Genomic DNA, 576,716 nt, shown 5'->3' on the forward strand with positions numbered 1-576,716 from the left:
AGAGAGGACCGGCAGCCCCGCTGCCCAGACAGGACCGCCAGCACCAGCCCGGCTGGGCCAGAAAGGAAAGCCAGCACCAGCCCCGCTGGGCCAGAAAGGACCGCCAGCACCAGCCTCACTGGGCCAGACAGGACAGCCAGCACCAGCCCCGCTGGGCCAGAAAGGACCGCCAGCACCTGCCCCGCTGGGCCAGACAGGACCACCAGCATCAGCCCCGCTGGGCCGGAAAGGACCGCCAGCAGCTGAGTCGCTGCCAAGGACCCTGCCGCATCAAGCACCACTGAACACGACACCGCCGCCACAAGCAGCGCTGAACACGACACCTCCACCACAAGCACCGCTGAACAGGACACCACCGCCACAAGCACCGCTGGCCCATAAGCGCCAAGGGCACTGACGCTACTGAGTTCGGCACGAGCAGGATGAAGCACTCTGGGCACAAAGCCCCATCCAGAACCAGTGGAGATTTACATCCACTACCTCTGTCCTTGGCAGAATGAAGCACTCTGGGCACAAAGCCCCCTCCAGAACCAGTGGAGACTGTTATCCACTTGAGAGACTGTGGCTTGGCACTCCCCGGGATTGAACGGTGGGCAACCCACCCATAGTAGAGACTTGAGAGACTGTGGCTTCGCACTCCCCAGGATTGAACAGTGGGCATCCCACCCACTGTAGAGACTTGAGAGACTGTGGCTTTGTACTCCCCAGGATTGATCAGTGGGCAACCCACCCACTGTAGAGACTTGAGAGACTGTGGCTTTGCACACCCCAGGATTGCACAGTGGGCATGGGGCCCCCTCGTGGATTTGGCGTCGTGCACTCAACCGGCTGAGGTGCCCCCCCTTCCCTTCCCAGGTGCCTGTTTTATTTCTATCTGATGCCCCTGCAGGGTTCTCTCCGTCATGTTTGGGTATTGTGTGTTGGCCGCGCCCATGCAGATTGGGCCCAGTGTTCCACGGACTTCAATGGAGCAATACCTGGACTAGTATTCTTGGTGTATATATATTTGTTTATAGTGTATATATATATTTTTACGTACTGGATTTTAATAGATTACAATGGTTACATTCATTTGCTTTTGTCTTCCCATTCTTCCGGGGGGGTTTGGGGAGTGTAACTGTAATGTATCATGCTGTATTAGTGTGTGTGTTGTCGTGGGTGAGGGTGGGGCTGGGGGTGTTGTGTGTTGCGTGTTTGTGTCACTGTTTTTTCTCTCCCCCCTCCCCTGTGTCGTAGGTGCAGTACTCACCATGGTCTTCGCCGCCGGCATTTGTGCTCCTGGTAGAGGAGCAAGAAGATAAGGGCTGGGAAAATGTGAAGCTCTGGTTCCATGGCGTCCTGGTTCCTCGTGGGATGTGTAGAGGTGAGCGTTTTCCCTTCGAAGTCCTGTTTCCGCCGTGTTTTTGTTCGCGGTGAATCGGCCCCGGAAAAGGTGGCGGATTGGTAGGTTTTGATACTGTGGGTGGCACATTGTCTCCCGCCTGTCTGTTGGCGGTGACCGCCGCGCTGTTTGTTTATACCCGCTTGGCGGTTGGAGTGTTAAAGTGGCTGTCTTTGTTGGCGGTTTCCGCCACGGTCGTGATTCAATTTTTTTTTCTGCCGGCCTGTTGGTGGTCTTAACGGCGCTTTAACACTGAACGCCAGGGTTGTAATGAACACCCAAGTGTCCTAACTATGTCGTATTTTCTAAAAACTTCCTTTGGGATTCTTTGTTTGATTCTTGGGTGTTTCCCCAGACCTCTGAATTTTATTGTTGTATACTGATGGGGATCGGAGTGTGGTTCCATAGCCCTCATATCGCTGATTTGAGGACCGCGATATTGGGACTGTTGCTTCCTTCAAGCTGTTTGAGGCCTTGCGTCCCTCCCGAGTGCTATACCTTTTGCAGGGGTGAGCGTACTCCTGCATTCTGCTCTGCTTGGAGCTGCGGTGAATGTCTTTGGACTCCCCTCCCTGGCACCCCACTCTCCTTCGGACCATATCCTTTGGGGTCCACTGTTCCCGGCTGCTGTTAGGATGCCCTGAGGGTGAAGAGGAGGCAAAAGACATTGCAGTGTGGTGAGATCTAGAGCAAGGTCAGGAACTTGCCTACATTTTGCCCAAATTATGAGAATGGACTGGAGTGGCTGGATGTCCTGGTGAACCCCCTTTCTACTGACTCAACCCCAGATGGTGCCCCATGAGAAATTATACATGCCCTGTGAGCCAGGAACTTGCCTACATTTTGCCCAAATTATGAGAATGGACTGGAGTGGCTGGATGTCCTGGTGAACCCCCTTTCTACTGACTCAACCCCAGATGGTGCCCCATGAGAAATTATACATGCCCTGTGAGCATTATGTAGTCTCCGACACGTGAGGACAGCTTTGTTTTGGGACAAAAATGGGGGCCGCCATTTGGCTGGCGGCGATTGCAGGCACTATTGCTGTTAGGGCTAATTGACAAGGATATTTTGGTCCTGGCTAAGGACCCAAGAACGGGGACCTTTTGGCTTGGTAATAGGAACCGGTCTCATTTGTTTGTGGGTTTGCGGAACTGGGGTGCCTGCCTTTTAAGCAGCAGTTGGGGTGCTGCCCTACTCCTCTTAGTCAGACTGCCAACCACCCCGGGTGTGGCCGGCAAGCCCTGCCCTGGGGGACCAGCAGCAGAATGGGACCTATGCTCCAATGGCTATCCTAAATGATGAATTTCGGTGAGGATTCCTGATCAACAGCCACACAGCAGCCCTAAATGGCGGACTGTAGCGAGGACACCCGTTCAACAGACATGCAACAATTCTGAATGTCCCCAAGTGTGTGTAAAGTTTGGAAATCCTAATGTTATTCTCATTTGTCTTTCACTTTGAATTCTACTTCAGTGAAATTTTAAGGTGTGCCATGTGCCCAAAATGTTTACTTTCTACCGGGGATGCTAAGGCCTGCTGCATATTTGGGTTGTGTGTCTGAGTGAAAGCATTGCTTCTCCAAATGTCTACCCCTCCCTGCCATGGTTGTGGTCCATGTTGGGCCTGGTTCTCTGGCTGTGGCTGCTGATGCTGTGTGTTGGTCCAACTACCTGATCTCTGTTGTGGTGGTGTGGCGGTGGACTCATTTCCATGTGGCTGAGTATAAGGTGCGGGTAGGTTCCCTGAGCCTGATTCTGTGGATGGGGGTTCTGTTGGGCCTGGCCTCAGCTCATTCACTTCTACACATGGTGTGCCCTTAGTCTGCATCTGTCAGACATGTGGCCCATTCTATGCCAATAGTAGTATTGTATGGGGTTTGGCTGCTTCCAGCGACGCTGGTTTCCACTACTGTAGCCATTTTGCAACCCTTGTGGGGCCTGAAGTGGAGTTACCTTCATAACTAGTGCCATTTGTATGCTTTCTGCTAACATGACCCCCTCCAGGATGGTCTTCCTTAGCTTATAAGGGCACAGGAGAACGTTGTGTTGGTCTGATTGATCACTGATGAGACTGCTTAGCAGACTCTTAACATTGCCTATCACGAGACTGATCCCTGCGGTATTCTTCTCCAACAATGACAAAGACAGTCACGTTGGCCTACCAGCATCATAATATCAAAACAACACTTCAAATGGCAGGGGAGATGCTGACTAGGCCCAAAAAAAATCAGGTGAACGGCCCGCCTGGTATACCTTAGCCCTGCCCACTACTAGCGCAAGTTATCCTGTGTCCAAGGGAAGCTCTGCACAATTTATGCAGAGAAAGAAGGGACTTACTTCAATGACCATAGACACTTCTTGGTGAAACAGCTATGCCTAATCTCCAGGATCCCAACTGTTGTAGAACCCTAACATCCAAATTCTCGCTATGTCACACCCAGGGGTCCTGATACCATCTGTGTCATGCCCAGCTGTCCAAGCAAAGCACACCTCTCACTTCTGTCAAATGCCACCAGTGTTAAGAAACCACTGGCACTATGAAAACCAGGCTAGCCTAATAAGATCAAGATGTGGACTCTATATCACACCCACAGCCTACGTGTACCAACTGAATTACGCCTACCGTTCCATGCGAAGGCACCTCTAAAAACGGAGAGCTGGGTCTATGTCACACCCAGAGCCTTGTGTACCATCTGTGTGACGCCCAATGATCCAAGTGGCCAGCAACCCAAAAACCCTGTGTTACACCCAGGGGTCAAGCATACTGGCTGTGTTACGCCAAGCGGGCCAAGCGATCACCGTTCCGGACACTGACAATCAAGAAAGTGACTACCGCAGATTATGCTTTATCATAGTTTGCCACACATCAATTGCTAGGACGAAGGCTCTGATGTAGTCTTCTACCCTTGTGATGGCTGCTTCAGGACAGACCTCAGCCCCGCAGATTCAGCAGAACTTCCAATAAATGGCAACGTCTACTCACCTTTCTTGTTGCCCAAATGTAAATCGGTCTGATTGGGGTCCCCTTCCTTTGGCCCCAATCGGGTCAGAAGAATCAATCAGGTCCTGGCTTGCTCGCCAAAATGTTGCTTGAATGAGAATTTACTTTAAAAGACAAAGGGGGTCATTCTGACCCCGGCCGGCGGCAGAAGCCGCCGGCCTGGCTGGAACCTCCAGAATACCGCTGAGCAGTCAAAAGACCGCCGCGGGTATTCTGGGTTTCCCGCTGGGTGGGCGGGCGACTGCCAGAAGGCCGCCCGCCTGCCCAGCGGGAAACACCCTTCCATGAGGATGCCGGCTCCGATGGAGCCGGCGGAGTGGAAGGGGTGCGACGGGTGCAGTTGCACCCGTCGCGATTTTCAGTGTCTGCATGGCAGACACTGAAAATCTTGGTGGGGCCCTGTTACGGGGGCCCCTGCAGTGCCCATGCCATTGGCATGGGCACTGCAGGGGCCCCCAGGGGCCCCACGTCACCCCTTACCGCCATCCTGTTCCTGGCGGCCAAAACAGCCAGGAACAGGATGGCGGTAATGGGGGTCGGAATCCCCATGGCGGCGCAGCAAGCTGCGCCGCCATGGAGGATTCCCCAGGGCAGCGGGAAACCGGCGGTACACCGCCGGTTTCCCGTTTCTGACCGCGGCGGCCCAGGGATGCACCGCCAGCCTGTTGGCGGTGCATCCGCGGTCCCCGGCCCTGGCGGATTTTACCGCCAGGGTCGGAATGACCCCCAAAGTGTCTGGCAAAACAGAAAATGGTTTGTTTAATTAAACTTTATAGCTGTGAGAGCAGTTACAGAACTGGGGTCTGAGGACTGTCTCTCATAGTACATTGAATTGATGTAGGTTTTAAACATTTCTCTGGGTGCAATAAAGTCATAAAAAGCCAACAGTTTTTAACAGAGTCTTTGATACAATTCTAGATAGGGATAGCAGGTGGGCCTTGACCTGGTTTTGCCACAATGTGGCCCAGGGAGTATCTATCCAGATGTCCTGCCTGAAGGGGGCATGATGACTGCATGTGCTGTGTGTGTTCTGGACTGACTGGCTAAGGGGTACTAACTATGGGTGGCATCTAACTTTGTGGTGTTTTGGGAATGCACACATCCCTCTGGCCATGTGTGCTTTGTAAGGACCAATCTCCAGGGACCATTGTGGTATTGCTGCCTATCTGTAGGATCTGGTCTAAGTTTGCATGGTTATGCATTTGGCTGTTGGCTAAGTGCTGGCCTACCTATGCCCTGTCAGTTATTAGCCCTCAGGCCTAGGTCTCAGAGCCTGCCTGACCATGTACTTATGTGGGTTTGCTGGAGAGTTCACGACTGGGGAATCTAACAGCGTTGATGCGACTTAATATATGAAAATGTATACTCCGTTTGTGAGAGTGTCTTGTTGGTTGATGTGCTCATCGTCTTTAACCAGTCCAATATCAATGAGATAACACTCAGATGAATTTAAATAAATCTCAAAATCATACTGTATACAGAATAGCGACTGGGTGGCCAAAATGGTGAAAGAAATTGAAGCAGCCTAGCGTAAATTAAATGGGAAATTCCATGATGGTTATACAGATTATTAACAGAAGAATCTGATGCTCAGAAAATAAACTTTGGTGCAGTCTACTACACATTAGTGTAATTCAAAAGATATCTGACTAAATTATCTACGGCAGCGGAAATCCTAGTACAGCCAGCAAAGGAAGTTCAACCTGCCTAAAAGACATAAAGGCAGAAGGTAAAAACAAATACAGAACAAAAAGAATTTGAAAAAGTCATCCATGGCAAAAAGTAGTTAACCGATATGGGCAAAAATTAGGTAAAAAGAGAAGGTGTCAGCATATCAGAAGACTGGTCAAGAGTCTTCTAGTCTTCTTGAGAAAATCAAGTGTTAGCCAAAGTCACACTCATCAAAGCATGGGGAATGAGGAAAGTCACAGGTCTGTACCTTTCAAGGTCAAATGGAATATCCTCTTGCTTATGGCTACAACCAATTAGTGAAAGCCCTAGTTGAAGTCACAAAATCATTTAGGTAACACCTTCCTTGGTCAGACCACATCAGGTTTCATCTTCTTTCATCTCACGTGTAACTTTGCAACTTCACTGTACGATCCCAAGATGGGCCTGGGAAAGGTGCTGTCCTTGGTCTCCTGTACAACGATTGTAACATGTATGAATAGACGCAGTCACATCTCTCAATCTGTCAATGTACCTTTCCAAGGTTGCTTTCTCAGCCTCTCTATGAATAATACAGCAGCACATCTAATCCCAAACTAACAATTTCTCTGTATGAATACCTGAAAGAAATGACACATTAGCGGAAACTGTAAAGCAGTTTCTCACGTTAGAATAATTCAGGCTGAGCAAAGCTAGCCAAGAAAATACTTCAATGCACATTTAACTCATGTTATACTGTGATAAATCAAATCATACTACAAAATTAGTTATACTTTCTCATTTCAAACTTCATGTTACAGTTAATGTAGAAATAAATAAATTCTTAGCACACGTTATTGAATATTTAATGGAGGACTACATTTTAAAATGTTAATCAACAATATTTAGTGTACATGTATAACAGACTGTTATCATTTTAGAGGTAAACTCCCTCAACGAACATGAGGACGGTCACATCACTATAACAAATGATTACATACAATTAATATGGTTATACAATACCATTTCACCTATCACTATAGTGAATTCACTCCATTATGGATGTAAAGTGCAGAACTTTACATTTAGGAATCTATTAGTTTATGCATTTAGTTCAGTAATATGGTCACATAGAGGTCATAATTGTGATATCAGGGGTGATAGCAATCTGCGCTATTCCATATTTATGAAATTTAAGTAATATAAATCTCTAGATACCATTAAAAAGCACTTGACATATCAGGTAACAGCTTGATGGCCATGATGCCGCGGACTACACTGATCACAGTTGGTGAGCTTGGAGGCAGGTCCTCTCAGAGCTAAACCCACATGGAAACAGATGCTGGAGTAGGGAGAAGGGACTGAGCAGGAGCGTAGCCTCCTTTGGTGCAGTAGGCGCATTGACATCAGGGCCCAGAGGCCTGAGGGGTCCATTGAAACCTCAATATTGCTGTATCTTATAATTCGATTAGCTGCCAGGGGGCTCCATTTCCTTCTTGCACAATGGCCCATGAGACACTGGCTATGCTATAGGGGAAATTAGCCTTCTCAAAGGGGCATTTACCACACAGTACCTTTACCACACATCCTTCACAACACAATGCCTTTGCCACGCTTTGCCTTTACCATGTAGGTCTTTACAACGCATATTCCTTTAAAACGCTGGGTAACAGGTGACTGACCTGATGGATGAGGAGAGTAGAAATGAGGAATGCGCAAGGTGATAGAGGCACTCGAGACACCGTGAGAAATAGAGGGACAACAAGGGGATGGAAGGTACCCTTGTTGTTGCTTGTGTGCTTGTATGCATGGTCCAGTTTAGGCTGTGGTCATGGAGGACATCTGTGTGTATTTTTTAAGTGGATTGCTCAAACTTTAAATGAAATGCCTATAATTCATTATTGTAGTGCTTTGGTTTGCAGGTTCCTCAGAAAAAACCTACCTGCCCATGGCACATTGCATGTTTTGTAATGTTTAAATGTGCAACGCCCTTTGACGAACTGGACACGGCGCATGCAAGCTATTGAGAGTGGACACAAGTTTAGCCTGACTGGGCCACTGGAAAGGGGCATCTGACCCTCAGGGAACTCAATAGGCTGTGTAAATGTTACTGCTGTCTTTAAATAAGGGCGGAATCCCTCTCATTCTCTTTACTTTCTCACAGCTAAGATCCTGAGAACATCAGATAAGACAAAAACAACAGGAAAAGAGTAGAGACCACACTGTGCAACATTACCTTCCTTCAGAAGCCTCATCAGTGAGTTTCTCTGCTCTGTGCACCCCTGTTGTGGTTTGCTGCAGTTGCTGCTTTTGCAGATCGGGCGACACACCGCCATATCACACGTCTGAAACCTCAAGGCTTACAGCTGCTCACTCGTTTCTGTTTTTAGACCTTCTTAAAATTATAATTTTCTTAAGATAATATGAGAGTGTCATTTTTGGATATCACATTTGGTTTTGATTGCCATAGTGTCATGTTTGGATAAGCTTGAGACACTAAAGGCAGAAGATCTAAGGAATTTTGCAGCCGCAAATCCGGCGATTAAAAAATGACAGGGTTTGCAACCTCACAAAACCTGTACCTTATTTCTAAAACCTTCACGTTGAGACAGAGCTCTGACTTGCGTTAGGGCAGCTTCAACTTCTGGAAACAACTTGCTGGGGCTTCAAACGTATTGTTTCTCTGAACTCAGAAACCCTGCCGAAAACTCTGTGGTCCAGCTATATTATCAAAACTTTTTAACCGCCTCTCAGCATCTGTGGGCCACGGGTAGGTATTACATAAGACAGGTGAAATAACAAGGTTAGGATAGTCGCCATTTCATTCCCTTTGTTTGCTCCACGACTGTCAAGGCGATGTTAATACGAACAGTCGATGATTAGGAATAGATACAGTCATGACCCTGCCTGATATCCACAATGAAGTGTAGGACGCGTTCTTTACTTTATTTCATGTTCCCTTTGGTGAAGTATGTGCAGATGCGATTTAGTGCAATGATTCTGCCTGCCCTGTGTGGGGATGAAGTTGGCTACATGATTCCACAGATGCTGAATATCACATCTGGTGTGAAGTGAGTGATTCATTAGATTTGCTCAGTCGGAATGGCAAACATGTTCATCCACACTTCTCTCAACCTGGTCTACCTTTATTTACCTCCTCGTAGCATGCACTGTTTCGCGTTATAGATAATGGCAATAAGCAGAAGTACTGTTGGGGAAAAAAGTATAATTGTCAGCTTGGAAGGAGTACTCCTTGATCCCTTTATACATTCCAAAAGAGTTGGAAATTTAGTCCAGAATAAAAAAAAACATATTGGAATAAAGTGGCAACTGTCTTTCAGAATTGGGAGCAATAAACTTACCAAAATCGGTGTCTCCTTTCCCTGGAAAATAGATCAATTCACATTAAAATGAAGAAATAATAGGTTTGGGGTGGTTTGTATTTTAAAATATGGTACACTGAAAAATCGTCTGACATGAATATTGGACTCTAAATTTAGTTTACAAAAACTTGCACCCTGGCGCTGATTATATTATAATGGAAAACCAGGATGCAAGCATATTGCACGCCAACCCTGAGCACCTTTTGCCATTTTGAGGCACACAAATGCAGACTTAGCGATCTGTCTATTGTTCTGTCCTGTGGAACACAAACGTCTGTGCTGGGTAAAAAAATGCAAAAACATAGTTGTGTTGTGTCAACATCCTAACTAACATGGTGACTGACCTACTAAATATTACATGGCGATTAAATCTGTGTAGCGCATATATGGCACAAGTTCAAACCTACATTTGTTCCAAATGAACTATTGCATTGCACAAAGCAAACAAAAAGCCACTAAAAAAGCCATTCAACTTTTTGAAGTGTACCTGCACACAGGGACCTCACCGAGGGAAGTTTCAAGGGTCAAATATGGTACAGTCTGGGTGCCAGGCACAGTCTCTGAACCGGTAGAGGCCATTTAGCCGGAAGAGAGTTGTAGTATGAAACAAAAACCGTCTTTTCTGTAGGAGAAGGTGACAATTCTCATTGAAGAGTTGTGCAAACACAAAAACAAGCTCTCTTGTACCAGAGAAAAAGATGCCTTGTTGGAGAAAGTAAACTGGTCGTGAACCATGGTCCCCTGAAGAGTAGCAAGTAAGGAATAAGTGCCAGCCACAACTTTTATCCTGGCAGCTGTAGGACTAAACTCCGAAAGGTATAGAAGGCATTACGGGAGCATAAACAGCTGCAGGGTATGAAGGAGGGTACTGGTGGTGTAGACGCTGTCGCTTGCGATGGTGAACCCATAACCACACATAGATTTTCTATGACATTTGTCACACGCAGAAGGTTTTGAATAACACGTATGAAATGAACTTCACCACACTTGCGAAACACGAATTAGCAATGTATTTTTGTTTTTACTTCTACATAGAATTTCAGTATTGTGATGACGTGAAGTGTTAGCACACACTTTCAACAGCAGTAATGTGCGCTTTGTGACACATATTTCACTCTATCATTGAGTCTGGCATTTCATCTACACGGCCATGCTTACTTGCAGGGCATCATCCAGGAACAGTTCCATCATACCTATGGGCATGATTTATAGTGTACCAAGCTCCAATTCAGGGGGAAGTCCTGTGTGATTTATCAAGTTCACAGTGTTATACAATAAAATATCACCTTTCCAATATTCTGTTCAATGTAAACTTCATGATGTGAAATTTGAAAATTGCTGTACAAATCAAATTATTTGGAACATCAGTCAATGGAATGTGTACTTATGAAATGCCTGAGCTAACAAAAAATGTCCACAACAACTATTGCACTCCTTCTAAAGTGGAACGAGTACAGACAATGGCACACGACCTACCCAAGGCATTGTCTTATCAGGCTCAGTGATTGATCCATGCAGTGAAGATGGCCCTGATATTGTTGCTGGAGGAAATCGAAAATAATGTTGTAGAAAAACAACTAGACTCAATGCCAAAGGATCCACTGCAAAAACTCCACTCAAGTAAGCTAATGGGGAAGATGTTCCCTCAAGATTATCACCTTCTATGATGAACACAGAAGCACACTAACATCTGGGCTAATTGCAGAAGCCCCTAACTTTTTGTCCCCATTTTTCACTTTTTGCTGAGGTTTTCCTGACTGATGGTGCCCTTTGTACTACTAATCAGTCCCAGGGCCTGTGCTCTGTGTAACATGAGTATACAAATTAGGCTAATTACAATTGACTATGTCAACCTACCTATAGGTCCCTAATCTATGGTAGGGCATATAGGGTTAGGGACCCCAGCATAGGTGGTGCACCCATAGGTGAACTGCTGAGGTGGCCCGTGTCATATTAAAGGCTGGTCTGCCTTGCTGGCTGCTTTTAAAATTAAAGTTACATGCAAATTCGACTTTGGAATTGAAAGTACTTCCAATGTCCTAACTATCTCACTTTTACATATAAGTCTCCACTAAGGTGTGCTCTAAGTGCCCCCAGGGTTGGGTACTGTGTAACTATAAGCAGGGACCAAAGCAAATATGTTTTACAAGCCCTGGTGAGGAAAAATAGCCAAATCCGTTTTTCCTTCATTATAGTGAATAGGCTCTATAGGCTAAAATGGGGAGACTTTAATTTAATTAATAAAGTCTCCAAAGGAGCTAGATGTGGTAAGTTTGGTCTCAAACTGATTGTTATAATAAATGCAACAACTTGCCATTGCTGGATTTAATATAACTAGTTCAGGGAAAGAGTTTTAAAACAATTACCAATTTCAGCCCTAAAGTGCCCTTCTTTGATTAGCCAGCCTCTGGCAGCCTGGTCTGGCTGCCTTGATGAGGTGTGAAGTGGCCTGGGCTGAACCAAAGGAAGTGCCTGGGGAGGAGATCTGCTTCAGCAGATGGGTGAAACAGGATAGGGGAGAGCAGCCAAACTGGTCTTCAATGGAGGGAAGAACATTTGAAGCAGCTCAGGACCTCCCTTATTTCCAGCAAACCCAGACAACCAGGTGCCCTATTGACTAGATTAGGAAAGGGCAGGAGAAGGGTGTGTTAAGAATTTTTAGCCACACAAATGGGTGGCCTAGCCAGACCTAACATCCAAAATTCAGTTTTTGCCCTTTTTAAATTTTAAGGAATGTTGCTCCCTTGGACTGATTTTTTCCACAGTTCCCAGGAAGTGGTCATCCAAGAGGGTAGTGGCCTGCCTGTGGTTGGACAGTCGCCCCCCCTGCTTTCCACCCCAGGAGCACAGATAAATATGTCAGAGCTGCACCCACACCTCAGATCCCTACAAGGAACATCAACTGAAGTAAAAACACTGCCCTGCTGGACCCCTGACCTGCACTTTGACATTAAACTCTGAAGGACTTCACCAGCTGCACACTTGGGCTTCACCACTAAAAGGACTTTGCCTGTCTTTAACTGGTTCAAGAAGGGACTCCCAGCTTGGTACAGGTGAAAAATAGCTAACCAGAGTCCCCTGCATCCAAGCCTGAAGGAACAGACCAGTGCCCATTTTTGGATTTGAACCAGGTGCCTTCTGGGAGTTGGAGTCCTTACCCTCAAGGAGCAACTCAGAGCCTCTGGAACCTTAGGGTGATCTGTGGACTCCTAAAGGACCTTCAAAGACCTTCTGGAATAAGATCCAAATGTTTGGAGAAGTTTGGAGAACTTTTGGAAAAAAGCTCCGTAAAGGGACTGAACCACCGTGGTGTGTCAAGCTGGCTTACCTTAACCGTGACCCGGCATGACTTGCAGGTTCATCACGCTAAAAAGCTCGGGACCCCCAGACTTCCGGGATTTCACCGAGGGCTCCTGGAGAGATGATACAATGACCTTGCTTCGAAATCGGCTTGCAGTGGAGGGTCAACCCCCGTCAGAAGGAAAAAACAAAAAGTAATAAAGTTCGAACGTAAAAAGTTGACTGGGATTTCCTGCACAGCGTATCCGAGGAGGGCTCCAGGGACGTCAGATCAAGATTCAGCTTTGGCCCTGTTGGAAAATGGGTTATTGGTAAGGGCAGGTAGGTACCTACACTTAGCAACAAGCCACTAACCTCCACTAAGGTCCAGTTAGGTCTCAGTAAATTAACCCCAGCTCAACCCTTGGTAGCTTGGCAATGAGCGTCAAGGCTTAACTTAGGAGACAGAGTGTAAAGCATTCAAATATCACAAAACAGTATTTAAATAAAACACAGGAAACAGTTTAAAAATCCAAAACCAATTTATAAAAATAGATTATGGTGGTCATTCTAACCCTGGCGGTAAAAACCGCCAGGGCGAATGACCGCGGTAGCACCGCCAACAGGCTGGCGGTGCACCGCTGGGCATTCTGACCGCGGCGGTTCAGCCGTGGCCAGAAACGGAAAGTCGGCGGTGTACCGCCGACTTTCCGCTGCCCTTGAGAATCCTCCAAGGCGGCGGAGCGCGCTCCGCCGCCATGGGGATTCTGACACCCCCTACCGCCATCCTGTTCCTGGCGGGTCTCCCGCCAGGAACAGGATGGCGGTAGGGGGTGCCGCGGGGCCCCTGGGGGCCCATGCAGTGCCCATGCCAATGGCATGGGCACTGCAGGGGCCCCCGTAAGAGGGCCCCAAAAAGAATTTCAGTGTCTGCCAGACACTGAAATTCGCGACAGGTGCTACTGCACCCGTCGCACTCCAGCAACTCCGCCGGCTCCATTCGGAGCCGGCTTCATCGTTGCTGGGTCTTTCCCGCTGTGCTGGCGGGCGGCCTTTTGGCGGTCGCCCGCCAGCACAGCGGGAAAGCCAGAATGGCCGCCGCGGTCTTGTGACCGCGGTGCGGTCATTTGGCGGTAACCGCATGGCGGGCGGCGACCGCCGCCCGCCGCAGTTAGAATCACCGCCTATATTTTTATCTTTAAAATGACACCAAAACAAATAAAATCGGATAAGGGGAACCGGAGATATTAATTTTCAAAGAATTATTATTTTTTAGCGCTCAGAAACAAAAAGCGCCAATCGGGTCATCTGGTTGCACCTCGACCGTGGCAAAGTCAAAGTTTCAGGCCGACCGCGATGGAGCCCTGCTCGGTTACAGGCAGCGGGAGGCCTCGGTTAAAATGTTACCTTCACACTTAGGCGGTCATTCTGACCCTGGCGGTCAAAGACCGCCAGGGCGGAGGACCGCGGGAGCACCGCCGACAGGCCGGCGGTGCTCCAATGGGGATTCCGACCGCGGCGGTAAAGCCCGCCAGTGTACCGCCGCCCCATAGAACCCTCCAAGGCGGCGCAGCTTGCTGCGCCGCCGAGGGGATTCCGACCCCCCCTACCGCCATCCAGATCCCGGCGGTCCGATCGCCGGGATCCGGATGGCGGTAGGGGGGGTCGCGGGGCCCCTGGGGGCCCCTGCGGTGCCCATGCCACTGGCATGGGCATTGCAGGGGCCCCCGTAAGAGGGGGAAATGCGCAGACAGTGAAATATGCGACGGGTGCAACTGCACCCGTCGCACAGCTTCCACTCCGCCGGCTCGATTCCGAGCCGGCTTCATCGTGGAAGCCTCTTTCCCGCTGGGCTGGCGGGCGGCCTGAAGGCGACCGCCCGCCAGCCCAGCGGGAAAGTCAGAATTACCGCCGCGGTCTTTCGACCGCGGAACGGTAACCTGACGGCGGGACTTTGAATGAGGGCCTTAGTCTTTTTTTTCGAAGATTTTCTTCAGCTGGACGAACCTGCCAGTCCAATCCGACCTCCTGGAGCCCTTCTCCGGATACGCGATGCTGGAATCCTCGGTGGAGATTTTTACCTTTGGACTTAGTCGTTTTTCCGAGGTGAAAATCCTTCGACCGGGGTAAACCTGGATCTTGATCCGACGTCCATGGAGCCCTCCTCGGATACGCTGGCTGGGAGGTCCCGGTCAACTTTTTACCTGCGGACTTAGGGGGTTATTCTAACTTTGGAGGAGGTGTTAATCCGTCCCAAAAGTGACGGAAAAGTGACGGATTTACCACCAGCCGTATTACGAGTCCATTATATCCTATGGAACTCGTAATACGGCTGGTGGTATATCCGTCACTTTACCGTCACTTTTGGGACGGATTAACACTCCTCCAAAGTTAGAATAACCCCCTTAGTCTCTTTTTCTGAGATTTTTCTTTACCGGGACGAACCAGCAAATCAGGCCGGGTCGCGGTTGAGGCAAGCCGGCTAGAGTTGCCGCGGCGGGTCGGTCCCTCTATGGAGCTTTTTTACAAAAGTTGTACAAACTTCCCCAAACTTCTGGGGCTTCTCCCAGATGTCCTTTTAAGGTTCTTTTGGAGTCCACAGCTCACCCCAAGGGTCCAGAAGTTCTGAGATGGTCCTTGGGGGGTGCGGACTACAACTCCCAGAATGCACCTGGCGCAAACTCCTTTTTGGCCACTGGACAGTGGTCAGCTGGTCGCTTTCTTCAGGAGTTGGTGCAGGGGACTCTGGATAGCAATTTTTCACCTGTAGCAAACAGGGAGTCCCTCCTTGAACCAGTTGAAGCCAGGCAAAGTCCTTCTTGTGGTGAAGCCCAAGTGTGCAGCTGGTGCAGTCCTTCTGAGTGCAGGTTCCAGGTGCAGGCCAGGGGTCCAGCAGGGCAGTCCTTCTTCTTCTGTTGTTCTTCCTTGTTGGAGGGGGTAGGGAACTGAGGTGTGGGTGCAGGTCTGCCAGTTTTATCCTTGCTCCTGTGTGAAAAGCAGGGGGGTCCTGGTTCTCCAATCAGGTGCAGGGTCCTTCCCCCTGTGATGACCACTTCCTGGGAAGTGTGGCAAAAATCAATCCCAGGAGGCAACATTCTCTGAAAATCCATCATGGCTGAATCTGATTTTTGGAGGTTACATCTGGCTGAGCCCACCCACTGGTGTGGCTAAAAATCATAAACACACCCCTCTCCTGCCCTCTCCTAATCTAATCAAGGGGGCACCTAGTTGTCTGGGGTTGCAGGATGTGGGGGTGTTGCTGGTTGCTCCAAATGTCCTTCTCTGCCTTTGAAGACCAGTTTGGCAGCCCTCCCCCTTCCTGCCTCGCCATCTGCGGAGGGGAGATTCCCTCCCACAGGCACATTCCTTTGTGTGAAGCCAGGCCACTTCACACCTCATCAAGGCAGCTTGGCCAAGCTACTAGAGCTGGCCAATCAGAGCACAGCAGCAAAAACAACGCAGGGCTGAAATGGGCAACTTTTCAGGTAAAGTTTAAAACTCTTTACCTGAACAAGTTATATTAAATCTAACAACTGGAAGTTGTGGGATTTATTACAACAATTAATTTGATACCAAATTCTTGGTATGTATCATTTAAGGAGACTTTAAAAATTAAAATAAAGTCTTCCCGTTCTAGCCTATGAAGGCCATTTACTACAATGAGGGAAAAACGAATTTGGCTGTTTTTACCTCACCAGGGCTTATAAAACTATTTTTATAAAGTCCCTGCTTATAGTTACATGGCACCCAGCCCTAGGGGCACATAGGGCACATCTTAGGGGTGACTTATATGTAAAAATAAGACAGTTTGAGACTTTGGAACTACTTTTAATTCCAAAGTCGAATTTGCATATAACTTTAATTTAAAAGCAGCCAGCAAGGCAGGCCTGCCTTTAAAATGACACTGGGCACCTCAGCAGTGCACCTATGGGTGCACTACCTATGCTGTGGTCCCTAAACCTACATGCCCTACCATATACTAGGGACTTATAGGTAGGTTAACTTAGCCAATTATAATTAGCCTAATTTGCATATCCATTTTACACAGAGCACTGGCCCCGGGGACTGGTAAGCAGTACCCAGGGCACAGCCAAGAGTCAGTAACCACCAGTACATGTCCAAAAAGTGTGGGGGTGACCAGGGCAAAAAGGAGGACTTTCCTACACTGCTCCCCCCCCCAGATGAAAGGTGATGGGTACTAACCTACACCCTGGTAGTCCTCATCAGCTAAGTGGAAAAACGTGGAAAGGCCATCTGCATTGGCATGGGCAGTCCCAGGTCTGTGCTCCACTGTGAAGTCCATCCCCTGTAGGGAAATGGACCACCTTAACAGTTTTGGGTTCTCCCCCCTCATCTGCATCAACCATCTGAGAGGTCTGTGGTCAGTTTGTACACAGAAGTGAGTGCCAAACAAGTAAGGCCTCAACTTCTTCAGGGACCAGACCACAGCAAAGGCCTCCCTCTCAATGGCACTCCATCTTTTCTCTCTGGGGAGTAGTCGCCTGCTGATGAAGGCAACTGGTTGATCTTGGCCCTCTTCATTAACTTGTGCTAACACGGCCCCAATCCCTTCCTCTGAAGCATCTGTTTGCACTATAAACTCCTTGCTATAGTCAGGGGCCAGTAACACTGGTGCTGAACACATAGCCTGTTTTAGGGTGTCAAAAGCTTTCTGACACTCTGGGGTCCAAATGACCTTCTTGGGCTGTTTCTTGGAGGTAAGCTCAGTCAGAGGGGCCACTATGGTCCCATAGTTCTGAACAAACCTCCGGTAGTACCCAGTCAGGCCAAGAAAGGCCCTGACCTGAGTCTGGGTTTTAGGAGCCTCCCAATCCAGGATAGTCTGGATCTTGGGTTGGAGAGGTTGTACATGGCCTCCACCAACAAGGTGGCCCAGGTACACAACTGAGCTTTGCCCTATCTGGCACTTGCTTGCCTTGATAGTCAGGCCTGCTTGAAGCAGGGCCTGAAGCACTTCCTTCAGGTGGACCAGGTGGTCCTCCCAGGTGGAACTAAATACAGCTATATCATCCAGATAAGCTGCACTGAAAGATTCCAACCCAGACAGGACTCTATTCACCAACCGTTGGAAGGTGGCAGGAGCATTTTTTAGGCCAAAGGGCATCACCTTGAACTGAAAGTGGCCCTCTGGTGTGGAAAATGCTGACCTCTCCTTAGCTCCTGGACTTAAGGCAATCTGCCAGTATCCTGAGGTCAAATCAAACGTGCTCAGGAATTTGGCAGCCCCCAACCTATCAATGAGCTCATCAGCTCTAGGTATGGGGTGAGCATCAGTCCTAGTGACTGCATTTAGACCTCTGTAGTCCACACAAAATCTCAATTCTTTCTTCCCACCTTGGGGATTAGGTTTGGGCACCAGTACCACTGGACTGGACCAAGGACTATCAGAGGGCTCAATTACCTTGAGCTCCAACATCTTAGCCACTTCAGCTTTGATGTTGGCCTTGACCTGGTCAGACAGCCTGTACAGCTTGTTCTTGACAGGCAAGCTGTCACCAGTGTCAACGTCATGGACACACCAATTGGTGAGTCCAGGGGTCAGGGAGAACAGACTAGCAAACTGTTCCAAAACTTGTTTGCAGTCTTTTTGTTGCTGGTCTGTCAACTTGGGAGAGAGTACCACTCCCTCCACTGACCCATCTTGTGCATTTGAGGACAGGAGGTCTGGCAGAGGTTCACTCTCCTCCTCCTTCCCTTCATCAGTGACCATCAGCATGGTCATGTCTGCCCTGTCCTGGTGGGGTTTCAGCCTGTTAACATGCAGGATCCTATGAGGATTCCTGGGGGTGCCAAGGTCCACCAAGTAGGTGACCTCACCCTTTTTCTCCAGAATTGGATAGGGCCCAGTCCATTTGGCCTGAAGTGCCCTAGGAGCCATGGGCTCCAAAACCCACACCAGCTGTCCTGGGTGATACTCAGGCATGGTAGCCTTCTGATCATGCCAGAGCTTCATGAGCTCCTGTCAAGCCTCCAGGTTTCTGCTTGCCTTCTTCATGTACTCAGCCATGCGTGACCGCAGGCCCAGCACATAATCTAGCACATTCTCCTTGGACTCTCTGAGAGGCTTTTCCCAAGACTCTCTCGCCAAGCACAATGGGCCTCTTACAGGGTGCCCAAACAGTACCTCAAAGGGGCTGAATCCAACCCCCTTCTGTGGCACCTCTCTGTAGGCAAACAGCAGGCATGGGAGGAGAACATCCTATCTCCTCCTAAGTTTGTCAGACAAACCCATGATCATGCCCTTCAGTGTCTTATTAAATCTTTCCACCAGACCATTGGTCTGTGGATGATAGGGGGTGGTGAACTTATAAGTAACACCACACTCATCCCACATGGCTTTCAGATAGGCTGACATAAAGTTTGTGCCCCTATCTGAGACCACCTTCTTTGGGAACCCCACTCTGGTGAACACACCAAGTAGGGCCCTAGCCACTGTGGGAGCAGTGACTGTCCGGAGGGGTATTGCCTCAGGGTACCTGGTGGCATGGTCCACAACCACCAAAATGTACCTGTTACCTGAGGCAGTTGGTGGGTCAATGGCTTAAGGTAAGGAGGAATTCTCTATACTTCTGGGGGACCACTACTCTCCTGGTGGCCCCTGGTTTGAGGGCCCTTGCCTCAGTGTAGAGAACTCCATCCTCCCAGTAAACCTTGTGGGTCCCACTGGTATCCCCTTGTTCTTGCCTGGCAGCGGTCTGCCTCAGGCCCTCAAGAGTGGGACACTCTCTTTGTCCCTGGCACAACTCTTCTCTGGTGGGCCCACCTGCCCCTTGCAGTTCTGCCAAGTCAGGCAGAGTTTGCAGGGGAAGTGTCCCTCCCTCAGAGGTCAGATCCTCCCCCTCAGGGTTGGATTCCTCCTAACCCTCTGTACTTGTAGGGGCTGGCAAGCCAGACCCAGTGCCCTTTCTCTTCTTCTTGGAGGCTTGGCCCATTGTTCCAGCGTCCAAGTGTCCAGCACTTCCCTGTTGTGCTGCCTGTGACCTGGTCACAGCACACACCCATTCAGGGAGGTCCAGCATCTGTGCATGGACCCTTCTCTCCACCTCTGACCATTCAGTTGCTTCAAGATCATTTCCCAGCAGACACTCTACTGGGAGGGCAGGAGCTACAGCTACCTTCTTAGGGCCAGTCACACCTCCCCATTCCAGACTCACCATGGCCATGGGATGGAGTTTGGTTCTGCTATCTGCATAAATCACTTGGTGGAAGACACCAGGTAAGACCTGTTCTGGAGAAACCAGATTCTCTGTGACCATGGTCACACTGGCTCCTGTATCTCTCAGAGCTTCCACCTCAGTCCCATTGACTTTAGGCCTCTGCCTATACCTCTCCATGCTGGGAGGTAAGGTGGCCATAGTTGCAATGTCCACCCCACCCACGGATACTAAGGTGACCTCTGTGTACCCTGATCCCAACCCTGGGCCAACTTCCACCCCCAACCCTACACTAGCAATCCCCTGGGATTGCCCACCAGTGGGGGGCTTCTTGGAGCAGATAGCATCTCCTCTTTTGTGTCCAGGTTGATGACACTCAAAACACTTGCCGGCCTTAGCAAGCTCCTGAAACTTTCCTGCTTTAGCAGGATCATAATTCTTTCCCTGATACCCTTTCCCCTTAGAAGTGGAATGGCTCGGGGCTCCCCCACCCTGAGAAGTTTTTGGGGACTCTTGTGAGGACTCTTTGGGCTTTTTATCATCTTTCCCTTGGTTCTTCCCCTTTGAAGAACCATGTCCTCCCTTTTTCTGATCACCCCCTGGGCGTTTCTGGTTAACCCTAGTTCTTAACCAGTCATCTGCTTCCTCCCCCAGCTCTCTGGGGTTGGTCAACTTAGAGTCAACTAGATACTGGCGGAGCTTCTCTTGGACACAATTGGTTAGAAGGTGCTCCCTCATAATCAAATTGTACAGCCCCTCAAAGGTACTTACCTTGTTGCCCTGTATCCAGCCCTCCAGTGCTTACTGAAATGTCCACAAAGTCCACCCAGGACTGGGTGCTTGTCTTTTGGGTGTCCCTAAACTTGAGCCTATACTGCTCTGGGGTCAGACCAAACTTTTTAGTCAAGCATCTCTTCATACTGGGGTATGAGTCTGCCTCCTCCCCCCTTAAGGTTAGGAGTCTATCCCTCCCAGAGTTGGGAACCAACTCCCAAAGAAGTGAACCCCAGTACTGATGCTTGACTCTCCTCATCTGGAGGGCCCTCTCAAAGGCCCCCAGCCAATTATCTATATCATCCCCCTCTACATAGGCAGGAACCACCCCTTTGGGTAATCTGGGGCAAAATCCCCCACCCAGGGACACCTCAGCTTCTTTGTCGCTGCCACCATCTCTTTTCTCTTCCCTTGCCCACTTTTTCTTTTCTAGGGCCAGGTTCTCTGCCTCCAAAGCTATGAATGCTAGCTGGGCCTCCAGCTCTCTTTCCCTGAGGGACAGGTTCTCTCCTCCTGAAGGGACCCTATTCCCCAACTAGCTTTGGGTCTGCCCCTAGTGACTGTATGTAATGAGGACCGGTCTTCCTCCTCCTCACTTAGGCTCAGATGCCCTCCCTCCCCTGAGTGGTTGGAGCTAGCATCCTCCCCTTCTTCTCCCTCCTCTGGAACTTCTTCTGAGTCTACCTCTTGGGCCTCAGCCCATGCTGTCAGGGATTTGATCAGGACATGCTTCCTGAGGTCAGTGGTTGCAGGCAACTCTCTTTCAGTACACAACCCCCTAAGCTGGACTACTGTCATTGTGGGTAGGCTAGCCAGATCAAGCTCCATGGTTTCCTAGTTTTGTGTCAACAAAAACGTTTTGCAAAAATTGGAAACAAGAATTTAGAAAAATCACAAAATTCAATAATTTAAATTAATCCAAATTAAAAATTAAAAAAAATTTTGCACTAGGACAATTTAAAGGATTTTTAATTTGTTTTACTGAAAACTGTAACGTGATACTGAACACAAGTACAGGATCCCACCACTGCTCACCAAAAATGTTGGAAAATGGGTTATTGGTAAGGGCAGGTAGGTACCTACACTTAGCAACAAGCCACTAACCTCCACTAAGGTCCAGTTAGGTCTCAGTAAATTAACCCCAGCTCAACCCTTGGTAGCTTGGCAACGAGCGTCAAGGCTTAACTTAGGAGACAGAGTGTAAAGCATTCAAATATCACAAAACAGTATTTAAATAAACCACAGGAAACAGTTTAAAAATCCAAAACCAATTTATAAAAATAGATTATATTTTTATCTTTAAAATGACACCAAAATGAATAAAATCGGATAAGGGGAACTGGAGATATGAATTTTTAAAGAATTATTATTTTTTAGCGCCTAGAAACAAAAAGCGCCAATCGGGTCATCTGGTTGCACCTCAACCGGGGCAAAGTCAAAGTTTTAGGCCGACCGCGATGGAGCCCTGCTCGGCTACAGGCAGCGGGAGGCCTCGGTTAAAATGTTACCTTCACACTTAGGGGGTCATTCTGACCCTGGCGGTCAGTGTTAAAGCGGCGGCCAACCCGCCAACAGGCTGGCGGTCCAAAAAATGGAATTCTGACCCTGGCGGGAACCGCCAACACAGGCCGCCGCTTTAACACTCCGACCGCCACGGCGGCACAAACAAACAGCACGGCGGTCACCGCCAACAGACAGACGGCAGACAATGTACCGCCCACCCTATCACGACTCACCAATCCGCCACCTTTTCCGGGGCGGGAGCCCCGCCGATAAAAACACGGCGGAAACAGACATTTAGAATGGAAAACGCTCACCTCGAGACACTCCACGCGGAATCGGGACAGCATGGAACCGGAACTCCACATCCTCCCAGCCATTGCCTTCCTGCTCTTCTACCAGGATCACGAACGTCGCCGCAGACGACCACGGTGAGTACTGCACCTACGACACAGGGGAGGGGGGAGGAGGAAAGGTTACGGGCACACACATACGTGATACACCCACCCCCTCACACCCCCACCCAAATACCTACACACCAATGCAGATTAACAAGTCAGAGTGACACCCCCAAACCCCCCAAAAAATAATGCAAAGACAAAAGGAAATGATTGTAAAAATTGAACTATATTATAGGAATAATTAAGTATACTTTGCAAAATATTAAAAATTATTATACATCTTGCACTATATATATATACACGTTGCAAAAGTCCGGCACAGTTTGGCAAAGTTCAAATGTTCGTGGGCCAATGTGCATCAACACATGGGCAAAGCCCACACACGAGACCGAGTCCATTGGAGAGAACACTGCTGGGGCATCACAAAAAAAAAATACAGGCACCTCAGGGGGAAGGGAAGGGGGGGCACCTCAGCCACATGAGTACACGACGCCAGATCCACGAAGGGCCTCCATGCCCACTGTACCATCCTGGGGAGTGCAAAGCCACAGTCTCTCAAGTCTCTACAGTGGGTGGCTTGCCCACTGGACCATCCTGGGGAGTGCAAAGCCACAGTCTCACAAGTCTCTACAGTGGGTGGCTTGCCCACTGGACCATCCTGGGGAGTGCAAAGCCACAGTCTCTCAAGTCTCTAAAGTGGGTGGCTTGCCCACTGTTACATCCTGGGGAGTGCAAAGCCACAGTCCATCAGGTGGATTACGGAGTCCACTGGTCATGGAGGAGGCATGGTGGCCAGAGTGCCTCGTGAAGCCCTGCCCGACACAGATCCGGGCCTGCCAATGGGCCAGCGGTGCTTGAGATGAGGGCCCAGCGGAGCGGTGCTTGAGATGAGGGCCCAGCGGAGGGGTGCTTGAGGTGAGGGCCCAGTGGAGCGGTGCTTGACAGGAGGGCCCAGCGGAGCGGTGCTTGAGGTGAGGGCCCAGCGGAGCGGTGCTTGACAGGAGGGCCCAGCGGAGCGGTGCTTGACAGGAGGGGCCCAGCGGAGCGGTGCTTGACAGGAGGGCCCAGCGGAGCGGTGCTTGACAGGAGGGCCCAGCGGAGCGGTGCTTGACAGGAGGGGTCCAGTGGAGCGGTGCTTGACAGGAGGGCTCAGCGGAGCGGTGCTTGACAGGAGGGGCCCAGCGGAGCGGTGCTTGACAGGAGGGCCCAGCGGAGCGGTGCTTGACAGGAGGGGCCCAGCGGAGCGGTGCTTGACAGGAGGGGCCCAGCGGAGCGGTGCTTGACAGGAGGGCCCAGCGGAGCGGTGCTTGACAGGAGGGGCCCAGCGGAGCGGTGCTTGACAGGAGGGCCCAGCGGAGCGGTGCTTGACAGGAGGGCCCAGCGGAGCGGTGCTTGACAGGAGGGCCCAGCGGAGCGGTGCTTGACAGGAGGGGCCCAGAGGAGCGGTGCTTGAGGTGAGGGCCCAGCGGAGCCGTGCTTGACAGGAGGGCCCAGCGGAGCGGTGCTTGACAGGAGGGCCAAGCGGAGCGGTGCTTGACAGGAGGGGCCCAGCGGAGCCGTGCTTGTCTTGGCGGCCCCTGTTCAGCGGTGCTTGTCTTGGCGGGGCCCTGTTCAGCGGTGCTTGGCTTGGCGGCCCCTGCTCAGCGGTGCTTGTCTTGGCGGGGCCCTGTTCAGCGGTGCTTGTCTTGGCGGGGCCCTGTTCAGCGGTGCTTGTCTTGAAGGCCCCTGTTCAGCGGTGCTTGTCTTGGCGGCCCCTGTTCAGCGGTGCTTGTCTTGGCGGGGCCCTGTTCAGCGGTGCTCCTCATGGCGGGGCCCTGTTCAGCGGTGCTTCTCACGGCGGGGCCCTGTTCAGCGGTGCTTGTCTTGGCGGGGCCCTGTTCAGCGGTGCTTGTCTTGGCGGGGCCCTGTTCAGCGGTGCTTGTCTTGAAGGCCCCTGTTCAGCAGTGCTTGTCTTGGCGGCCCCTGTTCAGCGGTGCTTGTCTTGGCGGGGCCCTGTTCAGCGGTGCTCCTCACGGCGGGGCCCTGTTCTGCGGTGCTTCTCACGGCGGGGCCCTGTTCAGCGGTGCTTGTCTTGGCGGCCCCTGTTCAGCGGTGCTTGTCTTGGCGGAGCCCTGTTCAGCGGTGCTTGTCTTGGCGGGGCCCTGTTCAGCGGTGCTTGTCTTGCCGGCCCCTGTTCAGCGGTGCCTGTCTTGTGTTTCGAGTGAACCACACCTGGCCAATACTTCCCGCTCAGTCAGCATCAGACCTTTCCGTTGCGGGGCCCTCCTGTGATGGAGTCCTGGGGCCCTGGGTGTCCTCCGATACACCCGGAATGGGGCTGGTGGGGCCCTCATGGCCAGGTCGGCTGCTCCCTGTCTTTTGCGGTTTGCTGCCCTTGCCCTCCTTGGCAGAATCTCCGTGGCCCTTGGCTCCCTTACTCGATGTGGCAGGTGACGGTGCACGGCTACTCTCCTTGGGGGCAGGCGTCTCAGGCCTGTCGCGCCGGCCCTTCAATTTTTTGGTCCTCTTCCCAGGGGGGGGGACTGGCTGTGCCCTTGCTGCTGGCCGATGTCCCTGCCCAAGGAAAGGGCGGACTCCAAAAGCCAGGCACGATGTTCTTTGGAGTTGCTGGGCTGGTGGTGGCTGAGGTGTTTTTGGAACTCTTACGAGATGGAGGGGGTGGGTCAGGTGATGAAAAGAGGTTCAGTTTTGACAGGAAAAGTTTTTAGGAGCAGTGGGAAGGGTAGTTGTAGTGGGTATGGGAGTGGAGGAAGAGGATGTGGTTGTAGGAGAGTCAAGTCTGGTGTCTTTGGGTGCAGGTGCTTGGGCTGGAGGCTGTCGTGAGGTGGATGGCTGTTGGGTGGGTGCCTGCCTGCGTTTGTGTGGTTTGGAAGCGGGGGTGACAGACACACTGGGAGAGGACACAGGGGACGTGTACATGGCAGTGGGGGTGGTGACTGCACGTGTGCGGACTGGTCTGGAGGGTGTGCTGGTGATGGGTGTACTGGCTGATGGTGGTGTGCATGCAGGTGTGAGTGGAGACGTCACAGGGAGGGAGGAGGGAGACGAGGAGGTGGGGGACACAGAGGAGGTAGTGGCTGTTGGCATGTCTGCATCTGGATGTTGGTTGGGTGAATGCTTGTGTGTTCTGTGGTGCTTATGTCTTGGTGAGCTTCCCTTGGGTGTTGAGGGGTGTGCAGGCTGGCCTGTAGGTGTGGATGGGATAGGCAGAGGAACAGGGGAGTGGGACTGGGTGGAGGGAGTTGGAAGAGGGAGGCTGGAGACAGGGACAATGGCTGCCGTCAGTGCTGAGGCCAGAGCGTTGAACGATCGCTGCTGGGCAGCCTGACCCGAATGAAGGCCCTCCAGGTATGCATTGCTTTGATGCACCTCCCTCTCCACACCCTGGATGGCATTCAAAATGGTAGACTGCCCAACAATGATGGTCCTCAGGAGGTCAATGACCTCCTCACTGAGGACAGCAGGGGTGACTGGGGCAGGGCCTGAGGTGCCTGGGGCGAAGGAGATGGCCGGCTTCCTGGCCGTGCGGGCACGGGCCGAACGCAGAGGGGCTGCTGGGAGGGCGGAGCTGGTGCACTGGGTGGCGGCTGTACCTGTAGTATCGGTGGGCACGGATGTTGCCGCCACCGCAAGGGAGCTCCCATCCGAGGACGTGTCGGTGTCACTGACGTCTGCACGGGTCCCCGTGGTGGAGCCCCCCTCGCCCTCCGTCTCACTGGTCAAGTCGGAGTCCGTTGCATGGCCCTCCGGGGCCATGTGAGATGCAGCTCCCTCTTGCGCCGATGCCACTTCTCCTCCGCTGATGATGCTAATGCACACATTCACAGAATAACAAAGAAAATGGGGGGGGGTGGAGAAATAAAGACAAGTTGAGTGCATGCATTGGGGACACCGTTGGCGGAGAGGACAGACACAGAAGCCCCCTGCACTACGCTGCGCACTTGGGGTACACTACTCATTCACTGGGACATGCCCTACAAGCCTATGGGCGACAACTGCCCACACAGAATACACAGGTCCATGAATAGCGTTACTAGGCACCCTACAGAGGTGGTGGGCGGGGGCACAGGGCCATACCTTACGGAGGGGCCTAGCCTACAGAAATCGCCCTGGCCTAGGGATACCCACAGCCCTCCTCCCCCACCCAGGCACCTCCACTGCGCGCAAATATAGCTGAATGTGCTGGTACTCACCACCTTGTGTCTGCTGTGATGTCCTCAAGCGCCCATCCAAATCGGGGTAGGCCACCGCCAGGATCCGGGACATCAGGGGGGTCAAGGTACGACTGGCACCCCTCCTAGGTTGGGAGGCCATCCCCAGCAGAGCCTCAGCGGTCTTCCTGCTCCCGCGGCGGATGTCCTCCCACCTCTTGCGGCAGTGGGTGCCCCGTCTGTTGTGGACCCCCAGGGCCCAGACGTCCTTGGCGATGGCACGCCAAATCTCGATCTTCTGATGGGCGCTGACCTATGTGACATGTACAGGGGGGTAAAAGAAACATCATCACTTATCTGCATGGTGGGTGTGAGTGGCCCCCCCTCCCCAACGTTGCCACATGCTCTCATCTGTTGTGCCATGCATTCCTCATTCGCTCCCCTCCCCTCCATTGTACATCCACCCCACTCATCACAGGCATTGTCCACTACGCATTGGCCCCCGTGTACTCACCTGTTGGTCTGGAGGACCGTAGAGTAGCGCATACTGGGGGAGGACCCCGTCCACAAGCTTCTCCAACTCTTCGGAACTGAAGGCGGGGGCCCTTTCCCCAGTCGCAGCAGCCATTGTCACTTCCAGACCGAGGTCACAGCAGCACTTGCAGTATAGGTCCTCTCCTGTGGATGCTCAGGTCTCGAGTGATTAATCAGAGAGAAAATGGCGGTTACGGCCGCGGCGGTGTGTACCGCGGCGGTGCGTACCGCGACCGCCGGCGCACATCGCCATTGGCTCCTGAAACCCATAGGGTTCAATGTTATCTAATGCGGCTTTGCGCTGCGGTCTTCGACCGCCTACCGCCACGGTGTGCCACGCCAGCGCAATGACCTCACATCACATTGTCACACTTCACAGGTCAGGCAGCCGCCATTTCAAGGGCCCACATGGCGTAATTCCTACTGCGTCACACATGCCTAGGCCTTGCATCGACACTCATACAAGCCATTCAATGCAGAGAGAATTGTGTACTGTGCAAGCTGTGGGAACTTACCTGTGGGTTGATTAACTCTGTGCTCCATGTTGTCCTTCTTAGGCACCGTCCGCTGGGACTTGCGAGGAGACGGAGGAATGTTCCCGTGTACAGACCGCTGGTGGACCTGACGACAATGGAAGAACGACATATCATACTCACCTACAGACTCAACCGTGCCACTATACAGGAACTGTGAGCCCAGCTGGAGCCAGACCTGATGTCACCCATCCGCCAACCCACAGGGATTCCGCCTCTAGTGCAGGTGCTGTCAGTACTCCATTTTTTGGCTAGTGGATCATTTCAAACTACAGTGGCCATTTCATCTGGGATGTCTCAGCCTATGTTTTCCAAGGCATTGTCCAGAGTGTTGTCTGCCCTGATGAAATACATGCGGAGCTACATCATTTTTCCTGAGGTAGGGGACTTGGCTACAGTGAAGGGTGATTTCTATGCCCTTGGACACATTCCCAACATCATTGGTGCCATTGATGGGACCCATGTGGCTTTGGTCCCCCCAAAAGACAGTGAACAGGTGTACAGGAACCGAAAAAATTATCATTCGATGAATGTCCAGGTGGTCTGTTTGGCTGACCAGTACATCTCCCATTTAAATGCCAAGTTCCCAGGGTCAGTGCATGACGCGTACGTCATGCGAAATAGCAGCATCCCTTATGTGATGGAACAGCTACAGAGACAGCATGTGTGGCTAATTGGTGACACTGGTTACCCCAACCTGCCTTGGCTATTGACCCCAGTGAGGAATCCCAGGACAAGGGCAGAGGAACGGTACAATGAGGCCCATGGGCGTACTAGGAGGGTGATCGAGCGGACCTTCGGCCTCCTGAAGGCCAGGTTTAGGTGCCTGCATATGACAGGTGGATCCCTAATGTACTCACCAAAGAAGGTGTGTCATATCATTGTGGCCTGCTGCATGCTTCACAACCTGGCTTTGCGATGCCAGGTGCCTTTCCTGCAGGAGGATGGTCCAGATGGTGGTGTTGTGGCAGCTGTGGAGCCTGCTGAGAGTGAAGAGGAGGAAGACGAAGAGGACGACACAGACAACAGGGACACAGTGATACTGCAGTATTTCCAGTAACACACAGGTAAGAATCTACTCCAGCATTTTATAATATCTGTAACAGTACTGGCTCTCTACTGTCTGACCTTTCCCCCCAATGTATGGTAACTGAGTTGTTAATTTCCCTTCCAATTTCAGTGATCTGGTCCCCACGGAGTGACCTCTGGTTTATTTCCCCATGGACTACCGCTGTGTGACACTGGTATGTTGTCATCACAATGTAACTGGAAATTTTTGGTTGGTTTTGTCTAATACATTTGGTTTAAAAAAAAAAAATAGCAGACTCCAGATGGTTTTTGTGCAATAATTGTGTTTATTGAAGTGCAAAAAATGTGGAATAGTTCTAAAAGGGTGATGGGTGATGGTGGAGGACTGTCCATGGCAGAGTCCAGACTCTCGTTCGCACAGGTGCATTGTCCATGTGCCTGTGGAAGGTGGAGCAGGGGCAGTTAAAGGTTGGACAGGGTGAACAAGTGGGACAGTGGGATGACATCCGGGGGTATCCGTGCATGGCGGGGGTCTTGACATCCTACTCTGTCTTCTTCCTAGATCTCAGGCCTTTCTTGCGGGGTGGTTCTTGTTCTGCAGGGGGTGGGGTCCGGGTGGCCCGTTGCTGTTGTGTCGGGGCCTCCTGACCACTAGCGCCGGCAGAGGTGGTGGCCTGTTCTTCCTCCATGCTAGTGGCAGGGACCCTTTGGGGTGCCACCTGGTCCCGCAATGTGGTGACAATCTGGTTGAGTGCCACCACGATTGTACCCATTGCGGAACTGATGCTGTGCAGTTCATCCCGGAACCCCATGTACTGTTCCTCCTGCATGGCCTGGATCTCCTGGAACCTGGCCAGGACCGTCGCCATCGTCTCTTGGGAGTGGTGGTACGCTCCCATGATGGTGGTGAGGGCCTCTTGGACAGTGGGTTCCCTAGGCCTGTCCTCCCTCTGTCGCACAGCAGCCCTCCCAGTTCCCCTTTGTTCCTGGGCCTCTGTCCCCTGGACGGTGTGCCCACTACCACTGCCCCCAGGTCCCTGTTGTTGTTGGGGTGGTGGGTTACCCTGGGTGCCCTGTAGTGGTAGACACACCGCTGCTTGACCTGTCCTGGAGACAGAGGCATGGGCCCGCTGGGTGGGTGCTGTGCTGGTGTTCCCAGAGGAGGGTAGGTCTGCTGTGGCCTGTAGCTGCCTGAGGGGAACCGACTGTCCAGAGGTCCCCGATGGTCCGGGCTGGTCATCTGGTTCCAGGTCGACAGAGCTGCTGTCATCACTGGGGGCCTGTTCTGGGGGTGGGATGGACATTTCTGGACCCTCCTGGCCGGTGTGTTGGCGTTCGGGTCCTGCAGGGGTAAAAGAGTATGGTTATTGCTTCTGTGTGTGCCACGGCGTGCGATTTGTGGGTGCCCTTGTCCCCCAGTGCTGGCATTCCCTTGTGGGAGGTGTTGTGAGGGTGGTTTGTGGGGGGGGATGGGTATGTGCAGTGGTCATGCTTAGGTGATGGGTGTCCATGGTTTGTGTTGGCATTCAGGGGTTGGTGTTGGGTTGGGTGTGTTGTGCTGGTGAGACATTAGCAGGGAGGATGTGTGATGGGGGGTTGGGGGTGAGGGTGGGGGTGTGGGTTGGCATGCTGGTGGGTGGGGGGGATGAAGTAGTTGAGATTAGACTTACCAGAGTCCATTCCTCCGCCTACTCCAGCCAGGCCCTCAGGATGCAGGATGTTCAAGACCTCTTGCTCCCATGCTGTGAATTCGGGTGGAGTGGGTGGGGGTCCTCCGCCAGTCTTCTGCACAGCGATGTTGTGTCGCGACACCATCGACCGCACCTTCCCCCGTAGGTCGTTCCAGCGCTTTCGGATATCTTCCCGATTTCTGGGATGCTGTCCCACAGCGTTGACCCTGTCGACGATCCTTTGCCATAGCTCCGCCTTCCTGGCTATTGTGGTGTGCTGCACCTGTGTGCCGAAGAGCTGGGGCTCTACCCTAATTATTTCCTCCACCATGACCCTGAGTTCTTGGTCCGAGAACCTGGGGTGTCTTTGGGGTGCCATGGGGTGGTGTGGATGAGGTGTGGGGTGGTGTTTGTGGTGATGATTGTGGTGGTGTGTGGTGTTTTGTGCGTGGATGTAGTGTGGGTGATGATGTTGGGTTCCTCTGTGTGTTGTGGTTTGCGTTCCCTGTGCTCTCTCTCTGTGTATTGCGCCTTGTCTCTGAATTTCTAGTTGTGGGGGTTTGTGGATGATGTGGGTGTGTGTTTTATAGTTGTTTGGATGTGTGGGAGTGGTGCATGTATGTGTATCAGGTGTGTGTATTTCAAATTGTCCAATGTGGCTGTGTTTTGGTGCTGGGTGCGTGTTTTGAGCGCGGCGGTGTGTACCACCAATAGAATACCTCGTTTGAATGACCGCCGCGTGGATTCGTGGGTCGGAATGGCATGGGCGTATTACTGTTGGCGTGACGGTGGAGGTTTGGTCATCTCCAGTTTATCGCTGACAGTTGATGTGGCGGCCTTCAGTGGAGGTCAGGGTTTTGGCGGTTTGCCAGTTGTGGGTCAGAATGACCGTGGCGGTTTACCGCGGCCGCGGCGGTGTTATGGCGGTCTTCTGACCGCCGGTAACTGCCTTTTACCGCTGAGGTGAGAATGACCCCCTTAGTCTTTTTTTTCGAAGATTTTCTCCAGCGGGACGAACCTGCCAGTCCAATCAGACCTCCTGGAGCCCTTCTCCGGATACGCGATGCTGGAATCCTCGGTGGAGATTTTTACCTTCGGACTTAGTCGTTTTTTCGAGGTGAAAATCCTTCGACCGGGGTAAACCTGGATCTTGATCCAACGTCCATGGAGCCCTCCTCGGATACGCTGGCTGGGAGGTCCCGGTCAACTTTTTACCTGCGGACTTAGTCTCTTTTTCTGAGATTTTTCTTTACCGGGACGAACCAGCAAATCAGGCCGGGTCGCGGTTGAGGCAAGCCGGCTAGAGTTGCCGCGGCGGGTCGGTCCCACTATGGAGCTTTTTTACAAAAGTTGTCCAAACTTCTCCAAACTTCTGGGGCTTCTCCCAGATGTCCTTTTAAGGTTCTTTTGGGGTCCACAGCTCACCCCAAGGGTCCAGAAGTTCTGAGATGGTCCTTGGGGGGTGCGGACTACAACTCCCAGAATGCACCTGGCGCAAACTCCTTTTTGGCCACTGGACAGTGGTCAGCTGGTCGCTTTCTTCAGGAGTTGGTGCAGGGGACTCTGGATAGCAATTTTTCACCTGTAGCAAACAGGGAGTCCCTCCTTGAACCAGTTGAAGCCAGTCAAAGTCCTTCTTGTGGTGAAGCCCAAGTGTGCAGCTGGTGCAGTCCTTCTGAGTGCAGGTTCCAGGTGCAGGCCAGGGGTCCAGCAGGGCAATCCTTCTTCTTCTGTTGTTCTTCCTTGTTGGAGGGGGTAGGGAACTGAGGTGTGGGTGCAGGTCTGCCAGTTTTATCCTTGCTCCTGGGTGAAAAGCAGGGGGGTCCTGGTTCTCCAATTAGGTGCAGGGTCCTTCCCCCTGTGATGACCACTTCCTGGGAAGTGTGTCAAAAATCAATCCCAGGAGGCAACATTCTCTAAAAATCCATCATGGCTGAATCTGATTTTTGGAGGTTACATCTGGCTGAGTCCACCCACTGGTGTGGCTAAAAATCATAAACACACCCCTCTCCTGCCCTCTCCTAATCTAATCAAGGGGGCACCTAGTTGTCTGGGGTTGCAGGATGTGGGGGTGTTGCTGGTTGCTCCAAATGTCCTTCTCTGCCTTTGAAGACCAGTTTGGCAGCCCTCCCCCTTACTGCCTCACCATCTGCTGAGGGGAGATTCCCTCCCACAGGCACATTCCTTTGTGTGAAGCCAGGCCACTTCACACCTCATCAAGGCAGCTTGGCCAAGCTACTAGAGCTGGCCAATCAGAGCACAGCAGCAAAAACAATGCAGGGCTGAAATGCGCAACTTTTCAGGTAAAGTTTAAAACTCTTTACCTGAACAAGTTATATTAAATCCAACAACTGGAAGTTGTGGGATTTATTACAACAATTAATTTGATACCAAATTCTTGGTATGTATCATTTAAGGAGACTTTAAAAATTAAAATAAAGTCTCCCCGTTCTAGCCTATGAAGGCCATTTACTACAATGAGGGAAAAACGAATTTGGCTGTTTTTACTTCACCAGGGCTTATAAAACTATTTTTATAAAGTCCCTGCTTATAGTTACATGGCACCCAGCCCTAGGGGCACATAGGGCACATCTTAGGGGTGACTTATATGTAAAAATAAGGCAGTTTGAGACTTTGGAACTACTTTTAATTCCAAAGTCGAATTTGCATATAACTTTAATTTAAAAGCAGCCAGCAAGGCAGGCCTGCCTTTACAATGACACTGGGCACCTCAGCAGTGCACCTATGGGTGCACTACCTATGCTGTGGTCCCTAAACCTACATGCCCTACCATATACTAGGGACTTATAGGTAGGTTAACTTAGCCAATTATAATTAGCCTAATTTGCATATCCATTTTACACAGAGCACTGGCCCTGGGACTGGTAAGCAGTACCCAGGGCACAGCCAAGAGTCAGTAACCACCAGTACCTGTCCAAAAAGTGTGGGGGTGACCAGGGCAAAAAGGAGGACTTTCCTACAGGCCCAGACAAAGATTTTCATCCTGTAAAATCATCTAAGTCCGGAGGTAGAATTCTTCGCCAAGGTCTCCTGAGACGTGCATCCTAAGAGGCCTCCAGGGCAGTCGGCTCACATTGGAGACATCGTCCTGCTAAAGAAAATTTTCAAGAAAATGACTAGGGCCCATATTTATACTTTTTAGAGCCACATTTGCGCCACATTTTGGCAAAAAAACAGCGCAAACTTACAAAATACAATTGTATTTTGTAAGTTTGCGCCGCTTTTGGGGAAAAAAATGACACAAATGCTGCACTAAAAAAGAATAAATATGGGCCTAAGTCCCTCATTTGGACTTTGGTGGTCAATTTCCCTGACCGCCAAAGCCCAACTCGCCAGACGATCGCCAGTGCTGGCGGTCAGCAGACAGCCATATTACGAGTGCTGTCTGTTTTCCGCCATCATTGTGGCAGAAAGCAGCCAGCAGTCGTGCTGGCAGTCGGCGCTGCAGAGGCGCAGTAATATGGCTTGGCGGAGTCTTGCTGGTGTGGTGGTGGTGGCGAGGGAAAACCGCCAGGACGCATCCCCTCCCGGACGTCCCCTTTGACAGAGGAGGTAAGTGGTCATCTGAAAGGAGGAGGGGAGGGAGTCTGTGTGTTTGGGTGCGTGTTTGCTGAGGGGGGGAGGGAGGTGCTGAATGTGTGCAAGTATGTGCGTGTGAATGGGGTGTCTGTGTTGATGAATGTGAGTGAGTGGGTGTGTCTGAGTGCATGTATGTGTATGCTGAATGAGTGTGTATGTGTATGCATGCGTGCGTGAAGGGGTGTGGGTGTGTGTGTGTGAGTGTGTGGACTGGTGCTGGGGTGTGTGTATGTGTGTGCTGGCAACAGGATTGAAGATTCCTGTCGCCGGGTGCATGACCGCCAGGATTTTCGTGGCGGGGTGACTGCCACAGAAAGCTTTGCGGTTTGTAGCTTCGTGATCTGGACGGCAGGCTGAGGCCTGCTGCCGGATTGGAGGTGCTCACTGCCAGCCACGGTGGTGCGACCGCACTGGTGGGCCAGGCGGAGTTGTGAAGGCTTGGCGTCTGCCAAGCCTCACAACTTGTAATGTGGCAATCCTTACCGCCGGGTCAGTGGCGGTAGGACCGCCACAGCGAGGCTGGTGGTCTCATGACCACCAGCCTCTTAATGAGGGCCTATGTACGAAGGTAAACTTTTGACCGAGGCCTCCCACTTGGTGTAGCTGAGCAGGGCTCCATTGAGGTCAGCCTCAACTTTGACTTTGCCCAGTCTAGTGCGACTAGATGACCAGATTGGCGCTTTTAGTTTAGTTTAGTTAATTCTTTACAAATTCATATCTCCAGTTCCTCTTATTCGATTTTAAACATTCATTTTGGTGCCTTTTTATAGATTAAAATACAATCTATTTTTATAAATTGGTGTTGCATTTTTATTGTGTTTTTGTTTTACTTATTTACTGTTTTGAGATTTTTAAATGCTTTACACACTTGTTTCCTAAGTTAAGCTTGTCGCTCATTACCAAGCTACCAAAGGTTGAGCTGGGGTTAATTTAATGAGACCTAACTGGACCTAAGTGTAGGTACTGGCCTATTGCTAAGTGTAGGTACTTAACTGCCCTTACCAATAATCCACTTTCCAATAACATCTCATTGACTTTAACAGAAAACCGTAGTGGAAGGCTTTCCATGCTACTGTAGTTGGCCTGGCAGAGCAGGCAAAGTACCACAATACCTCAGTGACAGTCTTGTGAAATACCTTGTTGTGTGTCAAGGAAGCCTTGGTGCGTAATATAGCACTGAATGTGTGAGGAATTGGTAATTGGTTGAGGAGAGTGGAAGCCTCATGCAAAAAACAACAACAATCCTTGTCAGAGTGAACCACAAAAGTCACTAACTTAACCTGTGCTTAACCATCTGGTAGCTTGGCACAAAAGTAATGTAGTAAAAACACAGCACAAGAAATCTTGAAAAATATATGTGACATGACATCAAACGTAAATATTCATGATGAATGATGATTTTCCAGTCCAGATGTTCATTAAAGAGTTATTTATTTTCTAAAATCTCATAAATTCAATTTTGCATTTCGCAGCTGTAGAGTCAACAGGAAAATGCAAATGTTGTGCTTTGGATATACTTGTGGGCTTTCATTTCTTTATTGTCAAAATGACGTATATTAAAACTAAACTTGTATACTGACAAGACAGCTCTAAATACTTCCTGAAAGCAAGCAGCAAAAAAATATATGCGACAATCAAACACTAATATAGCATTAAAGCCTTAAATAAAAGGAGGCCAATGCAGGAATGATTCAATGTCACGAAAATCTCATCCTAGACCCACATAAAGGAGAAGTTTCTTTTACAGGAGATTGCGTGTGAGTTTGAGCGTCAAAAAGCAGGGATGATGTTAGGGAGTCGATTCTGGTGGATGGTGTTCTATGCACGGTTGTGAAATCTGCTGCATCTTTGTTTTTATTTGCTGTGCACTCCTTTAGAAACTCTGAAAAAAAAACATAAAATTAACATATGGTTATTTGTGTGGGGCAATAACAATCTTTGCTCTTCAACTCCAGACCTTTTAGTATCTGTACTTAAATGATGGGCATCATACAATCTTTTTCTCTAGTTTCAGTAGTTGCCATGATGATGAGAGCCTAACTCTATAACTCACTAAGCACCAGGTGTATGTAGATGTGGGTTGCAAAATACTGGTCACAACTTACGACAATTGATTTTGAGACCACTACATTATTTTGCGAACAGACTATGGGGGTCATTCTAACCCTGGCGGTCAGTGACCGCCAGGGCTAAAATGACGGAAGCACCGCCAACAGGCTGGCGGTGCTTCCAGGGCTATTCTGACCGCAGCGGTAAAGCCGCGGTCAGAAAAGGGGAACCAGCGGTTTCCCGCCGGTTTTCCCCTGGCCCAGGGAATCCTCCATCTGACCCCCTTCCCGCCAACCGCCAGGAACAGGATGGCGGGAACGGGTGTCGTGGGGCCCCTGGGGGCCCCTGCACTGCCCATGCCACTGGCATGGGCAGTGCAGGGGCCCCCTAACAGGGCCCCACAAAGATTTTCACTGTCTGCTTTGCAGACAGTGAAAATCGCGACGGGTGTCACTGCACCTGTCGCAGCCCTGCAACTCCGCCGGCTCCATTCGGAGCTGGCTTCCTTGTTGCAGGGTCTTTCCCGCTGGACCGGCGGGCGCCCTTTTGGCGGTCGCCCGCCGGCCCAGCGGGAAAGTCAGAATGGCCGCAGCGGTCTTTCGATCGAGGAGCGGCCATCTGGCGGTTCCAGCCAGGCGGGCGGCGACCGCCACCTGCCTCGGTTGGAATGAGGCCCTATGTATTAACAGATCAGTTTGCAAAGTAAGGATAAGGATTGGATTGAAATCTGACCTATCATTATATTATTCATGGGGTAGGTTGTCAATTGACACTCAAGTTGGTGGCCATCACATTGATGGTGGCCTGATGGGAATAGCAGACCACAATATGTGTGATTATTTTTAAAAATTGTTTTTAATGCAGCCCATTTTCCTTTAAAGAGTTTTGTGTAAGAATTAGCAGTAGTCCCCTAGGCTACTACCCACTCCTTGTCAATGGTTTGAGACTGAAAATAGGTAAATACGCCCTTTCAAACTGCGATTCAGTATACATTTCCAATCCCATTTTGCTATTCGGTCAAAAGACAAAAGACATTTAACAGTCGCAAGTCCAATGATTTAGCAAATCGCCCAAAGTTACTGTTACTTTCTGTGAAATTGTCAACTCCTTCCTGTAGTATGAATCCCTCCCACTCCCTAGTTTCTCCACAATGCTCCCCACAGTTTAATGTATTCTGTTTTCAAACTAATGCTCCACTTTTCTAGATTTAGTGATCGCAACTCATTCCACTGCGGTCCTTTAATTTCTTAATAGCAAGGGAAACCTAAAGATGGAGTAGGCTGGTTTTGTGTCATTAATTATTTGTTAGAAAAAGACTTGGCAATATCAGTTCACTTCTCATTGACAAGGTAAACACTTGGGTCAGACTTACTGCCATTATGGTTGGCATTGAACTTCTGAGTTTCAGTGTAGAAGCCACTGTCTAGCACAATGTCTCATCTGATGTGAGGTAACTAGCCTATATATATCCTCAGAACAGGTTTATAGATGTACATAATGAAAACTCAATGGTTTGAGGCTGAATATGTCCTAGTCTTCCGTGCAGACCTAGTCCTTTGGGTATGAAGTACAAATACCTACACCTTAAGATACTCTACTTAAGTTACTTTGTGAGAAAGACAATAAAAAAACTTCAAAAGAATGTGAAGGCTTAATTGCTCCAGAAGTCTGACTCACTCTCATAATCACATTTTCAAATAGATTGTAGAAAGACACCCAACAAAATCTTGCCAATGCCCTGAAGAGGCTCAGACATGTTGTACAAACTGTGGGGTACATCAGTCTACAACGCTAATCCATAAGTTCACCTACCACATGCAGAAGCTCACCTTTAGAACAAGAAATATCTTGCACTTAGCAGAAGGTTGAAAGCCAGGCTCTTGGCAAACAGGATACGAAGGCTGATCACTGTCAGTGACAGGGTGTTGACTTTTTCACTGCTGTGCACTGTAATGGTACATAAGAGGAAAAGTAAAGATTAAGCCTCCAATATCAGTGATAGTTTGAAGTCTGATCTCGGACTCAGTAGCATCAGATACTGGCGGTCGCCAGTAGGTAGTTATAGTTAGGACCTATGGCCGACAGCCTCTCGGTGATGGCTGGACCACCACAAATGTGGCGGTCTGACCACCACATTACAACCCCGGCAGGAGGACCTGCCAGGCGACCACTGTCTCTGCCGGGAACGTGGTTCCCACCGGGTCAACGGCAGCCGAAGTTGTAAGCAGCCACAGCAGTGCTGAACTCAGCACCACCGGGCTGATTACAACCTCACTTTCCACCAGCCTTTCCATGGTGGTCACCCTGCCATGGAAAGGATAGCAGAAAGTCAGAGCAGTGGAAAATGCTGTGGCATGGGATGTGCAGGGGCCCCTCTTCCCAGCACCATTGGAATGCTTACTGTCTGCTTTGCTGGGGTGCTACAGTATTAAGGTTAGCGGAGGCCAATACTGTAGCACTGTTTCCACCAGGCAGCCCAGTGGGATCACTGTAATACAGTTGGTGCGACGCGACTGCCATGGTGGTGGCGGCCTCCCCGCAGCTTTGCCGATCCCATGGTGGGACCATCAAAGTCATAATCAGTCCATTGAAAAAAATTTTTTTGACTTGGCTATATCTTTGCCACCATTTAACGAATCTTCACAAACATTTTTAAAAAAGAGTGTAGCCAGGGATCTTTTGGGCTTGGAATGTTTTGGGTGATTCATCAAACGGTGGGGGCTGAGAAAAAGGGGGTGGGGGTAATCAAAAAAAGTTTTTAAAAACTATCTGGGGGTGCACAGATCCTCCAGGGCCCGGACACCACCAGCTCCCTGGAACTATTTTTAAAACATGTCTGGGGGATAGTGCAGACTCCCTGGGTCTGGGGACCACCACCACCCTGGGGCTACAAATTTATAAGTGTACGGGTGGCTGCAAGGACCACCAAGGCCTCCAGGACCACCACCTATCCAGGGGTGAAAGAAAGAACAAATGTTGGACGGGTGCGCAGACCCCTTTGGGCTCCAGGGATCTCCACCTCCTTGGGACTACAAGAACATTTAATGAAGGGAAAGAAGGGGGGGCATGTGGGCCCTCTCCTGAAGAAATATATGGCCCTGGGGACAACCACCCCCAGGGCCAGCTCCTGCTACATCCAGAGGTACCCACCCTCAGGAGGTAGCTGTTTGCTTTTGCTTGGCAGGTGCTGTGACAGCTCTACATGCTGGAAATTGAGTTTTCATCTCTTTCCCTTCTCACTAACATGCGGACAATTAAAGAGATGAAATTATTGCTCCCATAGTGAATATATTCACTTAAAAAACCAAAGGTTACCAAAGGTTACAGGGAGGTTATAGTTAGGCTCACATGTTAAACATACAAAACCATTTATATTCACCTCCTATAGTTATTTCAAGTAACTGTGACTCATACCCTATGGTAAGTATACCACGTGCCCCCACCATGCACAGTTTTTTAAGTAATAATATTACTGTAAATGTTACAGTGATAATATCAGTGGTGTTATAAAAGTTGTCATGAGTGCTGTAATATCTGGGGTAATTAGCAGGACGTGAATTATAGTTACCTTAGGGCACGAGATATAGTTACTTGAAATAACTATAGCAGCTGAATTTCTTTGGTTTAAACTGCAAGCCTAACCGTAATGTCCCTGTGACCTTTGCTTTTTTTAATTAATTTCTCTGTTTTTTTCAAATTCAGTTCCCTAACTAAAATGCTTCAGGAACCTTTTTTTTTTTTCAATGAATTTCTATGTTTTTTTTTAACATAAAGCACCTTTAATTACTATATGTTAATCCTTTCACCGCCGCTCATAGCCTGTGGTCGTGTGCAGTGGGGGTTGGCATCAGGCCCTGCGGCCAATCCCCTATTACCACCCAACCCCATGTCATACACGCATGCGGCGAGGCCCTGCAGCCTACTCCTATAAGCAACCAATCCTGAAAGCTGTGCGTGCTGCAGGGATTGGAGCTTAAAGGGGGCAACATTAAATATGTACTTAGGAAGGCTGCATGGACCCCCAGGGAACACCAACTCCCCAGGGCTACCTAATAAAAATTGTTGGCGGCCTAGCGGATCCCTCCAGGCTCTGGAGACCATCACCTCCCCAGGGAAATACTAAATAAATATATGGGGGGGGGTGTGGACACCCCTTGGGACCATCACCTCCCCAGGGCTACTTTAAATAAATTGATGTGGGTACCACACGGACCCCCCCGCCCCCGGGATCACCACCTCTCCAGGACCATTTTTTACTATTAAGAAAGGAAGGGCCACGTGGACCCCCTCCCGAGGCTGATTTCAGCCCTGGGGACTGCAAACCAGGGCACCCACTTTTCCTTGATAGGGACCACGGGGCAAGCCTCATGGACCCCACGGTCCCAGCCAGTTCCCTGCCTCCTGTAGGAGCCAGCATTGCTCCCAAACACAGGGAGCTTCTCATAATGCAACTCTGCATGCAGGAGCAACATTTTCATCTCCTTCCCTGCCGGCATGACAGTGCTCAGGGAAAGAGATGAAATCTCAGCTCCCAGCAAGCGGGAACAGTTTTAATGCTTCTGTGTGCTGGGAGCCGAGTTATGTTTGCTTTTGCTTAGTGAAAGCTGTCAGATCTGGCCAAGCAAAATCAAATAGCTATCTCCTGAGTGTGTGCACCTCAGGAGGTACCAGGAGCTAGACCTGGGGAGGTGGTGCTCCCCGTGGCCATATATGTCCCATATATTGCCCCTCTTCATTTTAAAAATGTTAATGGCCCCTGGAGGTGGTGGTCCCTGGGGCTGGGGTGGGGTGATCCAAGCAGTTCCCTCACATTGTTAAATTAATGAAACCCTGTGGGGGAGGTGGTCCTCAGGTACCAGGGGGGTCCACGGGCCCCAGCATGATTTATAATTTTATTAAAGCCCTGGGACCCCGGGAGGTGGGGAGGGTCTGAATGGCCCCCTGATATTGTGCTTTTCAGCCCTGGGGAGGTGGTGGTCTCTAGGGCTTTAAGAAGTCCTAAGAGGGAGGCCCAGTGTGCCCCTCCTCCATTAAACATTACATATACACCCAGGACCTGGCCCAACTGGGGCACCAAAAATAAAAGCAGGAGACCACAAAATCTCAGTGAAATCTGTGGATTCGTCCTCAAATTTCTCTGAGATTGAAAAATAAGTCCTTTGTAGCCCTGGTGGGGTCCCAGGCCAAGGCTAGGAGGTTAGAGTGTACATACCCTGCCCCCTTTTCCTTTTTTTTTATACGATTTCTTGCTAAACGACAGTGAAGTCTTTTTGTTTGAAGTGTTGGCAGCCAACCAGATCTCAGCAGGAGATCTCCCTGGATCCGCAGCCTTAGATATACAAATCTCTTTTCCCTTTAATATCTTGAAAGCTACTGAATGGAACAATAACTTGCCCCCTTGCCATGCAGTGCTAATTATCCAAGATATTACATCACTCATGATACTTTCTATAACATCACTGATAATATCATTGTAACATTTGCAGTACAATTTTTGATGAGAAAACTGTGCAAGGCAGCGGCACGAGTTATACTTGTATTAAAGTAAGTATAACTACAACAGCTATAAATGTGAACCTTACTATAATGTCCATGTAACCTATGTTTTTTACGTGAACATACATATATATATATACATATATATATATATATATATATATATATATATATATATACAATTTGGTAATATGCCATATTAAGGGCAGACTGATTCTGTGAGGTACTGCATGTAAGTAAAGTAATTAAATGTTAAGTTATAAGATTTTTCAACTTAGTGATATCTTGTAACACAATGCTAATGAAAGTAGCAAGAAAGCCCAGAAAATAAATTAGACTGCATATGTAAAGTTTCAAATTTACTACATGAAAAACTGAAAGACCCATTTATGGTTACATGCTAATGGAAACCTATAAACAAATACATAACAAACAGAATACAACTTTATCTAAATAGGTTTTCTCTGCATGACCCAACAAGCCAAACAAAAACCATATAATCAAATAATAATCTAACCTTTCACAACAATAATGATTGCCTTTCACTCACTTTGGCCTTCATATGGAGTACAACCCTACTAAAAGTATCAGGGAAGCCCAAAGACTGCATATGTAAATATTTAGATTTACTACATGAACGACTGAAAGAACCATTTATTGTCACATGCTAATGGAAACGTATAAACAAATAGAATAGAAACCATCTTGACCTACAAAGGTTTGCTGTGCATGCTCTCTGTCTCACAAAACAAACTGTACCCAAAAAGTCAAACCAAAACCATCTTCTTTCTTTACTACTGTGCAACAAAATGGAAAAGTGGCCTCGCAGGGAGCGACACAACCTACTACATGGAGGACATGATAATTGACCAGTAGGAAAATAAATAATACTCTTAATTTTTATTGCACAATGATTTTCTTTCATTCACTTTGGGTTTCATATGTAGAGAAATCCTACTAAAAGTAGCAGGGAAGCCCACAAAATAATCTAGACTGCATGTTTAAAGTTTCAGAATTTCTACATGAACAACTGAAAGGTACATTTATGGTCAAATGATTATGTAAACCAATAAATAAATTAATAACAAATATAATAGACAAAAAGAAAGAAATTACATTAAGGGGGTCATTCTGACCGCGGCGGACGGCGGTCGCCGGCCGCCACGCGGTTCCCGCCGAAAGACCGCTCCGCGGTCAAAAGACCGCGGCGGTCATTCTGGCTTTCCCACTGGGCTTGCGGGCGACCGCCGAAAGTCCGCCCGCCAGCCCAGCGGGAAACACCCTTCCCACGAGGACGCCGGCTCAGAATTGAGCCGGCGGTGTGGGAAGGTGCGACGGGTGCAGTTGCACTCGTCACGAATTTCAGTGTCTGCTAGGCAGACACTGAAATACTTTTTGGGGCCCTCTTACGGGGGCCCCTGCAGTGCCCATGCCATTGGCATGGGCACTGCAGGGGCCCCCAGGGGCCCCGCGGCACCCCCTACCGCCATCCTGTTCCCGGCAGGAGAACCGCCAGGAACTGGATGGCAGTAGGGGGTGTCAGAATCCCCATGGCGGCGGAGCGCGCTCCGCCGCCATGGAGGATTCTCAAGGGCAGCGGAAAGTCGGCGGGACACCGCCGACATTGCGTTTCTGGCTGCGGCTGAACCGCCGCGGTCAGAATGCCCAGCGGTGCACCGCCAGCCTGTTGGCGGTGCTACCGCCGACCTCCGCCATGGCGGTAATTACCGCCAGGGTCAGAATGACCCCCTAAATCAGGTTGCCACTGTGTAGTTATAGTTAGTATTCCCAGAGACAGGAATTTCTTGGATCTTACCTCCCTGGGTCCAAAAACATGTTTTCCACCAATGCAGTTTCCATAGACTATTGTATTTGATGTAGCACGAAAACAGTTGAATAGGTTTACAAGAAATTTGGCAGGATTATACATTATGGGGCAGAGATGATGTTTTTCAGTATTGATACTAGGCTAAATATTTGTTAAGGTATCAGGAATTTAAACTTTGTGACGTCTGTCATTGAAATATTTTCACGGAATTTCACTAAATATGGGGAAACTTCTGTGGTGCATGAGTGTTAACTTATTTAATAGCCAAAGTGTAGTAAAAACTATATGACTGTCTTTTGATTCTCAAAAAACAGTCATTACCCAATTATATACGTTTTATTATGTAATCGCCATATCGCACGGTACACTGCAAGGTTATCACAAGGCAGCGGAAGGGCAGCAGAAAGTCGGCGGGACACCGCCGACATTCCGTTTGCCGCGGTCAGAATGCCCAGCGGTGCACCGCCAGCCTGTTGGCGGTGCTACCGCCGACCTCCGCCATGGCGGTAATTACCGCCAGGGTCAGAATGACCCCCTAAATCAGGTTGCCACTGTGTAGTTATAGTTAGTATTCCCAGAGACAGGAATATCTTGGATCTTACCTCCCTGGGTCCAAAAACATGTTTTCCACCACTGCAGTTTCCATAGACTATTGTATTTGATGTAGCACAAAAACAGTTGAATAGGTTTACAAGAAATTTGGCAGGATTATACATTATGGGGCAAAGATGATGTTTTTCAGTATTGATACTAGGCTAAATATTTGTTAAGGTATCAGGAATTTAAACTTTGTGACGTCTGTCATTGAAATATTTTCACGGAATTTCACTAAATATGGGGAAACTTCTGTGGTGCATGAGTGTTAACTTATTTAATAGCCAAAGTGTAGTAAAAACTATATGACTGTCTTTTGATTCTCAAAAAACAGTCATTACCCAATTATATACGTTTTAATATGTAATCGCCGTATCGCACGGTACACTGCAAGGTTATCACAGTATACCATGGGCCAAAATATAACTAAGGCCTAGCTGCTTTATTGGATTGTGGTACCCCTGCGTCAATCATGGTGTCGGATCAGCAATGCAATACTGAAGTCACACTTACAAAGAAACACAAGGCCACCATGCATGGCCCTGCATTGATTGGTAAATCTGGAGAAATGCAAGGCAGAGTAATTCACTGTTTGCGTTGCTCTGCTCACCATAATCTACATTGCTGCTAAATTTCACATATATCTGCATGCCACTCCTCTGTAGCCACTCCACTATATACTTTTCCGGGCTATGCAACTCCACTCTATGCCTCTCAACTGAACCAGACTCCACTGTATGCCACTCCACTCTATGCTATTACACTGTATGTAACACCACTGTACACCACTCCAGTCTACATCACTCCTCTGTCTGACACTTCACTGGAAGCTGTTCCACTATACACTATTCCACTCTATGCCATTCTACTGTCCACCACTTTACTCTACTCCATTCCAATGTATGCCCCTCCACTCCTCAACACTTCACTGTAGGCTATTCCAGTGCATGCCACTCCACTGTATTCAACTCCACTCTATGCCACTCCAGTGTATGGCATTCCACTCTATGCCACTTCATTCTACAATATTCGATTGGACCCCACTCCAATCTACTCCACTCCACTGTATGGTATTACACTCTACCCCATGCCACTGTAGGCCACTCCAGTCTACATCACTCAATTATACTCCACTCCACTGTATGCTACTCTACTGTACACTATTACACTCTATGTCACTCCACTATGTAACTCTGTTCTATACCACTTCACTCCACGCTATTACACTGTACATTACTCTACTCTATGCCAGTCCATTCTATGCTATTACAATTTGTGCATTTCCACTTTTTTCAGTGTTCACCACTCCACTGTATGCCACTCTGCTACACATACCCTACACCAGTATACGCTATTCCACTTTAGGCTATTACACTGTACACAACTTCACTCTATGCTGTTATACTGTATGCAACTCCACTTCATGCCTCTTCAGTTTATGCCATTTAATTCTATGCCACTCCATTCTATGCTATTTCACTGTGTGCCTTTTCTCTATTCAACTCCAGCCTCTTGCACTCCACTGTACACCACGTTATTCTATGCTGTTCGATTGACCCCCACTCCAATGTATGGCCCTCCATTGTATGCTATTGCACTTTACCCCACGCTACTGTTTGACAATCCAGTCTACACCACTCCATTATATGCCACTCCACTGTACCCTACTGCACTATTCCAGTCTATGCTACTCTTCTGCACATCACTCCACTCTATGCTATTCCACTGTATACCACTCCACTACATGCTACTCCTCTCTATGCCACTCCAGTGAACACCACTCCATTCTATGCCACTCCATTCTACACTTGTCTGTTGGATGCCACTACACTCTATGACACTTCTCTATATGCTATTTCACTCTACCCCACTTCACTACACAGTCTACACCACGGAAATATATGCCACTGCACTCTACGCTATTCTACTCTATGCTATTCCACTTTATGTTGTTCTACCCTACACCACTCCACTGTACTCTATTCTTCGCTATTTCACTGTACGCCACTCCATTCTACACTATTACACTGTACACAACTGCAGTCTTTACCCCTCTACTGTATTGTATTCAACTCAACCCCACTTCACTGTATACCACTCCACTGTGTGCTATTCCACTCTACGCAACCACACAATACACCTCTCCAGTCTAAACTATTTCACTGTTTGTCACTCCACTGCACTTTACTACACTTTACACTATTACACTTTATGCAACCCCACTGTGCGCAACTACACTATATGCCATCACACTCTACACCACTCTACTGTATGCCACTCCAGTCGACGCTACTCCACTCTACGTTATTCAACTTGATGCCACTTCACTGCACTCTACTCCACTCTACATCAATCCAATGTACCCTCTTCCTCTCTAAATAACTCTACTCTACAAAACTCTCCCACACTCTATAACCCTCTACTACACTCTATCCCTGCACACACCGCTGTCCAAATTTCCACTCAACTCTGCCCATACACTCTATTGCACAACACTCTACTCCACTCTATGACAGTTTCCAACACTGTACGGCACAACACTCCACTCTACTGTATTAAACACCACTCCAATTGGGAGTTTCCTTGACTCTATGCTACACTACATCAATGTATGCCATCCCATTTTATGCTCATCCATTGTACCTGTAGGAGGCTGGACTGGCTTGTAGTGAGTACCAAGGGGTACTTGCACCTTGCACCAGGCCCAGTTATCCCTTATTAGTGTATAGGGTGTCTAGCAGCTTAGGCTGATAGATAATGGTAGCTTAGCAGAGCAGCTTAGGCTGAACTAGGAGACGTGTGAAGCTACTACAGTACCACTTAGTGTCATATGCACAATATCATAAGAAAACACAATACACAGTTATACTAAAAATAAAGGTACTTTATTTTTATGACAATATGCCAAAGTATCTTAGAGTGTACCCTCAGTGAGAGGATAGGAAATATACACAAGATATATATACACAATAGCAAAAATATGCAGTATAGTCTTAGAAAACAGTGCAAACGATGTATAGTTACAATAGGATGCAATGGGGAAACATAGGGATAGGGGCAACACAAACCATATACTCCAGAAGTGGAATGCGAACCACGAATGGACCCCAAACCTATGTGACCTTGTAGAGGGTCGCTGGGACTGTTAGAACATAGTGAGAGTTAGCAAAATAACCCTCCCCAAGACCCTGAAAAGTGAGTGCAAAGTGCACTAAAGTTCCCCTAAGGACAAAGTAGTCGTGTTAGAGGAATAATGCAGGAAAGACACAAACCAGCAATGCAACAACTGTGGATTTCCAATCTAGGGTACCTGTGGAACAAGGGGACCAAGTCCAAAAGTCACAAGCAAGTCGGAGATGGGCAGATGCCCAGGAAATGCCAGCTGCGGGTGCAAAGAAGCTTTGACTGGACAGAAGAAGCTGAGGTTTCTGCAGGAACGAAAAGGGCTAGAGACTTTCCCTTTGGTGGACGGATCCCTCTTGCCTTGGAGAGTCGTGCAGAAGTGTTTTCCCGCCGGAAGGACGCCAACAAGCCTTGCTACACGCAAATCGTGCGTTTGGCGTTTTTGGACGCTGCTGGGGCCCAGGAGGGACCAGGAGGTCGCAAATTGGACCTGCAGAGAGAGGGGACGTCGAGCAAGACAAAGAGCCCTCACTGAAGCAGGTAGCACCCGGAGAAGTGCCAGAAACAGGCACTACGAGGATGCGTGAAACGGTGCTCGCTGAAGTTGCACAAAGGAGTCCCACGTCGCCGGAGACCAACTTAGAAAGTCGTGCAATGCAGGTTAGAGTGCCGTGGACCCAGGCTTGGCTGTGCACGAAGGATTTCCGCCGGAAGTGCACAGGGGCCGGAGTAGCTGCAAAGTCGCGGTTCCCAGCAATGCAGCCCAGCGAGGTGAGGCAAGGACTTACCTCCACCAAACTTGGGCTGAAGAGTCACTGGACTGTGGGGGTCACTAGGACAGTGTCGCTGGATTCGAGGGACCTCGCTCGTCGTGCTGAGAGGAGACCCAAAGGACCGGTAATGCAGCTTTTTGGTGCCTGCGGTTGCAGGGGGAAGATTCCGTCGACCCACGGGAGATTTCTTCGGAGCTTCTGGTGCAGAGAGGAGGCAGACTACCCCCACAGCATGCACAAGCAGGAAAACAGTCGAGAAGGCGGCAGGATCAGCGTTACAGAGTTGCAGTAGTCGTCTTTGCTACTATGTTGCAGGTTTGCAGGCTTCCAGCGCGGTCAGCGGTCGATTCCTTATCAGAAGGTGAAGAGGGAGATGCAGAGGAACTCGGCTGAGCTCATGCATTCGTTATCTAAAGTTTCCCCAGAGACAGAGACCCTAAATAGCCAGAAAAGAGGGTTTGGCTACCTAGGAGAGAGGAAAGGCTACTAACACCTGAAGGAGCCTATCAGCAGGAGTCTCTGACGTCACCTGGTGGCACTGGCCACTCAGAGCAGTCCAGTGTGCCAGCAGCACCTCTGTTTCCAAGATGGCAGAGGTCTGGAGCACACTGGAGGAGCTCTGGACACCTCCCAGGGGAGGTGCAGGTCAGGGGAGTGGTCACTCCCCTTTCCTTTGTCCAGTTTCGCGCCAGAGCAGGGGCTAAGGGGTCCCTGAACCGGTGTAGACTGGCTTATGCAGAATTGGGCACATCTGTGCCCAACAAAGCATTTCCAGAGGCTGGGGGAGGCTACTCCTCCCCTGCCTTCACACCATTTTCCAAAGGGAGAGGGTGTCACACCCTCTCTCAGAGGAAGTTCTTTGTTCTGCCATCCTGGGCCAGGCCTGGCTGGACCCCAGGAGGGCAGCTGCCTGTCTGAGGGGTTGGCAGCAGCAGCCGCTGCAGTGAAACGCCAGGAAGGGCAGTCTGGCAGTACCAGGGTCTGTGCTACAGACCACTGGGATCATGGAATTGTACCAACAATGCCAGGATGGCATAGAGGGGGCAATTCCATGATCATAGACATGTTACATGGCCATATTCGGAGTTACCATGGTGAAGCTACATATAGGTAGTGACCTATATGTAGTGCACGCGTGTAATGGTGTCCCCGCACTCACAAAGTTCAGGGAATTGGCTCTGAACAATGTGGGGGCACCTTGGCTAGTGCCAGGGTGCCCTCACACTAAGTAACTTTGCACCTAACCTTTACCAGGTAAAGGTTAGACATATAGGTGACTTATAAGTTACTTAAGTGCAGTGTAAAATGGCTGTGAAATAACGTGGACGTTATTTCACTCGGGCTGCAGTGGCAGGCCTGTGTAAGAATTGTCAGAGCTCCCTATGGGTGGCAAAAGAAATGCTGCAGCCCATAGGGATCTCCTGGAACCCCAATACCCTGGGTACCTCAGTACCATATACTAGGGAATTATAAGGGTGTTCCAGTAAGCCAATGTAAATTGGTAAAATTGGTCACTAGCCTGTTAGTGACAATTTGAAAGTAATGAGAGAGCATAACCACTGAGGTTCTGGTTAGCAGAGCCTCAGTGAGACAGTTAGGCACCACACAGGGAACATATACATGCACACCTATGAGCACTGGGGCCCTGTGTGACAGGGTCCCAGTGACACATACATATAGGCCACAAACCTATGAGCACTGGGGTCCTGACTAGCAGGATCCCAGTGACACATAACAACCATACTGAAAACATAGGCCCTCATTCTGACCTTGGCGGGCGGCGGAGGCCGCCCGCCAAAGTCCCGCCGTCAGATTACCGTTCCGCGGTCGAAAGACCGCGGCGGTAATTCTGACTTTCCCGCTGGGCTGGCGGGCGGTCGCCTTCAGACCGCCCGCCAGCCCAGCGGGAAAGAGGCTTCCACGATGAAGCCGGCTCGGAATCGAGCCGGCGGAGTGGAAGCTGTGCGACGGGTGCAGTTGCACCCGTCGCGTATTTCACTGTCTGCGCAGCAGACAGTGAAATACATGTAGGGGCCCTCTTACGGGGGCCCCTGCAATGCCCATGCCAGTGGCATGGGCACTGCAGGGGCCCCCAGGGGCCCCGCGACCCCCCCTACCGCCATCCGGATCCCGGCGGTCCGACCGCCGGGATCTGGATGGCGGTAGGGGGGGTCGGAATCCCCGCGGCGGTGCAGCAAGCTGCGCCGCCGCGGAGGATTCAATGGGGCGGCGGTACACTGGCGGGACCCCGCCAGTGGTGCCGGTCCGACCGCGGCGGTCGGAATCCCCATTGGAGCACCGCCGGCCTGTCGGCGGTGCTCCCGCGGTCCTCCGCCCTGGCGGTCAAAGACCGCCAGGGTCAGAATGACCCCCATAGTGTTTTCACTATGAGCACTGAGGCCTAGCCATCAGGATCCCAGTCAGACAGTGAAAACAGTGACAAACACCCTGACATACACTCACAAACAGGCCAAAAGTGGGGGTAACAAGGCTAGAAAGAGGCTACCTTCTCACAGTACCCTACTCCACTCTATGCCATTCCACTCTACGCCGCTCGATTGTATGACACTCTTCTCCACTCTACATAACTCCACTCTATAAAGGTCTACCAAACTTCATGGAACTCTACAGCATCTTGCTCCACTCTTTCCATGTACACTCCACTATCCAAATCTATACTTCACTCTGTGCCTGTACACTCCCGTGAACAACACTCTGTTCCACTATACTATACTTTTCTATAGGACACAATACTCCACTCTACTGTTTGAGACCCCACTCCAATTTATAACAGTTTACTACCTATGCTATGTCAATAAACTCCACTCCATGCCACTCTACTCCACAACATACCAATACTCTCTATTATACTTTGCTCCACACTATGTTACACCACTCTACTCAACTCTACTCCACTGTACGAAAAGTTACCTCACTCTACACTACTATACAACTATCCACTCCACACAGCTCCCCTGTTTCACACACTACTGTACTCTATGCAACTCCCCTCTTCAACACTATACTACACTGTGTGCCACCCTCTGATACTTTACTCCTGTCTATACCCCTTCACTCCACTGTACTATACCGTATGCCAGTGTACAACACTCCATCCTTTGATACCCTAGTCCAGTATACAGCACTGTACATAATTCTTTGTATGCCACTGCTCCCCACCTTACTCCGCTCGACTCTGACACATTACTCAACTCTACTCCACTACTACACTGTATGACATTCCAATCTACGCCACTCAATGCCAATGTACTCTATAACTCTGTATGCCAATCCACAGTACCACACTCTACAGTACTATGCTGTACTGTACACCACTCCACTCTACCAAAATCAACTACACTGTATGCTACTCTACTCTGCTGTAGTCTACAACACTTTCCAATACTGTAACACACCCCACTACACTCTTCTGTACAACACAGTACTCTAATTTATGACACTTTGCTTGACTGTATGCTGTGTCACTCCACTCTACTGCACTCCAGGCCACTATAGTCTAGGAAATGCCACTCTACTTTATGACATTTTACTCCACTCTACACTACCCCACCCCAGTATGCTTCACTCCACTCCACTCTACTACACTTTATCTGACTTTACACCACTGTAATATACTCCACTCTGTGTTGTTCCACTGTCCGACACTCTTTGCCACTGTATGCAACTCCACTTTACAACACTGTACTACACTATTTGTCATTCTGCTCCACTCTATGCCCATCCACCCCACAACACTGTACTACATGGTATGAAACTCGACAACACACCACACAACTTCTCTCTATGATACGCCACTCCACTATGTGGCACGGCACTCCACTTTATGACACTCGCCTCCATTCTAATTTATGACACTCCACTTGATGATACTCCACTCCATGACACTGTACTTGACCCCACTCCAATCTAAAACACTTTACTCCGCTCTATGACTGTCTATGACATCCTACTCTGCTGTTCGACATGACATTCCACTGTACAACTCGCGGCTCCAGTCTACGATACTGGACTCCACTATATGAGACACTACAGTATATAAAACTTTACAACAATGTACAATATGCTACTACACTCTACTCCACTCCACTCTATTCCAATCTACAATACCCCATTCTGTGACAATAGACTTTACAATACTATCCTCTACTGTACTGTATGACAGTCAACATAACAACTCTCCTCTAGCGACACCCGACTCTAGGATTTGAAACACTGTAGGAAAGTACCATCTTGCCTGGCATGTTACCCCCATTTTTCACTGTATATATGTTGTTTTAGTTGTATGTGTCACTGGGACCCTGCCAGCCAGGGCCCCAGTGCTCATAAGGGTGCCTGACTGTGTTACCTGTGTTATGACTAACTGTCTCACTGAGGCTCTGCTATCCAGAACCTCAGTGGTTATGCTCTCTCATTTCTTTCCAAATTGTCACTAACAGGCTAGTGACCAATTTCACCGATTCACATTGGCATACTGGAACACCCTTATAATTCCCTAGTATATGGTACTGAGGTACCCAGGGTATTGGGGTTCCAGGAGATCCCTATGGGCTGCAGCATTTCTTTTGCCACCCATAGGGAGCTCAGACAATTCTTACACAGGCCTGCCACTGCAGCCTGAGTGAAATAATGCGCACATTATTTCACAGCCATTTTTCACTGCACTTAAGTAACTTATAAGTCACCTATATGTCTAACCTTTACCTGGTAAAGGTTAGGTGCAAAGTTACTTAGTGTGTGGGCACCCTGGCACTAGCCAAGGTGCTCCCACATTGTTCAGGGCAAATTCCCCGGACTTTGTGAGTGCGGGGACACCATTACACGCGTGCACTACACATACGTCACTACCTATGTGTAGCTTCACAATGGTAACTCCGAATATGGCCATGTAACATGTCTAAGATCATGGAATTGCCCCCTCTATGCCATCCTGGCATTGTTGGTACAATCCCATGATCCCACGGGTCTGTAGCTCAGACCCGGGTACTGCCAAACTGCATTTTCAGGGGTTTCACTGCAGCTGCTGCTGCTGCCAACCCCTCAGACAGGTTTCTGCCCTCCTGGGGTCCAGCCAGGCTTGGCCCAGGAAGGCAGAACAAAGGACTTCCTCAGAGAGAGGGTGTTACACCCTCTCCCTTTAGAAAAAGGTGTGAAGGCAGGGGAGGAGTAGCCTCCCCAGCCTCTGGAAATGCTTTCATGGGCACAGATGGTGCCCATTTCTGCATAAGCCAGTCTACACCGGTTCAGGGACCCCTTAGCCCTGCTCTGGCGCGAAACTGAACAAAGGAAAGGGGAGTGACCACTCCCCTGACCTGCACCTCCCCTGGGAGGTGCCCAGAGCTCCTCCAGTGTGCTCCAGACCTCTGCCATCTTGGAAACAGAGGTGCTGCTGGCACACTGGACTGCTCTGAGTGGCCAGTGCCAGCAGGTGACGTCAGAGACTCCTTCTGATAGGCTCCTTCAGGTGTTGCTAGCCTATCCTCTCTCCTAAGTAGCCAAACCCTCTTTTCTGGCTATTTAGGGTCTCTGCTTTGGGGAATTCCTTAGATAACGAATGCAAGAGCTCATCAGAGTTCCTCTGCATCTCTCTCTTCACCTTCTGCCAAGGAATCGACTGCTGACCGCGCTGGAAGCCTGCAAAACTGCAACAAAGTAGCTAAGATGACTACTGCAACTCTGTAACGCTGATCCTGCCGCCTTCTCAACTGTTTTCCTGGTGGTGCATGCTGTGGGGGTAGTCTGCCTCCTCTCTGCACTAGAAGCTCCGAAGAAATCTCCCGTGGGTCGGCGGAATCTTCCCCCTGCAACCGCAGGCACCAAAGAACTGCATTACCGGTACTCTGGGTCTCCTCTCAGCACGACGAGCGAGGTCCCCTGATTCCAGCAACTCTGTCCAAGTGACTCCCACAGTCCAGTGACTCTTCAGTCCAAGTTTGGTGGAGGTAAGTCCTTGCCTCCCCATGCCAGACTGCATTGCTGGGAACCACGTCTTTTGCAGCTACTCCAGCCTCTGTGCACTTCCGGCGGAAATCCTTTGGGCACAGCCAAGCCTGGGTCCACGGCACTCTAACCTGCATTGCATGACTTTCTAAGTTGTCCTCCGGCGGTGTGGGATTCCTTTGTGCAACTTCGGGTGAGCACCATTTCACTCCTCTTCATAGTGCCTGTTCTGGCACTTCTGCGGGTGCTGCCTGCTTCTGAGAGGGCTCCTTGTCTTGCTCGATGCCCCCTCTGTCCTCAGACACAATTGGCGACATCCTGGTCCCTCGTGGGCTACAGCAGCACACAAAAACCCTTACCACACAATTTGCAACTAGCAAGGATTGTTGGCTGTATTTCCACAGGGAAACACTTCTGCACGACTCTCCACGGCGTGGGGGATCCATCCTCCAAAGGGGAAGTCTCTAGCCCTTGTCGTTCCTGCAGAATCCTAAGTTTCTACTGTCCAGTAGCAGCTTCTTTGCACCCACAGCTGGCATTTCCTGGGCATCTGCCCATCTCCGACTTGCTTGTGACTTTTGGACTTGGTCCCCTTGTTCCACAGGTACCCTCGACTGGAAATCCATCGTTGTTGCAGTGCTGGTTTGTGTCTTTCCTGCAGAATTCCCCTATCACGACTTCTATGTCCTTTGGGGAACTTTAGTGCACTTTGCACTCACTTTTCAGGGTCTTGGGGTGGGCTATTTTTCTAACCCTTACTATTTTCTAATAGTCCCAGCGACCCTCTACAAGGTCCCATAGGTTTGGGGTCCATTCGTGGTTCGCATTCCACTTTTGGAGTATATGGTTTGTGTTGCCCCTATCCCTATGTGTCCCCATTGCATCCTATTGTAACTATACATTGTTTGCACTGTTTTCTAAGACTATACTGCATATTGTTGGTAGTGTGTACATATATCTTGTGTATATTTGCTATCCTCATACTGAGGGTACTCACTGAGTTACTTTGGCATATTGTCATAAAAATAAAGTACCTTTATTTTTAGTATATCTGTGTATTGTGTTTTCTTATGATATTGTGCAAGTGACACTAGTGGTACTGTAGGAGCTTCACTCGTCTCCTAGTTCAGCCTAAGCTGCTCTGCTAAGCTACCATTATCTATCAGCCTAAGCTGCTAGACACCCTATACACTAATAAGGGATACCTGGGCCTGGTGCAAGGTGTAAGTACCCCTTGGTACTCACTACAAGCCAGTCCAGCCTCCTACAAACACATTTTAACTAAGAAGCAAAAAAAAACATTAAAACTTATTTTTCCTATACAAATCAAGTTTAAACTACCCAAATGTAAAAAATTCTTAAGTTATAGTTATAACTTTCATTTACAATTTATCCACCACCTTTAAATTATTATAAGTAGTGGACCATGTTACACACACGTTTCAGCTTGCTAATCAGATAACACTAACTATAACTCACCACTCTACCATGCACTGTGTTGTGACAAATAATGTATTTGGCGGTGGTTGTGGTAGCTTTCATTTTGGCGTAAAAAAAGTACATATGCTTTATCTCTTTTGAATTTAATGGATACTCTGTGTGAGCCAAGTGGAGCTATTCCTCGTGCAGGTATGAAATGTTACAAAAGGGTCTGGAGAGGATTGATCCACAGACATGATGCTTTGGATGTCACATACACAATTCATATACAAGACACTGTGATTGAGGATCAACTGGGCCAGCAGTTTAAGTTAAATATTAACCCTGTGGTACTCCTTGACCGACAGCCCTGAAATAAGAGTGTAAAGGTGGAAGTTTAATCCACTGTTGCCATTACTGAGGGATGAGTGGCACCGGTTCAAAGCTGCCCCTCAACCTCAACCTGTGCCAACCTGGAAATCTAGATCTCATTGTTCACTGCGTAGAAGCAGCTGAAGGTTCTGATAAATCCTGGTTGCTGAAGAACCCTACTTTTGTCCTACCAGCCTTCTGCCTCTGGGTTTGTTGTGGGTACAGTACTTGCTACAAACTAGATGTTAGTTTTAAATTGGGAAGACACTAGGATTACCTTAGTTCACTCCCCACACTTGCACACCCAGCCCTCAAAACCAAGCTGAATGTGGACAAAAACTTTCATTATCTTGAAACTGCCATAATACATACCATGTTTGGCCTGTTTGCAGTAAGACAAACATGAAATGCTGAAAAAATGGGTAAGGTTGGCCCTGAGAATGTTTACCCCATTGGTTAGGGGATGTCCAGGAGTCACCCCACACCCAAGCTGGTTACAGGCATAAATGTGGCACCTCTAAGACTCCACTTAAGAACACCTTTAGACCTGTGGAAGTACAGAAGAGAATTGGACCTTCTGTCTCTGATGTCAGAGGAGCCATAAAAGACTGGACCCGCTTCATATTGTGCCAAAGCCAAAGAAGTGGACCCCACTTGTCAGTTTGGGCCAACCACCAGTGTGGCTACAGTAAGACAACAAGCTGCAAGAGGCTGTTTCATGAAAGTACCCAGCTGACCAGTGGCAACTGTACCTGTACTGGACCCTGTTGTTGGTCTCTGCCTGACACCCTGTGAGCCCATATTTTCTGCTCCTGAAATGCTGGGAGGGGCTTTAAAAGTGGAATCCAGTGTTAGATTGGGACTTAAAAGACACATTTAGAAGGAAAGATCTTTGAGCACAATAAGCGTGGTTGATGTATCTGCCCAGTGCTCCATCACGTCATCCTCAAATTACGCCTAGATTCCAGTATACCGTGGCCATTGACTATCAGTGGTGCTTTGTACTTTTTGGTACTATTTCTACTTAAAACTTTAAAAAATCATATCTCTGGTTCCTGTTATTTTGGTGTCATTTTATTTATTACACTGTACTCTATTTTACTAAATCATTTTGGGATTTTCATTGTTTTGCATTTTAACTTTATTACTGTTTTGGCACACCATATATACTTTACACATTGCCCTAATATGCCCCTGTCTGATTTGTGCCAGAGATACCCAGGGATTGAGCTCAGTTTAATTTAATGATTTCATCATGACAAGGGTTGTGATTATTGTTTGCGGTGGGTAGCCATCCATCGCAATTAATAATCCAATTTATTACCATTCTGATTTAATATTTTTCAGGTCCAACTTGGATCTGTTCTCCTATGCCACACAACTCATAAGGGCATTTGAGACTGTGACTGCACTACTTACTCTGACATATTACAAAGTCTTGCAATTTGATATTTTCCCTGAGCAATGGTGGGTTTCCATATCCTCTTTTATTATAAATGTACAGATCATACAGTTGAAATATGGTGTACTGCCATTTGATGAATTTTGTTTTGACCAATGACTTTGTGTTTCACCACTGCGCATATTAGTTGCTCAATGTTCACCAGTAGCACATTGTATGTTTTGTTCAGTTTAGCCGTCTATTGGCTTTGACATGGCATTAGCCATTACTTTCTGTATTCAGTTTCGCCGCCTATTGGCTTTGACATTGCATTAGCCATTACATTCTGTATTCTGCCTATTGGCTTTGACATGCTGTATCCAGTCTAGCCGCCTATTGGCTTTGACATTGCATTCCTATTGGCTTTGACATGATGTATTCAGTTTAGCTGCCTATTGACTTTGACATGCTATTAGATATTCTGCCTATTGGCTTTGACATGATATCATATATTACATTTTGTATTCAGCTCAGCTGCCTATTGGCTTTGACATGATATTATACATTGCATTTTGTATTCAGCTCAGCTGCCTATTGGCTTTGACATGATATCATACATTGCATTTTGTATTCAGCTCTGCTGCCTATTGGCTTTGACATGATATTATACATTGCATTTTATATTCAGCTCAGCTGCCTATTGGCTTTGATATGACATTAGACATTGCATTTGATATGTAGGTTAGCTGCCTATTGCCTTTAACGTGGAGTTAGACATTGCAGTTGAGAATCCAAGCTGTATTTTTCCAAGCTGTGTTTTTGCACAAGATGAACCAAGATGTTTTTCTCACAGTAGACTAGACCTGATAAGAGAGGGTACACTGGGTGTTTTTCTCTCCGCTTGAGCCTGGGAAGAGTAGAAGTCTCGGAGACCTGGCCAGTCTCCCAAGGCTTGCTCAGTTTTTCCGAGTCTGAGAGGAGGGGGCACACCTTTGTAACGAATGTCACAGGCTGCAGAGATTCAGATTCGAATCTGCCTGACTTCGTGCTGGAACGAGGCACCCGTTGCCAGTATCCCGTGTGGGTAGATGAATCTCTTTCTCGCGGCTGACAGGGAGTCATCAGCTTGCAGACCTTAGAAAGATGAAGCTGTAAATAGTTTCCCACACGGTGAAGTATTTGTTTTGCTTTGCATTCAATATCTTATAAATATAACCTGCTGTGTATATTGCAGACTGATATATTTTGTTTTCATTAACGTGTGTTTGAAAGCTACTAATTCGTCATTCATAAAAATTGCGGTTGGGGAAGAATTAACAACAATAAAAGTCTTCTTTGAACTCAGAAGTGCATTTCTGGTGTTTTATGTATGTGCTTAAAAAACTAGATAAGAGGAAAGCACTACGGGCCTGATTCTAACTTTGGAGGACGGTGTTAAACCGTCCCAAAAGTGGCGGATATACCACCTACCGTATTACGAGTTCCATAGGATATAATGGACTCGTAATACGGTAGGTGGTATATCCGCCACTTTTGGGACGGTTTAACACCGTCCTCCAAAGTTAGAATCAGGCCCTACATTTGGTACCAGAAGTGGGGTCGATCATTAAGAGTTGATTAAGGGGTTTGACGAGTTAGTGGATTTCTACGTGCACACTTTAAAAGTGTAATTGTTTTTGTTGTTTTGAGAATTACAGGAATTGTTTTTTTGTTGTTTGGAGAATCACAGAAGCACGGCAGACCATGGCCCTCATTCTGACCTTGGCGGCTTACCGTTCCGCGGTCGAAAGACCGCGGCGGTAATTCTGACTTTCCCGCTGGGCTGGCGGGCGGTCGCCTTCAGGCCGCCCGCCAGCCCAGCGGGAAAGAGGCTTCCACGATGAAGCCGGCTCGGAATCGAGCCGGCGGAGTGGAAGCTGTGCGACGGGTGCAATTGCACCCGTCGCGTATTTCACTGTCTGCGCAGCAGACAGTGAAATACATTTAGGGGCCCTCTTACGGGGGCCCCTGCAATGCCCATGCCAGTGGCATGGGCACTGCAGGGGCCCCCAGGGGCCCCGCGACCCCCCCTACCGCCATCCAGATCCCGGCGGTCGGACCGCCGGGATCTGGATGGCGGTAGGGGGGGTCGGAATCCCCTCGGCGGCGCAGCAAGCTGCGCCGCCGTGGAGGATTCAATGGGGCGGCGGTACACTGGCGGGAGCCCGCCAGTGGTGCCGGTCCGACCGCGGCTTTACCGCCGCGGTCGGAATCCCCATTGGAGCACCGCCGGCCTGTCGGCGGTGCTCCCGCGGTCCTCCGCCCTGGCGGTCTTTGACCGCCAGGGTCAGAATGACCGCCCATGTCTGAGAATGCATGTGTTGTTAAACTGCCCGATGGTGCTATGAAAAACTGTGAATTGTTTTCTGTTTGGAGAATTACAGAAGCACGGCAGACCATGTTTGAAAATGCATGTGTAGCTAAACTGCCTGATAGTGCTTTGAGAAATAATTTCTGTTGTACATATGTAGAAAATGTGTCTTTTGGAAGTAATGATGACAGAAAGGTCTGGATACCTTTATCTGCTTATAGAGAAATGCAGGAGAAATGTAGGCAGTTGGAACATGAAAATAGGAATTTACGTGAGCAAATTAGCCAGGATACAATAATTCAAAATAATGCTGAAAGTTATAAAAATGCTGTTTTTGAAGAATCTTTCTTTTCCCATTCCAGTAATGAGGGGGTTAAGACAGCTTCCAGCTGCTTTGAGTTTTTGTGTGAGCCAGGGTTTTTGGTAGCCAAAATGCATTCCTTAACTGATAACACGAAGAGAGCTCAGAATGTGATTTACGAGTTACCGTTGCAAAATGCAAAAGTAAAACGAAAGAGTTTCATTAGCTTGTTTGATTTTTGGAAACAGAATAGCCCTCATTTGAGTGAAATCCTAACACTTTTGTATATGGTCACTGTGAAAAATAATATGCAGCTGCGCGCTTGTGATTTGGCAAATGAAATAATGCAGACTTTAGGTTTCTGCGCAGTGCAAGAAGGAAATACTTATGTACATGTAACTCAAGAACAAGGGAAGAAAATAGTGCCCCTAGCTAGAATCATACAATGGATCTGGTACTTGCAAGACAGGGCTAGAGTACCACAGGTAAAAGAGTCACCAATGAAGTTGAGTGCACCATTTGAACTCGTGTCCACTGAAGATAAAAAGCATGTTTGTTTTACTAATGATTCATTGACTGAAATGTTGTTTTCTGGCACAGTAGAAAGAACAGCGTTGTATAATGTGTGTCAGATTTTAAAGCAAGAGCTACGTGAGATGTGTCATTTTTACGCTGATTTTTGGTTCATTGCTAATGTTTTAGCTGTTTGTTTTTCCACATGGCTTGTACCTAACTGGTTCAATTACCTTGCAGATGTTAATGAGAAAAATTCAGAGAGAGAAGTGTACACCCAGAATTCTGCCTTAGTGGGGATGGCTAAGTGGGTGCCCCAGAAATGTGAACAGCTGAGAGAAAAAGCCACTTACAGGTGGGCAGAGATGAGAGAGATGCACATTCCCCTAGATTTGATAAAAACTGTGCAGCACGCACAAAAGCAATCTGTCAAGCAAGCAGTCACAGAGCAGTTGGGGAGAGGAAAGTTACCAGGACAGAAATGGCAAATTGATCAGGTTTTAGGGAGAGTGATTGCTGCAGATTACCAAGGAAAAATCGAAATTATGCTGATACCTAGAAAAGAATCTGATTCATTCATACAAATTGGAGACAGAATGGCCCAAATTGGCAAAAATGCAGTGAATGGAGGTTTGGTAAAGAAGGAATCTGCCCCAGCCCTTCTGACAGTGCAAGAAAAGGGAAGCTGTGGTGCAGCAGATAAAAACCTCAGTGCTGATGTGTGGGCTGAAGCCCCAAGTGATCCTCCAGAATCTGCAGAAATTATAACAAAGGGCCTCAAAAACATCCTGCTGATTATAAAACAGGGAAAGAAAGAGGAAGGGTGCAGTTTAAATGAAAAATGTTATTTGCAAGAAAAGTCATACTTGTTTCTTTTGCAGATCCTACCACGTTTCGCCACTGTCCCTGAGTGTGCTGTGTGGTCCCCCTTCCGGTGTGTGCGTGTGGGGTCGGGGAAGGGTCCGAACCCCCAACCTGAACCTGGCTGAGTAAAGTGCCAGCACCATGGATCCATTTTGCGCAAACTGCGCCTTCAGTTCAAGTTCAACTTGTTTGATTGCATTCTTCCACTGGAACTAGGCTGTGTTTTTTTTTTTTTTCCCTTCTCGTATGGAACTCTGACTTTTGCTTACCTTCCAGCAAACCTTTCAGATGGACCGTGCATCTTTACATGAGTAGAACTCATGCCACATCAAATTGCTAACACTGTTGAATTAGAGACTCATTCAGAGTACAAATTGCTCAGTCTTTTCTGTGTAGATGTATCTGATGTGAAAGGTTATGAAATCAATGTGTTAATTCACTTTCATTGCTTTACAGGGATTGCTTTGATCATTCAAATCTGACTTGCTGATAATGTTTTTTTTGCAGATGTTTTTGTTTTTTGTTTTTGTTTGAAACAAGAGATATGTGAAACAAAAATTCATTGGTCAAAGGGCGGAATGTACTGCCATTTGATGAATTTTGTTTGGACCAATGACTTTGTGTTTCACCACTGCGCATATTAGTTGCTCAATGTTCACCAGTAGCACATTGTAGGTTTTGTTCAGTTTAGCCGTCTATTGGCTTTGACATGGCATTAGCCATTACTTTCTGTATTCAGTTTCGCCGCCTATTGGCTTTGACATTGCATTAGCCATTACATTCTGTATTCTGCCTATTGGCTTTGACATGCTGTATCCAGTCTAGCCGCCTATTGGCTTTGACACTGCATTCCTATTGGCTTTGACATGATGTATTCAGTTTAGCTGCCTATTGACTTTGACATGCTATTAGATATTCTGCCTATTGGCTTTGACATGATATCATATATTACATTTTGTATTCAGCTCAGCTGCCTATTGGCTTTGACATGATATTATACATTGCATTTTGTATTCAGCTCAGCTGCCTATTGGCTTTGACATGATATTATACATTGCATTTTGTATTCAGCTCTGCGGCCTATTGGCTTTGACATGATATTATACATTGCATTTTATATTCAGCTCAGCTGCCTACTGGCTTTGACATGACATTAGACATTGCATTTGATATGTAGGTTAGCTGCCTATTGCCTTTAACGTGGAGTTAGACATTGCAGTTGAGAATCCAAGCTGTATTTTTCCAAGCTGTGTTTTTGCACAAGATGAACCAAGATATTTTTCTCACAGTAGACTAGACCTGATAAGAGAGGGTACACTGGGTGTTTTTCTCTCCGCTTGAGCCTGGGAAGAGGAGAAGTCTCGGAGACCTGGCCAGTCTCCAAAGGCTTGCTCAGTTTTCCCGAGTCTGAGAGGAGGGGGCACACCTTTGTAACGAATGTCACAGGCTGCAGAGATTCAGATTCGAATCTGCCTGACTTCGTGCTGGAACGAGGCGCCCGTTGCCAGTATCTCGTGTGGGTAGATGAATCTCTTTCTCGCGGCTGACAGGGAGTCATCAGCTTGCAGACCTTAGAAAGATGAAGCTGTAAATAGTTTCCCACACGGTGAAGTATTTGTTTTGCTTTGCATTCAATATCTTATAAATATAACCTGCTGTGTATATTGCAAACTGATATATTTTGTTTTCATTAACGTGTGTTTGAAAGCTACTAATTCGTCATTCATAAAAATTGCGGTTGGGGAAGAATTAACAACAATAAAAGTCTTCTTTGAACTCAGAAGTGCATTTCTGGTGTTTTATGTATGTGCTTAAAAAACTAGATAAGAGGAAAGCACTACATATGGTTATGTTCTTTCTTTCATGTTTGGGGTTACGATTTATTGTGTTTGCTTCATCTTTTTAGTTGCTCGTAATAAATGTACAAATACATTTCTCCTGTTTTCTTTTGCTATTAGAGGAAATTTCTTGACCATGTATTTAACTATTTAAGAGTCAAATCCAGTTCCAGTTCTTTCATATGATTTTCCTCATTTGATATGTTTGTTGTGAAAATCCCATTACATAATTCATTCAATCCTTTCATTTACTCTCTTTGTATGTTAGAAGTCACTGTCATGTTATTGCTTTTGATATATTCCCACTTTCTGAGGTTTCATCTCCTTACGGCCTTTTTTCTAATTTTCATCTTCAAACTTTTTGTTTGTGCTTTGAACTAATCTTCATGTGAAATAATTATTTTAGGTCTGAGTTTTTGACTCTGTGGTATATGTAACTTCAGTGACCCCTAGAGAAAACCTGTAACAAGAAATACGATGTTCTGATCTGTATTTTACTGTAGATATTTGCTTCCCCTTGGATATGATTTTTGGTATTCAGTACATCCAAGTGAATGATCGCATTTTCTGTATTTTATGAGTAAACATACTGTTGAAGGTATTTCATGCAAATGTATTATGTTAAGCTCAAAGCTTTCTTCATTGACTGACCTCAGCAAAATATATCATCAGTATATCATCAGTATATCTCCCATAAAACATTCACCCAGGTTTCCAACCTTTTTTTTCAAGCATGTTTATCTTCTTATAGTAATTCATGAATATATTGGCTACCAATTGGACTACATTTGATCCACTCCTGTAACCTTTAGACAAAATGTTTTTTTTCTACATAAAACAAATTTCAGTGCAAAACAAAAAATTATACGCATAATAGACCTACTTATAGGGGCTTTCATCCAGCCCTCTTCATCCGTTGGTCTGCTATTGTGTGATTCACATTTTTCTTCCTTCCACTACAGCATACAGCATGGAGCAATGGGTCAGCCAGTTTCAGCCGTTGGTAAACTTTATAGAGTGTGATGTCATTCGAGTCATTCATATGGAATCTTGGGGTCTACAATGCAATGCATGCTTTCTTTTTTAGACCAAAAAGATATTTCTACTTTTAGCCCTTTTCTTAGATTGACAAGGGCTCTGCAGCTTTCCCAATATTATCCTTTTAAAAAAAACATGACAAGACCAAAGAAGCACTGGCAAAGCCAAACGACTGGTGACCGACAGAGAACCAATCACCTTTGCCAATTAATGGTTTTCATTTGGCTCCCTTCAACACCCTTGAATCTGTTTATGGTCTTTCTCTTTCCTATCATTTTAGTCCTCTTGTTGTGATCTATTTGAAAGTTGATTCTTTCCTGATCTGATCGGTCAACATAGATCTCCTAAAAAGATCTGTATTCTTGTTCATTGATGGATAAAATTTTGATTTCAGTGTGAACTGTTTCTACCTTCTCAAACTCATGATTGGTTCTTCCACCTGTGAAAATAAATATTTTAATTTTATCCTTCATATAAATGTGTACACTCATACCTTCATTGTTAACCAAGACGTTGCTGAACTAGGGATAAAGGTCATCCTTTTTTGCAGTGGTCTGTGCCATTTGTGCTATGATAGGTTGAAGAAAAGATCTTCTTTGTCCTCAATGCTCTGCTCTGTTCTCCTCAAAGTTGTCTGCCTATTGAACTGCAATGACTCTCTAGCTAGGCGGACCAGCAAGGCAGCATAGGCCTTTTCCCCAGTGGGCTTGGGCCCTTGGAGGCCAGTTTAGAAAGCCTAAGACCGCCCCTAGAGCCCCTGTGATGTTCTCAAACTCCTCTAGGGCAATTGCGGCAGACATGGGAGTGGCCTAAAGAGAGAGAGAGATGAGGAAGGAAAAATAAAAGTGACGACAAGGAGAAAAGAGAGAGGAGAGGATGAGAATTAGAGAACAGATGAATGTAGGAGTGTTAAGGCATGAGGAAAAGAAGGAAGGGGGGCTGGTTTGAGCATCTTTTCCAGGTCTGCTTTTGGTTCTTGCCCTGTGGACCAGTTGGTGCCATGGTGAACTTTGAGTTACCATGACTGGTTGATGAGAGGGAAAAGATAACTTTTTGCGCTTTATGATTCCCCAGAGATGGATGAATTTATAAAGCTCATAGAACCTTCACTACTCACTGACCATGTGTACTCTGTCAGAGAGATAAAAATGGACACACTGGAAATGTGATGTGAAGAATGAACTGTAAATCCCATTGCTCATTTGGGTACATCTGGAACCAATCAAGTGCATTCTTTAAAATGAACTGATAGTCATATGTTTTAACACTACAATATACAATCTCCTTTTTTAATTATGAGTGTGTGTGTTTGCTAGAGAATGCAGGATAGTACAACTAGTACTTCTGATTCTTGGACACGGGCATTTTTAAAATATATAACTGAGTGTGATTAAGGTGACTGCTCTTGAGATATTTATTCCAATAAGATGACTCCCACACTCTTTAGACGTGGTTGTAATTCAGTCATAGATCACATATTTGACTTTTGGAGCATGGACAATTAAAATAAGCCATGGGCATAGCTTGGTCAGTAAGATTTGGGGGGGTGAACTTCAGATTTTCTGACATTCAGGCTGGCATATAATGTTTAAATACATTATACGACAAGCAGGGCGCACGAGAAGGGCCTAACAGGCAGTGGAAAGAGAGAGGAATGCATATTGGGAGAGAGTGTGTGTGCATTTCTGTCTGAATGTTTGTACAAAGTCCTGGTGAAAACCAGCAGACATATCACCATACCCGACTCAAAGCATCTGTACCCAACTATTTATCAGAAAATTAATTTATTAGGGGGGTGTAGCACCCCTCTCTCCCCTCCTCACCCCGCCCCCAAAGCTACGCCCTTGTAATAAGCTTTGATCAAGCTACTCAACCCAATTAGAAAGTTTATAACGTCCAGGTGACTAGTCTCACATGCCAAACGTCACAAAACTACCTAAATGTTGATTTTAACAGATTAGCAGAAAAGATATTTGGAGCCAAAAGCTTCCAAGCAAACCTGAGCTCATTGTCCCTGACTTAACAATGATTGGCATTAGAAAGTATATATATAATATCGATCCAAAGGCACCCTTCCTTACTAATGTTTTAGAAATGCATGTAAATCTGAGTTGCCAAGCATTTGGGCTATGTCTGTAATTGGTCTAGTCTGTCTAAAAGACAACAGGCACTATCCTCATTGCGACAGGGCCATATCATTCCTACAGTCTAAGATTAAGGTAATCAGCAGAGTTGTACATGAAAGAATTTGGATTGGGCTACCGATAAAAAAAACCTATGCTAAACACAGTATGGGTTCCATGAAGGCCTGGCTGCAATGCAGCAAAGTCTAAACATTCATCTTATCACTGCTAAATATCCTATCATCTCAAACAGCCCTTTCTACCTAGCCTTCATGGATTTACCTAGTACTTTCAATTTTGTTAATCGATCCAGATTTTGGCATTATCTTCGAAGAACTGGCTTGGACACCCCCTTAATCTCCTTCCCCTTCCTTTTAGCTCTCCACATTATTTTTGTTGTGAAGAATTGGGGTTGTATTTTGTTGAACACATTAATAAAAATGCTAGATTATCATTGTGGGTTTCCATCTGGAATAATCCTAGTGCAATCTTGAAGTGACATATTATTGTTAATTGCTTGAAATGTGATAAAAGTCTTAAAATGCTTAGGTTGTCATAAATTAAATGTACCGTGGAGGATTTAGAAATGTCTTTATTTTTTAATCCCCTTTCTATTTGTAAATTGGATAAAGTCTGGGTAAAAAAAAAAATATGGATGGGAGGCGTTTATCAAGAGAGGACATTGAACATTTTTCCATTGGGAGGAACTATGTTATTATTAAAATGACCCTTGGCCTAGGACATTTATCTCCTAATAGATGTTGTAGTGTGGGAGAGATATTTCTTAGTCTACTATCTTTGCCTCTGGGTTAATATAGTAGTGATTCAATATGCCACTGTCCTTTCAATGAATTTCCAAGGCAGAAGCTGTTGCGTTTTACCTTCTTTTGTAAATTGCATTACTTTTATTAAAAACGTTTTTAATTCTAGTGCCAAAACACATACCTTTAGTAGATGTAGATCAGCATTGTATTTTCTACAAATGTTATCGGGTGACAATCTCTGATTTGCTGTAGAGTTGTTTTTATAATTTCCTGTGCCTCACAATAATTCTGTGTTAAGTGATGTTTATACATTGTGCTCTAATTATGACTTTTATGATTATTTATCATCAAATACGTTTTTCAAAGATGAGGATGCTGGAGAAAGTGGAGGACTGCAGTGGGTGTGCCAGGACTTGAAACGTACATTAGTTCCATATTTAACATCATGCCTGTATTATCAGATGTGTTACCCACCATTCAGCTCAGGTGAAGTCTCACATTGGTCCGCTGTCTTCGGAGCAGTTGTGTCAAGTGAAGAATGTTCTGAAAGAAAATGAATCAAGTTGAGATTAAAGGTATAGACCATGTTTGTTCTATACAATGCGGAAAGACCCCTGGGCACATGTGAATTAAATTACGTCTTGCCATTCCAAAACGCATTTTGTTCAAGCTATGTAAGGGTATTACGCAAGTAACTTTCCAATTATCACCTGTTCTGCCCCCGAAGCGATATGAAGAGACCTTGGAACATGGCACTATATAAATATCAATAACAAATCAAAAAGCATGATAGGGAACCAAACACTGCTCAGTTCATTTTTATTCAGGGTGGTAATTGCCTGAAAGTTGCCTTGCTCTTCTTTAGATGTTTTGTATGATACAATGAGTTTTAGACTGACGGAGTCAAAGTGTATTTAATGGGTATACAGAGGTAACTAAAACCATAAGTACTCCCTAAACACAGAGGGGGTGATTCTAACCCTGGCGGTCGGTGTTAAAGCGGCGGCCAACCCGCCAACAGGCTGGCGGTAAAAAATATGGGATTCTGACCCTGGCGGGAACCGCCAACACAGACAGCCACCTTAACACTCCGACCGCCACGGCGGTACAAACAAACAGCGCGGCGGTCACCGCCAACAGACAGGCGGCAGACAATGTACCGCCCACACTATTCCAACTCACCAATCCGCCACCTTTTCCGGGGCGGGAGCACCGCCGATAAAAACACGGCGGAAACAGACTACGGACGGGAAAACGCTCACCACTACGCACTCCAGGAGGAAGGAGGACAGCATGGAACCCGAATTAAACATCCTACCTGCTCTCGTCTACCTTCTCATCTACCACGAGTACGAAGTCCGGCGCAGACGACAACGGTGAGTACTGCACCTACGACACACGGGAGGGGGAGGACGAAAGGTTACGGCCACACACATATGCAACCCCCCCCCCCAAACTATGTACTCACCAATGCAGCGCACCAAGTCACAGTGACACCACCCAAACACCCCTGAAAAATGCTAGGACATAATCATATTTGGAATAAATATTTATGTACCAAAAAGCTCCAGAAAATTAGCGTACAACCATGAAAGATATCCACAACAAAACTAATGACACACACATCAGTGTATAACTGAAGTACCAAGTCCTGCACAAACTACGATTCCACCATGTCCGTGGGCCAAAGTCTTGAGAAACAAGGGCAAAGCCCACACAGGAGACCTGAGTCCTTTGGAGAGAACACTGCAGGGGCATCAGATGTAAAAACTACAGGCACCTCAGGGGGAAGGGGGGGCACCACAGCCACATGAGTCCACGACGCCAGATCCACGAGGAGCCACCATGCCCACAGTGGGTGGGCTGCCCACTGGGCCATCCTGGGGAGTGCAAAGCCACAGTCTCTCAATGTCTCTACAGTGGGTGGGCTGCCCACTGGGCCATCCTGGGGAGTGCAAAGCCACAGTCTCTCAATGTCTCTACAGTGGGTGGGCTGCCCACTGGGCCATCCTGGGGAGTGCAAAGCCACAGTCTCTCAATGTCTCTACAGTGGGTGGGCTGCCCACTGGGCCATCCTGGGGAGTGCAAAGCCACAGTCCATCAGGTGGATGACAGTCTCCACTGGCCAAGGAGGAGGCATGGTGGGCACAGTGAACCATAAACGGTGCTTGCGACGGCGGTGCCCAGCGGAGCGGTGCTTGAGAAGAAGGGCCCAGCGGAGCGGTGCTTGAGAGGAAGGGCCCAGCGGAGCGGTGCTTGAGACGGCGGGGCCCAGCGGAGCGGTGCTTGAGAAGAAGGGCCCAGCGGAGCGGTGCTTGAGAGGAAGGGCCCAGCGGAGCGGTGCTTGAGAAGAAGGGCCCAGCGGAGCGGTGCTTGAGAGGAAGGGCCCAGCGGAGCGGTGCTTGAGACGGCGGGGCCCAGCAGAGCGGTGCTTGAGAGGAAGGGCCCAGCGGAGCGGTGCTTGAGACGGCGGGGCCCAGCGGAGCGGTGCTTGAGAAGAAGGGCCCAGCGGAGCGGTGATTGAGAAGAAGGGCCCAGCGGAGCGGTGCTTGAGAGGAAGGGCCCAGCGGAGCGGTGCTTGAGACGGCGGGGCCCAGCGGAGCGGTGCTTGAGAAGAAGGGCCCAGCGGAGCGGTGCTTGAGAGGAAGGGCCCAGCGGAGCGGTGCTTGAGACGGCGGGGCCCAGCGGAGCGGTGCTTGAGAGGAAGGGCCCAGCGGAGCGGTGCTTGAGACGGCGGGGCCCAGCGGAGCGGTGCTTGAGAAGAAGGGCCCAGTGGAGCGGTGCTTGAGAAGAAGGACCCAGCGGAGCGGTGCTTGAGAAGAAGGGCCCAGCAGAGCGGTGCTTGAGAAGAAGGGCCCAGCGGAGCGGTGCTTGAGAGGAAGGGCCCAGCGGAGCGGTGCTTGAGACGGCGGGGCCCAGCGGAGCGGTGCTTGAGAAGAAGGGCCCAGCGGAGCGGTGCTTGAGAGGAAGGGCCCAGCGGAGCGGTGCTTGAGACGGCGGGGCCCTGTTCAGCGGTGCTCTTCTCCACGGCGGGCCCTGTTCAGCGGTGCTCTTCTCCACGGCGGGGCCCTGTTCAGCGGTGCTCTTCTGCACGGCGGGCCCTGTTCAGCAGTGCTCTTCTCCACCGCGGGCCCTGTTCAGCGGTGCTCTTCTGCACCGCGGGCCCTGTTCAGCGGTGCTCTTCTCCACGGCGGGGCCCTGTTCAGCGGTGCTCTTCTGCACCGCGGGCCCTGTTCAGCGGTGCTCTTCTCCACGGCGGGGCCCTGTTCAGCGGTGCTCTTCTGCACCGCGGGCCCTGTTCAGCGGTGCTCTTCTCCACGGCGGGGCCCTGTTCAGCGGTGCTCTTCTGCACCGCGGGCCCTGTTCAGCGGTGCTCTTCTCCACGGCGGGGCCCTGTTCAGCGGTGCTCTTCTGCACCGCGGGCCCTGTTCAGCGGTGCTCTTCTCCACCGCGGGCCCTGTTCAGCGGTGCTCTTCTCCACGGCGGGCCCTGTTCAGCGGTGCTCTCCTGCCCCGCGGGCCCTGTTCAGCGGTGCTCTTCTCCACGGCGGGCCCTGTTCAGCGGTGCTCTCCTGCCCCGCGGGCCCTGTTCAGCGGTGCTCATCCAGCAGGTCAAGGGAGCCAGACCTGGCCTCGACTCCCTGCTCAGTCGCCCTCGGACCGTGACGTTTCTGGACCCTTCGGGGACGGACTCCTGGCCTCCTTAGTGTCCTCCTTCCCAGCTGGGATGTGGCATGTGGGGTCCACCTTCTCCGCGCTCCTGCTGCCCTTCCGCTCCTTTGATGGGGCTCTCGGGCCCTTGCCTCCCCCAGATGGTGTGGGTGGTGAAGTGGCCGCACATTGCTCCTTGGGGGCAGCCCTGTCGGTCCTCGCACGGCGGTCCTTGGTTTTGCGGGTCCTCTTGCCGGGGGGGGGCTGGACGTGTCCTTGCTGCAGCTCGATGTGTCACTGCTGGCAAAGGGTGGGCTCCAGAACCCAGGCACAACAGTGACACCCGAAGCTGGGCTGGTGGTGGCTGCGGTGCTCTTGGGACTCTTTGAAGATGGATGGGTGAGGTCATCGGGGGGAAAGAGGTTAAGGTTAGCCAGGAAAAGTTTTTTAGGGCCAAGGTAAAGGGTAGGAGAAGTGGAGATGGAAGTGGAGGTAGAGGAGGTGGTTGTAGGAGAGTCAGGTGTGCTGTCATTGGGTGAAGGTGCTGGTGCTGTAGGCTGTCGTGAGGTGGATGGCTGTTGGGTGGGTGGCTGCCTGCGTTTGTGTGTCTTGGAAGAGGGGGTGACAGACACAGTGGGAGAGGACACAGGGGACGTGTACATGGCAGTGGGGGTGGTGACTGCACGAGTGTGGACTGTACTGGAGGGTGAGGTGGTGATGGAAGCACTGGCTGATGTTGGGGTGCATGCAGGTGTGAGTGTAGACGTCACAGGGAGGGAGGAGGGAGACGAGGAGGAGGGGGACACAGGGGTGGCAGTGGCTGTTGGCATGTCTGCATCTGGGTGTTGCTCGGGTGAGTGTTTGCGGGATCTGTGGTGCTTGTGTTTGGATGAGCTGCTCTTGGGTGTTGAGGTGTGTGCAGGCTGGTCTGATGGTGTGGATGGGATAGGCTGAGGAACAGGAGACAGAGACAGGCTGGAGGCAGTCAGAAGAGGGAGGCTGGAAACAGGGACAATGGCTGCCGTCAGTGCTGAGGCCAGAGCAGTGAACGCTCGTTGATGGGCAGCCTGACCCGAATGAATGCCCTCCAGGTACGCATTGCTCTGTTGCACCTCCCTTTGCACACCCTGGATGGCATTCAAAAGGGTCGTCTGCCCAACAATGAGCGTCCTTACCAGGTCAATGAGCTCCGCACTGAGGGCAGCAGGGGCAACAGGGGCAGGGGCTGAGGTGCCTGGGGCGAAGGAGACGCGCGCCTGCCTGGGCGAACCGGCACGGAGCGAAGACTGAGGGGCTGCTGGGAGGGCGGGGCTGGTGCGCTGGGTGGCGGCTGTACCTGTAGAGGCGGGGGGCACGGATGTTGCCGCCACCCCTAGGGAGCTCCCATCCGAGGACGTGTCGCTTTCGCTGCTCTCACCAGCGGTCCCCGTCGTGGTGCTCCCCTCGCCCTCCGGATCACTGGTGCCCTCGGTGTCTGTTCCTGGGCCCACCGGGGCCTTGTGTCCTGCAGCTCCCTCGTGCTCCGATGCCATATCTCCTCCGCCTGATGATGCTAATGCACACATGCACAAGAAGATGAAGAGAAAGGGTGGGGGGAGAAAAAAGAAGACCAGGTTGAGTGCATGCAATGTCAACACCGTTGGCGGAGAGGACAGACACAGGTGCCTAATGCACTAAGCCGCGCATTCGGGGTACACTACTCAGTACTACTGACTAAGACAACAGGCCAAGAGACGTCAAACGCGCACATGGGAGATGCTGGACCTTCAATGGCTGTACTTGTCACCCTACCGAGGTGGGGGCCGGGGGGCACAGGGCCATGCCTAAGGGAGAGGACTACACTACAGAAAGCGCCCTGGCCTAATGTCACCCACAGCCCTCCTCCCCCACCCAGACGCCTCCACTGCGCAGAAAGATAGGAGAATGTGCTGATACTCACCCCCTTGTGTCTGCTGTGATGTCTTAAAGCGCCCATCCAATTCAGGGTAGGCCACCGCCAGGATCCGGGACATCAGGGGGGTCATGGTGCGACTGGCACCCCTCCTAGGTTGGGAGGCCATCCCCAGCAGTGTTTCTGCGGTCTTCCTTGTTCCGCGGCGGATGTCCTCCCACCTCTTGCGGCAGTGGGTGCCCCGTCTGTTGTGGACCCCCAAGGTCCGGACTTCCTTGGCGATGGCACGCCAAATGTCGATCTTCTGATGGGCGCTGACCTATTAGACATGTACAGGGTGGAAAGGAGGAACTCATCAATGACCTGCATGTTAGATATAATTGGCCCCCCCCACCCACTTTGCCATATGGCACATGCTCTCATCTGTCGGGCGTTGCACTCCTCATTCGCCCCCCACCCCACCAACTTACATCCACCCCAATCCACACAGGCATAGCCCATTCCATTAGCACCCGGTGTACTCACTTGTTGGTCTGGAGGACCGTAGAGTAGCGCATACTGGGGGAGGACCCCATCCACGAGCTTGTCCAACTCTTCAGACGTGAAGGCAGGGGCCCTTTCCCCAGGCGCAGCAGCCATTGTATCTTCCAGACCGAGGTCACAGCAGCACTTGCAGTATAGGTCCTCTCCTGTGGATGATCAGGTCTCGAGTGATTAAGCAGATAGAAAATGGCGGTCACGTCCGCGGCGGTGCGTACCGCGGCGGTGCGTACCGCGACCGCCGGCGCACTTCGTTATTGGCTGCTGAAACCCATAGGCTTCAATGTTAACCAATGCGGCTTTGCGCCACGGTCTGCGACCGCCTACCGCCACGGTGTGCCCCGCCAGCGCATTGACCTCACATCACATTGTCCCACTTCACAGGTCAGGCAGCCGCCATTTCAAGGGCCCACATGGCTTAATTTTGACTGCGACACACAGGCCTAGGCCTTGCATTGCCACACATACACGCCTTTCAACCCATTGCCATTCTTTAACTGTGCAAGCTGTCTGTACGTACCTGTGTTTTGGCTGACTCTGTGCTCCATGTTGTCCTTCCTAGGCACCGTCCGCTGGGACTTGCGATGAGAAGGAGGAATCCTCGCGTGTACCGACCGCTGGTGGACCTGTCGACAATGGAAGAACGCCATATAATACTTCGATACAGACTTGACCGTGCCACTATCCATGAACTGTGTGCCCAGCTGGAGCCAGCCCTGATGTCCCCCATCCGCCAACCCACAGGGGTTCCCCCTCTGGTGCAGGTTTTGTCAGTCCTCCATTTTTTGGCCAGTGGGTCATTCCAGACCACAGTGGCCATGTCATCTGGAATGTCTCAGCCTATGTTTTCTAAGATTTTGAGCAGAGTGTTGTCTGCCCTGATGAAACTCATGCGGAGCTACATCATTTTCCCCGAGGAGGGTGACTTGCCTACAGTGAAGGGAGATTTCTATGCCCTTGGACACATCCCCAACATCATTGGTGCCATTGATGGGACCCATGTGGCTTTGGTACCCCCAAAAGACGATGAGCAGGTGTTCCGAAACAGAAAAAATTATCATTCGATGAATGTCCAGGTGGTCTGTTTGGCTGACCAGTACATCTCCCATGTAAATGCCATGTTCCCTGGGTCAGTGCATGACGCGTATGTGATGCGAAATAGCAGCATCCCCTATGTGATGGAGCAGCTACAGAGACAACGTGTGTGGCTAATAGGTGACTCTGGTTACCCCAACCTGCCGTGGCTACTGACCCCAGTAAGGAATCCCCGGACAAGGGCAGAGGAACGCTACAATGAGGCCCATGGGCGTACTAGGAGGGTGATTGAGCGAACCTTTGGACTCCTGAAGGCCAGGTTTAGGTGCCTGCATATGACTGGTGGATCCCTAATGTACTCACCAAAGAAGGTGTGCCATATCATCGTGGCCTGCTGTATGCTTCACAACCTGGCTTTGCGACGCCAGGTGCCTTTCCTGCAGGAGGATGGTCCAGATGGTGGTGTTGTAGAAGCCGTGGAGCCTGTGGAGAGTGAAGAGGAGGAAGACTCAGAGGACGACACAGACAATAGGGATAGAGTGATACAACAGTATTTCCAGTGACACCCAGGTAAGAATCACCCACGCCATTTCCCAATTGCTTCTAGCCTCCTGCATCTGTACTTTCTGTAGTTCCCCACAGATGTTTTTCAGTAATTTTTGCCTTTCCCTTCCCTTCTCAGTGCTGTCTGACTCAGTACCTGACTTCTAATTGGTTCGCCCATGAAATACAGCGTATTGACATTGGTATGTTGTCATGACTAATTGACAGAACAGAAATTGAACAGTGATATGTAATACATTTGTTAATAAGACAGCATGACTCAAAACAGATTATTGTGCAAAATGTGATTTATTTACAGTGCTAGATATCGGTACATGTGATTCTAAGGGTGATGGGGAGGAATATCCATGGCAGAGTCCAGTTCTCAGTCTCACAGGTGCATTGTTCTTTTGCCTGGGGAAGGATGGAGCATAGGCAGTTCATGGTTGGACAGGCTGGCAATGTGGGACAGTGGGAAGAGTTCAGGGGGTATGTCCTGCTGGCGGGGGTCTTGACATCCTACTCTGTCTTTTTCTTTGGTCTCAGGCTCCTCTTACGGGGTGGTTGTTCTTCAGCAGGAGGTGGGGTTCTGGGGGGCTGTCGAGGTGTTGGGACCTCCTGTCCACTAGCGCCGGCGGAGGTGGTAGGCTGTTCCTGGTCCGGCCTAGTGACAGGGGCCCTGTGTGGTGCACCATGGTCCCGCAACGCGTCCTCTATCCTGTTTAGGGCCAGGACGATGGTCCCCATTGCGGTCCCGATGATTCTCAGCTCCTCCCTGAACGCCATGTAGCGTTCTTCCTGCTGTGCCTGGACCTCAGTGAACCTGGCCAGTACCGTCGCCATCGTTTCTTGGGAGTGGTGGTAGGCTGCCATGATGGTGGTGAGGGCCTCTTGGAGAGTGGGTTCCCTGGGCCTCTCCTCCCCCCCCTGTCGCACAGCAGCCCTCCGAGCTGCCCGGTTTCCCCCGGCCTCTGTCCCCTGGCCGGTGTGCCCGCTCCCACTGCCCCCAGGTCCCTGTTGTTGTTGGGGTGTTGGGTTAGCCTGGGTGCCCTGTAGTGGCGGACACACCGCTGATTGAGCTGTCCTAGAGACAGAGGCATGGGCCCGCTGGGTGGGAGCTGTGCTGGTGTCGGCAGAGGGGGTCGGGTCTGGTGTGGCCTGTAGCTGCCTGAGGGGAACCGACTGCCCAGAGGTCCCCGATGGTCCGGGCTGGTCATCAGGTTCACTGTCGACAGAGCTGCTATCCTCAGTGTGGGCCTGTTCCGGTGGTGGGATGGACAGTTCTGGACCCTCCTGGCTGGTGTGTTGTCGTTCGGGTCCTGCATGGGGTAAGAGAGTTTGGTTATTGTTTCTGTGTGTGCAATAGCGTGCGTGTTATGGGTGCCCTTGTTCCCCAGTGCAGGCATTCCCTTGAGGGAGGTGTTGTGAGGGTATTTAGTGGGGGGGAGGGGTTAGTGCAGTGGTCATGCATAGGTGATGGGTGCCCATGAATTGTGTTATCATGCAGGAGTTGGTGTTGGGATGGGTGGGTTGTGCTGGTGAGAGATTGTCAGGGAGGATATGTGCTGGGGGGTTGGGGGTGAGGGTGGGGGTGTGGGTTGGCATGCTGGTGGGGTGGGGGGGATATAGTAGTTGAGATTGGACTTACCAGAGTCCATTCCTCCGGCTACTCCAGCGAGGCCCTGAGGATGCAGGATGTTCAAGACCTCTTGCTCCCACGATGTAAATTCGGGAGGGGTGGGTGGGGGTCCGCCGCCAGTCTTCTGGACCGCGATGTTGTGCCCGGAGACCATCGATCGGACCTTCCCCCGTAGGTCGTTCCATCTTTTGCGGATGTCCTCCCTATTCCTGGGATGCTGTCCCACCGCGTTGACCCTGTCCACGATCCGCTGCCATAGCTCCGCCTTCCTGGCTATACTGGTGTGCTGCACCTGCGAGCCGAAGAGCTGGGGTTCCACTCTTAGGATTTCCTCCACCATGACCCGGAGTTCTTGGTCCGAAAAGCGTGGGTGCCTTTGGGGTGCCATGGGGTGGTGTGGGTGAGGTGTGGGGTGGTGTATGTGATGATGTGTATGTTGGTGTGTGGTCCTTTGTGCTACTGTGTGGTGTGTGTGATGGTGTAGTGTGCCTCAGTGTGTCTTGCTAGGGATTGTCTGCTGTGTCTCTCTCTCCTTCTCTCAGTAATTCTGGTCGCAGGGGTTTGTGGGTGATGTGGGTGTGTGTTTTATAGTTGGTTGATTGTGTGGGAGTGGTGTGTGTATGTGTATCAGGTGTGTGTATTTCAAATTGTCCAATGTGGCTGTGTTTTGGTGATGTGTGTGTATTCTGACCGCGGCGGTGTGTAGCGCCAATGGAATACCGCGTTTGAATGACCGCCGTGTGGATTCGTGGGTCGTAATGGCATGGGCGTATTTCTGTTGGCGTGACGGTGGAGGTTTGGTCATCTCCAGTTTATCGCTGCCCGCCGATGTGGCGGGCTGCAGTGGAGGACGGATTTTTGGAGGTTTGGCCGTTGTGGGTCAGAATGACCGTGGTGGTTGACCGCGGCCGCGGCGGTGTTATGGCGGTTTTATGACCGGCGGTAAGGGCATTTTACCGCCGAGGTCAGAATCACCCCCAGAATGTTCCCATTGCAAAGATTCTAAAGTCAGTACCCAGCAACTTTTTAAATTTCCAGTTCAGGAATTTGAATTTCCTATGCCATTTTCTAAAGACTGTTGCCAAACCAGGTGCCAGGTTGTGCCGTTTCTGTCTAAGTGACTAAAGAGTGTGCAAACTGTCTCCTGGAGTGGCAACGTAGAACGAGGTTGCTTATTTTTAGCATACAACTATCAAAATAAAATAAAATAAAATAAATGTGCTTCTTCAGACATAATGTTAGTTGAACTGTGTAGGAGGCTGGCCTGGCTTATAGTGGGTACCCTGTGGTACTTACACCCTGTGCCAGGTCCAGTTATCCCTTATTAGTAGAATAGAGGTGTTTCTAGCAGCCTAGGCTGATATAAGGTAGCTATGGCAAAGCAGCTTAGGCTGAACTAGGAGACTAGGAGACTATACCACTTTTATCATATGCACAATATCATAAGAAAACAGAATTCTCAGTTACTAAAAATAAAGGTACTTTATTTTTATGACAATATGCCACAAGTATCTCAGTGAGTACCCTCAGTAAGAAGGTAAGTAATATACACAAGTTATATGTACACAAACCTAAAACAGGTAAGTAAGAGTCAGAAAAGTAATGCAAACAGTATAGAATTACAATAGGATGCAATAGGTCTAGGGCCAACACAAACCATATACTTCAAAAGTGGAATGCGAATCACGAATGGACCCCAGACCTATGGGAGCTTGTAGAGGGTCGCTTGCACTGCAAGAAAACAGCCAGGGTGTCCAAGATACCCCACCCCAAGACCCTGAAAAGTAGGAGTAAAGTACACCTACTAGCCCAAAACACCACAATAGTCGTGATAGGGGAATTCTGCAAGAACCACAAACACCAACAAAGCACTGAAGACGGATTCCTGGACCTGAGGACCTGCAAGGCAAGGGGACCAAGTCCAAGAGTCACAATAGTGTCCGGGGGGGCAGGAGCCCAGGAAACCCCGGCTGAAGGTGCAAGGAAGCTGCCTCTGGATGGAAGAAGCTTGGATTTCTGCAACAACGAAGAGGACTAGGAACTTCTCCTTTGGATGGAGGATGTCCCACGTCGCGAAGAAGGTTGCAGATGTGTTTCCACGCAGAAATACTGCAAACAAGCCTTGCTAGCTGCAAGGGTTGCGGTAGAGGTTTTTGGGTGCTGCTAGGGACCAGAAAGGACCAGAATGTTGCCCATTGGAGGAGGAGACAGAGGGGGCGCTCAGCACCTCAGAGAGACCTCACAGAAGCAGGCAGTACCCGCAGAAGTACCAGAGCAGGCACTTAGAAGATTTGTGAACCAGAGTCCATGCAGCGTTACAAAGGAGGGTCCCACGACATCGGAGGCCAACTCAGAGGGTTGAGCACTGCAGGACGGAGTGCTGGGGACCTAGGCTAGGCTGTGCACGAAGGAAATCCTGGAAGAGTGCACAGCAGCCGGAGCAGCTGCAAATCACGCAGTACACAGGTTTGCAGTCTAGCATGGGGAGGCAAGGACTGACCTCCACCAAACTTGGACTGAAGGAAAGCTGGACTGTGGGAGTCACTTGGATAGAGTTCCTGGGTTCCAGGGACCACACTCATCAGGATGAGAGGGGACCCAGAGGACCGGTGATGCAGTCTTTTGGTGCCTGCGTTAGCAGAGGGAAGATTCCGTCGACCCACGGGAGATTTCTTCTTGGCTTCCAGTGCAGGGTGAAGGCAGGTGACCCCCAGAGTATGCACCACCAGGAAACAGTTGAGAAAGCCGGCAGGGTGAGGCGCTACAATGTTGCTGGTAGTCGTCTTGCTACTTTGTTGCGGTTTTGCAGGCGTCCTGGAGCAGTCAGAGGTCGATCCATGGCAGAAATCGACGAGGGAAGTGCAGAGGAACTCTGATGAGATCTTGTATTCGTTATCTGAAGAATTCCCCAGAGGAGAGACCCTAAATAGCCAGAAAAGGAGGTTTGGCTACCAAGAAAGGAGGATTGGCTACCAAGAGAGGTAAGAGCCTATCAGAGGTGGTCTCTGACGTCACCTGCTGGCATTGGCCACTCAGAGCAGTCCAGTGTGCCCCCAACACCTCTGTTTCCAAGATGACAGAGGTCTGGGACACACTGGAGGAGCTCTGGGCACCTCCATTGGGAGGTACTGGTCAGGGGAGTGGTCACTCCCCTTTCCTTTGTCCAGTTTCGCGCCAGAGCACAGCTGTTGGATCCCTGAACCGGTGTAGACTGGCTTATGCAGAGATGGGCTACTCCCCAGCCCTTCACACCTATTTCCAAAGGGAGAGGGTGTAACACCCTCTCTCAGAGGAAATCCTTTGTTCTGCCTTCCTGGGCCAGGGCTGCCTGGACCCCAGCAGCAGCTGCAGTGGAAACCCCGGAAAGACAGTTTGGCAGTACCCGGGTTCTGTGATAGAGACCCGGGGATCAAGGAATTGTCCCCCCAACACCAGAATGGTATTGGGGTGACAATTCCATGATCTTAGATATGTTACATGGCCATGTTCGGAGTTACCATTGGGACGCTATACATAGGTAGTGACCTATTTATAGTGCACGCGTGTAATGGTGTCCCCGCACTCACAAAGTTCGGGGAATTTGCCCTGAACGATGTGGGGGCACCTTGGCTAGTGCCAGGGTGCCCACACACTAAGTAACTTGGCACCCAACCTTCACCAGGTGAAGGTTAGACGTATAGGTGACTTATAAGTTACTTATGTGCAGTGAAAAATGGCTGTGAAATTACGTGGACGTTATTTTACTCAGGCTGCAGTGGCAGGCCTGTATAAGAATTGTCAGAGCTCCCTATGGGTGGCAAAAGAAATGCTGCAGCCCATAGGGATCTCCTGGAACCCCAAATACCCTGGGTACCTAAGTACCATATACAAGGGAATTACATGGGTGTACCAGTGTGCCAATGATAATTGGTAAATTTAGTCACTAGCCTGCAGCGACAAATTTAGAAAGCAGAGAGAGCATGAAACACTGAGGTTCTGGTTAGCAGAGCCTCAGTGATACAGTTAGGCACCACACAGGGAACACATACAGGGCACATACTATGAGCACTGGGGTCCTGCCTAGCAGGATCCCAGTGACACAGGGCTAAAACATGCATACATACAGTGAAAATGGAGGTAACATGCCAGGCAAGATGGTACTTTCCTACAAACTGCTACTATCCTTCAAATCACCTCACAAGAAATGCCAGTTGTACATGCCCTTCTGTCACACCCACCTGGTTTTAGTCCCAAAGCTGACAGATGTTACCCCTCCGCCTGCCCTGCACTTCCAGGCTGTGCCTATCCTCAGTCCCTGCCTCTTCCGATAGCCAGCACAGCCAGACAGATCTTATAGGCGCACACACCATGGCTGCCAGTGCCACTGAGGTTATAGAGAATTCACAGGTTCATCCACTAAGCTGGTTGCACCACTTTTGTAACCTGGTGCTTTACAGCAGTAAGGGCAACTTATCACTACATAATGATGACATGCTTCCACATAAACCATGAAATGATAACTGTTGAAGCAAGAAAGGAAACAACATTAGATACGCAGGATGAATCATCATTACAATATCAGCCTTTAAATATATGATTCAACTCAATCGTTTAATCATTTTGTCCACAAACATCAACTTTCTACTTTCCGAATAATTCAAATAACGGCCTCCACAATTCCAGAAGTGCCCAATCATCCTTAATATACTGATGGAGAGCACTTCCAGGCTTGTGGCAACACAGCCAGGCATACACACAAACTCTCCCTCACACACATTCTTGTCTCCTACTGTAACAGATACAGCATCTTATGTATTTTTTACTCAACTGTCTTCCAAACTTCCGCTGGCTTCAGAGCTGCATATCAGTCTTATAGTTCCATTTGGTATTTGTCAGTGGCTGGGCCCCACATCAGCGTTTGATGGCATGTGGCCTACAACTGGCCTAATCACTATTCCTTGCTAACTCTTAGAGTCCCTTTACCCATCGCTGAATGCCTCCAACCAGCCATTAGACCTTCTTGCTAATCTCAAAAGCCGTTTCGTTCTCACCCCGATTTCTCAAAGCACTACAACTGTTAATCAGACAGGCTAGATTCCCATCTACCTGTCTTCAATGCACTTTACACAGCTTCCAAATTCTCCGTTTTGAAAGACTCATGAAGGCATATATAGTGCTTCTCAAGAGGACCTCAACTCTCCACCGCTACAAATATAACGTCTTTATAATTGGTGGATGCATATAGATCACTGCAACAGCTGCTTTAATCTCATAATCTCTTTTAAAATGTAGTTTGCTTGCGCAAATAAAGAAAGCCAGAACAGTTTTTAATATTCAATTGTTTTGTATAATGTCCATTTCTTAATGCTTATGTACTTGTGGACAATAAAAGATTTTATCACTGACTCTGCCATTCATAACTTTGGCCTGTTCAACTATTATGTGCTCTTAAAATGTGCATTGCCTCTTTAATGTGTTTTATGTGTATTGTCTCTTTAACTTTTGTGTTCTCTTTAGAATCTTCGTTCAGGCGTCGCTTGGCGAGAATTCCAGATTTCTATTCAGTTGAGGCAGGTTCCGAGATGATCGCGTGCATGAAGTTGAAGATGTTCTGAGAGGTGCCGGTACTCTCCAATTAAAAGTATTACGTTTTTCTTGAGATGTGCCGGTACTCTACCTCTCAAAATAAAAAAGTGCCGGTACTCAGTACCGGATAGTACCGGCCATTTAAAGCACTGGTTTCCAAAGAATTGGGGAAGTTTAAGCACATTACTGAAGATGATACTTTGAATGCTATCTTTACCAAAACTAATCCTGATGGTTCATCACTTGTTGACAAGAGACAATTTGATAATGGTGGTGCTATTACTAATAACGAGTTTTTGATGCGGGTCCAAGACTCACTTAGCTAATGCTATAGGTTGTCCTGCCATAAGTACAAGTTGATTAAAATGGTAAAAAAGTTGGCCACTTTGCAAAAGCATGCAAAGCTTCCCAAAAAGTAGTACTAATTAATTAACAAAAGGCAACTTCAGGAAGGGAGGATAAAAAGGATAAAGGCATTGTGAATAGGGTAGTGCTATCTATTAAGATGGTGTAAGATGAGTGACCCTTGACCTGTTTTGAGGTCAGGATTGCTCCCCACACTTCACAGCTCCACCTGAATGTGCCCGTGTCCGCCTCCCCGCCCTCGCTACTGCTGCGAGTTCGAGGTCCTCCTCCACCCGCAGGCTCCCACCTGCGCCTCATCCCTGGTGCCCAGTGGTGAGCCTGTAAGTATTCTGTGTCTGCCTTGTGTCTGCAGTTGTAATATTTTTCTGCCTTCTTACTGTTTTTTAACTGTTTTTCTGCTTCTGCCCTTCACAGTTCTCTCTCTGTATCTCCTTCCTGCCGCTGCATCCCCTGCGGCCCCGCCCCCTTCGTGCGCTCATTCGCGCTCTGCTCCTGCCTCCCAGCTGCTCCTCCCTACCACCTCCCCTTCTTAATGGAGGCCGCTGCACGGATGCTGAGTGGACGCGCGCAGCGGGTGTGTCGCTGGCGCCCTGGAGGCACGCCAGAGGCAAACCCGTCTGTGCCCGAACGCACCTGGACCACGCCCAGTGCCAGAAACCCCTGACCCCCATGACTGCCACGTAGCCCAATGCTGCTACGCCGCAAACACCCTCCATGCCCTCAACGCATAGCGGATCAGCCACCTGCTGCCAGGCCACTCTGAAGCACATCAACGGACACTCCTTTTGCCGGAGCTGCAACTTCACCAGCCCCCGAGCCGCCGCCCGCCCACCAGAGCCAGACATAACCACCTTAAATGCATCCTTCTCAACACCCGCTCAGTCCACAAGCACCCCCCATCGAACTCTGGGACCTTCTCATTTCTTCTTCCACGTATGTCATCTTCCTGACGGAGACCTGGATGAACCGATGTAGTCAGCACGCAAGCCCTTGCCTCTTCAGACTACATCCTCCTCGGAGACCTGAACTTCTACCTCGAAAACACCAATGACAGCAACTCCACCACCCTGCTCGACAACCTCACCAACCTTGGACTCAAACAGCTCGTCACGTCACCCACCCACTCCGCGAGACACACGCTCGACCCCATCTTCTCCACCAGCAGCCACGTCACCTTCAACCACACCACCGAACTCCACTGGACCGACCACTGCTGCATCCACTTCACCTTCGAGAAACCCACCACGCACCATCACCCGCAATACATCCCCCGCCGCAGCTGGATCAAGGTCACCGAAGGCCAGCTGATCTCTGCCCTCATCCAAGCCCCACCAGCCGACACCACTGACACCGACACAGCTGCCTGCAACCTCAGGCAATGGATCGGCGACTGCGCCAATGCTCTCACCCCGATCAAGAAACCCTCCACCAACTACACCGACAGAAAGGACATCTGATTCACTGCTGACCTCCAGGCTTCCAAACAGACGTGCCGAAGACTCAAGAAGAAATGGTGCCAAGAACAAACACCGATCACCCATACGGCCCTCAAGAACACCCTCTGCAGGCACCATCAGCTCATCCGGACCACCAAGAGATACTCCTTCAAAGAATGCATCGACCTGCACAGGCTCCCCACAACAACAACATCGTGAAGGAACTCTCCAGCACCAACGACATCCCACCTTCGAAAGACCTCTGCGACTCCCTAGCCACCTTCTTTCACCGCAAGATTGCAGACATCCACAACAGCTTTAACACCAAGACCCCCCCGACAGTTACCAACACCTCAGACTCACCACCCCCCAGCCACACCAACCTCCTGCTCTCCTGGACCCATGTCAACTTCGATGATATCACCAAAATCATGAACACCATTCACTCCGGCTCACCATCCGACCCCTGCCCTCATTACATCTTCAACAAAGCGAGCTCCATCATCGCCCTCCAACTCTGGATGATCATCAACAGCTCCTTCAAGACCACCACCTTCCGGAAAGCTGGAAGCACGCCGAGATCAACGCCTTACTCAAAAACCCCAAGGCGGACCCAAAGGACCTCAAAGCCTAACAGCACATCTCTTTGCTCCCGTTCCCGGCGAAGGTCATCGAGAAGATCGTCAACAGGCAACTTACCCACTTCCTTGAGGAAACAACACCCTGGACCCATCCCAATCCGGCTTCCGCAGCAACCAAGGCACCAAAGCACCAAGACCGCCCTCATCGCCGCCACCGACGACATCAGGACCATGTTGGACAAGGGCGAAACCGCGGCTCTCATCCGCCTGGACCTCTCGGCCGCCTTCAACACCATCTGCCACCGCACCCTACACACACGTCTCCACAACACAGGAATCCATGGAAAAACCCTGGACTGGATCAGCTCCTTCCTCACCAGCAGAACCCAGAGAGTCCGCCTCCCTCCTTTCCGATATAAAGCCAACAAAACCATCTGTGGCGTACCCCAAGGATCTTCCCTCAGAACGACCCTCTTCAACATCTACAGGTCACCGCTCGCCAACATCGTCCGTTTTCACAACCTCAACACCGCCTCTTACACCGACGACACCCAGCTGATCCTCTCCCTCACCAGGGACCCCGCCACTGCCAAAAACAACCTCCACGAAGGAATGAAGGCTGTCGCCAATTGGATGGAGAACAGCCACCTGAAACTGAACTCAGACAAGACTGAAGTCCTCATCCTCGGCTACAGTCCCTCCGCCTGGGACGACTCCTGGTGTCCGACCACTATGGGAGCCGCACCGATGCCCACCGACCACGCACGCAATCGGGGGTTCATCCTGGACTCATCGCTCTTCATGACCCAACAAGTCAACGCTGTCTCATCCTCCTGCTTCAACACCCTCCACATGCTCCGCAAGACCTATAGGTGGATCCCCACTGAAACCAGAAGGACGGTCACACAGGCCCTCATCAGCAGCAGACTGGACTACAGCAACGCTCTCTACACAGGAACCACGGGCAATCTCCAGAAAAGACTGCAAAGCATACAGAACGCCTCCGCACGCCTCATCCTCGACATCCAGCGCCACAGCCACATCACAGCCCACCTGAGAGACCTGCACTGGCTCCCCATCAACAAGAGAATCACCTTCAAGCTCATCACCCATGCTCACAAAGCACTTCACAACGCCAGACCAGCATACCTTAACGAACTACTCACCTTCTACACCCCAAACCAACAGCTCCGCTCCGCCAACCTCACCTTCACCACCGTTCCACACATCCACAGGTCAACAGCCGGTGGCAGATCCTTTTCCCACCTCGCCGCCAAGACCTGGAACACCCTCCCCATCCACCTGCGGCTGACCAATGACCTGCTGACCTTCAGGAGACACCTCAAGACCTGTTTGTTCGAGCAGTAGCAGCTCCCCCTCCTCAGCGCCTTGAGACCCTCGCGGGTGAGTAGCACGCTCTACAAATGTACTGATTGATTGATTGATTGATTAATTGTAATCTCCAATTAATGCTAAAGGAGGCGATCCTGTGTGCACAGCAAATATAGGTGACATACGAGTTAAAGTCACAATGGACTCTGGGTCACCTGTAACCTTTGTTACAGATGATTTGTACTTTAAGGAATGTTGGCTTATCCCCTCCTGATAATTGCACCTTTGCATTTGGAGGTTTCACAATTGATATGCTGGGGTACTTTCAGGAGAAGATTAAGTTCAAAGATATAGAGATTTTTACCAAGATCTACAGCATATTGCAGTAGAAAGATTAAGGGGAGTTAGGGATGGTGCTCAGGCCATATCCAACATTCCCTGTTTCCTTGGGTGATGTGTGTGATTCCCAGGAGACATCTCTAAGTTAATTATTGGAGGTCTACACAGCTCTTTCTGAAGACAAACTTGGCACTGTAGAAGGTTTTCAACATAGGATAATTTTAAAACATCAGGCCATTCCTGTTGTACATAATGTCAGGACCATACCATTAAGCATCCCAAAGGATTGTTTAGATATCATATGCAAGGAAGGGGTTATAGAACCTGTTGACTGTTCTCAGTTGATCTTCCCTATAGTGGTAGCCAAAAAGAGAACAAGGGACTGGAGATTGTGTCTGGATCTCAGATCCTTGAACAAGGACATCCTGGTAGACTAGTTTCCCTTCCCAAAGATCCAACAAACGTTTGCACATTCAGACAAGGCAAAGGAGTTTTTCACTCTATATCTGAGATCAGCCTACCACCAAATGGAACTCAGTGAGAACTCTAAATCCCCTACCAATTTCAATACATCATTTAGGGTGTTGAGATTCATTCGAATGCTATTTTTACAGGCATCGGCAGGGCCAGTTTCCCAGAAAGTGATGTATACTTTATTTCGCAACATGGGATGTGTGTTAGCCTATCAAATTGACATTTACTTAATCTGAACAGGAACATTTGCTTGTTTTAGGAAAGATATTGAGCGTATTGCTTGACAGAGGTGTTACGGTTAAGAAGAACAAATGTCAGTTTCTGGTGAGCTATGTGAAATATCTGGGGCATAATATTTCAGCAGAAGAGATCTGGCCAAAGTTGGGTTTGCTGGAGGCTACAAAGGATTGCACACCTCCCAGTCATAAGGATACATTGCTATCTTTCCTTGGGTTGGATTACAATTTGCTGACAACATTCCACTGTAATCTGAGCCATTGAGGAAGCTATTCAGAAGTAGATTTAAATAAAAGTGGGATAATGAAGAGGATTTATCATTTGAAATTGAGAAAGCCTGATCTTAAATGCTCCAGCACTCCATGCATTTAGAGGTGACATTCCTTCAACGGTCACTGCTGACACTACTGCAGTCTGTTTAGGGGCTGTTCTTAGTCAAATGACGGGGGACAACGAATACACAACTGTGTTAGCATCAAGGTTGCTTTCTCACTCAGAACAATATTACAGCATGATTGAGGGATGGGCACTGGAGTGTGCTTGGGCAAATAACCACTTCGCCATATATTTGTAGGGAAGGACATTTTTCATTGGTGACTGGTCATAACAGGCTTGTTTACTTTCTTTTTTAAAAGAGTTTCAACAAAGTAATTCTCAGACTGGTTAGGCTATTCTAAAAACAATTATGAATTAAAGTTTAAGGTGAAGCACATACCAGGTGGGGTGAATGCTAGGGCAGATTTTCTCTCCAGGTGTCCATTAGACCAACCCTTGGTTGATAGCAATACGGATAAAGTGGACTGTGTGAGTGTAATTAATGGATTGTCATATCAGAAGGTGTGGTATTGTCCAATGAATGGTCAAGTTGTTCTGAAGAAGTTGGCCTAGAGAAGGTAATTTGGAGAGTGAAGTCAAAAATTAGTCAAAGATAAAAGACGAAATGAGCATTTAAGGGGATGTTGAGAAGGAACTGTTCCCCCAGCAGTACTGAAATCCCATCTGACAAGGTTGGCTGATATGGGGCATGCAGGTACGACAGGCACTAAAAGAGGATTTGTGAGCATTACTGGTGACCTGGGATGGACACTGAGGTTGACACATATAGAATGTGTTGTGTGTAATGCATGGGGGTGGAAAAATCTCTCCACACTCCTAATAGTCCCCTATCACAAGTGGATTTTTCTGAAAAGCCCAGGGAGAAACTAGCAAGAAGTTGCAGGAAACAATGACGTATGCTTTGGTTGTGGTATGCAATGATTCCATGTGGATTGAGTGCGAGTTCATGAGAGAACCCAATACCAAGGCCATGATAGATTTCTTAAAAGCTTTGTTTCAGAAGCAAGGGATTCTCAAGTATTTAGTATCTGACAATGAAGTGCAATTTAAATTGGTGTGCATGGAAATGCTTTTGGTTTTGCATGGCAATAATCATTTGTCAGTAGTCTTGTACAGTGGAATGGTATGGTAGGGGGAGCGAACCACATGGAGAACACCATATTATGCAATTGGCTTTGGCCTCAGGTTCGGATGTTTATGAGGAGGTCAGTAAGAGGTTATGGAGTTATAATAACACTTCTGACTCCACTATGGGCATGGCTCCATTTAAGAGCTGAAGGGAAGGCATTCCTCCAATGGTTTGTTTCCGAGGTGGGTTTTGGACAGCACATGAGCAGATGGTAGAGCTGCCAAACTGGATGAGGTACAGCGTAGGGTAGAGTTGATGCAAACTAAAAACAAATCTAGGTATGATGAACTCAAAAGCATGAAAGGTGTGTGTTTTTAGGTTGGGGATTTGTTGAGAAATAAAAGGCCTCTGGGACAGGGAAGGAAAATCTAAATTAGATTAGAAGAGAGACAGTAAGGTTACTTAGCCTAATCAATCTTCCAAAGCGGTAGTGTCCCGTCAACCCACCAAAACAGCTTCAGCAGCTAAAACTTCTGCTGCAAATGATTAATCGTTGGGAGAAGGAAGTGACAGCAACAACCATGTGATGATGGATAATACTACAAATTGTAGTAGATAATAGTATTGGGAGGGATGCATATGTGCTGGACATGGTCATTTCTGCAGGGTCATCACCAGACTTTGCCTTGCTCCTACTATTTGTTCCTAAATCCATTTTTGTTGGCCTTAGAACTCTGTGCACTTTACCACTACAAACGGGTGCTAAAGTGCTTGTGCTCTCTCCCTATAACATGGTAGAATTGGATTATATCCGATTGGCATATTTGACTTATTTATAGGTCCCTAGTAAAGTAGCACTACATATGACCAGGGCCTGTAAATTAAATGCTAGTAGTGGACCTGCAGCATGGATTGTTACATCCACTTAGGTAGCACTTTAAACATGTCTCGGGCCTGCCTTTGCAGAGTCTGTGGGTGCAGTTTTAAACTGCCATTTCGACCTGGCAAAGTAAATGTTTTGCCAGGCTTAAACCTCTCTATTTAATACATATAAGTCACCCCTAGGATAGGCGCTGGACAGTCCAGAGGGCAGGACACAGTGTATTTAAAAGTGGAATATATACTTTCAATTTTTACATGGTACAGAAAAACTCTTACATTTGTTTTTTACTACTGTAAGGCAAACTTCTCCTCATAGAACAACAATGGAGTTACCTTTTTACATTTTATAAGTGTCATTTCCAAGTGTGAATGGGTAACCAGTTCATTTTCGTGTCTCTGGAATTCTAATTTAAAATCCTGAATTATGGTTAGTGTAGGAAGATGGCTCTGTATGTACTATTCCAAAGTAAGAAATAGCATGCACAGAGTCCAAGGGTTCCCCTTAGAGGTAAGATAGTGGCAAAAAGAGATAATTCTAATGCTCTATTTTGTGGTAGTGTGGTCGAGCAGTAGGCTTATCAGAGGGTAGTGTTAAGCATTTGTTGTACACTCACAGGCAATAAATGGGGAACACACACTCAAAGACAATTTCAGGCCAATAGGTTTTTATATAGAAAAATATATTTTCTTAGTTTATTTTAAGAACCACAGGTTCAAGATTTACAAACAATACTTTGAATGAAAGGTATTTCACTTAGGAACTTTAGGGTGCAGAGTGCAAAGTCTCATGCTTCCAGCGGGAAACGTGTGTTCTTTCAAAGTTGCTTCTTTGTTGCAAAGATGTTTCTTCTTTGGAGCAGAGCCTCTGTCCTCGGGAGTTCTTAGTCCTTTTAGATGCAGGGTAGTCCTGTGAGGCTTCAGAGGTCGTTGGACCCTGTGGAACACGTCGCTGTTGCGGTTTTTCTTGAAGTGGGGCCGGTAGAGCTGGGGCCAAAGCAGTTGGTGTCTCCGTCTTCTCTGCGGGGCTTTCAGGTCAGCAGTCCTTCTTCGTCTTAGGTTGCAGGAATCTAGGGCCAGATGTAGCAATATTGCAAATTGCGACTTGCAATTTGCGAGTCCATCCGACTCGCAAATTGCAAATCGCAATTTGCAATGCAGAACGGTGTCTCAGACACCGTCTGCGAGTCGCTATGGGGTCGCAAAGACCCACCTCATTAATATTAATGAGGTGGGTCGCAAATTGCGGCCCCATAGCGACTGGGCACTCGCTAACATGGAGGCCTGCTGTAGTCAGCAGACCTCCATGTTCGTGACTGCTTTTCAATAAAGCATTTTTTTTTTTTAAGGAAAATGAGCTGCACTTAAAAAAAAAATCTGAAACCTTTAGTTACTGAATTTTTTCAGGGCAGGTAGTGGTCCATTGGACCACTACCTGCCCTGAAAAAATATTTTGTGGTCCATTCACAAAGGGGAAGGGGTCCCATGGGGACCCCTTCCAATTTGCGAGTGGGTTACCATCCACTTCAAGTGGATGGTAACTGCGACTCCATTTGCGACCGCATACGCGGTCGCAAATGGAATTGCATACCACTCCGAGTCGCAAATAGGAAGGGAACACCCCTTCCTATTTGCGAGTCGGAAATTCATTTTGCGAGTCGGTCCCGACTCGCAAAATGCATTTCTGCATAGGAAACTCACATTTACGACTCGCAAACGGCAAATCGTTTCCTACATCTGGCCCCTAGTTTCCTAGGTTCTGGGGAGCCCCTAAATACTGAATTTAGGGGTGTGTTTAGGTCTGGGAGGGCAGTAGCCAATGGCTACTGTCCTTGAGGGTGGCTACACCCTCTTTGTGCCTCCTCCCTGAGGGGAGGGGGGCACATCCCTATTCCTATTGGGGGAATGCTCCAAAATCAAGATCGAGGATTTCTAAAGACAGGGGTCACCTCAGCTCAGGACACCTTAGGGGCTGTCCTGAATGGTGGGTGACTCCTCCTTGTTTTTCTCATTATCTCTCCTGGACTTGCCGCCAAAAGTGGGGGCTGTGTCCAGGGGGCGGGCATCTCCACTAGCTGGAGTGCCCTGGGGCATTGTAACACGAAGCCTGAGCCTTTGAAGCTCACTGCTAGGTGTTACAGTTCCTGCAGGGGGGGGGGGGCTGAAGCACCTCCACCCAGAGCAGGCTTTGTTTCTGTCCTCAGAGAGCACAAAGGCTCTCAATACATGGGGTCAGAAACTCGTCTCTCAGCAGCAGGCTGGCACAGACCAGTCAATCCTGCACTGAACAATTGGGTAAAATACAGGGGGTATCTCTAAGATGCCCTCTGTGTGCATTTTTTAATAAATACAACACTGGCATCAGTGTGGGTTTATTATTCTGAGAAGTTTGATACCAAACTTCCCAGCATTCACTGTAGCCATTATGGAGCTGTGGAGTTTGTTTTTGACAGACTCCCAGACCATATACTCTTATGGCTACCCTGCACTTACAATGTCTAAGGTTTTTCTTAGACACTGTAATGGCATAGTGCTCATGCACCTATGCCCTCACCTGTGGTATAGTGCACCCTGCCTTAGGGCTGTAAGGCCTGCTAGAGGGGTGACTTACCTATGCCACAGGCAGTGTGAGGTTGGCATGGCACCCTGAGGGGAGTGCCATGTCGACTTAGTCATTTTCTTCCCACCAGCACACACAAGCTGGCAAGCAGGGTGTCTGTGCTGAGTGAGGGGTCCCTAGGGTGGCATAAGACATGCTGCAGCCCTTAGAGACCTTCCCTGGCATCAGGGCCCTTGGTACCAGGGGTACCAGTTACAAGGGACTTACCTGGGTGCCAGGGTTGTGCCAATTGTGGAGACAATGGTACATTTTAGGTGAAAGAACACTGGTGCTGGGGCCTGGTTAGCAGGGTCCCAGCACACTTCACAGTCATGTCAGAATCAGTATCAGGCAAAAAGTGGGGGGGTAATTGCAACAGGGAGCCATTTCCTTACACAAGCCCCCCCAGCCCACAGGCCAGGAGACTCAGCCAAAACTGGGAGAGTCTTCCTAGTCTGTCAGGCGAGGAAGAGTAGAGGAAATAGGCTGGTTTGTTGCAGGGCCTACTCTGCCTTACATCCTCCTGTTCAGGTCATTCCCTCTGGGGAACTGACCCACTTCCACAGTGATAGGACCTAGTCTGAATTGCCTCTTGTCTGTGCTTTTAATGTCTTCACCCATTCTCTCTATTTTGGGGTTAGAGGTATCCACCTCTGCTAATCTTATCTTAGCCAGGGTCACCCCTAGCTTACCCAAAGAGGTTACCCAGAGCTGGAGTAACCCCACCATGACCAATAGGGTCAGGGGGCCTAACTTGCTATTTGGCATGGGATCAGACCACCATGCCAAGGATAGTGCAGCCATAAAGGCTAACACCCAGCAGAGGCAACTGACAGCTGTCAGTGACCAGAACCACACCTTTAGCTCTTCACCTACAAGGGAAGGGGCTAAGTTACAGGCTTCTTTGGGTTCAGGGTGCCTGTCTGCTTTGTTAGAGTGGGGGTTACTACATCTTGTAGTAAACACCCTTCTTCCACTCTTTCTTCTGTTAACTGATGAGCCACCCACCCAGTTTTAACAGTTGCCTGATTAGCTAGGACGTCTTGTGGGTCAGGTTGGACTTTACCAGTGCCATTTTTTGAGTTCTCCCCTACTGGAGCAGAATCTCCTTGGCTTGCTGGAACCTTGGCCAAAGGTTGTCCACCTTTCCTACTCTGTTTTCCTTTCTTTTTCTTCTGGGGCCTACTTGCAGTTACTGCAGGGGTAGCACCTCCAGAGTCCTTGGGAGAGGACTGGCACTGGACCAGTTCCTCTCTTGGGCTCTGACTAACCTCTGGGTAGTCATTTCCAAGGAGACAATCAAGGGGGAGGTCTGTACTGACTACCACCCTTCTCCAGCTAAAAGTCCCACCCACTTCTATTGGCACAAAAGCCACAGGCCTATCAGTGACCCTGTCTGGGCTAACTCTTACTCTGGCAGTCTCACCTGGGATGTACTGGTTTGAGAACACCAGCCTGCCATGCACAATAGTGCGACTGGCACAAGTGTCTCTCAGTGGCTGGGATTCCATTCACCAGTAGGTGGTGGAAGTGTCTACTTCCCTCTGGAATCTCCAACTCACCTGTTGGGCCCTTTTTCCAGTTGAAGGCTATGAAGACCTCCTCATCTGAGGAGTCATCCCCAATTGCTACACTGGTCACCCTTGGGATTTGTTTTTGGGACAAGAAGTGTCCTTGGTGTGGTGCCCTGTCTGTCTACAGTTTTGGCACCATGCCTTAGTGGCATCCCAGTTCTTATCCTGGTACCCACCTTTGTTTTGGGTTGTGTCTTGGGGCCCACCCACCTGGTCTGGTTTTTGGGGGCCTACAGAGGACAGTTTTTCTGTGTTTCTAGTGTCAACCACTTTCTCATGGGGAGGCTTTGTAACCCCTTTCTTTTGGTCACCCCCAGTGGAAGTTTTGGTTACCCTAGTCTTGACCCAGTGGTCTGCCTTCTTTCCCAATTCTTAGGGAGAAATTGGACCTACGTCTGCCAGATACTGATGCAACTTTTCATTGAAGCAGTTACTTAGTTAGGTTGGATTTTAAATTACAGTTTCAAAAATGCTACTTTTAGAAACTTGGCACTTTCCTGCCTGAGCCATTTAGTGCCTGTAGCATGCTTCTAGTGACAAGACTGGGTGTAGCTGAAAGTTGGGCTTTGTGTATTCGTTTTAGACAGGCACACACAATAGGTAGCTTAGGTGTGCCTGGATGGGCCATCTCTGGTAGGATGAGAATGAGGAGCTGGACATAGTCCCACTTACACATGAATAAATGTTGTCCTTCCTCCACACAAAGGGCTGCATACCTCTGTAGTTAGTTTGGAGCCAGGACAGGGAAGGCAGGATCCCTGGGGACTTCAAAGGCAAACCTCTTGAAGCATCTCCCCCACTTTATAGGCAGAACAGGGTACAAGTACTGGATCTCAGACACCACCACTTTAGTACACTTCTGGACCTATGGATCTCTGCCAGGAAGAAGGACTGCGGTACTGCTACTTGGATTGCCACTCTGATGGACTATTGCTTGAAAGGAACTGCTGCCCTGCTGTGCTGATATGTTGCCTGCTGCCCTCTTGCATGGGTGAGAAGGACTGGACCTGCAAATCTTGAACCCAGAAGCCAGAGTTACTCCAAGGGCTAGTTGTCTGTCCCCCTGATCTGAAGCCTCGGGGGCTTACCAGGTTTCTGAAAAACGTACACCTGCCCCTAAACACTGTCATCTGTGAGTCTACCCTGCCAAATGGTGCCAGCAAAGTCCTGCACCCCTAGATGTGGGCCTAGGTGCTTGCCAGCCTCTGTGAATCCAGCGGAACTGATGTATCTCCTCTGCTGCACAAAGCAACCTGGAACAGAACCAACACATCTCCGCTGCTGCCTGGATTAGACCTGTTGCAAAGAATTTCATTGCCTCTGCAGGCCACAGCGCCTTCGGACCTGCCACTGAACGACATACCCTCAGTACAGGGCCTCACATCCGTCATCGGTGGCAGCCTTGCTAGACTCCACATCGCAGCCTCTCAGCTCTTCAGAACCGAAGCTTTATCCCGACTGCGCACCACATCCTTGACGCCAGGCTTCACATTGCATGACCCAATTACAGGATCCTCGATGATGACACAACACCTCACATCACAGCCTCACCACATCTTGGAACCTATGGCGGCTGGTGGACTTGTGAAGTGGCGGGGTGAAAGAAACTTCTTTAGATCCATGTTAGTGAGTGAAGTGAAAAAGTATCATGTCATTGAAAGAGATTCAGGGGGAAAACATCTGAGACAATCATTGCATTTTATAGCATTATTTGCACATAAATTAGCCCAAAACTCAGGTGTTCTAAAGTGATACTAAGAACATATTCTAGTAACTCTAAACTCTGCTAGGCAGTCCTTCCCTTCCTAAGGCAGCTGAAGCTCACCCTCCTAGAGACACACCACAATATCCCTAAAAATGGTAAATATTATAGGCAGTTAAACCAAAGTTTCCACAAATGCTTTCCATTTTTCAAGATATAGGTCACATCATGCTTCATTTAATTTTTCCATCTTACTTTGCACTATGCAGGGTTCATTCCCCAAATTTCAGCCAGGCACAAGGCAAAGCCTGCAGTCAGCTGGTCAGCTAGCTGCTTCCAGGTATGTTTCCCCTCAGGGAAGGGGGTGTTGAATATTCAATCAGTCGATCATCTTTCTGTCTCTTTACCTAGAGCCTGATTACTGCTCTACCTCCAGGGCTGCTGTCTGGTCGAGGATGGATTTCAGTAACGTTCGGAACGGTTCACGCCAAGGTAAACCTAACCAATTCTGCAGCTGCTGCCATGCTGTTTTCAGCATGAGAGAAGTGTCAGAATTGGATGGAGCAGCCTAACCCAGCGTTCCTTTTACCACTGGTGGCCTGTATCTGCAACCCTCTGACTGTTAACACAGTTGCTGGATTGTTGCAAGTAGCAGTGTCCATGTCAGGCTGGCCGTTGCAAGACAACCAGACAATCTGACATGAGCACTCCACACTTTACGCGTCATCCCTGCTCATCTTAATAAAATGGTAATAAGACCATTTCATTAATTTGTTGGTTTACTGCTACACTCACAGCAGGCGGGGAGATGCTCCTCCACCCTAATGGAGGAATCATAGCTGCTTGGGACCAACGCATCGCTTTGGCTGTGTGACGCATCTTCAATTCGAATCCACGCAGCGCTTTGCATACAAGGTTTCAAGGTACTGTGTTTTAATTAACCATCTGGGTACCGGTAGATGGCCCACCACTCCATCGTGGTCTCCCTGAACTTGCAACTGTGTCCCTGCCAGGGGTGACCTGAGATCCACAGCTGGAACTTTATTCCTTTTGGCACCACTTAACTATATAACTTTATAGGTGAATGTCTCTGGTTCGACTGATTGGATTTTTGTCATTTTGGTTTTGTTTTATTTATGAAACTTTACTCTTTTTTTCTAAATCACTTGTGGTCTCCTTTTGTAGTGTGTTTTCACTGTGTTACTGTTTGAAGTGTTGCACAGATACTTTACACATTGCCTCTGAGTTAAGCATGACTGCTCTGTGGCAAGCTACCCCAGGATTGAGCACAGGTTAATGTAGGGTTTGTTTGTGACTTCACCCTGTGAAGAATTGAGATTTTTTCTGGAGAAGGGTTTCACCCCCCTCAACCAGTAACCCAATTTCCTACAACTAGTTATGTCCTCTGCAGGAATGTTGAGAATGAAAGGTGAAGGGGTTTCAGCTTCTATAGATGGCAATAGGTTACTCTCAGATCAATCATCATCAGTTTGTTAATCCTCAAATGATCAAAAGTTGGAAGTGATCAGAGGAGAAGACATATTAGTATTCCCATGTTTTACATGATTACGTTTTATCCATATGTATCACTACATGTTGAGTCGGTTTATTTAAAGGGGGAGGAGTGCTATGTGCTAATAAGATGTGTTTTGCCGCTTTAATATTTTTTGTGTATTGCCACTTTAACTTCTGCATTCTCTTTAGAATATTTGTTCAGGTGTCACTTGGTGTGATTCCAGCTCATTTGAGGCTGGTTCTGGTCTGACTACTTGAGGTACATTGTGTGCAGTTCTTAATCCTTTGGTCTATATCTACTTTAAACCTTTACTAGCATGTCCTTCATATGAGGTACCATACTACACTAACTTCTTCACAATTCTAACAATCTTCCCCCAAATACAGCTCTGCAAGCCTGGCATTCACACTGTGCAGCTGGCAGCAAGGACTTGCACCTCACCAGTTCCTGTCCATGGGGTTTGAACTTTTCATAGGCCCAAACAGAAGTTGGATGACGATCACTCTAATTAAAATGAGCCATAAGAGAAACAAATCTTAGCATATTTACGTGAACTATCTCTACTAGTTTCAAGGTATGTATCGTAGCTAATTGTCTTCTGTCTATATAAAAGACCATTAGAGGGATTACCCTTGGCAAGGACATTTGGCTCTCCTGCACATGACAAACCGCACCCAACTTTTTCACTAGTGCAATTTGAATAATTTAGGAGTGGCCTTTCACTAACCCCAGAGGTACTGCAATTTTAATGTAGGTCTCAAGTTTAAAGAGATTTCCCTGCCTGCCTGTCTGGCCAGTATGGTTGAACCAACGACTGTCATCATAGGCCAGTAGCACTGCAGGGAATATCTAAAATGCAGTGAAAATGGCATCACAGCTGCCTGCTAAATTCCAGGTTTGGATGAGAAAAGGGACAGGCTGGAAGCCAAAATCATTTCTTGTGAAAAATATTCAGACCAAGCCAAACTGCAGGTGGTTGTGACTAAAATATGGCTAAGGGTGCTTTCATGGTTAGGTCTAGGCAGTCCACCAAGCTCTGGAACCAGCCCTCTCACATGAAGCGATAGAACAGCCAGTTTGGTACTTAAAGAAGCGAAGCATAGTGAGCTTTTGCAGGAAAGGTGCCTAGCAGATGTCCCTCTCCCAATCTGGCTGAATGTGACAAGTGTGTCTGTTTGCTTAGGGTCACAAGCACATATATGGACACTGATGACAGGTGATGACAAAAGAGGGAAGGCCTGACATGAAGCCCTTTTCACATCCTCTGTCCTCAACCCTAATCCGCAGTGACTTCATCTAAAGAGGAGGCACACCCTACCTACCTGATGCTCCAATGGCTCAATTCCTGCTAGACCAGGTAGTCATCACTCTATTGTTATCTCTTCAAATGTCACTTATGCGTGACATGGCCAGCAGCAAAGACCATTGGGTCAGTTGACAGGGAGTCTCAAGAGTGATGTGTATAAGTAGGCCAGCAAGTGCAAATAAATAGCTTGGCCTCTAAACCATCAGAAATGCTCTTACAAAAATACTATTGGTAAAATTTACTATTTTTTCATGCAACGCATCGCAATAGCCAAGAGTGCAACTACTCACTTGTAAAGGTCTCATGGCACTGAAGGGGTTTATCCTCTGCGCTTCAGTTGATGAGCCAGGTTTTAAGGTCCTTTCGGAATTGAGGTAGCGATGATGACTGCCTGAGGTGCAGGTGCAGGGTGTTCAGCTCTTTGCCGTGAGGTAGGCGAAGGATCTTCGACCCGCCCGAGGTCTTCCGTATGCAGGGTACGCGGGCTAGTGCTTGTTGAATGGAGTGGAGGGGTCTGGAGAGGGAATAGATGGTGATGCAGTTGTTGAGGTAGGCGGGTCCAAGGTTGTGGAAGGCCTTGTATGTGGGGATGAGGTATTTGAAGTTGTTTCTTTTATTGATAGGAAGCCAGTGGAGGTCTCTAAGGTAATTGGAGATGTGTTTGCGCCAGGTAATGTCCATGATGAGTCTGGCGGAGGCATTTTGGATGTGCTGTAGTTTCTTCAGGTTCTTCTGGGTGGTGCCAGTGTAGAGGGCGATGTGAAAAAATGGAGAGCAGGACAGCAACATATCTACAAAGATATTTGAACTTTTGCCATTTGTAACTGTGCTTTACAATATCGCACACATGCAAAGTGGAAAACATTTGGAGAAAAGAAAACATACATCATTCTCTGTGCCCGCCTCGAGGAGGCACAATTCTTTGAGGCAAACCAACGACTACAAATGTTAGTAGATAGGGCAAGCATCAAAACTATGAATGGTAGTATGGAAACAACCCATGTACCACCCATATATGCTCCCTTGATGCAAAGTAACATGAAGCAGTGCAAACTGTTCCTTTCTGTTACTTTTATGTAACTTGGATCAAAAATCAACACTTTGTGATGGCTTGCATCACTTCTGGTGACTTTGCACCAGTGCAAGGTTCTTTTTAAATCTGGCCATATAACCACAATTTAACGCACCTACATCTGTTATTTCTAGCACTATTTTTAGAAATGGTAATGTGTATTTTACTGTTTTATTTGTAGATATACACGTTTTCTGACTGGACTTTAGTTTTTTCTTCTCACATTAATTGAAAAAATAATTTCTACAAATGTTCACATACTTTTCAACAGATTTGCACTACCTCTAAGGCTAACTCTTGACAGTCAATGGCATTAGAGTGCAATGAAAATGTTTTGTAAAAAGGCAGTTACTACTTTGTCTTTAAACAAAAAACATGTGCTACCTTACCCTTTTGATGTCCCAGTAAATGAAATGCATTTGGCATTGATGCAATCTATGTTTTTGCACAGGTATCTTTACCAGATTATAAACAACAGATGTGACATTTGAAAAGTTTTTCTTCTCATCAAACAGGGGTGAGCATGAGCCCAGGACCCTACTGAAAGGACAGTGGCCAGCAGGGTCGGACTGGGACACAAAATAGGCCTAGGCACCAATATAAATGCGGCCTACATTCGTGAATCAGACAGCTAAAAAAGGTGGCCACATTTGCGAATCATGGCAGTATTGAACTTGTAAAGAAGCGCTGCATAGATGTTTTGAAAGTTATGATAGACTGCTTGAATTTGTGCTCAATGCATGCAATGTTTGTAGTATTATCAAGGAAATTAATAGTAAAAGCTGACCCAACAAACCATAAAAAAGTCACACAAACAGCAGAAACACAGCCATCTGCAGGGACCTGCCAGCCCAGCCCTTCTGGCACTGTCAGACCTCCCTATAAACCAGTCTAAGCCTTGTAGCCTTGGTCACACGAGAAGATCTAGCGGGTGTCGTAGCAGTAAAATAATAATGCTTTTCAATCACAATATTGACAGCATATTTCTGTTTTCACTGTATGTTATGTTATGTTATGTTATGTTATGTTAGAACGTGTGCCCTCTGGCTCTTTGACTGTGACGTGTGAGAGCAGGAGGCTGGCTGAGCAGAAGTTTCTAGTAGGGGTGTGGAGGCTGATATACAGGGCCTTGATTGTGCAAGGCTTTGTGTGCGTGTATGAGGAGCATGAAGAGTGCACAATTGTCAACTAGGAGCCAATGGAAGTCTTTGAGATGTAGAGAGATTTTGGAACAAGATGGGAGTATGAGCATGCCCCTGCTTGGCTTCTGCGTTTTGGATAACTTGAAGTCTTCTGGTGAGATGTGCCAAGATGCAGACGTAAATAGAATGCATTCCTGTGGTCCAGTTTACTGGTGATCAGGGCCTGGGTAACAGGTCGACAGGTGTTCAACAAAAGCCATGTGAAGGCGATTGCACAGGCCTCATTGTTTATTTGATGATAGAAATAACACATTATTCAATATACTATTAATGTTATTAGAAGGCGGAGGTTACAGTCGCAAGATAAAGCTCTCTACCTTTTGGTGATGCCAAGGCTTCCTTGTCCACCACTACGGCCCCCTCGTGACGCACGGCACAGTGCACGTTCTCTGCGACTGGGAATTCAGCTACCTGAACAGCGCTGTACTTGCCACTGCTGGACAGGACAGAGGCTGCTGGCTCAAGCCCAGTGTTTCTGCCGCTGGTGGAATTCATGAAAATCTGGGCTTCTTTAGGGTAAAAGTTCTTCACCAGGCAAGCGGCTGCTTCATCCGATCTCAGCACGAAGACAGATGGCTGCAAATTTGTTTGGTCCCCTTGGCAAAAAAAAAAAAACCACAAAAAATAAAAACAACACACACAAAGAAATGAACCCTTATTAATGCGGCTTGAATAACTACTTTCATCAAGAGCAACTCTCAGAGGCAAAGGTTGGAATATACGTATTTGCTCAGAATAACATTTATTGAATTCAAAAGGTTATTCATTAGGAACATATGACCGATATGTGTGAGATGAAGCATAGAAATACAATTGAAAATAAGACTAGAGGGTAGTAGTGGTACAGAAAACTGCACCTCCTGGGAGGTAGCTAAACTGATGTGGAGGGAGAATTTGTTTGGTTCTCAGATGGTGCAAGTGGTCTGGTGCCTCACTACCCGTAGGCATAAACAATGTGTATAAGAAACACAAGTGACAATGAACAGATATGACCACAGCACGCAATATGCAAAAACATAAGTAGAATACATCAATACATTCAAAGTATGAAGGATCCGTTGATGAAAGGATAGATTTCACATTTTTCATAGGCAAAATCTTTTATTTCGAACAGTTCTGTGAGTAGAAAGGCAAGTCCAAAAAACACAGCCAACACGTTTTTCATCACCAAAGTGACTTCTTCAAGGCTGTAAGAGATGTATAAACATTATGGGCCTGATTCTAACTTTGGAGGACGGTGTTAAACCGTCCCAAAAGTGGCGGATATACCACCTACCATATTACGAGTTCCATAGGATATAATGGACTCGTAATACGGTAGGTGGTATATCCGCCACTTTTGGGACGGTTTAACACCGTCCTCCAAAGTTAGAATCAGGCCCTATATATTTTCTTTGGACTGATGTGTAAACGTAAAGCATAAAGGTGCCCAAATGTATAAGTGAATGATCCAGGTAAGTGGTGAAGAAAAATTATCAAAAGTTAAATGACATAGCAATGGTAATAATGGAGATGAAAACAGCGAAAACAGACACCACGGTGAGTAAAAGGTGACATAGTCAATGGGAGAAAATGATCAGGAAAGGCTGCCATAGAACCAATTTCAAGATTTAAAACAAGAAGCACCTGAAAGCAGAACAGTGTGAGCATTAAGTGTGCAGACGTGAAACAGATTCACAGTTCCCGTAGCTGGTGATAAAGCCATCCTACATGAGAGAAAAATGAAATATTGAGAAGCGTGCTAAGTAGAGTGAAGAATGTAGACCTTGGACCTACCAAAATTTTAGGTAGAATGGAGAAGGTTCCGGGTGGAGAGAGTTGCGCAAAAAGTAATGCTGCAAAGCAGATATGAGAAGAACAAAGATTCAAAGTTATGACAGGCAGGTGAATGAACTACGAGGGGGTAATAGAAAAGGGTATAAAACTAGGAGACGTTACCTGTATCCAGAGTGGGTGTAGAGGAAAGTGCCTTGTTCGCACAGCAGAGGGTAGTAAGCGTTAAGACCATAAATAAAGGTAACATACTTCGAAGGACCCTGGTACATCCTGATAAAGTCCTTGAGGAAGAGGAGGGAGGTGAAGGAAAACATAAAATATAAAGCCACGGGCTGGAGGGGTGGTGGAGAAGGTCCATATAGCAAGGTAAGTAGACATATAATGGGAGTAGGTGTATGGGTGAAAGGAGTACGAGTGAAAAGGCATTAGCTGGGTCTAGTAGGTTAGAGTCGATTGGTAAGAGTTTAAAAAATGAAAGGACAAGATTAGCGGTAAGTTAGCTATTAGCTATTAAAAACATGAGAAGAATTAAGTAAAGAATCGGATGCGCAGAGACAAAATAGTAGTAGTAACGCGCTAGTCTGAACATGGCAAAAAATGGGAGGGATAAAGCAAAGAGGGAAGCCGAGGGAAAGTAGGGGTCAAGAAAAATGCATCTAACTGAGAGAGAAAACGAGCTCGTAGGAGGGGTCGGGCGAGTAAATGAGTGGATGCCAAACAGGTGTAGATGTGCATTCAGGGTAAAATGGTTTTAGAAGCCATAAGAGAAAAGGACGGCGACAGGTAATCTTACCTGTAGAGCCGAGTGGCGAGAAATGGACGCTAAGAGTATTATTCCGTTGTTAGGTAGCAACGTGGTGAAAGGCGCCGGGTTATGTACGCAACGTAATAAACCAAAATAAATGAAGTACTAGGAATTAAGGTACCTGATTAGAGGGCCGCAAAACATAGTAACTATGATAAAGTGAAGGAAAATAACACCGGCCATGTTGGGAGAGAAACGGTAGGGAAAGGAAAAAATTAAATAAGAGTTGATGATCAAACAGTGGGGACAGTCCAAGGAAAATATATATTGTATATACATCTCTTACAGCCTTGAAGAAGTCACTTTGGTGATGAAACAAGTGTTGGCTGTGTTTGTTGGACTTGCCTTTCTACTCACAGAACTGTTCGAAATAAAAGATTTTGCCTATGAAAAACGTGAAATCTATTGTTTCATCAACAGATCCTTCATACTTTGAATGTATTGATATATTCTACTTCTGTTTTTGCATATTGCGTGCTGTGGTCATATCTGTTCACAATTGAAAATAAAGTGAGTACCTAAGGGCCCCGTTTTGAATAGGACGCAGTGCTTCTTGAAGTTTGCTCTATTGTAATGAGCCCATGGTGTGTTATTAAACCACTGAAGTAGTTCAAGTTCTATATTTGTGCAAGAATTTTGGGGGCTGCGTGGCGTGTTGAATCAAAAGTCCCGCATGGCATTGTGAACTGTGCCATCCTGCACTCATATTGTGTGTTCTGTCTGCTCTGGTACATTCTGCCTGATTGGACTTAATTCATTAGTCCACAGGTAGGCGCTGCATATATGTTCTGTCATTCCGTAAAATAGTTCTGTACTCTCTTATTCTGGGATGGAGAGGTTGGGGGTACCCAACGTGTACCACCACCCCTAACTGAGAATTCCTTCTGCACTCTGACCTATCTGTGGGGTGACTGGTGGTTAGAAGTAGCTGGTGATATATCGCAGGCTAGAGAAGCCTGTTGGCTGTAGTGAGAACATTCAATCAGCCTTTGAAATCGAGGGTTATTCTCTTTCATCTGAGTTTTGTGTGAAACCTGCCAAGTTTTGTGCTGCCCCAAGCCAGGTTTTTTCTTTAATTTTGGGACATTTAGGGGGTCATTCTGACCCTGGCGGTACACTACCGCCAGGGCCAACGACCGCGGGAGCACCGCCAACAGGCTGGGGGTGCTCCCATGGGCATTCTGACCGCGGCGGTACAGCCGCGGTCAGAAACGGGAAACCGGTGGTGTACCGCCGGTTTCCCGCTGCCCTGGGGAATGGATTCCGACCCCCTTACCGCCATCCTGTTCCTGGATGGCGGTAACGGGTGTCGTGGGGCATGGGCACTGCAGGGGCCCCCGTGCCATGCAGACACTGAAAATCGCGACGGGTGCAAATGCACCCGTCGCACCCTTTCCACTCCGCCGGCTCCATTCGGAGCCGGCATCCTCGTGGAAGGGGGTTTCCCGCTGGGCTGGCGGGCGGCCTTCTGGCGGTCGCCCACCAGCCCAGCGGGAAAATCAGAATAGCCGCGGCGGTCTAATAACCGCGCAGCGGTATTCTGATGGCGGGACTTTGGCGGGCGGCCTCTGCTGCCCGCCAAAGTCCGAATGACCCCCTAAGTCTTGTTTATTAAGTTATAAAACATCACTAAAAGTTCCAGAATTCAACTAAAACAAGCATTTTCAATGCAACGGGGCTCGCATTTGCTCGAGTTAGAGCTATTTGCGTTGTAAACTCCTAGCCAGACTTTTCTTGACACAAATGAAAAGAAAAAAAAACACAGCGGGATTGCGCTATGTAAAATGCAGCGCGATCGCGCTGAAATTGAAAACGTAAAAACAGGGCGTGATCGCGCTATATAAACCCCAGCACGATCGCGCTGCGGGGAAAATAAACAGATAAAGTAGTCCGGAAACCCGGGCTGAAAACATCGAGCCTCAAATGGTTTCAGTACTTTACCGGTGCTGTGTAGGTGGGCTATACACCGGAAAAGGCATGACGTATGCATGCCTTTTTTTAGCAAATGAAAGCAAGCAGATTTTAAAGAGCAAGCCCAGGAACCAATTAAATTGACTGACGAGACCTGGGCATGGTTTCAAGCATGGGTTCAAGAGAGATTACATCATGGACAGAGCGCTTTGCGCTCGCCCATAAAAACCTGGACTGGTGCAGCACATCACGCATGAATCTGTGAAATATGGCAGCTGTGTCCATGAGTACGTTTTTGCAGAAATGGCAAGGCTCTTATTTTTTAGAAAGAACTATGGGGGGACTCATTAAGATAAGAAACGTGAGTTCTTGTTTTTCTACCCTTAAAATGTGCTCCAGCCTTGAGGCATCCCATGCCGTCACTCTAAGAAACCATGCACTCTCACCATGGCTTGTTCTTCATAGTATAGCACTGGGCTCATAATAGCTCAAAGTCTACCTGGCACCAGCAGACCTTAAACACTGAATAGGGCAGGGTCCCCTCCAGTCCTTACTGTCCCTGGAAGCAGAGCCAGGAATACCTGAGAAGCAACAGAAGCTTGGTGGAAAATGGGCCACATGGAGTGTGCGGACCCAACAAACAATCCGGGACTTCGCTCTCCATTCCCTTTCCATGTTTCCATTTGAATCCATTGAACCTGAATCGGAAAAGTGACAGCTCTGTTTTATCAAGGTGCACACAGCTTTGGATATAACAGCACCCTTAAGCCAGTGCTTACCTTCCCCTTTGCCGTAAAAGACCTCTCTACACGTTTACTGAAGGAGAAACAGAATATATACAAACCACTGTGTTTCTTTGACCTGCAACCCAGGATAAGGTTTAGAACTACATAGCCATCCCAACAGCAGTACCCAGTGAACAGCGGTACCCAGTGCTTGATTTAAGGCAATGGTTGCTGATGTGGTCCAGCAACACTCATTTCTAGGGACCAGCACTTATTCTCTTCAGACATTTCCTCAGAGCAAGAGAGGGAAAACCACACAAAGGGAAAAGAAGGAAGAAGAGAAAGACGGAAAACCCACCACAAAGGAAGAAAGCAGAAACTCACAGGAGTGAGATAAAAAGGGCAAGGAGTGTCTGAAAGTGGATTCAAAAGTCTTGGAGTGGATTCAAGTCCCCGCTGCCTTGGTACACAACGTTCTGTCGTGTAATAGCTGTCCGGCTTCTCAGCAGATCTTAGGGGGTGGAATATTCAGTCACCTATATTCCATCCACCATATTATGATTTCCATAGGATTAATGGAATCATAATATGGCATACATGATATCCGTCACATTGGTGACGGAGTAACCACGTCTACCAAGATTGTAATCAGGGCCTAAATCTGAGGCTTTGCAGATACAAACCTATTGTCTGGATCTGTTCAAGTAAAAGTTGAGGAAAGTAAAAAATTGCATTTATGATGGTAGAAAATGAATAAGACACATTTACACAATATTATTCCTACACTTAAAGAAAGGAAACAGGCATTACAGGAGGAGATGGCTGGGCAAAATGTGATGAATGACCACAAATTAATTAGTTTTCACTACAAAGACAAAATGTAACTGCAATCATTAAAAGCAGGAGCATTTCCCTTTCCAAGGTGGCAAAGGAAAGGGAACACACCAGGAGAATGCACTTCTAAACGTGTTACACTATCACTGCACACAGAAAGAGCGTCGGCTGCCAAAGGACACAGGATTTGGAAGCGGGGGGGGGGGGGGGGGGGGGGACGAAGGGGCAATTAGAACAAGCAGTGGTCTGCAAGGGTAGCCTCTGGTGAATATGATGTGTATTTCCTCCCCTCGCGAGTGCCTGGAGAGCATTCTATACTGCACATGGCGCTTTATGACCTTCAAATGCCACAGCACAAGTAGTGGACGGTACTTACTGGGCAAAACTGTGAGCTGGGTCCCCTGGCCAAACTTCAATGCTTTGTTATTGGAGGATCCGACTACCACCTCGTCACAGCGCTGTACAAAAAGTGTCCCAGTGAAAACTGTAGCGCCGCAGCCCTGCTTCGAGTCTGTGCCTCTGCCCCAAGCTGAGACCGCATCTCTTCACCCCGCCACTTCCCTGCTCTAAGGACGGCTTATACATTTTCAAATCCCGATAATGGCAACAGAAGACATCCTCGGCATGCTGACAAAAAGTACAACCCACTAGTTGGTTCACGGAACGCGTGAAAGAGGCCTTCGGGTCCAACGCTATTTTCTGTTGACTATGGTTCCCTGCGCACTCGTATTGTACAGTACAGCTCTGGTGTGTTTTTTTTTTCTTCGCATTTATGGTTTTGCGATAATTCTCGCAGAGAAGGGGATGCAGCTTGTTTCCATCGGAGGATCGTTGGGGCGACGCCGCCAGCATGAGAGAGAATGAAGGGGCAGGGGTGATAACGCCTGACTGTAACAGCAGAGGTGCCCTGATGCACGCTTCTTTGCACCTTCGTATTCACAACTCACATTCCACGCATTTCTCGTCGTTTCTGGCGGAGTTTTCACTGGCGGGGAACGATGACTGCAAGTGGCAGAAGCTCCTTCAAGAGTTCAATAACGTACACGATTCACCGAGAGCGCTTCCACTGCTGCGGGTGTGAGGAAACCACGTCTGTGTGCGATCTCACCACAAACAGCAGCTTATGACGCACTTACGAGAGACCACCTCGTGTTCCTAACTGCACGAGGTCTCAGATAAGCAACAGAAAATGATCATCTGAGTACAGAGGAAAAAGTGTATTATGGGGATGTTTTTCATCCACTGTTGCTGAGTGATATCAAATAGACAACGAGAGCGAAGCTCGATTTTTGTCTATGATGTCACTCAGAGCCGAGTTGAAAAACATCCCCTTAATTCACTTTTTACCCATCTATAATTTGTTGTCACAAATGGCCCCAGAATGATCTGTCTCTGCTTTCATCTGCTACGCAGTAGCAAAGGAATAATAAGGGAGCCATACATAACATACCTCTGTTATGTGTCCCTGTACCAAAAGTAAAAAAAGAAACGACCTTACCTGCCATCCTGGACTAACGGACAACCATATTCCCTGGCTTCCTTTCCCCATCCAGCTGTGCTTTCTGTTTCAAGTCAAAACAGACAATCAGAGGTGCGCTGACAAGCTGTCAGGGAGCTCTATCAGTCTGGCAAGGAACGCCTTTGTGGCATCTCAACATGGGTAGTTATCAACTGATGCTATGTCATAGCAGTGAAATATCAGTTTCAGAAACTGATATAAATGATAGTAGCTCTCTACCAGATCCATACTTAACATATAGGTTAATCACTGTGCCCACCTTGTTCCTCAACAAGGGTTTTTGCTCTTGTGGAGAGGGGGAGGGCAGTGGTGAATGTGCGTCCGTTCTGAATTTGCGTTAATCTGGACGTGTACTCAATAATAGTTCTTGTTTTTGTAAAAATTAGAAGGTAGGGTTTTCCTGGACTACCCATATATCTAGATGCCTACATTTTTTATTTTTGATTGTCTACACAAGATGTGTGTGTGGTCATTCTTTTAGTGAACAAAACTTTGTTTTGGGTTAAAACCGTGTCTTGGAAGCATTCCTTGACTTTAATTTGCTCAGACTCACAGAACAGGTTAAAAATACAAGACATATAAAGACTTAGGGCCTTATTATGGCCTTGACAGAGGGATTTCCTCCTTCACAAATGGGACAGATATCCCATCTGCCATATTATGATCCAATTATATTCTATGGGGATCATAATACGACGGTCATGTTATCTGTCACATGGATGTATGATGGAACAACGCATACGCAAACCATGCGTGCCTGTAGAACGTGAGTGGAATAACAACTGCATTGTTTCCACGCATGCCTTTACCACGCATACATTTTCAACAATTTTACGTTGTAAAGGTATGCCTAGTAAAGGCATGGGTGGGAACGGCATGCATGGTTCTAGCATGCCACCCCCCAACTGCCCTAAAAATATAACTACCTGACCACCCACCCACCCTAAAAACATATCTACCTGACCCCAACCCACCCTAAAAACATATCTACCGACCCCCCACCTGCCTAAGAACATAACTACCAATACCCCTCACCGCCCACTCTAAAAACAACTACCCCGACCCCTCACCTGCCCTAAAAAAAAAAACTACCCCAACATTCTGACCCCCCTAAAAAAATAACTGTCCAACCCCCACCTGCCCTCAAAAAATAACTACCCAACCCCCCACCACCCACCCTAAAAACATAACTACCCGACCCCCATCCTTAAAAAAAAAATACTATACCTCTCTCCACCCACCCACCCCTTAAAACTACCCCCAGCCCCACTTACCTGACCGCGTTCTCTCCTGATGCACTCTCCCTTTTTCTTTGCCTTAACCACCCATGTGCGTTGTTCAGCACATGCTTGGTTAAGGCAGAAAAAGAGGGAGTCATTGTTCCGGCAAGCATGGTGATGGCATCACGGCAAATGCATCTTGTTGCATTTGCCGCGTTGTAAGTGATGTTTCCCCGTCACATTTGTGATGGAAGAAACCCCTCCGTCAAGGTCATGATAAGGCCTTTAGTCAGGTAATCGGACTCCCTTTAGACATCATAGTGTCTCTGAAAACGTGATGGATCTGCAGCACTGTCAGTTACAAGTCAAGACCCTGTATGTCAGTGGTTCCCAAACTTTTTCGATCCCCGGCTCCTTTGACCTATTGGCCGCGTTGGCCACGGCTCCCCATTATGTTACTTTTTTTTGGCGGGTGGGGGAACGTAATCCCAGCCTGTACCTGTACCTACACTATTTACAGTTTGACTTCTTAATTCTCTCGTTCAGGTTCCTGAAAACCATTTATTTTAAATTATTTCTTTTCTTTTGTCATAGGGATATTATTAATGGTACTCTGGCGCCCTCCGCTGGTCACAATAATTAATGCAGGGGGTTTTGTTTCCAAAACCACGGTGAAAAGCTACCGATTAAAAGCACCTCCGAATGGTTTCCAGACTGTGTGCGGCGCCCCTGGCTAATTTTGACGGCGCACCAAGGAGCCGCGGCGCACAGTTTGGGAACCACTGCTGTATGTGAATACTGAGTTCTCACCTACCATGGCAGCACCAGCGCTGTATGCAATATAAATGCTCAAGCTTATACCTATGTTATAATCAAGACATTAGAATTATGCTGCAGGGGAGGGCCACATTATCTGTCAGGGTTCAGTAAATTATGTGGCAAAACGACAATTTATGAGCTTAATGCACCACCTATTTTGACAATATTACTTCGTAATTTTTTCATTTTTACACTTGTTAACAATGTCTGCTTTCATCTTACTGCTACCAATTTAACACCCAAATTTAGCAATTAGCAGCAGAACGTTGATGTCACCCTTTGGAAAGGGCCTTTCACTACGTGCTGCTACATTTTAGTAACGTTTTAGCTGTTTGATCTACGAACCAAGTTTTTTGTTAAAATCTGAAGATAATGCAGCAGATGATGGATTATGTGGCAAATGCGGCATATCTGTATCCATGCAAAAAACGTCTTGGTTGTATAATTACATAATTCCAGTGGCCCTGGTTATAATACTGTTGAATTATGCGCATGCAAATGCACTGAACGCAACACCCATATACACCTTTTCTCAAATATTACAACTCCACTGTAGGAGAATATTCAGAAATTATTGAAGATTGCTCATGCACCAGACTTACATAACACACCATGCCTAGGAAATCAAACTCCTGGTTACATAAAACTTCATACCTATGTGGAAATATACACTCCATAGAGCATACAGCACTGAAGCTGTGGTATTAGAAGTGGTACCTCATGGGACAGTCAAGTCCCATAACATAGCATTAGCTCTCATGGTGGCGTAGCAGAAATGCCAAGGGTAGTAATGCAAGTAAGGAAAATGGCCACCCACATCAAGTAGTAAAAGCAAGCCATAACTGGCATGCTTTGGCCCTTCACATCCCTGTGCCCAATGCCACTGCAGCTGATGGTCCGTCAATAGCCATGTCTCTGAACTCACACATGGAGCTAGGTATAGGGAGTAAGCTTGTGTTAGCAGACTTGAGGATCAACACGCATGGGAGAGTCGTGCTGGACTTGTGCATAAATCTTCAAACTTAAAGGAGGACACATCGACTGAATGACCATTACACCACTTCACCCCACAGGCATTTTGAATTCACTCAGACTGCTGGAGATAATGAGGGCCCAGGAGTACTCTATGATAACCAGTCCTCACAATCTCTCAAATCCTGTTGTACATGCCCACCCTAGGTGATAACCACCATTATTCTGCAGGGTGTTCTCAGAAGTATTATCTTTTAGAACAGTTCCGGATACGAGGGTTAGGATCATAACATATTTTTGGTTGACACTATTTGTTGGAGGTGATAAGAAAAGCAGTGCCTGGCACAAGCATATTTTATTTATGAAAGCTGATTTCGTGAGCTAGTGATGTGTGCCAAGAATGTTTGCACATATTTGTTGTGTTACACATTTTTGTAGTGGCGATGTGTTGTATGCTGCATTATATGTTACTGTTATGTTTCACTGTGATTGCTGGGTAACATATTTTGTTGATTGTTTGCTTGTGCTGTGAGGTGTTATCTTTGAGTTTTGTTGTTTTTTGTATGCTATCTAATTTTAGAGAGATGGCAACAAAGTCTTTTATATTTCCAACCAAAAACCACATATTCTTTTGAAGTTCTAGTGACCATCAACCAATTATCACTGTCAAATGTTGTAAAATACTGATGTTTTAGCTTTCCAACCATTTAAGACCCAGTCAGCCGCCCAAAACTGTATCAGATACCTGCTTTCTAATAGCAATTGTAGAGCTCTTTTTATGTGATACGGACGAAGAAGAGTGTATGTAGTGTTTATGATTAAAAATATTTGGCAAAATTAGTAGATGTGATCCTTAAGTGAAATTACTTCTTTGATAATTATTTGTGTGTTTGAAAGGGAGAAATGTTGAATGTGAGAATGACTTAGTGGTTGTATAATAAGATAGGTGACAAAGTGTATGGATGGATGGCTAGATGAACGTGTTAGCACATGATTGGCTAAAGAGGTAAGTTCAGTATGTGAGGGGCCGGGAACAGGGCTGTGCTAGGGAAATTGTATGGGAGTAGGGTCAGTGACTGGGGTGGAGGAACTGAATTTTTGAGTGACTGAGTGCATGACTGAAGGATTGAGTGTGAGTGCTTGAATGAATGGCTAGAAGAAAGATGAGTAGTGTGTGGGAGGCAAGGACAGCATGTGGGGCAAGAGTATTTTGGGAGGCAAGTGCAGGGTGGTGAGGTGGAGTGAGGCACATTAGTGAGTTTTACAGTGAGTCCTGGGGGCCCTTGCTCTAGGGCAGAGGCAGGCCAGGGAGTGAGTATAACTACAGTAAGACTACTTGCCCCCTGTACAGTAGCCTCTACCCAATGTGCCCCACAGTGTAGTGGTCCCTCTCTGCCTGTTCACGTGCACTTCCCTTCCCAGTCCTTGCATACCATCCACGTTCCTATATGCCCGTGTATGCTATCTCTACCTGTCACTTCTGCTTGTCTCTTTCATGCTGCTTTCCCTTACACAGTTTCCATTGTCCTGCTGTTAGGCTGGCCAGCACTCACTATAGCTGCTCCTTCTCTTCAACTATGTTTCTCTTTGGAGCTGCCACTGCCTTTTCTTTATTTTTACTTCAGCCACTCTCCCACATGTTTTCAGGTGGTCCCTCTTGTGCCTTCCCCAGAATGACTACCTCCTCCCCTGTCTGTCCCTTTCTTGCACTTTATAAGTTTACAGTTGTTCTTCCCCTAAATATTCATGTAGAGAAACTTCAGCAAAATGATGACACTAAGATCAGGTCTGTGAACATACACAGGGCATCGTTATACCGTTTACAATGACTGTAGAGGAACAGCTTATTTTGTACACCCCAAGTTGTTATAGTTCCATTCGGCCATCGTTAAATAGTGTATGTATTGAAAAAACACAAAGCCGCAAAATATTGTCACCGTACAACCTTCTGCAGTTGATGGATGTAGGCAAGCCTTAATGAGTATGCACAGAATTGAATAATACTGCATTACCAGGAGATGATTGTGAGATGCCACTGTGAGGTAATGTGCTGGGTACCTGTCACAACTAGTGATCTGTCTCACCTGCAGTGTGTGTTCATTGAAATCATCCCCATATTTGCTGAGCGTTGGAATTGGATTACTGGTTGAGTGGGGTGAAACCCTACTCACGGAGCAACCATAATCTCTGTCAGGGTGAAACACGAGCAAACCCCAAATTAACCTGTGTTTAACCCTCTGGTAGATTGGCACAAAGCAGTCGGCCTTAACTTAGAGGCAATGTGTAAAGTATTTACGCAGCACTTCAAACAGTAATAAAGTGAAAACACAACACATGAAACGTTCTTCACCAATTAAAAAAAATAAAGTAAATGTTAATACATTATTTGAGACCAAAACAACAAAACTCCAACCATTAGAACTGGAAATATGCAGTGTTAGAAATAGGGTCTCTAGCTGGCAAAGGTATATCCCCTTGTCCAAATACGGACCACAATCCTAGTCAGGGTAAATCACACACAATCCAAATTATCCTCTGCCCACCCTCTGGTAGCTTGGCACAGAGCAGTCAGGCTTAACTTAGAAGGCAATGTGTAAAGTTAATATACCATACAGTAACATTGGGAAAACACCACAAAAGTACACCACACAGGTTTAGAAAAATCTAAGATATTTATCTGGTTAAATTAAGGTCAAAACGATAAAGATTCAATAAGCACATGTTGAGATATCACTTTTGCAAGTTTAAAAAGAGTCTTAAATCTTAGAAATCAACAGTTGTTTCCTGTTTGCACAAAGAACCTGGTTTGCATACAAATTTCTATGCCTGGAGACCACAGAGGAGATGCATGGAAAAATAAGGTGTGCGTTGGATTTTCTGACGCAGCATAGACAATGTGTTGTTTCTTTCCACGCTGCAAGGGGCTTTGCGTCAATTTCTGGCACGCAGTTTTGTTTCCCCATTGCAATGCGGGGATCTTTGGACGCCCAGGGACAATGTGGGGAAAATCCTGGATGTGTGTGGGAAGAAGTCACAGGTGTTGTGTTGATCTGGTAGGCGATGCGTAAAATTTTCTGTCACATGGCAGGTGCTGCGTTGTTCCGGCTCGGCTGTCCGTCGATCCGGTAAGTCCGTGCATCAAATTTCCAGTCGCAACCCAGGCACTGCATCGATCTTTGCTAGGGAAGTCGTGGCTGCGTCGTTCCGGCTTGGCTGTGCGGTAATTTTCTCATCGCAGGGCAGGCTGTGTGTCATTTCTGGCAGGCTCTGCATCGATTTTCAGTGCACAAGGAGTTTCGTTGAAGAGGTTAAGGCCTTCATTGCAACCCTGGCGGTAAATGTCACCTATCGCCATGCTGACGGCTGCCAACATACCGTGACCGCGGCGGTATGCCGCTACGGGTATTATGACCCACACAGAGAAATCTGCCACTATACAGACACCCTCACAAGTCCGCCACACCAAAGGTCAGTGATCAACTGCTGATAGCAAAACCCATACCGTTACGCCAACAGGAATACGCCCACAGTATCACGATCCACGAATCACCGCAGCAGTCTTTCAACCGCGTTAAACCATTGGCGGTACACACCGCTGCACTCAAAATACACACACACTTACAAAACTACACCATATTGGACAATTCAAACTACACACATACACACACCACACTCACACCACTATAAAACACACACCCACATTACCCACAACCCTTTACGAGAAAAAAAGATTGGCAACAGAGAGAGACACAAGCCATGAGCACCCACTCAATCTGAGCCACAGAACACCATCACCCATACACCATCCACACACCTCACACCACACACCCCAACACAGCACCCCACTCATCACCCCACACATCCTCACACATATCACTCACACCACATCCATGGCACCCCAAAGACACCCCAGGTTCTCTGAGGAGGAGCTAAGGGTCATGGTGGAGGAAATCATCCGGGTAGAGTCACAGCTATTCGGATCACAGGTGCAGCAGACGTCCATTGCTAGGAAGATGGAGCTATGGCAGAGAATCATGGACATGGTCAACGCTGTGGGACAGCACCCCAGAACAAGGGATGACATCAGGAAGAGGTGGAACGACCTACGGGGGAAGGTGCGTTCCATGGTTGCAAGACACCAGGTAGTAGTACAGAAAACTGGCGCTGGACCCCCACCTCCTCCCCCACAACTAACAACATGGGAGGAGCAAGTCTTGGCTATCATGCATCCTGAGGGCCTTGCAGGAGTAGAAGGAGGACTGGACTCTGGTAAGTCAAATCTTTACTACTTTCACCCCCCTACCTGCATGCCATCACAAACTCCTACCCCCCTACCCTCACACCCATCACTCCACCACCTCACATATACCCCACCATCACAAACCACCCATCCTAATACCAAGCCCTGCATGACATACCAATGCATGGACCCCCATCATAGACCTGCATGGACACCCATCACCACAGCATGCCCATTAGAGAGGATCCCATAGCCCACAAATCCACCACTCACACAAGGCAAAGCTGACAGGGCAATCACAACCAAACAAGGAAACACACCCATGCACAAGATGGCACATGCAGATACAATAACACTGCATTTGCATCCCCATAGGACCCTACTCAATGTCACCGGAAGGGAGGTGCCACCAACATCCAGTCCCCCCGAGGAGGCTCACAGTGATGACAGCAGTTCTGCACACCTGGATCATGATTACCAACCTGGCCCATCAGGGACCTCTGGACAGTTGGTTACCCTGCCACAGTCCCATACCACCACAGAGCCCCTCCTCAGGAAACACCACCACAGCACCCACCCAGCAGGCACATGCCACTGTCCCCAGGACACATCAATCAGCAGTGTGTCCACCACTACAGGGACCCCAGGCAACCCCTCAAACACAGCACGATCAGGGACCTGGGGTCAGTGGCAGTGGGCACACGGTTCAGGGGACAGAGGCACAGGACAACAGGGAAGCTGGGAGGATTGCTGTGCAACAGGGGGAGGACAGGCCAAGTTAACCCACTCTCCACGAGGCACTCTCCAACATCCTGGGAGCATACCACCATTCCCAGGAGACCATGGGCCAGATACTGGCCAAGTTGCAGGAGACCCAGCGGCTGCAGGAGGGACAGTACCTGGGGATCAGGGAGGACCTCAAAAACATCTACACCATCCTGGTCACCATTGCAGGGGTGCTGGGTGACATGGCCAACACCACGAGGGAGGCAGTGGCACACCAACGGGCCCCTAACACTAGCCACACCGATGAACAGCCCTCCACCTTTGCCTGCGCTAGTGGACAGGAGGCTCCGCCACAGGACCAACAGGCCACCAGCACCCCACCCCCTGCAGAAGGAGAACCACCCGCAAACAGTCCCTGCGATCCAGGCAGAAGCCAGAGAACATTGCCAAGACCCCTGCCAGGAAATAAGACTCTCCTGATTGTCACCCTTCTGTCCCACTCTGTCACCCTGTCCACCTTAAACTGCCATTGCTCCCCTTCTTATGCCCCATTGGACAATGCACCTGTGACACAAAGAAACTCTAACTGGACATTCCTCCACCATCACCCTAGCCCATTGCACATCCCCCTCTACTTATTAGCACTTAAATAAACACCATTGGAACAAATACAAATCTGGAGTCTGTCAAATGATTTAAATATGTATTAGTACAACAATCTGAAAACAGTGCAAGTCATATGTAAAGTTATATATACATTGGTATGACCTTTAGTGGGCAGCAGTAAACATACCAGGAACCAGAGTGGGCCACAGAGGTCTGAAAATAGAGATGCCAAAGGGTACAGTAAGTGGCCATAGCCATAGGAAAATCAGGCTGCCTTGTGCAATGTCCAACAGAAAACTGAAAAGTAAAGTGAAGTTACAGTGTCTTACCTGTGTGTCACTGGAAGTACTGCTGTATAATATTACTTCTCTTGTCCACATCTTCTTCCTCCGCCTCTTCTTCCTCACTGTCCACAGGCTCTACCGCTGCCACAAGACCATCTCCAGGCTAATCTTCCTGCAGAAAAGGCACCTGGCGTCTCAAGGCCAGGTTGTGCAACATGCAACAATGATCTGGCACACCTTCTTGAATGAGTCGTACAGGGATCCACCTGTCAGATGGAGGCACCGGAATCTGGCCTTCAGGAGGCCAAAGGTCCTTTCAATGGTCCTCCTTGTTCGCCCATGTGCCTCATTGTAACGTTACTCTGCCCTTGTCCTGGCATTCCTCACTTGGGTCAGTAGCCATAAGAGGTTGGGTAACCAGTCACCTGCAAATATTCGAGGGATACCTTTTAGACATACACTCACCCTTAGGGACAACCCTACACCCATATCCCTACATCAACTGGGTGAGGATCATGGGCTCACCGTTTAGCCACACCCAGTGCCTCTGGAGTTGAGCCATCACATATGGGATGCTGCAATTCCTCAAGATAAAAGCGTCATGCACAGAGCCGGGATACTAGGCATTCACATGGGAGATGTACTGGTCTGCCAAACACACCATCTGCACATTCATAGAGTGATAGCTTTTTCTATTCCTGAACACTTGTTCATTTCTCCAGGGGGGGACAAATGCTACATGTGTACCATCAATGGCACCAATGATGTTGGGGATTTTTCCCAGGGCATAGAAGTCAGCTTTCACTGTGGCCAAATCCTCCAAATGTGGGAATACAATGTAGCTGCACATGTGTTTCAGCAGGGCAGCCAACACTCTGGTCAACACGTTTGAGAACATTGGCTGAGACATCCCTGATGCCATGGCACTGTAGATTGGGAGGTAACCACTTGCCAGGAAATGGAGCACTGACAGGACCTGCACTAGAGGGGGGATACCTGTGGGCTGGCAGATAGCTGAAATCAGGTCTGGCTCCAATTGGGCACATAGTTCTTGGATTGTGGCCCAATCAAGTCTGTAGGTTAGGATAATGTGTCTGTCCTTCATTGTCGCAAGGTCCACCAGGGGTCTGTACACTGGAGGATGTCTCCATCTCACATTCAACGGTCGAAGCCTATGGGTGAAAACGGTGAGCAGAGGGTCATTATCACACATCTATTGCAATAATGATGCCTTTCTACATTTACAGAACCAGTGTGTGAATCCGCGAGTCAGTTGCTGTGCCAATGTCTGCTGTGACGCAGTTAGGTGCCATAGCCTGAGCCCCCTGAAATGGTGGCTGCCTGACCTGTGAGGAGGAACAACTGGAAATTAGGTAATTCCGCTGGCGTTGTGCACTGTTGCAGTAGGCGGTCAACGACCGCCGTGCAACTTCGCATTGGTTATCATTGGGCCCTATGGGTTCTAGGAGCCAACGGCGATGTACGCCGGCAGGGACGGTACGCACCGCTGCGGACGTGACCGCCATTTTCTATGTATTCACTCACTTGCTACCTGACCTTCAACAGGAGAGGACCTACACTGCAAGTGCTGCTGTGACCTGTGTCTGGAAGCGACAATGGCTCATGTGTCTGGGGAAAGGGCCCCTGCCTTCACTGCGGAGGATTTGGAGAGACTGGTGGATCGGGTCCTACCCCAGTACACTTTACTCTACGGTCCTCCAGACAAACAGGTAAGTACACTATGAGCATGATGCGTGGGCCATGAATGGATGGAGTGCTGTGTGTGTAGGTCACATGTTAGGAGGGGCTGAGGCGTCCTGGCCAGAGTGCTGCATGTATGGTGGTCAATGAATGTGCGTCAGGGAATGGGAGGGATATGGTGGGCCATGAGTGTGACGGTCCGGACAGTTAACTAATTCTCTCTTCTCCTGTCTTTTTCCTGCAGGTCAGCACCCACCAGAAAAAGGGTATTTGGTGTGCCATCGCCAAGGAGGTGCAGACCCTGGGGGTGTTTGACAGGCAGAGCACCCACTGCCGCAAACAGTGGGAGGACCTGTGCCGCTGGGCAAGGAAGACGGCAGAGGCCCAGCTGGGGCTGGCTTCCCAACGAGGAAGGGGTGCCCGTTGTATCCTGACCCCCCTGATGTTCCGCATCCTGGTGGTAGCCTATCCGGAGTTGGATGGGCGCTTGAGGGCATCACAGCAGCCACAAGGGGCTGAGTACAAATTCAGATTCATTACTTTGCTCTTGTTAAGGTTTTCCCTGGGTGGGGATGTGGACTGTGGGTGCCCGTAGGCCAGGGCAAACATGCCAGGGTAGGTCCCTTGTTGGGCAGGCTCTAAAGCACTCCAACCCCAATATTGTTAGTGGGCATCTACTACTGGGCAGGGACCTGCTGGTTTCAGGAGTGCAGCTGATGGCGTTAGGCATTGTACCCCATGGGCTGGTGACTAGCAGTGTAACTGGTAGTGCATGGCCTAGTGCATAGGGCTGTTCCATGTGTGTTGTGTACGTCAACGGTAGTGTTGTTGCTTGCATTGACCAAGTGTATCCTCTGTCTCTCCCCCCTTTTTGTTTTGTCACGCTGTCCTTGTGTGCATTAGCATCATCTGGCGGAGGAGCAGAGGCACCAGCAACGGAAGAAGCTGCATCCCACACGGGTTTGGAGGCCGAATCCACCGACGGTAAGGGCCGGAGGGCGAAGGGAGCACCACGACGAGAACAAGAGGGGAGACCACAGAGAGCGACTCCTCCTCCGATGAAAGCTCCCTGGTGGTGGCGGACACCTCTGTGCCCACCCCAAAAACAGGTACAGCCACCACCCCAGCACCGCCCTCCCAGCAGCCCCTCAGCGTGTTTTCTGTGCCCGCTCACCCAGGAGGGTGGGCATCTCCTTCACCACAGGCACCTCAGGCCCTGCCCAGTCAGCCCTGCTGCCCTCAGTGAGGAGGCTATTGACCTCCTGAGATCCCTCACTGTTGGGCAGTCAACTATACTGAATGCCATCCAGGTTGTCGAGAGGCATTTGCAACAAACAAATGCATACCTGGAGGGCATTCATTCTGGTGTGGTTGCCCAACAGAGAGCATTTCAGGCTCTGGCCTTGGTATTGATGGCAGCCATTGTCCCTGTCTCTAGCCTCCCCCCTCCAACTTCCTCTACCCAGTCCCAATCCCCTCAACCCCAGACTATCCCAAGCACACCTTCAGACCAGCATTCACCCAAATCAACACACAAAAGTGTCTCAGGCAAACACAAGTACCACACTTCATCTCACAGGCACTCACACAAGCACTATCCCCAGGCAGACACACCAACATCCACTGCCTCCACTGTGTCCCCTCCTCCTCCTCGTCCACCTCCCTCCCAGCAGCGTCTCCACTCACACCTGCATGCACTGCATCCTCGTTCACTGCCTCCATCACCAGCACGCCTATCACTACACGCCCCTCACTGGCAGTCACCACCCCCACATAAATGCACACGTCCCCTGTGTCCTCTCCCACTGTGTCTGTGACCCCTCCTCCCAAAGTACACAAAAGCAAGCAAACACCCACCCACCCACCAGCCATCCACCTCACAACAGCATCCAGTACATGCACCTGCACCCAAAGTCAGCAGGCAGACACCTCCTACAACCACTCCCTCTTCCTCCACTCCCAAACCTTCTCCCTCTTCCCGCCCCAGTGTCCCTAAGAAGCTTTTCCTGGCAAACATTGACCTATTCCCTACCCCTCCCCCGTCCTTCCCCTCAGGCCAGAGTGGCCAAAACCCAGCCCAGCACCTCAGCCACCAAGTCCACGTCCACTGTGGCTCCTGCAGCTTTCAGAGGCTCAAAGGGGACACCTGTCAGGCCAGCCAGTGTGCCACCAACTCCTGCAAAGGCTAAAACCATTCCGCCACCTGGCGAGGTGAAGAAGGGGACAGCATCCAGCAAGGGGAAGGAACAACAACCACCCAGCAAGCCCACCTCAAAGACTCCAGCTGCCAGACCCAAAGTGACACCACCATCTGTCAAGGTCAGAAAGGGGCACAAAACAACAGGCAAGGCACTTCAGCCGTCCGAGGCTGCAGGAGACGGGCTGGTGGCTACCAGCACAACTGCCAGCACCACCACCTGCACCATGGCCAGCACCGCCAGCAGCCCCGCCACAAGTACTGCCACCTGCACCACCCCAAGCACCACTACTGTCAGCAGCAGCAGCCCAAGTGGGCAGCCGTCTGAGGCTGCAGGAGAAGGGCTGGAGGCTCCCCCCACCACTGGCAGCACCGGCACCTCCACCGCAGCCAATACCACCACCTACACCGCCGCAAGCTCCGCCCCAAGAACCGCCACCTGCACCGCTGACAATAGCAACACTGGTAGCAGCCCCAGTGGTCAGCCGTCTGCAGGAGAAGGGCTGGAGCCTCCCTTCACCACTGGCAGCACCCCCACCAGCACTGGCACTACCACCACTGTGCAGCCGTGATCGCTGCTGAATGGACTCTAGCCCTGCCTCCATGGACTATCATGCATCCTGGTCACTGCAAATCTCGTGGCTCAGACACCCAGGTGAGTGACTGTGAACTGCCACCCCCCAAGGGTTGCATCACTGGGCACAAAGCCCCCTCCAGAACCTGTGGAGAAAGGCATCCACTCACACCATCCTTGGCAGGATGAAGCAAACTGGGCACAAAGCCCCCTCCAGTACCTGTGGAGAAAGGCATCCACTCACCCTATCCTTGGCAGGATGAAGCAGACTGGGCACAAAGCCCCCTCCAGAACCTGTGGAGAAAGGCATCCACTCACCCTATCATTGGCAGGATGAAGCAGACTGGGCACAAAGCCCCCTCCAGAACCTGTGGAGAAAGGCATCCACTCACCCTATCATTGGCAGGATGAAGCAGACTGGGCACAAAGCCCCCTTCAGAACCTGTGGAACATGTCACCCACTTGAGAGTCTGTGGCCTTGTACTCCCCAGGACCAAGCAGTAGGCAAACCACCCACTTAAGAGACTGTGGCCGTGCACTCCCTAGGACCAAGCAGTGAGCAAACCACCCACTTGAGAGAATGTGGCCTTGTACTCCCCAGGACCATGCACTGGGAAAACCACCCACTTGAGAGACTGTGGCCTTGCACTCCCCAGGACCAAGCATTGGGCAAACCACCCACTTGAGAGACTGTGGCTTTGCACTCCCCAGGACCAAGCAGTGTGCAAACCACCCACTTGAGAGACTGTGGTCTTGCACTTCCCAGGACCAAGCAGTGGGCAAACCACCCACTTGAGAGACTGTGGCTTTGCACTCCTCAGGACATCGATGTGGGCATGGAGCCCCCTCCAGGAGCAGTGGCGTTGTCCCATCTTCCGTCTGAGGTGGCCCCCGTCACCCTGAGGTGCCTGTGTGTTTTCGACCTGATGCCCCTGCAGTGTTCTCTCCGTTTTGAGGCAGGAGTCAAGTGTGGGTTTGGCCTACGAGTTTTGGCCCAGTGGCCCACGGACATTTTGAGTGGACAATGTACCGCCTTATGTACATATTGTATATATTGTAAATGGTGTTTTTGCATTTGTAATGTATAGCTGACTATTTAAAATATGACACTCATTTGACTCCATTTCTTTTGTCTTTACGTTATTCCAGAGGGTCACAGGGTGTTTGTGTAATGTTGATGCATGTGTTTGTGTGTATGGTGTTGGGGTGAGGGTGGGGGTGTTGCGTGTTGCATGTGTGTGTCACTCTCTTTTTCCTCCCCCCTCCCCTCTGTGTTAGGTGCAGTACTCATCGAGGTCGTCACCACTGCCGTTCATACTCCTGGTAGAGAAGACACACCAACATTGGTAGCACCTGTAGTTTGGGCTCCATGGCGTCCTGGTTCTTCGTTGAGTGTCAAGAGGTGAGTGGTTTCCCTTCCAAATGCTGTTTCCGGCGTGCTTTTGATGGCGTTCGTACCACCCCGGAAAAGCTGGCGGATGGGCGGGTAATGGGGTGGCTGGTACATTGTCTTCCGCCTGGCTGTTGGTGGTTACCGCCACAGTGTTTGTTGCTACCGCCGTGGTGGTCGGAGTGTTAAAGTGGCTGTCTATGTTGGCGGTTTCCACCATGGTCGTGATTCCATTTTTCTTACCGCCGGCCTGTTGGCGGTATTACAGCCACTTTAACACTGACCGCCAGGGTTGTAATGAGGGCCTAAGTCTTTTTGACCCTGAGACTTCAGAAAACAAGAGGCAAGGTCAATCCAAGCCCAAGTTAGAGGGCAGGAGGGCAGCAGGGAAACAGTAGGGCAGCAGTCCTTCACAGCAAAGCAGTCCAGACGAGTCCTTTGGGCATCCAGGCAGTTCTCCTTGGCAGGTTGCAGGTTCAGTTCCAGAAGTGTCCGATTTGGTGGGGTCAGAGACCCAGTTTATATACCGAAAAATTCCTTTGAAGGGGGGGAGACTTCAAAGAGTGTTTTTGAAGTGCACAAGGTCCCCTTTCAGTACAGGTCCGTCTGCCAGGGTCCCAGTAGGGGGTTTGGCAGTCCATTTTGTGAGGGCAGGTCACTAGCCTTTGAAACGTAAGTGACAGGCCCTCCACCCTCCCAGCCCAGGAAGACCCATTCAGTAAGCAGATGAGTTCAGGTGTGACTGAGAATCCTGTGTTTGTGGTTGTCTGGGGGTTAATGCACAAGGGAGCGGTCAACCAGCTCAGCCCAGATGTGGATTGTAGACAGGCTGTAAGGCACAGATGGATTTTAAGTGGAGAGAAATTATCACTTTCTAAAAGTGGTATTTCTAAAATAGTAATATAAAATCCAACCTCATCAATAAGCAGGATTTTGTATTGCCATTATGGCCAAAGTAAATATGACCTGGTTACCCCTTTCCGATCAGAATCTACCACTCAAACAGTATATGAGGGTAGCCCTAATGCTATCCTATGAAAGGAGCAGGCCCCACAGTAGTGGGAAACTAATTTAGGGGTTTTCCACTACCAGGACATATAGAACACACATGTACCTGTCCTGCCTTTTATTTACATAGCACCCTGCCCTATGGGTTACCTAGGGCCTACATTAGGGGTGACTTATGTGTAGAAAAAGGGGAGTTGAAGGCTTGGAAAGTACTTTTAATTGGCAAGTTGAAGTGGCAGTGGAAGTGCACATACATGCCTTGCAATGGCAGGCCTGAGGCATGGTTAAGAGGCTACTTATGCGGGTGTCACAACCAGTGCTGCAGGCCCACTAGTAGCATTCAATTTAAAGGCTCTAGGCACAGTTAGTACAATTTACTAGGGACTTACAAGTAAATCAAATATTCCAATTGGGGATGAACCAATGTTAACCATGTTTAAGGGAGAGAGTATATGCACTTTAGCATTGGTTAGCAGTGGTAACGTGCTCAAAGTCCTAAAACCAGCAAAAACTGTGTCAGAAAAGTGGAAGTAGGCAGGCAAAAAGTTGAGGGATGAGCACCCTAAGTCTGTCAGGTGTAACATGTGTCCCCCCAGCTGAAAGTGGGGAGGGCTACCCAACCACTGGGGAGCTCTCATGGCTAAGGCGGAAGTATCTGGAGAGACCATCAGCACTGGCGTGGTCAGTCCCCAGGCGATGCTCCACCGTAAAGTCCCTCCCTTGTAGGGAAATGGACCACTTCTAGAGTTTAGGATCTTTACCCCTCATCTGCATGAGCCATCTGAGGGGCCTGTGGTATGTCTGAACCTGGAAGTGATTCCCAAACAGGTGTGGTCTCAGCTTCTTCAGTGCCCAGACCACAGGAAATGCTTCTCTTTCAATAGCACTCCACCTCTGTTCCCATGGTAATCATCATCTGCTAATAAAGACTACTGGTTGGTCCAGGTCCTCCTCATTCAACTGTGCTAGAACCGCCCCTATGCCATGCTCTGAAGCGTCTGTCAGCACAATGAATTCCTTGGAGTAGTCAGGGGCCCTGAGCACGGGTGCCATGCACATTGCTTCCTTTAGATAATCAAAGGCTTTCTGACAAGCCTCTGCCCAATTCACCAACCTAGGATCTTTCTTAGATGTGAGTTCTGTTAAGTTGGCCACTATGGTGCCATAGCCCTTAACAAATCTGTGGTAGTACCCGGTGGCACCCAGGAAGGCCCTCACCTCAGTTTGGGTTCTGGGTGTTTGCCAGGCCTTGATTGTCTTAATCTTGGCCTGGAGGGCCTGGTGTACTTGGGACACCTACTAGGTGTCCTAAGTACACCACACCAATCTGGCACTTACTGGCCTTGATGGTCAGGCCCGCCTGTTGCACAGCCTGAAGCACCTCCTTGAGGTGTTCCTCACAGCTGGAACTGTAGACGGCAATGCCGTCTAAGTAGGCTGCGCAGAAAGCATCTTTGCTAGCTAGAACCCCGTTAACCAACCGTTGGAAGATACCGGGGGCATTTTTCAATCCAAAAGGCATTACTCTGAACTGGTTATGTCCCTTAGGAGTTGAAAAAGCAAATCTCTCTTTAGCCCTCTTATTCAAGGTGATCTGCTAGTACCCTGATGTGAGATCAAAGGCACTGAGGAATTTGGCAGTGCCTAGCCTGTATACGAGCTCATCCGCTCAGGGGATGGGGTGAGTGTCTGTCTTCATGACAGTGCTGAGACCCCAGTAGTCCACATAGAACCTAAGTTCTGGCTTGGCATGGGGAGCAGCAGCCTTGGGAACCAGCACCTTAGGGCTGGATCAGGGACTGTTAGACTTCTCAATCACCAATCTCAAGATCCAGCATCTTGGCAACTTCCTCCTTGACGCTGCCCTTCACCCTGTCTGACAACCTGTACATTTTGTTCTTTACAGGGGGACTGACTCCTGTGTCAATATCATGGACACACAAGTGTGTGAGTCCAGGGGTGAGGGAAAACAGGTATGAGTACTGTTCTAGTAACTGGTAGCAGTCCCCTCTCTAATCCAGGGTCAGGGAAATTGACACCCTCCTCCCACCCATCTCCTTCCTTGGCAGAGAGGAGGTCGGGGAGAGGTTCACTCTCCCCTTCCATAACTTCATCTTTCACCAGAAGCGTGCTGACCTCAGACCTCTCAAAATGAGGCTTCAGTTGTTTCTGATGGCGTACCCTTATGGGATTTCTAGGGGACTTGAGGTCCACTAAGCAAGTGGCCTCCCCTTTATGCTCCTTGATTTCAAATGGGCCAGTCCAGTGGTCCTGGACGGCCCTAGGCTCTACTGGCTCCATCACCCAAACTTTGTCACCAGGTTGAAACTCTAAAAGGGTGGCCTTCTGGTCATACCATTGTTTCATAACCTCTTGACTAGCCTCGAAGTTGCTCTTGGCCTTCTTTCAGAAGTTCTGTCTCTGGTTGCGGAGGGCCATCATGTAACTGGCCACATCCTGGTGGGGTTTCCTGGGAGCTTTCTCTCACCCTTCTTTTACTATGTTTAGGGGTCCCTTGACAGGGTATCCATAAAAAAGTTCAAAGGGGCTGAACCCCACCCCTTTCTGGGGCACCTCTCTATAAGCAAAGAGAAGGCATGGCAAGAGTACGTCCCACTTACGTCTCATGGCCTCAGGGAGACCTGTGATCATGCCTTTCAAGGTCTTGTTGAATCTCTCTACAGGACCATTGGATTGAGGATGGTAAGGGGTGGTGAACCGGTAGGTCACCCCACACACATCCCACATTGTCTTCATGTATGCAGACATGAAGTTTGTGCCTCTGTCAGACACAATCTCCTTTGGGAATCCCACATGGGTAAATATCCCCATCAGACCTCTGGTCACCACCGGTGCAGTCACTGTCCTCAGAGGGATGGCCTCTTGGTAGTGGGTGGCATGATCTGCCAAAACCAGGATAAACCTGTTGCCTAAGGCAGTCTTGGGGTCCAAGGGACCAATGACGTTGATGCCCACCCTTTCAAAGGGGATGCTAACGACAGGGAGTGGGATCAGGGGGGCCTTGAGCATTTTCCCTGTCTTCCCACAAGTCTGGCAGGTTGATCAGGACCTATAGAACGCATCTGAGGCCACCCGCATTCGGGGCCGGTAAAAGTGGGTGACAAGCCTGGCGAAGGTCTTATCTTGCCCTAAATGTCCCGCCACAGGGATGTCCTGAGCCTGACCAGTAGGAAGGCCCAGTAGTACTGGGGGACCACCAGCACAAGTGCTACCCCAGCCTCTAGCACCTTAGGCTCACTGTAGAGGAGATCATTCTCCCAGTAGATATGGTGATCGCCAGAGGCTTCACCTGCTGCTTGGGCTGAGGCCTGTTGCCTCAGACCCTCAATAGTGGGGCATTACTTTGGCGCTTGGCAGAATTCCTCCCTGGTTGGCCCACCATCACCTAGCCAGTCAGCAAGCTCAAGTAGGTTATTCAGGACAGCAATGTCCTCCCCAGTTGTCTCTGGGGCTTCCTCCTCAGGGAACCCGTCAACCACAGTGAGAACTTCTGGGACCAGTGTCCTGCACCCCTTACCCCTCTCCTTGGCAGCTGTCTGGGTCATTGTTCCAGACTCCAGATGCCCTTGACTATCTTCCCAGGTAGCCATGGACCTTATGGTCATGCAGACCCACTCAGGCAAAGATAACATCTTCAGGTGAGACATTAGCTCTACCTCCTTCCAGGTAGTATGCTTAAGGTTGTTGCCTAACTGACAATCTACAGGCATGGCAGCACTCATAGCTAATTTCAGAGTATCAGAGACCCCCCACACTTAAAGGGAACCAGAGCTACCGTAGGAGGCTCTCATGATGTTAGCGACTATGACCTGGTGAAATGTATTGGGGATGACCTTCTCTGCTTACATCAGCTGACCCCTGACAGTAGTCATGCTGGGTCCTGTGTCACGCAGAGCCTCTATCCTTTGCCCATTAATGGTGACCCACTGCCTATAACTGGAAGTATTAGCAGGCATGTGGGCTTTTGGCATCATTTCCTCATCTCCCAGGGACACTGGGACACCTCTATCTGTTCCCCAAAGCTAACTGGGACTACCTCCTCCCTGAGCCCTACACTAGCCAGCCCAGGTGTCTGCCCTCCAGTGGGTGACTGTGCCCTCTTGGGACACTTGGAGTTGCAATGCACTCTATGTGTTGGGGTATAAACCTCCCTTTCTTACGGTCAAAGAACCAAAGAATTTCTTTGCAGAATCAGGTTGGGACTGGGTACCACTATCACCCTGGAAATTATTTTGGGGGCCTTTTGAGAACTCCTTACTTTTAAGTTTTTCTCTCCCCCTCTTTCTTCTGGCGGGAACACTGACCACCTTTGTGGTTGCTCCCCCATATACCTTCTTGGACGCTCTGGTGCTAGCCCAGAGGTCCGCTTCCTCAGCAAGCCTCCTAGGATCAGTCAGCTTACTGTCAATCAGATGCTGGTGCAACTCTGTTATGCAAATACTGAGCATATGCTCTCTCAGGATCAAATTATATAACCCCTTATAATAATCTACATTACTGTCCCGCACCCATCCATTCAGTGCCTTACTAGAAACATCAAAAAAGTCTACCAAAATTTGTGTGGAAAGTTTGGTACTGTCCCAGAATTTCTGGCAATACTTTTCAGGGGTCAGTCCAAACTTGCAAATTAAAATGACATTCATGAGCAGGTGTGTGTTCTGGTCCTTCTCATCTAGTGTGAAAAGTGTGTCCCTCCCAACTGCTGGTACATGTTTCCACAGGCCACCCCCCATTGCTCTTCAGAAACCCCACGAGCCCATAGTACAACTTCATAGGCAGCAAACCATTTGTCAATGTCATGTCCCACCACATAATGTGGCACCACCTCTTTGGGCATACAAATCTTTTTGTCTCCAGCAGGTCCTGTATGTGTGCTGCCATCATCACTGCTGGACTCAGACTGTCTAGACTTGAGGTCCAGCTCCTTTAGACTCAGTTCATGAGCCAAAAGTAATTTCTTTTCAGCCAAAGCCCTCTCAGCTGCAGCCTCAGCTCTCCTCTGCCTCTCTCTGAACCTGTTTGGCCTCTCTCTCAGCTTTCCTTTCCTCTGCCTCCATGTTTAATCTGGCCAACTACAGTTGAAACCCTTTCTACTCCCTCCTTTCCTCTGCGGTCAGGCCGTGACTTGAGACACTGCTCACTGATTTAGCGGGGGCACAGATCCAGAGGTGTCCCCCCCCACTGCTGTTGGCAAATCCTCTGGAGAGCACTCCTCCTGCTCTCTCAACTCAATATTCCCTTGTGAATGGGCTTCTGCCCAGGCCCTCTGCATTTTTGGTACTCCTCCTTCTTGGAGGCACCCTGGGTAGCAGTCCAGATGAGTCCCATCCACTTGCAGAACCCTTTCAGCTGGCTGACAGTGTATGTCTCCAGCTTGGGTAGGTCAAACTTTCCAGCTCCTCCTTGAGACCCAGCCAGAGACATGTTGTTTATGATTAGATTAAAATGTCAAGCAAAGAAAAAAATCAGCAAAAAGAGAAAAATCTAATTGACCTTTAACTGTAGGTAGGTAGTGTACACGTAGCTATTGCTTGTCAGTGCACAAACACAAGTCCTATTCTCACCACTGATCACCAATGTTAGAAATGGGGTCTCTAGTTGGCAGACAAATTCGAATTTGTCCAGATAGAGACCACAATCCTAGTCAGGGTAAGTCACACACAATCCAAATTATCCTGTGCCGACCCTCTGGTGGCTTGGCACTGAGCAGTCAGGCTTAACTTAGAAGGCAATGTGTATAGTATTTGTGCAATAAACCTTCCTTACAGTAACACAGTGAAAACACCTCAAAAACTACACCACAGAGTTTTAGAAAAATATAAGATATTTATCTGATTAAATTAAAGTCAGAACAATAAAGATTCAAGAAGCACAAGTTGAGATATCACTTTTGCAAGTTTAAAAAGAGTCTTAAATCTTAGAAATCAACAGTTGTCACTTGTTTGCACAAAGTACCTGGTTTGTATCAAAATTCACACGCCCGGAGACAGCAGAGGAGGAGATGCTTGGAAAAATAAGGTGTGTGCCAGATTTTTCGACGCAGCACAGACGACGCGTTGTTTCTTTCCACGCATTTCTTGTTGTTTCTGGTGGAGTTTTCACTGGTGGGGAACAATGACTGCAAGTGGCAGAAGCCCCTTCAAATGTTCAGTAAGGAAAAACGTTCTGTGACGTAAATGATTCACCAAGAGCGCTGTCACTGCTGTGGGTGTGAGAAAACCGCATCTGTGTGCGATCTTACCTCTAGCAGCGGCTTATGACACACTTACGAGAGACCACCTCGTGCTCCCAACTGCACAAGGTCTCAGATAAGCAACAGAAAAGGATCATATGAGTGCAGAGGAAAAAGTGTATTATGGGGGTGTTTTTCATCCACTGTTGCTGAGCGACATCAAATAGACAATGAAAGCGAAGCTCAAATTGTATATGATGTCACTGAGATCCAAGATGAAAAGCATCCACACAATTCACTTTTTACCCGTCTATAATGTTTTGTCATATGTGGCCCACAGAATGATCTGTCTCTGCTTTCAACTGTTACGCGGTAGCAGAGGGATAATGGGGGAGCCATACATAATATACCTCTTTTATGTGCCCCTGTGCCAAAGGTTAAAAAAGAAACAACCTTACCTGCCATCCTGGACTAATGGACAACCATCTTCACTGGCTTCCTTCCCCCCTTCCAGCTGTCCTTTCTGCTTTTAGTCAAAGCAGACAATCAGAGTTGCACTGACAGGCTCTCAGAGAGCTCTGCCAGTCTGGCCAGGAAGGCCTTTGTGGCATCACAACAGTGGGTAACTGCATTAGTTACCAACTGATGCTATGTCATAACAGTGAAATATCAGTTTCAGAAACTGATATAAATGATAGTGGCTCTTTACCAGATCCACCCTAAAAATATAGGTTAATCACTGTGCCCACAGTTCCTCAACAAGGGTGCTTGCTCTTGCGGAGATGGAGAGGGTTGGGGGGAGGGCAGTGGTGGATGTGGGTCCGTTCCGAGTTTGTGTTAATCTGGAAGTGTACTCACTAACAGTTCTTGTTTTTATAAAAATGAGTAGGTCGGGTTTTCCTGGACTACCGATATATCTAGATGCCTAAATATTGTATTTTGGATTGTCCACACACGATGTGAGAGTGGCCTTATTCTTTCAGTGAACAAAACTTTGTTTTGGGTTAAAACCGTGTCTTGGGAGCATTCCTTGACTTTAATTTGCTCACACTCACAAAACAGGTTAAAAATACAACATATGTAAAGACTTAGGGCCTTATTACGACCTTGAAGGAGGGGCGATCCCGTTATATTCTATGTAGATCATAATACGACAGACAGGATATCCGTCACATGGATGTATGATGGAACAACGCATGTGCAAACTTCGCATGCCTGTACAATGCGGTCAGCACATCGAATGCGGTTTCCACACGTGCCTTTACCACGAATGCCTTTACAATGATTTCACGTTGTAAAAGCATGCCTAGTAAAGGCATGTGTGGGAACGGCATGGTGGTTCTAGCATGCCATCCCCAACCGCCCTAAAAACATAACTGCCCGACCCCCCCCACCCAGCCTAAAAAAATATCTACCTCAACACCTCCACCCGGCCTAAATACAGATCTACACCGCCCCTCCAAACTGCCCTAAAAGCATAACTACACCGACACCCCAACCCACACTGAAAACATATCTACCTGCTCCCCACCTCCCCTAAAAACACAAGTACCCCGACCCCCACCACCCGCCCTAAAAACACTAATATTGCACTCCCCCACCCACTCTAAAAACATAACTACCCCGATCCCCACCCATCCTAAAAACATAACTATCCTGCCCCCTACCCGCCCTAAAAACATGACTACCCCAACCCCCACACCAGCCCATAAAACAAACCTACACCGAACCCCCGCCACTTGCCCTAAAAACACTACTACCACAACCCCTCCCCACCTGCCCTAAAAAATAACTATCCAGAGCCCCCACCTGCCCTAAAAACATAACTACCCCAAACCCCCACCGGCCCTAAAAACATAACTACCCTGACCCTCCCCCACCGACCCTAAAAACATAACTACCACGAACCCCCAACCGGCCATAAAAAAATAACTACCCCGATGCCCCACCATCCCTAAAAAATAACTAGCCCACCCCCCGCCCACCCTAAAAAAAATAATTACCCCACCCTACAAACATAACTACCCGACCTCCACTCTTAAAAAAAATAACTACCCAGGCCCCCACCCCGCCCCTTAAAAAAAATAGCTCTACCCCGTCCCACCCACCCATAAAAACTACCCCCCAGCCCTACTTGCCTGACCACGTCCTCTCCCAATGCACTCTCCCTTTTTCTGTGCCTTAACCACGCATGTGTGTATTTCAGCACGTATGGTTAAGCCAGAGAAAGAGGGAGTTGTTGTTCTGGCAAGCATGGTGACGGCATCGCAGCAAGGCGTCTCGTTGCCTTTGCTCCATTGTAAGTGATATTTTCCCTTCACAGTTGTGGTGGAGGAAACCCCTCCGTCAAGGTCATGATAAGGCCTTTAGTCAGGCCATCGGACTCCCTTTGGACATCATAGTGTCTCTGAAAACGTGATGGATTTGCAGCTCTGTCAGTTACAAGTCAAGACCCATATGAGAATATTAAGCTCGCACCTATCATGGCAGCACCAGCGCTGTGTGCAATATAAATGCTCAGGCTTGTACATATGTTATAATCAAGCTACTGGAATTATGCTGACAGGGGAGGGCCAAATTATCTGGCAGGGTTCAGTAAATTATGTGGCAAAAATGCAATTTATGAGGCTTAATCCACCACATTTTTTGACAATATTACTTCATTATTTTTTCATTTATACAGTTGTTAACAGTGTCTGCTTTCACCTTACTGCTACCAATTAAATATCCAAATATAGCAATTAGCAGCAGAACGTTGATGTCACCCTTTGGAAAAGGCCTTTCACTATCCAGCAACATGTGCTGCTACATTTTAGTAACTTTTGAACTGTTTGAGGTGCGAACCAAGTTTTTTGTTAAAATCTGAAGATGATGCAGCAGATGATGGATTATGTGGCAAATGCGGCACATCTGTATCCATGCAAAAAACGTCTTGGTTGTATAATTACATAATTCCAGTGGCCCTGGTTATAATACTGTTGAATTATGCGCATGCATATGCACTGAACGCAACACCCATATACACCTTTTCTCAAATATTACAACTCTACTCTAGGAGAATATTCAGAAATTATTGAAGATTGCTCATGCACCAGACTTACCTAACACACCATGCCTAGGAAATCAAACTCCTGGTTACATAAAACTTTATACCTATGTGGAAATATACACTCCATAGAGCATACAGCACTGAAACTGTGGTATTAGAAGTGGTACCTCATGGGACAGTCAAGTCCCATAACATAGCATTAGCTCTCATGGTGGTGTAGCAGAAATGCCATGGGTAGTAATGCAAGTAAGGAAAATGGCCACCCACATCAAGTAGTAAAAGCAAGCCATAACTGGCATGCTTTGGCCCTTCACATCCCTGTGCCCAGTGCCACTGCAGCTGATGGTCCGTCGATAGCCATGTCTCTGAACTCACACATGGAGCTAGGTATGGGGAGTAAGCTTGTGTTAGCAGACTTGAGGATCAACACGCATGGGAGAGTCCTGCTGGACTTGTGCATAAATCTTCAAACTTAAAGGAGGACACATCGACTGAATGACCATTACACCACTTCACCCCACAGGCATTTTGAATTCACTCAGACTGCTGGAGATAATGAGGGCCCAGGAGTACTCTATGATAACCAGTCCTCACAATCTCTCAAATCCTGTTGTACATGCCCACCCTAGGTGATGACCACCATTATTCTGCAGGGTGTTCTCAGAAGTATTAACTTTTAGAACAGTTCTGGATACGAGGGTTCGAATCGTAACATATTTTTTGTTGACACTATTCGTTGGTAGTGATAGGAAAAGCAGTGCCTGGCACAAGCATATTTTTATAAATGCTGATTTCGTGAGCTATCGATGTGCGCCAAGAATGTTTGCACATATTTTTTTGTGTTACACCTTTTTGTAGTGACGATGTGTTGTTTGCTGCATTATATGGTACTGTTCTGTTGCACTGTGCTTGTTTGGTAACATATTTTGTTGATTGTTTTCTTGTGTTGTGAGCTGTTATCTTTTAGTTTTGTTGTTTTTTTGTGTGTTATTTAATTCTTGAGAGATGTCAACAAAGTATTCTATATTTCCAACCAAAAACCACGTATTCCTTTGAAGTTCTAGTGACTATCAACCAATTATCACTGTCAACTGTTGTAAAATACTGCTGTTTTAGCTTTCCAACCATTTAAGACCCCAGTCAGCCTCCCAAAATTGTATCAGATACCTGCTTCTATTAGCACTTGTAGTGCTCCTTTTATGTGATACGGACGAAGAAGAAGAGTGTATGTAGTGTTTACGATTACAAAATAGTTGGCAAAATTAGTAGATGTGATCCATAAGTGAAATTAATTCTTTGCTGATTATTTGTGTGTTTGGATGGGAGAAACGATGAATGTCAGAATTACTTAGTGGTTGTATAATTGGATATGTGATAAAGTGTATGTATGGATGGCTAGATGAATGCGTTAGCACATGATTGGCTAAAGAGGTCAGTATGTGAGGGGCCATGGCTGTGCTAGGGAAATTGTATGGGAGAAGGGTCAGAGACTGGGGTGGAGGCTCTGAATTTTTGAGGGACTGAGTGCACGACTGAAGGATTGAGTGTGAGTGCTTGCATGAATGGCTAGATAAAAGATGAGTAGTGTGTGGGAGGCAAGGACAGCATGTGGGGCAAGAGTATTTTGGGAGGCAAGGGTAGGGTGGTGAGGTGGAGAGAGGCACATTAGTGAGTTTTACAGTGAGTCCTGGGGGCCCTTGCTCCAGGGCAGAGGCAGACCAGGGAGTGAGAATAACTACAGTAAGACTACTTGCCCCCTGCACATTAGCCTCTACCCAATGTGTCCCACAGTGTAGTAGTCCCTCTCTGCCTGTTCCTGTGCACTTCCCTTCCCTGTCCTTATATACCATCCAAGGTTCCTATATGCCCGTGTATGTCATCTCTACCTGTCACTTCTGCTTGTCTCTTTCATGCTGCTTGCCCTTACACAGTTTCCATTGTCATGCTGTTCTGCTGGCCAGGCCTCACTATAGCTGCTCCTTCTCTGCAACTGTGTTTCTCTTTGCAGCTGCCCCTTCCTTTTCTTTATTTTTACTTAAGCCACTCTTCAACATCTTTCAGGTGGTCCCTCTTGTGCCTTCCCCAGAATGACTACCTCCTCCCCTGTATGTCCCATTCTTGCACTTCATCAGTTTACAGTAGCTCTTCTCCTAAATATTCAGGTAGAGGACCTTCAGCAAAATGGTGACACTAAGAACAGGCCAGTGAACATACACAGGGCATTGTTATACCATATACAATGACTGTAGCAAAACAGCTTATTTTGTACACCCCAAGTTGTTATAGTTCCATTTGGCCATCCTCAAATAGTGTTTGCACTGAAAAAACACAAAGCTGCAAAGTATAGTCGGCGTACAACCTTCTGCAGTTGATAGATGTAGGCAAGGCTTAGTGAGCATGCACAGAATTGAATACTACTGCATTACCAGAAGATGATTGTGAGATGCTGCTGTGAGGTAATGTGCTAGGTACCTGTCACAACTAGTGATCTGTCTCACCTGCAGTGTGTGTTCATGGTTAAGGGGCTACTTATGTGGGTGGCACAACCAGCGCTGCAGGCCCACTAGTAGCATTCAATTTACAGGCCCTATGCACAGTAGTACACTTTACTATGGATTTACAAGTAAATGAAATATGCCAACTGGGGATGATCCATTATTACCATGTTTAAGGGAGAGAGAGCATATGCACTTTAGCACTGGTTAGCAGTGGTAAAGTAAGCAGAGTCCTAAAATCAGTGCAAACAGTGTCAGAAAAGTGGAGGGAGGCAGGCAAAAAGTTGGGGGATGACCACCCTAAGGCTGTCAGGTCTAACATGCAGTTTCAAATTTTAAAATACAAATAGTGGCTAGAAATACAAAGTGGTTATCTGGCTGCACAAAACCAAGACAAAGTCACAAGTTCAGGACGACTGCAATACAGTATGGGCTGGACTCAGGAAACCAGTTGGGCCTGGTGAACAAAGTACCTAAAAGCAGCCGCGTCACGCAGCTCACGGCGTCCGGGGATGGGGGGAATAAAAATAAAATAATATGCAATTTTTTTAAAAACACTTACCTGCACTTCTCCGTCTCCTCTGCTTCAGGCAGGCACAGGCTCCCAGCCTGCCCTGTGGCCAATCCTGACGCAGCTCAGAGGAGCGTTAGTATTGGCTGGGAGTGCCCAGGCAGGGCGCGCCCAGGCAGAGTGGGAGCCTGTGCCTGCTCTCTCCAGCACAGCAACACTGTGCCGGGCTGGAGAGAGCATACTGCGTAAGTGTGTTTGGCCGGCCATAGACGGCCGGCCAAACATACATGCACAATGACGGGGAGTGCACAGCACTCCCCCTCACTGCTCGTCATCCTGTGGCCTGCCTCTTTACAAGAAAACGATAATAAACATGGCTTATTATCGTTTTCTTGTAAAGGGTTTGCAGCTGCCGCTGCTGGTCAGAGGTGCAATACTCCTCCGGCCTAACTGAGGAGCTGCCCCTGCCTTAAAGCTTTAAAACTAGGCCTGGGCAGAACTTGCAGAGTTCTGCTAAGCGTAATTCCACAGAGTGCTGTGTTTACTTTCTTGTTTTCTCTCTACTTCCTCATTTCTTTCTTTCTATTCCTTCCTCCTTCCTATTTCTTTTTTTCCCCCCACCCAGCGAAATGACAGAGCATGGGCAAGGTTTCGCCAGTGTGAGTACTAACTGCACACCTTGAAGTCGCATGCACAATCACGGGGTGCAGCCCCACACCATTTATACTGAGATGGAGGTAGCCACACTTTTTTTTTGTGCCGCAGAATCTTGACCCTTTATTCTGACAGCAGGCGCCAGGCCTGGGAGTGAGTACAGCCTGCAGAGGCATCGGCTTCTAGGGTTGGGAGGGTGCGCCTGTGCGTGCAGAGGAAAACTGGAGTCTGGGGTACCCAGCAGTAGTTGATGCACCACTAGGCCGACATCCTCGACTGGGAGCAGGACCTGCTGGGCATTCATGTTGCGGGGCTTGGTGAGTTATTATTTATTTTTTGTGCTCTACAATGCTATTTTTGCTCACACTCAAAATAAGTTAAGTTCACGTAACGTTAGGAATTTTATATGATCCAATTCGAGTGAGCCAAGTGCTCGATGCTATTTATTTCTACTTGTTGCTGTAGGCTCTTGCTTAGGCTGATTGGTTTAGAAGTCATGCAGACTCCTCTGTCCTGATACTAAGATAGTGTCAGTAGTAATATCAGTGAGTTAGTGTTCTCTTTGTCTTTCTTTTTACGTGGCTTGTACAGTCCCAAGTAATCTCTCAGTGATGTGTATTATGCATCTCTGCAATGAAAGGGGAAACTCACTGAGTTGGCTCATCAAGGGCGGGTTGAGAAGCAATATCATTTTTTACAGTACATTAGTGGTTACAAATGTAGTTTAGGAAATTTGGAATAGGGCTGAGGTAAGGTTTAGGAAATTAGGAATAGTAGTATTTATCAAAAGGGCTATCCATCACAGGCAACTACATTGAAAGAAAAACACAGAAACGTACATATTTGTATCATAGCTTTAGAAAGCCTGAGACCAGACTACCACGACCAGGACACAGCAAAGAATACCAAAGTTACGAAATTCTCAAGGCAGGAAAAGTGTACTGAAAGTCTAGAGTGGACAAGTTTAAGCGCTTACGCATAACACAGGCTTGAATGATGATGTTGACATTGACAAATGATATTAATTTATGTGTGGTTGGGTAAGTGGGGCCGGCGTGGGCAATTGCTCAGATAATAGAAAAGCCCTCAGTAAGATGGTGTCGCATTTAACCACAACTGCCCCCCAAGTCTGTGATCTATTTGATGTAAACTAAGTCACACTTCAATAAAACACTCAGCCCAGGGTAAAAGAGTTAGAGGTTTGATGAATGGATGGGAAAGGGGATTTGGGAAAAGGTGTGAACAAGACAAACACTACACAACACAACAATATTCATCATGGTGATGAGCAGCACATCCTCATCAATCTGTTGTGGAAGGAAGTGAAGGAATAAGTATGACACAGGACTTTGTTACGCTCTCTATCACCCGAAGAAAAATGGGGACTTGTAGTCCCAGGAGGCCGCTGGCCAGTGGGCAGCCCCAGCAGTGGGAAGACATGCCGGGAGAGCGCTCTTAAGGGCTTTGGGTCTCCCCCAACATGGGATGCTGTTACACTCTCTTTCACCTGAGATGCCGGGAGAGCGCTCTTAAGCATATTGGATCTCCTGCAGCGTGAGACGCATGCGGGCCGTGCCCAGGCTAAGGGCAGGCCTATCCGTGCCCATCAGTGGCTGTGAGAGGCTGGGCCACCCCGATTGGTTCCAAGGTAGAGTTTGCACCTTTAATATCTTGACTGTATCCAGCTGACTCCGAAGACATTGTTACCTTCTAACATAAACTAGAGGATGGGGAAGAGTAAAGCCCAAGGGAGCCCTGTGGTAGATGAAGCTTTAGCTAAAATTTCCAAGTTATATAAATCGTAAATAGTAGAGTCTATATTGAAAGGGAACGAGAGGTGAGCACAAGGGAAACATGGCGAGGCCAATGCTGAGGGTAGGGAATTAAGCCTTCTACAGAAAACAGATGCGAGCACCCTAAACAGAAGTACAGTTGTGCATGAAGTACCTTGCTCAAATCGGTACTCGTTGTTGGGGAACCTGGAACCCTATCCCGGAACGGGTTATGTTATCGCAAATTTGTAAACATCTAGTCAACAGGTTACCGACAATACCTTCCAGAAAGAAGTGGTTAACCTTATTACTGGTCTGAAAAAAGAGGTTAAAGAACTCAAGCAAATGATGACAGAGGCACTCACCCTACTTATATCATCAGCAAAAGGAAGGGATGAAAAGAGCTTTCCTGAAAAAATCCAGACACAAGCCATGTCTAGCTCCACTCAGCTGAGAAACTCACTAAGTGTAGGCCCCAACAAGGAAGCTGGTAGGGCAAGAGTATACTCAGATAGCAGTAAAAATGACTCAAGGGCAAATAGGCACAGTAGCTGAACCTTGAAGACCCGCCTTCATGTGAAGGGGGCACGGAATCTCACGGAAGGGCAGCCTTTCACTAAAAATCACAATATTGGCTATCCAATTTACATGTGTAAGGTTCTCACATTACCACCAAACGCTCAAGAGGATAGTATGTGACTAAAAAACAAAGTTATCAATTGGATGAGACACGTCAGACAGTGCGGCTCCATCATATAGTCAGACATCCTCTCTGCCAAATGGTATTTAGGAGAGGAGGAGCATTGGGATACCACTGAGCTAACATTAACTAGTGCTGAACTAGTGAAAGGTCTGATATACATAAAGGCCCGCAACCCAATACGCAATGGCTCAAATATTGTTTTTAAAAACTTTCGGCCTGAACAATACGTTCCAGTTAAGAGGGCACCTTCCATGGGCAATGTGGAGCAAGTATCACTTCCATGGGCTCACTTCACAGACATCGCTAGGAGGGAGCATGTGAGCCAAGTCAAGAATCAGAGATCACCTAGTAAAACATGTAAAGATGATCTCTCCGACATTAATTGACTGTGGGAAGTTGTAGCCCCCCGAACACTAACACATTAACTGAGGGTGGAAACTACCAAATGGCAACAAAAGGGCACCCTGAATTGAATAGCTTGAGGGGGCCTGAACACGTTGGGATGCCCAAAGAGATAGATGACACCAGGAGCTTGAATGTAACATCCAATGCCAGGGATTTATGTAATACGCAAGTGGGAACTGTCTCCTTTTACCCTGCTCTAATCGCATGGAATGTAGCGGGTATCCAAAATAAGATCAGCAATGTAGAGTGGAGTTTGTTTATTGATAGATTTAGTGTATGTTTAGTCCAGGAAACATGGGCCACCACGAATGTACATCAGCAGGGCTATAGCTAGTTCTGCGAGGAAGCAACTCCTTCTTCTGCAGGGTGGGCAGAAGGGGGCCTCATTACATGGATAATCAGGGAGGCATAATGAAGGAAATATATGTTGACTCAGCTGAGATACTGGTGGTCTCTATTAGGTTAAATCAGGGACCCCTGCTCCTGTGTGTTAATCTCTATAACAGACCAGGCCCCCGAGTCAAACTATGAAAACCATTAGTCTTTTAAGCACACTCATGGCAGAGTTATTACCCTCACATTTTGTTATCAGGGCTGGAGATTTTAATGTGTCTCTAGAACGTAGCTCCCTTTTTTTAGAGCTAACACAGGCAGAACATACTACATGGGGGATTCCATCCTTCTCAATGGCAAGGAAGCAGCCCAAGACCAGTACTAGGGCATTGCTGATCATGGACCTATTGTTGAGCATGGCCTACGGCCAGGAAATGGGTGCTTCCTCTCAGACAGCCCAGCTAATCCCACCTTCTTCAGAGGGAGTTCCCGCAGCCTCATTGATTATATGCTTGTAGATGTAAGGATCTGGCAGGAGATTAAGGAGCATATGGTGGGTAAGCAACAAAATAGTGATCATTCCCCCATAATGGTAGGGTGGGAAAGGTGGTTTCTGGAAAGGAGGATAACCCACAAAAGCAAGAGGCTACACCACCTAAAGTGGTGTCAAGCAACCAACATACTTTAAAATGGGTCACTTTTAGGAATTCAGGTGCTTCAACATACAACTTGGTTCCCAGTCACTGTCAGTCCTTATATTTAATATCTACTCCCCAAACCAGATCACGGAGAAACACCTTGAGCTGTTCGCTTCCCTGTAGGTCTAATTCACTAGGGATGCCAACGGTACCAGGCAGTCAAATTTGGGTGAAGCCAATAGACGATTTGACAACAGATGGAAAAAAGCAAAGTGTAGACTTCTAGAAGCAATAGGACAAAAGGATAGATCAATGATAATCTTTGCGAGGCTTGCGTGCGCCGCTACTTTCAAGACCAGTAAGGCACAGTGGGAGGTGGTCACATGGCAGGAACTACTAATAGCAGCTAAAGAAAACAATGCCAAGCGGTTTTGGAACTTGGTTTCCCACAATAGGCAAAATGGGAACTCCAGACCCGATTGCCACATTTCTGCTGAAAACTGGACACTTCACTTCACCAAACTTTATAGAGAGGAGCCCCCGCCCACCATTTGGACTAGTGAGCTTTAATGAGTGGGGCAATGCAGGGGCAGGATCGATCACCTTGTTTACCATGAGGGAAACTGAGGTAGCCATTATGGCCCAAAAACGGGGGAAGGTGTCCAGATTAGGTGGGGTACCGTCTGACCTGTTCAAATCTGATTTGGAGCCCCTACATACATTGTGTGTCAAACGCTGTCTTGGCAGGTAGGTATTTCACCCGTACCTGGAAAGGTGCAATTATCGTACCCATTTACAAAAAAGGGGATAAGTCAGTCCCAGACAATTACAGACCGATCAGTCTGCTCAAAAACTTACAGAAAATATTCTGCTGTCAAGTTTTGGGTAGGTTCAGGATAAAGGAGAATAATGTCCTAAGCCACTTACAGGCAGGCTTCAGGCAGAAGGCGAGCACCGTGGACCAGATCTTTAGGTTTCTCACAATAAAGTGGACATCGTTTGACTTAGATGCTGGGAGATTGTTCTCCGATACAAACTATGGGAGATCTTGGGCAGAATTGGAGTCCCTAGGCCTTTGCTGAGACTGATTCAGGAATTTTATTCTTAGAGTTTTGCCAGAATAAGATGGGGAACGGATGGGGAACTAACAAAGGAACTTCCCATTCAGAAAGGCGTTAGACAGGGTTGTGTGTTGGCCCCCACACATTTCCTTTTATTTGTAAATGCCTGTATCCTTTATTTAGATGATTGTGAAAATTATGCCCACAAAACAGATGGGTCAAAGACACCCTGTTTGCTGACGACACTTTATTACTATCACAAACAGCATCCGGATTGTCTAAGCTCCTGGAGAACTTTTTGGGGTTCTGGAAGGACCTTGGCTTGAAAATGAATAGCACCAAAAACAAATATGTGGTTTTTGGTGACAGCAAGCACAGAGTGAAGAAAACCATATCGCTAGATGGTGAGATTCTTGAACAAGAATCACAATTCGACTATCTGGGAGTCAGATTAGAGAATTCCCATAAATGGATAGGCTATTGCTAAGGTGAACTAATGTCCCTAAGACAAAAGGCAGGGGGGCATTTTAAGATTCGCTGGAATATCATCCAATTTTTCCAACACACCAGCTATAGAAATATATAAAAGTCAGGCCAGAGCGGAGCATTGTATGGTGCTGAGCTATGGGGCCAATGCAAATTGCATGATATGGTAAAAGCAGAGAACCATTTTATAAAGGCCTTGTTAAAGATTCCATTGAGCTCACCCACGCTCCCAATCCACTTGGATCTGAATCTGCAATATATTGCAGATATGATGCCTTGAGGCCGATACAGTATTGGATCAGGGTATCAGGTCTACAGATATGTTAGATCCATATAGGGTATGGTTAAGAGAGCTCCTCGGGCCTCAGATGCTGAGTAATTATTTTTCAGACAAGGGTCAGTCTGACCCCTTGCACCTTCCTAAAAATGCCCTACAGAGCCTGAAGGATGCATATTGGGCTTGTGTGCAAATGGCCAAACTAACTTCAGCTCCATCTGGCAGTCTGACATACCGTTATTTATCTGTCAAGTACTATTATGAATTTGAACATTATCTTGATATTATTTTACAGCTTTCAGCAGTGCACTTTATATTAGATTCAGAATTGGATCCTTACCTTTGCAAGATTCTGTTTCTAGATGGAAGCAGAATGATGCTCTAACAGATTCTTGCCCTATGGGATGTAAGTCCAAAGAAAACATTACTCATATCCTTTTTCATTGTCCTGCATATATTAAGCAGAGGGCCTGTTGGATTAGACCTCTCTGCCATTGTTTGGGCTTTAGGGATCATCATTCAGCACTCAGGATCTGCAGAACAAGCACTCACGGCACTGTGATGTGTGCTGTAGAAAGGTATTTAGCAGCGATATGGCACATTAGAGCAAGATCCTTAAGTATCAAGGAATAATTTTTAAATGAGTGGGCTTAAAATAAATTTTGGAATATTCGTGTTTTGTAAATTTTAGTCATATTATGTGTATATTTATATTTTATTAGGTTTTAATTCCCACGTGGAAGTGGGAGAATGCATCTCATTATAGTTTAACTCTTGATGGTTTTACTTCTGTTCTTAATTCTACCTTTCATGATTCAATTAATCGAAATAAAGGATGATGATGATGAAGTATAACAGTTCAGTTAAATGCATTGCAAACAGTCCTCCTGCCCCTAAGATCCAAGTTACTATTAGATACCTAAATGTTCTGACAGCTAGATTTGAAAAATATAAATTATGGAGGAGTGAAGTGAACCCTCCCAGTTCTCAAAAATATGACTGGTAAAATAAAAATAAAACCCTATTGCTAAATTGGGTAGTGCATCCGCATTCTTCTTGTCCATCACTCTTGGGTGCCGAGCTGAACCAGTCCAGTAGGTAAGTAGGAGTGCTGAGTTCAGCTTTTGCCTTTCGTCCGTGCAGGAGAGGAGAAGGCCTGTGGATTGTAAAACAGTAACTGCATTGTAGAATCTTGGAGAAGGACAGAAGGGAAGTAAGTTTCATGAGGAGTGTACGAAAATGACTCAGAGACAGAGCAAAAAAAAGAGGAGTTTTAAGTTTTCCAGCAGTGCAGCATACACACTCAGCAGCGTTTCCCAAATCCATGAACCTCTCTCTCTTCCACAGAGCTGAATACCAGGCCTCAGAGTCATCATCATCATGGTTTTCCTTTGAAGCTGATAGCTTCCTTCTTCTGGTTGTTGAGATAGTCCTGCCCTGAGTCCTTGAATACTCATCCTAACTCCTCCTAATTCTGTCCCAGTCCTGACCCAAGCAAGATAAACCTGTACTACACTGCTGTTGAAGAACAAGTAGAGAAACAGAATTGTAATATTTTGTGGAAAATTGTGCTTGCTAACTAAAGTGATTGGTTTGGTCTCTGAAGAACCAGAAAAAAGAAGTGGACACTGCAGGTACATTTCTCTAAGTTTAAAAAGGGCCAATCACCCTCAGGAAAAAAAAGTATCACCCATTAAGCCCTAAACATTGCAAATCATCATAATCAATTTTACTAATTAGTTGAACACCCTCCCTCACTATCTGCCACCAAGTAAATCATCAATCATCACTCCTAATCACTCAATAATATCTCATTATTCACTGGTGCAATGATTACCTGTTCCAATCAAAGCACAGTGGTAGGTACACAATTGTATCTCCTATTTGATGTAAGCAACGCATTGAAATTTGGCAGTCTTGTAAATCAATGATCTTCTCTGGCCGCCCTGCTAGACTATGCCAAAAATGGATAGGCATGAGAAGGAGGCAGGCATTGTATACAATGTCGTGAAAGGAATGGGGAGGCTTCTTTACTGCACACTAGTCCAACTCCAATCCAGCCATACATGTGACTAAAATAATTGTGGGGCAGCATGAAACAGACACAAACATACTGTTCCTCTAGCTATATCTTTCTTTTGGGCAAATAAATGACAATAAATAATTAAAAGTACAATGGTGGCAGACTCAGTCAGGGAAGTACAGTTTGTCCTCAAACTCAGGTTGTTGACCCAGAAGTTGGTCAGCTAACACACTTGAGTCTGACCAATCCTTCTTCTGGTTGTTGAGATAGTCCTGCCCTGAGTCCTTGAATACTCATCCTAACTCCTCCTAATTCTGTCCCAGTCCTGACCCAAGCAAGATAAACCTGTACTACACTGCTGTTGAAGAACAAGTAGAGAAACAGAATTGTAATATTTTGTGGAAAATTGTGCTTGCTAACTAAAGTGACTGGTTTGGTCTCTGAAGAACCAGAAAAAAGAAGTGGACACTGCAGGTACATTTCTCTAAGTTTAAAAAGGGCCAATCACCCTCAGGAAAAAAAAGTATCACCCATTAAGCCCTAAACATTGCAAATCATCATAATCAATTTTACTAATTAGTTGAACACCCTCCCTCACTATCTGCCACCAAGTAAATCATCAATCATCACTCCTAATCACTCAATAATATCTCATTATTCACTGGTGCAATGATTACCTGTTCCAATCAAAGCACAGTGGTAGGTAGACAATTGTATCTCCTATTTGATGCAAGCAACGCATTGAAATTTGGCAGTCTTGTAAATCAATGATCTTCTCTGGCCGCCCTGCTAGACTATGCCAAAAATGGATAGGCATGAGAAGGAGGCAGGCATTGTATACAATGTCGTGAAAGGAATGGGGAGGCTTCTTTACTGCACACTAGTCCAACTCCAATCCAGCCATACATGTGACTAAAATAATTGTGGGGCAGCATAAAACAGACACAAACATACTGTTCCTCTAGCTATATCTTTCTTTTGGGCAAATAAATGACAATAAATAATTAAAAGTACAATGGTGGCAGACTCAGTCAGGGAAGTACAGTTTGTCCTCAAACTCAGATTGTTGACCCAGAAGTTGGTCAGCTAACACACTTGAGTCTGACCAATCCTCCTCCTCCTCCTATGCCATATCAGGAACAGTGTAATCATGTGTATGAAATGTTGGTTCATTTTGATCATGGTCAATCTATCCATGTTTTGAGGTGAGAGACGGGTCCTTCTCACTGTAACAACTGCACCAGCTGCACTGAACACATGCTCAGCAGACGCACTGGCTACCGGACAAGCCAGGTACTTTATTGCCAGCCTGCTGAGCACTGGCCATTGGCATAACTTTGCATACCAATAAACCAATGGGTTTTGGTTCACATTGACCTCTTTTGGGTCATCCAGATACTCCTTTCAATGGTCATTGATACTTTCAATTGCTTGATTTCTTTTGCCTTCACTTCTGCATTGGACCTACCACTTGAAACCAAGCCAATGCAGAGGTTGGGGCCATTTTTCTGTTCCTGTAGTTGTGCTTGTTGCCAGTGTTCCTGTTGCTGGTGTTGGCTGCTGTAAGAAAATACTGCCCTCTGTGGAAGTTAAAGGTGACACCACAGAGCTTCTGCCCAGGAGTGAAACACCACTAATTTCCAGCTGTTCTTGTTCCTCTTCCTCTTCCATCTTGTTCCAATGATGTGTTTTTCCAGCGTTCCATTAACAGCCAAGCGAAGGATTAAGTGCTCAACCAAGGCATGCACTTTTACTTTTTTGTTTACACCTGCAAGTGTGAACCTTTCAGACACCTTTAACTGGTCCTGTAGCAGATGCAACAACAGGATAGCTTGGCCCATCATAGTGTCTTCCTTGCTAACTTCCTGTGTGAAAACCTAAAAAGGAAGTAGCATCTGTGTCAGATATTTGAGTAGGCCCCATTTGTATCTGTATCTATGGATTGCATCCCCTCCTCTTTGAATGGCATAATCATCGATCTGTCTGGACTGTACTGCTCATGTGTTGGTACCTGCTGTATGAGGGCTTTAACTGGTACTCTATTACCACACTGAATAATCCTCAACTGCTGCCGGACTTTAAAAGAATGACCGAAATGAGTGCAGATTCTTCTGTATGTGGTCCCTATGTTGCTGACTATGGGGGTCATTCTGACCCTGGCGGTCGGTGACCGCCAGGGTCACCGACCACGGGAGCACCGCCAACAGGCTGGCGGTGCTCCGTCGAGCATTCTGACCGCGGCGGTTCAGCCGCGGTCAGAAATGGAAAGTCGGCGGTCTCCCGCCGACTTTCCGCTGCTCGGGAGAATCCTCCATGACGGCGGAGCGCGCTCCGCCGCCATGGGGATTCTGACACCCCCTACCGCCATCCTGTTCCTGGCGGGTCTCCCGCCAGGAACAGGATGGCGGTAGGGGGTGCCGCGGGGCCCCTGGGGGCCCCTGCAGTGCCCATGCCAATGGCATGGGCACTGCAGGGGCCCCCGTAAGAGGGCCCCACAAAGTATTTCAGTGTCTGCAAAGCAGACACTGAAATACGCGACGGGTGCAACTGCACCTGTCGCACCTTCCCACTATGCCGGCTCCATTCGGAGCCGGCGTCCTCGTGGGAAGGTAGATTTGCCCTGGGCTGCCGGGCGGCCTTTTGGCGGCCGCCCGCCAGCCCAGGGCAAATCTCAAAATACCCTCAGCGGTCTTGTGACCGCGGAGCGGTATTTTGTCGGGGGAACATTGGCGGGCGGCCTCCGCCGCCCGCCAATGTTGGAATCACCCCCTATGTCTTCTTTTTGGGAAAAGTCCTGCACAACCATTGATGCAATGCGCCAAACATAGGACCATGAAATAGCCACCATCTGACTTGGCCTTGACTATATCACTGCTGTTGTCCATGGCAACCTCTGGGTCGCAGCCATTCATATACCTTGCTGCTAAACTCTTCCAAGGTGTTTGTATCTGTATGGGATTTCTCCATAGTGAACAGGGCTACTGTTGCATGCCGCCAAATTTCCTTAACAGTATCTTCAGTGCTGAGACCTGTAAATAGCTGCTTCCTAACCCCTGCAAAAGAGATCCATTGTGCAGTGATACACATGTCATCAGTAGCTTGACAACTGGCCCACATGTCGGTCGTCAGGTGGATAGTGTGAACAACACTTTGCTGCAAAGCTTGTCCAACTAATTGCAGTACATTGTGATACAGCGTTGGAACAGCAACTCTGGCAATATAGGTCGAACTTGGAAACTTCCATTTTGGGCAGATGACCACCACAATTTCTGAAAAGCCCACACCTTTCACAAAAGAAAAAGGGAGGAGGTCCAGCCCTAATGATTTAGCAAGCTTCCCATTGTACACATGTGCCATTTGGGGGTTGTGGTCGTAGGGCCCCTCCTGCCTCAACAAACCGGTAATACTAGCCTTGATTTTCTTCTTTTCTGGGGCCACTGACGCAGGAGACCTCAAGTAGGTGGTGGAAGACTCGATGTCTGTCTTGAGGCAGTCACTATATTCTGTGGTGTCTCCATCTGACTCTTGTGCCATTTTGAGGTCCCTGAGATGGGTGATGCTGGTGCACTGCTGGGGACAGAAGTGCTCTGTGTAAAGATGTCACCCTTTTCTTCCTCATCATCACCCCGTTAGTGGAGCGGATGATTCCCCATTCTCCTTACCTTCACCACTATCACATGCAGCAATTTCTTTAAGGTGCCGCTCTCACCAGATTAAGTGATGATTTTTCATATGGGTCATTTGGCCTTGAACACCATAGAGTGAACCAGGTTCACCTCGAAGAACACCTGTGTTGCAAATGGAGCATATCTCAATGTTGTCCTCCTGTTTGCTAATTGAAAGGAGTCCCAAACTGGGGAGGAAAACTTTCTTAGTGTGCCAGTGACAATGCCTGAAGAAGAACTGGAAGTAGGTGGACGTGTTGTTGATAGGTTCTCTGCAGTGCATACTTCTATTGAGGTAGGGGTTGATGCAGGTGCCACTGTGCCAACTTCCATAACAATGACAAGCTTGTTGTCATACTCCTCACCCCCCTTCTATAATTCTTTCAGGAGCTTGTCTTTTTCCTTGCCTCTCCTGGGATCTCTTGGATTCTACTGGGGTCCAATCCATGTCCAGATTATCATCATCAGAAGGGGTGCTTGGAAGAGATGGTGGAATGCCCTTCCTTTTTCTTGATGGAAATCTGGGAGCCAGTGATTCTAAAAGAGGAGTTTCTTGTTCATCAGGAAGCATAAACTCCTGTTCTGCTCCATGTTACAAATGGGGTTTTTGGTTGGCAGTAAGGTTACCCTCTGTCCAAGCAAGAACCCTCACTCTAGTCAGGGTAAGTCACGCACAATCCAAAATTATCATGTGCCCACCCTCTGGTAGCTTGGTACGAGTGTTCAGGCTTAACTTAGAAGGCAATGTGTAAAGTATTTGTGCAATAAATCATACAATAACACAATATAGCACCACAAAAATACACCACACAGTGTTTAGAAAAATATATAATATTTATCAGGATAATTGTAGGTCAAAACGAATAAAGATGCAATGTGAAATTGTAAAGATATCACTGAAAAGTGATATAAAGAGTCTTAAGTCTTTAAAAAGCAAACAAAGTCTCTTTCAAGCACAAAGTACCTGGTTTAAAGTGGAAAATCTCCGCAAAGGGCCACAGAAGAAGAGATACATGGAAAAATGGTGTGTGCGTCGATTTCTCCTCTGCACACACGGACTTGCGTTGTTATTTTTCACGCGAGGAAGTCGTGCGTCGTTTTCAGTGGCGCGGACAGTCTCTTTCTGTGGGTCGCGGGATTACCAGATGTCCCGGGGTCTGTGCGTGGATTCTTCGGCTTGTTTTCCGGCTGTGCGTCATTCCGGGAGGCTGTGCGTGGAATTCTTGGTCTCACGACAGGCGTCGCGTTGATTTCCCCTCTGGAAGTCGGGCGGCGTTGTCCTTGCGAGGCCGTGCGTCGAAGTTCTGGTCGCCCCGGAGGTGTCGCGTCGATCAGCTTCGGTGAGCGGTGATTTTCTCGCCGCAGAGAAAGTTATGAGTCAAACTTTTCGCCGCACGAAGAGTCCAAATGAAAAAGAGAAGTCTTTTTGGTCCTGAGACTTCAGGGAACAGGAGGCAAGCTCTATCCAAGCCCTTGGAGAGCACTTTTACAGCCAGACAAGAGTTCAGCAAGGCCGCAGGGCAACAGCAAGGCAGCAGTCCTTTGTAGAAAGCAGCCAGGTGAGTCCTTTAGGCAGCCAGGCAGTTCTTCTTGGCAGGATGCAGGTTCTGGTTCAGGTTTCTTCTCCAGCAAGTGTCTGATGAGGTATGGCAGAGGCCCTGTTTTATACCCAAATGTGCCTTTGAAGTGAGGGAGACTTCAAAGAGTGGCTAAGAAGTGACCCAGGTCCCCTTTCAGTTCAATCCTGTCTGCCAGGGTCCCAGTGGGGGGTGTGGCAGTCCTTTGTGTGAGAGCAGGCCCTCCACCCTCCCAGCCCAGGAAGACCCATTCCAAATGCAGATGTATGCAAGTGAGGCTGAGTACCCTGTGTTTGGGGTGTGTCTGAGTGAATGCACAAGGAGCTGTCAACTAAGCCCAGCCAGACGTGGATTGTAAGGCACAGAAAGATTTAAGTGCAAAGAAATGCTCACTTTCTAAAAGTGGCATTTCTAGAATAGTAATATTAAATCCAATTTCACCAGTCAGCAGGATTTGGTATTACCATTCTGGCCATACTAAATATGACCTTCCTACTCCTTTCAGATCATCATCTACCACTTCAATACTGTATGAGGGCAGCCCCAATGTTAGCCTATGAAGGGAGCAGGCCTCACAGTAGTGTAAAAACGAATTAAGGAGTTTTACACTACCAGGACATGTAAACTACACAGGTACATGCCCTGCCTTTTACCCACACAGCACCCTGCTCTAGGGGTTACCTTGGGCACACATTAGAGGTGGCTTATGTGTAGAAAAAGGGGAGTTTTAGGCTTGGCAAGTACTTTTAAATGCCAAGTCGAGGTGGCAGTGAAACTGCACACACAGGCCTTGCAATGGCAGGCCTGAGACAAGGTAAAGGGGCTACTGAAGTGGGTGGCACAACCAGTGCTGCAGGCCCACTAGTAGCATTTAATCTACAGGCCTAGGGCACATATAGTGCACCTTACTAGGGACTTAATAGTCCAATCAGGTATGATCCTAGGTTACCATGTTTAAAGGGAGAGAGCATATGCACTTTAGCACTGGTTAGCAGTGGTAAAGTGCGCAGAGTCTAAAAGCCAGCAAAACAGAGTCCAAAAAGTGGAGGGAGGCAGGCAAAAAAGTTAGGGGTGACCACCCTAAAGCATGTCAGGTCTAACACTCCACCATCAGGAAGATCTACTATTGCTGGCTGTGGCTGCTGTTCACTGCTCTGATTGGGTACTACTTTGCAAAAGGTACAAATCCAATTCAATGTCAATGCTTGTTGGTGCACCGTGATTTCAGTTGCTACCTCGCTGAAAGACATTGGCTTGGACGTAGGTTGGGGTAGTGCCGTTGATGTGTAAGTGCTGCTTCCAGCTTCCCCCCTAGAGGCTGGTGTGGCAGGCACACGTCTCTGAAAAAAGGTTGTTGTTTGACACACCCGTGGTGGAAAGCTGCTTCTTCTCACTGGCCACGTTCTTGGCTGCACCTTTCTTTGGAGCCATCTTAAAGCTGTGAGTTGGCAGTGGCACTGAACTGCACAAGTGGAAGTGACTAGAGGACTGACGTCATGTGCTTTTGCTCTGTCTGGCAACAATATATCCAACCATTCTAAAGTCAACCCACACCACCATAATATAAAATTTCATTTTAAATCAGCATAACAACACACAGATGAAACTAGTCTTTGCTTTATGAGCATCTATTCTAAGAGAGGCACCTGTGGTCAGGTGCATGGGAAAACAAAATAATCCTTAAAAATGAATGCTGATGTGCACTTAGGGCAGGCTAGGGGCTCCAGGGGGAAATGGAATAATCCTTAAAAAATAAATGATGCTGGTGTGTGTGCAGTGCACCTACTATGGCAGGCAGAGGTCCAAGGGGAAATGGGATAATACCTAAAAATATGAATGCTGTTGTGCTGCCTATGGCAGTCAGGGGGTGGATGGATTATGAATGGAGGCAAAATGTAAATAAAAATAATTAAAAACCAAATGGAAAAATTACAAAAATAAAAATTCATGTAACAAATTCCAGTAAAAAGATTTAAAAACCAAAATAAATACATTAAAACAAAATTAAAAAATAAAATAAAAAAATGAAAAATAATCGCTGATGTTTTTACTATAGGAATATGAGAAACCAATAAGGAGACACAAGTGAAAAATGCAAAGAAATGCATGTAAAATACAGCACTGTTCATCATAATCATGTTCATAATATATATACTACAATGATCCTCAAGCACATTATTAAACTGATATCACATGCAAGCCCACCCTGACTGGCTGCACAAAATAGCCAATAGCCACATGGTCAAACGACAACAGCTAGCAAGGAGGCATGGAGAACAAAACACATGCCAGCCTACGGCAAAGCTCACTAGCTGGCTACTTAAAATAGCTTCCAGCCACATGGTCAAAGAATAATAGTGAACAAGGAGGCATGGAGAAAAAAAGAACACATGCAAGCCTAAGGCAAAAGCACTTGGCTGGGTGGATCAAATGGCCTCCAGCCACATGGTCAAACAACAACAGCACAATGGCTGGCTACAGAAAATGGCCTCTGGCCACAAGGACAAACAACAACAGCGAACACGGTAGCATGGAGAACAAAGAACACATGCAAGCCTATGACAAATGCACACTGACTGGCTACATAAAATGGCCTTCGGCCACATGATCATACCAAAACAGCATGCAAGGAGGCATGGAGAACAAAGAACACATGCAAGCCTATGCCAAAAGCACACTGACTGGCTACATAAAATGATCTCCGGACACATGGTCATACCAGCAACAGCAAGCGAGGAGGCATGGAGAACAAAGAACAGGTGAAAGCCTATGGTAAAAGCACATGACTGGCTACATAAAATGGCATCCGAACACATGATCATAGCAGCAACAGCAAGCGAGGAGGCATGGAGAACAAAGAACACGTACAAGCCTATGGCAAAAGCACATGGCTGGCAACATAAAATGGCTTCAGGCCACACAGTGAACCAACAAACAAGGAGTCATGGAAAACAAAGTATACATTTAGGCCTTTGACACAGACTACACAACATGGCCCCTGGCCACATGGCATGAAGAACAAAGACAAATGGTGGCCTAAAGCAAACACACTCACTCACAGTGGCGAGACAAAGGAGGCAAGCAAACACTGAAGAAAACATTATGATTAATTTAGCAATGCCAAACGCAAAAATGAACTGAGCTATAAAAATTGTAAAGCACCACGCATTCTCCTATGGCATCAAATATTACTCCACATGTACACTTTGTGCAGGAAATAAAACGTGGAATACAAACAATAATTCACATTTTTAATTTCATCCAATGCCATTCCTGCTCTAAATGATGTTTTAAATAAAACAGCATATACCACAGAAACAGTTGTTTCATGTACTGATGACTAATACTGAGCCCACTGGTTGGACAGCCCATTGGCAGACTAGGCCACATAGTAAAATAAATGAATATTGCAAAGGTAACAAACATGAAAAGGTACTGAACTGTGCAATACTTTTCCTTTACAAAAGGTGAAAAATGAAATAAAAAAAATAACTAGACCCCTACGGAAACTCCAGGCCACCCACCACAATGAAATTTAAAAATCAAATAAAAGTACAAAGAAAAACTGACGCATGGCTTATTAAACAAACAACACCCTTATACAGTGTTTTTTTTAACTTACTTGTGTGATATCTTAAAAACAAAGGCCTTAAATCCAAAGGTACATATTCTGCTGGACAGGAACAGGAAGGTGGAGTCTCTGGGGCACTTGCTTTGTGCTGGATTTAAGAAAAAAAAAGGCTTTTTGCACTTTAAAACAACTTGAACAGTCGATTGGAGTTCAAAAACGTATTTTCAAGTAGATTTAGTTGCTTCTCAAGTAGAGAAGTTGCTTGAGGTACACATGCAGTCACTCATGAGTGGTACTATAATGGCACTGTCATGGCCGGAAGCCGCACTAGCTGATGTGAAATATTGTAAATTCTGCAAACTATGCGGGCGGAGTAAATTTTTCCATCCACGCCTACTTAATACCTTAAACTAGGGGATAGATTTTCCCATTAGAAACGGCCCATCCTGGCAGCACTTACACTCCTTTGTCTCACTGTCTGGGAGCAATATACAAATACCAACTGCCAACCTAGTCAAGTGACCCAGGAAACAAGCTGCAGACACCAAATGGTTAGAACAAGAAAATGCCAACTTTTTTAAACTGGCATTTTCAGAATTGTGATTTAAAGTCTGACTTTGCCATTAAAGAGGGTTTTAAAATACAATTCTTTAGACACTAAACTCAACATTTCTACCTCCACCCAATTGAAAGTCATCTCTTAATGAATATAATAAGTTAACCCAATGTATCCTGTGGGAGAGGTGGCCTCACAGTAGTAATAAATGAATATAGGAGTTTTTCACTACCAGAACATATAAAACTCAAAAGTACATGTCCAATTTTTTTAATATACTGCACACTGCCCTCTGCGCTGCTTAGGGACTACCCTAGGAGTGATGTATTTGTAATATAAAGGAAGGTTTGGCCATGGAAAGAGGTTTATCTGGACATGATAAAATGGCAGCTTAAAACTGCACACACGTCCTGCAGTGTAGGCTGAATATACGTTTAAAGGGCTACTGAAGTGGGTGGCATAATGAGAGCTGGAGTCTCACTATAGCATTTCATTCACAGGCCTTGAGTACATGTAGTACCTCTTTATAAAGGACTTAAAAGTAAATTAAATAAGCCAATTGAGTGTAAACCAATGTTACCATGTTTAATGGAGAGAGCACAAGTAGTTTAGCACTGGGTAGCAATGGTATAGTGCGCAGAGTTCTAAAACCAGTGAAAAATAAGTCAGCAAAAACAAGAATCTGGAAGGCAAAAGTTGGAAAAAATCTGCATCAAGGGTGTCAGGTCAAATACTGAGCATCACGGGTCAGCATTTGAAAAGTTTTGATGATCTTTGCACAGTAAAACACTCCAGTCTAAAATGACCAATATTCTCTTAATGTTCAAATCCTTCAGTGGGTCACTCCTTCTCTGTGCTCCTGCTGGGCTCTGAGGGGAGCAGAGCAGTGCTTAATTTGTAAAAGAATAAGGCCCTCATTAAGAGTTTGGCGGACGGAAAAGGCCTCCCGCCATACTCCTGCGGTCAGGTCACCGCCAGTGCAGTGACGTTCCCACTGTCCCTAGTACGAGTTTCCAGCTGGGTCGGTGGGCAGAAACAGAGTTTCCCCCCACTGGCCCAGCGGGAAACAGCCCAGGAACAGTAATCGAGTCTGCAGCAATGTTGCAGTGCGTAGGGTGCAACAGCACTAGTCACACTTGTCACTGTCTCCGTGAGCTATTAGAGAGAATCCTGTCAGCATGATAATTTATACTTAACAAAGAGGAGTGTGTGTACCAGGTACTAACCTATGTACAGATGCTTGTTTTTTTTCAGAAGAAGAGCTAACTGTAAAGCTTTCACCACAGGATGAAGGGTGCAGATAGAAGGATCTTTAGAACTTTCAGATTGTGTTTATTTTTTTTAGCAAATAGTGTTTTTTGACAACTGTTCCATAGAATACACATTATTCTTAATAGATTATTTTCAATAATCTGTGGTGTATTTCTCATGAGAGTTTCACTGTTTGCAAATAGCATGGTATAGGGAGAACTCTCCATGGAGTAAACACTGTTTACAGTACTTAGGGCCAGATGTACAACCCAGAGTTTTGCAACTCGCAATTTGCGACTCATTTGCAAATTGCAAATTGTGATTCGCAAAACCATAGGTACAACAGTGTACCTCTCACTGTTTGCGATTCAAAATGTGGTCGCAAATGACTTACCTCATTAATATTCATGAAGTAGGTCGCAATTTGCAACCCCATTGGGAATGGCTGCACTAAAAGGGATGGTGGCCTGCTGGGGACAGCAGACCAACATGTCTGTCACTACTTTTACATAAAGTAGTATTTTTTTTTTAAATGCATTCTGTTTTCCTTCAAGGAAAACAGAATGCATTTAAAAAACAAAAAAAAATTAAAGGTTTTCTTTTCATTTATTCAGAGCAGGCAGTGGTCTTTGGGACCAATGCCTACTCTGAAATTTGCATACATTCACAAAGGAGAAGGGGTCCTAAGGGACCCCTTATCATTTGCGAATAAGTTAGCACCAATTTGAAATTGGTGCTAACTATGATTGTTTTGTGCCCACATTCACGGTAAAAAAAGAATCATGCATCGCACTGCGACTCACAATTATGAAAGGAACGTCCCTTTGTAATTGTGACTCACAAACCCTTTTTGTGATTCGGTAAAGAAGTTCTTGATGACTCTTGCAAGACACTCACCCAAACATAGCATGAGTGATTCCCGCAAGCCTGTCATGAGTGTCAGGTGCATAGCCTTCCAATACCACTGCAAGGAGACTATGTTTACACTCACTAGCATCTTGAGAGACCATACTTTTAAAATCGAATTTGCATTTCCACTGAATATATCCTGTTATAATAGGTATAATTTATATGCATCAGATTTTCACCACTCCTCTAATTTATTTTCCTACAGTCCCATGAGATTCTATCAAGATAGTAAAACACTTTAGAGGAAAATGTTACATTTTCCTTCCTTACAATAGTTATCCCTTATAATTCTTACTACTAGACTATGGGGAGAGACTAACTTCTCTATTGAGACCTTGCATTAAGATAACTAGTCTGTAGAGTAGGCTATAAAGAGACACTGCCTCTCCAGTCACACCTTTCCCAGGCTCAGTAGCGTGCATAGTAGGGTGGGGATGGTACTCACCCCACAGGCAAGACCTCACTATTTCATACTACATTTAACAAGTATAAGCTTTCCCATTCACACCTCTCCTCAGGGAAATAACCAGATTCATTAGTTTGTGGGAACGGATTTCCCTGTCCACTCACAACTCTCCCCAGAATTACAGATATAGACAGTAAAATGTAGGAAAACCTTTCTTCTGCACTATACAAGACAACTTGGATATACAGTATGGTAAAGTAAACCAGTGGCATCTCTCCTCATACCTCTCCTTAAAACAGCTCCAATATATAGTGATGTCTCTGGTGGAAGTCATCTTCATCTTCCTGCAAACACATCTTATCAGGGTAATAGGTTTCTCTAGTAGGGTTTGAGAGACATGTTTCTCTTTACTAATACCTCTGTTCATGCTTACAGGTATGTATAGTAGGGTATGGGGAGAAACGACCCTGTTTCCTGAGAGAAGTCTCTTGCATGATAACTCTGTATAGTATAGTGTGTAGAGAGACTGGCCTCTCTCCTGTGATGTTACTCTTGGATAATGCCTGTGCAAATTAGGGCTTTGAAAGTGGCTTATTTTTATGGTCCCATCCTTGACCATTATGAAAGGAGAATAAGTATGGAGGTGAAATTAGCTTTATGCTCATAAGTATATCTTGAATAACAAGTATAGAGACTATGATATGAAGACACACTGCCCTCTCAGCTGAGACATCTCCCCAGAGTAACACCTGCAAAATACGCTGTTGGTAGAGACTTCTGTCTGCTTATACCACTCTTCATGTTAATAGTAGAGTGTAAAATGAGGTATCCTCTCTGTGAACAACCATGTTTTGTAAAACCAGAGCACACATTTGAATGTAAGAACACACTCACCTCTCTCTCAGACATCTCCTTACTGGTAAGGCATGTGTAGTACAGTGTACACAAAGACAGCACTCTGCGCTGAAACTTCTCTCTAGCATATATACTAAGATGTGCAAAAGAACTGCCCTCTCCACTAGCAGACAGTAGTGCTTAGTATACTATGGAAATGCATTTGCCTCTGTTCCAAAACCAACCTCTTGTATAAAAAGCTTTATTCTACAGTAGGAAGTAGCAGAATTCTCTCTATTAAAAATTAACAACAATACAAACATTAACAACATCAGAAAACTACAACAACAAAGGTCAATTAAACAAAACACCAAACTTTAGAAACTATTTACATTATTTCTTTTCTCGCATTAATCTGCAATAATACCTCTTCCCTTTTGCTTAATTTGCCTACTGGATTTTGATATATGTAGATCTTTTTTTCCTTTGTCTCAGCCACCTTAGCCTGCAAAACAATATCTCATTTAATAGTCTTTTTCTGGCATGCTAGGTGGTAAAATAGTCTGTTATAAAAATATGCAAAAAGGAGTTCAGTCAGCACACTAGAAATAACCAGTGTGTTACATCCGTCACAGGAATGTAGAAATTTTGCAGATGCAGTATTCTAAAAAGATAGGCAAGACAAACATATCCTGTTTAGCCAAAATACACACTTCCTCACCTGCCTACAACTTCTTTCAACTGGCAGACACAACCTCTCCCCAGGTACTCACTGCTCAAGCTGATAACAAACCTTATCATATGAATAAAGCACATTTGTACTTCGTAAGTAAGCAGTTCATGTTGTCATAAAAAATAAGAAGAGCTCCACAGAAGAATCTTCTCCAAGGGTATAAATGACGCTGAAGGCAGAGTTAGCAACATCATTTATACAATTAAAGCTTTTCCTGACTTTCCACAGTTACTGTTCGTTTTTCAGAATTTCTGTTTTCCATTTTGACCTTAAAAAAGGCAAAATAATAAAAAAAATAAAGTCACATCGGATCAGTAATTGATAACAATGATACATCAGTACATTCTCTGATGATTTCTACATATATTTATATGTGCTGCTCCACTAGCCTCATGTTCATTTCTGTTAAAACATTCTACAGTCTCAAACACTGCATTTTATTTCATCTGCAACCAAATTATAACATTCCTTCAAACATGGCTCCATAACAATTTGTAAAGTAGCACATTCCTCTTTACACACCTTCCTAACAGTGAGCACAGTGTTTTACTCTAGAAATGGCAATATCTCCACTCAAACATCTCATATGTGTATAATATGTGCACAGTAAGGTTCATAAAACTCTAGCCATTATATTAACAGATTGCAGATGCTTTGTTTTATAATTTCAGAAACTGTGCCTCTTTTACTGACAACTACATACAGATTTGACATTTCATTTTTTTGACACATCTAACACTTGGTGATATCTCTCCACATTCTAAAGTCTACATTTCAAAACCTATATTGATAAACATGCACCTGTAAAAACAACTTTTAGCACACTAAACCTTGTATAGAATACGTTTACCAACAGTAGTGAACTTACTGACATTTCTCAACAAAGTTCATAAAGTATATTTCTAATTACCTAAACTTAGAGTAGTTTCTTAAATACAACTGAAGGCACCAGTCTGTCTCAGTTCCAAGTTCACTCACTTCTGCTGAGCACAAATCCTTCTCCTTCAAATCACCAAGAACAATCAGAGCTATCCCTGGTTCTGCAACCAATCCATGACAGCATTTCTTCAACGATGCAATAAGAATGGTAACAATTGGTCACACATTGGCCCTTTTTTCACTTCCCTCATACAATCTTGCGAGACTCATGCAGGATCGTAAAACAACTTGTGGAAGGCCCAGTAATTTTCCATGCGAGTCTCACGAGATGCTCAAGAGATCATAAAATACCTAATGGAAGGCTCAGTAATTTCCCTTCAGGTCTCACAAGTCTCTCACAAGATCAAATATGTCCATGCATCAAGTTTCAGTCCCTGAAGCTTGTGAGCTCCTCTCACAAGAGTCTTGCTAAATTGGAACAGAATTGTAGGGCAATAGTAGTATATGGGATGGAATATTCTCTCCACTGAGACCTATCAATTATATGACCGATGTGTGTAGAAGGGTGTGGGGAGAGACTGGCCTCTCCGCACAGACCTCTGACTCAGATGATAGGTATACATAGTAGTGTGTATGAATGGACTGGCCTCTCTAGTGATGCCCTTCACTTGGATGATGGGTGTGCTTAGGAGGGTGTGAGGAGAGACTGGCCTCTTCCTTTCGATCTTTCACTTACATGAAAGGTTTGTGTAGTTGGGTATCTACATCGACTGCTCTCTCTTGCCACACCTCTTTCACGGATAATGAAAGTGCGTAGTAAGGTGTGTACATGGACTCCACCTCCTTCTAGACCTCTCACTCAGATGATGGGTTTGCATAGTAGGCTACATGGAGAGAAACTACCTCTCCATTAAGTCCTCTCTTTCAGATGATGGGAGTACGTATTAGCGTATGTACATGGACTGGCCTCTTCTGTCAGATCTTTTTCTCAGATGATGGCTATGTGTAGTATGATGCGTACATGGACTACCCTCTCCTTCCAGACCTCTCACTCAGATGACAGGTGTGCATGGTAGGCTGTGTGGAGAACAGTGTGACAGGTATGAGTGTGCATAGCAGGGTGTATACATGGACTAGCCTTGTTTGGCAGACCTCTGTCTCATATGATGGCTGTGCATAGTAGGGTATTTACACAGATCAGCCTCTCTTATCAGACCTCTGTCTCAGATGACAGGTGTGCATGTTAGGCTGTGTACATGGTCTGGCCTCTTCTGTCATGACTCTGTCTCAGATGATGGGTGTGCATAGTGGGGTTTGTGGAGAGAAACTGCCCTCTCCACTGAGACATCTCTCTTGGATGACAGGTGTGCATAATATGCTCTGTCCAGGGGCTGTCTTCCCTGCTAACAGCCCTATCTCTGCTAATGGATATGCTTAATACGGCATGGGAAGAGCCTATAACCTATTCACAACTCTTACAAAGCCAATGGGCATAAAGAGTACACTCTGACAAACACCATGTCCACTAATTCTCTATTCTACAGTAGCAAGTGTGTATAGAACAGTCTATTTAAAGATCACCAACCCTTTTCTGCTGTCCATGATCCCCAAAGAGTCTCTTGAGATCATAACATTTTCGAAAAATACAAATTAACCTTCTCTTCATCACAATACGTATCTCATAAACACTTCTTCTCAAAAACAATGACCACATTATGCATTCCTACTAACCGAGTGTATTAAGAACTAATCTATCCCTTTTTACTGTGAGATTGTAAAACATGGTTAAAACAATATACATTTATCTTTATCACAGTAGGTATCACTCCTCCTATCTAAATCTAAGGGAACTGCATGCCTTTTTGCTGCCCCCTTAAAAAAAGCTTTTTTACTTCATTTTCACAACATTTCTACAACTCCTAGAATTTTTCATAGTAAACAGTGATGGCCACCATTTCATTTCTAACATTCTAACAGCCAGCCATTCAGAGCGCTTGCTCTCAAGAGACTCACAGGGAGATTCTTGCTCCCACAAGAATGTGAAGGGTAGCAGGAAAAAGGGGCCACTCAACCAATCACACAGCTCCATTTTTTAATTTGCCCTGAGGCCTGAGGGACTCTCGCGAGACAATCATTCAAGTATGCAATTATATTTTACTCTTAATTTCTAAAAAAAAACGGAACTGATTTACACCAAATCACAAAGATCACAATATGTGAACCACGATCTAGCTTTCTGACGAATTTGGTGTAATTCTGTTCAACAGTTTTTGCTGTAGCCATGTTTGCAATCAGAAGTTGATTAATTGAACCTCATGATTAATTTAGCCACATATGTTCATCCAAGAATGTGTCAATATTATTTTTTCAATTTCTCCTTATTTATTGTGTGTGCTAGTTATGTTTTGCAATATACTCACAGCTGAGGCCTTGCCCACTGAGGTCACCATCCCAATTACTATAGTTATTGAAGGATTTATTTAGCTAATTCTATATATGATTTTCAGTGAATATTGCATTATACATCTGTCATATGTGGCTTATGTCTGCATAATTATAACTGTGCTTACAAGGGAGACAATTATTATAAGGGATATTCATTATTAATTTCTTAACACAATTCCTTATGGTTATGACTCATCGTGCAATGAGCAATATATGACATTCCATTAATTTTTCTTGTCCTGTTCCATCTCTTTATCCATCGGCAACTTTTGACACATCTAGTTCCCTTACTACCGAAGTGTGTTTGCCTTCTTCTAGAAAGGTATCTAGTAAGTCTCTAAGGCCCTCATTACAACATTGGCGGTAAAAGCTGCTTACCGCCGTGCAGAAGACCACCAATACACTGCTGCGGCCGCGGAATTCCACCATGGTCATTGTAAGGAAATGCCTCCTTGGCATGGTTACCCCCTGACTTTTTGCCTTTGCTGATGCTATGTTTTGAATTGAAAGTGTGCTGAGGCCTGCTAACCAGGCCCCAGCACCAGTGTTCTTTCCCTAACCTGTACTTTTGTTTTCACAATTGCCACACCCTGGCATCCAGGTAAGTCCCTTGTAACTGGTACCCCTGGTACCAAGGGCCCTGATGCCAGGGAAGGTCTCTAAGGGATGCAGCATGTCTTATGCCACCCTGGGGACCCCTCACTCAGCACAGACACATTGCTTGCCAGCTTCTGTGTGCTGGTGAGGACAAAACGAGTAAGTCGACATGGCACTCCCCTCAGGGTGCCATGCCAACCTCACACTGCCTATGCAGTATAGATAAGTCACCCCTCTAGCAGGCCTTACAGCCCTAAGGCAGGGTGCACTATACCATAGGTGAGGGCACCAGTACATGAGCACTGTGCCCCTACAGTGTCTAAGCCAAACCTTAGACCTTGTAAGTGCAGGGTAGCCATAAGAGTATATGGTCTGGGAGTCTGTCAAACATGAACTCCACAGCACCATAATGGCTACACTGAAAACTGGGAAGTTTGGTATCAAACTTCTCAGCACAATAAATGCACACTGATGCCATTGTACATTTTATTGTAAAATACACCCCAGAGGGCACCTTAGAGGTGCCCCCTGAAACCTTAACCGACTACCTGTGTAGGCTGACTGGTTTTAGCAGCCTGCCACACTCGAGACATGTTGCTGGCCACATGGGGAGAGTGCCTTTGTCACTCTGTGGCTAGTAACAAAGCCTGCACTGGGTGGAGATGCTATCACCTCCCCCTTGCAGGAGCTGTAACACCTGGCGGTGAGCCTTAAAGGCTCACCCCCTTTGTTCCAGCGCCAAAGGGCATTCCAGCTAGTGGAGTTGCCCGCCCCCTCCGGCCACGGCCCCACTTTTGGCGGCAAGGCCGGAGGAGATAATGAGAAAAACAAGGAGGAGTCACTGACCAGTCAGGACAGCCCCTAAGGCAACCTGAGCTGAAGTGACTCTGACTTTTAGGAATCCTCCATCTTGCAGATGGAGGATCCCCCCAATAGGGATAGGAATGTGACCCCCTCCCCTTGGGAGGAGGCACAAAGAGGGTGTAGCCACCCTCAGGGCTAGTAGCCATTGGCTACTGCCCTCCCTGACCTAAACACACCCCTAAATTCTGTATTTAGGGGCTCCCCTGAACCTAGGAAATCAGATTCCTGCAACCTAAGAAGAAGAGGACTGCTGAGCTGAAAAACCCTGCAGAGAAGACGGAGACACCAACTGCTTTGGCCCCAGCCCTACCGGCCTGTCTCCCCCCTTCGGAAGAAAACTGCTCCAGCGACGCTTTCACCAGGACAAGCAACCTCTGAATCCTCAGAGGACTGCCCTGCTCTAAAAGGACCAAGAAACTCCCGAGAACAGCGGCCCTGTTCACCCAAGACTGCAACTTTGTTTCCAAAGAAGCAATTTAAAGACCCCTGCAATTCCCGCCAGAAGCGTGAGACTTGCAACTCTGCACCCGGCAACCCCGACTCGACTGGTGGAGAAACAACACTTCAGGGAGGACCCCCCCGGCGACTCCAAGACTGTGAATAACCAAAGTTGTCCCCCCTGAGCCCCCACAGCGACGCCTGCAGAGGGAATCCCGAGGCTCCCCCTGACCGCGACTGCCTGACTCTCAGATCCCGACGCCTGGAAAAGACCCTGCACCCGCAGCCCCCAGGACCTGAAGGATCGTAACTCCAGTGCAGGAGTAACCCCCAGGAGGCCCTCTCCCTTGCCCAGGTGGTGGCTACCCCGAGGAGCCCCCTCCCTTGCCTGCCTGCATCGCTGAAGAGACCCCTTGGTCTCCCATTGATTCCAATTGAAAACCCGACGTGTGTTTGCACACTGCACCCGGCCACCCCCGTGCTGCTGAGGGTGTACTTTATGTGCTAACTTGTGTCCCCCCCGGTGCCCTACAAAACCCCCCTGGTCTGCCCTCCGAAGACGCGGGTACTTACCTGCTGGCAGACTGGAACCGGGGCACCCCCTTCTCCATTGAAGCCTATGCGTTTTGGGCACCACTTTGAACTCTGCACCTGACCGGCCCTGAGCTGCTGGTGTGGTAACTTTGGGGTTGCTCTGAACCCCCAACGGTGGGCTACCTTGGACCCAAACTTGAACCCCGTAGGTGGTTTACTTACCTGCAAGAACTAACAATTACTTACCTCCCCTAGGAACTGTGAAAATTGCACTGTCTAGTTTTAAAATAGCTATATGTGTTTTATTTGAAAAGTATATATGCTATTGTGATTATTCAAAGTTCCTAAAGTACTTACCTGCAATACCTTTCATGCAAAGTATTACATGTAGAATTTGAACCTGTGGTTCTTAAAATAAACTAAGAAAATATATTTTTCTATACAAAAACCTATTGGCCTGGAATTGTCTCTGAGTGTGTGTTCCTCATTTATTGCCTGTGTGTATGTACAACAAATGCTTAACACTACTCCTTTGATAAGCCTACTACTCGACCACACTACCACAAAATAGAGCATTAGTACTATCTCTTTCTGCCACTATCTTACCTCTAAGAGGAACCCTTGGACTCTGTGCATACTATTCCTTACTTTGAAATAGTGCATACAGAGCCAACTTCCTACATTGGTGGATCAGCGGTGGGGTACAAGACTTTGCATTTGCTGGACTACTCAGCCAATACCTGATCACACGACCAATTCCAAAAATTTTCATTAGAAATTGATTTTAAAAATGTGAACTATTTTTCTAAATTCTTAAAAGTCCTGCTAGGGCCTTGTGTTAGTCCCTGTTAGCATTTCTTTTAGAGTTTAAAAGTTTTGTGAAAGTTTGAATTAGAACCTAGAACTAGTTTTAGATTCTTAAAAAGTATTCCAACTTTTAGAAACATAGGGGGTGATTCTAAGCTTGGCAGGCGGCGGGAGCCGCCCGCCAAGCGGGAACCGCCAGAAGACCGTACCGCGGTCAAAAGACCGCAGCGGTCATTCTGGGTTTCCCACTGGGCCGGCGGGCGACCGCCAAAAGGCCGCCCGCCAGCCCAGTGGGAAACACCCTTCCCACGAGGAAGCCGGCTCAGAATGGAGCCGGTGGAGTGGGAAGGTGCGACGGGTGCAGTTGCACCCGTCGCGAATTTCAGTGTCTGCAAAGCAGACACTGAAATTCTTTGTGGGGCCCTCTTATGGGGGCCCCTGCAGTGCCCATGCCATTGGCATGGGCACTGCAGGGGCCCCCTGGGGCCCCACGACACCCCATACCACCATCCTGTTCCTGGCGGGCGAACCGCCAGGAACAGGATGGCGGTATGGGGTGGCAGAATCCCCATGGCGGCGCAGCAAGCTGCGCCACCATGGCGGATTCCCATGGGCAGCGGAAAGTTGGCGGTACACCGCCGGCTTTCCGCTTCTGGCTGCGGCTGTACCGCCGCGGTCAGAATGCCCGGCGGAGCACCGCCAGCCTGTTGGCGGTGCTACCGCCGACCCCGGCCCTGGCGGTAATTACCACCAGGGTCAGAATGACCCCCATAATGTCAAGTGCAGAGATGAATGTGGAGGAACTCGACCTCACACCTTACCTCCATCTTAAGATGAGGGAGCTAAGGTCACTCTGCAAAATAAAGAAAATCACAATGGGCTCAAGACCTTCCAAACTACAGCTCCAGGAGCTTTTGGCAGAGTTTGAAAAAGCCAACCCCTCTGAGGATGGCAACACAGAGGATGAAGATAGTGACTTGGAGGAGAATTCCCCCCTCCAGTCCTACTTAGGGAGAACAGGGCCACTCAAGCCCTGTCTCCAAATATACTAGTCAGAGATGCTGCTTCCCTCACAGGAGGGACCAGCACCTCTGAAATCACTGAGGATAACTCTGGTGAAGAGAACATCCAGTTAGCCAGGATGGCCAAAAGATTGGCTTTGGAAAGACAGATCCTAGCCATAGAAAGGTAAAGACAAGAGATGGGCCTAGGTCCCATCAATGGTGGCGGCAACATAACTAGGGTCAGAGATTCTCCTGACATGTTAAAAATCCCCAAAGGGATTGTAATTAAATATGAAGATGGTGATGACATCACCAAATGGTTCACTGCTTTTGAGAGGGCTTGTGTAACCAGAAAAGTAAGCAAATCTCACTGGGGTGCTCTCCTTTGGGAAATGTTCACTGGAAAGTGTAGGGATAGACTCCTCACACTCTCTGGAAAAGATGCAGAATCCTATGACCTCATGAAGGGAACCCTGATTGAGGGCTTTGGATTCTCCACTGAGGAGTATAGGATTAAATTCAGGGGGGCTCAAAAATCCTTGAGCCAGACCTGGGTTGATTTTGTAGACTACTCAGTGAAAACACTGGATGGTTGGATTCAAGGCAGTGGTGTAAATGATTATGATGGGCTGTACAATTTATTTGTGAAAGAACATCTGTTAAGTAATTGTTTCAATGATAAACTGCATCAGCATCTGGTAGACCTAGGACCAATTTCTCCCCAAGAATTGGGAAAGAAGGCGGACCATTGGGTCAAGACTAGGGTGACCAAGACTTCCACAGGGGGTGACCAAAAGAAAGGGGTCACAAAGCCTCCCCAGGGGAAAGGTGTTGAGACATCCAAAAACAAAAATAGTAAAGAGTCTTCTACAGGCCCCCAAAAACCTGCACAGGAGGTTGGGCCCAGAGCCTCTTCACAAAACAATTTTGGGTACAAGGGTAAAAACTTTGATCCCAAAAAGGCCTGGTGTTGTAGCTGTAATCAGCCTGGACACCAAACTGGAGACACGGCCTGTCCCAAGAAAAGTACCACTTCCAACTCCACTCCAGCTAACACTGGAATGGCTAGTCTCCAAGTGGGATCAACAGTGTGCCCAGAGCAAATCAGGTGTCACACTGAAGCTACATTAGTCTCTGAGGGTGGGGTGGATTTAGCCACACTGGCTGCCTGTCCCCCTAATATGCAAAAATACAGACAGCAGCTCTTAATTAATGGGACAAGTGTAGAAGGCCTGAGGGATACAGGTGCCAGTGTCACTATGGTGACAGAGAAACTGGTTTCCCCTGGTCAATACCTGGCTGGACAAACTTATCCAGTCACCAATGCTGACAATCAAACTAAAGTACATCCCATGGCTATGGTAACTTTAGAGTGGGGAGGGGTCAATGGCCTGAAACAGGTGGTGGTCTCCTCAAATATCCCAGCATGGGCTGAGGTAGAACTGAAAACCCATGCAGCCATGCTGGGTATCCCTGAACTGGTGTGTGTCAAGACAAGGGCACAGTGCAAGGCTCAGGGTGAAAAAGTAGAGCTGGAGTCTGGAAAAAGGGCCCAGCCTACCAAGAGGAAAGGAAAGCCAGCTGGGAAACCAGCTGCAACACAACAACAAAAAGAGGACCTCTCTTCTCAGGAAGAAGTTCTCCCCTCTGAGGGAACTGAGCCTATGGAGTTGGAACCTGATGAGGTTGAGCTCTTAGGCCCAGGGGGACCCTCAAGGGAGCAGTTGTGTAAGGGACAAGAAACCTGTCCCTCTCTTGAAGGCCTTAGGCAGCAAGCTGCTGAAGAGTCCAATGGCAAGAAAACTGGAACACATAGGGTCTATTGGGAAGATGGACTCCTGTATACTGAGGCAAGAGACCCCAAACCTGGTGCCACTAGGAGAGTGGTAGTGCCTCAGGAGTTCAGAGAGTTCATTCTGACCTTGGCCCATGATATTCCTCTTGCTGGGCATTTGGGACAAACCAAGACGTGGGAGAGACTAGTCAACCACTTCTACTGGCCCAACATGTCCCAGAAAGTCAAGGAGTTTTGTGTCTCCTGTACCACCTGTCAAGCCAGTGGTAAGACAGGTGGACATCCAAAGGCCCCCCTCATTCCACTTCCAGTGGTGGGGGTCCCCTTTGAAAGAGTGGGTGTGGACATAGTGGGTCCACTTGAACCTCCCACAGCCTCAGGAAATATATACATACTAGTAGTAGTGGATCATGCTACTAGGTATCCTAAAGCTATTCCCCTTAGGTCGACTACTGCCCCTGCAGTAGCCAAGGCCCTCATTGGTATCTTTACCAGAGTGGGCTTCCCTAAGGAGGTGGTATCTGACAGAGGTACCAACTTCATGTCAGCATACCTGAAACACATGTGAAATGAGTGTGGAGGGACTTCTAAATTCACTACACCCTATCATCCACAAACTAATGGCCTTGTTGAGAGATTCAACAAGACATTAAAGGGCATGATCATGGGGCTCCCAGAAAAACTCAAAAGGAGGTGGGATGTCCTCTTGCCATGTCTGCTTTTCGCTTACAGAGAGGTGCCTCAGAAGGGAGTAGGGTTCTCACCCTTTGAACTTCTGTTTGGCCACCCTGTAAGGGGACCACTAGCTCTTGTGAAAGAAGGCTGGGAGAGACCTCTTCATGAGCCTAAACAAGACATAGTGGACTATGTACTTGGCCTACGTTCAAGGATGGCAGAGTACATGGAAAAGGCAAGTAAAAACCTTGAGGCCAGCCAACAGCTCCAGAAGTTTTGGTATGACCAAAAGGCTGCAATGGTTGAATTTCAACCAGGGCAGAAAGTCTGGGTTTTGGAGCCTGTGGCTCCCAGGGCACTTCAGGACAGATGGAGTGGCCCTTACCCAGTGCTAGAGAAGAAGAGTCAGGTTACCTACCTGGTGGACCTAGGCACTAGCAGGAGCCCCAAGAGGGTGATCCATGTGAACCGCCTTAAGCTCTTCCATGATAGGGCTGATGTGAATCTGTTAATGGTAACAGATGAGGACCAGGAAGCTGAGAGTGAGCCTCTCCCTGATCTTCTGTCATCAAACCCTAGGGATGGCTCAGTAGATAGAGTGATCTATTCAGACACCCTCTCTAGCCAACAGCAATCTGACTGTAGGAAGGTCCTGCAACAGTTTGCTGAGCTCTTTTCCCTAACAGACACACCTGTGTACCCATGATGTGGACACAGGAGACAGCATTCCTGTCAAAAACAAAATTTTCAGACAGTCTGACCAAGTTAAGGAAAGCATCAAGGTGGAAGTCCACAAGATGCTGGAATTGGGAGTAATTGAGCACTCTGACAGCCCCTGGGCCAGCCCAGTGGTCTTAGTCCCCAAACCTCACACCAAAGATGGAAAGAGAGAGATGAGGTTTTGTGTGGACTACAGAGGACTTAATTCTGTCACCAAGACAGATGCCCATCCCATTCCAAGGGCTGATGAACTGATAGATAAATTAGGTGCTGCCAAATTCTTAAGTACCTTTGACTTAACAGCAGGGTACTGGCAAATCAAAATGGCACCTGGAGCAAAAGAAAAGACAGCATTCTCCACACCTGATGGGCATTATCAGTTTACTGTTATGCCCTTTGGTTTAAAGAATGCCCCTGCCACCTTCCAAAGGTTGGTGAATCAAGTCCTTGCTGGCTTGGAGTCCTTTAGAGCAGCTTATCTTGATGATATTGCTGTCTTCAGCTCCAACTGGCAGGATCACCTGGTCCACCTGAAGAAGGCTTTGAAGGCTCTGCAATCAGCAGGCCTCTCTATCAAGGCATCCAAATGCCAGATAGGGCAGGGAACTGTGGTTTACTTGGGACACCTTGTAGGTGGAGGCCAAGTTCAGCCACTCCAGTCTACGATCCAGACTATTCTGGACTGGGCAGCTCCTAAAACCCAGACTCAAGTCAGGGCATTCCTTGGCTTGACTGGGTACTATAGGAGGTTTGTGAAGGGATATGGATCCATAGTGACAGCCCTCACAGAAATTACCTCCAAGAAAATGCCCAAGAAGGTAAACTGGACTGTAGAATGCCAACAGGCCTTTGACACCCTGCAACAAGCAATGTGCACAGCACCAGTTCTAAAAGCTCCAGATTACTCCAAGCAGTTCATTGTGCAGACAGATGCCTCTGAACATGGGATAGGGGCAGTTTTGTCCCAAACAAATGATGATGGCCTTGACCAGCCTGTTGCTTTCATTAGCAGGGGATTACTCCCCAGGGAGCAGCGTTGGAGTGCCATTGAGAGGGAGGCCTTTGCTGTGGTTTGGTCCCTGAAGAAGCTGAGACCATACCTCTTTGGTACTCACTTTATAGTTCAAACTGACCACAGACCTCTCAGATGGCTGATGCAAATGAAAGGTGAAAATCCAAAACTGTTGAGGTGGTCCATCTCCCTACAGGGAATGGACTTTATAGTGGAACACAGACCTGGGACTGCCCATGCCAATGCAGATGGCCTTTCCAGGTTCTTCCACTTAGAAAATGAAGACTCTCTTGGAAAAGGTTAGTCTCACCCTCTTTCATTTGGGGGGTGGGGGGGTTGTGTAAGGAAATGCCTCCTTGGCATGGTTACCCCCTGACTTTTTGCCTTTGCTGATGCTATGTTTTGAATTGAAAGTGTGCTGAGGCCTGCTAACCAGGCCCCAGCACCAGTGTTCTTTTCCTAACCTGTACTTTTGTTTTCACAATTGGCCCACCCTGGCATCCAGGTAAGTCCCTTGTAACTGGTACCCCTGGTACCAAGGGCCCTGATGCCAGGGAAGGTCTCTAAGGGATGCAGCATGTCTTATGCCACCCTGGGGACCCCTCACTCAGCACAGGCACACTGCTTGCCAGCTTGTGTGTGCTGGTGAGGACAAAACGAGTAAGTCGACATGGCACTCCCCTCAGGGTGCCATGCCAACCTCACACTGCCTATGCAGTATAGATAAGTCAGCCCTCTAGCAGGCCTTACAGCCCTAAGGCAGGGTACACTATACCATAGGTGAGGGCACCAGTGCATGAGCACTGTGCCCCTACAGTGTCTAAGCCAAACCTTAGACATTGTAAGTGCAGGGTAGCCATAAGAGTATATGGTCTGGGAGTCTGTCAAACACGAACTCTACAGCACCATAATGGCTACACTGAAAACTGGGAAGTTTGGTATCAAACTTCTCAGCACAATAAATGCACACTGATGCCAGTGTACATTTTATTGTAAAATACACCCCAGAGGGCACCTTAGAGGTGCCCCCTGAAACCTTAACCGACTACCTGTGTAGGCTGACTGGTTTTAGCAGCCTGCCACACTCGAGACATGTTGCTGCCCACATGGGGAGAGTGCCTTTGTCACTCTGTGGCTAGTAACAAAGCCTGCACTGGGTGGAGATGCTATCACCTCCCCCTTGCAGGAGCTGTAACACCTGGCGGTGAGCCTCAAAGGCTCACCCCCTTTGTTCCAGCGCCACAGGGCATTCCAGCTAGTGGAGTTGCCCGCCCCCTCCGGCCACGGGCCCACTTTTGGTGGCAAGGTCTGAGGAGATAATGAGAAAAATAAGGAGGAGTCACTGACCAGTCAGGACAGCCCCTAAGGCAACCTGAGCTGAAGTGACTCTGACTTTTAGGAATCCTCCATCTTGCAGATGGAGGATCCCCCCAATAGGGATAGGAATGTGACCCCCTCCCCTTGGGAGGAGGCACAAAGAGGGTGTAGCCACCCTCAGGGCTAGTAGCCATTGGCTACTGCCCTCCCTGACCTAAACACACCCCTGTATTTGGGGGCTCCCCTGAACCTAGGAAATCAGATTCCTGCAACCTAAGAAGAAGAGGACTGCTGAGCTGAAAACCCCTGCAGAGAAGACGGAGACACCAACTGCTTTGGCCCCAGCCCTACCGGCCTGTCTCCCCCCTTCGGAAGAAAATTGCTCCAGCGACGCTTTCCCCAGGACCAGCGACCTCTGAATCCTCAGAGGACTGCCCTGCTCTAAAAGGACCAAGAAACTCCCGAGAACAGCGGCCCTGTTCACCCAAGACTGCAACTTTGTTTCCAAAGAAGCAATTTAAAGACCCCTGCAATTCCCGCCAGAAGCGTGAGACTTGCAACTCTGCACCCGGCGACCCCGACTCGACTGGTGGAGAAACAACACTTCAGGGAGGACCCCCCCGGCGACTCCAAGACTCTGAGTAACCAAAGTTGTCCCCCCTGAGCCCCCACAGCGACGCCTGCAGAGGGAATCCCGAGGCTCCCCCTGACCGCGACTGCCTGACTCTCAGATCCCGACGCCTGGAAAAGACCCTGCACCCGCAGCCCCCAGGACCTGAAGGATCGGAACTCCAGTGCAGGAGAGACCCCCAGGAGGCCCTCTCCCTTGCCCAGGTGGTGGCTACCCCGCGGAGCCCCCCCCTTTCCTGCCTGCATCGCTGAAGAGACCCCTTTGTCTCCCATTGATTCCAATTGAAAACCCGACGTGTGTTTGCACACTGCACCCGGCCGCCCTGTGCTGCTGAGGGTGTACTTTCTGTGCTAACTTGTGTCCCCCCTGGTGCCCTACAAAACCCCCCTGGTCTGCCCTCTGAAGACGCGGGTACTTACCTGCTGGCAGACTGGAACCGGGGCACCCCCTTCTCCATTGAAGCCTATGCGTTTTGGGCACCACTTTGAACTCTGCACCTGACCGGCCCTGAGCTGCTGGTGTGGTAACTTTGGGGTTGCTCTGAACCCCCAACGGTGGGCTACCTTGGACCCAAACTTGAACCCCGTAGGTGGTTTACTTACCTGCAAGAACTAACAATTACTTACTTCCCCTAGGAACTGTGAAAATTGCACTGTGTCTAGTTTTAAAATAGCTATATGTGTTTTATTTGAAAAGTATATATGCTATTGTGATTATTCAAAGTTCCTACAGTACTTACCTGCAATACCTTTCATGCAAAGTATTACATGAAGAATTTGAACCTGTGGTTCTTAAAATAAACTAAGAAAATATATTTTTCTATACAAAAACCTATTGGCCTGGAATTGTCTCTGAGTGTGTGTTCCTCATATATTGCCTGTGTGTATGTACAACAAATGCTTAACACTACTCCTTTGATAAGCCTACTGCTCGACCACACTACCACAAAATAGAGCATTAGTATTATCTCTTTTTGCCACTATCTTACCTCTAAGGGGAACCCTTGGACTCTGTGCATACTATTCCTTACTTTGAAATAGTGCATACAGAGCCAACTTCCTACAGTCATTATGACCCACAGCTGGGAAACCGCTAAAATGTAGACACCCACACAAGTCCGCCACACCAAAGGTCAATGATAAACTGGCGCAAACATAACCTCCACCGTCACGCCAACAGAACTACACCCACACTATCACGACCCACAAATCCACGCAGCGGTATTTCAACCGCGGTATTCCATTGGCGGTACACACCGCCGCTCTCAAAATACACATACATATACAAAACACAGCCACATTGGACAATTCATAATACACACACCTGATACACATACACACACCACTCCCACACACCCAATACAATATAAAACACACACCCACATTACCCACAAACCCCTAAGACCAAAAATTCCGAAAGAAGGCCAGAGAGAGACACCACCCGAAACAACACTAGCATCCACAGGCACACAATACCATCACCCTCATAACATCCACACACCTCACACAACACACCACTAAATATCACCCCACATATCACAACACACACCACCTCACACATCACCCACACCACCCCATGGCATGGCAAAGACACCCCAGGCTCTCTGAAGAGGAGCTCAGGGTCATGGTGGAGGAAATCATCCGGGTAGAGCCACAGCTATTCGGATCACAGGTGCAGCACACCTCCATAGCTAGGAAGATGGAGCTATGGCGAAGAATAGTGGACAGGGTCAACGCAGTAGGACAGCACCCAAGAAATAGGGATGACATCAGGAAGAGGTGGAACGACCTACGGGGGAAGGTGTGTTCCGTGGTCTCAAGACACCACCTTGCGGTTCAGAGGACTGGCGGCGGACCCCCACCTCCTCCCCCACAACTAACAACATGGGAGGAGCAAGTCTTGGCTATTCTGCATCCTGAGGGCCTCGAAGGAGTAGCAGGAGGAATGGACTCTGGTAAGGCAATTCTTAACTACCTTATCCCCCACCCTACCTGCATGCCATCACATACCCTCACCCTCGCCCTTACCCCCATCACTCCAACTCCTCACACATGTCCCAATATCACAAACCACACATCCCAACACCAAGCCCTGCATGCAACAACAAGCCATGGACACCCATCACCAATGCATGGCCACTGCACATACCCATACACCTCCCTAAACCATCCTAACACAAGGTCCCACACAGGAATGCAAGCACTGGGGTACACGGTCACCCACCCATTGCACACCATGGTACACACAGATGCAATAATCTTGCTTTTACATCCCTGCAGGACCCCTACCAAACATCACCGCACAGGAGGGTCCAAACATGTCCACACCACCCACAGAAGACGCCCACAGTGATGACAGCAGCTCTGTCCAAATTGATCTAGATGACCAGCCCGGCCCATCTGGGACCTCGGGAAAGTCGGTTCCCCTCACACTGGCACAGCCCACTACAGAGCTTACCCCCTCTGGAAACACCAGCACAGCACCCACCCAGCGGGCCCATACCTCTGTCCCCAGAACACGTCAAGCAGCAGTGTGTCCACCACTGCAGGGAACCCAGGCTAACCCACCACCCCAACAACAACAGGGACCTGGGGCATTGGCAGTGGGCACACAGTTCAGGGGACAGAGGCCGCCAAAAGCCACAGTCTCTCAAGTCTCTACAGAGGGTGGTTTGCCTACTGTTCAATCCTGGGGAGTGCAAAGCCACAGTCTCACAAGTATCTACAGTGGGTGGTGTGCCCACTCTTCAATCCTGGGAAGTGCAAAGCCACAGTCTCTCAAGTGGATAACAGACTCCACTGGTTCTGGAGAGGGCTTTGCTCCCAGAGTGCTTCATCCTGCCAAGGACAGAGGTAGGGATGTGGGGCTTTGTGCCCAGAGTGCTTCATCCTGCCAAGGACAGAGGTAGTGGATGTATCTCTCCACTGGTTCTGGAGAGCACTTTGTGCCCAGAGTGCTTCATCCTGCTCGTCGCGGCCTCAGTAGCGTCAGAGCTTTTTGCGCTCATGGGCCTGCTGTGCTTGTGGCGGTGGTGTCCTTGGCAGCGGTGCTTGTGGCGGTGGTGTCCTTGGCAGCAGTGCTTGTGGCGGCGGTGTCTTTGGCAGCAGTGCTTGTGGCTGCAGTGTCTTTGGCAGTGGGGCTTGTGGCGGCGGTGTCCTTGGCAGCGGTGCTTGTGGCGCCGGTGTCTTTGGCAGCGCTTCAGCTGCTGGCGGTCCTGTCTGGGCCAGCGGAGCTGCTGGCGGTCGCCTCCTGGGCAGCGGGCTGCTGCTGGTGGTCCTGTCTGGGCCAGCAGGGCTGATGGCGGTCTTCTCCGCCGTGCTGCTCTTCCCAGACTTGCCGGGTTTCTTGTGCTCCTTCCCCACCTTAGAAGGTGTCGCAGCTGACTCCACACTCCCACCTGTACCCCTGGGAGCGGCTTTGGTGGCTTGTGTCTTCCCCCTCTCCCGCCGGGCACTGGCCAACTTTGATGCTTGACAGGTGGGGGACTGTCCGTGCTGTGGCTCCTTGCCACACTGGCTGCCCTGCTGCCTGGTGCACTCCAGAAGCCGGTGACTACTGACACCACTGATCCCGCCGATGTTGTGGCTGAGGTGCTAGGTTGGGACCTGGAGAGTCGGGCCCTAGGAGACTGACGGGGTGGAGGAGCTGAGGGAAAGAGGTCAAGGGTGGACAGGAAACGTTTCTTGGAAACACTGGGACGGGTAGCTGGAGGGGGTTTGGGAGTGGAGGAAGAGGTAGGGGTTGTAGGAGGTGTGCGTTTGGTGACTTTGGGTGTAGGTGCATGCGCTGGAGGCTGTCGTGAGGTGGATGGCTGTTGGGTGGGTGTGTGCCTGCGTTTGTGTACCTTGGGAGGTGGCGTCACAGACACACTAGGAGAGAACACAGGGGATGTGTGAATGGTGGTGGGGGTGGTGACTGCACGTGAGCGGGGCGTGCTGGTGATGGAAGTAGTGGCTGTAGATGTAGTGCAGGCAGGTGTGAGTGGAGACGAGACTGGGAGGGAGGAGGGAGACGAGGAGGAGGGGGACACAGTGGAGGCAGTGGATGTTGGTATGTCTGCATGTGTGTGATGCTTGTGTGAGTGCCTGTGGGATGTGTGATGCTTATCTTAGCCTGAGCTTCCTTTGTGTGTTGAGGTGTGTGCATGCTGGTCTGATGGTGTGCTTGGGATAGGCTGAGGTACAGGGGATTGGGTCTGGGTGGAGGAAGTTGGAGGGGGGAGGCTAGAGACAGGGACAATGGCTACCATCAGTGCTGAGGCCAGAGTCTGAAAAGCTCGCTGAAGGGCTGCCTGACCAGAATGAATGCCCTCCAGGAGTGCATTGGTTTGTTGCAACTGCCTCTCTACACCCTGGATGGCATTCAAAATGGTAGACTGCCCAACAGTGAGGGACCTGAGGAGGTCAATGGCCTCCTCACTGAGGGCAGCAGGGGTGACTGGGGCAGGGGCTGAGGTGCCTGGGGCGAAGGAGATGCCCACCCTCCTGGGTGAGTGTGCCTGGGGCAAAGGCTGAGGGGCTGCTGGGAGGGCGGTGCTGGTAGGGGGGTGGCAGCTGTACCTGTAGATGCGGGGGGCACAGATGGGCCCGCCACCACAAGGGAGCTTTCATCAGAGGACGAGTCCGTATCACTGGTGTCAGCTTCTGTCCCTGCCGTGGAGCTCCCCTCGTCCTCCTTCCCACTGGTGAAATCAGACTCCGTAGTGTTGCCCTCCAGGGCCATGTGGGATGCAGCTCCCTCCTGCTCCGGTGCCACTGCTCCTCCGCCTGATGATGCTAATGCACACAGGAACAGGGAGACCACAAAACGGGGGGGGACGACAGAAGAAAGACATGTTGAGTGCATGCATTACCTCTACCGTTGGTGGACACGACAGACACAGAATCCCCCTGCACTACGCCGCGCACTTGGGATCCACTATTCAATCCCTGGGACATGGCCTACAAGGCTATGGCCGACAGCTGCACACGTGGATGTCACAGGAGCCTGACTAGGTGTAGTTGGAACTGTACCCAGGTGGGGTGGGGTGCCACAGGGTCAGCCTGAAAAGGGGACCTAACTAGCACACTCGCCCTGGCCTAGGGAAACCCAGCAGCCCACCTCCCCCACCCAGACACCTCCACTGCGCGCTGAATCAGCAGAATGAGAGTGTACTCACCCCCTTGTTGCTGCTGTGATGCCCTCAAGCGCCCATCCAATTCCGGATGCGCCACCGCCAGGATCCTGAACATCAGGGGGTCATGGTGCGACGGGCACCCCTCTCACGTTGGGAGGCCAACCCCAGCTGGGCCTCCGCCGTCTTCTTGCTCCAGCGGCGAATGTCCTCCCATTTTTTACGCCAGTGGGTGCTCTGTCTGTGGTAGACCCCCAGGGTCCGGACATCCTTGGCGATGGCACACCAGATGTCCTTCTTCTGGTGGGCGCTGACCTACATAAATTGTACAGGGGAAAAAGATGAGTTATTAACAACTGCACCGTCACAGTCATTGGCCCGCATCCCTATCCTTGCCATGTGGCACAGGCACTCATTGTCGTTTCATGCACGCCTCATTCTCCCCCCCTATCTTTCATCCACCCCACTCAACACAAGCATTGCCCATACAGCATGCTCCCAGTGTACTTACCTGTTTGTCTGGAGTACCGTAGAGTAGCGTGTACTGGGGAAGGACCCCATCCACGAGTTTCTCCAACTCCTCTGTGCTGAAGGCAGGGGCCCTTCCCCCAGACGCACGACCCATTGTCTCTTCCAGACTGAGGTCACAGCAGCACTTGCATTGTAGGTCCTCTCCTGTTGAAGATCAGGTATCGAGTGATTGAACAGATAAAGAATGGCGGTCACGTCTGCGACGGTGCGTACCGTCACCGCCGGCGTTCATCGTCATTGGCTCCTGGGACCCATAGGGTCCAATGTTAACCAATGCAGAATTGCGCCGCAGTCTCCGACCGCTTACTGCAACGGTGTACAACGCCAGCGCAGTTACCTCACATCCCATTGTCCCACTTTACAGGTCAGGCAGCCGCCATTTCAGGGGCCCACATGGCTTGATTTTTAACTGCGTCACACATACCTAGGCCTTGCCTCAACACTCATCCAGGCAGAAATCGGGTTAAGAATGGTTTTCTGTGTAAGCTGTGTTTACGTACCCCTGAGTTTGTTGACTCTGTGCTCACTGTTGTCCATCATAGGCACCGTCCGCTGGGACATGTGAGGAGATGGCGGCATCCTCCGGTGTACAGACCGCTGGTGGACCTGTCGACAATGGAGGAAAGACATGTAATCATCACCTACAGGCTTGATCGTGCCACAATCCAGGAACTGTGTGCCCAGTTGGAGCCAGACCTGATGTCAGCTATCCGCCATCCCACAGGAATCCCCACTCAAGTGCAGGTGCTGTCAGTACTCCATTTCCTAGCAAATGGGTCTTTTCAAACTACAGTGGCCATAGCATCAGGGATGTACCAGCCTATATTTTCCAACGTGTTGTCCAGAGTGTTGGGTACTGCCCTGCTGAAACACATGCAGAGCTACATCATTTTCCCTCAGGTGGAGAATTTGCCTACAGTGAAAGGTGACTTCTATGCCCTGGGACATATTCCTAACATCATAGGTGCCACTGATGGGACATATGTGGCCTTGGTCACCCCCCCCCGCAGGAGTGAACAGGTGTACAGAAAGAGGAAGAGTTACCATTCGATGAATGTGCAGATGGTGTGTTTGGCAGACCAGTACATCTCCCATGTAAACGCCAAGTTTCCTGGCTCAGTGCATGACGCTTACATCCTGCGGAATAGCAGCATCCCTTATGTGATGGGGCAACTCCAGAGGCACCGTGTGTGGCTATTAGGTGAGGACATGGACCCTATACAGTGCGGATAGTTGTCTGGGTCTGGGGTTGTCCCTAAGGGTTAGTGTGTGTCTAACAGTTGTCCCTCGATATTTGCAGGTGACTCTGGTTACCCCAACCTGTCATGGCTACTGACCCCAGTGAGGAATCCGAGGACAAGGGCAGAGGAACGCTACAATGAGGCCCATGGGCGAACTAGGAGGATTATAGAGTGGACCTTCGGCCTCCTGAAGGCCAGGTTCCGGTGCCTCCATATGACAGGTGGTTCCCTATTCTACTCACCAAAGAAGGTGTGCCAGATCATCGTGGCCTGCTGTATGCTTCACAACTTAGCTTTGCGACGACAGGTACCTTTTCTGCAGGAGGATGGTCCAGATGGAGGTGTTGTGGCAGCTGTGGAGCCTGTGAACAGTGAAGACGAGGAAGCAGAAGAAGAGGACACCGACAACAGGAACCCTGTGATCCTGCAATACTTCCAGTGAGACACAGGTAAGAAGACAAACCTGCCTACTACATGTACTTTAACACTACTACCTCTCTACTGTCTCTAATTTTCACCCAGTGTATGGTCACTGAGTTGTCACTTTCCCTTACGATTTCACAGATGTGGGTCCCACTGTGTGACATCTGCTTTGTTTCCTCATGGACTAGAGCTGTGTGACATAGGTATGTTGACATTACAATTGAAAGAGCATTTTGTCACTGTAATTGCTAATACACTATTTCAGAATCACAGACAGACTCCAGATTGTTTTGTGCTTTAAGGGTGTTTATTTAAGTGCTCATTATTGGAGGGGGTTGTAAGATGGTGAGGGTTGATGGTGGAGGAATGTCCAGGGCTGAGTCCAGTCTATTAGTCTCACAGGTGCATTGTCCAAAGGGGCATAGGAAGTGGAGCTGGGGCAGTTTGAGGATGGACAGGGTGACAAAGTGGGACAAATGGATGACATTCAGGGCGGTCTAATTTTTTGGCGGGTGTCTTGGCATAGTTCTCTGTCTTTGTCCTGGATCTCAGGGACCGTTTGCGGGGTGGTTCTCCCTCTGCAGGGGGTGGGGTGCTGGTGTGGTGGTCCTGTGGCGGTGCCTCCTGTCCACTAGCGCCGGCGGAGGTGGTGGGCAGTTCATTGTCCATGCTAGTGTCAGGGGCCCCTTGTTGTGCCACAGTGTCCCTCCTGGTGTTGAGGACTTCCTTCAGCACCCCTACGATGGTGCCCAGGGTGGAATTGATAGATCTGAGTTCCTCCCTGAAGCCCAAATACTGTTCCTCCTGCAGCCGCTGGGTCTCCTGAAACTTGGCCAGTACTGTTGCCATCGTCTCCTGGGAATGATGGTAGGCTCCCATGATGTTGGAGAGGGCCTCGTGGAGAATGGGTTCCCTGGGCCTGTCCTCCCCCTGTCGCACAGCAGCCCTCCCAGTTCCCCTGTTTCCCTGGGCCTCTGTCCCCTGAACCGTGTGCCCACTGCCCCCAGGTCCGTGTTGTTGTTGGGGTGGTGGGTTAGCCTGGGTTCCCTGTAGTGGTGGACACACTGCTGCTTGACGTGTCCTGGGGACAGAGGTATTGGCCCGCTGGGTGGGTGCTGTGATGGTGTTTCCAGAGGGGGCAAGCTCTGTAGTGGCTTATGTCAGTTTGAGGGGAACCGACTGTCCCGAGGTCCCAGATGGGCCGGGCTGATCATCTAGATCCAGTTGGACAGAGCTGCTGTCATCACTGTGGGCCTCTTCTGTGGGTGGAGTGGACATGTCTGGACCCTCCTGTGCGGTGACGTTGGGTAGGGGTCCTGCAGGGGTGTAAAAGCAAGATTATTGCATCCGTGTGTACCATGGTGTGCAATGGGTGGGTGACGGTGTACCCCAGTGCTTGTATTCCTGTGTGGGACCTTGTTTTAGGATGGTTTAGGGGGGTGTATGGGTATGTGCAGTGGCCATTCATGGGTGATGGGTGTCCATGGCTTGTTGTTGCATGCAGGGCTTGGTGTTGGGATGTGTGGTTTGAGATATTGGGACATGTGTGAGGAGTTGGAGTGATGGGGTGAGGGCGAGGGTGGAGGTATGTGATGGCATGCAGGTAGGGTGGGGGATAAGGTAGTTAAGAATTGCCTTACCAGAGTCCATTCCTCCTGCTACTCCTTCGAGGCCCTCAGGATGCAGAATAGCCAAGACTTGCTCCTCCTATGTTGTTAGTTGTGGGGGAGGAGGTGGGGGTCCTCCGCCAGTCCTCTGAACCGCAAGGTGGTGTCTTGAGACCACGGAACACACCTTCACCCGTAGGTCGTTCAACCTCTTCCTGATGTCATCCCTATTTCTTGGGTGCTGTCCTACTGCGTTGACCCTGTCCACTATTCTTCGCCATAGCTCCATCTTCCTAGCAATGGAGGTGTGCTGCACCTGTGATCCGAATAGCTGTGGCTCTCCTCGGATGATTTCCTCCACCATGACCCTGAGCTCCTCCTCAGAGAATCTGGGGTGTCTTTGCCGTGCCATGGGGTGGTGTGGGTGATGTGTGGGGTGGTGTGTGTTGTGATATGTGGGGTGATATTTAGTGGTGTGTTGTGTGAGGTGTGTGGATGTTATGTGGGTGATGGTATTGTGTGCCTGTGGATGCTAGTGTTGTTTCTGGTGGTGTTGCTCTCTGGCCTTCTTTCGGAATTTTTGTTCGTAGGGGTTTGTGCGTAATGTGGGTGTGTGTTTTATATTGTATTGGGTGCGTGGGTGTGGTGTGTGTATGTGTATCAGTTGTGTGTATTTCGAATTGTCCAATGTGGATGTGTTTTGTATATGTGTGTGTATTTTGAGCGCAGCGGTGTGTGTACCACCAATGGAATACCGCGGTTGAAAGACCGCCTCGTGGATTCGTGGGTCGTGATAGTGTGGGCGTATTTCTGTTGGCGTGACAGTGGAGGTTTTGTTAGCGGCAGTTTATCACTGACCTTTGGTGTGGCGGACTTGTGTGGGTGTCTAAATTTTGTTGGTTTCCCAGCTGTGGGTCATAATGACTGTGGCGGAATTCCACGGCAGCAGCGGTGTGTTGGCGGTCTTCTGCACGGCGGTAAGCGCCTTTTACCGCCAATGTTGTAATGAGAACCAAAGTGTTCATAAGTTATCTGTTAATAGTGAGCTTATCCTGATCTCTTGGAATATAACTGAGTTCGGGAACAAACTCTTTCAAGGGGATTGGTAAGCATTTATTGAGACAGCAGACATAATACTATTTCAAGAAACATAGGAGATTGAACCTTCCCATAGGCAAGGTTTTAGGAAATTTCATGAACCAGTACGTAGATCTAACTCTGAAAGACCCACGGGTGGCCTGTTCATTTGGGCAAGGATTTCTTTGGACTGTCAAGTTAGTCAGTTATCAATTGATTCTCCTGACATGTTGGGCCTTGAAATATCCCTTTGTAACATCTCCAAAATTGCTCCTTTTAATTTCTATAGCAAGAGTGTCCCCAAGACTATTGATTCCCCTGTTCTTCATCTGCTAAATAGCTATCTTACTACCAAGCTTAAAGCAGACACAACAATGATTGTGGCTGGGGATTTCAATGCATGTTTTGAACCAACTGCACTTAAAAAATAACTATCTGGGATGAGGACCTTTATTGGCGCAAACTCTCCCAAAAGTGCCACTACAATTGTTAGACCTTTGCTTATGCTCCAATTTGACAGCATGTAATGGGAGAACTACACCCACAAAATAAGGTGCCCTACCTTCAAGAGAAATCCCTAATCAAATTGCATAGACTATTTCCTAGTGGACCTTCAGTACTGGGAAAATGTTGCCAATGCAGAAAATATCAAGCTGCGCAAGCAATCAAATTCCCCTTGTGCTTACCTTTTGCAGAAATCTTGAAAGGGCACGCATTGAGACCAACATTTGCCCCATTGTGATCTGCTGATGGGAGAATGTGGTAGGCAACAGGGATACATATACTAATTTGTACCAGGGCTTAGTCTATACTTTGCTAAAAGTTGCACAGCCCGAGTTTTCCCCTGATAGGATTATGTTTGCTCATAATGTATGCTTCAAGAAAATGAAACTTTGTTTCTGTACCAAACACCCTACAAACAAAACTCCCTCCATAAGGTAGAAGTGGCGTGGTACAATGGGAACTGCAGGATAGCTAAGAGCAGATTGCTTTGTGCCATAAAAGAAGGGTGTCGGCACACTATCCAGCTTCCTAGACCAAAGTACAAAGCAGCCGTAAAATATGCAAAATATGCCTGGGATTCTACTATTTGGGATGACATTCTAACTGCAGTTCACAGAGGGATCAAGTCATCTTCCTTACACATAATTTCTCATGATACCAGAACCACTAAGATGAAGCCTGAATCTCTCATCTTTCCACAGGACTGGGTACATCATTTCACATCATTAAATAGTAGTTATTCCACTTCTACCCTCCTGTGGTTTTTGACAGGTTTGACTGTGCCAAACATAATAAACCCTGTCCCAGTTCTGCACCACTAAAAACAGAAGTGCTCTTTACCCTGACCAAAGTTACACAAGCCATTTCTGCCCAGAAGCCTGGGAAGGCACCTGGGCTAGATAGAATCCAGGAGGATCTTTTTATATCAGAACCAGTCACCTGGCCCCCTAACTTACTTACTTACTTGTGTCGCTAACGCTATTATGGCAGGCACAGATATAACAACATCCTGGAAAGCAGCGGAAATCCTTCCTGTATATTAAAAAGGTGCAAAAACAGACCCAGCGAATTACCAGCAAATTAGTCTAATTGACTCTAGCCAAAACATTTTCTGTAAACTAATCCTTGATCGATTACTTTCACGTTTAGAAGAAAATGAGATCTTAGAGCAGTTTCAGGTCTGATTCCACTTCAAAACCAGTACAGTAGACCAAGGAGGTCATTATGAGTTTGGCGGATGGAAAACTCTGTCCGCCAAACTCCCGTCGTCAGGTTGCTGCCAGTGCAGCCGCCTTCCCATGGGCCCCATTAGGAGGTTCCCAGTGGGTCAGCGGGCAGATATGGTATTTCCACCCACTGGCCCTGCAGGAAACAGCCTGTAACTTTGATGCCGGCTCATAATTGAGCCAGGGGCAATGCTGCAATGCGTAGGCTGGCCATGGGTGCCCCTGCGCTGCTCATGCCAAGTGCATGGGCAGTACACCCTGTGTCCACCAGGCTTTACAAGGCAGTGCTACCGCCATATAAAAGCTGGCAGAGAGGAGGTCGTAATTCCCAGGGCTGGTGGTTTAGGACCGCCCGTGCCACCTTTCCCTCCTGTGTAGGAAAACTTGCGGTGCTGGCGGTCCAACCATGATGCAACTGCCCCGGTTGTATTGTGATGGTCAGACCGTCGCTAAAGTGGCAGTCTCAAGACCGCCAGAGTTGTAATCAGGCCCCAAGTCTTTAGGTTTCAACTAATTAGATGGAAAGAGGTTGACTTCAAAAGGGACAGTCTTTATGTCGCTTTTGTTGACCTCAAGGCAGCCTTGGTCATGGTCCTGAGATAAGCTATGGTGTATATTTAGAGACCTTGGGCTCCCTGTCCCTCTCCTTGACATTATTTTTTGTCTTAATTGCGATCATTTTGCCCAAGTACACTGGAATGCCAATGGGTAATTCACCGAACCCTTCAAGATTCCTTTCTGTTGCTGCTATTTATAAATGGGTGCATTGATTACTTATTGGAATGTGATAATGATTTCCTGGTACTTGCGGGTACCAAAGTACCGGTTTTACTATTTGCTGATGACACTCTTTTAGTATCTAAACCTCCCAAAGGCTCCGAGACTATTTTAGAAAAGTTTAATCTATTCTGTTTGGAACACAGTGTAGCAATCAATGCCATTAAAACAAAAATTATGGCCATTCATCCACACAGAAAATGTAGGGAGTGGTACTAGCACTAAATGGGGAAAAGCTAGAAAGCGTGCTCAACTTTGATTACCTTGGCATTCGTCCATGTAGTGCCAATTCTTGGACAAGCCAGGTTATCAAAAGCACTCTATCCTTAATTATAAAGCGGCTACTATTTTAAAATTTGCTAACAAAACTCTTTTCCATCCTATTTCCCCCCTCCCTGAAATCTGGAGGGTCCAACCGGTCACTGCAGCAAATTATGGAGCAGGGCTGTGGGACTACGGCAACTCTAGCACCCTAGAAGTAGCCGAAAACAAATTTTTGAGAACAGCCTTCACACTACCCCAAAGCACTCCCCTGGTGTTTAAGCAAGACTTGGCATCCAGCACATAGCTCCCATAGTCCATTTGAAACCAATCTTAAATTGTATGTCTGTTTGGTTGACTCCGGAGCTGACACACTGTAGGTTGGGTTTAAGACATGTCTTAGATATGGTGCATGTAGGGGTGTTATTACCATGGTTTGACTACATGAAGGAGTCTGGTTTTATTCTGGGACTACAAGAGTATTGGGTATACCCAAGCACAATTTCACCAGCTGCAGTAAAAAAATTGAGAAACATCTACTGGGAATTTGAAGAGGCCAAACTTACCAAATAGCAAGGTATTGGACCCTTGATGGAACATTTCTTAGAGTTCAAGCCATTTGTGCATTTCGAGAATAATATGGATGATATTGATCCCCCAATTACCAAAGCACTCTACAGAAGGTTCAGGCTGGGCACCCATCTACTTCCAACGTTTACTGGCAAATGGAAAAGGGACAGCAAAATTTGCCGCGCCTGCAGGAGGAATGACGAAACACACCACCACCTATTGTTCTTTCGTTCCAATTATCGTACACAGCAGATGTACTGGATTGCCCCTTGTGCCCCTTTTTAGGTGTAATACAGTATTGGGTAGGACTCAGAATATGTAGAGCGTATATGTCCGCGGTTGTTGTTTTTTCTATTGCCAAGTACCTAGAGAGAGTCTGGTTAATATGGAAGACAATTCTCTTCCGTACACCATCCTAGCTTTTAGCGAACCTTGCCTAGTCATTCTCTTGATCCTGGGCATTTTTAGTACAATATTTTTCATGAATATTTATCAACAATTGTTATGCTATGATTCATTTTACTAACATTACTTTTTTAATAGTTTTTTTCTAAAGAAAGATGGTCTAGATATTAAGTACTGCTTAACACATTACTAGCTGAGAGGCTAGATAGATGAATGCTGGCACCATAGATTTAGTCAAGGTTTGTAAATTACTGCATGATTGACTAACTGCAAAGTGATCTATTACAGATCCATATATACTGAGTATATATATTAATAGTAAAGAAATGTATTGATATGTTTGTTCTCTTTTATGTGTACTTATATGGCCTTTGGCAGAAATAAAGTTAAAGACTGACAGACTGGCTGTTTTCCTCAAAGGAACTGTGAAGAGTCCATTGATTATGAACTTGTATTGGAAGACTGTAAGAACAAAATGCAGCATTATTTCATTTTTATTTCATGTCATGTTCAACCACATGATAAATAAGTTGCATTGATGTTTTGGTTATGATTTTGCCTGTAGTGTATAATATGAGGATGGACTAGTTCAAGATGACAGCTGCAACCTGGATCTGCGCTTAGTCCTTTGCTGATGTGATGAAGTTTGTGTTTTTTGAAAATGGTGCTTTTACAGAGAGTCAGCATCATGAGCAAGGCCTTCAGAGGCCCAAATGCATTGGTGCTTTCCATTTTGCACAATAAATGTATTCATTTACACACCACCAGAAGTGCCGCCCTTGTTCTTCAATAAGAGACATGGGGAGCAGGACTGATGATATTTTTGAGAAGTGGCGTGCTCAGCCCCCTTCTCCAGGCCAATATCAGCACCAGGGACCCCAATCCCCAGGGCCCAACATCAAATATTTTATTTTGTTTTACTGGCTCCCCTCCAAGGCCTATCTTGGCCCCAGGGACCACATCCCCCAGGACCGAGCCTAATTATTATTATTTTTTTTGGGGGGGATCGCGTGGCCTCCCCTCACAGGGCTGATCTCAGTCCCTGGAATCCCATCCCCAAGGCCCTGCATGTGACCTGGGTGTCACACAGGGTACCCAGTCACAATGTTAAGGACTGTGGGGGAAGCATGAAGGCCCCCATAGTCCCAGCTTGCTCCCCACCTCCTGTGGGAGCCAGCTTTGCTATCATAGAGAGGGAGCTGCCAATGCATCTCCCTCTCTGTGAGAGCAGTTTCCTCTGTGTGCCTGCCTTCCTCTCCGCGGGCAGGCAGACAGAGGAAAACTCTGCTCTGATGAAGGAGAGTTGTTTGACAGAGTCAAACATGAAAGCCGCAGGGAGGTGGTGGTCCCCAGAGCTCTGGGAGGGCCTGGTGGGCCTCCTGCAATATATTAGCAATGCCTACGGGACTTGGCCCACTGGGAGGGTTTCGAAATTACAAAATGTGGAAGCCCATTTTGTTTTTTTTAAGTTGTGCTGGAACCCCAATCTATCATGACTTCCAGCGAACATTTTTAAAACAAATGCTTTTTAGCCCTGGGGTGCCTCTTTGGGACCCCAGCACCAGACCTAAGGGGTCAGAGTGTCTGTAACCTGGCCCCTTTTGTTTTTTTAAACCTTTTTTTGTGGGACTTGACTGAAGGTGAGTCCAAACATGGCTGCCCACACTTCCTTGTTGAAGTGTTGGCAGCCAATCAGATCTCAGCAGGAGATCTGGAGAAGTCGCGAATCCTTCGCGCCCTTATAAATACAAATTTGTATTTCCTTTAATTTCTCAAAAACTACTGAATGAATTTACACCAAAAAAACAAAAAGGGATCCTTCTGGACTAAGAGCTACCTTTCTGTCAAATTTTGTGTGATTCTGTGCAGTGGTTTGGGCGCTATCGCTGTTCAAAATTCCTATGGAAAAATGAATGGGGAAAACACATTTTGGGACCTCTCTTTTTCTCTGCCAAACTTGACGTATCACCCCAAAATTTTACAGACAGCAGCTGAAGTCAGCATTGTATTGTCTTGGAAGATTTTGTGAAGATTCATCAAATGGCGCCAAAGTTATTAGCAAAACAAAAAATATTTTTTCAAAAGAAACAACATCTACATCACAATAAGAAACAGGACACCCATTTAACTAAAATGTGGAAAGCGATACCTGGATGATTAAAATGAGGGTGGATTGGCAAATTGAGAGTTATGTAGAGAGCATTCGAATCATGTCTACATGGCATGCTCAGGTTCCTGGGACTAAATGCAGAGAAGAAACAAAATACTAACAGTGGGAGCTCAAAATTTTTGTCAGCCACAGCCTTCTGTTGAACTTTTTTGGACAGGCTGGATGAGGTGACTGCTAAAAAGGCTTACAACAGGAAGCTGCCTAGTGCAGCCGGAAAAAGCTGAGCATTGAAAGGAGGCCGGTGCATGTAGGAAGGCTACTGAGGAAGAGGTGGACAAGGCCAATACTTCACAGGACAATTTGAGGCTGAGTTGAACCAAGGGTCTCCCTTGGCTTTAAAGCGAAGCTGAGAAAAATAATAAGCATGGAAAGCATGAAAATGTAACTCACAGCTTTCAGCCCTGCAAAAACTGAACAATTAGCAGAGTAAGCTGATTATCAAGTGATTACCACGGCCCCTCTCCTGGGGCATTGGGCAGGGGGTTCTGTGAGCCCTGGAAATTGTTTGCCATGTTGCCGTGCTCAGTGCTAAAAGGAAGTGTGGGGAGGCTGATTTTAACATAATAACTCAGCCCTCCCTCTTGGGTACTGGGCTGAGATATTTTTGAGTCCCGTAAATTGATCATCATATTGCTGTGCTCATCTTCTAAAAGACAATGCAGGGTTGGCAAATTGTAAATTAATAAAAACAGACCTCCTGGGGCATTGGGTTGGAGGTCCATGATGATGTGCTAAAAGGTGGTGCCTTCCTTCTCATGGAGCACTGTCAGTTAGTGTTATTTAAAAAACGAAGGGCCTCATTCCGAGTTTGGTGGTCTGAAAATAGGACCGCTGCAGTGGCGGCCACCAAAAGACTGACATGTTGCCAGTTATACAGACTGCCGTATTACAAGTTACACAGGCAGGACAGCTGAAACCCAGCCAACATGACAACACTGTCAGGACTCTGGAGGGTGGGAAAGAGGCAGTTCCTGCACCAGCACGCCAGCCCGTCAAAAATCCTTCAAACCAAGTACGACCCACAAATCACAATAGCGGTTCTCCCATAGCGGAAAACCAATGGCGGTGTGAACCACGCGGTCAGCAGTCTACACAGTAATGCACTACACCACATTGGATAGTTCGAATTCCACACACCTGACACACATCCACACACCAGACACACCTACAAACTGCACTATAAAACACACCTCTTCACATCCCACAATCCTTTGCAATAAGAACCCCACAGGGAACAGGATAGAGGTGGCACTTATAAATATAGAACCATAGAATAGGCACCCCTCCACACTTCCAAAACCAATCATCCCACACCTGCACAACATACACAACACAATAATAAGTACCCCACACATTAGACTCCATCAGTTATCCACTCACATCACAGCACCCATACTTCACCACTAGTTAAATTTTCCTAGTTTATTACATCCTTACCATCTCGTTCACCACTACAATGACCCCACGAAAGCATCCCTGTTTCACAGATGATGAATTGGGGGTCATGGTGGACGAAATCATCAGAGTAGAGCCACAACTGTTTGGTGCACAAGTCCAGCAAACATCTATCACCCGTTAAATGAAGATATGGCAAAGAAAAGTCGACAGGGTCAATTTAGTAGGCAACTATCCACACACAATGGAAGACCTCAGGAAGAGGTGAAATGACTTCTAGGTGTGTTCCATGGCTGGCAGGCACCAGATGGCGGTCAGCAAAACTGGCAGTGGACCCCCACCTCCTCCCCTACAATTCACATCATGGGAGGAGAAGGTCTTGGACATCCTGAGGGCTTGACAGGAATACCTGGGGGAGGGGAGTTGGGTAAGTCACAACACTGGAAGTGTCACCCTAAAATTCTATAACAGACATCTAACCACCAAGATACTCCAACATCTTGTAGCAAGGTGTATGATATGAGAAATCTCTGTTTCCCATTTAGCTTTAACCCAGGTTTGGAAGCAGGTATCAATGTCATATCAGGGGATCGAGTAAAGGTTCTGTGTGCATGTCTATCGGTCAAAGTTTGATGCATCAGTAACTGTGTGTTCCACGTCTCCTACAGGTAACCTGGCCATTGTCACAATGGAAAGGACACCAGAAACAGCCACTTCCCCTATGGATGAAGTCCTCAGTGAGGAAATCACCCCTGGATGGGTGGACATTGAGGGCAACCGTGGCCCATCTGGGACACCTAGTCAGTCAACAACTGTCAACCTCACCCTGCCTACATCGACTCCTCCTAGCCCTGTTGCTACAACATCTTATGCAACCGTTTGTCACCGATCCTGTGTTCCAAGGACAGTGTCAACCATCATTTGCCCCCCAGTACAGGTACCTGAATCACCAGTCGTAAACCCAGACAATGATGGACCTGGCACTATTGGAAGTGGGCAAACAGTACCAGGGGCACAGGCACATGGGGGTATGTTGTGTGGGAGGGATGGTGTGGAGGGATGGTGTGGCTCGAGGATGGGGGCTCCCAGGGATACAACTGACCAGGACGCCATCTTCCACATCTTGGGAGCTTACCAACAATCCCAGAGCCAGGTACTCACTGTGATGGGGGAGATCAAGAAGCTTCAGAGGGACAACCACCAGGAAGTGATGCAGCAGTGAGAGGCCCAAAATGCCCTTTTGTCATCCACTGCAGGGGTGGTGAGAGACATGAATACCAGCCTGAGTAGGTTATGTCCACAACAGCTCGCACCTTCCACAAGCAGTGTGACATCTGCCCCTTCACCATCTGTGGCAGCCAGTGGAATAGAGGCCCTGCCAGGGGAAGGACATCCCTCAGAATCTCCTGTCTCTGTAGCTGATGAATCCCCCCATAAATGTGATCGTCCACCTAAACATCCAGGAGGAGCAGGTGCCAAGACCTCAAACACTGCCAGTAAGTGACCTCAACAGATAGGTTCCTCTTCTTTGTCACCGATTGACACTGTTGACTGTCCTACAACCAATCCCAAATTTCAATGGCATAAGAACACTGGGCTTGAGATTTTGAATGTCGTTACAGCTACCCTGATGATTTCATCCACCATGTCTAAACCCTTCAATGTTTATAAGCATTTGATTTTATCCAATTCCTACATATGTGCACTTCTTATTAATCACCACTAAACCACAAATCATGTGTGAGAGGCATTTTTTCCGCTATATGTAACTGTGATCTGTAATTCACCAATGCAGACAGTACAGCCTTCAAAACAAGATTGGATATACGCTGAGACAGTTAGGGCCATGGTATTTTGAAAAGACTCCTTGGCCTGGAAATGCAGCACTGACATGACTTGTACTATGGGTAGTATGCTATAGGGATTACAAATGGCAGGTATCAGATCTGGCTCCAAGTGATGACAGAGATCCATGATTGTATGCCTATCCAGGTGGTAGATTTGGATGATATGTCGATTTTCCATGGTCTGCAGGTCTGCTAGTAGATGGTACACTGGAGGTTCTCTCACTCTTCTCATGCCAGGGTAACTATGTGCGAAGAAATCAAGATGTCCGTGTTTCAGTCATTCTGTCCATTGTAAGTGTTAAAATACATATGTTACACATAATAATCGGACATGCCACATGCAAATGTAGAAACAATGTACACAGTACAAACCTAGGCAAATAATGGCTTCTTACTGCCATCACATTCCCTTTCCTCAATCATGATTTGGAAATGGAGAAGGATGTCACTAAAAGTCTCTGTGATAATGACATTCTTACCATGTTTCACATTGATAAGACATAAATAGCATATTTCAGATTGCCATTGGTGTGCTGACTATGTCACTAAAGTTGCATTACCATTAACTCATCAAAGTTACAAACCGTACATAAATCTTGCATTTCTCTACGTTTGCTCAAAGAAGCAGTGAACACAAGTTCGTAAATATGTCTAACAGCTTGTGACTCAACTTTGATCTAACTTTTCCGATCAGCTATGAGCCTTAAAATGGCAGTTGCCTGACCTACTGTACTGGACATTAGGAAATGACCTAACTATCCCGGCGAAAGTGGTCTTGGTGGTAGGCGGATAAAATTGAGGTGGACATTGCCATTGGAACACATTGCTGACTCTGGTGGTCTTGCGCCAATGGCGGTGTGCGCCGGCAGTGATGGTGTCTTACGTGGCGGACATGACTGCCATCTCATACTTCATCTCTCACTTGACTCCTGACACTGCTGCCAGCAAAACCTCCACGACCTGAGCTGCCCTGTCCCGGGGAGCAATCATGCCACGTCCTATAGGTGATAGCGCCCCGCCTTCTCCCGGAGGAGCTTGATAAGCTGGTGGAGGAGGTTCTATCCCTGTATGGATAGCTCTATGATGCACCAGAGGAACAGGTAAGTGCAACATGTGCACATATGTATATTTCACCATCTTTCCTTTGGTATGGCAAGCAATGGATGATGCGTAAAGTTTGTAATGATGGTCAGAAAATGTGGCAGAATGAAGGGTTGTGGTGATATGTGTGGATAGATGGGCATCTGCATATGTGTTTTGATAGATTTTTAGGACTTAGACATAGTAGAGAGTGTGTGAGGTATGTTCCCTGAGCCACCTACTGACTAATATATGATGACTGAAGGTGGTATGACAAGCTTTGGCAGGAATACCATCTTTGCAGATGTGCATGTGGTCTGATCATATGTGACAGGCTGACACCTGTTGCTGGCTATGCATGTTGTATGCCTGTTCCAACATCATACATGGCTTGATTGCATATGTTCATCTTTCACTGAAAGGGATGTTGAAGACAGTCTGTGCATGACTTTGTGCACTAACTTGATTTTCATGCTGATTTTATTGGTAGGGTGCATGTAACAATGACATACTATTCTTGTCTGTGTCATCCATGCAGGGCAACGCCCATCAGCATAAAGGGATATGACGTGCCATCGCCAAGAAAGTGCGGACCCTGGGGGTCCACAGCCGGTGGAGCACCCACTGTAGGAAGAGGTGGAGGTCCTGAGACTCTGGGCCTGGAAGACTGCAGAGGCCCAGCTGGTGATGTCATCCCAAAGAGGACTTGGTGCCCGTCGAAACATGACCCCCCTAATGGCCCGTATATTGGTGGCAGCCTACTCTCATTTGGATGGGCATTTGAGGGCAGCACAGCAGCCACAAGGGGGTAAGTACAGACCTATCACAATATCACCCCTTTAGAAGGTTAGTTTATGATGTGACAGATTGTTAGCTCTGACAACGTGATAAGTGCAAAGGGTCAAAATTCTCTAGTCAACACATTGATGTACAGTCCACCAACAACGGTACACAGGTTTACACATTCTAATGTGTATAGGGACATATTACTAACCTGTTATCCCCTCTGTACAACAGCATATATGATGCACATGTGACAGTGTCTCATGTGGGTCTCGATACAGCTTTTCAAATCCTAGTAGTTGTTCATTCCCAACTACAAACGAATACTCCCAAAATCATGATGGTAGGTTGTCCAGGTCCTTGCTCTCTCTCCATTGCAATGTCCCTTGATCTATGTCTATGTGCCACATTGAGTCAGACAATTTGAAGTAATTTCTACTTTTCAAAAGGTTACACAGTAGTGACAGCATCATGTGAGGCTGTGATGTCCATCTGACATTTCACATGACATACTTGCTTAATTTATTCAGACCATTTACAAGGTGAACCCCATTGGTAAGATAGGGAAGTACATAGATCTTTGTAATGCCTCTTCTGAGTAGACACCCAATACGTTGGGAACTATGTAGGTATTGCTAGAATCCTATTGGTTCACATACATTGGTGTCAGGACAATGAATGTTAGTACCATGTTCATGTTCAGTAGGTGGAAAGTATCTACCCAGCATTTTACTTAGCCATACTGTTGTAGGCATGATAAATAGTCATAGGAATATTACCCACAGTTAAAATCTTATCATTTTTTTGCCAACATCATGTGTAAATTGAAATGTTCTGTCATGATTCCAAATTGTAAGGAGTTACATACTTACTTTCTCTTGCTAAATGAGTCCGGGCTGTATGGAAACCTATTGTTTGCATTGACACCAATGTGATGCAGTTGTGGTAGTGAGGTATGTGTATTCAGACATTTGTCTTGCATCATTGTGTCTGTACCTGTCATGATGGGGTTTGTCTCTAAAAAACTTGCCACAGACTGATGGAAGAGTAGTCATGCCTGATGTGTGGTTTGTAATGTTGCCACCCAGTCGGTCATTGGGCTATTGATGGAATGATTGCATGATTAGGTAATTCCGAATGTCACCTTCATGTACGTGACAGTGGTCCATTGACTAGAAACAGAAGTTTTACTAGCTGTTGTTGAGTGTAGATAAATGCTCAGAGCTTATTAGGCCATTAAATGACTGATATACTTCGTTTTCAGGAGGACAATGACTTAGATGCCTTGGTCCACAATGTATTTACAATCTTTTCATACATCACTATTAGTACTTGTGCAAGTGACATGTGTTTAGACCCTTTCATCTACAAAGATTTAGAGTATGGCAATTAGATGAGTTACGTGATTGCAAACATCTATAGTGCATGTTGTTAACTATGTGACATGAAATGGTTATGGCTTGTGTACACCAGGCTGTCTAAAGTATACTAGTCAATATGTTTCATTGCCTGGCACATGACATTAGGCTAATTTGTTAGTATTTGTTGCGTTTGTGTATATGAATGGTGGAAATGAATTTCACATTTCTGAACTATAGCTTAATTGTTGCTTGAATATGTGGCTGTGGATAGGGACCCTGTATTGTGTGGCAGAGCCACCTCGTCATGGAATGGTCAGTGTGATGGGCCTACTGATACCATGGTATTTTAGGTGTGGGATAGGTAGCTTAGCCGATGTGTAAAATGTTATTATTGAGGGACATACATTGTATTTTGTTGTGACATGATGTTGGCACTTAACTGGTACTCCCTGGAAGTGTAGGGCAACTGGATTTGGTGTTACAGATGTGTAAAGTATGATAGAAGTGGTATGTAGAGAATGTGATGACCATACCTCACTTTCTGTTGTGCAGCATCAGCATGTGAAGGAGACGGGACACAGCTGAGTGGGGAAGCTTCTGGCCACTGGACCTCCAGTCACGAGAACACTGACACTGAGGGACTCACTGGCCTGGAGGGTAAGAGGAGTGCCACGGGAGACCTGTACATCATCCTCGGAATCCTCCTCCAGTGGCCACTCCCTGGTGGTGGCGGCCCAATCTGGGACCACCCCAGTACCATATCTGTCCGCAACCCCCCTTTCTATCACCACCTTCACTGTAGCTCTTCACTCAGTTAGCAGTGCCCACCCATCCAAGAGGGTGGGTGCCTCCTTCACCGCAGGCACCTCTGCCCGAGCCCCAGTTAGCCCTGCGGCCTTCCATGAGGAGGCTTTTGACCTCCTGAGGCCTATCTCTGTGCATCAGTCGACCATCGTGAATGCTATCCAGGGACTGGCAACTCAGATATAACAGAGTAATACATTCCTGGAGGGTATTCACGGTGGCAAGATATAAAAAGTTTGTGGCAAATCAAGTGATGACAAAGCATGGCTTGTGTGCATGAAACAAATCAATAGCCGAAGGGCTGTGTACGTATATCTCTTGAGACAGCACTTTAACAGCATAGACAAAACACATGAGGTTGCAGTGTGAATGTAAAATATAAAGTAAAACAACTCTTTGTCACTAAGCTCTACAGACAGATACCATCAAGACATCTGGGTTGCCATATGTGTTGAAGCCGAGGCCAATTCTGTGGCACAACAGCACCCTCAGAAAGGGCACAGACTGCAGTTGCTGGCAGGAGCACCCTGGTGGCCGCCAGCACTGGCTTTCAGCTAGCCTTTTCATGGCCGGGACCCCGGCATGAAAAGGTTGGTGGAAAGAGGACTTGTGATCAGCACGGCGGGACTGAACTCAGCACAGCCGTAGCTGACCACGACCCCAATCCTCGTGCAGAGCCCCAAAGGAACGGCCTGTATTCAAGGAGTGTGACCCTGCATCGTGGGGCCTCGACCCGCAAAAGCATCTTGTTGGTGGTGAGGGAATTCACCAGTTTCGTAACCCTGCTTCATCCAATGTGCCATATTTCTGTTGTTTGACATGTCAACTGCCTGCTTATTGCGTGCAGTGTCCGACTTACAGGTTGCGAACCTCTGAGATGGGGGCGTACTCATAACAGTGCCACATTTTACCTTGTGTGGCACCACTGAACTTGCGCTCTCTGGGTAATGGGCAACTCTTCATGCGTAATTGGAATTGTCTTGTGCCATTCAAATCATGACACAATAGACATTCTGCCTCAATCCAGGGAGGTACAGAATTGGTAACTCTTAGTGTGGGACCATAATTGTCTGGTGTGACTCAAGTCATTATGCACCAGACTTTGGGGCAGCTTTATGGAAAGTGGTGCTGCACTGAGTGCAGCGCCACTTTCCCTGCGCCCCTTGGCACCCCTCTATCACCACCATGTGTGAGCCGTATTTAACATACGGCGCACCATGATGCAGGATAGGGGCAATAGCGTCATCTTTCATGATGCTATTAATGTACTCTGCAGGAGTAGAGCCAAAATATTGGCGCTACTCCTGCAGAGTACATAGGGCCCCATTATGAAGAATGTGAGGCCCCTTTTAATGCCTGCTCTTGAGCAGGCGTTAAAAGTGCCATAAAAAATGACTTAAAGAAATCTCATAGATTTCGTTATGCCATTTTTCCAGCTCCCCTAACAGTGGAACGCCCACTTTGCATACATTATGCCTGGTGCAGACATAATGTAGTGCAAAGGGTTACAGAGTGGCGCAATGCATGCATTGCACCTCTCTGTAAGTATGGTGTGGGGATTTTTGGCCTCGTTGGGCCACATTAACATCAAAATAAATTACGTTAATGTGGCGAAAGGTGGCGCTAGGGGCATATAAATATGCCCCTTTGTGCCTCATTTCAGGGGGTACAGAATTGGTAACTCTTCTTATGTGACCTGAATTGTCTATTGTGACCCAAGCCATTGCACACCAGATGTGCCTCATTTCAGGGTGGTACAAAATTGGTAACTCTTCCTGTGTGATCGGAATTGTGTGGTGCGACAAGTCATTGCGCACCAGACTTTGTGCCCAATTTCCGGTAGGTGCAGGGCAGCGAATTTGTGTACTGGAGTCCCGGCTTGGCTGGGTGCTATTGTGAGCGGCATGTGTCCTACAGTGACCCTCTACCTTTGTTTTGCAGAGCAGGGGCCATGCCAGAAGGCACAATGCAGAGACCTTTGAGTGAACTTCTTGAGTGGGGCCAAACCTCCATTTGTCAAATGCTGCCTGTTTAGCCTGTTATCTATTTCCCCCACTTCCTTTCCCCAGAGGCCCTGAATAAGTGTGACTCCAGCAGCGGATGGCCTAGTACCCAGGGAAAGGTTCCTCTCATCTCCTGCCTGTGGGGTGGGATAGAGAGGGTTGGTTGAAGGGTAGAGAAGGGTTTGGGCCCTCAGGGTCTGCAAGTACAGCAACCATTGACCTGCTGGATATCAGTGCACCACATTAGGGTGCTTGGAGTGAGTGTGTGTGAGTGCATGCTATACAAGTCTGCCTCATATCCATGGCACTGCACTGCGGTATGGAGTGCATGTATGGAGTGCATGTGTGGGAGTAACTCTCTGTGATCAATTGTACCGCACAGCAGAGTTGTCATATACTTTTTTCCTTGCTAAGAGATTTTCACAATTTATGTTGTTTTTTGCCTGTGCAGCCTAGGGCCACAAGACTATTTAAAAGTATTCTAAATATCTGTGTGTACACATTGCTGCTATAGTTGTGAACCTGGGTGCACCATATAACTTTGTGGTATTGAACTGGATTAATTGTGAGGGCGGGTCTAGGGCTGACAACGAGTTTGCACTGCATGGCGGAGTTTGGAGGGAAAGTAGTATTTTCTGGCCATGTGTACATATTGCTGATGTCGTTTTAACACGGTTGGGCCTAGTACTTCTAGTGTTTTTTCTGGAGGTGGTTTATGCCCAGAAGTACATGATGTACATGTCATGGTAATTAATGTGTGTGTTGAATACAAATTTTCTTTACAGTAAAGTGGGGTATTATGCAGTGCAGCTGGTTAAGCTTCACTAAGCAATACATTTACGTTGCCTCCAATAAGGCCTTTGGATTCATACAAATAAAACCCTATCTCAGTCCTTGTAGCGTGGCACAGAGCAGTCAGGCTTTACTAGAGGAATATGTGTTGAGCATTTCAGAGTAACCACATGGACGATTAGGAATTGAAAAAACTTGAAAGAAAATTGACACCAATTTATACAAATAAAGCAGATTTTTTTTGTAATTTTAAACCCTAAAATTAAAACAATTGGATGAGTATAAACAGAGATATGGATTTTTAAAGCAACAATAAATCAGTGCATTTCACTCTTTCAAAAGGATACATTTGCGTCAATGGGAAAACACACTAATGACACTTGGTCACTTGGGTGCCGAGTTCAGTGGAAACCACTGGGTGGTAATGATAGACCTGGCATCCTTGGTGTGGTCTCCCCTAACTTTTTGTCTCTACTTCCCAGGTTGTTGCTGTGTGCTGGACTCTGTTTTTGCTGTTTTGTTACTCTGGACACTTTACCACTGCTGACCAGTGCTAAAGAGCAAGTGCTCCCTATGTGAAATTGTATGTGTAATTGGCTTTTCCATAATTGGCATATTAGATTTACTAGTAAGTCCCTAGTAAAGTGCACTAGAGGTGCCCAGGCCGTGTAAATCAAATGCTGCTTGTGGTCCCGCAGCACTGATTGTGCCACCCACATGAATAGCTGTGTAAATACGGCTCTGACCTACCTGCCACTGCAGTGTCTGTGTGCAGTTTTTAAACTGACAAATCAACTTGGCAAGTGTACCCACTTGCCTGGCCCACACCTTCCCTTTTTACACATGTAAGGCACCCCTAAAGTAGGCCCTAGGTAACCCCATGGGCAGGGTGTAGTGTATGTTAAAGGTAGGACATGTACTTGTGTGTTTTTACTTGTCCGAACAGTAAAATACTGCCAAATTTGGCACCATTGTTGCTCCCTTAACAGAGTTAACTTCTAAGAAGCAACCAAAGAAAGTGATCTGGACTGAGTCTTGACAGAAAATGTTTGATGCCCTGAAGGCAGCCATTTGCAGGACACCCGTGCAGAAGGAACCTGACTTCTCTCAAGAATTTGTTGTGCAGACTGATGCTTCAGAGCATGGTATAGGAGAAGTGCTGTCACAGCTAAACGAAGAGGGCCTAGATCAACCTGTAGCCTTCATCAGCAGGAGGTTACTTCCCAGGGAACGTAGTTGGAGTGAAATTGAGCATGAAGCTTTTGCTGTGATCTGGGCGCTGAAGAAGCTGAGACCCTATTTGTTTGGGACTTACGTGCGGATTCAGACCAACCACAAGCCCCTCAGATGGTTAATACAGATGAGAGGTGAAAATCCACAACTGAGGTGGTCATTTCCCTACAGGGCATGAACTTTACGCTGGAACACCGTCCTGGCACAGAACACACCAATGCTGATGGTCTGTCCAGGTTCTTCTACCTTAGTGAAGAGAACACCCAGGAGGGTGGGTAGTTCTCCCCACTTTCAGCTGGGGAGCACACTTGTTAGGCATGGCATCCTTTGCCTGGTCTCCCCTAACATTTTGCCTCTACTTCCAAGGATGTTGCTGTGTGCTGGACTCTGTTTTTGCTGTTTTTGTTATTCTTGACACTTTACCACTGATGACCAGTGCTAAAGTGCAAGTGCTCCCTATGTGAAATTATATGTTTAATTGGCTTTTCCATAATTGGCATATTTGATTTACTAGTAAGTCTCTAGTAATGTGCACTAGATGTGCCCAGGGCCTGTAAATCAAATGCTACTAGTGGGCCTGCAGCGCTGATTGTGCCACCCACATGAGTAGCCCTGTGAACATGGCTCTGACCTACCTGCCACTGCAGTGTCTGTGTATGCAGTCTTTAAACTGCCAATTCGACTTGGCAAGTGTACCCACTTGCCAGGTCCAAACCTTCCCATGTTATACATGTAAGTTACCTTTAAAGTAGGTAAAGTAGCCCCATATGCAGGGTGCAGTGTATGTTAAAGGTAGGACATGTACTTGTGTGTTTTTACATGTCCCAACAGTGAAATACTGCCAAATTTGGTTCTCTCTGTTGCAAGGCCTATCTCTCCCATTGGTTAACATGGGGTCTGCCTTTAAATAGCCCTAGAGTGCATTTTCCCTTTGACAGCGGATAGAAATGTGGAGTTTGGGGTCCCTGAACTCACAAGTCAAAAATACACCATTTAGTGAAGGTGGTTTTTAGGTTGTTAGTTTTAAAATGCCACTTTTAGAAAGTAGGCATTTTATTGCTTAACCTATTGGATGTCCTGGGTGAGCTGGTCTCGCCAGGCACACGGTTGCCGTGTGCCTGGGATGAGACCAGCTCGTCCTGCATCTGGCCCACGGGGAAAGCGCTAGCGCTCCCCCTGTGGGCCTCCCTCCCACAGCCCCCAGTCGGGGAGGGAAGGGGAATCGCTTCCCTTCTAGCCCCGACCCCCCTCACACCCTCAGTGACCACTGTTGACGTCTGCCCGCAAATCGCTCACTGACCTCATCAGAGGTCACCTCGGATCGTGCTGGAAGCCCCAGAAGAGAAATGCTTTAGCATTTCTCTTTCGTCCGGGAGGTGGGGTGGGAGAGACATGAAAGGTAAGGAAAGAGCTTTCCTTTCCTTTCATGTCTCTCACAGCATTTCTGCTGCCCAATCGTGATGCGATTGGGCAGCAGAAATGCCCACTAGACACCAGGGATATATATTTTTTTGTACATTTCAATAAGGGGAGCGGCTCCTTGGGCAAGGGCCGCTCCCCAGGGGGCCAATTGAATTTTAGGCCATTTCTGCCCCCCCCCCGGGGGCAGATCAGCCTAATACAATTAGGCTGATCTGTCCCCGGGGGTGGCAGAAAAACACTAGACACCAGGGATAATTATTTTTTGTTCATTTTTATTTTTTTATGTGTGGGGAGTGACGCCTTAGGCAAAGGTCGCTCCCAAGGGGACAAATTATTTTTAGGCCATTTCTGCTCCCCCTGGGGGCAGATCGGCCTAATATGCCCCCAGGGGGGGCAAAAAACCCTTAGACACCAGGGATAAAAAAAAAATTGTTTATTTATTTTTTAATGCGTGGCAAGCGACCCCTTAGGCAAGGGTCATTCCCCGGGGGGGGGGGCAAATTATTTTTAGGCCACTTCTGACCCCCTGGGAGCAGATAGGCCAATCTTCCCCCAGGGGGGACAGAAACCACTAGACACCAGGGATTTATTTTTTATACTTACGCATAATGGGAGCGGCCCATTGGGCAAGGGCTGCTCCCCAGGAGGGGGCAAAATATTTTTAGGCCATTTCTGCCCCCGGGGGGCAGAAAACCCCTAGACACCAGGGATAAAACATTTTTTTTTTTGTATATGTGGGAAGCGACCCCTTAGGCAAGGGTCGCTCTCCGGGTGCCAAATTTTTTTTTAGGCCATGTATGCCCCCTCCAGAGGCAGATCGGCCTAATATAATTAGGCCGATCTGCCCCCAGGGGGGGCAGAAAAATCTAGACAACAGGTATATACATATTTTTTAATTTACTTTATGTTTTTATGTATGGGGAGCGACCCATTAGGCAATGGTGGCTCCCCTGGGGGGGGGAATTTTATTTAGGCCATTTCTGCCCCCCTTGGGGGCAGATCAGATTATTTTTGTTAGGCTAATCTGCCCCTAAGGGGTAGAAAGCACTAGACACCAGGGATAGGTGTGTGTGTGTATGAGTGTGTTTTGTTAGGGGGGCAGCCCCTTGGGCAAGGGTCCCTCCCCATGAGGACGCATTACTGTTGCCCATATCTGCCCCCAAGGGGGGACAGAAAGCCCACCAGAAACCAGGGAAGATTTTTTTTTCTAAATAAGGCGGTGGGGGTATGGCCATACCCCCACCCCAAATAAATGGGGCCAAAATTGTTCTGCCCACCAGTGGGAAGGTTGGGCAATTACCCCCATCCACACCCCAGGGGGGCAGAAAGTCTACTAGATGCCAGGAAATCATTTTAAAAAAATAGTGGGATGGTGGCTACCAATCAGTATGGGCCTGGATATGCCCCCACACCAACTGAAGAGGGTAACAGACTTTCAGCTCTCTGCTGTACACTAAAACATCTTACCCCACGGCAAGCAAGAAGACATTTGATTTTTTGGGGTTTCTGTTTTACATTTGAGCCATGAGAGCTTGGTAACTCTCAAAATCTTCCCACTTGGAATTGTGAGGGCTGTACTTTTTTTTACTTTGGAACGCTGTCATGTAGAAAAATGCACAAGACCTAGACACATCTGAAAACTACACATCTGCTTGACTCCAGGATGGTGTGCTTCACATGCACCTCGCACCATTTTCTTACCCACAATGCCCTGCAAGCCTCCAACTTTGCTGGAAATCACACATTTTTCCCATATTTTTGTGATGGAACCTTCCGGAATCTGCAGGAATCCACAAAATTCCTACCACCCAACATTGTCTCATCTATACCGATAAAAATTCTGCTGCACTTGTCAGCCTAAAAATGTTTTTTTTCAAACTGCCCTTTTGGACCCGCTTTGGTTCCCCTCAATTTCAACATGTTTTTGGCTCTTCCCTGTCACAGGCACTTGGCCCACCTACACAAATAAGGTGTAATTTTTACAGCGAGACTGAGGGGAACGTCGGGTAGTAGGGAATTTGTCCTGGTGCGATGATCCCACACAGAAATGTGGGAAAAATGTAATTTTGTAGCTAAAGTTGAGGTTTGCTGAGGATTCTGAGTAAGATAACATTGGGGGATCCACGCAAGTCACACCTCCCTGGACTCCCTCGGTGTCTAGTTTTCAGAAATGTCTGGGTTTGGTAGCTTTCCCTAGATGGCTGCTGAGCCCAGGACCAAAAACGCAGGTGCCCCCGCAAAAACAGGTAGTTTTGTATTTTATAATTTTGATATGTTCAGAGACTGTTTTGGGGCATTTCCTATCGCGAGCACTAGGCCTACCCACACAAGTGAGGTACCATTTTTATTGGGAGGCTGGGGGGAAGTAAATTTGTGGCTCCTCTCAGATTCCAGAACTTTCTGTCACCGAAATCTGAGGAAAAACTGTTTTTTGGCCAATGTTTGAGGTTTGCAAAGGATTCTGGGTAACAGAACCTGGTGAGAGCCCCACAAGTCACCCCATCTTGGATTCCTCTAGGTGTCTAGTTTTTAAAAATGCACAAGTTTGGTAGGTTTCCCTAGGTGCCAGCTACGCTAGAGGCCAAAATCCACAGCTAGGCACTTTGCAGAAAACAGCTCTGCTTTCTTTGGGAAAATGTGAAGTGTCCACGTTGTGTTTTGGGGAATTTCCTGTCGCAGTTGCTAGGCCTTCTCACAAAAGTGAGGTACCATTTTTATCGGGAGACATGGGGGAACGCTGGGTGGAAGGAAATTTGTCGCTCCTCTCAGATTCCAGAACTTTGTGTCACCAAAATGTGAGGAAAAAGTGTTTTTGAGGCCAAATTTTGAGGTTTGCAAAGGATTCTGGGTAACAGAACCTCGTGAGAGCCCCACAAGTCATCCCATCTTGGATTCCCCCAGGTGTCTAGTTGTCAAAAATGTGCAGTTTTGGTAGGTTTCTCTGGGTGCCGGCTGAGCTAGAGGCCAAAATCCACAGCTAAGGACTTTGCAAAAAACAGCTCTGTTTTCTTTGGGAAAATGTGATGTGTCCACGTTGTGTTTTGGGGCATTTCCTGTCCCCGGCGCTAGGCCTATCCACACAAGTGAGGTACCATTTTTATCGGGAGACTTAGGGGAACGCTGGTTGGAAGGAAATATGTGGCTCCTCTCAGATTCCAGAACTTTCTGTCACCGAAATATGAGGAAAAAGTGTTTTTTGGGCCAAATTTCGAGGTTTGCAAAGGATGATGGGTAACAGAACCTGGTGAGAGCCCCACAAGTCAGCCCATCTTGGATTCCCGTAGGTGTCTAGTTTTAAAAATGTGCAGGTTTGGTAGGTTTCCCTAGGTGCCAGCTGAGCTAGAGGCCAAAATCTACAGCTAGGCACTTTGAAAAATACACATCAGATTTCAATGTAAAAATGTGATGTGTCCATGTTGCATTTCCTGTTGCGAGCATTAGGCCTACCCACACAAGTGAGGTACCATTTTTATTGGGAGACTTGGGGGAATACAGAATAGCAAAACATGTGTTATTGCCCCTTTCTTTCTCTACATTATTTCCTTCCAAATGTAAGACAGTGTGTAAAAAAGATGTCTATTTGAGAAATGGCCTGTAATTCACATGCTAGTATGGGCACCCTGAAATTCAGAGATGTGCAAATAACCACTGCTTATCAACACCTTATCTTGTGCCCATTTTGGAAATGCAAAGGTTTTCTTGATACCTATTTTTCACTCTTTATGTTTCAGTAAATGATTAGCTGTATACCCAGTATAGAATGAAAACCCATTGCAAGGTGCAGCTCATTTATTGGCTCTGGGTACCTAGGGTTCTTGATGAACCTACAAGCCCTATATATCCCTGTAACCAGCAGAGTCCAGCAGACATAATGGTATATTGCTTTAAAAAATCTGACATCGCAGGACAAAGTTACAGAGTAAAACATGGAGAAAAATTGATGTTCAGTACTGCCTGGGCCTAAGATTAATTCCATTTACTCACAAGGAATTTTAATGCTCCTTGTTGTATCTTAGCTACTATATTTTTCACTCTCAGCCATTGAGATTTATAACTGTTTGGGGCCAAGCCTGATGCTTGTTATTGGATGGGGACATTAAGGGCCATTATTTCGTGGGTCTATTTCAACTACTTCATGAGCTCATTAGGACTCATTGCTCTCTGGGACTATTTAGTTTTATTCCTTCAAAGTGACTAAGGGCCTGATTTAGAGTTCAGCGGGTCGTATACTCTGTCACAAACGTGACGGATAGCCGGTCTGCTGTATTACAAGGGCATTATATCCAATGGCACCTGTAATATGGTGGACAGGATATCGCTCGCGGAACTCTAAATCAGGCCCTAAGATCCTTGTGAGAAAATGCTCTTTTTTGCGTGGTCACCCCCCATTTTACTCTTATTTTATTGCTGGCTTTTAGCCTCTGCACACTGGTACACTGCTGTTTAATGTCTAATGTATGCACTCTGACCCCTAATCCATCTAAAGATTGGCTAATCCCTGATTGGTGTATTTAAGGTTTTTTTTCAATGTTGACATTTTCTGACTACATCTTCCAGCCCTCTCCAGGTTCGTGCTGCACATCCCATCTTGGTCTGCCTGACTCGTGTAAATGAGGCTAGATGCTTGAGGTAGGCGCTTTTCTGCAAAACAGATTCTGGCCTGGTGTAGCCATAAATGTCACCACAAGAGACTGAAGCAACACTACACAATGGGTGATAGCGCACTTTGCTGCATGTCGTGATTACCTGTTCTGAGGGTGGTCACCAGTATGAATCAGGTTGTACTTGAATGTGCTGAGTGTGGGGTGCTCTATATTATCTGTGGTGGTGCATTATGGTGATTGTGTGGTTCAATACGCAGTAGGTAATGCTTCACAGAGTAGCACTTGGTATAATGATCATGGTGTAAGTTTGGGATTTTTAAAATTGGTATGTAGTCTCCTTATCTCATTGTTGCTTTTATGTTTGACATTCAAAGGAGGGCGAGACGAGCCAATGCTATTGTTAAACTTGTTTTATCTAGCAGAAAGTGAGGAATTATTTGTCTCAATATTTTCAAGACTTTTCTACATGGGTTTTAAAATATTCAGAAACATAATCAAAATTTCGCTGTTACTTTCTGGTATGTTATTATATCCAAAACTCGGTTACTCAAGTCCCTGGGACATGCTCGACTGCGCAAACGCTCAATGCCAAGTAAGCTATTCTGGCTTATACTGTATAATATAATAGTTAGGAGGAGTGAAGAGTGCTGCCAACAATTACTACTTGCTATCAGACCATAAAGTGCACACATATTTATTGTATCTATTATAACAATCTATTAAAACATAAAACACGCAGAAAATATACATTTCTCTTGCAGCAGTTATATTAATAATCTGTATCACAGTTTGTAATCGCGAGTTGGTCTACTTCGTACCACATTCTTTTCAGTTAATTTTTAAATAGTTCAAGTGCCAAAGTGTCATTGGGCAGTCAGTGTTCATGTGGACAAAACAAAAATATGTAAATCTAATCTTACAGATGATGCTCATTGCGCAATCCAAAGTGACCCAGAATAAAGATGAAAATTATATAGCAGGCAAGAAAATCAGAAATAGAGCTGATAGAGCCGTGGAGCCAACACGTTTCATAGTGTCCTGGGGCTTTCTTCGGACTCTCGGATTCTCTAAAAAACAGAAATTTGCAACTAACCTGTGTGCTTTGTGTATTAAATATTATTGTGATAACATTTTGAATTAATATAATTTGAAACCACATAAATAAAAAAATCAGTCAACATTACATTTATTGACGTGTGGTGGACAGCCATTCAGACTGGACACCCCTAGAAATATACGGCCCCCATAAGAACAGAGAGCAAAACAGGCATATATATATTCAATGCAGTCTGTCACATGACAACTGAAAAGGAGGATGTATGAATCCAAGAACATCATAATACAATTTCTCTTATATCAGAATCGCTAGTGAACAACAACAGAATGCAGAAAAATGTATAAAAACGTATAACAGTCAGACGTTCGATTAAGTATCCCACATGAGTGCAATCCAAGATAGCGATATAAGTATAATTATTCGAAAGTCAATCATGGGTTTGGATTGTGGTGGGATACAGAGAGTAGAGAGCGGTTAAAAAGCGGGACAATGCACCATTCTTTAGGGTGAAATGGTACGTGGTAGATATAGCGTGTGCACAACCTTAGGAAGTGTCAACTTTGGAAACATTGATACTTTGGGTCTGCTTCAGTGCAGTGTACGTGTGCCGGGAAATAGATGGAAATATCCAATAAACCAGTGGCTCAGAAAGGGTGCCAGAAATGTAGTAATGTTTGTCACATATCAGGCAGACGTGACTGGCTCTGCCTCAGTCCAACCAGTCATTCTCAGACCCATCCCCTGTAGGAAGTTCTCTCCCTTTCCAATATGCCTTTCACTTGACAGAGTTAGTTGGTTGTTTCCATACAGGTAGTGCAGCTAATGCATGTGTTGCACAGGTCTTGGTGGGTACTGCAGACTTTCCAGCTGCCCACCCCTCTTGTCCTGGGAGTTCAGAAAAGATGGGAACTCATTAGGGCTCCAAAAAGAGCACTTTTATGTATTCTATCGTATGGTATAAGGGAAGTGCCCCCGAAAAGTGCTTGTTGTCTGCATCTTAGTATACGAATTCCATGGAGACGTCTCAGCCATTTGTCACTCTAAAGATAAAAGTATCAGTGCCATTCAGAGTCTTACCAGTGGAAGCGCTGCTTGATTTGAAAACACCGCTGAGTGTATTCAGACTGGTCGCAGCCTCTCTGCAGGTTCTTGTCGGGCTCCGCTGTGCGCCTGCAGCACTGTGCACCTCGTCACAGCGCTGTACAAAAAGTGTCCCAGTGAAAACTGTAGCGCCGCAGCCCTGCTTCGAGTCTGTGCCTCTGCCCCAAGCTGAGACCGCATCTCTTCACCCCGCCACTTCCCTGCTCTAAGGACGGCTTATACATTTTCAAATCCCGATAATGGCAACAGAAGACATCCTCGGCATGCTGACAAAAAGTACAACCCACTAGTTGGTTCACGGAACGCGTGAAAGAGGCCTTCGGGTCCAACGCTATTTTCTGTTGACTATGGTTCCCTGCGCACTCGTATTGTACAGTACAGCTCTGGTGTGTTTTTTTTTTCTTCGCATTTATGGTTTTGCGATAATTCTCGCAGAGAAGGGGATGCAGCTTGTTTCCATCGGAGGATCGTTGGGGCGACGCCGCCAGCATGAGAGAGAATGAAGGGGCAGGGGTGATAACGCCTGACTGTAACAGCAGAGGTGCCCTGATGCACGCTTCTTTGCACCTTCGTATTCACAACTCACATTCCACGCATTTCTCGTCGTTTCTGGCGGAGTTTTCACTGGCGGGGAACGATGACTGCAAGTGGCAGAAGCTCCTTCAAGAGTTCAATAACGTACACGATTCACCGAGAGCGCTTCCACTGCTGCGGGTGTGAGGAAACCACGTCTGTGTGCGATCTCACCACAAACAGCAGCTTATGACGCACTTACGAGAGACCACCTCGTGTTCCTAACTGCACGAGGTCTCAGATAAGCAACAGAAAATGATCATCTGAGTACAGAGGAAAAAGTGTATTATGGGGATGTTTTTCATCCACTGTTGCTGAGTGATATCAAATAGACAACGAGAGCGAAGCTCGATTTTTGTCTATGATGTCACTCAGAGCCGAGTTGAAAAACATCCCCTTAATTCACTTTTTACCCATCTATAATTTGTTGTCACAAATGGCCCCAGAATGATCTGTCTCTGCTTTCATCTGCTACGCAGTAGCAAAGGAATAATAAGGGAGCCATACATAACATACCTCTGTTATGTGTCCCTGTACCAAAAGTAAAAAAAGAAACGACCTTACCTGCCATCCTGGACTAACGGACAACCATATTCCCTGGCTTCCTTTCCCCATCCAGCTGTGCTTTCTGTTTCAAGTCAAAACAGACAATCAGAGGTGCGCTGACAAGCTGTCAGGGAGCTCTATCAGTCTGGCAAGGAACGCCTTTGTGGCATCTCAACATGGGTAGTTATCAACTGATGCTATGTCATAGCAGTGAAATATCAGTTTCAGAAACTGATATAAATGATAGTAGCTCTCTACCAGATCCATACTTAACATATAGGTTAATCACTGTGCCCACCTTGTTCCTCAACAAGGGTTTTTGCTCTTGTGGAGAGGGGGAGGGCAGTGGTGAATGTGCGTCCGTTCTGAATTTGCGTTAATCTGGACGTGTACTCAATAATAGTTCTTGTTTTTGTAAAAATTAGAAGGTAGGGTTTTCCTGGACTACCCATATATCTAGATGCCTACATTTTTTATTTTTGATTGTCTACACAAGATGTGTGTGTGGTCATTCTTTTAGTGAACAAAACTTTGTTTTGGGTTAAAACCGTGTCTTGGAAGCATTCCTTGACTTTAATTTGCTCAGACTCACAGAACAGGTTAAAAATACAAGACATATAAAGACTTAGGGCCTTATTATGGCCTTGACAGAGGGATTTCCTCCTTCACAAATGGGACAGATATCCCATCTGCCATATTATGATCCAATTATATTCTATGGGGATCATAATACGACGGTCATGTTATCTGTCACATGGATGTATGATGGAACAACGCATACGCAAACCATGCGTGCCTGTAGAACGTGAGTGGAATAACAACTGCATTGTTTCCACGCATGCCTTTACCACGCATACATTTTCAACAATTTTACGTTGTAAAGGTATGCCTAGTAAAGGCATGGGTGGGAACGGCATGCATGGTTCTAGCATGCCACCCCCCAACTGCCCTAAAAATATAACTACCTGACCACCCACCCACCCTAAAAACATATCTACCTGACCCCAACCCACCCTAAAAACATATCTACCGACCCCCCACCTGCCTAAGAACATAACTACCAATACCCCTCACCGCCCACTCTAAAAACAACTACCCCGACCCCTCACCTGCCCTAAAAAAAAAAACTACCCCAACATTCTGACCCCCCTAAAAAAATAACTGTCCAACCCCCACCTGCCCTCAAAAAATAACTACCCAACCCCCCACCACCCACCCTAAAAACATAACTACCCGACCCCCATCCTTAAAAAAAAAATACTATACCTCTCTCCACCCACCCACCCCTTAAAACTACCCCCAGCCCCACTTACCTGACCGCGTTCTCTCCTGATGCACTCTCCCTTTTTCTTTGCCTTAACCACCCATGTGCGTTGTTCAGCACATGCTTGGTTAAGGCAGAAAAAGAGGGAGTCATTGTTCCGGCAAGCATGGTGATGGCATCACGGCAAATGCATCTTGTTGCATTTGCCGCGTTGTAAGTGATGTTTCCCCGTCACATTTGTGATGGAAGAAACCCCTCCGTCAAGGTCATGATAAGGCCTTTAGTCAGGTAATCGGACTCCCTTTAGACATCATAGTGTCTCTGAAAACGTGATGGATCTGCAGCACTGTCAGTTACAAGTCAAGACCCTGTATGTCAGTGGTTCCCAAACTTTTTCGATCCCCGGCTCCTTTGACCTATTGGCCGCGTTGGCCACGGCTCCCCATTATGTTACTTTTTTTTGGCGGGTGGGGGAACGTAATCCCAGCCTGTACCTGTACCTACACTATTTACAGTTTGACTTCTTAATTCTCTCGTTCAGGTTCCTGAAAACCATTTATTTTAAATTATTTCTTTTCTTTTGTCATAGGGATATTATTAATGGTACTCTGGCGCCCTCCGCTGGTCACAATAATTAATGCAGGGGGTTTTGTTTCCAAAACCACGGTGAAAAGCTACCGATTAAAAGCACCTCCGAATGGTTTCCAGACTGTGTGCGGCGCCCCTGGCTAATTTTGACGGCGCACCAAGGAGCCGCGGCGCACAGTTTGGGAACCACTGCTGTATGTGAATACTGAGTTCTCACCTACCATGGCAGCACCAGCGCTGTATGCAATATAAATGCTCAAGCTTATACCTATGTTATAATCAAGACATTAGAATTATGCTGCAGGGGAGGGCCACATTATCTGTCAGGGTTCAGTAAATTATGTGGCAAAACGACAATTTATGAGCTTAATGCACCACCTATTTTGACAATATTACTTCGTAATTTTTTCATTTTTACACTTGTTAACAATGTCTGCTTTCATCTTACTGCTACCAATTTAACACCCAAATTTAGCAATTAGCAGCAGAACGTTGATGTCACCCTTTGGAAAGGGCCTTTCACTACGTGCTGCTACATTTTAGTAACGTTTTAGCTGTTTGATCTACGAACCAAGTTTTTTGTTAAAATCTGAAGATAATGCAGCAGATGATGGATTATGTGGCAAATGCGGCATATCTGTATCCATGCAAAAAACGTCTTGGTTGTATAATTACATAATTCCAGTGGCCCTGGTTATAATACTGTTGAATTATGCGCATGCAAATGCACTGAACGCAACACCCATATACACCTTTTCTCAAATATTACAACTCCACTGTAGGAGAATATTCAGAAATTATTGAAGATTGCTCATGCACCAGACTTACATAACACACCATGCCTAGGAAATCAAACTCCTGGTTACATAAAACTTCATACCTATGTGGAAATATACACTCCATAGAGCATACAGCACTGAAGCTGTGGTATTAGAAGTGGTACCTCATGGGACAGTCAAGTCCCATAACATAGCATTAGCTCTCATGGTGGCGTAGCAGAAATGCCAAGGGTAGTAATGCAAGTAAGGAAAATGGCCACCCACATCAAGTAGTAAAAGCAAGCCATAACTGGCATGCTTTGGCCCTTCACATCCCTGTGCCCAATGCCACTGCAGCTGATGGTCCGTCAATAGCCATGTCTCTGAACTCACACATGGAGCTAGGTATAGGGAGTAAGCTTGTGTTAGCAGACTTGAGGATCAACACGCATGGGAGAGTCGTGCTGGACTTGTGCATAAATCTTCAAACTTAAAGGAGGACACATCGACTGAATGACCATTACACCACTTCACCCCACAGGCATTTTGAATTCACTCAGACTGCTGGAGATAATGAGGGCCCAGGAGTACTCTATGATAACCAGTCCTCACAATCTCTCAAATCCTGTTGTACATGCCCACCCTAGGTGATAACCACCATTATTCTGCAGGGTGTTCTCAGAAGTATTATCTTTTAGAACAGTTCCGGATACGAGGGTTAGGATCATAACATATTTTTGGTTGACACTATTTGTTGGAGGTGATAAGAAAAGCAGTGCCTGGCACAAGCATATTTTATTTATGAAAGCTGATTTCGTGAGCTAGTGATGTGTGCCAAGAATGTTTGCACATATTTGTTGTGTTACACATTTTTGTAGTGGCGATGTGTTGTATGCTGCATTATATGTTACTGTTATGTTTCACTGTGATTGCTGGGTAACATATTTTGTTGATTGTTTGCTTGTGCTGTGAGGTGTTATCTTTGAGTTTTGTTGTTTTTTGTATGCTATCTAATTTTAGAGAGATGGCAACAAAGTCTTTTATATTTCCAACCAAAAACCACATATTCTTTTGAAGTTCTAGTGACCATCAACCAATTATCACTGTCAAATGTTGTAAAATACTGATGTTTTAGCTTTCCAACCATTTAAGACCCAGTCAGCCGCCCAAAACTGTATCAGATACCTGCTTTCTAATAGCAATTGTAGAGCTCTTTTTATGTGATACGGACGAAGAAGAGTGTATGTAGTGTTTATGATTAAAAATATTTGGCAAAATTAGTAGATGTGATCCTTAAGTGAAATTACTTCTTTGATAATTATTTGTGTGTTTGAAAGGGAGAAATGTTGAATGTGAGAATGACTTAGTGGTTGTATAATAAGATAGGTGACAAAGTGTATGGATGGATGGCTAGATGAACGTGTTAGCACATGATTGGCTAAAGAGGTAAGTTCAGTATGTGAGGGGCCGGGAACAGGGCTGTGCTAGGGAAATTGTATGGGAGTAGGGTCAGTGACTGGGGTGGAGGAACTGAATTTTTGAGTGACTGAGTGCATGACTGAAGGATTGAGTGTGAGTGCTTGAATGAATGGCTAGAAGAAAGATGAGTAGTGTGTGGGAGGCAAGGACAGCATGTGGGGCAAGAGTATTTTGGGAGGCAAGTGCAGGGTGGTGAGGTGGAGTGAGGCACATTAGTGAGTTTTACAGTGAGTCCTGGGGGCCCTTGCTCTAGGGCAGAGGCAGGCCAGGGAGTGAGTATAACTACAGTAAGACTACTTGCCCCCTGTACAGTAGCCTCTACCCAATGTGCCCCACAGTGTAGTGGTCCCTCTCTGCCTGTTCACGTGCACTTCCCTTCCCAGTCCTTGCATACCATCCACGTTCCTATATGCCCGTGTATGCTATCTCTACCTGTCACTTCTGCTTGTCTCTTTCATGCTGCTTTCCCTTACACAGTTTCCATTGTCCTGCTGTTAGGCTGGCCAGCACTCACTATAGCTGCTCCTTCTCTTCAACTATGTTTCTCTTTGGAGCTGCCACTGCCTTTTCTTTATTTTTACTTCAGCCACTCTCCCACATGTTTTCAGGTGGTCCCTCTTGTGCCTTCCCCAGAATGACTACCTCCTCCCCTGTCTGTCCCTTTCTTGCACTTTATAAGTTTACAGTTGTTCTTCCCCTAAATATTCATGTAGAGAAACTTCAGCAAAATGATGACACTAAGATCAGGTCTGTGAACATACACAGGGCATCGTTATACCGTTTACAATGACTGTAGAGGAACAGCTTATTTTGTACACCCCAAGTTGTTATAGTTCCATTCGGCCATCGTTAAATAGTGTATGTATTGAAAAAACACAAAGCCGCAAAATATTGTCACCGTACAACCTTCTGCAGTTGATGGATGTAGGCAAGCCTTAATGAGTATGCACAGAATTGAATAATACTGCATTACCAGGAGATGATTGTGAGATGCCACTGTGAGGTAATGTGCTGGGTACCTGTCACAACTAGTGATCTGTCTCACCTGCAGTGTGTGTTCATTGAAATCATCCCCATATTTGCTGAGCGTTGGAATTGGATTACTGGTTGAGTGGGGTGAAACCCTACTCACGGAGCAACCATAATCTCTGTCAGGGTGAAACACGAGCAAACCCCAAATTAACCTGTGTTTAACCCTCTGGTAGATTGGCACAAAGCAGTCGGCCTTAACTTAGAGGCAATGTGTAAAGTATTTACGCAGCACTTCAAACAGTAATAAAGTGAAAACACAACACATGAAACGTTCTTCACCAATTAAAAAAAATAAAGTAAATGTTAATACATTATTTGAGACCAAAACAACAAAACTCCAACCATTAGAACTGGAAATATGCAGTGTTAGAAATAGGGTCTCTAGCTGGCAAAGGTATATCCCCTTGTCCAAATACGGACCACAATCCTAGTCAGGGTAAATCACACACAATCCAAATTATCCTCTGCCCACCCTCTGGTAGCTTGGCACAGAGCAGTCAGGCTTAACTTAGAAGGCAATGTGTAAAGTTAATATACCATACAGTAACATTGGGAAAACACCACAAAAGTACACCACACAGGTTTAGAAAAATCTAAGATATTTATCTGGTTAAATTAAGGTCAAAACGATAAAGATTCAATAAGCACATGTTGAGATATCACTTTTGCAAGTTTAAAAAGAGTCTTAAATCTTAGAAATCAACAGTTGTTTCCTGTTTGCACAAAGAACCTGGTTTGCATACAAATTTCTATGCCTGGAGACCACAGAGGAGATGCATGGAAAAATAAGGTGTGCGTTGGATTTTCTGACGCAGCATAGACAATGTGTTGTTTCTTTCCACGCTGCAAGGGGCTTTGCGTCAATTTCTGGCACGCAGTTTTGTTTCCCCATTGCAATGCGGGGATCTTTGGACGCCCAGGGACAATGTGGGGAAAATCCTGGATGTGTGTGGGAAGAAGTCACAGGTGTTGTGTTGATCTGGTAGGCGATGCGTAAAATTTTCTGTCACATGGCAGGTGCTGCGTTGTTCCGGCTCGGCTGTCCGTCGATCCGGTAAGTCCGTGCATCAAATTTCCAGTCGCAACCCAGGCACTGCATCGATCTTTGCTAGGGAAGTCGTGGCTGCGTCGTTCCGGCTTGGCTGTGCGGTAATTTTCTCATCGCAGGGCAGGCTGTGTGTCATTTCTGGCAGGCTCTGCATCGATTTTCAGTGCACAAGGAGTTTCGTTGAAGAGGTTAAGGCCTTCATTGCAACCCTGGCGGTAAATGTCACCTATCGCCATGCTGACGGCTGCCAACATACCGTGACCGCGGCGGTATGCCGCTACGGGTATTATGACCCACACAGAGAAATCTGCCACTATACAGACACCCTCACAAGTCCGCCACACCAAAGGTCAGTGATCAACTGCTGATAGCAAAACCCATACCGTTACGCCAACAGGAATACGCCCACAGTATCACGATCCACGAATCACCGCAGCAGTCTTTCAACCGCGTTAAACCATTGGCGGTACACACCGCTGCACTCAAAATACACACACACTTACAAAACTACACCATATTGGACAATTCAAACTACACACATACACACACCACACTCACACCACTATAAAACACACACCCACATTACCCACAACCCTTTACGAGAAAAAAAGATTGGCAACAGAGAGAGACACAAGCCATGAGCACCCACTCAATCTGAGCCACAGAACACCATCACCCATACACCATCCACACACCTCACACCACACACCCCAACACAGCACCCCACTCATCACCCCACACATCCTCACACATATCACTCACACCACATCCATGGCACCCCAAAGACACCCCAGGTTCTCTGAGGAGGAGCTAAGGGTCATGGTGGAGGAAATCATCCGGGTAGAGTCACAGCTATTCGGATCACAGGTGCAGCAGACGTCCATTGCTAGGAAGATGGAGCTATGGCAGAGAATCATGGACATGGTCAACGCTGTGGGACAGCACCCCAGAACAAGGGATGACATCAGGAAGAGGTGGAACGACCTACGGGGGAAGGTGCGTTCCATGGTTGCAAGACACCAGGTAGTAGTACAGAAAACTGGCGCTGGACCCCCACCTCCTCCCCCACAACTAACAACATGGGAGGAGCAAGTCTTGGCTATCATGCATCCTGAGGGCCTTGCAGGAGTAGAAGGAGGACTGGACTCTGGTAAGTCAAATCTTTACTACTTTCACCCCCCTACCTGCATGCCATCACAAACTCCTACCCCCCTACCCTCACACCCATCACTCCACCACCTCACATATACCCCACCATCACAAACCACCCATCCTAATACCAAGCCCTGCATGACATACCAATGCATGGACCCCCATCATAGACCTGCATGGACACCCATCACCACAGCATGCCCATTAGAGAGGATCCCATAGCCCACAAATCCACCACTCACACAAGGCAAAGCTGACAGGGCAATCACAACCAAACAAGGAAACACACCCATGCACAAGATGGCACATGCAGATACAATAACACTGCATTTGCATCCCCATAGGACCCTACTCAATGTCACCGGAAGGGAGGTGCCACCAACATCCAGTCCCCCCGAGGAGGCTCACAGTGATGACAGCAGTTCTGCACACCTGGATCATGATTACCAACCTGGCCCATCAGGGACCTCTGGACAGTTGGTTACCCTGCCACAGTCCCATACCACCACAGAGCCCCTCCTCAGGAAACACCACCACAGCACCCACCCAGCAGGCACATGCCACTGTCCCCAGGACACATCAATCAGCAGTGTGTCCACCACTACAGGGACCCCAGGCAACCCCTCAAACACAGCACGATCAGGGACCTGGGGTCAGTGGCAGTGGGCACACGGTTCAGGGGACAGAGGCACAGGACAACAGGGAAGCTGGGAGGATTGCTGTGCAACAGGGGGAGGACAGGCCAAGTTAACCCACTCTCCACGAGGCACTCTCCAACATCCTGGGAGCATACCACCATTCCCAGGAGACCATGGGCCAGATACTGGCCAAGTTGCAGGAGACCCAGCGGCTGCAGGAGGGACAGTACCTGGGGATCAGGGAGGACCTCAAAAACATCTACACCATCCTGGTCACCATTGCAGGGGTGCTGGGTGACATGGCCAACACCACGAGGGAGGCAGTGGCACACCAACGGGCCCCTAACACTAGCCACACCGATGAACAGCCCTCCACCTTTGCCTGCGCTAGTGGACAGGAGGCTCCGCCACAGGACCAACAGGCCACCAGCACCCCACCCCCTGCAGAAGGAGAACCACCCGCAAACAGTCCCTGCGATCCAGGCAGAAGCCAGAGAACATTGCCAAGACCCCTGCCAGGAAATAAGACTCTCCTGATTGTCACCCTTCTGTCCCACTCTGTCACCCTGTCCACCTTAAACTGCCATTGCTCCCCTTCTTATGCCCCATTGGACAATGCACCTGTGACACAAAGAAACTCTAACTGGACATTCCTCCACCATCACCCTAGCCCATTGCACATCCCCCTCTACTTATTAGCACTTAAATAAACACCATTGGAACAAATACAAATCTGGAGTCTGTCAAATGATTTAAATATGTATTAGTACAACAATCTGAAAACAGTGCAAGTCATATGTAAAGTTATATATACATTGGTATGACCTTTAGTGGGCAGCAGTAAACATACCAGGAACCAGAGTGGGCCACAGAGGTCTGAAAATAGAGATGCCAAAGGGTACAGTAAGTGGCCATAGCCATAGGAAAATCAGGCTGCCTTGTGCAATGTCCAACAGAAAACTGAAAAGTAAAGTGAAGTTACAGTGTCTTACCTGTGTGTCACTGGAAGTACTGCTGTATAATATTACTTCTCTTGTCCACATCTTCTTCCTCCGCCTCTTCTTCCTCACTGTCCACAGGCTCTACCGCTGCCACAAGACCATCTCCAGGCTAATCTTCCTGCAGAAAAGGCACCTGGCGTCTCAAGGCCAGGTTGTGCAACATGCAACAATGATCTGGCACACCTTCTTGAATGAGTCGTACAGGGATCCACCTGTCAGATGGAGGCACCGGAATCTGGCCTTCAGGAGGCCAAAGGTCCTTTCAATGGTCCTCCTTGTTCGCCCATGTGCCTCATTGTAACGTTACTCTGCCCTTGTCCTGGCATTCCTCACTTGGGTCAGTAGCCATAAGAGGTTGGGTAACCAGTCACCTGCAAATATTCGAGGGATACCTTTTAGACATACACTCACCCTTAGGGACAACCCTACACCCATATCCCTACATCAACTGGGTGAGGATCATGGGCTCACCGTTTAGCCACACCCAGTGCCTCTGGAGTTGAGCCATCACATATGGGATGCTGCAATTCCTCAAGATAAAAGCGTCATGCACAGAGCCGGGATACTAGGCATTCACATGGGAGATGTACTGGTCTGCCAAACACACCATCTGCACATTCATAGAGTGATAGCTTTTTCTATTCCTGAACACTTGTTCATTTCTCCAGGGGGGGACAAATGCTACATGTGTACCATCAATGGCACCAATGATGTTGGGGATTTTTCCCAGGGCATAGAAGTCAGCTTTCACTGTGGCCAAATCCTCCAAATGTGGGAATACAATGTAGCTGCACATGTGTTTCAGCAGGGCAGCCAACACTCTGGTCAACACGTTTGAGAACATTGGCTGAGACATCCCTGATGCCATGGCACTGTAGATTGGGAGGTAACCACTTGCCAGGAAATGGAGCACTGACAGGACCTGCACTAGAGGGGGGATACCTGTGGGCTGGCAGATAGCTGAAATCAGGTCTGGCTCCAATTGGGCACATAGTTCTTGGATTGTGGCCCAATCAAGTCTGTAGGTTAGGATAATGTGTCTGTCCTTCATTGTCGCAAGGTCCACCAGGGGTCTGTACACTGGAGGATGTCTCCATCTCACATTCAACGGTCGAAGCCTATGGGTGAAAACGGTGAGCAGAGGGTCATTATCACACATCTATTGCAATAATGATGCCTTTCTACATTTACAGAACCAGTGTGTGAATCCGCGAGTCAGTTGCTGTGCCAATGTCTGCTGTGACGCAGTTAGGTGCCATAGCCTGAGCCCCCTGAAATGGTGGCTGCCTGACCTGTGAGGAGGAACAACTGGAAATTAGGTAATTCCGCTGGCGTTGTGCACTGTTGCAGTAGGCGGTCAACGACCGCCGTGCAACTTCGCATTGGTTATCATTGGGCCCTATGGGTTCTAGGAGCCAACGGCGATGTACGCCGGCAGGGACGGTACGCACCGCTGCGGACGTGACCGCCATTTTCTATGTATTCACTCACTTGCTACCTGACCTTCAACAGGAGAGGACCTACACTGCAAGTGCTGCTGTGACCTGTGTCTGGAAGCGACAATGGCTCATGTGTCTGGGGAAAGGGCCCCTGCCTTCACTGCGGAGGATTTGGAGAGACTGGTGGATCGGGTCCTACCCCAGTACACTTTACTCTACGGTCCTCCAGACAAACAGGTAAGTACACTATGAGCATGATGCGTGGGCCATGAATGGATGGAGTGCTGTGTGTGTAGGTCACATGTTAGGAGGGGCTGAGGCGTCCTGGCCAGAGTGCTGCATGTATGGTGGTCAATGAATGTGCGTCAGGGAATGGGAGGGATATGGTGGGCCATGAGTGTGACGGTCCGGACAGTTAACTAATTCTCTCTTCTCCTGTCTTTTTCCTGCAGGTCAGCACCCACCAGAAAAAGGGTATTTGGTGTGCCATCGCCAAGGAGGTGCAGACCCTGGGGGTGTTTGACAGGCAGAGCACCCACTGCCGCAAACAGTGGGAGGACCTGTGCCGCTGGGCAAGGAAGACGGCAGAGGCCCAGCTGGGGCTGGCTTCCCAACGAGGAAGGGGTGCCCGTTGTATCCTGACCCCCCTGATGTTCCGCATCCTGGTGGTAGCCTATCCGGAGTTGGATGGGCGCTTGAGGGCATCACAGCAGCCACAAGGGGCTGAGTACAAATTCAGATTCATTACTTTGCTCTTGTTAAGGTTTTCCCTGGGTGGGGATGTGGACTGTGGGTGCCCGTAGGCCAGGGCAAACATGCCAGGGTAGGTCCCTTGTTGGGCAGGCTCTAAAGCACTCCAACCCCAATATTGTTAGTGGGCATCTACTACTGGGCAGGGACCTGCTGGTTTCAGGAGTGCAGCTGATGGCGTTAGGCATTGTACCCCATGGGCTGGTGACTAGCAGTGTAACTGGTAGTGCATGGCCTAGTGCATAGGGCTGTTCCATGTGTGTTGTGTACGTCAACGGTAGTGTTGTTGCTTGCATTGACCAAGTGTATCCTCTGTCTCTCCCCCCTTTTTGTTTTGTCACGCTGTCCTTGTGTGCATTAGCATCATCTGGCGGAGGAGCAGAGGCACCAGCAACGGAAGAAGCTGCATCCCACACGGGTTTGGAGGCCGAATCCACCGACGGTAAGGGCCGGAGGGCGAAGGGAGCACCACGACGAGAACAAGAGGGGAGACCACAGAGAGCGACTCCTCCTCCGATGAAAGCTCCCTGGTGGTGGCGGACACCTCTGTGCCCACCCCAAAAACAGGTACAGCCACCACCCCAGCACCGCCCTCCCAGCAGCCCCTCAGCGTGTTTTCTGTGCCCGCTCACCCAGGAGGGTGGGCATCTCCTTCACCACAGGCACCTCAGGCCCTGCCCAGTCAGCCCTGCTGCCCTCAGTGAGGAGGCTATTGACCTCCTGAGATCCCTCACTGTTGGGCAGTCAACTATACTGAATGCCATCCAGGTTGTCGAGAGGCATTTGCAACAAACAAATGCATACCTGGAGGGCATTCATTCTGGTGTGGTTGCCCAACAGAGAGCATTTCAGGCTCTGGCCTTGGTATTGATGGCAGCCATTGTCCCTGTCTCTAGCCTCCCCCCTCCAACTTCCTCTACCCAGTCCCAATCCCCTCAACCCCAGACTATCCCAAGCACACCTTCAGACCAGCATTCACCCAAATCAACACACAAAAGTGTCTCAGGCAAACACAAGTACCACACTTCATCTCACAGGCACTCACACAAGCACTATCCCCAGGCAGACACACCAACATCCACTGCCTCCACTGTGTCCCCTCCTCCTCCTCGTCCACCTCCCTCCCAGCAGCGTCTCCACTCACACCTGCATGCACTGCATCCTCGTTCACTGCCTCCATCACCAGCACGCCTATCACTACACGCCCCTCACTGGCAGTCACCACCCCCACATAAATGCACACGTCCCCTGTGTCCTCTCCCACTGTGTCTGTGACCCCTCCTCCCAAAGTACACAAAAGCAAGCAAACACCCACCCACCCACCAGCCATCCACCTCACAACAGCATCCAGTACATGCACCTGCACCCAAAGTCAGCAGGCAGACACCTCCTACAACCACTCCCTCTTCCTCCACTCCCAAACCTTCTCCCTCTTCCCGCCCCAGTGTCCCTAAGAAGCTTTTCCTGGCAAACATTGACCTATTCCCTACCCCTCCCCCGTCCTTCCCCTCAGGCCAGAGTGGCCAAAACCCAGCCCAGCACCTCAGCCACCAAGTCCACGTCCACTGTGGCTCCTGCAGCTTTCAGAGGCTCAAAGGGGACACCTGTCAGGCCAGCCAGTGTGCCACCAACTCCTGCAAAGGCTAAAACCATTCCGCCACCTGGCGAGGTGAAGAAGGGGACAGCATCCAGCAAGGGGAAGGAACAACAACCACCCAGCAAGCCCACCTCAAAGACTCCAGCTGCCAGACCCAAAGTGACACCACCATCTGTCAAGGTCAGAAAGGGGCACAAAACAACAGGCAAGGCACTTCAGCCGTCCGAGGCTGCAGGAGACGGGCTGGTGGCTACCAGCACAACTGCCAGCACCACCACCTGCACCATGGCCAGCACCGCCAGCAGCCCCGCCACAAGTACTGCCACCTGCACCACCCCAAGCACCACTACTGTCAGCAGCAGCAGCCCAAGTGGGCAGCCGTCTGAGGCTGCAGGAGAAGGGCTGGAGGCTCCCCCCACCACTGGCAGCACCGGCACCTCCACCGCAGCCAATACCACCACCTACACCGCCGCAAGCTCCGCCCCAAGAACCGCCACCTGCACCGCTGACAATAGCAACACTGGTAGCAGCCCCAGTGGTCAGCCGTCTGCAGGAGAAGGGCTGGAGCCTCCCTTCACCACTGGCAGCACCCCCACCAGCACTGGCACTACCACCACTGTGCAGCCGTGATCGCTGCTGAATGGACTCTAGCCCTGCCTCCATGGACTATCATGCATCCTGGTCACTGCAAATCTCGTGGCTCAGACACCCAGGTGAGTGACTGTGAACTGCCACCCCCCAAGGGTTGCATCACTGGGCACAAAGCCCCCTCCAGAACCTGTGGAGAAAGGCATCCACTCACACCATCCTTGGCAGGATGAAGCAAACTGGGCACAAAGCCCCCTCCAGTACCTGTGGAGAAAGGCATCCACTCACCCTATCCTTGGCAGGATGAAGCAGACTGGGCACAAAGCCCCCTCCAGAACCTGTGGAGAAAGGCATCCACTCACCCTATCATTGGCAGGATGAAGCAGACTGGGCACAAAGCCCCCTCCAGAACCTGTGGAGAAAGGCATCCACTCACCCTATCATTGGCAGGATGAAGCAGACTGGGCACAAAGCCCCCTTCAGAACCTGTGGAACATGTCACCCACTTGAGAGTCTGTGGCCTTGTACTCCCCAGGACCAAGCAGTAGGCAAACCACCCACTTAAGAGACTGTGGCCGTGCACTCCCTAGGACCAAGCAGTGAGCAAACCACCCACTTGAGAGAATGTGGCCTTGTACTCCCCAGGACCATGCACTGGGAAAACCACCCACTTGAGAGACTGTGGCCTTGCACTCCCCAGGACCAAGCATTGGGCAAACCACCCACTTGAGAGACTGTGGCTTTGCACTCCCCAGGACCAAGCAGTGTGCAAACCACCCACTTGAGAGACTGTGGTCTTGCACTTCCCAGGACCAAGCAGTGGGCAAACCACCCACTTGAGAGACTGTGGCTTTGCACTCCTCAGGACATCGATGTGGGCATGGAGCCCCCTCCAGGAGCAGTGGCGTTGTCCCATCTTCCGTCTGAGGTGGCCCCCGTCACCCTGAGGTGCCTGTGTGTTTTCGACCTGATGCCCCTGCAGTGTTCTCTCCGTTTTGAGGCAGGAGTCAAGTGTGGGTTTGGCCTACGAGTTTTGGCCCAGTGGCCCACGGACATTTTGAGTGGACAATGTACCGCCTTATGTACATATTGTATATATTGTAAATGGTGTTTTTGCATTTGTAATGTATAGCTGACTATTTAAAATATGACACTCATTTGACTCCATTTCTTTTGTCTTTACGTTATTCCAGAGGGTCACAGGGTGTTTGTGTAATGTTGATGCATGTGTTTGTGTGTATGGTGTTGGGGTGAGGGTGGGGGTGTTGCGTGTTGCATGTGTGTGTCACTCTCTTTTTCCTCCCCCCTCCCCTCTGTGTTAGGTGCAGTACTCATCGAGGTCGTCACCACTGCCGTTCATACTCCTGGTAGAGAAGACACACCAACATTGGTAGCACCTGTAGTTTGGGCTCCATGGCGTCCTGGTTCTTCGTTGAGTGTCAAGAGGTGAGTGGTTTCCCTTCCAAATGCTGTTTCCGGCGTGCTTTTGATGGCGTTCGTACCACCCCGGAAAAGCTGGCGGATGGGCGGGTAATGGGGTGGCTGGTACATTGTCTTCCGCCTGGCTGTTGGTGGTTACCGCCACAGTGTTTGTTGCTACCGCCGTGGTGGTCGGAGTGTTAAAGTGGCTGTCTATGTTGGCGGTTTCCACCATGGTCGTGATTCCATTTTTCTTACCGCCGGCCTGTTGGCGGTATTACAGCCACTTTAACACTGACCGCCAGGGTTGTAATGAGGGCCTAAGTCTTTTTGACCCTGAGACTTCAGAAAACAAGAGGCAAGGTCAATCCAAGCCCAAGTTAGAGGGCAGGAGGGCAGCAGGGAAACAGTAGGGCAGCAGTCCTTCACAGCAAAGCAGTCCAGACGAGTCCTTTGGGCATCCAGGCAGTTCTCCTTGGCAGGTTGCAGGTTCAGTTCCAGAAGTGTCCGATTTGGTGGGGTCAGAGACCCAGTTTATATACCGAAAAATTCCTTTGAAGGGGGGGAGACTTCAAAGAGTGTTTTTGAAGTGCACAAGGTCCCCTTTCAGTACAGGTCCGTCTGCCAGGGTCCCAGTAGGGGGTTTGGCAGTCCATTTTGTGAGGGCAGGTCACTAGCCTTTGAAACGTAAGTGACAGGCCCTCCACCCTCCCAGCCCAGGAAGACCCATTCAGTAAGCAGATGAGTTCAGGTGTGACTGAGAATCCTGTGTTTGTGGTTGTCTGGGGGTTAATGCACAAGGGAGCGGTCAACCAGCTCAGCCCAGATGTGGATTGTAGACAGGCTGTAAGGCACAGATGGATTTTAAGTGGAGAGAAATTATCACTTTCTAAAAGTGGTATTTCTAAAATAGTAATATAAAATCCAACCTCATCAATAAGCAGGATTTTGTATTGCCATTATGGCCAAAGTAAATATGACCTGGTTACCCCTTTCCGATCAGAATCTACCACTCAAACAGTATATGAGGGTAGCCCTAATGCTATCCTATGAAAGGAGCAGGCCCCACAGTAGTGGGAAACTAATTTAGGGGTTTTCCACTACCAGGACATATAGAACACACATGTACCTGTCCTGCCTTTTATTTACATAGCACCCTGCCCTATGGGTTACCTAGGGCCTACATTAGGGGTGACTTATGTGTAGAAAAAGGGGAGTTGAAGGCTTGGAAAGTACTTTTAATTGGCAAGTTGAAGTGGCAGTGGAAGTGCACATACATGCCTTGCAATGGCAGGCCTGAGGCATGGTTAAGAGGCTACTTATGCGGGTGTCACAACCAGTGCTGCAGGCCCACTAGTAGCATTCAATTTAAAGGCTCTAGGCACAGTTAGTACAATTTACTAGGGACTTACAAGTAAATCAAATATTCCAATTGGGGATGAACCAATGTTAACCATGTTTAAGGGAGAGAGTATATGCACTTTAGCATTGGTTAGCAGTGGTAACGTGCTCAAAGTCCTAAAACCAGCAAAAACTGTGTCAGAAAAGTGGAAGTAGGCAGGCAAAAAGTTGAGGGATGAGCACCCTAAGTCTGTCAGGTGTAACATGTGTCCCCCCAGCTGAAAGTGGGGAGGGCTACCCAACCACTGGGGAGCTCTCATGGCTAAGGCGGAAGTATCTGGAGAGACCATCAGCACTGGCGTGGTCAGTCCCCAGGCGATGCTCCACCGTAAAGTCCCTCCCTTGTAGGGAAATGGACCACTTCTAGAGTTTAGGATCTTTACCCCTCATCTGCATGAGCCATCTGAGGGGCCTGTGGTATGTCTGAACCTGGAAGTGATTCCCAAACAGGTGTGGTCTCAGCTTCTTCAGTGCCCAGACCACAGGAAATGCTTCTCTTTCAATAGCACTCCACCTCTGTTCCCATGGTAATCATCATCTGCTAATAAAGACTACTGGTTGGTCCAGGTCCTCCTCATTCAACTGTGCTAGAACCGCCCCTATGCCATGCTCTGAAGCGTCTGTCAGCACAATGAATTCCTTGGAGTAGTCAGGGGCCCTGAGCACGGGTGCCATGCACATTGCTTCCTTTAGATAATCAAAGGCTTTCTGACAAGCCTCTGCCCAATTCACCAACCTAGGATCTTTCTTAGATGTGAGTTCTGTTAAGTTGGCCACTATGGTGCCATAGCCCTTAACAAATCTGTGGTAGTACCCGGTGGCACCCAGGAAGGCCCTCACCTCAGTTTGGGTTCTGGGTGTTTGCCAGGCCTTGATTGTCTTAATCTTGGCCTGGAGGGCCTGGTGTACTTGGGACACCTACTAGGTGTCCTAAGTACACCACACCAATCTGGCACTTACTGGCCTTGATGGTCAGGCCCGCCTGTTGCACAGCCTGAAGCACCTCCTTGAGGTGTTCCTCACAGCTGGAACTGTAGACGGCAATGCCGTCTAAGTAGGCTGCGCAGAAAGCATCTTTGCTAGCTAGAACCCCGTTAACCAACCGTTGGAAGATACCGGGGGCATTTTTCAATCCAAAAGGCATTACTCTGAACTGGTTATGTCCCTTAGGAGTTGAAAAAGCAAATCTCTCTTTAGCCCTCTTATTCAAGGTGATCTGCTAGTACCCTGATGTGAGATCAAAGGCACTGAGGAATTTGGCAGTGCCTAGCCTGTATACGAGCTCATCCGCTCAGGGGATGGGGTGAGTGTCTGTCTTCATGACAGTGCTGAGACCCCAGTAGTCCACATAGAACCTAAGTTCTGGCTTGGCATGGGGAGCAGCAGCCTTGGGAACCAGCACCTTAGGGCTGGATCAGGGACTGTTAGACTTCTCAATCACCAATCTCAAGATCCAGCATCTTGGCAACTTCCTCCTTGACGCTGCCCTTCACCCTGTCTGACAACCTGTACATTTTGTTCTTTACAGGGGGACTGACTCCTGTGTCAATATCATGGACACACAAGTGTGTGAGTCCAGGGGTGAGGGAAAACAGGTATGAGTACTGTTCTAGTAACTGGTAGCAGTCCCCTCTCTAATCCAGGGTCAGGGAAATTGACACCCTCCTCCCACCCATCTCCTTCCTTGGCAGAGAGGAGGTCGGGGAGAGGTTCACTCTCCCCTTCCATAACTTCATCTTTCACCAGAAGCGTGCTGACCTCAGACCTCTCAAAATGAGGCTTCAGTTGTTTCTGATGGCGTACCCTTATGGGATTTCTAGGGGACTTGAGGTCCACTAAGCAAGTGGCCTCCCCTTTATGCTCCTTGATTTCAAATGGGCCAGTCCAGTGGTCCTGGACGGCCCTAGGCTCTACTGGCTCCATCACCCAAACTTTGTCACCAGGTTGAAACTCTAAAAGGGTGGCCTTCTGGTCATACCATTGTTTCATAACCTCTTGACTAGCCTCGAAGTTGCTCTTGGCCTTCTTTCAGAAGTTCTGTCTCTGGTTGCGGAGGGCCATCATGTAACTGGCCACATCCTGGTGGGGTTTCCTGGGAGCTTTCTCTCACCCTTCTTTTACTATGTTTAGGGGTCCCTTGACAGGGTATCCATAAAAAAGTTCAAAGGGGCTGAACCCCACCCCTTTCTGGGGCACCTCTCTATAAGCAAAGAGAAGGCATGGCAAGAGTACGTCCCACTTACGTCTCATGGCCTCAGGGAGACCTGTGATCATGCCTTTCAAGGTCTTGTTGAATCTCTCTACAGGACCATTGGATTGAGGATGGTAAGGGGTGGTGAACCGGTAGGTCACCCCACACACATCCCACATTGTCTTCATGTATGCAGACATGAAGTTTGTGCCTCTGTCAGACACAATCTCCTTTGGGAATCCCACATGGGTAAATATCCCCATCAGACCTCTGGTCACCACCGGTGCAGTCACTGTCCTCAGAGGGATGGCCTCTTGGTAGTGGGTGGCATGATCTGCCAAAACCAGGATAAACCTGTTGCCTAAGGCAGTCTTGGGGTCCAAGGGACCAATGACGTTGATGCCCACCCTTTCAAAGGGGATGCTAACGACAGGGAGTGGGATCAGGGGGGCCTTGAGCATTTTCCCTGTCTTCCCACAAGTCTGGCAGGTTGATCAGGACCTATAGAACGCATCTGAGGCCACCCGCATTCGGGGCCGGTAAAAGTGGGTGACAAGCCTGGCGAAGGTCTTATCTTGCCCTAAATGTCCCGCCACAGGGATGTCCTGAGCCTGACCAGTAGGAAGGCCCAGTAGTACTGGGGGACCACCAGCACAAGTGCTACCCCAGCCTCTAGCACCTTAGGCTCACTGTAGAGGAGATCATTCTCCCAGTAGATATGGTGATCGCCAGAGGCTTCACCTGCTGCTTGGGCTGAGGCCTGTTGCCTCAGACCCTCAATAGTGGGGCATTACTTTGGCGCTTGGCAGAATTCCTCCCTGGTTGGCCCACCATCACCTAGCCAGTCAGCAAGCTCAAGTAGGTTATTCAGGACAGCAATGTCCTCCCCAGTTGTCTCTGGGGCTTCCTCCTCAGGGAACCCGTCAACCACAGTGAGAACTTCTGGGACCAGTGTCCTGCACCCCTTACCCCTCTCCTTGGCAGCTGTCTGGGTCATTGTTCCAGACTCCAGATGCCCTTGACTATCTTCCCAGGTAGCCATGGACCTTATGGTCATGCAGACCCACTCAGGCAAAGATAACATCTTCAGGTGAGACATTAGCTCTACCTCCTTCCAGGTAGTATGCTTAAGGTTGTTGCCTAACTGACAATCTACAGGCATGGCAGCACTCATAGCTAATTTCAGAGTATCAGAGACCCCCCACACTTAAAGGGAACCAGAGCTACCGTAGGAGGCTCTCATGATGTTAGCGACTATGACCTGGTGAAATGTATTGGGGATGACCTTCTCTGCTTACATCAGCTGACCCCTGACAGTAGTCATGCTGGGTCCTGTGTCACGCAGAGCCTCTATCCTTTGCCCATTAATGGTGACCCACTGCCTATAACTGGAAGTATTAGCAGGCATGTGGGCTTTTGGCATCATTTCCTCATCTCCCAGGGACACTGGGACACCTCTATCTGTTCCCCAAAGCTAACTGGGACTACCTCCTCCCTGAGCCCTACACTAGCCAGCCCAGGTGTCTGCCCTCCAGTGGGTGACTGTGCCCTCTTGGGACACTTGGAGTTGCAATGCACTCTATGTGTTGGGGTATAAACCTCCCTTTCTTACGGTCAAAGAACCAAAGAATTTCTTTGCAGAATCAGGTTGGGACTGGGTACCACTATCACCCTGGAAATTATTTTGGGGGCCTTTTGAGAACTCCTTACTTTTAAGTTTTTCTCTCCCCCTCTTTCTTCTGGCGGGAACACTGACCACCTTTGTGGTTGCTCCCCCATATACCTTCTTGGACGCTCTGGTGCTAGCCCAGAGGTCCGCTTCCTCAGCAAGCCTCCTAGGATCAGTCAGCTTACTGTCAATCAGATGCTGGTGCAACTCTGTTATGCAAATACTGAGCATATGCTCTCTCAGGATCAAATTATATAACCCCTTATAATAATCTACATTACTGTCCCGCACCCATCCATTCAGTGCCTTACTAGAAACATCAAAAAAGTCTACCAAAATTTGTGTGGAAAGTTTGGTACTGTCCCAGAATTTCTGGCAATACTTTTCAGGGGTCAGTCCAAACTTGCAAATTAAAATGACATTCATGAGCAGGTGTGTGTTCTGGTCCTTCTCATCTAGTGTGAAAAGTGTGTCCCTCCCAACTGCTGGTACATGTTTCCACAGGCCACCCCCCATTGCTCTTCAGAAACCCCACGAGCCCATAGTACAACTTCATAGGCAGCAAACCATTTGTCAATGTCATGTCCCACCACATAATGTGGCACCACCTCTTTGGGCATACAAATCTTTTTGTCTCCAGCAGGTCCTGTATGTGTGCTGCCATCATCACTGCTGGACTCAGACTGTCTAGACTTGAGGTCCAGCTCCTTTAGACTCAGTTCATGAGCCAAAAGTAATTTCTTTTCAGCCAAAGCCCTCTCAGCTGCAGCCTCAGCTCTCCTCTGCCTCTCTCTGAACCTGTTTGGCCTCTCTCTCAGCTTTCCTTTCCTCTGCCTCCATGTTTAATCTGGCCAACTACAGTTGAAACCCTTTCTACTCCCTCCTTTCCTCTGCGGTCAGGCCGTGACTTGAGACACTGCTCACTGATTTAGCGGGGGCACAGATCCAGAGGTGTCCCCCCCCACTGCTGTTGGCAAATCCTCTGGAGAGCACTCCTCCTGCTCTCTCAACTCAATATTCCCTTGTGAATGGGCTTCTGCCCAGGCCCTCTGCATTTTTGGTACTCCTCCTTCTTGGAGGCACCCTGGGTAGCAGTCCAGATGAGTCCCATCCACTTGCAGAACCCTTTCAGCTGGCTGACAGTGTATGTCTCCAGCTTGGGTAGGTCAAACTTTCCAGCTCCTCCTTGAGACCCAGCCAGAGACATGTTGTTTATGATTAGATTAAAATGTCAAGCAAAGAAAAAAATCAGCAAAAAGAGAAAAATCTAATTGACCTTTAACTGTAGGTAGGTAGTGTACACGTAGCTATTGCTTGTCAGTGCACAAACACAAGTCCTATTCTCACCACTGATCACCAATGTTAGAAATGGGGTCTCTAGTTGGCAGACAAATTCGAATTTGTCCAGATAGAGACCACAATCCTAGTCAGGGTAAGTCACACACAATCCAAATTATCCTGTGCCGACCCTCTGGTGGCTTGGCACTGAGCAGTCAGGCTTAACTTAGAAGGCAATGTGTATAGTATTTGTGCAATAAACCTTCCTTACAGTAACACAGTGAAAACACCTCAAAAACTACACCACAGAGTTTTAGAAAAATATAAGATATTTATCTGATTAAATTAAAGTCAGAACAATAAAGATTCAAGAAGCACAAGTTGAGATATCACTTTTGCAAGTTTAAAAAGAGTCTTAAATCTTAGAAATCAACAGTTGTCACTTGTTTGCACAAAGTACCTGGTTTGTATCAAAATTCACACGCCCGGAGACAGCAGAGGAGGAGATGCTTGGAAAAATAAGGTGTGTGCCAGATTTTTCGACGCAGCACAGACGACGCGTTGTTTCTTTCCACGCATTTCTTGTTGTTTCTGGTGGAGTTTTCACTGGTGGGGAACAATGACTGCAAGTGGCAGAAGCCCCTTCAAATGTTCAGTAAGGAAAAACGTTCTGTGACGTAAATGATTCACCAAGAGCGCTGTCACTGCTGTGGGTGTGAGAAAACCGCATCTGTGTGCGATCTTACCTCTAGCAGCGGCTTATGACACACTTACGAGAGACCACCTCGTGCTCCCAACTGCACAAGGTCTCAGATAAGCAACAGAAAAGGATCATATGAGTGCAGAGGAAAAAGTGTATTATGGGGGTGTTTTTCATCCACTGTTGCTGAGCGACATCAAATAGACAATGAAAGCGAAGCTCAAATTGTATATGATGTCACTGAGATCCAAGATGAAAAGCATCCACACAATTCACTTTTTACCCGTCTATAATGTTTTGTCATATGTGGCCCACAGAATGATCTGTCTCTGCTTTCAACTGTTACGCGGTAGCAGAGGGATAATGGGGGAGCCATACATAATATACCTCTTTTATGTGCCCCTGTGCCAAAGGTTAAAAAAGAAACAACCTTACCTGCCATCCTGGACTAATGGACAACCATCTTCACTGGCTTCCTTCCCCCCTTCCAGCTGTCCTTTCTGCTTTTAGTCAAAGCAGACAATCAGAGTTGCACTGACAGGCTCTCAGAGAGCTCTGCCAGTCTGGCCAGGAAGGCCTTTGTGGCATCACAACAGTGGGTAACTGCATTAGTTACCAACTGATGCTATGTCATAACAGTGAAATATCAGTTTCAGAAACTGATATAAATGATAGTGGCTCTTTACCAGATCCACCCTAAAAATATAGGTTAATCACTGTGCCCACAGTTCCTCAACAAGGGTGCTTGCTCTTGCGGAGATGGAGAGGGTTGGGGGGAGGGCAGTGGTGGATGTGGGTCCGTTCCGAGTTTGTGTTAATCTGGAAGTGTACTCACTAACAGTTCTTGTTTTTATAAAAATGAGTAGGTCGGGTTTTCCTGGACTACCGATATATCTAGATGCCTAAATATTGTATTTTGGATTGTCCACACACGATGTGAGAGTGGCCTTATTCTTTCAGTGAACAAAACTTTGTTTTGGGTTAAAACCGTGTCTTGGGAGCATTCCTTGACTTTAATTTGCTCACACTCACAAAACAGGTTAAAAATACAACATATGTAAAGACTTAGGGCCTTATTACGACCTTGAAGGAGGGGCGATCCCGTTATATTCTATGTAGATCATAATACGACAGACAGGATATCCGTCACATGGATGTATGATGGAACAACGCATGTGCAAACTTCGCATGCCTGTACAATGCGGTCAGCACATCGAATGCGGTTTCCACACGTGCCTTTACCACGAATGCCTTTACAATGATTTCACGTTGTAAAAGCATGCCTAGTAAAGGCATGTGTGGGAACGGCATGGTGGTTCTAGCATGCCATCCCCAACCGCCCTAAAAACATAACTGCCCGACCCCCCCCACCCAGCCTAAAAAAATATCTACCTCAACACCTCCACCCGGCCTAAATACAGATCTACACCGCCCCTCCAAACTGCCCTAAAAGCATAACTACACCGACACCCCAACCCACACTGAAAACATATCTACCTGCTCCCCACCTCCCCTAAAAACACAAGTACCCCGACCCCCACCACCCGCCCTAAAAACACTAATATTGCACTCCCCCACCCACTCTAAAAACATAACTACCCCGATCCCCACCCATCCTAAAAACATAACTATCCTGCCCCCTACCCGCCCTAAAAACATGACTACCCCAACCCCCACACCAGCCCATAAAACAAACCTACACCGAACCCCCGCCACTTGCCCTAAAAACACTACTACCACAACCCCTCCCCACCTGCCCTAAAAAATAACTATCCAGAGCCCCCACCTGCCCTAAAAACATAACTACCCCAAACCCCCACCGGCCCTAAAAACATAACTACCCTGACCCTCCCCCACCGACCCTAAAAACATAACTACCACGAACCCCCAACCGGCCATAAAAAAATAACTACCCCGATGCCCCACCATCCCTAAAAAATAACTAGCCCACCCCCCGCCCACCCTAAAAAAAATAATTACCCCACCCTACAAACATAACTACCCGACCTCCACTCTTAAAAAAAATAACTACCCAGGCCCCCACCCCGCCCCTTAAAAAAAATAGCTCTACCCCGTCCCACCCACCCATAAAAACTACCCCCCAGCCCTACTTGCCTGACCACGTCCTCTCCCAATGCACTCTCCCTTTTTCTGTGCCTTAACCACGCATGTGTGTATTTCAGCACGTATGGTTAAGCCAGAGAAAGAGGGAGTTGTTGTTCTGGCAAGCATGGTGACGGCATCGCAGCAAGGCGTCTCGTTGCCTTTGCTCCATTGTAAGTGATATTTTCCCTTCACAGTTGTGGTGGAGGAAACCCCTCCGTCAAGGTCATGATAAGGCCTTTAGTCAGGCCATCGGACTCCCTTTGGACATCATAGTGTCTCTGAAAACGTGATGGATTTGCAGCTCTGTCAGTTACAAGTCAAGACCCATATGAGAATATTAAGCTCGCACCTATCATGGCAGCACCAGCGCTGTGTGCAATATAAATGCTCAGGCTTGTACATATGTTATAATCAAGCTACTGGAATTATGCTGACAGGGGAGGGCCAAATTATCTGGCAGGGTTCAGTAAATTATGTGGCAAAAATGCAATTTATGAGGCTTAATCCACCACATTTTTTGACAATATTACTTCATTATTTTTTCATTTATACAGTTGTTAACAGTGTCTGCTTTCACCTTACTGCTACCAATTAAATATCCAAATATAGCAATTAGCAGCAGAACGTTGATGTCACCCTTTGGAAAAGGCCTTTCACTATCCAGCAACATGTGCTGCTACATTTTAGTAACTTTTGAACTGTTTGAGGTGCGAACCAAGTTTTTTGTTAAAATCTGAAGATGATGCAGCAGATGATGGATTATGTGGCAAATGCGGCACATCTGTATCCATGCAAAAAACGTCTTGGTTGTATAATTACATAATTCCAGTGGCCCTGGTTATAATACTGTTGAATTATGCGCATGCATATGCACTGAACGCAACACCCATATACACCTTTTCTCAAATATTACAACTCTACTCTAGGAGAATATTCAGAAATTATTGAAGATTGCTCATGCACCAGACTTACCTAACACACCATGCCTAGGAAATCAAACTCCTGGTTACATAAAACTTTATACCTATGTGGAAATATACACTCCATAGAGCATACAGCACTGAAACTGTGGTATTAGAAGTGGTACCTCATGGGACAGTCAAGTCCCATAACATAGCATTAGCTCTCATGGTGGTGTAGCAGAAATGCCATGGGTAGTAATGCAAGTAAGGAAAATGGCCACCCACATCAAGTAGTAAAAGCAAGCCATAACTGGCATGCTTTGGCCCTTCACATCCCTGTGCCCAGTGCCACTGCAGCTGATGGTCCGTCGATAGCCATGTCTCTGAACTCACACATGGAGCTAGGTATGGGGAGTAAGCTTGTGTTAGCAGACTTGAGGATCAACACGCATGGGAGAGTCCTGCTGGACTTGTGCATAAATCTTCAAACTTAAAGGAGGACACATCGACTGAATGACCATTACACCACTTCACCCCACAGGCATTTTGAATTCACTCAGACTGCTGGAGATAATGAGGGCCCAGGAGTACTCTATGATAACCAGTCCTCACAATCTCTCAAATCCTGTTGTACATGCCCACCCTAGGTGATGACCACCATTATTCTGCAGGGTGTTCTCAGAAGTATTAACTTTTAGAACAGTTCTGGATACGAGGGTTCGAATCGTAACATATTTTTTGTTGACACTATTCGTTGGTAGTGATAGGAAAAGCAGTGCCTGGCACAAGCATATTTTTATAAATGCTGATTTCGTGAGCTATCGATGTGCGCCAAGAATGTTTGCACATATTTTTTTGTGTTACACCTTTTTGTAGTGACGATGTGTTGTTTGCTGCATTATATGGTACTGTTCTGTTGCACTGTGCTTGTTTGGTAACATATTTTGTTGATTGTTTTCTTGTGTTGTGAGCTGTTATCTTTTAGTTTTGTTGTTTTTTTGTGTGTTATTTAATTCTTGAGAGATGTCAACAAAGTATTCTATATTTCCAACCAAAAACCACGTATTCCTTTGAAGTTCTAGTGACTATCAACCAATTATCACTGTCAACTGTTGTAAAATACTGCTGTTTTAGCTTTCCAACCATTTAAGACCCCAGTCAGCCTCCCAAAATTGTATCAGATACCTGCTTCTATTAGCACTTGTAGTGCTCCTTTTATGTGATACGGACGAAGAAGAAGAGTGTATGTAGTGTTTACGATTACAAAATAGTTGGCAAAATTAGTAGATGTGATCCATAAGTGAAATTAATTCTTTGCTGATTATTTGTGTGTTTGGATGGGAGAAACGATGAATGTCAGAATTACTTAGTGGTTGTATAATTGGATATGTGATAAAGTGTATGTATGGATGGCTAGATGAATGCGTTAGCACATGATTGGCTAAAGAGGTCAGTATGTGAGGGGCCATGGCTGTGCTAGGGAAATTGTATGGGAGAAGGGTCAGAGACTGGGGTGGAGGCTCTGAATTTTTGAGGGACTGAGTGCACGACTGAAGGATTGAGTGTGAGTGCTTGCATGAATGGCTAGATAAAAGATGAGTAGTGTGTGGGAGGCAAGGACAGCATGTGGGGCAAGAGTATTTTGGGAGGCAAGGGTAGGGTGGTGAGGTGGAGAGAGGCACATTAGTGAGTTTTACAGTGAGTCCTGGGGGCCCTTGCTCCAGGGCAGAGGCAGACCAGGGAGTGAGAATAACTACAGTAAGACTACTTGCCCCCTGCACATTAGCCTCTACCCAATGTGTCCCACAGTGTAGTAGTCCCTCTCTGCCTGTTCCTGTGCACTTCCCTTCCCTGTCCTTATATACCATCCAAGGTTCCTATATGCCCGTGTATGTCATCTCTACCTGTCACTTCTGCTTGTCTCTTTCATGCTGCTTGCCCTTACACAGTTTCCATTGTCATGCTGTTCTGCTGGCCAGGCCTCACTATAGCTGCTCCTTCTCTGCAACTGTGTTTCTCTTTGCAGCTGCCCCTTCCTTTTCTTTATTTTTACTTAAGCCACTCTTCAACATCTTTCAGGTGGTCCCTCTTGTGCCTTCCCCAGAATGACTACCTCCTCCCCTGTATGTCCCATTCTTGCACTTCATCAGTTTACAGTAGCTCTTCTCCTAAATATTCAGGTAGAGGACCTTCAGCAAAATGGTGACACTAAGAACAGGCCAGTGAACATACACAGGGCATTGTTATACCATATACAATGACTGTAGCAAAACAGCTTATTTTGTACACCCCAAGTTGTTATAGTTCCATTTGGCCATCCTCAAATAGTGTTTGCACTGAAAAAACACAAAGCTGCAAAGTATAGTCGGCGTACAACCTTCTGCAGTTGATAGATGTAGGCAAGGCTTAGTGAGCATGCACAGAATTGAATACTACTGCATTACCAGAAGATGATTGTGAGATGCTGCTGTGAGGTAATGTGCTAGGTACCTGTCACAACTAGTGATCTGTCTCACCTGCAGTGTGTGTTCATGGTTAAGGGGCTACTTATGTGGGTGGCACAACCAGCGCTGCAGGCCCACTAGTAGCATTCAATTTACAGGCCCTATGCACAGTAGTACACTTTACTATGGATTTACAAGTAAATGAAATATGCCAACTGGGGATGATCCATTATTACCATGTTTAAGGGAGAGAGAGCATATGCACTTTAGCACTGGTTAGCAGTGGTAAAGTAAGCAGAGTCCTAAAATCAGTGCAAACAGTGTCAGAAAAGTGGAGGGAGGCAGGCAAAAAGTTGGGGGATGACCACCCTAAGGCTGTCAGGTCTAACATGCAGTTTCAAATTTTAAAATACAAATAGTGGCTAGAAATACAAAGTGGTTATCTGGCTGCACAAAACCAAGACAAAGTCACAAGTTCAGGACGACTGCAATACAGTATGGGCTGGACTCAGGAAACCAGTTGGGCCTGGTGAACAAAGTACCTAAAAGCAGCCGCGTCACGCAGCTCACGGCGTCCGGGGATGGGGGGAATAAAAATAAAATAATATGCAATTTTTTTAAAAACACTTACCTGCACTTCTCCGTCTCCTCTGCTTCAGGCAGGCACAGGCTCCCAGCCTGCCCTGTGGCCAATCCTGACGCAGCTCAGAGGAGCGTTAGTATTGGCTGGGAGTGCCCAGGCAGGGCGCGCCCAGGCAGAGTGGGAGCCTGTGCCTGCTCTCTCCAGCACAGCAACACTGTGCCGGGCTGGAGAGAGCATACTGCGTAAGTGTGTTTGGCCGGCCATAGACGGCCGGCCAAACATACATGCACAATGACGGGGAGTGCACAGCACTCCCCCTCACTGCTCGTCATCCTGTGGCCTGCCTCTTTACAAGAAAACGATAATAAACATGGCTTATTATCGTTTTCTTGTAAAGGGTTTGCAGCTGCCGCTGCTGGTCAGAGGTGCAATACTCCTCCGGCCTAACTGAGGAGCTGCCCCTGCCTTAAAGCTTTAAAACTAGGCCTGGGCAGAACTTGCAGAGTTCTGCTAAGCGTAATTCCACAGAGTGCTGTGTTTACTTTCTTGTTTTCTCTCTACTTCCTCATTTCTTTCTTTCTATTCCTTCCTCCTTCCTATTTCTTTTTTTCCCCCCACCCAGCGAAATGACAGAGCATGGGCAAGGTTTCGCCAGTGTGAGTACTAACTGCACACCTTGAAGTCGCATGCACAATCACGGGGTGCAGCCCCACACCATTTATACTGAGATGGAGGTAGCCACACTTTTTTTTTGTGCCGCAGAATCTTGACCCTTTATTCTGACAGCAGGCGCCAGGCCTGGGAGTGAGTACAGCCTGCAGAGGCATCGGCTTCTAGGGTTGGGAGGGTGCGCCTGTGCGTGCAGAGGAAAACTGGAGTCTGGGGTACCCAGCAGTAGTTGATGCACCACTAGGCCGACATCCTCGACTGGGAGCAGGACCTGCTGGGCATTCATGTTGCGGGGCTTGGTGAGTTATTATTTATTTTTTGTGCTCTACAATGCTATTTTTGCTCACACTCAAAATAAGTTAAGTTCACGTAACGTTAGGAATTTTATATGATCCAATTCGAGTGAGCCAAGTGCTCGATGCTATTTATTTCTACTTGTTGCTGTAGGCTCTTGCTTAGGCTGATTGGTTTAGAAGTCATGCAGACTCCTCTGTCCTGATACTAAGATAGTGTCAGTAGTAATATCAGTGAGTTAGTGTTCTCTTTGTCTTTCTTTTTACGTGGCTTGTACAGTCCCAAGTAATCTCTCAGTGATGTGTATTATGCATCTCTGCAATGAAAGGGGAAACTCACTGAGTTGGCTCATCAAGGGCGGGTTGAGAAGCAATATCATTTTTTACAGTACATTAGTGGTTACAAATGTAGTTTAGGAAATTTGGAATAGGGCTGAGGTAAGGTTTAGGAAATTAGGAATAGTAGTATTTATCAAAAGGGCTATCCATCACAGGCAACTACATTGAAAGAAAAACACAGAAACGTACATATTTGTATCATAGCTTTAGAAAGCCTGAGACCAGACTACCACGACCAGGACACAGCAAAGAATACCAAAGTTACGAAATTCTCAAGGCAGGAAAAGTGTACTGAAAGTCTAGAGTGGACAAGTTTAAGCGCTTACGCATAACACAGGCTTGAATGATGATGTTGACATTGACAAATGATATTAATTTATGTGTGGTTGGGTAAGTGGGGCCGGCGTGGGCAATTGCTCAGATAATAGAAAAGCCCTCAGTAAGATGGTGTCGCATTTAACCACAACTGCCCCCCAAGTCTGTGATCTATTTGATGTAAACTAAGTCACACTTCAATAAAACACTCAGCCCAGGGTAAAAGAGTTAGAGGTTTGATGAATGGATGGGAAAGGGGATTTGGGAAAAGGTGTGAACAAGACAAACACTACACAACACAACAATATTCATCATGGTGATGAGCAGCACATCCTCATCAATCTGTTGTGGAAGGAAGTGAAGGAATAAGTATGACACAGGACTTTGTTACGCTCTCTATCACCCGAAGAAAAATGGGGACTTGTAGTCCCAGGAGGCCGCTGGCCAGTGGGCAGCCCCAGCAGTGGGAAGACATGCCGGGAGAGCGCTCTTAAGGGCTTTGGGTCTCCCCCAACATGGGATGCTGTTACACTCTCTTTCACCTGAGATGCCGGGAGAGCGCTCTTAAGCATATTGGATCTCCTGCAGCGTGAGACGCATGCGGGCCGTGCCCAGGCTAAGGGCAGGCCTATCCGTGCCCATCAGTGGCTGTGAGAGGCTGGGCCACCCCGATTGGTTCCAAGGTAGAGTTTGCACCTTTAATATCTTGACTGTATCCAGCTGACTCCGAAGACATTGTTACCTTCTAACATAAACTAGAGGATGGGGAAGAGTAAAGCCCAAGGGAGCCCTGTGGTAGATGAAGCTTTAGCTAAAATTTCCAAGTTATATAAATCGTAAATAGTAGAGTCTATATTGAAAGGGAACGAGAGGTGAGCACAAGGGAAACATGGCGAGGCCAATGCTGAGGGTAGGGAATTAAGCCTTCTACAGAAAACAGATGCGAGCACCCTAAACAGAAGTACAGTTGTGCATGAAGTACCTTGCTCAAATCGGTACTCGTTGTTGGGGAACCTGGAACCCTATCCCGGAACGGGTTATGTTATCGCAAATTTGTAAACATCTAGTCAACAGGTTACCGACAATACCTTCCAGAAAGAAGTGGTTAACCTTATTACTGGTCTGAAAAAAGAGGTTAAAGAACTCAAGCAAATGATGACAGAGGCACTCACCCTACTTATATCATCAGCAAAAGGAAGGGATGAAAAGAGCTTTCCTGAAAAAATCCAGACACAAGCCATGTCTAGCTCCACTCAGCTGAGAAACTCACTAAGTGTAGGCCCCAACAAGGAAGCTGGTAGGGCAAGAGTATACTCAGATAGCAGTAAAAATGACTCAAGGGCAAATAGGCACAGTAGCTGAACCTTGAAGACCCGCCTTCATGTGAAGGGGGCACGGAATCTCACGGAAGGGCAGCCTTTCACTAAAAATCACAATATTGGCTATCCAATTTACATGTGTAAGGTTCTCACATTACCACCAAACGCTCAAGAGGATAGTATGTGACTAAAAAACAAAGTTATCAATTGGATGAGACACGTCAGACAGTGCGGCTCCATCATATAGTCAGACATCCTCTCTGCCAAATGGTATTTAGGAGAGGAGGAGCATTGGGATACCACTGAGCTAACATTAACTAGTGCTGAACTAGTGAAAGGTCTGATATACATAAAGGCCCGCAACCCAATACGCAATGGCTCAAATATTGTTTTTAAAAACTTTCGGCCTGAACAATACGTTCCAGTTAAGAGGGCACCTTCCATGGGCAATGTGGAGCAAGTATCACTTCCATGGGCTCACTTCACAGACATCGCTAGGAGGGAGCATGTGAGCCAAGTCAAGAATCAGAGATCACCTAGTAAAACATGTAAAGATGATCTCTCCGACATTAATTGACTGTGGGAAGTTGTAGCCCCCCGAACACTAACACATTAACTGAGGGTGGAAACTACCAAATGGCAACAAAAGGGCACCCTGAATTGAATAGCTTGAGGGGGCCTGAACACGTTGGGATGCCCAAAGAGATAGATGACACCAGGAGCTTGAATGTAACATCCAATGCCAGGGATTTATGTAATACGCAAGTGGGAACTGTCTCCTTTTACCCTGCTCTAATCGCATGGAATGTAGCGGGTATCCAAAATAAGATCAGCAATGTAGAGTGGAGTTTGTTTATTGATAGATTTAGTGTATGTTTAGTCCAGGAAACATGGGCCACCACGAATGTACATCAGCAGGGCTATAGCTAGTTCTGCGAGGAAGCAACTCCTTCTTCTGCAGGGTGGGCAGAAGGGGGCCTCATTACATGGATAATCAGGGAGGCATAATGAAGGAAATATATGTTGACTCAGCTGAGATACTGGTGGTCTCTATTAGGTTAAATCAGGGACCCCTGCTCCTGTGTGTTAATCTCTATAACAGACCAGGCCCCCGAGTCAAACTATGAAAACCATTAGTCTTTTAAGCACACTCATGGCAGAGTTATTACCCTCACATTTTGTTATCAGGGCTGGAGATTTTAATGTGTCTCTAGAACGTAGCTCCCTTTTTTTAGAGCTAACACAGGCAGAACATACTACATGGGGGATTCCATCCTTCTCAATGGCAAGGAAGCAGCCCAAGACCAGTACTAGGGCATTGCTGATCATGGACCTATTGTTGAGCATGGCCTACGGCCAGGAAATGGGTGCTTCCTCTCAGACAGCCCAGCTAATCCCACCTTCTTCAGAGGGAGTTCCCGCAGCCTCATTGATTATATGCTTGTAGATGTAAGGATCTGGCAGGAGATTAAGGAGCATATGGTGGGTAAGCAACAAAATAGTGATCATTCCCCCATAATGGTAGGGTGGGAAAGGTGGTTTCTGGAAAGGAGGATAACCCACAAAAGCAAGAGGCTACACCACCTAAAGTGGTGTCAAGCAACCAACATACTTTAAAATGGGTCACTTTTAGGAATTCAGGTGCTTCAACATACAACTTGGTTCCCAGTCACTGTCAGTCCTTATATTTAATATCTACTCCCCAAACCAGATCACGGAGAAACACCTTGAGCTGTTCGCTTCCCTGTAGGTCTAATTCACTAGGGATGCCAACGGTACCAGGCAGTCAAATTTGGGTGAAGCCAATAGACGATTTGACAACAGATGGAAAAAAGCAAAGTGTAGACTTCTAGAAGCAATAGGACAAAAGGATAGATCAATGATAATCTTTGCGAGGCTTGCGTGCGCCGCTACTTTCAAGACCAGTAAGGCACAGTGGGAGGTGGTCACATGGCAGGAACTACTAATAGCAGCTAAAGAAAACAATGCCAAGCGGTTTTGGAACTTGGTTTCCCACAATAGGCAAAATGGGAACTCCAGACCCGATTGCCACATTTCTGCTGAAAACTGGACACTTCACTTCACCAAACTTTATAGAGAGGAGCCCCCGCCCACCATTTGGACTAGTGAGCTTTAATGAGTGGGGCAATGCAGGGGCAGGATCGATCACCTTGTTTACCATGAGGGAAACTGAGGTAGCCATTATGGCCCAAAAACGGGGGAAGGTGTCCAGATTAGGTGGGGTACCGTCTGACCTGTTCAAATCTGATTTGGAGCCCCTACATACATTGTGTGTCAAACGCTGTCTTGGCAGGTAGGTATTTCACCCGTACCTGGAAAGGTGCAATTATCGTACCCATTTACAAAAAAGGGGATAAGTCAGTCCCAGACAATTACAGACCGATCAGTCTGCTCAAAAACTTACAGAAAATATTCTGCTGTCAAGTTTTGGGTAGGTTCAGGATAAAGGAGAATAATGTCCTAAGCCACTTACAGGCAGGCTTCAGGCAGAAGGCGAGCACCGTGGACCAGATCTTTAGGTTTCTCACAATAAAGTGGACATCGTTTGACTTAGATGCTGGGAGATTGTTCTCCGATACAAACTATGGGAGATCTTGGGCAGAATTGGAGTCCCTAGGCCTTTGCTGAGACTGATTCAGGAATTTTATTCTTAGAGTTTTGCCAGAATAAGATGGGGAACGGATGGGGAACTAACAAAGGAACTTCCCATTCAGAAAGGCGTTAGACAGGGTTGTGTGTTGGCCCCCACACATTTCCTTTTATTTGTAAATGCCTGTATCCTTTATTTAGATGATTGTGAAAATTATGCCCACAAAACAGATGGGTCAAAGACACCCTGTTTGCTGACGACACTTTATTACTATCACAAACAGCATCCGGATTGTCTAAGCTCCTGGAGAACTTTTTGGGGTTCTGGAAGGACCTTGGCTTGAAAATGAATAGCACCAAAAACAAATATGTGGTTTTTGGTGACAGCAAGCACAGAGTGAAGAAAACCATATCGCTAGATGGTGAGATTCTTGAACAAGAATCACAATTCGACTATCTGGGAGTCAGATTAGAGAATTCCCATAAATGGATAGGCTATTGCTAAGGTGAACTAATGTCCCTAAGACAAAAGGCAGGGGGGCATTTTAAGATTCGCTGGAATATCATCCAATTTTTCCAACACACCAGCTATAGAAATATATAAAAGTCAGGCCAGAGCGGAGCATTGTATGGTGCTGAGCTATGGGGCCAATGCAAATTGCATGATATGGTAAAAGCAGAGAACCATTTTATAAAGGCCTTGTTAAAGATTCCATTGAGCTCACCCACGCTCCCAATCCACTTGGATCTGAATCTGCAATATATTGCAGATATGATGCCTTGAGGCCGATACAGTATTGGATCAGGGTATCAGGTCTACAGATATGTTAGATCCATATAGGGTATGGTTAAGAGAGCTCCTCGGGCCTCAGATGCTGAGTAATTATTTTTCAGACAAGGGTCAGTCTGACCCCTTGCACCTTCCTAAAAATGCCCTACAGAGCCTGAAGGATGCATATTGGGCTTGTGTGCAAATGGCCAAACTAACTTCAGCTCCATCTGGCAGTCTGACATACCGTTATTTATCTGTCAAGTACTATTATGAATTTGAACATTATCTTGATATTATTTTACAGCTTTCAGCAGTGCACTTTATATTAGATTCAGAATTGGATCCTTACCTTTGCAAGATTCTGTTTCTAGATGGAAGCAGAATGATGCTCTAACAGATTCTTGCCCTATGGGATGTAAGTCCAAAGAAAACATTACTCATATCCTTTTTCATTGTCCTGCATATATTAAGCAGAGGGCCTGTTGGATTAGACCTCTCTGCCATTGTTTGGGCTTTAGGGATCATCATTCAGCACTCAGGATCTGCAGAACAAGCACTCACGGCACTGTGATGTGTGCTGTAGAAAGGTATTTAGCAGCGATATGGCACATTAGAGCAAGATCCTTAAGTATCAAGGAATAATTTTTAAATGAGTGGGCTTAAAATAAATTTTGGAATATTCGTGTTTTGTAAATTTTAGTCATATTATGTGTATATTTATATTTTATTAGGTTTTAATTCCCACGTGGAAGTGGGAGAATGCATCTCATTATAGTTTAACTCTTGATGGTTTTACTTCTGTTCTTAATTCTACCTTTCATGATTCAATTAATCGAAATAAAGGATGATGATGATGAAGTATAACAGTTCAGTTAAATGCATTGCAAACAGTCCTCCTGCCCCTAAGATCCAAGTTACTATTAGATACCTAAATGTTCTGACAGCTAGATTTGAAAAATATAAATTATGGAGGAGTGAAGTGAACCCTCCCAGTTCTCAAAAATATGACTGGTAAAATAAAAATAAAACCCTATTGCTAAATTGGGTAGTGCATCCGCATTCTTCTTGTCCATCACTCTTGGGTGCCGAGCTGAACCAGTCCAGTAGGTAAGTAGGAGTGCTGAGTTCAGCTTTTGCCTTTCGTCCGTGCAGGAGAGGAGAAGGCCTGTGGATTGTAAAACAGTAACTGCATTGTAGAATCTTGGAGAAGGACAGAAGGGAAGTAAGTTTCATGAGGAGTGTACGAAAATGACTCAGAGACAGAGCAAAAAAAAGAGGAGTTTTAAGTTTTCCAGCAGTGCAGCATACACACTCAGCAGCGTTTCCCAAATCCATGAACCTCTCTCTCTTCCACAGAGCTGAATACCAGGCCTCAGAGTCATCATCATCATGGTTTTCCTTTGAAGCTGATAGCTTCCTTCTTCTGGTTGTTGAGATAGTCCTGCCCTGAGTCCTTGAATACTCATCCTAACTCCTCCTAATTCTGTCCCAGTCCTGACCCAAGCAAGATAAACCTGTACTACACTGCTGTTGAAGAACAAGTAGAGAAACAGAATTGTAATATTTTGTGGAAAATTGTGCTTGCTAACTAAAGTGATTGGTTTGGTCTCTGAAGAACCAGAAAAAAGAAGTGGACACTGCAGGTACATTTCTCTAAGTTTAAAAAGGGCCAATCACCCTCAGGAAAAAAAAGTATCACCCATTAAGCCCTAAACATTGCAAATCATCATAATCAATTTTACTAATTAGTTGAACACCCTCCCTCACTATCTGCCACCAAGTAAATCATCAATCATCACTCCTAATCACTCAATAATATCTCATTATTCACTGGTGCAATGATTACCTGTTCCAATCAAAGCACAGTGGTAGGTACACAATTGTATCTCCTATTTGATGTAAGCAACGCATTGAAATTTGGCAGTCTTGTAAATCAATGATCTTCTCTGGCCGCCCTGCTAGACTATGCCAAAAATGGATAGGCATGAGAAGGAGGCAGGCATTGTATACAATGTCGTGAAAGGAATGGGGAGGCTTCTTTACTGCACACTAGTCCAACTCCAATCCAGCCATACATGTGACTAAAATAATTGTGGGGCAGCATGAAACAGACACAAACATACTGTTCCTCTAGCTATATCTTTCTTTTGGGCAAATAAATGACAATAAATAATTAAAAGTACAATGGTGGCAGACTCAGTCAGGGAAGTACAGTTTGTCCTCAAACTCAGGTTGTTGACCCAGAAGTTGGTCAGCTAACACACTTGAGTCTGACCAATCCTTCTTCTGGTTGTTGAGATAGTCCTGCCCTGAGTCCTTGAATACTCATCCTAACTCCTCCTAATTCTGTCCCAGTCCTGACCCAAGCAAGATAAACCTGTACTACACTGCTGTTGAAGAACAAGTAGAGAAACAGAATTGTAATATTTTGTGGAAAATTGTGCTTGCTAACTAAAGTGACTGGTTTGGTCTCTGAAGAACCAGAAAAAAGAAGTGGACACTGCAGGTACATTTCTCTAAGTTTAAAAAGGGCCAATCACCCTCAGGAAAAAAAAGTATCACCCATTAAGCCCTAAACATTGCAAATCATCATAATCAATTTTACTAATTAGTTGAACACCCTCCCTCACTATCTGCCACCAAGTAAATCATCAATCATCACTCCTAATCACTCAATAATATCTCATTATTCACTGGTGCAATGATTACCTGTTCCAATCAAAGCACAGTGGTAGGTAGACAATTGTATCTCCTATTTGATGCAAGCAACGCATTGAAATTTGGCAGTCTTGTAAATCAATGATCTTCTCTGGCCGCCCTGCTAGACTATGCCAAAAATGGATAGGCATGAGAAGGAGGCAGGCATTGTATACAATGTCGTGAAAGGAATGGGGAGGCTTCTTTACTGCACACTAGTCCAACTCCAATCCAGCCATACATGTGACTAAAATAATTGTGGGGCAGCATAAAACAGACACAAACATACTGTTCCTCTAGCTATATCTTTCTTTTGGGCAAATAAATGACAATAAATAATTAAAAGTACAATGGTGGCAGACTCAGTCAGGGAAGTACAGTTTGTCCTCAAACTCAGATTGTTGACCCAGAAGTTGGTCAGCTAACACACTTGAGTCTGACCAATCCTCCTCCTCCTCCTATGCCATATCAGGAACAGTGTAATCATGTGTATGAAATGTTGGTTCATTTTGATCATGGTCAATCTATCCATGTTTTGAGGTGAGAGACGGGTCCTTCTCACTGTAACAACTGCACCAGCTGCACTGAACACATGCTCAGCAGACGCACTGGCTACCGGACAAGCCAGGTACTTTATTGCCAGCCTGCTGAGCACTGGCCATTGGCATAACTTTGCATACCAATAAACCAATGGGTTTTGGTTCACATTGACCTCTTTTGGGTCATCCAGATACTCCTTTCAATGGTCATTGATACTTTCAATTGCTTGATTTCTTTTGCCTTCACTTCTGCATTGGACCTACCACTTGAAACCAAGCCAATGCAGAGGTTGGGGCCATTTTTCTGTTCCTGTAGTTGTGCTTGTTGCCAGTGTTCCTGTTGCTGGTGTTGGCTGCTGTAAGAAAATACTGCCCTCTGTGGAAGTTAAAGGTGACACCACAGAGCTTCTGCCCAGGAGTGAAACACCACTAATTTCCAGCTGTTCTTGTTCCTCTTCCTCTTCCATCTTGTTCCAATGATGTGTTTTTCCAGCGTTCCATTAACAGCCAAGCGAAGGATTAAGTGCTCAACCAAGGCATGCACTTTTACTTTTTTGTTTACACCTGCAAGTGTGAACCTTTCAGACACCTTTAACTGGTCCTGTAGCAGATGCAACAACAGGATAGCTTGGCCCATCATAGTGTCTTCCTTGCTAACTTCCTGTGTGAAAACCTAAAAAGGAAGTAGCATCTGTGTCAGATATTTGAGTAGGCCCCATTTGTATCTGTATCTATGGATTGCATCCCCTCCTCTTTGAATGGCATAATCATCGATCTGTCTGGACTGTACTGCTCATGTGTTGGTACCTGCTGTATGAGGGCTTTAACTGGTACTCTATTACCACACTGAATAATCCTCAACTGCTGCCGGACTTTAAAAGAATGACCGAAATGAGTGCAGATTCTTCTGTATGTGGTCCCTATGTTGCTGACTATGGGGGTCATTCTGACCCTGGCGGTCGGTGACCGCCAGGGTCACCGACCACGGGAGCACCGCCAACAGGCTGGCGGTGCTCCGTCGAGCATTCTGACCGCGGCGGTTCAGCCGCGGTCAGAAATGGAAAGTCGGCGGTCTCCCGCCGACTTTCCGCTGCTCGGGAGAATCCTCCATGACGGCGGAGCGCGCTCCGCCGCCATGGGGATTCTGACACCCCCTACCGCCATCCTGTTCCTGGCGGGTCTCCCGCCAGGAACAGGATGGCGGTAGGGGGTGCCGCGGGGCCCCTGGGGGCCCCTGCAGTGCCCATGCCAATGGCATGGGCACTGCAGGGGCCCCCGTAAGAGGGCCCCACAAAGTATTTCAGTGTCTGCAAAGCAGACACTGAAATACGCGACGGGTGCAACTGCACCTGTCGCACCTTCCCACTATGCCGGCTCCATTCGGAGCCGGCGTCCTCGTGGGAAGGTAGATTTGCCCTGGGCTGCCGGGCGGCCTTTTGGCGGCCGCCCGCCAGCCCAGGGCAAATCTCAAAATACCCTCAGCGGTCTTGTGACCGCGGAGCGGTATTTTGTCGGGGGAACATTGGCGGGCGGCCTCCGCCGCCCGCCAATGTTGGAATCACCCCCTATGTCTTCTTTTTGGGAAAAGTCCTGCACAACCATTGATGCAATGCGCCAAACATAGGACCATGAAATAGCCACCATCTGACTTGGCCTTGACTATATCACTGCTGTTGTCCATGGCAACCTCTGGGTCGCAGCCATTCATATACCTTGCTGCTAAACTCTTCCAAGGTGTTTGTATCTGTATGGGATTTCTCCATAGTGAACAGGGCTACTGTTGCATGCCGCCAAATTTCCTTAACAGTATCTTCAGTGCTGAGACCTGTAAATAGCTGCTTCCTAACCCCTGCAAAAGAGATCCATTGTGCAGTGATACACATGTCATCAGTAGCTTGACAACTGGCCCACATGTCGGTCGTCAGGTGGATAGTGTGAACAACACTTTGCTGCAAAGCTTGTCCAACTAATTGCAGTACATTGTGATACAGCGTTGGAACAGCAACTCTGGCAATATAGGTCGAACTTGGAAACTTCCATTTTGGGCAGATGACCACCACAATTTCTGAAAAGCCCACACCTTTCACAAAAGAAAAAGGGAGGAGGTCCAGCCCTAATGATTTAGCAAGCTTCCCATTGTACACATGTGCCATTTGGGGGTTGTGGTCGTAGGGCCCCTCCTGCCTCAACAAACCGGTAATACTAGCCTTGATTTTCTTCTTTTCTGGGGCCACTGACGCAGGAGACCTCAAGTAGGTGGTGGAAGACTCGATGTCTGTCTTGAGGCAGTCACTATATTCTGTGGTGTCTCCATCTGACTCTTGTGCCATTTTGAGGTCCCTGAGATGGGTGATGCTGGTGCACTGCTGGGGACAGAAGTGCTCTGTGTAAAGATGTCACCCTTTTCTTCCTCATCATCACCCCGTTAGTGGAGCGGATGATTCCCCATTCTCCTTACCTTCACCACTATCACATGCAGCAATTTCTTTAAGGTGCCGCTCTCACCAGATTAAGTGATGATTTTTCATATGGGTCATTTGGCCTTGAACACCATAGAGTGAACCAGGTTCACCTCGAAGAACACCTGTGTTGCAAATGGAGCATATCTCAATGTTGTCCTCCTGTTTGCTAATTGAAAGGAGTCCCAAACTGGGGAGGAAAACTTTCTTAGTGTGCCAGTGACAATGCCTGAAGAAGAACTGGAAGTAGGTGGACGTGTTGTTGATAGGTTCTCTGCAGTGCATACTTCTATTGAGGTAGGGGTTGATGCAGGTGCCACTGTGCCAACTTCCATAACAATGACAAGCTTGTTGTCATACTCCTCACCCCCCTTCTATAATTCTTTCAGGAGCTTGTCTTTTTCCTTGCCTCTCCTGGGATCTCTTGGATTCTACTGGGGTCCAATCCATGTCCAGATTATCATCATCAGAAGGGGTGCTTGGAAGAGATGGTGGAATGCCCTTCCTTTTTCTTGATGGAAATCTGGGAGCCAGTGATTCTAAAAGAGGAGTTTCTTGTTCATCAGGAAGCATAAACTCCTGTTCTGCTCCATGTTACAAATGGGGTTTTTGGTTGGCAGTAAGGTTACCCTCTGTCCAAGCAAGAACCCTCACTCTAGTCAGGGTAAGTCACGCACAATCCAAAATTATCATGTGCCCACCCTCTGGTAGCTTGGTACGAGTGTTCAGGCTTAACTTAGAAGGCAATGTGTAAAGTATTTGTGCAATAAATCATACAATAACACAATATAGCACCACAAAAATACACCACACAGTGTTTAGAAAAATATATAATATTTATCAGGATAATTGTAGGTCAAAACGAATAAAGATGCAATGTGAAATTGTAAAGATATCACTGAAAAGTGATATAAAGAGTCTTAAGTCTTTAAAAAGCAAACAAAGTCTCTTTCAAGCACAAAGTACCTGGTTTAAAGTGGAAAATCTCCGCAAAGGGCCACAGAAGAAGAGATACATGGAAAAATGGTGTGTGCGTCGATTTCTCCTCTGCACACACGGACTTGCGTTGTTATTTTTCACGCGAGGAAGTCGTGCGTCGTTTTCAGTGGCGCGGACAGTCTCTTTCTGTGGGTCGCGGGATTACCAGATGTCCCGGGGTCTGTGCGTGGATTCTTCGGCTTGTTTTCCGGCTGTGCGTCATTCCGGGAGGCTGTGCGTGGAATTCTTGGTCTCACGACAGGCGTCGCGTTGATTTCCCCTCTGGAAGTCGGGCGGCGTTGTCCTTGCGAGGCCGTGCGTCGAAGTTCTGGTCGCCCCGGAGGTGTCGCGTCGATCAGCTTCGGTGAGCGGTGATTTTCTCGCCGCAGAGAAAGTTATGAGTCAAACTTTTCGCCGCACGAAGAGTCCAAATGAAAAAGAGAAGTCTTTTTGGTCCTGAGACTTCAGGGAACAGGAGGCAAGCTCTATCCAAGCCCTTGGAGAGCACTTTTACAGCCAGACAAGAGTTCAGCAAGGCCGCAGGGCAACAGCAAGGCAGCAGTCCTTTGTAGAAAGCAGCCAGGTGAGTCCTTTAGGCAGCCAGGCAGTTCTTCTTGGCAGGATGCAGGTTCTGGTTCAGGTTTCTTCTCCAGCAAGTGTCTGATGAGGTATGGCAGAGGCCCTGTTTTATACCCAAATGTGCCTTTGAAGTGAGGGAGACTTCAAAGAGTGGCTAAGAAGTGACCCAGGTCCCCTTTCAGTTCAATCCTGTCTGCCAGGGTCCCAGTGGGGGGTGTGGCAGTCCTTTGTGTGAGAGCAGGCCCTCCACCCTCCCAGCCCAGGAAGACCCATTCCAAATGCAGATGTATGCAAGTGAGGCTGAGTACCCTGTGTTTGGGGTGTGTCTGAGTGAATGCACAAGGAGCTGTCAACTAAGCCCAGCCAGACGTGGATTGTAAGGCACAGAAAGATTTAAGTGCAAAGAAATGCTCACTTTCTAAAAGTGGCATTTCTAGAATAGTAATATTAAATCCAATTTCACCAGTCAGCAGGATTTGGTATTACCATTCTGGCCATACTAAATATGACCTTCCTACTCCTTTCAGATCATCATCTACCACTTCAATACTGTATGAGGGCAGCCCCAATGTTAGCCTATGAAGGGAGCAGGCCTCACAGTAGTGTAAAAACGAATTAAGGAGTTTTACACTACCAGGACATGTAAACTACACAGGTACATGCCCTGCCTTTTACCCACACAGCACCCTGCTCTAGGGGTTACCTTGGGCACACATTAGAGGTGGCTTATGTGTAGAAAAAGGGGAGTTTTAGGCTTGGCAAGTACTTTTAAATGCCAAGTCGAGGTGGCAGTGAAACTGCACACACAGGCCTTGCAATGGCAGGCCTGAGACAAGGTAAAGGGGCTACTGAAGTGGGTGGCACAACCAGTGCTGCAGGCCCACTAGTAGCATTTAATCTACAGGCCTAGGGCACATATAGTGCACCTTACTAGGGACTTAATAGTCCAATCAGGTATGATCCTAGGTTACCATGTTTAAAGGGAGAGAGCATATGCACTTTAGCACTGGTTAGCAGTGGTAAAGTGCGCAGAGTCTAAAAGCCAGCAAAACAGAGTCCAAAAAGTGGAGGGAGGCAGGCAAAAAAGTTAGGGGTGACCACCCTAAAGCATGTCAGGTCTAACACTCCACCATCAGGAAGATCTACTATTGCTGGCTGTGGCTGCTGTTCACTGCTCTGATTGGGTACTACTTTGCAAAAGGTACAAATCCAATTCAATGTCAATGCTTGTTGGTGCACCGTGATTTCAGTTGCTACCTCGCTGAAAGACATTGGCTTGGACGTAGGTTGGGGTAGTGCCGTTGATGTGTAAGTGCTGCTTCCAGCTTCCCCCCTAGAGGCTGGTGTGGCAGGCACACGTCTCTGAAAAAAGGTTGTTGTTTGACACACCCGTGGTGGAAAGCTGCTTCTTCTCACTGGCCACGTTCTTGGCTGCACCTTTCTTTGGAGCCATCTTAAAGCTGTGAGTTGGCAGTGGCACTGAACTGCACAAGTGGAAGTGACTAGAGGACTGACGTCATGTGCTTTTGCTCTGTCTGGCAACAATATATCCAACCATTCTAAAGTCAACCCACACCACCATAATATAAAATTTCATTTTAAATCAGCATAACAACACACAGATGAAACTAGTCTTTGCTTTATGAGCATCTATTCTAAGAGAGGCACCTGTGGTCAGGTGCATGGGAAAACAAAATAATCCTTAAAAATGAATGCTGATGTGCACTTAGGGCAGGCTAGGGGCTCCAGGGGGAAATGGAATAATCCTTAAAAAATAAATGATGCTGGTGTGTGTGCAGTGCACCTACTATGGCAGGCAGAGGTCCAAGGGGAAATGGGATAATACCTAAAAATATGAATGCTGTTGTGCTGCCTATGGCAGTCAGGGGGTGGATGGATTATGAATGGAGGCAAAATGTAAATAAAAATAATTAAAAACCAAATGGAAAAATTACAAAAATAAAAATTCATGTAACAAATTCCAGTAAAAAGATTTAAAAACCAAAATAAATACATTAAAACAAAATTAAAAAATAAAATAAAAAAATGAAAAATAATCGCTGATGTTTTTACTATAGGAATATGAGAAACCAATAAGGAGACACAAGTGAAAAATGCAAAGAAATGCATGTAAAATACAGCACTGTTCATCATAATCATGTTCATAATATATATACTACAATGATCCTCAAGCACATTATTAAACTGATATCACATGCAAGCCCACCCTGACTGGCTGCACAAAATAGCCAATAGCCACATGGTCAAACGACAACAGCTAGCAAGGAGGCATGGAGAACAAAACACATGCCAGCCTACGGCAAAGCTCACTAGCTGGCTACTTAAAATAGCTTCCAGCCACATGGTCAAAGAATAATAGTGAACAAGGAGGCATGGAGAAAAAAAGAACACATGCAAGCCTAAGGCAAAAGCACTTGGCTGGGTGGATCAAATGGCCTCCAGCCACATGGTCAAACAACAACAGCACAATGGCTGGCTACAGAAAATGGCCTCTGGCCACAAGGACAAACAACAACAGCGAACACGGTAGCATGGAGAACAAAGAACACATGCAAGCCTATGACAAATGCACACTGACTGGCTACATAAAATGGCCTTCGGCCACATGATCATACCAAAACAGCATGCAAGGAGGCATGGAGAACAAAGAACACATGCAAGCCTATGCCAAAAGCACACTGACTGGCTACATAAAATGATCTCCGGACACATGGTCATACCAGCAACAGCAAGCGAGGAGGCATGGAGAACAAAGAACAGGTGAAAGCCTATGGTAAAAGCACATGACTGGCTACATAAAATGGCATCCGAACACATGATCATAGCAGCAACAGCAAGCGAGGAGGCATGGAGAACAAAGAACACGTACAAGCCTATGGCAAAAGCACATGGCTGGCAACATAAAATGGCTTCAGGCCACACAGTGAACCAACAAACAAGGAGTCATGGAAAACAAAGTATACATTTAGGCCTTTGACACAGACTACACAACATGGCCCCTGGCCACATGGCATGAAGAACAAAGACAAATGGTGGCCTAAAGCAAACACACTCACTCACAGTGGCGAGACAAAGGAGGCAAGCAAACACTGAAGAAAACATTATGATTAATTTAGCAATGCCAAACGCAAAAATGAACTGAGCTATAAAAATTGTAAAGCACCACGCATTCTCCTATGGCATCAAATATTACTCCACATGTACACTTTGTGCAGGAAATAAAACGTGGAATACAAACAATAATTCACATTTTTAATTTCATCCAATGCCATTCCTGCTCTAAATGATGTTTTAAATAAAACAGCATATACCACAGAAACAGTTGTTTCATGTACTGATGACTAATACTGAGCCCACTGGTTGGACAGCCCATTGGCAGACTAGGCCACATAGTAAAATAAATGAATATTGCAAAGGTAACAAACATGAAAAGGTACTGAACTGTGCAATACTTTTCCTTTACAAAAGGTGAAAAATGAAATAAAAAAAATAACTAGACCCCTACGGAAACTCCAGGCCACCCACCACAATGAAATTTAAAAATCAAATAAAAGTACAAAGAAAAACTGACGCATGGCTTATTAAACAAACAACACCCTTATACAGTGTTTTTTTTAACTTACTTGTGTGATATCTTAAAAACAAAGGCCTTAAATCCAAAGGTACATATTCTGCTGGACAGGAACAGGAAGGTGGAGTCTCTGGGGCACTTGCTTTGTGCTGGATTTAAGAAAAAAAAAGGCTTTTTGCACTTTAAAACAACTTGAACAGTCGATTGGAGTTCAAAAACGTATTTTCAAGTAGATTTAGTTGCTTCTCAAGTAGAGAAGTTGCTTGAGGTACACATGCAGTCACTCATGAGTGGTACTATAATGGCACTGTCATGGCCGGAAGCCGCACTAGCTGATGTGAAATATTGTAAATTCTGCAAACTATGCGGGCGGAGTAAATTTTTCCATCCACGCCTACTTAATACCTTAAACTAGGGGATAGATTTTCCCATTAGAAACGGCCCATCCTGGCAGCACTTACACTCCTTTGTCTCACTGTCTGGGAGCAATATACAAATACCAACTGCCAACCTAGTCAAGTGACCCAGGAAACAAGCTGCAGACACCAAATGGTTAGAACAAGAAAATGCCAACTTTTTTAAACTGGCATTTTCAGAATTGTGATTTAAAGTCTGACTTTGCCATTAAAGAGGGTTTTAAAATACAATTCTTTAGACACTAAACTCAACATTTCTACCTCCACCCAATTGAAAGTCATCTCTTAATGAATATAATAAGTTAACCCAATGTATCCTGTGGGAGAGGTGGCCTCACAGTAGTAATAAATGAATATAGGAGTTTTTCACTACCAGAACATATAAAACTCAAAAGTACATGTCCAATTTTTTTAATATACTGCACACTGCCCTCTGCGCTGCTTAGGGACTACCCTAGGAGTGATGTATTTGTAATATAAAGGAAGGTTTGGCCATGGAAAGAGGTTTATCTGGACATGATAAAATGGCAGCTTAAAACTGCACACACGTCCTGCAGTGTAGGCTGAATATACGTTTAAAGGGCTACTGAAGTGGGTGGCATAATGAGAGCTGGAGTCTCACTATAGCATTTCATTCACAGGCCTTGAGTACATGTAGTACCTCTTTATAAAGGACTTAAAAGTAAATTAAATAAGCCAATTGAGTGTAAACCAATGTTACCATGTTTAATGGAGAGAGCACAAGTAGTTTAGCACTGGGTAGCAATGGTATAGTGCGCAGAGTTCTAAAACCAGTGAAAAATAAGTCAGCAAAAACAAGAATCTGGAAGGCAAAAGTTGGAAAAAATCTGCATCAAGGGTGTCAGGTCAAATACTGAGCATCACGGGTCAGCATTTGAAAAGTTTTGATGATCTTTGCACAGTAAAACACTCCAGTCTAAAATGACCAATATTCTCTTAATGTTCAAATCCTTCAGTGGGTCACTCCTTCTCTGTGCTCCTGCTGGGCTCTGAGGGGAGCAGAGCAGTGCTTAATTTGTAAAAGAATAAGGCCCTCATTAAGAGTTTGGCGGACGGAAAAGGCCTCCCGCCATACTCCTGCGGTCAGGTCACCGCCAGTGCAGTGACGTTCCCACTGTCCCTAGTACGAGTTTCCAGCTGGGTCGGTGGGCAGAAACAGAGTTTCCCCCCACTGGCCCAGCGGGAAACAGCCCAGGAACAGTAATCGAGTCTGCAGCAATGTTGCAGTGCGTAGGGTGCAACAGCACTAGTCACACTTGTCACTGTCTCCGTGAGCTATTAGAGAGAATCCTGTCAGCATGATAATTTATACTTAACAAAGAGGAGTGTGTGTACCAGGTACTAACCTATGTACAGATGCTTGTTTTTTTTCAGAAGAAGAGCTAACTGTAAAGCTTTCACCACAGGATGAAGGGTGCAGATAGAAGGATCTTTAGAACTTTCAGATTGTGTTTATTTTTTTTAGCAAATAGTGTTTTTTGACAACTGTTCCATAGAATACACATTATTCTTAATAGATTATTTTCAATAATCTGTGGTGTATTTCTCATGAGAGTTTCACTGTTTGCAAATAGCATGGTATAGGGAGAACTCTCCATGGAGTAAACACTGTTTACAGTACTTAGGGCCAGATGTACAACCCAGAGTTTTGCAACTCGCAATTTGCGACTCATTTGCAAATTGCAAATTGTGATTCGCAAAACCATAGGTACAACAGTGTACCTCTCACTGTTTGCGATTCAAAATGTGGTCGCAAATGACTTACCTCATTAATATTCATGAAGTAGGTCGCAATTTGCAACCCCATTGGGAATGGCTGCACTAAAAGGGATGGTGGCCTGCTGGGGACAGCAGACCAACATGTCTGTCACTACTTTTACATAAAGTAGTATTTTTTTTTTAAATGCATTCTGTTTTCCTTCAAGGAAAACAGAATGCATTTAAAAAACAAAAAAAAATTAAAGGTTTTCTTTTCATTTATTCAGAGCAGGCAGTGGTCTTTGGGACCAATGCCTACTCTGAAATTTGCATACATTCACAAAGGAGAAGGGGTCCTAAGGGACCCCTTATCATTTGCGAATAAGTTAGCACCAATTTGAAATTGGTGCTAACTATGATTGTTTTGTGCCCACATTCACGGTAAAAAAAGAATCATGCATCGCACTGCGACTCACAATTATGAAAGGAACGTCCCTTTGTAATTGTGACTCACAAACCCTTTTTGTGATTCGGTAAAGAAGTTCTTGATGACTCTTGCAAGACACTCACCCAAACATAGCATGAGTGATTCCCGCAAGCCTGTCATGAGTGTCAGGTGCATAGCCTTCCAATACCACTGCAAGGAGACTATGTTTACACTCACTAGCATCTTGAGAGACCATACTTTTAAAATCGAATTTGCATTTCCACTGAATATATCCTGTTATAATAGGTATAATTTATATGCATCAGATTTTCACCACTCCTCTAATTTATTTTCCTACAGTCCCATGAGATTCTATCAAGATAGTAAAACACTTTAGAGGAAAATGTTACATTTTCCTTCCTTACAATAGTTATCCCTTATAATTCTTACTACTAGACTATGGGGAGAGACTAACTTCTCTATTGAGACCTTGCATTAAGATAACTAGTCTGTAGAGTAGGCTATAAAGAGACACTGCCTCTCCAGTCACACCTTTCCCAGGCTCAGTAGCGTGCATAGTAGGGTGGGGATGGTACTCACCCCACAGGCAAGACCTCACTATTTCATACTACATTTAACAAGTATAAGCTTTCCCATTCACACCTCTCCTCAGGGAAATAACCAGATTCATTAGTTTGTGGGAACGGATTTCCCTGTCCACTCACAACTCTCCCCAGAATTACAGATATAGACAGTAAAATGTAGGAAAACCTTTCTTCTGCACTATACAAGACAACTTGGATATACAGTATGGTAAAGTAAACCAGTGGCATCTCTCCTCATACCTCTCCTTAAAACAGCTCCAATATATAGTGATGTCTCTGGTGGAAGTCATCTTCATCTTCCTGCAAACACATCTTATCAGGGTAATAGGTTTCTCTAGTAGGGTTTGAGAGACATGTTTCTCTTTACTAATACCTCTGTTCATGCTTACAGGTATGTATAGTAGGGTATGGGGAGAAACGACCCTGTTTCCTGAGAGAAGTCTCTTGCATGATAACTCTGTATAGTATAGTGTGTAGAGAGACTGGCCTCTCTCCTGTGATGTTACTCTTGGATAATGCCTGTGCAAATTAGGGCTTTGAAAGTGGCTTATTTTTATGGTCCCATCCTTGACCATTATGAAAGGAGAATAAGTATGGAGGTGAAATTAGCTTTATGCTCATAAGTATATCTTGAATAACAAGTATAGAGACTATGATATGAAGACACACTGCCCTCTCAGCTGAGACATCTCCCCAGAGTAACACCTGCAAAATACGCTGTTGGTAGAGACTTCTGTCTGCTTATACCACTCTTCATGTTAATAGTAGAGTGTAAAATGAGGTATCCTCTCTGTGAACAACCATGTTTTGTAAAACCAGAGCACACATTTGAATGTAAGAACACACTCACCTCTCTCTCAGACATCTCCTTACTGGTAAGGCATGTGTAGTACAGTGTACACAAAGACAGCACTCTGCGCTGAAACTTCTCTCTAGCATATATACTAAGATGTGCAAAAGAACTGCCCTCTCCACTAGCAGACAGTAGTGCTTAGTATACTATGGAAATGCATTTGCCTCTGTTCCAAAACCAACCTCTTGTATAAAAAGCTTTATTCTACAGTAGGAAGTAGCAGAATTCTCTCTATTAAAAATTAACAACAATACAAACATTAACAACATCAGAAAACTACAACAACAAAGGTCAATTAAACAAAACACCAAACTTTAGAAACTATTTACATTATTTCTTTTCTCGCATTAATCTGCAATAATACCTCTTCCCTTTTGCTTAATTTGCCTACTGGATTTTGATATATGTAGATCTTTTTTTCCTTTGTCTCAGCCACCTTAGCCTGCAAAACAATATCTCATTTAATAGTCTTTTTCTGGCATGCTAGGTGGTAAAATAGTCTGTTATAAAAATATGCAAAAAGGAGTTCAGTCAGCACACTAGAAATAACCAGTGTGTTACATCCGTCACAGGAATGTAGAAATTTTGCAGATGCAGTATTCTAAAAAGATAGGCAAGACAAACATATCCTGTTTAGCCAAAATACACACTTCCTCACCTGCCTACAACTTCTTTCAACTGGCAGACACAACCTCTCCCCAGGTACTCACTGCTCAAGCTGATAACAAACCTTATCATATGAATAAAGCACATTTGTACTTCGTAAGTAAGCAGTTCATGTTGTCATAAAAAATAAGAAGAGCTCCACAGAAGAATCTTCTCCAAGGGTATAAATGACGCTGAAGGCAGAGTTAGCAACATCATTTATACAATTAAAGCTTTTCCTGACTTTCCACAGTTACTGTTCGTTTTTCAGAATTTCTGTTTTCCATTTTGACCTTAAAAAAGGCAAAATAATAAAAAAAATAAAGTCACATCGGATCAGTAATTGATAACAATGATACATCAGTACATTCTCTGATGATTTCTACATATATTTATATGTGCTGCTCCACTAGCCTCATGTTCATTTCTGTTAAAACATTCTACAGTCTCAAACACTGCATTTTATTTCATCTGCAACCAAATTATAACATTCCTTCAAACATGGCTCCATAACAATTTGTAAAGTAGCACATTCCTCTTTACACACCTTCCTAACAGTGAGCACAGTGTTTTACTCTAGAAATGGCAATATCTCCACTCAAACATCTCATATGTGTATAATATGTGCACAGTAAGGTTCATAAAACTCTAGCCATTATATTAACAGATTGCAGATGCTTTGTTTTATAATTTCAGAAACTGTGCCTCTTTTACTGACAACTACATACAGATTTGACATTTCATTTTTTTGACACATCTAACACTTGGTGATATCTCTCCACATTCTAAAGTCTACATTTCAAAACCTATATTGATAAACATGCACCTGTAAAAACAACTTTTAGCACACTAAACCTTGTATAGAATACGTTTACCAACAGTAGTGAACTTACTGACATTTCTCAACAAAGTTCATAAAGTATATTTCTAATTACCTAAACTTAGAGTAGTTTCTTAAATACAACTGAAGGCACCAGTCTGTCTCAGTTCCAAGTTCACTCACTTCTGCTGAGCACAAATCCTTCTCCTTCAAATCACCAAGAACAATCAGAGCTATCCCTGGTTCTGCAACCAATCCATGACAGCATTTCTTCAACGATGCAATAAGAATGGTAACAATTGGTCACACATTGGCCCTTTTTTCACTTCCCTCATACAATCTTGCGAGACTCATGCAGGATCGTAAAACAACTTGTGGAAGGCCCAGTAATTTTCCATGCGAGTCTCACGAGATGCTCAAGAGATCATAAAATACCTAATGGAAGGCTCAGTAATTTCCCTTCAGGTCTCACAAGTCTCTCACAAGATCAAATATGTCCATGCATCAAGTTTCAGTCCCTGAAGCTTGTGAGCTCCTCTCACAAGAGTCTTGCTAAATTGGAACAGAATTGTAGGGCAATAGTAGTATATGGGATGGAATATTCTCTCCACTGAGACCTATCAATTATATGACCGATGTGTGTAGAAGGGTGTGGGGAGAGACTGGCCTCTCCGCACAGACCTCTGACTCAGATGATAGGTATACATAGTAGTGTGTATGAATGGACTGGCCTCTCTAGTGATGCCCTTCACTTGGATGATGGGTGTGCTTAGGAGGGTGTGAGGAGAGACTGGCCTCTTCCTTTCGATCTTTCACTTACATGAAAGGTTTGTGTAGTTGGGTATCTACATCGACTGCTCTCTCTTGCCACACCTCTTTCACGGATAATGAAAGTGCGTAGTAAGGTGTGTACATGGACTCCACCTCCTTCTAGACCTCTCACTCAGATGATGGGTTTGCATAGTAGGCTACATGGAGAGAAACTACCTCTCCATTAAGTCCTCTCTTTCAGATGATGGGAGTACGTATTAGCGTATGTACATGGACTGGCCTCTTCTGTCAGATCTTTTTCTCAGATGATGGCTATGTGTAGTATGATGCGTACATGGACTACCCTCTCCTTCCAGACCTCTCACTCAGATGACAGGTGTGCATGGTAGGCTGTGTGGAGAACAGTGTGACAGGTATGAGTGTGCATAGCAGGGTGTATACATGGACTAGCCTTGTTTGGCAGACCTCTGTCTCATATGATGGCTGTGCATAGTAGGGTATTTACACAGATCAGCCTCTCTTATCAGACCTCTGTCTCAGATGACAGGTGTGCATGTTAGGCTGTGTACATGGTCTGGCCTCTTCTGTCATGACTCTGTCTCAGATGATGGGTGTGCATAGTGGGGTTTGTGGAGAGAAACTGCCCTCTCCACTGAGACATCTCTCTTGGATGACAGGTGTGCATAATATGCTCTGTCCAGGGGCTGTCTTCCCTGCTAACAGCCCTATCTCTGCTAATGGATATGCTTAATACGGCATGGGAAGAGCCTATAACCTATTCACAACTCTTACAAAGCCAATGGGCATAAAGAGTACACTCTGACAAACACCATGTCCACTAATTCTCTATTCTACAGTAGCAAGTGTGTATAGAACAGTCTATTTAAAGATCACCAACCCTTTTCTGCTGTCCATGATCCCCAAAGAGTCTCTTGAGATCATAACATTTTCGAAAAATACAAATTAACCTTCTCTTCATCACAATACGTATCTCATAAACACTTCTTCTCAAAAACAATGACCACATTATGCATTCCTACTAACCGAGTGTATTAAGAACTAATCTATCCCTTTTTACTGTGAGATTGTAAAACATGGTTAAAACAATATACATTTATCTTTATCACAGTAGGTATCACTCCTCCTATCTAAATCTAAGGGAACTGCATGCCTTTTTGCTGCCCCCTTAAAAAAAGCTTTTTTACTTCATTTTCACAACATTTCTACAACTCCTAGAATTTTTCATAGTAAACAGTGATGGCCACCATTTCATTTCTAACATTCTAACAGCCAGCCATTCAGAGCGCTTGCTCTCAAGAGACTCACAGGGAGATTCTTGCTCCCACAAGAATGTGAAGGGTAGCAGGAAAAAGGGGCCACTCAACCAATCACACAGCTCCATTTTTTAATTTGCCCTGAGGCCTGAGGGACTCTCGCGAGACAATCATTCAAGTATGCAATTATATTTTACTCTTAATTTCTAAAAAAAAACGGAACTGATTTACACCAAATCACAAAGATCACAATATGTGAACCACGATCTAGCTTTCTGACGAATTTGGTGTAATTCTGTTCAACAGTTTTTGCTGTAGCCATGTTTGCAATCAGAAGTTGATTAATTGAACCTCATGATTAATTTAGCCACATATGTTCATCCAAGAATGTGTCAATATTATTTTTTCAATTTCTCCTTATTTATTGTGTGTGCTAGTTATGTTTTGCAATATACTCACAGCTGAGGCCTTGCCCACTGAGGTCACCATCCCAATTACTATAGTTATTGAAGGATTTATTTAGCTAATTCTATATATGATTTTCAGTGAATATTGCATTATACATCTGTCATATGTGGCTTATGTCTGCATAATTATAACTGTGCTTACAAGGGAGACAATTATTATAAGGGATATTCATTATTAATTTCTTAACACAATTCCTTATGGTTATGACTCATCGTGCAATGAGCAATATATGACATTCCATTAATTTTTCTTGTCCTGTTCCATCTCTTTATCCATCGGCAACTTTTGACACATCTAGTTCCCTTACTACCGAAGTGTGTTTGCCTTCTTCTAGAAAGGTATCTAGTAAGTCTCTAAGGCCCTCATTACAACATTGGCGGTAAAAGCTGCTTACCGCCGTGCAGAAGACCACCAATACACTGCTGCGGCCGCGGAATTCCACCATGGTCATTGTAAGGAAATGCCTCCTTGGCATGGTTACCCCCTGACTTTTTGCCTTTGCTGATGCTATGTTTTGAATTGAAAGTGTGCTGAGGCCTGCTAACCAGGCCCCAGCACCAGTGTTCTTTCCCTAACCTGTACTTTTGTTTTCACAATTGCCACACCCTGGCATCCAGGTAAGTCCCTTGTAACTGGTACCCCTGGTACCAAGGGCCCTGATGCCAGGGAAGGTCTCTAAGGGATGCAGCATGTCTTATGCCACCCTGGGGACCCCTCACTCAGCACAGACACATTGCTTGCCAGCTTCTGTGTGCTGGTGAGGACAAAACGAGTAAGTCGACATGGCACTCCCCTCAGGGTGCCATGCCAACCTCACACTGCCTATGCAGTATAGATAAGTCACCCCTCTAGCAGGCCTTACAGCCCTAAGGCAGGGTGCACTATACCATAGGTGAGGGCACCAGTACATGAGCACTGTGCCCCTACAGTGTCTAAGCCAAACCTTAGACCTTGTAAGTGCAGGGTAGCCATAAGAGTATATGGTCTGGGAGTCTGTCAAACATGAACTCCACAGCACCATAATGGCTACACTGAAAACTGGGAAGTTTGGTATCAAACTTCTCAGCACAATAAATGCACACTGATGCCATTGTACATTTTATTGTAAAATACACCCCAGAGGGCACCTTAGAGGTGCCCCCTGAAACCTTAACCGACTACCTGTGTAGGCTGACTGGTTTTAGCAGCCTGCCACACTCGAGACATGTTGCTGGCCACATGGGGAGAGTGCCTTTGTCACTCTGTGGCTAGTAACAAAGCCTGCACTGGGTGGAGATGCTATCACCTCCCCCTTGCAGGAGCTGTAACACCTGGCGGTGAGCCTTAAAGGCTCACCCCCTTTGTTCCAGCGCCAAAGGGCATTCCAGCTAGTGGAGTTGCCCGCCCCCTCCGGCCACGGCCCCACTTTTGGCGGCAAGGCCGGAGGAGATAATGAGAAAAACAAGGAGGAGTCACTGACCAGTCAGGACAGCCCCTAAGGCAACCTGAGCTGAAGTGACTCTGACTTTTAGGAATCCTCCATCTTGCAGATGGAGGATCCCCCCAATAGGGATAGGAATGTGACCCCCTCCCCTTGGGAGGAGGCACAAAGAGGGTGTAGCCACCCTCAGGGCTAGTAGCCATTGGCTACTGCCCTCCCTGACCTAAACACACCCCTAAATTCTGTATTTAGGGGCTCCCCTGAACCTAGGAAATCAGATTCCTGCAACCTAAGAAGAAGAGGACTGCTGAGCTGAAAAACCCTGCAGAGAAGACGGAGACACCAACTGCTTTGGCCCCAGCCCTACCGGCCTGTCTCCCCCCTTCGGAAGAAAACTGCTCCAGCGACGCTTTCACCAGGACAAGCAACCTCTGAATCCTCAGAGGACTGCCCTGCTCTAAAAGGACCAAGAAACTCCCGAGAACAGCGGCCCTGTTCACCCAAGACTGCAACTTTGTTTCCAAAGAAGCAATTTAAAGACCCCTGCAATTCCCGCCAGAAGCGTGAGACTTGCAACTCTGCACCCGGCAACCCCGACTCGACTGGTGGAGAAACAACACTTCAGGGAGGACCCCCCCGGCGACTCCAAGACTGTGAATAACCAAAGTTGTCCCCCCTGAGCCCCCACAGCGACGCCTGCAGAGGGAATCCCGAGGCTCCCCCTGACCGCGACTGCCTGACTCTCAGATCCCGACGCCTGGAAAAGACCCTGCACCCGCAGCCCCCAGGACCTGAAGGATCGTAACTCCAGTGCAGGAGTAACCCCCAGGAGGCCCTCTCCCTTGCCCAGGTGGTGGCTACCCCGAGGAGCCCCCTCCCTTGCCTGCCTGCATCGCTGAAGAGACCCCTTGGTCTCCCATTGATTCCAATTGAAAACCCGACGTGTGTTTGCACACTGCACCCGGCCACCCCCGTGCTGCTGAGGGTGTACTTTATGTGCTAACTTGTGTCCCCCCCGGTGCCCTACAAAACCCCCCTGGTCTGCCCTCCGAAGACGCGGGTACTTACCTGCTGGCAGACTGGAACCGGGGCACCCCCTTCTCCATTGAAGCCTATGCGTTTTGGGCACCACTTTGAACTCTGCACCTGACCGGCCCTGAGCTGCTGGTGTGGTAACTTTGGGGTTGCTCTGAACCCCCAACGGTGGGCTACCTTGGACCCAAACTTGAACCCCGTAGGTGGTTTACTTACCTGCAAGAACTAACAATTACTTACCTCCCCTAGGAACTGTGAAAATTGCACTGTCTAGTTTTAAAATAGCTATATGTGTTTTATTTGAAAAGTATATATGCTATTGTGATTATTCAAAGTTCCTAAAGTACTTACCTGCAATACCTTTCATGCAAAGTATTACATGTAGAATTTGAACCTGTGGTTCTTAAAATAAACTAAGAAAATATATTTTTCTATACAAAAACCTATTGGCCTGGAATTGTCTCTGAGTGTGTGTTCCTCATTTATTGCCTGTGTGTATGTACAACAAATGCTTAACACTACTCCTTTGATAAGCCTACTACTCGACCACACTACCACAAAATAGAGCATTAGTACTATCTCTTTCTGCCACTATCTTACCTCTAAGAGGAACCCTTGGACTCTGTGCATACTATTCCTTACTTTGAAATAGTGCATACAGAGCCAACTTCCTACATTGGTGGATCAGCGGTGGGGTACAAGACTTTGCATTTGCTGGACTACTCAGCCAATACCTGATCACACGACCAATTCCAAAAATTTTCATTAGAAATTGATTTTAAAAATGTGAACTATTTTTCTAAATTCTTAAAAGTCCTGCTAGGGCCTTGTGTTAGTCCCTGTTAGCATTTCTTTTAGAGTTTAAAAGTTTTGTGAAAGTTTGAATTAGAACCTAGAACTAGTTTTAGATTCTTAAAAAGTATTCCAACTTTTAGAAACATAGGGGGTGATTCTAAGCTTGGCAGGCGGCGGGAGCCGCCCGCCAAGCGGGAACCGCCAGAAGACCGTACCGCGGTCAAAAGACCGCAGCGGTCATTCTGGGTTTCCCACTGGGCCGGCGGGCGACCGCCAAAAGGCCGCCCGCCAGCCCAGTGGGAAACACCCTTCCCACGAGGAAGCCGGCTCAGAATGGAGCCGGTGGAGTGGGAAGGTGCGACGGGTGCAGTTGCACCCGTCGCGAATTTCAGTGTCTGCAAAGCAGACACTGAAATTCTTTGTGGGGCCCTCTTATGGGGGCCCCTGCAGTGCCCATGCCATTGGCATGGGCACTGCAGGGGCCCCCTGGGGCCCCACGACACCCCATACCACCATCCTGTTCCTGGCGGGCGAACCGCCAGGAACAGGATGGCGGTATGGGGTGGCAGAATCCCCATGGCGGCGCAGCAAGCTGCGCCACCATGGCGGATTCCCATGGGCAGCGGAAAGTTGGCGGTACACCGCCGGCTTTCCGCTTCTGGCTGCGGCTGTACCGCCGCGGTCAGAATGCCCGGCGGAGCACCGCCAGCCTGTTGGCGGTGCTACCGCCGACCCCGGCCCTGGCGGTAATTACCACCAGGGTCAGAATGACCCCCATAATGTCAAGTGCAGAGATGAATGTGGAGGAACTCGACCTCACACCTTACCTCCATCTTAAGATGAGGGAGCTAAGGTCACTCTGCAAAATAAAGAAAATCACAATGGGCTCAAGACCTTCCAAACTACAGCTCCAGGAGCTTTTGGCAGAGTTTGAAAAAGCCAACCCCTCTGAGGATGGCAACACAGAGGATGAAGATAGTGACTTGGAGGAGAATTCCCCCCTCCAGTCCTACTTAGGGAGAACAGGGCCACTCAAGCCCTGTCTCCAAATATACTAGTCAGAGATGCTGCTTCCCTCACAGGAGGGACCAGCACCTCTGAAATCACTGAGGATAACTCTGGTGAAGAGAACATCCAGTTAGCCAGGATGGCCAAAAGATTGGCTTTGGAAAGACAGATCCTAGCCATAGAAAGGTAAAGACAAGAGATGGGCCTAGGTCCCATCAATGGTGGCGGCAACATAACTAGGGTCAGAGATTCTCCTGACATGTTAAAAATCCCCAAAGGGATTGTAATTAAATATGAAGATGGTGATGACATCACCAAATGGTTCACTGCTTTTGAGAGGGCTTGTGTAACCAGAAAAGTAAGCAAATCTCACTGGGGTGCTCTCCTTTGGGAAATGTTCACTGGAAAGTGTAGGGATAGACTCCTCACACTCTCTGGAAAAGATGCAGAATCCTATGACCTCATGAAGGGAACCCTGATTGAGGGCTTTGGATTCTCCACTGAGGAGTATAGGATTAAATTCAGGGGGGCTCAAAAATCCTTGAGCCAGACCTGGGTTGATTTTGTAGACTACTCAGTGAAAACACTGGATGGTTGGATTCAAGGCAGTGGTGTAAATGATTATGATGGGCTGTACAATTTATTTGTGAAAGAACATCTGTTAAGTAATTGTTTCAATGATAAACTGCATCAGCATCTGGTAGACCTAGGACCAATTTCTCCCCAAGAATTGGGAAAGAAGGCGGACCATTGGGTCAAGACTAGGGTGACCAAGACTTCCACAGGGGGTGACCAAAAGAAAGGGGTCACAAAGCCTCCCCAGGGGAAAGGTGTTGAGACATCCAAAAACAAAAATAGTAAAGAGTCTTCTACAGGCCCCCAAAAACCTGCACAGGAGGTTGGGCCCAGAGCCTCTTCACAAAACAATTTTGGGTACAAGGGTAAAAACTTTGATCCCAAAAAGGCCTGGTGTTGTAGCTGTAATCAGCCTGGACACCAAACTGGAGACACGGCCTGTCCCAAGAAAAGTACCACTTCCAACTCCACTCCAGCTAACACTGGAATGGCTAGTCTCCAAGTGGGATCAACAGTGTGCCCAGAGCAAATCAGGTGTCACACTGAAGCTACATTAGTCTCTGAGGGTGGGGTGGATTTAGCCACACTGGCTGCCTGTCCCCCTAATATGCAAAAATACAGACAGCAGCTCTTAATTAATGGGACAAGTGTAGAAGGCCTGAGGGATACAGGTGCCAGTGTCACTATGGTGACAGAGAAACTGGTTTCCCCTGGTCAATACCTGGCTGGACAAACTTATCCAGTCACCAATGCTGACAATCAAACTAAAGTACATCCCATGGCTATGGTAACTTTAGAGTGGGGAGGGGTCAATGGCCTGAAACAGGTGGTGGTCTCCTCAAATATCCCAGCATGGGCTGAGGTAGAACTGAAAACCCATGCAGCCATGCTGGGTATCCCTGAACTGGTGTGTGTCAAGACAAGGGCACAGTGCAAGGCTCAGGGTGAAAAAGTAGAGCTGGAGTCTGGAAAAAGGGCCCAGCCTACCAAGAGGAAAGGAAAGCCAGCTGGGAAACCAGCTGCAACACAACAACAAAAAGAGGACCTCTCTTCTCAGGAAGAAGTTCTCCCCTCTGAGGGAACTGAGCCTATGGAGTTGGAACCTGATGAGGTTGAGCTCTTAGGCCCAGGGGGACCCTCAAGGGAGCAGTTGTGTAAGGGACAAGAAACCTGTCCCTCTCTTGAAGGCCTTAGGCAGCAAGCTGCTGAAGAGTCCAATGGCAAGAAAACTGGAACACATAGGGTCTATTGGGAAGATGGACTCCTGTATACTGAGGCAAGAGACCCCAAACCTGGTGCCACTAGGAGAGTGGTAGTGCCTCAGGAGTTCAGAGAGTTCATTCTGACCTTGGCCCATGATATTCCTCTTGCTGGGCATTTGGGACAAACCAAGACGTGGGAGAGACTAGTCAACCACTTCTACTGGCCCAACATGTCCCAGAAAGTCAAGGAGTTTTGTGTCTCCTGTACCACCTGTCAAGCCAGTGGTAAGACAGGTGGACATCCAAAGGCCCCCCTCATTCCACTTCCAGTGGTGGGGGTCCCCTTTGAAAGAGTGGGTGTGGACATAGTGGGTCCACTTGAACCTCCCACAGCCTCAGGAAATATATACATACTAGTAGTAGTGGATCATGCTACTAGGTATCCTAAAGCTATTCCCCTTAGGTCGACTACTGCCCCTGCAGTAGCCAAGGCCCTCATTGGTATCTTTACCAGAGTGGGCTTCCCTAAGGAGGTGGTATCTGACAGAGGTACCAACTTCATGTCAGCATACCTGAAACACATGTGAAATGAGTGTGGAGGGACTTCTAAATTCACTACACCCTATCATCCACAAACTAATGGCCTTGTTGAGAGATTCAACAAGACATTAAAGGGCATGATCATGGGGCTCCCAGAAAAACTCAAAAGGAGGTGGGATGTCCTCTTGCCATGTCTGCTTTTCGCTTACAGAGAGGTGCCTCAGAAGGGAGTAGGGTTCTCACCCTTTGAACTTCTGTTTGGCCACCCTGTAAGGGGACCACTAGCTCTTGTGAAAGAAGGCTGGGAGAGACCTCTTCATGAGCCTAAACAAGACATAGTGGACTATGTACTTGGCCTACGTTCAAGGATGGCAGAGTACATGGAAAAGGCAAGTAAAAACCTTGAGGCCAGCCAACAGCTCCAGAAGTTTTGGTATGACCAAAAGGCTGCAATGGTTGAATTTCAACCAGGGCAGAAAGTCTGGGTTTTGGAGCCTGTGGCTCCCAGGGCACTTCAGGACAGATGGAGTGGCCCTTACCCAGTGCTAGAGAAGAAGAGTCAGGTTACCTACCTGGTGGACCTAGGCACTAGCAGGAGCCCCAAGAGGGTGATCCATGTGAACCGCCTTAAGCTCTTCCATGATAGGGCTGATGTGAATCTGTTAATGGTAACAGATGAGGACCAGGAAGCTGAGAGTGAGCCTCTCCCTGATCTTCTGTCATCAAACCCTAGGGATGGCTCAGTAGATAGAGTGATCTATTCAGACACCCTCTCTAGCCAACAGCAATCTGACTGTAGGAAGGTCCTGCAACAGTTTGCTGAGCTCTTTTCCCTAACAGACACACCTGTGTACCCATGATGTGGACACAGGAGACAGCATTCCTGTCAAAAACAAAATTTTCAGACAGTCTGACCAAGTTAAGGAAAGCATCAAGGTGGAAGTCCACAAGATGCTGGAATTGGGAGTAATTGAGCACTCTGACAGCCCCTGGGCCAGCCCAGTGGTCTTAGTCCCCAAACCTCACACCAAAGATGGAAAGAGAGAGATGAGGTTTTGTGTGGACTACAGAGGACTTAATTCTGTCACCAAGACAGATGCCCATCCCATTCCAAGGGCTGATGAACTGATAGATAAATTAGGTGCTGCCAAATTCTTAAGTACCTTTGACTTAACAGCAGGGTACTGGCAAATCAAAATGGCACCTGGAGCAAAAGAAAAGACAGCATTCTCCACACCTGATGGGCATTATCAGTTTACTGTTATGCCCTTTGGTTTAAAGAATGCCCCTGCCACCTTCCAAAGGTTGGTGAATCAAGTCCTTGCTGGCTTGGAGTCCTTTAGAGCAGCTTATCTTGATGATATTGCTGTCTTCAGCTCCAACTGGCAGGATCACCTGGTCCACCTGAAGAAGGCTTTGAAGGCTCTGCAATCAGCAGGCCTCTCTATCAAGGCATCCAAATGCCAGATAGGGCAGGGAACTGTGGTTTACTTGGGACACCTTGTAGGTGGAGGCCAAGTTCAGCCACTCCAGTCTACGATCCAGACTATTCTGGACTGGGCAGCTCCTAAAACCCAGACTCAAGTCAGGGCATTCCTTGGCTTGACTGGGTACTATAGGAGGTTTGTGAAGGGATATGGATCCATAGTGACAGCCCTCACAGAAATTACCTCCAAGAAAATGCCCAAGAAGGTAAACTGGACTGTAGAATGCCAACAGGCCTTTGACACCCTGCAACAAGCAATGTGCACAGCACCAGTTCTAAAAGCTCCAGATTACTCCAAGCAGTTCATTGTGCAGACAGATGCCTCTGAACATGGGATAGGGGCAGTTTTGTCCCAAACAAATGATGATGGCCTTGACCAGCCTGTTGCTTTCATTAGCAGGGGATTACTCCCCAGGGAGCAGCGTTGGAGTGCCATTGAGAGGGAGGCCTTTGCTGTGGTTTGGTCCCTGAAGAAGCTGAGACCATACCTCTTTGGTACTCACTTTATAGTTCAAACTGACCACAGACCTCTCAGATGGCTGATGCAAATGAAAGGTGAAAATCCAAAACTGTTGAGGTGGTCCATCTCCCTACAGGGAATGGACTTTATAGTGGAACACAGACCTGGGACTGCCCATGCCAATGCAGATGGCCTTTCCAGGTTCTTCCACTTAGAAAATGAAGACTCTCTTGGAAAAGGTTAGTCTCACCCTCTTTCATTTGGGGGGTGGGGGGGTTGTGTAAGGAAATGCCTCCTTGGCATGGTTACCCCCTGACTTTTTGCCTTTGCTGATGCTATGTTTTGAATTGAAAGTGTGCTGAGGCCTGCTAACCAGGCCCCAGCACCAGTGTTCTTTTCCTAACCTGTACTTTTGTTTTCACAATTGGCCCACCCTGGCATCCAGGTAAGTCCCTTGTAACTGGTACCCCTGGTACCAAGGGCCCTGATGCCAGGGAAGGTCTCTAAGGGATGCAGCATGTCTTATGCCACCCTGGGGACCCCTCACTCAGCACAGGCACACTGCTTGCCAGCTTGTGTGTGCTGGTGAGGACAAAACGAGTAAGTCGACATGGCACTCCCCTCAGGGTGCCATGCCAACCTCACACTGCCTATGCAGTATAGATAAGTCAGCCCTCTAGCAGGCCTTACAGCCCTAAGGCAGGGTACACTATACCATAGGTGAGGGCACCAGTGCATGAGCACTGTGCCCCTACAGTGTCTAAGCCAAACCTTAGACATTGTAAGTGCAGGGTAGCCATAAGAGTATATGGTCTGGGAGTCTGTCAAACACGAACTCTACAGCACCATAATGGCTACACTGAAAACTGGGAAGTTTGGTATCAAACTTCTCAGCACAATAAATGCACACTGATGCCAGTGTACATTTTATTGTAAAATACACCCCAGAGGGCACCTTAGAGGTGCCCCCTGAAACCTTAACCGACTACCTGTGTAGGCTGACTGGTTTTAGCAGCCTGCCACACTCGAGACATGTTGCTGCCCACATGGGGAGAGTGCCTTTGTCACTCTGTGGCTAGTAACAAAGCCTGCACTGGGTGGAGATGCTATCACCTCCCCCTTGCAGGAGCTGTAACACCTGGCGGTGAGCCTCAAAGGCTCACCCCCTTTGTTCCAGCGCCACAGGGCATTCCAGCTAGTGGAGTTGCCCGCCCCCTCCGGCCACGGGCCCACTTTTGGTGGCAAGGTCTGAGGAGATAATGAGAAAAATAAGGAGGAGTCACTGACCAGTCAGGACAGCCCCTAAGGCAACCTGAGCTGAAGTGACTCTGACTTTTAGGAATCCTCCATCTTGCAGATGGAGGATCCCCCCAATAGGGATAGGAATGTGACCCCCTCCCCTTGGGAGGAGGCACAAAGAGGGTGTAGCCACCCTCAGGGCTAGTAGCCATTGGCTACTGCCCTCCCTGACCTAAACACACCCCTGTATTTGGGGGCTCCCCTGAACCTAGGAAATCAGATTCCTGCAACCTAAGAAGAAGAGGACTGCTGAGCTGAAAACCCCTGCAGAGAAGACGGAGACACCAACTGCTTTGGCCCCAGCCCTACCGGCCTGTCTCCCCCCTTCGGAAGAAAATTGCTCCAGCGACGCTTTCCCCAGGACCAGCGACCTCTGAATCCTCAGAGGACTGCCCTGCTCTAAAAGGACCAAGAAACTCCCGAGAACAGCGGCCCTGTTCACCCAAGACTGCAACTTTGTTTCCAAAGAAGCAATTTAAAGACCCCTGCAATTCCCGCCAGAAGCGTGAGACTTGCAACTCTGCACCCGGCGACCCCGACTCGACTGGTGGAGAAACAACACTTCAGGGAGGACCCCCCCGGCGACTCCAAGACTCTGAGTAACCAAAGTTGTCCCCCCTGAGCCCCCACAGCGACGCCTGCAGAGGGAATCCCGAGGCTCCCCCTGACCGCGACTGCCTGACTCTCAGATCCCGACGCCTGGAAAAGACCCTGCACCCGCAGCCCCCAGGACCTGAAGGATCGGAACTCCAGTGCAGGAGAGACCCCCAGGAGGCCCTCTCCCTTGCCCAGGTGGTGGCTACCCCGCGGAGCCCCCCCCTTTCCTGCCTGCATCGCTGAAGAGACCCCTTTGTCTCCCATTGATTCCAATTGAAAACCCGACGTGTGTTTGCACACTGCACCCGGCCGCCCTGTGCTGCTGAGGGTGTACTTTCTGTGCTAACTTGTGTCCCCCCTGGTGCCCTACAAAACCCCCCTGGTCTGCCCTCTGAAGACGCGGGTACTTACCTGCTGGCAGACTGGAACCGGGGCACCCCCTTCTCCATTGAAGCCTATGCGTTTTGGGCACCACTTTGAACTCTGCACCTGACCGGCCCTGAGCTGCTGGTGTGGTAACTTTGGGGTTGCTCTGAACCCCCAACGGTGGGCTACCTTGGACCCAAACTTGAACCCCGTAGGTGGTTTACTTACCTGCAAGAACTAACAATTACTTACTTCCCCTAGGAACTGTGAAAATTGCACTGTGTCTAGTTTTAAAATAGCTATATGTGTTTTATTTGAAAAGTATATATGCTATTGTGATTATTCAAAGTTCCTACAGTACTTACCTGCAATACCTTTCATGCAAAGTATTACATGAAGAATTTGAACCTGTGGTTCTTAAAATAAACTAAGAAAATATATTTTTCTATACAAAAACCTATTGGCCTGGAATTGTCTCTGAGTGTGTGTTCCTCATATATTGCCTGTGTGTATGTACAACAAATGCTTAACACTACTCCTTTGATAAGCCTACTGCTCGACCACACTACCACAAAATAGAGCATTAGTATTATCTCTTTTTGCCACTATCTTACCTCTAAGGGGAACCCTTGGACTCTGTGCATACTATTCCTTACTTTGAAATAGTGCATACAGAGCCAACTTCCTACAGTCATTATGACCCACAGCTGGGAAACCGCTAAAATGTAGACACCCACACAAGTCCGCCACACCAAAGGTCAATGATAAACTGGCGCAAACATAACCTCCACCGTCACGCCAACAGAACTACACCCACACTATCACGACCCACAAATCCACGCAGCGGTATTTCAACCGCGGTATTCCATTGGCGGTACACACCGCCGCTCTCAAAATACACATACATATACAAAACACAGCCACATTGGACAATTCATAATACACACACCTGATACACATACACACACCACTCCCACACACCCAATACAATATAAAACACACACCCACATTACCCACAAACCCCTAAGACCAAAAATTCCGAAAGAAGGCCAGAGAGAGACACCACCCGAAACAACACTAGCATCCACAGGCACACAATACCATCACCCTCATAACATCCACACACCTCACACAACACACCACTAAATATCACCCCACATATCACAACACACACCACCTCACACATCACCCACACCACCCCATGGCATGGCAAAGACACCCCAGGCTCTCTGAAGAGGAGCTCAGGGTCATGGTGGAGGAAATCATCCGGGTAGAGCCACAGCTATTCGGATCACAGGTGCAGCACACCTCCATAGCTAGGAAGATGGAGCTATGGCGAAGAATAGTGGACAGGGTCAACGCAGTAGGACAGCACCCAAGAAATAGGGATGACATCAGGAAGAGGTGGAACGACCTACGGGGGAAGGTGTGTTCCGTGGTCTCAAGACACCACCTTGCGGTTCAGAGGACTGGCGGCGGACCCCCACCTCCTCCCCCACAACTAACAACATGGGAGGAGCAAGTCTTGGCTATTCTGCATCCTGAGGGCCTCGAAGGAGTAGCAGGAGGAATGGACTCTGGTAAGGCAATTCTTAACTACCTTATCCCCCACCCTACCTGCATGCCATCACATACCCTCACCCTCGCCCTTACCCCCATCACTCCAACTCCTCACACATGTCCCAATATCACAAACCACACATCCCAACACCAAGCCCTGCATGCAACAACAAGCCATGGACACCCATCACCAATGCATGGCCACTGCACATACCCATACACCTCCCTAAACCATCCTAACACAAGGTCCCACACAGGAATGCAAGCACTGGGGTACACGGTCACCCACCCATTGCACACCATGGTACACACAGATGCAATAATCTTGCTTTTACATCCCTGCAGGACCCCTACCAAACATCACCGCACAGGAGGGTCCAAACATGTCCACACCACCCACAGAAGACGCCCACAGTGATGACAGCAGCTCTGTCCAAATTGATCTAGATGACCAGCCCGGCCCATCTGGGACCTCGGGAAAGTCGGTTCCCCTCACACTGGCACAGCCCACTACAGAGCTTACCCCCTCTGGAAACACCAGCACAGCACCCACCCAGCGGGCCCATACCTCTGTCCCCAGAACACGTCAAGCAGCAGTGTGTCCACCACTGCAGGGAACCCAGGCTAACCCACCACCCCAACAACAACAGGGACCTGGGGCATTGGCAGTGGGCACACAGTTCAGGGGACAGAGGCCGCCAAAAGCCACAGTCTCTCAAGTCTCTACAGAGGGTGGTTTGCCTACTGTTCAATCCTGGGGAGTGCAAAGCCACAGTCTCACAAGTATCTACAGTGGGTGGTGTGCCCACTCTTCAATCCTGGGAAGTGCAAAGCCACAGTCTCTCAAGTGGATAACAGACTCCACTGGTTCTGGAGAGGGCTTTGCTCCCAGAGTGCTTCATCCTGCCAAGGACAGAGGTAGGGATGTGGGGCTTTGTGCCCAGAGTGCTTCATCCTGCCAAGGACAGAGGTAGTGGATGTATCTCTCCACTGGTTCTGGAGAGCACTTTGTGCCCAGAGTGCTTCATCCTGCTCGTCGCGGCCTCAGTAGCGTCAGAGCTTTTTGCGCTCATGGGCCTGCTGTGCTTGTGGCGGTGGTGTCCTTGGCAGCGGTGCTTGTGGCGGTGGTGTCCTTGGCAGCAGTGCTTGTGGCGGCGGTGTCTTTGGCAGCAGTGCTTGTGGCTGCAGTGTCTTTGGCAGTGGGGCTTGTGGCGGCGGTGTCCTTGGCAGCGGTGCTTGTGGCGCCGGTGTCTTTGGCAGCGCTTCAGCTGCTGGCGGTCCTGTCTGGGCCAGCGGAGCTGCTGGCGGTCGCCTCCTGGGCAGCGGGCTGCTGCTGGTGGTCCTGTCTGGGCCAGCAGGGCTGATGGCGGTCTTCTCCGCCGTGCTGCTCTTCCCAGACTTGCCGGGTTTCTTGTGCTCCTTCCCCACCTTAGAAGGTGTCGCAGCTGACTCCACACTCCCACCTGTACCCCTGGGAGCGGCTTTGGTGGCTTGTGTCTTCCCCCTCTCCCGCCGGGCACTGGCCAACTTTGATGCTTGACAGGTGGGGGACTGTCCGTGCTGTGGCTCCTTGCCACACTGGCTGCCCTGCTGCCTGGTGCACTCCAGAAGCCGGTGACTACTGACACCACTGATCCCGCCGATGTTGTGGCTGAGGTGCTAGGTTGGGACCTGGAGAGTCGGGCCCTAGGAGACTGACGGGGTGGAGGAGCTGAGGGAAAGAGGTCAAGGGTGGACAGGAAACGTTTCTTGGAAACACTGGGACGGGTAGCTGGAGGGGGTTTGGGAGTGGAGGAAGAGGTAGGGGTTGTAGGAGGTGTGCGTTTGGTGACTTTGGGTGTAGGTGCATGCGCTGGAGGCTGTCGTGAGGTGGATGGCTGTTGGGTGGGTGTGTGCCTGCGTTTGTGTACCTTGGGAGGTGGCGTCACAGACACACTAGGAGAGAACACAGGGGATGTGTGAATGGTGGTGGGGGTGGTGACTGCACGTGAGCGGGGCGTGCTGGTGATGGAAGTAGTGGCTGTAGATGTAGTGCAGGCAGGTGTGAGTGGAGACGAGACTGGGAGGGAGGAGGGAGACGAGGAGGAGGGGGACACAGTGGAGGCAGTGGATGTTGGTATGTCTGCATGTGTGTGATGCTTGTGTGAGTGCCTGTGGGATGTGTGATGCTTATCTTAGCCTGAGCTTCCTTTGTGTGTTGAGGTGTGTGCATGCTGGTCTGATGGTGTGCTTGGGATAGGCTGAGGTACAGGGGATTGGGTCTGGGTGGAGGAAGTTGGAGGGGGGAGGCTAGAGACAGGGACAATGGCTACCATCAGTGCTGAGGCCAGAGTCTGAAAAGCTCGCTGAAGGGCTGCCTGACCAGAATGAATGCCCTCCAGGAGTGCATTGGTTTGTTGCAACTGCCTCTCTACACCCTGGATGGCATTCAAAATGGTAGACTGCCCAACAGTGAGGGACCTGAGGAGGTCAATGGCCTCCTCACTGAGGGCAGCAGGGGTGACTGGGGCAGGGGCTGAGGTGCCTGGGGCGAAGGAGATGCCCACCCTCCTGGGTGAGTGTGCCTGGGGCAAAGGCTGAGGGGCTGCTGGGAGGGCGGTGCTGGTAGGGGGGTGGCAGCTGTACCTGTAGATGCGGGGGGCACAGATGGGCCCGCCACCACAAGGGAGCTTTCATCAGAGGACGAGTCCGTATCACTGGTGTCAGCTTCTGTCCCTGCCGTGGAGCTCCCCTCGTCCTCCTTCCCACTGGTGAAATCAGACTCCGTAGTGTTGCCCTCCAGGGCCATGTGGGATGCAGCTCCCTCCTGCTCCGGTGCCACTGCTCCTCCGCCTGATGATGCTAATGCACACAGGAACAGGGAGACCACAAAACGGGGGGGGACGACAGAAGAAAGACATGTTGAGTGCATGCATTACCTCTACCGTTGGTGGACACGACAGACACAGAATCCCCCTGCACTACGCCGCGCACTTGGGATCCACTATTCAATCCCTGGGACATGGCCTACAAGGCTATGGCCGACAGCTGCACACGTGGATGTCACAGGAGCCTGACTAGGTGTAGTTGGAACTGTACCCAGGTGGGGTGGGGTGCCACAGGGTCAGCCTGAAAAGGGGACCTAACTAGCACACTCGCCCTGGCCTAGGGAAACCCAGCAGCCCACCTCCCCCACCCAGACACCTCCACTGCGCGCTGAATCAGCAGAATGAGAGTGTACTCACCCCCTTGTTGCTGCTGTGATGCCCTCAAGCGCCCATCCAATTCCGGATGCGCCACCGCCAGGATCCTGAACATCAGGGGGTCATGGTGCGACGGGCACCCCTCTCACGTTGGGAGGCCAACCCCAGCTGGGCCTCCGCCGTCTTCTTGCTCCAGCGGCGAATGTCCTCCCATTTTTTACGCCAGTGGGTGCTCTGTCTGTGGTAGACCCCCAGGGTCCGGACATCCTTGGCGATGGCACACCAGATGTCCTTCTTCTGGTGGGCGCTGACCTACATAAATTGTACAGGGGAAAAAGATGAGTTATTAACAACTGCACCGTCACAGTCATTGGCCCGCATCCCTATCCTTGCCATGTGGCACAGGCACTCATTGTCGTTTCATGCACGCCTCATTCTCCCCCCCTATCTTTCATCCACCCCACTCAACACAAGCATTGCCCATACAGCATGCTCCCAGTGTACTTACCTGTTTGTCTGGAGTACCGTAGAGTAGCGTGTACTGGGGAAGGACCCCATCCACGAGTTTCTCCAACTCCTCTGTGCTGAAGGCAGGGGCCCTTCCCCCAGACGCACGACCCATTGTCTCTTCCAGACTGAGGTCACAGCAGCACTTGCATTGTAGGTCCTCTCCTGTTGAAGATCAGGTATCGAGTGATTGAACAGATAAAGAATGGCGGTCACGTCTGCGACGGTGCGTACCGTCACCGCCGGCGTTCATCGTCATTGGCTCCTGGGACCCATAGGGTCCAATGTTAACCAATGCAGAATTGCGCCGCAGTCTCCGACCGCTTACTGCAACGGTGTACAACGCCAGCGCAGTTACCTCACATCCCATTGTCCCACTTTACAGGTCAGGCAGCCGCCATTTCAGGGGCCCACATGGCTTGATTTTTAACTGCGTCACACATACCTAGGCCTTGCCTCAACACTCATCCAGGCAGAAATCGGGTTAAGAATGGTTTTCTGTGTAAGCTGTGTTTACGTACCCCTGAGTTTGTTGACTCTGTGCTCACTGTTGTCCATCATAGGCACCGTCCGCTGGGACATGTGAGGAGATGGCGGCATCCTCCGGTGTACAGACCGCTGGTGGACCTGTCGACAATGGAGGAAAGACATGTAATCATCACCTACAGGCTTGATCGTGCCACAATCCAGGAACTGTGTGCCCAGTTGGAGCCAGACCTGATGTCAGCTATCCGCCATCCCACAGGAATCCCCACTCAAGTGCAGGTGCTGTCAGTACTCCATTTCCTAGCAAATGGGTCTTTTCAAACTACAGTGGCCATAGCATCAGGGATGTACCAGCCTATATTTTCCAACGTGTTGTCCAGAGTGTTGGGTACTGCCCTGCTGAAACACATGCAGAGCTACATCATTTTCCCTCAGGTGGAGAATTTGCCTACAGTGAAAGGTGACTTCTATGCCCTGGGACATATTCCTAACATCATAGGTGCCACTGATGGGACATATGTGGCCTTGGTCACCCCCCCCCGCAGGAGTGAACAGGTGTACAGAAAGAGGAAGAGTTACCATTCGATGAATGTGCAGATGGTGTGTTTGGCAGACCAGTACATCTCCCATGTAAACGCCAAGTTTCCTGGCTCAGTGCATGACGCTTACATCCTGCGGAATAGCAGCATCCCTTATGTGATGGGGCAACTCCAGAGGCACCGTGTGTGGCTATTAGGTGAGGACATGGACCCTATACAGTGCGGATAGTTGTCTGGGTCTGGGGTTGTCCCTAAGGGTTAGTGTGTGTCTAACAGTTGTCCCTCGATATTTGCAGGTGACTCTGGTTACCCCAACCTGTCATGGCTACTGACCCCAGTGAGGAATCCGAGGACAAGGGCAGAGGAACGCTACAATGAGGCCCATGGGCGAACTAGGAGGATTATAGAGTGGACCTTCGGCCTCCTGAAGGCCAGGTTCCGGTGCCTCCATATGACAGGTGGTTCCCTATTCTACTCACCAAAGAAGGTGTGCCAGATCATCGTGGCCTGCTGTATGCTTCACAACTTAGCTTTGCGACGACAGGTACCTTTTCTGCAGGAGGATGGTCCAGATGGAGGTGTTGTGGCAGCTGTGGAGCCTGTGAACAGTGAAGACGAGGAAGCAGAAGAAGAGGACACCGACAACAGGAACCCTGTGATCCTGCAATACTTCCAGTGAGACACAGGTAAGAAGACAAACCTGCCTACTACATGTACTTTAACACTACTACCTCTCTACTGTCTCTAATTTTCACCCAGTGTATGGTCACTGAGTTGTCACTTTCCCTTACGATTTCACAGATGTGGGTCCCACTGTGTGACATCTGCTTTGTTTCCTCATGGACTAGAGCTGTGTGACATAGGTATGTTGACATTACAATTGAAAGAGCATTTTGTCACTGTAATTGCTAATACACTATTTCAGAATCACAGACAGACTCCAGATTGTTTTGTGCTTTAAGGGTGTTTATTTAAGTGCTCATTATTGGAGGGGGTTGTAAGATGGTGAGGGTTGATGGTGGAGGAATGTCCAGGGCTGAGTCCAGTCTATTAGTCTCACAGGTGCATTGTCCAAAGGGGCATAGGAAGTGGAGCTGGGGCAGTTTGAGGATGGACAGGGTGACAAAGTGGGACAAATGGATGACATTCAGGGCGGTCTAATTTTTTGGCGGGTGTCTTGGCATAGTTCTCTGTCTTTGTCCTGGATCTCAGGGACCGTTTGCGGGGTGGTTCTCCCTCTGCAGGGGGTGGGGTGCTGGTGTGGTGGTCCTGTGGCGGTGCCTCCTGTCCACTAGCGCCGGCGGAGGTGGTGGGCAGTTCATTGTCCATGCTAGTGTCAGGGGCCCCTTGTTGTGCCACAGTGTCCCTCCTGGTGTTGAGGACTTCCTTCAGCACCCCTACGATGGTGCCCAGGGTGGAATTGATAGATCTGAGTTCCTCCCTGAAGCCCAAATACTGTTCCTCCTGCAGCCGCTGGGTCTCCTGAAACTTGGCCAGTACTGTTGCCATCGTCTCCTGGGAATGATGGTAGGCTCCCATGATGTTGGAGAGGGCCTCGTGGAGAATGGGTTCCCTGGGCCTGTCCTCCCCCTGTCGCACAGCAGCCCTCCCAGTTCCCCTGTTTCCCTGGGCCTCTGTCCCCTGAACCGTGTGCCCACTGCCCCCAGGTCCGTGTTGTTGTTGGGGTGGTGGGTTAGCCTGGGTTCCCTGTAGTGGTGGACACACTGCTGCTTGACGTGTCCTGGGGACAGAGGTATTGGCCCGCTGGGTGGGTGCTGTGATGGTGTTTCCAGAGGGGGCAAGCTCTGTAGTGGCTTATGTCAGTTTGAGGGGAACCGACTGTCCCGAGGTCCCAGATGGGCCGGGCTGATCATCTAGATCCAGTTGGACAGAGCTGCTGTCATCACTGTGGGCCTCTTCTGTGGGTGGAGTGGACATGTCTGGACCCTCCTGTGCGGTGACGTTGGGTAGGGGTCCTGCAGGGGTGTAAAAGCAAGATTATTGCATCCGTGTGTACCATGGTGTGCAATGGGTGGGTGACGGTGTACCCCAGTGCTTGTATTCCTGTGTGGGACCTTGTTTTAGGATGGTTTAGGGGGGTGTATGGGTATGTGCAGTGGCCATTCATGGGTGATGGGTGTCCATGGCTTGTTGTTGCATGCAGGGCTTGGTGTTGGGATGTGTGGTTTGAGATATTGGGACATGTGTGAGGAGTTGGAGTGATGGGGTGAGGGCGAGGGTGGAGGTATGTGATGGCATGCAGGTAGGGTGGGGGATAAGGTAGTTAAGAATTGCCTTACCAGAGTCCATTCCTCCTGCTACTCCTTCGAGGCCCTCAGGATGCAGAATAGCCAAGACTTGCTCCTCCTATGTTGTTAGTTGTGGGGGAGGAGGTGGGGGTCCTCCGCCAGTCCTCTGAACCGCAAGGTGGTGTCTTGAGACCACGGAACACACCTTCACCCGTAGGTCGTTCAACCTCTTCCTGATGTCATCCCTATTTCTTGGGTGCTGTCCTACTGCGTTGACCCTGTCCACTATTCTTCGCCATAGCTCCATCTTCCTAGCAATGGAGGTGTGCTGCACCTGTGATCCGAATAGCTGTGGCTCTCCTCGGATGATTTCCTCCACCATGACCCTGAGCTCCTCCTCAGAGAATCTGGGGTGTCTTTGCCGTGCCATGGGGTGGTGTGGGTGATGTGTGGGGTGGTGTGTGTTGTGATATGTGGGGTGATATTTAGTGGTGTGTTGTGTGAGGTGTGTGGATGTTATGTGGGTGATGGTATTGTGTGCCTGTGGATGCTAGTGTTGTTTCTGGTGGTGTTGCTCTCTGGCCTTCTTTCGGAATTTTTGTTCGTAGGGGTTTGTGCGTAATGTGGGTGTGTGTTTTATATTGTATTGGGTGCGTGGGTGTGGTGTGTGTATGTGTATCAGTTGTGTGTATTTCGAATTGTCCAATGTGGATGTGTTTTGTATATGTGTGTGTATTTTGAGCGCAGCGGTGTGTGTACCACCAATGGAATACCGCGGTTGAAAGACCGCCTCGTGGATTCGTGGGTCGTGATAGTGTGGGCGTATTTCTGTTGGCGTGACAGTGGAGGTTTTGTTAGCGGCAGTTTATCACTGACCTTTGGTGTGGCGGACTTGTGTGGGTGTCTAAATTTTGTTGGTTTCCCAGCTGTGGGTCATAATGACTGTGGCGGAATTCCACGGCAGCAGCGGTGTGTTGGCGGTCTTCTGCACGGCGGTAAGCGCCTTTTACCGCCAATGTTGTAATGAGAACCAAAGTGTTCATAAGTTATCTGTTAATAGTGAGCTTATCCTGATCTCTTGGAATATAACTGAGTTCGGGAACAAACTCTTTCAAGGGGATTGGTAAGCATTTATTGAGACAGCAGACATAATACTATTTCAAGAAACATAGGAGATTGAACCTTCCCATAGGCAAGGTTTTAGGAAATTTCATGAACCAGTACGTAGATCTAACTCTGAAAGACCCACGGGTGGCCTGTTCATTTGGGCAAGGATTTCTTTGGACTGTCAAGTTAGTCAGTTATCAATTGATTCTCCTGACATGTTGGGCCTTGAAATATCCCTTTGTAACATCTCCAAAATTGCTCCTTTTAATTTCTATAGCAAGAGTGTCCCCAAGACTATTGATTCCCCTGTTCTTCATCTGCTAAATAGCTATCTTACTACCAAGCTTAAAGCAGACACAACAATGATTGTGGCTGGGGATTTCAATGCATGTTTTGAACCAACTGCACTTAAAAAATAACTATCTGGGATGAGGACCTTTATTGGCGCAAACTCTCCCAAAAGTGCCACTACAATTGTTAGACCTTTGCTTATGCTCCAATTTGACAGCATGTAATGGGAGAACTACACCCACAAAATAAGGTGCCCTACCTTCAAGAGAAATCCCTAATCAAATTGCATAGACTATTTCCTAGTGGACCTTCAGTACTGGGAAAATGTTGCCAATGCAGAAAATATCAAGCTGCGCAAGCAATCAAATTCCCCTTGTGCTTACCTTTTGCAGAAATCTTGAAAGGGCACGCATTGAGACCAACATTTGCCCCATTGTGATCTGCTGATGGGAGAATGTGGTAGGCAACAGGGATACATATACTAATTTGTACCAGGGCTTAGTCTATACTTTGCTAAAAGTTGCACAGCCCGAGTTTTCCCCTGATAGGATTATGTTTGCTCATAATGTATGCTTCAAGAAAATGAAACTTTGTTTCTGTACCAAACACCCTACAAACAAAACTCCCTCCATAAGGTAGAAGTGGCGTGGTACAATGGGAACTGCAGGATAGCTAAGAGCAGATTGCTTTGTGCCATAAAAGAAGGGTGTCGGCACACTATCCAGCTTCCTAGACCAAAGTACAAAGCAGCCGTAAAATATGCAAAATATGCCTGGGATTCTACTATTTGGGATGACATTCTAACTGCAGTTCACAGAGGGATCAAGTCATCTTCCTTACACATAATTTCTCATGATACCAGAACCACTAAGATGAAGCCTGAATCTCTCATCTTTCCACAGGACTGGGTACATCATTTCACATCATTAAATAGTAGTTATTCCACTTCTACCCTCCTGTGGTTTTTGACAGGTTTGACTGTGCCAAACATAATAAACCCTGTCCCAGTTCTGCACCACTAAAAACAGAAGTGCTCTTTACCCTGACCAAAGTTACACAAGCCATTTCTGCCCAGAAGCCTGGGAAGGCACCTGGGCTAGATAGAATCCAGGAGGATCTTTTTATATCAGAACCAGTCACCTGGCCCCCTAACTTACTTACTTACTTGTGTCGCTAACGCTATTATGGCAGGCACAGATATAACAACATCCTGGAAAGCAGCGGAAATCCTTCCTGTATATTAAAAAGGTGCAAAAACAGACCCAGCGAATTACCAGCAAATTAGTCTAATTGACTCTAGCCAAAACATTTTCTGTAAACTAATCCTTGATCGATTACTTTCACGTTTAGAAGAAAATGAGATCTTAGAGCAGTTTCAGGTCTGATTCCACTTCAAAACCAGTACAGTAGACCAAGGAGGTCATTATGAGTTTGGCGGATGGAAAACTCTGTCCGCCAAACTCCCGTCGTCAGGTTGCTGCCAGTGCAGCCGCCTTCCCATGGGCCCCATTAGGAGGTTCCCAGTGGGTCAGCGGGCAGATATGGTATTTCCACCCACTGGCCCTGCAGGAAACAGCCTGTAACTTTGATGCCGGCTCATAATTGAGCCAGGGGCAATGCTGCAATGCGTAGGCTGGCCATGGGTGCCCCTGCGCTGCTCATGCCAAGTGCATGGGCAGTACACCCTGTGTCCACCAGGCTTTACAAGGCAGTGCTACCGCCATATAAAAGCTGGCAGAGAGGAGGTCGTAATTCCCAGGGCTGGTGGTTTAGGACCGCCCGTGCCACCTTTCCCTCCTGTGTAGGAAAACTTGCGGTGCTGGCGGTCCAACCATGATGCAACTGCCCCGGTTGTATTGTGATGGTCAGACCGTCGCTAAAGTGGCAGTCTCAAGACCGCCAGAGTTGTAATCAGGCCCCAAGTCTTTAGGTTTCAACTAATTAGATGGAAAGAGGTTGACTTCAAAAGGGACAGTCTTTATGTCGCTTTTGTTGACCTCAAGGCAGCCTTGGTCATGGTCCTGAGATAAGCTATGGTGTATATTTAGAGACCTTGGGCTCCCTGTCCCTCTCCTTGACATTATTTTTTGTCTTAATTGCGATCATTTTGCCCAAGTACACTGGAATGCCAATGGGTAATTCACCGAACCCTTCAAGATTCCTTTCTGTTGCTGCTATTTATAAATGGGTGCATTGATTACTTATTGGAATGTGATAATGATTTCCTGGTACTTGCGGGTACCAAAGTACCGGTTTTACTATTTGCTGATGACACTCTTTTAGTATCTAAACCTCCCAAAGGCTCCGAGACTATTTTAGAAAAGTTTAATCTATTCTGTTTGGAACACAGTGTAGCAATCAATGCCATTAAAACAAAAATTATGGCCATTCATCCACACAGAAAATGTAGGGAGTGGTACTAGCACTAAATGGGGAAAAGCTAGAAAGCGTGCTCAACTTTGATTACCTTGGCATTCGTCCATGTAGTGCCAATTCTTGGACAAGCCAGGTTATCAAAAGCACTCTATCCTTAATTATAAAGCGGCTACTATTTTAAAATTTGCTAACAAAACTCTTTTCCATCCTATTTCCCCCCTCCCTGAAATCTGGAGGGTCCAACCGGTCACTGCAGCAAATTATGGAGCAGGGCTGTGGGACTACGGCAACTCTAGCACCCTAGAAGTAGCCGAAAACAAATTTTTGAGAACAGCCTTCACACTACCCCAAAGCACTCCCCTGGTGTTTAAGCAAGACTTGGCATCCAGCACATAGCTCCCATAGTCCATTTGAAACCAATCTTAAATTGTATGTCTGTTTGGTTGACTCCGGAGCTGACACACTGTAGGTTGGGTTTAAGACATGTCTTAGATATGGTGCATGTAGGGGTGTTATTACCATGGTTTGACTACATGAAGGAGTCTGGTTTTATTCTGGGACTACAAGAGTATTGGGTATACCCAAGCACAATTTCACCAGCTGCAGTAAAAAAATTGAGAAACATCTACTGGGAATTTGAAGAGGCCAAACTTACCAAATAGCAAGGTATTGGACCCTTGATGGAACATTTCTTAGAGTTCAAGCCATTTGTGCATTTCGAGAATAATATGGATGATATTGATCCCCCAATTACCAAAGCACTCTACAGAAGGTTCAGGCTGGGCACCCATCTACTTCCAACGTTTACTGGCAAATGGAAAAGGGACAGCAAAATTTGCCGCGCCTGCAGGAGGAATGACGAAACACACCACCACCTATTGTTCTTTCGTTCCAATTATCGTACACAGCAGATGTACTGGATTGCCCCTTGTGCCCCTTTTTAGGTGTAATACAGTATTGGGTAGGACTCAGAATATGTAGAGCGTATATGTCCGCGGTTGTTGTTTTTTCTATTGCCAAGTACCTAGAGAGAGTCTGGTTAATATGGAAGACAATTCTCTTCCGTACACCATCCTAGCTTTTAGCGAACCTTGCCTAGTCATTCTCTTGATCCTGGGCATTTTTAGTACAATATTTTTCATGAATATTTATCAACAATTGTTATGCTATGATTCATTTTACTAACATTACTTTTTTAATAGTTTTTTTCTAAAGAAAGATGGTCTAGATATTAAGTACTGCTTAACACATTACTAGCTGAGAGGCTAGATAGATGAATGCTGGCACCATAGATTTAGTCAAGGTTTGTAAATTACTGCATGATTGACTAACTGCAAAGTGATCTATTACAGATCCATATATACTGAGTATATATATTAATAGTAAAGAAATGTATTGATATGTTTGTTCTCTTTTATGTGTACTTATATGGCCTTTGGCAGAAATAAAGTTAAAGACTGACAGACTGGCTGTTTTCCTCAAAGGAACTGTGAAGAGTCCATTGATTATGAACTTGTATTGGAAGACTGTAAGAACAAAATGCAGCATTATTTCATTTTTATTTCATGTCATGTTCAACCACATGATAAATAAGTTGCATTGATGTTTTGGTTATGATTTTGCCTGTAGTGTATAATATGAGGATGGACTAGTTCAAGATGACAGCTGCAACCTGGATCTGCGCTTAGTCCTTTGCTGATGTGATGAAGTTTGTGTTTTTTGAAAATGGTGCTTTTACAGAGAGTCAGCATCATGAGCAAGGCCTTCAGAGGCCCAAATGCATTGGTGCTTTCCATTTTGCACAATAAATGTATTCATTTACACACCACCAGAAGTGCCGCCCTTGTTCTTCAATAAGAGACATGGGGAGCAGGACTGATGATATTTTTGAGAAGTGGCGTGCTCAGCCCCCTTCTCCAGGCCAATATCAGCACCAGGGACCCCAATCCCCAGGGCCCAACATCAAATATTTTATTTTGTTTTACTGGCTCCCCTCCAAGGCCTATCTTGGCCCCAGGGACCACATCCCCCAGGACCGAGCCTAATTATTATTATTTTTTTTGGGGGGGATCGCGTGGCCTCCCCTCACAGGGCTGATCTCAGTCCCTGGAATCCCATCCCCAAGGCCCTGCATGTGACCTGGGTGTCACACAGGGTACCCAGTCACAATGTTAAGGACTGTGGGGGAAGCATGAAGGCCCCCATAGTCCCAGCTTGCTCCCCACCTCCTGTGGGAGCCAGCTTTGCTATCATAGAGAGGGAGCTGCCAATGCATCTCCCTCTCTGTGAGAGCAGTTTCCTCTGTGTGCCTGCCTTCCTCTCCGCGGGCAGGCAGACAGAGGAAAACTCTGCTCTGATGAAGGAGAGTTGTTTGACAGAGTCAAACATGAAAGCCGCAGGGAGGTGGTGGTCCCCAGAGCTCTGGGAGGGCCTGGTGGGCCTCCTGCAATATATTAGCAATGCCTACGGGACTTGGCCCACTGGGAGGGTTTCGAAATTACAAAATGTGGAAGCCCATTTTGTTTTTTTTAAGTTGTGCTGGAACCCCAATCTATCATGACTTCCAGCGAACATTTTTAAAACAAATGCTTTTTAGCCCTGGGGTGCCTCTTTGGGACCCCAGCACCAGACCTAAGGGGTCAGAGTGTCTGTAACCTGGCCCCTTTTGTTTTTTTAAACCTTTTTTTGTGGGACTTGACTGAAGGTGAGTCCAAACATGGCTGCCCACACTTCCTTGTTGAAGTGTTGGCAGCCAATCAGATCTCAGCAGGAGATCTGGAGAAGTCGCGAATCCTTCGCGCCCTTATAAATACAAATTTGTATTTCCTTTAATTTCTCAAAAACTACTGAATGAATTTACACCAAAAAAACAAAAAGGGATCCTTCTGGACTAAGAGCTACCTTTCTGTCAAATTTTGTGTGATTCTGTGCAGTGGTTTGGGCGCTATCGCTGTTCAAAATTCCTATGGAAAAATGAATGGGGAAAACACATTTTGGGACCTCTCTTTTTCTCTGCCAAACTTGACGTATCACCCCAAAATTTTACAGACAGCAGCTGAAGTCAGCATTGTATTGTCTTGGAAGATTTTGTGAAGATTCATCAAATGGCGCCAAAGTTATTAGCAAAACAAAAAATATTTTTTCAAAAGAAACAACATCTACATCACAATAAGAAACAGGACACCCATTTAACTAAAATGTGGAAAGCGATACCTGGATGATTAAAATGAGGGTGGATTGGCAAATTGAGAGTTATGTAGAGAGCATTCGAATCATGTCTACATGGCATGCTCAGGTTCCTGGGACTAAATGCAGAGAAGAAACAAAATACTAACAGTGGGAGCTCAAAATTTTTGTCAGCCACAGCCTTCTGTTGAACTTTTTTGGACAGGCTGGATGAGGTGACTGCTAAAAAGGCTTACAACAGGAAGCTGCCTAGTGCAGCCGGAAAAAGCTGAGCATTGAAAGGAGGCCGGTGCATGTAGGAAGGCTACTGAGGAAGAGGTGGACAAGGCCAATACTTCACAGGACAATTTGAGGCTGAGTTGAACCAAGGGTCTCCCTTGGCTTTAAAGCGAAGCTGAGAAAAATAATAAGCATGGAAAGCATGAAAATGTAACTCACAGCTTTCAGCCCTGCAAAAACTGAACAATTAGCAGAGTAAGCTGATTATCAAGTGATTACCACGGCCCCTCTCCTGGGGCATTGGGCAGGGGGTTCTGTGAGCCCTGGAAATTGTTTGCCATGTTGCCGTGCTCAGTGCTAAAAGGAAGTGTGGGGAGGCTGATTTTAACATAATAACTCAGCCCTCCCTCTTGGGTACTGGGCTGAGATATTTTTGAGTCCCGTAAATTGATCATCATATTGCTGTGCTCATCTTCTAAAAGACAATGCAGGGTTGGCAAATTGTAAATTAATAAAAACAGACCTCCTGGGGCATTGGGTTGGAGGTCCATGATGATGTGCTAAAAGGTGGTGCCTTCCTTCTCATGGAGCACTGTCAGTTAGTGTTATTTAAAAAACGAAGGGCCTCATTCCGAGTTTGGTGGTCTGAAAATAGGACCGCTGCAGTGGCGGCCACCAAAAGACTGACATGTTGCCAGTTATACAGACTGCCGTATTACAAGTTACACAGGCAGGACAGCTGAAACCCAGCCAACATGACAACACTGTCAGGACTCTGGAGGGTGGGAAAGAGGCAGTTCCTGCACCAGCACGCCAGCCCGTCAAAAATCCTTCAAACCAAGTACGACCCACAAATCACAATAGCGGTTCTCCCATAGCGGAAAACCAATGGCGGTGTGAACCACGCGGTCAGCAGTCTACACAGTAATGCACTACACCACATTGGATAGTTCGAATTCCACACACCTGACACACATCCACACACCAGACACACCTACAAACTGCACTATAAAACACACCTCTTCACATCCCACAATCCTTTGCAATAAGAACCCCACAGGGAACAGGATAGAGGTGGCACTTATAAATATAGAACCATAGAATAGGCACCCCTCCACACTTCCAAAACCAATCATCCCACACCTGCACAACATACACAACACAATAATAAGTACCCCACACATTAGACTCCATCAGTTATCCACTCACATCACAGCACCCATACTTCACCACTAGTTAAATTTTCCTAGTTTATTACATCCTTACCATCTCGTTCACCACTACAATGACCCCACGAAAGCATCCCTGTTTCACAGATGATGAATTGGGGGTCATGGTGGACGAAATCATCAGAGTAGAGCCACAACTGTTTGGTGCACAAGTCCAGCAAACATCTATCACCCGTTAAATGAAGATATGGCAAAGAAAAGTCGACAGGGTCAATTTAGTAGGCAACTATCCACACACAATGGAAGACCTCAGGAAGAGGTGAAATGACTTCTAGGTGTGTTCCATGGCTGGCAGGCACCAGATGGCGGTCAGCAAAACTGGCAGTGGACCCCCACCTCCTCCCCTACAATTCACATCATGGGAGGAGAAGGTCTTGGACATCCTGAGGGCTTGACAGGAATACCTGGGGGAGGGGAGTTGGGTAAGTCACAACACTGGAAGTGTCACCCTAAAATTCTATAACAGACATCTAACCACCAAGATACTCCAACATCTTGTAGCAAGGTGTATGATATGAGAAATCTCTGTTTCCCATTTAGCTTTAACCCAGGTTTGGAAGCAGGTATCAATGTCATATCAGGGGATCGAGTAAAGGTTCTGTGTGCATGTCTATCGGTCAAAGTTTGATGCATCAGTAACTGTGTGTTCCACGTCTCCTACAGGTAACCTGGCCATTGTCACAATGGAAAGGACACCAGAAACAGCCACTTCCCCTATGGATGAAGTCCTCAGTGAGGAAATCACCCCTGGATGGGTGGACATTGAGGGCAACCGTGGCCCATCTGGGACACCTAGTCAGTCAACAACTGTCAACCTCACCCTGCCTACATCGACTCCTCCTAGCCCTGTTGCTACAACATCTTATGCAACCGTTTGTCACCGATCCTGTGTTCCAAGGACAGTGTCAACCATCATTTGCCCCCCAGTACAGGTACCTGAATCACCAGTCGTAAACCCAGACAATGATGGACCTGGCACTATTGGAAGTGGGCAAACAGTACCAGGGGCACAGGCACATGGGGGTATGTTGTGTGGGAGGGATGGTGTGGAGGGATGGTGTGGCTCGAGGATGGGGGCTCCCAGGGATACAACTGACCAGGACGCCATCTTCCACATCTTGGGAGCTTACCAACAATCCCAGAGCCAGGTACTCACTGTGATGGGGGAGATCAAGAAGCTTCAGAGGGACAACCACCAGGAAGTGATGCAGCAGTGAGAGGCCCAAAATGCCCTTTTGTCATCCACTGCAGGGGTGGTGAGAGACATGAATACCAGCCTGAGTAGGTTATGTCCACAACAGCTCGCACCTTCCACAAGCAGTGTGACATCTGCCCCTTCACCATCTGTGGCAGCCAGTGGAATAGAGGCCCTGCCAGGGGAAGGACATCCCTCAGAATCTCCTGTCTCTGTAGCTGATGAATCCCCCCATAAATGTGATCGTCCACCTAAACATCCAGGAGGAGCAGGTGCCAAGACCTCAAACACTGCCAGTAAGTGACCTCAACAGATAGGTTCCTCTTCTTTGTCACCGATTGACACTGTTGACTGTCCTACAACCAATCCCAAATTTCAATGGCATAAGAACACTGGGCTTGAGATTTTGAATGTCGTTACAGCTACCCTGATGATTTCATCCACCATGTCTAAACCCTTCAATGTTTATAAGCATTTGATTTTATCCAATTCCTACATATGTGCACTTCTTATTAATCACCACTAAACCACAAATCATGTGTGAGAGGCATTTTTTCCGCTATATGTAACTGTGATCTGTAATTCACCAATGCAGACAGTACAGCCTTCAAAACAAGATTGGATATACGCTGAGACAGTTAGGGCCATGGTATTTTGAAAAGACTCCTTGGCCTGGAAATGCAGCACTGACATGACTTGTACTATGGGTAGTATGCTATAGGGATTACAAATGGCAGGTATCAGATCTGGCTCCAAGTGATGACAGAGATCCATGATTGTATGCCTATCCAGGTGGTAGATTTGGATGATATGTCGATTTTCCATGGTCTGCAGGTCTGCTAGTAGATGGTACACTGGAGGTTCTCTCACTCTTCTCATGCCAGGGTAACTATGTGCGAAGAAATCAAGATGTCCGTGTTTCAGTCATTCTGTCCATTGTAAGTGTTAAAATACATATGTTACACATAATAATCGGACATGCCACATGCAAATGTAGAAACAATGTACACAGTACAAACCTAGGCAAATAATGGCTTCTTACTGCCATCACATTCCCTTTCCTCAATCATGATTTGGAAATGGAGAAGGATGTCACTAAAAGTCTCTGTGATAATGACATTCTTACCATGTTTCACATTGATAAGACATAAATAGCATATTTCAGATTGCCATTGGTGTGCTGACTATGTCACTAAAGTTGCATTACCATTAACTCATCAAAGTTACAAACCGTACATAAATCTTGCATTTCTCTACGTTTGCTCAAAGAAGCAGTGAACACAAGTTCGTAAATATGTCTAACAGCTTGTGACTCAACTTTGATCTAACTTTTCCGATCAGCTATGAGCCTTAAAATGGCAGTTGCCTGACCTACTGTACTGGACATTAGGAAATGACCTAACTATCCCGGCGAAAGTGGTCTTGGTGGTAGGCGGATAAAATTGAGGTGGACATTGCCATTGGAACACATTGCTGACTCTGGTGGTCTTGCGCCAATGGCGGTGTGCGCCGGCAGTGATGGTGTCTTACGTGGCGGACATGACTGCCATCTCATACTTCATCTCTCACTTGACTCCTGACACTGCTGCCAGCAAAACCTCCACGACCTGAGCTGCCCTGTCCCGGGGAGCAATCATGCCACGTCCTATAGGTGATAGCGCCCCGCCTTCTCCCGGAGGAGCTTGATAAGCTGGTGGAGGAGGTTCTATCCCTGTATGGATAGCTCTATGATGCACCAGAGGAACAGGTAAGTGCAACATGTGCACATATGTATATTTCACCATCTTTCCTTTGGTATGGCAAGCAATGGATGATGCGTAAAGTTTGTAATGATGGTCAGAAAATGTGGCAGAATGAAGGGTTGTGGTGATATGTGTGGATAGATGGGCATCTGCATATGTGTTTTGATAGATTTTTAGGACTTAGACATAGTAGAGAGTGTGTGAGGTATGTTCCCTGAGCCACCTACTGACTAATATATGATGACTGAAGGTGGTATGACAAGCTTTGGCAGGAATACCATCTTTGCAGATGTGCATGTGGTCTGATCATATGTGACAGGCTGACACCTGTTGCTGGCTATGCATGTTGTATGCCTGTTCCAACATCATACATGGCTTGATTGCATATGTTCATCTTTCACTGAAAGGGATGTTGAAGACAGTCTGTGCATGACTTTGTGCACTAACTTGATTTTCATGCTGATTTTATTGGTAGGGTGCATGTAACAATGACATACTATTCTTGTCTGTGTCATCCATGCAGGGCAACGCCCATCAGCATAAAGGGATATGACGTGCCATCGCCAAGAAAGTGCGGACCCTGGGGGTCCACAGCCGGTGGAGCACCCACTGTAGGAAGAGGTGGAGGTCCTGAGACTCTGGGCCTGGAAGACTGCAGAGGCCCAGCTGGTGATGTCATCCCAAAGAGGACTTGGTGCCCGTCGAAACATGACCCCCCTAATGGCCCGTATATTGGTGGCAGCCTACTCTCATTTGGATGGGCATTTGAGGGCAGCACAGCAGCCACAAGGGGGTAAGTACAGACCTATCACAATATCACCCCTTTAGAAGGTTAGTTTATGATGTGACAGATTGTTAGCTCTGACAACGTGATAAGTGCAAAGGGTCAAAATTCTCTAGTCAACACATTGATGTACAGTCCACCAACAACGGTACACAGGTTTACACATTCTAATGTGTATAGGGACATATTACTAACCTGTTATCCCCTCTGTACAACAGCATATATGATGCACATGTGACAGTGTCTCATGTGGGTCTCGATACAGCTTTTCAAATCCTAGTAGTTGTTCATTCCCAACTACAAACGAATACTCCCAAAATCATGATGGTAGGTTGTCCAGGTCCTTGCTCTCTCTCCATTGCAATGTCCCTTGATCTATGTCTATGTGCCACATTGAGTCAGACAATTTGAAGTAATTTCTACTTTTCAAAAGGTTACACAGTAGTGACAGCATCATGTGAGGCTGTGATGTCCATCTGACATTTCACATGACATACTTGCTTAATTTATTCAGACCATTTACAAGGTGAACCCCATTGGTAAGATAGGGAAGTACATAGATCTTTGTAATGCCTCTTCTGAGTAGACACCCAATACGTTGGGAACTATGTAGGTATTGCTAGAATCCTATTGGTTCACATACATTGGTGTCAGGACAATGAATGTTAGTACCATGTTCATGTTCAGTAGGTGGAAAGTATCTACCCAGCATTTTACTTAGCCATACTGTTGTAGGCATGATAAATAGTCATAGGAATATTACCCACAGTTAAAATCTTATCATTTTTTTGCCAACATCATGTGTAAATTGAAATGTTCTGTCATGATTCCAAATTGTAAGGAGTTACATACTTACTTTCTCTTGCTAAATGAGTCCGGGCTGTATGGAAACCTATTGTTTGCATTGACACCAATGTGATGCAGTTGTGGTAGTGAGGTATGTGTATTCAGACATTTGTCTTGCATCATTGTGTCTGTACCTGTCATGATGGGGTTTGTCTCTAAAAAACTTGCCACAGACTGATGGAAGAGTAGTCATGCCTGATGTGTGGTTTGTAATGTTGCCACCCAGTCGGTCATTGGGCTATTGATGGAATGATTGCATGATTAGGTAATTCCGAATGTCACCTTCATGTACGTGACAGTGGTCCATTGACTAGAAACAGAAGTTTTACTAGCTGTTGTTGAGTGTAGATAAATGCTCAGAGCTTATTAGGCCATTAAATGACTGATATACTTCGTTTTCAGGAGGACAATGACTTAGATGCCTTGGTCCACAATGTATTTACAATCTTTTCATACATCACTATTAGTACTTGTGCAAGTGACATGTGTTTAGACCCTTTCATCTACAAAGATTTAGAGTATGGCAATTAGATGAGTTACGTGATTGCAAACATCTATAGTGCATGTTGTTAACTATGTGACATGAAATGGTTATGGCTTGTGTACACCAGGCTGTCTAAAGTATACTAGTCAATATGTTTCATTGCCTGGCACATGACATTAGGCTAATTTGTTAGTATTTGTTGCGTTTGTGTATATGAATGGTGGAAATGAATTTCACATTTCTGAACTATAGCTTAATTGTTGCTTGAATATGTGGCTGTGGATAGGGACCCTGTATTGTGTGGCAGAGCCACCTCGTCATGGAATGGTCAGTGTGATGGGCCTACTGATACCATGGTATTTTAGGTGTGGGATAGGTAGCTTAGCCGATGTGTAAAATGTTATTATTGAGGGACATACATTGTATTTTGTTGTGACATGATGTTGGCACTTAACTGGTACTCCCTGGAAGTGTAGGGCAACTGGATTTGGTGTTACAGATGTGTAAAGTATGATAGAAGTGGTATGTAGAGAATGTGATGACCATACCTCACTTTCTGTTGTGCAGCATCAGCATGTGAAGGAGACGGGACACAGCTGAGTGGGGAAGCTTCTGGCCACTGGACCTCCAGTCACGAGAACACTGACACTGAGGGACTCACTGGCCTGGAGGGTAAGAGGAGTGCCACGGGAGACCTGTACATCATCCTCGGAATCCTCCTCCAGTGGCCACTCCCTGGTGGTGGCGGCCCAATCTGGGACCACCCCAGTACCATATCTGTCCGCAACCCCCCTTTCTATCACCACCTTCACTGTAGCTCTTCACTCAGTTAGCAGTGCCCACCCATCCAAGAGGGTGGGTGCCTCCTTCACCGCAGGCACCTCTGCCCGAGCCCCAGTTAGCCCTGCGGCCTTCCATGAGGAGGCTTTTGACCTCCTGAGGCCTATCTCTGTGCATCAGTCGACCATCGTGAATGCTATCCAGGGACTGGCAACTCAGATATAACAGAGTAATACATTCCTGGAGGGTATTCACGGTGGCAAGATATAAAAAGTTTGTGGCAAATCAAGTGATGACAAAGCATGGCTTGTGTGCATGAAACAAATCAATAGCCGAAGGGCTGTGTACGTATATCTCTTGAGACAGCACTTTAACAGCATAGACAAAACACATGAGGTTGCAGTGTGAATGTAAAATATAAAGTAAAACAACTCTTTGTCACTAAGCTCTACAGACAGATACCATCAAGACATCTGGGTTGCCATATGTGTTGAAGCCGAGGCCAATTCTGTGGCACAACAGCACCCTCAGAAAGGGCACAGACTGCAGTTGCTGGCAGGAGCACCCTGGTGGCCGCCAGCACTGGCTTTCAGCTAGCCTTTTCATGGCCGGGACCCCGGCATGAAAAGGTTGGTGGAAAGAGGACTTGTGATCAGCACGGCGGGACTGAACTCAGCACAGCCGTAGCTGACCACGACCCCAATCCTCGTGCAGAGCCCCAAAGGAACGGCCTGTATTCAAGGAGTGTGACCCTGCATCGTGGGGCCTCGACCCGCAAAAGCATCTTGTTGGTGGTGAGGGAATTCACCAGTTTCGTAACCCTGCTTCATCCAATGTGCCATATTTCTGTTGTTTGACATGTCAACTGCCTGCTTATTGCGTGCAGTGTCCGACTTACAGGTTGCGAACCTCTGAGATGGGGGCGTACTCATAACAGTGCCACATTTTACCTTGTGTGGCACCACTGAACTTGCGCTCTCTGGGTAATGGGCAACTCTTCATGCGTAATTGGAATTGTCTTGTGCCATTCAAATCATGACACAATAGACATTCTGCCTCAATCCAGGGAGGTACAGAATTGGTAACTCTTAGTGTGGGACCATAATTGTCTGGTGTGACTCAAGTCATTATGCACCAGACTTTGGGGCAGCTTTATGGAAAGTGGTGCTGCACTGAGTGCAGCGCCACTTTCCCTGCGCCCCTTGGCACCCCTCTATCACCACCATGTGTGAGCCGTATTTAACATACGGCGCACCATGATGCAGGATAGGGGCAATAGCGTCATCTTTCATGATGCTATTAATGTACTCTGCAGGAGTAGAGCCAAAATATTGGCGCTACTCCTGCAGAGTACATAGGGCCCCATTATGAAGAATGTGAGGCCCCTTTTAATGCCTGCTCTTGAGCAGGCGTTAAAAGTGCCATAAAAAATGACTTAAAGAAATCTCATAGATTTCGTTATGCCATTTTTCCAGCTCCCCTAACAGTGGAACGCCCACTTTGCATACATTATGCCTGGTGCAGACATAATGTAGTGCAAAGGGTTACAGAGTGGCGCAATGCATGCATTGCACCTCTCTGTAAGTATGGTGTGGGGATTTTTGGCCTCGTTGGGCCACATTAACATCAAAATAAATTACGTTAATGTGGCGAAAGGTGGCGCTAGGGGCATATAAATATGCCCCTTTGTGCCTCATTTCAGGGGGTACAGAATTGGTAACTCTTCTTATGTGACCTGAATTGTCTATTGTGACCCAAGCCATTGCACACCAGATGTGCCTCATTTCAGGGTGGTACAAAATTGGTAACTCTTCCTGTGTGATCGGAATTGTGTGGTGCGACAAGTCATTGCGCACCAGACTTTGTGCCCAATTTCCGGTAGGTGCAGGGCAGCGAATTTGTGTACTGGAGTCCCGGCTTGGCTGGGTGCTATTGTGAGCGGCATGTGTCCTACAGTGACCCTCTACCTTTGTTTTGCAGAGCAGGGGCCATGCCAGAAGGCACAATGCAGAGACCTTTGAGTGAACTTCTTGAGTGGGGCCAAACCTCCATTTGTCAAATGCTGCCTGTTTAGCCTGTTATCTATTTCCCCCACTTCCTTTCCCCAGAGGCCCTGAATAAGTGTGACTCCAGCAGCGGATGGCCTAGTACCCAGGGAAAGGTTCCTCTCATCTCCTGCCTGTGGGGTGGGATAGAGAGGGTTGGTTGAAGGGTAGAGAAGGGTTTGGGCCCTCAGGGTCTGCAAGTACAGCAACCATTGACCTGCTGGATATCAGTGCACCACATTAGGGTGCTTGGAGTGAGTGTGTGTGAGTGCATGCTATACAAGTCTGCCTCATATCCATGGCACTGCACTGCGGTATGGAGTGCATGTATGGAGTGCATGTGTGGGAGTAACTCTCTGTGATCAATTGTACCGCACAGCAGAGTTGTCATATACTTTTTTCCTTGCTAAGAGATTTTCACAATTTATGTTGTTTTTTGCCTGTGCAGCCTAGGGCCACAAGACTATTTAAAAGTATTCTAAATATCTGTGTGTACACATTGCTGCTATAGTTGTGAACCTGGGTGCACCATATAACTTTGTGGTATTGAACTGGATTAATTGTGAGGGCGGGTCTAGGGCTGACAACGAGTTTGCACTGCATGGCGGAGTTTGGAGGGAAAGTAGTATTTTCTGGCCATGTGTACATATTGCTGATGTCGTTTTAACACGGTTGGGCCTAGTACTTCTAGTGTTTTTTCTGGAGGTGGTTTATGCCCAGAAGTACATGATGTACATGTCATGGTAATTAATGTGTGTGTTGAATACAAATTTTCTTTACAGTAAAGTGGGGTATTATGCAGTGCAGCTGGTTAAGCTTCACTAAGCAATACATTTACGTTGCCTCCAATAAGGCCTTTGGATTCATACAAATAAAACCCTATCTCAGTCCTTGTAGCGTGGCACAGAGCAGTCAGGCTTTACTAGAGGAATATGTGTTGAGCATTTCAGAGTAACCACATGGACGATTAGGAATTGAAAAAACTTGAAAGAAAATTGACACCAATTTATACAAATAAAGCAGATTTTTTTTGTAATTTTAAACCCTAAAATTAAAACAATTGGATGAGTATAAACAGAGATATGGATTTTTAAAGCAACAATAAATCAGTGCATTTCACTCTTTCAAAAGGATACATTTGCGTCAATGGGAAAACACACTAATGACACTTGGTCACTTGGGTGCCGAGTTCAGTGGAAACCACTGGGTGGTAATGATAGACCTGGCATCCTTGGTGTGGTCTCCCCTAACTTTTTGTCTCTACTTCCCAGGTTGTTGCTGTGTGCTGGACTCTGTTTTTGCTGTTTTGTTACTCTGGACACTTTACCACTGCTGACCAGTGCTAAAGAGCAAGTGCTCCCTATGTGAAATTGTATGTGTAATTGGCTTTTCCATAATTGGCATATTAGATTTACTAGTAAGTCCCTAGTAAAGTGCACTAGAGGTGCCCAGGCCGTGTAAATCAAATGCTGCTTGTGGTCCCGCAGCACTGATTGTGCCACCCACATGAATAGCTGTGTAAATACGGCTCTGACCTACCTGCCACTGCAGTGTCTGTGTGCAGTTTTTAAACTGACAAATCAACTTGGCAAGTGTACCCACTTGCCTGGCCCACACCTTCCCTTTTTACACATGTAAGGCACCCCTAAAGTAGGCCCTAGGTAACCCCATGGGCAGGGTGTAGTGTATGTTAAAGGTAGGACATGTACTTGTGTGTTTTTACTTGTCCGAACAGTAAAATACTGCCAAATTTGGCACCATTGTTGCTCCCTTAACAGAGTTAACTTCTAAGAAGCAACCAAAGAAAGTGATCTGGACTGAGTCTTGACAGAAAATGTTTGATGCCCTGAAGGCAGCCATTTGCAGGACACCCGTGCAGAAGGAACCTGACTTCTCTCAAGAATTTGTTGTGCAGACTGATGCTTCAGAGCATGGTATAGGAGAAGTGCTGTCACAGCTAAACGAAGAGGGCCTAGATCAACCTGTAGCCTTCATCAGCAGGAGGTTACTTCCCAGGGAACGTAGTTGGAGTGAAATTGAGCATGAAGCTTTTGCTGTGATCTGGGCGCTGAAGAAGCTGAGACCCTATTTGTTTGGGACTTACGTGCGGATTCAGACCAACCACAAGCCCCTCAGATGGTTAATACAGATGAGAGGTGAAAATCCACAACTGAGGTGGTCATTTCCCTACAGGGCATGAACTTTACGCTGGAACACCGTCCTGGCACAGAACACACCAATGCTGATGGTCTGTCCAGGTTCTTCTACCTTAGTGAAGAGAACACCCAGGAGGGTGGGTAGTTCTCCCCACTTTCAGCTGGGGAGCACACTTGTTAGGCATGGCATCCTTTGCCTGGTCTCCCCTAACATTTTGCCTCTACTTCCAAGGATGTTGCTGTGTGCTGGACTCTGTTTTTGCTGTTTTTGTTATTCTTGACACTTTACCACTGATGACCAGTGCTAAAGTGCAAGTGCTCCCTATGTGAAATTATATGTTTAATTGGCTTTTCCATAATTGGCATATTTGATTTACTAGTAAGTCTCTAGTAATGTGCACTAGATGTGCCCAGGGCCTGTAAATCAAATGCTACTAGTGGGCCTGCAGCGCTGATTGTGCCACCCACATGAGTAGCCCTGTGAACATGGCTCTGACCTACCTGCCACTGCAGTGTCTGTGTATGCAGTCTTTAAACTGCCAATTCGACTTGGCAAGTGTACCCACTTGCCAGGTCCAAACCTTCCCATGTTATACATGTAAGTTACCTTTAAAGTAGGTAAAGTAGCCCCATATGCAGGGTGCAGTGTATGTTAAAGGTAGGACATGTACTTGTGTGTTTTTACATGTCCCAACAGTGAAATACTGCCAAATTTGGTTCTCTCTGTTGCAAGGCCTATCTCTCCCATTGGTTAACATGGGGTCTGCCTTTAAATAGCCCTAGAGTGCATTTTCCCTTTGACAGCGGATAGAAATGTGGAGTTTGGGGTCCCTGAACTCACAAGTCAAAAATACACCATTTAGTGAAGGTGGTTTTTAGGTTGTTAGTTTTAAAATGCCACTTTTAGAAAGTAGGCATTTTATTGCTTAACCTATTGGATGTCCTGGGTGAGCTGGTCTCGCCAGGCACACGGTTGCCGTGTGCCTGGGATGAGACCAGCTCGTCCTGCATCTGGCCCACGGGGAAAGCGCTAGCGCTCCCCCTGTGGGCCTCCCTCCCACAGCCCCCAGTCGGGGAGGGAAGGGGAATCGCTTCCCTTCTAGCCCCGACCCCCCTCACACCCTCAGTGACCACTGTTGACGTCTGCCCGCAAATCGCTCACTGACCTCATCAGAGGTCACCTCGGATCGTGCTGGAAGCCCCAGAAGAGAAATGCTTTAGCATTTCTCTTTCGTCCGGGAGGTGGGGTGGGAGAGACATGAAAGGTAAGGAAAGAGCTTTCCTTTCCTTTCATGTCTCTCACAGCATTTCTGCTGCCCAATCGTGATGCGATTGGGCAGCAGAAATGCCCACTAGACACCAGGGATATATATTTTTTTGTACATTTCAATAAGGGGAGCGGCTCCTTGGGCAAGGGCCGCTCCCCAGGGGGCCAATTGAATTTTAGGCCATTTCTGCCCCCCCCCCGGGGGCAGATCAGCCTAATACAATTAGGCTGATCTGTCCCCGGGGGTGGCAGAAAAACACTAGACACCAGGGATAATTATTTTTTGTTCATTTTTATTTTTTTATGTGTGGGGAGTGACGCCTTAGGCAAAGGTCGCTCCCAAGGGGACAAATTATTTTTAGGCCATTTCTGCTCCCCCTGGGGGCAGATCGGCCTAATATGCCCCCAGGGGGGGCAAAAAACCCTTAGACACCAGGGATAAAAAAAAAATTGTTTATTTATTTTTTAATGCGTGGCAAGCGACCCCTTAGGCAAGGGTCATTCCCCGGGGGGGGGGGCAAATTATTTTTAGGCCACTTCTGACCCCCTGGGAGCAGATAGGCCAATCTTCCCCCAGGGGGGACAGAAACCACTAGACACCAGGGATTTATTTTTTATACTTACGCATAATGGGAGCGGCCCATTGGGCAAGGGCTGCTCCCCAGGAGGGGGCAAAATATTTTTAGGCCATTTCTGCCCCCGGGGGGCAGAAAACCCCTAGACACCAGGGATAAAACATTTTTTTTTTTGTATATGTGGGAAGCGACCCCTTAGGCAAGGGTCGCTCTCCGGGTGCCAAATTTTTTTTTAGGCCATGTATGCCCCCTCCAGAGGCAGATCGGCCTAATATAATTAGGCCGATCTGCCCCCAGGGGGGGCAGAAAAATCTAGACAACAGGTATATACATATTTTTTAATTTACTTTATGTTTTTATGTATGGGGAGCGACCCATTAGGCAATGGTGGCTCCCCTGGGGGGGGGAATTTTATTTAGGCCATTTCTGCCCCCCTTGGGGGCAGATCAGATTATTTTTGTTAGGCTAATCTGCCCCTAAGGGGTAGAAAGCACTAGACACCAGGGATAGGTGTGTGTGTGTATGAGTGTGTTTTGTTAGGGGGGCAGCCCCTTGGGCAAGGGTCCCTCCCCATGAGGACGCATTACTGTTGCCCATATCTGCCCCCAAGGGGGGACAGAAAGCCCACCAGAAACCAGGGAAGATTTTTTTTTCTAAATAAGGCGGTGGGGGTATGGCCATACCCCCACCCCAAATAAATGGGGCCAAAATTGTTCTGCCCACCAGTGGGAAGGTTGGGCAATTACCCCCATCCACACCCCAGGGGGGCAGAAAGTCTACTAGATGCCAGGAAATCATTTTAAAAAAATAGTGGGATGGTGGCTACCAATCAGTATGGGCCTGGATATGCCCCCACACCAACTGAAGAGGGTAACAGACTTTCAGCTCTCTGCTGTACACTAAAACATCTTACCCCACGGCAAGCAAGAAGACATTTGATTTTTTGGGGTTTCTGTTTTACATTTGAGCCATGAGAGCTTGGTAACTCTCAAAATCTTCCCACTTGGAATTGTGAGGGCTGTACTTTTTTTTACTTTGGAACGCTGTCATGTAGAAAAATGCACAAGACCTAGACACATCTGAAAACTACACATCTGCTTGACTCCAGGATGGTGTGCTTCACATGCACCTCGCACCATTTTCTTACCCACAATGCCCTGCAAGCCTCCAACTTTGCTGGAAATCACACATTTTTCCCATATTTTTGTGATGGAACCTTCCGGAATCTGCAGGAATCCACAAAATTCCTACCACCCAACATTGTCTCATCTATACCGATAAAAATTCTGCTGCACTTGTCAGCCTAAAAATGTTTTTTTTCAAACTGCCCTTTTGGACCCGCTTTGGTTCCCCTCAATTTCAACATGTTTTTGGCTCTTCCCTGTCACAGGCACTTGGCCCACCTACACAAATAAGGTGTAATTTTTACAGCGAGACTGAGGGGAACGTCGGGTAGTAGGGAATTTGTCCTGGTGCGATGATCCCACACAGAAATGTGGGAAAAATGTAATTTTGTAGCTAAAGTTGAGGTTTGCTGAGGATTCTGAGTAAGATAACATTGGGGGATCCACGCAAGTCACACCTCCCTGGACTCCCTCGGTGTCTAGTTTTCAGAAATGTCTGGGTTTGGTAGCTTTCCCTAGATGGCTGCTGAGCCCAGGACCAAAAACGCAGGTGCCCCCGCAAAAACAGGTAGTTTTGTATTTTATAATTTTGATATGTTCAGAGACTGTTTTGGGGCATTTCCTATCGCGAGCACTAGGCCTACCCACACAAGTGAGGTACCATTTTTATTGGGAGGCTGGGGGGAAGTAAATTTGTGGCTCCTCTCAGATTCCAGAACTTTCTGTCACCGAAATCTGAGGAAAAACTGTTTTTTGGCCAATGTTTGAGGTTTGCAAAGGATTCTGGGTAACAGAACCTGGTGAGAGCCCCACAAGTCACCCCATCTTGGATTCCTCTAGGTGTCTAGTTTTTAAAAATGCACAAGTTTGGTAGGTTTCCCTAGGTGCCAGCTACGCTAGAGGCCAAAATCCACAGCTAGGCACTTTGCAGAAAACAGCTCTGCTTTCTTTGGGAAAATGTGAAGTGTCCACGTTGTGTTTTGGGGAATTTCCTGTCGCAGTTGCTAGGCCTTCTCACAAAAGTGAGGTACCATTTTTATCGGGAGACATGGGGGAACGCTGGGTGGAAGGAAATTTGTCGCTCCTCTCAGATTCCAGAACTTTGTGTCACCAAAATGTGAGGAAAAAGTGTTTTTGAGGCCAAATTTTGAGGTTTGCAAAGGATTCTGGGTAACAGAACCTCGTGAGAGCCCCACAAGTCATCCCATCTTGGATTCCCCCAGGTGTCTAGTTGTCAAAAATGTGCAGTTTTGGTAGGTTTCTCTGGGTGCCGGCTGAGCTAGAGGCCAAAATCCACAGCTAAGGACTTTGCAAAAAACAGCTCTGTTTTCTTTGGGAAAATGTGATGTGTCCACGTTGTGTTTTGGGGCATTTCCTGTCCCCGGCGCTAGGCCTATCCACACAAGTGAGGTACCATTTTTATCGGGAGACTTAGGGGAACGCTGGTTGGAAGGAAATATGTGGCTCCTCTCAGATTCCAGAACTTTCTGTCACCGAAATATGAGGAAAAAGTGTTTTTTGGGCCAAATTTCGAGGTTTGCAAAGGATGATGGGTAACAGAACCTGGTGAGAGCCCCACAAGTCAGCCCATCTTGGATTCCCGTAGGTGTCTAGTTTTAAAAATGTGCAGGTTTGGTAGGTTTCCCTAGGTGCCAGCTGAGCTAGAGGCCAAAATCTACAGCTAGGCACTTTGAAAAATACACATCAGATTTCAATGTAAAAATGTGATGTGTCCATGTTGCATTTCCTGTTGCGAGCATTAGGCCTACCCACACAAGTGAGGTACCATTTTTATTGGGAGACTTGGGGGAATACAGAATAGCAAAACATGTGTTATTGCCCCTTTCTTTCTCTACATTATTTCCTTCCAAATGTAAGACAGTGTGTAAAAAAGATGTCTATTTGAGAAATGGCCTGTAATTCACATGCTAGTATGGGCACCCTGAAATTCAGAGATGTGCAAATAACCACTGCTTATCAACACCTTATCTTGTGCCCATTTTGGAAATGCAAAGGTTTTCTTGATACCTATTTTTCACTCTTTATGTTTCAGTAAATGATTAGCTGTATACCCAGTATAGAATGAAAACCCATTGCAAGGTGCAGCTCATTTATTGGCTCTGGGTACCTAGGGTTCTTGATGAACCTACAAGCCCTATATATCCCTGTAACCAGCAGAGTCCAGCAGACATAATGGTATATTGCTTTAAAAAATCTGACATCGCAGGACAAAGTTACAGAGTAAAACATGGAGAAAAATTGATGTTCAGTACTGCCTGGGCCTAAGATTAATTCCATTTACTCACAAGGAATTTTAATGCTCCTTGTTGTATCTTAGCTACTATATTTTTCACTCTCAGCCATTGAGATTTATAACTGTTTGGGGCCAAGCCTGATGCTTGTTATTGGATGGGGACATTAAGGGCCATTATTTCGTGGGTCTATTTCAACTACTTCATGAGCTCATTAGGACTCATTGCTCTCTGGGACTATTTAGTTTTATTCCTTCAAAGTGACTAAGGGCCTGATTTAGAGTTCAGCGGGTCGTATACTCTGTCACAAACGTGACGGATAGCCGGTCTGCTGTATTACAAGGGCATTATATCCAATGGCACCTGTAATATGGTGGACAGGATATCGCTCGCGGAACTCTAAATCAGGCCCTAAGATCCTTGTGAGAAAATGCTCTTTTTTGCGTGGTCACCCCCCATTTTACTCTTATTTTATTGCTGGCTTTTAGCCTCTGCACACTGGTACACTGCTGTTTAATGTCTAATGTATGCACTCTGACCCCTAATCCATCTAAAGATTGGCTAATCCCTGATTGGTGTATTTAAGGTTTTTTTTCAATGTTGACATTTTCTGACTACATCTTCCAGCCCTCTCCAGGTTCGTGCTGCACATCCCATCTTGGTCTGCCTGACTCGTGTAAATGAGGCTAGATGCTTGAGGTAGGCGCTTTTCTGCAAAACAGATTCTGGCCTGGTGTAGCCATAAATGTCACCACAAGAGACTGAAGCAACACTACACAATGGGTGATAGCGCACTTTGCTGCATGTCGTGATTACCTGTTCTGAGGGTGGTCACCAGTATGAATCAGGTTGTACTTGAATGTGCTGAGTGTGGGGTGCTCTATATTATCTGTGGTGGTGCATTATGGTGATTGTGTGGTTCAATACGCAGTAGGTAATGCTTCACAGAGTAGCACTTGGTATAATGATCATGGTGTAAGTTTGGGATTTTTAAAATTGGTATGTAGTCTCCTTATCTCATTGTTGCTTTTATGTTTGACATTCAAAGGAGGGCGAGACGAGCCAATGCTATTGTTAAACTTGTTTTATCTAGCAGAAAGTGAGGAATTATTTGTCTCAATATTTTCAAGACTTTTCTACATGGGTTTTAAAATATTCAGAAACATAATCAAAATTTCGCTGTTACTTTCTGGTATGTTATTATATCCAAAACTCGGTTACTCAAGTCCCTGGGACATGCTCGACTGCGCAAACGCTCAATGCCAAGTAAGCTATTCTGGCTTATACTGTATAATATAATAGTTAGGAGGAGTGAAGAGTGCTGCCAACAATTACTACTTGCTATCAGACCATAAAGTGCACACATATTTATTGTATCTATTATAACAATCTATTAAAACATAAAACACGCAGAAAATATACATTTCTCTTGCAGCAGTTATATTAATAATCTGTATCACAGTTTGTAATCGCGAGTTGGTCTACTTCGTACCACATTCTTTTCAGTTAATTTTTAAATAGTTCAAGTGCCAAAGTGTCATTGGGCAGTCAGTGTTCATGTGGACAAAACAAAAATATGTAAATCTAATCTTACAGATGATGCTCATTGCGCAATCCAAAGTGACCCAGAATAAAGATGAAAATTATATAGCAGGCAAGAAAATCAGAAATAGAGCTGATAGAGCCGTGGAGCCAACACGTTTCATAGTGTCCTGGGGCTTTCTTCGGACTCTCGGATTCTCTAAAAAACAGAAATTTGCAACTAACCTGTGTGCTTTGTGTATTAAATATTATTGTGATAACATTTTGAATTAATATAATTTGAAACCACATAAATAAAAAAATCAGTCAACATTACATTTATTGACGTGTGGTGGACAGCCATTCAGACTGGACACCCCTAGAAATATACGGCCCCCATAAGAACAGAGAGCAAAACAGGCATATATATATTCAATGCAGTCTGTCACATGACAACTGAAAAGGAGGATGTATGAATCCAAGAACATCATAATACAATTTCTCTTATATCAGAATCGCTAGTGAACAACAACAGAATGCAGAAAAATGTATAAAAACGTATAACAGTCAGACGTTCGATTAAGTATCCCACATGAGTGCAATCCAAGATAGCGATATAAGTATAATTATTCGAAAGTCAATCATGGGTTTGGATTGTGGTGGGATACAGAGAGTAGAGAGCGGTTAAAAAGCGGGACAATGCACCATTCTTTAGGGTGAAATGGTACGTGGTAGATATAGCGTGTGCACAACCTTAGGAAGTGTCAACTTTGGAAACATTGATACTTTGGGTCTGCTTCAGTGCAGTGTACGTGTGCCGGGAAATAGATGGAAATATCCAATAAACCAGTGGCTCAGAAAGGGTGCCAGAAATGTAGTAATGTTTGTCACATATCAGGCAGACGTGACTGGCTCTGCCTCAGTCCAACCAGTCATTCTCAGACCCATCCCCTGTAGGAAGTTCTCTCCCTTTCCAATATGCCTTTCACTTGACAGAGTTAGTTGGTTGTTTCCATACAGGTAGTGCAGCTAATGCATGTGTTGCACAGGTCTTGGTGGGTACTGCAGACTTTCCAGCTGCCCACCCCTCTTGTCCTGGGAGTTCAGAAAAGATGGGAACTCATTAGGGCTCCAAAAAGAGCACTTTTATGTATTCTATCGTATGGTATAAGGGAAGTGCCCCCGAAAAGTGCTTGTTGTCTGCATCTTAGTATACGAATTCCATGGAGACGTCTCAGCCATTTGTCACTCTAAAGATAAAAGTATCAGTGCCATTCAGAGTCTTACCAGTGGAAGCGCTGCTTGATTTGAAAACACCGCTGAGTGTATTCAGACTGGTCGCAGCCTCTCTGCAGGTTCTTGTCGGGCTCCGCTGTGCGCCTGCAGCACTGTGCATCCTGCAGGGCGCAGTAATAGAGCCCCGCGTCCGCCATTTCCGCTCTCTGAATCTCCAGGGTGCAGCGGTTGTTGGCTGTGTCTGTCTTGCCCCGGTACCTGTCCTCGAAGCCGGGGCCGTAGAAATCCACCTCGCGGAAGACCCACAGCATACCATTCTCGGGGTCGTCTTTGTACCAGAACATCCAGAATTCCACCATGACGCCTTTCTTGATGCTGCACTGGAAGGTGACCTCTCCTCCGATGGGCACTGAGAGCTCGGTCTGAAACTGTTCCGCCACCGCCTGCGAGTCCTCTGGCAGCTGGCCCTCCGCCCCTGCGGAAAAACAAAGGAGACGGGTCACTCCTGGCGATTAAGCAACATTTTCAATCGCTCGAAGAGTTCTTAGATCGGCGCTACGGACTTGCTACATCTGCAAGGGACTGCTGATACGGAGTTGAGTTTAAGAGGACATAGGAGTTTTACTTTCCGTAGCGCCTAGTAGAAGTAGAAACGCCTTATGTGTGTCAGCACATATTGCCAGGGGGCTAATACACACAAACAGCAGGGGTCCGATCGTAGTTGGATCCGCGCTGTACTCACATATATGCTAACCTAAGTTATAGTAGTTAAATAAACCACTTCCTGCAGTTAAGGTCTTCTACCCCTTTCTACTTTTCTCATGTAACGCTTCCTATATGTATGTTTTATTGACTTAGTCCTCGGCTCTGTCTTTAATCTGGCTTTATGGTTGATTCCTGCCCTGTTTCCTCCCCAGATGTTTTGAATTATGCTCTTGATTTCCCAAGCAAATCCCGAGTTTTCTATGGAAGACTGTGTTGTCTTCCCCAAGACTGTGTTGTTGGGGTTCCCCAAGTCTCGCCCAGTCCCTCATTATCCTAGGTCTACATGTAGACTGTGTTTGCCTCCACTGCTGCATTCGTAGCATGGGACAGTCTGACAGTGACTGTCAAGAGAGGTGGATGACCCAACAAATTTACAGGGAGAGCCGAGCCAGATGACTGGCATGGTTATAAAAGCCAAACCATGGAAATCTTTGGCAAGCAAATCATGCAAGAAACATCATGTTAAAATATGATAGGCTATTCAAAATTCAAATAAAGTTTTATCTTTAACATACAGAAGATGTTTCACCTCAGTACAGCACAATATCATTCCATTGAGGGGTATTTGTTAAAACGTATAGTTTTTAAAGATGACCTTAAAAACACTAATGCCCCCACGCCCTCACAACAATGCCACTAATGAAATCAGAGGGAAGTGAATTTTCATGATCGCCATACATTTGGCCCAGATTCGTACTATAAATGGAGCAACATTATAGTTTATTAAATCAAACACAAGAGAGCATGCATTCCTCCATATCTGAAGAAAAAGGAAGCTCAGTGAAATAAAATAATTGTGTAGCCCTTTGGTCAAGAAGTGAAGCTAATATTGATCTTAGGCTTTCTGGTTTCACATTGTGCAATTCATAGACTATGTGGATATTTCTTTTTATTGCCCATCTTACATCAAATTACACTGCTTTGTGTTTAATTCTTGGTGTATGAGGTGCCAGGGAGCATCCACTTGAAAGCTTGGTTTCTTTAGGGCTTGAAGATCTAAGAAGACCTCGAGCTGAACCGGAGCTAGGATTCTTGCACAAACCAGACTCGAGCACTCAGTGGATCACCCACCTTTAGATATCAGTTACTAATTATTGGCATTGCTTAGCTTAAACATTCGATATCTAGTCTGCTCTTTATGTTCTGTTGCATTTGGGACTATTTTATTAATGCAAAATTCATCCTCATGTCCATTTTGGATGCAAGGGTGTATTGGGTGCTAAGAAATTAAACTAAATGGCGAGAGTAAATTGGGGGAAAATCCCACCCAGATTGCCCTCACTATTCTGTGTTGTTGTATTTAGTGCTATTTTTAGGATAACATGCTTTCTTGCATTCATTTTTAAGCACAGGGGCATTTTGGTACTAAAAAATAGTGCTAAATGCTGAATTACCCTTCTTATGTAATTCTGCTTAATCTTGCAAAAGTTGTAGGTAATTCCCTGTTGTTTGCTACACAGAATTATGCGTGTCACGCCCATCCCTGGGAAAGACACTTCATGAAAACAGTTCTAGTGTTAAAGAACACAACTCTGAGGATTATGTTGTAGTATTAATGCACCTTTTTTAGAGGGGTTCAGTTGTGGTTCCAAAGTTGAGACGTCTATTACAGAGCTGAGGAATTTGATGCTACGTGGGGAAACCTGTAGTAAAGCTAATGATCCCTTCTCAAACTTAAGAACCATCTTTTGTAGGCGAATGACCTATTTTGGAGTAAATAAATCCTTCATGCAACTGAGGTATCATTTGTAGAGTTGAGGAGCTAGTTGTACTTTTAGGGATCCAGTTACAAATCTGAAAAATCTTTGTAATGTTCCAGAAACCATGATAGAGTTCAGGGACCGATTTTAAAACTTCTAACATATTTGTTTACAGTTTTACCAACACACTTTTTTATGAAATTCAGAATGCGTTATGCTAATCCCTGTTGTTTCAGGCTGAATCAATGCAAAGTCGAGATCTCTTATCACTGCAAGGTGATTGCTGATGACAAAGAGTCTCATTTGCCTCTGAGCGCTTTAACTGAGGTAAGGTCGCTACTGTACTTGATGGTAATCTATACCCTCAAAGGATGTTGTATGGGAGCGCTATGCCTCTATCTCACTGTGTCTCTGAGAACACAGTAGTAAGTTGCCGTGTCAGTTAGTTGGGCGTCCATTATCGTCAATGGAAAGGTCTTTAAGAGTCGGTCCACTTGAGCTGCAAATCTATGACGGAATCTCAGTTCCAACTCATCCCCCTTTGAGGAGTCGTGCAGGATGAACCGTGGTGCCCTGTTTAAGGCATGCCTGTACCACATCAGTGTGGGGAATCCAGAATCATAGGTGCAGTTCAAGGTCACAGACTTGCCCTCCTTCACTTTGACTTCAGATTCAGGATGGACGGAGGACTGCCCTTGACTCCTGCCTTTGAAAGATCAATAACAGTATTAATCATTTGACCTCTTATATGTCATGTTTAGACTTTTTTGAGATATTCTATTTAAGGTGTAAGTACAAACACAATATTATTCTGTTCAATCAAGTTAGTATCTGCAGTGATGTAAAAAACAAATGCATCTGATGAAATGATTATCAAGTGTCACCTCGTCCCTCATTCTTCTAGGTCTACGGCTGAACTGAGCTGTGGACTGAGACGGAGCGGGGCTAGAGGAAAATTTATGCATCACCTATATCACAAAAGGGAACAGTTAGAGGGTTGAATAGGGATGTTCTTGATTGAAAGTCAGCTGACTCTGGATAAGACAGGAATGCTCAGAGCTACAATTGCGATGAAGTTGCATGTCCATGGTTGTAGAGAACAATGACCAGGAGATGGGAATCCACGCAGAAGAAACATTGTGGTGTTAATCCACGCAGAAGAAACATTGTGGTGTTAAAATCAATTTCTGACCCAGTAACAATCACCTGCATACTATCCACGTGCTATTATGTAAAGAGTTTAGAAGCTGACTCGTACGGGCTTAAAGACCTCCCTTTTAAACATACAGCCGATGAGAGATTTGTTATGAGTATTCAGCTAAAGTAATCTAGTAGTTTTTAGATTGTAGAGCATTTTCAAATCATTTTATTCTTCTACAGGATCTTCAAGTCTAAAGTAAGTTCCTCAACGTTTCCACCCGACCTGTAACTCTCTTGGTCTGGTTGGGAAATGTATTGATTTATACATATGATGAGCCTTGTGCATTTGTGTTTGTGGTTTGAGTTCTTGAGTTTTGATATTGTGTAATCAAAAGCTGTTGATTTCTGAGGTTGGCATTGCTTTACCTCTCCTTGGCTTTTTTGTGCTGCACTATAGCCTAAACTAACCCACTGTGCTCACTGCTTTCGATACTTAAAGGGACTGGTGGGTGAGGAATGAATGTGCAATAAAAATCAACCTATGTACCTCGCTGTTTTGGGCTTCAATTACTTAATACCATACTCTCAAAATTAAATTCTAAATTTAAACTGTTAACATAGCTTCACATTGTTTGTGGCTGTTCTTTACATTCTCTTCTTGTTTAGTTGTATTTAAGATAAAAATAAATTAGAAAAAGTGAACCCATAGTCTACTCGATCTCTGCAGTTTAGGAAGCTAACATCTCTAAAATAGCCTTATAAAATTAACTCAAACAAGTTAAAAATAGATCTTGAGTCTCTCAATACCTACTTCTAGTACACAGATCAGTATTCAATAAGTTCTGGTGTAATTCAATGCATTTGTATGAATATTGTACTCAGAAATATCATTTGTCATAAATAGCGTGTCCAAAATATCCAATTGAATGTAGATTCTTAATTATTAACTCCAGTGGGCCGATAGTTTTGTAGCCTATATTTAGGACACAATATTTACATCAAACAATATTTTGAAAATGATATGCTGGCACCACACCTCAAGGGCACCTTCAGGTTAGCATTACATTCATAATTACAATTTCAAGGTTTATCGGGTTTCCTTGATGCCATTCTTAACAGTTCGTAGCTGGACGTCAGACTCTAAGCACTAGTAATGGCCACAAAGAAATAGGGTTGAAAAATACCAGATGTAGGAGAGTGCACTATAATCCCAATCTCTGCATCGTGACACCCAAGGAGCAGATGGCCCAATTTAATTTTAGCACAAAAAGAGGAACCGAAAGAAGATTATTTTACATGAGTAACGCCCTGAAGCCATTTTGTCAGACACGTTTTCAACATTTAACTATTTAATAAAAATACATAAAAGCAGTTTAATCAACATCATGGTTAAATTCTTCATCCAGCATCTCTGAAATACCCTGGCGCATTCAACCCCTTCAAGGTAGCTTTCGTTTGTAAAGAAACCAATACACGGTGCCAATACAAATTACAAATTCACTTAGCTTGTTTTGGGCTGATTGCTAAAAGTCGGCATCCACTGGGGCCTTATTTAGAGTTCGGAGTTAACGGAAAAAAATCCAACTGTCGGAGCATAATGCAAAGGCTACTTCACCAGCCTAATTTCCTACATCATACTATCCGTAGGGTGGAGCACATTCTTTCAGTCACTTTATTTGTCTACTTATTTAATATTTCCTTCATAAATTGAAATGTTTTCTATTAGAACCCAATTCTAAATCAGTCTGGAGTTATCTGTAGCAAACACAAAATGGCGTCTTACCCCAAAATGCCACCAATGTCACCGTAATTGTCCAGATAGTGTCCATCGTTGGTCCACCCAATAGGCCTGCAGAGCACTTAATTGCCACTGAGAGTTTGTGTTTCCACCTTTCATAAACTGGAGGATGTAGGATTGAAAGCGTGGTTGCTGCGTGCGCAGTGTGTAGTGCAAAGACGGAGCTCCACCTGGAGATGAGTCGTGAGTAAGATCTAAAGAGAGAACGGTTATGTAAGTCTTGAACATGGTGCACCCAGCACTCGGGAGGAAGTGGCATGTGATTCACTGTATCTGCCCTGTAAAAAACACAAACCAGGTGGCTGTGGTCTCAGATGCAGACTGGTATATATGTAAGTATACAGTTTTTTAGGTCTGACTTTATCTAATACCCGTTGATAAATAATATTCTTATCATAGAGGCTTTCAGCTCGCCCTCTTCTTCGATTGGTCTGTTGGGCCAACCACGTCTTACTGGGGCAGTGGGTCAGCCTACCTCAACCACTGGCTACACCGTGAGTGACGCATTCTGCTCTTTTACAAGGAGCAGAGCCACACACAAAGAGGTTCTCTTCAGTGCGAGGAACTGCTACGGTAATCTGTGCTTATGAGACCAAAAATGTTTTTAGTTTTAGCCAATACCTTTTTTTTAGATTGATGAGTGTCAGGCAGCTTCACCAACAACAAAGATTTGCAAAAATCATGGAAAACAAAACAATCATTGACAAAATAAATCATCTGTCAGCCAGCACCAGATCTATCTGCCCAGTCAATTCTTGTTCAATAGGCCAGAGATACAGACCTGTCAGGAAAAGCTCACAGCAGCTCTTTGTTATTCTGAGTCAGAGCCTTCGCCATCATAGACTTCCAATATTAAGAACAGATGCATCTCACCATGCTAAGGACTGGGACGAGTAAGAGAAACGGGGGTGCAATGTTCAGATTTCCATATAGGCCAATCAAATATGTGCTGTCACAGATATAAATAAATTTAGCGGGCACTACGTCTTGCTGTCACCACTTCTCCTATGATGTTCTACCCAAACCTTCCCAAGTACCACCACTAAGAAACTATCATTATTGAATTCTGTTTAAAAATGTCAGATTTTTTTCTGGCAGTGGGTACTTCAAAAGCTTTAAACACATTTTTTGAGTGGCACCTTAATTTTCTGCTAAAAATGATCCGCTGATGTATTTGCTGTTTTGTTTTTTTTAGTCTTTTTCACACGGAGGAACAAGCCTGCTTCTTCCTTCCAGGTAAAATTCGGAGCCAAGGACGTAACACAGACCCCATGTGGTGCAAAGGGTCTGCTTGGCTGCACCTAATTTTAAACGCATAATTAACCAGTCACACAAATGCCCTCTAGTAAGGAACAAGAGTTCAGAACCCCATGACATAGTATAAAAGGATTCCTTACTGTAACCCCCCGCTGTAATTAAAAGTGAGTGCACAGGACATTGCCTGTGCATAAGGACCCTCTATCAACAAGGGCGAGAGCCCTGACAATTGTAGCAGCCAATAATTACACTGGCAATAAAATCAAGATTCATCGTGAGAGGGTGGCCTGCTATGGGTGAGAAATTATACTTTGGACGTCGAGAAAACAAGGTCACTCAACAAATATTGCAGAAGTGATTTAATCAATTTTCTCTTTCACACTGCGCGCGGATTTTTGCGAGTTTAAGGATATCAGTTAGAGGTGTGACCCCAGGAAGTGAATTCAGCAAGCAGTTGAACTCATCATATCTCTCCCTATGGACGTATCACAGAATAATTCCAACCATTTGGAGTAACCACCAGACCTCCTTTATTGTCAACACTCCATTAGAACAACAACCGCAGCAAAAATGGCCTCCAAGACTTGCAGAATGTGGAATAAAATGGACCTCACAGTACTCGACTCTCATCTCTCCAAATAACAGAAGTGGGGCAATTTTTCACCTGGCCGTTTGAAGCCTTTGACAGTCTGATACCAAAGATCCCTCTTTCCCATGCTTTTTCTGACGTTATCCCAGAGCCCTCAATTCAAAGCAAAGGGTTTAAAATGACACATCAGGAGCAAGGCACCCTACAATCACCTTTTTGAGACTAATATTAAAATACTGACTCCAAAAGGTAGGCATCAGATTCTGTCCTCCTTCGGGCAACTCTTGGACTCCCAATTCAAGTCATGGCTAAGGCAAGATTTTCAAATGGTTGTAGATCAGGCTCCTTGTTAGACCTGCCACGTGGTGGTAGTGGTTCCCCCAGTGTTGGAAAGTGGATTATTGGTAAGGATAGGTAAGTACATACACTTAGCAAGAGCACTAACACCTACTAGGTCCAGTTAGGTCTCAATAAGTGAATCCCAGCTCAATCCTTGGTAGCTTGTCAACGAGCAGTTAGGCTTAACTTATGAGACAGGTGTGTAAAGCATTTAAAAATCACAAAACAGCCAGTAAGTAATTCGAAAAACACAATAAAAATCCAACTTCAATTTATAAAAAATGATGATATATTTATCTTTAAAATGGCACTAAAAAGTCAAAAATCCAATAAAGGAGATATAATTTTTTGAAGATTAAATGTTTTTTAGTACATAGAAACTATGAGCACCAATCTGGACATCTGGTCGCACTCGACCGGGGCAAAGTAAGATGTTTGAGAACCACTGCGCTGAAGCCCTGCTCGGCTAAAGTGAGCGGGAGGGCTCGGTCAACGTTTTACCTTTGGACTTAGGCCCAGAGTTATACTTTTTTTGCGCTGCATGTGCATCATTTTTGACACAAAAGCAGCGCAATCTTACAAAATACAACTGTATTTTGTAATTGTGTGCCGATTTTGCGTAAAAAAATGACGCAAATGCAGTGCTAAAAAAGTATAAGTATGGGCCTTAGTCTTTTTCTTGAAGATTTTCTTCACCGGGACGAGGTCATAAGTTTGATCCGACCTCCCTGGAGCCCTCTTCAGATACACCTTGCAGGAGACCTTGGTGAAGAAATCTAAGTTTGGACTTAGCCAATTTTTCGTGACGGAAATCTTCATCCGGGACAAACTTGAAATTGAAGCCGACCTCCCTGGAGCCCTCTTCAGATACGCTGCATGGAAAGCCTCGGTCAACTTTCTAAGTTCGGACTTAGAAACTTTTTGGGAACTTTTTCTCTCCCATGTTGGACGACCCTCCACAGCAAGGAAATTTAGAGTCAACATCGTCAGATTGCCTTTCCATTACCCCCCGGTGAAATCCTGGAAGTCTGGGGCTCTGAAGGTTTTCAGCGGGATGACCTGCAAATCAGGCTGGGGCACGGTCCACGTAAGCCTGCTTGACTCACAGCATCGGGTCGGTCCACTTAAGGAGCTTTTTTTCAAAGTTGTTCCAAACGTCTCCAAATTTCTGGATCTTCTTCCAGAAGGTCTTTGAAGGTCCTTCAGGAGTCCACAACTCACCCTAAGTTTCCAGAATCTCTGAGCTGCTACTTGAGTATTAGTTCTCCAACTCCCAGAATGCACCTGGCTCAAGTCTCAAAATGATATCTGGTCACTGGTCAGTTTCTTTAGGGCTTAATGCAGGGGACTTCTGGTCAGCTATTTTCTACCTGTAGCAAACAGGGAATCCCTTCTTGAAGGAGTTGAAGACAGGCAAAGTCCTTTTGGTGGTGATGCCCAAGTGTGCAGCTGGTGCAGTCCTTCAGAGTTCAGTGTCTAGGAGCTGGTTAGGGGTCCAGCAGGGCAGTCTTTTCTTCTTCTAGTCCTGTTCCTTGTAGGAATCTGAGGTGGGGTGCAGCTCTGCTAGTTTTATCCTTGCTCTTGGGGGTGGAAAGCAGGGGGGGCTCTGTCTAATCACATGTAGGCCACCACCATTTTGAGTGACCATTTCCTGGGAAGTGTGGCAAAAATCAATCCCAAAAGAGCAACTTTCTCCAAAAATCCAACATGGCAAAAATTCAATCTCAGAGGTTAGGTTTGGCTGAGTCCACCAACTGGTGTGGCTAAGTTTCCCTTGGCACACCCCTTTCCATCCCTCTCAGGGGGCACCTAGCTGTCTGGTTTTGCAGGAAATGGGGGAGGTCCACTTGCTGGCCCAAATGTCCTTCTGTGCTTTAAAATACAGTTTAGCTGCTGTCCCCCATCCTGCTTAACATCTGCTGAGGCAGTTCTCCTCCCCCAGGCACTTCCTTTGTGTTCGGCCCAGGCCACCTCACACCTCATCAAGGCAGCTTGGCCAGGCTGCCAGAGGCTGGTCAACCAGAGAAGGGCACTACACAGCTGAAACTGGAAACTTTTAGAAAGAGTTGTAAAACTCTTTCCAGGTGCAAGTTATATTACATTCAACAGTGGCAAGTTGTTGTATTTATTATACCTTTTAATTTGACACTAGACATGTCATAGATTGCCCCTTCCTATGGAAAATAAGACTTTATTATTTTAAAATAAAGTCTCCCCATGTTAGCCTATAGAGCCCAGTCACTACAATAGGTGAAAGCAAATGTAAATATTTTCCCTCACCAGGGCTTAGAAAACAACTTTTATAAAGTCCCTGCTTATAGTTACACTGTACCCAACCCTGGGGGCTCTTAGGGCACACCTTAGGGGTGAACCATATAAGGTAGCTTAAGACTTCGGAAGTACTTTTAATTCCAAAGTCGAATTTGGAGTTAACTTTAACTTAAAAGCAGTGAGCAAGGCAGGCCTGCCTTTAGAATGCCACTGGACACCTCAGCAGTGCGCCTTTGGGTGCACTACCTATGCTGAGGTCCCTAAATCTACATGCCCTACATATAGTAGGGACTTATAGGTAGATTGATACAGCCAATTATAATTAGCCTAATTTGCATAATCCATTTTACACAGAGCACTGGCCCTGGGACTTGGTAGCAGTACCCAGGGTGCAGTTAAGAGTCAGTAACCACCAGTATCTATCCAAAAGGTTTGGGGGTGACCTGGGCAAAAATGAGGACTTTCCTACACCCACATTTTTCACTTTTTGTCTAGGATGTTTTGATGGTTCTCTCAAAGGGCCTACCAGCCCTGGGCACTTCCCTAATGGAAGCACAGTGTGAAAGTGCTGGCACCATCCTTTCATCCTCCTGGAAATGACAGTCATCTGGGCGTGCAACTTCACCCTGGTGGTTTTCCTATATAGGTACTGGAGCTGTTATTACTTGCCAGGGTGTGCACATTTGTGGATGGGTGAACTAAGATAGGCACTGAGCCTGACAGAACATGCCAATATTGGCACATTTGCACCTTTGTGGTGGCTTTAAAAAAAGTGTCCGACGTGCCCCAGGGGTCATGGGTGTGTGCCAGGGCATATGTGCCCAGGGAGTGCCGAACACCCATGCATGTTCACACTACCTATGAGCACTGCTCTACCCGTAAGATAACATGAGAGAATGAGTCTTAATACATCTGGCTACAATAGTGGATGTTTGGTATTGTTGAATTCAGAAAGACGAACCCCTTCAGATAATAAAGATGGTTTTGTCATCAATTTCCTAGAAATGCCACTTCTACGAAGTTGGTATTTCTAGCTGCTGAAATGGTTCAGATGCCTTGTAACTTAGCCTTCATTCTACGGGTCATGTGGGTAGAGCACATCTGTGCATTCCCCAGGTGACTGCTATTAAACTTTGGCATCGAAAATGACAGATCCCTGCCATTCGGGGCTTGGATAGATAGATTGGGGGAGAGGCTTTTGACACTTGGCCTCTTGATGCCAGGGTATAGGCCCACTCTCAAAATAAAAATCTACATTCCAGAGACTCAGGGTAGACGAGGAGGGAATTTAGGGGAGACACCTGTGGCTCAAAAGAGAACCTTTTGAACCACCCCCAACTTCAAAGGAACCTTCTAGTATAACTAGGGGTACTCAACATTTGCAAGGCAGAGTAACTTTTATGGTGACATGGGAACGATGTTGCTGGAGTTAGTGGGCACACTGCCAGAGGAATCTGTTGTGCCCAGAAGGATTTCTGTCTGAGGAGGGGATCCACGCTTCCCTACCTGCTTAGAAACTGGCCTGGAGCTGATTGCCTACTGCTATGTAGCTTCCCAAAGGGTAACTCTCCAAGGGCAGGTTAGCTTGCCACCTGTTCCCTGAGGCTGTCTCAGGGTCATCAAAGACCTCCTGAGAGGGACTTACATTGATGACTGGTAATATCTGGAGAGCAGTCCTCTTGTGTGTCTACATCATTTGCTCGACTTCACCTGCCACAGCAGCATTAGCATGGCCTAGGTATTGTGTCTAGGGACCGGAATTGCCTGATGCGGAGCTTGCCAAGGACTGCCTGCACTTTTGGTGAGTGGCCCATCATTGTGGGGATCACTGCACGCCAAAATGTTTTATTGGTGTGAACAGGATTCTGGTGCGGGACCCCGCATGGGCCCACTTTTGTCTAGTGTGTCACATTTCCCTTGTGTGAGCCTCGGCTGCATGCTCATTGTGTACAGTGCCCTGTTCTTTGGTTGCACCCCTCAGAGCTGGGTGTACAACCTGAACTGTGCTGTACTTGGCCTCGTATGTCACGACTGAACTTGTGTCGCAGTATGTGACCATGGAGTCTGGTACTACTACAAGTCATTGTGTTCTAGACAGTGTGCCTCGTTCCAGAAAGGTAGGAAATCCAAGTTCCTAGTGTGACCGGATGGTCTAGTGCAACTGAAGTCACTGTGTGCTAGACATTGTGCCTCCCAGAGGGATGCGTGATTTTCACCCTTTTGTTGGAGAGTCAGGGAGGGTCTGGTGTGGTTCAAGTCATCATGCACCAGACAGTTGCCTCTGTCCGAGGAGGTACCATCTTGAGAATTACCTTGTGAATACTCATATGGTCAGGGCGACTCAGATCAGTAGACCCCTGACGTGGTGCTTTCTTTTTTTGGTGATACAGCACTGAGCACTTTTTCACGTGGATTTGTAACTGTCTGGGGTCACTTGAGTCTTTGTGTCCCAGACGTGACATCTCCTGAACTTGCTGTGTTCAACTGAAAGTTTTCAGGGCAACTCACATCAACAAGCCCAATGGCACCTCTCCATTCTAGAGGTGCTGACATTGGTAACATTGAACTGTCTGGCTGGGCTGGGTACCTCGGTGTCCAACAGCAGCCCCCGTGACCCTCTACCTGTGTTTTGCAGACCTCTGAGTGAACCTCCTGTGGGGAGACTGAACGTTTCCTTATTAATTGTTTAATGGCTTTGTCTTTCTTTTCCCTCATCTTGACCCCGGAACCCTGAGACTGGTGACTTAGCTGCGAGTATCCCAGTGACCATGGAAAGGTTGATGCAATCTTTTGGTTTGTGGAGGGGTGGGATAGATTAAGCTGGTGGCCTCCACTATCCAGGTATCAGGACCCTGCATTCAGGTGCTGGGAGTGAGTGACTACAAGTAAGTGTGTGCACACGCCGACTGATGCCCGTGCACCTCACTGCGGGCAGCGTGAATGTGTCAGAGTGAGTGCGGGTGAATGCGAAGGCAGCACTGTGGTGCTGCTGGTCGTTTATCCTGTCAGCAAGTTCTTACAGTTGGCATTAGTTCTTACCAGTGCGGCATCAGCCGCAAATCTGTGCAAAAGTGTTGCAACCCTTGTATGTACATTTTGCTGCTAATGTTGAGAACTAGGGTGCACTTTGAATTTTTATGTTACACAGATTGTAGGGTATTCTAGGGTGGGTCTTCGGCTGACAATGTTTGGCACCTTATGTGGGAGCGGGGAAAGAATGTACCATTTTCCTCATGCGTACATACAGTAGTGGTGTCTAACACCATTGGAACTCATATAGTGGCTTCCATTGAGAATTGAGGCATATGCCCAGAGTTACATTATACCCATTCTATGTTGACAAGGTGTGTTTTAAATACAATCTTTTTATACATGCACCATGTGTAAAGTCTCCTTTGTGCCGTGCAGTGTGGTTGTGGCGGGAAAGGGCTATATTGCCTCTGGGATACGTCTGACTGCTCTGTGCCAAGCTACCCAAGGGAGAGCACAGGCTGCACTGTAAGTATAATCACCCACCCTTAACAGGAGTGGCGGGTTGGCCTGGCTAGGGTCCAACCTCAGCCATACCAGATCATGCCGCCTCCGACACTCCTGTCTTGTACAAACTTTAAAGAACATCCTGCACTCCACAAATATCACCAGCCCATCAAGATCCATAGTCAACAATGTGCTTACTTGAGGTACCTGCCCGCAAATGGACTTCCTACGGGATGTACCATTGGTAGAAGTGATGGCAACTCCACTTCAAAAACACTGCTTTACCCCACACTCTAAATGGGGTGGGAGAAGGCAGTGGTGGGGTGCGTTGAAGTAGCCTTGTTTTTGGCAGATATCCTAGATGGATGGCACCCTTAGAATTTCCCTCAGAAAGGTAGGAATTACCACCCAGCTCTAAATCAGGACCTACCTTGAATAACTGCACTGCATTCCATAGACGTTAATGTGCTGCACCACATTCAAGTGGCACTAACTCATTATATTGCATTTTATGCAAGTGACAACCAACACATCACAAGGCACTTCACTCTAATCAGATTAAGCTGTCACAATAAACGCCACCCATTCTGCACTGCATGTTAGGGTTTCTAACCCATTACATTATATGTTATGAACACTAACTCACCACTTTACTATATCTCATAGGGACATTGGACATTGGACTACTCCATGCCATCACACAGTACTGCATCAAAGGTGTGCTAATGGAGGCTAATGTGCAATATCCTAACTCTCACAGCCGGCACTGCATATCAGGGATACTACTGACTTATCTTAATTGCATTGTAGAGACACCAATTCAATACACTGCACAGTATTGAGGGGCACTAATCAAATATAACTCATTCAAAAGACACCATCATATTATGGTGCCGAGTTGAGATGCTAGAACAACACTAGACTGATTTCCAGGGATGCCTACCTTCCACAGGGTATCATAGGGTAAAATCCAGAGTTCCACATATTATGCAAAGTAGACCACCGCCTCAACATTTATTGCAGGGTTAACACCTCACTGCTCTGCATTATAGGGGTACTTACTCAACACAATGAATAGATTCTTAGGGAGAACAACCCATATCACTTTTGCAATCTTCGAATACCAACCTACCACATACCACAACAGGGATGTTGACACACCAACATGCCCCCTAAGACACTTACCAACCATACTGTATTCCACAGCCTCCATCCTATCACACTCCACTGATCCCTAGGGACAAAACCCCACAACATTTCACAGTATCTTGACAATAAAGCCAGCACACTGCATAATGGAAATAGCAGTGTTTGACCTGGCCCTTTCTACAGGGTCATCCCTAAACCTTTTGCTTTCATCCTTCTATTTTTTCTGACCCATTTTTGTTGGCTCTAGGACTCTGAGCACTTCATCACTGCAGACCAGTGGTAAAGTGCATGTGCTCTCCCTTCTAAATTTGGCATGATTGTCTCACACCTAATTGGCACCTTTATTTAACCTGTAAGTCCCTTTTACAGTGGTATCCCATTCCCAGGGCCTATAAATGAAATGCTACCAGTGGGCCTGCAGTGCAGCTTGATCCACCCACGGAAGTAGCCTTTCAAACCTGTCTCAGGCCTGTTACCGCAGGGCCTGCGTACGCAGTTTACTCCATCAGGGACCTGGCATCTAAATTGACTTGCCAGGCCTAATACTCCCCTTTTACTATATGTAATTCACCCCTAAGGTAGGCCCTAGCTACCCCTATGGGCAGGCTGCTACGTGGGTAAAAGGCAGGACATGTGCCTGGTTGTGTGGCCTGTCCTGGTAGTGACAAACAGCCTATTTGGTTTCTCACTACTATGAGTGCTGCCTTTCTCATAGGATTGCATTGGAAATGCCCTAACGTATGTCTGAGTGGTATTGTCTATTCTATGAGGGGGAGTGTAGGCATGTTTGTTATGGTTGTACTGGTAGTGAGAAATGCTGCTTACTGGTGTACGTGGATTTCTTTTATTACCATTAAAGAAATGTCACTTTTAGAAAGTGGGCATTTTTCTGTGCTTATGACTCTGGTGTGTGGCAGCTTGATTCCAATTCACATCTGGGGCAGAGTGACAGCGTGGCTTTGTGCATACCTTTCAGACAGCCTGTCACAGAGAGGGTGGAGGTGTCCCAAGAGTGCATCTGCATATTGAATGGTCTTCCTGGGCTGGGAGAGGGAAAGGCGTAGCACACCTGGATTTGTAAAGGATGTGCCCTGGCCTCACACAAAGGGCTCGTTTACCTGACACTGATGTCTGGAGCCAGTGCTGGAGAAGAAAGGGGACACTCCTGGAACCGGATAGTACTGGTAAGAGTGGAGGCTGCACAAAATGATTATAAGTACAGGGGGGTTTTCCCCACATTTATAGATAGTAATGGACTGAACTGGACACTGGATGCTGCTAGAGGGACTTACCAGAAACAGCCTTGGGACTGCTGCTGTTGTGCTGACCTGTGACCTCCTAGGTCACTGAGAGAGACTGCCACTGCCTGTGAACCCTTGTGCAGGCCTGCTTGCTGGGGGGCTGCAGCCCTGTGCTCCCATTGCTGTGTCCAGGTCTCCCATGCTTTCCTGGGAATTTTGAATGCATCCACCGTTGATGGACACCTGTGGAGTGCCCCTTCACCCATGTTGAGGGCTACATATTGCTTGTCTATACCTGGAGAGCACTGCATTTCACTGGATTCCAAGCACGGGAAGAGCGCTTTCCTTTGTGTCCATCAGCGCAAGGAATTGCCCTTATCACCTGGTGTGGGTCCCCCCCAACCTCTCTGACGTGGGAGAGGTCACGAGGAGAGGAGAAGCTAGCCACACAAACACGCTTTTAGTGGTGCCCCCAGAGCACAGGCAGGAGCTTCTTTTTGAAAAATCACTGCCTCAACCCAGGTCAGGTGCGAGCATGCTTGCCAGCTGAGAGAGTCTGAGAGAGTCATTGTCCTGACAGCAGGGAGGACCGAGGACAGTCTTTCCGCGAAAGCCGGCATCGGTCCAAGGGGCTCCTTGCCATTGTTTCTGCCCGCTGGCAGATTGGGAAGGGAACATCAGCTGAGGTCCCCAGTCTGGCCAACAGAGATCTTGCCCCATTCAGCAGAGGCTCCCTTGGTGCGGAGGACCCTGGGCAAGGCAGGATATCCTCGCTGCTGCGACCAACCATGTAGAGAGTGGGGCTGTAGGCTCAGTGACCAAGGAGGAGCCAGCCTCATGAGAATAGGAGCGCCGTAGCTTCCGAGCTAGTTGAGTTTGCTATCATAGACCAGGTAAGCAGAGCGCCAAGTTGCTGCAACCTTCGGATGGAAGGTGATTGTTGGTGATGGTTGTAAGCATGACATTTCCCCCCAGCCTTTTTGCCCCCATGATTTCTACATGTTGTCATCTGCTCTGACTTCATCCTACATGTTGTGGTGCTTCAGATAGTAGCACGGGTACTGTTATCAGGGGTGATGACGTTTGCGCAGCAATGTTGTGTTTCTGGCATGCTTTCATAAGTGCCTCTCTTGGGGGGAAGATAACCATGCGCTATCTAAGGGATTGTTTTCACGCTATGTGCATCCATGTGGGTGATAAAGATGACTTGCCATTTAGGGAAGGTTTCACCTTGTGTGAATTCATGATGATACCTAGGCATTCCGGATGGTATGTTAATTGTGATATGTGCATTTTTGGTAATAATGACTACATGACTACTGCTTGTGTTGCAGAGTAACCAGTAACCTATGTGTTTGCCTGACTACTGCTTATTTTTGCAGAGTACTAGTTACCTGTGTGATGTTCTGACAACTGCTTGTGTAGCAGGGTATTACTGATGCACTTCGTGTTTGGTATAATGATGTTTTATGCAATATAGTTTATTTTTATATAACTTGGTGTTGTGTTTCTTTGTGGTGCATTAATTGCGTCATGTGTGTTGTGTGTGTTGTGCAACCGCTTTTCACATTGCCTGTGGGACAAGCCTGACTGCACATGCCAAGCTACCAAGGGGGTGAGCAGGGGTTATCTTGGGTTTGTATCTCCCTCGCCCTGCCAGGCTCAGATGCATACCCTAGCGAACCAGAAACACCATTTCTAACAGTAACTAAACTGTACTGTACTCTGGGGACACTAACATGTTCCTCTGCCACTAAGCCACCACATTGCAGTGCAGTGCCCAAACCCGCCACAATGAATTCTAGGTGCACCAACCTACTGCTCAGTACTTGATAGGCTGAAACCCACCATCACATGAGTCAACCTAGCAAAACAAATTAACCACACTGAGCTGCTTCCTTGGCACAGTAACTAAAAACATTGTAATGTATCCATAGGAATGCTGACAGTGCTGTGAGAAAGGGAAGGGGAGTTTAAAGGAGGCATTTTTCCTTTACTTCTGTTTTATTTAAGGCCCACTGGCATGTGACATATACATATGATTGCATTCTTTATTCATTGCAGCAAACAGTTAAAGTCAGCTGCTGGAGCTGGGTTTTTTTGCTTTCTCTGAGGACATATTTTTAACTGAGAAACTGGCTTGTGACACATGGGCCCTGTGTCACATTTTTGCCACAAGAACCACAAAAAATTCTGATGTGCCTGGACACTGAAGCAGACAAAATGGTGAATGTAAAATATTTCTCTAAATATATTTCACCCGCAGATTTTGAGCTGACTTTTTATTGTTGACCTGTAACTGGTTAGCATTTTTCATCGAATAGCCTGTGTTGTATCCGCAAGCAGAATAGATACATTTGCCACGGTGTCTTTTCCTCAGGATCTGCACGCTGCTGAACAAGAAAGCCCACCTCCCAGCGTCATCGACTCAGAAAGCTTTAATAGCACAGTCATGATGAAGCCAGGCGGGGGGAAGGGAATTAAGGTAGGGAACAGCTGGGAGAGAGATCTGAAAAGGAAAAGGTTAAAACAAGCATGCATAAACTCATTAATGACAATCTAATTCACCATGAGAGCCTTTGGGCACATGCATCTCCATAATACCAGATTGATTCTCTTTGTGCTTGGGCAATAGCCCCTTCTGTAAATCACAACACCAGAATGAACTGAGACCTCAGAGTCCCAAGAAGACCAGAGTTTTTAGACCATGGACACTCTCTTAAATATCAATCATAGAACCACTGATGCATTGATAAAACTCTAAACATTAGATCTCAGTTTAGAAGACTCGTAAAACACTTAAAGAGGTCTTTTCAAACAATACAAAGCATCTTAATATGTATCTCACATATCATGCATCCTAAAACAATGAAACTGTGATTTCTTTATCTTTGAAACCCTTTTTGGATAAATGTTCTCCTGTACATGAAAAGCGCTTTAAGTATTGAGCCAAGGGCGCTTTACTTTCTGTGAACTGAAGTGCTTTCAAATATTGTGACCAAAGGTCTGACTGCATCGAAGTCTCCAAAATAGTGAGCCACGAGGTTGGGTGTGGCTGGGCTTTATAGGCCAGCCACACCCCAAGATGGCTGCTGCCTCTAAAAACATGGGAAATGTAGTTCCTTCATAGAACAGCACTGATAAGTGCATCTTGACCACCAATGGCCTGAACCTGCAGCTATGTGAGCTTTACCACAGTGCAAACAACGCTGCTGCCATTCTTGGAACAAGCGGGGATGACCAGTGGTGCTCATAACGTGCCGCAAATCCACTCAGCGGAACTTCGGGTGGAACCTGGACGTGTGCAGCCTTGATCCTGACACATTAATACAATTCATGATTTTGTACAAATAAAAATTATACATCTAGTGGACACACCGAGTGGGAGCGTGTTAGAAATTGTGTCTTCAGTTGGCAGTCAGGTTACCCCCTGCCCAAGCAAGGACCCTCACTTTAGTCAGGGTAAGTCACACACAATCCGAATTATCCTGTGCCCATTCTCAGGTAGTTTGGCACTGAGCAGTCAGGCTTAACTTAGAAGGCAATGTGTAAAGTATTTGTGCAATAAATCATACAATAACACCATATAGCACCACAAAAATACACCACACAGTGTTTAGACAAATATATAATATTTATCTGGATAATTGCAGGTCAAAACGATTTAAAATGCACTAAATAAATGTTGAGATATTCCTGAATTGTAATATGAAGGGGGTCATTACAATATTGGCGGTAAAAGCCGTTTACCGCCATGCAGAAGACCGCCAACACACCACGCGGCAGCTGAATTCCGCCACAGTCATTATGACCCACTGCTCGGAACCTGCCAAAATTCAGACAAACACAAGTCCGCCACACCAAAGGTCAGTGATAAACTGGTGAAAACAAAACCTCCAACGTCACGCCAACAGGAATACGCCCACACTATCACGACACACGAATCCACGCGGCGGTCTTTCAACCGCGGTATTCCATTGGCGGTACACACCACCACGCTCAAAATACACACACATTTACAAAACACTACCACATTGGACAATTCCAAATAAACACACCTGATACACATACACACACCATTCCCACACACCCATTACAATATAAAACACACACCCACATCACCCACAAACCCCTATGACAAAATTACCGAGAGAGGGCCAGAACGAGACACTACAAACAACTACCACGCATCCACAGGCACACAATACCATCACCCACATAACTTCCACGCACCTCACACAATACACCACTAAATATCACCCCACTTATCACTACACACACCACCCCACACATCACCCACACCACCCCAATGCACGGCAAAGACACCCCAGGTTCTCCGAGGAGGAGCTCAGGGTCATGGTGGAGGAAATCGTCCATGTAGAGCCACAGCGATTCGGATCACAGATGCAGCACACCTCCATAGCTAGGAAGATGGAGCTATTGCGCAGAATAATGGACAGGGTCAACGCAGTGGGACAGCACCCAAGAAATAGGGATGACATCAGGAAGAGGTGGAACGACCTAGAGGGGAAGGTGCGTTCCGTGGTCTCAAGACTACAGAGGACTGGCGGTGGACCCCCACCTCCTCCCCCACAACTAACAACATGGGAGGAGCAAGTCTTGGCGATTCTGCATCCTGAGGGCCTCGCAGTAGTAGATGGAGGAATGGACTCTGGTAAGTCAAATCTTAACTATTACATCCCCCACCCTACTTGCATGCTATCACATACCCCCACCCTCCCCCTCCCGCCATCACTCCAACTCCTCACAAATGTCCCAACATCACAAACCACACATACTAACAGAAAGCCCTGCATGCAACAACAAAGCATGGACACCCATCACCAAAGCATGGCCACTGCACATACCCATACACCCCCCAGAACCACCATCACACAAGGACCCACACAGGAATGCAAGCACTGGGGTACACCTCACCCACCCATTACACACCATGGCACACACAGATGTAATAAACATCCTTTTATACCCCTGCAGGACCCCTACCCAATGTCACCGGACAGGAGGGTCCACACATGTCCACACCACCAACAGAAGAGGCCCACAGTGATGACAGCAGCTCTGTCCAACTTGATCTAGATGACCAGCCCGGCCCATCGGGGACCTCTGGACAGTCGGTTCCCCTGACACAGTCGCAGGCCACCACAGAGCATCCCCCCTCTGGAAACACCAGCACAGCACTCACCCAGCGGGCCCATACCTCTGTCCCCAGGACACGTTAATCAGCAGTGTGTCCACCACTACAGGGAACCCAGGCTAACCCACCACCCCAACAACAACAGGGACCTGGGGGCACTGGCAGTGGGCACACCGTTCAGGGGACTGAGGCCCAGGGAAACAGGGGAACTGGGAGGGCTGCTGTGCGACAGGGGGAGGACAGGCCCAGGGAACCCACTCTCCACAAGGCCCTCTCCATAATCATGGGAGCCTACCACCATTCCCAGGAGACGATGGCAACGGTACTGGCCAAGTTTCAGGAGACCCAGCGGCTGCAGGAGGAACAGTATTTGGGCTTCAGGGAGGAACTCAGATCCATCAATTCCACCCTGGGCACCATCGTAGGGGTGCTGAAGGAAGTCCTCAACACCAGGAGGGACACTGTGGCACAACAAGGGCCCCCTGACACTAGCCTGGACGATGAACTGCCCACGACCTCCGCCGGCGCTGGTGGACCGGAGGCACTGCCACAGGACCACCACACCAGCACCCCACCACCACCCTGCAAACGGTCCCCGAGATCCAGGACAAAGACAGAGAACGACGCCAAGACCCCCGCCAAGAAATGAGACCACCCCGAATGTCATCCTTCTGTCCCACCTTGTCACCCTGTCCATCCTCAATCTGCCCCAGCTCCACTTCCTATGCCCCTTTGGGTAATGCACCTGTGAGACTAATAGACTGGACTCTGCCATGGACATTCCTCCACCATCACCCCTCACCATTTTACAACCCCCTCCAATATTGAGCACTTAAATAAACATCCTTAAAGCACAAAACAATCTGGAGTCTGCCTGTGATTTCGAAATAGTGTATCAGCAATTGCAGTGACAAAATGCTTTTTCAATCATAATGTCAACATACCTATGTCACACAGCTCTAGTCCATGAGGAAACAAAGCAGATGTCACACAGTGGGACCAACATCTGTGAAATCGTAAGGGAAAGTGACAACTCAGTGACTATACACTGGGTGAAAATGACAGACAGTAGAGAGGTAGTAGTGTTAAAGTACATGTAGTAGGCAGGTTTGTCTTCTTACCTGTGTCTCACTGGAAGTATTGCAGGATCAATAATCCTCCTAGTTCACCCATGGGCCTCATTGTAGCGTTCCTCTGCCCTTGTCCTGGGATTCCTCACAGGGGTCAGTAGCCATGACAGGTTAGGGTAACCAGAGTCACTTGCAAATGGCGAGGGACAACTGTTAGACACGCACTAACCCTTAGGGACAACCCTGGACCCAGACAACTATCCACACTGTATAGGGTCCATGTCCTCACCTAATAGCCACACACGGTGCCTCTGGAGTTGCCCCATCACATAAGGGATGCTGCTATTCCGCAGGATGTAAGCGTCATGCACTGAGCCAGGGAATTTGGCATTAACATGGGAGATGTACTGGTCTGCCAAACACACCATCTGTACATTCATGGAATGGTAACTCTTCCGGTTTCTGTACACCAGTTCACTCCGGTGGGGGGGGACCAAGGCCACATGTGTCCCATCAATGGCACCTATGATGTTGGGGATATGTCCCAGGGAATATAAGTCACCTTTCACTGTAGGCAAATCCTCAAACTGAGGGAAAACGATGTAGCTCCGCATGTGTTTCAGCAGGGCAGACAACACTCTGGACAACACGTTGGAAAACATAGGCTGGGACATCCCTGATGCTATGGCCACTGTAGTTTGAAAAGACCCACTTGCAAATAAATGGAGTACTGACAGCACCTGCACTAGAAGGGGGATTCCTGTGGGATGACGGATAGCTGACATCAGGTCTGGCTCCAACTGGGCACACAGTTCCAGGATTGTGGCACGATCAAGCCTGTAGGTGATGATTCCATGTCTTTCCTCCATTGTCGACAGGTCCACCAGCGGTCTGTACACCGGAGGATGCTGCCATCTCCTCACATGTCCCAGCGCACGGTGCCTATGAAGGACAACCGCGACCACAGAGTCAACCAACTCAGAGGTACGTAAACACAGCTTACACAGAAAACCATTCAGAACCCGATTTTTGTCTGTATGAGTGTTGAGGCAAGGCCTAGGTATGTGTGACGCAGTTAAAAATAAAGCAATGTGGGCCCCTGAAATGGCGGCTGCCTGACCTGTAAAGTGGGACAATGGGATGTGAGGTAACTGCGGTGGCGTTGTACACCATCGCGGTAGGCGGTAGAAGACCACAGCGCAATTCTGCATTGGTTAACATTGGAAACCTATGGGTCCCAGGAGCCAATGACGATGTACGCTGGCGGTGACGGTACGCACTGCCGCTGACATGACCGCCATTTTCTATCTGTTCAATCACTCGATACCTGATCTTTGACAGGAGAGGACCTACACTGCAAGTGCTGCTGTGACCTCAGCCTGGAAGAGTCAATGGCTCATGCGTCTGGGGAAAGGGCCCCTGCCTTCACATTGGAGAAGTTGGAAAAACTCGTGGATGGGGTCCTCCCACAGTACACGATACTCTACGTTCCTCCAGACAAACAGGTAAGTACACTGGGAGCATGCTGTATGGGCAATGCCTGTGTGGAGTGGTGTGGATGAAAGATAGGGGGGAGAATGAGGCGTGCATGAAACGACGGTGAGTACATGTGCCACATGGCAAAGATAGGGATGCGGGCCAATGACTGTGACGGTGCAGTTGTTAATAACTTATCTTTTTCCCATGTACAATTCATGTAGGTCAGCGCCCACCAGAAGAAGGCCATCTGGCGTGCCATTGCCAAGGACGTCCGGACCCTGGGGGTCTATCACAGACGGAGCACCCACTGCCGTAAGAGATGGGAAGACATTCGCCGCTGGAGCAAGAAGACAGCGGGGGCCCAGCTGGGGATGGCCTCCCAACGTGGGAGGGGGCCCATCACACCATGACCCCCCTGATGTTCAGGATCCTGGCGGTTGCATACCCGGAGTTGGATGGGCGCTTGAGGGCATCACAGCAGCCACAAGGGGGTGAGTACACTCTCATTCAGCTGATTTTGCGCGCAGTGGAGGTTCTGGGTGGGGGAGGTTTCCCTAGGCAAGGGCGAGTGTGCTAGTTAGGTCCCCTTTTCAGGCAGACCCTTTGGCACCCCACCCCACCTGGGTACAGTTCCAACTACACCTAGTCAGGCTCCTGTGACATCCATGTGTGCAGATGTCGGCCATAGCCTTGTAGGCCATGTCCCAGGGATTGAATAGTGGACCCCAACTGCGCGGAGTAGTGCAGGGGGCTTCTGTGTCTGTTGTGGTCGCCAACAGTAGCGGTAATGCATGCACTCAACATGTCTTTCTTCTGTCGTCGTCCCCTTTTTGTGGCCTCCCTGTTCTTGTGTGCATTAGCATCATCAGGCGGAGGAGCAGTGGCACCGGAGCAGGAGGGAGCTGCATCCCACACGGCCCTGGAGGGCGACACTGCGGAGTCTGATTTCACCAATGGAATGGAGGGTGAGGGGAGCTCCACAGCGGAGACAGGAGCTGACACCAGTGATATGGACTCGTCCTCTGATTGGAGCTCCCTTGTGGTGGCGGGCCCATCTTTGCCCCCCGCATCTACAGGTACAGCCGCCACCCCCCCCTACCGGCACCGCCCTCCCAGCAGCCCCTCAGCCTTTGCCCCGTGCCCGCTCGCCCAGGAGGGTGGGCATCTCCTTCGCCCCAGGCACCTCAGGCCCTGCCCCAGTCACCCCTGCTGACCTCAGTGAGGAGGCCATTGTCCTCCTCAGGTCCCTCACTGTTGGGCAGTCTACCATTTTGAATGCCATCCAGGGTGTAGAGAGGCAGTTGCAACAAACCAATGCATTCCTGGAGGGCATTCATTCTGGTCAGGCAGCCCTTCAGCAAGCTTTTCAGACTCTGGCCTCAGCACTGATGGCAGCCATTGTCCCTGTCTCTAGCCTCCCCCCTCCAACTTCCTCCACCCAGACCCAATCCCCTGTACCTCAGCCTATCCCAAACACACCATCAGACCAGCATGCACACACCTCAACACACAAAGGAAGCTCAGGCAAACATAAGCACCACACATCCCACAGGCACTCACGCAAGCATTCCACACATGGAGACATAGCAACATCCACTGCCTCCACTGTGTCTCCTTCCTCCTCGTCTCCCTCCTCCCTCCCAGTCTCATCTCCACTCACACCTACATGCACGACATCTACAGCCACTACTTCCATCACCAGCACACCCACCACCACACCCTGCTCACGTGCAGTCACCACCCCACTACCATTCACACATCCCCTGTGTCCTCTCCCAGTGTGTCTGTGACGCCACCTCCAAAGGTACACAAACGGAGACACAAACCCACCCAACAGCCATCCACCAAAACGTAACATCTCCTACAACCACAACCTCTTCCTCCACTCCCAAACCCCCTCCAGCTACCCGTCCCAGTGTTCCCAAGAAACTTTTCTTGTACACCCTTGACCTCTTTCCCTCACCTCCCCCACCCCATCAGTCTCCTAGGGCCCGACTCTCCAGGTCCCAACCTAGCACCTCAGCCACAACATCGGCGGGATCAGTGGTGTCAGTACTCACCAGATTCTGGAGTGCACCAGGCAGCAGGGCAGCCAGTGTGGCAAGGAGCCACAGCACGGACAGTCCCCCACCTGTCAAGCATCAAAAGTTGGCCAGTGCCTGGCGGGAGAGGGGGAAGACACCAACCACCAAAGTCGCTCCTAGGGGTACAGGTGAGAGTGTGGAGTCAGCTACTACACCTTCCAAGGTGGGGAAGGGGCACAAGAAACCCTGCAAGTCTGGGAAGATCAGCACGGCGGAGAAGACCGCCATCAGCCCCGCTGGCCCAGACAGGACCGCCAGCATCAGCCTCGCTGCCCAGGAGGCGACCGCCAGCAGCTCTGCTGCTCAGGAGGCGACCGCCATCAGCTCCGCTGCCCAGGAGGTGACTGCCAACAGCCCCGCTGCCCAGGGGGTGACTGCCAGCAGCCCCGCTGCCCAGGAGGCGACCGCCATCAGCCCCGCTGCCCAGGAGGCGACCACCATCAGCCCGCTGCCCAGGAGGCGACCGCCATCAGCCCCCCTGTCCAGGAAGCGACCGCCAGCAGCCCTGCTGGCCCAGACAGGACCATCAGCAGCAGCCCAGCTGCCGAGGAGGCGACCGCCAGCAGCCCCGCTGGCCCAGACAGGACCGCCAGCAGCTGAAGCGCTGCCAATGACACCGCCGCCACAAGCACCGCTGCCAAAGACACCGCCGCCACAAGCACCGCTGCCAAGGACACCGCCGTCACAAGCACCGCAGGCCCATGAGCGCAAAAATCTCTGACGCTACTGAGGCCACCACGAGCAGGATGAAGCACTCTGGGCATCAAGCCCCCTCTAGAACCAGTGGAGATTTACATCCACTACCTCTGTCCTTGGCAGGATGAAGCACTCTGGGCACAAAGCCCCCTCCGGAACCAGTGGAGACTTACATCAACTACCTCTGTCCTTGGCAGGATGAAGCACTCTGGGCACAAAGCCCCCTCCAGAACCAGTGGAGATTTACATCCACTACCTCTGTCCTTGGCAGGATGAAGCACTCTGGGCACAAAGCCCCCTCCAGAACCAGTGGAGATTTGCATCCACTACCTCTGACCTTGGCAGGATGAAGCACTCTGGGCACAAAGCCCTCTCCAGCACCAGTGGAGTCTGTTATCCTCTTGAGAGACTGTGGCTTTTGCACTCCCCAGGATTGAACAGTGGGCAGCCCACCCACTGTAGAGACTTGGGAGACTGTGGCTTTGCACTCCCCAGGATTGAACAGTGGGCATAGGGCCCCCTCGTGGATTTGGCGTCGTGCACTCAACCGGCTGAGGTGCCCACCCTTTCCCTTCCCCCTGAGGTGCCTGTTTTATTTCTATCTGATGCGCCTGCAGTGTTCTCTCTGTCATGTTCGGGTATTGAGTGTGGGCCTCGCCCATGCAGTGGGGGCCCAGTGGTCCACGGACTTTAATGGTGGAATCCCTTGGACAAAAATTCTTGGTGTATATATTTGTAAATAGTGTATGTATATTATTTGGTTACAGATTTTTGATATATTACAATCGTTCAGCTCATTTCCTTTTGCCTTTGCATTCTTCCAGGGGATTTGGGGGGTGTAACTGTAATGTATCAATATGTATTAGTGTGTGTGTTGTCGTGGGTGAGGGTGGGGGTGGGGGTGTTGCATGTGTGTGTGTCGCTGTTTTTTCCCTCCCCACTCCCCTGTGTCGTAGGTGCAGTACTCACCGTGGTCTTCGCCGCAGGCATTCGTGCTCCTGGTAGAGGAGCAAGAAGATACTAGCTGGTAAAATGTGGAGCTCGGGTTCCATGGTGTCCTGGTTCCTCGTGGGGTGTGTAGAGGTGAGCGTTTTCCCTTCGAAGTCCTGTTTCCGCCGTGTTTTTGTTTGCGGTGAATCCACCCCGGAAAACGTGGCGGATTGGTAGGTTGTGATACTGTGGGCAGTACATTGTCTCCCGCCAGTGCTGTTTGTTTGTACCACCGTGGCGGTCGGAGTGTTAAAGTGGCTGTCTTTGTTGGCGGTTTCCGCCACGGTCGTAATTCCATTTTTTTTACCGCCGGCCTGTTGGCGTTCTTACTGCCGCTTTAACACCGACCGCCAGGGTTGGAGTGAGGGCCATAGTAATGTGTTTTATATGTCCTGACAGTAAAATATTGCTAAATTCATTTTTCACTGTTGCAAGGCCTGTCCCTCTCATAGGTTAACATGGGGGCTACCTTTCAACATAATTAAAATGTAGATTTCATTTGGGAGCGGATGGACATGTGGAGTTTGGGGTCTCTGAGCTCACAATTTAAAAATACATCTTTTAGTAAAGTTGATTTTAAGACTGTGTGTTTGAAAATGCCACTTTTAGAAAGTGAGCATTTTCTTGCCTATACCATTTCTGTGTCTCTGCCTGTTTGTGGATTCCCTGTCTGGGTCAGTTTGACAGTTGGGCTGGTGGCACCTCTCACTAGGCAGTGACACAAAGGGAGCTGGGGTGTAGTCTGCATTTTCTGATGAGCCATCTGTTCTAGGAGGAAGAGGAGGGTTGGTCACTCACACCTGAAAGGGCTGTGCCTGCCCTCACACAATGCAGTCTCCAACCCGCTGGTGAGTGTCTGGGGCCTGGCCTCACATTCGGGAGAGATTGGGTATAAGAAGGGCACCCAAAACCACAGAGTTAAGAACACTTCTGGAAACGAAGAGGAACCTCTGCCTGGAGAAGAGCTGAAGAGCTGAGGAAGAAGAGTTGCCCTGCCTGTGACTGTGCTTTGTGGAGCTATCCTGCAGTTGCTGCTTCTGCCAGAGTAAGAGGGCAAAGACTGGACTTTGTGTGTCTTTCATCTTGTGAAGATCTCCAAGGGCTTGATTTAGAGGTTGCCTCCTGTTGTTTGAAGTCTCAGGGACAGCAAAGACTTCGCTCTGCCAGCACCTGGAGTCTCTGGAGAGACTCCTACTCTGCCAAGTGGTGTCCATCCAGTTCCTGGGACCCTGAAAGGAGAAGCTGGCAGCCTAAGAGGAAGAAATCCACGCACAGAACGCCGTGCTGGGAAAAAATCGACACACCTCCGATCTGCGGCTGAAAATCGACACTCGTCTGCAACGTGACTGAGGAATCGACCCACGGAGCTGGAGAAACAATGGGCAGCATCGCTGATGGAGGCTGGTGAGATCGCAATCTGCACTGCGTGGATTTTGGATCATCGTACGGCTGGATTTCCGATGCAAGTACTGCTGGGCGTGTAAAAACAACGCAAGGCCTGCCCGGATCTGAGAGTGCTGACCAGATCGAAGCATTGCTCTCTTGCGGAGAAAAGAAACGACGGGCCTGACCCGATGAAAGGAGAAACGACGCAAGGTCTCGCTCATGAGTAGAAGCAACACATCGCAAGCCCTTTTTGACGCACACTTGCCCGTGCGGGATTACTTTTGACGCACCCAATGTACATTTTCACGCTAACAGTGTTAGTGTGTGTTTAAAACTACATGAAGACTCTTTTTGCTTTTTAATTGAGAACTTGACTTGTGTATTGTTGATTTTTGTCATTTTGGTATTGTTTTGTTTAGATAAATATTCTCTATTTTTCTAAACCTGTGTTGGGTCATGTTGCAGTGTTTTCATTAAGTTACTGTGTGTGCTGGTACAAATACTTTATACCTAGCACTCTGAAGTTAAGCCTACGGCTTGTGCCAAGCTACCAAGGGGGTAAGCAGGGGTTAGCTGAGGGTGATTCTCTTTTACCCTGACTAGAGTGAGGGTCCTTGCTTGGACACAGGGTAACCTAACTGCCAACCAAAGACCCCATTTCTAACATTGGTGATCAGCAGTTGGGATTGGACTTGTATTTGTACTTGACATACAGTGATTAAGTGTACACTACTGTTGTCATTTCAGACCACTACGTGATCACATACTACTTGTCTTGTGATTTTGCTTTTTCTCTTTGGGACTCCATTTTGTTCTACTTCCATGATTTTGCTGATCCCTTGACTGATTCTTTTTACTTCATTGGAAACTTGTTTTCTTCCTTTGGAAGCTCTTGTTGCCATCATGTCTCAATTTGGAGATGCAACAGCTGGAACTGTTTTTGAATTAGGGAAACTGGAAAGGTCCTCAGTTGCTCAATTGAAACAGTTCTGTAAAGATCTTGCATGTCCCGTTAAGAGCTCCACCAGGAAGGGGGTGCTGCAAGAGGCACTGAGGGCCTGGGTGATAGCCAAGGAAGCTGGGGGGCACACAGAGCATATGGATGGGGAAGTGTAGAGTCTACGCAGTGGTGTAGTAGAGGTACCTGTTACACCTGGGGGGAGGGTCTCCGGGAGAGGTAGCAGTAGGTCCTCTAAGGGTCTGACTGCTACAGAGTTGCAGGACAGACAGACAGAAAGGGCTTGCTGGTTGGAGTCAGAAAAGTTGAGGATGCTAAGGAAATTCGAGAAGTGGGAAAGGGACTTAGAGATAAAAGAGATTATTTGGGCTTATGAGTTCAAACTGAAGGGGCTGGAATTCATGAGGGCTGAGTCCAGCTGGAATGGTGGCAGCAACAATTCTATATCCAGTGCTGCTGAAGAAGTGCACATGCTCAGAGACGTGGTGCCCTACTTGAAGGAGGAAGTTGACACACATCAGGAGGTTCAGGGGTATGAGGTAGCTCCAGTAATGCACAGGGTTCCTGAGGTGGATTGGGCATCTGGCATGGGGAGTCATATTCCTACTGGTGGGGGGGGGCACTCTACTGACTCTAGGTGAGAGTGACAGGGAGAGGGGTTCCACCCAGGTAGAAGTCCTGGTTATGTAGTGTGAAGACATCTCAGAAGAGTGTGGGTTGAGTGTCAGGTACTGTCTCATCAGTCTCAGTAATGTGGGGTATTTTTTCAAGGCTGAGTATCTGGCTTGTTGGGTGAAGGGTACTTTGATGAATTCATGTGAGGGGCTGTGTGATGTAATTGCTGGAGAGCATATGTCTATTCCAGAGCTACGCCAGCACCAGGTGGAGTGTGAGTTCTCTTACCCCAGGGAACTTACAATGGAAGCAGACCTTTGGGTGAGTACCAGAAAGTCTGAAGAGGCATGTTGGGCTGCTCCTGAGAGGAGTTGTCTAGGTATTTTCCAACCAGGTGAGGTAAGGAAGGATTGTAGTGTCCCAGGTAGGTCCCAGTGTAGTGGGATGGATGAGGGTCCCCATGTGCAGCCTCAGAGGAGAGGGAATGGGGATGGGCTGAGGCCCAAGGTGCCCGAGATCCGGTCCCAGGTCCTGGAGGGTTCCATGAGGGAACACCAGGAGGGGAGCCTAGCCTGTACCGTAGGGCCATCTGCTGAGGGAGACCCTACAGTGTCTAGAAAACTTGGTGGGGGGGGACTGTAGCCAGCGTCCCACCAGTTCTGGTGTCTGGCAGCACCACTCATAGTGAGGGGGTGCAGAAGTCCAGACAGAGGAGAACCTGGAGGGTCAGGGGTCAGCTCTGAGAGCAGAGCCCCCCAGGAATGACCTTGGTGAGACCATTTCTGGGTTGGTGGGAATCCAGACTCTGTCAGATGGGCAGAGGTCAGGAGACCTGCGCCAGCCAGACTCTTGTGTTGCCCTTGGTGACGGTGTGTCCCTTAAGGGGGGGGGTAAGTGTGCCCCCCTGGAAGTCCTGGTGTGCCAGGCAGTAGTTCAACCGCAGAGTGGTGATTCTGGATTGGATGACCAGGTTCAGAGGGTAAACTCTGACCTGGTGGGGGGTAGGTGTGCCCCCCAGGAAGCCCTGGATTGCCAGGCAGTGGTCCAGTCTGAGGGTACAGACCCTGGACTGGAGGATCAGGTGCAGGGGGTAAACCCTGACCTAAAAGGGGGTGCGGTTTGCCCAATCACCCCCGCGTGATTTCTAGGGGTACTTTGCCAGGGGGGGTGCAGAACCCTGAGAGTAGTGGCAGGGGAGAGAGAGACTCACCCCTGACCCCAGTGCAATCTAAGGGTGCAGACCCTGGATTGGTAGGCCAGGTTCAGGGTGTCCCCCCTGAAATGGAGGAAGGGGCTACTGCTAACAGTGTCCCTACCATGTTGTCTTCTGGGGGGACTGCTCCTAGTTGGGGGGTGCAGGACCCCAGAAAGGAGGGCAGGGGGAGGGAAGCCTCACCCCTGGCCCTGGTCCAACTTGAAGGTACAGACCCCAGAGGGGAGGACCAGTTGCAGGTTAACATCCCTTCACTGATGGAAGAATTGTGCAGGACTGCTTCTACAAGCATCCTGACAATTGTGGACTCTGGGGGTGCCACTCCTAGATGAAGGATGCAGACCCCCAGAGGGGAGGACCTGGGTCAGGTTGTCATCCCAGACCTGGTGGAAGGGAGAGTGGTCAAAGGGTGCCAGGCACCTGGGGCTACCGCCCTCCACTCTCAACAGTCACAGTGGTTGGAGAGGCCGGAGTTCGGGCTCTCATCCCTGACAGTTGTCAGAGGTCACTGTGGCTTGCTGTCCTGGTGGACAGAATTGCCCCGGGGGTGGTGAGAGTCACACCCCAGGGGTGGAGTCGGCAACACCACTGTGTGGGCCTTGGTGGTACTATCCGCCCACTGGGATACATCTGTGAGCAAAGTAAAGTTAGGTGCTGCACAGATGGTATCTGCAGATGTCGAGAAGGGTTCCCCATGGGTTAGCTTAGTGGGCCCTGAGAGTTTAGACAGAGGGATCCAACTGGAGTCAGGAAGGCGTAGAACTGGAACAAGCCCCTGCTGTTGTGGGCCTGGGTCCTTGTTCTATCGCCCCAATCATGGAAGTACATCAAGATACTGATTGTTCTTGCCTGGCTTTAGGCTGGTAGGGGGTTGTGTTAGACTTTTGAGTTTATGCAGGGTCATCCCCAATCTTTTTGCCTCCTGCCTCCGATTTCTTCTGACCTGTTGCTGTTGGCTTTTGAACTCTGAGCACTTTACCACTGCAAACCAGTGCTAAAGTGCATATGCTCTCTATGTAAATTGTGTTGTTGATTGGTTTATTCATGATTGGCATATTTGATTTACTAGTAAGTCCGTAGTAAAGTGCAGTAGAGGTGCCTGAGCCTGTAGATCAAATGCTACTAGTGGGCCTGCAGCACTGGTTGTGCCACCCACATAAGTAGCTCTGTAATAATGTCTCAGACCTGCCACTGCAGTGTCTTTGTGTGCAGTTTAACTGTAAATTCGACTTGGCAAATGTACCCACTTGCCAGGCCTAAACTTTCCCTTTTCTTATATATAAAGACACCCTAAGGTAGGCCCTAGGTAACCCCAAGGGCAGGGTGCGGTGTATGGTTAAGGTAGGACACATAGGCCGTCATTACAACCCTGGCGGTCGGTGATAAAGCGGCGGTAATACCGACAATAGGCCGGCGGTAATAAAAATTTAATTTTGACCACAGCGGAAACCGCCAACACATACAGCCACTTTAAAACTCCGACTGCCACGGCCGTAGCAACAAGCACCGCAGCGGTAACCACCAACAGTCAGGCGAAAGACAATGTACCGTCCACTCTATTATGACACACCAATCAGCCACCTTTTCCGGGGCGGTACCAATGCCATCAAAAGCACGGCGGAAACAGTACACAGGAGGGAAACGACTCACCTCTCAATACTCAAGGAAGAACCACAACGCATGGAGCCCGAACTGCACATATTTCCAATGCTGGTCTATCTCCTCTTACACCAGGAACACGAACGGCGTCGAAGACGACGCCGGTGAGTACCCCACCTAGCACACAAGGGAGGGGGGAGATAAAAAGAAGTGACACACACCCGCAACACGCAATACCCCCAACATCATACACACAAACAGATGCAACAACATCACATATACACCCCATAACCCTCAGGAATAACGCAAGGACAAAAGGAATTGGTTAAAGTGAGTGGAATATTAAAAATTTAGATAAATACGTCCTTAAAGCACTAAACAGTATGTACAATATATACAAGTGGAGGGACAATGCCCACTCCAAAATGTCCGTGGCCCACAGGGCCATAACACATAGGCCAAGGCCACACTTGACTCCTGCCTCAATACGGAGAGAACACTGCAGAGGCATCAGGTCGAAAACACACAGGCACCTCAGGGGGATGGGGAATGGGGGCACCTCAGCTAGATGATCGTACAACGCCACTGCTCCTGGAGGGGGCTACATGCCCTCTGCGATGTCCTGGGGAGTGCAAAGCCACAGTCTCTCAAGTGGGAGGTTTGCCCACTACTTGGTCCTGGGGAGTGCAAGGCCACAGTCTCTCTAGTGGGTGGTTTACCCACTGCTTGGTCCTGGGGGGGAAGGCCACAGTCTCTCTAGTGGGTGGTTTGCCCACTGCTTGGTCCTGGGGGGGAAAGGCCACAGTCTCTCTAGTGGGTGGCTTGCCCACTGCTTGGTCCTATGGAGTGCAAAGCCACAGTCTCTCAAGTGGGTGGTCTGCCCACTGCTTGGTCCTGGGGAGTGCAAGGGCACAGTCTTTCTAGTGGGTGGTTTGCCCACTGCTTGGTCCCAGGAAGTGCAAGGCCACAGTCTCTCAAGTGGGTGGTTTGCCCACTGCTTGGCCCTGGGGAGTGCAAAGGCACAGTCTCTCAAGTGGGTGGTTTGCCCACTGCTTGGTCCTGGGGTGTGACAGGCCACAGTCTCTCAAGTAGGTGGTTTGCCCACTGCTTGGTCCTGGGGAGTGCAAGGCCACAGTCTTTCTAGTGGGTGGTTTGCCCACTGCTTGGCCCTGGGGAGTGCAAAGCCACAGTCTCTTAAGTGGGTGGTTTGCACACTGCTTTGTCCAGGGGAGTGCAAGGCCACAGTCTCTCAAGTGGATGGCCTCTCCACTGGTTCTGGAAGGGGATTTGTGCCCAGTGTGCTTCATCCTGGCAAGGAAGGGGTGAGTGGATGCCTTCTTCCACTGGTTCTGGAGGGGGCTTTGTGCCCAGTGTGCTTCATCCTGGCAAGGTAGGGGTCAGTGGATGCCTTCTTCCACTGATTCTGGAGGGGGCCTTGTGCCCAGTGTGCTTCATCCTGGGAAGGAGGGTGTCAGTGGATGCCTTCTTCCACTGGTTCTGGAGGGGGCCTTGTGCCCTGTGATGCTGATCCTGGATGGTGCAAGGTCACAGTCTCTCACCTGGGTGTCACACCTACAGGTGTTGCAGGGGCCAGGACGCACTATAGCCCATGTTGTCATGACTACACACTGCTCGCCGACGGTGGTGGCTGCTCAGTGGATGGCAGTTGCCAGGCTGGCGGCGGTGTTGTCAGTGGTGGGGGGAGGCTACAGCCCTTCCCCTGCAGCCTCGGACGGCTGTCCACTGGGACTGCTGCTGCTGGCAGTGGTGCTTCTGGCGGTGCAGGTGGTGGTGCTGGCGGCGGTGCAGGTGGCGGTGCAGTCAGTGGTGGGGGGAGGAACCAGCCCTTCCCCTACAGTTTCGGACGGCTGCCCACTGGGGCTGCTGCTCCTGGCAGTGGTGCTGCTGGCGGTGCAGGTGGCAGTGCTGGTGACTGTGCAGGTGGTGGTGCTGTCAGTGGTAGGCGGAGGCACCAGCCCTTCCCCTGCAGCCTCGGACGGCTGCCCACTGGGGCTGCTGCTGCTGGCAGTGGTGCTACTGGCGGTACAGGTGGCGGTGCTGGTGGCGGTGCAGGTGGAGGTGCTGTCAGTGGTGGGGGGAGGCTCCAGCCCTTCCCCTGCATCCTTGAACAGCTGAAGTGCCATGGCTGGTGTTGTTTGTCCAGATGCCGCTCCAGCCCCAGGCACCAGATCCATCCTGCCTGCAGTGTCTGTTCCTTTTACATTGGCCTTCGCAGCTGTTGTCCCCTTCCTGCTCTTGGCAGATGGTGGTGCCTCCTTCCTTCTGCCAACTGGTGTTCCCTTCCTGTCCTTGCTGGCTGGTGTTCCCTCCTTCCCCTGGCTGGCTGATGGTGCCCCCTTCCCCTTGCTAGCTGGTGGTGCCTCCTTCCCCTTGCTGGCTGGTGGTGCCCCCTTCCCCTTGCTGGCTAGTGTCCCCTTCCTGCCCTTACTAGCTGGCAGCCCCTTCTTGCCCTTGGCAGGTGGTGCAGACTGTGCTGACGGGTGCCTCCTTGGAGCCTCTCACACTTGCAGTAGCTGCAGAAACTACAGTGGCCGTGGACTGGGTGGCTGAGGGGCTGGGTTCTGCCACCCTGGCCTGAAGTGAAGTACGGGGGTGGAGGAAAGGGCAGGGAATAGGTCAAGGGTGGAGAGGAAAAGCCTTTTAGGGACACTGGGGCTGGAAAAGGGTGAAGGTTTGGGAGTGGAGGAAGAGGGAGTGGTTGTAGGAGGTGTCTGTCTGCTGTGTTTGTGTGCAGGTGCATGGGCTGGATGCTGTTGTGAGGTAGATGGCTGTTGGGTGTCTGAGTGTTTGTGTACTTTGGGAGGAGGGGGCACAGACACAGTGGGAGAGGACACAGGGGACGTTTGCTTGGATGTGGGGTGACTGCCAGTGAGGGGCGTGTTGTGATAAGTGTGCTGGTGATGGAGGTAGTGGATGAGGATGTAGTGCATGCAGGTGTGAGTGGAGACGCAACTGGGAGGGAGGTGGACAAGGAGGAGGAGGGGAACACAGTGGAGGCAGTGAATGTTGGTGTGTCTGCATCTGGATGGTGCTTGTGTGAGTGCCTGTGGGATGAAGTGTGGTGCTTGTGTTTGCCTGAGCCACTTCTGTGTGTTGATTTGGGTGCATGTAGGTCTGAAGGTGTGCTTGGGATAGGCTGGGGTTGAGGGAAATGGGACTGGGTAGAGGAAGTTGGAGGGGGGAGGCTAGAGACAGGGACAATGGCTGTCATCAGTGAGTTGGCCAGAGCCTGGAATGATCTCTGTTGGACAGCCACGCCAGAGTGAATTCCCTCCAGGAAAGCATTTGTTTGTTGCAAATGCCCTGCTAGACCCTGGATGGCATTCAGTATGGTTGACTGCCCAACAGTGAGGGATCTCAGGTGGTCAATAGCCTCCTCACTGAGGGCAGCAGGGCTGACTGGGGCAGGGCCTGAGGTGCCTGGAGCGAAGAAGATACCCACCCTCCTGGGTGAGTGGGCACTTGAAAATCGCTGAGGGGCTGCTGGGAGGGCAATGCTGATACGGGGCGGAGGATGTACCTGTAGTTGGGGTGGGCACAGAGGTGTCCGCCAACGCCAGGGAGCTTCTATCGGAGGAGGTGTTGCTGTCAGAACTGTCCCCTCCTGTCCTGGTCGTGGTGCTCCCCTCGCCCTCCATCCCACTGGTGCCCTCACCGTCGGTGGATTCGGCATACAGGCCCATGTGGGATGCAGCTCCCTCCGTCGCCGGTGCCTCTGCTCCTCCGCCAGATGATGCTATTGCACATAAGGTCGGGGTGACAAAACAAAAAGGGGGGGAGAGACAGAGGATACACTTGGTCAATGTCAGCAACAACACTACTGTTGGCGTACACAACTCAGGGAACAGCCCTATGCACTAGGCCATGCACTACCAGTTACAATGCTAGTCACCAGGCCATTGGATACAATGCCCAACGCCATTAGCTGCACACCTGAAACCCACAGGACCCTGCCCAGTAATAGATGCCCACTAGCATTATTGGGGTTGGAGTGCATCTCAGTTTACCCATCATAGAACCTACCCTGCCATGTTCGCCCTGGCCTAGGGGCGCCCACAGACCCACATCCCCCACCCAGGTAACACCTTAACGCGGACAACTTCATGATTCTGAATCTGTACTCACCCCCTTGGGGCTGTTGTGATGCCTTCAAGCGCCCATCTGACTCCGAATCGGCCACGCCAGGATGCGGAATTTCAGGTGGGGTCAGGGTACGACAGGAACCCCTTCCTCATTGGTAGTCCAGCCGCAGCTGGGACTCTGCCATCTTCCTTGCCCAGCTGCGCAGGTCCTCCCACTGTTTGCGACAGTGGGTGCTCCGCCTGTCAAAGACACCCAGGGCCACACCTCCTTGGCGATGGCACACCAAATACCCTTTTTCTGATGGGAGCTGACCTGCAGAAAAAGATACATAAGAAAAGGTATTATTCATACCATCCAGACTGTTATACTCATATCCCACCATATCCCTCCCATCCCCTTATGCACAGACATTACCCACAAAACATGCAGCACTCTGCCCGGGACCCCTCAGCCCCCTCACACGAGACTTTCACACACAGCACTCCTTAAACTTATGCCCCAGGCATCGTGCTCTCAGTGTACTCACCCGTTTGTCTGGAGGACCATAAAGCAAAGGGTACTGGGGTAGGACCCCATCCACTAGTCTCTCTAACTCCTTGGAAGTGAAGGCAGGGGCCCTTTCCCCAGACACTCGAGCCATGGTCGCTTTCAGACATAGGTCACAGCAGCACTTGCAGTGTAGGTCCTCCCCTGTTGAAGGTCAGGTAGCAAGTGAGTGAACAGATAGAAAATTGCAGTCATGTCCACAGCGGTGCGCACCGTCACCGCCAGCATACAACACCATTGGCTTCTGGAACCCCTAGGCCCCAATGATAACCAATGATGTGTTGCACGGCGGTCATCGACCACCTCCCACAACAGCGCACAACGTCAGTGGAATGACCTCATTTCCACTTGTCCCTCCTCACAAGTCAGGCGTCCGCCACTTCAGGGAGGCACAGGCCATAGCACCTAACTGCGTCACAGCGGACATAGGCACATCAACAGACCTACACGTTCACATTAAGTTTCTGTAAAAAAATTCAAGGCATATTAATCTGAGTATATGTTTGAATATGACCATCTGCTCATCGTTTTTCACTCTAGAGTTCAACCGCTGAGTATGAATAGGAGATGGAGACATACCCCTGTGTACAGACCCCTGGTGGATCTGGCGACAATGGTGGACAGTGCAGGTCCTGTCAGTGCTCCATTTCTTGGCAAGTGGTTCCTTCCAAGTGACAGTGGCCATGGCATCAGGGATGTCACAGCCTATGTTCTCAAACGTGCTGACCAGAGTGTTGTCTGCCCTGATGAAACACATGTGCAGCTACATCGTATTCCCCCAGGTGGAGGATTTGGCCACAGTGAAGGCTGACTTCTATGAAATGGGACATATCCCCAACATCATTGGTGCTATTGATGGTACACATATTGCCTTTGTCCCCCCTTCCCGGAGAAATGAACAGGTGTTCCGAAATCAAAAGAGCTTTCATTCTCTGAATGTGCAGATAATGTGCCTGGCGGACCAGTACATCTCGCATGTCAATGCAAAGTATCCTGGCTCTGTGCATGATGCCTTTATCTTGAGGATTAGCAGCATCCCATATGAGATGTCTCAACTCCAGAGGCACAAGGTGTGGCAAATAGGTGAGCCCATGGTCCCCACCCAGTGTCTGGTGGTATATGGGTGTGGGGTTGACCCTAAGGGTGAGTGTGTGGCTAACAGGTATACCTCGATATTTACAGGTGACTCTGGTTACCCCAATCTCTCATGGCTACTGACCCCAGTGAGGAATGCCAGGACAAGGGCAGAGGAACTTTAAAATGAGGCACATGGGCAAACAAGGAGGATCATTGGCCTCCTGAAGGCAAGATTCCGGTGCCTCCATCTGACAGGTGGATCCGTGTGCTACTCACCCAAGAAGGTCTGCCAGATCATCATTGCATGTTGCACAACCTGGCTTTGAGATGCCAGGTGCCTTTTCTGCAGGAGGATGAGGCTGGAGATGGTCGTGTGGCAGTGGTGGAGCCTGTGGACAGTGACGAAGAGGAGGCAGAGGATGTGGACAACAGAACTACTATAATTCAACAGTACTTCCAGTGACACACAGGTAAGACACTGTAACTTCACCTTCCATTGCAGTTTTGTGTTGGACATTGTTCATGGCAGCCTGATTTTCCAAAATGAATGGCCACTTACCGTACCCTTTGGGATCTCTATTTTCAGATATCTGTGTCCCACTCTGGCTCCTGGTGTGTTTACTGCTGCCCAGTACAGGTCATACCTATGTATATATAGCTGTACATTTGAATTGCAATGTTTAGAGCTTGTTAAACTAATACATTTTTCAATCAATTGACAGGCTCCATACTTGTATTAGTTCCAAGGGTGTTTATTTATGTGATAATAAGTGTAGGGGGATTACAGTGGGCTGGGTTGATGATGGAGGAATGTACAGGATAGAGTCCAGTCTACTGGTATCACAAATGCATTGTCCAAGGGGGCATAGGGAGTGGGGCAATGGCAGTTCAAGGTGGACAGGGTGACATAGTGGGACGCAAGGGTGACATTCAGGGGAGTCTTATTTCCTGGCGGGGTCTTGGCAATGCTCTCTGGCTTCTGCCTGGATCGCAGGGACCTTTTGCATGGTGGTTCTCCTTCTGCAGGGGGAGGGGTGCTGGTGGCTTGTTGTTCCTGTGGCGGGCCCCCTGCCAACTAACGTCGGCGGAGGGCTGTTCATCAGTGTGGCTAGTGTCAGGGGCCCCTGCTTCCCTCATGGTGTTGGCCATGTCTGCCAGCATCCCTGCAGTGGTGACCAGGGTGGGCTGGATGTCCTTCAGGTCCTCCCTGATCCCCAGGTACTGTCCCTCCTGCAGCCGCTGTTTCTCCTGAAACTTGGTCAGTATCTGCCCCATGGTCTCCTGGGAATGGTGGTATGCTCCCAGGATGTTGGTGAGTGCCTTGTGGAGAGTCGGTTCCCTTGGCCTGTCCTCCCCCGTCACACAGCAGTCCTCCCAGCTTCCCTGTTGTACTGTGCCTCTGTCCCCTGAACCGTGTGCCCATTGCCACTGACCCCAGGTCCCTGATCGTCCTGTGTTTGTGGGGTTGCCTGGGGACCCTGTAGTGGTGGACACACTGCTGATTGACGTGTCCTGGGGACAGAGGTATGGGCCCGCTGGGTGGGTGCTGTGGTGGTGTTTCTTGAGGGGAGAGGCTCTGTGGTGGTTTGGGACTGTGGCTGGGTCACCGACTGTCCAGAGGTCCCTAATGGGCCAGGTTGGCTATTCTGATCCAGGCGTGCAGAGCTGCTGTCATCACTGTGGGCCTCTTCTGGGGGGACTGGATGTTGCTGGCACCTCCTCTCCGGTGACGTTGTGTGGGGGTCCTGTGGGGATGTAAATGCAGTGTTATTGTTTCTGCATGTGACATCTTATGCATGGGTATGTTCCCCTCTATGGTTGGTATTACCAAGGCAGCTTTGGCTTGTGTGAGTTGTGATTCGGTTGGCTAAGTGATTGTCCCTAGTATGCATGCTGTGTGATGGGGGTCCATACAGGTCTGTGATGGGGGTCTAGGCACAGGTGTTGCATGCAGGGATTGGTATTGGGATGGGTGGGTTGTGATGGTGGGGTATATGTGAGGTGATAGAGTGGTGGGGTGAAGGTAGGGGTAGGAGTTTGTGATGGCATGCAGGTAGGGGAGGGTGAAAGTAGTAAAGATTTGACTTACCAGAGTCCAGTCCTCCTGCTACTCCTGCCAGGCCCTCAGGATGCATGATCGCCAAGACTTGCTCCTCCCATGTCGTTAGTTGTGGGGGGGGAGGTGAGGGTCAACCGCCAGTCCTCTGTACAGCTATCTGGTGTCTTGCAACCATAGAACACACCTTCCCCCTTAGGTCGTTCCACCTCTTCCTAATGTCATCCCTTGTTCTGGGGTGCTGTCCCATGGCGATGACCCTGTCCACGATTCACCGCCATAGCTCCATCTTCCTAGCAATGGATGTCTGCTGCACCTGTGATCCGAATAGCTGTGGCTCTACCCGGATGATTTCCTCCACCATGACCCTTAGCTCCTCCTCAGAGAACCTGGGGTGTCCTTGTGGTGCCATGGGTGTAGTGTGAGTGGTGTGTGTGAGGGTGTGTGGGGTGATGTGTTGGGTTGTGTGCTGTGAGGTGCGTGGACGGTGTATGGGCGATGGTTTTCTGTGGCTCTGATTCTGTGGGTGCTCCTGGCGTGTCTCTCCATCTGTTGTCAATTTTCTAGAGTTGTAAGGGGTTGTGGGTAATGTGTGGGTGTGTTTTATAGTGGTGCGGGTGTGTAGGTGTGGTGTGTGTCAGGTGTGAGTAGTTTGAATTGTCCAATGTGGTGTTGTTTGTTAGTGTGTGTGTAATTTGAGCGCAGCGGTCTGTACCACCAATGGTTTACCGTGGTTGAATGTCCGCCACGGTGATTCGTGGGTCATAATGCAGTGGGCATATATCTGTTGGTGTAACGGAGTGGGTTTTGGTACCACCATTTTATCACTGACCTTTGGACTGGCGGACTTGTGTGTGTGGCTGTATTGTGGCGGATTTCTATGTGTTAGTCATAATACGCGTAGCGGTATAATGCGGTGGCCGCAGTATGTTGGTGACAGTCAGCATGGCAGTAAGCGGCACTTACCGCCAATATCATAATGAGGGCCATAATAATGTGTTTTATATGTCCTGACAGTGAAATATTGCTAAATTTGTTTTTCACTGTTGCAAGGCCTGTCCCTCTCATAGGTTAACATGGGGGCTACCTTTAAATATGATTAAAGTGTAGATTCCATTTGGGAGCGGATGGACATGTGGAGTTTGGGGTCTCTGAGCTCACAATTTAAAAATACATCTTTTAGTAAAGTTGATTCTAAGATTGTGTGTTTGAAAATGCCACTTTTAGAAAGTGAGCATTTTCTTGCCTATACCATTTCGGTGTCTCTGCCTGTTTGTGGATTCCCTGTTTGGGTCAGTTTGACAGTTGGGCTGGTTGCACCTCTCACTAGACAGTGACACAAAGGGAGCTGGGGTGTAGTCTGCATTTCTTGATGAGCCATCTGTGCTAGGAGGGAGGGGAGGAGTGGTCACTCACACCTTAAAGGGCTGTGCCTGCCCTCACACAATGCAGTCTCCAACCCCCTGGTGAGTTTCTGGGACCTGGCCTGGGCAAGGCAGGATTTCACATTCAGGAGAGACTTTGCTTTGAAGTAGGCCTACTTCAAAGGAGAAAATGGGAATAAGAAGGGCACCCCAAACCACAGACTTTAGAACACTTCTGGAAACCAAGAGGAACCTCTGCCTGGAGAAGAGCTGAAGAGCTGAGGAAGAAGATCTGCCCTGCCTGTGACTGTGCTTTGTGGAGCTATCCTACAGTTCTTCTGCCAGATTAAGAGGGCAAAGCCTGGACTTTGTGTGCCTTCCATCTTGTGAAGATCTCCAAGAGCTTGCCTCCTGTTGTTTGAAGTCTCAGGGACAGCAAAGACTTCTCTCTGCCAGCACCTGGAGTCTCTGGAGAGATTCCTACTCTGCCAAGTGGTGCCCATCCAGTTCCTGGGACCCTGAAAGTAGAAGCTGGCAGCCTAAGTGGAAGAAATCAGCGCACAGAACGCCATGCGGGAAAAGATCAACGTGACTCTGATCTGCAGCTGTGAAATCAACGCACTGCCAGCTTCACGGCTGAAAAACGATGCTCGCCTGTAACGCGAACGAAGAATCGACGCACAGAGCTGGAGAAACGACGCAAAGCATCGCTGATGGAGGCTGTTGAGATCGCAACCCGTGCTGCGTGGTTTTCAGATCATCGTGCGGCTGGATTTCCGACACAAGTACTGCTGGGAGTGTAAAAACAACGCAAGGCCTGCCCAGACCCAAGAGTACTGACCGGATCAATGCATCGCTCTCCTGCTGAGAGAAGAAATGACGCGCCACGATCCGATGAAAGGAGAAATGATACAAGGTCTTGCTCATGAGTGAAATCGACGCATCGCAAGCCCTTTTTGCCGCACACTCGCCCGTGCAGGGTTATTTTTGACGCACCCAAGGTACATTTTCACGCTAACTTTTTAATTGATAACTTGACTTGTGTATTGTGGATTTTTGTTGTTTTGGTCTTGTTTTGTTTAGATAAATGTTCTTTATTTTTCTAAACCTGTGTTGTGTCATTTTGTAGTGTTTTCATTAAGTTATTGTGTGTGTTGGTACAAATACTTTACACCTAGCACTCTGAAGTTAAGCCTAATTCTCTTTTACCCTGACTAGAGTGAGGGTCCTTGCTTGGACAGGGGGTAACCTGACTGCCAACCAAAGACCACATTTCTAACAACATGAATATGACAAGCATATAAAAAATACTGTATAGTCAAAAGATCTCTACCACCATCTCTCCTCTCATCAAGGCTTACCTATCAATTTCTGTTTATAACAATGGAAAGGTCATGATTCAAACATTCAAGTTCAATTAGGAAAAATTTGACATTCACTTTCTGACGCCCACTCAGTTGGTTACCAGTCAGCTGACAAACTTGGCCTGTACCTCCATGCATACAGAAGGCACACATCTCTCTTCTCCTCCTCTTACTCTACCTTTCTTTACTACTAGCTATCACCCCATCACTCTTAATAGCAGGATCACGTCACCCAAAGTTACAACTTTCAGTCCTAATGTCACCTCCCACTGGATGGTGGTACTTATAACTTCCAAGGCCTCTTCCTTTTGGGGCACTGAATACTTTGACTCAGCTGAAACTTCTCATTATAAATCACAAACACTCTCACTTCTCTTATATCCCCATAAAACTCCAAGTAATGTGTCTCACAACGCTATAAAGCCCTTCCTTGCTTTGACCATCGCAACTTGAAATTGTACACCTTGAACTCCTCATACTTTTTATCCTCCCTTTTTTATATTACTTTTATTTATTGTATATGTTTTATATTTGTAAACACATAGGAGGCACTACACTCGTACAAATAAGCTATGGTGCTCCTATTAAACGTGAAGAAGAAGAATCACTCCTTGATATCTCTTTTTCTGTTCACCATTAAAAATTAAAATGCTGAAGTTACTATTGTGCCACTCTTCCTGAACTATCCATTATTATAATCACCTTATCTGACACTATTCAATCACTAATCCCAGAAATGAAGATTTTTACCATAAAAGTTTCTAGGATCTACAATGGAAAGTTTTACCCTCATTTACTACAAAGAGCCCTCAGAGAGTGGTCTGGCCTCTCGGAGATTATGAAATTGACTCTACTGGCAGCCTATCAATACACATTGGACAAGAACCACAGTCACAAGCTCAATAAACCATACATCAAGTCCCACAAAAATGTTAATGAATACCCCACTCTTAAACCTAAGTCTACCCCTTTTCAGGAGGGACCCCCCAGAGTCATTGCTCTATCAGATGACAAGCAGCAGCCATCTGGTGGACATCCCATTGATCTCTACACTATAAAAACACACCTCCTCTTACAGTCTATGAGGCCTACCTCATAACCGCAGATTAACCATTTAACATAAAATGTTCTTTCTTGGATCCACCTATAGATGTCATGATACTGATGGAAGAATGGCTCAATGAATGGTCCCAAATGCCCATAGATTTTCTTATCCCACTGCAGTATGCTATCATGGGCTTGGACAGGAAAGATAATATTTTGGTGAGTTATGATCATCTTCAGAAAATGTGTTATCCTTAAACAAGTGGAGTCAGACTCTCTCCCAACTTTCCGCTGCAGACCTAAAATTCAGAACCAGATAATCTTTAGGTTCAACATCTTCTACCACCCTCCAGGGGACAGCCCAATATTTGTCGAGAGATTTATCTGCTTCTTCACATCTCAACTCATACTGTCCACCATATATCTCTTGATGACGTCAAGAGCTACTGGGGAGATTTGAAAGTCTTAGTGAAACCTCTCTTCATTCCTAACTGAGAATGACTTGACTAACCTCTTTCAGAAACCCAAGGGGCCACACTTGACCTGATTATAACGGGACAAGATCTCATCATCAAAGCACATTCAATTGCAGTTGACTGGTCCAATCACTTTCAAATCCCATTTGACCTCACCTTCTCCACATCTACGAAATGTGGTCAGCCAAAAAGACCACAAATCAGGACTAGAAATACTAAGCAAAATAACCATGATGACCTGCAACTGTGCCTAACAACAGACTTCCCCACCCCATTGAACAGCAGGATGTAAATACAGCAACTACTCAGTAACTTGTTAACTGTGATCATGGATGGGTTTGTGTCCTTCAGTGAAAATAGGTTTGTGAGAGAAAGAATACAACAATGAAAAATAATGGATCTCCATGAGGAACAGTAGCATTTCATGTTGCTTGAACCGTTATGGTTTCAAAAACCTTCATGGGCAAATTTAGAACTTCTTTGTGGTGCAAGAGAATCCTATAAAAAAACATGTCTTCAAAGCTACCTCACGATGACATACTAAGTCAGCTGAAAGTAGGCCATAACTGTTTTGGAAACATTCAAAGCAGCATCCAAGTCCTGTACTGCAAAGAACTATTGTAAGGAAATGCCTCCTTGGCATGGTTACCCCCTAACTTTTTGCCTTTGCTGATGCTATGTTTTGAATTGAAAGTGTGCTGAGGCCTGCTAACCAGGCCCCAGCACCAGTGTTCTTTGCCTAACCTGTACTTTTGTATCCACAATTGGCACACCCTGGCATCCAGGAAAGTCCCTTGTAACTGGTACATCTAGTACCAAGGGCCCTGATGCCAGGGAAGGTTTCTAAGGTCTGCAGCATATCTTATGCCACCCTGGGGACCCCTCACTCAGCACAGACACACTCCTTGCCAGCTTGTGTGTGCTGGTGAGGACAAAAAGAGTAAATCGACATGGCACTCCCCTCAGGGTGCCATGCCAACCTCACACTTCCTATGCAGTATAGATAATTCACCCCTCTAGCAGGCCTTACAGCCTTAAGGCAGGGTGCACTATACCATAGGTGAGGGCACCAGTGCATGAGCACTGTGCCCCTACAGTGTCTAAACCAAACCTTAGACATTGTAAGTGCAGGGTAGCCATAAGAGTATATGGTCTGGGAGTCTGTCAAACACGAACTCCACAGCACCATAATGGCTGCACTGAAAACTGGGAAGTTTGGTATCAAACTTCTCAGCACAGTAAATGCACACTGATGCCAGTGTACATTTTATTGTAAAATACACCCCAGAGGGCACCTTAGAGGTGCCCCCTGAAACTTTAACCAACTACCTGTGTAGGCTGACTGGTTCTAGCAGCCTGCCACACTTGAGACATGTTGCTGGCCCCATGGGGAGAGTGCCTTTGTCACTCTGAGGCCAGTAACAAAGCCTGCACTGGGTGGAGATGCTAACACCTCCCCCAGGCAGGAGCTGTAACACCTGGCGGTGAGCCTCAAAGGCTCACCCCCTTTGTTCCAGCACCGCAGGACACTCCAGCTAGTGGAGTTGCCCGCCCCCTCCGGCCACGGCCCCACTTTTGGCGGCAAGGCCGGAGGAAATAATGAGAATAACAAGGAGGAGTCACTGGCCAGTCAGGACAGCCCCTAAGGTGTCCTGAGCTGAAGTGACTCTAACTTTTAGAAATCCTCCATCTTGCAGATGGAGGATTCCCCCAATAGGGATAGGATTGTGACCCCCTCCCCTTGGGAGGAGGCACAAAGAGGGTGTACCCACCCTCAGGGCTAGTAGCCATTGGCTACTAACCCCCCAGACCTAAACACGCCCCTAAATTTAGTATTTAAGGGCTCCCCTGAACCTAAGAATTTAGATTCCTGCAACTTACAAGAAGAAGAGGACTGCTGAGCTGAAAACCCCTGCAGAAGAAGAAAGAAGACATCAACTGCTTTGGCCCCAGTCCTACCGGCCTGTCTCCTGCCTTCAAAAGAAACCTGCTCCAGCGACGCTTTCCCCAGGACCAGCGACCTCTGAATCCTCAGAGGACTGCCCTGCTTCAAGAAAGACAAGAAACTCCCGAGGACAGCGGCCCTGTTCCAAAAAGACTGCAACTTTGTTACAGAGGAGCAGAATTAAAGACCCCTGCAAATCCCCACAAGAAGCGTGAGACTTGCAACACTGCACCCGGCGACCCCGACTCGACTGGTGGAGAAACAACGCTACAGGGAGGACCCTCCGGCGACTCCAAGACTGTGAGTAACCAAAGTTGTCCCCCCGGAGCCCCCACAGCGACGCCTGCAGAGGGAATCCCGAAGCTCCCCCTGACCGCGACTGCCTGACTCTAAAATCCAGACGGCTCGAAAAGACCCTGCACCCGCAGCCCCCAGCACCTGAAGGATCGGAACTCCAGTGCTGGAGTGACCCCCAGGAGGCCCTCTCCCTTGTCCAGGTGGTGGCTACCCCGAGGAGCTCCCCCCTTGCCTGCCTGCACCGCTGAAGAGACCCCTTGGTCTCCCATTGACTCCCATTGGAAACCCGACGCTAGTTTGCTCACTGCACCCGGCCGCCCCCGCGCTGCTGAGGGTGTACTTTTTATGTGGACTTGTGTCCCCCCTGGTGCCCTACAAAACCCACCTGGTCTGCCCTCCGAAGACGCGGGTACTTACCTGCTGGCAGACCGGAATCGGGGCACCCCCTTCTCTCCATTGAAGCCTATGTGTTTTGGGCACCTATTTGACCTCTGCACCTGACCGGCCATGAGCTGCTGGTGTGGTAACTTTGGGGTTGCTCTGAACCCCCGACGGTGGGCTACCTTGGACCCAAATCTGAACCCTGTAGGTGGGTTACTTACCTGCAAGAACTAACAATACTTTACCTCCCCCAGGAACTGTGAAAATTGCACAGTGTCCACTTTTAAAACAGCTATTTGTGTTTTATGTGAAAAGTATATATGCTACTGTAATTATTCAAAGTTCCTAAAGTACTTACCTGCAATACCTTTCAAATGAGATATTACATGTAGAATTTGAACCTGTGGTTCTTAAAATAAACTATGAAAATATATTTTTCTATAACAAAAACCTATTGGCCTGGAATTGTTTCTGAGTGTGTGTTCCTCATTTATTGCCTGTGCGTATGTACAACAAATGCTTAACACTACTCCTTTGATAAGCCTACTGCTCGACCACACTACCACAAAATAGAGCATTAGTATTATCTCTTTTTGCCACTATCTTACCTCTAAGGGGAACCCTTGGACTCTGTGCATGCTATTCCTTACTTTGAAATAGCACATACAGAGCCAACTTCCTACATTGGTGGATCAGCGGTGGGGTACAAGGCTTTGCATTTGCTGGACTACTCAGCCAATACCTGATCACACGACAAATTCCAAAAATTGTCATTAGAAATTGATTTTTGCAATTTGAACTATTTTTCTAAATTTTTAAAAGTCCTGCTAGGGCCTTGTGTTAGTCCCTGTTAGCATTTCTTTTAGAGTTTAAAAGTTTGTGAAAGTTTGAATTAGAACCTAGAACTAGTTTTAGATTCTTAAAAAGTATTCCAACTTTTAGAAGCATAATGTCTAATACAGATGTGAATGTGGTGGAACTCGACACCACCCCTTACCTCCATCTTAAGATGAGGGAGCTAAGGTCACTCTGTAAATTGAAGAAAATAACAATGGGTCCCAGACCTTCCAAACTACAGCTCCAGGAGCTTTTGGCAGAGTTTGAAAGAGCCAACCCCTCTGAGGATGGCAACACAGAGGATGAAGATAGTGACTTGGAGGAAAATTCCCCCCTACCAGTCCTATTTAGGGAGAACAGGGCCTCTCAAGCCCTGTCTCCAAACATAATAGTCAGAGATGCTGGTTCCCTCACAGGAGGGACCAACAACTCTGAAATCACTGAGGATAACTCCAGTGAAGAGGACATCCAGTTAGCCAGGATGGCCAAAAGATTGGCTTTGGAAAGACAGATCCTAGCCATAGAAAGGGAAAGACAAGAGATGGGCCTAGGACCCATCAATGGTGGCCGCAACATAAATAGGGTCAGAGATTCTCCTGACATGTTGAAAATCCCTAAAGGGATTGTAACTAAATATGAAGATGGTGATGACATCACCAAATGGTTCACAGCTTTTGAGAGGGCTTGTGTAACCAGAAAAGTGAACAAATCTCACTGGGGTGCTCTCCTTTGGGAAATGTTCACAGGAAAGTGTAGGGATAGACTCCTCACACTCTCTGGAAAAGATGCAGAATCTTATGACCTCATGAAGGGTACCCTGATTGAGGGCTTTGGATTCTCCACTGAGGAGTATAGGATTAGATTCAGGGGGGCTCAAAAATCCTCGAGCCAGACCTGGGTTGACTTTGTAGACTACTCAGTAAAAACACTAGATGTTTGGATTCAAGGCAGTGGTGTAAGTAATTATGATGGGCTGTACAATTTATTTGTGAAAGAACACCTATTAAGTAATTGTTTCAATGATAAACTGCATCAGCATCTGGTAGACCTAGGACCAATTTCTCCCCAAGAATTGGGAAAGAAGGCGGACCATTGGGTCAAGACTAGGGTGTCCAAGACTTCCACAGGGGGTGACCAAAAGAAAGGGGTCACAAAGCCTCTCCAGAGGAAGGGTGGTGAGACAGCCAAAAACAAAAATAGTAAAGAGTCTTCTACAGGCCCCCAAAAACCTGCACAGGAGGGTGGGCCCAGAGCCTCTTCACAAAACAATTTTGGGTACAAGGGTAAAAACTTTGATCCCAAAAAGGCCTGGTGTCGTAGCTGTAATCAGCCTGAACACCAAACTGGAGACAATGCCTGTCCCAAGAAAACAACCACTTCTAACTCCACTCCAGCTAACACTGGAATGGCTAGTCTCCAAGTGGGATCAACAGTGTGCCCAGAGCAAATCAGGTGTCACACTGAAGCTACATTAGTCTCTGAGGGTGGGGTGGATTTAGCCACACTGGCTGCCTGGCCCCCTAACATGCAAAAATACAGGCAGCAGCTCTTAATTAATGGGACAAGTGTAGAAGGCCTGAGGGATACAGGTGCCAGTGTCACAATGGTGACAGAGAAACTGTTTTCCCCTGGTCAATACCTGACTGGACAAACTTATCCAGTCACCAATGCTGACAATCAAACTAAAGTACATCCCATGGCAATGGTAACTTTAGAGTGGGGAGGGGTCAATGGCCTGAAACAGGTGGTGGTCTCCTCAAATATCCCAGTAGACTGTTTGCTTGGAAATGACCTGGAGTCCTCAGCATGGGCTGAGGTAGAACTGAAAACCCATGCAGGCATGCTGGGTATCCCTGAACTGGTGTGTGTCAAGACAAGGGCACAGTGCAAGGCACAGGGTGAAAAAGTAGAGCTGGAGTCTGGAAAAAGGGCCCAGCCTACCAAGAGAAAAGGAAAGCCAGCTGGGAAACCAGCTGCAACACAACAAGAAAAAGAGAACCTCTCTTCTCAGGAAGAAGTTCTGCCCTCTGAGGGAACTGAGGCTATGGAGCTGGAACCTTATCAGGTTGAGCTCTTAGGCCCAGGGGGACCCTCAAGGGAACAGTTGTGTAAGGGACAAGAAACTTGTCCCTCTCTTGAAGGCCTTAGGCAGCAAGCTGCTGAAGAGTCCAATGGCAAGAAAACTGGAACACATAGGGTCTATTGGGAAGATGGACTCCTGTACACTGAGGCAAGAGATCCCAAACCTGCTGCCACTTAGCCCATGATATTCCCCTTGCTGGGCATTTGGGACAAACCAAGACGTGGGAGAGGTTAGTCAACCACTTCTACTGGCCCAACATGTCCCAGAAAGTTAAGGAGTTTTGTGTCTCCTGTACCACCTGTCAAGCCAGTGATAAGACAGGTGGACATCCAACGGCCCCCCTCATTCCCCTTCCAGTGGTGGGGGTCCCCTTTGAAAGAGTGGGTGTGGACATAGTGTGTTCACTTGAACCTCCCATAGCCTCAGGAAATATGTACATCCTAGTAGTAGTGGATCATGCTACTAGGTATCCTGAAGCTATTCCCCTTAGGTCGACTACTGCCCCTGCAGTAGCCAAGGCCCTCATTGGTATCTTTACCAGAGTGGGCTTCCCTAAGGAGGTGGTGTCTGACAGAGGTACCAACTTCATGTCAGCATACCTCAAACACATGTGGAATGAGTGTGGAGGGACTTATACATTCACTACACCCTATCATCCACAAACTAATGGCCTTGTTGAGAGATTCAACAAGACAATAAAGGGCATGATCATGGGGCTCCCAGAAAAACTCAAAAGGAGATGGGATGTCCTCTTGCCATGTCTGCTTTTCACTTACAGAGAGGTGCCTCAGAAGGGAGTAGGGTTCTCACCCTTTGAACTTCTGTTTGGCCACCCTGTAAGGGGACCACTTGCTCTTGTTAAAGAAGGCTGGGAGAGACCTCTTCATGAGCCTAAACAAGACATAGTGGACTATGTACTTGGCCTTCGCTCAAGAATGGCAGAGTACATGGAAAAGGCAAGTAAATACCTTGAGGCAGGCCAATAGCTCCAGAAGTTTTGGTATGACCAAAAGGCTGCAATGGTTGAATTTCAACCAGGGCAGAAAGTCTGGGTTTTGGAGCCTGTGGCTCCCAGGGCACTCCAGGACAAATGGAGTGGCCCTTACCCAGTGCTAGAGAAGAAGAGTCAGGTCACCTACCTGGTGGACCTAGGCAATAGCAGGAGCCCCAAGAGGGTGATCCATGTGAACCGCCTAAAGCTCTTCCACGACAGGGCTGATGTAAATCTGTTGATGGTAACAGATGAGGATCAGGAAGCTGAGAGTGAGCCTCTCCCTGATCTCCTCTCATCAGACCCTAAAGATGGCTCAGTGGATGGAGTGATCTATTCAGACACCCTCTCTAGCCAACAACAATCTGACTGTAGGAAGGTCCTGCAGCAGTTTGCTGAGCTCTTTTCCCTAACCCCTGGTCAGACACACCTGTGTACCCATGATGTGGACACAGGGGACAGCATGCCTGTCAAAAACAAAATATTCAGACAGTCTGACCAAGTTAAGGAAAGCATCAAGGTGGAAGTCCACAAGATGCTGGAATTGGGAGTAATTGAGCACTCTGACAGCCCCTGGGCTAGCCCAGTGGTCTTAGTCCCCAAACCTCACACCAAAGATGGAAAGAGAGAGATGAGGTTTTGTGTGGACTACAGAGGGCTTAATTCTGTCACCAAGACAGATGCCCATCCCATTCCTAGAGCTGATGAACTGATTGATAAATTAGGGGCTGCCAAATTCCTAAGTACCTTTGACTTAACAGCAGGGTACTGGCAAATCAAATGGCCCCTGGAGCAAAAGAAAAGACAGCCTTCTCCACACCTGATGGGCATTATCAGTTTACTGTTATGCCCTTTGGTTTAAAGAATGCCCCTGCCACCTTCCAAAGGTTGGTGAATCAAGTCCTTGCTGGCTTGGAGTCCTTTAGTGCAGCTTATCTTGATGATATTGCTGTCTTTAGCTCCAACTGGCAGGATCACCTGGTCCACCTGAGGAAGGTTTTGAAGGCTCTGCAATCAGCAGGCCTCTCTATCAAGGCATCCAAATGCCAGATAGGGCAGGGAACTGTGGTTTACTTGGGACACCTTGTAGGTGGAGGCCAAGTTCAGCCACTCCAGCCTAAGATCCATACTATTCTGGACTGGGCAGCTCCAAAAACCCAGACTCAAGTCAGGGCATTCCTTGGCTTGACTGGGTACTATAGGAGGTTTGTGAAGGGATATGGATCCATTGTGACAGCCCTCACAGAACTCACCTCCAAGAAAATGCCCAAGAAGGTAAACTGGACTGTAGAATGCCAACAGGCCTTTGACACCCTGAAACAAGCTATGTGCACAGCACCAGTTCTAAAAGCTCCAGATTACTCCAAGCAGTTCATTGTGCAGACAGATGCCTCTGAACATGGGATAGGGGCAGTTTTGCTACAACTATGAGCACCAGAACATAAATGTTACGAATTTGCACAGTTCTTGGAAACCAAAATCAAAAACATTGCAGCATCCCCTTCTGTGTAAATCATTAACTCTAGTATCACTCTGCTAGGAAATCCACTAAAATCTGGTCACATTTTAGAGACATTATGCAGTTTGAACTTAGAAATACCATCTATAACTTTTAACCCCTGTGCTCACAGTTTTGAATTGTTACCTGCCAAACAAGCTAATTAAATGTGAAATATCCTAAAGCCTCACTGGTCTAACATTATTAAGCTCTCCCTACAAAAAAAACGTTTTCCTTGGCTTCCAAAAAAAAGGGCAAGTTTCTCTTCTGTTAAAAAAACACAGCTGATGACCCAGAGGCCCTCAACATTTACTGGCTGGTCTTGAGACTCATGTACTTGGCAAAAATCCTGGAGGACTTCATCAATACACAACTTAATTTGTAAAGGACAACAATCCGCTGAATGAGTTTCAATCAAAAAACAGATGATGTGGTTAAAATCATGGCTAATGAACAATCATGCCTGCTTATCCCACTTGACTTCTTGGTGGCATTTGATACTATCAATTGCAATTTCCATGTCCACACCTTGAATGATCATATGGGTCTGGAAGAGAAAGTGCTAGGGTGGTTCAAATTATATACAGGGAACCACTCATTTGTGATGAAAGTAGCACAAGCATTCTAGAACCCAGGATTTTTTTCCAAAGAGACCCCTAAGAGTTTGTTCTAGCTCCTGCACTGTTCACCATTTAATTGGATCCATTGAGTGATATCCTTAGGAAATCTATTCTTTTGTAGATGGCACCTGATAACGCTTCCCAATCTAGATAATTTATTCACTCCGGGACTCGTTTTAGGCCGATTAATCTTTTGACCTTAAGACGAGGTAACTAAACATGTCAATCAATAGGTCAATAACCTCATCAATATTCACAATAGCAAATCAATCAAATTAGTTAATGACATTAATGAAACCCAAAACACCCCATGACCTTTCAGTCATGAATGACCACACAAAATTTAGTAAGACTTATGGTACTTTATTCTCTATTGATTACACTCTACTAGCAAATGTATTACTTTCAATACCAGAAAACACATCAACAATGTCACGATATGGCAACTCGAATAAGAATTCATCAAAGCAAAGATCATAAACATTAGAACAAAGCACGACGTCAACATGGATGAATCTTAGCAGAGTATCATTAGCGCATTATTCAACAAAGCATAGATTCAGTCAGTTGTCTATTTGCGTCCGTCTTAGTGAACCCCCTTAACTAACCTCAAATTAGCATTGGCATGTTGGGCTTCATGCAAAACAATTTAGCAACACAAATTTAGAAAACATCTAACTATGGTCTCTATCAAAAGATACAGTTAATACCTAGAAAGGAAAGGCATAGACAATTACAATTTCATCATTATATAGTTACCCTCTGTATTGGGTCAGCATTCAGAGTCAGTCTTCATCCTCAGGACATCAGTTAATTCGCCATCAGCCAGGAAACATAGCAAAGTTCAGTAAGGCAAGTAGTAAGGGGCACTCCCCTCATAAGGAGGAAAGGTATGAATCGGACAAGGCAAGGAAGGTGAGGATTGTTTGAAAAGTCAAACAGCAAAGTCAAAGTGAAAAAGTGGCTAGGTGATAGCAAAAGGCACGTAATGGCTGATTTCTCCTTGTGTTAAAGGATTATATCAATCTTGTTGTACAGTCCCCTAATTTCCAATTGGGCAAGTTTTGGTGTATCATTATCTCCATCCAATGATTTACTTGTTGCCTCATTAAGATTGTCATTCTAGAACAGTTCTCACGTAGTTTATTGGCTCCTGTAATTGACGTCTCCAACGGGTAGAGTGTCAGGTGCAATTTCTTGTTCTCGCGGTCCTCTCACAGTCCCATCAGTAGTTCCATTGTCTATACCAGTTCAGGCGACCTTGTACCTGTTGCAAGTTTACACTGTTGCATTCAGCAAGAATGTCTCCTTGAGCAAGTCGGGTCTCATGAGAAAGAATTTACTTCGGTTACACACATCTTCTAGCTTCTGGAAAAGTACGGCTACATGTCCTTCAGCAAGTCGGCACATTGCATGTTAGAAAAACAAATTTAATATGAAACCGGGCAGCTAGGCCCCGACTCATGCCAACTAAGGCCTAGTGATTAATTTAGCAAACCTTAACATATAACTCTTAATACTAGTACAAAATCACACATTAGTACATCAATAATCCATTATTAGTCAATTTAATTTGTCATTGTATACATTGGTGGCCACTCACTGTGGGCACATTTCAACACACGTTTAGTAAAAGCACATTAAGACAATTTCTATGCGGCATAATTATACATTAATTCACAAATATTTCATGTAAATTTTTTACTATAAAAACTACACTCCAACAATCCCTCCTCTGATGACACTTGTCATCACACAAATCCAGTCTTTAACATTTCTTTCATTTGTTCATTTCCCTCATTTCAATTTCCTCTTTTTGTTTCACCTTTTCATATTTTACTCTGAACATTTGGGCCCATATTTATACTTTTTGACGCTAAACTGCGCTAACGCAGTTTAGCGTCAAAAAATTTTGCGCCGTCTAACGCCATTCTGAAGCGCCATGCGGGCGCCGTATTTATGGAATGGCGTTAGCCGGCGCTAGCAGACCGGCGCTGCCTGGTGTGCGTGGAAAAAAACCACGTAGACCAGGCAGCGCCGGCGTAGGGGGAAAATGGCGTTAGGGCGTCTTAAAATGGGGCAAGTCAGGTTGAGGCAAAAAAATCGCCTCAACCCGATTTGCGCCATTATTTTCGCCGCCCAGACGCCATTTAAATGACTCCTGTCTTAGTAAAGACAGGAGTCATGCCCCCTTGCCCAATGGCCATGCCCAGGGGACTTATGTCCCCTGGGCATGGTCATTGGGCATAGTGGCATGTAGGGGGGCACAAATAAGGCCCCCCTATGCCACCCAAAAAAAATTAAAAAATATAAAAAATTATACTTACCTGAACTTACCTGAATGTCCCTGGGGTGGGTCCCTCCATCCTTGGGTGTCCTCCTGGGGTGGGCAGGGGTGGCAGGGGGGGTCCCTGGGGGCAGGGGAGGGCACCTGTGGGCTCATTTTGAGCCCACAGGCCCCTTAACGCCTACCCTGACCCAGGCGTTAAATAGTGGCGCAAATGCGGGGTTTTTTGACCCGCCACCTCCCAGGCGTGACTTTTGCCCGGGAGTATAAATACGACGCATTTGCGTCGCCGTCATTTTTTTAGACGGGAACGCCTTCCTTGCATCTCATTAACGCAAGGAAGGTGTTCACGCAAAAAAATGACGCTATTTGCCCATACTTTGGCGCTAGACGCGTCTAACGCCAAAGTATAAATATGGCGTTAGTTTTGCGCCGAATTTGCGTCGAAAAAAACGACGCTAATTCGGCGCAAACGGAGTATAAATACGGGCCTTGATCTCTTTTCTTCTCTTCCCTCCTCTCTTTATGTTTTGCCTATTTTGTTTGAACCCTTTTACTGCATTTACTCAATATCCATAGTCCAAATAAGCAAGCCAGAACAATTGCTATGCCTTGTATTAATTTTCCCAAAAACCCATGCCAAAGACCACTAAACCAGCTTCCCACACGCGCAAATCCCTCTCCAACCTTTTCCCAGACTCATAGTTCTTTCAGTTCTTTCAAATCTGCACTATCTCTTGGTAGGTTAGTAAGCATACTTCTAATCTCATTACTATTGTCCGGAATATAAGCACAACAGTGACACTCATTAAGCATCTTACAGACTCTGCCACTTTTCGCTAAAAGAATGTCTAAAGCAAGCATATTTTGAAGAGTCATAGCCCTCTCCACAGCAAGTTCAGTATCCATCAGGAGTATAGCCCCTGTGATGTTTGTCAGCATGTTATCCACAATAGTAGACAACTTTCGAATCTTTTATGGAGTTCAAAACAACTCCCACTGAAGGAATTATTGCTCCAAAGATGTCTCCCACTACACCAGCAGCGGTTTCTCTCTTTTGTCTAGCACGAAGTAATTCTGTCACTTTCGGAAATTTCTTTAGATCATCTAGTTGATAGATCTTTGGAAAAACTATTCCCAAATGACATGTCCCATACCATCCTTTAGGAAGACGGTAATAAGCACTAAGTCCACAAATATAATAAACCCCTGGGATCGCTTGATCCATTCCATTTAGTATGAACGTCCACTTATTCTGGAACAAAAACACATGCTTACACTCACTCGTTCCCACAAACACATTGTCATAATATGACTTTGGTCGTGTAATGCAAAGCTTACCTACATGTTTCGCATCTAAAGGTAATTTCCCTTGTTCCCTAACCCCATTGTTATTATTACTAAGGAATGTTTGTTGCTGCAAGCCCTTTTCTCATTTTCCCTTTAAAATCTGTAAATAATCAGAAAGTAGAGTACTATAAATGTAAACAACTAATTTGAGGCTGGTTAGTAAGTCTCTTTTCTTCTGCGCAGCTAAGCAAAAGTCTTTCTCCAGCAAGTATTTGCAGCGTTCTTATTCACTCTCGGGTCTTTGTCAAATCAGGTTAGCAGCTTGTCACAATTGGTTTTCAAGAGTCAATTCAGGTTAACAGTGTCACATCCGGTAATTCACATTAGTTCCTTTTCTCAGGTTTCCCTTTATTCAATTTCAACTTAACACAGTCTCTTACTTGTGGGCAACTTCAAGTACCATAATATTGACCTGGTACTTCACGATCAAAACAGAATGCCAAGAACTCCTGCTGCCATTCAGCTGACGTCGCATAAGCCCATTCAGGACCTGCGTATCTTCTGTTTGCTATTCTCTTTCTTTTCAATTTGCGGTCACCCTGCAATTTTCCCTCAGTCAAATCTTCCTTCCTTGTGGTATCGACCTCTTCCTCTATTGTTTCGTTGTTGACCACTTTCCCTTTTGCAGTTGGCGACTCTGGCCACTTATCTCCCTTCAGTATCTTTTTGCTGCTTGGTTTGTCATGTTGCTGTTCACTGCCCTCCTCTTGTGCTATCGTGTTTTCTCTTGCTGGCTCTGCAAGTGGCTCAGGAGGAGTCTGAACACTTTGATTTCCTTCCGCCTCAACTCCTTCGCCTTCTGGGACTGTCAGGGGTTCAACTTCAAACCCGTATCCGTCTGCTTCTGGGAGAACCTCTCTTTGGGTCGGTCCTCCTGGTGCCTCAGTTGAGATAGGCTCACTGTCACCCTTCTGGATCTCGTTTGCTATTTGAGTGACCAAGCCGTCCTCAATTGGATCTCCTTCAGTCTCAGTTCCCCTTTGATTACTCTCCGGCCCTGAGACTTCCTTTTCTGTAGCTGTTATTTTCGACAAGTCAAGTTCCTCATCAGTTGGACACGTCACCTTCTTTGTGTGACTGGCATGGATCCAGTTTGGAATTCCAGCACATTTCACAGCAGCAGTTGTTGTCAGTATCACTTGATACGGCCCCTTCCAACGTGGCTCCAAACACGAGTGTAGGAAAGTCCTCCTTTTTTGCCTGATCACCCCCACTCTTTTTGGATAGGTACTGGTGGTTACTGACTTCTTGGCTGTGCCCTGGGTACTGCTAACCAGTCCCAGGGCCTGTGCTCTGTGTAAAATGGATATGCAAATTAGGCTAATTATAATTGGCTAAGTTAACCTACCTATAAGTCCCTAGTATATGGTAGGGCATGTAGGTTTAGGGACCACAGCATAGGTGGTGCACACCTAGGTGCACTGCTGAGGTGCCCAGTGTCATTTTAAAAGCAAGCCTGCCTTGCTGGCTGCTTTTAAATTAAAGTTATATGCAAATTCGACTTTGGAATTAAAGGTACTTCCAAAGTCTTAAACTACCTTATTTTTACATATAAGTCACCCCTAAGGTGTGCCCTATGTGCCCCTAGGGCTGGGTGCCATGTAACTATAAGCAGGGACTTTATAAAAATAGATTTATAAGCCCTGGTGAGGTAAAAACAGCCAAATTCGTTTTTCCCTCATTGAAGTAAATGGCCTTCATAGGCTAAAATGGGCAGACTTTATTTTAAATTTTAAAGTCTCCTTAAATGTTACATACCAAGAATTTGGTATCAAATTAATTGTTGTAATAAATCCCACAACTTCCAGTTGGATTTAATATAACTTGTTCAGGTAAAAAGTTTAGACTTTACCTAAAAAGTTGCCAATTTCAGCTCTGCATTGTTTTTGCTGCTGTGCTCTGATTGGCCAGCCTGCAGCAGCTTCTGCCAGGCTGCCTTGATGAGGTGTGAAGTGGCCTGGCTTCACACAAAGGAATGTGCTTGGGGGAGAGAATCTCCCCTCAGCAGATGGTGAGGCAGGAAGGGGGAGGGCTGCCAAACTGGTCTTCAAAGGCAGAGAAGGACATCTGGAGCACCCAGCAACACCCCCACATCCTGCAACCCCAGACAGCTAGGTGCCCCCTTGATTAGATTAGGAGAGGGCAGGAGAGGGGTGTGTTTATGATTTTTAGCCACACCAGTGGGTGGGCTCAGCCAGATGTAACCTCCAAAAATCAGATTCAGCCATGTTGGATTTTTAGAGACTGTTGCCTTTTGGGATGGATTTTTGCCACACTTCCCAGGAAGTGGTCATCACAGGGGGACGACCCTGTACCTGATTGGAGAACCAGGGCCCCCCTGCTTTTCACCCAGGAGCAAGGATAAAACTGGCAGACCTGCCCCCACACCTCAGATCCCCGCCAACTTTCAAGAAGAAGGAACTTAAGGAGAAGAAGGACTGCCCTGCTGGACCCCTGGCCTGCACCTGGACCCTGCACTCAGAAGGACTGCACCAGCTGCACACTTGGGCTTCACCACAAGAAGGACTTTGCCTGGCTTTAACTGGTTCAAGGAGGGACTCCCTGTTTGCTACAGGTGAAAAATTGCTATCCAGAGTCCCCTGCACCAACTCCTAAAAAAGAGACCAGTTGACCACTGCCCAGTGGCCAAAAAGGAGTTTGCGCCAGGTGCATTCTGGGAGTTGAAGTCCGCACCCCCCAAGGACCATCACAGAACTTCTGGACCCTTGGGGTGAGCTGTGGACCCCAAAAGAACCTTAAAAGAACATCTGGGTGAAGCCCCAGAAGTTTGGAAAAGATTTGAGAATTTTTGTAAAAAAGCTCCAGAGAGGGACCGACCCGCCGCGGAAATTCTAGCCGGCTTGCCTCAACCGCGACCCGGCCTGACTTCGTGGTTCGTCCCGGTAAAGAAAAACATCCGAAAAAGAGACTAAGTCCGAACGCAAAAAGTTGACCGAGACCTCCCAGCCATCGTATCCGAGAAGGGCTCCACGGACGTCGGATCAAGATCCAGGTTTACCCCGGTCGAAGGATTTTCATCTCGAAAAAACGACTAAGTCCGAAGGTAGAAATCACCACTGAGGAAACCCACATCGCGTATCCGGACAAGGGCTCCAGGAGGTCGGATTCAACTGGCAGGTTCGTCCCGGTGAAGAAAAACTTCAAAATAAAGACTAAGTCAGAAGGTAACTTTTTAACCGAGGCCTCCCGCGACTTGTTGCCGAGCAGGGCTCCATCGCGGTCGGCCTGAAACTTTGACTTTGTCCCGGTCCTGGTGCAACCAGATGACCCGATTGGCGCTTTTTGTTTCTAAGCGCTAGAAAAATAATAAAACGTTAAAAATTCATATCTCCGGTTCCCCTGAACCGATTTTAATCGTTTTTGTGTCATTTTAAAGATAAAAATATAAACTATTTTTATAAATTGGTTTTGGATTTTTAAACTGTTTCCTGTGTTTTATTTAATTACTGTTTTGTGATATTTGAATGCTTTACACACTGTCTCCTAAGTTAAGCCTTGATGCTCGTTGCCAAGCTACCAAGGGTTGAGCTGGGATTAATTTACTGAGACCTAACTGTACCTAGGTGGAGGTTAGTGGCTTGTTGCTAGGTGTAGGTACCTACCTGCCCTTACCAATAACCCATTTTCCAACATTTTTGGTGGCAGCGGTGGGATCCTGTACTTGTGTTCAGTATCACGTTACAGTTTTAAGTAAAACAAATTAAAAATCCTTTAAATTGTCTTAGTGCAAACATTTTTTTTTTTAAATTGTTAATTTTTAATTTTTTTTTTATTTATTAATTATTAATTTGGATTAATTTCAATTATTGAATTTTTGTAATTTTTCTAAATTCTTGTTTCCAATTTTTGCAAAAAGTTTTTGCTGACACAAAACTAGGGAACCATGGAGCTTGATCTGGCTAGCCTACCCACACTGACAGTAGTCCAGCTTAGGGGGTTGTGTATTGAAAGAGGGTTGCCTGCAACCACAGATCTCAGGAAGCAAATCCTGATTAAATCCCTGACAGCATGGGCTGAGGCCCAAGAGGTAGAGACAGAGGAAGCTCCAGAGGAGGAAGAAAAAGGGGAAGATGCTAACTCTAACCACTCAGGGGAGGGAAGGCATCTGAGCCTAAGTGAGGAAGAGGAAGAACGGTCCTCAATAGATACAGTCACTAGGGGCAGACCCAAAGCTAGTGGTAGGAAGGGGGTCCTTTCAGGAGGAGAGAACCCATCCATCAGAGAAAGAGAGCTGGAGGCCCAGCTAGCATACATAGCTTTGGAAGCAGAGAAGCTGGCCCATGAAAAGAAAAAGTGAGCAAGCAAAGAGAAAAGAGATGGTGGCAGCGAGAAAGAAGCTGAGGTGTCCCTGGGTGGGAGTTTTCCCCCCAGATTACCCAAAGGGGTGGTTCCTGCCTATGTAGAGGGGGATGACATAGATAAGTGGCTGGGGGCCTTTGAGAGGGCCCTCCAGATGAGGAAAGTCAAGCCTCAGTACTGGGGTTCACTTCTTTGGGAGTTAGTTCCCAACTCTGGGAGGGATAGGCTCCTAACCATGAGTGGGGAGGATGCAGACTCATACCCCAGTATAAAGAGTTGCTTGACTAAAAAGTTTGGTCTGACCCCAGAGCAGTATAGGCTCAAGTTTAGGGACACCCAAAAGACAAGCACCCAGTCCTGGGTGGACTTTATGGACATTTCAGTAAAGGCACTGGAGGGCTGGATACAGGGCAACAGGGTAAGTACCTTTGAGGGGCTGTACTATTTGATTTTGAGGGAGCACCTTCTAACTAATTGTGTCCAAGAGAGGCTCCGCCAGTATCTAGTAGACTCTAGGTTGACCAACCCCAGAGAGCTGGGGGAGGCAGCAGATGACTGGTTAAGAACTAGGGTTAACCAGAAACCCCCAGGGGGTGATCAGAAAAAGGGAGGACATGGTTCTTCTCAGGGGAAGAACCAGGGGAAAGATGATAAAAAACCCAAAGAGTCCTCACAAGAGTCCCCAAAAACTTCTCAGGGAGGGGGAGCCCCGAGCCAATTCACTTTTAAAGGGAAAGGGTATCAGGGAAAGAATTATGATCCTGCTAAAGCAGGAAGGTTTCAGGAGCATGCTAAGGCCGGCAAGTGTTTTGATTGTCATCAACCTGGACATAAAAGAGGAGATGCTATCTGCTCCAAGAAGCCCCCCACTGGTGGGCAATCCCAGGGGATTGCTATTGTAGGGTTGGGGGTGGAAGTTGGCCCAGGGGTGGAATCAGGGTACACAGAGGTCACCTTAGTATCCGTGGGTGGGGTGGACATTGCAACTATGGCCACCTTACCTCCCATCATGGAGAGGTATAGGCAGAGGCCTAAAGTCAATGGGACTGAAGTGGAAGCTCTGAGAGATACAGGAGCCAGTGTGACAATGGTCACAGAAAAGCTGGTTTCTCCAGAGCAGGTCTTACCTGGTGTCTTCCACCAGGTGACTTATGCAGATAGCAGAACCAAACTCCATCCCATGGCTATGGTGAGTCTGGAATGGGGAGGTGTGACTGGCCCTAAAAAGGTAGCTGTAGCTCCTGCCCTCCCAGTAGAGTGTCTGCTGGGAAATGATCTTGAAGCATCTGAATGGTCAGAAGTGGAGAGAAGGGTCCATGCACAGATGCTGGACCTCCCTGAATGGGTGTGTGCTGTGACCAGGTCACAGGCAGCACAACAGGGAAATGCTGGACACTTGGACCCTGGAACAATGGGCCAAGCCTCCAAGAAAAAGAGAAAGGGCACTGGGTCTGGATTGCCAGCCCCAACAAGTACAGAGGGTCAGGACGAATCCAACCCTGAGGGGGAGGATCTGAACTCTGAGGGAGGGACACTTTCCCTGCAAACTATGCCTGATTTGGCAGAACTGCAAGGGGCAGGTGGGCCCACCAGAGAAGATTTGTGCCAGGGACAAAGAGAGTTTCCCACTCTTGAGGGCCTGAGGCAGACTGCTGCCAGGCAAGAACAAGGGGATACCAGTGGGTCCCACAAGGTTTACTGGGAGGATGGAGTTCTCTACACTGAGGCAAGGGCCCTCAAACCAGGGGCTACTAGGAGAGTAGTGGTCCCCCAGAAGTATAGAGAATTCCTCCTTACCTTAAGCCATGATATCCCCTTAGCTGGACATTTGGGACAGACCAAGACCTGGAACAGGCTGGTCAACCATTTTTATTGGCCCCAAATGTCAGAAAAAGTCAGGGAGTTTTGCAGCTCCTGTGTCACCTGTCAAGCCAGTGGCAAGACAGGAGGCAAACCAAAGGCTCCCCTGATACCACTGCCAGTGGTTGGGACTCCCTTTGAGCGGGTGGGGATTGACATTGTTGGTCCCCTAGACCCACCAACTGCTTCAGGTAACAGGTACATTGTGGTGGTAGTGGACCATGCCACCAGGTACCCTGAGGCAATACCCCTCCGGACAGTCACTGCTCCCACAGTGGCTAGGGCCCTACTTGGTGTGTTCACCAGAGTGGGGTTCCCAAAGGAGGTGGTCTCAGATAGGGGCACAAACTTTATGTCAGCCTATCTGAAAGCCATGTGGGATGAGTGTGGTGTTACTTATAAGTTCACCACCCCCTACCACCCACAGACCAATGGTCTCGTGGAAAGATTTAATAAGACCCTGAAGGGCATGATCATGGGTTTGTCTGACAAACTCAGGAGGAGATGGGATGTCCTCCTCCCATGCCTGCTGTTTGCCTACAGAGAGGTGCCACAGAAGGGGGTTGGATTCAGCCCCTTTGAGTTACTGTTTGGGCACCCTGTAAGAGGCCCATTGTGCTTGGTGAGAGAGTCTTGGGAAAAGCCTCTCAAAGAATCCAAGGAGAATGTGCTAGATTATGTACTGGGCCTGCGGTCACGCATGGCTGAGTATATGAAGAAGGCAAGCAGAAACCTGGAGGCCAGCCAGGAGCTCATGAAGCTCTGGCATGATCAAAAGGCTACCATGCCTGAGTATCACCCAGGACAGCTGGTGTGGGTTTTGGAGCCCATGGCTCCTAGGGCACTTCAGGCCAAATGGACTGGGCCCTATCCAATTCTGGAGAAAAAAGGTGAGGTCACCTACTTGGTGGACCTTGGCACCCCCAGGAATCCTCACAGGATCCTGCATGTAAACAGGATGAAACCCCACCAGGACAGGGTAGACATGACCATGCTAATGGTCACTGATGAAGGGAAGGAGGAGGAGGGTGAACCTCTGCCAGACCTCCTGTCCTCAAAAGCAAAAGATGGGTCAGTGGAGGGAGTGGTACTCTCTCCCAAATTGACAGATCAGCAACAAAAAGACTGTAAGCAAGTTTTGGGACAGTTTGCTAGTCTGTTCTCCCTGACCCCAGGACTCACCAATTGGTGTGTCCATGATGTTGACACTGGTGACAGCTTGCCTGTCAAGAACAAGCTGTACAGGCTGTCTGACCAGGTCAAGGCCAACATCAAAGCTGAAATGGCTAAGATGTTGGACCTCAAGGTAATTGAGCCCTCTGATAGTCCTTGGTCCAGTCCAGTGGTACTGGTGCCCAAAGCTAATCCCCAAGGTGGGAAGAAAGAATTGAGATTCTGTGTGGACTACAGAGGTCTAAACGCAGTCACTAGGACTGATGCTCACCCCATACCTAGAGCTGATGAGCTCATTGACAGGTTGGGGGCTGCCAAATTCCTGAGCACATTTGATCTGACCTCAGGATATTGGCAGATTGCCTTAAATCCAAGAGCTAAGGAGAGGTCAGCATTTTCCACACCAGAGGGCCACTTTCAGTTCAAGGTGATGCCCTTTGGCATGAAAAATGCTCCTGCCACCTTCCAACGGTTGGTGAACAGAGTCCTATCTGGGTTGGAATCTTTCAGTGCAGCTTATCTGGATGATATAGCTGTATTTAGTTCCACCTGGAGGGACCACCTGGTCCACCTGAAGGAAGTGCTTCAGGCCCTGCTTCAAGCAGGCCTGACCATCAAGGCAAGCAAGTGCCAGATAGGGCAAAGCTCTGTTGTGTACCTGGGCCACCTTGTTGGTGGAGGCCATGTACAACCTCTCCAGCCCAAGATCCAGACTATTCTGGATTGGGAGGCTCCTAAAACCCAGACTCAGGTCAGGGCCTTTCTTGGCCTGACTGGGTACTACAGGAGGTTTGTTCAGAATTTTGGGACCATAGTGGCCCCTCTGACTGAGCTTACCTCCAAGAAACAGCCCAAGAAGGTCATTTGGACCCCAGAGTGTCAGAAAGCTTTTGACACCCTAAAGCAGGCTATGTGTTCAGCACCAGTGTTACTGGCCCCTGACTATAGCAAGGAGTTTGTGGTACAAACAGATGTTTCAGAGGAAGGGATTGGGGCAGTGTTAGCACAAGTTAATGAAGAGGGCCATGATCACCCAGTTGCCTTCATCAGCAGGCGACTACTCCCTATAGAGAAAAAATGGAGTGCCATTGAGAGGGAGGCCTTTGCTGTGGTCTGGTCCCTGAAGAAGTTGAGGCCTTACTTGTTTGGCACTCACTTCCGTGTACAAACTGACCACAGACCTCTCAGATGGTTGATGCAGATGAGGGGGGAAAACCCAAAACTGTTAAGGTGGTCCATTTCCCTACAGGGGATGGACTTCACAGTGGAGCACAGACCTGGGACTGCCCATGCCAATGCAGATGGCCTTTCCAGGTTTTTCCACTTAGCTGATGAGGACTACCAGGGTGTAGGTTAGTACCCATCACCTTTCATCTGGGGGGGGGCAGTGTAGGAAAGTCCTCCTTTTTTGCCTGATCACCCCCACTCTTTTTGGATAGGTACTGGTGGTTACTGACTCTTGGCTGTGCCCTGGGTACTGCTAACCAGTCCCAGGGCCTGTGCTCTGTGTAAAATGGATATGCAAATTAGGCTAATTATAATTGGCTAAGTTAACCTACCTATAAGTCCCTAGTATATGGTAGGGCATGTAGGTTTAGGGACCACAGCATAGGTGGTGCACACCTAGGTGCACTGCTGAGGTGCCCAGTGTCATTTTAAAAGCAAGCCTGCCTTGCTGGCTGCTTTTAAATTAAAGTTATATGCAAATTCGACTTTGGAATTAAAGGTACTTCCAAAGTCTTAAACTACCTTATTTTTACATATAAGTCACCCCTAAGGTGTGCCCTATGTGCCCCTAGGGCTGGGTGCCATGTAACTATAAGCAGGCACTTTATAAAAATAGATTTATAAGCCCTGGTGAGGTAAAAACAGCCAAATTCGTTTTTCCCTCATTGAAGTAAATGGCCTTCATAGGCTAAAATGGGCAGACTTTATTTTAAATTTTAAAGTCTCCTTAAATGTTACATACCAAGAATTTGGTATCAAATTAATTGTTGTAATAAATCCCCCAACTTCCAGTTGTTGGATTTAATATAACTTGTTCAGGTAAAAAGTTTAGACTTTACCTAAAAAGTTGCCAATTTCAGCTCTGCATTGTTTTTGCTGCTGTGCTCTGATTGGCCAGCCTGCAGCAGCTTCTGCCAGGCTGCCTTGATGAGGTGTGAAGTGGCCTGGCTTCACACAAAGGAATGTGCTTGGGGGAGAGAATCTCCCCTCAGCAGATGGTGAGGCAGGAAGGGGGAGGGCTGCCAAACTGGTCTTCAAAGGCAGAGAAGGACATCTGGAGCACACAGCAACACCCCCACATCCTGCAACCCCAGACAGCTAGGTGCCACCTTGATTAGATTAGGAGAGGGCAGGAGAGGGGTGTGTTTATGATTTTTAGCCACACCAGTGGGTGGGCTCAGCCAGATGTAACCTCCAAAAATCAGATTCAGCCATGTTGGATTTTTAGAGACTGTTGCCTTTTGGGATGGATTTTTGCCACACTTCCCAGGAAGTGGTCATCACAGGGGGACGACCCTGTACCTGATTGGAGAACCGGGGCCCCCCTGCTTTTCACCCAGGAGCAAGGATAAAACTGGCAGACCTGCCCCCACACCTCAGATCCCCGCCAACTTTCAAGAAGAAGGAACTTAAGGAGAAGAAGGACTGCCCTGCTGGACCCCTGGCCTGCACCTGGACCCTGCACTCAGAAGGACTGCACCAGCTGCACACTTGGGCTTCACCACAAGAAGGACTTTGCCTGGCTTCAACTGGTTCAAGGAGGGACTCCCTGTTTGCTACAGGTGAAAAATTGCTATCCAGAGTCCCCTGCACCAACTCCTAAAAAAGAGACCAGTTGACCACTGCCCAGTGGCCAAAAAGGAGTTTGCGCCAGGTGCATTCTGGGAGTTGAAGTCCGCACCCCCCAAGGACCATCACAGAACTTCTGGACCCTTGGGGTGAGCTGTGGACCCCAAAAGAACCTTAAAAGAACATCTGCGTGAAGCCCCAGAAGTCTGGAAAAGATTTGAGAATTTTTGTAAAAAAGCTCCAGAGAGGGACCGACCCGCCGCGGAAATTCTAGCCGGCTTGCCTCAACCGCGACCCGGCCTGACTTCGTGGTTCGTCCCGGTAAAGAAAAACATCCGAAAAAGAGACTAAGTCCGAACGTAAAAAGTTGACCGAGACCTCCCAGCCATCGTATCCGAGAAGGGCTCCACGGACGTCGGATCAAGATCCAGGTTTACCCCGGTCGAAGGATTTTCATCTCAAAAAAACGACTAAGTCCGAAGGTAGAAATCACCACTGAGGAAACCCACATCGCGTATCCGGACAAGGGCTCCAGGAGGTCGGATTCAACTGGCAGGTTCGTCCCGGTGAAGAAAAACTTCAAAATAAAGACTAAGTCAGAAGTTAACTTTTTAACTGAGGCCTCCCGCGACTTGTAGCCGAGCAGGGCTCCATCGCGGTCGGCCTGAAACTTTGACTTTGTCCCGGTCCTGGTGCAACCAGATGACCCGATTGGCGCTTTTTGTTTCTAAGCGCTAGAAAAATAATAATGCTTTAAAAATTCATATCTCCGGTTCCCCTGAACCGATTTTAATCGTTTTTGTGTCATTTTAAAGATAACAATATAAACTATTTTTATAAATTGGTTTTGGATTTTTAAACTGTTTCCTGTGTTTTATTTAATTACTGTTTTGTGATATTTGAATGCTTTACACACTGTCTCCTAAGTTGAGCCTTGACGCTCGTTGCCAAGCTACCAAGGGTTGAGCTGGGATTAATTTACTGAGACCTAACTGTACCTAGGTGGAGGTTAGTGGCTTGTTGCTAGGTGTAGGTACCTACCTGCCCTTACCAGTAACCCATTTTCCAACACTCACGTGTTTCTTGACAACAACCCAGTCACCAGCTTTCAGATTGTGATCTGGATCATTAATCGGTGGCAGTGTGGTTGCTTCCACCTGGTGAGAGAACGAGCGGACCTCGTCAGCCAGACCCTTGCAGTAGTCCAACACCATATCATCCGTGATATTCACAACAGCATTTACAGGCACTGCGGGCAGTCTCATAGCTCGACCCATGAGTATTTCATGAGGAGACAGTCCTGTTTTTTTGTTAGGTGTATTTCTCATTGACATTAGCACTAAGGGCAATGCATCTGGCCATTTCAAATTTGTAGCTGCGCACATTTTTGCCATTCTCGACTTCAAGGTACCGTTCATCTACTCCACTAGTCCTGAGGCTTCAGGACAGTAGCTACAATGCAACTTCTGTTCAATGTTCAGTGCGGCACACAAGAGCTTAACCACCTCATTGTTGAAGTGACTTCCTCTATCTGATTCTAAAGAGATTGGGAACCCGAAACAGGGTATAAACTCCCTAAACAGCAACTTCGCTACTGTGAGACTGTCATTCCTACGTGTAGGGTAAGCTTCAATCCAGTGACTAAACATGCACACAATCACCAACACGTACCTCATACCTCCGCACACAGGCATCTCAATAAAATCCATCTGCATCCTGCTAAATGGACCTCCTGCTCTCCCAATGTGGCTCAAATTCACCACGGTCCCTTTCCCTGCATTCATCTTCTGACAGATGATGCACCGGTGACAGATTACTTCTGCAGCTTGTCTGAATTTTGGATTGAACCAATCGATTTTGAACAACCTGATCATGGCATCTCTCCCAATATGTGCTCGACCATGGTAAAACCTTGCAAACTGTGACAGGAGACTGTTTGGCAAAACCATTTTCCCTTCATCTGAAACCCACAAATCGTCTGGTCTTTGTACACATTGCATTTTAAGCCAAGAGCGTTTCTCTTCTCTGCTGGCACGTCCCTGCAACAATTTTAGTTCTTCCATTGTGTCAACCACCCTCAATGCGTAACCTGTACATGTCTCATTTTCCGTTTCAGGTAACAATCCCCACTGATCCTTGAACGATATACAGTTCAATGCACAAAACCTCGCGACTTGATCTGCATATCTGTTTCCCATTGACACAAAGGGGGTGATTCTAAGATTGTCGGGCGGCGGTTGCCGCCCGCCAAGCGGGAACCGCCAGAAGACCGTACCGCGGTCAAAAGACTGCGGCGGTCATTCTGACTTTCCCGCTGGGCTGGCGGGCGACCGCCAAAAGGCCGCCCGCCCGCCCAGCGGGAAAGCACCAGCAACGAGGAAGTTGCTGGTGTGCGACGGGTGCAGTTGCACCCGTCGCGATTTTCAGTGTCTGCTAAGCAGACACAGAAAATCTCAATGGGGCCCTGTTAGGGGGCTCCTGCAGTGCCCATGCCAGTGGCATGGGCACTGCAGGGGCCCCCAGGGGCCCCACGACACCTGTTCCCGCCATCCTGTTTCTGGCGTTGAAAACCACCAGAAACAGGATGGCGGGAAGGGGGTCGGAATCCCCATCAGCGCCGCCGTGGAGGATTTCCTGGGGCAGCGGGAAACCGGCGGGAAAACGCCAGCTTCCCTTTTCTGACCGCGGCTTTACCGCCGCGGTCAGAATGGCCCCAGAAGCACTGCCAGCCTGTTGGCGGTGCTTCCGCGGTCGTTGGCCCTGGCGGTCCATGACCGCCAGGGTCAGAATGACCCCCAAAGTCTTTTGATTTCACATGAGCGCTGCATTTCACCACGGCAATTTCAAGAGGTAACTGAATCGCGTGCAACAACTCCTTAATTCTTTCACCATTTTTCACTGGAGAACCAGAAGAGGTCATGAAACCTCGCTGTGACCATAGTTGGCCAAAATCATGGACAATTCCAAATCTGTATCTGCTGTCAGTATAGATAGTGACTTTCAATTTGTCAGAGGCATGGCATGCCCTAGTAAGAGCAACCAATTCAGCCACTTGAGCAGAGTACACTCTCTCAAGCCAAGAAGCTTCTAGGATACCAGTAATTGTACACACGGCGTATCCGGCCCTCAGTACTCCCACTGAATCTCTCAGGCATGAACCATCAACAAAGATAATGTAATCATTTTCTTCCAATTGAGTATCTTTAATGTCAGGTCTCAGTTTGGTGCACAGTTCTGTTACCTCAAGACAATCATGTTCTACTTCCTCAGCATCATCATCTGTATTCTCATTAGGAAGCAAAGTTGCCGGGTTCCATACAGTACAGCGTTTGAGTGACACATTTGGCGACCCCAGTGTAATTGTCTCATACTTGGTCAATCTAGCATTTGTCATGTGCTGCGTCTTTGTTCGGGTGAGTAGTATTTCAACTGAGTGTGGGACCATTACTGTTAAGGGATGTCCCATCACTATGCCTTTGCACTGAGTAAGGCTTTGACCAACTGCTGCAACTGCACGAAGACAACCCGGTAAGGCTGCTGCAACTGGGTCCAAAGTAGCTGAAAAATATGCTACTGGGCGGTTTGAACCTCCATGGACCTGTGTCAGGACAGACAAAGAACAAGCGTCACGTTCATGACAAAACAGGACAAAAGGCTTTGTGTAGTCAGGCATACCTAAAGCTGGAGCCCTGCACATACACTCTCTTAGCTCGATGAATGCCCTCATCTCTTTCTCTGACATGGTCAGGGTATCCGGGCCATCCTTAACTTCCTTAATAGTCAACCTAACCAAAGGCTTAGAGATAATTGAGAAGTTTGGAATCCACCCACTGGCGGCAGTAGCCCACCATTCCCAAGAACATTCTAACATCTCTTTTGGATGTCGGGGGATTCATCTGCAATATGGCTGTCACTCTCTCCGTTGAGATTCTCCTTGACCCTTTCTCAATTAGATGGCCTAAGTACTTTACCTCCTTCTGGCAGTACTGTAGCTTCTTTGTGGACACTTTGGGGGTGATTCTCACCCTGGCGGGCGGCGGAGGCCGCCCGACAGAGTTCCCCCCTCCAAAATACCGCTCCGCGGTCGAAAGACCGCTGAGGGTATTTTGGGATTTGCACTGGGCTGGCGGGTGACCGCCAAAAGGCCGCCCGCCAGCCCGCCAGCCCGCCAGCCCGCCAGCCCAGTGCAAATCATCCTTCCCACGTGGACGCCGGCTCAGAATTGAGCCGGCGGAGTGGGAAGGTGCGACGGGTGCAGTGGCACCCGTCGCGTATTTCAGTGTCTGCAAGGCAGACACTGAAATACAAAGTGGGGCCCTCTTACGGGGGCCCCTGCAGTGCCCATGCCATTGGCATGGGCACTGCAGGGGCCCCCAGGGGCCCCACAACACCCCATACCGCCATCCTGTTCCTGGCGGGCGAACCGCCAGGAACAGGATGGCGGTATGGGGTGTCAGAATCCCCCATGGCGGGGTCAGAATACCCTGTGGAGCACCGACAGCCTGTTGGCGGTGCTCCCTCCAACCCTGGCCCCGGCGGTCCATGACCGCCGGGGTCAGAATGACCCCCTTTATGTCCGTTCTTTCCCAAGTGATTCAGTAAGGCAATAGTATGCCTGCAGTCATCTTTCGTTTTGGACGCAATCAACAAGTCATCAATGTACTGCACAAGAGTCGAATTAAAAGGCAATTCCCATGATTCCAAATCTTTATTCAATACCTGATTGAAGATGGAAGGCGATTCTGAAAACCCTTGAGGAATTTGACACCAACTGTAAACCTTGTCCAAGAATTTGAAACTGAAGAGAAATTGGCTGTCCTCATGAAGAGGCACAAAAAAGAACGCTTGAGACAAGTCCACGACTGTGAACCAATCTGCATCACATGGAACCTGGAACATGATTACGGCTGGATTTGGTACTATGGGGCAACATTTTACCACTATCTCACTGATATTTCACAAGTCTTGAACAAGTCGAACTTTCCCACAAGGCTTTCTCAGACCCATTATTGGTGAATTACATGGGCTGCTCATCACTTCTTTTAGGACCCCTTGCTTTACAAAATCTGTAATTATCTGTGTCACCTGTATAAGGACATCTTGTGCCATGTGGTACTGCAGTACCTGGGGAAACACTGCATTTGGCTTCGCCTCTACCTTGACTGGTTCTACTCCTTTTATTAATCCTACTTCCTTTCCCGTCAGGTACCACACCTTCTCTGCGATTGTTCCCTGTAATTCGGTTGGTAAATCGGTCACTGTGAACATAAGGAAAAAGCTTATCAAAGGGTATTCCTCATCTGTGGTTTCCGTCTCTGAGATTTGTCCATCATCCCCTTCATCATCGCTGTTTGTCTGCACCTCAATTCCTTCATTGGAACAAGTGGTTGAACACCTCGTCTTACACAGCAAGTCTCTTCCCAGTAGGGACACAGGACTTGAATCACAGACTACAAACCTGTGCAATCCCTGGAAGGTACCAATCTCAACTTGGACCGGATCTGTAATTGGATTAGTCAGGAGCTGATTTGCTACTCCTACCACATTTATAGTATGCCCTGAAAGTGCCAATTTTGGAACCTCTGGACTTCTGATTGTCGGGTGTGTAGCTCCTGTATCAACCAGGAAGAAAACCTTGTGACCCATCACCTTTCCCTGTACATAAGGTCCCCTCTGATCTACTTCTAGGGACACTGCAAGCCTGCACTCCTCACTATCTGAACAATCATCCAACCATTCATCATTTATTCCATTCTCACCACGCAATGGGAACTGTTGTACTGCATTATTTTGACTCATTGTTTGGCCTCTGACCTGTTGGGGAAGCATCACCTGTTGCTGTCCCATTGGAGCTAAAGGCCACTGCATTTGCTGTTTAGGTACCACTGGAATCTGCTGTTGCAGTTGCTGCACCTGCCCTGGTGGTACACGTGGTATTTGCATTTGTTGCAAGGGCTGGAGACCCTGCATCTGAACCATGTTATTCTGGAAGTTCGGATTTGGACCCCTCATTCTTGGACCCCTTGCATTTTGAAATGTACTGACATCATTGCTTTGTTGAACAACACCATGCTCCACGATCATAGGACATTCCCCTTTCAGTGCCCCACACCCCCGCACGCATGGCATGGTGACATCTTTTTCATCCCTTGCACATCATTTTGAACCACAACCGTATTCAAGACTGGACCACGGTTCACAAAACCTCCTCGATCTCTTGGTTGCGCCCGTTCCCTTGCGGTTGCTGTACCATCTGCTGCACTCCATTTCCCTGCATCCCTGCTTGAGCTGCCTTAATTTGCATCACCATCACCTTCTCTTTCAGCTTTCTCTGCTTCAATTTAATCTCATCACTACAGTATTTTGCATACTACAACACCTCATCAATCGGCTTCACTTGCCAACAGATCAAATTATTCTTAATCATCTGGCTAATCTGTGGCCTCAATCCTTCAACAAACCTGAACACAAGAAGATTCATGTCTTTCGGTTCTATGACCTCTGTGCCACTGTAGTGTTTGAACGCCTTTAACAATCTCTCATAGTAAGCATGTATCGACTGTTTGCCTTCTTGTGCCGTTCGTTCAATCTTCTGCTAATCAGTAACTTTCGGCGACACTTTCTGCTTCAAAACCTCAATCACCTTATAGTAATACCTCATCACTTCAGGAGACGGTGCTCCAGTAATCTTGTCCCTTGCTGGCTCTTCTTTCGGCCAATCCACACTCCTCTTGCACTCAAGCCACAAATCGGCTGGAACTATGATCTCAAACAGGGTATTCAAATCTTCCCAAAGACATTTCGCAAGCTTCACAAACTTATCTGTCTGCTGATACCATTCTATCAGCTTTTCCCTCAACCTGGGATAGTCATTCGTGAATAACAAAATGTCTCCTCTAGACCATTGGTACATGAACTAGAACCCCTCCAGCTGTTTCTCTCATCGGTAGCATTTTTATTGTTCCTGTGTCTACCACAGCTTTCGCCTGCTGCTGTTCCAAGCAGTCACTTTTCCTCTTGTCTCTTTTCTTCACCCATCTGCCTTCCCACTTCTCTAATGCCCCCCAAACTTGAACGCTCTGTAGTATCTCTTTAACGTGTGCCTTCATTCCAGTAGATCTCATGTGATCAAAATCTTTAGGCTCGAAGTCTAACCTGTAACTTCTCTTCAGATGCTTAGTATTATCTAAGTCTATGCCATATTTGTCTGCCAAGTTCGCTAACCTCTGGTGCACCTTGCTCACTTCTTTGGTTATCTTCTGGCACAGATACCTCAGTTCTGCTTCAGTGTATGATTCCAATCTGTTCACTCCCAGATTTCCTTCAACTAACTCCGCTGCTTCCACACCCAACCGCAAAAAATTCAGGTATTCCTCTCTCTGACCGCTCTGCTGTCGCAGGAGTAGTCTGTGGGGTGTTAAGCTTGTCTAACCATTCATTCAGTTGCTGCGCAGTTAAACCTTGTAACGAGATATTTCCAGCTTGCACCATCGGTGTTTGTGACGTAGTCCCAATCAATACCTGTGGAGTCAGTAGACCCAAACCTGCTTGTCTCATAGTCTCTAAAGGAACCCCAATCGGACTGAAGTCCAACAAGGATCTAGACCTTTCCACTGTCTGTTCTCCCGGTGTCATCCCTTGAGAGCTTCCTGTGAACCCTCCTCTTATCCCCTCTTGAGTCATTACTCCTTGGTCACATACGCTAGGCTTCGCCTGCGCATACAGCGGTACTGGTGGACCAACAGTAAACGGCAAAGATATAGCAGCTGGTGCCTGTCCGTTTCCCAATCCCTGTGGAGCATTAACTCGCATAGCTTGATTCATTACAGGTGCTGTAACCGACTGCGGTCCTGTGACCGAAGTGTAATTCGAATCATCTGTGGCTGCGGTTGGGGCAGCAAATGTGGAGTTGGTTCAATCTGCACTAACTTTGATCCTGTGTATATTGGATCAGGCGGTACCATCAAATTCGTAGTCGTCTCCAATACTGGGACATCAGGGTAGAGCCTCTGAACTGGTGGTGGCTGCAACTGTATCTGTGTCTCTGGTGTGGTAGACACACTAGCACCATTCTGTTTGAAGCTGATGCGGTAACATTATTTGCCTGTACTGCATTCGTGGTCCCCTGATCTTGTGTCAAATTTAAAGGACCTGCACTAGTACTTGGTCTATTGTCATTTATGGCATATGGTGGTGGTCGATCATGTAACAACTGATTAAGAAATTCATCATCATCTGAATCATCTGCATCTGCCCAAGACTTCTGAGTCTCCTTTTGTTTGCTAAAGCCCTTGTCTGTTTCACAAGTGGCTTTTCGTCCCTGTGTTTCGGCCTCTTGAGGTATTGCCAGAAACATCCTAACTCCTTCTATTATTTCCCTTCTCACATCCTGGTCTCACTATCCCATCTAGCCTCCGCTAGTGTCTTTTCTGCTTTTCTCATTCTCCTCTCAAATTTCTGTTGCCTCTGTCGTATGGCCATTAATTCCCAAATCGCTAACGCCTCAAACTGAGCTGGTCTCAGAGGCGGCTTTTGCTCATTTAACGCCTTCCGCAAATTTTCTAGAACCCCTATGTTAAAGGCTCCATTCTCTGGAAACGCCAAACACCCATCTTTCTCTGTCAATTTGCACCAATGCTTTAGCACAAGACATGGCGCTTTAGAAAACATCTAACTATGGTCTCTATCAAAAGAAGCAGTTGGTACCTAGAAAGGAAAGGCAAACAGACAATTACAATTGCATCATTATATAGTTACCCTCCGTATTGGATCAGTATTCAGAGTCAGTCTTCGCCCTCAGGACATCAGTTAATTCGCCATCAGCTAGGAAACATAGCAAAGTTCAGTAAGGCAAGTAGTAAGGGGCACTCCCTCATAAGGAGGAAAGGTATGAATCGGACAAGGCAAGGAAGGTGAGGATGGTTTGAAAAGTCAAACAGCAAAGTCAAAGTGAACAAGTGGCTAGGTGATAGCAAAAGGCACGTAATGGCTGATTTCTCCTTGTGTCAAAGGATTATATCAATCTTGTTGTACAGTCCCCTAATTTCCAATTGGGCAATTTTTGGTGGATCATTATCTCCATCCAATGTTTTACTTGTCGCCTCATTAAGATTGTCATTCTAGAACAGTTCTCACATAGTTTATTGGCTCCTGTAATTGACGTCTCCAATGGGTAGAGTGTCAGGTGCAATTTCTTGTTCTCGCGGTCCTCTCACAGTCCCATCAGTAGTTCCATTGTCTATACCAGTTCAGGCGACCTTGTACCTGTTGCAAGTTTACACTGTTGCATTCAGCAAGAATGTCTCCTTGAGCAAGTCGGGTCTCATGAGAAAGAATTTAATACGGTTACACACATGTTCTAGCTTCTGGAAAAGTACGGCTACATGTCCTTCAGCAAGTCAGCACATTGCACGTTAGAAAAACAAATTTAATATGAAACCGGGTAGCTAGGCCCCGACTCATGCTAACTAAGGCCTAGTGATTGATTTAGCAAACCTTAACATATAACTCTTAATACTAGTACAAAATCACACATTAGTACATCAATAATCCATCATTAGTCAATTTCATTTGTCATTGTATACATTGGTGGCCACTCCCCGTGGGCACATTTCAACACACGTTTAGTAAAAGCACCTTAAGACAATTTCTATGCGGCATTATTATACATTAATTCGCAAATATTTCATGTTAATTTTTTACTATAAAAACTACACTCCAACACACCCAACTATGTCTGAGAGTTTCTTCACTAGTGGACATCTCCCAACTGACTATTACTCTTGAAAAAATAAAAACCTGGATGACAACCAATCAGGTCATGCTAAACCCCCAAAAGACTAAGGGGGTCATTCCAACATTGGTGGTAAAAGCCACTTACCGCCGTGCAGAAGACCGCCAACACACCGCCACGGCCACGGAAATCCGCCACAGCTATTATGACCCACATCCCGAAATCCGACAAAATTCAGACACCCACACAAGTCCGCCACACCAAAGGTCAGTGATAAACTGACGAAAACAAAACCTCCACCGTCACGGCAACAGAAATACGCCCATGCTATCACGACCCATGAATCCACGCGGCGGTCTTTCAACCGCGGTATTCCATTGGCAGTACACACCGCCGCGCTCAAAATACACACACATATACAAAAACTACCACATTGGACAATTCGAAAGACACACACCTGACACACATACACACACCACTCCCACACACTCAATACTATATAAAACACACACCCACATCACCCACAAACCCCTACGACAAAAAAATCTGAAAGAAGGCCAGAAAGAGACACCACCATCCACAAACTAGCAGCCACAGGCACTCAACACCATCACCCACACTACTTCTACGCACAAAACACCACACACCACTACATATCACCACAACTATCACCACATACACCACCCCACACATCACCTACACCACCCCATGGCACGGCAAAGACACCCCAGGTTCTCTGAGGAGGAGCTCAGGGTCATGGTGGAGGAAATCGGACGGGTAGAGCCACAGCTATTTGGATCACAGATGCAGCACACCACCATAGCTAGGGAGATGGAGCTATGGCAAAGAATAGTCGACAGGGTCAACGCAGTGGGACAGCACCCAAGAAATCGGGACGACATCAGGAAGAGGTGGAGCGACGTACGGGGGAAGGTGCGTTCCGTGGTCTCCAGACACAACATCGCGGTACAGCGGACTGGCGGCGGACCCCCACCTCCTCCCCCACAACTAACAACATGGGAGGAGCAGGTCTTGACTATTCTGCATCCTGAGGGCCTCGCAGGAGTCGGTGGAGGAATGGACTCTGGTAAGTCAAATCTTAACTATCATATCCCCCACCCTACCTGCATGCTATCACAGACCCCCACCCTCACCCCTCCCCTATCACCCCTATTCCTCACTAATGTACTGATAACACAAACTACCCATCCCAACACCAAGCCCTGCATGACACAACAAAGCATGGACACCCATCACTAAAGCATGCCCACTGCACATACCCATAACACCTCCCTCAACCATCATCACACAAGCCCCCACACAGGAATGCTAGCAGTGGGGTACACGCTCACCCACCCATTGCACACCATGACACACACAGATGCAATAATCATGCCTTTACACCCCTGCAGGACCACTACCCAACGTCACCAGACAGGAGGGTCCAGACATCTCCACCCCACCCACAGAAGAGGCCCACAGTGATGAGAGCAGCTCTGTCCAAATGGATCCAGATGACCAGCCCGGACCATCGTGGGCCTCGGGACAGTCGGTTCCCCACACCCAGTCACAGGCCACCACAGACCTTCCACCCTCTGGTATCACCAGCACAGCACCCACCCAGCGGGCCCATACCTCCGTCCTCAGGACATGTCAATCAGCTGTGTGTCCACCACTACAGGGAACCCAGGATAACCCACCACCCCAACAACAACAGGGACCTGGGGCAGTGGTAGTGGGCACACGGTCCAGGGGACGGAGGCCCAGGAACACAGGGGAACTGGGAGGGCTGCTGTGCGAGAGCGGGCGGACAGGCCTAGGGAACCCACTCTCCACGAGGCCCTCTCCTCCATCATGGGAGCATACCACCACTCCCAGGAGACGATGGCAACGGTACTGGCCAAGTTTCAGGAGACCCAGCGCCTGCAGGAGGAACATTATTGGGGCTTCAGGGAGGAACTCAGAACCCTCAGCACCGCCCTGGGCACCATCATAGGGGTGCTGAAGGAGATACTTAACACCAGGAGGGACACTGTGGCACTCCAAGGGGCCCCTGACACTAGCATGGACGATGAACTGCCCACCACCTCCGTCGGCGCTAGTGGACAGGAGGCATCGCCACAGGACCACCACACCAGCACCCCACCACCTGCAGACGGAGAACCACCCCGCAAACGGTCCCTGAGATCCAGGAACAAGACAGAGCACGATGCCAAGACCCCCGCCAAGAAATGAGACCACCCTGATTGTCATCCCACTGTCCCACTTTGTAACCCTGTCCAACCTTAAACTGCCCCAGCTCCACTTCCTATGCCCATATGGGCAACGCACCTGTGAGACTAATAGACTGGACTCTGCCATGGGCATTCCTCCACCATCACCCCTCACCATTTTACAACCCCCCCTCCAATATTTAGCACTGCAATAAACACCCTTGAAGCACAAAACAATCTGGAGTCAGTCTGTGATTTTGAAAATGTGTATTAGCAATGACAGTGACAAAATGCGTTCTCAAATGTAATGTCAACATACCTATGTCACACATCTCATGTCAATGAGGAATCTAAGCAGATAACACACGTTGGAAACCACACCTGTGAAATCGTAATGGAAATGTACAACTCAGTTACCATATACTGGTTGAAATCGACAGACAGGATAGATGTAGAAGTATGAAAGTACTTGTAGTAGGCAGGAATGTATTCTCACCTGTGTGTCACTGGAAATATTGCTGGATAACTGAGTCCCTGTTGTCAATGTCTTTTTCCTCTGCTTCCTCTTCATCACTGTCCAAAGGCTCCACAGCTGCCACAACACCGTCATCTGGACCATCCTCCTGCAGAAAAGGCACCTGCCATCGCAAAGCCAAATTGTGAAGCATACAGCAGGCCACGATGATCTGGCACACCTTCCTTGGTGAGTAGAATAGGGATCCACCTGTCATAAGGAGGCACCTGAATCTGGCCTTCAGGAGGCCGAAGGTGCGTTCGATCACCCTCCTAGTCCGCCCATGGGCCTCATTGTAACGTTCCTCTGCCCTGGTCCTGGGATTCCTCACTGGGGTCAGTAGCCATGACAGGTTGGGGTAACCAGAGTCCCCTAATAGCCACACCCGGTGCCTCTGGAGTTGACCCATCACATAAGGGATGCTGCGATTCCGCAGGATGTAGGCGTCATGCACAGAGCCAGGGAACATAGCATTTACCTGGGAGATGTACTGGTCTGTCAAACATACCATCTGTACATTCATCGAATGATAACTCTTCTGGTTCCTGTACACCTGTTCACTCCTGTGGGGGGGGACCAGAGCTACATGGGTCCCATCAATGGCACCTATGATGTTGGGGATATGTCCAAGGGCATAGAAGTCACCTTTCACTGTAGGCAAATCCTCCACCTGAGGGAAAACGATGTAGCTCTGCATGTGTTTCAGCAGGGCAGACAACACTCTGGACAACACGTTGGAAAACATAGGCTGGGACATCCCGGATGCCATAGCCACTGTTGTTTGAAATGACCCACTTGCAAGGAAATGGAGCACTGATAGCACCTGCACTTGAGGGAGGATCCCTGTAGGATGGCGGATTGCTGACATCAGGTCTGGCTCCAACTGGGTACACAGTTCCTGGATTGTGGCACGATCAAACCTGTAGGTGATGATCAAATGTCACTCCTCCATTGTCAACAGGTCCACCAGCGTTCGGTACACCGGAGGATTCCGCCATCTCCTCACATGTCCCAGCGGACGGTGCCTAGGAAGGACAACAGCGACCACAGAGTCAAACAACTCAGAGGTATGTACCCACAGTCTACACAGAACACCATTCATACACTGAATCTGGCCTGTATTTGTGTTGTGCGACAAGGCCTAGGTCTGTGTGACGCAGTTGGTAACTAGGCCATGTGGGCCCCTGAAATGGCGGCTGCCTGACCTCTAAACTGGGACAATGGGATGTGAGGTAACTGCGCTGGCGTTGTACACCGTCGCGGTAGGCGGTTGAAGACCGCGGCGCAATGCTGCATTGGTTAACATAGAACCCTATGGATCCCAGGAGCCAATGACGATGTACGCTGGCGGTGATGCTACGCACCGCCGCGGACGTGACCGCCGCGGACGTGACCGCCATTTTCTATCTGTTCAATCACTCGATACCTGATTTTCAACAGGAGAGGACCTACACTGCAAGTGCTGCTGTGACCTCGGTCTGGAAGAGACAATGGCTCGTGCATCTGGGGAAAGGGCCCCTGCCTTCACTGCAGAGGAGTTGGAGAAGCTTGTGGATGGGGTCCTCCCCAGTACACGCTACTCTACGGTCCTCCAGACCAACAGGAAAGTACACAGGGAGCACGTTGTATGGGCTATGACTGTGTGGAGAGGGCTGGTGGAAAGAAGGAAGGGGGCACAGTTCTGCGTGCATGAAGGACTGTGAATGCATGTGCCACATGGCAAGGCTAGGGATGGGGGCCACTCACTTCGACGGTGCAGTTGCTAATGACTTCTCTTCTTCCCCTGTACATTTCATGTAGGTCAGCGCCCACCAGAAGAAGGATATTTGGCATGCCATCGCCAAGGACATCCGGACCCTGGGGGTCTACCACAGACGGAGCACCCATTGCCGGAAAAGATGGGAGGACATTCGCCGCTGAAGCAAGAAGACGGCGGATGCTCAGCTGGGGATGGCCTCCCAACGTGGGAGGGGTGCCTGTCGAACCATGACCCCCTGATGTTCCGGATCCTGGCGGTGGCCTACCCTGAGTTGGATGGGTGCTTGAGGGCATCACAGCAGACACAAGGGGGTGAGTACAACATCATTCAGTGGACTTTGCGCGCAGTGAAGGTGTCTGAGTGGGGGAGGAGGGCTGTGGGTTTCCCTGGGCCAGGGCGAGATACGTAGGCTAGGCCCCTCCGTAATGCAGGCCATGTGGCACCCCACCCCACCTCTGTAGAGTGCCAAGTACAGGTATACATGCCCCTGTGTCATCTATGTGTGCAGATGTCAACCATAGCCATGTAGGCCATATCCCAGGAATTGCATCTGTAGAGCCCAACAGCGTGGCGTAGTGCAGGGGGCTACTGTGTCTTTATTGTACGCCAGCGGTAGCGGTAAGCCATGCAATCAACCTGTCTTTCTGCTGTCGCCCCCCCCCTTTTTGTGGTCTCCCTGTTCTTGTGTGCATCAGCATCATCAGGCGGAGGTACAGTGGCACCGGAGCACGAGGGAGCTGCATCCCACATGGCCATGGGGGGCCACACCACGGACTTGGAATACACCAGTGGGACGGAGGGCGAGGGGAGCTTCACGGCGGTCACAGGATCTGCAACCAGCGACACGGACTCATCCTCCGATAGGAGCTCCCTTGTGGTGGCGGCAAAATCTGTGCCCCCCACTTCTACAGGTACAGCCGCCACCCCCACACCAGCATCGCCCTCCCAGCAGCCCCTCAGCCTTCGCCCCGTGCCCGCTCACCCAGGAGGGTGGGCATCACCTTCGCCCCAGGCACCTCAGCCCCTGCCCCTGTCACCTCTGCTGCCCTCAGTGAGGAGGCCATTGACCTCCTCAGGTCACTCACTGTTGGGCAGTCTACCATTTTGAATGCCATCCAGGGTGTAGAAAGGGAATTGCAACACACAAGTGCATTCCTGGAGGGCATTCATTCTGGTCAGGCTGCCTTTCATCAAACCCTGCAAACTCTGGCCTCAGCACTGATGGCAGCCATTGTCCCTGTGTCTAGCCTCCCCCCTCCAACTTCCTCCACCCAGACCCAATCACCTGTACCCCAGCCTATCCCAAGCACAACATCAGACCAGCATGCACACACCTCACCACACAAGGGAAGCTCAGGCAAACATAAGCACCACACATCCCACAGGCACTCACGCAAGCATCACACACATACAGACACACCAACATCCACTGCCTCCATTGTGTCCCCCTCCTCGTCGTCTCCTTCCTCCCTCCCAGTCTCGTCTACACTCTCACCTGCATGCACTACCACTACAGCCACTACGTCCCGCACCAGCACACCCACCACCACACCCCGCTCATGTGCACTCACCACCCCCACTACCATTTACACGTCCCCTGTGTCCTCTCCCAGTGTGTCTGTGACGCCCCCTCCCAAAGTACACAAACGCTGGCACACCCCCATCCAACAGCCATACACCTCACGACAGCCTCCAGCGCATGCACCTTCACCCAAAGTCACCAAACGTACACCTCCTACACCCACTACCTCTTCCTCCACTCCCAAACCCCCTCCAGCTACCCGTCCCAGTGTTCCTAAGAAACTTTTCCTGACCAAGCTTGACCTCTTTCCCACCCCCCCTCCAATTCATAGGTCCCGTTCTAGCACCTCAGCCAAAAAATCTCCGGGACCAGTGGTGCCTGTTGTCACAGGTATGTGGAGTGCACCGGGCACCAGGGCAGCCAGTGTGACACGGAGCCACAGCACAGCCAGTCCCCCCCCGTGAAGCACCAGAAGTTGGACAGTGCCTGGCAGGAGAGGGTGAAGACTCCAGCCAGCAAAGCTGCTCACAAGGGACCCAGGGGGAGTGTCGACTCAGCTTTGACTCCTCCCAAGGTGGGGAAGGGGCAGAAGAAATCGCCAAAGTCTGGGAGGAGCAGCACGGCGGAGAAGACCGCCATCATCCCCACTGCCCAGGAGGCCACTGCCAGCCCAATCGTCAGTGGCCAGGAGGCCACCGCCAGAGTCAGTGCCCAGGAGGGCAGCCCGATCGTCAGTGGCCAGGAGGCCACCGCCAGAGTCAGTGCCCAGGAGGGCAGGCCGATCGTCAGTGGCCAGGAGGCCACCGCCAGAGTCAGTGCCCAGGAGGCCACCGCCAGCCACAGCCCAGCTGCCCAGGAGGGCCCCGGCAGCCACAGCCCAGCTGCCAAATGAAGGACTGCCAGCCCCAGCCCAGCTGGGCAATGAAGGACCGCCATGGCAAGCTCCGCTGAACAGGGCAAGCACCGCTGAACAGGGCAAGCACCGCTGAACAGGTCAGAAACTGCAAACTCAAGCACCGCTGAACAGGGCAAAGACCGCCATGGCAAGCACCGCTGAACAGGGCAAACACCGCTGAACAGGTCAGAAACTGCAAACTCAAGCACCGCTGAACAGGGCAAAGACCGCCATGGCAAGCACCGCTGAACAGGGCAAAGACCGTCAACTCAAGCCCCGCTAGCCCATGGACGGCAGGGGCAGTGACGCAACTTGGACCGTCACGGGGTGAGTGATTCACTCTGGGCACCAGTCCCCCTCCAGAACAAGTGGAGACATGCATCCACTACCTCTGTCCTTCACAGTATGAAGCACTCTGGGCACCAGTCCCCCTCCAGAACCAGTGGAGACATGCATCCACTACCTCTGTCCTTCACAGGATGAAGCACTCTGGGCACCAGTCCCCCTCCAGAACCAGTGGAGCCTGTTATCCACTTGAGAGACTGTGGCTTTGCACTCCCCAGGATGGTACAGTTGGCAAACCACCCACTGTAGGGACTTGAGAGACTGTGGCTTTGCACTCCCCAGGATGGTACAGTGGGCAAGCCACCCACTGTAGAGACTTGAGAGACTGTGGCTTTGCACTCCCCAGGATGGTACAGTGGGCAAACCACCCACTGAAGGGACTTGAGAGACTGTGGCTTTGCACTCCTCAGGATACATCAATGGGCATTGAGCCCCCTCGTGGATCTGGCGTGGTGCACTCATCTGACTGAGGTGCCCACCCCTTCCCTTCCCCCTGAGGTGCCTGTTGTATTTCTATCTGATGCCCCAGCAGTGTTCTCTCCGTTTTGATCAGGTATCTATTGCGGGCCTCGCCCATGCATTTTGGGCCCAGTGGTCCACGGACAATGAATGGTGCATTACCTGCACTACTAATCGTGGTGTATATTTTGTTTAATGTGTATATATTTATATATATATATATATATATATATATATATATATATATATATGTAGATATTTGGTTACTGTATTTTGATATATTACAATGGTTCCACTCATTTCCTTTTGTCTTTGCATTCTTCCGGGGGGTTGGGGGTTGTTACTGTAATGTTTGGATATGCATTGGTGTGTGTGTTGTAGTGGGTGAGGGTCGGGGTGGGGGTGTTGCGTGTGTGTGTCCCTGTCTTTTGCCTCCCCCTCCCCTATGTCGTAGGTGCAGTACTCACCGTTGTCTTCGCCGCCGGCATTGATGATCATCGTATAGGAGCAGGAAGACTAGTGCAGGAAGAATATGGAGTTCCGGCTCCATGGTGTCCTCGTTCCTCGTGGAGTGTGTAGAGGTGAGCGTTTTCCCTTTGAAATTCCTGTTTCCGCCGTGTTTTTATCCGCGGTGAATCCGCCCCGGAAAAGGTGGCGGATTGGTAGGTTGTGATACTGTGGGCGGTACTTTGTCTCCCGCCTATCTGTTGGCGGTGACCGCCGTGCTGTTTGTCTGTACTGCCGTGGCGGTCGGAGTGTTAAAGTGGCTGTCTTTGTTGGCGGTTTCCGCCACGGTCATAATTCCAAAAGTTTTACCGCCGGCCTGTTGGCGGTCTTAACGCCGCTTTAACACCGTCCGCAGGGTTGTAATGACCACCTAAGGGCCTGATTTAGAGTTTGATGGACAGAGTACTCTCTTCGCAAATGCCCTGCCTGCCAAATCCTCGGTCTGTCTGCCTCTGTTAGAGACAGGCGGACCTTAAGTATTCCTTCAACAGAGCCCCCATTGGCTCTGTCAACCAAATACTTCCTTTGATGGTCCAAATGAATATGGGCTCTTAGAGGAAAGACATTAAACCATCCATCTTATATTGGGTAGATGGTGTAATGCCTTTTTTCCTGTTCATCCCTGCCAGAAAAATAAAAAAATACGAATAGTTTGGTGTACAGCTGTCACAATCTGGCAGACACCGTACACCAAAAAGTACATTGTGTGTTGAAAGGAACCACCGTGATGGTGGTTCCTTTTCCATATACAGATTACTGCAAGTCCAGCATTCATCTCTAAACTTTGCGAGATGGATTGCCCTTGGGATGGTGGAAGTAATGTGTTCCACCATTCCAACAGACACTGTTCGGTCTGCCAAATTTTAAATCAGGTTCTGAGTTCCTTCTTCTCTCACCTAAAACATCTCCGATGTCAGTGGAAGAATTGTTAGCCTCAACAAACTTCCTAGACTGCCCCGTCCTTCTTCATACACAATCTAATCACAGTAAAGTTACCTGTACATGATAAAGAGTGAAACATAGTGTGGCCGCATCAGTACTTCCTGCATCAGATATATGCACAAAATGCAACAGCTTCTTACACTTTAACTCAACTGCCAATTCTTATTTACTTAGTTAATAGGTGCTACCACGATAAGTGAACATAATGTATTACCTCAGAAATGTGAAGACGTTTAGGGGATTATTAAACGTGGAATAAGTTTATATATTTAAACACAAAATGGGTAGTTCATTACTGATAGTAAAGAACTAGTACTTTAGCAAGGTCCTTTCTGCTTCTATTCCTGATGTATATTGTCTAGAATCATGCGTCCCTAGAATTCTCTGTAGATAATTTCTTGAAAATCCAAGTAACTGTTTTGATTATTAACAATGCAAATCTGGTAAGAAAACCAGAAGAATCATTTAACCAGAAAATCAGTTTGAACCCACCAAACCGACTGTTGAGTGTTCTGTTATTTCTGAAGAAACCAAAACAGTTATCCTGCTTTGAAAATGTAGGGACCTATAAGCAAAGGTAAATCCTGTCACTAAAATAAGTTTATGCCTCAAAATACAGTTTCAAGCCTGCCACGAATTCAAAAAGAGATTCCTGACAGGAGTAAATGTCCTTACTACTGCTGATTTCCCCACCACAATTGCAGAGCAATCAGCAGTAGTAATTCCCACTCCAGGTGTGGGAAATGGGTATACCAAGGCATGTTTTGTCAGAGAAGTTTGGGAACACCCACAAATATGCTGGTTTGCGGCCATTGTCAAAATCCTCTCCTACACTTTCCCCCGTCTAAATGGTCACAAATGTACACCAGCTAAGGGCTAGAGTAACTCCACTTCTAGACTGGGAAGGCAACAGATCAAGATGGGTTACGGAAGGGACTGCACCACAGGCAAAAATGTTTTCCTGCGAAGAAATAAACATGCATTTGCACATTAGGTTCATTTTCCACCGTATGGGGTATTCCTTTCTACAGGAACCCTTGGGAACAGTCACATGACATTTAAAGCACTGTGCCTGGTGCAGTGTTCCAGGTGTACTACTGAGAATGTTTACGAATAGCTTAAAGCGTGGTCAGAATCATGCTTTCAGAGGGGAGCTTATCCATTGTAGTTATTGTGCAGCACGTGTGTTACACCAGACTTCCGTGGGCCTATAGCACAGTAATACACAGCACCATCCCCAGGGTGCAAGGCAGAAATGGGGGCTTGGGGGAGTAAGGGGCTTGCCCTGTCTCCCCCCGGGCTTATCGGGCCGTTGTGGAATGATCCATGAGCCCGAAATGGGATTGGTAGGGATCCAGATGGGGCAGTGCTTTGGGGAGGGGGATAAAAGGTAGGGGCTGGGTGTGGGCGGCCTCTTTGGCCGTTGTCACACCCAGTGGGCGTTTTGTCTTCATTTGTCTTCTGTCAGGAGTGGATAGTGAGGCAAGTTGAGGCGGTATAAACTGTTGTGGGCGGAGTTTTTTCGATATTTTAGTGGTGTTTAAGCTTTTAGAATTATGGAGCCGAGTAAGGTTGTAAAAGCCCTTAAAGTATTACAGGACGAAGGGCGGAAGGATTTGATTAAAGAAGGTGTGCTTGAGGAGGCTTGGGTGGGACTACGAAGGCCTAAACGGCTTTCAGCTGATGGAGTGTCAGCTGCTGTTGCGGCGTGTACATCTCCAGTAAAGTCCTTCAAGCAATTTTGAGCTAAAAGCGCCGCCGGTAGAAAGGTTGCGCGCTCACCTGAGAGGGAGGAGGTTGTCAAGGACGCGGTGTTGGTTACACAATCTTTGGGCGGTGTGAGGCGGCGGGATCAGTAGCCTGCCATGGAGGCAAGGTTCATCCTTGTTGCGGCGGGTAATGGCGGGAGGCAGAGGCTCCGGCCTAAGTCCTGCGGTGAAGGGGAGGCCGCATGGGGGCTCAGGCCCGATTCGCGCATGCGCGGATTGGAGCGTCAAAACAAACTCGAGCACCTTTAGAAAGAGGCATCGAGTGCGATCCGCTTCCATTAAAGGAAAGGTCATTGGTAGGCGTGTCAAAGATAGCGACGCCCAGTGCAGATTCTCAGCATTTTTGGGAATTAGAGGAAACGGTGTTGGGCACGCCAGTCAAGATGGCCGCGCCCGTCTGTAATATTGAGAATGAGGTAGTGGTTATTTCAGATGATGAGGATGAGGTTCAGGTAAGTCAAAGTAGTGTTTTAGTGCAAGAGAAAAAAGGGAATGTAGGCCCAGTTAGTCAGAAGGGTGGTAGGTTTATGCAGTGGATTCCGAGAGTGGTCAGTCCAATGTTACATAGGGTGCAGTCTTGGGAGGTAAGTAACAAGGCTGTTCTGCAGTTAGGGGAGCAGATTGAGTTAGTGGATGATAGTGGGGCTGTGTTTAAAGGTACTGTGTGGGGTGAGGCAAGTAGTACTGGTGCACTGGATAGGGCATATGTTAGCTTAGATTTTTTGGCAGCCCGATAGTGGTGAGGGACCCTCTGGGTGTGACACGTCCCATGTTTCCAGCGGACATGGGCTGCAGGTGAGTCACCAGCGGTCTGGGCAGATGGTTGGTGAGCAGAGCATGCCGGTGAGGGTCAGGGTGTCTTCAGAACACCGGCCGGAAGGGAGGGTTAAACCTGGAGTGGTTTACCCGACATCGGGGGAGACTGCTGGTATCGACGATGCGCAGCCATCCAATAGCCAGGGCGCTGGTGCTGGCTGGGCTTCTTTGGAGGAAGAATTACTTGATTATGAGGACGACTTGGAAGAACCAGTCATGTCACGGCAGCGGGTGGTGTTAACAGGAGACGTGCCTGGGTTGGTCCAGGGCGGCCACTCTAAGGCTCACTGTCGGGATGTGTCGGCGGGCAACTTGCCGAGAGGTGAGGATGGGTTTGTTGGGTCTGGGAGGGTTCATGAGTTGCGGGAGAATTTGGGAGGTTTGAGTCGGACAAGGGCTTTGAAGGCTATGGGTGGCTCACGAGAGCAAAGTTTGGGTAAGGTGGATGCATCCATTCAAGTGAGTTCGGTCACGGAGGTGGATGGTAAGTTGGAGGTAACTGGTGATAATGGTGATGGGTCTGTTAAAAAGGCTGAGTCGGGTGAGGGTAGTAAGACGGCTACAGGTGTTAATACTGGTGGGGATGAAGTGGGGGGTGGGGTTAAGTCCAAAAAGCTGCCTTATATGGGAGTGTCGATGCCTTTGGGGGCGCATCTCACTCTGAATTTGAAGGAAAAAATTTGGAAAGGGGAGTTCATTGATGTTTTTAAATTGCTTCATAGGGAGGTTCAGGCGAAAGAAGGGTCAAAGGAAGAAGAATGGAAATTAGCTAGGAGGCCTAGAGTCCCAACCACGATAGAGAATTGGACGTCAGCCTTTTTGATTTACGCTAGTGTTTATTGCAAGAAACATCAGGATTCTTGTGTGGCCTTGTTAAAGTATATGGACGTTGTACGGAGAGCTCAAATGGATTTCGGCGGCTTTGGATGGTTTAGGTATGATGAAGAATTCAGGGCAAGGAAGGCAATGGATTCGACTAAGATGTGGGGCGAAATTGATAACAAATTGTGGATGCAGTGGTTACGGACTGCAAGGAATGCACCCACAACGCATACGGCGAGTGGTTTACCAGTTCAATATAAGCCTTTCCAGGGGTGTTCCACCCAAATTGGGGTGGGTTTCGGGCATAGAGGACACTTTCAAGCTAATGGGGCGTGCTGGTCCTTCAACAGCGGTCTCTGTAATAGACAGCAATGTAAATTTAGACATGATTGCTCCAATTGTGGTGGGAGACACCCAGCGTACCAATGCTTCGGTGGGCTTCAGTGGTCTTGGCATGGGCCATCGTCAAGAGGTGGCGACAGAGGTAGAGGACATATGCAGCAATTGGCAGGTAAAGGGCCCTACGCCTATTAAATTTGATGCAGTTGCTTATTGGTTACAGTTTTATCCATGTTCTGAGGAGGCTACGGTTCTTTTTAGTGGATTTTCAGAAGGTTTTAGGTTGTGTTATCAAGGCCCGAGGTTGAGGAGATGGGCTAATAATTTGAAGACGGCAAGGGAGCATCCTGAGGTGGTGAGGGCTAAGTTAAAAAAAGAACTGGATTTGGGTAGGATTGTGGGGCCTTTTCTAGAGTGGCCATTGCCGAATTTGACTATTACCCCCCTTGGGTTTGGTCCCTAAAAAACAGGTTGGTGAGTTTCGGCTGATCCATCACTTGTCATGGCCGGCGGGTGCCTCAGTCAATGATTTCATTGCAGCGGAAGATTCGATGGTACATTATGCATCGGTTGATGAGGCTATTGCGTTGGTACGGAAGTGTGGGAAAGGTGCACAAATGGCGAAATCAGACGAGGAGTCAGCTTTCAGACTGTTGCCGGTCCACCCGGACGATTTTTCTTTATTGGGAATGCAGTTCGAGGAGGTCATATATGTTGATCGGATATTGCCGATGGGGTGTTCAGTTTCCTGTTCTTTGTTTGAGATGTTAAGTTCATTTTTGGAATGGTGTTTTATATTTCAGGGTGTTGGCAGATTAGTGACTCATTACTTGGATGATTTTTTCTTTGTTGGGAGAGCCAACTCATGGGATTGTGGCAGATCATTGAGTGAATCTGAGTTTTTGTTGTCTCTCTTTGGGGTTCCGTTGGCAAGAGATAAAACGGAAGGGCCTGCAACATGCCTCAATTTCTTGGGTATTGAATTGGACTCTGATAGAATGGAAGTGAGGTTACCTAGGAATAAAGTACAGCAGTTGATTGCTATGTTGGATGAGCCTGTGAGGAAACCCAAGCAGGATTTGCGTGAGGCACAATCGTTGCTTGGACATTTGAATTTTGCCTGTAAGGTGGTAAGGGTTGGCTGGGCGTTTTGCCGCAGACTCGGTTTCGCGATGAGGGGTGCCTTTTTGCCACATCATTATATTTGCCTTCGGGCATGTGTTAAGGAAGACTTACGGATGTGGATTGTGTTCTTGAGGGATTTTAATGGTGTGACGATGCTGGTGGAGGACGAGGATTGGTTCTGGGACATTCAGATATTTTCAGATGCATCCGGTGTTCATGGTTTTGGTTTGTTTTGGGATGGTCATTGGGCGGCAGAGGCCTGGCCTGTGAGTTGGAAGCGAGCTAAATTTAGCATTGCATTTTTGGAATTTTTTCCTTTAGTAGTTGCTTTGACAACTTGGGGTCGGTTTTTGGCCAATAGGAATGTCATTTTCAATGGGGACAATCAGACTGTGGTGCATTTAGTTAATTCCCAGAAGGCAAAAGATGAGAAGGTACTTAAGTTGTTGAGGATTTTTTTGCTGAATTGTTTGAAGTTCAATATTTTGTTCAAGGCTCGACATGTGCCTGGCATTAATAACGACATCGCTGATGCCCTATCTCATTTTCAGTGACAGAGATTCCGTGGCTTGGCGCCGGGAGCAGGCGTTCAGAAGACGGTCATACCTGGGGAGTTGTGGGAAGTAGGAGATTGAGAATGTTGGAGCTAGTTCAGCAGTCTATAGCTCCATCGACAAGAAGGACTTATTTTCAGGCTTGGTTGGAATTTCTGAACTCAGGTGTGGTACGACGATCGGGTGGGCTTGATTTGATCTCTAAGAGACAGGATGATGCTGTTTGTGTTTTTATGCAACAGATTGAGGCTGGTTTAGCGGTGGTCACTATATCGGGTAAGTTATCTGGGGTTTCTTTTTATGGTAGGTATTTTTGGGGTTACGATCCTGTGGAGGGTGAGTTATGTAGGAGGATTTTAGCAGGTTGGGCTAGGTCAGGTGGGGTGAGGTGTGATCGGAGGCGCCCTATCCCATCTCATATGTTGAGGACTTTGTTGGGTAGTTTGGGCGTCATTTGTTTTTCGGATTGGGAGGTATGTTTTCTTTCCCTCTGTATGTCTTGGCTTTTTCATGGGGCATTTCGGATTTCTGAGCTTTTAGGTGTGAAAGGGAGAGACAGGCTTACATATAAGAATGTGCAAGTTTGTGATGAGGGTATTTGCATATGGTTGCCTTTTTCCAAAGGGGACCAGTTGAGGAGGGGTCAGGAGGTGGTATTATAAGCTAAACAATCAAGTGATTGTCCAGTGCGATGTTGGTTTTCCTTTTCAGCGATGTTGCCACAAGCATCTAGGTTTGTATTTGTTCATGAGGATGGGACGCATTTGTCAGCATCACAGTTCTTAGCTGTATTGAGGATGTCTGTTAGGAGGTTGATTTTGGATCCCAGTTGTTATGGTACACATTCTTTCCGGATTGGAGCTGCCACGGAGGCGAGAAGACAAGGTAAAACCAGTCGATTAAGCAATTGGGTAGGTGTTTTCAGAGGTATATGCGTTCTTTCAAGCAGTAGGAATTTTCTTTTATGGGGTTCTCAGAAAGTTGTATCTATTCTTTTCATGCTCTTATCAGTCTTTACTATACCCTTTAACCTTCTGCTATGTCTTATTCCTTTTTTCTTTCTAAGGGGGTATTGGCATACATTGTCACGGTTTTGGGCGGGTCTGATCAGGACTCTGGTTGGGACACCCCTTGAGGTCACTGAATATCCTAAAAAGGTAGTGTGCTGGGGCAGAACAGCAGCTAAAGGCATACATGGAAAGGACAGCTATAAACAGGCACAGGAAAGTAAAAGCAGAGCAACCCTTGTGTGAACAAATAGGAAACAGATTACTAATGTACAAACACGCTGGGGTTGTACACAGAGTAAGGTGCAGAACTTCCCACAGTGACAGGGAATGTCAATGCCTCTGTGCAGTTTGCTCTTACAGATAGTCACCCTGCCAGCCCCATAGAAAGGAGGCAGCAGAAGTGATTCTGTCCCTGGACCCTAGAGCACAAACAAGGAAAGTACTTACATACACAAGACATGCTCATGTGGGTCCAGCTGGAAACACAGTGGCGATTCCTGAGAAAACAACAATAGCACACTGTCACTGTTAGGCACAAAAGACAACGTATAACACTGGAAAAGGATGGGGGCTGGACTTGCCTCCTGGAAACCAGGAGTCAACCCCAGTACAAAGGAGGACACTTTTACACTGGTGAAGACTGATAGAACACTTACCAGACACAAAGAACCAAGAAGAAACAGAAACAGAAAGGAACAAACAAAGAGGCAGAGGCAAGAACTGGGAACAGGCTCAGGCTGAAGTGCAGGCAGGACTAGGACTTGAAAATAGGGTGCAAACTTCTGGCTGGAACAAACAGAGATAGGACTGGGAAACTGAGAGCAGGCTCTGGCTGGAACAGGCAAGGACAGGACTGGAATACAGGGAGTAGGAATGAGTAGTATACAGGACTGGGAAACAGAGAGAAGGTTCAGGCTGAAACAAGGCAGGAGCAGGGCAGAGAAACAGGGAGCAGGCTCTGGAAGAAACAAACAGGTACAAGGCTAAGAGATAGGGAGCAGACTCTGGCTGGAACAATCAGGAGCAGGGCAGAGAAACAGGAAACAGGAACAAGCTGGAGCAGAACAGGAACAAAACTGGAACACCATCCGACAAAGGGTCTGTAACACAAAGGAATCAAAGTCCAATGCACTACGGGGATCTTGAGGAAATGGCTGCTTATAAGCAGTTTCAAGCTTGGCTGCACAGGAGAGGTCTCAGGTGTGTGTAGTTTCAGACACTTGCAAGTCCTGGAGGAGAGGATCCAGTGAAAAGGAGCAACTGGACTTCTCCCATTGAAAAAATTGGGAAACAGAATCCGGGCTTTCCTGACTACCAGGCTGTGCATTATGGGATTTGCAGTCCCAGGAAGCAAATGTAGTACTACACAAGTGTACCATGGAGAAAAGAGAAACAAACAGGAGTCAGCAAGGGACTCTAGATAGGTGTTCAAGGTGATTTGCAGTCTTCCGACAGTCCCCTTACAGCGCCCCCTGGAAATGGGACGACAGAGTCGTAACATACATGCTTGCAAGTATGTTACTTAACATATTTTTTCTTGCAGGTTGCGTTGGGGGTCCTGACAAGGTGTGCGCCGTGTGGATTGTAGGACACTCTTTTGCTCGCTGGGCGGAGAAGCAAGCTTCATCGCAGCATTTTGGGAGACAATTGGGGCTTGATGGGACAAGGATAAAGATTAGTTGGGTAGGAAAGAGTGGTATGAGGTGGGGTGAGTTACTTTATGTGTTGGCTAAAAAAGATGGAGCAAGGGGTTTGTCCAGATTTATTGGTTTTACACTTGGGGGAGAATGACGTGGTCCCATTGTCAGGTATTGGTTTGTTGAAGGTCATGAAGTTAGATTTATGTAGGATTAAGGAACGTTGGTCAGGGACGCATATAGTTTGGATTAGTTTGGTGCCGAGAAGAGTGTGGAGGGGTGCTAATTCATTTAAGGGGATAGAGAAGCTGCGTGGAAAGATTAACAGGGAATTTAGGAGTTTTTGTAAGTCTCAGAGTTTTTCAGTTCTGACACACGAGAATATTGTGGTTTCTGATGTTGAATTGTTTCGGCAAGATGGTGTGCACTTAGCGTTTTTGGGTAATGAACATTATTTGTTGGAGCTTCGGCTGTTGATTGCTGAATTAATGGGGGAACGTTTATGGGATAGGTAGACAGGTTTGGGTGGGGTAGGAAAACGCCTGCTCGGGTTTTCCTAGGTGGACTTTCCGGGGGGAAGGGGTAGATCAGAAAAGATGAGAGGGCAGGGAGTTTTCACAGACAAGGGTAACTGGAGAAGGTGACTGTAGGACAGATGGGTTGGTCGGGTCAAGGTGGGGATGGGACAAGGGGTGGTGCGGTGGGGTCAGTTTAGAGGGAGGGGGAGGGGTTAGGTGATGAATTTGTATTAGTGAGGTTTGGGTAGTTTTGTGAGGCTTTTATGCCAAGGTTCTATTTTTGCCAGACCTGTTTTATTAAAGCGGCCTTTTACCCCTTCAAGGAGTGTTGTGGTCATTTCACTGCTGTAGCCCGATGACCAGGGTGCTGGAGCCCTCTCTCCGATCCATGTGGACGGTATGTCGCCCGGCCGAGGCTGTGCCCTCGTACACACGGTGGATAAATGCCAGCATCCAGCCAGACTTTTGCAGGTACCAGTATAAAGAATCGTAGCTGCTGTCGGGGAAGCGGTGGCTGCACCGAATTGACTTCTCAGCGCCTTCAGTCTCCCTGTCAGCAGTGGTCTGTCTAATAGTCCATTGAGCTAATCCTCCTGGAAAAAATGCACATGTTCAGTGAAAACAAAACCACGTCTTTGAACAAAAGCACAACATTCACCTAGAAAATCCTTTATCTAAAATAGGTATACAAATACATGCAAGTCGGTGCATAAGAGACATCCTAAGTTCAAAATGTTGCGCTGCTCTAGGTCATCGACTTAGAAGAATATGACAGTGCACCTGCAACGTGTCTCCAAACACGGTTTCATCAGTTGGCTGAAATGAAGGTGAGTGGGTTGTGGTAGAAGAAGCGGAAATTGAATGAGAGAAACATTTCTTTAACTATGAACCAAGGTTGAAAACCGGAAGTTAGTGTTGTCTTTGTAAAATAAACCAGCACTGGCTTCTGCCCCTACTGAGTGGGGGATACATGTTAAAGCAAAGAGGTCTATAAGACAACCCTCCAGAGGAGTATTAATTGTTACACATTTACACTGAGAACCTCCTGGCATGGATTATGCTGATATATAAAGACAGCAAACTGATCACCACCAGGGAACGCGAGTTTAAACCTTTCCTAAAGTCTAAGGCCCATATGTATTAAAGCATTTTCCCGGAGACACAGAATGATTAGATGTTAGGTACAGTGCAGGGCAATAATATGTGTCCATTTAAAAGGTCCAGGGTCGAACTGGCACAGAAAATATGCTCAGATACCCAAAGAAAAAGGGCTACGATTAGAGGATTACATAGCTAAAAAAAAGTGACCCACGTTTGCTAATTATGTTGTTTTAAACATGCAAAGTAATGTAATATAAGTGTTTAGCAAGGTGAGGGAAACTGCATACTTTGGGCTTGCTGCAGACAGTGTTTGTGGTAAAATCACTGAACTCATCAGTAAAAACTATTTAATCAGACCATAAAACAGGTTCACCGACAAAAAAAAACAGACATTAGCAAGTTATGTTGAGCTCTGTAACTCTCCCAGTGCTGTGCTCATGAACTCATACATTGACATCACATATGACACTACAAATGATAAAGATGATCTCACATATGAAGGGGCTGGTAAGGTCACTATCACCAGAGGTATTATATGCACTAAAAAGCTGGCAGTCAAAAACAGATTTTTAACAAATGTAAATGACAAGGGGGAAGTAACACTGCATTAAAAAATGTTCTTATACACACTTGGTATTGTTCAAATAAGGTTATATATAGATGAAAAGGTCAAGTGCTACTTACAATTACTAGATGCCTATGCTGTTGTATTGCACATCGAGATAAGATCTCAGCACAACTATTACTCGATGTCCGTGTTTTACACACAGAAACAAAGCTGTAGTTTCTTTGAATGGGAAAGGAAGGCTGCAGTACTACTGAGGCCACATTATATATACAGTGTACTTTCCCTGTTTGCACAAGAGCACACCATTCAAAAGGTGCGCCGGGCGCAACCAGGGTCACTGCACTTTATTACAAAGAATGTGGTGCCCTCAGAGCAGCTGTTTTATAGCCGCTCTGGGTTTCACTGTGCAGGCAGAAACTTGTCTGCACTTTCAAGATTGGAGGTAGTTCCCCTTACAGTTGGGTGCAGTGAGTGACTGCACCCACCAGCAGGTGGATATCTGGGGAACCACTAGGACACCATTTCTCCTTTCTCCCCCTCCAGGGGACCCCTTTAGGAGGTGCATTGAGAGTGCACCTCTTTTTTGTGGCATGTTTGCCTCTGTGCCCTCATTAGTAACAATGCCCTCATTTTGAGGCCACACCCCCATGCAAATGAGGGAACATCCTCTGATGATAGTGCTGGTGCTACATATGTACATTATTACATATTACAGAAAGGGATGCACAATCGTCTGTGGCCCCTTCTGTAATACCATTGTGCCCCAGGGGCAGACATAGCGGGCACACATGCCCATTGTGCCCTCAGGGCACAATTTGTAATATGGCCCCAGGTCTTTACTGCATGTGCCTGTAGTTTAGTTTCATAGTTCAATTAGCAAGGCAACAACACCTCTGTTATTAGATGTCTTCATAGAAACACTTAGGTAATGAGACACCATTTCATGATCTAATGGTAATGATAAGTACAGTTCTATAAATAGAGTTGGGGCACCATAGTCTTTTTCCTGCCTAATGCACATTTGGAAAGCTGTATTAAGGACTTACAATAGTATAGTAGCCTTTTTACTCTTTATAAAATTACAGTGAGTGCACCTCGTTATGATCAGTATTACTAAAGTGTCTCTTGCCTGAATGTAATTGCAGCAGAACACTTCGAGGTTATTTAGACCCCAGGGGAGGATCCTCTGAGGCTGTCAGGTCAAACAGGTGCCATTTTGTTGGGCTTACTCAGTATTTATTTTAGGTTGTTCATAATCAATGTCCCAAAACAGGAGTTTGTGGAAACCAAAAAGGTAGTGTTTCTTACTCACACGGAGTTTTATACCTGAGGGTGGGGGCCATTGATTGTTTTCCCTCTCTGAGACTGTCATACCTTACATGGTGATCCTTGGCAGGAAAAATATATTTGAGAGGACTGCTCTAAAGAGGCCACGCTTCACAACACATGAAAAGTGGTGTCCTTGTTGGGTACAAGCTGCTGCCTTTGATTGACAGCTGGTTAGGATTGGAGAACAACTGATTTATGACAGTTATCCCATTTCACCAAGCTCTAAATGACTCACTTGGTAATGAGCAAACCTTCTGCAGCATTTTGTCTTTATTTATTGCCAGATATAATGGGATAACAGTCACACCATATATGTTGGTTCCCGCATTATATGTGATGTCACAAGTGATTCCATTGGCATGTAATCACTAGGCATAGAAAACCTGTTTGACTAAATAGAGAACATGCTGAAATCCACCCTTTGTTGCCTGCAGAGAGGAATGCGTTCTGTAAAACCTCCGTTTTCACTCTGCAAAGTGGACTAAAGAAAGGGGAAGGTGAGCTGCTCTCACCTTCATAGAACCAAATACAACTGCTGGGAGGCACAATCACATACATTCTGATTGTAAGCTAAATCAGAATGTTTCTGTAGGTTAAAAGGGTGGCTAATGAAATGGACCATCTCTCAACCAATCACTATGGAACAATGTATTCAGTTAATCAGAATAACTATGATTGATTCAGACTCAGTTGGATTTTTAGCATGTGGTAAGCAGAAGTTGGCACCCCAAAATAAGTGAATTGCCTAATACATCACTTCTGATCACCAAATATTGAGAAAAATACAAACTTTAATCTATTGTCATATTGTGTGCGATGTCACGCTTAGAAGACATATACAATTATGAAATGAAGTTGCTTGAATCAGTAGAGGATACACCCAACTTCTTTACTCAAGATCTGGTGGATCACCACAGCCACCTTGCTTGCTTCGTACTCCTCCAGCCCCCCTCTCATATTCAATCACCCCTTTACATTCCATCCATGACAGCAACCTCCATGGATACCCTGATCTAACAAGTTTCATGACTAATTCCACTGATAACATTCTATGGACTGTAAGCAGTAAGTCAAGCAAATACTGTGGGCATTAAGTTAAGCAAAGCAAATACCACAAGTTGCCATGCAATAAGCACCAATATCATGCAAAGAAATAGTAAGCAATTGAGTATAACCATTTTGTGCCACCCAAAAATATTTAAGACACATGTAAACTGATATACTCATCTACTGACCGTATACTCCCATAAAAGCGAATCAGACTGGTCTGACAGTGAAACAGTGAGAAAGCCATACCTCTAAAGTCTCTTTGATGCAATTCCAATATCAGATTGCTCACTGTACAAGAGCTAATTAATAATAAAATTAATGTATGAAGACATGAACAGTGGACTGGGGGAGAGGGGAAATTGTGATTGTGCACATTTAGCATATCTGGGGAATTTAAGGATGTTTTCGGGCCTTGAATCTTGAACATTACAAGAAAAACAACACCCCTCGGCAAAGAAACTACTATACAAATCTACAACATACATGCATATCATTACCCATCAATTATCTCAGACAATAATTTATTTCAATGCAATACATAAATATCATCATTTAAATACAGTACAAAAAAAAAAACATCCTATCATAAAAAGAGAGAGAAAAAGCCAGTGTAAAAGATATAAAGTGCTCATGTCCTTATAGTAAAGAATAAGAAATGATCCCTCAAACCATTCCAAAGAAAACTCATAAAAAGATGAGGCCACCATCTCTGTGATGGCAGGCATTCCTAACGGGTCACAAACTGCGACCTACATCATTAATAATCATGAGGTAGGCCGATTTGCAACCCACTAGGAATCACAAGTATGAAACCAGTTTCACACATAAGAACAGTGATTTGCAAATAGCGATTTGGATAAAATCGCTATTTGGAAATCGCAATTCCTACTCTTTGTACATCTGGCCCCAAATGTGTTTACCTTTGTCTAATGCAGTGCCTAGCACATATGAGCTATTTTATAGGAAGAACGCATTCAAGGAAATAATCCATTGAACTGTTTATTTTTTTTGTTAATTGATTTGCTTCATTTACACAGACTCATGATTAGAACTATGTAAAAAGATGTTTGCAAGTTCAACTTGCACAGTCTATTTTCTGGTAATACACTGACGAACCCTTGTCATTAGTTTTGAATAGCAAATGGAAGAGTCAGAGGCGATATGTAACTACATTCCACCAATATTATTCAGAGGACCACTGATTTAGAGCTGTGGCTGTAAAAGATAATTTAATTATACTAATCTAATTGGACACACCATTGTTTCGGCTGAATAATATTTGTAAACAGATCATACTGAAAGCAGAAAGCCCATCAACAAATTGGCTAACTTTTCTCTGAAAATTACCTTATTAGAACATGGTGGAAAAGTCTAAACAATGTCAGAAAATGCAGGGTAAAAGTATTTCCAATGATATGCCACATGTACATTTGTGCATCTGTACACTACGTAAGTGTCCTCTTAAGAGATTCTTCATTACTCTGAGTCCAACTCTTTCTTGTCACAGTCTTTCCAAAATGAATTCAGTCATCTCCCAGGAGAAAGGAAACTCACGTTCCCCTTCAAAAAAGAAAAAGGTCACTGTGCCAAAAATGTTTTTTTAACTTGATTTCATCTTTCTCCTGTTCCTGTAAGAACCTCAACGACTCACCTTTTTACTAATAAACAGCATCTAATCCAGGAGAGTTCAAAACTGGCCCTTTGGTAATGGAGAGAATTCAGTGACTTTGACAAGACAGATAAATGTCCTCAGTAAGGAAGATTATCAACTTGTCTGTCTTCTTTGTGACAGTCCTTACAAAATGAAGCTGCATCTATCAGTTCACTGGCTTAGGCCTCCACAGACCCAAAGAAATGTAAGTTCACAAAGGCAGTCATATCTCCAGTCCACAGGTCAAGAAATAGACTTGTTGTGAACCAGAACACATGGAGGCAAAGCTCAGCAAAGGACAAGCCTAGTTTTTGAATCATTCCACATGACATGCATAAGTATGATAAACAAAATGCTTTTAATACTAACAAAATACTGATTCCTGACCTATTCGTTTTAGTTGCTCTTATAAATCAACCATGCAAATAAGGAGCTTGTTCTGGGAGTAGCAAGCTGAACCATGTCAACCTTGAGAAAGTTAAGACAGATGTGTGCATCAAAAAAACCCAAGCAAACAATCTGGGCAGATCCAAAGAATCCCTCTAAATTCTAACAAGACTATGCTATGGGTGAGCACAATGAATCCTCTTGAGGCATGAATGTCAAAGAATGTGAAGAGCAACTCATTACACATGAAAATATATCCCTTGTTCAAGAGAATTGCTAGAACAATAAAGTAAGATCCAGCGAGAATGAAATTCCTGTGAAACAAGACTAAGGCCCTCATTACAACATTGGCGGTATATGCTGCTTACTGCTGTGCAGAAGACCGCCAACACACCGCTGCGGCAGCGGAAATCCGCTACAGCTATTACGACCCACAGGACGGAATCCGCCAAAATCCAGACACCCACACAAGTCCGCGTTGCGTTGGAATCGGGGAACGATGGCGAGGGAGAGGTTGGCAGAGCGGAGTTGGCGGGAGGGAACGTAGAAGTTGAGTCTGTTGTTCAGGTAGGCGGGTCCGGCGTTGTGGAGTGCTTTGTGCGCGTGGGTGAGGAGTTTAAAGGTGATCCTCTTGTCCACGGGGAGCCAGTGGAGGTCCTTCAGGTGGTGGGAGATGTGGCATCGGCATGGTACGTCGAGGATCAAGCAGGCGGAGGAGTTCTGGATGCGTTGGAGTCGTTGGATGTCTTTTGCTGGGATGCCTGTGTAGAGTGCGTTGCCGTAGTCAAGTCTGCTACTGACAAGGGCCCGGGTCACAGTTTTTCTGGTTTCCGTCGGGATCCACTTGTAGATTCTACGGAGCATGCGGAGGGTGTTGAAGCAGGAGGAGGAGACTGCGTTGACCTGTTTGGTCATGGTGGGAGCGGAGTCGAGGATGAAGCCGAGGTTGCGTGCGTGGTTGGCTGGTGTAGGGGGGGGTCCCAGTGTGGTGGGCCACCAGGAGTCGTCCCAGGCCGAGGGGGTGCGTCCGAGGATGAGGACCTCCATCTTGTCTTATGAGACTAGCAGATGGGAAAGTTTATCTGCCAAACTCCCAACAGGGTGGCCGCTGCCGTAGTGGTGACCACCCAGCCGGACCTGTAAAGAGTTTCCTGCTAGGTCTGTTTCAGCCCACCAGCCTAGCGGGAAACAGTCTACAGCAAGGTCTCCAGCTTGTAACCAAGCCGGCATCAATGCTGTAGCCCGCAGGGTGCAACAGCACCCTCGCAATGTTCACTGTCTGCACATCAGACAGTTAACATTGTGATGGTGATGGGCAAGGGGACCCCTGCACTGCCCATGCCAGGTGCATGGGCAGTGCAGGCCCCCCGTAGCCCCCTGCACCTGTTCTCCGCCAGTCTTTTCATGGCAGTCAAACCGTTAATGAAAAGGCTGGCGGAGAACAAGCTGTAATCCATAGGGCAGTGCTGCATGCAGCACTGCCCTGGTGGACTACGATCTCTGCCACCACCAGTTCATCAGGATCATGGATTCCGGCAGTGCTGGAGGAATCTTTATGTGTCAGTCAGACCTCCACAGCAACAGTGGTCCTGATAGCCACCGCAGGGCTGGAGTCTGAAGACTGCGAGCCTAGTAATGAGACCCTAAGTTTAGAAAAAGTGCTGAAGGCCATGAGAGCAGAGGAACAAGCAGAGCGACAAGCTGCAGACATGGAATCTGGGACAGCACACAATAAATAAGCACTGACCATGAAAAGCAAGCATAAGCAACAAACAGATACGCATCAGTCAACGTCTTTGTGAAAGACAAAATTATGCTTCCAATGTGTAATGTTGTTTACCCAAGAAGGCAAATGTATAGCCCTGGGACAAATCTGCAAGGGTTGTGGTAAAGAGACCTACTTTGTAACTGGGTGTCGAGCTAAAGGAAAATCAAGTGCATCATGACAGAAAGTGAAAAGGGATGCAGGAATGAACCGGAGGCAAACCCACAAAACCAAAAATCAACATTAGCTACAACAAGTGGAGACTAGGCAAAAACAATCACCATCAAGTTCGTCATACCAAGGTTCGTCAACATTATTATCCAGTACTAGAGAAGATCGTGGATGCATGCTCATGATGTCCACCGAAAGACTGCGTGTACATGGAGGGCTAGCTGCCTGTGAAGAAGACCGAAGTTCAAAAACAACCCATTACATTGAAGGTAAACAGTCACCCATATACTTCATCATCAACAGTAGCGTGTCTATGAATATATTGCTAGTGGAAAGATTCAATGATCTCACACCTGTGCTATGCCTTACTCCTTCATTCAGGAAGGTACACATCTGGACAGCTTCTAAAAAGCTACAAAGCCAAGAGTCGCTCCCCACATTAATGCAACAAAAAATAACATCAGTATGAACCACCATTCAGTTCCTACAAGTAAACTTGTATATTGCATGTTTGCTCTTATTTGCCAGAGCAGATGAAGTACAACTTCACATCAATTAAGACGTTTGTCTGGTCGCTCAACGCACCGTAGAGTTGTGCAAGAAGCTGTAGAGGAAGAGTTGGCAACACTTTTGAAACATTGCATCATTGAATGTTCCACAGGCCCCATGCCATAGGTTTCGCCCATAGTGATTGTGTCAAAAAGGACAACAGTGAAGCAGTGCTCATCTGTGTTGATATGCATCTGCCAAACAGAGCCATTGAAAGGGAGAGACAACCTGTTCCCCATATAGCAGACATGATCATGAAATTGAATGTAGCTAAAGTGTTTTCTTGTTTTCACGAGAGAAATGTAGATATATTTCCACTTTTTCCACTCTTGTTGATTTGTTCAGACACAAGAGACTTAGGGGGTTATTCTAACTTTGGAGGAGGTGTTAATCCGTCCCAAAAGTGACGGAAAAGTGACGGATTTACCACCAGCCGTATTACGAGTTCATTATATCCTATGGAACTCGTAATACGGCTGGTAGTATATCCGTCACTTTACCGTCACTTTTGGGACGGATTAACACTCCTCCAAAGTTAGAATAACCCCCTTAGCTTTGGAATATCTTCGGCTGCTGAGCTATTTCAGGATTGATACCATGTGTTTTGAAAGCATTGTCGTTCTGTGTAGACTCTAAAGAAGAACAAATGATATGAGGGGAGGGGTCAGGGTGTGCTTCTGGGAAGTACGATGTAATGGGATAAGTGTGATTGGATTTTCGGGGATAAAGACAAGTTCAACCACAGCTCCTGTGAGTGGTGTTATCTATTTACATGCTCCAGGGCTAGGGAAGGTGCTACAGTAATGATCTATGCTTATTATTCCCATGTTTCCTGTAGAGCTTTCCAAATAAATTAACAAATAAAAACTTGTCCACAGTTGTAGTCAGTATGTGATAGGTTGAAGTGCAATAACGTCTTCAATTTTATACATACCTGGTTCTGCTCTAAGTATTGACGCTGGGTTCCTAGACCAAGATGTAAAATACAGCATAGAACATTATTTTCTGCTACTTGTAAGCCTGAATTATTTTTATACCCCCCAAGTCTCAGAGCCACATACACTGGCAGTTAACTTTTGTGACAATAAGAGCATTAACTTGTTGTTGCATTTTCCGGAGAAGCATGCGATGGAACTGGCCTGTTGGCTTAAAGTGAAATTAATTTTTGCTACTTGATCAGTGCATCATAGTTTGACGTTGAGTCAAACACCCAAATAATGGCAGTGGTTGACTCATTCTATCCCAATGGTGAAGATTTTGAATGTTGAATGTTGACTTCAAGAATCCCATGGCTTTAATATCATGAATTTGGCATTACTGATTTTTTTTTAGTTTTTTGTATTTTTTTTTTTATTGATTTTATTTATCAGATAAACATTACAAGTCGTATCATCTTCCACCACAGGATTACAATATATCTGCTTAAAAGAAAACATATGATACCCCTACCCCCCTCCCTCCCCACACTGCCCGGACCACCTGTAAACCTTCGACCACATTTCTAACTGCGTTTAGCGAAGACCTTAAACATATGCTGATTAGCTGATGGATAAACCCCTTTTATGACTGGTGTGAACTTTTTGTTGTTGCTGGGGCTGTTTTGACAGGCGTGCGGCAGCAATCCGGGATGGAGCCTATCGCTTCCAAAGAGTGCAGAGAGCGGGCGCTATTCCATTATGCTGTGTTTATTCACGCATTTGCGGGCCAATAAGCAACTAATGTGCCGGGAGGAGAGGCATGCAGGCCGTCGCAGCTCTGTATATGCCACACGTGGATTATGTCGTTAGTGGAGAGTGCGTAAGTGTAGGCACGTTGTCTAACCTATCATTACATTCCCGGCTTATGGGGGTTTTTTGTCGTTTTTTGCCTCAAGTTTAGCTACCAGTGTCTCCCATACTGCACTTCCTGTATGTTGTTGTCCTTCACGCGCCAACTTTTTCAATACTTGATGTTCCGTGCGGGCCCATCGCAATGTTAATATGTACCAAGTTTTCCGAACAGGTGCTGTGGGAGCCTTCCAGTGCATAGCTATTAATCTTTTGTACATTAAGCAAGCTAAATCTATAAATTTATGCAAGTGTCTTTGTTTTTTGGATCTCGTCCTGAGTCCCAGTAGACAGGATTTGGGTTCTGTTGCCAGAGTTAGGCCTGTCAATTCGGAGATCTCCTGGACTACCTCCAACCATGCTTTTTGTATGTTAGGGCACTCCCAGACCATGTGATAAAAATGAGCCAGCGGCGCTTTGCATCTGGGACAGGACGGGTCCAAGTCCGGAAACATGCGCTTTATTCTGGCTGGAGACAGATATGTTTGGTGTGTGTAATTGAACTGGGTGTATCTAAATCTGGGATTCCTTGACACTCCACGGGCGTGGTGTAAAGCGTTCCTCCACTCAGCCTGTGAGATCTGATCGGGGAGGACGGAATTCCATCTCTCCCTTGCTTTCTCCGCGTGTGGCTCTGGAGGTTTATTCAGGATTTTGTATAGACTAGATACTACTTTTGTTTGGGCGTCATGTTGTCGTATATGGTGGATTATAGGCAAGGATTCTGGTTCAGTATTGCCCTGCCCCCATGTTTTTTTGATTGCATGGCTTATGGCATGGTATGTCAGGAATTGACCAGGATTTATCTTGGTAAGATCCTGTATTGCCTCAAACGACATGAGCATCCCATCCTCAAAGCAATCGCCCACTGTCTGCACCCCCGCCTCCAGCCACACCGCCGCCACCTGCGCGCAGGCTCCCGACCACCCTGGCAGATGGTCCAACGGGATGCATGGAGAATAGGGGAGTACGAGACCCCCTCCTTGTACATATTTGACCCAGCAAGCGTGTGCAGCCTCCATCAGTGGGCTGACGTTCCTTGACTTAGGGTACTTGGACGCCAACCATTGTAACAAGGGGGCGCCCTCTAACCAAGTCCGCATCCACGTTGTCTCCGCTGTTGCCGGCCTATGTATCCAATACTGAACCCACTGTAATTGTGCTGCTGCATAGTAGCGTTCAAAGTTGGGGGCCCCAAGGCCCCCCAATTCTACCGGGCGCTGCAGTCTGTGAAGGGCCACCCGCGCTCTGACCCCACCCCAGATAAGCTGCCGCAGGACTGAGTTCAGGTTCCCAAAGAAGCTTTTAGGAATAATGATCGGAAGAGCCGCAAAATAATATAGCAGTCTGGGCAGAATCAGCATATTTGCGATCGCCACCCTCCCTGGTGGGGAGAGCGGCAGTTTATTGGCATTACTGATATTAATGATTAGCTTCCTTTGAGTGCAATATTTTTCAAAACCAGCTTGCAGCATATGCATGGGAAGTTCTGTTCTGACCAGCATTACAGCGTCATCAGCAAATAATAGTATAGGGATTTAGCCAGTACTAAGTAACAGTATGTCCCGGTTTAAGGCAGACAAGGCTTTGCCCACATCGTTTATAAAAGGATTGAACAGTCTAGGTGCAAGTGCACAATCGTGCCTTACGCCATTATTTACAGGAAATTATTTTGTAAATTCCCCTTTTGGACTGTATCTCACCTTTGCTGTATTATCAGGAAGACCATAAGATTTGAATATTTTGAAAGAGTGTTGTTCTCCGTACTGATCCAAAGGCAGGCTTCAAGTCAATGAAATCCATATAGAGTGATGAATCTTTAATAAACATATTTGTAATAAATAAAATACAACCTCATTACTTGGTTGATCGTACCTTGGACTCTTCTAAATCCAGCTTGAGGATGGGTTAAAATTTGGCAACCAATGATCCAATTTTGCAACCTCATCAAGAGCAATTTGCCAAAAATCTTTCCTACTCTGTCCAGTCAGGAGATGTGGTGATCATTTTCTGCATTGGTTTTTGGCCCTTTCTTATGCAACGGAACCATGATTGCTGATCACCAGGAATCTCCTGAGGAGCTCAGATTGAACTGAAGGTTGAAGTTAGCGCCTCATTGGGAGGCACTGATGTCATATATAGCGCAAGGAACTCTGTCTGATCCCGGGCTTTCCCTGCTTTTTTTCAATACGAATTGCTTCGTAGACTTCATCCGCTGAAAATTCCTGGGAGCAAATTGAAAATTATTTATGAGTAATCAGCACAACCAAAAGATTATTTTCAGATCTGGGGCAACCTTGGATCTACCTTAGGGATGACTTACATGTAGTAAAAGGGAACTGGCAGTTCCATCTGGCAAGTACACCAACTTGCCAGATGGAACTGCCAGTTCAAAACTGCACACACAGACACTGCAGTGGCAGGTTTGAGACATGTTTGCAGGGCTATTCCTATGGGTGGCACAATCAGAGTTGTAGGCCCACTAGTAACATTTGATTTACAGGCCCTGGGCACATGTGGTGCACTAGAGTAGGGATTTACAAGCAAATCAAATATGGCAATCATGGATAGCCAATTGCACATACATTTTACAGAGGAGCACGTGCACTTTAGCACTGGTTAGCAGTGGTAAAGTGCCCAGAGTATCAAAAACAGCAAAAACAGAGTCCAGAACACATCAACAACCTGGGAAGCAGAGGCAAAACGTTAGGGAAGACCACGGCAAGGATGCCAAGTCTAACAAACACTAAAAGGACTTTCCCTGAATTGTGTGGTGCACACTGCCAGAGGAATCTGTCATGCACAGGAGTATTTAATGTCCTGGGAAGGGATCTCGCACTCTTCCGGCATTGTGGCTGGCCTGGGCGCACTGCTTGCTGCAGTGTGACACTCTGAAGTGTGCTCTTTGCTGGCCTGTTGGCTTGCCTCCTGTTCTGTGTGGCGGTCTCAGGGACATCAAAGGCCTCCTTTGAGGGACCTACACCTTCTACCATGTCGTCTGATGGATTACACACGGTAACCACGGTGTGAGCGTAGAACTAAGAATTGTGCCTGGAGACCGATTTGCCTGGTGCAGAGCCTGCAAAGTACTGTCCGCATTCAAGGAGTGTGGCCCTTCATCGTGGGGCCACATCACGCATAAGCGTTTGTTTGGTAGGGAATGGATTACTGGTTATGGGACCAGATGTGTCCCGCTGTTGTTGAGTGTGCGCATTTCTCTTGTATGACACCTGCTGCAAGCTTATTGTGTGCAGTGTCTGTGTCACCTCAGAGGCGGGGTGGACCCTTAGCAGGGCCACACTCCACTTCATGTGGTACTGCTGAACTGGCGACTCTCAGTGTGTGACTGGATTGTCTGGTGCAGCCAAGTCATCACTCACCAGATGTTCTGACTCATGCTAGTGAGGCACAGCATTGGTGACCTTTCGTGTACGAGCAGATTTGTGTGGTGCAACTCAGGTCATCGTGCACCAGACTGTGTGCCTATACCAGGAGGGCATGGAATTTGGTAAACTCTTTGTGTGCAGGTGGGATGCCCAGTGCAGTCCAAGTCATCATATCCCAGACGTGGTGTCTCCTGTCCCGGCAGGTGCGGGATTGGTAACTACCTGTGAAGAAAAGTGTCTGGCTTGGCTGGGCACCACTGTGATTAGCGGGTCCCAAGGCGACGCTTCTGCTGTGCTTTGCAGAACGGGCCTGCACCGGAAGGCTGGTGCTGAGACCACTGAGTGAACTTCCCGAGTGGGGAACCAAACCTCCATTGGCTGACTACTCCCTAAACATTCTCTCTTTCTTCCCCTGTACTTTTGCCCTGGGATCCTGACTAAGTGTAACCACTGGCCGCGAGCGACCTAGTATCTGGGGAAAAGTGGCTTCATATCTAACTCTGAGGGGGTGGGAATTGATTGGAGGGTGGAGGAAGGTTTGAGTCAAGAGGGGTCTGTGAACTCATTTACACCTCACCTGCCGGCTGTCAGAGCACCGCATTAGGGTGCTGGATGCGAGTGTATGCAAGTGCATGTGAGATTGGGGGAGCGAGTGTCTGGGCTGGATTTCACTGCGTGGTAGCATTGCCATGCGCATTGTTTTCATTAGAGGTTGGCATTGACGTTTACTGGTGTGGCGTAGGCCGCAGAGCTATTTTGAAAGTGCTCTGTATGTATACATTGTTGCCAATGTTGGGAACCGGGATGCATGCTATGACTATTTTAAATTTAATTGAAGTGATTGCTGGGGTGAGTCTCATGCTGTCAACGCAGTAGTTCTACATGTGGGTGCGGGGAGGGAAAGTATTTATTTTCTCATGTGTATATACTGCTGATGTCGTATTAACACTGTTGGGCCTCGTACTACTAGTGATCTTTCTGAATGTGATTTATGCCCAGATTTATATGATGTTCATGTAGTGTTAATTAATGTGTGTGCTGAATACAAACTTTATTTAGGTACACCTTGTGTGAAGTTTTGTTTGTGACGCTCAATGTATTTATTGTGTGAACTGCTATGCCAATGCTTTACACATTGCCTCTGTGATAAGCCTGACTACTCTCTGCTAAGCTACCCAAGGGAGAGCGCAGGTTATATAGCGAGTGTAATCACCCTGACTGGAGTGGTAGGTTCTGCCTGGCTAAGGCCTCAGATCAACCAGAACATGCCACTTCCAATATTCACCTTTCTTCGTTATGCCATAACTCTTTATAGATGGCTGGGGAATTCCCTGTGCTGTGTCCTCGGCCAGCAACTCCAGATCAATCATCATTTGGTGAGGTTTAATGTTAAAATCACTGCAGACATATGTAATGTTTTCATTGGTGAAACTATTCCTCTGTAATGATTCATAAGGATAACATCCTCAAATTTGTTTATTGGATTGATGCATCCTTTTTTTTTTTTAACAAAGGGAGAGTGACGTCCACATTCCGTTTGGGAACATATACATTAAAGGTGTCAATGATCCACTAGTCATTTTTTTAACTGTAAGTGCTGCATAATGTTGGTTATTACCAATGCACTTAGTTCCAGTCAGAAAAGAGCCTAGTTGCAACCCGGATAGATAATCCACTCTTAGGCCTGCCTTTGCTCTATTTTTTTGGTCTGACACAATGGGGGTCATTACAACATTGGCGGTAAAAGCTGCTTACTGCCGTGCAGAAGACCGCCAATACACCGCCACGGAATTCCGCCACGGTCATTATGACCCACTGCTTTATCCGCCAAAGCTGAGACACCCACACAAGTCCGCCACACCAAAGGTCAGTGATAAACTGGCAAAAATAAAACCTCCACCGTCAATCAAACAGAAATACGCCCACACTATCACGACCCACGAATCCACGCAGCGGTCTTCCAACCGCGGTATTCCATTGGCGATACACACTGCCGAGCTCAAAATACACACACATTGACAAAACACTGCCACATTGGACAATTCGAAATACACACAACTGATACACATACACACACCACTCCCACGCACTCAATACAATATAAAACACACACCCACATTACCCACAAACCCCTACGACCAAAATAGCGAAAGAAAGCCAGAGAGAAACACTACAAACTACTACCAAGCATCCACAGGCACACAATACCATCACCCACATAACTTCCACGCACCTCACACAACACACCACTAAATATCATCCCACTTATCACTACACACACCACCCCACACATCACCTACACCACCCCATGGCACAGCAAAGACACCCCAGGTTCTCTGAGGAGGAGCTCAGGGTCATGGTGGAGAAAACCGTCCCGGTAGAGACACAGCTATTCGGATCACAGGTGCAGCACACCTCCATAGCTAGGAAGATGGAGCTATGGTGAAGAATAGTGGACAGGGTTAACGCAGTGGGACAGCACCCAAGAAATAGGGATGACATCAGGAAGAGGTGGAACGACATACGGGGAAGGTGCGTTCCGTGGTCTCAAGACACCACCTTGCAGTTCAGCGGACTGGCGGCGGACCCCCACCTCCTCCCCCACAACTAACAACATGGGAGGAGCAAGGCTTGGCGATTCTGCATCCTGAGGGCCTCGCAGGAGTAGATGGAGGAATGGACTCTGGTAGGCAATGCCTTACTACTATATCCCCCACCCTACCTGCATGCCATCACATACCCCCACCCTCACCCTCACCCCCATCACTCCAACTCCTCACAAATGTCCCAATATCACAAACCACACATCCCAACACCAAGCCCTGCATGCAACAACAAAGCATGGACACCCATCAACAAAGCATGGCCACTGCACATACCCATACACCCCCCTAAACCACCATCACACAAGGTCCCACACAGGAATGCAAGCACCGGGGTACACAGTCACCCACCCATTGCACACCATGGCACACACAGATGCAATAAACATCCTTTTATACCCCTGCAGGACCCCTACCCAACGTCACCGGACAGGAGTGTCCACACATGTCCACACCACCAACAGAAGAGGCCCACAGTGATGACAGCAGCTCTGTCCAACTGGATCTAGATGACCAGCCCGGCCCATCTGGGACCTCGGGACAGTCGGTTCCCCTCACACAGTCACAGGCCACCACAGAGCTCCCCCCCCTCTGGAAACACCAGCACAGCACCCATCCAGCGGGCCCATACCTCTGTCCCCAGGACACGTCAATCAGAAGTGTGTCCACCACTACAGGGAACACAGGCTAACCCACCACTCCAACAACAACAGGGGCCTGGGGGCAGTGGCAGTGGGCACACGGTCCAGGGGACAGAGGCCCAGGAACACAGGGGAACTGGGAGGGCTGCTGTGAAACAGGGGGAGGACAGGCCCAGGGAACCCACTCTCCACGAGGCCCTCTCCAACATCATGGGAGCCTACCACCATTCCCAAGAGACAATGGCAACAGTACTGGCCAAGTTTCAGGAGACCCAGCGGCTGCAGGAGGAACAGTATTTGGGCTTCAGGGAGGAACTCAGATCCATCAATTCCACCCTGGGCACCATCGTAGGGGTGCTGAAGGAAGTTCTCAACGCCAGGAGGGACACTGTGGCACAACAAGGGGCCCCTGACACTAGCCTGGATGATGAACTGCCCACCACCTCCACCTGCACAAGTAGACAGGAGGCACTGCCACAGGACCACCACACCAGCACCCCACCCTCTGCAGAGGGAGAACCACCCCGCAAACGGTCCCTGAGATCCAGGACAAAAACAGCGAACGATGCCAAGACCCCCGCCAAGAAATTAGACCACCCTGATTGTCATCCTTCTGTCCCACCTTGTCACCCTGTCCATCCTCAAACTGCCCCAGCTCCACTTCCTATGCCCATTTGGGCAATGCACCTGTGAGACTAATAGACTGGACTCTGCCATGGACATTCCTCCACCATCACCCCTCACCATTTTACAGCACCCTCCAATATTGAGCACTTAAATAAACACCCTTAAAGCACAAAACAATCTGGAGTCTGTCTGTGATTTCGAAATAGTGTATTAGCAATTACAGTTCCAAAATGCTCTTTCAATTATAATGTCAACATACCTATGTCACACAGCTCTAATCCATGAGGAAACAAAGCAGATGTCACACAGTGGGACCCACATTTGTGAAATCGTAAGGGAAAGTGACAACTCAGTGACCATGCACTGGGTGAAAACGACAGACAGTAGAGAGGTAGTAGTGTTAAAGTACATGTAGTAGGCAGGTTTGTATTTTTACCTGTGTCTCACTGGAAGTATTGCAGGATCACCGAGTTCCTGTTGTCAATGTCCTCTTCTTCTGCTTCCTCGTCTTCACTGTCCACAGGCTCCACAGCTGCCACAACACCTCCATCTGGACCATCCTCCTGCAGAAAAGGCACCTGTCGTCGCAAAGCTATGTTGTGAAGCATACAGCAGGCCACGATGATCTGGCACACCTTCTTTGGTGAGTAGAATAGGGATCCACCTGTCATATGGAGGCACCTGAACCTGGCCTTCAGGAGGCCGAAGGTCCGCTCTATAATCCTCCGAGTTCGCCCATGGGCCTCATTGTAGCGTTCCTCTGTCCTTGTCCTGGGATTCCTCACTGGGGTCAGTAGCCATGACAGGTTGGGGTAACCAGAGTTACCTGCAAATGGCGAGGGACAACTGTTAGACACACACTAACCTGTAGGGATATCCCCAGACCCAGACAACTATTCCCACTGACTTGCTTCCAGGTGCTCACCCAATAGCCACACGCTGTGACTCTGTAGTTGCCCCATCACATAAGGGATGCTGCTATTCCGCAGAATGTAAGCGTCATGCACTGAGCCAGGGAATTTGTCATTCACATGGGAGATGTACTGGTCTGCCAAACACACCATCTGCACATTCATCGAATGATAACTCTTCTGGTTTCTGTACACCTGTTCACTCCTTCGGGCGGTACCAAAGCCACATGTGTCCCATCAATGGCACCTATGATGTTGGGGATATGTCCCAGGGCATAAAAATCACCTTTCACTGTAGGCAAATCCTCCACCTGAGGGAAAACGATGTAGCTCCGCATGTGTTTCAGCAGGGCAGACAACACTCTGGACAACACGTTGGAAAACATAGGCTGGGACATCCCTGATGCTATGGCCACTGTTGTTTGAAATGACCCACTTGCCAGGAAATGGAGTACTGACAGCACCTGCACTAGAGGGGGGATTCCTGTGGGATGGCGGATAGCTGACATCAGGTCTGGCTCCAACTGGGCACACAGTTCCAGCATTGTGGCACGATCAAGCCTGTAGGTGATGATCACATGTCTTTCCTTCATTGTCGACAGGTCCACCAGCGGTCTGTACACCGGAGGATGCCGCCATCTCCTCACATGTCCCAGCAGACAGTGCCTATGAAAGTCAACCAACTCAGAGGTACGTACCCACAGCTTACACAGAACACGATTCATAATCTGAAATTTGCATGTATGGGTGTTGAGGCAAGGCCTAGGTATGTGTGACACAGTTAAAAATTAAGCCATGTGGGCCCCTGAAATGGCGGCTGCCTGACCTGTGAAGTGGGACAATGGGATGTGAGTTAACTGCGCTGGCGTTGTAAACTGTCGCGGTAGGCGGTCGAAGACCGCAGCGCAATTCTGCATTGGTTAACATTGGACCCTATAGGTCCCAGGAGCCAATGACGATGTACGCCGGCGGTGACAGTACGCACCGCCGCGGACGTGACCGCAATTTTCTATCTGTTCAATCACTCCATACCTGATCTTCGGTAGGCGAGGACCTACACTGCAAGTGCTGCTGTGACCTCAGTCTGGAAGAGACAATGGCTCGTGCCTCTGGGGAACGGGCCCCTGCCTTCACATCGGAGGAGTTGGACAAACTAGTGGATGGGGTCCTCCCCCAGTATACGCTACTCTACGGTCCTCCAGACAAACAGGTAAGTACACTGGGAGCATGCTGTATGGGCTATGCCTGTGTGGAGTGGGGTGGATGAAAGATGTGGGGGGGGAGATTGAGGCGTGCATGAAACAACGGTGAGTGCATGTGTCACATGGCAAGGGTAGGGATGGGTGCCAATGACTGTGACGGTGCAGTTGGTAATAACTTTTCTTTTCCCCTGTACAATTCATGTAGGTCAGCGCCCACCAGAAAAAGGACATCTGGTGTGCCATCGCCAAGGATGTCCAGACCCTGGGGGTCTATCACAGACGGAGCACCCACTGCCGTAAGAGATGGGAGGACATTCACCGCTGGAGAAAGAAGACGGCGGAGGCCCAGCTGGGGATTTGTCACACCATGGCCCCCCTGATGTTCAGGATCCTGGCGGTGGTGTACCCGAAGTTGGATGGGCGCTTGAGAGCATCACAGCAGCCACAAGGGGGTGAGTACACTCTCATTCAGCTGATTCAGCATGCAGGGGAGGTGTCTGGGTGGGGGAGGTGGGCTGTGGGTTTCCCTAGGCCAGGGCGAGTGTGCTAGTTAGGTACCCTTCTTCTGGCAGACCCTGTGGCACCCCACCCCACCTGTGTAGAGTGCCAACTACACCTAGTCAGGCTCCTGTGACATTCATGTGTGCAGATGTCGGCCATAGCCTTGTAGGCCATGTCCCAGGGATTGAACAGTGGACCCCTAGTGCGTGGCGTACTGCAGGGGGCTTCTGTGTCTGTCGTGTCCGCCAACGGTAGCGGTAATGCATGCACTCAACATGTCTTTCTTCTGTCGTCCCCCCCTTTTTGTGGTCTCCCTGTTCTTGTGTGCATTAGCATCATCAGGCGGAGGAGCAGTGGCACCGGAGCAGGAGGGAGCTGCATCCCACATGGCCCTGGAGGGCGAGACTACGGACTCAGAATTCACCAGTGGGACGGAGGGCGAGAGGAGCTCCACGGCGGGGACAGGAGCTGACACCAGTGATACGGACTCATCCTCTGATGGGATCTCCCTTGTGGTGGCGGCCACATCTGTGCCCCCCACATCTACAGGTACAGCCGCCACCCCCCCACCAGCACTGCCCTCCCAGCAGCCCCTCAGCCTTTACCCAGTGCCCGCTCACCCAGGAGGGTGGGCATCACCTTCGCCCCAGGCACCTCAGGCCCTGCCTCAGTCACCCCTGCTGCCCTCAGTGAGGAGGCCATTGACCTCCTCAGGTCCCTCACTGTTGAGCAGTCTACCATTTTGAATGCCATCCTGGGTGTACAGAGGCAGTTGCAATAAACAAACGCATTCCTGGAGGGCATTCATTCTCGTCAGGCAGCCCTTCAGCGAGCTTTTCAGACTCTGCCCTCAGCACTGATGGCAGCTATTGTCCCTGTCTCTAGCCTCCCCCCTCCAACTTCCCCCACCCAGACCCACACCCCTGTACCTCAGCCTACCCCAAGCACACCATCAGACCAGCATGTACACACCTCAACACACAAGGGAAGCTCTAGTAAACATAAGCACCACACATCCCACAGGCACTGACACAAGCATCACACACATGCAGACACACCAACATCCACTGCCTCCACTGTGTCCACCTCCTCCTCGTCTCCCTCCTCCATCCCAGTCTCGTCTCCACTCACACCTGCATGCACTACATCTACAGCCAGTACTTCCATCACGAGCACATACACCACCACACCCCGCTCACGTGCAGTCACCACCCCACTACCATTCACACGTCCCCTGTGTCCTCTCCCAGTGTGTCTGTGACGCCACCTCCCAAGATACACAAACGCAGGCACACACCCACCCAACAGCCATCCACCTCAAGACAGCCTCCAGCGCATGCACCTTCACCCAAAGTCACCAAACGTACACCTCCTACAACCACAACCTCTTCCTCCACTCCCAAACCCCCTCCAGCTACCCGTCCCAGTGTTCCCAAGAAACTTTTCCTGTCCATCCTTGACCTCTTTCCCTCATCTCCCCTACCCCGTCAGTCTCCTGGGGCCCGACTCTCCAGGTCCCACCCTAGCACCTCAGCCACAACATCTCCGGGACCAGTGGTGCCAGTAGTCACCGGATCCTGGAGTGCACCAGGCAGCAGGGCAGCCAGTGTGGCAAGGAGCCACAGCACGGACAGTCCCCCACCTGTCAAGCATCAAAAGTTGGCCAGTGCCCGGCAGGAGAGGGGGAAGACTCCAGCCACCAAAGCCGCTCCCAGGGGTACAGGTGGGAGTGTGGAGTCAGCTGAGACACCTTCCAAGTTGGGGAAGGAGCACAAGAAACCCGGCAAGTCTGGGAACAGCATCACGGCGGAGAAGACCGCCATCATCCCCGCTGCCTAGGAGGCCACCGCCATCATCCCCGCTGCCCAGGAGGCCACAGCCATCATCCCCGCTGCCCAGGAGGCCACCGCCATCAGCCCCGCTGGGCCAGACAGGACCGCCAGCACCAGCCCTACTGGGCCACACAGCACCACCAGCCCCGCTGGGCCAGACAGGACTGCCAGCACCAGCCCCGCTGGGCCAGACAGGACCGCCAGCAACAGCCCCGCAGGGCCACACAGCACCGCCAGCACCAGCCACGCTGGGCCAGACAGGACCGCCAGCAGCTGAGTCACTGCCAAGGACCCCGCCGCAACAAGCACCGCTGAACAGGACACTGCCGCCACAAGCACCGCTGATCAGGACACCGCCACCACAAGCACCGCTGCCAAGGACACCCCCGCCACAAGCACCGCTGAACAGGACACCGCCGCCACGAGCACTGCTGCTAAGGACACCCCCGCCACAAGCACCGCTGAACAGGACACCAATGCCACAAGCACCGCTGAACAGGACACCGCCGCCACAAGCACCGCTGCCCCATGAGCGCCAAGGGCACTGACGCTACTGAGTCTGCCACAAGCAGGATGAAGCACTCTGGGCACAAAGCCCCCTCCAGAACCAGTGGAGAAAGGCATCCACCACCTATGTCTTTGGCAGGATGAAGCACTCTGGGCACAAAGCCCCCTCCATAACCAGTGGAGAGATACATCCACTACCTCTGTCCTTGGCAGTAAGAAGCAGTCTGGGCACAAAGCCCCTTCCAGAACCAGTGGAGAAAGGCATCCACTCACACAGTCCTTGGCAGGATGAAGCACTCTGGGCACAAAGCCCCCTCCAGAGCCAGTGGAGAGATACATCCGCTACCTCTGTCCTTGGCAGGATGAAGCACTCTTGGCACAGAGCCCCCTCCAGAACCAGTGGAGAAAGGCATCCACTACCTCTGTCCTTGGCAGGATGAAGCACTCTGGGCACAAAGCCCCCTTCAGAACCAGTGGAGAGATATATCCACTACCTCTGTACTTGGCAGGATGAAGCCCTCTGTGCACAAAGCCCCCTCCAGAACCAGTGGAGAAAGGCATCCACTGCCTCTGTCCTTGGCAGGATGAATCACTCTGGGCACAAAGCCCCCTCCAGAACCAGGGGAGAAAGGCATCCACTCACACAGTCCTTGGCAGGATGAAGCACTCTGGGCACATAGCCCCCTCCAGAACCAGTGGAGAGATACATCCACTACCTCTGTCCTTGGCAGGATGAAGCACTCTGGGCACAGAGCCCCCTCCAGAACCAGTGGAGACTGTTATCCACTTGTGAGACTGTGGCTTTGCACTCCCTAGGATTGAACAGTGGGCAACCCACCCACTGTAGAGACTTGAGAGACTGTGGCTTTGCACTCCCCAGGAATGATTAGTGGGCAACCCACCCACTGTAGAGACTTGAGAGACTGTGGCTTTGCACTCCCCAGGATTGAACAGCGGGAAAATCACCCACTGTAGAGACTTGAGAGACTGTGGCTTTGCACTCCCCAGGATTGAACAGTGGGCAACCCACCCACTGTAGAGACTTGAGAGACTGTGGCTTTCCTCTCCCCAGGATTGAACAGTAGGCATGGGGCCCCCTCGTGGATTTGGTGTCGTGCACTCAACCGGCTGAGGTGCCCCCCCTTTCCCTTCCCCCTGAGGTGCCTGTTTTATTGCTATCTGATGCCCCTGCCGTGTTCTCTCCGTCATGTTCGGGTATTGAGTGTGGGCCTCGCCCATGCCGTGTGGGCCCAGTGTTCCACGGACTTCAATGGAGCAATACCTGGACTACTATTCTTGGTGTATATATTTGTTTATAGTATATATATATTTTTGCGTACTGGATTTTAATATATTACAATGGTTACACTCATTTCCTTTTGTCTTCGCATTCTTCCGGGGGGTTTGGGGGTTGTAACTATAATGTATCATGCTGTATTAGTGTGTGAGTTGTAGTGGGTGAGGGTGGGGGTGGGGGTGTTGCACGTGTGTGTCCCTGTTTTTCCCTCCCCCCCTGTGTTGTAGGTGCAGTACTCACCGTGGTCTTCGCCCCCGGCATTCGTGCTCCTGGTAGAGGAGCAAGAAGATAAGGGCTGGCAGGATATGGAGCTCGGGTTCCATGGCGTCCGGATTCCTCGTGGGGTGTGCAGAGGTGAGCGTTTTCCCTTCGAAGTCCTGTTTCCACTGTGTTTTTGTTCACGGTGAATCCGCCCCGGAAAAGGTGGTGGATTGGTAGGTTGTGATACTGTGGGCGGTACATTGTCCTCCGCCTGTCTGTTGGCGGTGACCGCCATGCTGTTTGTTTGTACAGCCGTGGTGGTCGGAGTGTTAAAGTGGCTGTCTTTGTTGGCGGTTTCCACCACGGTCGTAATTCCATTTTTTTTTTTCCGCCGGCCTGTTGGCGGTCTTCCCGCTGCTTTAATACCGTCCACCAGGGTTGTAATGACCACCAATATGCATAAAAACCTTCAAGTTCTACATCCTCTGGGGGGTGGGGGCTGGGGAGGAGGTTGAGACAGAATATCAGAGACAGAAATATCATGGGACAAAACATATCAAGAATATCAAGGACAAAAATATTGTGAAGGTAAATTTCTCTAGGTAATCACCTTTTTAATATATATAACTCCAAAAATATGCACCTTGACAATATATATCTCTTCAAGATACATAGATGTCGAGTTAAGAATAGTAAATCTATATTTACCTATTTGCAATTACCTTCATGATATTTTCGTTCTCAATATTTATGACATAATATTGCATCCATACACTATTTTTGTTTCCGATATTCTGTCAGTGATCCCCTCCAGGGCTTAAGTTTCTTGAAAACGGCACATGTTATATTGTTTAAAGAACAATGATTATTCTTTGTAGTTTAATTTCTGTTTAAAACCAGCTGTATTACAATGTAGTATTGTGATGAGCTTATCATATAAGAGTGATACTCCTGGAAATGATTCCTATGGGAGGTTGCTTGAAGTTCTATGTAGCATTGAAGTCAAACAAGATAATTTATTATCAATCATTTGAGGGTCATCCATGTGTGATGGGTACAAGTTATTAGAGAAGTTCTTGCTGGCCCTTGCTCGACGTTAAGTCAAATATTTCCTTATTTTTTATAGCTCTCCGTTTCTAGGATAGTTTGAGGTAGGACCTCAAATTTACTTCATGTAGGTACCTAGATCTAAGTACAGGTTTAATCTTTGGTGAGACTTGACTTATATTTGCATCATTCTATTCAAGCTGAATTTATGACCAGTAAAAGGTTTCCCCATTGCAATTAGATTTTCAGTCTGTCTTGCAGTGGAAACACAACTAGTTGTGTTTAGAATACCCTTTAGGGCGCCATTGTTAGAGCACCTCAAGAGACGAGGGTTCTCTGAGGCAGAGGACGGGTGAAGTAATTCTAGTAGTCAATGCACATGCAGCATACCCCTTTGAAATATTTGACTCATGGGTAGAGTTTAAACATGTAGACATTTTCATATCTATGAAGCTGCCCTTCTTCCTGCTCAATATGAACTTTATTGAAAAGTAGAAATCCGAATAGGTTATCAGAAACATCAAACCTAGTGTGGTGGGCATTTACCACGTGTTAAAATGGGTCCACTAGTGAATCCAGAATCCACTTGGCCCATGTTGACTGGTTATACTTATTTTATTTGTTAATGATATAGGGCCTGATTTAGATCTTGATGGTAGTACCACCAATCTGCTGCACCAGTGGACCTGAGTACGTCATTGAGTTGAGGGTGTTCTGTCTGCTGTATTTAGATGTATTGCAGCTGAGTCGCCGACCACCATGACAGAGTGCTTTTCCAAGCTGTCAGGCTGGCGGGGTCCCACTGACCAAACAGGCAGTGGATTGCAGACAGAGGAAGGCCCAGCGGGGCCTAATGGACAGCCTACAATGACAGTGGCTATGGAAGAGAGATAAGTCACACACACACGAAAACACAGACACACACTGTACCTCAGCCATATGTGTCCCCCCGCAATACACATTACACAACCCACCACATACACATTATTATCCATTGGCATTTCACCATAACACAACATGTACATGCTGAAAACACACATTGCCTTACGTTCATGACACAACATACACACTGACAGTACACCCACACACGTCACAACCACAACAACCAACACAACTACATACTCATCTACACAAACACACTCACACAAAAGCAATTCTATGCATATCACAACAACGACTACCGCACAATGACACTCACCTGAATGTAACACACAGGAACACGACACACAACCAAACCTACACAACAACATCATACCCATATGCAGGTGGCACACAGTCGAACACAACCACATCCCCTACTCCAGCTCCCTCCACCTCACCCAGCCAATCCAATTGCACACACACATGCACATACTGACTCACATACACAACTGGAAGCACAACATCACAGGTTCAGGTCACTGTGGCATGTGACAAGTGTGAATGTTACGTCATTGTGGTGCCAGCTTTATTTTGGCAAAGAATACTAACACCAAAATGACACCTGTGAATGTGTGCAATATGTGCCTCGTACCAGTGTGTCCCCATCCGTGTCTAACACAATTGTTCGCCTGACAAATGTATGTGCCAGCAATTAAAAAAAATATTACAGTGACATGTATGTGACTGTTTTGGTACCGAGCTCATGAGCAATGACCACACAACGTAGACTGGCAATGTGGATTCCGACCTTTGTGTCTGACAACGGGGGATCGTGTTTTCTCTGTGGTCCAGTGGCAGCAGCATCGGAAGGACTTGTCCAGTCAAAAATGGAAGTGGAAGTGGGAAAAAAAGAAAGGTTTTAATCTTATTTTCCTCTCCAATCCGCCAACTCAGGTGTGTCGGTAGCACCGCCACAGTTGGCTTTGCTGGAAAGCACATCCAAATCTGCTATGGGAGAACTAAAGCAGGTGGGCAGTCTCCCTAGCAGGCAGACAGGTTTTCTGTTGAAAAATTTACATCGGGACTGTTATCATCAAGACCCAAATCAGGCCCATAGTGACTATATATGAGAACTTTAACAATACCCACTACAACTGGTAAAGACTGGTGTTTTATTTCCTGCTTCTGCACAATTGCATGCTCTAATGCAGACAATTAGCTCATAGACTATTAATATGATTATGAACAAAGCTCGGAAAAATATGATTAGATTCTGTTTTGGGTTACTCAAAAAACTAATCAATTGGAAGCGGTCTATCCTTACACTACACCACAAAACAAGCAAAGAATGTTAACTATGTGTGTACCACTTGGTTTGGGTCCACCCTAAATGACTTTTCTATGTGGGGAACAATTATTTTCTTTTTTGGAACACTTATCTTATAAATATAAATAGCTCATTGGAAGGTTGAAGCGACATAAGTTCCATTATTTGATTATAAAAATACTTTCTTAAGCCTTTCCATCAAGGGATCTCCATTACTGCTTCAGGTCAGTAGGGGTGGATGAACTGTGAGGCTTAAAATATGTAACAAGCCAGATCGTTATCCACACACTTTAGCTGTTTTCTCTCTGTTTGAAGGACTATGGATAGAGTGGAAGGAAAGAAAGAAGAGGTTCAACTGAGTATTACTGGAAAGATGAAAGTGAAAGAGAACAATCATGTGATGTCAAGGTTAGAATGACGAATAAATAGAATGTTTCCTATTCAAAAACTCATGTATGGAAAACAAAGTGGCTGGGCTGAAAATGAAAAAGCATGCTTTAGAAACTGCAACTACTTCTGTGAAACTGGACATGGGTACAAGCACAATTAGCTCAATTAACTATAGTTCATCTAATTTGCTACAAAAGTATCTAGTGGTGACTTCAAATTCTGGTCACTTTTGCGGGTGCCTATGAATATTATTCTTGCAGAGGATGACAGGCCTTCATCGTCTATAAGGGTTGTGCCTCGTGTTGAAGAGGTAATGTAAGATATTTGGTTGCTGGTTTAGTGGGGCGAAACCCTATTTAAGCAGAAACCACAACCCATGTCAGGGTGAAGTCACAAGCAAGCCCTAATTAACCTGTGCTCAACCCTCTCGTAACTTGGCACAAAGCAGTCAGGTTTAACCTAGAAGCTACGTGTAAAGTATTTATGCAGCACTTGAAACAGTTAAAAAATGAACATACAACACAAAGAAAATCCCACACCAATTTTAAAAAATGGATTATAGTTTAAAAATAAAACAAGACCTAAATGACAAAAATCCAAACAGTTGAACCGGAGATATGCAATTTGAAAGATTTCAGTGACTAAGGAGTAAAAAAATTCAAAGAGCCAACTGTGGATATCTTGTTGCGCTTGACCTGGATAAAGTGACAAGGTCAGGCCCACCACGATGGAGGGTGGACCAACTACATGGACCCAGTTAGGCCTGCTGACGTAGAGTACAAATCCTGGTTGCAGAACGTTGAGAGATCCTGTGTCGAGGATATGTCACGCAGCCGAGGCGATGCAAGATCCTCTTTGGAGATGGCCTGTGCAGCATCAGTTCTGGGGAGCTGTTAGACTACAATGCAAGGTTAAGGATCATCATTGAGGAGGTCTTCAATGAGGGGGCTTGTGATACTTGAGGAAGCATCACACACTGGGTGGTTCCACAGAAACTGCCGGGCTTTCGATGCGGAGTCCAGCGGAGTAATTGATGATGTCGTCGACAAGGGGCTTGCAATGTGAGGACCTGCATTGCAGATGCCTTATACAGTGAAGAATCAGATGGGGTTGTGAAAGTGATGCAAAGTTCCAGCATCGGGAAAGTCACAATTCTGAAAATCTAACTTTAAGAAAGTTGGAAATTTTTTCTCCTAAACATTTGTGCATTCTGCCCGCATCCAGGATCACATGACTGTGTATGAGCCTACTGTTTGGGTATGTGTATTGCTTCCAGACAGTGACGCAATGAGGTCCAGATGTGGGCTGGATGGCCCACGCTGCCAGTATGGCTGAGGTGCAGTTGTATCTCTTTCCCAATTACACTTCTAAGGGCTTGCCTCAATCACACACAAAGGACCCTGACACCAGCCTTTTTTCACCCTTGACTTCTTTGGAGACTCTAGAAGGCAGGAAAGAACTTTGCGGAACCAGATGTGGGCATAGGACCCAGACAAACAGGCAGGTACCAGACATAAATAATGGACCTTCTGAGCCAGTCATCAGAACACTCGTGGACCTGTGGACATTAAAGAAGAAGGACTTACCTGCTACCAGAGGACTGTTGTGCTGGCACCAGAGTACTGTCTTGTTGCTTGGGGACTGTCTTGCTCTCTGAGAAGGAAGACCAGACCTGCTTCCTTCATCCCTTGCTAACCTGAGTGACTTTAAGGGTCAGTTGTCTGTTTGAGGTACAGGGACAGAATAAGTACCAGAGGTCTTCCTCCAAAAGCCCAGCTGACCTGCTGTAATGGACCAGAAATAATCGGCAACTAGATCTACCTGAACCCTGCACACCTCCACTGGAGTGAGGTCCTGATCCCAAAGAGGTACCTCCCCGGGTCTTGGACCCGTTCTTGGCATCAGTTGAGCTCTCCTTGTGAAGAAAGATGACATCCAGAGGTTTTGGACTCTATGGGACTCATTTAGACTCTGGCAGTCTTTTGACTGCCAAGGCAAATGGGCGGTCCCACCACCAACAGGCCGACGTTGCAGACTGCCACATTATGAGTGTGAGGGGTTGGCCTCTACCAACCCACCACATCTCCCATCATACCGCCGGGCCGGAGATGATCATTTGTGACCCGGCGGTCCACAGAAGACCGCTGGCGGTGTTAGGAGTCGGTTTTCCACCATGGTTTCCATAGCGGTAGCACCGCCACTAAAATCATAGCAGAAACACTACTGGTGACCCCAGAAAGCACTATATAGCCCCTTCCCCCTTCCAGCCACAGTGCCCCTCCCCCACCCCCCTTCAGTCACACACACCCTTCTCGCATACATGCCCACAGACATGTACCACGCATACACTCATTCACCTACACTTACATACACGCATTCATAACAACATTCACACACGCATTCAAGCACACATCCATACACGCATTCAAAACAACATTCACACACGCATTCAAGCACACATCCATACACGCATTCACAACAACATTCACACATGCATACTCACACCAATCCAAACATGCATACTCACATGCATACACTTATATGCACTCACTACTACATTCAGACATGCATACAACCACGCATACACACATTCATGCACACACACAGACACCACACACTCATACACATACACACATACCCCACCCCCTCTCTCTCCCTTACCCCCTCCCCCTCCCATGTTGGATGATCGCCTTATCTGTTCCGGGGAGAAGGTTATCTGACAGGGTGCGGGAAGGGGAGCTTCCACCACCTCCAGTGCCCCACCAGCAGGACAATGCCAGGCTGTAATATGTCCCATAATACGGCTGGTGGAGTCCTACTGGTGGAGCGGGGCTGGTGGTGGAACCGCCCAAGCACCTCCACCCGCCAGAACGACTACTGCCGGATTTCTGCCCAAAGTGTGGCGGAAATCCGGCAGTACCCGTGATATGGTGGGCAGGAGATCGTCAGCAAGGGTGGTCTCCTGGTGCCCGTGGCTTTGGCAGTCTTCAAAAAGAAGGTTAAAGAGAAGTTCATGCTACCCCAAATAAAGTTGGCACAGAGAGGTTTTCAGACTCAGTCATTTTCAGGAAATGGTGATGTGATACAAAGGAGCTGGATTTCAAGCTGGAATGCAAGGTGTTCAGGGATGCATGATTGTTTCAAAGGGTAGAGGTCAAGGACCTCCAATTGGTCCATGTACAGGGGTGGATGTGGCCAAGGTAAAGAGTATGACTCCTTGTCATTTTTTAAATAAGGTGGGCCATTGGAAGCATGAGTGTAGGCACAATCCAGACAGAATAAACAACAATCAAATGCAAGGAGAAAATCAAATGCAACTGCAAAATGTGTTGTATAACAATCAATGCAAAACTCTATCAATGCAAAATCAAGTCCAACTGATACCAGTCCCACAAGACACTATGGGGCATATTGATAATGCCCCAGAGCCACCTTGTGCCACATTAATGTAATTCTTTTTTATGTTAATGTGGCCCAACGAGGCTGAAATCCCTGCGCCGTATTTACAGAGTGGCGCAATGCATGCATTGCACCAACTCTGTAACCCTTTGCACTACATTATGCCTGCACCAGGCATAATGTATGCAAAGGGGGAGTTCCCTCATTAGGGGAGTGGGAAAAATTGCACAATGAAATCTATGAGATTTCCTTGTTCCAGTTTTTACAACACTTTTAACGCAGGCGTTAAAAGAGGGCTTCCATTCTTTAGAATGGGCCCCTATGATCTTTGCAGGAGTAGCGCCAACATTTTGGCACTACTTGCAGAGTACATCAATAGCGTCATGAAAAATTACGCTATTGCCAGCTATCATGCGTCATGGTGCACCGTAGTTTAAATACGGCGCACACATGGTGTTGGTAGAGGGGTGCTAAGGAGCGCAGAGAAAGTGGCACTGCATTTGGTGCAGCGCTACTGTCCATAAATCTGCCCCTATGGTGCAGAGAAATATGGGTAACACAAGATTAAATCAAAATCAATTGCCCAGAGTAAACCGAAATGCAATACAAATGCAGAATCAAAATGCAGTCTAACAGTTTCCCATGTTTGATGATAAGAGCTTGGACTCAGGCAAATCACAATGACGGTGCCTGAGGGGGGGGCAGATTGTGTACTTGGCCCAGTCTTAGAGGCAGACCAGAGTAGACCATTTGCACAAGATTAAGTAAATGGACACCAAGGGGGTCATTATGCGTTTGTCAGTCTTAGGACCGCCATGTTGGTGGTGGTGGTCATACCGCCAACAGGCTGGAAGATAAAACCGCCAAATTATGAGCATGGGGTGGTATTCACAATAGAATACAGCCAAAGCACTGCCACCCTCTCATTGAGGTCTGGCTGCCACGGATGACGGTGGCCACCTGCGGGCCAGCAGAGACCATGTTTCCACCAGACAGATTTCGAGGTTGCACACTACCGAGGTTTTTGCTGCGGTCATACCACCACAGAAACCCAGGTGGAAACCATCTGCATTAAAGGAGACGCTCACCTTCAGGAAGTCATACTCGTCCAGAGCTGCCAGGGAACCAGAACTATACATCTTCCAGCTGCTCCTTCTCGCCCAAAGACTTTTGAATTTGCAACAATGACGACGACAGCAATTGTAAGTACACACTCTTACCTGTTACTGTTGTTGATTGTCAATTTTTGTACTCTCACACAACTGAGGAAGTGGTTGCTAGGGTAACACCCACACATAACTGCACACTAACACACACACGTACATACAGCCACACAAAATCACATATACACAACAAACATGCCAGGGCCACCAAACACACTCACACATCACAAACACATAGAGATATACATGAAAACATTGCACAGGCCCACACTCACATAGTACCACGCAATACCACAACAAGTCAGAAACACAACACAACCATACCATCTGCAATCACTTGGCAGGGACCCACAGGAGACACTACCCAGGTACACATCACACATACATCACAATGTAACACCAACAGGCAAAAATTTCATACAAATACACAATTTTACTACTTACTGATCAACACATAACAAGCAAACAGAAAGCACACAAAGCCACACAGCACATCAACAAACACATCTCAACACAAACAACACATAATATCAGCACAATACCTCTTGGACACACAAATGTTCATCACACAACACATATCCTACCACTTTCAGACAAAAGCACTGCACACAACCTCACATTCTGCCTATACAACACTCGTAGCCCAAGCAAAACCCACATACACACACATACAGACACACAACTAACGTCAGCCAGGAACAACTCCATACTGGGGAAAGAAATGCATGACAAAATTGGAACCAGAAAACCAATAACTGGTTCAAATAATTATTAGAGCCATAACATTTGTAAAACAAATGCCAGAGGCCAGTCCATTATAAAAAGTCTCAATGCACGCAGTGAACATATTTGTGCTCTGAACATGACTCCTGACAGCCATGCAACCTCTACAGGTAGGGGCATCTATGGGCCATGCAGGCACCTCAGGGGTTATCTGGTGGGGAGGCAGAGGAGGGATTGTGGTGTCGGTCTTTGAGGGGGGTCTTTGTGATCTTGCTTGAGAGGGGGGTTCGGGCTTTTTCCTAGGTTTAGGGAAGGGTTGGCATTTAGGTGGATGGGTTGACTTTTTAGCAGGGGGAGGGGCATGTGAACTTGCAGAGGGGCAGGGGAGGCCTTGGCGGTAGAAGGGCCGGACTTGCGAAGAGACACAGACCATTTAGGGGTATCACATGGTAGGAGAGGAGTTGGGAAAAGGGCAAACTCTGAAAGGAAAGCTTTTTTCAACACTCAGGGACGGTCATAGCAAAAGGATTTGGGTGTGGAGGGAGAGGGAGTGGTTGTCTGAGATGTTGGTGTGGATGTCTTCGGTGCATGTTTGCGTGAGATAGCTTTGTGGGTGGGGGGTGTCTGTTGGGTGGGTGAGTGAAGGCGTTTATGTGTCTTGGGAGGAGGAAGGTGGAGGTGCTGGGGGATGCCATGGTGGGTGGGTGCGTATCTGTTGGGGTGGTGACTGGAGGTATGGTGGATGTGCTGCATGTAGGAGTATCTGTGGTTGTAGTGACTGGAGGTATGGTAGATGTGCTGCATGTAGGCATATCTGTGGTTGTGGTGACTGGGGTGGATGTCTGAGGTTCTCCTTTGGTGCTGTATGTGGTTAGGATAGGTGTAGTCGCTGGATCTGTGAATGTTGGTGTGGTGTCTGCAGGCGTGTCAGGTGTGCTGTCAGTGATGCTGGGGGCAGTAGGGGTGTCAGGGCAGGTTGTGACTCCTGCTGTGTGTGCAGGTGTATGTTGCTTTTGTGCATGTCGGTGGTGTGTCTTGTGGTGCTTGTGTTTGTCTGAGCTACCCTTGGATGTTGAGGTAGATGCATGCTTGTCTGTTTGAGCACTTTGGCTGGGTTGGGAAACAGGGGTTTGGAATTGGGAAGAGGAAGATGGAGGAGGGACGGGAGACAAAGGATGACTGGCTGCTGTCAATGTGGAGGCCAGAGCCTGAAAGGATCTCTGTATGCCAGCCAGTGCACCGTGAATGCCCTCCAGGAATGCATTACTCTGTTGGACTTGAGTTGCCAGTCCCTGGATGCCATTCACAATGGTCGACAGACCCACAGGGATAGACCTCAAGAGGTCAATTGCCTCCTCACTGACAGGGGCAGGGGCAGAGGTGCCTGCAGCAAAGGCAACGCCAACCCTTTTGGTTGAGCGGGCACAGCTAACTGGGAGGGGAGTTACAGGGAGTGCGGTGGTAGTAAGGGGTGGCAGACTGAGATGGTGCTAGGGTGGTCCCAGATGGGTTTGCCACCACCAGAGATTGTCCACTGGAGGAGGATTCAGAAGATAACAAACTGGATTCTGTCTTCCCGTGGCACTCCCCTCACCCTCCAGCCCACTGGGTCCCTAGGTGTCGGTGGTATCAGCACTCCAGGCCCTGTGGCCAGCAGCTTCCCCAGTCAGCTGTGTCCCATCTTCTTTGCCTGATGATACTGATGCAGAGAAACAGAGAGAAAGAGAGGGTTATCATACTAACATACACATACATTAAATCATACACAACAGAAACATCACATCTATGTCCTAAAAAGCCCCAGGTAGGAACCATATAGAGCCTACATCATGTCACAACCGCATACTTCCAACAATCCTATATGCCAACAGTCTCACCCACAGCATAAGCCAACCATCTGACCACTATATCACTATCCCATCAATTCAGCTGTAGCACAAACTATTCATGCACAAGATGAATTTGGACATCACTGTGTATCAACAAATCATCCTTAGCAAATGCTGTTAACTGACATCACAATATCATGTCTACCCCTAATCCACAGTTGCCCAGTCCATCACCAGTATTCATGTTTCACAAAAGTAAACTCATTTGACTTCAACTACAACACAGCATGTTGCTTTGACATCACATACCTAACATGTGACTCTGTCCATAAAATTCACAATGTCAAATACCTTAGATGAAATTACTTCATATGGCATATCCAAATAGTGAGGCTCATTACATAGCATGTCAGTAAAACATCTATCGAAAGTCCTTTAAAAATGTTTATATAGTTTCTGGACCCACTTATATTATTCAATGACACAAAGACAACAAAGTCTTGTCCAGCAATAGAGGCCAACTTAGCACACAGGATAAAGCCACAGACAACCGCAGGGAGCATACCAAGAGCTCCAAAACAATGGACACTAATCATGTGGATTAATGCCACATGCTATTCCACTAATCATGCTGAGTAGAAACCTCTACACGAATACATGAATACATCGAAATACCCACACTACTACCATGTATCCAGACATGTGTAATCTAACATTTTAGGACGGAAGTAACACTGACATAACCCACTTCTAATGCAATCATGAAGGACACATAAACCTAGAATCCATCAAATTGACTGACAACATATACCATTCCACCAACATTTGCATGTCAAAAGGAATACCTGCCACACTATAAAGTGAGGCTGAAATGAGCTGATCCATTACAAAATCTGTCTTAACAGCCTCAGATTAGCAAAGGTAAGTATGGCAAAGTAGAGGCCTCAACATAACAAAAGGCACAAAGTACCAATTGACAGAGACACAAAACAGTGTATGTTGCGCCCATATAGGTATGACACTGCTGTATGTAGCAGAATACAGGATTAATTGGCCCTGTTACCCTACACCACCACATACTGCCATACTATTTGGTTAAGATAGGTGAGTAACATGACCCTATACAGTATAAAATGTCCACATCTGTGTATCAATAGTGGCAACTGTAGTACTATGTCTTCCTAGGAGTCCCTTTATCTGCAGCACTTACCAAATTGTCACTGCTGAGATACTTAGATATCATACACTTAAATGGCAGAGGCATGTACATGTGATTAGTCAGTACTTACCCCCTTGTGGCTGCTTTGCTTTCCTCAAATGCCCATCCCCCTCAGGGTAGGCCACAGCCAAAATGTGGGCCATTTGGGGGGTCAAGATCCAACGGGCACCCCTCCCTCCTTGGGAGGACAACCCCGGATGGTCCTCTGCAGTCTTCCAGACCCAGCGTCTCAGGTCCTCCCACTACTTCCTGCAGTGGGTGTTCTCCTGGTTGTGGACCCCTAGGGTCCACACTTGTTTGGCGATGGCACGCCAGATTCCCTTTTTTTGATAGGCGTTGATCTGCATGGATAACACAGACAAAAGCAAAAAGTCATGCCAACATGCACCATACCAACGCAAGTGGACAGAATACTTCAGTGACAGGAAGTAGGCAAACATTTCCATCCTCTCAGTACACACTCATGCAAAATTTAGCATCTGTATGCATTAACACATTCACAACTTTACATTTCAGGTATACCATCACACACCTCTCCTTACAAACACAGGTATACACAGGTATACATTGGACTCACCTGCTCCTCTAGTGCACCATATAGCTGTTCATATAGGGTAGGAACTCCTCCATGAGCTTGTCCAGCTTTTGGGGTGAAGGCTGGGGCTCTATCACCTGCAGGATGTGGCATGATAGCTCTCAGAGGCAGTACACAGCAGCTCAGGTAGTGGATGCCTTGCTGGCAGCAGTGTGAGGAGACAAATGAGCAATACTGCAGAAGGTGGCAGACACGTCCACCACGTACAGGAGCATCACCAGCGGCAGACATCACCACTGGCCAAAGACCGCCAAAGGCAGCAATGTGTTCCAATGACAATTTTCACCATGGTTGTGACCGCCTTCTACCATGATGACATCCGCTGGCAGAGTTAGGTCACTTCCACATGTTCAGTACAGTAGGTTAGGTGGCTGCCATTTTGAGCACATTTCATGTATGGAAAAGTATTGGAATCTGCTTCATTAACAAATAACTATAATGTGCTAAATGGCAGTAAGTACTGCCTTCAAGTTTAGTAGTCAATTTGTGCATGTGAGTAGTTAAAGCTGTCTAACAGAGGGATTTGTGGTGATAGAAATGTACATCTATTGTCAACATCTTAAGTGCGTCGGTAATGTAGAATAGGTGCAACAAAATGTGTTTCACATGTAAAGTTGATTGGACTAACAAACACACAAAAATTCACGTATAGTACATTAGATAATTGAAGGAATGTGCACCAAGGGGAGAGTCATAGGATGCATAGCAATATGCTGTACTTTAGATGTCACATGTTCTAACCAACTTCGACTGCAGAAATGTGTGAGTTGTATATGTACATATTCATTATGTGTGCATTTTTCTTGTCACACACAAAATTTATGTTTCCACATAGTTACCCTGGCATGAGGTGAGGACGACAACCTCCAGTGTACTGCCCCCTAGTAGACTTGCACACCATGGAGGAAAGACCTACCATCCAGACATATTGTCTGAATAGGCATAGAATCATTGATCTTTGTGATCAGTTGGAGCCAGATCTGATGCCTACCATTTGCAATCCCTATAGCATACCTCCCATTGTTCAAGTAATGTCAGTGCTACATTTCCTGGCCACTGGGTCCTTTCAGAATACAGTGGCCCTAACTGCAGAGATGTCTCAGGCCATGTTCAGCCTGGTTTTGAAGGATGTACTGTCAGCATTGTTGAAACACCTGGACAGCTACACCAGGTTTCACAACGTGCGGATTTGGCCTATGTGAAGGCAGAGTTTTATGCAATGGGACACATTTCACATGTGGTTGGAGTCATAGATGGCACCCATGTAGCCTTGGCTCCCCTGAATGCCAATGAACAGGTATATAGAAACAGGAAAAACTACCACTCCATCAATGTTCAAGTTGTGTGTTAGACAGACCAGTACTTTTCACAAGTCAGTGCAGAGTATCCAGGATCAGTCCATGATTCCTTCATCATGTGGAACAGCAATATCGCACTGCTGATGACATGACTCAACCTAGAGAGGGCCTGGCTGGTTGGTAAGTCAGATTTGACATGGGTGTTTGCAAAGTTTATCTCCTGCTATCACATGCATGTCCTCGATATATGTTTGTGTGTTTCTACCTATTCGTTTACAGGTGACTCTGGCTATCCAAACAGTTGTTGATTGTTGACACCAGTTGGGTTCCCAACCATTCCAGGGAAGACCGCTACATGAGGCCCACAGAAGGACAAGGCGTGTCGTGGAGCAGACTTTTGGGCTCCTGAAGGCAAGATTTCGCCTCCTGGACAGATCAGGAGGAGCCCTCCTCTACTCACCCAACAAGGTATGTCAAATAATTGTTGCCTGCTGCATTCTCCAGTATATTTCCCTGAGACGTCAGACACCAGTCCTCGCAGATAGGAGAAGCCAGCAGAACCTGACGGTGGAAAAGCAGATTTTCCAAGTGATGATGATGAAGATGACTTTAGGGCAGATCTCATCAATCAGTACTTCAACTGACTCAAGGTATGTGATGTATTCTTGATTCAGTGATTTAATTTTGTAATCTAGAGTTGATGTGTAGCATGTCATCTCCTTTTTACCATCAGCTACGAGGCTTTAGGTAGCTCCAATACCTATGAATGAGTTATACATGTAGACTGCAATTTTGTATTGTGGACAGAACAGAGTGGTCTACAGGGTCATGTTTTATTAATGCATGTGCAAAGTCACTCTTGTGAACATGACTTGTCTAAATTGAGGAATGTTTTCTGCTATATATTTTCTCTTATCTATGTCAATCACAGATTTACCAAGTTCCAGTTTGGCTCTGTCAAAAGAAGATGGAATTTGCAGGCAGACACAAGAAGTGAACAAGGCTAAAACCAGGTAATAATTGCAATGAGTATGTTGTGTGTAACTAACATGGCCAGACTGTCAGGACACCGGGGTATAATTGTGGTTTCCCATCAAGATAATCTGTAGGGTACTGGAGGTGGTCAAATAGTGTCATTTGTCTGTCCATATGTATCTGGCACATGTTAAAATATAGAACCATAGCCTCTACCATCACAATGGTTTTTGTTGTATGTAATCTACCTTGAACCTAGCTGTCAGTGTGTTCCTACTTTGCAGACCAATGTACATGTCTCTGTGGAGTGACATAGGTGAGTGGCAAGGCTACAGGTATTTGACCAAGGTAAGTGAAAGATCCCTGGACTGAGGACATCAGTACTGATATCTGTCTGTACAATGTGGTATGAATATTAGGAAGCTAAGATATGGTTATGTGATAAGGTTTACCTGGTGATACAAAGGACCAATCTGTATGCCTCCTGGCTTGTAGGAAGACTGACATGTCCCTAACTTCTGTATTCTGTGGTTTAGCAGTGTCTGACACCTGAACAAACATTCTAATGTTACTATCAGTTATACTCCACATGCTGTTTGCATTTCTACCAATAAATGTGTATTGATGTAGCATACAACTGTTCTTGAATCTGTCAATGTTAAAATCCTAAAGTAATGAGTCTCCCGCTGAAAGAATCCACATGTGATGTCCATAACATAGGTTTTACAATACAGAGGGACAGATTGATACCAGAGTTGGCATGCATAACAATTGTACAGGGTTGATAAATTACACATATACAGGACCATTATTTAAGTGTAATTTATTGTGGACAGTAAAACAATATGTGTGACTAGTAACTTACAAAAACAATATAAATAGTGAAGGGTTCAGTCATGGTGGCTGGAATCATGAGGGAAGCTTCTACACCATTAGGACACTCAAGTCCATTGTCCTTGTACCAAGGGAAATGGAGATTGGTTTCAGAACAGTCAACAAGGTGTATCTGTGGCATACAAGGGGAACAAGTCAGGAGAGGTTCACTTCCTAGCAGTGGGTTTGGATTGACATCTGCTCCTCCTGGATGTCTGGGTGGATGTCCACGTTTGTAGGGGGTTCCTCTGCTAAAGAGGGTGGGGTGTCTGAAGCATGTCCTTCCCTTGGCAGGGCCTCAATCCACTAGCAGCCACAGATGTTAAAGGGCCTGAAGAGTCATTACTAGTAGAAGAGGCCTGATGTTGTGCTGCAGACCTACTTAGGGTAGTGTTGATGTCCCTCAGCATCCCAGCAATGGAAGCCAGGATGGCATTTTGTGCCTGACACTACTACATGACTTCTTGGTGGTGGTCCATCTGCAGCTGTTGGATTTACCCCATCATGATGATTACCTGGCCCATCATGCCTTGGGAATTTTGGTAGGCTCCCAAGACTTGGGAGATGGTTTCCTGATCAGTATTGTCTCTTTGAGCACCCATCCTCTGGCATACAGTATCTCTCCCACGCACCCTACCCCCACGTTCCTGTGCCCCTGGCTCAGTGTGACCACTCCCAATGGTGGCAGGACCATCACTGTCTCGGGTGACAAGAGGAGACTCATGAAGCTGTACTGTGGGATGCACAATGGATGATACAGTCCTTGGGACACAGGTTTAATGGGAGAATGGTTGCCTCGGCTTCATCCTGGACTCAGCCCTCACCATGTCCAAACAGGTCAGCGCCGTCTCCTCTTCCTGCTTCAACACCCTTCGAATGCTCCGCAGAATTTTCAAGTGGATCCCAACAGGAACCAGAAAGACGGTGACCCAAGCCCTCGTCAGTAGCAGACTTGACTACGGCAACGCACTCTACACAGGCATCCCAACAAAAGACATCAAACGACTCCAGCGTATCCAAAATGCATCCGCCCGCCTGATCCTTGACATACCCCGCCGATGTCACATCTCCCCTCACCTGAAGGACCTCCACTGGCTCCCCGTGGACAAGAGGATCACCTTTAAACTCCTCACCCACGCTCACAAGGCTCTACACAACACCGGACCTACCTACCTCAACTCCAGACTCAACTTTTACGCCCCCACTCGTCAACTCTGCTCTGCCAATCTCGCCCTCGCCATCGTCCCCAGGATCCAGCGCAAGACCGCCGGCGGCAGATCCTTCTCCTTCCTCGCCGCCAAGACCTGGAACTCTCTCCCCACCTCACTGCGCCAGACCCAGGACCTCCTCGCCTTCAGGAGACTCCTCAAGACCTGGCTCTTCGACCGCTAACAGCTCACCCAACCCCCCCCCAGCGCCTCGAAACCCTGACGGGTACATAGTACGCTTTACAAATGTTATGATTGATTGATTGATTGATTGTGATGTAGATGCAACAGGGCTGGGAGGAGTTGATGTGGGCAGGGTGAGGCTGACAGTTGTTGACTGACAGGTGTCCCTGATTGGCCAGCTTTGTCTTCAGTGTCCACACATCTAGGGGTGTTGTCCTCACTGGGGCCGTCATCCAGAGGGGTGGTAGTGACAGTCTCCGGTATCCTGTCCATGGTGACATTGGCAAGGTTACCCATAGGAGAAATGGAACACAGTGTTGCTGTTACATGTAGGGTATTATTGACGTTGTGTGAAATTCAGACAGTGTCTTAACATGATCCCCAGAAGTGACAATGACAGCTGTTGCGCAATCGTACTTAGTACAACATATGACTGTAATTTCAATACCATACACCATGCTTGAAGCTGTTAAATGATGTTGATAGTGATTGGACTGCTGATACCATTCTATGTTGTCTGGTCATTGACATGAGTGTTCATCTTTGTTGCCTAGTAACGTGTCTGACAGGATACATGGTACAAAAAAGAGGTGTACAATGCACAATACTTTCAGAGTAGGGACACAGCATGGGAGTAAGAAATAGACATTGACCTGTAACTGGATATACTGCATGTGCAACACAAAAGGAGCAACACAAAAGGATGATAGACGGAGTGCTGAACAACGCAAACACTCACCCCCAGTCACAGATCTGGGTTTAATCCATTGGTCTTTTGCTCACCATGCCACCGCAGTTTGAACCCAGCCATATGCAAATCAATCTTGGCCCTGTTCCTTATGGGAACAGTCCAGCCCAAACTGCCGGGCCAGGCCCTCCTTGGACGGGAAACAGGCATCCTGGGACCGGTTTCAGGGTATCACCCTTCATTAGCCAAGCTAGTCTGAATCCAGTGGCACAGTGAGCACAGGACCCACGTCTGGGTATACCCTTCCCACTTAGGTCAAATTTAGCAACACAAAAGGATGATGGACGGAGTACTGAACAATGCAAACACTCACCCCCAGTCACAGATCTGGGTTTCAATCCATTGTTCTTTTGCTCACCATGCCACCCTAGTTTGGACCCTGCCATATGCAAATCAGTTTTGACCCTGTTCTTCATAGGAACAGCCAGCCTGACCTACCAGGCCAGGTCCTTCCTGGACCGAACCCAAGCATGCTGGGACCGGTTTCAGGGTATCACCCTTCATCAGCCAGGCTAGGTTGAAATCAGTGGCTCAGTGAGCATGGGATCCACATCTCATACCCTTCCCACTTAAGGCAAATTTAGCAACAAAAGAGGTTGATGGACGGAGTACTGAACAATGCAAACATTCACCCCCGTCACAGATCTGGGTTTAATCCATTGCTCGTTTGCTCACCATGCCACCCCAGTTTGAACCCAGCCATATGTAAATCAGTCTTGGCCCTGTTCCTTATGGGAACAGTCCAGCCCAAACTGCCAGGCCAGGCCCTCCCAGGACCCGAAACAGGCATCCTGGGACCGGTTTCGGGTATTACCCTTCATCAGCCAAACTAGTCTGAATCCACTGGCACAGTGAGCACGGGACCCACACATTCCTCTTTCCTAACCAATTTCATGTAGTATATTTCTTAGTTTAGAGTACAGACAGAGACACTATGAATGTTATTTCTCAAACTGACATGGTTCTTCAAACGTTCCACTAATGAAGAGCTTGAATTTACATCCACAGGCAAGAGAGATGGAGACAGCATGGCATTACTTTACACCATTTCTTCCTGTTAACACTGTTAAGACTCATGAAACTAATCTAATATTCTTAATTAATCCATTAGAAAAAGCTTTCACTTCAACGTTAAAACGGAGAAATACACAGTTTGCAAGGAATGCGCATAAAAAGAAGGATGTTCTGAAGAATGTATGCAAAAGAGAAGAAGGTGAATTTTGGAGGAAAAAATCTGTTCCAAATCTAAAGTTAGATAAGAGACATAGGGCCAGATGTAGGAAACGATTTGCGACACGCAAACGGCAAAAATTGCAGTTTGCGAGTCGCAAATGTGAGTTTCCTATGCAGAAATGCATTTTGCGAGTCGGGACCGACTCGCAAAATGCATTTCCGACTCGCAAATAGGAAGGGGTGTTCCCTTCCTATTTGCGAGTCTGAGTGGGATGCAATACCATTTGCGACCGCGTACGCGGTCGCAAATCGTATCGCAGTTACCATCCACTTGAAGTGGATGGTAACCCACTCGCAAATTGGAAGGGGTCCCCATGGGACCCCTTCCAGTTTGTGAATGGACCCCAAACATTTTTTTCAGGGCAGGTAGTGGTCCAAGGGACCACTGCCTGCCCTGAAAAAAAACCGAAACTAAAGGTTTCGTTTTTTTTTTTAAGTGCAGCTCGTTTTCCTTTAAGGAAAACGGGCTACACTTAAAAAAAAAAAACTGCTTTATTTAAAGCAGTCACGAACACGGAGTCTGCTGACTACAGCAGGCCTCCATGTTTGCGAGTGCCTTGACTCGCTATGGGGCCGCAATTTGCGACCCACCTCATGAATATTCATGAGGTGGGTCATTGCGACCCCATAGCGAGTCGCAGTCGGTGTCTGAGACACCGTACTGCATAACATTTTGCGAGTTGCAAATAGCGAGTCGCTATGACTCGCTATTTGCAAGTCGCAAAATGTTTCGTTTCTACATCTGGCCCATAGATGGAAAGTATGTGTGTTTCAAAGAAGAATACATGGGAGAAGGTCATCAGTAGGGATTAGTAATTGTGAACATGCTTTTGAGATGTTAGGAGGAACATGGCAAATTTTACAGGAAGAGTATTCAACTATACCTGGAGTGTATTCCATTTGAGGATAGAATGATTATTTCAGACTGCCAGTTTATTGAGAGGGAATTTGCTACTTAGGTTTGCTTTTGCATGATGTACACTGTTTAGAGAGATTAGAAACACGCTCTATGTAGGAATCACAGCACACCTCCTGAAGAGACTCCAGACAATATAGAACTCAACGGCAAGACTTGTACTTGATCTCTCCAGAAGGACCGCATCACACCCCTTCTCAAAAAATTACACTGGCTCCTGATTCAGAAGAGATGTCAGTTCAAGACACAAGGCCCTGCAGAACAAAGGACCAGCATACATCAACAAATGCCTGACCTTCCAGCAACCGACCAGACACCTCAGATCAGTTTTCTTCTCCCTCGCAGACACTCTGGGTATCCGTCAAGCCAACAGCAGAGGATGCTCCTTCTCGCACCTGCAGCCAAGGCTTGGAACAACCTCCCTCTGCACCGCAGAACTGAACCTTCACTCCAGCAATTCAGAAGACAACTAAAGACCTGGATGTTCGAACCATCATTCCTCCACGCAGCAGCATACACCTCCAGTACATGGGTGATTTGCCGCGCTCTATAATTGTTTGTTTGATTGATTGATTGAGATGCACTACCAAAGACACCTGCATTTAGATATTCACGCAGTGTAAATGAGGGAAAACAATTAGTGGGAGACATATTTGGAGCTATTATATCAGCAGTTGGAGTAGTATTGAAAGATGAAAAGATTAGAACGCTTTCAACAGTAGTGGCCAAACTGGAAACTAGTACATCTGAGGCCAGATGTATCAAGGTTCGCATTAGCTAATACCAAATAGCGATTTTTACTGAATCGCTAACTAGGATTCACAAAATGCGATATAACAACACCATCACCAATTTTTTTGCGATTTCTTAAAATTTGCAATTGCAAATATCGAGTAGCAAATAGTGATTCAGTAAAATAGCAAATTGGTATTTTGAAATCGCAAATTGCGATTTTTGTATTCTGGTGCAGCTTGATGACATCACAACCAGGAAGTGAGTCAGTGCATGCTGTTTCCAGAAGCCTGAGCCACAGGAGCGGGCAGAAAGACCCATCACTGCACCAGGGAGGTACTGAGTAGAGTCAGCCAGGAGCAGAAAAAAGTATGGCCACTGATGGGAATGGGAAAGACAAATTAGAGAGAAAGCGTTAACTGAAATTCACTTAGCAGGAATTGGAGGTGCTCACAGAAGAGGTGGTCAAGAACCAGGACCAGTTATTTGGCAAACACTCACTACCAGTCCCAGAGAGTGAGAAGAGGAAAATGTGGACTGACATCCAGACCAAAATATGCACAGTGGGTGTTGCGAAGCGTTCCATCAAGGAGATACGCAAGCGCTGGCACGACTTGCGATCACGTGCCAAAGACAGGGTAGCAAGCAGGCTGAAGGAGGCAAGGAACACTGGAAGAGGACCACCCACCCAGACACCGTCCACCCCCATCAAAGACATGGTGGAGTGAACACTGCTGCCTGCAGCTGTTAGTGGTGTCACTGACAATGACACCTCAGGCACACCCGGCACCAGCAAAGGTAAGGGCAGTAATGATTTGACTCACCATATGTGCATGTACAAATGCCCCTTAGAAAATTGCAATGGCACTATGCACAGTGATAAGTGGTCCATGCCACATATTACATTCAACACAACAATGCCTTATGGGCGTGGTAGTCCATACCCCTAAAGTGCATCTACTACATAAATAGCAAATAGTGTAAAACCAAACAGAGAAATAACACAACAGAAAATTAGAGGCACTATACCAGGGGAAATGTTTATTGTTAAAGTAACTGTGAGATTACAAATCCAAGGTGAAAATCATGAATGACATGCTGCGCATTGTTGTTGCAGATGTTCTGGACCCTAACGCAGCAGAAAGTGGAAATGGGGGGAATGACGAAAGAAAGCCACAGTCTGATTCAAACATCAGTGAGTCCATCGTACAAGCATCAACTAGACGCCGGGCAAGAGTACAACCCCTCCCTGAGTTTATCCATGTAGGAAGGTGGCTTTCTTCTAGCATGGTTACACCCATTTTTGGCCTGTTTGTCAGTGTGTTTTTACTGTCTCACTGGGATCATGCTAGTCAGGACCCCAGTGCTCATAGTTTGTGGCCTATATGTCAGTATGTTTTACTGTTTTGTCAATATGCTTGACTGTGTCACTAGAGACCTGCTAACCAGAACTCCAGTGCTTAAGCTCTCTCTGATTCCAAATTTATCCTTACATACTAGTAACTCAGTATTCCACTCCAAATTGGCATACTGGGCACCCCTTATAAGTTCCTATTATATGGTACTTAGGTACCTAGGGCATTTGGGCTCCAGGAGATCCTTATGGGCACCCAGAAGGAGCTCATACAAACACTTCTTCAGGACTACCATTGCAGCCTGAGTGAAATAGCGTAAGCACTATTTCACAGCCATTTACACTGCCTCAGGTAACTTATAAGTCACCTATATATCTAACCTTCAGAACCTGAAGGCTAGGTGCAAAGTTACTGTGTGTGAGGGCACCCCTGCACTAGCAGAGGTCCCCCCAACGTGTCCAGGCCCATTTCCCCGGACTTCGTGAGTGTGGAGACACCATTATAAGTGTGCACTACATATAGGTCAACACCTATATGTAGCTTCACAATGGTAACTCTGAATATGGCCATGTGAGGTGTCTAGGATTGAGAAATTGTCCCCCAATCTGATTCCGGTATTAGGGGGCCAATTCCATGCATCCTGGGGGCTCCCTCATGGACCCCCCAGTACTGCCATACCAGTCATCTGATGTTTTCACTGCAGCCTCAGGTGCTGACACCTCACAGACAGGCTTCTGCCCTCCTGGGGCTTGGGCAGCCCAATCCCAGGAAGGCAGTACAATGCATTTCCTTTGGGACAGGGGTGTTACACCCTTTCCCTTTGGAGACAGGTGTTACAGGCATAGGAGGGGTAGCCTCCCAGAGCCTCTGGGAGTGCTTTGAAGGGCACAGATGGTGTCCCTTGCATAATCCACTCTACACCAGTTTCAGGAACCAACATCCCTGCTCTGGCATTAAACTAGATAAAGGAAAGGGGTGTGTCCACTCCCCTGTCCATTACCACCCGAGGGGTGGTGCCCAGAGCTCCTCCAGAGTGTCCCTGGTGTTAGCCATCTTGGATTCCAAGGTGTTGGGATACTCTGGGGGCATCTGAGTGGCCAGTGCCAGCAGGTGACGTCAGAGACCCCTCCTGATAGGTGCTTACTGTGTTAGGTGAACAATCCCCCTCTCAGGGCTATTTAGGGTCTCTCCTCTGTGTGTTTCCTCAGATTCGGGTTGCAAGACTCCAGCAGGTCTCCTCAGCAACCTTTGCTTCACCTTCTACCATCGAATCAACTGCAGAACTGCTCCAGGAACTCTACAACTGCAACAAACTATCTAAGAAGGCTACTGCAACTCTGTAACTTCAGCTTCTGCCAGCAACTGCAACAGTTTCCAAGGTTGTGCATGCTCTGAGGACTGTCTATCTTCATTCTGCACCAGAAGGACTGAAGGAATCTCCCGTGGAGTGACGGAGTCACTTCCCTGCTTTAGCAGGCACCTCACTGCAGTGACGACTGGTACTCTGGGTCCCCTCTCCTGATGGCGAGCGTGGATCCTGGAACATAGGTGGTGGACCAAAGTGACCCTGACTGTCCAAAGGTCCAACTGTCCAAATTTGGTGGCGATAAGAGTTTGCCTCCCCGAGCCAGAGTGTACTCCTGTGCACTGCATGTTTTGCAGCTCCTAGGGCTTCTGTGCGCCTTTCCAAGAAATCCTTCATGCACAATGTAGCACAGGTCCCCAGCACTCTATCCTATGATGCTCAGCTCCCTGAGTAGTTCTCCAGCGGTGTGGGGTCCCTTTGTGTAGTCCTGAAATGACCACCATTTGCAACTCCTTTGTCCCTGTGTTCTGGGACTCCTGTCGGTGCTGCCTGGTCTTCTGAGGGCTATCTGAAGTGCTGATAGCCCCCTCTGTCTCCTCAGTCCAAGTTGAGAACCCCAGGTACCTCCTGGGTCCAGTTAGCACCTTTTCCCACCAAACGAGTCTGTTGTGTGAGCCATGGCTTGTTAGCGGAATCCAATGACAAAAACCAGGCTGCATCCAGGTACTCGACGTGGGACATCTTTTGCACCAAGCAGGAACCCACAGCTGTCTTCTTTGGTGCATTTCTGACTTTTTATTCCAATTAGGGAATCCACTTTTGCACCTTTATCTGGGTTAGCAGGGGCTCCTGTTACTCCTGGACTCTTCAGTTGTTCTTGGACTTGGTCTCCTCTCTCCACAGGTCTTCAGGTCCAGGAATCCATCATTGGTGTCAGTTTTTGCATAATCCTTTATCATGACTCCTAGTGTGTTCTGAGGAAACTTGCCGTACTTTCTGCTGCTTTCCTGGGCTCTGGGGTGGGGTACTTTACTTACATTTGGTATTTTCTTACACTCCTTGCACCCCTCTACACACTACTCTTGCCTAGCTGAGAAACCAACATTCACATTCCACTATTTTAGTATATGGTTTGGTTTTCCCCTCTGCCTATTATAGCCTATGGTGATTTTCACAGTTTGCACTATTTTACCTGATTTTGGTTACTAGTGTGTATTTTGTGTATAAATCTTACCCCCAAGGGACTATCGCCTCTAAGATATTTTTGGCCTTGGGTCACTAAAATAAAGTACCTTTAGTTTTGTTAACACTGAGTATTGTCTTTCTTGTGTGTAAGTACTGTGTGACTACAGTGGTATTGTAAGAGCTTTGCATATCTCCTAGTTCAGCCTTAGTTGCTCTGCCTACAACTACCTCTGGGCAGCCTAGCTTTTAGAAACTGGCTACATTTCACTAATAAGGGATAACTGGACCTGGTATAAGGTGTAAGTACCTTCGGTACCCACTACAAACCAGGCCAGCCTCCTACAACCCTGGACTCTGATGAATTGCCAGAAGAAGTACCCACACCACCTCCAGAGGTTAGAAGCAACGACAGACAGCACCCTCTGTTCCAGCGTCAGTCCACTCGCCTACGGAGGCATCGAGAAGAAGGCAGACAGTGCACAGAGGAAGGTGAGGTCCCATCACTGTTTGGTGGCCTTGAGGCATCCATGCTGAAAGTGCAGCGCCTGCAATGTAAACACATGAAATCAATGCACAGGCAGTTGGTGTCTATTGATCACAACATGGGATCAATGCACAGGCAGTTGGGGTCTATCCATCACAACATCGGATCAATGCGCAAGCAGTTGGAGTCTCTCAATAACAACATGGGAAGCTGCATGAGGGACAGCAAGCTACAGCAGAACACATAAGGGAGATGACAAATGCCACTAGGGAACTCTGCACTGTAATACAGCAGGAGCATGTCACCCACCGTAGGCGCCATCACCAATTGATGGGCAGGTTGGATGGGTTCAGCAGCTCTGTCAATTGGCTCACTTCCACAACTGTTTTGGTGTCACGACGTGCTGTGGGCATGCAAGTGGAGATGGCACATTGATGCATAAAAGTGTAGTTGTTAATCAGCTATCAAGTCAAGTATTATGGCAGAGTTCAACCTGTACTTCTCAAAATCTCCTCCTCTGTCTGTTCAAATAGAGTAATGCGCACTCTAAAAATGCGCTCCTGTCTCCTCCTTCCTCTCCTAAAACCTGCCAGGATCCTCATCCTCCTCACCATGATGTAGAGTACAGCCATTGTTGAAAAGAGCTGATGCATTCTGGGCCGCTTTATACAGGTTGCACCTATTTACTGCCTGATTTCAATTTGTGGTAAACTGCACATGCAAAAACCCATTTTGTGACTAATCACAATTTGCGAATGCTTGATACATTGAATTGTGATTCAGTATTTGCGAATGGCAGTGTGCGATTCACAAAATCTACTCACAATTTTAAGGAATCTTATTTTTGCGATTACTTAAAATTGCACTGCGAATGTGTTTCATATGTCGTGAAAGGTGATTTTACATTCGCAAACGGTGGATTTTACCAATTCGCACCATTTGCGAATGCGCAATCCTTTGATACATCTAGCCCCTGGAGTTTTGTTAGTTGAAAACCCAGAATTAGTTGTGATCAGTTCAATGGTGCTCCAAAACCACTATGCTTTAGACATTTTACTTGCAGAAAAAGTAGGGAGTCAGCAAGATGCTTAAGATTAAAAACTGTTGCCCCTATATCCCAGACAAGAAAGAAGATTATAGACCAAGCAAAAAATATCACTGATCTAAAGCTTGATCTAGAAACTACTAGCATAGTACAAAGCTTTACTAAGAGAATTTCTTCAAAAGGTAATTGGATAAAATCAACTGGCGAATGAATCCTCAAAGCTTTCCTAGTTCCAATACTATTAGTAGTTGTTTGTTTCCTATCTACACTAGCAGTCTACAAAGTGATAAAATGTCTAATAGAGAGGAGAAATAAATAAAAGATTGGTGATAGATTTAGAACTTAATGAATGTTCAAATGAAAAATATAAGATTGAAGGAAAGAGAAAATCGTAAAAGAAAAAGGGGAGATTCAGCAGAACATGAGTGTGAGCTTTGAGATACACCTGTGAATGAAATTTTGTGATGGTTCCAATCCATCAGATGGGGGATTGAGAGAGAGTTGTTAATAAAAATAAAGCATTATATATTAAGTAGTATGAAATGTTTGTAGGCCTAACTAAAGGCTGCATATAACATGAGATTTTGCCACTCAATGCCTGCACGACGAAATACACTTGGCTGAAAATATTTTTGTTAGCAAATTCCTTTGTCTTTTTTTCATTCTTTTTGCTTAGTTTGACCTCTGTCACTTTCACAAGTATAACATTTCATTATGGAAATGCCCTACAGTAACATGTCTATTTAGCTTATGAAAAGAATTTCTGCAATGCTAAGTTAATCTTAAATATTTATTTAAGCCTTTGCTAGAGAGATGTGTGAGAGTGGGAATGACGTTACCCTGACACTATGATGTACTTACATAACTGTTCTTTTTTCTTTAGAAGAATACTGATGGGAACGGTATCTCATTCAATCAACCAATCAATCAGTATTTGTAAATGGAGGCTACTTACCCGTGAGGGTCTCAAGGTGCTGGGGGAGGGGCCTCATCCGAAGAGCTACGTCTTGAGGTTCTTCCTGAAGATGGGAAGCAACAGGCTTTGTCGGAGGTGCAGGAGGAGGTTGTTCTAGCTCTTTGCTGCAGTGTAGGTAAAAGGTCGTCCTCCGGTGGTGGTTTTGCGGGTACGAGGGACAGTGGGCAGGGCCATCTAGGTGGAGCTGAGGGATCTGGCACGGGTGTGGAAGTAGACGCCGTGGTTTAGGTATGCTGGTCCTGCACTGTGTATGGCCTTGAAGGCATGGGTGAGAAGCTTGAAGGTCATTTGCTTCTCGACCGGTAGCCAATGGAGGGTCCTCAGGTGTTGGGGGATGTGTTCTCAGTGAGGGAAGTCCAGAATGAGCCTGGCGACGGTGTTCTGGATGAGTTGAAGATTTTGATGTTCCAAGTTCAGGTGCCGGCGAAGAGGGCGTTGCCGTAGTCGAGCTTGCTCGGAACTAAGGCCTGGGTGACTGTCTTGCGATAGTCTGCTCGGATGCATCTGATGATCTTCCGGAGTTTGCGGAGTGCGTGCCAGCAGGAGGAGGTGACAGAGTTTACCTGGTAGGTCATGGATAGGAAAGAGTCAAGGATGATTCCTGAGATGCGGGCATGCTCAGTCAGTGCAGGGGGGTGCTGAGTGATGTGGGCCACCATGAGTAGTCCCAAGCTGAGGTGGCGTTTCTGAAGATGATGAGCTCCGTCTTGTCGGAGTTGAGCTTGAGGCAACTATCTCTCATCCAGGTGGCGACGGCTTCCATTACTGTGTGAAAGTTCCTTTTGGCCGTGTTCGGGTATTCGGTGAGGGAAATGATGAGTTGTGTATCATCGGCATATGACACGATGTTCATACCATGACTTCTGACAATGACAGTAAGAGGGGCCAAGTATACGTTGAACAGTGTTGGACTCAGTGAGGATCCTTGGGGGACTCCGCAGTTGACTCCTGTGGGTCTGGAGGTGTAGGGCCAGAGTCTGACCCTCTGCATTCTCCTGGAGAGGAAGGAGTGGATCCATTCCAGCGCTCTTCCACGGATTCCTATGTTGTGGAGTCTGGTGAGCAGAGTGCTGTGGGAGATCGTGTCGAAGCTGCTGAGAGGTCGAGAAGTATGAGTGCTGCGGTGTGGCTGTGGTCTAAGAGTAATGAAGTCAGTGGCTGCCAGGAGTGCTATCTCCGTGCTGCGGAAGCCAGACTGGGATCTGTCCAGGGAGTTGTTGGCCTCGATAAAATTCCTTGGAAATGTGTTGATTGCTTTCTCTAGTACTTTGACCAGTAGGGTAGCAGCAAGATGGGCTGGAAACTCTTTAGTTCTGATGGGTCGGCCAATGGCCTCTTCAAGAGAGAGTGTATTTCGGTGTGTTTCCAGCCCTCACGGAAGGTGCCTGAGCTGATGGAGCAGTTGTTTGTGTTACTAAGCTCGTGGGCGATGGATGTGCTGTCTCTGATGTATATGTGGTGCGGGGAAGGGTGCAAGGGGGCTTCGGAGTGGGTGTGGTCATGATGTTGACTGTGGTGAGCGTGGACCAGTCGTGGGTGGTCTGGGGGGGGTGGGTCGGTTGCAGGTTCTAGTGCCAGGTGACAGAAAGCTGTCATAGATGTCCTGGATCTTGTGGTGGAAAAAGGAGGCAAGTTTGTTGCAGACCTCCTGTGATGGTGGGATGCTGGTGGCTTCGGAGGGGGGATCTGTGAACTCATTGACAACTGAGAGGAGATCCTTCAAGTTGTGTGCGGAGGAGTTGATGCACTCCCGGAGTGCGTCCTTCCTTGCGTTCTTGATTTTTCGTCGGTGGCGGCGGTTGCAGCTTTGAATGAGGCGAGGTCTTCGCTGGATTGGCTGTTCCTCCATTTTTTCTCTAAAAGTCTGCGGGTATGCTTTGAATCTTGGAGTTCAGTGGTGAACCAGCTGGCTTTAAGTACGTGTTTGGCCGATGCCAGCCGGTGAGGGGCTAGAGTGTCAGTGCATTCCGTGATCCATGCATTGAGGTTGAGCGCTGCTGTGTTGGCGTTGCCAGTGGGGGAAGGGATTTGGCGCGCGATGAGGTGAGTTTGTTCCATTTCCTGTGGGGAGTCCTGGATGTCAGGTGCGGCTGCTGGGTGCAGTGATTGTGAAGTGTATACAGCGGTAGTCGGTCCAGTCTGGGGTGGAGATGGTCTCGATGGTGATCCAGTCGCTTGAGGTGAAAATGGGGTCCAGTGTGAGGCCTGCGATGTGTGTGGGTGTGGAGACTAGCTGTCGTAGGCAGTGGGTGGCAAGGTTGTCGAGTAGAGTGGTGGTGTTTGGGTCAGTGCGGTCCTTAAGGTGGAAGTTCAGGTCACCGAGAAGGTAGTCAACTGACGCCAGGGCCTGGGGGTGTAGCGATGTTGTATAGCTATTTTAGCCACATTTTAGCCATGTTATTTTAGCAAACTAGGCCTGCCACTATGCACTTTAGTCCAGTTACATTTTATTCAGCATCGCTTTATTTTTCTAGCACTAGTCACATTTGCAGTGTTGTTTTATTTTTTTCTATCTAATTGTTCTTTTGCCTAGGAAAGCATTACATTTTTAGAAGGACATTCATTTCACTTTGTGCTTTCCTCAAGGCCTCAGTCAGATAGGGTTGCCAGCAAAAGTGGTATGTTGGGTCTCTGACATTCAAAGAAACATACACATCTTACATGGGGACATTTTCTCAGGACATCAGCTGTTTATTATTATTATAAAAACACTACACGTTAGATGGGGATTCCAGCCAGATGACCACGACTACATGCTGGTTGCTGGTTGCTGATTGCCGCGCTACAGCTATTTGCTTAGACTACCAAATCTCTGTTCTATATGGGGACAATGGGGGTCATTCCAACCCTGGCGGTCATCGACCGCCAGGGTGGATGACCACGGAAGCACCGCCAACAGGCTGGCGGTGCTTCCCTGCCCATTCTGACCGCGGGGGTAAAGCTGCGGTAAGAAAAGGGGATCCGGCGGTTTCACGCCGGATTTCCCCTGTCTGGGCTGAATCTCCATGGCGGCGCTGCAAGCAGCGCCGCCATGGAGATTCCGACCCCCTTCCCGCCACCCTGTTTCTGGCGGTTTTTACCGCCAGGAACAGGATGGCGGGAACGGGAGTCGTGGGGCCCCTGGGGGCCCCTGCACTGCCCATGCCACTGGCATGGGCAGTGCAGGGGCCCCCTAACAGGGCCCCAGCATGATTTTCACTGTCTGCATAGCAACTGCACCTGTCGCACACCTGCAACACCGCCGGCTCCATTCGGAGCCGGCTTCTATGTTGCAGGGCCTTTCCCGCTGGGCTGGCAGGCGCTCCTTTGGTGGGTGCCCGCCGGCCCAGCGGGAAAGCCAGAATGGCCTCCGCGGTCTTTTGACCGCGGAGCGGACAAATGGCGGTGACCGCATGGCGGACGGCTACTGCCACCCGCCGCGGTCAGAATGACCGCCAATGTCTTTTTAGACTGCAGGCTTCCTTGCTCCACCATGAGGGATAATGTCTTCCCAGGGGGAAACCAGAAGGGCGGATTAGGGCTTATTATGCTGTGCTCTAACATAGTTTAGGTAGGAGAACTATATATATCACTCCCAGTGACAGTATGGAAGGACTGTTTTTGTATTTCACACTCCTTGTCACCCTTTTACTTTTAGTGTGTTTTATCATCCTGGTTATTGCAATACATGCCATTTTAGCTAAGATGTACTTATTTCAATAAACCCTTATTGAACTATGTCCTGCTTCTGTTTGTCTTTGCTTGTGTGAGGAGTCTTTCTTGTCATGTACCCGGTTGCCACAAGTATCCCTGGTCTTGGGTAGAGATGAGGTGCTGCTAGTTAGCCGGAAAACCCGGATTAGGCTGACAGGTGTCACATGGTGTGGAATTGTACTTAGTACTCCACAATCCGTGTGATTCTGCCACCCAAATCCAGTAGCCTCATTAGGATAATGAGAACCTATGTGACATGGCGCAGCCAACGTTTGGTCAGACACTAATTTTCGGATCCTCCTAAGTATCTCAGTCTCAATAAAAGCTAAAGATACCTCAATACTATATGCAGAGATGTCCGTGGTATTGAGGATTTCCTCCTCAGCTAAGTAGATAGTACCTATCTAATGCTGTAGGTTGTTCATGCTTGAACCTTAAAAGGATTAATCCCACTTGGTGTCCTTATCTCTGAACAAACACTTAGAGGGTTATTACAACTTTGGAGGAGGTGTTAATCCGTCCCAAAAGTGACGGTAAAGTGACGGATATACCACCAGCCATATTACGAGTTCCATAGGATATAATGGACTCGTAATAGGGCTGGTGGTATATCTGTCACTTTACCATCACTTTTGGGACGGATTAACACCTCCTCCAAAGTTGTAATAACCCCCTAACACCAATAACATGGCGAACCCACAACGGGTAGCAATTCCAGTAAACATGTGACTGCCCCTTACTGCACACTTGTTGGCAAATGGCTTAACGGCCTGGGGGGTCAAGTCACATTTGTTGTTGAGGCTCATCCAGCCTACAGAACAGAAACATTTCATTCTTGGGTTACCTTTCCAGCAGTTGATGGGAACACAAATACATTTCATCACTACACACCTGCAAACATACCTGCACAATATAGAGCTTATGCCTATTTAGAAATACCTTTATTTTATCCAGACCACAATAACTGGCTTGATGTGGCCCTACCACATACAGTATTACACATTAGGTTAGGTCTTCTGAGCAATGACAACCCAACCTGGCCTGTACTGGCCACACATACACCGCACCCTGATGCAGTAACCTTAGCGGTATCTGAGGTTCACAGCCAATATGTAGAGCTCACTGGAGTATACAGACTGTTAGTACAGTTTGTAATGCAAACATGAAATACTAACCCAAGATGTGCTGCCCCAGCGCAACCACATGCATTTACGCCAGGCATTAACCCAGCAACTGCACATTCGATCATGGGCTAAGCACCTGCCAAGCGGAAGGAAATTCTGTTTTGGTTAGCTCAAAAAATACATGCGCTGGAAGCCTTCTTTCCCCATACGGGTCCTCAGGATAAACATAGAATCCTCACTAAGTGCTTGCCATTTTGGATGGTTCCCACATTAGATAACTGGAACACATAGGACACAGTATTTGCCATGCTCGATACTACCGCACACTGTACACCAACACTTGCCAATCTTCTGGAAGTGTTAAAACAAATTCAAGATGAATACAGGGCTGCCCCGGCCCTAGACTTGGGGATGTAATTAATGGGCGATTTAGCCACAGTGTCTTCATTCCTATTAAGTAAGGGGAAGCAGCTGCACTAGCAGTGCACATGCAGCTCTAGGAGATTCCTGTACAGGATGAAGAACGTGAGCTGCCAAAGATTATCGCTAAGACCTACTCTAGTATTGGTCGAGATAGTCTGAGGGCCAGACCAATTAAACCACAATTGCAAGGTAGATCTAATAAAGACTCTACTAAGCAAGCACCTGAAGGTTCTAAAAAGGACTGGGATAAAAAACAACAAACATCTAAAAAAGAAAGGGGAGAATCTCCGCATTCGGAGACCCCTCAAAATAGATACAATCATAGAAATAGAGATAATATAAAAACGCCTGACAGAGATCAAATCTGCTTCCTTTCAGGACTCACCGGAAAAACGCTGTGAGGGAGATGGGTGGTCAGAGCAGCGAACAGAATACATGAAACTGAGAAAGGACTCATAACACTCAGCTTAAGTTTCTGTTAAGAAAGAAGAGAAACTTCCCCAACGAAAACCCCAGTTCAAAAAGAAAAAGGTGGCAGCAGTTGTAATACAACATGCCACTCAGGAAGAGGGCTTTACTGAAGAACAGGAAGACGCACTGGCACTGCTAGACAGTGAAACAAAGGTCACAATAGTTTGCCGGTATCTTCAAGATCATCTGGAGGTGAAAGCAACTGACGACTTCTTACAAGTTGAGACTGCGGACATTCGTGACTCCAAACCTGACAGGGTGTACAACGTAACTATACAGTTAGAGGGAGACATTATTGAAAAATCTTTCTCGCCCCTTGTTCCCAGAAAGCTCATAGAAATACATGACACTGATTGACCCTGTGTCTCACTGTAGGAGGCTGGACTGGCTTGTAGTGAGTACCTAGGGGTACTTGCACCTTGCACCAGGCCCAGTTATCCCTTATTAGTGTATAGGGTGTCTAGCAGCTTAGGCTGATAGATAATGGTAGCTTAGCAGAGCAGCTTAGGCTGAACTAGGAGACGTGTGAAGCTACTACAGTACCACTTAGTGTCATATGCACAATATCATAAGAAAACACAATACACAGTTATACTAAAAATAAAGGTACTTTATTTTTATGACAATATGCCAAAGTATCTCAGAGTGTACCCTCAGTGTGAGGATAGGAAATATACACAAGATATATATACACAATACCAGAAATATGCAGTATAGTCTTAGAAAACAGTGCAAACAATGTATAGTTACAATAGGATGCAATGGGGACACATAGGGATAGGGGCAACACAAACCATATACTCCAAAAGTGGAATGCGAACCACGAATGGACCCCAAACCTATGTGACCTTGTAGAGGGTCGCTGGGACTATTAGAAAATAGTGAGGGTTAGAAAAATAGCCCACCCCAAGACCCTGAAAAGTGAGTGCAAAGTGCACTAAAGTTCCCCAAAGGACAAAGGAGTCGTGATAGGGGAATAAGGCAGGAAAGACACACAGCAACAATGCAACAACGCTGGATTTCCAATCTGGGGTACCTGTGGAACAAGGGGACCAAGTCCAAAAGTCACAAGCAAGTCGGAGATGGGCAGATGCCCAGGAAATGCCAGCTGCGGGTGCAAAGAAGCTTCTACTGGACAGAAGAAGCTGCGGTTTCTGCAGGAACGCAAAGGGCTAGAGACTTCCCCTTTGGAGGACGGATCCCTCTCGCCTTGCAAAGTCGTGCAGAAGTGTTTTCCCGCCGAAGGAACGCCAACAAGCCTTGCTAGCTGCAAATTGTGCAGTAAGCATTTTTGGATGCTGCTGTGGCCCAGGAGGGACCAGGAGGTCGCAAATTGGATCAGGAGGTAGAGGGGACGCCGAGCACGACAAGGAGCCCTCTTAGCAGCAGGTAGCACCCAGAGAAGTGCCAGAAACAGGCACTACGAGGATGCGTGAAACGGTGCTCACCCGAAGTTACACAAAGGAGTCCCACGTCGCCGGAGACCAACTTAGAAAGTCGTGCAATGCAAGTTAGAGTGCCGTGGACCCAGGCTTGGCTGTGCACAAAGGATTTCCGCCGGAAGTGCACAGGGGCCGGAGTAGCTGCAAAAGTCGCGGTTCCCAGCAATGCAGTCTAGCGAGGTGAGACGAGGACTTACCTCCACCAAACTTGGACTGAAGAGTCACTGGACTGTGGGAGTCACCTGGACAGAGTTGCTGGATTCGAGGGACTTCGCTCGTCGTGCTGAGAGGAGACCCAAGGGACCGGTAATGCAGCTTTTTGGTGCCTGCGGTTGCAGGGGGACGATTCCGTCGACCCACGGGAGATTTCTTCGGAGCTTCTAGTGCAGAGAGGAGGCAGACTACCCCCACAGCATGCACCACCAGGAAAACAGTCGAGAAGGCGGCAGGATCAGCGTTACAGAGTTGCAGTAGTCGTCTTTGCTACTATGTTGCAGGTTTGCAGGCTTCCAGCGCGGTCAGCAGTCGATTCCTTGGCAGAAGGTGAAGAGAGAGATGCAGAGGAACTCGGATGAGCTCTTGCATTCGTTATCTAAGGAATCCCAAGAGACAGAGACCCTAAATAGCCAGAAAAGAGGGTTTGGCTACCTAGGAGAGAGGATAGGCTATCAACACCTGAAGGAGCCTATCACAAGGAGTCTCTGACGTCACCTGGTGGCACTGGCCACTCAGAGCAGTCCAGTGTGCCAGCAGCACCTCTGTTTCCAAGATGGCAGAGGTCTGGAGCACACTGGAGGAGCTCTGGGCACCTCCCAGGGGAGGTACAGGTCAGGGGAGTGGTCACTCCCCTTTCCTTTGTCCAGTTTCACGCCAGAGCAGGGCTAAGGGGTCCCTGAACCGGTGTAGACTGGCTTATGCAGACATGGGCACCAAATGTGCCCATGAAAGCATTTCCAGAGGCTGGGGGAGGCTACTCCTCCCCTGCCTTCACACCATTTTCCAAAGGGAGAGGGTGTAACACCCTCTCTCAGAGGAAGTCCTTTGTTCTGCCATCCTGGGCCAGGCCTGGCTGTACCCCAGGAGGGCAGATGCTTGTCTGAGGGGTTGGCAGCAGCAGCAGCTGCAGTGAAACCCCGGGAAAGGCAGTTTGGCAGTACCAGGGTCTGTGCTACAGACCACTGGGATCATGGGATTGTGCCAACTATGCCAGGATGGTATAGAGGGGGCAATTCCATGATCATAGACATATTACATGGCCATATTCGGAGTTACCATTGTGAAGCTACATATAGGTAGTGACCTATATGTAGTGCACGCGTGTAATGGTGTCCCCGCACTCACAAAGTCTGGGGAATTGGCCCTGAACAATGTGGGGGCACCTTGGCTAGTGTCAGGGTGCCCACACACTAAGTAACTTAGCACCCAACCTTTACTAGGTAAAGGTTAGACAGATAGGTGACTTATAAGTTACTTAAGTGCAGTGAAAAATGGCTGTGAAATACCGTGGACGTTATTTCACTCAGGCTGCAGTGGCAGGCCTGTGTAAGATTTGTCAGAGCTCCCTATGGGTGGCAAAAGAAATGCTGCAGCCCATAGGGATCTCCTGGAACCCCAATACCCTGGGTACCTCAGTACCATATACTAGGGAATTATAAGGGTGTTCCAGTAAGCCAATGTAAATTGGTAAAATTGGTCACTAGCCTGTCAGTGACAATTTGAAAGAAATGAGAGAGCATAACCACTGAGGTTCTGATTAGCAGAGCCTCAGTGAGACAGTTAGTCACTACACAGGTAACACATTCAGGCACACTTATGAGCACTGGGGCCCTGGAGAACAGGGTCCCAGTGACACATACAACTAAAACAACATATATACAGTGAAAAATGGGGGTAACATGCCAGGCAAGATGGTACTTTCCTACACTCACCATTGAAGAATCCATTGTTCTCTGTCACTACACCGGATCATTCTTACAGAATAGTTTTAGACTATAGACATTTAAACAGTCACACACGCACATTTGCAATACAAAATCCACACAGCAGAGCGCTTATGAACAATATAGTGTGCAAAAAATACAAAAACGGCTCTGGATCGTTCCAACGGGTTCTTCTTCCAAAATATAGCCCTTGAAAGTAGGGACTTGACAAGTTTCAGCGATTTAGGCTCCCAGGAAAAATTCTGCTGACTCTCACAAGGGTACAAGAACATTCCAGGACTGTTCTCAGCTCGTGTTACATCTATTTTACACAACATTGACCCTGAGGCATTGTCATACGTGGATGATATGTACCTTACAGATGATAACCTCATTCAAAAAATAAGTCGGGTAGACAGCATTGTTGTAGGATTTGCCAAAGTCGGCTACAAATTTAATTTCAAAAAGACGAAAATAGCCTTCCTTAGTGTCCTGTTCCTGGGATACAAATTATCAGATGAAGGCAAGAGCCTTGCGCCCCAATTTTGGGAAAAATTTGCACAATTACAACCTCCAAACACAAAAAAACCTTGTCTTTATTGGGCTTTTTAAATTTTGCCAGAACATACATTCCAGATTATGCACAACGAATCAAACCATTTTATGACTTAATACATCCTGACTTTAGCAGGAAATACTGGACAGTCGAACACACATACATTCTCAGAGCATTACAGAAAGGTATGCTTGAAGCAAAACACCTACATGCAAGGGACATCAAAAACCACTTGGTCATCAGAGTAATTGCTGGTGCCATTGGTTTCACCTGTGTAACATTCAAGCAGGGTGAGGCCGTCCCAATAGCATACGAATCACATTTGTATTCTACAGCTGAACAACGCTTTGCTCCCACTGAGAAAATTCTCACTGCTGTTCAGATGGCTGTCATTAATGAGAGACCTCTGGCCCAGGGGAAATGTATCATTGTCGTATCCCCCCATTCCAGCCCTTGAGGCTGTTATCAAAGCTAGCGTTCCTAATGCTCAGGCATTACATCCAAATAGAATCCAATAGGCAAAGTCTCTGACGGCCACTCATGTTGACTATATTTTTGACTCAAAATTACAAGCACAAGAATGTTTGCAATACAAACTTGAATATCCAGTTCAGCAAACACATTGCATATTGAACAATATCAAACAATTTTGTATACTGACGGTTCAGCCTAACCAGCAATAGGCACTAAACATCAATATTCCACCGCTTGTGCAGTCTTGAATGGATACATGAAAGGTGGCAAGTTCCATCAACAACATACTTACATGCCGGCTTTAGGGGACTGAACCACACACCTAGCAGAGCTCATGGCTCTGGTGATGGCACTGGTACACACGGATCCTGGACAGCTGACGCTGATTGTCTGTGATTCGTATTATTGTGTCCAGTCCTTTAATGAATATCTGTATTACTGGCACAAGAATGGGTTCAGGGATTCAAAAGGAAACACCATTAAACACAGACTTCTGTTTGGGAAAGTAGCGGCTCTGAAGGAAATGCTACCCAACGTCCATGTTGTACATACATTAGGTCATCAGCATGTTGTAATACATGTTGCAGGCAACACGTTGGATGATAAAGCAGCCAAATCAGCAGTAGCTACAGCTTCCTTTGCTGCAGTAATTCGTTCTAGAACGAAATTGGATAATGAAACACTGGCAGCTGTGAAAGCTTCGGCTGATGGCATGCCCTTGCCAAAAGCATATCCTCCTTTATATTCCTACGGCATATCATGCGTCAATACAGCCATAGCAGTAATACCAGGGAGAGGTAATCGTGTGATTCCCAATAACAACCAAAGACCAGAATTGATCAAAGCAGCGCATGAGAGAGTTGCTTCTGCCCATGCTGGTGTGGCTGCTACACTATCATTGTTACAAACATGTTACTGGTGGCCAGGTCTCTACAAACAGACCATGCAGTATGTCCTTTGTTGTGACGTCTGCCAACGAATAAAGTGATCCACTGTCAAACGCCAACCCATACACACCTCTTAATTTCCAACAAACTATTACAATGTATGTACTTGGAGCATTGTGGTACACCTGATAGTGCATACAAATACATTTTAGTCACTGTTGACTCATTCTCCAGATTTCCATGGGTTTGGCCATAATGCTCGGCTGACACTCTAACTGTTATTAAAGATTTGCAAGTCTTTATTGGCACGTATGCAGTTGAGGCTTTCCAATACGACCAGGGCCCTGCTTTTGCCTCAAAGGCTTTCAAGGACGCCATGGCTTCATTAGGGGTCCAACTGCATTACTCGTCTCCATTTCATCCCTGAGGGAAATAGTGTTGTGGAGCGACGAAACTGAGATTTAAAGCAATCCTTAACAGCAAGAGTATTGGGCACGAGTCGTAGTTGTCTTATATACCTCTATGGAGTCCAGAAACTACTTAACAATCAGCCCAGAAAGTCCCTGGAGGGGGGCGTACTTCATACGAATGCCAGTTCAGAACACAAATGTATGTTGCATATTTTGATGGTCCTGGCCCGGAGAGGGCAGATAACCCTTTGACATAAATGAACTTGTCACTGTCTTAAAGGACTTACAACAGTTCCGTGACGACAACACATCTGTCAGTGCCGCCTCCTTGGGAATAAGGGATATAGCAATAGCATCTGCAGGCTGGATTCCAAAGTTTTGGGATGTAGTGTGTGAAAAAGGAGTTCGGTCATTCTTCGCGCACCAGTTCCAGTCTTGGGAATACACATGCCAGAACTGTCATTTTACCACCGTCTGGTTCTAAAGAAAATCTCTTTGTCTACATTGACAATGTCAAGCTACACAATATGTCCGATCCTGCACAGCAGACCTAGGGGACTCCTGGGGAGTACCCGAATCCCTCTCACTACAGACCGGGGATGTTCCTCTACAGGTTTTGAGCAGCAACGCTGACACCTCTCTGAGCTTGGGGAAGATGGAAAATGAGCTTCCATTGGTTCTACTAGCTTCTACTACAAACAACACCGATAATATTGATCAATTTCATTCAAATTCTACTGAACCACTGAGGGGAATCTTCTGCAAGTTCTTCTCTTCCAAACACGGCTCCAGTTTTTGTCCGAACTGCTTCTGGATATTTTGTCGACATCAATGACACTTTCACTGACTCAACTGCCTCTAACGCACAAGAATTGCCAAGAGCAAGTAAGCTGATAATTTGGATCAAAATTAACTATTTCATTCTTCTATGGAACTATCTATGGCTCTTATTAACTACACTTGTCTTTGTCCTTTGGATTGGGTTTGTCAATATTTTCTTCTTACTCACTGATATGTGGTCATTACTTTCCTGAACGATCTATCGTTGGACTGGTGGATCAAGTCTTAAAACCTTGAGGGCTTAAAACCTTTTGAGGGGAATTTGCCCATCTTTCTCTTCATCCTCTGCCTCTCCAATTCTCTACTCTTCAGTTCATTCAATAATATTAACTCAAGGTGATGGGTTGGAACATGAGAGGGTAGGCTTTGAGGGGTTAGGATGGTCTCTCCATACCCTGACCTCAGGGAATCCGTTAAGCATTTCATCTGATTCCCCTCCTCCCAAGGGTGCTTCAGAACATTCAGGAGGAGAGGAAATGAGTGACTCTCATTGCTCATTTATTCCCACATTGCCTCTGGTTTCCATTTCTGATTGGCCCGTCCAAAGGGGACTATGTCCATCTTTCTTTTAATCTTCCATCTTTCCAATTCCCTACACTTTTGTTCATTTTATTGCACCACCTCAAGCTGATAGCTTACAATGTGAGAAGTTAGCCTTGGAGCAGTTTTGATGATCGAAATTTGTTGTTCTTGACATCCAAGCATTGTGTAAGCCATCAACCTTAAAGTCATACAAAAAGCACTAGTGTTCATTCCTCAAATGATGTTCATCTAAAAATGTATAACCCATAACTAGGAATCTTTTGCTGATTTTAGAGTTTCTGAAAGATGGAGACGCCTAAGGGCTAAATAGACCAGTTGTTCAAATTCACTGCCTTCTTGTGATCTATTGATTTTTTTTAGCTTTAAGGGGGTTACAGTGAAGCTATTGTGAACCCCTAAATATATCATATATAGCCTGGTTATCCGTTAAAACAGCTTTTTTAGTTGCAATCACTTTGGTGAAGAGGTTACATGAGTTGTGAAAATCAATGCCATCTTTCACTCACTTACGTTTCCTCGCATTTAAGGTTTGGGCTGAGAAGGACATGTCTGAGTGGGTAATGTACTACATGGTAGACACAGAAGATACCTGCTAGCAGTTAGGAGCTTTTGATTCCTAACCTAGTTAACAATCCCTGCCAGAGGCAGAACCACCTGACATATTTGACTTGGATGAGGAGGACAATAAATCGGGGTAATGGAGATTACTGGTAAGTAATTGGAACATTACTCACTAACAACCACTTGAGTTTGGAAAAGGATATTGGGAGGAAAGCAAGAGATTGTGTTGTTATCATAAGTTCATTGTCAACTGACAGTCATTAAGGGATTTGAATTATTCTCTGCTTATGCATTTTCCCTAAATAGGAATCAAATATAGCCATTAATAGAATGAATGCAGGACATATATTTTCATTTTCTATGACATTTAACAGTACTGACTATAGGTCTTTTTTGGCTTCTCTGTACTACTCTTTAGATTGATGAAAGAAAAACCCTGTAAACCTGGAAGAAATGCATATTACATTCAGTATTCTGAATTAGACGAATTGCTATTCCCTTGCACCATTGTCTTTTTTTTCTCCTAAAAAATGCCTTTGTGGTTTTCGGTAGGGCCCAACAGCCCTTTTTGCTAGGAACTGGCACTTATTTTTCCTTATGGAACATTTCCTGAGAGCAAGATAGACACACACAGAGAGGGGAAAAAAGGAGCAAAAGAAAGACAGAAAAAGTCACAAAGGGAGAAAGCAGGATTCTACAAGAGTGAGATAAAGGGACATTGTGTGCCTTATAATCAATTAAAGATTTGTGAGTTTTATTCCAGACTATCCAGCGTTGGTATTTGGCATGTCAACATGTAATAGTGCTAGCTTTTGGCTTCTAAGCAGAGCTTATAAGTATTAGAAAAAGTGGAAAATGATAATAGGGAAATAAAAATGTTACTTCTCTATTTGTAAGTAATAGTCTTTGGTTAATGAGAAAGTAGCTACATATTAATGGTAAAATAAAGAAACACTAGAGCTGCAGATTAATTTGCAGGTGTTAAGGGTAAGCAAAACAGGAGATAGCATTTAAACTCAAGATTTGATGTTGAGCAATAGTGGTGGTGGTCAGGTGCGTAGAATCTACGAAGAGGTTAGCATTAAAAAGACATGCTAGCTTTCAGGTCAGAGAAAAAAACAGGAATGCCTAGAGTATAGGACTAACACACAGGCTAGAGTTTATGTAACAGGAGAAAGCAAGATTGGAGAATCTGCTCAGCGTTGAGCATTGAATAGATGTGCTAGTGTTCAATTCATTGCATAAAAGAGGAAATTGAATCTGCTCATGCTTGAGCGCTGAACAGGCAGAGCAGGCACCCTGGTGTTGAAGTCACAACAAGAACAAGCAGGAGCAGGATCAGAAGCACAGGACTAGGCAGAACCACTAAATTCAGGAACGAGAAAATATAGGCAAGTGTGTTCAAGATTTGAAGTTTTTAACATTGGAACTCTAAGATGCCCACCTTTCAATGGAGAGATGAGAATGGGAGCAAGAGGATTCTGACAACGTGGAGGGCTATCAGGATGGAAAAGGATAGGCTGTTATCTATGTAGCTGGTGGCCTTGAGTATGTCAAAGAGGTTGGTTTGCAAGAAGAGGATCAAGGCTGTCTAGCTGCATATCACTCATTGAGGAATTGGGAGCCGGGTGTATGTTAAATTGATGTTATAGGTATAGCCACTGGCCTTGCTTATCTTCTCAGCAAAAAAGGAATCAATGCTGTTGTATTAGCAGTAGTTTGTGGAACGAAGGTCCTGGAGGAATGGATGCAATGCTTGCATGTTTTTAAAAAATCTTTACATCTATTGGTGGCATCATTGATGGTGATATTGTGGAAGATGGCTTTCGTGAAGGTTAATAGATGTCAGCATGCAGAGCCAAGTTCTTTTAGTACAGTAAGATTGTTAGGTTTATGTTCTGCCTTTGTTTGATTTTTCTTTCCGTAATGTGTGCTTGTTCTTGGTAAGCCCTTGAACTATCATAGTGGTGCAGGTTTTAGTTTGGGTGATTATGTTTTCATTGGTGCCTTGATATTTACATGGTTTTTAGGATGGCGTAAATGTTGAGAAGTGACATAATGTCTGTTGTTCACTGGAAGTTTAAGGAGAGCTTTATAAATTCTTCTTGGGGGGAATCTGTGAATGAGCAATATGTTTGGTATGGCCGTGACAAGTTTGTGTGGCTTGTTGAAAGGAGTGGTAGATATTCACATGAGCTTACCTGTGTATTTGAGGCTTGCCATTGATTCACAAAGAACAGTTATGTTTTGAGTATAGGTATTGCCTTTTGAATTGGTAATATTAATGATTTATTTGCTTGATGATCATGGTGCTGAAAAGGGAGTTATTTGGACCGAACGAGAGATACAGTGTTAGGCAACACAGAAATAGCACAAAAATTGTTGTTTGCAAGATTGCATCAAACCCACATTTTGGAAGGAACTCAATCCAACATGTGCAGATATGGAGAACAGAGCATCAGTAGGAAATATCAGAATTAGTAACTCAAGTGAGGAAGCAGAAGGTGCTCATATTTGAGAATTATTGCATTTGCATGGGAGAAGAAGTTGGGATCAAGAGGCTAGAGAAAGAATGGCAAGGACTAGAGATGAAGAGACACGGATCAGAAGATGCCACCTTCCCAATGAAACACAACAATGTTTAGAAAAGCGCCAAAACAATCACAACTGACCCCGTAGATGATTTGAAAACCAGTATCTGCTAGCACATGGCTATAATATCAAGGAAGAAGTTTTGGGGAAAGTGAGAAAAGGTGGGAGAATCGAAAGGAACATAGAAGGAATTGGGAAATACTTGATTGTACCTAAAGAAAAGCAGAAGATTATTCAATCACATCCAGGGCCAGATTTACAAGGCCCTTGCACCTCCTTGCGCCACATTAGCGTCATTTTTTTAACACTAATGTGGCGTTATGTAGGCATTTCTGACATCCCATATTTACAAAGTGGTGCAATGCTAGCATTGTGCCACTTTGTAACCGGGGGAGGTTCCCCCGCAGGGAGGCCGCAAAAAATGGTGCAGTGAAATCTACATAATTTCACGGCGACATTTTTACAGTCATTTATAATGCCTGCTCCTTTCTGGTGTTAAAGTGATGGGCCCATAGTAATCTAATGGCCTCCCCAATGGCCCGTTTGTGACCAGTAACATGCTTCCAACATCTGGCCCTATGTTCTTTTCATAAATCAGAAAAGCGAATGCCCTTTTTTAGCCTGATATATCAAAGGTGAATCCTTATCGAGGAGAGATTCCTTAACCATCATTAAAATGTTTAAAACTTACGGAATTGCTTTATGAATCTCCCAATGTTTTATTCATGCTTGGCCATTACAGTACGTCTCTTGCCCTTTGTGTTTTTCTACTCATCGTGTCTTTGGAGATTTTAATTTTGCAGAGGTGCAATGATGCAGGTGCAATGATTGTGTGTCCTTTCAGTATGACCCAGTTTATCACCAAAAAAGTCAGAATTACAAGGTGGTAATGCATACGTGACCTAGATCAATGGTTCTTAACCTGTGGTCTGAGGACATCTACTTAGGGGGTCCACAACTGCTTAGAAAATTAAATATTATTAGCAGATAATTAAGGTGTATATAAATAAAGAAGGAAAACGTAGCATTGGAAATTTTACAAAGTTCTGTAAATGTGAAGTAATTTGATATTGGAGGTTAAGAATGAAGTTGCTACCTTCGGGCTGATTCATGGAAGCAGTCAAATAGAGTAAACTATAGACCAGTGATACTCAAAGTACAGCCCGGGGGACACATGCGGCCCTCTTGACCTTGACATGTGGCCCCCTGGTACACAGCAGCACTCTGCTGCTGTTTACACTAATAGATGCTAACAATAAAAAAAGATGTTGGAGAAACAGGCAAGCATTTATTTAAAGCATTATTAGTGTTAAAAAAAAGAAGGTAACTGTTAAGTCCTGCATCATTTAACTTTAGGAGCACCTAAATTTTAAAGTAATCTTGCAGTGAAGTGCAAACATATGATAAAGTCTCAAAATTCAAACAGTGTATTTAATTAGCATGCAGAACCTTTTCACTTCAGTACATCAGATTATAACAGCGGCTTGAGAAGTATTATGTTAAAAGTGATAGTTTTCAAACATGAAGTTAGAAACATCAATTCTTCCCCCTACCCTGACAATGCCAACAGTGAAATGTGCCAAGTAGGTTGTTATGTGCACCCTTTGGGTGACCTGGGTTCCTATTATACAAGTAAAACACGATAGTTTTTTAAAATCAAACATAGGAGAAGTTTTTGTACAGCAGACATCATGAAGTCATGTATTTTTTAGGTCCTGTTTATGTGATAATGAAGGGAAGAGAAATAAAACTATTGCCTAGGATCACACAATTTCGTAAAGTGGGGAAGTCGAGATTAATCCAAGGTTTTCTGGTTTCACATTGTGCAATTCAGCAACTACATGTATATCCTTTGTTTCATCTTCACTCACCTTACAACCAATGCCCCCCCAATACTCCCACCCCAACCACACCCCGCTGACATCAATGCGGCCCTCGGACACATAACAGACCACATCTTTTGGCCCCTGGGAAAATGTTTCTGAGTACCCATGCTATAGACAATGGATGGCCTTAACTGAATTTAGAAAAGCACCAACCTTCCCATTAAAATTAAAGTGTTATTTATTTATATTTGTGAATTAAATAAAATATTTGTGTGTTTGGTTGATAAACTCTTGTTTCAAAATATTTGCGTATTGTTTTGTACTCTAGATCATCGGAATTGCTTAGGCCGGGGTCCCCAGATGTCAATAATGATTCAGTGGGGGCCCCCAGATTCCAGTAATGATTACACAGAGTCTAAAAGGTTAAGAACCATTGACATAGATTAATGCATGCTAGTGTGACCTTTACTTGCTTAAAGTAACTTTGTTGAGGTGGCATGTGTGCCAGTGTTTTGCATGTCTGAACTGAACTGTATTTAGGTTCTGCTTACCATGTAATGCCACCTGCTTCTAAAACCTGATGTCATCTTTAGAGAACAGTAAATGTACACCTCATAATAATGAGTAACCAGTAGGCCTTTCCAAGTTTTTACACCCAGAGCACAATCGTAACATAGCGGTCTAATCAACAAGCATGAAATCCTCAGTACAGACCTTGTTAAGACAGTTTAATAAATGTTATTTTAAGGTTTTTGTTCTGTCTTTTTCTGCATAGATTACCTTTGAATGCAAATTAGTAGCTTTTTTCAGATTGTTAACGCGTCCCTTTATGATAATTTATTACACATCAGGACTCGTTTTAGGCCAATGAATCTTTTGACCTAGTTGAGAGACACCTTAGGACGAGGTAGCTAATCAATATGTCAATCAATACATCAATAATGTCACCAATATTTATCACAACAATGCATTTCACTTTAGTCAAAGTCATTAATCAATTCAAAGATGCTACCATGACCTTTCAGTCATGAATAATCACACCTGTTTAATAGAATTTTATAAGTTTTATTCCCTATTAATTACAATCTAGAAGCAGATGCGTTAATTTCAATACCAAGAAACACAATAGCATAGTCACGATATGGCAACTTTGGTAAGATTTCATTAATGCGAGGATCACAAACATCAGAACATAACAAGGCATAGATCAATTTAGCCGAGTGTCAATAATGTGTCAATTCAACAAGGCATGGATTCGGTCATTTGTCTATTTGCGTCAGTTTTGGTGAACACCTGTCCTAACCACTGATTAGCATTAGCATGTTGGGCTTCATGCAAAACAATTTAGAACACTAATTTGGAAAACATCTAGCTAAGGTCTCTGTCAAAAGTAAGCAGTTGGTACCTAGAAAGGAAAAGCAAACAGACAAATCACAAATGCATTGTCATAATTACCCTCCAAAGTTTAGGTCAGCACACAGGTTCAGTCTTCGTCTTCAGGACACCAGTCAATTCGCCATCAGTCAGAACTCAGCTCCAGGGCAAAAGGACACTTCCCTCATAAGGAGGTAAAGTGTAAAATGGACAAGTCTAAGGGTGAGGATGGTTTTAAGTAAACCAACAAGTCACCAAACAGAGTGACAGAGTTTCTGGATAAAATCAATAGCATTCCATACCTAATTCTAAATGGCTCCTTGTGACATGGGTTTTTATCCCTTTTCCATTGTACATTCCCCCAAAATTCTATTGGACATTTGTTATACCCCACTATCTCTAACCTATCAGAAAATACATTAGGTAACCTAACTCTTCACCCCATATTAATTTACAAGTCTTTGATTGGTCTTCATAATTGACGTCTTCAGAGGTGGCACGTCCGGTATGATTTAATCTTTCTGTAATTCTTTGCACATCTTTTGGTCAGCAGCTCCATTGTCTTCACCAGTTTGAATGACCTTGTACATTACATTAATCTACACTGTTTCATTTTATTTTAACATTATGAAGAATATGCATGGGAACGGATCTAACATGGTTACATTCGTCTTCTAGTTTGAAGAAAAAGAACATACGAGGTCACTTCCTCTTATGAGTCAGCACACTGCAAAATAGGAAAAATACATTTAATATTAGAGCCAAGCAGCTAAACTTCGGCTCATGCTAACTTAAGGCCTATGAGGATTTCAGCACAGATTCAATAACACAATCATTAGTATAAACTTATTTAAACGTAATATTAACATTTTAGTCATCATTATTAGTCTACGTATACATTGGTGGTCACTCCCCGTGGTTAAATTTCAGGTGCACGTTTAAGCAAAAATGATATTATTGTTTCTATGCAGCATTATCACACATTAATTCATAAACATTTCATGTTAATGTAGATTATATATATGCTACGCTCTCTCAAGATCAAAACGTGATTGAAATTAACATTCTATACGGCAACGCCATTTAATTTGTCTTTCTCTGCCGATCTGAGTGAGCTATCACGCTAGTCATCAACATCTGCTGTTAGTATCTCAGTCAGAGACTTACGTGCTTGCCTTCGAAGTTACTTTAAGTTTTCTGCGCAAAGTACATGAAATGTATACTAAGAATCAGCAGTGGCGGCCGGCAGCTTTAGGAGGGAAGGGGGCGGTAGGAAGCACACATACACTCACACACACACTCATTCTTCCACACACAGACACGCACGCACATCCATTAACAACACTCATATCATTCAAACATGCATGCACGCACCAAACATACATTTTAAAACATCACACACATTCTTTCACACACGCACGCGCATCCGTTAACACTCATAACATTCAAACATGCATGCACCAAACATTCATTTTAAAAGATCCACACACTCATTCTTTCACACACACACGCACGCACATCCATTAGCTCACTCAGAACACTCAAACATGCACGCGCGCACCAAACATTCAATTTAAAACATCACACATATACACACACACACACACTTACCTTCAGCCTCCAGGTCCCAGGAGGCTTGGGACTGCTGCCTTCCCTCATTGGCTGACCTTTGGTCAGCCAATGAGGGAAGGCAGCAGTCCCAGGCTCGTCACAGAGTGGGATGGGATCAGTGAGACTGCTGACCCCACCCCACTCTGTGACAAAGTGTCAATGGGTGACGCTTTCCTCATCACCCAGGGTAGGGCCTCGAGGCACCTTTGCTGAGCTGAGGAGGTCACGCCCATAGGAGCTGTGACCTCCTCAGCCCAGCAAAGTTCAGCTCAAGCAGCCGGGAGTCTGCGCAAATCACGCATGCCTCACTCCTGGCTGTCTGAGCTGAACATGAAGAGTGTCTGTCAGGCTGGCCTTTGTTCAGCCTGACAGACACTCTTCATGAGGGGCAAAAGGTGGGGGGGCGTGGCCCCTCCGCCCTAAAGGACGGGCCGCCACTGAGTATCGGCCTGCATCATTACACTGTTCACACAGCAAGAACTGGAATATTTCCAACATACAATAGAAACTGTTCGCGAAATGGATAACTGGAATTTCCACTGGGACTCTTGTCTAGCAATTCTGGATTGTGTAACTTCTTGTTGAGCATCCATTGGCTGTTAATTGTTTCACATATTAGATTGACAGTTTTGTGAGTACAATAAAAGAACTTGATGGGTGTTACAATAGGGTAATTATGACTTTGGCAGGTTAACTGTAACTCTGGAGATAGTATAAAGTTCATTTAAAAACACGTTCTCTGGAGAGCTGAGGCGCCTGGCAGGCAGTGTGTGAGAAAGTAGCCTCTTTCTAGCCTTGTAACCCCCACTTTTGGCCTGTTTGTGAGTGTAAGTCAGGGTGTTTTCACTGTCTCACTGGGATCCTGCTAGCCAGGGCCCAGTGCTCATAGTGAAAACCCTATGTTTTCAGTATGTTTGTTATGTGTCACTGGGACCCTGCTAGTCAGGACCCCAGTGCTCATAAGTTTGTGACCTATAGGTATGTGTTCCCTGTGTGATGCATAACTGTCTCACTGAGGCTCTCCTAACCAGAACCTCAGTGGTTATGCTCTCTCTTTACAAATTGTCACTAACAGGCTAGTGACCAATTTCACCAATTTACATTGGCATACTGGAACACCCTTATAATTCCCTAGTATATGGTACTGAGGTACCCAGGGTATTGGGGTTCCAGGAGATCCCTATGGGCTGCAGCATTTCTTTTGCCACCCATAGGGAGCTCTGACAATTCTTACACAGGCCTGCCACTGCAGCCTGAGTGAAATAACGTCCACGTTATTTCACAGCCATTTACCACTGCACTTAAGTAACTTATAAGTCACCTATATGTCTAACCTTTACCTGGTAAAGGTTGGGTGCTAAGTTACTTAGTGTGTGGGCACCCTGGCACTAGCCAAGGTGCCCCCACATTGTTCAGGGCCAATTCCCCGGACTTTGTGAGTGCGGGGACACCATTACACGCGTGCACTACATATAGGTCACTACCTATGTGTAGCTTCACAATGGTAACTCCGAATATGGCCATGTAACATGTCTAAGATCATGGAATTGCCCCCTCTATGCCATCCTGGCATTGTTGGCACAATCCCATGATCCCACGGGTCTGTAGCACAGACCCGGGTACTGCCAAACTGCCTTTTCAGGGGTTTCACTGCAGCTGCTGCTGCTGCCAACCCCTCAGACAGGTTTCTGCCCTCCTGGGGTCCAGCCAGGCTTGGCCCAGGAAGGCAGAACAAAGGACTTCCTCAGAGAGAGGGTGTTACACCCTCTCCCTTTGGAAAATGGTGTTAAGGCAGGGAAGGAGTAGCCTCCCCCAGCCTCTAGAAATGCTTTCATGGGCACACATGGTGCCCATTTCTGCATAAGCCAGTCTACACCGGTTCAGGGACCCCTCAGCCCTGCTCTGGCGTGAAACTGGACAAAGGAAAGGGAAGTGACCACTCCCCTGACCTGCACCTTCCCTGGGAGGTGCCCAGAGCTCCTCCAGTGTGCTCCAGACCTCTGCCATCTTGGAAACAGAGGTGCTGCTGGCACACTGGACTGCTCTGAGTTGCCAGGGCCAGCAAGTGACGTCAGAGACTCCTTCTGATAGGCTCCTTCAGGTGTTGCTAGCCTATCTTCTCTCCTAAGTAGCCAAACCCTCTTTTCTGGCTATTTAGGGTCTCTGCTTTGGGGATTTCCTTAGATAACAAATGCAAGAGCTCATCAGAGTTCCTCTGCATCTCTCTCTTCACCTTCTGCCAAGGAATCGACTGCTGACCGCGCTGGAAGCCTGCAAAACTACAACAAAGTAGCGAAGACGACTACTGCAACTCTGTAACGCTGATCCTGCCGCCTTCTCGACTGCTTTCCTGGTGGTGCATGCTGTGGGGGTAGTCTGCCTCCTCTCTGCACTAGAAGCTCTGAAGAAATCTCCCGTGGGTCGACAGAATCGTCCCCCTGCAACCGCAGGCACCAAAGAACTACATCACCGGTCCTCTGGGTCTCCTCTCAGCACAACGAGCGAGGTCCCTTGAATCCAGCAACTCTGTCCAAGTGACTCCCACAGTCCAGTGACTCTTCAGTCCAAGTTTGGTGGAGGTAAGTCCTTGCCTCCCCACGCCAGACTGCATTGCTGGGAACCGCATCTTTTGCAGCTACTCCGGCTCCTGTGCACTTTCCGAGGGAATCCTTTGTGCACAGCCAAGCCTGGTTCCACGGCACTCTAATCTGCATTGTACGACCTCCTGAGTTGTCCTCCGGCGGCGTGGGACTCCTTTGTGCAACTTCGGGTGAGCACCATTTCACTCCACTTTGTAGTGCCTGTTCTGGCATTTCTGCGGGTGCTGCCTGCTTCTGAGAGGGCTCCTTGTCCTGCTGGGTGCCCCCTGACGCAATTGGCGACATCCTGGTCCCTCCAGGGCTACAGCAGCATCCAAAAACCCTAACCGCACGACTTGCAGCTAGCAAGGCTTGTTTGCAGTCTTTCTTCAGGCAAATACTTCTGCACGACTCTCCACGGCGTGGGAAATCCATCCTCCAAAGGGGAAGTTTCTAGCCCTTGTTGTTCCTGCAGAATCCTCAGCTTCTACTGCCTAGTAGCAGCTTCTTTGCACCCACAGCTGGCATTTCCTGGGCATCTGCCCACTCTCGACTTGGTCGTGACTTTTGGACTTGGTCCCCTTGTTCCACAGGTACCCTCGTCTGGAAATCCATCGTTGTTGCATTGCTGGTTTTGGTCTTTCCTGCAGAATTCCCCTATCACGACTTCTGTGCTCTTTGGGGAACTTTAGTGCACTTTGCACTCACTTTTCAGGGTCTTGGGGTGGGCTATTTTTCTAACCCTCACTGTTTTCTTACAGTCCCAGCGACCCTCTACAAGGTCACATAGGTTTGGGGTCCATTCATGGTTCGCATTCCACTTTTGGAGTATATGGTTTGTGTTGCCCCTATCCCTACGTGCCCCCATTGCATCCTATTGTAACTATACATTGTTTGCACTGTTTTCTAATACTATACTGCATGTTTTTGGTATTGTGTACATATATCTTGTGTATATTTGCTATCCTCATACTCACTCACTGAGATACTTTTGGCTTATTGTCATAAAAATAAAGTACCTTTATTTTTAGTATATCTGTGTATTGTGTTTTCTTATGATATTGTGCATATGACACTAGTGGTACTGTAGGAGCTTCACTCGTCTCCTAGTTCAGCCTAAGCTGCTCTGCTAAGCTACCATTATCTATCAGCCTAAGCTGCTAGACACCCTATACACTAATAAGGGATACCTGGGCCTGGTGCAAGGTGTAAGTACCCCTTGGTACTCACTACAAGCCAGTCCAGCCTCCTACATTGGTTGTGCAGCGGTGGGATAAGTACTTTGTAACTACTTACCACTTTTGTCATTGTACTTTTCATAAGAGAAAAATATACAAAACAAGTTCAGTGTATGTACACCTAACCAAAAAGTTTTGCATTTCTTTTCTCACTTCTTTTCTAAAGTGCTGAAAAGTACCTCTAAACTTTCTAAAAAGTTCTTAAAAAGTTTTGTAATTTTTTTTTTCTGTCTTTCCATAAGTTCTGAAAAACTTTTTTCTCACTTTTTCTATCCCTTAAACACTTTCTAAAATGTCTGGCACAGGCCAAACTGTTGATCTGTCCAAACTTGCTTATGATCACCTTAGCTGGAAAGGAGCAAGGAGTCTCTGCATAGAAAGAGGTTTAAGTGTAAGGAAGAATCCCTCTAGAGAACTCTTGGTTAACATGCTTGTTGAACAGGATAAGGCCAGAGGTGCCACTTCTGTTGAGAAATTAGCTGATGGTTCCCAATCTGACCCTGGGGCATCCCTAGCAAAAGATTTAGAGAAGAAACTTCCTAGCCTGCCCATTATCAGACAACCTAGCATAGCTGGTACTGATGTAGAGTCACACCATACTGATAGTGTTGTCTCACATCACAGTAAGAGTATTATTTCTCATCATAGTAGAAGTGTTGTTTCTGTTAGCCAAGCTGTTAGGGTGCCATCTGTTAGGGACAGGTCTCCTTCTGTTCATTCTCACCATACTTATGTTTCAAGGAATGTCCCACCCACCCACCCTGATGACAGAGTGTTAGAAAGGGAGCACAATAGATTGAGAGTGGAACAAACCAGACTGAAGCTCAAGAAGCAACAGCTGGATTTGGATAGACAGTCCTTAGAAGTGGAAAGACAGAAATTGGGTTTAGAAACCCATGGTGGCAGCAGCAGTATTCCCCATAGTCATCCTGGAAAAGAGCATGATTCTAGGAATCTGCACAAGATAGTTCCCCCTTATAAGGAGGGGGATGACATTAACAAGTGGTTTGCTGCACTTGAGAGGGCCTGTGTTGTACAGGATGTCCCTCAAAGGCAGTGGGCTGCTATCCTATGGCTATCATTTAGTGGAAAGGGTAGGGATAGGCTCCTTACTGTGAAAGAAAGTGATGCCAATAATTTTGCAGTTCTTAAGAATGCACTCCTAGATGGTTATGGCTTAACCACTGAACAGTACAGGATGAAGTTCAGAGAAACCAAAAAGGAGTCTTCACAAGACTGGGTAGACTTTGTTGACCATTCAGTGAAGGCCTTGGAGGGGTGGTTACATGGCAGTAAAGTGACTGACTATGAAAGCCTATATAACATAATCCTGAGAGAGCATATTCTTAATAATTGTGTGTCTGATTTGTTGCACCAGTATCTAGTGGACTCAGATCTGACCTCTCCCCAAGAATTGGGAAAGAAGGCAGACAAATGGGTCAGAACAAGAGTGAACAGAAAAGTTCATACAGGTGGTGACAAGGATGGCAAGAAGAAAGATGGTGAAAAATCTCAAGATAAGCATGGGGATAAGGGTAAAACCAAAGATCCCACTTCAAATCTTAAACACTCTTCAGAGGGTGGGGATAAAACAAATTCTTCCTCTTCTTCTCAACCCACACACATTAAAAAGCCTTGGTGCTTTGTGTGTAAAAACAGAGGCCATAGGCCGGGGGATAAGTCCTGTCCAGGTAAACCCCCTGAGCCTACCACCACTAATACATCAAACTCTAGTGCCCCTAGCAGTAGTGGTACTAGTGGTGGGACTGCTGGCAACAGTCAAGCAAAGGGTGTAGTTGGGTTCACTTATGGGTCCATCATAGAAACTGGGGTAGTCAGTCCTAAGACAGTTTCTGTCACACCTAGTGGCATTGGCCTTGCCACACTGGCTGCTTGTCCCCTTACAATGGATAAGTACAGGCAGACAGTTTCAATAAATGGTGTTGAGGCCTTGGCCTACAGGGACACAGGTGCCAGTATCACTTTGGTGACTGAAAACCTAGTGGCTCCTGAACAACACATCATTGGACAACAGTATAAAATTATTGATGTCCATAACTCCACTAAGTTTCTTCCCTTAGCCATAATTCAGTTTAGTTGGGGTGGAGTTACTGGCCCTAAGAGGTGGTGGTATCACCTAGCTTACCTGTAGACTGTCTCTTAGGTAATGACCTAGAGGCCTCAGGTTGGGCTGATGTAGAGTTTTATGCCCATGCAGCCATGCTGGGCATCCCAGAGGAATTGTTCCCTCTCATTTCTACTGAAATGAAAAAGCAAAGGAGAGAAGGCCTGAAAACTCAGGATCCCTGTGAGAAGGTAGCCTCTTTCTAGCCTTGTTACCCCCACTTTTGGCCTGTTTGTGAGTGTATGTCAGGATGTTTGTCACTGTTTTCACTGTCTCACTGGGATCCTGATAGCCAGGCCTCAGTGCTCATAGTGAAAACACTATGTTTTCAGTATGGTTGTTATGTGTCACTGGGATCCTGCTGGTCAGGACCCCAGTGCTCATAGGTTTGTGGCCTATATGTATGTGTCACTGGGACCCTGTCACACAGGGCCCCAGTGCTCATGGGTGTGCATGTATATGTTCCCTGTGTGGTGCCTAACTGTCTCACTGAGGCTCTGCTAACCAGAACCTCAGTGGTTATGCTCTCTCATTACTTTCAAATTGTCACTAACAGGCTAGTGACCATTTTTACCAATTTACATTGGCTTACTGGAACACCCTTATAATTCCCTAGTATATGGTACTGAGGTACCCAGGGTATTGGGGTTCCAGGAGATCCCTATGGGCTGCAGCATTTCTTTTGCCACCCATAGGGAGCTCTGACAATTCTTACACAGGCCTGCCACTGCAGCCTGAGTGAAATAACGTCCACGTTATTTCACAGCCATTTTACACTGCACTTAAGTAACTTATAAGTCACCTATATGTCTAACCTTTACCTGGTAAAGGTTAGGTGCAAAGTTACTTAGTGTGAGGGCACCCTGGCACTAGCCAAGGTGCCCCCACATTGTTCAGAGCCAATTCACTGAACTTTGTGAGTGCGGGGACACCATTACACGCGTGCACTACATATAGGTCACTACCTATATGTAGCTTCACCATGGTAACTCCGAATATGGCCATGTAACATGTCTATGATCATGGAATTGCCCCCTCTATGCCATCCTGGCATTGTTGGTACAATTCCATGATCCCAGTGGTCTGTAGCACAGACCCTGGTACTGCCAGACTGCCCTTCCTGGGGTTTCACTGCAGCTGCTGCTGCTGCCAACCCCTCAGACAGGCAGCTGCCCTCCTGGGGTCCAGCCAGGCCTGGCCCAGGATGGCAGAACAAAGAACTTCCTCTGAGAGAGGGTATGACACCCTCTCCCTTTGGAAAATGGTGTGAAGGCAGGGGAGGAGTAGCCTCCCCCAGCCTCTGGAAATGCTTTGTTGGGCACAGATGTGCCCAATTCTGCATAAGCCAGTCTACACCGGTTCAGGTACCCCTTAGCCCCTGCTCTGGCGCGAAACTGGACAAAGGAAAGGGGAGTGACCACTCCCCTGACCTGCACCTCCCCTGGGAGGTGTCCAGAGCTCCTCCAGTGTGCTCCAGACCTCTGCCATCTTGGAAACAGAGGTGCTGCTGGCACACTGGACTGCTCTGAGTGGCCAGTGCCACCAGGTGACGTCAGAGACTCCTGCTGATAGGCTCCTTCAGGTGTTAGTAGCCTTTCCTCTCTCCTAGGTAGCCAAACCCTCTTTTCTGGCTATTTAGGGTCTCTGTCTCTGGGGAAACTTTAGATAACGAATGCATGAGCTCAGCCGAGTTCCTCTGCATCTCCCTCTTCACCTTCTGATAAGGAATCGACCGCTGACCGCGCTGGAAGCCTGCAAACCTGCAACATAGTAGCAAAGACGACTACTGCAACTCTGTAACGCTGATCCTGCCGCCTTCTCGACTGTTTTCCTGCTTGTGCATGCTGTGGGGGTAGTCTGCCTCCTCTCTGCACCAGAAGCTCCGAAGAAATCTCCCGTGGGTCGACGGAATCTTCCCCCTGCAACCGCAGGCACCAAAAAGCTGCATTACCGGTCCCTTGGGTCTCCTCTCAGCACGACGAGCGAGGTCCCTCGAATCCAGCGACACCGTCCAAGTGACCCCCACAGTCCAGTGGCTCTTCAGCCCAAGTTTGGTGGAGGTAAGTCCTTGCCTCACCTCGCTGGGCTGCATTGCTGGGAACCACGACTTTGCAAGCTACTCCGGCCCCTGTGCACTTCTGGCGGAAATCCTTCATGCACAGCCAAGCCTGGGTCCACGGCACTCTAACCTGCATTGCACGACTTTCTAAGTTGGTCTCCGGCGACGTGGGACTCCTTTGTGCAACTTCGGTGAGCACCGTTTCACGCATCCTCGTAGTGCCTGTTTCTGGCACTTCTCCGGTTGCTACCTGCTTCAGTGAGGGCTCTTTGTCTTGCTCGACGTCCCCTCTCTCTGCAGGTCCAATTCGCGACCTCCTGGTCCCTCCTGGGCCCCATCAGCATCCAAAAACGCCAAACGCACGATTTGCGTGTAGCAAGGCTTGTTGGCGTCCATCCGGCGGGAAAACACTTCTGCACGACTCTCCAAGGCGTGGGGGATCCATCCTCCAAAGGGGAAGTCTCTAGCCCTTGTCGTTCCTGCAGTATTCACAGTTCTTCAGCCTAGTAAGAGCTTCTTTGCACCAACCGCTGGCATTTCTTGGGCATCTGCCCATCTCCGAGTTGCTTGTGACTTTTGGACTTGGTCCCCTTGTTCCACAGGTACCCTCAGTCAGGAATCCATCGTTGTTGCATTGCTGATTTGTGTTTTCCTTGCATTTTCCCTCTAACACGACTATTTTGTCCTTAGGGGAACTTTAGTGCACTTTGCACTCACTTTTCAGGGTCTTGGGGAGGGTTATTTTGCTAACTCTCACTATTTTCTAATAGTCCCAGCGACCCTCTACAAGGTCACATAGGTTTGGGGTCCATTCGTGGTTCACATTCCACTTTTGGAGTATATGGTTTGTGTTGCCCCTATCCCTATGTTTCCCCATTGCATCCTATTGTAACTATACATTGTTTGCACTGTTTTCTAAGACTATACTGCATATTTTTGCTATTGTGTATATATATCTTGTGTATATTTCCTATCCTCTCACTGAGGGTACACTCTAAGATACTTTGGCATATTGTCATAAAAATAAAGTACCTTTATTTTTAGTATAACTGTGTATTGTGTTTTCTTATGATATTGTGCATATGACACTAAGTGGTACTGTAGTAGCTTCACACGTCTCCTAGTTCAGCCTGAGCTGCTCTGCTAAGCTACCATTATCTATCAGCCTAAGCTGCTAGACACCCTATACACTAATAAGGGATAACTGGGCCTGGTGCAAGGTGCAAGTACCCCTTGGTACTCACTACAAGCCAGTCCAGCCTCCTACATTGGTTGTGCAGTGGTGGGATAAGTGCTTGAGACTACTTACCACTCTTGTCATTGTACTTTTCATAAGAGAAAAATATACAAAACAAGGTCAGTGTATATACACATAGCCAAAAAGTTTTGCATTTCCTCTTTTCACTCTTTTCTAAGTGCTGAAAAGTACTTCTAAACTTTCAAAAAGTTCTTAAAAGTTTAAAAAGTTTTTTCTGTCTTTCCAAAAAGTTCTGAAAACTTTTTTTTCTCTTTTTCTAGCACTTTAACTCTCTCTAAAAAAATGTCTGGCACAGGAAAAAATGTTGAACTGTCCAAACTTGCATATGATCACCTTAGCTGGAAAGGAGCAAGGAGTCTCTGCATAGAGAGAGGTTTGAGTGTAGGGAAGAATCCTTCCTTAGAACTGTTAATTAATATGCTTAGAGTACAAGATAAGGCCATAAGTGCCCAATCTGTAGAAAAAGTAGCTAATGGTTCTCAATCTGATCCAGGGACTCCCCCAGGAAAAGGTTCAGGAAAGAAACTTCTCAGCCTGCCCATTACCAGACAGTCTAGCATAGTTGGTACAGAGGTTGAATCACACCATACTGATGATGTGCTCTCACATTATGCTGGTAGCCAAGCTGTTAGGGTGCCCTCTGTAAGGGACAGGTCTCCTTCTGTTCATTCCCATCATACCTCTGTATCTAGAAATGTCCCTCCCACCCACCCTGATGACAGATTGTTAGAAAGGGAGCTCAATAGATTGAGAGTGGAACAAACCAGACTGAAGCTCAAGAAGCAACAGATGGATTTGGATAGACAGTCTTTAGAAATAGAGAGGGAAAGACAGAAGTTGGGTTTAGATACCCATGGTGGCAGCAGCAGTATTCCCCATAGTCATCCTGCAAAAGAGCATGATTCCAGGAATCTGCACAAGATAGTTCCCCCTTATAAGGAGGGGGATTACATTAACAAGTGGTTTGCTGCACTTGAGAGGGCCTGTGCTGTACAGGATGTCCCTCAAAAGCAGTGGGCTGCTATCCTATGGCTATCATTTAGTGGAAAAGGTAGGGATAGGCTCCTTACAGTGAAAGAAAATGATGCCAATAATTTTACAGTTCTTAAGAATGCACTCCTGGATGGTTATGGCTTAACCACTGAACAGTACAGGATAAAGTTCAGAGAGACCAAAAAGGAGTCTTCACAAGACTGGGTTGATTTCATTGACCATTCAGTGAAGGCCTTGGAGGGGTGGTTACATGGCAGTAAAGTTACTGATTATGAAAGCCTGTATAACACAATCCTGAGAGAGCATATACTTAATAATTGTGTGTCTGATTTGTTGCACCAGTACCTGGTAGACTCTGATCTGACCTCTCCCCAAGAATTGGGAAAGAAGGCAGACCAATGGGTCAGAACAAGGGTGAACAGAAAAGTTCATACAGGGGGTGACAAAGATGGCAATAAGAAGAAAGATGGTGAAAAATCTCAAGATAAGCATGGGGATAAGGGTAAAACCAAAGATCCCACTTCAAATCTTAAACACTCTTCAGAGGGTGGGGATAAAACAAATTCTTCCTCTTCTTCCCAACCTGCACACATTAAAAAGCCTTGGTGCTTTGTGTGTAAAAACAGAGGCCATAGGCCAGGGGATAAGTCCTGTCCAGGTAAACCCCCTGAGCCTACCACCACTAATACATCAAGCTCTAGTGCCCCTAGCAGTAGTGGTACTAGTGGTGGGACTGCTGGCAACAGTCAAGCAAAGGGTGTAGTTGGGTTCACTTATGGGTCCATAGTGGAAACTGATGTAATCAGTCCCAAGACAGTTTCTGTCACACCTAGTGGCACTGGCCTTGCCACACTGGCTGCTTGTCCCCTTACAATGGATAAGTACAGGCAGACAGTTTCAATAAATGGGGTTGAGGCCTTGGCCTACAGGGACACAGGTGCCAGTTTCACTTTGGTGACTGAAAACCTAGTGCCTCCTGAACAACACATCATTGGACAACAGTATAAGATTATTGATGTCCATAACTCCACTAAGTTTCTTCCCTTAGCTATAATTCAGTTTAGTTGGGGTGGAGTTACTGGCCCTAAGCAGGTGGTGGTATCACCTAGCTTACCTGTAGACTGTCTCTTAGGTAATGACCTAGAGGCCTCAGGTTGGGCTGATGTAGAGTTTTATGCCCATGCAGCCATGCTGGGCATCCCTGAGGAATTGTTCCCTCTCATTTCAAGTGAAATGAAAAAGCAAAAGAGAGAAGGCCTGAAAACTCAGGATCCCTCTCCATCAACAGGTAAAAAGGGTATCACAGTATCCCCTAACCACCCTACCATTCAGGATACTATTCCTGTGGTGGGAGAAACCTCTCCTGGGGTGGCACCTGTTCCAAGGGAATCATCAGCTGGCATAGCTGGACTCCCTGAGGTAGAAGTACCTCTCTGTGGGATAACTAACATTGGTGACAAAAAGAGCACCATTTTAGTTAACATGGAGCATCCCTCCAACCCTCCCAGAGAAACTTTAGTGCAGAAACCCTGTACTGCCTCACAACACTTAGGACAGCATCCCTGCCCTAGTGTGGAGCTCATAGAACAGCATCCCTGCCCTGCTCCAACTCAAGAGAAACAGCATCCCTGTTCTCTCTTCCAGCCAAATGGACAAAGTTTTTGTCCAGCTATGGCTTTACTGAGACAGCATCCCTGTCTGGCATTTCCATCATTACAAATAGGTTCAGTGGATAATTCCCACTGCTCTAAACTAAAACTTACTGATAGAAACTCTGAAAATACATCTTCACATTGTTGGTTAGCTAAAAAACTTCAAACAGGGTGGTTTACATCCCACAGGGAAGTAACCATATAGTGGATGATAAAGGGAGTAACCAGTCTATTGCAGAGCTACTCTCTACTTATCACCACTTAGACAATAAAGTCTCAACTGGCCAAGGTTAGCCTTATTGTCCTTCGTTTGGGGGGGGGTTGTGTGAGAAGGTAGCCTCTTTCTAGCCTTGATACCCCCACTTTTGGCCTGTTTGTGAGTGTATGTCAGGATGTTTGTCACTGTTTTCACTGTCTCACTGGGATCCTGATAGCCAGGCCTCAGTGCTCATAGTGAAAACACTATGTTTTCAGTATGGTTGTTATGTGTCACTGGGATCCTGCTGGTCAGGACCCCAGTGCTCATAGGTTTGTGGCCTATATGTATGTGTCACTGGGACCCTGTCACACAGGGCCCCAGTGCTCATAGGTGTGCATGTATATGTTCCCTGTGTGGTGCCTAACTGTCTCACTGAGGCTCTGCTAACCAGAACCTCAGTGGTTATGCTCTCTCATTACTTTCAAATTGTCACTAACAGGCTAGTGACCATTTTTACCAATTTACATTGGCTTACTGGAACACCCTTATAATTCCCTAGTATATGGTACTGAGGTACCCAGGGTATTGGGGTTCCAGGAGATCCCTATGGGCTGCAGCATTTCTTTTGCCACCCATAGGGAGCTCTGACAATTCTTACACAGGCCTGCCACTGCAGCCTGAGTGAAATAACGTCCACGTTATTTCACAGCCATTTTACACTGCACTTAAGTAACTTATAAGTCACCTATATGTCTAACCTTTACCTGGTAAAGGTTAGGTGCAAAGTTACTTAGTGTGAGGGCACCCTGGCACTAGCCAAGGTGCCCCCACATTGTTCAGAGCCAATTCACTGAACTTTGTGAGTGCGGGGACACCATTACACGCGTGCACTACATATAGGTCACTACCTATATGTAGCTTCACCATGGTAACTCCGAATATGGCCATGTAACATGTCTATGATCATGGAATTGCCCCCTCTATGCCATCCTGGCATTGTTGGTACAATTCCATGATCCCAGTGGTCTGTAGCACAGACCCTGGTACTGCCAGACTGCCCTTCCTGGGGTTTCACTGCAGCTGCTGCTGCTGCCAACCCCTCAGACAGGCAGCTGCCCTCCTGGGGTCCAGCCAGGCCTGGCCCAGGATGGCAGAACAAAGAACTTCCTCTGAGAGAGGGTGTGACACCCTCTCCCTTTGGAAAATGGTGTGAAGGCAGGGGAGGAGTAGCCTCCCCCAGCCTCTGGAAATGCTTTGTTGGGCACAGATGTGCCCAATTCTGCATAAGCCAGTCTACACCGGTTCAGGGACCCCTTAGCCCCTGCTCTGGCGCGAAACTGGACAAAGGAAAGGGGAGTGACCACTCCCCTGACCTGCACCTCCCCTGGGAGGTGTCCAGAGCTCCTCCAGTGTGCTCCAGACCTCTGCCATCTTGGAAACAGAGGTGCTGCTGGCACACTGGACTGCTCTGAGTGGCCAGTGCCACCAGGTGACGTCAGAGACTCCTGCTGATAGGCTCCTTCAGGTGTTAGTAGCCTTTCCTCTCTCCTAGGTAGCCAAACCCTCTTTTCTGGCTATTTAGGGTCTCTGTCTCTGGGGAAACTTTAGATAACGAATGCATGAGCTCAGCCGAGTTCCTCTGCATCTCCCTCTTCACCTTCTGATAAGGAATCGACCGCTGACCGCGCTGGAAGCCTGCAAACCTGCAACATAGTAGCAAAGACGACTACTGCAACTCTGTAACGCTGATCCTGCCGCCTTCTCGACTGTTTTCCTGCTTGTGCATGCTGTGGGGGTAGTCTGCCTCCTCTCTGCACCAGAAGCTCCGAAGAAATCTCCCGTGGGTCGACGGAATCTTCCCCCTGCAACCGCAGGCACCAAAAAGCTGCATTACCGGTCCCTTGGGTCTCCTCTCAGCACGACGAGCGAGGTCCCTCGAATCCAGCGACACCGTCCAAGTGACCCCCACAGTCCAGTGACTCTTCAGCCCAAGTTTGGTGGAGGTAAGTCCTTGCCTCACCTCGCTAGGCTGCATTGCTGGGAACCGTGACTTTGCAAGCTACTCCGGCCCCTGTGCACTTCTGGCGGAAATCCTTCGTGCACAGCCAAGCCTGGGTCCACGGCACTCTAACCTGCATTGCACGACTTTCTAAGTTGGTCTCCGGCGACGTGGGACTCCTTTGTGCAACTTCGGCGAGCACCGTTTCACGCATCCTTGTAGTGCCTGTTTCTGGCACTTCTCCGGGTGCTACCTGCTTCAGTGAGGGCTCTTTGTCTTGCTCGACGTCCCCTCTCTCTGCAGGTCCAATTTGCGACCTCCTGGTCCCTCCTGGGCCCCAGCAGTGTCCAAAAACGCCAAATGCACGATTTGCGTGTAGCAAGGCTTGTTGGCGTCCATCCGGCGGGAAAACACTTCTGCACGACTCTCCAAGGCGTGGGGGATCCATCCTCCAAAGGGGAAGTCTCTAGCCCTTGTCGTTCCTGCAGTATTCACAGTTCTTCAGCCTAGTAAGAGCTTCTTTGCACCAACCGCTGGCATTTCTTGGGCATCTGCCCATCTCCGAGTTGCTTGTGACTTTTGGACTTGGTCCCCTTGTTCCACAGGTACCCTCAGTCAGGAATCCATCGTTGTTGCATTGCTGATTTGTGTTTTCCTTGCATTTTCCCTCTAACACAACTATTTTGTCCTTAGGGGAACTTTAGTGCACTTTGCACTCACTTTTCAGGGTCTTGGGGAGGGTTATTTTGCTAACTCTCACTATTTTCTAATAGTCCCAGCGACCCTCTACAAGGTCACATAGGTTTGGGGTCCATTCGTGGTTCACATTCCACTTTTGGAGTATATGGTTTGTGTTGCCCCTATCCCTATGTTTCCCCATTGCATCCTATTGTAACTATACATTGTTTGCACTGTTTTCTAAGACTATACTGCATATTTTTGCTATTGTGTATATATATCTTGTGTATATTTCCTATCCTCTCACTGAGGGTACACTCTAAGATACTTTGGCATATTGTCATAAAAATAAAGTACCTTTATTTTTAGTATAACTGTGTATTGTGTTTTCTTATGATATTGTGCATATGACACTAAGTGGTACTGTAGTAGCTTCACACGTCTCCTAGTTCAGCCTGAGCTGCTCTGCTAAGCTACCATTATCTATTAGCCTAAGCTGCTAGACACCCTATACACTAATAAGGGATAACTGGGCCTGGTGCAAGGTGCAAGTACCCCTTGGTACTCACTACAAGCCAGTCCAGCCTCCTACAATCCCTCTCCAACAACAGGTAAAAAGGGTATCACAGTATCCCCTAACCACCCTGCCAATCAGGATATAATTCCTGTGGTAGGAGAAACCTCTCCTGGGGGGGCACCTGTTCCAAGGGAATCATCAGCTGGCAAAGCTGTACTCCCTGAGGTAGAAGTACCTCTCTGTGGGATAACTAACATTGGTGACAAAAACGCACGCATGCACATCCATTAGCTCACTCAGAACACTCAAACATGCACGCGCGCACCAAACATTCAATTTAAAACATCACACATATACACACACACACTTACCTTCAGCCTCCAGGTCCCAGGAGGCTTGGGACTGCTGCCTTCCCTCATTGGCTGACCTTTGGTCAGCCAATGAGGGAAGGCAGCAGTCCCAGTCTCGTCACAGAGTGGGATGGGATCAGTGAGACTGCTGACCCCACCCCACTCTGTGACGAAGTGTCAATGGGTGACGCTTTCCTCATCACCCAGGGTAGGGCCTCGAGGCACCTTTGCTGAGCTGAGGAGGTCACGCCCATAGGAGCTGTGACCTCCTCAGCCCAGCAAAGTTCAGCTCAGGCAGCCGGGAGTCTGCGCAAATCACGCATGTCTCACTCCTGGCTGTCTGAGCTGAACATGAAGAGTGTCTGTCAGGCTGGCCTTTGTTCAGCCTGACAGACACTCTTCATGAGGGGCAAAAGGTGGGGGGAGTGTGGCCCCTCCGCCCTAAAGGACGGGCCGCCACTGAGTATCGGCCTGCATCATTACACTGTTCACACAGCAAGAACTGGAATATTTCCAACATACAATAGAAACTGTTCTCGAAATGGATAACTGGAATTTCCACTAGGACTCTTGTCTAGCAATTCTGGATTGTGTAACTTCTTGTTGAGCATCCATTGGCTGTTAATTGTTTCACATATTAGATTGACAGTTTTGTGAGTACAATAAAAGAACTTGATGGGCGTTACAATAGGGTAATTATGACTTTGGCAGGTTAACGGTAACTCTGGAGATAGTATAAAGTTCATTTAAAAACACGTTCTCTGGAGAGCTGAGGCGCCTGGCAGGCAGTGTGTGAGAAAGTAGCCTCTTTCTAGCCTTGTTACCCCCACTTTTGGCCTGTTTGTGAGTGTATGTCAGGGTGTTTTCACTGTCTCACTGGGGTCCTGCTAGCCAGGGCCCAGTGCTCATAGTGAAAACCCTATGTTTTCAGTATGTTTGTTATGTGTCACTGGGACCCTGCTAGTCAGGACCCCAGTGCTCATAAGTTTGTGACCTATAGGTATGTGTTCCCTGTGTGATGCCTAACTGTCTCACTGAGGCTCTGCTAACCAGAACCTCAGTGGTTATGCTCTCTCTTTACAAATTGTCACTAACAGGCTAGTGACCAATTTCACCAATTTACATTGGCACACTGGAACACCCTTATAATTCCCTAGTATATGGTACTGAGGTACCCAGGGTATTGGGGTTCCAGGAGATCCCTATGGGCTGCAGCATTTCTTTTGCCACCCATAGGGAGCTCTGACAATTCTTACACAGGCCTGCCACTGCAGCCTGAGTGAAATAACATCCACGTTATTTCATAGCCATTTACCACTGCACTTAAGTAACTTATAAGCCACCTATATGTCTAACCTTTACCTGGTAAAGGTTGGGTGCTAAGTTACTTAGTGTGTGGGCACCCTGGCACTAGCCAAGGTGCCCCCACATTGTTCAGGGCCAATTCCCCGGACTTTGTGAGTGCGGGGACACCATTAGACGCGTGCACTACATATAGGTGACTACCTATGTGTAGCTTCACAATGGTAACTCCGAATATGGCCATGTAACATGTCTAAGATCATGGAATTGCCCCCTCTATGCCATCCTGGCATTGTTGGCACAATCCCATGATCCCACGGGTCTGTAGCGCAGACCCGGGTACTGCCAAACTGCCTTTTCAGGGGTTTCACTGCAGCTGCTGCTGCTGCCAACCCCTCAGACAGGTTTCTGCCCTCCTGGGGTCCAGCCAGGCTTGGCCCAGGAAGGCAGAACAAAGGACTTCCTAAGAGAGAGGGTGTTACACCCTCTCCCTTTGGAAAATGGTGTTAAGGCAGGGGAGGAGTAGCCTCCCCGAGCCTCTGGAAATGCTTTCATGGGCACACATGGTGCCCATTTCTGCATAAGCCAGTCTACACCGGTTCAGGGACCCCTCAGCCCTGCTCTGGCGCGAAACTGGACAAAGGAAAGGGGAGGGACCACTCCCCTGACCTGCACCTCCCCTGGGAGGTGCCCAGAGCTCCTCCAGTGTGCTCCAGACCTCTGCCATCTTGGAAACAGAGGTGCTGCTGGCACACTGGACTACCACTCAAACAGTATAGGATGGTAGCCCTAATGTTAGCCTATGAAAGGAGCAGGCCTCACAGCAGGGTAAAACAAATGTAGGAGTTTTACACTACCAGGACATGTGAACTACACAGGTACATGTCCTGCCTTTTGTCTACACAGTACTCTGCCCTATGGGTTACCTAGGGCCTACCTTAAGAGTGACCTATATGTAGAAAAAGGGGAGATTTAGGTATGGCAAGTACTTTTAAATGCCAAGTCGAACTGGTAGTGAAACTGCACACACAGGCCTTGCAATGGCAGGCCTGAAACAAGGTTAAGGGGCTACTTAAGTGGGCAGCACAATCAGTGCTACAAGCCCACTAGTAGCATTGAATCTACAGGAACTGGGCACAAATAGTCCACTTTACCAGGGACTTATAAGTAAATTGAAAAAGCCAATTGGGTATGATCCAATGTCACCATGTTTTAAGGAGAGAGAGCTTATGCACTTTAGCACTGGTTAGCAGTGGTAAAGTGTGCAGATTCCTAAAACCAGCAAAAACAGTGTCCAAAAAGTGGAAGGAGGCAGGCAAAAGGTTAGGGGTGACCACTGTAAAGCTGTCAGGTCTAACAACTATCTAGAACTGCCAATAGTTATTGTAGCATAGCTCTACTTTAAGTGTCCAAGGATGTCATGTACTTATTTTGGGGTACAACACCAGTGAATTCAATGGAGATACAAAGTGGTGTTGACCCAGCGCTGGAGCAAGTAATTTGTTTCAGGGCAGACAATTGAATCTTTGGATTTGTCATGTTTTGAAATGGAGAATGAGCCAAAGGATGGCAACTCCTTTGTATTCAGGGCTAAATGAGAGCTCTCAAACTGGTTTTATAGAAAAGCAAGAACAACTCACTGACAACAGCAAAAATGAATACCTCTTAATGGACTACTCCTCATACTTACTCAACGTTTCATACTGAACTCAAGTTTGTGGAAAGCAGACCCAATCCTGTTTTCCCTTTAAATTTTACAGTTCAAGTCCTGTTAATCCCAATATAATGTCAGCCCCAACATGCAAAGATAAAATTTGCTACATTAGCTCCATCATTAACCTATGATAATCAACAGCCCTACCAAATGGATTCAACCTGTGTTCTTTTCACTGCCTTTCAGATGCACACTTTAGATAAAGGTGAAATGCAAGTGGCCATCCTGCATTCCCAGTGTGTATCCGTAGTCTGTTCTACTACTGTTCTACTTTCTGGACTTTTCATTAAATGGGCAGCGGACCAGCATTTCACTCATTTCCTGCCTCCTTCAGACGGACTCAGGCACTACCCCTACATTTGTATTAGCGGGCTAACTCTACCCTGGACTTTGGAGGTCAACAGGGCCCTGCAGAAAAATACATCCTCGTGTGAGGTGAAAAAGGCTGTTTGTGTGAGGCGATAGTCAGACACCCTTCTGTAAATTCCAACCAGAGGCCATAATATAGTGACCCAAACTCTGTGAACTTAAACTTAAATTATTGGTAAAGACTAGTGTTTTTTGTCAAATGTAAGCAATGGCTACGCTGAGCAGAGCATGACAATAAGTGATGTAAATAATTTAGGCACTAAGATCACGAACAGAACCATGCAGTGAGGCTGAGCACTGACCATGTACCCTAATGTCGCTTAGCTCAACCAATGAGACCACATTTGTGCTTGCACCGCCTTCAACTGGAGTGAAATAAATGAATAAATCACCTGAGCACACAGTTCAAAGTGCATTAAAAAAGTATGGGAGAAGTGATGCTGCATGCAGTGGGCGGGGTTAAAAATGTGGCTAAGAAAAACAAAATATTCTCTTTCAGGTAGCTACATGCATAATAACTCATGCCTTAAATGAAAAAAATAGAAAAGTTAAGTTAATCACTGTATATTATGAAACCTCTATTAGTTAATACACTGAATGGTCTGTGTGTAACAAAAAAGCCACAGAATGAAATCTTCGTTGGTGCAATGGAAAATTGCGTGCTGTGCACATGTAAGTCATTAGGTTAAACTTGCATTACAGGCAGTATAAGATAGACTGCTACCAACCGTGGAAAAACGTTTCAGATAAAATGGTTTAAGTAATATCCAAACTGAATGATTTTTTTTTATTTATCTGCCCTGCAAAGCACGAACTGCACAGCTCAGCTCGTAACCCCCTTGCATTACGAGTCGAAAACAATAACTCTTTGTTATCACCAACCTTCACGTGATTCCAGCCAGTGCTTAATTTGTGCTTGTAGTTTCCAGTGCGGAGCACCGGCACTTATTTTTGAGGGTTGGCACTTTTTTTCTGCCTCAAGCATTTACTGCGAGCAAAAGACAGATATGGGAAAGACAGAGGAAGAGAAAAACAAAAAAGCATCAGGGAGAGAGCAGAAAGCTGCAGGAGTGAGGTGAAGTGGCTTGGAGTGGTTTTAAATGGATTAAAGATGCCCGAGATGGCTTCAGCATTACGCTGCCTCAGTATTCCGTGTTCGCACATTTAATTGCAGCAGCCGCATGTTTAAAAGGAGGGTTTTGGGCACCGGCACGTTTTTATTTACAAATTAAGCACTGGCTATGCCACCCTGGATGCAACTCACTCTGGTGCCCATCTGAAGCTCAATGTGGCCTTGTGTGCCAGGCTAGATGACACAAGATGTCCCCTTGTCTGCTACTCCAGCCTGGTTACTTCTGTAGCTGGAGAAAGGCTGCCAGAGGCTGCTACCGAAGGGAATTCTGGGAGCTGTAGTCTTTTTCAGTAGGCTGCTTTCAGATGTGCCAGGTTCCTAGCTAGTAATGCAGGAAGTCTTCAGCCTAAGTCTTTCAGTTTCATGGATCTCCAAGGTGGCCGTAGCAAAATATAGGAGTCCTGAGCCAGGGGCATAACATTCCCCCCTTGACACCCTTCTCACCCCACCACCCACACATTCTGCAAGGGACCGGTTCATCATGCTGTGTTACGTCAGTGCCCTCAGTATTCTGGCTCCCCCTCTCCACCCACCCATAACATACACACCCCCCAACACTGCAACAGGGCCATGGGACATTCGATTGAAACATACATGTGGGATTCTGCAGTTGCACTGCCCTTCTCCTGCTGCACTGTATCCCTGTAAGTCTCTGGGACCCCAGGTCTTGGGGGCAGGTCCCTGACAGGCCCCCAGAGCAGAATTCCACAACTGCAGCACAAGCTGCAAACACTGGGGTTTTCGAAGCCCACATAGCCTTTAATGCGCCCATTTTTTTACCAATGGCACTAGTCTAAGGTGCTTAAAAATGCAGCAATTGTCACTGAACTTCTAAAAATAACACTTGCTGTGAACACCCAAACCACCCCCCCACCCCCCAAGTAGCCATTGAATCATGTAAGGGTTTGAACAATGTTACTGAACTACAATGTGCCATATGCTGCATCTTCAAAGGGCCCCTCTGCAGTGCCAGGATTAGATTAAGAGAGGGGCTGTGCCTAACACATGTCAGGGGTGTTCTGATGGCTCTGAGGGATACTTTGAAGAAAGAATTGGAAAGGATGCTGAATGTGAGTATAATTGAGCAAGGAGAGACTAGTGAATGGTTAGTCGAAGTGTTGAGGCCCGAATTTGCACTGACTTGCTGGAATGTAACAAAAATGCAGCATTAATAGATTTACTTTGTGGGGCGTTACTGAGATGGTGTTGCTATTCGGTGGAGTAGAATGCTTCAACTCTTTGGATCTCACATCCCAAATTCTTGGGAATGGCCGAATACTGCACATTACTTATTCTGAGCTTTGTTTATAGGACTAAGGAAATTAGAGCTCTTTTGAATAAAGACATAGAGTTTTTGTGGAATGAGGAAAGTAATATCATGCATCTGAGGCTGTTAAAGGAAATTTGCATTTGGCACAATGACTGGACAGATTTGAGCCAGGTTTGACGCTGACCATCATAACTGGTGCAAGCACTAAAGCTTGATTACAGTTCTGAAGCAGGGTGAGGGTAGCTAAAAGAGAATGATCAGTATGGTCACTGTGGGGGTGTTATGTGCTCAGTAAACATTTTGAAAGGGACCCTGACATAAAATGTAAATCATTTAAGCATGTACCCAGATTATGACGATCTACATTAACAGAAATAAAGTCAGTTTATTGTTTGCTCTGCGCTGGATATATCAAGATTATGTTATAGCCATATGCTGCATCTTCAAGGGGGCCCTTTGTAGTGCTAGCTTCACAGGAAGGGGGATTCATGCTTCAGATCCATTGCGCTCTCAATCAACAATTAGCTCCTAAATTTTAAAAATTAGGAATACTTCTGCTCACAAACGCAGACTCGTGACTCTGTGAGCGCCACCCACCATACACAGCCGCTGCCACGCACAAGAGAAGAGTGAGGGCCCACCACCACGTGCGCAGTGCGCAAGATCAACCATCGCAGCTTTTTAAATTGCGCCAATAATTTTTTGCAGGGCTTTCAATTGGTAGCACTTTCACGCACTACTAGATTGACAGCCCTCTGCCCCAATCCAACCATATTCCACCACAATCCAACCTGATCTCTATTCCATTGACTGACAGCCCACACTGTCCAATCAATGCTGCAAGCACGCTGCCTGCAAATCGCACCGTCACCGTGGCGTGCACGCTCATTTGCTGTCACTCAGCTGCCACACTGCCACCAGCTGCGCTGCACGCACTAGTCACTCACTCACAGAGTGCAAGTTGCAACATGGTCATGGATCATGTGACACACTGATGATGACGATGGAGAGTTTGTCTATTTAATATATTCTCACGTGGAGGGGCAGGTGGGGGTGGTGACGTGGTGGGTCGCGCCACACGTGGGTGTCGCTGATGTGACTGTCACTCGCTGCCGCGCTGGGCAAGGACGACGTTGTGAGAGACTAGACTAGTGAGTGAGTGAACGTCCGCTGCTGGTGGCGCGGCGCCACCCCACAACCAATTTTCTGCACAACGGGCTAATAAGAGCCCAACAATTAGGCACCCGCAATTGAGATTTGTTCCCGCACAAATAGGAAAAATATTGCCCATTTGTGCGGGAAATGGCCAATCTGGCAATACTGAACATGTACAGGTCTAAGACACAACATCCCACTGAATCATTACACTGGAATCAGGGACCCCCACCAACTGAGCAATTATCGTAAGCCTGGCCAAAGCAATTTCTATAAATTGACCCTCAAAACAATACACAGAAGTATAGAAACAAGTATATATCACACAAATGCTCAAATATTGAAATATTCCGTTTAATTCACAATCAAATATAGAAAAGGTTTTCACATTTTGAATTTTGCCTGTTTATTTCTATATACTGTATTCAATTTGATTTATTAAGTTTAACATTGTTTTTTCCTAAATCAGTCACAAACCCCCTGAGTAGGCCTCGTTGATTCCCAGGGGCCCTCTGACCACACACAGATTAAGAACCAATGCACTAGGATGTCTATGATTCAAAAGCCTGTTATGTTCCGTCTTCTTTGACAACCGGGTTTGGACTGAAGTCCTTCTTTTATATCATTTGCCTTTTCCCTATTTTTCAGTTTGGAAAGGTTTCGCTGTTTGAGCATACTCAGTGCAAATACACCAACAGCTCACGATGGGAAGTAGTATTTTCACTTAGTTTTGTTCCTGTGCTTTGTAAGGGTTTTGTGCCCGCATGCCCCGGCGATTAGTGTCTCGCGATCAGAGCATGTGTCAAAAGGACCGTGTTGTTTCCCATCCCCTTAAAACCTCATTGTTCTTCCTGTCACGGCGAGGAAGCTACTTCTTTTGATTTTTGGGAGGATAACACCCTGAAAGTACAATTAAAGTGTGACACCTCGAGAAGAGAAACATCGAGCGCTGTCAGGTAGAGTCACGCCGTGTCCTTCGGGCTGCCTTCATTCATGTGTTTTAAGGGCATGAATCTTGTAACTTTTTATGTAGAGTGAGAATGAATAGGAAGTGGTGCAACTCCTGTAGCGACTGACGTGAACTACTCTTAACATTGTAAGTTAGAAGTTAAGTGGTGTTCCTTTGCAGTTAAACTAAAGGTGAGGTAAACATGATGACCACTAGCACGCAGACACGCTACACCTATTTAGGATGAGTGATCTTTAGAACCCCCGTCAGCCTACATGGACTGGAGCGGCTGAGCTGTGGCTGTCAACCTGACTTGTTGGTTAGACCAGTGGTTCCCAACCTGTGGTCCGGGGACCCAGGGGGTCCGCAAAACCTTCTTAGGGGGTCCGTGAGAGCCTAGAACATAAAAAAAATATTAACAAATATTGACAAATTAGGTCCCCAGCTTCCAGTAATGACCCAGGCGGGGGACCCCCGGATTCCCATGATGATTCAGTGGGGGTCCCTGGGTTCTATTAATGTTAAAGTGGGGGTCCACAGAAATCAAAAGGTTGGGAACCACTGGGTTAGACCCATTGATGTATGTCTCTTGTCCTCCGAAGGACATTTAAGTTGGACTTTGTGGTTTTCATTATTAATAACACCAGGGGCGCCTCCCACCACACTATGCCTAATTGTTTTCCTTGCTTGAAAGTTAACGGGCAATTGCAAAACATGCAAAAAATGCAAAAAAATGGAACAGTATACAGGTAGGCATATTTGCCTTCTACAGGGACCTGATACCCGCAGACCATGAATTTGAATTTCATCAGAGCATCTCAGCCTTTCATCTTTCTGTGACTGATAAAAAGGGTATGTGTCCTCAACACTATATATAACTATAAGGAGGCTAGGACAACATTTTAATTACAATAGTGAAATTCACGAAATGTCTGGATTTTTTTGTAATTTCACATAACTTTTTTTTGTGGCGAGCACACACCTCGCATAAAAAGTCTTCTAAGATACTGACTAGAGGGACGCTGCTTTGCACAGAACATGTATTGCTAAGAATGATTTTCTGCTCGAGTCAATCTGCTGTCTTGTGAGATATTTTACGTGGGGTGCACACTCCGAGATTTTTCCTGTGGCATGCACTCCTTAAATTTCCATTTAAAAAAAAAAAAAAAAGCTTGTGAGACACCAGAGAAACCACAATTCTCTATCAAAACATTATTTTGCATAGTTTTCTTGGAATTTCTCAAAATTTAACGAGAAAAAAAATATATTTTTTCACTGAAAAAAGCGGATGTTACGGGGACGTTGAAGTTAGGAAATAGAATTTTTTTAAAACATGGAAATTCACTTAAAAAAACAAAGGCTGCAGGAACGTTACATTTGGGCTCACATTTTAAACTTACAAAAACTATAGAAATTCACCTGTTACAGTTAGTTATCTCAAGTAATTATAACTCATGCCCTAAGGTAACTATAACTCGCACCATCGCCATGCACAGTTTTTTTTGTCAAACCTTTTACTGAAAATATTACATTGACGTTATCAAAGATGTCATGAGTGACATAATTTGTGGGGTAATCACCAGTGCATCGCACCCCGGGACATAGCAGGAGCCAGCCCTGGGGGCTGGCGGTCCCCAGAGCCATTATTGGCTCCACTGGAGGGGCCCCTGGTCTGTGGGGGGGGTGGCCCCCGCCAACTCAATGTCTTTAGCCCCAGGGAAGTGGCTCACTCATTATATTCAAAGTTGGCCCCAGGGAGGTGGCAGTCCCTGGGCTTGGAAATCATTTTTGACAGATAGATGGTGATCCGCAGGGTGCGGAGGCCGCACACTCCCCCCTCCCATTCAATGTAATATGAGCCCCCGGGGAGGTCCATGGGCCTTTTTTTGTTTCAATTTCGCCAGATCCTCTGTGACTCTTGGCAAAATTGTTTTTAAGAAATGCTTATTTTGCTCTTTGGGGTGGGGGGACCCTCTGGGACCCCAGCACCAGAGCTAAGTAATCAGGGTGTCTTTACCCTGGCCCCTTTTTCTTTTAATCTTTGTTTCTGGGACTCAGATGGAGCCAAAATAGCTGCCAACTCTTCCTTGTTGAAGTTTTAGCAACCAATCCAATCTCAGCACAAGATCGGGAGTGTTTGCGTCCCTATATATACAAATTTGTTTTTTTCTTTAATTTCTCAAAAAGTACTAAACGGAGTTACACCAAATAACAAAAATATAACTTTCTGGACCAAGAGCTACCATTCTGCCAAAATTGGTGTAAATCCATCCACTGGTTCGGCTGCTAATCCTTTAAAAAATTCCTATGGAAAAAGCATGGGGAAAAAGCATTTTGGGACCCCCCCCCCTTTTGTTCTCGCCCTAACCCCTACATGGAAATAAAAAATCTCAAAATTAGTGAAATGCATTAGATAAGTTGCTTTTCAAAAGCTAATTTTTGTTTGTTATAGTCAACATCATTGTGCCTTACCTTCTGTTTGAAAACTTTCCTTGAGCAAATGTTTTTTACAGCGTTATGTTTTGCACAGTACAGAATTGTCTGCTCTGAATACGTCTTCTGTCATGTTTGAAGGGGCGAGGATGTGTGTGCAGGCAATATTGGATTTTCTTTAATGACTATGGCTTCTTTTATGTTCTGGTCACTTCATATATGCTTAGTTGTCTTATGTATATGTGATGGGGTGGCGTTATTGTAAAAATGCAGATTTCATTCTGAGAATATACATTCACATTTCTAGATGTATATTTTCTGGCACATTTCTCTATTGATAGTTTCAAAAATACTTTGTTGGTTCAAGTGTACATTGGTTATAATGAATGTACTTTTTTATTGTCCAAATGATTAAAGTGAACCTTTGATTCTGATTAGGTTGCAGTGAAACAGATTGGTTCCTTTCGTATTATGGTTACTTATTTTATAGTCTCATTGAGGCCTCTGAAGCATTCTTGGTCGATGAGTAGCATAGTACACCGTTTGTTGTGCTTTGTTGGAAGAGGGTGGCATTAGAATGTGACCTTGATGGCATAAGTATTGTTATGAGGCTGGGATCTGTGGGGTGCTACTGTCACGACATAGCAAATCTGTAGCTACTCTAACACGTGGAATGAAGATGAGTGAGTGATATAGTCACTTACGCTTATAAATGGTAAGATTGTGCTTACTTGGTAGGGTGTGAGTTTATAGTGTAGCCTCGTTGGGAGGCATATTGGTGTGGGTTGTGACGACCAGAAAGGTGCTCCTATCATGGTGCAGCATTAACACAATTCTTGTGAATTTGCAGTTGAGTCAAGAGAAGTTAAATATTAATTCTGAAATACTGACACCTATAATTTTGTATTGGTTACTGACTCTTCTAAGTGAGTTTGCTACGGTCTGGTATGTCTTCATGGTACAGGTATCATCTCTTAGGGATTAGCCAAGTTTTCACTGCCTTCCTGAATTCCATGTGCTATTGGATGTTTAACAGGCGCAAGTTCCAGAATTCATGTACCTGCATAGAGAATGAAGTTTCAATCGTGTGCATCTTCAGAATGGTCAGTATAGAGGTAATTATGGAGGGCAGGATTCTAGTCTGCGTGTATTTTCAAAGCTTCACTTAGATTCCCATGGGTGCAATGAAAAGTGTTTTGAAAGAGGAATGTCTGTCTACGGATAGCCAGTGATGAGCTGGGGTTATTTGTTCGCTTAGATGTAGCTGTGGTAATTGCTTGCTGCTGCATTCTTTCTAGTGTTTGAGAGTGGTATGTACAGGAAAAGAGTTTTGCAGAGAATGAATTCTGTCAAAATGTGGCGGAAGTTCTGTCTGCCATAGTTAGAGTAGAATTCTCTGTAATGCTTTTGTAATACAACGGCTGGGATATCGCCACACTTTTGATGGAGTACTCTGTCTACCAAATTGTAAATAAGACCCAAGCTTGTTTGCATTTTCCAGAAGCAAAAAACAGGGATTTGGGGGGGAGGGGGGTTGGTATGTACCTTTTGTGTTAAATCTAAATATGGAAAAATTTAGTCTGCGGGTTTTGCCTGTTGAAGGCGCATGTGTAACTTGATTCACTTGAGTCGCAATAAATTAAAGCCCATGAGTTTCTTACTTTATTTGATTTAATATAGGGAGTACCTTGGTCCAGATGGCTGTCGGATGCTAGTTCCCTGCATTCTTTTGCTTTCCATGATCTTGCGTTTGAATAAGCAAAATTCAGGTGGTTGGTTAGCATCCATTTGTCGGTGGCTTAGAAACCATGAGCTTGGCTGGAGCAGTCTATGCCCACCTCATTTTCCAGCTTGAGGATTGTCTGGGTGTTGCCAATGTAGTTGTAGCAAAGCAGATGGAAGGACTTTAGAAGGTCTAGTAATGGGCTAAGGTAACATCTGAAAAGTTGTGGAAAGATTATAAAACCTTGTGGCATCGCAGAGTTAGGACCTGATTTGGACTTTGGCGGTCCGACTGCCGGACAGGCAATATAGCAGTGGGGAGAACTCTGCTAGGCTGGCAGCCTCCCACCGCGTATTATGATGTTCCCGCCAGGCCGGATGGCCGAAACAGTGCAGCGGCATTAGCTTTGCCTGTTACGGAGAGCCAAGGCCAATGCCGCCACATTGTCTGCGCCATCAGCACAGTCGGAATGCGCACTGTTGCCATTGCAGACAGTGCACATTCCGACTGTGCTAACAGGGGGGCCTCTGCACTGCCCATGACATGGATGGTGCAGAGGCTCCTCTGTGGCCCCGTCTCTGCCTTTCTGCCGGCCTTTTCGTGGCAGTGTCCCGCCCTGAAAAGGCCTGCAGAAAGGCAAGTCATGATCAGCACGGTGGTGCCCCACTGCCCACGCGTCGGGATCCAAGATCCTGATGGTGGCGGCCGTCTTGTGGTGTTCCGACCGCCAGCATCAAAATCGGGTGCTCTGAGCACCAAGGATGCAGCGGTCAGACTGCCACCACAGGTACCGCAGTCTTATGACTTTCATACTCATAATCAGGCCCTCAGTGGGGAGTCAATCTGGATGGTGGAAGTGAAAGAATTATTTATTAGACAAAAAGGTAGGAAGAGCAATGGTTTAGGAATGTTCCTTGTATACGAAGATCGGAAAGCCTCTCTGGCATAGTGGAGAAGAGGGCTGCATCAAAGCCAATGGATAGGTCCAGAAGCAGCATAGGATAAGTCCATGCTGGTCAGCTGTGCTGTTCAGGTGGTGATAAAGTCCCATTGTGTTCCTCCATCAGAACAAAAGCCAATTTGAGTGTAGGATGTTTTCTACCCTGGGAGTTGTAAATTTGCTTGAAAGAACGTCTTTCAATTAGTTTAAAAAGGAATGCCCTATTTGAGATTGGTCAGGAACTGGCTGCATTAGCCAGATCAAGCATCTTCTTTGAGTGGCTTTATTCAACCTAAATGTAATGCTCTTGGCCCATAAACGGGTTTGAAATTATGTAATCTTACGAAAATATTTTAATTCACTGATCCGCCATCTTCTTCATTATCACATAGAATAGCACAATTAAAAATATTAGTGCAGCATGTCTGCTGCACAAAAAAATCTTCTTTAATAGACTAAATGCTTGCTCCATATATTATACAAATTTAGCCACATATAGGATACATATGACCCCTGACTTACCTCTTAGTGGGGGCCACTGTAATTATGCAATTGTGTGGCAGCGGCGATTTTCACATAATTATAGATTTTCCGCATTTGCCACATAGTCCATCATCTGCTGCATAATCTGCAGATTTTAGCAAAAAATAAAATAAATTGTAAAATCTGCTAAATATGTGACGACATGTGTTGCAGTGCAGTGAAATGCCCAAATTTGGGCTGGTCACCTTTCTGTTGCTTATTGCTATATTTGGGTGTTAAATTGGTTTTAATGAGGTCCACCCAATGCCCAAAGAGTTTTACCAAGATTAAAAATGACAAAATAAAGAAGTAATAATATAACCAAAAGTGCTGCATTATGCTGCATAATTTGCCTTTTCTCACCACATAATTTGGACCTCTCCAGCTGCATAATTCCAGTGGCCATGCTCTTAGTTCATTAACAATATTGTCAATGGTGCGGGGCAAGTATGTTTCTCTAGTTATGGTTCAGAACTTTCACTTTTAATGAATATGTAACTAAAGCATGAAGTGGTAGCGTACTGTCATTTCCATTCAGCACATTTTTCATTGAAATAGCCACAAAAGTTCTAGGTGACATGCAGTTTTATTGATGAAACTATATAGTGTACAAACAGTAATGTTTGGAGATTGAGTTTCTGCAAATATTTGTCATTTGCACATCAACAAGCAAAGTGTTCTGTTTTGTTTTGCTCCTATGTAAACCTTTTTTTTACATCACACTTCTGAATTACAAGAAAAAAAATTATTTCGTAATTCTTGATATATTTTGGATTACTGGTACTATTCCTGTACAAGCCGTTTAAATGTTGTGTGTTAAAAAAAAATCTGACATCTTACATCTTTTTATTTTTATTTTTTATTTACATCTTTTTTGTTTCACAATTATTGTCAGACAGCTCCCTTGACAAAAAACCTCTAACTCTAAATGTAATAAGAGGGAAAAAAGCAAACATAATTTTCCAGTATAAGTTAAGCAACAGTGACTAAAAAGACAAAGTGACATTTGACCTCTGTCCTTGATTAGAAAGCAAACGTGTCATGATAAAAAGATTTAAAGGCATTTTTATCGCTCATTCACTTTCTGAGTAAATAGAACACCTGTTCTTTCCAGCTTAAGTTCACTCACGAGAAGGGACAAGTAGGTACTAAAAATATCTCAACCTGATAAAATACAACTCGCCATAGCAAGAGGGGGCAAGTAGATTTTTAGAGACCTATAATAGTGAGTCTCACTGGTATGTATGAATGTTTTGCAACCAGGAATGTGGTCACAAAACATTCATACTTTACCGACTCCTTCAAGGAGAAGGTAACACTTTCACAAACGCAAAAGAGTCCCCAAGGGATCCCTTGTCCTCAGTGAATGGAGAGGGAGAACAACGTTTTTTCATTTTTATTTTTGAAATGCATCCTGATTTCATTTAACAAAAAGGGAATGCAATAAACATTTTTAAAAAACTGCTTTATTTAAAAAGCAGTCTCAGACATGGTGGTCTGCTGACCCCAGCAGGCTACCATCCCTGTGAGTGCTGGCCATTACCAATGGGTCACAAATTGCGAACTGCCTCATGAATATTAATGAGGCTTGTCCCTTGCTACCCGGGAATCGCAAACAGTGTCTCTGACACTGTTGTGGATTAGTGTTTGCTACTTGCATATTGGGAGTCTCCAAAATATGCAAATTGGGAGTGGCAAACACTGAGGGTCATATATGTGGCCCCAAGTCACTTTTTTGGAAGTCGAAACTCTTCAGTCAGACGAGGTAAGAGGCTGTAGCCAGTGATGGTTCAAGAAGGTCAGATACCCCTTTTGGTGACAGATCGCTGAACAGGATTTTCCGCTGCGGAGAAGAGCATAGTGGGAGCAGCCACAAAGTCAGGCCGACCAGCGATGCACCTTGGGCGGTCAACAAGCAGGCTGGTCCCTGTCTTCCGTCGGGTCTTAGAGCAGTTTTTAGCCAATAGGTTTCCCAAGTTTCTGATTTTGCCTATCTGGGCACCTTTAGCACTGCAACTGAGGGTCCAGGACTGGTGGAACACCACTTAGAAGTCCAGGGCTCACTCAGGCTGGATCATGGTGCTGGTTCAAGATGGTGGGAGCCTTTTATGTCCCTGTGGCTCCGAACAGGAGGCCAGCAAACTAGCCCTTGGAGCCACACTGGTACTCCAGGGCTCAGGTGCAGGACTCAAACAGCAGGGCTGGCATCTGAGGATTCAGGGCAGGCTCCAGGCAGCAAAGTCTTCCTTCCGGGTACATCAAAGCAGTCTTGCAGAGTGCACAGCAGGTTATAGCAACAGGCGGTCCTTTGAGAGTCTTTCCACCTTTACAGAAAGTGAACTGAAGAGTGGATCTGAGGGCCCTACTTTTATATTTGGTGCCTCCTTTGAAGATGGGAGAAGATTCTAGAGGTTTCTCTTTGAAGTGCTTGGAATTTCCTGACTCCCCTGCCCCGGCTCCAAGCTGGCTGCAGTGACCACATGGAGGTGATAAACTCCTTTGTTAGAAGGCAGGGCACAACCTACTCAGTTCTAAGTGGCAGTATGCTCTCCCCTAATCCTGCCAACATATGGCCCATTCAGGCACACCTAATCCCTCTATTGTATCACTGTCTGGGTGGAATTCACAAAGTCTAACTGTCAGTTACACATAGTCATGTGACCCTAGAGACTGGAGGCACCCAATGGCTGGCAAATGCCAACTTTCTAAATAACAAACCATTTCAACATTGAATTGTCATATGGAAACACTACATTGAAGGTGTTTTGATAATATGCAGAGGCCAATCATTTTTGGACTGGTTAAACTCCCAAAACAGAGAGATCCAGTTTCCATGGCACCAAGCAAAAAGCAAATCCCTTTTCTAGGTTTTACAAAAAACGTGAAGAAAACAGATTATACAGTACCTTATTCCCTAAGTAGACAGGACCGTAACACACTTTTACACTACTTGATTTTTTTTCAGTCAGTCAAACAGTACTTGTAGAGCATGGCTCATCACCAGTGAGGATGTCCCCGCCCCACACCCAGCAGACTATCCGATGAGGAAGCGAAAAATAAAATCATAATACAATAATTGTACTATCATTTTATATTTCTGCTGCCCTTCAGCAGCGGGGTGACGCTCCTCTGCCATACTGGAGAGACCGCCCCCGAGTCTGTAGTTTTCAGCAAAGAAGTTTGAAGGACACTCTACCATATTGTAAATTCCTTCACATCCGAAGGAATTTTCATAAAAAGAGGTTTACTTTAAGAATGCCAAAATATTGATGGAAAACTAAAAGAAAGACAGTATCCTAGAAAATTGCTGAAATGGGCTATGAAACAAGCTTGGTACACCCCAAGAGAACATGTGTTGCAACCTAGAGATAAAAGCAATTTGAAACGATTAGTTTGTTTTACCACCTTCAGTGGTGTAAGAAATTGGATGAAAAACGTATTAAAAAACTGGAACATTGTTTCACGATTACAACAATTCAAGTGCTACCAATTTTTTACTCTTAAACAAAACCAGAATATTCACGATAATTAAATAGGATTAAACACAACTACGAAAAATAAAACCAGTGAACTAAGATCTTTGTTCAACTTTCTGCCACTGAGAAGTCACCATAAGTGGTGAAGCTGTTCTACCTATGAAAATATGATTAGAGGCTTAGAATTCAACTACAACAATGCTAAAATTAAACATGTTGAATTTACAAATTGTAACACGCTCAATGTAGTGTACTGTGCACGCTGCCCATGTAGGAAAGCATACAGGGAGTGCAGAATTATTAGGCAAGTTGTATTTTTGAGGATTAATTTTATTATTGAACAACAACCATGTTCTCAATGAACCCAAAAAACTCATTAATATCAAAGCTGAATATTTTTGGAAGTAGTTTTTAGTTTGTTTTTAGTTTTAGCTATGTTAGGGGGATATCTGTGTGTGCAGGTGACTATTACTGTGCATAATTATTAGGCAACTTAACAAAAAAAAATATATACCCATTTCAATTATTTATTATTACCAGTGAAACCAATATAACATCTCAACATTCACAAATATACATTTCTGACATTCAAAAACAAAACAAAAACAAATCAGTGACCAATATAGCCACCTTTCTTTGCAAGGACACTCAAAAGCCTGCCATCCATGGATTCTGTCAGTGTTTTGATCTGTTCACCATCAACATTGCGTGCAGCAGCAACCACAGCCTCGCAGACACTGTTCAGAGAGGTGTACTGTTTTCCCTCCTTGTAAATCTCACATTTGATGATGGACCACAGGTTCTCAATGGGGTTCAGATCAGGTGAACAAGGAGGCCATGTCATTAGATTTCCTTCTTTTATACCCTTTCTTGCCAGCCACGCTGTGGAGTACTTGGACGCGTGTGATGGAGCATTGTCCTGCATGAAAACCATGTTTTTCTTGAAGGATGCAGACTTCTTCCTGTACCACTGCTTGAAGAAGGTGTCTTCCAGGAACTGGCAGTAGGACTGGGAGTTGAGCTTGACTCCATCCTCAACCCGAAAAGGCCCCACAAGCTCATCTTTGATGATACCAGCCCAAACCAGTACTCCACCTCCAACTTGCTGGCGTCTGAGTCGGACTGGAGCTCTCTGCCCTTTACCAATCCAGCCACGGGCCCATCCATCTGGCCCATCAAGACTCACTCTCATTTCATCAGTCCATAAAACCTTAGAAAAATCAGTCTTGAGATATTTCTTGGCCCAGTCTTGACGTTTCAGCTTGTGTGTCTTGTTCAGTGGTGGTCGTCTTTCAGCCTTTCTTACCTTGGCCATGTCTCTGAGTATTGCACACCTTGTGCTTTTGGGCACTCCAGTGATGTTGCAGCTCTGAAATATGGCCAAACTGGTGGCAAGTGGCATTGTGGCAGCTGCACGCTTGACTTTTCTCAGTTCATGGGCAGTTATTTTGCGCCTTGGTTTTTCCACACGCTTCTTGCGACCCTGTTGACTATTTTGAATGAAACGCTTGATTGTTCGATGATCACGCTTCAGAAGCTTTGCAATTTTAAGAGTGCTGCATCCCTCTGCAAGATATCTCACTATTTTTGACTTTTCTGAGCCTGTCAAGTCCTTCTTTTGACCCATTTTGCCAAAGGAAAGGAAGTTGCCTAATAATTATGCACACCTGATATAGGGTGTTGATGTCATTAGACCACACCCCTTCTCATTACAGAGATGCACATCACCTAATATGCTTAATTGGTAGTAGGCTTTCGAGCCTATACAGCTTGGAGTAAGACAACATGCATAAAGAGGATGATGTGGTCAAAATACTCATTTGCCTAATAATTCTGCACTCCCTGTATGAAGGCAAAACAAATCAGGAGACAAAGAAATGAATAGTACAGCATAAATCAAGACTTCATTGCAAAACGCTACATTCCCGATGGTTCAACATTATATGAAAATGAATCATTCAGTAACGGATATGAAATGGATGGGGAGGCAATGTGAAATGTTCTATTCAAGACTCAGCTGATACTTCACCTCTGTATAATAGAGAACGGCTTGAATGAACAGTCTGAAATCGATAATTTCTTTCCATTACTAGACAAATGACTTATAAGGGCTACTCTAAATTTTATAACCTGAATCCATGAAAACAGATCTTTACTTATATTCTGTTGCTGAATAATACAGGTTTGATCTGTCTATCGCTAAAAAGGACACACCCTCCCTCAGGACTACTTTTACCAGCCACCTATCCACCACGTGACTCGCTCACACGCTCTCCTCGAAACAGGCTACGAAATAACTACAAATCCCTTGCTCGAGTCACAAAACGAAGACTGTCTTACAGACCCTGAAAGGAACCAGAGAAGGTCAGAAATAAACGCTTCTTGAATTCATGGAGAAACACCCTACCCTGAGAGTAATCCTTGCCCAAACAATGCGTTGGATACGTCTTGTAATTATGTAGCATGTGTGCGCTAAGGTGTTGAGGCACCATGCTGTAAAAGGAAAATTACTTCATGATGATTTTACAAAGGTATGTCCATCCCTGATTAATTATTTTCCCAGCAATATTGTTCTATAAGACTACAGAGAACTTACAATGTGTTATTGTACTTTATAGGCACATCACAAAGCTTGTGTAAAAGCATAGTTTAGTTCTGATAAAGTTAAGAACCTTCAATCCAGGTAATCACTAACAGCATTTCAAATGGCTCAATCTTCATGGTAAAAATGAAAGTCATGAAAAGAACTTGCATTATCACTCTATTTTACAGGTGTGATGGTACCTTACTGACAAATGCCGGAAGATATGTACCTACTTTATCCCCCAATATGTGACATAATCTATATATAAATTAGGAATTGATATGGAGCTTTTTCTTGTTTTTGTGTAGTGTCCTTCATGGAATCTTAGAGGAAGGAAGACCTTCATCCATTTTTCAGGCCCTCAAGAAGGTTGAAACTCACTGGTGTACTACAAATGTTTGAGAGCGCACCCACAATAAAGACTGATAGAAAAAGCCATCTAAATAAAGAAGTTGGACTGTCAGAACACAAATAATGCTGCATCTCATAGGGGCACCAGATTATTCATTTTCAGAAAACAACAATATGAAATAATTGCATATAAATATTGTTATATATTAGACACTTGTTTATGTTATCCAGGGTATTTAAGACACACACCCTGTGTATGTCATTGTGAGATTGGTTACTTAACCTTTTTTTGTCTTCATAAGTTCATGTGAATGTAAATTCTACATTTTGTGTTTTGTGCAATTATGTGGCTCTAGTACACAAATTTAGTAAAATACTAAAGATTGATGTGAGGAACTATTTCTTGCTTTAAAGTTTAATTAATGGAGAGTGTTGGAATACATGTTGTTGAAAATATGAACAGGATTATTGAATCAAACAAGATAACTGTATGATATGGGTCCCGATTAATTATGTGGCTGTGTTAATTGTTTGATACATTTATGGTTGATGGAGTAACTGTTTTTTATTACCTTGCTTGATCCCTTTCTCAGATTCCTAAAATGGATCATATCATGTTTCAGTCTTTTTCATAACTTTGTAAAAGTGGCATTTTAAAAATTGTAATGTAAAACCTAGCATCAAAAGAGGTTTTTTTCATCTGAAATGCCGAACTAGCTAATTAAATGCCCAATGCCCAGACAGTGTTAATGAGTTTCAAAGTGACAAAATAATGAAGTAATACTATAATGAAATGTGCCACATTATGCTGCATAATTTCCTTTTTTGTACTGCATACGTTTCTCAACCCTGCTGCTAATTTTGACCTCCACTGCCGCATAATTTCAGTCGCCCTGGGTGTGAGCCAGATAAACTATATTTATAGGAATAAGCACAAGCCCTTTAGCACCGGTTAGCAGTGGTAAAGTGCAAAGAGTTGTAAGGCCAACAAAACCGAATTTGAGAACAAAAAGGGAGGTAAGTATGCAAAAGGTTTGGGGGGAGATCATCCTAAGGCTGACAGGTCTAACAAGTCCCTTGAATTAAGCAGGGAGCAGTGGCTATTACGTTTCCACCAGTCTCTTTTGTACCAGCAGACATTGCTTCGTGCTTTGTGGCTGAGGTCTGAGAATGCTCATTGACTTGCTTCTGAGGCAGCTCAATGACTTGCTTCTGAGGTACTAGCCCAGGGTATCAGTTTTCATGACAAGATGGTGTGCTAGGGCAAAGCAGAGGGCTTAAGGCAGTTGTATCTTAGTAGCTAGTTATGCCAGACATGAAATTCCGACATGATGCTCCAAAGAGCTTCAGATCTTCATTGAGGAAAGGAAATTCGAATGGGCAGTTTTGGTAATGAAAAATTCTATATCATTCTGAGAAGCTGGAGTCAGAGCTTTGGATTGCACATAGTGATGTTCCCCTGTTCTGCTTTCAACCTCTTTATAACTATGTTGAATCTTTGGTCTGTGGTTTTAGCATGAGCAGACCTTGAGTGTTGCTAATCAGTTGAAGACTTCAGATAGCTTTCACTTCTGTTATGTGATTGGGGTTGCAAGAATGCAGAAAGGTGAAAACGTCTGCAAGACTTGCAGCTCTTTGATATTACAAACTTTGTATTGGTGGGCAGGCTCTTGGATATTATAAACTTTCTATTGGTGGGCAGGTTAACATTGAAGGAGATGAGATGTTGGTTACCCTGGTTTGATGGGAGAGAACTGTCACCATGATGAGCCCTTGTGTGTCAGAAGTGAGTCAGCTTGGAAGAAGTTGACAGTTTTTAGGTTTAACAGGAGAGATCTTCGTTGAGGGAATTTAGTTGGTCAGAGCAGATGTTCAGGTCTACCAGGGTGCAAAGGTTATTGTGGATTTCGGTTTCATCTTGGAACAGACCTTAAAAAGCTGATGTGTTTTGTTAAGTTATGTCTATAAGCAGGAAAGAGCAAGTGGAGGTGCGAGTAAGCAAACAGCAGCTCAGAAATGATTTGCATTTGTCACCAGTGACCGCCTAAAAATCCTTCGAAAAGGGTGTTAAATATAAAGATCCATTTTGGTGCTTCGCTAGTGATAGAAAGTGCTAACCAAATAGTGATAACATATTTTCATGTGGAGGGACAAGATGGGTACCAGTCTTACAAGAGCATGCATTGATAATGGCTTTGTTACATGCTGCACATATCATGTTTTTGGTATTGTTTCAGTTATGATTATTCTTTCAGTGCACATTCAACCAGCAGGCAATTCTTGGATACATTTAGAGTGTGTGTGTGTGTGTTCGTGTGTGTTTCCTTCAAATGGATTGGAATGTTTTTCCCTTTGTTTATGTACACATGGACCAAGTAGATCATATGCTTATGTAATGTTTGGTGACATTTGATGCAGTTTTGATAAACCATGTTTGAAGGTTAAAAAAACAAGTTATGATAGAAGTGTGAATCACACAGCAAAAACAACTTTTTAATTCATGAAGTCCTCCATGTGAGTCAGAGGATAAAAGGAGAGGAAGGGAGAGGGTGACATGGGAATGGGCACTAGAGATTACATACTGTTCAACTACTCCTTCTAATAACTATTTCATTTTCCACACTATCACTGGGGCAACACAGGCACATGAAAAAGAGAAAAACTACATGTTGCTTAAAAAAAATCAGAGTGGCTTGCAAATGGAGTGTATTTAGTATATGCCATATTTGCATGCCTCTTAGTACCACTATCATGCCATCATAGTGCTGATAGAGTGGACATTGAAAATAGGAACAAAGGAAGAGTGAGGAAGGGTTCTACTCTGAGGGAATAAGGAAAAAGCATTGTAAATAGAGTGGCCTTCCCAGAGACATTGTTATCTCATGGGGCACAGCAAAAGTGCTTTTTGTGGAACCAGCTTAGCATCTGAACAAAAGGTAAGGCGCAAAGGAAAATCTAAAATAATGAGAAAAGGGGAGGGACGACCACTAAAACTCACTTCAAAACTCAAAAGCTGATCTCAGGCTCTTAGTGTTTTCTCTCGGATGAAAAGTGCCAATGGCAAGCCAGCCTGGTGTAGCTTCCTACCTCTGGTAACCTTTACTTGATGCCCATGTTGATGCGGTGTTTCTATGGATTATCAGACTTGTCTGTCCTTTGTGCATGTTATTAAAAGGATCCTTCCAAATATGTTTTGCTTTTCATGACAATTGAAGCATTTCAAAACCAAGCATATTTGATCAGAGTTGGAGCCATGAGTATCATAGAATGTAGAGTTATGGAGCTTAGACATGATGCATTCTACATCCAGACAGCAAGAGAGGTGTCCCCTAAGCCAACATCCTGTCATGCACATTAAAATTAACAATTTGTCAGGGGTGTGGAATTTAATTAAATATCTTCTTGTCCATGGGACAGGTTGCTTTATAAATCTACTTGTCCTATAAAAAAAAATCTACTTGTCCCTTTGGTGCCAAATAGTGCAGCGACAAATTATGGCAGCAATCTCATTATGTAAGAGCTCTGATAATAGACTCTCTGATTATGCCAAGACTAATATAATAGTATGGCTTGAATACTAGCAGTTTCAAGTCCCATCACAGCTATTTCCTTATTTTGTCACCCTTCCTCAGATCTACATTCTGACGCTGGAGGAAGCAGTAAGCAATAGTTTCAGGGCTGGAATGCCTTTGAGTCTGTGCTAACCTACTAAAATGCACGTTTCAAAGAGCTTCACCAGCTCTTCTCTAATCTTTTCCTATACTAAGAAAGGTTGAAAATTTACTCCTGACAAGGCCAGAGTAGAAGTTCTTCCAGGGTTGGGAAAACAAGTGGTTGGAGGGAAATTGAACTTGTAAATGCCCAATAGATTATTGCATGAGCACATCTACACATGCATATTTGCTCACGTTAAAATACAGTTCACAAATATGTTCTAGGAGTACAGTTTTGTGGTCTACTTCTGTAAATTCGTGTGAATTCATGAAGGGCACTAATGCAAAGACATCTACCATGGATGCACTTTTGTAACTTCCTGTAAGAATTAAGTCCCCAATTAGGCCTGGCTTTACCCAAGACATTGTTTTAATTAAAATGTTGTTTCTCCATCCATCTATCGACTGGCTTTACGATGATTAATAACATTCTGCTCTTCCACAAGTAGCATATTGCCACACAAAGTAGTTTTGTTCAGCACCACGAACTAGTGTGGCAGTGAGTGCTTTTTGAGATCAAAATGTTTATTTTTGCTTTTTGCCAATGTTTGTTACAATGGGGAGGGCCTGCCAGCTTCCTCAACAATAAAGTGTTACAAAAGCCATTTCAAAACAAGACACACCTTGAGAAAACCCAAAAGACTGACCACTGATGTTGGATCAATTGGTTCTGCCAGTGCTTGTTTATTTGCATGTTACACATATTCTTGTTGAAAATGGTTACAATGATTTTCCATTATGAATGTTCTTGGAAATAGTAGCATGCAACAACACATTTTACTAAATGATGCTTCAAAGAAATAGTACTGAAAATTTCACAGTAATTTAGCAGAATGTTTTTTTTCCTACCTGCATTTTTTTCGGAACATTTTTATTTTGAAAGCAAAGAATCATCAATCTTGCTAACAAGTATCTGCAAACGTGCATGTAATCAGAGAGCATTATGGAAGTATTATACATAGCCTCATATTCTTAAACCTTTCAAACGTATGTACACATTTTTTTTTTTTTTTTTTTTTTTTTTTTTTTTTACTGGAACCACCTTCAGTTGTGCAATGTGACCTTACAACGTTTATTTAGATTGCTCACCCTAATAATAAAGGCTTTACATTAGTGAACTATAAATAGAAGTTCGAACAGCATTAACATATGAACATAAATATTACCTCAACAGCAGACAGTTCCCTTCCCTGTAGACTGGTAAGCAAAGGGTTTGCGCTGTAGGAGGTTGGGTCTCCTTGTCCCAAGGACAAAATAAAAATGAAAACTTGTTGTCATGGACCCCAAACAATATGTCCTGGGCGTCAGGCTATAGGAATTCCACACCCCTGATTGTGTATTGCTAAATTCAGTATGACATCAATAAAGAAATGCACTTAAACTACACAATCTGCTCCTGATTTTCCAAACTTTCAGTTGAGTTGGGAATGCTTAAATATTGTGTAAAAGTTGCTTTTTTAAAGTTCTGTTAGGTTGGCGCTAGAGTATCTAGGATCTGCCATTTGCTACTGATTGTCTCAAACCTGATCCTGATACTCCATGTGAGGAAAGCAGTTTATTATATTGTGTGGTTGTGTGCCCTCACATGTATTAAACTCACAAATCTGTCTTGGGTCCAATCAGACTTTCAAAACCTTAGCTCATCCCTGAGTAACTTTGGCTTCAAGGAGTCAGGCTTTGTCAAAGTAACATGTGCAAAGCATTTACAAGTACCAAAACAGTTGAAAAAGAAGGAAATGTAACACAAAGAAAATCCAACATCAATTTATAAAAATAGTTCTTATTTGTATAAAGTTTTAGACAGCAAAATGCACAAAATCCACCTGAGGGTTCTGGAGATAAGAATGCTAAAGCAAATCATAAATCACTGCTTTTCATTCAAATAGCATACAACCATTGGCACCAACTATGGTTAGCAGTTACTTGGAAACTTTTTTAAAACTTTTCTATAGCTGTGTTCCGTTACTCTAACCCACTTTGGGTGAAAAGCTCTGGTAAGGAGCAGGTCACTGGGGCCAATAAGGCTTGGTAGGACTCTTCCCTTTCAGTCTCTAGTCCAGTTCCAGGCTCTTTGAGTGAGCGCCATAGACATCAATGGAGCAGTCCTGATGCTCGGGATACCGGATGCTGAAGGATGCTGATCGGGTGAAAGGGGTCTTCCTGGGGCCACCCCTCGGTCCACGAATACAGTGGGGCTCTTTTGGCCAAAGGGGTCGATATCCCCTGAAGTCTGGTTGAAGTCCAGCCAAAAACCAATTGCCACTGGTTTATTAGTCTCCTGTTACAGTGAAACTAGTGGTTCCCTTTAACTGAAGCCAGTGTCTTCTTGGGGGACCAAAATGCAATCTGATGAATATCATGGTCCAACAGACTTGAGTGTGAACACTCAGCCTTCCCGGCTGCACCTCTGCTCTTGTGGCTACCAACTCACCACGATAGGATTCTTCAGCTTTTGTGGCCCCGTAGCTGTAACAGGAATTCAGCCAACTGACTCTTGCACTCACATCTTCTCTCTGGGACAACTTTTCATGGAGTAGGGCACCACAGGCACAGTCCTCCCTTACCTAGATCTAGGATCAGCAGGTGCAGTCCATTCTTGGTACAACCTCTCTTTGCCAGTCCCAAGGAAAAGCAGGGCAGTTCTTTTTCAATCCTCTCAGCAGTGCAGACGTGATCTAAGGTGAGGGTGCTAGGGGTATTACTTTTATGCCCAAATGTTGCCTTCAAGGGATGCAGTGACTACTAGCCAATGGGCTACCAAGTCACCTCCAGGCTGGTGAGGACTTCTGCAAAATGTGGCATTCAGCGATCCCAGAATGCAAGATTCTGCCTACTCTCAAGATGTCAGATCCCTTCTTTTGGTGTGTGGAGCATGGTAGCCCACCCTAGAGCGGGGACTACCTGAGGGCCACATACCAACAGGAAAACTAGTAATGCCACTGTTTCCCTTTCTCTGTCCTTGACGCCAAAGTGTCTACCAGAATCAAGATGCATCCCTCTCGTGTGTGTCCACCATTTGCCATTAAAGGTAGCTTCCACTTTGAAGCTCTCCTTTTTGGCTCACACCCTTTTTGCCCTTCCTGCCAGGGATAGGTAACACCTCTTACAAAAGCAGGCCTTTTGTGTTCATTCCTGAGTGTCATTCACACCTCCCACCACAATGGCAGAAGGCTGTGTTGTGGCTAGCCACCGTAAACGTTTAGTGGAAATCTTTGGGCAACAAAAGTTACATTAAATTTGATTTCGGCTTCAAGTCAGGTTTAATACAAACAATTATTTTGAAGCCTTGAAGTATCAACTTAGTGGCCCTATTCAGAATTAGCAGAGCTGAGTTGTCAGCATGTAACCATGTACTCACCAATGATGTTACTAGACTTTCTACTGTAAAACCGACAACTTGGGGGGTTTTACTGTAAGTACATGTAAATCACATGTTCCACCTTGTGTTATATGGCACCCTGCATTAGGGCTCGATAGGCCTGCATAAGGGTCACTGATATTTACTGAAAAGGAAAGTCTGGACCTTGTCATTATTTTAATGGCAAAGTTGAGTTAGCTGTTCGAGAACTGCCTTGCCAGCCAGCACTGGCAGGCTGGGAGTCTTGTTTTACTTTGTCACCCTTGTGGTGGCACAATAGGTTCTGCAGTCCATGAGGGACACTTTAACTTACAGGCCCTGGGTACCCCTGATACCATATACTAGGGCATTGGTTCCCAAACTTTTTTGACCTGTGCTTCCCTTGACCTATTGGCCATTGGCTGTGGATCCTCTTTATACTACTGTTTTTTGGCAGGGTGGGGGATGTAAGCCGGGCCTCAGGAATACTTCCATTTTTGACTCTGAAAATAATTGGGATGAAGCAGAGGAAGGTATTATAGTCATGGATGTAACAAAATAAAAAATATAACAGTTGTATAATAAAAATAAAAAAAACATTGTTTGACTCAGAAACAATATGAACTATGCTTGGAAATCTGTACTGGTGGGGAATGTCTCTAGTACTAATCCTATGCTAGACAGCATACACTCTCCTCTGCACTCTGGTGTTAGACTGTGCTTCGCCCAAAGCAGCCAATTTGTGTGCCAGATCTGGGGAGGGTGACACCAGCAGCATGCAAACCTTTGTGTATGTTCTCCTGCACTGTGTTTTCTCTTTAATGCAACAATGCACATCTAAATTTGAAGTTTCTTCGCATTGTGTGAAATCTTAGTAAGCATGAGCCTGTATGTCGATCTCCCTTTGAGAATTATAAATAGCATATAATGGTCTTTTTTCAGGACAACCTTTTTTATTCCCATATTGTTATTGTGTTGAGGAGCTTAGCATTAAAAATATTTTCTGTCTAGGTCCGCTTCCTTTGGTGGGTTGAAATAATATATATTACCAATGAAATAATGATGACTTTTCTTATTTTCTTCTAACTGAATTTTTTTATTGCTATAACTTTCCTTCTGTCAGCATCTTACTATAGTAGTCTTTCAGTTTTCTACCATGATAGCAGTTTTTTAAGTAAAAGTAACGGGTGGAATAGCACTTCTTATGTTAGTTTTAGTAATAATTTACTGCTCTTTAGAGTAGAGTGCATTTCTATTAAAATTGGGGTCAAGTGCTGCTGTTTTAATTACTGCTCTGACAAGTTAGCACTGCCTTAAGTTTATGGTAGTCACTATTGCCGGTGGCAGCAAATTCCATTCAACTAGGCGCTCAAACATAAAATACAGTTAGAAGGTGGTGGTAATTGTGAGTAAAATAGCTTGAAAAGCACCACCAAATATAAGCATTTGCAACGAGGTCACATATGTCTGCAGGAGCGGCAGAAGAGAAGACGAATATGGCCTGGCAGAGCAGGCTACCAGGACTCTGTGGCAAAGCAGGACCCCCATGGGTGAAATAAAATGCTTTTGGTCTCGAAATAGTACTCCAAATAGAGACCCTTGCTTTTACAAAGAACGTATCTAATTAATTCAATTAAACCGCTCACTGCATTCTCCCTATTTCATTTTTCGACTTTGGCTCTAGTGTCTAATTTTCTAGCTGAAGAACTAGTTAGTACGTGTTCATTATGCAGTCCTTTGTGAATAGAACTAGAGTGTACTATAATTACTTCCACTAGATGGCGGTTGAGGATTAAATTTCAAGGCCCTTACTGTATTTCAATTTCTCGCTTGAAATTCAATAATCACCAGCTATATGAGCTGTGCACAAAGAAGGAAAACAGCTTCTGCCTTTTTTTTAAGGGAGGGCATGACCAAAGTTCTGATATGCAGTTGCAGAATTACATCACTGATGTCCAGTAATGATGCAGCTTGCGGCGCCCCTGTCTAGTTTAGCTGGCGCACCAGGGTGCTGTGGTGCACCGATTGGGAACCACTCTACTAGGGACTTGTAAGTAAGTTTACTCATGCCAATTGTGGGTGAGCCAGTCGGACATCTACCATTTAAGGGTCAGGGCACTGGCACTGAAGTTTGTTTAGCAGGTCTCAGTGCAGATTTTCAGAGTTGAAAAACCAACAACATCAGTCCAAAACTTTTGGAGGTGATCATGCTGCAAAAAGAGGCATTTCTGGTTCAATGTGTATTAAAAACGTAAATTTTCCATTTGTTCTGATAACATTTCTTGAGGGAGGACCCGAAAATCCCTGTAAAGGATGTTAAATTCTGTTATGCTGTGATTAGTATTACCAACCGAGTGTGTTTTAATGCCTTAATTGCCACATATTTTAAAGTGAAAAAACCTTGTTCTGCATTGCACCAAAACTGCAGAAGTAGTCTCCCATAAGTTACTTTGACTCGCCTCCAACAAAGGATGTGCCTCCATTATGCAAAGTGTTAGTCCCCTCAAAGTATGTCTCTAGTTGCGCCCCTCGTGAAAAATGCCCCCACCCCACCCTCTCAATATTATATGTAAAAAAAAAAAGTGGAATATCTTAAACAGTGAAAGCTTTCTTCACACACAAAGGACGAGGTGCAGCTTTGGTAGTAGCAGTAAAATCTTTCCTTCTCCTGTACACCCTCATATGTACAGATAATCCGGATGCAATGTAAGCTTCCCTCATGTAGACCATGTACATAATGAACAGACGTTAATGTCTAATTCAGAACAGCTGTAACATGGGCATGAGATTGTGGGGGGCTTCAGTTTCCAACCCTGTAAGTTCCCAGGTATGAGGTGGTATGCTCCATGGCTCTTCTGTCATGTATGTGTGTCTAAGTGAGAGTGGATCCCATAGGGAAAAAACGGAATAAATTATTGAGTGGAATGCTTGAATTACTTTCAACTATTGTGTATTAGTCAGGTCAGATTCAATGCCATTGTTCTTACCTGCTAGGCCATTCCAGGTAACACCCAGCCTTATGCATATCACACTTACTTCTGCTCCAACACTGTCCAGTCTAAATTGGGAGGCCAAGTCCTTTTTAGGAAGAATCGCAAGTAACCTAAGATTGTTTTTTGCCTTCTAGGGCCTCATCGCTTAGGTTCAACTTGAGTCCTATGGCACAGTGAGCAGGGAATCTGTCTGGGCATAGGCATTGCTCTTAGTACACCTCACTCTAAAAAACAAACAAGCAAGCATTGGCAAAGCCAGTAGGCCTGCTGTTGCCCTTTCGGCTTTTCCAATGCTTATTTTTTTGTGGTTTCCTTTTTTTTTCAAATGAATACTTGTGTTACATGAGCAATTCATCAGAAGTTTGGGGAGTTGCAGGGCTTCGCCTAAGTAAAACAAGCATTGCCTTAAAGTCAGAATATGTTTTAATGCAAAAGTACACATTGCGCCAGTAGTTCATTGCACTGAAGGGGGCTACTCATTATGTGGATGTGCACATTGTGCAAGAGCAGAATGGTGTCTGTCACAGTCAAGTAACCCAGTGCTGAAGTGGGCTCTTTCTTTATCCCATGCTGTATTCTGTAGTGAGTGGAAACACAATCTAAATTAGACTACAGCGGTTCAAAGAATAAAGAGGGCAGACCGAAGGCTCCTGTATCTATGTTTGTCCAGGATATATATTTTATTGAAAACCAGAGGTCTTGGGTATAAGTGATGGGTGAAAATCCTGAAAGAATCTCGTAATTATTTATGCCTGCGTTCCAACCAATCATTGTTTTTCTTGAGCAATTTGAATAAATGTTAGTGAGACGGGTGCAGCCTCCAGGCTATGACATGTATTTTGTGGTCTTGCCTCAAGACTCAGCAGTTGTAGAGACATATCTTAACAGCTATAGAGGAAATCATTGAGGCAGCACTTGGGAGATGTCCAAAGGTAACTTTGCTGGGGGCTCCCGCAGAATCCATCTATCTACTGCATGCTAGGAAAGGCAAAACTATATCCCATCTCTCCCTGGTAGCAAAGCAGGATCTCTTAACGCAGTGGGCTACACAGATCATATCCACAGTGGATATATTACTTCATAGGAATGTTATAGAGAAGCTTCGTAGACAGCAGATGGGAAAGAGTAGGCTTTCCAAAATCAGTGGCAACTATGTGGCAGGAGTCTTCAGTGAACTGAGATTCCCTGACACCTGCAGGTACTTAGCATCCTAGGAAAAGAAACGTAAATTAACTGATTGAACGATGTATGGAGAACGCAAGGAAGGTGGTAAGAAAAAAGTAACAACAGAAGTATACTAGGAGAGATGAGATGAGAAGCACAGCTTAGATTATCTCGCCTGTGTGGCGAAGTAGGCTCCACCTCTACATTTTTGGAGAGGTCACAAAGGTTTGTTGAGAGGGAAGGGAAAAACTTGAAGAGACAAATTTATGTTGTGCCTGTTGTACTTAAAATCAATGAAGGCTAATAAAACATAAACATTACTGTCGCATTTGTCTGTGTTGTGTTATATACTTGCCTTTTGGTCCTTCTAATAAATATGGCCTCTCTGAATTTCTCGCTCCTCTCTCAAGTTCTAATTCTAACTCTTCCTTACTTACAGATTTTAATATTTGGGCAGGTCTATCGAAACACTCTCAAGCCATCTGTGTAGTAGATGCTTATTCCTCACATGGTCTTAGAAATATTACTTTAAAGTATACTTGTTCTGCCGGGCAACTCATTGACTTAATTTTCCCATATGCTAAAGCTTCGACTTTGATTTTATTAGATTTTATTTTTGATAAGAATAAAGCACATTATAACTTTGTGGCTTTACTATCCTGAGAACCCAGAGTGAAATCAAATAAGAGTACACAAACGTCTCTTAGAGAAAAGGTGGGTTTTAATAGTCTTCTAACAGAAAGGAGAGTTTTTGGTCCTATCATGAGCAGTTTTTTTTATTGGAGTAGCCTTCTTTGTAGTAATTATCATATTCTTTACAATTTTATGCCTTGGATATCAGTAGTTCCAACTGGAATTTGCTGGGGAAAAAGTACTAGTACATGAGCAGTTTGGTGCAATACGCTGCGTGCTGTTCTCTGTTTGGATAACATGAAACTTGTGACAGCCGCCGTTTATCGGAGACAATAAATACCAATCAAAAGGGTAGTAATTTATATTGGGCCAATAAAAACGTCTTGCCGCACTAGGCCATTCATAATGAAGGCCTGTCAGTGTACTTAGGCTGGATTTCATCTGCCTTAGATCTGCTAGCACTCGAAAAAGATTCTCAAGACAGTTGTACCTCCATTAACACTCCCTCATGTCCCCTAAAATGAAGTGCCAGGAGGTGGAACTTTCTTAGTGGGCCGCCTATTCTCAAACATGCAATTTCGCGTATGCTACATACAGTGCTTTGTACAAATAAATCATGCATGAGACTCGCACACAAAAAGGAATATGTGTTTCATGTTTTGGCAGCAAATAATTCCTCAGAGGAAATGCTTTCTTATTGTGAAATCACTCCTAACTGTTGCATTTTTAAAATCACTCCTTCTAAGGAACTACGTGTCACACTCTCGCCAATGTTTTATTGTTAACTTGCCACTCATTTCATATTGACACTTCGTTGTCCATGTGTCAATGCAGTTCAAACATAATATATTCTACTCAGGTCCATCCGTATTTACTTTGCTCCCTGTAAGAAACACAAAGACATATGGTCTATCAAAACCAGCACCTTACTTCGCATCCATATCTCACCTGGCAGTTGATACACTCTGTTCAACTATGCACTTTCTCTTTATCTCTAGTTATACTACCTTTAGCTAGGAAACAAGCCTTATTTCTCCCCTCCATAAACTGATCGTGATCCTGCCTGCCATCTTAAGTCTTTGCAGAGCTCCATCTCTTCTTCCCTTCTGCCATGTGTTGTTGGGAGAACGCATCAAGAAGCAATTATTGGCTTTTGTTGAAGACAACAGCCTACTGGATCCTTCACAACTACGGTTTACATTTCTTCACCAACTTAGCTTTAGTTACATTTTTAGACAAGCAGCTCAGATTGACAGTGGATGGGCAGTGGATGGTGTAGCATTGTTTCACTAACAATATTGAACTTCTCTGCCAACGTCAACACATCAATTAAAATCATGTTTGCTTTTCTCCAACCAATGGATGTACAAGTCTGAGGTTTGGCCTGGATCACCTTCTGTTTGCCCAAGAGAACCAACATTATAAATCATCAGTTGTCATAGGGCACTTCTTGGAGCCCTCGTCTATGTAATGGTTATGTAGCTACACTTGACATTTTTATCTTATTTTATCATATGGACTCACCATGATGACATAAAACAGATGGCAGCCCAATATTAGTCCAGTTAGTCTATACTTAAAATCTGACTCAGCCTAACCTTCAGAGGTGTCTTTCAGTTTTACACACTGATTGAGCACCAGTTTTTTAAAACTAAATAGAGAGAAAACAGTGTTGATCGGCTGTACCCATTAGTGGTGGCACGATAACTCCTGACACCCTCAAATCCTACCCATTATGTGTACAATCTGATTTTCCTGTTGAGTCAAGCCTTTTCCTCAAATGAGGTCAACAAGATCAAATCAGTCTGTTTTTATTAGGCTGCAGCCTACCAGACAGTGCAGCTGTCTGGTTTGCTAAAGACATCTTGGGGGCAGTCAGAAAGCTAACTTAGGAATGCTTTTTGCCTGATGCTTTCTATTGGCTTTGTGGTTTGTAACTCACATTTGCCTGCTTTCCGTTTGCTGGGTTTGTTTTAGGCTGTCCAGTCTGAGTTTGTCCCTTCCCGTGCCCAAACCTTATTTACTGTAACAGTATCCTTCTGAGTTAGCCCTTTCAGTAAACATGCCTGTAAACCTTGTTCTTGTCTTGTCACACTTGCTGTGCATTCAAAAACTGAGGTCAAATGTCAGGCACTGTCTTCTGAGGACACTTGTTTACTTTTCTTTCTCTAACTTCAAAGTGAGAGAATTTATGTGACCATCATTTTCTTTTCTAGCACACAACAATATTTAAATGAACTGTGTACGTATTTCAGAATACATGAGACTTGGAACACAAATGAAGCACGATTTGTTACTTTGCAGGGGTGTGGAATTTATTAGAATATCTACTTGTCCAGTGGACAGGTTGCTTCTCAAATCTACTTGTCCTGTAAAAAGATCTACTTGTCCCTTTGGTGCCATGTAGTGTGGCGACAAATTATGGCAGCAATCTCATTATGTAAGTGCTCTGATTATAGCCTCTCTGATTATGCCAGGGCTACTACCATAGTAGGGCTTGAATACTTGCAGTTTCAATCCCTACTGTAGCAATTTCCTTATTTTGCCACCTTTCTGCAGATCTGCATACTGGGGCTGGAGGAAGCAGTAAGCAATAGTTCCAGTGCTGGAATGCCTTTGAGTCTGCAAACCTACTAACATGCATGTTTTAAAGATTTTTACCAGGTTCTCTCTAATATTTTCCCATAATAAGAAAGGTTGGACATTTACTCCTGACAGCGGCAGAATTAGAACTTCATCCAGGGTTGGGAAGAAAGTGGCTGGAGGGAAAATGAACTTGCAAATGCTCAATAGATTTTTACATAAGCAAATCTACACATTGTATTTACCCATGCTAAAATACAGTTCACAAATATTTTATAGGGGTACGACATATACCATGGGTGCACTTTTGTGACTTTCTTTAAGAATTTGGGGCCACATGTAGGTAGGTTCAGATTTGCGACCTGCAAATTGCGAGTCGCAAATCCGAATGTAGGATGGTGTCCCTGACACCATCTGTGATTCGCAAGGGCTTCGCAAATGCCCACCTCATGAATAATCATGAGGTGGGTCGCAATTTTCGACCCCCCCTCGCGAATGGCGGCCCTCACAGGGATGGTGGCCTGCTGGAGACAGCAGACCACCATGTCTGTGACTGCTTTTCAATAAAGCAGTTTTTTTTTTGTAATGCAGCCCGTTTTCCTTAAAGGAAAACGAGATGCATAACAAAAACGAGAAATGAAACGTTTTCATTTCATTTTTTCAGAGCAGGCAGTGGTCCGCAGGACCACTGCCTGCTCTGATTTTTTTTTTACAGTGACATTCACAATGGGGAAGGGGTCCCATGGGGATCCCTTTCCTTTTGCGAAAGTGTTAGCACCCATTTGAAATGGGTGCAAACTGCGATTGGTTTGCGCCCGCGGTCACAAAACAATCCTACATTGCACTGCGAGTCGCAATTAGGAAGGGAACACCCCTTACTAATTGCGAATCGTAAACCCGTTTTGGGATTCGATAACCAGGTTACCGAATCGCAAAACTGGGTTTGTGCATCGCAATGTGCTTTTTGCATGTCGCGAACAGCGAAAGTCGCTGTTTGCAACATGCAAAAAGCTACCTGCATGTGGGTCTTGGTCCCTAATTAGGTCTGGTGTTAACAAAGACATTTTGTTTTTATTAAACTTCTATTTCTCTCTCTTTCGGCTGGCTTTACTGTGAGTGATCGCATTCTGCTCTTCCACAAGGAGCATATTGCCACACAAAGTAGTTTTGTTCAGTGTCAGGAACTACAGTGGTAATCAGTGATGTAACGAAACTGGAGGGTGCCCCTTTGCAAAGAACATGGAGGAGCCCCCTCTCCAGACTCACTCAGGGCAGGTGCTGTGCTGAAGGGGCCCCCTGGAGGGCGGCTGCGAGGCCTTTGTTATGCCGCTGGTGGCAATGTGTGCTTTTAGAGTTCAAAAACTTTTTGGGGGGGTTTTGCCAGTGTTTGTTACAATGTTGAGGGCCTGGTAGCTCCCACAACAATAAAGTGTTACAAAAGCCATGTCAAAACAAGACACGCATTGATGAAACTAAAAGACTTATAAAAATATGTCAGATCAGTTGGCTTTGTCAGTGTTTGTTTGTTTTCATGCTTCCCATAATCGTGTTGAAAATGGTTACACTGATTTTCCATTAGAAATATTTTTGGGAAATACTAGCATGCATCAACACATTTTTCTAAATGACACTTCATTTGCATATAATCAGAGAGCATTCTGGGAGCATTATACTTAGCCTCATAGCCTAAACTTTTCAAACATGTGTATACACGTTTTATTTATTTGTACTGGAACCAACTTCAGTAATGAAGTGTGACCTTAAAACATTTATTTACAGCACTCACCCTAATAATGAAGGTTTTCAAATAATGAACCATAAATACAAGTTCGAACAGCATTATCTTTTGGAAACACATTACCTCAACTGCAGAGCGTTCCACTCTCTGTAAACAGGCAGCAAAAGGGTTTGTGCTAATGGGGGTTGGGCCTACTTGTCCCAAGGACAAAGTAAACATAAAAACTTGTTGCCCTTGACCCCAAACAAGATGTCCCGGGTGTCGGGCTATAGGAATTCCACATCCCTGCTTTGGAAATATGGTGGAAGCAACTACTTTAATATGATCAAAACAAATCATTACACTAGGTGTTGCAGTTTCCACACATTTTCAACAGTGCACTGTAGAGTTTTATTAGTAAAGCTGTAAGTCTGTTCAAATGTAATGGTCATTTCAAATGAAAATGTTTTGTCTGTATTGGCAGTCTGCCACCACACCATGAACACTTGACTCTACACCACTGCACTCTAATCCACTGCACTTTACTCTGCACCACTCCACTTTACACCTCTCCACGCCACTGCACAAAGGGTGACCAAATTTGACACAGAAAAAGAAAAATTTGTGGTCCTTACTCACTCTGTCCTGCTGGTAGCTAGATATATACAGTAGATAGAACCAGCGGTTCTGAAGTATTTGATTTCTGATGAACACCCACTGAATCACTATTGCAAGCTGGGCACCCATAACCAGTTTGTTCAATTTACACTTCAAACTATACACAAAAGCAAGTATACACCAAACAATTACATAAATTATGCATTTTATTTACATAATTCATAAGCCAAAAAAACAGATGTTTGCTATTCAAAGTTTAGTTTATTTTTTAAAAGGTAAAACCATATGCTAGACTTTGGAATGTTGTTTTCTCTTTTGTTTCTAATGCATGCTCTCTTTTTGTCTGCGCATATCAGTGCATCAGTAGAGGCCACCAATCGTCCATGATAGATACTGTTAGCTGTATTTGTGCTGCTCTCAGTAATCAAGCTAAATGCACCTACTTTATTTTCACCCACTTAAATTCCTTTATATTTACTGGATGTTTAAAATTTTCATGTATACTTACTTTATTAATCTGCTAAAATGATTTAACTTTGTAAACAATTGCAGATCCCATGTGTAGTTGTTATAGACCACAGGTTAAGAACCGATGCTGTAAAGCGTGTGAATTAAACAACCAATAGGGATCAATGCTCTGGCTCCCTTTACAGGAATAATGAGCAGATGACTGTATGTGGCAAAGAGAACCCCACCTTTGACATCGGCATGGAGCTAATGCACAAGGCTGACACCTGTATGGCTGCTTGTTTGATGAACGCCTGAAATGTGTAGCATACATCTGGGCTTCCTTCAAGATGCTTAGAGTATGTAGTGTGTAACTACCACTGAAGGAAATCCGGCTACTTTTGAGGGTGTTGCCCCTTCTGTGCCAAATCAGATATCATAAAATTTCTGGTTGGGGTCCTGTGTTGGTCTGGAGTTAGAACATTACTGTTGAATGATACAGTAGGTACACAAGCATGACATTTTTATAATGCCATGTTCCTGTCTCCTACAAGTAATTCTAGTCTTGTGAGTAGCACACAACCACGGTATTGGTGTAATGCTGCACTCATGCCGCTATTAAATAATGCATGTTGTGTAAACAGAAGGACTAAATGATGCTGTTTGTGAATACTGTATTGATGCAATATCGTTTGTGTGTTGATGTTCAAGGGAGAGGTAGCATGGGATGTAATGCAGAGGACATAAATGGGAGTGGGAATAATCGTTGCATTCATTACTGGACTTGGATTGTACCTGGGGCATCGCTATTGTGGAGGAAACTTTGCATCTCGAAAATCTCGGTGTTTCCTTGTGGTAACACGTCCCTTTATGTCAATTTTTTACACATTAGGACTCGTTTTAGGCCAATGAATCTTTGGACTCAGTGGTGAGACACCGCAGGACGAGATAACTGATCAATATGTCAAGCAATATATCAATGACGTCACCAATATTTATCACCACAATATATTTTATCTTGGAATAAGACATTAATCAAGTTGTGAACGCGACCATGACCTTTCAGCCATGAATAACCACACCTTTGTTAGAATTTTATGAATTTCATTCCCTATTGATTACAATCTACTAGTAGAAGTGTCAATCTCAAAACCAAGAAGCAAAAGAGTATAGTCACAATATGGCAACTGTAATAAGATTTCATTAACGCAAAGATCAAAAACATAAGGGCATAACATAGAGAAAACATAGATCAGAATATATAGAATATTGTGTAAGTCTCAGTTCAGCATAGCACAATGTCAGTCTCGTCTATTTGTGTCAGTCAGGGTGGTCACCTAGCCTAACCACTAATTAGCATCAGCATGTTGGACTTCATGCAAAATAATTTAGAACACCAATTTAGAAAACATCTAACTATGGTCTCTATTCAAAAATACAGCAGTTGGTACCTAGAAAGGAAAAGCAAACAGACAAATTACAGTAGCATTGTCATAATTACCCTCCAAGGATTGAGTCAGCACACAGGATCAGTCTTCGTCTTCAGGACATCAGTTGAATCGCCGTCAGTCTACTTCGTCTGAGGGACAAGGGACACATCCCTCTTAAGGAGGAGAAGTGTAAGGGCAGTCTAAGGATAAGGATGGTTTATTTAAGTCTCAAATCACCAAACAGAGTGACAGAGTTTCTGGATAAAATCGATAGCATTCCCTACCTAATTCTAATGTCCCTTCTGTGACATGAGTTTTTATCCCTTTTTCGCAATACCTTCCCCCCAAATTCTATTGGATATTCGCTATACCCCACTATCTTTAACCTATCAAATTATACATTAGGTAATCCAAATTGTCACCCCACGATAATTTATAACACTTTGATTGGTCTTCATAATTGACGTCTTCGTAGGTGGCACATCCGGGGGGTTTCGTCATCATCTTGGCACGTTTCTCGGGTCATGAGCTTCTTTGTCCATGGTTAAATGTCCTTGTACATTTTTTTATATACTTTTGTTTCAAAATCTGTATAAAACTTATACTAAGGCAGCTAGCATGCAGATGGGAACAGGATGAAGTTGGATACATAAAACGAAGGAAAAGAACAAATGCAGGATCATGGCCCTTTACGAGTCAGCACACTGAAAAACAGAAAATATGCTTTAGTATGAGAGTTACACGGCTAAATCTTCAACTCAAGCTAACTTAAGGCCTAAGGGTTTTAATACAAATGCGATATTCGTAAGCGTTAATATGTTCGACTAATTAGGTGCAAGCAGTTATTTTCAAATAATCAACATTAGTTTATGTGCACAATAGTAATTTCACGTTTTATAATCATTCAAATACACATTAAGCAGCTATTATTTATTGTCGTTTATATATGCAGCATTGTTAGGTGTTTATATAAGCATTTCATGTTTAACATATGTAATATTTAGATTACGCTCTCTCACTTGGAATGGTTATGTAGACTTGTTTGCACCATTTCTTACAATTCCCTAACAATGTGATAACATTTTCTAGCCCAAGGCGACGGTGGGGCCAGGGGCAGCAGGCAAGGTGGGGAATGGAGTGGGCGTACTTGCCCTTCCCTACCACTTCTAGAGGATTCTGCAGCAATGTTCCTTACACAGATTAAAGAAATTACGACCAGTGAGCGTGGCTCTGTAGAAGAGGCCACAGAAATAAAAAGCTTGGTTTAATTGTTTTGCGCTGTTCACCAAATTAATTTATGCAGGAATTAAGTAATTGGTCTAAGGCTAAGGCTGGTCTAAGGCTAGCCGACCACATCACTGAGGGCTAGAGGAGCATCAGAGGGAGGGTTGAAGGAGGAGTACAACATTGAAAGTGCTGCGTTGCACAGGAGCAGATGTTTGTGGGTGGAAGGGGCTGGACTGATCCTGGAGGAAGGTTATAGATGAAGGTGGTTGGAAGATAGTTGCATAACAGGAGACAGGTTGGCAAAGAATCTAGATAATAGATAAATTAAGTAACCGCTTCTCACACCGGAACACATTTATATATAATTTATTGCTCTGCGTGAACCTTTCCCAAGCCAGCCGCAGAGCTAACTGACTCTGGTACATTCCACACAATCCCAACATTCACATTCCAATATAATCACCATAGAAAGACTCCCATTCTTTATTACAAACATATTCCCCATAGGTGAATATAACAATAAAATGGCTAATGAAGGGACGGAAAAGGACAAGGTATAGGAGGGCAGTGCAGAGAAAAACTTTGAACCAGCTAAAAATGTACTGGTGGCCTTCAACACAGCAAAGTTACCTTACTAGAGCAGTGCTCTCATGGCACTCCCAGTGTCAGAGGGGATAAGACAGTGCCATCAGAGCTTTGCAGGGGGATTACTTTAACGTTGTGAATGCCTCGGGGAGCAGCTGCAGAGTGTTGGGGCCTGAGAGGGGATTTTAAGAAAGGACCTGAAGTGTGGGCAAGGTTGTCCATTTAGATATCATTGTTTCCCAGTTTGGATATTTCAGACCTTTATACATCGAGCAGAACTTTGGGGGATGTTTGGATAAGGTATTTAAGGACCCCAGAGGTCACAGTGATCAAATTCACAAATTCAGGATGGTGTTGAGATAACTTTAACACCCTTCTTGCTGTTGTCTTTCTGAAGGTATGTCACCAGTTAAACAAAACGAAGGGAAGCAAACGGAGATGCAAGTTCATACTGGGACAGCCTAGCCGACTGTGAATTGAAACAAGACCGGATAAGGGTCTGCAACAGGAAGTAGGGAGTTTTTCAAAACAGAAAATATCTATCTGCGGCATTACTAATGTTATAGAAAATGCAATAAAACATTGTATACCTGAAGTAAAATTTTGCACAAGGCAAATATGCATTTACCTCACCACGTTTCAGCAGTGAAAGATGGATCAACGTTTAAGTGTTATTCATATTGCAGGGATGTGGAATTACTATCGCCCGACGCCCGGGACATCTTGTTTGGGGTCAAGGGCAACAAGTTTTTATGTTTACTTTGTCCTTGGGACAAGTAGGCCTGCAGCACAAACCCTTTGGCTGCCTGTTTACAGAGAGTGGAACTCTCTGCAGTTGAGGTAATGTGTTTCCAAAAGATAATGCTGTTCGAACTTGTATTTATGGTTCATTATTTGAAAGCCTTAATTATTAGGGTGAGTGCTGTAAATAAATGTTTTAAGGTCACACTTCACTACTGACGTTGGTTCCAGTACAAAAAAAAAAAAGGTGTATACACATGTTTGAAAAGTTTAGGCTATGAGGCTAAGTATAATGCTCCCAGAATGCTCTCTGATTAGATGCAAATGAAGTGTCATTTAGTAAAATGTGTTGATGCATGCTAGTATTTCCCAAAAATCTTTCTAATGGAAAATCAGTGTAACCATTTTCAACACGAATATGGGAAGCATGAAAATAAACACTGACAAAGCCAACTGGTCTGACATTTCTATAAGTCTTTTAGTTTCATCAATGCGTGTCTTGTTTTGACATGGCTTTTGTAACACTTTATTGTTGTGGGAGCTACCAGGCCCTCAACATTGTAACAAACACTGGCATAACCCCCCCAAAAAGTTTTTGAACTCTAAAAGCACATGTTACCACCAGTGGCATAACAAAGGCCCCGCAGCCGCCCTCCAGGGGGCCCCTTCAGCACAGCATCTGCCCTGAGTGAGTCTGGAGAGGGGGCTCCTCCATGTTCTTTGCAAAGGAGCACCCTCCAGTTTCTTTATGTCACTGATTGCCACTGTAGTTCCTGACACTGAACAAAACTACTTTGTGTGCCAGTATGCTCCTTGTGGAAGAGCAGAATGCGATCACTCACAGTAAAGCCAGCCGAAAGAGAGAGAAATAGAAGTTTAATAAAAACAAAGGGGGTTATTCCAACTTTGGAGGAGGTGTTAATCCGTCCCAAAAGTGACGGAAAAGTGACGGATTTACCACCAGCCGTATTACGAGTCCATGATATCCTATGGAACTCGTAATACGGCTGGTGGTATATCCGTCACTTTACCGTCACTTTTGGGACGGATTAACACTCCTCCAAAGTTGGAATAACCCCCAAAATGTCTTTGTTAACACCAGACCTAATTAGGGACCAAGACCCACATGTAGGTAGCTTTTTGCATGTCGCAAACAGCGACTTTCGCTGTTTGCGACGTGCAAAAAGCACATTGCGATGCACAAACCCAGTTTTGCGATTCAGTAACCTGGTTACCGAATCGTAAAACGGGGTTGCGACTCGCAATTAGGAAGGGGTGTTCCCTTCTTAATTGCGACTCGCAGTGCAATGTAGGATTGTTTCGTGACCGCGGGCGCAAACCAATCGCAGTTTGCACCCATTTCAAATGGGTGCTAACACTTTCGCAAAAGGGAAGGGGTCCCCATGGGACCCTTTTCCTATTGTGAATGTCACTGTAAAAAAAATTTCAGAGCAGGCAGTGGTCCTGCGGACCACTGCCTGCTCTGAAAAAATGAAACGAAAGCGTTTCATTTTTCATTTTTGTAATGCATCTCGTTTTCCTTTAAGGAACCAGTCACAGACATGGTGGTGTGCTGTCTCCAGCAGGCCACCATCCCTGTGAGGGCTGCTATTCGCAAGGGGGTCGCAAATTGCAACCCACCTCATGATTATTCACTAGGTGGGCATTTGCGAAGCCCTTGCGAATCACAGATGGGGTCAGGGACACCATCCTACATTCGGATTTGCGACTCGCAATTTGCGAGTCGCAAATCTGAACCTACCTACATGTGGCCCAAAATTCTTAAAGAAAGTCACAAAAGTGCACCCATGGTATATGTCGTACCCCTATAAAATATTTGTGAACTGTATTTTAGCATGGGTAAATACCCATGTGTAGATTTGCTCATGTGAAAATCTATTGAGCATTTGCAAGTTCATTTTCCCTCCGGCCACTTTCTCCCCAACCCTGGAAGAAGTTCTAATTCTGCCATTGTCAGGAGTAAATGTCCAACCTTTCTTATTATGGGAAAATATTAGAGAGACGCTGGTGAAAATCTTTAAAACATGCAGGTTAGTATGTTTGCAGACTCAAAGGCATTCCAGCCCTGGAACTATTGCTTACTGCTTCCTCCAGCCCCAGTATGCAGATCTGAAGAAAGGTGTCAAAATAAGGAAATTGCTACAGTAGGGATTGAAACTGCAAGTATTCAAGCCCTACTATGGTAGTAGCCCTGGCATAATCAGAGAGGCTATTATCAGAGCTCTTACATAATGAGATTGCTGCCATAATTTGTCGCCACACTACATGGCACCAAAGGGACAAGTAGATCTTTTTACAGGACAAGTAGATTTGAGAAGCAACCTGTCCCCTGGACAAGTAGATATTTTAATAAATTCCACACCCCTGTATTGTTACATTTTTTGTTACATAATTTATAACACGTGTGCAAAATGTATTTGCTCTATTACATATGCAGCAACAAATACGTGCCCACTGAGTTTGTCAACACTATAAAGCATTTTCTAATATGATCGCTCGTATCCTGTCTCTGTCACTGAATCCACGGGTTCACCTGTACTCAGCAATCTCAGCAGCACAGTTACACATGCTAATTCACTTTGTGGCAGGCCACTGCTCACCAGCTGTGACTCCTTACTGTAGTACAGACTCTGATTGGTGCCTTTATGCTGAACAGAAAATTACCGAAGAGTTTCTAAACTGTAATCACAAGAAAGTTCCCCACACCAAGGCCTGTTGAGACAGTATTTTCAGAGTCATTTAGTGCGTTGGTGCAGAGACTGTCTCTACACTGTGTTGTGATACTTATGCTCAGATTTTGCTGAAATTGTCTAACTCTCCACTGTCTCTCTTCCACTCTCTCAGTGACATCTACAATGTCTGCCAAACGCAAGAGTGGACTGAAAGTAAATGCCATCTGTGCCAAGCTCCGCCATCAGGTAGATTCAGATCGTGATAACGAAGTGATGGAGAATGCAGAGCATGAGGTACCAGACCCTTCTGAAAAGCAAAAGTTCTTGAGTAGAGCACCCTCAAAAATCATGAACATTTCCCAGAGAAGAGAAGACAAAAAGTGGCGCAGAGAAGCCATTGAGAAATGGGTAAATGGGGAGTGTGTGGATGAACCTGTGGGAGGAGAGAAGGCAGAGGTTTGTGAGATCCCCACTGAAGATGTCTACATAGTAAAGCCGGAGGACTGCAGTGACAATGAGGACAATGGAGGCAAATCAGCAGCTCCTCTGAAATCACAAGCCAGTGAACTCTTGGTGAAATTGGCTTCAAAAGCAGCTACCGCCAAGGATCAGAGTCTGGGAGAGGCTGTGACAAAGCAAAGCAGTGCTTTAGCTTCAGGTGAGGCTTGTGTTTGTTGCACTGCTGCCAACATGATCCAATAAATGTATTAGGGCGGTTCCATTCTTGTATGTGGACGTGTCAGATGTCTGTTGTGAAATCTTAAGACTACACCAATTTAGAGAATTACACATAAGGAAAGGAGAAATTAAATGACAACGGTGACATTCGTGGTCGATGGAGGGTGAGTGTGCAATAGTAAGGAGAGAACACTGGTAAAGTGTTCAAATTTGGGGATGTGATGGCCTTTTTGTAATAGTAGAAGAGGTCTGGAAAAGAGTAGAAGAGTGCCTGGGTGAGTTTTGGATATCTGCGGGAGAAGGACGGTGCTCTGAAATATTAATATAATTTAGAGGGCATAATGGGGGAAGAAGTGGATCTGCTGATGTTTACCAGAATGTGAAATTGAAGGAGTGGGATGCACCTGGGGAAATTAAAAGCTTGGTTACACTAAAGGAACACGGGGGGGAGTGATGTTGCTTCGTGAATGGAGATGGAGTGGTATGACAATTGTGAAAGACTGTTATTTATTTATTTTGCAGATTTCTATAGCGTATAGTCACCAAGGTATAGATGGGTTTTACATGTTAACAATAACAGCGACACAAGGTCTCACATAGAACTGATAACGATGGGAAAAGGGTTGTGCAACCGGGGTACTGGCCAAGTACAAAGAGAAGGGAAGATTTTAGGAGTTAGCATAGGAGGATGAAGCAGCGGTAATGGGGAGGGTTGGCGGGAGAAAGGGCCGAGGCAGGGAGAGGTAGGATGGTGAGATTGAAGGCGAGGATGGAGGATAAGTGGTGGAGTGGGTAGGATTAAACCAGTTTCATATCCTACAGTTATAACAGAGTCGGACTCTGGTTAGTCCTACAAAAGCAAGGTTCAAACAGGTTAGCCTTTAGTAGACATCAAACCGAGAGGAGGGATTGTGTAGTTCTAAGAAGCAGTTCTTGGGGCAGTTGTATTGCAGTGGAGTTTGGAGGAGTAGAGTGGCGTAAGCGGAGTATGAATGCATTGTGGAGCACGAGGATTAGTAGAGAGAACAGAAGATAAAGCACAATATCAAAAGAGACAACTGAAGCACACAGGAGTATAGCGCTGCCAGGACTTGAGAAAGAATAGTTGAGCAGGTTTAGAAAGTGGGTCTCGAAAATGTTCTAGTTTTGGTGCTGCAGGAAAACATCTATACTGATTTTGTGATGCCTTAGCAGGTATAATGTTCCAGATGAAAAGAGGGTGGGTGAAAGAGATGTATTGTCATTTAGGGATTACCTTGTAGGTAGGAACCCAGGGACAATAAGAGAGACTCTGGAACTTTCTTCATTCTGACCTTCTAGGTACAAGATTCAAGTTTTCACAGAGAGGCTTCTATCTACACTCTGGCGAGTATGAAGTAAAATTAATGGTGCTTTTGTACTATAGTGCAGATGCTAATCTTGCAATTAGGAAGCATAGTTCTTCAGCGAGATTCTGTACCTCACTGCCAGTAATGGTGTTGATAGCTGATCTATACTCAACATCAAGTTATTACCCATTCTTTTAAAGAACATGGATGTCTTACACCAGGGGTCTCTATCCTTTTCTGTAGTGAGAGCTACTTCTGATCAGTGAAAATCATAGTGAGCTATTGAAGGCTAAACAGCTCGGGCATTGTTACCAGACACCCTCCACTGCCAGCTCCACTGACTTTAAGACTAATGTCCATAGAGCCAGATACCATGGTTTGAACAAAATAATTTGACTGGAGGCACTATAACAGGGCTGCCATGTGTGTCAATTAGAGCGTGTACTTTGGGCATGTATGAAAATGTGTGCATATGAATGGGATACATTTGTATGGGTGACTGAAAGCCTGTGTCGTATGTATCTGCAGCTTAGGACACCCCTTTCACTTTATGTGCCAAGGTTACATGTATAACACAAACATACAATCATTTTATTTAAATGGGAGAAGTTTAAAGTGAAAAAATTTTGATAATGTGAAACATTTTTCTGTACTTTACATTTCTCCCATTTAAAAAATGACTGAATTCTTCGGTTCTAAATATGGCACAGTGTTCTACAGGCCACTGGGAGCCAGAGGCCTACTGTTTGTAAATGCAACACTTTGAAATAAAATTGAGAAAATAACAATGAAAAGTTAATTTTATCATAAGGTAACTTTTCATTTAAAATTTCCTCTGATTTAAAAGCATTGAGGAGCATAATTTTGTTCTCACGTTCCAACATTGAGTCAACAAAGACTTTTATTTAAGAGTTAAATACCTCAGTGCTTCAGCTGTTAACCTCTGTGCCCCAGCCTGGGTCCTAAATCTGACTTCAGCACTGTTTCTTATCAGGCCTTGCTATCTGCAGCCTGGTTGATGATAATATAAAATAACCCCACCCTTCCCTTAACTTGAAAAGGCAAAAAGTGACCAATGCTTATTTCAAAACAAGCATTTGCAATGCAATAGGTCTTCCATTTTCTTGAGTAAGAGCTATTGGCATTGTAAATGCATAGCTGGACTTTTCTTGCCACATAATTGGTCCTCATAATTCCAGTGGCCCTGCATATAAATAAAGCACTTCCATTTATCTTCTTTCTCTGTCTGCAGCAAAATGGAAATATTACCATTATTTATTATCGTATAATATATGTAACAGAGATACAGACACAAAACACCCAAAGAATTTACAGGAAATCACACTACATTTTACAGTAGAGTTACATGCAGTCTTATACTTCAGTAAAATTACACTAGAGGCAAGACTCAATGAGTTTATATTTGGAAGCTATTACATAGTCAAGTGAGTTAACCATTCGCTGAATTCAAAATGCAACCAGAGTAGGTTGCAAGTTTGAATGAGCAGAGACACTTCATCTTTTCAGCCTTAAGAGGTCGATAAACTCAGTATCATTTATTTAGGTAATACAGTCACTTAACCCTACAAAACGACAAGCTTGTGGTAGCAAGCAGCTCAGAAAAACACATAATGTAATTAAAATACACAATTTTTTATCAGCATGCACAATCAGAAAATTCCACATTTTTTACAGCCCAAAATAGTTTTTCCTCCAGTGCAATACTACACAATTCATGTGAAAGGCCATGCGTCAACACGTGGCTAAAATATACACTATGCCCATGTCATTTATTAGACACCCTCGCATTGAGCTCAACTCTGTCAAAGACCTCTTGTTACCGGAACAAATATTAACTATTATGCTCCTGTAAACTGCAAACTTTTTCCTGTCACATGACTCTACTTAAAGGAATCTTCCATTTTGCACATGATTGGGTGATGGAGTATTTCAGTGAGGTGTAAAATACGACAACGGTACAATTGTGACACACTCTTCGTACATGTTTGTGCCAACCGCAGCAAAGTGAAAGTTAAGATTGGAGCCCTTGAAGCCGTGACTCACCAGAAACTCCACATACACATACAACCAAACACGTCTGTAGTTTCCCACCATCATCAGGTTACTCACTGTCTTGAGGACTTCAAAGAAAGTCCACTGACTGAATTATGCATATTGGGCATGTGCTGCATGTTGACCTCATACTTTTGGCTAGTCAAACAGATTTGTTTTCTAGTCTTTGGCTAATACAGCTAGCTCATAGTTCATAGTTCATGTCTTCAACAGACACCCAGTACATCTCTGGGTTGGTTAATACTCACAGAACCAACAATGATTGTATGCTATAATAACCAGGAGCACTGGAATAATGTGATTCTGTGGCCATGGTGATTTCCACATAATTATTGCTTTGCTGTGTTTTCCACATGTGCTGCATGATTTGCAGATTAAAAAAAAAATTGCTTCCAGCTCAAGCACATCAAAAGTGTAAAAAATCATTATGACCACTGTTGCTGCACAGAGAAAAGCCCTACGCAAAGATTAAATGGTCATCTTTCATTTGCTTATTACACTATTTGGATGCTGGTACTAATGAGTTTAAACCTTTGCCCAGAAAGTATTAATATATGAACAAAATGACAAAAAATGGTAAAATTGTGAAGTAATGCTTTCGCAAAGTGTACCGCTTTTGGTCGCATAGTTTGGCTTTTCTTGCTGCATAAATAGGGAATTCTGTCATATAATTTGGTTCTTCGTGCCGCATAATTCCAGTGGCTCTAAGAATAACACCAGATTCACTTGTGTTGTATGGGTAGCAAGAGGTAGTTTATCGGAGACAGTTTCCACAAAGCTGTTAGTGGTTTTCTTGTCACACCAGTCTGAAACTAGACCCCTACAGTGTAATAGACCGAAAAATACAAATTGCTAGAGAGAGCGCGCCGATCCAATGGCCAGACACCATTTTTCAAGCAGTCGTTAAGGCATATAATCACATAGGCGTACAGCTGCAGATTAAGACATCCGTTTCCTCTTCAGTGGACTATGAAAAACTACATTGGGTGCCAGATGGCCACCGCATCAATATTTTTGACAGCCTGGGATGACTTTGCTCCTGTGACAAGCATGGCAACAGCCTTTCCTTTATTGTCGAGCATCGTCCCTCTGCATGGTGTATTTAACTCTGGAAGATTACAATACAGGGGAGGGGGACATTTTTATCCATTTAGACCCTCATTAAAGAAGATAATAAGTGGGCCAGTGGATTGGGGTGAAATGATTGAAACTGCAGATGGCGAAGGAATGGCGGTGAGGGTTTTGTAAGAATACTTGCTCATGCACCTTGTCAATCAATTAACAGGGCATTGATGGAGACCAGGGTCTAGTTCCCTGCACGTGTACCCCTTGCTTTCAGTTCAGCTGGGAATTTCCAGGTTCTGTTAAAACAAGTTTTTTTCTGGTGAATTATGCATGCAATCTCTTTGCTGTAAACAGGGTATGTTTTGGAGCCACATTTTTTAAACTCTCTCCTGGCTGGAATAGTGGTATTTGTTGGCTTTCATGGTCTCTTTACGAAGCTTATTTGGAATCTGTATTTATGGTTCTGCACAGCAGAGCTTGAAGATGTATCCCTATGGCAGAAGACAGGTCATTAACATGAAGCATGGTGCTGAGCCGTGAGGAGAAAGGATTGCGGCTTGGATTTAAGACAAAAACGAAACTAGACGGAGGAGGGAAGAGGAGCCATCACACGCTGTAACAGGAGGAAGCGTGACGTAGTGTGATAGCCAACAAAAATGTTCTCTTTGTGAAATCGCCCAGGGGGAACTAAGCACACAGAGGGAGAGACATTTATCAAAATGCATCAATAAAAAGGAAGAAGCATTTAAGACAACCACAACAGAGAAGGAATGACAAGAGTGGGTGTGGTGAAAAGCCCCTAAACTGAATACAACATGTCTTGCAGACAGTGGTGTGCGGTGCCACGATACACCTAATGAACTCAAGGCTGTTAGCTACTCTGAAGAGGTCTGGGAGCTACTAGTAGCTCGCAATTGACTGATTGGAGTCACCTGCCTTACACCTTCAACAGAGTATCCAGCAGACACTGTGTTTTTGAAATTGTTTAGATCTGGCAGGCAAGAGGCATAGCGCTATAACTAGCGAGAGTAATGCTAAGGATCATAATAAGGCATGTTAGATATAATCAGTAATGTTTTATAGCCAAATGTTATTTTTTTCTCAGAAAAAGCAGATCCGGCTGCAGCTGTGGTCACCATTCTCAAAGCTCCATTTACACTTTGTTTCAGAGTACACTGCTGCAGTGTAACTTGCCCCAAGAACAGTTTTTTTTTGTTTTATCTGTCACCAAAGGACACCCATACAAGATGCCAAAAACAGGACATAAACGCTTGCAGTTCTGGTCCCTAGAAGGTTTTTAAAAAAAAAAAAATTATTAAGATATGAGGAATGTTTCTATAGGTTATTGCATTAATCGGTAGTCGGAAGATATCCAGTGCGACTTCAGAGATCCCACATTTTCTGTATTTTCCACACTCGTTTACAGTATGACAGCTCTTCACTCGCATTGGCTTGCTGTGCAGAATTCTGTTTTTTTTTAAAACAGGCATTAAAGAAAAAAAAAATCTGAAAGTGCTTCTTTAGAAATCACAGATTTCGTTACTTTGGCTGGGTAGACTATGGAGCTAGTGAATGCGAAAATAAGAGAAATGTTAGATGCATAAATGGATGAGTATGCATGAATACATTCATAGGTGCGAGCTTGAGTGCATGGATGGATGGGTGACATTGCAACAATAAATCTTTCATTCATGCAACCAGTTAATCACCCAATGGTCCATGCATATATCACTCGGTTTTAGGAATTTGCTAACCCTAGAAATCCCACACAAACTCATCACTAATCACCAAGTACTTTTTTTTTTTTAGAAGCCAGGTATTTTGCCTTTGAGTTTGTTAAAAAACAAATTACATTCCTTTTCCAAAGTACTATGAACATCCATAATTTTGTTTTTAAAAGATACATTTATTGTTTTACACATTTTCGGTCAAAGGTTCTAGTTTTATACACTTACTGCTGCTTGTTATACACATCTCTGAGCACACTTTAATTAGGATATAGTCCTTTCAGGAAGGTACCTATAGTTTCTATTCATGGAAAGCCATGCTAATTTACTGTATGTCTTTACAAACTAACCAGCCATTATTGTGTGCTCAAACCTTACCATGCTATTGATGTTTTCCCGATATGTATATGCTATCATATGCATGACTAGATACATAAGAAAGAAGAAAAAAATACAATAACTGATAATTACCTTTAAAAGTGTACACTCATATTGAAACGCCCGCAGAGTCACTTTTTCAATAGTTCTTGTCTTAACCTTAGCTTTAGGACAGCTTTCTCTCCCAAACCATTCTCTGTTCCTCACGATAGGGCCTCCCGGCATTCAGAAGCCCAATGCTTGCTTCATTACTATTATGAAGGTCTCTGAGATATCCTGTCCCAGTTGCATACTATGGTCTGTTTCTCAGGTTAATTAGATTTTGTGTCCTCTTCCCCTTCATCTCTGACATCAATTCGGATTTTGTCCCGTTCCTGAGGGAGCTCAGGTTTACGAAGCCCTCTTTGTGACTTTATATGTAATGCGTTCATAACCTGCAGCCATTCTATAATGGCGATCGAAGGTCCTTTTTTTTCCAACACCTGGCAAGTTGTTCCTTGGCTATCACAAGTGCTTAATCTATACATGTATTAGTGATTTTCTTGGTGTTAGGGCAAGGTCCATTAGATAAGCATCTGCAAAACACTTCTGATTTCCGTCTGTGGCCCTGTTTATTAATCATGTAATCTGATGCCAATATTCCTTATGGTCGGGGCATTTCCCAGACTATGTGCCAGAAGTTAGCATCCTTCAAGTTGTAGCTTGGATGTGATTTCTTTTTTTTTTTTTTTTAATAGGAGAGTTTTTATTAACTCGTTTTCGGGTATTGTAGGTTTGGTGCAGGTAATTCAAATGTATTTGCCTGAACCGGGCATTCTGAGAGACCTGTGGTGCATTAAGAAGGACTCTGTCTTAGTTTGCATCGCCCATCTCTTTGCCTAGGTTGCCTTCCCAGCTAAGTCAGAGCCCAGAAAGGGGCTTCTTCGATTGCTGCAGTAGTGCTCTTTATATAGTTCTATATCCTATTGTCTAACACACCAATGTGTTTCCATCATAGAGGTCTCCCAGTCTATGTAGTCCCCAGCCCTTGCCGTCCCATGAGCTCCTTTCAGTATCTTTTCTCCATTGTCTGTTTAGGCCTGCCGTCAGAAGGCCCAGTGAGTGTGGCAATTGGCTGTTTGTTCTCTTCTTTTCGTCCTGTCCTTCTGTGTTCGCTCCATTGCATTAGAACTGTTATCAGTTTTTTGTTCAATATAGGCAAGTTGAAGTCTCCCACACACACACCCTCTCCTGCCTATTATGGAACCATCTTGAAGTCCATTGCACCTGAGCTGCAATATATTAAAAAAGGGGTGGGTGGCTTGCCCTGGCTCTAGCCGTGCACAAACCCGAAAATGGCCCCAACAATCTTTCTGCCACCCCAGTTGGGGTGGTATCCTCATTCTGCCTTACTAGACATGAGGGAAAATAACTTAAAAAAAGAATAGGCTGGCCCTATTTCCCATAACAGCAAAGGTCCCAAAATGCAACATGAAGGTACCAAGTCTTTGCCTTGTAAATTAATAAATCTTGGCATTGTTGGTAGCTGCGGTATGTGGGCCCAGGCTGGACTGCAACCCAGGGAAACCTACTAACCCTAGCAGTTTATGAAAACTGACATGGCACCATCCCAAAATGGCCCCAGCAGTCTGCTTTAGGGAGAGGTGAACTTTTGAGGATGGCTGGAGGGCCTGACATGTCTGCCCCGTGGTAGGGAGTATGTTAAATCTTAATATGCCCCATATGAGATTGCCCCCCGTCCAAAATACACCATTAGTCACAACCTGGATGAAGGACAACTGCCTGAAGCTGAACACTAACAAAACGGAAGTACTCATCTTTGGCAATGACGTCACTCCCAGGAATGGCTCCTGGTGGCCTCCAGACCCAGGGCTATCACCCACACTCTCTGCACATGCCAGAATCCTCTGCATCATCCTGGACCTCAAACTGTCCATGAAGTCCCAACTTAGCGTGGTCTCTTCCGCCTGCTTCCTCGCTCTGCGCATGCAACAAAGAATTGTCACGTGGTTTCCCAGCACACAAGACACTTCGTCACACAAGCCCTTATCACTAGCCAGCTGGACTATGGCAACAATCTCTGCTCAGGGATCTCAACACACATCTTACAGAGGCTTCAGACCATACAGAGCGCCGCAGCCAGAGTCATCCTTGACCTCCTTTGTTGAACCCCCATCACCACCTACCTCAGAAAACTCCACTAACTCCCAGTACAGAAAAGATACCAATTCAAACTATTGATCTAAGCCTACAAGGCTCTATGCAGCCAGGGACCTGCTTACATCAACCAACTCCTAAGCTTCCACCACCCTACCAGATGGCTACGATCTGTGTCCGTCTCAGTCACCCACACCCGCTGTATTCATCGCAATAGAAGTGCATGACGCTCCTTCTCCTATCTCGCAGCCAAGACATGGAACAACCTCCCCTGCAGCTGTCCTTTGTACAGGATCAAAGACTCATTGACTGCTATATTCTTTCCAGGAGTATAGATCTCTGGAAACCTGGCAAACAAATGTTCCACAACAGGCTGAATTTTGATCAACCTGTCATGGCCTGGATAGTCCTGGGGCAATGCAGCAGAATTGTCACTGAAATGCACCATCCGCTGCAGTAGCAAAAACAATCTCTGCTCATGTATGGTGCGAAGATGGTGGGGGTTACCAAAACCATGCAAGTCGTCCAGGAGGACTGCAGTGGGTTCCTGCACTAACCCCATTTCGAGCGTAAGGCCCAAAAATACCTTCAACTCTCCCCCTTCCATCGATGCCTCCCTGGCATCTGGGGAGGCCGTTTTGCCCTTTTTTTCCCCACCAGAGTAGGGAGAGGACACTTACTGCTCCTTCGCTGCTCTGGTGGGGAAAAATGTGACATCAGCGCGCCTCGTGGCGCGCTGGCGTCACAGAGGGGTGGCAGGGGGGAGACACAGAAATTGTTCGGCGTCTCCCAGAAAGAAAAAAGAAATCCTCTGGTGCATTGCACCGAAGGATTTTTTAACCCCCTCCCTGGCGTCGGCCACTGATCGTGACCCGCACCAGGGAGATAGTGTGGGCTTAAGGTGAGATTTTATCATCCCGTGCATGTTTGGGTCCATTTTGTATAAATATGTATGAAAACACATACGTTGGTGCTTGCCCTTGACCTGTGGATTACGGGTTCAAGTCCGGTCCGGGTTATTTTAGCACGTCATATTCTCAAGGTTGATATACTGAGTACATTTAAGGACCCGATTACAAGTTAGAAGTAAATATGTGCAGAGGTTCCAGGTGAACAGAATTACCATCTCCGGAGTGTCTGTCCACACATATTTACTCCTATTGCTAGTTAAACCTTCAGTGAATGGGGATAACTGTGCAAACTGGATTTACCCGTTGGTGTGCTATACGGAATTTCACTTGGTGAATCTGGATGCTGGAACATCGGAGCTCTCATGATTGTGCCGAGTAGAATTCCACCTGGGATGTGCCACAGTTGTACAAATGGTAATATGTACTATTCAGATGCACGAATGTAACAAGTAAAGTATCATTAAAAATGGCAAAGGATATCTATAATCACTATATGAAACAGGCATTATTTTTCCAAATACCGTTAGATGGGTGATTTGACACGGGAAGGGTCTGACACACGTACACGTGAGCTGACTGGCTGAATGAGGTGCTACATTTGGAAAAAGACTACACAATTTGTCTATGTGTTATGCATGATGGATGTATAAGTGAAAGGAACGGGGTAAAAGGGACACAAGCATAGGTACATAAATGGGTGGATAAGTGCCTGTGTTTAGACTGCACTGTAGAGGCTAATGATTTAGAAAAGTATCCATAAATGAAAACATTTTAAAACTTTTTCTCTAGCCTTATAGGACGCAGGAACGTATCGTTGGCTGGAGGATTCTATGCTCCTTCGAGGTGCTGGATGGGCTGAAGGTCCCCCAGCCATGAAAGCAGAATACAATTGTCTTTTAGGTACAGAATATGAAATGAGTTTGTATTAAGAACAGCCTGTTATACTTATATCCTGTCAGTTAATATAGTTGAATATTTGTGCTGCACATAAATTACCTGAGTGAGAAATCCCTCCCCAAATGCTTCTGAGACAGTGGGGCTCACTCAATACAGCACGAAAACATTTCTAGAAAATATGGAACGTCGAAATGTGTGTGTCAAACTAGAGATGTAGGGAGACGTATTTGGGGGAGACTGTGGTGGGTGTGCAACTTTGGCAGCCGAACAAATATTGAGAAAAGGAAACTTGCCCCACCTGCTCTAGCACTGAAGTGCACTAGTTATGTGGAGCATATGGCGCATGGGCAAAAAACAATCATTACAGCATTACAGAACACCAATGGATGAAAAAGGTGGAAAGTAAGTGCCTTTTTGTATGTTTTCTAAGATTTTTTTATTTGGAAAAACAAAAGGCCTTGGCTAAGGCCAGACTTGTTGCCATGTGAACACAAGTCCTTTCTTTATTGCAAACTACCTAGAAACCCACTAGAGAAATTTGGTTTACAAAATAAATATACTATTGCAGTTGCATAGTTTAAACACTGTCTTTTAATAACTGTATAGAATTAAAAACCCATGTGCATATTTTCTTTCTTGGTGCGTTGATCCATATATAGAATTATCACATTGCTGCAAATGAATGAAAAATCCATTACATCCCTTAAAGGCAAAAATACTGATATGCATTACACTGATGCCTTAAAATAATAATTTCTTATTATCTGTTTATTCATATAATGTTTCATGTAGGAATCTAAAGATACAAAAACATAAGATCATATAAAGAAACTTGCAAACTTTGGTCACGCACACACACGTGTCTTTATGCCACTGGTCAAACTGGAGTATTATCTTTCTCATGCACATCAGGGACCTTTTGCAACCTTGAAAAGCCTCCCTTATGCACACACAACCTATTCTTATTGCTTCTGAATGGACGTGGTCTAACATGCTTGAAAGGATGTCCTCTCCAATTCGAGATCTAAAACATTAAGATAGGCATGTAAAATGTAAGAAAGAAACATAATAAACAAATACAAACTTTGTGTAGATAGTTAGAAAAACGTACAAAAGTTCAGGTTCACCAGTGATATCAACATCACCAAAATTGAATGTCAGGAACCCTCATTCATAATTAAATTTGTATTGCCTTAGAAGGCATCACATGATGTTCCCTTGGCACCATCATAGCTCTGTCCTAAAGGATTATTAGTTACACATGCCAAAGGCTCCACTGTCAGCGTGTTGATCAGATGAGTCAACCTGCCATTTACTGTACAACTAATCAAAGCGTTTCTCCATAACTAGAGTTGCAACAGCATCATAATGAGATTACGGTGCAACCTCTGTTACTAGTGAAAACGTGTCTGTGCAAATGCAAACATAAGTCTTGTTCAATCTTCTTATGCAGTTGGATTACATCAGTGTCTTGATCAGTCGGTATCCTGCTCAGGACTTTCATGTCGATGTTCAGGAGTGAGAGAGGCCCATAAGAGCTGCGCGTAGTCCTATTTTCTGAAGTGATTACTCTAATTACTTGAATCAGTGATTCAGGCAGTTTCCCCATCACTAATACTCGTCACATTCTACATATCATGTACTGGGATACCTTCCCATCCTGCTATACATCCCTTAGCTTGTCAGACTGTGGATCATCTCATATCACGTAATCTCGGCGTAACATCGAGCATTTCCCTTTGGAGTGGATTCAGGATCATAACCATGCCTCTGCCAACCATTCGTTCACTTGTTCTTGTCCCATTCTTTGCAACATTTCTATATTGAAAGATAATAAGGTTATATTACATCGGAAAAGGAGGAAACATTATGGAGAGGCACCTCCTGAAACAAACAAAATACAACATTGTGTGCAGATAGATGTATCCTTATATGGAGTCTATAAAAGACAGTCAACACTATCAGAAACACAAGGCGATTGGGAATCATAACCATATATTATTGTGTTATACCAAACAGCAGGCATCTTTCCCCATTTCATGGAGTAGGCGGGGTAAAAATTGAGAATGGGTAGAGAGAGTAAGGAGGGAAAGGGGTGGACAAAAGGTAGACTGATAGAAAGTAATAGAAACCACCAACAGCATGAGGAATAGTGCTAGATATCTGTAACAATGATAATGTCTAGCATTCTATATTTGTGATAGGAGAGAACATCGGTAGAAATCTATAGGGTCCAATACGATCACAAAATCATAGAGATAATGTCAAAGGACCTAATGTAACCACAACAGGACTCTACAAGCCTATAATATCTCAAACTTGTATATGGTCTTGATCCATTCTAACCTGCTGACTTTTCAGCATCCTATAAAAATCCTCAAAAGCGCTATTCATTTCCTTTTCATCCCACATGAGTGCGCAGTCGGCCTTCTTCGTTGGTACAGTGCATCGATTAACTGGCTTCCTGTAGACCAAGCAGGCCAAAATTCGACTTGCCTTATTGTTCATCCTGTTTCCAGGTGAAAGGAAAGGAAGACATTTGACGGGTTCATGGTTAGATAGTTCTCTACCCAAACACAATTTAAAATACCTGGTATATTCTCTTGGCTTATACATTTCACACATGTTTAGGTAAGTTCCACAAGTATGTTCTATTTTCACTGGAGTAATAAAATCAGCCATTTCTTATGTTATGATAAAATATTCACACCTCATTAAACCCCAGGGATCCAGTCGGTTCCAAAAATGATTTAGACCATGTACTCAAAAGGAAAACTACACTTGCAGACTCATCTTTAGAGTAAAGCTCCTGTGCACTACTAATATGTATCCACCAGATTTGTAAATGAGTACACATCTGACCCATTCATCAGCCAGTCGAATTCCTTCTTGAACTGAAATTAATTTGATGGCTCAAACCACACTAGAACAAATGATGAAGAGTTCAATGACCACGTTTCCTGAGTAGCTTATATAGCTTTTTTTTTTGTGAGGCCCGTTTCCTGCAGTAAAGCAATCCATAGCGTCTTCCTACGAATATATATGATCCTATCCTTTGCCTCTTCACTATACCATGTATATCTCCAACATTCCACACAAATATATCAGTTATTCATCCTTCCGTCTTTGGTGATGCTCCATGACGCATGTGGACCCAATGCTCAGCCAACCTAATTCTAAGCATGCAGCACATTCTTGATTGCACCCATACCCCAAAAAATAGCTAATATTCAAGAACAGTTGTTCATAAAGTCCTACAGTCTGCCTCAATACAATCCCAGAGCCCTAATAGGGATCATGGTGTCATCAACTTCCCTCTTGATGAGAAAACACAATACAAAACAAAAACATATGGGACAGCACACTTCCAGTGATGCATAAGGCTGCAGCTTTGGCCACCATTGCTAAACAAGGGCATGGGAGCCATGTTTCAACAGAAAGCTGAAACTGTGACCAGGTTGAACTATGACCATGTTATGTACCCCATTAAAAGCAAACAACTACTATCCTCCTCCAGAGATGTGAAGTGCCCTCCTGAATACCTCGTATGGTATTTCACTTTCAGTAATAATTTTATTAAACGTAAATGAGAATTCCTAATATTGAAGAGGGTTTTGATGGAAACTAACATGATTAGGTCAAGAATACCTCAGTGTACGGCTAGCTTCTGGTAGAAAACTAAATCCAAAAAGGACATCAGAGGGCAGGATGAGCCTACTCTGATCCCCAGGCCATGTGAGGAGTCCCAAAGGGACCCTCTCAGACTTTCAGTTGAATTAAAAAAAATATTTAAGTCCTGTGCCGGATTTGCAAATTCTAGACCCTCCCTGGGTTGTCAGAATTTGATAGACCAGCACAGGATTTGCAAAGCTTGAAAAACAAATTGAAGGGTTAGGTGCATTACAGCTGTACTTGACCAACCACTGCAGTGCATGGCCTTTGACCATGTGCATTAGGAGTTGATTGCCCGCAGTGGGCTGGGAGAAGAGCCTCTGCAAAATCAGGTGCTGCTAACAACCCGTGCTGCACATGACGGAAGGTCGTGCGTAGCTGGGGTCGGGTGCCTGCAGCGAGTTGACCCTCCCTGCTGCGCACATTGCTGTTGCGGTCGGCCTTAAATAGGAGGTTAGGTGTAAGGATGTTGTACAGAATCACTGGAAATACCAAAGTTTAATGCAATATTATGATTTGTTTTAACTATAAGATCTTAACATACGTTCTTCTTTGTAGTTAAGAACTCATCCTCTGGATGGTGGTGAATAAGTGTTTATTTTTTTTTAAAGCTGGAAACAGATCTTACGCATTTCAGCTCGCATGATGGGCACTGGGAATCGATAGGAGCCATGTTTATATACAAATTGATAGCATAAAACAGAAGATAGACTGAATAATAAATGTTAATTTTAAACATTTTATTTCAGAATAAATAACAAAATAAATCATGAAACATTAAAGTTCTAAACTGCCGGTGCATGTTATAATCTTAATAATATGTGCATGCCTGCGATTAAATAAACTTTTTGTTCGGCCTCTGCATTTCAATCCATTAAAAAAAAAAAAAACACCAAAAACGGTCTACATTTAAAGTGAACTTATAGTTAGAACACATTAAATAATATAACTTACATTTATAAATAAAATCTAAGGAATTCATCAGAAATATACAGTTAATACATTAAGCTGTATCACGGACAATGGCAATAACTTCACTTGGGATGTCATCAATGATGTAATTTAACATGTCATCAGTTATGGAAAATGGCCATCCAGATGGTCTCTTTCATTTTAAAATGACCACCCCAATGACCTTCCTTTTTTGTGTCCGAGCCACAAGGTTAGCATTTATTAATTTACGTCTCTGTGGATCTTTTGCATGTCCAAAATGTAATGTGACACACTAACCATGATCAGCCCGCTCTCACCCCATTCCGGATTTTGCCTGCTGACCATGAAGGGATGTACTCCTTCTTTAGCTAAACCAAACGAGTTAACGCCTCAAAACAAACCTCACTTCCTGGTTGGTACTTTCGCAACAGAGGTAAAGTGTTTTTTGGATTCAAGTAGAAAGGCACTCTCTATAGGAACTAGCGGATTCATTTGGCTTTATTAGCAGAGGGTTACAATGACTAGACCATAGGTCAGTAGCAAGTAAAATGCGGCCCTGCGGGTTTTACCCCCTTGTTGTGCCTCCATCATCCACTTCATCGGACTTCAGGTATTAAGTGACATAATATCATTCCACAATTACATCATGCCACAACCCCTTTCATAGCTTTCCACTTAGAAAACCTGTTTTACTGGCTACTTTCAGTTCAAGTGAATTTTTATTTTGCTTAGGTTCAGGAGGTGTAGCACTTAGCAGATGTGTTGGATGCTCATAGAAAATGGGTAGCAAACAATGAATGGTTGGTTTACCTCTAATCTTTACCATTTTGTTCTCTGCAGATATCACTGCGTGTGGCTACAGTGGCCCTACCATGCCTGATTTCCTGAGTATCTTTGGCAACAGCAACCGGGGAGTGAAGGACACTAGCAGGAAGATCAGCTTTGACAGTCTCTTTATACCTACCTCAGAATGTGGCATGTCTTCCTTCCGCAGAGATGACACTGTGAGCAAGCGGGTTAGAATCTCAAAGTATGAGAAAACCATTCAGAAACTGAAGGCCGGGGAACCACTGGGCTGGCTCCCTCAGGAAGCGAAGAGTGAGGAGATGGAATTTAAGGGTGACCCGGACAAGAACTGTGGCAACGATTTTAACAGCCGGAACTGGATGCTAGGCATGGACTCTAAGGCTACCATCCTACCCCTGCCCTCTAGGAGCAGCTCGCGGGTACAGGGTGTGGTGTCAAGGGGTTCAAAGTATGACATACTTATACAAAATCTGAAGACAGGTGAGGCACTATGTCCACAGAACACTAATGCCTACAAAAAACCCTCCAAGTATGACCTGGATAATATCAAATATCTTCACCTTTTCAAATCAGGAGAGGATCTACAGGAAATTAGTGGGGGAAGCCCCTTTAAAACGGGCAATGTCATTCAAAATTCCAAATGTGATACCTCTGACATTAAGCAAACTAACCGAGATAAAGCCGCAGGAACGGACCCAAGCCTGAGCCCAGTCACTCTCATCAGCACTCCTTGCAATTTGGTGGTCACTGCTGGACAAACAGTGCAGATACCAGTCAGTGACTTTAAAGAACCTAGTCACTAGTATTACTGTTCACTCAGATTGACCAGAGTTGCCATTTATGGATCTGTTATTGTTAAGCTAAGCAAGATGGGATCTAGCCGCGCCCTGATGCTCGCTGCTGTAACCCTTGTAAGGTTATAATGTGTGCCTATTTGGATTTGGCAATGAATATGGCTATTAGGGTCTCACTCAAAAGGGAAGCTTGAGGGTGACCCTGAAATTAGATTTGGTTGTACTTTTTAAAAAGCCACCTCTCTAATTACTCATAGAACCAAAAGGAAAGCTTTTCAAATCAATATTCCGACATTTAACTGTGCTTTTCGATCTGTTTGTGCAAGACATGAAAATTGTGTGCATTCTGTATCAATGTACCAAAATTGATGTATGTGGCATCAGTTAAAATAAACAATAATATACCCGCACAAAACAGTACATAATGGACCATGGTAATCCAAGTGGTGGTGTAGAATAGAAAAGAAACTACTTCAAGGATGGAAAATAAGTCTTTTGTACCGTGGGGATGGATACAATAGGTGAATATGGAAGGTATTGATGAACCTAGGAGGAAGACAGCTATGCATTGGATTCTGGTTAATACTGGTTTCTGCTCTATTAAAAATAAAGCAATTAACATTATTATTATTATTAGCATCAAAAATGTAATATCTACGTATTGCTACGTGTAAAGCTGGTAGAGTGTTATTCAGAAATGTCCTCTTTAAAAAGCATTGAAATGGTAACAATATACAATTTGGGCTAGGTAAATTCCATGTTTTTCCTTGAGCACTACTGGAAGGGCATTCTAATTGTTCATATAGCTGAGCCCTTGAACATCATTTACATGAGCATGGTTTCGTTCAAGGGCCTCCAACAGTAGCGTCAAAAAGTTTTGACTCCTCTTGTTTATTCAAGAAAAGCTGGATATTGCTAGAACAAGGATCCAATAGATGAAACTGAGTGGGAAACTGGAGTACAAAAACACTACGTAAATCTGCTCTGCATTTTGATGCAAATGTTCCACCGCTTTACAAGTTGTATATTTAGTGCAGATTTGCATAAGGGAAACTCCAGTGGTGTGTCTGAATTTTGAAAGTACACCAATGGCTGCTTTTGGCACAGTTACCTTGTTGTGGGTCATTTCCGCTTTTCTCTACTTTCAAAGAAAGCTTTTCTTTTAGACAGCTCTTGTCTTTCGTTTATGATGGATACTTCTAGCTGCAGATTCCTCACTTCATAATATTCCCTAGGCACTAGGCTGGATATGGAAACACTTCATAGAAGTGCTTCCATGCGCTGCTACGTAGCTATGGAGTGGAGCTGCAGATAAGCGCCACCCATGCTCGCTGAAATCAGTTCCTTTCTTTTCATGACTTCAAAAGCAGAGCCAAAGCATCCGTATTTGGCAATTTTCAAATCAAAATCTAGTTTAAAAGGGAACAGTGTTCCCCACCTACGACACAAGGGTTCATACTATGCCCTCATCTTGGTAACATACCCACATGAGGTGTGCCTTTGGTGCTTAGGCTCAGGACACAACTCCATGTCCTGTGATGAGTAGTCACTCATGCATGCAAGGGTGGTCCGGAACCATGAAGAAAACCTGCTTCTCACCAAACATAGAAGTCATAGACCTCTCATAAGTCCACCCCCAAGTCAAGGGCACGGTCCCCTTCCCCCTCTTGAGGTCTGTCCCACAACAGGCCTTCTTCACGGTCAAAGTCATCCGGTAAGTCGCAGTCCAAATCCAAGAGAAAATATAAGAAGACAAAGCTGGAATTGACCCCAGCCTGTCTTGCTCTGTCTAAAGAGAAGGCACGTCAAGGTGCCAATCAGTCTTTCTCCCAATCCATAGTATTCTGCAACTGAGCCCAATGTGCTTCGAGTTCCCCCAGCTTTAAGTGACACTGCAGTTAGTCAAGTCTTTTAAGGAGGCAATGTGATGTATTTATAGTGCCCTCCTGGATCACTTTTGGGCACCTTTGGGCACAAAGGACGTGTAAGGACCTCCAGTCGTGTTACTGCCAGTGGATCTGTCCTTGGCAAAATCTGAATCTTGGAACTCATTTGAGGTTACGCACTGACTTTAGTGCCAACTTCCATTCTGGATCCAAGCTAGCCTCTCTTTTTTCAGCTCTGGTCCCAATCTACCCACCACTGGAGGGGAATCCTATGCTGACTCCAGTTTCTGAATCCTAGCCGAGTCCATCTTAATCCCAGCAGAGTTCACACTCTAACTCCACTCAAGCACACCCAGGTCCTGGAGAGCCTGATTCAGTTGGTATAGTTAAACTACTGCAGAGCCATCCTCAGAGGCCCCATCACCTTTTGGGTTCTGATTCTGACTATAGTTTACCACCACAAGGAGATGACAATGTGTATGTTTTACCCTCAGATTATGATGACAAGTTATGCGTGGACTCAGGTCAGTGGGCTTAATATCTCCCTTGATGCAAGGTTAATTTCCACCCTTGGGCTGCCAACAAAAGAGAGTTCTTCATTTGCTGTGGTAATTTGGAATGTTTCTGGGGTCCTAGTTCTACAGCTGCCTTCTGTTGAAGTTAGGACAGATTTCCTTATAGAAGTCCTGCAACCTGAGCTTGCTACCTCTGTGCCCTTCCTTCCATTCTAGAAACCACTAACTGACATTTTATGTGGTCTAAGCCTTGCTCTCCTCTGTTGAGCAGGCAAGTGGCAAAATGCCACAGACAACTATCCAATCAGTCAATCATTCAAAGTATTTGTGAAGCGCACTACTGAGGGTCTCAAGGCGCTAAGGGAGGAATGGGGGGCTGCTACTGCTCGAACAGCCATATCTTGAGATGTCTCTGAAGGTAAGTAGGTCCTGTGTCTGAAGCAGGTGGGTGGGACGAGTGTTCCATGTCTTGGCGGTGAGGTGGGAGAACGATCTGCCCATGGCAGTCGTTCTGTGGATGCGTGGGACGGTGGCAAGGGCAAGGTCGGCAGAGCAAAGCTGTCGGGTCGGGGTGTAGAAGGAGAGCCTTCTGTTGAGAAATTCTGGTCCGGTGTTGTGCAGTGCCTTGTGAGCGTGGGTGAGGAGTTTGAACGTGATTCTCTTGTTGACGGGGAGCCAATGTAGGTCTCTCGGTGGGCTGCGATGTGGCAGTGGCGGGGGATGTCCAGTATGAGGCATGCATAGGCGTTCTGTATGTGTTGCAGTCTTTTCTGGAGCTTGGCCGTGGTTCCTGCGTAGAGGGCATTGCCGTAGTCCAATTTGCTGCTTACGAGGGCTTGGGTGACCATCCTGGTTTCAGTAAGGAACCATTTGTAGATCTTACGAAGCATGCGGACGGTGTTGAAGCAGGGGGAGGATATGGCATTGACTTGCTGGGTCATTGATCGTGATGAGCCCAGGATGAATCCCAGGTTGCGTGCATGGTTGGTGGGTGTCGGTGCGGTTCCTAGTGTGGCAGGCCACCAGGAGCCGTCCCATGCGGATAGGGTGGAGCCGAAGGTGAGGACCTCAGTCTTGTCGGAATTCAGTTTCAGGCAGCTGTTCTTCATCCATTCGGCGATGGCCTTCATTCCTTCGTGGAGATTGGTCTTGGCGATGGTGGGGTCCTTGGTGAGGGAGAGGATCAGCTGGGTATCATCGGCGTATGAGACGATGTTGAGGTGGTGCTATCGGGCAATGTTAGCAAGCGGAGCCATGTGGACGTTAAAGAGGGTCGGGCTGAGGGACGATCCCTGGGGTACGCCACAGATGATTTTAGTGGCTTCAGAGTGGAATGGAGGGAAGTGGACTCTCTGAGATGAGAAAGGAGATAATCCAGTCCAGGGCTCTGTACCGGATTCCTGCGTCGTTGAGGCGTGTGCGTAGGATGTGGTGACAGAAGTGTTGAACGCGGCTGAGAGGCCCAGGAGGATGAGAGCCACTGCTTCGCCCTGATTTTATTTACGCAGTATCCCACTCATGAGCTTTTTGTTGTCCAAGCTTCCACCAGCAATTAATTTCCCAAAACCCACAAGACAAAAAGTAAAAAAGGATTGAGGCATTTGAAAACAGATGTTCTCTTCGGCCAGCTTAGCCTTCAGGTTTCTGAACGTGGTTTGACTATTGGGCCAACATATGCACACCCTCCGGGACATAGCCAGCAAGTTCTTTCAGTACTGGAAAATGTATGGCTTCCCTGGTTCAAACCATTAAAGATGATCAGGATGCAGCCATCCATCATTCAGGCTGGTTTGGATACTACTTATTGCAGGCAGTTGGTACACGTCCATGCATGGATGTGGTCCAGAGGATTTTTAGAAACGTACAGGCATCCCTTATGGATTTTCCTTTTGATGGACCCTGCTAATTCAACAAAAATGATCAGGTTGAACCATAGCACATTCTTTAGGCATCTCGATCAATGCCAGGCAGTTTCCCCTTTTTCAAGGCTACTCCAAAGGGCTGATGTATAAGCAACACCAGGGGCTTCTGCCTTGCCTTAAACACCCCAGACCTTTCATGTCCAGGGACAGAGATCAGGCAGGTAATGTGCATGTCACGAGGGCATTGATCTTCCCAGTCAACCCTCCCTAACGCATCACTGCTTGGTCCAAGCCACTTTACTTCACCCCTAGCGATGCATGACTGCCCTGAGGGAGGCAGGATCTAACACTTTCTTCCAGAGTGACAGTCAGTCACAGAAGATGCATGGGTCCTTCATTCAGGACCCTTCCATTCCTTTCCAAACAGCCGTGGCTTCCTTAGATATCAGAGAAGCACCTATCCATCGAAGAGGTGCAAGCTGTATTGTCAATGGCCATCAAAAGAGATCCAGACCTAGAAATAGGGACAGGTTGTTACTCTTGCTATTTCCTTGTGCAAGAGAAAAACAGAGGCCTTCTTTCTATTTTAGATCTTCAACTGGGCCTGCAGGAAGCGCCTTTTCAACCTTTCCATCCTGTAGTCCCTCAGCTATTACCTGTGGTTCAAGGTTGCCCAGGAGCATTTTCAGTTTGCCCTGCTTCCCTTCACCTACCAAGCACCCCTCTGGTGTTCAGGAAAGTAATGCAGGTGATTGCAGCCAATCTTCAAACGTTGGGGATACCAGTTTTCCTTTTCCTTGACAACTGGCTGTTGACCATAGTCCTACCTCAATCAGTTCTAGACCACCTTGAGATTGCAGTAATCCTCCTGACATCGTTCGCGTTCTGATTTAATGAACCGAAGGCACTCCTGACTCCTTTTCAGAGACTTCCTTTTATAGTAGTTGCCTTGGACACAGTGTTTTGGGGGGCCTTTCCTCCATTGCAATGAGCCTAGGACATTTAGGCAATGGTCCAGAGGTTTGGACCTCAGTGAGAACAGCTCAGAGGCTTCTTGACCTGTTAGTCTTATGCATCCTGCATGACCACTGTGCCAGGTGGCACATGCGTGCTCTGCAGTGAGACCTGATGTTTTATTGAGCACAGCACCAAGAAAACCTTTCAGATATCATCCAGGTTTCAGAGGAACCTCCACGGGATCTGCAGTAGCAGCTGCTCAACTGCAACCTCATCAGCAGCAGGACCCTCTCCCTTTCCCTCCTAGAGCTGCTGGTGGTGCCAAACGCATCACTGCTTGGTTGAAAATGTCATCTGGGATAGGGGAAGATCAGAGATCTTTGGTTTCCGGTGGAGACTCTGCTCTGTATCAGTCTGTTGGAGTTACATGCCATTTTTCTGAAGTTGAAGGCCTTCCTCTGTCCGTCAAGAAGAGGCTGGAATAGGCTTTCACAGACACCACCACCGCCATGTGGTACTGCCACAAGCAGGGCAGAGCAGGTCCAAGACCCAGCCGTCTTGTGCCGTTGCATCACTCTCTTGCTTTCTTCCTCATTTTACAGCTTTTTCCTTCCTTTCCCCCTGTTTTTGAGTGATTTCTCCTTCTTTTTGCCTCATTTTTACTGCTTTCTCCACCTGTCCGCCCTGTTTTTCTGAGTGCTTTGTTCTGCTTTTTACTGCTTTCTCCTTCCTTTCACCCCATTTTTCTGAGTGCTTTCGCGTTTGTCTTTCCTCGTTTTTACTTTTGTCCTCCTCTTCCCCCCTTTTCTAAGAGCTTTCTCCTGCTTTTTGTCTTGTTTTTACTGCTTTCTTCTTCCTTTCACCCCATTTTTCTGAGTGCTTTCTCCTTCTTGCCTTGTTTTACTGCTTTCTCCTCCTCTTCCCTCCCCCCTTTTCTGAGTGCTTTCTCCTGCTTTTTGCCTTGTTTTTACTGCTTTCTCCTTCCTTTCACCCCATTTTTGAGTGCTTTCTCCTTCTTTTTGCCTTGTTTTTACTGCTTTCTCCTTCCTTTCACCCCATTTTTGAGTGCTTTCTCCTTCTTTTTGCCTCATTTTTACGGCTCTCTCCTCCCCTATTTTTCTGAGTGCTTTCTCCTGCTTTTTGCCTAGTTTTTTACTGTTTATCCTTTTTTGTCTCCCCAGTGCATCTCCTGCCTGCTGCCTATTTTCCTGCTTCCCACCTAGCTCTGCCCATCACCTTCCAGCACCCCTCTCTCCTCCCAGGACCTACCTAATCGAGTTTGCAGCGCGACCCTATTGAGCAGGTCTCAGACCCAGGTCTCCCATCAAGACCAGCCTGTCTGTGCCTGGACCGCGCCCAGCACCAGGATCCCTGGCTCTTCCACTACACAAAGATACACCATTGCTGACCTACTAACCCTGGACTCTGGACGCACCAACAACCATTGCTGCCACAGATCCCTGCGTACCACCTGAGGACCATTCTCCTGCCGACACTGCCACCTCACCTTCAGCACTGAAGCAACCAGCAACACCGCAAACGCAGCCACACCCACCACATCATCAGAGACCACCACAACACAACTCCAGTGCAGCTTACTCAGTGCACGTTCACTCAGTAAACATGCCAAGGAGCTCTGGGACACAATCCCCTCCCTCACCCTGGATGTCATCTTCCTCCCAGAAACCTGGCTAAACACCTCCTCCACACCAGACATTGCCACCGCCGTCCCTGAAGGTTACAAAATAACACACCGGGGCTGAACCAACTGGTACGAAGGTGGAATCGCCATATCTACTGGGATACAATCCGATGCACGACATCCGCTGATGACTCAAAACTAGTAATGGAACACCTCAACTTCCAACTCCACAGAGATAGAAATAACACCTTCAGAGGCAACCCTGCCTACAGACCACCTGGCAGACCCCAAAGGATCCATCTCCCCAAAGGATCCGTCTCCCACCGTTCACCCCAGAGCCCAAGAACATCATCTGTGGAGTCCCCCAAAGATTGTCCCTCAGCCTGGCCCTCTTCAACACCTACATGACTCGCCTGACCATCACCATCAGATCACACAGACTCAACATCATCTCCTATGCCGATGACACACAGCTCATCCTCTCACTGTCCGAAGATCCCTCCACCACAAAAGCTAACTTCCACAGATGAATGATGAACTTAGTGAACTGGATGAAGGACACCTGTCTCAAACTCAACCATAAACAAAAAAATGTCCTCATCTTTGGGAACCTCATCATGGACCGACACATGGTGGTCTGTGGAGCTGGGCACACCCCTGGCCACAACAGATCCCTCCCACAGCCTCAGGGTCATCCTCAATAACAAGCTATCCATGAAGAAACAAGTCAGCGCAGTCTCACTTCTGCTTCCACACCATTTGCATGCTCTTCAAGATGTTCAGGTGTCTCACAGCAAATACCCGAAAGAACCGTTATGCAGGCCCTCATCACCTGCAGACTGGACTATGGAAACACGCTCTACGTAGAAATAACTGCACGCCTCATGAGGAGGCTCCAGACTGTACAGAACTCAGCAGCAAGACACATACTTGACCTCCCCAGAAGGACCCACATCACACACCATCTCAAGAAACTACACTGGCCACCAATTCAAAAGAGATGGCAGTTCAAGATGCTGACCCACTCCTACATGATCCTGCACAGCGAAAGACCATCATACATCAACAAACGCCTGACCTTCTACCACCTAACCAGACACTTCCATTCAGCTTCCCTCACCTGCACAGACACCCCACGGATTCTTTGAGCCAACAGTGGAGGATGCTTCTTCTCACACCTGGCAGCCAAGGCTTGGAACACCCTCCCCCCTGCACCTCAGGACCACACCGTCACTCAGCGATTCAGAAGAGAACTAAAGACCTGGATGTTCGAATGATTGTACCTGCATGCAGTAGCACATAGTCTGAGCACCTCAAGACACTCATGGGTGATTTGCTGTGCTCTATAAATGTTTGATTGATCAAATAGGGTCCTGTACCAGAAGGCTTTGCACTTTTGGTGGTGGTTCGAACGTCAGGGCATCCCCTGATTGTGAACTACCAGGCTGGATCCTTGAATGCTAGAGTGACCTAGCTCAGCTGTGGTACCTGGAGGATCACAAATGACAGCTTCCCCTGAGGTGACACAGGATATCTCCCGATAGTGTTTGGAATCCTGGCTAGAACTCTTCGCTACCATCGAGAATGCACAGTGTCCAAGCACTTGTGTGTTGGAATTCCTGCTGAGTCTCTTGCTAGGGATGCATTTCGGTCAGAGTGAAATACTGGACTCCTCTGTGCCTTTCTGCCTTTCCTGCCTAAGCTTCTAAAGAAAATCAGGAATGATTAGGTCCAAGTTTTCCTAGTGGCCCCAGGTTAGGCCACGAGAATGTGATACCTGGAGCTTCTGAGGATGTGCATCTGCCTTCTGATCTGTCTAGCACTCCTGGAGGTTCTTCTGTTGCTGCAGCAGGGCAAGGTTTTGCATTCGAGCTTGCACAATCTACACCAGTGTGAGTGGCGATTAAGTAACAGCAGTTGACTGCTTTTGAATTACCAAATGAAATATAAATAAACTTGACAGACCTCACACCTGACAAAGCCAAGTATGATATCCTTTATTTATTTTTCAATTTACATCACCCAAAGCAAGATAAAAACGAAGAGCCTGATTTAGAGTTTGGTAGACAGGCACTCCATTACAAATGTAACGAATATCCTGTCTTACAAGGTAATTCAATTCTAATGCACTTGTAATAAGCTGAACGGGATATCCATCATGTTTGTGTTTCATTGTTGCCAGACTTTTTTGTGATGTTCTTTGAGAGTACCTGTTTCATCATGTGCCACATAGAACAGCTGCTCATTGCTCATATTTAGGACAGTTCTCTGCTTTGAATGTATAACTAAAAGTTAACATTTTCGATGCTGCCTGAAGTGTTACCAGTGTCTTTGTGTCATAGCATGTTGAATAAAGCCTGGCCTTTGGTTAGTGTTGTTTTAAGGAGCTCTTCAAACACATTTGCCACGTAACAGTACATTATGAACAGTGTTAAAGTTTTGTACATCCTTAGTTATAGGATTACATTTGAAACCATGCTTACCTCATCTATAATTAGTAATTTAATTTTATGGAAGGACTGTTCACCTCATGAGCAGCTTTGACTGATTTCGAAATTCCAGTTTGTCATTCTTAACAGGCCATATTACCAGGCAGTGAAAAGCAGTTCTACCAATTGTGTAAGCAGCCAGTCACGTAGGGACAGTTGCTCTATACAGCAGTATATATCCTCTTTTTTTCTCTGTGTGGGCCGTTATTTCTGGGATCAGGATTATCTTCTTCCTACTTGACTCCTGAATTGGTGGAGTAGGTGTTAGAAATTATCACAGGCAACCATTTGTTTCATGAAGAATGCCATCACCGGGGAAATCAGTTTCTTGTCTCTAAATTGCTTCTGGTTCATCATTTATTTGTGGAACAAAATATTCCAAATCAATCTCCTTTTAAGTTGCTTGATTCATTTTACTTTTGTTCTCAGTCTCAGTTTTTTTCAGCTTCATTTTATGTAAGTGGATCATGGCACCATAAATTCAACCTGCACCATGAATCTTTTTGCAGTTTATGCGGCTATCTCTTACTGGTATATTTATGCTGCCAGTGTTTTTTAGATATGTTTGAAACTTTGACTCTGAACACCATTGGGCACTGCCACAAATGTTTCTTGGTCTCTGATAAGCTCTTTATTTTCTGTACACCAAGTTTTAAACAACTACTACGGGGCAACATAGTAGAATTCAATTTTTTCTTCTGTCTGGCATGACAGAAATAACTAATGAATTCTCACTTCATGTTTCAATAACCAACCTTCAGATTCTCTTACTGAGGAACGACCAGATTCTTTGCCTAAAGCAACATTTGTATTTACCCAGAGAACTGTACCACCACATACACACACTGCATTTGAAGTGCTTGATTTAACGTTGGTTAGAATTCGTCTAACATATTTTCTGCTCAGTCTATGTGCTGCAGCATTTCTATACGTTAAGTTTCTAATTGTCTTGGCAGTCTTTTATAGATGAAGCATATCTGAGGCTTAGCTGAATATAATTCGCAGATCTGCATAAAATACACAAGTTAATGATTATAAGCATCTCACGAACCATATTGACAATGTTCTAGCATTTTGATATTCAAACTGTAGTTTTCCATCCAAACTTTTCTTGTGGAAATATTTCTTAGAAATCCCTCATTTCACTGCTCTCAATTTTTCTCAAGTTAGCGAGCAACAAAAGTTGAGCTGTTTACTACAAACCACTCATATTATTACTTAGGATTTTGCTAGATGCAATTTTTCCCTCTAAATAGACATGAAGGAAGAATGTACCCAACAATTCCACACCATCATCCGACAACCACAGATTGTACAATGGCACAGGTAAGACTGATAATCCCTGGAACACATAAACTAAAACAAAAAGGGAAAAGGTAAGGTTACTACCTCTTAAGGCTCTGTTTCAACGTTCTCAAGAATACCTCATTGTGTTTCCTGTCCCAGCATTACCTATACTGCAGGTATCATAGTCTCATGATGGAGGAATAGTGGATTACCAAGTGTACGTTTGCAGGAGGTTTCTGAACCTCCTGCCCGTGGGTGTCAGTTCACCACAATGCCAAAGGTAGCGGACCCTTTGATCTCCACTTTCGTTCACAAACACACACAAACACAGATTCACCCACAAGCACGCACACAACACACATGTAAAAGCAATTTTTCTTACCTCAGTTGCCACGAAAGCACATATTAACATTTGTAGTACTCTAATAGTGAATAATATTTTATTTTTCACCATTAGTGTAATAACAAATAGAAAACAAAGAGGCAGAGCCCCAACGACGTCCATAAGGACAAGCTGCCACTGTGTTCCTGACACTGAATTTGCCACCTCTGAAGCCCGGGGTCACAAAAGGCAAGCGAGGGGTCTCAGCCGCCTGTACTGCTTCTAAAAAATGTTTTCCATCTGTGTTAACGTCTAGGAGAGCAGACAGTGGTCCTGTGCTGCCTGCTCACTCCGAGACACTTTGCAGACGAGAGGGAACCCAATGACCCTGACCTGACCTGGGTTAAATAGTAATATGAAAAAAGAACGGTCTGAAGGTAGGGATAAATTCAATCAATATTTTTAAAGAACAGTGCTCAATACTGTCTTTGTGGATACATTACTTTCCAATATTTATTACAACTGGTTATGTGCAAGGCAGAAAGTGGCTCATCGGTGAATTATACAAAGTACAAAATATTCACAGGACAACACATTACACGCATAAAATTAAATTAACATTTTCTTCTTGGTTCACCTGAGGCAGACATATGGCTTCTCAAAGTCTTAAAACTGACCATACCGTCAATAGAGGGTTGTGCCCAACAACATTTCTTTGTTAGAAGCTGGTGGTTACAATTTTAAGATTATAATTGTAATCCACTCAGTTGCGATGATTGGGGGTTCACGTACAGGCAGCTGTCAAATACCTATATATTTTTTAAGGTATTTTGCAGTGCGTATTGAGTGTTTTTTTTGTAAAGATTACTCCAACTAAATAACACAATCTCGCCGGTATATGTGTCAACGCGTTTCAGCCTCTTCAATCAGGGCCTCATCAGGACTATCGAGGGCCAACGTAGCCTCTGTTTACGGTGATATCTATATTCTTCAAGAGGCACCGCGTTTTTTTTTGGTGTGTGCCACTAGGGAATCGGGAAATCCTTGTGATAAATTGCATGGGCGGGGCACGAATGTGCCGTGCTTGTGACCTGGGGCGGTAATTTTGTCCGCGTAGGCTGTGCAGCTCACGGACGGCGTCAAATAGACAATTCTCACCCGTATAAGCGGCTCATGTTCCGCCTGAGTAAAATGCTTCCCTGTATCTACCAGTGTCTTAGCAGAGGCGGCATGTCTCATCCGACTCGTACAACTGACGGTCGTACACGTTTGCTTAAAACTTGCAATCGACTAGGCAGGCGAGTTCAGTTCTATGCGTGGAGCCAACGGGCGGCCATCTTAGGAGCGAGATGTGCTGCCTCTGCTAAGACACTCCGAGACACTTGACATGATTCCAAAAAGGAAAATGTCTATCTGGAAAGCTTACCCATTGCAAATCAAATACCATTCCCTTTGAGCTGTTGTATTTAATGAATGCTTCGAAACTTCAGTTGCGGTCAGAAACCGTTAACACATTCCTTTCCAAGTCGCAAAGAGGAGGGTACAACCCTTTCATGCCCCTCCTGTTTATAATTTGAACAGGGTTGCAAAAGACATTTTACTTGTTGGAAAGTCTGGTCGAATTCATAAAAAGCCTTCTATGAATTGTAGAAAGGTATTTCGCAAACACATTCTGTGATTTTGAGAATAACAGGCTTTGCAACTACAAAATACCTTAGAAAATTAGGCCCCTGATTCTGAGGGAAATTATCCCTTTTTCAAGCAAATTCCCACCTTTAAATCTTTTTTTTTTTTTTTTTTTTTTTAAATAACCAATTTTATTTTTGTTTATTTGGCAAAACAGTAACAGCAAGCACATGTCTGTTGTAACAGCGATAACAGGTAAACAGATTGGATGATAACAGCATTCTATGCCTCATTCAATGAAACAACTCCACTTATTGTAACAAATCATGATCTGCCTGCCACCTTCCCCAGATTTTTTCATGTTTCTGAGGGCAGCCCCAGCAAGGCCAGATCCGGGAGGGGAGAGAAATGAATTCCCAGGTATTTAAAAGCATTTCGCCTCATAGAGATGTCTGGTTACCAAATATGGCCTGCTGCATCCCACCTGGAAATCTTACCAACTTTGAGCTGGTTAACTGTCTGGTGTGCGGAGGGGAACAGTGCAATTATTGAATTCCAGCATCAACTGTGATTTCTAATGATGGCCAAATTGGGAATTACACTACACTTGGAATCTCGGTTTTAGTCCCCTTTCCTTCTTTCTTTCCTTCTTTCTTCTCCTTTTCATTGGCCAAACAAGAGTGAATGCTGTCTTGTGAGGTGAAACATATCATAGAGTTTAAGTAATTTGCTTTTACGTCAGGGCACAGCACAGAGTTGGCTCTGATCAAGGCCACAGAGGAAATCAGGGTCACTTTAGATAGAGGAGGAGCTGCAACACTTATTCTCCTTGATTTGTTGGCAGCGTTCAACACTGCAGACCACAGGCTGCTATTTGACTAGGTGTTCTGGGAATCAACAACAATGCCCTGACCTTACTCACCTCTTTTCTTTCAGACAGACTACAATCAGTAGCGCTGGGTCAATGCAAATCTTCCTCTTTCTCTCTTCCATGTGGGGTTCCACAGGAATCATCTATTAGTCCTATTCTGTTTAATATTTATGTTACAGAACTGGCTATGTTAGTTAAATCTATTGGCCTTTCCTTGACCTCTTACGCTGATGATACATAAATCGTTCTGTCAGCCTTCAAAAACGGTAACGAGGTAACCACTCATTTCCATGACTTCTTTTGGCACTCATCTCATGGATAAAGAGACATTGCCTGAAACTCAATTCAAATAAAACTGAGGTTCTGTTTGGGAACCTCTCTCCTGCCTGGTCCCATACATGGTGGCCAGAAGAACTGGGCCTTCCCCTATCTCAGTGAACATGGCTATAAATCTAGGTGTTCTAATAGATGAAAAGTTAAACTTTGGCCAGCAAGTGAATGCTACGTTCTCCTCCTGCTTCTGGCTGCTCAGGATGATTAAGAAAATACTTCCTTTCATTCCAGCACATCCCAAAAAGACAGTGATCACTGCCTTGGTGTTATCTAAATTAGATTGTTGTAATGGCCTCTTTGTAAGCATGCAGAAAAAGCTCCTCAACAGCCTGCAAACGGTGTAGAACACAGCAGCTAGGCTCCTTTTATGTATTCCAAAAATTCAAATCGGTCTCCAAGGAAATGAGGCACATTTAAGGCTCTCTTTACACAATGTTGGCTCTGAGTTTCTGAAGCATTCTTTCAAGTGGAATGTCCCCAGCAGACATCTGCGTTCTTCAGGGGCCAATGTATTGAGGGTTCCCAGAGTCCGCAAACAACTGGGGAGGCAGAAATGTTATCACAGGAACCACTAAGCTCTGAAATAGCCTTCCCTCACACATCGGAGCTCTACCTATACTAATCTCCTTCAGAAAGCTCAAAACCTGGCTTTTTAATAATTAGGCTCCGTCTCATACTCAGTGGTAGTCAGCGTCATGACTCCCTGGGGTAGAGGTGAGCTTAATAGGTTGTGATAGGCTAACTTCCGATCTGTTATGCTATGTGTCAAGAAACTAAGTGGAAACAAAATAAAACTCTTAACTCGCCATATCATCATCATCAGCATCTTAGCTTTATTTTGGTAATAAAAATACCACAAAAGCACATTTTACAATACACTTTAAGAAATATAAAAAGACAATAATATAAAATCCTCTGCCTAAAAAGATTAAAAATCCAAAGATGAAAGTGCAATATAAGTGATTTTAAAAACATAACACTAGATGTTCCAAAATTATCTGTAGGGTGCTGCATTTTTGGTTGTGTCTTCAGACTTGAATCAACTTTAGTGTAATGCGTTACACCCACAAGCAAGGAGAGAAAATCGGCTGACAGTCGCCAACTAGCAAGTGCTAGTATGGAACCCATGGAGAATCATCCTCCGCTACAGTCCATCAATAAGACCGGGAACCCTGTGCCTGTCACAACCCGGATCCTTTCAAAAAGAGAACGAAAGCGGGCAAGGAAGGGAAGGAAGTCCGCACAATTACATCATCCAATTGCCATAAAAAGCACTGAGAATCACCTAAAGACCATGCAACGTCAAATGGAGGGTATAATAGAGACATTACTGCCCACATAAGTAGAAGCTCCAATACAATAGTAGATGTGATAACAATCCCTGGCTCAGCAGACAACACCCAGTCAACAATGTCCCCCCAGAGGTCACTGGCAGCAATTGGCTCAACAACGAACTTAAGACCAAGCCCCACAAGGAGCCACCAGAGTATAAAACCAAAAGCCATCACGCCTGCGCTGCACCCCCAACTAACATGGGCCATTGTGGGCAGCAAGGGACACAAGCGTGTTACTGGTCAATGGGAAGATGGCTATAAGGAGCAAAACCTGCATATAGAGCAACACCAGCCACTTATATCAGACACAAAGGCCCAGGAGTTCACTCGCCAGTTATTGTGGATTCCAGAATACACCTCCAGGTCCCCCCCAGATATTCAGTCTGTAGCCTCAGAGGATCTTACAGCAATAAAATTCATCCAAGCAAGAGGCAACCAACACACAGACCCAACACTCACCCTCTTCTCTTCACCAGATATCCCAAAGCGGATCATAAAAAGAAAGGACCTATTGAAAGCCTGGGGCATTGAGGTGACCATCTACAAAGAAGAGCGCTATCCAACTCCATTGCTAGCCTTACAATCCCTGGGAAATCCCAAAGGTACATGGTCAGTTTTGAAAGGAGTACATCAAGCCAGCAGGCCCATTGAAGAAAAGTCCAGTGAGAAATGTCCACCTAAGCACCAGCTGACAGTCCAAATATGGAGAGAAGAAGGGAGGGAAAGAGTGGTTTTGGGTCAACAAATGTATCCGGAAAGGAAGGGAATGGGCAGCAACAAATTTACCACCAAGACTGATGGGCAACAATTGAATAGGTAAGGATCAACCAGCACACAGCATATTATCCATTTGCTCTTGGAACGTCGGTGGCCCCGGGGCAAAACTGGAGGATCCTGCAGTAATCAATTTTTTCAGTACCTTCGACATTTTACTCCTAAAGGAATCCTGGGCAATGGAATCAATACCGATAATCGGATTCTTGGAATATCTTAGCCCAGCAACAAAAAACAATAGGCCCGGAAGGCCGAAGGGAGGCCTAGCCACCTACATTAGTACGAGCCTTTTGATAAAAATCTCTGAGCATAAGGAGGAAGACCAATTCTTTCAATTACTCCCTGGTGTCCCCTGCTCTATATAAGTTAGTAAACACCTTTGCCATCATGGACCACACAAAAAATGATCATAAGCCACAGGTATTCCGGATCTGTGCATCACCACAAAATCTGGAGAAAGCGGTAGCCCTAACCGGGGCATTGGGCACCGAAAACCTAAAGCGACTCAAATGGTTCTCTGACACCATTAAAAGCAAGGCAGATGAGGCCCTACAAAAGCTAGAGTCAATGGCCACAAGTGGGGCAAAGTGGACAACAGTTTGGGAGTCTTTTGCCACCAACCTCGTAAAAAAAGATTCCTTAAAAAACATGAGAAAGGGAGCACCATTGAACCACCTCCAAAGTTCACTTTTACCGCTGTCAGTGCGCAAAAGGAAAGCAGCGGTAGGTAAACTGTTAAGGTCACTGCGTAAAAGTCCAGATAATGGATCAATATTGACCGCGTTGAGAGAGCAAAGGAAATGGTACAAAAAGGATCTATGGACCTTTAAAAAAGGCCATCAGGAGGCCCTGCGGGCCAAACTACATTTCACGATTAAAACATCTGACTCCAAAAGATTTTGGAAAATCATCAACACAATAGACAATGGCGCAAAAGCAGGCAATAATGCAAATATAGCAGAGGAAGTATGGGTATCCCATTTAAAGTCCCATCTAAAAGAACTGACCATCGAAGAAGGTCCTCAAATTCAGGGGCATAAGATTGGCTGGAAATCCAGCATCCCTGATCCTTTGAAATTTACGGCGCCAGAACTGTTAAAAATCATTGGAAAGTCACGAACGGACTGCGCCACCAGCCCCAATGGCTTACCCCAATCATTATTCAAACAAGAACGGAAAGGTGGGCAAATTTCCTGGCTGCAATGTTCAACGATGTGCACACAACAGGCAACGTCCCGGCATCTTGGAAAGGCTCAATAATCCACCCCATATATAAGGGTGGGAGCGCGCTCTCCCCAAGTAACTACAGACTAATCAGCCTTTTAGACGTTGACCTTAAATACTTTTCCTGCTGTGTGCTAACTCACCTAGAAGCCTGGATCACAGATAACGCCATTTTACCCCTTAACCAAACCGGCTTCACTAAGCACCAAGGAACATTAACAAACCTTATGGGGCTAGGTCTGATCATAAATAGAGCAAAAGCAAAATGGACTCCAACCTATTTATGTTTTGTGAACTTTAAAGCTGCTTTTGACTGTGTCTCCCGTGGCAAATTGTGGGCTAAATTACCACTGTGGGGGCTGCCACATTCTATTTTAAACGCCATCAAAATGATATACTCTGATACTTGGGTGAAGGTGAAATTGGGGGAAGGCTCTCACCTATCCAGGGCAGTCAAAACAACAGTGGGTGTGAAGCAAGGCTGTGTATTGGCCCCAACACTGTTCAACCTGTACATAGCAGATCTCCCCACTAAGTTAAATAGTCATTCCTCCCGCTCTCCCTCACTGGGCGGTCAACAAATATCCAATCTGCTATATGCAGACAACCTACTACTAATCAGCAATTCCAGAATAGGCATGCAGAAATTGTTAAAGGCATTAGAAGAATACTCAGGATCTAATGATTTAGAAATCAATCATAAAAAGTCTAAAATGATTATCTTAAAACGCAGGCCAACCAGCCGTAGTAAATGGCATATGAATGGGATAACCCTAGAGGAAGTAACATCATATAGATACCTACGATTTGCGGTGGACGCCAGAGGTAATTACTCGCCACAAAAAGAAGCAATAAAAAGTTAGACGCAGGCCCTCACTTACGCCTTTTGTAAGCTAGCAAATTCAACCTGTGGTCAGGTTCTGAACACATTAACAGCTGTAATGATTGTGAAATTACTTCCAACTATCACCTATGGAACCAAAATAATGAGGGGGATGGAAGTAGGGCTACTGGATAAGCTTCTGACAAAGACATATAAGCGCGTTTTTCGTCTCCCTGGGTGGGCCTTGCCAGCCCAGGTCAGACTGGAATTCATGCTGGCCAAACAGTCAATAGCCCGACCCACGGCACACATTAAATGCTGCTACAAACTGAGCCGTGCATTAAAAGGGTCCTTAGCCTATGTAGTCTGGCAGGAAATTATCCTAGAAAGAGGGAGCTGCAACTACATAACACATCTAGAAAAAAGTAAGAGTCTTTTGAACTTAGATAAGGTATGGGATCGGTCTCTACCCATCCCTGCGTTCAATAAAGCCATGAATAAAGCAAGCAAACTACAGAGCTGGCTAGAAGATAGGGCCTTACTGACCAAAAGGGAGCATAGTTGGTTGATCCTTAACTCCTACAAAATGTTTAAAGAATCACTACTTATGACTGGCTCCTACTCACGGAAAATAAAGCATTCCTTTCTCAGACTTAGGCTGGGTGAAGTCCCGACGCTAGACCTCTTGCCAAAATGGAAAAAGGGGCGGCAAGTAGGCCCCCAGGAGTGCCGCCTCTGTCATCTAGCAGAAGAAAAAAGAACTAAACAGTTTAAGAATTAGATCCTGCAGACAAGCACTAATTGCAGCTTTTAACCCACAAAACACAATATTGAACATTAGGCTGGTTCAATTTTTGGAAATTTTCTCTCTCAAAATCACGGCCTCTCGAAATAACCAAGCCATAGGGAGGGTAGAAACGATAGCAAAATCCCTATAGCCCACTTAGAATATATAAAAGAAGGGAAGGCTTCGAGGTAGTTGATTCAAGTTGCTGAGCAGGTTGGTAATAAAGTCTGGTACTAACAATTAGACTTAAGTAGGGGCAAACATAATCAACAGAAGATTTCTCCCCATTTTGTCCAATTTTAAAAAAATGTCTCATTGGTCTATTTCTATTCTCTTCTACATTTCTATGTGGAAGGACATTTTCATATATAATTTCATTTAAACACAGGACCTTTTAAGCTGTATTTGCCTTATCTATACTAAGTTTATTTTGTTGCCCTATTAATATTTATGTCATATAGCATTAGTACGTTCTTTTTTCTTGTCTTTTTTTTTTTTAAACTAATTTTACGAGGAATGAAATTTTATATATTTTTTTCATTAAGATCTGTAATTGCCTTATTGCACTAATTGCTCTATTAAACTTTTATGTGGAAGGAAACGTTTTATGGTTTTAATTAATTAATAAACTTGTGTGTTAACCGTTAACCGCGTTACAAGTTGCCCCCCAGGTGCTTTGCTCTGATATTCCAAATTGCATCTAAAAATCTTGCCAATGCACATGCCACAATCCCATGGGTGTTTGTTCTGCAAATCCTCAGAGCTAAGGGCCGGTTACTGTTGCCCATGGATCTGCAGAGTGGTATAATCCATCGAACCCTCTGCTTAGAATAAGCGGGACAAAGGAATAAAACATGGGCAATACATTCAGCGGATCCGCAGCCTATTGGACATGAATCAAAGTGGCTATCCTGTCGGAACTATTAACGCGTCCCTCTATGATAATTTATTACACATTAGGACTCGTTTTAGGCCAATGAATCTTTTGACCCAGTTGAGAGACACCTTAGGACGAGATAACTAATCAATATGTCAATCAATACGTCAATGATGTCATCAATATCTATCACAACAATGCACTTCCCTTTAGTCAAAGACATTAATCAACTCAAGACACCACCATGACCTTGCAGTCATAAATAACCACATCAGCTTAGTATGGATTTAGTGATGTTTATTCCCTATTGTTTTACAATTCTAAAAGCAGATGCGTTAATCTCAGAAGCAAAACACTCAATAGCATTGTCATAATTTGGCAACTCGAATAAGACTATCAACGCAAGGAACGCAATTAATAAAACATAACACATCGTCAACATAGATCAACTTTAGCAGAGTATTATTAACGCGTCACTTCAACAAAGCATGGATTCCGTTATTGTCTATTTGCGTCAGTTCAGTGAACCCCTGTCCTACCCGCTGATTAGCATTAGCATGTTGGGCTTCATGCAAAACAATTTAGAACACCAATTTTGAAAAAAACATCTAGCTATGGCCTCTGTCAAAAGTAAGCAGTTGGTACCTAGAAAGGAAAAGCAAACAGACAAATCACAATTTTATTGTCATGGTTACCCTCCAAGGTTTGGGTCAGCACTCAGGTCCAGTCTTCGCCTTCAGGACATCAGTTGATTCGGCATCAGTCAAAACTCAGCTCTGGGGCAAAAAGGGGCACTTCCCTCATAAGGATGTAAAGTGTAAAAATGGGCAATCTAAGGAAAAGGGTGGTTTAAGATAAACCAAATAAGTCACCAAACAGAGTGACAGAGTTTCTGGAAGAAATCAATAGCATCTCCCTAACTAATTCTAATGGCTCCCCGTGTCATAGGTTTTTATCCCTTTTTCGTTGTACATTCCCCTAAAACTTAATTGGTCAAATATAATACCCCACTATCTTTAGCCAATTAGAAAACAGTTTATGTCATTAATCTTTCACCCCACATTAGTTCACAGACATTTTATTGGTCCATATGATTGACGTCTTCAGAGGTGGCACGTCCGGTATGATTTCATCCTTCTGTAATTCTTTGCACATCTTCGGTCAGTAGCTCCATTGTCTGTACCGGTTTGAGCGACCTTGTACATTATACTAATCTACACTGTTGCATTTTAGTTATTACATTTCTACAAGCAATATGAATTTCATGAGAACGGATCTACTATAGTTACATTCAGCTTTTAGTTTGAAGGAAAACGAGTTCATGTCCTTTTGCGAGTCAGCACACTGCACGTTAGAAAAACACATTTAATATGAGAGTTAAGGCAGCTAGGCCTCGACTCATGCTAACTAAGGCCTACAAGATTTATATCAAAACTTTAATAACATAATCATTAGTACAAAACCGTTCTTTAACATAACTTTAGTCATTTTAGTCATTTTTATTAGTCCCCGTATACATTGGCGGCCAGTCTCCGTGGTCACCTTTCAGGTGCACGTTTTAGCAAAATATTCTACTACAGTTTCTATGCGGCATTATTATACATTAGTTCATAAACATTTCATGTTAATATAGATTATATAAGCTACGCTCTCTCAGGACCATCAACAAGTGAGGGCACGTAGTGGTAGCAACCCCAACCTGAACCTAATGTAAAGTGCACGTGCTTGAGGAGATAAAATCAAATCCATGTATTTTTCAAATTCATAATAAAAACATTTAACTGATATAAAACTATCTATCAGACTAAAAGAGGGCACCTTGGCTAAATTTTCTACTGTAGATCTAGCCAATATGCATCCTTGACCACCTGGACAGTATTTGTTGGGAAACGAAGGGGGTCTGACCAAAACACGCCCAGCCCTAATTTAGTAAGAATGTTTTCAACATGATTACACCACGGATTTCTTTTCGTTGTATATGAGCTCAACAAGGCATTCATCCATGTTCTATATGGGCTAAAAATGTCCATGGACCAAATCCTAATCCAGTACAATATTGGTCTTAAAGCAGCTTTATGAGAGATGGAAAATAAGTTTAAATTCATCCGAATGGGCAGTGTAGGAGAGATTGCAGATATTTTAAATAGTGCTTTTATAAATACATTTTCGGCTTGCTCTAGGTCCCTCAAGTTGCTGTGCCCCCATACCTCTGCTCCATACAGAGCCCCCCCTCTGGCTTGGGCTTTATATATTTCTATCACGGGAGAAATTGCTAATCTAGGAGATCTATTGGCAAATCTCAAAACACCCCCCAAATTCTGTTTCAGGCTCATATATGACTTTGATAAGTGGGCCTGTCATTTATGTGAGTCCTCCAGTCTGACTCCCAGGTAGTCAGAGTCGGTGACTCTCGCTAATGCTTCCCCATCCAAAAAAATCAGCTTCCTCACTTTGTGTTATGTGTCACCAAAGACCATGTATTTAGTTTTAGAAGTATTCACTTTTAGACCATGGTCCTTGCAGAAGTCCGTAAACGTCTCAAGTAAATTAGCAAGTCCATGAGCAGTTTGTGATAATAACAAAGTATCATCCGCAAATAGCCTAGTTTAGGCGCATTGTTAACACAATCCAATAAGTAAGGAATGCAAGCATTAATAAACATTAGAATAAGTGTGGGGGCCAATACACTCCCTGCCTCACCCTCTACGAATTGGAATCTCTCTCATTACCTCCCCGTTTAGTCCCTATCGGATTTTGGCATAGCTCTTGGAATACAAGTCTTTGATTACGTTTAATAGGGGTCTCGAGTCCCAGCTCTGTCCAGTACCTCCCACAATTTGCATCGTGGGACCAAATCGAAAGCAGACTTAAGGGCCACAAAGAGTTTCCCTGCATCTAGGTCCACCGTCTTCCATTTAATCGTGAGAAACTGGAATATCTGGTCGACTGTGCTTATTTTCTGTCTAAAACCGCTTGGAGATGGCTAAGGGCTTGGGTCTCTTCTATCTATTCTTTTAGCCTTGTCAGAACCTGGTAGCAAAATATTTTTTGAAGGTTATCCAAAAGGCTAATTGGTCTATAATTCCCCGGGGCAGTCCTATCGCCTTTTTTCTAGATAGGTACAATAATTGCTTCCTTCCTAGAGCGGGGATAGTTGCCACCAGCGAAAATAGCATTTGATACCTTATTAACATACGGGCCCCAAATATCAAGGTCAGATCTAAACAGATCAGTGGGTATGCCATCTATCCCGGGTGCTTTTCCTGATTTTTGGGCCTTTATGGCCATCTTAGTTTCCTTGATAGAAAAGGGGGTCAAACTACCTGCAAAATAAGAATCATATGCAGGTTCAATATCAGTAGTGGAAACATCAGACTCAAGGCCATACAACTGAGAAAAATGGCCGGCCCAATTTTCAGGGGGAATATAACTGTCTGGTCTGGGATTTCCGTTTTGTCCATTCAAAGCCACCAGTGACCAGAAGCATTTCGAGTTTTTCTCCTTAGATGCTAGCAACAATTCCTGCTATGATGACTCTTCCCAGTTATTTTTACAGGTCTTCATTACAGATACATACTCACGCCTAGCATGAGTTATCATGTGCCTATCTTTGGATTTTATTGCTTTTAAAAGGATGCTCTTAGCCTCTCTACATGCCTTGCCAAACCACCTGTGATGGGATCCTACTTTCGGATGATTGTTTGATTGACTCGCCATATACAAAGCTCATGTTTAGACAGGATGACATTCTACCATATGTACTTGTAACAGTATTAAAACACCTCTTGATGATCATGCTTGCACAAAAGATAACCTCATATCAGTACTGCACACATAACAAACTTACAAAGGTAGCGTATTTGTGAGTCACTAGCACTTCTTTCAGTGCTGTATTTAGCAATTTAGTGCATCACATATTTCATTCCCTCAATTACAACTTAATACATATCAACATGAAAGGCCTACATAGCAGGTACACTTATGTTTTGTACAGTGGCGCTTCTGATTTCAGAACCATCCTTACATGTGTACTATTTTTCAGGTCTCAGTCCAAAGCAGTGCATTCCTCGCAAGGCAGGATTTAATATCTGGCTGTTTCCCAAGATCGCTGATCTGATTTCTGATATGTTGTTGGATCAAGCAGATTCTTGTTAGAAAAGACTAGAGAGTGGAAGTGATGCTGCATTCTGAGCAGGCGTTTCCACCAGAGGTACACAGCATCTGATGAAGCAAAAATAGGGAGTAAATGTTCAGGATGAATGGTGTAGTGCTCCTTCTCATCTTCTGTTGCACAGTGGGGGTTGGTGGCAAATCACATTGGGGGGGCGCAAAAAACATACACAAAAAACTACACTATAATATACACACTAATATAAATATTTTAAAAATTACTTACCTTACTCGATGTTCTACAGCACAGCCTGGTTGTTCTGCAGCAATTTGTTTCTGACTGTGAAGCCCACTGTTAAACAGCATGAATAAAGTGTCTTGATTGGTTAGAGCGGGACGGCTCCACGCTCCAAAAGGCACTGTAGGCCTGTGCGTGTTCTCCAACCCATCTGTCCAATACAGCTGGGTTGGAGAGGTTTGAATTGGTTTGAATTGCGCATGTCGGTTTGGCCGTAGCAAGGTGAAGACCAAACCAATATGCGCAGTTCAAACTTAAGCGGCCACTGCTCACTGCTGCCAATCATTGACAGCAGGGCCGCACTGGCCCAGCCCTGCATTCCGTTTGCTGGCAGCAGGGGTCAAAAATAAAGTGGTAATAAATTCATTTTATTACCATTTTATTTTTGACACTTTCTGCACAGCAATGTTTTGGACGGGGGATGATGCTCCTCCACTCCTATGGACGAACCGCCACTGCTATTGACCCTGGATCAATTATTTGAAATCTGTACAGTTTTTTTGTACTTTAATCATCAGTTTTTCTTCTATGCTGACTTATGTACAGTACGCCTTATGAAGTTTTAAGACTAAAGAGATTTGGTCAGATCAACATGTTCTTGCCAGATTTTCATGTATTTGGTGGTATGTCATTCACAGATAAAACTAGTACTTTTTTGAACTGGCAGGCTACACCAAGTAGCCCAACATTTACTTTCAACTCAAGCGGAAGATACAAAACCATTTATCTCAGCCTTTTGAATTGCTCTGGTGGAGATGATTGTTTTTTGTTTTTTTGTTTTTTTTTGTAATCATACAATTGTTATGATAGATGTACTGGTTGATTATGCTGTTGTACATATTCAGTTGTTGGATTGCTTTGGGAACAAAATGTATATCTCAGTTGTTGCAGAGACATCACAATCATTGTGTAATCCTCCAGTTTTTTAACACATTACAAAAAAAGTTTAATCGTATGACACCTAACCTCTCACACCAAGCATAATATCTTGCCGGGCCATCAGCAGTAAACACAGATTTTGTTAGGTGTCTGTATTGAACTGCTGCAAATAAAACCACCTCTTTTGATACTTGTTCTGAAGATATTCAGATGTCAACAACTTTCTAATCTCTTCTATGAGAACAATATTTCCTAACATAACACAGCAATTCATATATAACAGTCCTCAAAAAAACAAAACTTCATGTTTCTTATCTGCTCAACAACCAGATAACTGCCTTATTTTTCTTGAAGACTCTTAAATATGTTGATGTCTTTTGTGATTAGGATTTTTGATGTATGCACATTAGTAAATATTGTCTATTGTATAATCCAAGGTTAACTGTTCTTTAATTTGCCAGGTTAAACTTTGCTAACTCCAGTGGAGGTGCCTTGTCAGCTCACGCCTGAACGTGTCTGAAAGTTGTGTGTCACATTCTGAGCGAATACATGTTTCGTGGAATCTTGCATGCCTCAACCTACCCTGAAAAAGAGGCAGGTAAGGATATAGAGGTGTGCCAACAGTCCTTGAGGTGGGTGGGCTGCAAGAGTATAGTGATACTGCAGCACTCCAGAGAGTACTGCAGGTGACACTGCAGTCTATCTTTCTTGATGGTCCTGGTGTCCCAGCAGCCCCTTGGATGGGATTAGTGCAGCAGGCCACGTTCACTCGGACTTGCCCTTCTTCACAAGTTAAAACAAGTTTTCAAGCACAGAGGTAAGTGAATTGTCTCTCCATGACCACACCCTCGGGACTCCCGTTCAGTCATGTGAAAACACATTGCCATAATTAATCAATTATAATAAATTGGGTGTGAGTTTCCCATTGTATCCCAATGCAGATTTACTTGTCCCCTGGTCTTGGGCCTACGATATTGTGTCTACTAACTCAGTACTGGGCATAAAGATAAATTACTGTGTAGTCTTGACCATTGTGAGGTCACATAATTCTGATTTTCTTAAAGAGGTTATTGAGGAGCAATAATTTCTCCATTTGGAGGATGATTGGCCGAGGCACTAAGTTCATCATTTTAAAGAGCAGATTCTTCTCGACTAGAGCCTCTTGGAAAGCTAATTTTCACTACTCCATGCAGTACAAAGTATTACCCCACACCCCCCCAAAATTGAGGCAGGTCTAGGGCCTATTAAGCCTGGTGAACCTCAGGGTGCACATAACAACGCACACAAGACTAAGAAGAAAATTGCTTGTCCCACTCCCCAATGTCACATGCTTTTGAATGACTTGGAATTGCATTTCTGAAACAACATTTGGCTGTACAGAATGCCTCCTTCAATGACAGTCAGCCTAAGACTACCTCTGGTGAGAATACATCTTCTCTCTCAGAGGTAGATCTTGACGATGGTGAAGGTTCAGTGATTCATGACCAAGATGATGACTTCAGAAGTTCCATTTGTTAAAGGGCCGTCAGACATGATGGACCCAGGGGACATATATCACCCCTGGGCCTCATAACAGCACCTGGTTAAAGAAAGTGGCTCATTATATGAGCAACAGACTGAGGACAAAGAAGACACAGGCCACCTTAGAATGGAGTACTCAAGACAATGCCTTGCAGGGAAACTTGCACTGATCCTCGAAATTGGTTGGGAAAATGTCTACCTTTATTCCGAAGTTTGTAAGGGATCTTAACAAAGGAATAGACCTGTCTTGAAGGGTGTGTCAAGACAAATTGCTTGACGTTGTGGACCCACTTACAAAAATCTTGGATGTAGTGGAAGAG

The 576,716-nt window shown here is 46.7% G+C and overlaps 1 protein-coding gene and 1 gene segment (V, D, J or C); one reads left to right on the forward strand and one right to left on the reverse strand.

Moving 5' to 3' along the window:
• Nucleotides 1–35,474: 35,474 nt before the first annotated feature.
• LOC138300150 (T cell receptor delta constant-like) lies at nt 35,475–311,846 on the reverse strand. The segment is given in 5 exon segments: nt 35,475–35,942; nt 37,939–38,056; nt 67,319–67,387; nt 100,045–100,323; nt 311,657–311,846. Coding segments are annotated over 4 exon segments (510 nt in total).
• Nucleotides 311,847–496,507: 184,661 nt separating this feature from the next.
• On the forward strand, nt 496,508–550,603 carry LOC138300151 (zinc finger protein castor homolog 1-like). Its single transcript, XM_069239102.1, has 3 exons — nt 496,508–496,656; nt 532,732–533,217; nt 549,219–550,603. Exons 2-3 carry the CDS (start codon nt 532,743–532,745, stop codon nt 549,986–549,988), a joined length of 1,245 nt encoding a protein of 414 aa, XP_069095203.1. The 5' UTR covers nt 496,508–496,656; nt 532,732–532,742; the 3' UTR covers nt 549,989–550,603.
• Nucleotides 550,604–576,716: the final 26,113 nt, after the last annotated feature.

The sequence above is a fragment of the Pleurodeles waltl genome, chromosome 6 (assembly GCF_031143425.1).
Source record: "Pleurodeles waltl isolate 20211129_DDA chromosome 6, aPleWal1.hap1.20221129, whole genome shotgun sequence".
NCBI classification, from domain to species: domain Eukaryota; kingdom Metazoa; phylum Chordata; class Amphibia; order Caudata; family Salamandridae; genus Pleurodeles; species Pleurodeles waltl.

Bases quoted from the DNA above. Each gene is read 5' to 3' on its own strand.
- LOC138300151 (XM_069239102.1), top strand. From the start codon at position 532,743: ATGTCTGCCAAACGCAAGAGTGGACTGAAAGTAAATGCCATCTGTGCC. The intron at 533,218-549,218 runs GTGAGGCTTGTG...TGTTCTCTGCAG, and splicing joins AAGCAGTGCTTTAGCTTCAG to ATATCACTGCGTGTGGCTAC.